The sequence below is a fragment of the Pongo pygmaeus genome, chromosome 7 (assembly GCF_028885625.2).
Source record: "Pongo pygmaeus isolate AG05252 chromosome 7, NHGRI_mPonPyg2-v2.0_pri, whole genome shotgun sequence".
In the NCBI taxonomy this organism is placed as follows: Eukaryota; Metazoa; Chordata; class Mammalia; order Primates; family Hominidae; genus Pongo; species Pongo pygmaeus.
The window spans coordinates 110,773,364-111,350,079 of record NC_072380.2 but is presented as its reverse complement, the minus strand read 5'-3'; the positions used below and the strand labels follow the sequence as shown (position 1 = coordinate 111,350,079).

Sequence of the window (576,716 nt, the reverse complement as noted above, 5' to 3'; positions counted from 1 at the left end):
AGATACAAGATATTTTCCCTATGATGTCTCATAAATTTGTTCATTTCCTGTACACTTGGACAATCTAAAGAAGAAGAAAACAAAACCCAGAATTTGGAGAGGAACTCACTGTTTAAAAGTTCACCTGGCTGGGCGTGGTGGCTTACCCCTGTAATCTCAGCACTTCGAGAGGCCAAGGCAGGCAGATCACTTGAGGTCAGGCATTTGAGACCAGCCTGGCCAACATGGTGAAACCATGTCTCTACGAAAAATACAAAAATTAGCCAGGCATGGTGGCAGGTGCCTGTAATCCCAGCTACTTGGGAGGCTGAGGCAAGAGAATCATTTAGAACCCGGGGGTGGAGGTCACAGTGAGCAAGATTATGCCACTGCACTCCAGCCTGGGCAATGAGTGAGACTTTATCTTAAAAATAAAAATAAAAGTTCACCTAGGATCATGAAGAGTATGTAGAAAAAGTCTACCCTGACAGAAGCTAGATCCTTTCTGAGCCTAGTTGAATGCTGGATTTAAGTGTCTAGATTGAGGGGAGCTGTTAAATTAGCCCTATCATAGGTTTTTAAATTATCTAAGTAGCCAAGATTCCAAAAATGTGTCACTAGATATAGAAAGGCAGAAACTGATCATGAAAATCAGTGGAACTTAGCACATGACTTGGCACAAGAGAAGCATAAAATAAGCATTTATTAAATTAATGAGTAAATAAATTAATTATAAATAACCTTAACTTTTAAAATAGTATGTGTATCAGATGGGGAACTGCTTTCTCCACTTTCTCTTCTCTTCTTCCTCTTTCCCTTCTGATTCCCATTTCTTCAACTAAAATAAATGGAGAGGAACAGTTTTGTGGTTATACCTATCTATGTATTCCTGTAATAGGGACTTCAAGGATATGCCTGTAGCTTGATAGTGAACAAGGGTCATTCTTTGATAATTGGACTGAACCCTGTGAGATGGAACTGTAACACTTGTAGTCAGTAGGGGTGGGTGGGGCTGTGAGATTGACTATATAGAAAAAGCCTGCAGGATTAGGGGTCTCTAGGGACAGTCAATGTTAACTCTGCCCTAAAGTATTCAAATCTTCTGTACCAACGCGGGCAGGATCTTGAGAGAGGAAGGGCAGGGAGGTCACTGAGTTAATTCTGTACAAACAAAAGAAAGCAAACAGCTGTTTCATTCCTCTAAATAACACAAGCACATGCACTCCATACTCCATCCCTACCCCTACTCTTCAGGAAGACTTTGGGCTCAACCCATGCTGGGGAATGCATTTGTGGGAGCATTAGGCACACGGGCTGGTGAGTGGACACTTTGTTGGAGAGAATTAATCTCTGATGAGAGATAAACATGACTTCTAGCCAGCTCCCCTGAAAAGAGAGGAAGCAATTAGTCAGGAACACTTTTTGAAACCTCTTAGTAAGTTGAATTGAACAAGGTACTGTTGAGAAATTTGAATCTAGTCCTCAAGTCTCTATCTACTTTTCTGGAAGATTCTAAGGTACAAACATAGGACATGTTGCTTGGAATCACCCTGAAAGTGAAACATGCCATCCCCACACAAATATACAAATTTTAAAAAAATCTGATAACGCCTTGTTTAACCTGTTCTTCCATATTAAACAGTTTGTGAGAGGCTACTGGGCCACAGGTTCCTCTGTCATTCCCCCTTTAAGTTAAATCACTTTCCTTCCGGTCTCTGCATAGTACTACTCTTTATCTCCTTCCAAAGCCCTCCACTCAAATCCTACACTATACTTCAGGGTTGTCACTATACTAGAGTCATGTTCCCCGGAAACCATTTAGGAAAGGTTGAAATGTCTCAGAAGGTGATTACATGTTTGCCATGAGCTCTATACATGGAGTAACCTGCACTTCTGGCATTTTCCCAGGGACAAAGACCAACCAGTGGTGGAAACCTCACTGGTAACCCAACTCAGTTTGCTTTGCAGAGAAATCCTAACCTTCTAGAAGAAAGGATCCCCTCCCTTGGAAAAAAAATATTTTGTGAACATAGCTAAGTGGTTTCTCCTTTCTCCTCTTCTCTCCCATCTTCTTGAAGGTTGTATCTTCCTGTACTCTTCTGTAGGATTTTAGACTTCTCTCCTGAAGGCAGGATAAAGTCTCTGTCTACAGTGATAAATCATAGTGTTCAAAGTCTAATGGTAAGAGAAGTTGCCCATCATAAATTGTGACAATAGGCCAAGGACTTTTCAAAAATGAAGTGGCAAGAAGCTCCCACCTCTTCTATGCTTCCTGCTTCTTCCCATCCTGTGCTTTCAAGTGGGACAGCCATGGAAGTTGCATGTTATATTAAGATATTGCATTTATCTGAAGGAATAATACACAAGTCGTTGAAATAAACAAAAGGGAATAAAACCTTAGGGACATCAATGTTTTAATATCTTTGAAAAACAAAGAAGCAGCCCAATTGTCTAATTCCAAAATGCCACCGTATAAAAAGGGAAGGGCTGAAGTTGCAGAATGAGAATTCTGAGAAATCCTATTTTTTAAACCTAGGGATAAATAATGCCCTTCAGTATTGAATTTTATAGAGGCAGCCCACTCTTCCAGAATCTAGAGGAAAAACAGCATTTAAATAGCAAGACACCTTTGCAGCAGTGTTGAAACAAACAAGAAAAAGTTTTATTTTGAAAATACAGTCTTTAAAGATAAAATTTGGCTTCCATTTTCCATATCTAGGTGCATCCAACAAGATCCAAAAACAAACAAAACAAAAAAACAAAGACCCACAACATTATGTACAGAGCTCTAAAATGAGCTGTGAATATCTACAAGAAACTAGCATATACTCTTTGTGAAGGGATGTAGTGTGTGGCTTTCTACAGTTCTCAGTCCCCCAGAAGAAGAGTTAACTCCCTGGAGCTGCAGGTGCGGCTGCAGCAAGGGAAGAGCTGGGGTCAGTGAAGGGCTAGGGATGCGACCCCCCGGGTAGGAGACGTGGAGAGGTGTCTGGGGAGGGGAGCAGTGGCGGCACGGGACAGATCCTGGGCTTCTCTAGAAGTCCTGCCGCGGGGTATGAGTCAGGCTGTGCCGCCGCAGATCACAGTTTCGCCTGAACACTTTGCCGCACTGCTCGCAGCTGTAGGGCTTGATGTCTGTATGGGTGAGAAGGTGAGTTTTCAGATTACTTCTCTGATTAAAGGTTCTTCCACATGTGGGACATTTGTGTGGAGATTCCTGTTCAGATGTGAAGCAAGCAAAGGATTAATCCTTCACACCACCACTGCACCCTTTTCAATAGTTTCTGTCTTATCGTTATCACAAGCGTTAACATAACACTCGCATGACAACAAAAGAGGAGACTTGCAGGAACAAATCTGTGCTCCTAATCCTCCAATCATGAAAATACACGTGCAGGCATACACAGAGGCCCGATTACACTGATAACTTCGGAGGCAGACCCGCGGCCACCTCGGTGGGCTTTGTGATTTCCAGCTCTTCACATTTCATCACCATGTCATAGGCAGGAAAAGGGGGAAGGAAAAACTCTAATCCTCTCTTAAGGAACAACATTCTCCTGAGTAATAAGGCTCCTCTTTGCTGGAAAACTAAACTATTCCTCAATGTCCTGAAAGCTACAAATTATGAGGCCCTTGGGAAAGAGAACGTATGGGATTTCACTATGCCTCCATTATCAAAATTACCTTTATTTCCTCCTAAACACGAAAGCTTTAAATGCAGGACAGATTGGAAGAAAAAAATTCTAAAATTAGGATTTATGATAATCAAAGTGGCCTGTTTTTTGAGAAAAATATAAAAATGCTTTATGTTAAACAAGATTAATTTTATGTATTAAAGAAATCAAGTGTTGCTTTTCCCCACCTAGAGGACTAATCTAAATAGAGCCTTTTAAGAGAAAGAGTCTGCCATTGAACACCTTTTGCAAAGCAGTAATGATAACACGAACCAGCCACTGTTTTTAAACAAGAAAACAAACTTACCTGCATGTGTAAAGTTTTGTGAACTGCTAGAGTTCTAGACTGACAAAATCCTTTCCCACACTCCTGACATTTGAAGGGTTTTTCTTTGGAATGGATGTATCTGAAAATCAATATAAGGTTTCATTGAAATAACTTTGCCCCATGGTGAAGAGTTACTTTTAGCAATTACTTAAAAGGAAGTCGTGGAAGAACAAAAGAAACAAGATTTCCATTTCCATTTTTAGATTTTTTTTTTCCTGTGTAATTCTGTTTATGGTTAATCTCAACTGATTCTCTTCAAAATATTCACCAGCCCGCAGGCTTTATCTACACTTGATCGCCCTCTCTGGCATATTCTGGAGCTCGAAACCCCGCTGAACGGGACTTTCTTGGCCTCCATGGTTTTCTCTGGGATTTAAGTTGGCCAAATCAGGATGTAAGGCAAGGCCGAGTTTAGAGGTGCTAATTTTAGTGAATCCCTTAACAGCCTCGGAGGATGGGTACAGAAGTCTCATCTCTGGGGAACAGCAGGTAGAGTCCAGAAAAAGTCTAAAAGGACCCCTAAAAAGGTCTCCCCAACTCCTGAGAAGTTTTTACCCAATGATAACACTTACATTATTGCATGTCTTCAATTGCCTTGTATTAATGCAGAGTTTAAGTTCGCGGAAGGGAGGTGGGAGCTGTTTGTAAATTCGGTGACCTCAAGACCTCCTCCCCCTCTCAACCCACAAATACAGCTTAAAAGACAGGTCCCCATGGCAGGCTCTGGGGCGCACCTGGGTGGAGGGTGGGGGGTGGGGGGAGGGACGAAACCCAACAGAAGTAGCCCGACTGCAGCCAGGACCGGCACCCCAGGGTCCCTGGGTTCTTCCTGCACCACTCCACACAGCACCGGGAGGAGACAGGATAACCATTCCAGGACTAAGGCCAACGGATTGTTCCTGTCCAAGACTGAGGAAAGGCCCTCCCTCATTCCAAACAAGAACATAGCAAGAGCAGCTGGTGGAAAGAAAGGGTAGATGTTGGGATTTAGCTGAACCGGGCTGGGGAGCGTGACTGAGGGTGTATTTTAGATCACAGGGGATTATAATGATACTTCGAATGTCTATCAGGACTCGGTGTGTCCAGGACAAATTCGCTTTCCCTCTCCCAGCCATCCTCCTTGCCCGCCTCACCTGTGATCCCGCAGGTGATCTTGCCTCCGGAAGGCCTTGTGGCAGATGTCACACGTGTACGGCCTCTCGTCCGTGTGGGTCCTCTCATGGATGAGCAAATTGTAGGATTTGGTAAAGTGTCTGCCGCAAAACTTGCAGATAAACTCTTTTTTCGTTTTGGAGGGCAACCTTCCTCGAGAGGGCTTTCTGTCCGGAGTCAATTTACTGAGGCCCGAGATGGGGCTACCCAGCCCCGGGCTCAGCTTGCTCAGGTCTCCCATCTTAGGCGGATCCTCTTGCGTGGCAGCCACCGCCAAATTGGCAAAGTCAAAACGGGGCCGGTCCTTGTGCAGGGCTGGGAGGACTTGGGCAATGGCCCCCTGCTTGGGGTGGAATAGGTGGGTGGTAAAAGGCAGGGCCGGGAAGGGGAAGCGCGCGTCCACGAGGCCCTGAGCCGCCGCCATCTCCGTGATGGTGGAGCGGGTGATCTCGTGCACACTGGGATACCCCAGCGTCCAGTGGTTCATGTGCATGGTCTGTACCGCGCTGAGACCGTACAGGCCCTGCAGGTGGTCCACCGTGGCGGGGAAGGTGTTCACGGCCTGCAGGAAGGAGTAATTGGTGAGCTGCAGCGACGGGTGGAGCGGGATGGGCGCTGGCAGAGCCTTGCTCCCCATTTTCCGGGATGCTGGGGGGGCTGAGGGGACCACCCCTTTCTTCCAGGAATCAGAGGCCGGAGGGCGTGGGGCTCCGACAAAAACCCAGTGAGACAACAGCACGTAGAGAAAGCCCTAAAAACGGCAGGGAAGAGAGAGAGAGACCGTGACTATAATCCAAGGCTGCTCCTTCTGCCTTTTGGCACCTGCGCAGGTTACCACACCTAAGTCTACCTCCCCACCCGACTCCAAGAACCCCCGAAAGAAGCCGTGAGGGTACCGCGTGGCACCTGCTCAAGTCCGCGTGCAGATCAGCCCTGGGCCAGAACAAGAAGTGCTCCGCTGGCGAGCGGGCGCCCAAAGGAAGGAAGGTCGAATTCAGACTCTAGGCAGATACAGAGCGGAAGACTCCTCGGTCCCGGGAAAACGAAAGGCGGACAGCGGGGAAGCACCCAGCCCAGCCCAGCGCAGCCCATCCTCCCCAAGCCTGTCAGGCGAAGCTCAGTCAACCGCAACACCAATGCAGGCAGGCTGGGGCGAACCTCTGTCGCCGCTGCGCCTCGGAGCTCCCGGGAGCGGTGGGTTAACGGATGGGTCGTGAGATCCCACGCGCTGCGCTGCCGCCGCGCCCTGAGGCCGCCTTTCCCGCGCTTACCCGGACAGCAAACCGGCCTGCAAGAGCGAAGCCGGCGCCCATCCTCCTGGGCCAGAGGGTCCTGGGAGGGGCTCACCTCGCCCCGCACTGACCTCGGAGGTTTTCTTTTTCCTTCCTCTGCCCTCAGCCCAATTTATCAGCGGTGACGGGCCGCAGGAAAGAAAAGTGACACCTCAGGGGCTGGATTTGGCCTAGAATCGCCCCCTCCTCCTAGCCAGGGGCTCTCCTCCCAACCCCCGACTAAGATCCCTTCCAGATGGTTCAGGCTCCCAGGGGGTGGGGTGGGGGCGGAGAACGTCCCTGAGGCCGGAGGAACCTCTTTTCCCAGAATGAGCGCCAAGCTCTTGGGAGGCCTGAGCTGCTTCCTGGCCTGGCACCGAGGAGCGACCCCTACATCCCTCCACCCGGGATGCCCCAGAAGACGAGAGAGGAGAGAGAAGAAAGGGAAGAGGAGAGAGGAGAGCTCTCCAGGGAGGGAGAGGAAAGGAGCTGCAGGGGAGCTGCAGTAGGCCAAGCACAGGGTAGCCTTGCTGGCTTGCAGGAACCTTGTCTGTTGGCCTGGAGGTGAGTGCGGCTGCGGTCCCGCCACCAGGAAGCCCGGCCTGGGCCTAAGCAGGGCGCCTACCCTCTCTCCGTGCTCCCAATGGCAACACAGGTCTGATTTCAGACCCAGGTTCCCGGGATCACCTCACCTACATTCACGGCGGGCCCACCTTCTCCCACTACCAGCCCGTTTTTAGAAAGGAGTTCTGCCAGTTCGGGGGACCAGGGCCTTCCCTCTGAGGGCAGACCCCCAGGTGTAGGAGTCAGAGCTAAGCACGTTTCCCAGTCTGTGCCACCAACCGCCAAGCCTGGCATTTGAACCCAGCAGGAAGGCAGGAGAGATTCCAGCCTTCCCTTCCCACCCAACTCCTTCCTGCGCCTGAGTTGTCCTCTCCAGCGCTGTTATGAAGTATTGCCTGTGGTTCCATCTATGAGCAGACTTAGGGGGCTACGCTAATGACAGCGCTCTGGCAAGGCAGGATCTGGCTGCCTCTGCGGGGCCCACACCTTCCTCTGTTTGGAAGGGCTCGGGACAGAGATTTATTAACGAATCGCTTCTGCTTGGTGGTATGCGGTCTAGGAGTTCAGGCTAGGAGTTAATGAGAGGTGGGTAACAGTCAGAGAGTCTCAGTCAGACCATTCAACCGCAACTGCAAACTCCCATTAGTAATCAACTTTCCCACCACAAATCACGATTCATTTTTGCTTGGTGGCAAGTCTCTTAGGGAGGCAGGAAAAAAGGATTCTACTAACATCCCTGGTAATCTATCTGATTATTTCCCTTTCAATTAAAAAATAATAAATTATACCTTTATTTCCTTCTCTTTGCGTAATGAGGATTTTCCAGAGATTCAAAATATTATTTTTCCCTTCGTGTTGAAAAGCAACCTCTTTCCCATAGAGAGGAAATCGAAATTATTATTTGGGTGTATTCCCAGACTAGATTTCTCAGAAATAAATACAGGAGGCAAAGCACAACTCCCACCAGAGGGTGTATGTGTTGGGGAAGGGGGAGCGGGTGTGGGGGGGAGTGGTGTCAGCTAAAGTACTGTTGTGACCTGTGATTTCTATGCCAAAGGCACAGCGAACTCTGCCATAAAGGTTACACTGCCACAAAGTTGAGTGCAATCTTCTTTCCCTTTTCTCTGAATGGTTTATAACACAGAAATTAACGACTAGTATAATTCAGGTTCATGTTAGCAAAAAAAAAAAAAAAAAGTGCTATTTCATAGTACCTGTTTGTTTTAATTTGTAGGGCAGATAGTTTCTTCACAGGGGAAGAGCAAACCATTGGTCCTTTTGAAACCCTTTTACAAACAGAACAACCTTAAATATCCACCAATGGCTCTTGCCACAAATAATTAGGAAGGTTAAATTTCCACACTCCCATTGAGTTGCTGGAAATGTATGTCAAAAGAAGTATTTTAAGTGAATGCAGAGATTCTAAAGTACTTTCGTTTTGTCTAGAACTGAGCCTTGTAGTTCCCACACTCCCTTTCAGGAAATAACAGCGATCATCATCTGCTGTCATTTCTCCACTGTCCAGTTTCAGACCACTGGTTACTTTTAATTTTGCAAGGAAGGAAACTTAAACCAATGAAAAGTCATAAATATGTTGGTGGAGCTGAGGCTACTTTTCTTTCATCAGTCTTCTTCACAGGAATTTCCAGGCATGTGGAGAAATTTTGTAAAATTTAGTTGACTGGCTGTCACCAAGGGAGATGTGTACACACTTATTTCAGTTCAGTGAAGCTTTCAAAACATTGGAGAAAAAAGTTAAGAAGTGACTTGATAAGGAGTTTCGCTCTTTGGTAATGGTAATATTACATTGAATTATCTAAAAATAATATACACTCAGGGTTCATCAGCTAAAACCTGTGCACTGGTATATGAGATAAATGACTGATGGTTGGATAGATAGGCTCACTGAATTTCAGCCCAAACCACAGCAGAATTTTATATAAATTAGAGAGCTATAGACTAAGTAGATCAAAGAAGATCATTAAAAAGAAAAAAAAATTGTTAATGGACAGATTGTTAGGGCCAGACTGTATCAGGTGAATAGAGAAACGGCTGCGAAGTTTCTGCCCCTTCAGAGCGCCTCCGCCTTCCCAAGGAGTTAATTAAATTAAGACGCCTTCCGCATAATCTAGGTTCTGTTTCTCTGTGCTCCCCTTGTTCCCCCTGCGTGAGTAATTTTTTTGTTCTGCCCAGGACTGCAGTTTGTTTAGCAGAGAAAGTGGCTGTCTGCGCCCTTTCGCTTCGGGAAACGCCAGCCCCCTTTTGTTCTCGGCTAACAGGTAGGAAGACAGATCCGGGGCTCCCTCCACAAACACCTTTTCCTCGCTCCTTCTTCGTACAACTGCAACTCCTTTCTCACTTGCCATTTCTCAGAAATCCGAGCGTTTAAGCCCCCGGGGAGTTTGCTTTTGCCCCCCCCCCACCCCCCCAGTCAGGACTAGAAAGTGGGAGGAAAATTTTAAAACCAGCACAAGGTTGACAAATTACCGAGGACTGAACTATTTCTCTCTTGAAATGTGCCTTCAGCGTCGCTGGCTGGGCAGGCACCGGGTGTCCGGGCCCGTCCACGCTGCGCTGCCGCGGCTGCCCCGGGACGAGTCGACCCAGGCTTGCTAGGGCAGGGGCAAAAACACCATGGGATTGTGGGGTTTGATCTCAGTGTACGTAGACCAGCTTTTATAAGAAGTCTTGCTGACCGCTTAGATTAAATATCCCAAAACAAAACTAAGAAACAGTACGTAGAAATGTGTGTGGCTGGGTGTTAGCTGGGAGTCGCGTGCCAGGGACCCAAGGAAGTGAGAAATACAGTGCCCTAGGATTGCATCCCCATGATCTATTTTCACATCTGAACTTGGGGCACACCAGACCGAGAATCTGAACGCCTCTTGCACCCCCAAACCCTTCCTTCCAAAGGGCAGCTACAGCCCCTTCCCAGAGCGAACACTCACCTCCCGCAGAAAGGTCAGCCTGGGCAGCCGCGCTCAGACCCGGTCCAGGCAGTGAGGCGCACAGCTTGGAAAGGTCATTGAGTCCACGCCTGGCAAACTTTTTTTTCCGCGCGGAGTCGCAGGAGTCGCGGACATGATCTGGAGGACCGCGAGCAGCTAAAGCGAGAGCAGATCCACGTCTTCGTCAGAGTCTGTGGACGCGGACTGTGTAAAGACCCGGGGTGCTTGGGGCCGGCGTTCAGCGCTCGCCCAGAACCTCGCTCTTCGGCGAACCTCTCGCTGCCGACTCCGGGTGAGGTCGGAGCCCACAGCCTTGCAGGGCCATCACCCTCCAGCAGCAAGCACGCCGAGCTCCCTCCCCGCCCGCGTCCCTCCCCAGGCTGCCCCAGGCCGGGAGTCGTGGGCTTTAGTAGCGGCCCCGCCTCCCCTTCGGGCGGGCGTCCCGCCGCCGCGCGGGGCCCTCAGCGCCCTGGCTCCGCCTCCGCGCCCGGCGTCTGCTAATGGTCCACTCTGTTTACTTGTGTTTGGATAGCAACTGAATCTTAAAGGCACAGGTTTGCTCGAGGTTTCCCTCGAGCCGTAGGTGACTCAGTTTAAAACTCACACACAAACACAATGCCCACCCCCTTTCTTCTCGTTGCCACTTTTCCTTATACCATTAGAAACTCAACAACTGCTTCTCTGCCTCTCAAAGACGCCACAGAGAATCCCAAAGGGCATTTAGTAGTTTTATTTGGTGCGCTCGCCGGCTTAATTTGCACATCTTAACACGTTCAGTACAACTACCTTCACCGTAGAGTAAAATAATTCAGTTCTAGACTGCATTCTCCAGCATAAATCACTCTTTCCCCAATTTTAAACAGCTTTGTACATACTTTCGGTCAATTATGACTACATGTGTAGTCTGCTTTCGCCTGCTGTTTTCTAAACGAAGTTTGTTTACAGAGGTGGCAATTGACTAATTTAGTAATTATTGCAAAGACGCGTGGAATGCCCCAGGAGAAATTTCTTCCAATATTTAAGCTTTAATCGGCAAATGTTCATTTCATACGCAGTAAACCAACTTGGTTAAAAGAGTGGGCATCTGCAACCCATTGGCAAACAATAAAGAATCCATCTGGAATTGGTGAACAACAATCATTTTTAAAATTTAGGAAAATGCGATTCTAGTTTTTCAAAACATTTACATCTTCATTCCCAGCAAAAACTGAGTTCATTGTTCAGTCTCCAGGAAAGTTAATAGAATTCAAAGTGCAGTGATACATTTTTCAGGTTCTTCTAAAGGTTTGGTCTTGTGTTAGTGTAACTGCAAAAAGCACTTCAACCTCTCTGGAATAGGGGTGACCGAGTGACAGGAAGGGAATGATACACACCCATTTTAAGCAGCTTCTTTTCAGATGTGATTTGCGTGATCAACACTAAGCAAAAACGCCCTTCGTCCCAGACGAGTTGCCAGAGGGGATCTGCGTTACTCCACGGCAAGCCCGCACTTTGAGGACGTAGATCTTCAACCAAGAGGCTGTACAATTCAAAAGTGTTCCGTCGAAAGATGGTTTTGGATGAGACTCCCCAAAGGACAATTCAAAAAAATCTCAATCGTGCGGGGAAGTAGACAAATATAAGCAGAGGCTGAAAACTGTTAAAAGGTTAAGCAGTAATTGGGGAGTCAGGCAGAAGCTCCCAGATATTATTTTATTAAGATAAAATTCTTTCTATTTTATTTATGCCGAGGTGGAGAGAATTTTTCGTTCCTTTGGTAAAACATAACAGGGGTCGCAGATCTTTTTTTCTGTCTTTCCAATTTTAAGTTCGCAAAGATTAAAAAGTAAGCTTGAAACGGAGATTCGAGTGTTTAATATCCTGCAGTACTTAACTGCTTCAAAGTAGATTTGGCACACAGAATGGAAGCAGCAGAATGCCTAAGCATTCAGATATATATATTTTTTTAACGTTTTCCCTGGTGGGTCCCATAGGGGTGCTTTCATTTTAGAGCTCAGTCCTGAGCCTCAGCTGCGGGATGCCCGCGGTCCTCTCTCTCCAACTGCCTCATTCCTCCCGCAGCTTTTCTCAATTTGGGAGATTTGGAGGGAGCTTTCTCTTCTTTCAGACTCCCCAAGTCTCCCACTCACGGGGCGGTGACCTGAAGAGCGTTCCTACGCTTCACACTTCCTTTTCATCAAAAGGGAGGCAACTCCCCAGCAGCGGGCTTCACACCTTTCCCGCCCTTAAGTATGTGTACGTTGGGTGCAGAACCGTTTGGTTTTCCCGAGGGGTAGGCAGAATTTCCAACCACCCACGAGCTGCTCCCTCTTTCCGCAAACCTCCTAACCCCGGAGTTTTTCCATAAATGTGTTTACTTCGTCCACTCCAGCCTGCGAAGTTCCAAAATGGAGTCTGGGCCACGCTGGCGTTCTGGGCACGACTACGGTCTCTTGAAAAGGTAGGGAAGAGTCGGCGAGCTCCAGCTTTCGGGGATGCCGCGTGGCCTGGCAGCGCCTAGGCCGCCTGCTGGCCCTGCCGCCTCGATGGGCAGGTGCGCGCCGAACGCGGGGAGCGGCCCGGAGGCTGAGCGCAGCGCAGCACCGTTCGCGGGCCCTCCTGGGCCACCTCTGCGCCCACCGGGGGCTGACTCTTGTGTTTCTCCAGGCTCAGACCCAGCCAGCCCCTCGTCCCGGCCGGCGTCTAGGGCGCAGGCATTGCGGGGCCCACCCAAGAGCAGGTCATCGGCCAGGCTCCCCGCCCGCCCCCAGCAGCCCTCGGCTCAGAAAGGCCACGCGGCCCACGGGCGATTTGTGGGTTTCGGGTGTGCGGAGAGGGAAGTCCTGGAGTCTGCAGTGGCCCGGCTGTGCCCCGGCGGCTGTCTCCGCGGAGCCTTTCCATTCCTGTCGCGGCCCCGGGGACCTGAGCTGCTGGCTCGCTCTGAAATTTCCGCTGACCCGGTCATCTGCTGTCCTCGCGGCTCTGGGCTTTCGACACCAAGGACGCTCTCAGGGAAATGGCTAACTGACGAGGGGCGCGCGAGCAGCGGCTGCCTGAACCCCAACCGCTGCAAGTTTACGCCCCGGGAGGCCGGGATGAAGGCCAGGGAGAGGAAACGCGGAGGAGGAGGTGGAGGAGGAGGTGGAGGAGGAGGGGGCGCGCAGCGCAGGCCCCTGCCCCCCGGCCCACCCAGGAGGCTCTGCCAGCTAAGCAGCGAGCAGGTGTCAGACACAGACTTCCCTGGAGTTGACTCTCAGCCTCTCCCACTCGGACCGCGAGCCTCTCCCACTCGGACTCGGATCCTAAAAACTTTTAATCTTTAAAGAATACAATATGGAAGCCTTATCTTTTTCCAGGGATCCCAGCCACTACCTCCGGGGACTCGCCTCCCTTCTCCTCAGTCTTCCATTGCCTCTGCGGGGCGGGGACCTTTTGCATTTGAACTTCCCGCACTGTTGGCCGTTTTTCGCCAAAGCCTGGAGGAGTAGGGAGCTTGGCTCTGCTCAGAGTGCGTGCACCCTGGCCCTGGAGTAGCAAGGACGCCTGGGGAACCCAGAGGAGGATTGTGTGTACTAGGCCGAGTCGAGGGTGCGGAGACAAGGGCAAAAGGCTAAGAATTTTATCTTTTAAAACAGCGCGTCAGCGCCCGTGCTCTCAGCAGGACTGAGGTGGGAAAGCGCAGCCGCGGGCTGTAGTCCGCAGCCGGCGGGAAGGGCCGCAGCGCCCCCTGGAGGCACCGGCCGAGCTCTGCGTGGCGCGGGCTGAGGGGGCGGCCACACCGGTGGAGGGCTCCGCGGCTTGAGGGCTTGGCCAGCAGCTGTCCCGCCGGCCCAGCGGCTCCCTGTACCTGGGCCTGAGCCCCTTTGCTGCAGAGCAAGAGTCGCGTGTGCGGTAGGGGTCCTGTGGAGAGGGCCTGGGCCTATTATCAGGGCCAATAAGCTTCTCCACACCCACCGTCGGGTCCTTTGTGGGAGCCCCACATGGTGCCCCCCACCCCAGAGCCTTTTCTCCTGGTGGGTTTCTGAGACGGATTTTTCGGACCCACGACGCCACTCCGGGCTGCCCTGACTTCCCCAGAGGAAGAGAAAGACACCGATTCTGACCCCAGCGCAGGGAGTTCGCAGGCGGTCCCGGGCGGGGCGGCGCAGATTCCAAGGCCGGGGACCTTGTCCGGGCGGGAGATGCAGAGGGGTTTCCTAGGGGACCGCGTGCAGACAGGCTTCCCCACTCCCACGGATGGCGCGGGGGCCTTCTCGCGTCCGCGGGAGCTGAGGGTCGCTCCTCACTCCAGGAACCCCGCCACCCGGAATCGGGCCGGGCCAGCCAGCCGCAGGCACCCTTCCGGACACCAGCCTGCGAGGCACTGAGTCACAGGGAAGGGGAGCTCAGTGGGAAGGCCGAGCACGGGGTCGCAGGGCAAGTTGCGTGGCTGTGGCCGTGGCCGGGGTGGTCTAGCCTGGGGACAGAAACCTTGAGCCCAGGTCCAGCCCGGGTTTGGATTTCCCAGGTGAGGCCCTCGGCTGCCGCTGCTGCGGAGCCCAGAGCCCGCGCAAGGCCACCCAGGCCACCGTCAGCCCCTAGCTAGTCGCAGGATGCCTCCGCGACCCTGGAGCGTGAGGATGGTCCCGGGGCAGGAGCGGGCGGAGGGGCGGACCAGCTCCTGCACAAGCTGGATACGGCTCCGGCTCCGCGGTCTCCAGGCCCGCGCCGCACGCCGAGGGGGTAGGAGCGGGCTCCCGGGGCGGCGCGCGGGCACAGAGCGTGCTTTCGCCTTCCGGTGACTCCAGGGAAGGGGATCTCCTGCAGTTTGCCTCGTCGGAGAGAGCCAGGCTAACGCCCATGATCCCGCGTCCAAGGCTGCTTCGAATTCATGGTGCTTTTCGAACCAAGCGCTTCAGTGTCCGTGACAAGGAAGACCAGATTTACCGACGACATCGCAGTGAAGGACAGGCCCCAGACACATCCGGGGAGAGGGGGGCTCTCTGCACCGAGCCCCCCTGGGAAGGCCCCAACCGCCCAGGGCGGGACTGGCCCGGCTGTCGTGCTCAACGTGGGTAGACGATGGATGACAGAAAAGAACATCCTCGGAAAAGACTAGGGCACGGTCTGCAAACCTATATTTTTGTTAGGCTTTCATGTTGTGTGTGTTTTTCAACGCACTTGCCAACGCTTAAACATTGGGAAAATTCAAACGGAAATCTTGATTTCCGATGACCTCCGTTCCTACGCGGCAGTGAGTTGGCTGCAGCTGAGCAGCGCTACCCTCCCGTCTCCGGACTTGTTTTTAAAAGACCGGCTAAAGATTGCCTCGGACGTTCCATTTCCCACTGCAGATTTCGTTTCCCTGGGACGCTGGGATAGGTCCGTGTTACCCTCTAGAGCAGCGGTTCTTAAAGTGTGGTCCAACAGCATTCGCATCATCTGGAACTTGTTAGAAATGCAAACTCTCTGGCCTCACCTACTAAGTCAGAAACTGGGAGTGGGGCCTGGCAATCTGTGTTTGAGCAAGCCCTCCAGGTGATTCTGATGCATGGTAAAGTTTGAGAACCACTAACCTAGATCAGATTGACATTGGGGTCCATCGCGGGCAGGCGCGATTTATCTTTTCCTCGCGTGCTCTCTCTCCTGCTCCGTCCCTACCTCTTCCTTCCTTCACTCGAGAGAATGCACGCATAAACGCATCTGCTTTAGGCAGCTTATTCATTCATTCACTCGCTCACTTATTTCTCATTCATCAGACTTTCCAAAGGCACCTTCAAGTACTTGGAAACGTGCTTAGGATACCTAAGGGAACAAGGCTGTACTCCTCCCCACAAGGAGTTGGCATAAGATGGTGGGGAGAGCAATGGAGACAAAGTGCGGGTGCCTTCTTTCACGGCCAGTTGTTGTTAATTAGTATTATCTAATACTAGATCTGACTGATTTCAGGAAATGTCGCACCTCATTTTACAGTTTCTAACTATTTGTAACACTTGCCTGCCTTCCTTGTCCGTGCCAATATCATTCTTTTATTTTCATCACATTTTAGGGATTCTGTGTGTCTATTGCACACACTTCCACACACATCTTGACACACATTGCCCACACCTTGCCAACCCTCCCTGCAATAGGCCAGAGTGCGTGACACTAGGGGTGAGGGAGTGTCACAATCCGAGGGACCACAGGTGGGCCAGGGCTCAGAGTCTCTGTGCCCCTGAATTACCCTGAGGCTGGGCAGGAGGGTCTGAGGACAGCTGGAACTGACTTACATGTTCCCCTCACCCACTTGGTGTACACTGGCTCCCACCCTGCTTCCTGCTGCCTCAATCTGCCTAGCTCTCCACCTTCAAGTGCATCCAGCATTGGCTTCTTGCTTTGTCACCTTAAGATGGAATCAAGTCCCTTTGCTTTTCTTGATGGAGTATAAAATAGTCTCCCTTCTCCCCCAATTAAAAATCTGAATGGCACTGGCACTTTCTAGTCTTCTTATGCCAAGTCAACTTCCCTTATGATTGTTCACTTTGCACTTTCTCTCTAGGACCTTCACTTGAACTTCTCTCCTTGGCCAAAGAGCTGCCTCCACTGGACCATTTGCTTCCCTCCAGGATTTTCTAGTTTTGGGCAGTGAACAATAGAAGGCACGTTGCCTCCCAAAAATCCCGACTAACTAGAAGCCTCTTGTCATCATCTATTTTCAAGTTTTTTTAGTTTTTTTTTAAGCTTTAATTTTAGTGTCAGTGCAGGGAAGCCACTGAAAACGCATATAAACAAAAATGAATTTTCATACTGACCATAGTCATAAATTGTACAAAAGTATTCATCATCTCCACTTTGACAAAGGTTTGCTATTTTCAAATGACCTTTTCTTATGGGGATTCTCAAAATATAAGATGTTACAGTGGTCAGGAATGTGGTAATCTCTTTACTACCAGTGATTCTATTTCTTAACAGAATTTTGCTTCCCAGTGCAGATGGTTTGATACAGTAACATTCAAAGCAGCCAACCCTTAGGAAATGCCAAGGCCAATATTTGAATGCAGATACAAGTTTTAACAAAGGAAAATGTAGTATATCCTTGTAGCTGTTTGCCTGTGAATATTCCCCTGGAGATTAGCTAATACACTATTCTTGAATCTAATCCAAGTCAAGTCAACTCTAAAAATCCTGTGAAGTACCAACTCATGAGGCACATACAATTCCTTTTCAACAGTTTTCTTGAGTGTCTACTATGTACCAGGTAAGAGGCAATTGTGCTATCCTTTGAAACCTTGAACTTTCATCCTGACTTGGGGGTATAAGTGAGGACAAGGAAGGTGGAATTTTAAGGTTGGATCCCTTTGGTTTTGTTAAATTGTTAAAGTATTTGTATTTAATGGCAACCTTTAAAACATTTATTGAATTCTCTCTTACATTTTTAGTCATTTTTATAAGTCAAGGAGAGAAAATCAATGTTTAAGCCAGCCCATTTATTAGAAAGTGAATGCCAGCACAGGCTTAACTTCTGGCTTTCCAACTGGAAGACAATATTTTATAATGATGTTATTTCACTTCATGCCAGGTGATAATTCCACTGTAGATTCATCGTGATTGGTGACCATAGCTCACTCAAGCTGATTCTCACTTCCTGACTGTAAGGAGCCACAGATAAAAAACAAATCATTCTTCTTCTGGCACCCTTGCTGGAGGAGGAGTAAGGGAAGTGGCAGACGGCTAGATTGGCCCCATCCTCATAGTTTTTTGGGAGAATTTGGAGCAGGACCAGCTCAGATCAAAGTTTCAAAGAATACTGGTATTACAAGAAGTGATGAGCTCTGTTATCTTTGCCTCTGAGCCCAAAACACAGAAAACTTCAATGGATCTGGAGACATACCAGTATGAGAAGCCCCCCTCCACTCTTCACAGTGTCTGCTCACACTGCATGTCTTAGCCACATACTTCACTTTTCAGTCACCAAACCCCTCTTCCCTTGTCCTTTCCTCCATACCATCCCTGGCCCATGCTTTGCAAGTGGGCTTGCCTCCAGGAATCAAACTGGGTGGATGCTATGATGTCAGAACACCAGGCAGCAGCGTTTCTAACGTGTTAGACCATGGTTGCCTTTTTCTTTTCCTGGAAAAGTACACTAAGTGCAAGTTGTCTCCCAGGCCATGAGGCACACATCCAAATGCCCTACGTGGTGGGCCCGCCCAGGCCCAGGAGAGTGTGGAGAACAAGTGTGTCATATGGGTGTGTTCACTAGTCCTGCTCCCCCTCTGTCTCATCCTTGACCACATTCTCTTGACAAGCCATATGGCCTGGGAGTGACCTGGAATATATTAAGGGCATTGGTTTGTAGAACCTTTGCAGAGCAAGGGAGCAACAGCAGAGTGGTATTTTAGAGTTGGTAATTCATTTAATATACATTTATTGAGGATGTTTGGTATGGTAGGCCTTGTGGTAGGTACTGGGAATGCAATAATGAATTTGGAGCTATGGTCTACTGGGAAGATATACAAGTAAATAGGCACTTACGATATCGTATGCATCAGAAAACCTGGATCCAAGATCCCTAGTTAATAGCTGTATTATGCTGGGCAAGTCATGTTGCTTGTTGAACCCTCTGTGTCTGAATCTGCAAATTAAGGATATTCTGAGGGTTAAATAACATGGATGCAGGCCAGGCATGGTGGCTCACGCCTGTAATCCCAGCACTTTGGGAGGCTGAGGTAGGTGGATCACGAGGTCAGGAGATCGAGACCATCCTGGCTAACACAGTGAAACCCTGTCTCTACCGAAAATACAAAAACAAAATTAGTTGGGCGTGGTGGCGGGCACCTGTAGTCCCAGCTACTCGGGAGGCTGAGGTGGGAGAATGGCGTGAACCCAGGAGGTGGAGCTTGCAGTTAGCCGATATCGGGCCACTGCACTCCAGCCTGGGCAACAGAGTGAGACTCCAGCTCAAAAATAAATAAATAAATAAAAACAAAAATAAATAAATAAATAACATGGATCCATATTAATGCTCTTAGTAGTTATGACTTTTTCTTACCCATTAACATGAACTGACCTTACAAAATTATTCCTCCTATCCATGTAAGAAGTTGAAGAGGAGACCAAGGGGGAAGATATTTGACTCAATACCTATTGTCTGGTTATCAAGAGTATACAATTTAAGCTGTTGCAACAAATGTTAGAGAAAAAGTTACTCATCTGCTTTGACAGTAAGACTTTTACCAAGAGAAAATGTCTACATTTTCATTTTTTACTGAAAAATAGGAATACAGTACCGTGCATTATATTTTATTATAATCTTGTTTTAATTGTAATTAGAGAATACATGGAGTGAATCTATAATGAATAGGTTGTTTTAAGCTTCTAAGTTATTATTTTGGATGCTATTCTCTAATGAAATAATGATGCAATTAATTTGGGGATGCTATTGATGTATGAGGCCTTGAGGAAGGAGATTGTATTAAAATACAATTGAGCTGTGTGTATCAGAAAATCCAAACTAACATGGGTTTAAACAACAGAGAAGTTGACTTCTCCCACATAAATATAGACAAGTCAGCATCAATATGGTGGATAGCTTCTTCATTATCAGGTACTTGGGCTCATTCTATCATGTGTTTTCACCAACTTCAAGCCATGACTCTTACTTTATGGTCCAAGATAGCTGCATTCTGACCCACAGCAAGAAGGAAGGCATGAAGGAGGGCAAGCCCCCCACCTCCACCACTAAGGAGACTCCACAGAAAGCAGAACCTAGTCACCAGGCATATCTAGCTGCAAGGGAGGCTAGGAAATGTAGTCTTTACTCTGGGTAGCCATGTGCCCAGCTTAAATTCAGACTTCTATTACTAAAGAAAAGGAGAATGGATATAGGGAGACAACCAACAATTTCAGCCATAGAATGTCTAGGCCTTGTGCTTTGTTCTTTATATATGTCATATCATTTTTTTTTTTTTTTTTGAGATGGCATCTCGCTCTGTTGCCCAGGCTGGAGTGCAATGGCACAATCTCAGCTTATTGCAGCCTCCACCTCCTGGGTTCAAGCTTATTCTCCTGCCTCAGACTCCCGAGTAGCTGGGATTACAGGAGCATGCCACCATACCTGGCTGATTTTTGTATTTTTAGTAGAGACGGGGTTTCACCATGTTGGCCAGGCTCTCGAACTCCTGACCTCAGGTGGTCCATCCACCTTGGCCTCCCAAAGTGCTGGGATTACAGGTATGAGTCACCGTGCCTGGCCTATATATGTCATCTTATATGTGTTGGCACCATAATCTCTGTCATTAGTTCTAGATCGTTTTCACTGACACCTTTGCTGCTTTTATGGTTTTAAGCACTATATCCATTGGCAGGATTCTACTTTGGAACCCCTGAGCATATTGTCGCTACTTGCCCCTTTTTGTTCACTCTTAGTTGTGGCTGCTGATATGCAGCTTTCTTCTTAGAGTGGGGAGGTGTGAACAAAGAAGGTGGGTCAGACTTGGAAAAAAGAGGTTTCAGAAACCTGGCTGGGGATTGTTGGGGAAGGCCACTTATACCACATGGCAGCATTCCCTTTGTCAGATATGTACTAGGTGTCAGGTGGGCCTAGTGACTGGGTCTTCTGCAGCAGCACTTCATTTTTTCCTTGGAAGATGTAATAGGAAATGAGACAAAACAGTACATACTAGTGGAAAAGTCCCTGTATTGAAGCCCTGGATTCTTCCTGGCTCTGTTGCCATATAAAGCAGACTTGGTCGGCAACTGCTAAAGGCAGGAATGGCCTTTTTATTAATATAACCTCATAGTCAGAGGCTGCAGAAAAAAATGTGCAGCTTGGGTTCCCCAGAGGGGCAGAGTCAAAACTGCAAGCAGACCCCACACACAGCAGGGAAGGCCCTGCTCAGCCAGAGCCCAAGGACAATCTCTAAAGATAAGTGTGGAGAGACTTAATTACCATTTAAAATTGTCCTGGCCTGACCTCTCTGCCTGGTGGGTTAACTTTGCTTCTGAGCCTTGTCCTGTGTTAATACTTACAGGCTCTATTCTCTCTTCCAAGCCTAGAAGTATATTTAATAACATGATCTTCCAGGTATGGAGGGAGGGTGGCAGGAAGGGCCTAGAGCTCCCCAGTCTCACCTGGAGTCACTCTTCAGGATGCTGCTTGGCTTGGGGCAAGTTTGAGTATGGAGGTTACATGTAGGGTGTTGATGCCAATATATGGGGAGAGGGATTATTTCCCTGCAAAAACATCTGGAGTGACACTGAAGACATACTTATATACAATTTACATGAGCCCCAAGGGCTTCCCATGCCTGAGAGAATTGGGTAGATAGTTCCTATTACACATTTATTTCCTTAAAGGAGATATTTTATATTCTTCCCTGTAATTCAATTCTTTTGACTCCCCACTCTGCTAAAAAGAAAAAGAACATATAGTCCAAACAATTTTTAAAATACATTTCCCCCTCCAAATAGTAAATGTGCACAATTTGTGCAAATTTACACACATCTGTAAGCTATGCCTTGTTTATGCCAGTGCTTACAATATTTTAAAAATAAAGGATAATGTTTTTCAGTCTGTATACAATAGTATTTTCTTTTATCAACTCCCTACATACAAATGTATTTCCCTTTTTTAGGGTGTTATTATATGTCTAAATAGTAATGTACACAACTGATATATAGGAAGGACACGTATGTTTTACAACAAACATACCAAAAGATGTAAAATACTCATGCTGACTCTTTAGAATACAATACCTAATAACCTGCAGAGTTAGAAAAGGCCATGTAACTTGGTCTGACCCCATTCTATGTGTTGGAGTTAGAGGATTTAGGATCATGGAATGTAGTTTAGAGACGATATAACCCAGGTCTCTCATTTTACTTATGTGGTCACAGAGGCTCAGGAGGAAAGTAATTTCCTCAAACTAGCTGGCTTTTCCACAGCACAGACCTGGGGCTCCTGATTTCAGGCAAAAGGCTCTTTCTCTTATGACCAGGTAACAGTCTAGATTGAAGCTGGAATTTGGCTCTGGGAAAAAGTGGCGACTTGATTCCAGCAGAGTAATTGGCTATATCAATAGCCTCTGAGTATCAGAATTCCATTCAACCCCAGCTGTCCTCCCAGGACCTAACTTTTCGAAGTATGGCTGGAGGACCAGGAGCATTGGCCTCACCTGGGGGCTGGTTAGTAATGCAGCAGACCTCCTGAATGAGAATCTGAATTTTAACAGGATAGTTCCCTTGGTGATTTGCCTATAGACTAAATTTGGAAAGAGCTACTCCAGGCCACTGTGCCTCTATTGCCAGATAATTTCCTTAAAGCCCTTTTAAATCACTTTCCTCTGATTCATTAAACACCTACAATGGCTTCCTATTGCTTATCTCTTCCTATCCAAATGTTCTTGAAAGTCAAGTGTTTATCTACTAAACCTGGGGAGTACTGTTTCCCTGGTTATATACTTGACTTGCTCTAGAGCTAGATCTGGGAATCCAGCTATTGATATTTAAAGACCTCCTCCAATGACTAGCCTTCGTGGGTCCTTAAATTGGCTGTTTGAGAACTATTGATCCAAAATGTTGCTTAGGAATAACTAAGAATAGATAAGTCTTAGAAAACAGTAAGCACTACTCCCAACTACCTTGTTTTTCTTAGATGCCAAATCATAAAAACTGTTTTCCTACTCATAGTATTTTCTCTTATTTTTTTCCCCCTTTCATTGGCTTCTCACTTGCTCCCAATCTGAGATGATAAACTCTGCATGATTCCCAAATTATCTCTTCCATTTTCCACTGTTAATTATTGTTACCATCAGGAGTGAACTATCCTGGAAGCCTGTTTAGATCAATTGGGGATCCAGGCATTTGGTTGATCTGGCTTCGATATCTGACTACCAGAATTTATTTGGATTATCTGGTTTGCTAACTGCAAGTCTCCACTTACCTCATCATTTCATTAAAGTACCTCCCAAAATTGTGCTTTGGTTAAAAGGAACAACATTCCTGGAGCAAGAGGGACCATTCATTAGTCAAGGCGAAATCAATTAAGGAGCTCTATCTTTTAGAGTAAAAGAAAGTATACTTAACCACAGTTGGGGCTCTTAAGTTGCACTGACATATCCAGGAAAGGAGATTGTTGTGTATTCCAGAGTCATCTAGTACAGCATGATTGTTTTTGTTCTGACAGGGCTCCTTTCTTACAAGGCAATGATTTAGGGTGGGGCCAGTCAGCAAAGTTTTTTGTACTTAACAAAAATGGCTGTCACCAAAAGCCAGTGCCTCTCCTGGCTGTTCACTGTTACCTCATTACAACCATGATGTTATCTGCTGGGTATCTGGGTTTACCACTGACCACAGCAGAGGCTTGGACATTATTTGCTCAAATGATTTTCTTCTTCTCTTCCTTTTGTTTTAAGTATGTGCATGAGGGATCAGGCTGGAGCAGGCCGGGTCGGGGTAGGAGTGGTTATTCTACGGAGCACAGTGTGTACTTTTTCAGCATTCTACTTACTTCCATAAAGTAGACTTTATGAGCTGTATGCTTGCATTTTTGTTTTCTGACTTATTGTTCTCTATCCTACAGTTGTTCTATTAATTTGATAGTATATGGTTTCAGCCAAACATTTGTTCCAAATTCTGCCAGATTAAGGGGAAGTTTCCAGACAAAACACTGCCCAGGGGCCTTCCTATACAAGCAGAACTACTTCGGCTCATCCCTTGGCCACTGCAATAGCTCCTTGGAAGTCTTCAGGAGTGGAGTGGGGTCAGTGGTTGCACTTGAGCTCAGCCGATTTCAAGGCTACCTCGTCTCTCTGTGGCAGGGCACATACACAGGCAATTCTGGAACCAGCTCAGTGGCAGAAACATGGGTCATACAGAAGCCATGGGTTAGGAACTTGATCTGATTGTTTAGAAATGAAGTACAGAAGCTTGTAGGGTCAGCTCCATCCTTCTTGGGCTAAGCATTTTCCTTCAGGCGCTGTGCAGGCCTGTTCTCAGAATGACATTCACATTCCCCTCAAGTAGTCGGCTTTTGTAATTCCCTGGGGATTTTCATGAGTATAGAGGTCACTGTCTCTGACAATTAAGCTTTGAAGTTAATTCCCAAGATAAATAGAGCAAATTGACACCAGTTTGGTTGTAATTTTTCTTGCTTCAAATTCTAGAAGACAACAGTGAACCGGCTGCCAGACTCAGTTCCTGGAAATCCAAGAAACATGGGCATTTTATTTTTTACCCTTCCTAAATGCGGCAATTTAAGGCTGTTAGAAACAACAAAATCCATGTAAACGTCTTAATTCTACAGTTTTGCTTGCATTTCTGAGAGGACAGAGAATCATTGTTTCCATTTTTTTTTTTAAGCTACATAAGTAGTGGTTTCTTTTAAAACTGGAATGATAGAGGGGTTATAATCTTTTTAATTCAGACCTTGCAGCAGAAAAGCTGGATTTACTTGTGAACTGTATTATTCAGTAACACACTCTGCATGGAACAGGGAAAGTAAATAACTAAACACATACTTTATAATTACACACAGGAGGAATTCAAAGCTACAGTGAAGGGAATGGAGTCTGGGGGCCTGGGGCAGCAGCTGCAGTTTCTGGCTTCTCCCTCCCTGCATGCTGAGGGCCTGAGAGAACAGGAACCTGGAGTTCCCAGTAGGCCTCCCATTCCCCCCACAACCGCTTTCCCCTCCTCCCCGGGGTAGTGAGGGAGTTGAGATGAAGGATTTGTCACTCTAGGCCTAAGCTTACAGGGACATAATTAGGATTTACAGAACAAAATGTGAGCCCAGGATGGGACTCTAGAGATTTATTACACCACTTCCTACATGGTGTTCAGGACACCTCAAGATCTTAATAATTTTGAGGAAAAAAGATTCCGTTGTCAAATAAGTTTGAGAAAGGTTATATATTGGAGAATCAAAGTGCATGCTAGCACAACAAAGACTCTGAGAAGGCCTACGGTAAAGACATCTGTTTAATCCAGTCTTCCTCACACCTATTTGATTTCTAAAGTTCCTTTCAGCCACAAAGTTCTGAAGGTTCTTGCTGACCAAGCACTTTCTGCTTTTCAAGTGAGTTTATGGGAAGACAGAGAAAATCATGATAATTAATTCAGATTTTAAAACTCAGATTATAACACACTAAAAAATAGGGATATAATTAATTTCATTGTCAAGGGAGACCAAGAGGCTGGCACAATTTAATTGTACTAACCTGATCTTTATTCCTTTATTTATTTATTTATTTATGACAGGGTCTGGCTCTCTCACCCAAGATGGAGTACAGTAGTGTGATCTTGGCTGACTGCAACCTCCACCTCCTGGTCTCAAGTGGTCCTCCCACCTTAGCCTCCCAAGTAGCTGGGACTACAGTGGTGCGCCACCACACTCAGCTAATTTTTTTGCAGAGATGGGGTTTCTCCATGTTCCCCAGGCTAGTCTCAAACTCCTGAGCTCAAGCAATCCTCTGCCTTGGCCTCCCAAAGTGCTGGGATTACAGGCATGGGCCAGCACATCTGGTCTCCCAACCTGATCTTTGAATCACAACACTGTTACTCATCTGCTGTGTGACTCTTGGCATTCATTTGCCTTAGTTTCTCTAGTTAGTTTTTTTGTTGTTGTTCGTTTTTTGAGATGGAGTTTTGCTCTTGTGGCCCTGGGCTGGAGTGCAATGGTGTGCTCGGTTCACTGCAACCTCTGCCTCCTGGGTTCAAGCAATTCTCCTGCCTCAACCTCCCAAGTAGCTGGGATTACAGGCATCTGCCACCATGCCTGGCTAATTTTTGTATTCTTAGTAGAGACGGGGTTTCACCATGTTGGCCAGGCTGGTCTCAAACTCCTGACCTCAGGTGATCCACCCACTTTGGCCTCCCAAAGTACTGGGATTACAGGCATGAACCACCATACCCGGCCTGTTTGTCAAGCTTTGACCTTTGAATTAAAAATCTTTTTCAGCTCAACTCTTGTCCATGTGTGGGAATATTGATTGGAGCTTCTCCCAGTAGTCCATACAGTTGTTAAAGCCCTCCTCATTCTAAACCTGTTATCAGGTTTAGAAATGGCTTCTGGTCCATAAAGCCAGTTTTGCAGGGAATTATTTCCAAGTAAAGAATTTGTGCTTCCTTTGGGGAGAATCAGCAACTTATTATAATTTTTTTTAATTGGAAAGGTAATACCAGTATTGTAGAATCTTTGGAAAACCAAGAAGAGAAGAAAAGAATGGTGCTTGGTTAATGAGCACTTACTATGTGCCAGGTACAGCTCTAAGAGTTTTGCTTGTATTAACCTCAAGGCCAAGCCACACAAAGGCCCAATGCTCTGCAGTGCAGGAACCTAGAAAGGACACTTCAAACTAGTCAAAGGTGGAATAACTATTGAATCTGTCTAGCTATTCCTGAGGGACTAACTAACCATCCAATTGCCAAATCCCCCAACCTTTTAAAGGAGATGCATAGGTATATTTTATAGCACAAGCTTTGCAATTGTCTTGTTTTTTCACAGTTTCTTGGGTGTGGCCTTTTTGTGTTCAACCAGCGTTCTACAGGTTATTTGCAGTATGCTATAAATCCAGGTATTGATAAGGCAGAGTAAACATTTTCTCCTGGTGAGGTGATAGCCCTGCATTGCTTTAGCTTTAGATTTCTCTCCAGTGGACTGTGTTTGTGCAGAGACAGTTGGTTTATAGACCGTCAACTGAAGCAGGGCACAATAATAAGGTAAGGACAACTGGAGCTGTGGAATGCCACAACAATGGCATGCGTGTTGTAGGATGCCAACCTGCTTTTAACACATTCTGACTCATTTCTCCTGTTCTCATCTTCTCTAGGCTCCCCACTGCATACTGAAGTACCCTACAGACAAGCCTATATTAGTCAGGACTCTTGTTTGCAAGTGACAAAAACCCAACTCTAGCTGGTTTAAGCAATAAAGGGAGTTTAGTGGTCCATGTAAATGAAAAGTCCATGAGTTGAATAGCTTCAGGCATGCCTAGATCCAGGCACTCAAACCATATTATGAGGATCTCTTTCCCTTCTTTTCATAATATATGGCCTCATTCTCCTCTACTGCAGACAGCTCCCACTCTGTGGCCTGGGAAGGTGGACACTTATAATTCCAGCTTATGTTATGTTATCATTATAGTTTACAATCCTAGAGCAGGGAAATGTGTCTTTCCTTTCATGTTAATAGCACAAGCTCTGGGACAAGACTGCCTAGTTACACAGTCTATCTCTACCACCTAGTTGTATGATCTTAAACAAGTTACTCTATCTTTGCTTCAGTTTATTTATCTGTAAAGGGGTGATAATAATAGCATTACCTTATCAAATTATGTGATAATTAAATGAGATAATGCATCTGAAGCATTTAAACTGTTCCCAGCACAGGGTAAGCACTCAATTAACGCTAGTAGTAGAAGACCTTCCATAGAAGAGTTGGCTCAGCTTGTGCCATATGCCTATCTCTGGATTAATCACTGTAGGTTGGGGAATAAAGGAATCTGACTGGCCAAATCTGAGACATAGTCCCACCCTTTTGCACTAGGAGGGCAAATGCCCAAACCACACTGAATCACAGAAAAGTTATTCCCAAAGGAAGGACTGTTGAGCAGACAAATAACACTATAGGGCCAACACATGGTCCAACCCTGACCAAGACAGGTAGCCTCAGCTCTGCTCTCCAGTATGATTTGAAATAAAGTTGGATTGCCAGCATGATCACATTCAGAGATTGAGCCACAGGCCTAATGTAGCCCTAAAGTGGAAGTATCATCTCATCACCTTCATTCTGTCAGAACTGCGCCCATCTAGATGTCTTGATTCTAGCTTGACCTGCTTGGTTATCCTGCCTAGAACTCCTGGCTCTGCATAGAGCTAGGACACACTATAAACTTCATTTTGCCTGGCTGTGGCCCTTACACAGCCTAGTCTGCATTTGGGCCCCATGCCCCTGCAGTTCTCACTGTCACCCACACAACCACCCACCACTGCTGCCTGGAACTTCTCAGTACCTTGCCTTGCCTACTGGTTTTGGGCCAGCTGGTACCATAGCACACCTAAGCTTGCTGTGTCCTAACATACCACGCCATAGCTATCCTGGAGTCAGTTTCCTCTACCCTGCCCTAACTTCCTCTTTTGTTGCCCCAAATCCCAATATGCTTTGGCCCCATTTTAAGAAGATCTGGCTATGCCTTATTTCTTAATGGCCTTAATTTTACAACTGCATTTGTATGTTGTCTTTTCTTTGCTGGTTATTCTTTTATGGTTTTGGCTCTTATTCAAAAACCTCTTCCCATTTCCCTGTCCATATTACTGCATTATAGATGTGTGTGTGTGTGTGTGTGTGTGTGTGTGTGTGTGTGTGTATTGTTTTACCTTCTCTTGAAGAGAGTATTATTTTCAATGTCTTAGCCCAGGGCACTAATATGGGGGCATCACAGGGTGTGATAAACTTGAGTGTCCATAAGTGGCATCTTGGGTAGAATGGAAAGTTCCATATTCCATATGTTTGCATTAATAGACAACTAGTTCTGTAGCTGACTAATAAATTACATTTCCAGGTCAATGAATAGGTTTTTATTTCACAATGAATGATTCCCCAAATACAAGAACTTCTAAAGAGCAGATAAAAGCAGCTGCAAATGTGATCTAGGAATAAATATTACGAAAGGAAACCCAAGCAGCCTGCAGAGTTCCAGCTGCTCTCCCCCAACCCTTATCAGTGTTCTAATGGTCAGGCGCAATTTGAAGTTAGAAGGCACATTTCCAACAGCTTTTGTCCTTATATGTGGTTCTTGAAATAGTGCAGACATTCTGGTTCCTATCAAAATAGTGGTCACTGTCTCCAAAATTATTCACTTCCTTCTCATCCTCTCTTCTCCCCCTGGCCCCTCTTTGAAATCTGCATCTTCCATCCTGATACTCAAGATGACAAATCCTGATTATGAGGAGGCTCTGATGCTACATATTTTAATATGAGCTGAGCAGCGCCAAGTTAGCCTGTGATTTATGTGATCATTCAACTCACTAGGGCAAACAAGGGTTTCTTAATCCCATACCTTTAATCCTTGCCTCCTCCAAACCACATTTCCATCTTATTGTTGCAGCTGCAGTGGGTTCCTTGAAACTAAACTGCAGTTTTCCAGGGATGGTAATTCCATCTTCCTGAGCCGATTCAAAGATTAAACAGAGTGCTTTAGAGATTGCATTCACAGCAAGCAGCAAGGGCAATCAAAAAGTGGTGTTTGGGCCAACAACAATACAACTTTCAGATGAAAAAAGGGGGCTGAAAAAATCTTTAAAATTAGAAGGGTTTGAATTAGTTTTTATTCTTGACATTGAAGGCTATGGAGCTGCCTTCTATACCATAAAGTGCTAAGGATTTGGCATCTCTATTACCTCAAAACCTGAGTCCCTCAGGTAAATGAGTGAGTGAGGCATGCAGTACAGAAAACAGTTTCTCTCCAGTTCTGTTGCCAATCTGCTCCATGATGTTGGGAGAGCTAAGGAACTTGTTGCAGAATAGTCACGTATCTCTCTTTAGATTTTCAGTAATTGTCTTTTCCTGCCTTGTGATGCAACAAGTCTGGATGCCTTATTTTGCAGTTTTTACTTGAAATGTGAGCAATCACTATCAATAAGCCAGGCAGAAAAATCAGAATTGTTGAGCCAACAGAAGGATCAAAAATTTCTTATGGGTTTTCAGGAGAACAATGGCAGCCCTGTGCATAGAGAGAAGTAGCATTGAGTCTGATGAGTGACTTTGGGAGCAGATGGGCCCCAAAGCACCCACTCTGTCTGGTCAATCTGACCTTCTTGTGGCTACTTTTGAGGAAGTTTTGGACTTTAACATCATTCTCATCACAGGATGACATTTCAGAGGAAACCTAGCTTTGAATCATTGGTGTAAGTAGTTTTCTCCTTTGTCCCTCATCATTTCAAAATCAGAGGATTTTGTCCTCTTCCTTCTTGTTGGTACCATACCGTGCCTTACACCAGCAACAATTCTGAGGCATTTTATGGGCACAGTGTCCAGGCTGCAGTCTCCTATGGGAAGAGAAAGAGAGGTTCATCCTCATTCCTCTGAACCCTCACAGCCTCTCATTGCACCTTCTGCTTTCCGCAGACCTAGCTTCTAATAGTGAGTTTACCTCCTTTTAATTGTTTGGTGGTGAGCCAGTAAATTAAACTGTGCCTCAGGTTTGTTCCTCAGTTCTGGCTTTTTACAAGGACTTTTACCTATGTGGGATGACTTAAGATTGTCATTCTCAAATATAAACCCACTTCCATGCCCAAAATTCAGTCTGTAGTGATCATTCCTTGGGCTAGTCCCTCTTTTGTTCGGATTTAAAGAATCCTGGGAAGAAATCCATTGGTTCCTTACAAGGTTGATGCAAGATGAGAATAGTGGTTTCAGGAGCCATCTGGGCCTTTGAAAGAGGGAAAGTATGCATAAAGAAGAGGAAGGGGCCCATAGAAATAAACTGTACTGACTCCACAACTCTACCCAGGGCTGCCTGCTTACACAACCTTGTCATTTCTTTTTCCTGTGTACATAAAGCCTTTATATAACCAGTTAGGGTAAGCAAAAACTCAATTTAGCAGAGAAACAGAAGCAGATAATGTTTATTTATTGACAAGGGAAACAATCAGCCTTTGTTCACAAACTTATTAAACAGACAAGGTTCTCCTTGCTGTCTAAACTGCAGTGTGAAGAAACAAGAAGGCAGAGGCCTGCCAAGGATGGAGAACAGCCTCCACAAAATTTTCAGGGGCAAAAACGGAATCTTTGTCTTCATGCTTCTCTGCTTTCTTCAAATGGAGTCTCTGAACCTGCAAACCTCCATGAGCTCAAGAAGGCCTGACAACCCTTTCAGGGTACAATGGCTGGTTTTAGTGCTATGGTTTTTCTTTTCTTTTCTTTTTAATATCATGAATCTAAACAAATTCCACAGGGGGAAAAAAATAAAAAGAACTAGCTGGCTCAACATAAAACCATTGATATGGTTCCAAATTCTCTCCCATCATTGTCAACACACACACACACACACACAAACACACACACACACGTTTTTGCAAAACTGTAACCTGCATACACACAGAGTTTTATGTTCTGGTTTTTCACTTCACTTTATTCCATATACACATTTCCATGACTTGGGGGGTACCCCAGACTTCAACACTTTTAATAGCTAAAGAGTATTCCATCTTATTTATGTCTCTGGTTGAGTGACTATTCACCCTTGTACTGTGGGCTTCTGGGTTGTTCTAGCCCAGGGAGACTCCATCGTTCTGTGCTTAAGGAAATGCCCGTGGGGTTTCTCAGGCCATATTCACAAGTAGTGCTAGGGTTTAGGTTTGTTTGTTTGTTTTCATGATTTCTTCTGTCACAGTTTTCATTTTATGTTTGTATGAGGATGTTATTTCTGGATTTGGTTGCTTTAAAAAAATATCATATTCATCTTTGCCAACTATCAATGCATTTGTTCTGAAATGCAATCAATGCAATCAAGGCCTACTCTAAAAAGCAAACAATACAAGTGTTGCCACCTGTTGATGGAAATTTTATTACTCGTTTCACTGGAGCTCTGATGAAGAACAGCATGAAAGGAAAAAAGAAACTTTATTATAATTCCCACAAACTCAATTCCCAGACTTATTAACATAATATTTGCATTATTACTGTTCTTTTTGTTATTTCAGACCTTCTTCTAACATGGGTCATTGACTGTAAGCGAGTATACATTTTGCTTCATTACAATTTGCATTAGAGATATTTAAAACCTTTCCATTTGATCAAGGCTCCACATTTCTTTTTAATTTAAAAGTTTCAAACATCAAACATTTTGAAACCCTGTGGATGGTATATACCCTAGTGCTCTACATGAAATGATGTCAGCAAACAGCCAGAGTTTGACAATCCTCAGCGGAACCAATTTTAACTAATTTCAAAGAAGAAAAAATAGTTTCCATATTTCATAAAAAGGGTTTGCTAATAAACATAATAGAGGAAATAGAGGAAGTTACTTTTCTTAAAGCTTCAAGAATGAATGAGTATGTGTGCATTAAGGAAATAAGCAAACAGCATGCACTTTGATAAACCATAATTTATATAAATCAAAGGACAAGAGCTAAGAATTACAATAGTTTGTAACCAATGCCTTAAAAATACTATAGTTTAAACATGCAAGCAAATAATAAATTCTAAGAACAGCCCTCACTCAGTGATCAGCAGTGCCTTGTATATAATAGAAGAGCAATAAATAAACTTCTGAATCCCTTTTTGTTTCCTGTTTTGTTTGTTCATTCATTTAATAATATTTGAGCTCTTACTATGTACTAGGTTCTGAGCTAGGTGTGCAGGAATAACAAGCTGAATAAAACACCATCGCTATCCATGTATCTAATGTGGAAGTAAGAAAAGTCCCAGTTATGCAATATTCAAATGCAGGTAATAGAAAATAAAATAAGACTAATTGTGACTCAAACATTACAGATGTTCCTGTTATCTCACTTAACAAGAAGGCTGGAGGTAGATGGTTCCAGAGATGATTCAGTGACTCTGTGAAGCCCAATAACCCAGAATACTTTTGTTTCTCCTCTACAATCCTTAGGTGTTGCATTTTCCTCTTCGTGCTTGTCACTACTGGTTGCAAGACGACTGTCACAGTATCTGGCTTTACAGTCCACATTCACAGCAAGAAGAAGGAAGAAAGGGCAATGCCAGAAAGTGATTTTATTTGAGTTTTTTTCTTTTTTTAATCAGAAAACAAAATATCTCTCCCAGAAATATGCCAGCAGTTTCCCTCTTAAGCCTTATTGGCCAGAACTGGCTACCCCTAGCTGCAAGGGTGCTTTCCAATCTCTGTAGTGAGAAGGAGAAAGGAGATAGAAATGACTGTTGATAGGCCGGGCGTGGTGGCTTATGCCTGTAATCCCAGCATTTTGGGAGGCTGAGGTGGGTGGATCACTTGAGGCTAGGAGTTCGAGACCAGCCTGGCCAACATGGCAAAACCCCGTCTCTACTAAAAAATACAAAAAATTAACCAGGCTTGGTGGTTCACACCTGTAGTCCCAGCTGCTTGGGAGGCTGAGGCAGGAGAATCCCTTGAACCCGGGAGGTGGGGCTTGCACTGAGCCGAAATCATGCCACTGCACTCCAACCTGGGTGATAGAGTGAGACTGTCTCAAAAAACAAAAAAAAAAAATAAGAAAAAGGAAAAAGAAAAGAAAGAAATGGCTGTGGATATCCAGCTAAGAAAGTTTGCCACAAGGGACCCAGTGTAGTATGAAATGCCTCCAGGCCATCATAGGCTGTAACAACTTGAACATTAAAGATTCAACATATTTGCATGCAAGGGTGATCTGGCTGTGACATCTGTCACCTTATTGACCACCAGGATTAATTCAGCTGATCTGGCTGGCTAGGCAGGTGTCTCTTCCTCCCTCTGCACTCCATGTGCATCTCTCCCGAAGCTGTGCGCTCAGTCGAAGTGGATGACCATCTCCGACAGAGGAGGACTGGCCTTCGGTCAACGGCACAGAGTAGCTGAGCTCCCCTCCTAGAACCTCCAGACAAGCTCTCAAGATTCAACATATTCGTTCATGCAGTAGAGTTTTTTTTTTTTTTCCTCTGGGCCAGACCCTGAAGATAGAGCAGTGAATAAGATAGAATAAGATAGACACAACTCCTTCCCTTGAAGAAATTAAAGTCTAAAAGGGGAAATAGATAGTAGACAAATAATTACACTAAAATATTGTGAGCATATCATCACCAGATACTAATGACCTCCACCAGGATTTCACCTCAAATCCATTTGCACCAGGCTGATCTGCAGCTTAGAAACCCAGAAAAGATCTTATCAACTAAATTGATCTAGGGATTCTTTTAACTAGATACACCCACCCAACCACTCAACCAACCAACCAACTTATTTCAAGGGTGTATTTCAAACAGAAGTATTACAATTAGGTTTTTTTGTAGTTTCACAGGTATGCCTGTAAGAAGCAGTTTTTGTGTTAATTTGCCTCCTCCCAGCTCTTTGCACTGTGTTAAGAATCTGGACCCTGACAAGGCAGGTCAAACAGTTTCTTAGGGTGAGGTTGTAACCTTCTGCTGTTCTGACTTCAGCCTCTTGCCCTGCTTCTCCAGGGGCTGGAGGATGCTGCCAGGCAGTGAGCATGGCTGTAGGCCAGCACAGGAGCGTGGGGGGCTTGCAAACTGCACATGGGTAACATTTGGACAAACTAGAGCTTCTGGAAAAATCAAAGAACAAAGCCCCAGCCCTGAGAAAAACCTACAATGGACTCCGCCAGGTCCAAACAACGGCTGCGCCACTTGTGGCAACATAAAAGGCCAACATCCCGGCCATGAGTAATGTGCTCTTGGCAGCTGTTAAAAGGGACCTAAAACCCCACTGGCTCCCAGACCCAGCCGGACGGGCCAGGTGCAGGCTGACAGGAGAGCTGTGTTGATTCTAAAGGCCAGAGATGTTATTTTGAGGTTTGACTGTTTATGTCTCATTACTGCTAATTTCCATGAGTTTGCAGGCCTCGTTCTGTCAGCTCTGTCCCCTGGTGGAGAAACCTATCTACACATGAAGACTATTCACTAACCTACCCCAACCCCCAATTTTTTTGTGTGATGAGATTCATTTCTGGGAATACAACAATCTACATGTGGAAGTTTCTTAAGCAATTTCAGTTTGGGTTTGTGGGTCCCTCTCCTCTGAAGTTCTCTCACTTGGTATGAGCAGGGCTGGCCTGGGACACATTTAAACCGCATTGTAACCTTCTAGTTCCCCTCCTCTTAGGAAGCTTGTAACTATTAATACAGTGGCCTGTGCAAGCACATGAAAATATTAGCTTTCTTTTATGCAGTTAGAAAATGAGATGGAAAAAGATTGGATTCATAAGGCAAAAGAATATATAACATGTGGGATTAAATTTGACGAGAAATGTGCAGGGGACAAAAGGCTCCTTCCTCCCTCCCCCCAACATTTTTGTGTATTCCCCATGCAGTCCTTTGACTGTGTGGGTCCTCATCCCACAGAGCCCCTTCCTGGTCCCCAGTCCTACCTTCTGCTGCTCCTAAGACTTTTCTTAGCTTTTTTATTATGGAAAATTCTAAACATATACAAAGTAAATCCAATAGTATAATGAATACTCATGTACCCATCTCATTCTGCCATCTCTATATTATCTATACCTCCACACTTCCGTAGCATTATTATTTTTCTTAAGAGTTGTTTAAGGTAAAATTTACATACATTGAAATATTCAGCTCTTGGGCTCTTAGTGGTCCAAGTTTGACAAATGGATACATCACCCATGTAACTTACTCCCTATCACAACATAGAATTTCCCCCTCCCCTGATTCCTTCATGTACCTTCCCAGTCAATCCCCCCCCAGCCCACCATTGTTCTGATTTTTTTTTTAAACCTCAGATTTATTGTTATTTTTTTGGCCTGTTTTAGAACTGACAGTGGTTTTTCTGATTTGTGTCCTATCTCTGAACTCTACTCTTAGTTTCCTAACACGAGAGCTGGCTTATCTACTAAGACAACACACTCATTTGTGGGTAGGTGCTAATGGATAGATGTATTACCTCTCTCAAGTCAGACCTTGGCATTTCACAGAGGTCTTTGCAGATAGAGACATTAGCCTCAAAGGGTCCCTCTTCTAAGGTGAGATCTTGTGGCAGGCTGTGGTAAGGGAGGCATACGAGGGGCCCCTCAACTCTTATCCCCTGGGGCCTGTTGGATATGGTACAGTATGTATGGGAGAATATAGGGTTCATAAACTGTTACACAGGCAGATCTTGCTTGCGAAATCTTGGCTTATGAACACTCTCTACTTCCTTGCCTTATTACAAGGTGTCATTCTCACTGTTTTGAGCCCATCTCCCTTAGCCAGCTCCCCTAACCGTTTCTTCTGCTTGGCCATGACACTGCTATTGCCTCTGACTCTCAGGCCAGTCCTGATGTGGCTGACAGAGGTGCCAGGACCCCTCCTCATGTTTGATTGTCAAATTCTCTGCTGAGGCATGAATTTGAACATTGGAGAGTAACACCTTAAACAAAGGTTTAGATTTTCTTTTTTATAGTTTTGTTTTTGTTTTTGTCCTTTTGAGACAGGGTCTCACTCTGTCGCCCAGGCTAGAGTGTAGTGGTGCAATCACGACTCACTGCAGCCTTGACCTCCTAGGCTCAAGCGATCCTCTTGCCTCAGCCTTCTGAGTAGCTGAGACCACAGGTTCATGCCACCACCACAGCTAATTTTTTATTTTTTGTAGAGTCGGAGTCTTGCTATGTCACTCAGGCTGGTCTCAAACTCCTAGGCTCAAGCGGTCCTCCTGCCTAGGCCTCCCAAAGTGCTGGGATTGCAGGGATAAGCCACCACACCCGACCTTCTTTTCTACAGTTAATAAATACTAAGTTGTATTCTCTGAGCTACCTTTTCAGGTAGTTCTGGATCTCAGCAGAGAGGAAAGAATATTTGTTAAGCATCTATTATGCTCCAGGCTCTTAATCAGTCTCTAGGATAAGTTAGCAGCAAGATATACCCCAAATACCTGACTTTTGCAAGTCATTCAGCAGGGCTTTGACCCTCCAGCTAAACTAGGGCTTCACAGAGGGAGACTTGATAACATCATTATTATTATGGCTACAATATGTTGGGCACCGACTATCGAGCAAGCACTTCATACACATTATCTCTTTTAGTGCTTTTGAAGGCAGACATTTTAGTCTTCACAGAAAAAGGGGGAGGGAACAAACATTGATTGATTTGCAATTCACATCTCAGCCTATGAAGTAGGCACTATTATTATCCCCTCTTAAAGACTGAATGAGACAATACATGTAAGGTCTTTAGAACAATGTCTGCCCTATAGAAAGCACTACATAAACACTTACCTTTATTGTTATTAGGTAATTCACTTGCTCAAAGTTGTGTTGTTAGAAAGGAGTAGAGAATGGGTCTTGAGCTGTTGGTTTTTTCCCTCCCACACTCCCCAGAGATGGCTTCAAAGTCTTGGGACCCAGAAGACATGACAATAAACTTGAGCTCAGTTCTGGTGTTTGGCAGGGTGTTGGTGGAATCTGCAATTTACAGTGAAATAGGAGAGGTTTCTTCCAAGATGGATGATGTCTTAGCTTGTTTGGGTTGCTATAACAGCATACCATAGACTGGATAGCTTATGAACAACAGAAATTTATTTTCTCACGGTTCTAGAGGCTGGGCTATTCGAGATGAAGGAGCTGCCAGATCCAGTGTCTGATGAGGGCCTCTTCCTGGTCCTTGCCATGTCCTCAAATGACAAATAGTGCAAATGAGCTCTCTGAGATTTCTTTTAAAAGTGTACTAATCCCATTCCTAAGGGATCCATCCTTGTGACCAAAGGCTAACCTCCAAATACCATCATCAAATTGGGGGTTAGGATTTAAAGATATGAATTTTTTGGGGTCACAAACGTTCAATCCATTACAGATGAGAAGCCCATCTCTGGATTCTGCTCCCTGTAATGCAACCTGCATTACTGTCCTCTTTAAAAAGGCTATGCTGGTACATCTGCCATTTGCTCAGAGCCCTGGTCAATTAGATGACTGTTAGATCACATATTTATCTAAGACATTATGTCTGTAGGAAATCAATGAATATAAATATTTATTAAGTGCCTATTGTGTGTCAAGGCAATTAAACAGGAACATGTGCATTTCAGCAGATTTCTGAAATAATCCTTACCATGACCTAGATGCACTGGTTTCCATCTGTTTTCTGACTTCATCCTCTGTCCCTCTCCCTTGCTCATTGTGCTCCAAGAACACGGGCTGTCTTTCTAGTCCATTGACACATCAATCTCATGCCCAACTCAGAACCTGCATGAAGAAGTGCAGATGCTCTTCTCAGAACAGATGCTCCTCCTCCACATCTGTTCATGACTGGCTCTTTCCCATTGCTCAGTACTCAGCTCCCAAATCCCCATCAAAAAGGACTGACTAACCTAGAACCACTCCCATCTCCACCCTATTTTTTGTTTTGTTTTTTAATTACTTTGCTCTGTTGATTTTCTACTCAGAACTATTCCCAAACTAAAAATATCTTACAATTACTTAGGAAGCTGCACGAGGGGCAGCATCTTAGTCTGATGATTTAATGCTATATCCCCAGAGCCTAGAACAGTGATCTCAGTATTTGTTGAATGCATGATGAATAACAATAATAATAATAACTTAGGTAATGTATTACTGCCACTCATGGTCATGTGGTCCTCTCAATAACCAGTGGAGACAGGGAGGGCAATTATATTTACACTGCAGGAAGGGAAACTAAGTCTCAGTTGTGAAGACTGTAGACACAGTGCTTGTTCCATTTTCCTTCTTAAGATTTTGGCATCCTTCACTGCATGTCCAGCACTATGCTAGAAGCTGAAGTGATTTTTTGTTTGTTTGTTTGTTTGTGTGCTTGCTTGCTTGTTTTGAGGTGGAGTCTTGCTCTGTCACCCAGGCTAGAGTGCAGTGGCGTGATCTCAGCTCACTGCAACCTCCGCGTCCTGGGTTCAAGCAATTCTCCTGTCTCAACCTCCCAAGCAGCTGGGATTACAGGCGCCTGCCACCACGCCTGGCTAATTTTTGTATTTTTAGTAGAGACGGGGTTTCACCATGTTGGGCAGGCTGGTCTTGAACTCCTGACCTCAAGTGATCCACTCGCCTCGGTCTCCCAAATTTCTGGGATTACAGGCGTGAGCCACCGCGACCGGCCAGTTTTTGTATTTTTTTAAACAGGGTGTTTTAACACTCCCTTTCTTTTGAGGACATTTGCTCTCCTTAGCTTTTGCAGGGTTATGCCACAGCAGGAAAAAAAATGCATTTGAGACAGTGAACAAAGGCTTCTTGTAGCATCTCTAGCAGAAGTTGGTGAATCTGCTACTGCTTTGTAGGTCTTTGAAACAGGAGGAATTTTCTTCTGCCTTTCATAGTTTCTGGAAAAGCTACCCTAAAATAGATAGGTAAAATGATATCAGTCACTAGTGAAGGAAATATGAGCTAACCGTGTTGGCATAAAAAGGAAGGGAGAAACTTCTTTTGGATAAGAACTTGATGTGTGTGGAGGGGCAGAGGATGGATATTTTCTCTGAGTGGTGGGTGCCCTGTGTGACAGAATGATGAACACGTCTTACCTGGGGAAAATTTGTATAAGACTCCATTTTAAAAATCACACACACACACAAACACACACACATCAATCAATCAGCATTAATTATTATTTGCATTTCAAAAAGATTTCTCAAATGATAAAATAATTATTTTAATATCCAAATAAAAACTTTTGAGTATATTAAGTACTATACGAGGCACTTTTACAGTTTCCTATTCAATCTTCAAAACCATTGTATTAGGGTTCTTTAGAGGACAGAACTATATATATATATATATATAGGAAAGTTTATTAAGTATTAACTCACATGATCACAAGGTCCCACAATAGGCCGTCTGCAGGCTGAGGAGCAAGGAGAGCCAGTCCAAGTCCCAAAAATGAAGAACTTGGAGTCCGATGTTTGAGGGCAGGAAGCATCAAGCGTGGGAGAAAGATATAGTCTGGGAGGTTAGGCCAGTCTCTCTTTTTATATTCTAGCCGTGCTGGCAGCTGATTAGATTGTGTCCACACAGATTAAGGATGGGTCTGCCTTTCCCAGCCCATTGACTCAAATGTTTATCTCCTTTGGCAACACTCTCACAGACACACCCAGGATCAATACTTTGTATCTTTCAATCCAATCAAGTTAACACTTAGTATTAACCATCACAACCACCCTTTCCTTTGAGGTGGGTGTCTAATCTACACTTTTAGGGAAGAAACCAAAGCTCAGAGACAGTGCTTAAGGATCTTGCCCAAAGTTGCACAGTAAGTAGCAGAAATGAATTTGGACCTAAATCCAGTGTTCTTTTTACATTTACATTTTTAAAATGTAGTTCTGGATACTTGTCCTACAACACATAAAATTTGATTCTGTTTAGTGAAAGATGTATTTGTCTTCAATTTTTCAGGAATTTTTCCTTCAATCAACCACTGTTTATTGTCCTAGTGTCATATCCATCTTTCAGGCACATATTCAGCACGTTTAGCTCTTACATGCCCCCAAGCATGTGGGGCTGGCTCCACTACCCTATTTTGAGGACCCATGTTTAGAAATCCATTCTGCTTAAAGAGAGATGAGGACAGTTGAGAGGACGGAAAATAATCCAGTACAATTAACATGTCAATAGCGGCAACATGAAACCCAGTGTTGAGCAATTTGGGCCTGTGTGAACAAACAACTGAAATAATTTCAAGCCCCTTATTTTAAGAGTGAAGTGTGTGTGTGTGTGTGTGTGTGTGTGTGTGTGTGTGTGTGTGTAGGCATGTGCTTGCACACAAGTGTAGCTTGCAGGTTTTTTCTTTTTTTTTTTAAGACAGGGACTTGCTTTGTTGCCCAAGCTGGAAGGCAATGGCACAATCACAACTCACAGCAGTCTCAACCTCCTAGGCTCAAGTGAGCGATCCTCCCACCTTAGCCTCTAATTTTTGTATTTTTTGTAGAGACGAGGTATTGCCATGTTGCCTAGGCTGGTCTCAAACTCCTCAAGGGATCTGCCTGCCTCACCTCCCAAAGTGTTGAGGTTACAGGTGTGAGCCACCGCACCTGGCTGGTTTTTGTTTTTTTAATATATTTTTTATCTTTATAGATTTAGGGAGTACAAGTGCAGATTTGTTACATGGACATATTGCATAGTGATAAAGTCGGTTTTTTTTTTTTTTGAATTGGCTTTAACTGAATGATCAATCACTGCAATAAATTTTACCTTAATTTATTGGATTACCATAAGAATGTTTGGATAGAAACAAACTAAAGTATCATAGAATCTTAAGGCAGTTCCCACCTGATAAATCCAGCCTCTGTGTTTTTGAGATGAGAAAATAGAGGCCAAAAGAGACTTAAGGGTTTCAAGGTCTCTCAGTAAAGAGAGACCCCAGGTATCTCAGCCTGTGGCTGCCAGAGGCAATTGCCTTGGAGAACTCTGTTCTCACTCCTGGACTTCTGGTTGCTCTTAAGCAGAAATATTCATTTGTGCCTGGTGTGGAAGATTATTTTCCTCAGGTTCAGTCACATTGCACTGTGGAAAGGGATTTAGTTTAATACCTGAGTGGGCAAATGTGGTGCAACAGGTTTGTACACTGAAACACCTATGTGAAAATCTTCTTACCTGGCATCTCCTTGGCGGCATTCAGGCGCATGTGAACACCTTGTCCCAAGGAGTCTGGATGAAGGCCAGGAGTCTTGCACAGCAAGTGTGTGTGTTGAACCAACATTTCTGGTTATGACTCTCCAGGGACTCTTCTTTGAAGATTATGCAACTCCAACTAAGACGATGGGCTTTCCTTACCAGCTTTGCACACTGAATTAACTTTTAAAAAACAAACAGCTTCTCTACCCTCTTTTAGAGAAGTTTTTATTTCTCTGTTTCTGGCTAAGTAGTGTTTAGAGAAGGGAGAGAGAATTCTGTTAGACATGACAATGTTTTTCTAATTTTTGTTTTAATTTGCAAGTCATTTTTAATTTGTGGAATTTGAAAGAAGCATAAATCAAGTGAAAATATTATTGCACATTTTAAAAAAAGAAAGTTCTTATTTGTTTTTCAAAATACAACAGATTCCTCTGCTTAATGATTTTTTTTTGCCATTTATGTGAACCCCTAATTTTTAAAATCAATTTAGTTTCAAAAATAGCCAAAACGGGCTGTGTGTGGTGGCTCCCGCCTGTAATCCCAGCTATTCGGGAGGCTGAGGCACAAGAATTGCTTGAACCCAGGAGGTGGAGGCTGCATGAGGCAAGATCATGCCACTGCACTCCAGCCTAGGGAACAGAGTAAGACTCTGTCTCAAACAAACAAACAAACCACAACCAGTGAGACTTTGTCAAAAAAAAAACCAAAAAACAAAAAAAACCAACCACAACCAGTCAAAACTATTTCTTAGGATCACATGACCCTGGTTATCTGGCTGAAGTTTTTACCATTTATTATTGCTTCAGGTGGGTTAGGATTATTCATTTCCCTTGGTCTTATAGTTCTGAATGGAAGACTTCTTTACTTAAAGTAACATCCCTGGTCTCTCTTTACCCCTGCTACCTCTGGTGTTTGGGCATAAGAACTGGGCATGCATGACTCAGCCTCTTGGACTCCACTTCCCTGTTAGCTTGGCTGCCTGCAGAGAGTATATTTTTTAGTCTGTTCTCTGCATAGTGTTGTTAGTGGGGCACGTTCCATCCCTGTGAAGAGAGCCTGTGGCTTTGCAACTCTTCCTGTGACCAAGCAGACAAGTTTAATTTGGGGCAAAATGTAAGTCACAGATTTAAAACCATGTTCTCCAATCCAGCTTTACCAGCGATCAAGATAAAGTTTTTTTGTTTTCGTTTGTTGTTGTTGTTGTTGTTGTTGTTGTTGTTGAGACGCAGTCTCACTCTGTCACCCAGGCTGGAGTGCAGTGGCACAATCTCGGCTCACTGCCACCTCCTCCTCCCAGGATCAAGGGATTCTCCTGCCTCAGCCTCCGAGTAGCTGGGATTACAGGTGTGCGCCATCACATCGGTTTAATCTTTGTATTTTTAGTAGAGACGAGGTTTCGCCATGTTGATCAGGCTCATCTTGAACTCCTGAACTCATGTGATCCTCCTGCCTCTGCCTCCCAAAGTTCTGGAATTACAAGTATGAGCCATGGTGCCTGGCCCAAGATAAAGTTTTGATCTTCAGCTGTCTGACTCTTATGTCTATCTCTCAGTTGGTCTTAAACTCAGGTGAGGAAAAAGGGCTTAGTTCTGTAAAACCTCAACGCATATAATGTTGTATAGACAAATTCTTAATGTTTTTCTATAACCTAATTATTTGGACTGGAAGTAATCTATTTTGGTCAATATTTCAAGGGTGGAAAACACTACTATAGAAACTAACAAATTTGAATCATTTAGGAATAAGCTTTGTTTATTTTTTATTTTATTAGTTTTCATTTTTAAAAAAATTGCCATTATGTACAATTAGAAAAATAGAAAAAAAGTAGGATAAATACTCATTCTAAGGCCCCCATTCAAAATGTACTAAAACCATTGTTTTGGTGTATTTCCATTAAGAATATTTTCTGGGGTGGACATGGTGGCTCATGCCTGTAATCCCAGCACTTTGGGAGGCCGAGGCAGGCAGATCACTTGAGGCCAGGAGTTGGAGACCAGCCTGGCCAACACGGTGAAACCCCGTCTCTACTAAAAATACAAAAATTAGCTGGGCATGGTGGCGTGGGCCTGTAATACCAGCTACTTGGGAGGCTGAGGCACAGGAATCACTTCAATCTGGGAGCAGAGGTTGCAGTGAGCCAATATCATGCCACTGCACTATAGCCTGGGTAACAGAGCAAGACCCTCTCTCCAAAATAAATAAATAAATTAATTAATTAAAACAATATTTATATGAGTAACACATCCTTGTGGCTGCATTAGTAATTTTGTAAGGGAGGCTGCTGATATATTATTGATCACGGCAAAAACAGAATCTTGACTTAACAATTAGTTGTGGTCTACCTAATTTATCTATACATAAAGAGCTTTTTAAATTTAGAACTTGAGGAAGACAATAATTTGTTGAGAATGACCAATCCGCTCATTGTGAAAAGAACTAGAGTTTGCTTACAAGATTACATGCAACAAACTACAAAAAAATGAACAGTGACATCTGACTCCAGACCCTAGTTCTTCCTCATAAAGAACTAGTGGCAACCTTTTTCCAGCATGTGTTTCTTCCAGCAGTCCACAAAACTGCTTGTGGCCTGTTGCCTTGCTATGTATGGCCCTCACCAGAAGCCACGTGATGTGTCAGCTCTGTTTCCCTTGCTAAGTGCAATGGCTGACCACTAAGCTCGCTGGAGTGGGCTATTCACCTATGCTGTCCTTGGGGCTATAATCTCTCTGCCCAGTCAGTTTTCTCTTGAGCACTGTAACTGTGGGAGGGACATGTTTAACACCTTTCAGTGGAAAGACTCATTTCCTCTGGAGTCTAAGTTGAAGAAGGATATTCTCACAGGCAGGTCGTAGACTGTGTTAAACACTTCCTGTGTGATGTCATTTAACACTGCAATCTCCTACAACCCAGCAGTAATGCACAGGGACTAATGTCATCCAATAATGCAGGCTACATGGGCTTTCTTTTAAAACACAGTTGTAAATTATGTAATGTACCACATATATCCAATAAAAGACAGAAGTTTCATAAAAATATTCCTCAGAAAAGAGTCACCATATGTTCAAGTCCTTACAAAGTTGATCATACTATAGAAGGTTCCTTCTCAATATTTTGTTTTGAATAACAACTTATTGTTTAGGGAAGACATGTTAGTTTGAAAAAAACTTCAGCCAGTGTTAGTTCTTCACATTTATTGAGGTCATCTGCTGGAATATTTAAAAGTTACTAAAAAACTTAATCTGCAGTCAATAATTAATCCTGAGTTTATTACTACACAACTTTAAGTGCTGGTTACATTTATAAAGTAAGTTTTAAAAAAATTACTTTAAAAAGTATAAGTGGTTATATTAATACATACCTATGTGGCAAATGAGAAAAATTATGTATCCTACAACTCAACAAAAAAGACAAATAATCCAACGAAAAATGGGCAAAGGATCTGAATAGACATTTCTCCAAGAAAGCTATACAAGAGACCAATAAACACATGAAGAGATGCTTAGCATTATAAATCACAGAAGGACAAATCAAAACTACAATAAGATACTACTTCATACCCACTAGGTTGTCTGGAAACAAAAAGTCAGATAACCACGAATGTTGGTGAGGATGTGGAGAAATCAGAATTCTCATACACTGCTAGTGGGAATGTAAAATGGTGCAGCTGCTTTGAAAAAAAGTCTGACAGTTCCTCAAATGATTAAACATAGTATTACCATATTCTACTCCAGGTATATGCCCAAGCAAAATGAAAACATATGTCCACATAGAAATATGTACATGAATGTTTATAGCAACTTTATTCATAATAGCCAAAAGCTGGAAACAACCCAAATGTTTATCAACTGATGAATGGATAAACAAGACGTTGTATATTTATACAGTGGAATATTATTTGGCTGTAGAAAGAAATGAAGTACTGATATACGCTGCAACATGGATAACCCTTGAACATATCATGCCAAGTGAAAGAAGCCAGTCACAAAGGACCACATAATATATGATTCAATTTGTATGAAAGTCCAGAACAGGGAACTCTACAGATCAGAAATTAGATCATAGGTTACTTGGGCCTGGAGGAGGGGATGAGTAGATAAGGAGGTGGTAGTTAAAGGTTACGGAGATTTATTTTTGAAGTGATGAAAATGTTTTAAAGCTGATTGTGGTGATGGTTACATATATCTGTGAATATACTAAAAAACATTGGATTGTACACTTTATATTTGTGAGTTGCGTGGTATGTGAATTCTATCTCAAAAATTCAACATCTGTCAATAAAATATGATTATCCACTGAAAAAAGATCAACTATCCTAATAGTTTATAACTGGTTGGTTGTAGCTTATAATAAAAATTCCAGGGCCAGGAGCCTATATAAAATAAAAAGTAGTATATCACAAATAAGATAAAACAAAACTAAGTTTTTGTTTTTGTTTTTGTTTGAGACAGAGTCTCACTGTGTTGCCCAGGCTAGAGTGCAGTGGTGTGATCTCAGCTCACTGCAGCATCCATTTCCTGGGTTCAAGCAATTCTCCTTCCTCAGCCACCTGACCTGAATAGCTGGGATTACAGGCACACACCACCATGCCTGGCTAATTTTTGTATTTTTAGTAGAGACAGGGTTTCACCATGTTGGCCAGGCTGGTTTTGAACTCCTGACCTCAAGTGATCTGCCCACTTCGGCCTCCCAAGTGCTGGGATTACAGACATGAGCCACCTCTCCCAGCCTTGTTTTTTTTTTTTTTTTTTTTTTTTGAGATGAAGTCTCTCTGTTGTCCCCTAGGCTGGAGTGCAATGGCGTTATCTCGGCTCACTGCAACTTCCACCTCCTGGGTTCAAGGGGTTCTCCTGCCTCAACCTCCTGAGTAGCTGGGATTACAGGTGCCTGCCACCACGCCTGGCTAATTTTTGTGTTTTTAGTAGAGACAGGGTTTCACCATGTTGGCCAGTCTGGTCTTGAACTGACCTCAGGTGATCCGCCTGCCTTGGCCTCCCAAAGTGCTGGGATTACAGGCGTGAACCACCGTGCCCAGCCATTTTTGTTTTGAGACAAGGTCTTGGTCTGTTGCCCAGGATGGAGTGCAATGGTGTAATGATAGTTCACTGGAGCCTCAAACTCCCGGGCTCAAGTGATCCTCCCACTTTGGCCTCCTGAAATGTTGGGATTACAGACATGAGCCATCACGCCCACCCAAAAAGAAAACTAAGTAATACCTAGATATCAGGTCACTCTTGATGGATGTTAGGAAACCAAGTCATTATTCTGAAAACTAATAAAAAGAAGGAATCACACATTTATCTTGCCTTTCCTGAAGACTGCACCTTAGGGTAATCAAAAGTTGATAAGAGAACATTTTTCCTTAGAGAAGTATTCCAGCTAATAAATGAAGAAGAAATGATAGAATCGGAGTATCACCATTTTGCACCCTTTCTGAAATAGTGAATCTAGGTAGTGATGATTAATGGCTATAATAACACAAAAAGAAAAACAACTAACCAATTAGCCTCTTGATGAAAGTGCTAAGAAATATTCTTGCCAATAAATAGAATGTGAATGTGATAAAGTCTCTAGAGCCACCTACTATTTCCCAGGAGATAAAGGGGAGTAGAGGAACATGTTACGAGACACCACAGGAATGCAGTCAGCAAAATTCCAGATGTGGGAAACTCTAAAGGGCCAATCAACAAATGAATTGCATGCAAGGAAAAAAGAGCCAGAGGAAGGAGGACACTCATACATTAAAAGATGATTAAAAAACATATCAACTAAATGCAAGGTATGGACCTAGTGTGGATCCTGATTTAAACAACTTTATGACACAATTGGGGAAATCTGAACACTTGCTACATGTTTAATGATGTGAAGACATTATTAATTTTTAGGTACTATAATGCTATTGCAGTTATATTTCTCAAAAAGAGCTTTCTCTTAGGGATACATATTGAAATATTTTTGGGTGAAATGATAAGATGTCTGGGATTTGCTTAAAAACAATTCAGGAAGGAGAGCATGGAGGATTATGAACGAAACATTGGCCATGAGTTGATAATTGTTGAGGTTATTTGTTTGTTTGTTTGTTTGTTTTGAGATGGAGTCTCACCCTGTCGCCCAGGCTGGAGGGCAGTGGCGCAATCTCGGCTCACTGTAACTTCTGCCTCCCAGGTTCAAGGGATTCTCCTGCCTCAGCCTCCTGAGTAGCTGGGACTACAGGTGGTGCCACCAAGCCTGGCTAATGTTTTTTGTATTTTTAGTAAAGATGGGGTTTCACTGTATTAGCTAGGATGGTCTCGATCTCCTGAACTTGTGACCCGCCAGCCTCAGCCTCCCAAAGTGCTGTGATTACAGCCATAAACCACCGAGCCCGACCTTTTTTGAGATTTCTATATACTTCTATTTGTATTTGAAATTTTCTGTAATACATTTTGGTTTTTGGTTGCTTTTGAGACAGGATCTTGCTCTGTTGCCCAGGCTGGAGTGCAGTGGCACAGTCATGGCTCACTGTAGCCTCCAAATCCTGGGCTCAAGCAATTATCTCACCTCAGCCTCTGGAGTAGCTAGGACTACAGGGGCATACCACCATGCATGGCTAATTTTTTTTTTGGTAGAGATGGGGTTATCCCTATATTGCTCTGGCTGGTCTCGAACTCCTGGTCTCAACGGATCCTCCCTCCTTAGTCTCCCAAAATGCTGGGATTACAGGCATGAGCCACCACACCCAGCCTGTAATAAATTTTTTGGTTTTAAGAAAAAAGTACTATGTGGCAAATAGTTTGGATAGAAGTGAAGATGAGGTGGTCAGGAAAATTGGTAGAGAACATCCCTTTAGAGGTGATGGAAGACACTGACATGAAACATGCCTTTAAAAAGTTTGAATAAAATGCTTTCATTAAATGTGTGAGTGGGAAAAGGCAATTTTTAAAAATGACATTTTTTAATACTTGTAATTTTGTATATGTATTTTAAACTAAATTACCAAGTTAAATATTGTAAGAAGATAGTTAAACATTTCATCTTTGCATCAGTGGCCAAAACGACTTGGCTGTCTGATGAGTGCAGCCCCAGGCTCAAGTTCCTGACTGCCCTCCTCTGTTGCGGTGGCATTCCTGGAAGGCAGTGGATCTGGAAGCACTGGCGGCCGCGCCGCAGACTATGAGAACTACTACTGAACAAGCATGTCCTATCTGACCACGGGGCAGGAGCACAACCACGCTGTGGTGCGCAGGGCTGAGGCCTTCCATGCCGTGAAGGCAGACAACACTTCCAAGCTCTGCCCTCATCGATTTGTTGTAGACCAGCTCAACCATCACAATGTCACCAAGAAACGGCCCTAACTCTGAGCCGTAATTCTAGATTTTATAGATCATGGTGCTGCCCTGTTTTTACCTATACTTGGAACTGAAAAACTGTAGCTTCTATAAAAATGTAAGCCTTTGGACAGGGATCTTATTAAGACTGTTAAATCAAGTTTAGCCTAAAGCTGCCTCCTTACATATTTTAATTTTGGCCTAGGTCTCTCCGTGCATCATGGACTATAACAAGTGGAGGTGTAAACAGACCGTAGCCCACACGTGTGCCAATCTCTGAGTTTTGACCAATCACATGTAGCCAACTCTTCGAAAGGTGTTCAAATACGGCAAATGCTGAGCTGTAACCAATCTGGCTGTTTCTGTACCTCACTTCCGTTTTCTGCACATCACTTTCCTTTTTCTGTCCATAAATCTCCTTCCACCATGTGGCTGCGCTGAAGTCTCTGAGCCTACTCTGGCTCCGGATTTGTGAATCGTTCGTTGCTCAATTAAACTCTTTCAAATTTAATTCGGCTGAAGTTTTTCTTTTATCAAGACAAACGATTTTGTAGGGTTCTCTCTGATGCAGGAGCTACCTCCGCCGCTGCCACCCGGAGGTGCTTGTCCGGATGGTGAAGCTGTTCATCAGAAACCTGCCCCAGGAGGCCACAGAGCAGGAGATCCACTCTCTTTTCAAGCAGTAGGGAAGGTGCTGGAATGTGACATCATTAAGAACTACGGCTTTGTACACATAGAAGATAAGACGGCGGCTGAGGATACCATACACAACCTGCATCATTACAAGCTTCATGGGGTGAACATCAACGTGGAAGCCAGCAAGAATAAGAGCAAAGCGTCAACCAAGTTACACGTGGGTAACATCAGTCCCACTTGTACCAACCAAGAGCTTCGAGCCAAGTTTGAGAAGTATGGTCCAGTCATTGAATGTGACACCGTGGAAGATTATGTCTTCATACACTTCATATACATGGAGCGGTCGGAGGACGCAGTGAGACCGTCAGAGGCCTTGACAACACAGAGTTTCAAGGCAAGATAATGCATGTGCATTTGTCCACAAGCCCGGCTTCAGACTGCCCCTGGAATGGGAGACCAGTGTGGCTGCTATCAGTGTAAGAAAGAAGGTCACTGGTCCAAAGAGTGCCCAGTAGATCGTACGGGTCGTGTGGCAGACTTTACTGAGCAGTATAATGAACAGTATGGAGCAGTTCACACGCCTTACACCATGGGCTATGGGGAATCCAGGTATTACAACGATGCATATGCAGCACTCGACTACTATAAGCGATATTGGGTCTGCTCTTACGAGGCAGTAGCAGAAGCGGCAGCAGCTTCTGCATGTAACTAGGCAGAGCAGACCATGTCCCATCTGCCTCAAGTCCACAGTACAACTGTGACCAGCCACCTCAACTCTACTGCTAATCCCTACGACAGATACCTATTGCCAAGTTCTCGTGCTGCTGTCACTTCAGCTGCTATGGCTGCTGCTCCGGCCACCACTTCCTCCTATTGTGGAATGGACAGGAGCCTACCGCGTCATGCTGCAGCCATGCTCCCCACAGTTGGAGAGGGCTATGGTTATGGGCCAGAGTGAGTTATCTCAGGCTTCAGCAGCTACACGGAATTCTCTATATGACATGGCCCAGTATGAATGGGAGCAGTATGTGGACCGAGCCTGGTACTCAGCCTTTTAAAAACTGGAGGTAGAATAATTGCGGACTGAACCCTCGAGTTGCGGGCATATATGAGAACTTGCTCCGTGCGGTCGCCTTTGCCAGGATGTTTCCATTGCTTCACGTTTCAGTAAACAAAAGGAATTTGTGACCAACTATGTTTTCTTTCTTAATTTAATTCTTCTAAGTTGACTTTTCTTTCCTCCTGTTACTAGTCTCTGTAGCCTTTTTTACTCTGTTCCTTATATTCTCAGCCTCTGAACAGCCCTAGGTAAGGATTATACTGGCATCCCCTTTTTCCTGTGCAGGGGAACACCTCTTATCTTGCTTTCCCTAGGAGTTGAATACTTCGGCCTGCCTACCTGCACCATCTCCTTTCTCTTTAAAATGACCATGTGGTGGCAAGCAGCCTTTTACTCTTCTCTGTTAGTTCTGGACTCTAACATTGAAGTTAATCTTCTGAAATTGCTAGGACCATTGGGGGTTTTGTTGTTGTTTGTTTTTTTATATCTGACCTGTGATCGTGGTACAGCATTAGCTGAAATTTAGCCTTGTTTTACTCCACTCCTCCCATTTTTAAATAATTTTTTGACAAACATTTCTAACACTTAAGAAAAAAAAGACATAAACATGAGCATAGTGGTCTGCATATAGAATATCTGGGGCTCTAAACTCCCTAATATTTAAAAGTATAATCACTGTCCTATTGTGTTTCTTATTTCTTTAGGCTGATAGGAAGATATCAGGGTTTTCCTGTGTGACAGATGATAAAAAATGTATTTTGAATGAAAGCTGCAGTAAATCTACAAACTATGATTTGGGGTCTTTCCTTAAGTATGAGATATTTGATGAGGACTTTATAATGCAACATTAGTTTTCATACCTTCTGTCAAAAATAATTGCCTAAGGCCAGGCACAGTGGTTCACATTTGTAATGCAGTGTTTGGAAGCCTGAGGCTAGAGGGTCACTTGAACCCAGCAGTTGGGCTGTTATTGTGCCACTGCACTCCAGCCTGAGTGACAGAGCAAGGCCCCACTTTAAAAAAAAAGAAAAAAAAAAAAAAAGAAGAAGAAGAAGAAGAAGAACTGCCTAAATTGAAGTGGAAATATAAGCTTTTTCAGTTAAACATACTAAAAAATAGCATTTTCTTCTGGGATTTGACTACTAAAAATAGCATTCTTTTCTGGGATTCATTAGAAAAAAAATATCATCCCCATTGCTAAAAGTTTATTCAAGTTTTCTATCACCTGCCCATAAAAACCCAATTGTTTTAATATTTTCATCAGGATAACTTGGGACGGAATAATAGTCAAAGTTGCTCATATTCAGGCATATATAATATAAGCAATTATGTGTTTTCATTCAGTGCATTCAATGTCATATCCTAGCCATTTCCCTGTGCTATAATGAAATTGCAGTAAACATAATTTTCATGGCCCCTTAGGGTATTAGAGTCACTGAACGAAGACTCGCATGGCTAGAACACACTGAAAGATGGAGATGCAGAAGGAGATGGTGCTAAAGAGAGGGTAGAAGCCAGAGTCTTTTAGGTTATGTTAGGGAATTTGGATTTCATCTTAAGTGAAAGGCAGGATAGTGGTGATTGAGAGGCTTGGGTTTTGGAGTCAGACTGACTGAGTTCAAATCTTAACTCTACACTGTTCTAGTTGTCAGTTTGGGCAAATTAATTTCTCCAATCCTCAGTTTCCTTATCTGCAAAATAGGATGGTAATCACAGGGTTGTGAAGACTAAGATAATGCGCCTGTGTAATGCATGATAATCTCTGCAAAGTGCCTGACACATTGGCTATTATTAGGTGCAATGGGAAGCCATTGAAGTGTTTTTGTGTATGATAGTGACATGATCCCATTTACTATGTTTTAAAATGATCCCTGGTTTCCATATGGAGGGCTCAGGGTGATTAGCTAGCTGGCTATCAGAAGAGAAGGCGTGGGCCAGGACAGTGACAGTGGGAAGATGCAAGAAATATTGTAGAGGAGGAATTGAGAGGGATTTGTGATCAACTGGATGGGGGTGGTGAGGGAAGAGGATGAATCAAAGATGACTTCCAGGTCTCAGGTATGCTTGAACTACTGAGCAGATGGGAATCGCTGAGATTTACTAGGAGAGTAGCACTGAATGAAGGGACAATTTGGGGGAATGTGTATTGGGGTGTTAAGATCAAGAGTTTCAGAAATGTTAAGTTACAAAAGATCTTAGAGACATTTAAGTGGAGATGTGTGTATCCATGGTATTGGACAAATAGGTCTAGAGCTCAGAAAAGTCTGAGCTGAAGATAAAAATTTAGGATTAGATATTTCAAATCATGGAAATGGATGAGGTCATCTAGGGAGATGGAAAGTTCATAAAGAGGACAGAACTTAGAGCCATCCCCTAAGGAGCTCTGACATTTAGAGGTCAAGTAGAGGAGAAACGGCGGACAAAGGAGGGAGAGATGGAACATCCACAAAAGCAGAAGAAAGCGCGGGAGAGGATGACATCATGGCAGCCAAGAGACTAGAGTGTTTCCAGAACCAGGGAGTGCTCAATTGTGTGGAATGTTTCTGGAGCCTTCCTGGGGCAGCAAAAAGCATCTTGTGTGTTGCAGGCAATGGAGTAAGGAAGTAAAGGGCACATGTGAAGTCCGTCCTTCTGAGGAGGGTTAGGATTGACCCTTTGTCTTCTTTACTGCCCATTCTTTCCCAGCTTGCCTATTAATGATTTATTTGACTCACAGCAGTTTCACATTTCTGTGTAGGGATCAGCTCTACTTTGAAGGCTGAGGATTTCAGACAACTGAGAAGCTCTCACAGAACACAGAAAGCTGCCCTGACCTCCCCAGCTGCCTCTATCCCAGGCCACAGAGGCCTCTGTCATCCCAAGGGAGCCAGTGTGGAATGAGGCTGCCTGAGGGAGCAGGTGGGCACAGCCCACACATCCCAGCAGTGACCAGATCTGCCCTGTGAGATACCTGAGAATGGAATTTCAGCCTGGGAATCCCTGCTGCTCCTGCAGTTGCAAGAGTTGCAAGAAAAGGGCTAAGGCAGGCGTGGTGTGCAGTCAGAGCGCCTAGCAGAGCCTTCCCACTCCCAGGCTTTCTTCGCTCTCTTTTTCTCTCCCCTTTCACCTCTCCCTCTCCTAAACCAATGTAATCTCTAAGCATATTTTTCTAAAGCCATTGATTAACAGAAAATGTGAAGTAATGCTGTTTGGATGGGGGAAGGAGAAGCCTCTAGTTAAGAATAGCTATAGTTAATAAAAGCTTATTGTGAACAGTAAAAGCATAGGGGCTTTACAAGTGTTACCTCACTTAATCTTCACAATAATCCTCTGATGTAGGAATCATTATCCCTATTTTACAAGTAAGTAAACAGAGGCTTAGAGAGTTAAGAACTTTCCTAAAGTCATGTGGTGATAAGTGGTGGAGCTGAGGATTCTATGCTAGATTTCTCTCACACAGGGCCCAAACTCATCCAAAGGAGAAAAAAATATTCCAGAATGGTTCACTGATTTTGTGATTAAAGATGCTAAGCATAAATAGAATGTAGCATAGTATTCATATTATTTATGATATTCATATTTATGATACTGCTAAGTGAAAAAATATAATATAAAACTATAGGCCAGGTGCGGTGGCTCATGCCTGTTATCCCAGCACTTTAGGAAGCCGAGGCAGGCGGATCACTTGAGGCCAGGAGTTCGCGACTAGTTTGGCCAACATGCTGAAATCCTGTCTCTACTAAAAATACAAAAATTAGCTTGGTGTCATGGCGTGCACCTGTAATCCCAGCTACTTGGGAGGCTGAGGCAGGAGAATCACTTGAACCCAGTGAGGGGAGGTTGCAGTAAGCCAAGATTGCACCACTGCACTCCAGCCTGGGTGACAGAGCAAGACCCTGTCTCAGAAAAAAAAAAAAAAGAAAAAAAGAATATAAAACTATAACAATCTTTAAAAAAAAATACGTGGGAAAACAGCAGGAGAAAATATACAAAAAACTATGTGTAATGTATACATATATCAAAATATCACATTGTATACTGTAAATATATACAATTTTTGTCACTTATACCTCACTAAAGCTATATATGTGAGGGGAAACTATATATGTGTGATTGAATGTGCGGTGATTTCATATTATTCTACATTTTGTGCTTGTGGTAATGTTCAATTAGACTTCTTAAAAAAATGTTTTTAAAAAGCAGACTGGAGGCTGAGCATGGTGGCTCATGCCTGTAATCTCAGCACTTTGGGAAGCCGAGGCAGGCAGATCACTTGAGGTCAGGAGTTGGAGACCATCCTGGCTGGCCAACATGGTGAAACCCTGTCTCTACTAAAAAAACAAAAATTAGCTGGTTGTGGTGGCGGGCACCTGTGATCTCAGCTATTCAGAAGGCTGAGTCAGGAGAATCACTTGAACCTGGGAGGTGGAGGGTGCAGTGAGCCAAGATCACACCACTGCACTCCAGCCTGGGCGACAGAGGGAGACCCTGTCTCAAAAATAAATAAATAAATAGCAGACTGGAAATCAAGGAAACCAGTTTGTGGCCAGCAGGCCCTTTCGTGACTTCAGTATTTCATGTATAAATTTGTATTACTAGCCAACAGTTATTAAGCAATCACTATGTTCCAGGCATGTTTACAATAAAACAAAATGGAAATCTCCCTACAGTTTTCTAAGGGAGGTGTTATTATAGCTATTCTATAAATGAGGAAATGAAGTCTCAGAGGAGATGAATAGGAAAGGCAGTAAGGAGCTTCAGACCTGGCTTTGAATCTTGGCTTCCCTCCTACACATTAACTGGCTATAGGAAGGTTACTATCTCAGAGACTCAATAATTTCTACCTCCCAGGGTTCTTGTAAAGAGTAAATGTGATTATGCATATCATGCCCTTGGCACAGAATAAAGTACAGTTATCCCCCAGCATCCATGGGAAATTGGTCCCAGGACTCCCCATGGATACTAAAATCCAAGGATGCTCAAGTCCCTGATATAAAATGGTGTCATATTTGCATTTAACCTATGCATATCTTCCCATACTTTAAATCATCTCTAGATTACTTGTAATACCTAATACACTATAAATGCTATATAAATCATTGTTATTAATATAATGTATTGTTTAGGGAATCACAACAAGAAAAAAAAGTCTGTACATATTCAGTATAGATAGAATTTTTTCCCAGTTATTTTTGATCTGAGGTTGGTTGAATCCAGATATGTGGAACCCATGGATAAGGAGGGCCTACTGTGCTTGATGAATGGTAACTACTATTAATATTAAGCACTTTGCAAAAAATTTTGCAAACTGGGGAAGGCAAAATAGGAATCCAATCCTAGGGCTGTATGAAAGCCAAGTCTAGGCTCCTTTCCGCATGAAGTGCTGCCTGGGTGATCCTATGGCATCTTCTGTGCTATCTTCTGGGTGTAACAGTAATGATCCTGACATTCTTAAATCTACTTTTGAAATAATAGTTGAAAACATAGTGCCATATTTTGTTTCTTTCTATTTATGAAAGTGTATCCATTGCCAAAGGCCTTGGACTCAAGGGTCAGCCCCTGATTTCTCTGCTTAAGTGAAATGTGTGGGCTAGCACACTCCTACCCATTCTGGAAAGCACACTTGTGTCTGGATCCTAGGAGAGAGGACTGGGGACTGGTCCACAGGCTGGAGATTTTGTTACTGGCTGTGGCTGAGCACGTACCAGGCAGGCTGTGTTTGAATTAGCTACATGTCAGAAGGTTATAAAACACTTTTACTCCCTGTGTCCTCTTAAAAATATTTCTTTCATTCTAAATACTGGAGGAACACTACATTATGTTTAAGATCTCTGGATCCCAGAAAGTCTTTAGGGGAGTTAGTTTTCTGCCATTTGTGTAGTTAGCCTCTTCTCTAGGTCTTCTTTCTGTATGCGCTTCTACTGTGCAGAAAGATTAAATTACTGCTAAGTGAATAATGTAATCTTTCATTCATGCTGCACATTTCTTAATGCTCTTTATGATGATTGTCAGTATTTGGTTAATTCTCATAAAACGTTTTAGAAAGAGAGAGAAAAGAGTTTATGGAGCTGTAGGTTATGCCACACCTGCAGCCCCCTTTTCTGAGAATGATGACCCAAATCAGTTATGCCCTACATAAAGTGGCTCGACTATTCCCTGAGTGAAACTGACCCTGTTGTTCTGGCCCTAGCTGATTAGACCAGGGTGTCCTAGCCAAAGACAATCATGGGAAGCCAGGTATGCAGGAGGTTAAAAGCCTCAACAGAGTTTGTTGTGAAACTCTGCCTGACCGACAGTCTGTTTGACAGGAATAAACTGACGATGCTTTCACACAGAGAAGGGTAGTCACACTCCATGGCAGGAAATGTTGTGCCAGTTCTCCATAAGGTCCGGCATCGGGCCATGGCTGGGAAGTCCGGGGACCCAGAGTACAGCTAGGGACATGGAGGATTAACTCCACTCCCACAGGCAACCTGGTAATCTGAGTGCTTCTTCTCCTAGCAAACCTGAAGAACATCCCTAATGTTGATCCTCAGAAATAATATAATCGAGTTCCTTCTTAAAGGTGAGGAAAATCCGAGGCCCAGAAGATAAAAGGACCACACGACTAGTTAGCAGTGCTCCTGGGGGAGAAGAGCTCTGATTTCTTGATTCCTAAAGTAGTTATTCAAGCTGTAGGGCTGTCTTGTGTTTTGATATGGTGTGGTGATCATATCAGCATGCTTTAGAAGACACAAATTAATAGTTGTCTTAACATTTATTCATTATGTATGCATTTATTTAATACCTGCTAAGAGGCTACAGCTTAGCCAAAAATCCAGGGGAAAGAAGAGAAAATACAGGCCTTAGCCTCCAGTCATTCATAATTGAACTGAGGAATCACACACATCAAACTCTTTTATAATTAAGTGCAATGTGAATCCATAAAATGATGGATGCACAGGATAAAAAGACATTTTTGTTTTGTTTTTTTGAGACGGAGTCTCGCTCTGTCGCCCAGGCTGGAGTCCAGTGGCGCGATCTCGGCTCACTGCAAGCTCCGCCTCCTGGGTTCACGCCATTCTCCTGCCTCAGCCTCCCGAGTAGCTGGGACTATAGGTGTCCACCACCACGCCCGGCTAATTTTTTTTGTATTTTTAGTAGAGACAGGGTTTCACCGTGTCAGCCAGGATGGTCTCGATCTCCTGACCTCGTGATCTGCCCGCCTCGGCCTCCCAAAGTGCTGGGATTACAGGCGTGAGCCACTACGCCCGGCCAAAAAGACATTTCTTTTGCATATTAAATAATAGGATTGATAGTGGTTGACCGATGTGATGCATGGAAACAAACTGTGGAGCTACCAAACTCAGAGGAGAGTGAGACTGATGGATTGGGATCGATTGGTCATGCCTGCTATGTGGATGCTGGGAGTGTGTGTTCCATGCTGTTTTCAGGTTTCTAGTGGAGGTGGATCCGTTTTGCATAGACACAGACATGGACACACAACTTTTCTTATTTCTTTCTTTCTCTTTCTCTTTCTTTTCTTTTCTTTTTTTATTATTATTTTTATTTTTTTATTTTTGAGAAAGGTCTCTGTCGCCCACGCTGAAGAGCACTGACACTATCAGAGGTCACTGCAGCCTCCACCTATTGGGCTGAAGCTATCCTCCCACCTCAGCCTCCCAAGTAGCTAGGATTACAGGCATGAGCAACCACACCCAGCTAATTTTTGTATTTTTTGTAGAGACGGAGTTTCACCATTTTGCCCAGGCTGGTCTCAAACTCCTGACCTCAAGTGATCCATCAGCCTCTGCCTCCCAAAGTGCTGGGATTACAGGCATAAGCCATTGCACCTGGCCCACACATTTCTGATGCAAGTAATAGCCTAGGCAAAGACTTGAGTGTGTAAGTTTGAAGGGTAGTGAGGAGGCTGGCCTTGGTCAAATCAAGAATGTGGGCAGATAACAGAGGCAGGTAATAGAATGACAAGTGGAAATTTTTAATTTTACCCTATGACAAGGCTACTGTTTGTGAAACTATGTAAAATGAAGGCACCAGTTGAACTCTACCACTCCTCAGGAAGGGGGTGTGTTGGGACGTGAAGTAGGAATGGGGCTGGGGAGGGGATGAGATTCTGGGTGTCCCTCACTTCTACAGCACAGCACTAGTTTGTCTATTTAATACATTGTGACTTTGTATAATAACCTTTTTTGCTTTTGAAGAAACAGTTTTTTGCTTTCATAAAGCAAGCTTGAAAATCACTGCTTTAAGCAATGGAGGGTCTCTGGAGAATTTTCTCTCATGAATTTGATGCTTTAGGAAGATTAATAGGGTACTAGTTTGTAGATTGGATCTGAGAGGGGTATTAGGGTACTGTTGCAATTTTGAAGTGTAAGGAGACAAAGCTCTGTTTTAGGATGAAGGCAGTTTTACCAGGGCAGAGATGACTAATAAAGAACTATTTCAGGGGCAGGGCTAGGGAGGGAGAAGTAGTCCCCATCCAAGGATATAAATAATTTAAAATGAAATCATGCTCATCTCAGAAATTTGAACTCTATCAAATTAATTTATCATCTAGGCTATAAATTTTATGAGGGTAGAGAATTATGCCTGTCTTATTTATCTGGTGCCTGGGACATAGTAGTATTCAATAAATATTTGTTTCCTAAACAAATAAACAAAAATCAGATGTAACCATTAGGTTAATTTCTGCTGCAAGTAGAAGCCTTGACCTCAAATTGGCTTGAACAATAAGGATATTTATCGTTTCACATACCTGAAAGATAGAGGTAGAGTAGGTTCCAGGATCAACACAATCAGCAGCTAAGTGATCATCAAGGACCCAAGTTCTCTCCCGCTCTCCACTCAGCATCCTTGGCATTTGCTTCATCTTGAGGCTGATGCTTCTCATGTTGGAGGATGGCTGCCTGTAGCCATCAAGCCATATGCTTCTTTGTTTAAGGACAGCAGCATAGAAAGGAAAACCTTTCCCCTAAACAGATCATGCATCCTTACTTCCCATTCCCATTCTCACCCAGTAATCAGTCAAAAGAATGCCTTGTCCTGATTGGCCGAGCTCAAATCCAGTCTAACCCTGCAGCTGGGACTAGAACCACTTCCTCTCCATACTGGAGGAGGGAGTGTTAGATACACGGACAAAATTTTAGTCTAGTAAAAAGAAATAAGGGGGATGGGTGCTGAGTTGTGTACATTTGTCAGTCAGTGTGTGGTTTGAGGACCAGCAGCCTCAACATCACCTTGGGCCTTGTTAGAGATGTGAAATCTTAGGGCTTACCTCAGGCCCATCAAACCAGAGTCTGTTTTAACAAGAGTCCCCAGGTAACTCATATGGAAATAACAGTTGAGAAACGTTGCGCCATACCACACACTTTAATCCCTTTGTGGCCCTTTACCTGGCACAGGGAGCAGATAAACATCTGTGTCTTCTTTCAGACTCAGGCGTGAAGAATGATCTTCAGTGCCATTGCTCCTGAGTTCCCATGCCATTTTGTTCCTATTTCTATTATTTATATTTGTCCCATTGCATCATAGTTAGTTATTTAAAATATCTAGAATCCCCAAGCACCTCGCTTAGTACTTGGTACTAAAAGGTACTCAATGAGTTCCTATCCATTCGTTCATTTATTCAACAGATTTGTATTGAACATCTTTGCTACCTGGCGCCATTCTAGATTCTGGGGACACAGCAGTGAACAAAGCAGTCAAAGACCTCTACTTCACAGAGTGTAAATTCCAATCAGAGGAGTAAGGTATTTTAAGTTACATTATTTGTTATAGGTAGAGTGAATGAATTAATTGAACAAATATTTATTGAGCCCTTACTGTATGTCGGGCACTGTTATAAGCACAGGGATGATATCTGTGAACAGAAGTCTCTGTCTTCAGTGGTGCTTACATTCTAGTAGGATTTGGGGACAGAATGAGAAATAATAAGTAGATAGGTAAATTATGTAGCATACTAGAAAACAATAAATGCTGGGAACAAACAGAGCACTTTAAGGGAGAATCAAGAATGCTGGGGCAATAGAGATGAAATTTTAAATGGAGTAGTCAAGGTGGCCCTCATTGATGAGGTGACAGTTTATGTTCTAGTGGAAGGAGTGAGTTTTCTGACATGTGACTAGGAGAATAATGATGTACTGGAAAAAGTTAGGATGTTGCAGCTGTGGCTCGGATTTTTTTTGGAGGAAGGTAAGATAACAAGGTAGTTTGGGCTTGTTGAATTGAAGTGATTGATGAGCTATCCAAAGGAAAATGTTCTATAGACAATGAAATATCTGGGGGTGGAGTCTGTTTATGAGGTCAAGGTGGATGTATTAGATTTAGGCATCATCAGTATGTAGAATCGGTTCACCAAGGAAAGAAGAGAGAGGAAAAAATTGGGGGCTCATGTCTGAGGCTTAGAAAATACCCCTTATCATGGGATAGAAGGAAGAAGATATTTTTGTATTGCCCAGAAACATCACTGGGTGATTGATTGAGGTCAGTAGTATAACAAACAAACAAACCAGCGAACACATTTTACATCTTATCCTTCCACTATACTGATTATAGATAAAAGAGTATACTTGGGGAGGAAAATACATGAAGCATGGGCTGCTGAAACTTTAATACTTTTCTGGAAGGCTGTGATAAGCAAAAAATTATTCATAACCATCTGTGACTAGATAAGTTTGGTCAAATTGGCCAGGGTGACACAGACTATCCAGTCCACTCTGCCTTGTTCTTGCAGCTTCTCCACGGCATAGGCCACAGTCATTGAGCCAGCTGCGGGTGGAGCCACAGGCCAAGTGCGGGTACTTCACTGTTCAACCCATGCAGAGGAACCAACCTTTCTTGGTGGTAACCTTGGGGATGAAATCAGGGACAGAACTCAAGCATTGGTTGCTTTTTTTTTTAAGTTATTTTTCCTTCCTCTTCCTTTCCTTTCCTTTCTTTCCTCCCTCCCTCCCTCTCTCTTTCTCTCTTTCTCTTTCTTTTCTTTCCTTCTTTCTTTCTTTCTTTCTTTTTTTTTTTTCTTTCTTCACAAGTCTTGCGCTGCCACCCAGGCCAAAGTGCAGTGATGCAATCTTGCCTCACTGCAACCTCCACCTCCTCGGTTCAGGCAATTCTCCTGCCTCAGCCTCCTGAGTAGCTGGGACTACAGGCATGCACCACCATGCCTGGTTAATTTTTGTATTTTTAGCAGGGATAGGGTTTCATCTTTTGGCCAGGCTGGTCTCGAACTCCTGACCTCAAGTGATCCACCCACCTTGGCCTCCCAAAGTGCTGAGATTACAGGCATGAGCCACCGTGCACAGCCGCTATTTTCTTTTTATCCAGAAAGGACCCCTATCTAAGCAATCCCAATAGTACCTGTTCTTACCTTCCTTCTCAGTGCCTTTCTTTCTTGGCTAACCATTGCCTTTATACTGTCCCCTGGTTTTCCAGAGCCAATTCTGCCTTTATTTCATTAACCCTCTCAAATATATTCTTAGAGAGCTGTAGTAAGAAAAATCACACTGAAGTGTGAATTGCCAACGTTGTTAATAAAAGATAAGACATTTACTGGAATTCACTTGTTCATTTAGTCAACAAATGTTTATTGAGTGACTACTATGAGATGAGTATTTGCTAGGTCCTGGAAATAAAGTAGTGAATAAGTAAGAGTTCTGGAATTTGTGAAATACATAGTCCTAATTTGGAAAGAATTACAGTCAGATGGATAAAGCTTACATAGTAAGAAAGTGCTAAAGTAGGGATAAATTTAGGGTCATGCAGTCTTTGGGAACAAAGGTAGGAAATGGGGAGAGTGTTCCAAACAAAGGGGACAATGTGTACAAAGGCCTGGAAGCAAAAATAAAGGACTAAGAAAAGTTGAGTGCACTGACAGAGAGGCAGTGGCGTAGGAGAGCCCGCAGTGGTCAGCAATGGCCAGAGCATAAGGGCTTGTAAACCCCATTAAGGAATCTGGACTTCATTCTGAGGGCCTTGAGGACCCAGCTAATGGTTTTAATCTGGGGACTGTCATAATCAGATCTGCATCTTAGAAAGATCACATTTGTTGCAGTTGCAGTGTGGAGAACAAATTGGAGGCACACAGACAGGTCAGGAGGTAACCACAGTCATCCTGGCAGGAGTCGATGGTGACCTGAACTATGTACTGTCAGAGGGAATGAAGATAAAGGGACAGAGTCAAGAGCTAGGAAGGAGGAATTCATGATTGATTGAATGGGGTCAGAGAAGGAGAGAGAGGAGTCAAGGATGATTCGTAAGTCTCTGACTGGGATGGAAATACTCCCTAATGGTAGAATTGCAGGCATCCGTGACCTGGGTCTATAGCATAGATATTTTTTTGGGTGGAGTGCGTGCTTGTCACACTTAAAATCACATTATGCAAACAGCTGCCTACCCCAAATATTTACCTTTGAGGATGGCTCTGGCACTCATTTTTACTTACTGGCATAGGGAGGTCTTTTGTCATGCTAGGACTGGGAGTGTTTGTGGCCTGAGTACTTTCAGAGTCTAGTGAAGGACCAGAGTATTTCCTAGAATTATTCAGGGTATTGGCAGTTTTCACCTAAATAGATGATGACTTGAGTCCAACCCCAGGCCCTCACATCATGAAGTTTCACTTTTATGCAATCTCTATTCCCTCTAGATCCCATTCTTCCCGCCTCCTGTTTATAGTGGAAGCACTTGACAGCTGGAAGTCTTAACAGTGTGACATACTGAATTGAATCAGCTTTCTTTTACTACTGTTTATATCTGAGCACTGTGTATCTCTCTCTCTCTCTCTCTCACACACACACACACACACACATGCACATACACACAGTTTTATTTAAAGATAAAGTCTGCACAACTTACAAAACTTTTAACAAAACCCCAGGCAACCTAAATTGCAATCCCTGCTATGTACATATCGAGAGTGCTATACCATAGATATTTAAATGTTATACATCTAAAGGAATCTACCTAGAAATCATGAATTATCATTAAATATGTTTTATAAAAGTTCTCATTATAATTTATAATGTAACAAAGGATGGTTAATGTTGCACATAAAGAGTGTGGGAGCCATAAATGAGAATACTTGACAAAGCAATGAGATTTAAAAAGAAAATAAGTGCACCTGGTCTGCCTTAAATGCTTTTTAAAAGACTCTTTCAGGAAAGTTCCTGCAAGTGAATTAAGTCTCTGTTTCTCCCGGGGCTGCCAGCACTTTCTTTGGCCAATACAACAGCTGCACCATGCGGTGCTGAGCTGCAAAAGGCGCAGCACGTGGCTGTGGTCACTGCCCCAGCCCTGGTAGACTGACCTTCAGAGGCTCTTAGCTGGCACATTTAACAACTGTTAGGAGGCCAGATTTTTCACTTGTGCAACAATGTATAAGCCATTTGCTTTCAGCAGTCCCTGTTAACTGAGTAGAACGCATTTGTAAGTCGGACAGCATGACCATCTTTCAAATTAGGCCTCTTAGTTACTGGCATTGATAACCATGCTCAAGGCTAAGACGATAAAATGATATTGTTCTTCAATTCAAGGACAAACACAATGCCAAGCTGACTGGTGTTTTAGAAGATGTATCTTTACCAAAATAACGGTTTATCTGTACATCTGTGCTTTCAGATAATGGATTGTCATGAACCCTGGCCTAAACTCCTAAAGGGTTTCATGTCTCTGGAATTAGAAAAAGATATAGTTTTATAGGTGTTTTCTTTTCTTCTTCAAGGGATTCTTGTTGCTGAATTATGTGTTCTACCAAGGCCTGTGGTGGAAGAGGGTAGGTTTGTGAATTAGAAAGGTCCAGTGAAAACTTCTATTTATGTGACCCCTGGTGGCTGATGGGAGTGATTGGTAAGCCTAGACAATTTTTCTTAAAGGCTAATTTCCTTTTAATAACAGAGTAGCAGATTGATGCCTGGGTCTGGTTGGTGTTTCCTGAGATTCTAGTGTTGCTTGCTGTCACACAGACAAGGTACATAAAAAAGTAAATAAATGGGTCTACATTCATTAATGTATCCTCCAGATATTGTAATTAAAGGCTGTTGTGGCTGTTGGCTGCCCCATTTTGACTGCCTGTCTTAGGCTACAAAGACATGAACGAAAGCGAGAGTAAAATTCCTGGGTTGGGGATTATACTTTTACCAATGCAGAGAAAAGGTAGAAGGCTGTGGAGATATTGGGATGAATCAGAAACATGTTGGCTTCCTTGTTCCTTGCCAAGCCCAGGTGTCCCATTTTACTCCAACAAGGGCCAGAGCACTGGAGTGGAAGCCAGGACAACTGGGTACTTTGTCCCAGCACAACCACGGACTCACTGGGAGACTGCACAAATTGATTCCCTCTAAGCCTACATTTCCTCCGTGGGAAGATGAAAATGCTGGACCAGGCAGTGCTAGTTTCTGGATCTTCCGGAACTAGAAGCTTTACCTTTTACTCTTCCCCACACTGCTAGAGATGGCTGGGGTCTTCTCCTTAGAGATACTGCTAGTTCAAAGCTTGCAGAAATCAGTAACCGTGTGCCTTCTTTCTTGATAGATTTGGAATTGACCATGTAGATAATCTCTGTCAGCAGTTCTTAAAGTGTAATCCAGAACCAGTGGAACTTGTTAGAAATGCATATTCTTCGGACCCCCTCCAAATCTGCTGAATCTGAGATTGTGGAGGTGCGGTTCAGCAATCCGTATTTTAACAAGCCCTGAATTCAGGTGATTCTGATGCATGCTAATATTTGAGACCACTGATCTAAATGAAGTATAATGCATTCGTTGAGGGTAAAAAAACAGTGACTCTTGTTCTATTATACCTTGACGATCTTGGTCACAGTTGGTATTTTTATCTTTTAAAACATGCCCAAGGACACTGGAGATAAGATGAAATTTGAAATGAGCCGAGTCAACTCTGTATGTCAAAAGGTTGTCACATTTAAACATTTCTGCTTTTCTGGTGGGGGACAATTACAGAGTGGTTTAAAATATAGCCCCAGGCCTGAGCAAAGAGAACTTTGGGAAATGTAGTTTATTTATTTATTATAGGAGTGCTTTGCAGGGGAGGGAGGTTTCTGGGAACTGTCTCCCTGGAGAAGTATGAAGTTTTCCAGGGCACCCTAGACTTGGCTGAAAGAGAGCCATTTCTGCTGTCGCTGGCAGCAGCTCTCTGTAAAAGCCCATGAATTTTATCTTTGCGTGTTTGTTTGTTCTGCCTGTTGAACACTGGCTCTCATACCATCTTGTTCTGTAATTCAAAACTGACTTTTTAATTAGGTCTGAAAAGGAATGGTTCCCAGGCAACTCCTTTACAAAACTGGTAAGGACAGTTGCATTTGCTTTGACTTGTTTTGATGTAATTTGTCTGAGAGGGCTGCAGGGTCGCTCTGTTTTAAGTTATATTGGGCTGGCCTCTCTCCTGTGTTTGTAGTGGGAGGGGAGGAGGGCTGAATTCTGCTCTTGGGAACTTTGTGAGGATGAGGAGAAGATCCTGGCAGACTTTTCTCTTTCATTTTTAGACAGTAAACTGTATTGGTTCATGTGTTCAAGTCTACCTGGCTCAAGTTTGGCTGTTTGGCCAGAGGAAAAGGCTTAACCAGCTAAATTGCAGGGGCCATGGGGCCTGCCGAGAGAGCAGACTGGAAATGGTGACTGGTGTGCTAGTTCAAAATTTCCCTTTTCAGATTCTATCTAACACAGACTGGAGACATTCTAGTTAATTTGCACACTTGAAAATTGGGTTTCTAACCTAACTTCTCAATAAAGAAAATTATTGCATTTTTGAATTCCTTTTTGCTTCAACATCCGGATGTGGGACCCTCAGGAGGCCTGGAAATCAAGGATGCAGTTGCTACCAGAGCAACCCCACTTTGTTTTGGTGGTTTACACTTTTATTTAAGATTTACTTTGGAGAAAATGTTCCACTGCTTTACAAAGTTTGAAAACCATTGATTTAGACTGTGGGTGTCCAGCCCAACCTTGGCCCTATAAATCAGGTTCGTTTACTCCCTTTTAGTCCACAGAGCAAGACTCAGACACTGGAGGCACTGAGACCACTCTTCCTCGGCCCCTGTGCTATTTGATTTTTCCCAATAGCTCGGACTTTATTTATTTATTTTAAAATTTTTTATTTTTGAGACAGAGTCTCACTCTGTCGCCCAGGCTGGAGGGCAGTGGTGCGATCTCGGCTCACTGTATCCTCCGCCTCCCAGGTTCAAGCGATTCTGCCTCAGCCTCCTGAGTAGCTGGGACTACAGGCATGCACCACCATGCCCAGATAATTTTTGTATTTTTAGTAGAGATAGGGTTTCACCATGTTGGCCAGGCTGGTCTCGAACTCCTGACCTCAAGTGATTCACTCACCTTGGCCTCCCAAAATGCTGGGATTACAGGTGTGAGCCACTGTGCCTGGCCCCCAATAGTTCAGACTTTAGATCCACCTCTAGCCCCACATTCAGCCATCCCTCTGCTTCCCCCCAGCATGTGAATACTTACTTGGGTCTCCAACTGTCTGGCATCTTGTCACATTGCTAAGCACCTGCTTCAGAGACACAAAGGCCAGCGAATGCCTTGAGCCATATGTTCTCCATAGCTGCTTGGCTTTGTGGTACTTTGTCCAGGCCTACATAACAGGTCTTCTTAGTGGCTTTGTCCAGAATGGAGTCATCCCTGCTGACTGCTCCTTGCTCTGGGGTCATCTCTACTACTACGGTTTCACATAAACCTACTATAAATAGTTATCTCATGTACATCTATTTTCCAGTTTCTATATTTTTACAGTCATCTCAATTTCTATGGTCTCATACTGGGGTGTGTGTGTGTGGTTGTATACTTTTATGTTTATAAACTTTTCTTTACTCTGTTTAGTGGGATTTCAGAAGTAAATGAAGGCAAACATATGCTGAATGTTGTTTTACTAGAAATAACTTATATTGCATAAAATAAGTTTTTATTTTGAAGCCATTATAGATTCACAGAAAGTTGCAAAAATACAGGTTGAGTATTAATTATCCAAAATGCTTAGGACAAGAAGTGTTTTGGATTTTGGATTTTTTTGGATTTTTTCAGATTTTTGAATATTTGCATTATACTTACCAGTTGAGCATCCCTAATCAAAAAATCTGAACTCCAAAATGATTCAATGAGTATTTTCTTTGAGCATCATTTCAGCACTCAGAAAATTTCAGATTTTGATTCGGGGGGAAAATGGATGGTTGTTTCTGTACTGAATACGGACAGACATTTTTTGGTCATTATTCCCTAAACAATACACCATAACAACTATTACATGACATTTGCGTTGTATTAGGTATTATAAGTAACCAAAAGATGATATTTTTTTTCTTTTTTTGAGGTGGAGTCTCGCTCTGTTGCCCAGGCTGGAGTGCAATGGTATGATCTTGGCTCACTGCAAACTCTGCCTCCTGGTTCAAGTGATTCTCCTGCTTCAGCCTCCCAAGTAGCTGGGATTACAGGCGCGCACCACCATACCCGGCTAATTTTTGTATTTTTAGTAGAGATGGGGTTTCACCACGTTGGCCAGGCTGGTCTCAAACTGCTGACCTCAGGTAATCCACCCACCTCGGCCTCCCAAAGTGCTGGGATTATAGACATAAGCCACCGTGCCTGGCCCAAAAGATGATTTTAAGTATTCAGGAGGATGTGTGTAGGTTATATGCAAGTACTCCACCATTATGTATAAGGACTTAAGCATTTGTGGATTTTAGGGTGTCCTGGAACCAATCTCCTATGGATAATGAGAAATGACTGTTTCTCTCTTTTTCTGGGCACAATATTTTTAAAGTTTTGACATGGTAAAAGTAGTATAATGATGTTGAAATATCTGAAGAAAAAGTTAATATGTATTTCTTTACTCCCAGGGCAACCACTTGTAACAGTTTAGCATGGGTATGTCCGCATTTCATTCCATATTATCCTAATATTGCATGTAAATAATTGGCCTAACTCATTCCTTACTGATGAGCATTTATATTGCTTAAATTGTTTTGCTCTTGTAAATACATTGCATTGAACATTTGTTTCAATAAATTTCAGATTTTGAGCATTTCAGATTTCAGGTTTTCAGATTAGGGTTGCTCAACCTGTCATGTGGAGGTTTCATGTATACTTCACCCAGATTCCACCAATGCCAAAATCTTACCCAACTCTAGTACAGGATCAGAATTAGGAAGTTGACATTGGTACAATTGACAGATCTTATTCAGATTTCACCAATTTTAGATGTAGTTGTGTGTGTGTGTGTGTATGTGTACATAGTTCTGCACGATTTTATCTAGTGTAGACATGGGTAACCACTACCATAATCAAGATACAGGACTGTTCTACCATAAAGATTCATTATACGGCTACCTTATAGTCATGCCTTTCCCCCTCTTCTCACTCCCAACCTCTGGAAATCACTAATCTGTTCTCTATGTCTATCATTTGGTCATTTTAAGAATGTTATATAAGTGGAATCATACAATATGTATTTGATATTGGCTTTTTTCCCACTTAGCATAATTCCCTTGAGATCCATTGGAGGTGTTGTGCATATCAATAACTTGTTCCTTTTTACTGCTGAGTTGTATTCCATGATATAAGTGTTCCACAGTCTAACCATTCACCCAACTGAAGAACATTTGAAATGTTTCCAATTTTTGGCTGTTACAAATAAATGCAATGCTTTTCTATTAAATAAAAACTGAAATCAGCCTGCTGCGGTGGCTCACGCCTGTAATCCCAGCACTTTGGGAGGCCGAGGCGGGCAGATCACCTGAGGTCGGGAGTTTGAGACCAGCCTGACCAACACGGAGAAACCCCGTCTCCACTAAAAATACAAAAAATTAGCCGGGCCTGGTGGCGCATGCCTGTAATCCCAGCTACTCGGGAGGCTGAGGCAGGAGAATCACTTGAACCTGGGAGGCGGAGGTTCCTGTGAACCGAGATTGCGCCATTGCACTCCAGCCTGGGCAACAAGAACGAAACTCCGTCTCAAACGAAACAAAAAACAAAACAAAACAAAAACCTAAATCATAAAACTCTAAGAAATGCCACAAATGTTGAATTTGACACCATCTTTGCACTTTTAAAAGAGAGGGTAAATTTGGCTTCCATATCACTAGTCATTGGCAAGTCCTTGGTCTGAAGCCTCCTTTACTCACCATGAAACATAAACTGTGCCCTCTTGAAATCAGTGCACATCTGTGCTGGGGCAAGGAGGCAGGCCTGGTCTTGGTTCAGTTAATTACCCATTGATTTTATACTCCTGGTAAGACCAGACTCTGGTATGTTATGAGAAGTTTGTTCAAGTCCCTAAGGCCATTCTCCATAATAATGTGGCCAGTTACAATGAGTTATAGGTGATTTGGCTAACACATTCCTCATTGTTAACAGGGTAGTTCATTTGTTTGAGATTTATTTCATCTGTTTTACAACACCATGCCCAACCACACAGGGAACCTGGAAGATGGTATTGCAGTGTTCTTTGAGTTTTTAGGCAAAAACAATTCTCTTAACAATGGTTCCCAGCATCATAAAATGTTTTAAAGGAATTTGTTCATTTGTTTAATAAATATTCATTGAGAACATAATATGTGCTAAACACTATTTTAGGTACTGGGAATATAATGGTGACCAAAGCAACCCGACATGATTACTCCCATCATGAAGCTTATATTCTAATGGACGAGGCAAATTAATCAAATCACAAGGAGAAATCTGAAGTTACAACTGGGATACATTCTATACAGGAGAGGTGCTATTAAATTGTATAATGACCTGATTATTTCCCAAAAGCCCTACCTCCTAATGCTGTCATCTTGGGGGTTCGCATTTCAACATATCGATTTTAAGGGGACGTAAGCATTCAGTCCATTGCAATCCTGAACCAGGAAAAGAAAATTAATAGGACAGTTGACAAAATTTAAATAAGGTCTGTAGGATAAGCTATTGTATTGTTAATTCCTTAGTCTTGATAAATTATGTTTATGTACCAAGTTACATTTGGGGAATCTGGGAATTCTTTATACCATATTCACAATTTTGTAAAAAGTCTGAGATTACCTCCGAATGGGGATTTTTTATTTAAAAAAATTAAAATGAAGATTATAAAGGGGACTCCCTAAGTGCCCAGAGCAATAAATAAAAATAGACTCACATCTTAGAATATCATCGTGAAGTTTTAGAGCACCACGGATAAAGAAATATCCTGAAGACTTTCAGAGAGGGGAAAAAATAGATCACATATATAGGAATGAGAATCCTATGGGCACAAAACTTATCAATGGCATTACTGAAAACTAGAAGTTACAGCAAAATAGTCTTGGTGGTAAGGGCTCAGTGACGACATTCCTTACAGTAGCTAATAAGTGCTACCTTGGAAGATTTTCTTGTCCACATTGGCTGTCCGGAGCTTACAGGATGTAGTAGTAGTACACCTTGGGGGAACTCCTGCTCTTCTCAGGATGACCCCCTTAATTGCTTCCTTTGCTCTCCCCTCCCTGTTCCCAACATGCTGAAGTCATCCCCGGCAACCCTATTTATATGTGACTGCCCCTCTGGCTTCAGTTGACTGAACTAAGGAGTGAATCTTTTATTCCAAATAGGCCATTCAATGTCCCTTCTTCAGGAATTTGGAAAAAGGATGGAGAGATCTCTCTGAGCTAGACTCTTCAGTGGAGGAAATATTACAACTCATGGACAGTGGCATTACCATCTGCCTTAGGAACAGAGCAGCCTCTGTCTTCAAGAAAAAAGAATGGAGCACACAAGGAGAAGAAAACAGAAGCAAGACAGGTAAAGAAATGCCTGGTTGCAGTCCCTCCTCAGACCAGGCAGAAGTTTTGATGTTGGGTTCCTTTAGATGTTTATTGTCCTTAAAATAAATTCTTCTTTTTATTTAACTTAAATTGATGTGTTACTTGGAAACAAAGGACTTCAGTAATACAGAAGAGTGTTTGGATTTCCTTGCAGATATTTTAGCCCAAGAGAGTGATTTAGATATTTTCGATGAAATTTTGTAATATGCTGTATTTTCCTTCTGGCAGGCCAGCCTAATCCATAAGTAATGTGATGAATGATGGAGAATGACCTCATCAAGCCCCAATGAATGTACATTGTTGGGTGGTTTCCAAACTGGATGGTTAATCATCAGACTTGCCTGGAGGCACTTTTTAAAAATGCAGATTCTGGACTCCCCTCTCACCCTCAGCTATGGAAGGAGAACAGTAGAGGGAAAACAGGAGAGAAATTAGTTTTGCATAAGGGTGCCTGGATAGTTTTGAGAGATTCCATGTCAGATATTCAACTTTGTTTTAATATTTTCACTTAAAAAAAAACAAAAAAACAAAACGAAACAAAACAAAACCCTTGCTGATAACATGCTTGTGCTTACCATAGGCCTTTTCTCACTTTACAAAGAAAGACCCATCACCATCCCAAATCAAGCTGGCCTTGGGTATGACAACTCCTAGGACACCAAAGAGAAGGTTCCTACGATGATGCAGTTCCCAGATAAGGCTTAGAAACTCTTATTTAGAAAACCTTATTTCTGAGAGTAAAACCAGCATTAGAAATGGCCATTTTGGTATTGAGATATTTGGTTGAGTGTGATGGTAGGAGTAATGATACTTGTTGTTTAACATCTTTCTTCTTTAATCTGAGTGGCCCTGTCCTAGTGGTTCCTCTAAATAAGACAGCTGTTAAAGAATGCATCACCTGATGAGTAAAGAAAGAGGATATTGGGCCAGGCATGGTGGCTCATGCCTCCGGCACTTTGGGAGGCCAAGGTGGGCAGATCACCTGAGGTCAGGAGTTCAAGACCAGCCTGGCCAACATGGTGAAACCCCATCTCTACTAAAAATACAAAAACTAGCTGGGCATTGTGGTGCATGCCTATAACCCCAGCTACCTGGGAGGCTGAGGGCAGGAGAATGGCTTGAACCTGGGAGGCAGAGGTTGTGGTAAGGCGAGACTGCACCATTGCACTCCAGGCTGTGCAACAGAGCAAGACTCTGCCTAAAAAAAAAAACAACAAAAAAAAGGATATTGGTATGAAGGAGTGAATGTCAATATATTTAAATATATGTAAATATTGATTTTTTTTACCTCTTCAATTACTTATTCCTAAAATGTATCATTGATTAGAAAGGAACCCATAAACATATACATCTACTACATACCCACAAAAATTAAAAATAAAAAAAATTTTAAAAAGGAAAGGGAAGCAACTATAAACACCCAAACAGAATAGGTGAATGATTCTGACTATTTTAAATGTTTTTCATGATTACCCAATTCTTCAGGAATAAGTCATGGATAAATTTTTTATTTATTTTGGACTTGCTATATATTATTACATAAAGAATATAGTTAGAATTGATTTTCAAATCATCATGAAATATTTATTTCAAATATGGTCAATTCTCATCTTTAAAAATATTTTTTGAATGAAGCAATTTTTTTTTAGAAACAGGGTCTTGCTCCATCACCCAGACTGGAGTGCAGTGGCATAATCCTAGCTCACTATGGCCTCAACCTCCTGGCCTCAAGCTTCTAGCCTTCTCCCTCTTTGGCCTAATTCTCATTTTTATTTATTAAATTTTGCATATTTTCTTCTTTTGATTAATAAGAAATAAAATGCTAGCTTCTGGATTTTTTTTAGCAATGCATACGCTTTTCTTTCATTAATTCATAGGGAAATTTTGATCATATATTTAAACAAAATTACAGAGTTTGATATTTTTTAAATTAACAGACTGTTTTTTAGAGCAGTTTTAGATTTACAGAACAAATGAGTGAAAAGTACGGAGTTCCCAAATCTCTTGTTTCTCTCCCTCCCAACATTTCCCTGATGATTAATATCTTGCATTAGTATGGTACATTTGTTATGACTGATGAGCCAATATTGATTCATTATTATTAACTAAAGTCCACAGTTTACATTAGGGTTAATTCTTTGTGTGGTACATTCTATGGGTTTGGACAAATGTATAATGACATATACCCACCATAACAGTATCGGATAGAAGAGTTTTACTGCTCTGAAATGCTCCTGTGCTCCACCTGTTCATCCATCTCTCCCCTACAACTCCAAGAACAACTGACCGTTTACTGTCTGCATGGTTTTGCCTTTTCCAGAATATCTTATAGTTGGAATCATATTGTATGTAGCCTTTTGGGGTTGGCTTCTTTCACTTAGTAATATGCATTTAAGGTTCCTCTGTGTCTTTTCGTGGCTTGATAACTCATTTCATGTTAGTGCTGAATAATATTCCATTGTATGGATGTACTACAGCCTGTCTATCCATTCACATATTGAAGGAAATCGTTGTCATGTTCAAGTTTTAGAAATTAGAATGAAGCTGCTATGTTTATTATTAACTAAATAATAATATGCTATATGTTATTGGCATAAATATGTTATTTATTAACTAAACATTCATATGCAGGTTTTGGGGTAGTCATAAGTTTGGGTGATACCAAGGAGCAAAACCATTGCTGCATAATTAAGAGTATGTTTAGTTTTGTAAAATACTGCCAAACCGACTTTCACACTGGCTGTATCATTTGCATTCCTACCAGCAATGAATTGAAGTTTCTGTTGCTCCACATCCTCATCAGCATTTTGTATTATCAGTGTTTTCCATTTTAGCTATTCAAATAGGTATGTAGTAGTTTCTAATTTTTGTTTTAATTTGTAATTCCCTAATGACATATGATGTTGAACTTCTTTTCATAGGCTTATTTTCCGTCTGTATATCTTTTTTGGTGAACTGAGATCTTTTCATGTCTTTTGCCCATCCTTTATCAGATATGCAAATATTTTCTCCCAGTCTGTGGCTTGTCTTTTTATTTTCTTAATGGAGTTTGATTTGTATTCTTGGTTCTTACTCTTTCTCAACAAATGAACACCAGAGTTTGAACAAAACAAATTTTTCAGAAAAATACTATGCCTTTTATGATACCTCTAACTTCACAAATAACCTAAAAGTTTAGTCACACATTCTATTACATTTTTACAAAGTATCAGGTTGGTGCAAAAAAGTTTTTGCTATGTTGAAATTTGCCATTTGATATTGGAATACATTCTTAAAAAATGTGGTTATGTTATATATCATTTTAATGCACATTTCTTACTTTTTTGGTTAATGAATTATTACTTGCATTTATTTTATATTTATTTTATTTATTTTTGAGATGGAATCTCCCTCTGTCACCCAGGGTAGAGGGCAGTGGTGCAATTTTGGCTCACTGCAACCACCACCTCCTAGGTTCAAGCGATTCTCCTGCCTCAGCCTCCCGAGTAGCTGGCATTACAGGCATGTACCACCACACCTGGCTAACTTTTGTATTTTTAGTAGAGATGGCATTTTGCCACGTTAGCCAGGCTGGTCTTGAACTCCTGACCTCAGGTGTTCCACCCACCTTGGCCTCCCAAAGTGCTGGGATTACAGGCTGACCCACTGTGCCCAGCCTATTTTATATTTGTTTTTGGCTATGGAAATGATGTTAGACAAAAAGCAAATTCAAGTGATTTTCTTATTCGAGTTCAAAATGGTTGAAACAGCAAATTGATTTATTATCTTGCTTAGCACATTTGAATAACATGTTATAAAATTGATATATTAATTATCATGTTATCAATTTAATCTTTTTTAGTAATATTATGTGGTACTTCCCTGAAGATATTTCTCAGTTGTTTTTAATAATGTTTTTGAGATATGAATTAATACATTAATTTGAATTGAAAAACAAAGTCATTGCACACTGATTAATTTTTGAGAAAAAAATAAAAAGTCAGGCTTTATATGAAAGTGAAATAAGGCTGATTGGATTGACATAGAGGATTAGCTCTTTAGGTTTTGTGGCAGGTATTTTCCAAGACTTGAATGTACTCTTTCCTCAGCTCCCAGTTTTGACAAAAGTATATGTAAAATGTGTTAAGAACAGTTTACTGAAAAAAATTGAATTGACAGAAGTGTAATGGAATTAAGATTGATATGGATATCCTAGTCCTGTCTAAATCCAAAGGATAAAACCTGATGCCTCAAAGTGAAAGAGTAACAACTGTGGTCAGCCATCTGTATCCGTGGGTTCAGCATCTGTGGATTCAACCAACCTCAGATCAAAAATATTCAGAAAAAGTTGTCTGTACTCAACATGTACAGACTTTTTGCTTTCTTGTCATTATTCCCCAAACAATATGGTATAACAACTATTTACGTAGCATTTACACTGTATTAGATGTTACAAGTAATCTACAGATGATTTAAAGTATACAGGAGGATGTGCATGGGTTATATGAAAATACTATGCCATTTTATATTAGGGACTTGAATATCCGTGGATTTTGGTATCCAAGTGTGCATACACAAATACACCAATTTATGGCCAGGCACGGTGGCTCACACCTGTAATCCCAGCTACTCGGGAGGCTGAGGCAGGAGAATTCCTTGAACCCAGGAGGCCAAGGTTGCAGTGAGCAGAAATCGTGCCACTGCACTCCAGCCTGGGCGAAAGAGCAAAGCTCCATCTCAAAAAAAAAAAAAGAAAAAAATTCTCTATCAATAGACTTTTTTGGCCGGGCGTGGTAGCTCACCCCTGTAATCCCAGCACTTTGGGAGTGTTATAAATAAAGTTTGGGTGCCACAAAAGAAATAGCACTCAAATATAAAATTTTCTTTTTAATTCTCAGCAAGGCAAGTTACTTCCAGAGAAGGGTGCACCCTTACAGATGAAGCAATGGTGAGCGCACACTTGGACAAGGAAGGGGAAGGTGTTCTTATCCCTGACACACCTTGGCCCCTGCTGCTGTGTTGTTCCCCTAATGGCTAAGGTTAGGCCGCACAGGCTAAACTACTTCCGATTGGCTAATTTAAAGAGAGTGACAGGGTGAGTGGTTTGGCAGGAGAAATGGTTATGACAGAGCAGGTAATCAGAATTTGTCAGGGTGGAGTAGGTAATCGGAATGAGTCAGGGTGGTGCAGGTGATTGAAATCAGGGTGGAGCAGTTAATCGAAAAAGGTTGCTTTATGGGGAAGTTAAGTTTAAAAGTAGAAGGCAAATAATTGAACATACTGACGTATTGATTCTTTGAAAAGAAATTTACAACTCATATCTAACAGGAGGCAGAGGTGGGTGGATCACTTGAGCCCAGGAGTTCGAGACCAGCCTGGCCAACATGGGGAAACCCAGTCTCTACCAAAAATACAAAAATTAGCTGGGCATAGTGGCTCACACCTGTAATCCCAGTTACTCAGGAGGCTGAGGCACGAGAATTGCTTGAGCCTGGGAGGCAGAGGTTGCAGTAAGCTGAGATCACACCACTGCACTCCAGCCTGGGTGACAGAGCAAGACTCAAAAAAAAAAAAAAAAAAGATTTTCTTTTGTTGTTGTTGTTGTTGTTGTTGCAACAAATTTGGTTATGATTTGCTAACACCAGTTTGAGCAGGTCAGTTCACCCAAAACTCTGGGGCCAGTTTCTTTGTTTGTAAAATTAGACCAGTGACTATTTCTTTTAGGTTTCCTCAATCTCTATAATTATTTTATTTTATTATTGTCTTAAAAGTGTCTGGAAAACATTTTTAAGGTACTACATAATAATTATTTCAATATTTTTTCCAGTTTTTTTTCCCCCACAAAACATGGAATGACTGGGCTGGGCACGGTGGCTCACGCCTGTAATCCCAACATTTTGGGAGGCCGAGGTGGGCAGATCACCTGAGGTCGGGAGTTCGAGACCAGCCTGACCAACATGGAGAAACCCCATCTCTACTAAAAATACAAAATTAGCCAGGCGTAGTGGCATATGCCTGTAATCCCAGCTACTTGAGAGGCTGAGGCAGAAGAATCGCTTGAACCCGGGAGGCGGAGGTTGTGGTGAGCCGAGATCATGCCATTGCACTCCAGCCTGGGTGACAAGAGCGAAACTCCATCTCAAAAAAAAAAAAAAAAAACACACATGGAATGACTGAATTTATTAACATAGTATTACTGCTATTTTTTTTTTAAGTGAGCCTAAGAGTAAAAAATCTGAACAATCAGTTGAAGGCATTTGTTCCAACACCTTAAGCTTTGGAGTTTGAAAAGTAGACTGTATAGTCTCCTGAGCTAGAACAGAGACAATATGGAGGATATCAGACAGCCCATTATTTTAAATTCCAGACTCACATAGAATTGTAAGTGCTGACCTAATACTGCTTTGTTATCAAAATGCCCATTTGTATTGTCATTACATAGCCTAGACAAACCTTAAAAGACCTGTTTACTTTGAATCTTTAGTTACATAGTAATGCATGTTGTTTCTAAAACCTTTTGGAATAGATGTCATAGTTCAAAATCACAGTTATCTATCTAATCAGTCTAGCTAACAAAGCTTACAAAGTGTGTAACAAATTCTTAGATAACACTGCAAGGCTATGTTTTAATGGAATAGCCAGGATCTTTTTAATCTGGGCGAAACAAAATTTTCTTTATCTTTTCTGCATGGAGTTGGCAGTTTACTCAAGGGCATTTCCAGCTTTTCAAAATGCAAATTTACAAGCACATTGCCTACATTTAAAACTACATATATTTGTCTGTTTTGATCTGCACAGCAGTTCTCAGCAATAGACAGGGTTGCTGCTGTTAGTCACATTTGGAGAAGCTGAAACAGAGAGACTGAGGCTTTCTCACTTTTGCACAGCTTCTTAGAGATGATTAAGCAACAAGTTTACTGAGCCCTACTAGGAGCAAGTCATTGTTCCAGTCCTAGAAGTCATCTATAATATCCTGGCCTCAAGAGACTTTCCTCTAGACCTGGGCAGGAGAATAAAGCTTTGTGGAGCCGCAGTGTAGTGAGAGTGTTCCTGTGGTCCTTCCCAACACAAATGCCTCTCTGCCTCTCTTGCCTATGCCTTTGGTTTATTATGGACATTCCTGGGCACTACTTGGCTTGTTAGCTTCTCAAATGGCAGACAGAGATCAGTGATTTCTGACTCTAGGGCAGACTCAAAACTCTGAAATTTAGGGACATTTCTCCTGAATATGATAATGTGGTGGCTGGATCCGTTGAGAGATTAATTTCTCTTAGGTTTCTTACAGTAAGAAAACATGAAAACAATAAGTAGAATTTTTCTCTCTTGGTCTTTGACCCACTTCAACCAGTCAAGTGAGCCTGCTTTTGTTCTCTGGTGTCATTAAAAGGCTTTTCCTTCCCCAACCTCTCAAGCCCTAGGTTCCTAAAGGTGCTGGATTATCCAAGAAGTAGAGGGACCCCAAAGGCTGAATGGGGCTAAGTGGAACAGCTGCTCCCATGTTGTACCCCAGAAGGGATTGGACATTTGATGGGAATGGGGAGCAGTGGTGCTGGGGGACCAGACTGAACACCAAGAACCACTGCCTTTGGTGCCACAATGGAAGTTTCCTATGACTCTGCTTGACACTAAGCATAATGGAGAGAATAGGATCCTTTGCCTTTGAACAGACCCTGCAGGCTTAGTCAATAAGCATCTGCTACTGTGATGGCCTGAGAAATAAAGGCTCTTCTACCATTTCCTGGGTACCACATTGTCCTACCCCATCTCTACTGTTGGACTTTCCAAAGGAGGAGGAGAAAACTCATACTAATCATTGTGATGATGATCTACCATGTATTGAGATATACCATATATTTGGCACAGTGTTTACTTAGCAGGACAATTTGTGAAAAATTTCACGTGGCAGAATAACTTGATTACAGAGTTAACTGTGTCTTGCATTCAAGATTGTAGGCTCATCAGCAAAGAATGAGAGGAATTTTTCCAGATCTCTTCCAACAAAGAAGCCTAGGCATTGTGTTCTGAAACCTGAATTTCTTAACCTCTGGGAAGAATGAAATGCTCTTTATTTATAAAGGTCTAAATCCCAAGTGGAAACTTAAAGGACTGAGCTTCTGGATTTTATTTGGCCTGAAAAATGTTTTAAGAGAATGTGAATTAGATATTAGATGCTTGTATTTAAAAAACAGAAGTTTTCATATAAAAACTGAAATTTCCAGTACCTCTTTAAAAATCAGAAGATTTGCTAACATTCAGCCTAACTTCCCTGTGACAATAAGCAGTTGGGGATGAGCTGGAGCTCCAACTCAAGACAAGAATGTTCTTTCCAGTTTGCCACAGTACCCAAGATGCCTGAATGTCTTCTATGGTACCAATGTCCTTAAAGAATATTTCTGCCTGGCTTCTATAGATATTTGAGTTTTTGATCTCTGGTCTGGGTCTATTGATGGGAAAAGAACTGAATATTTCCACATAATTGAGGAAGACCGGCTCAATCTCAGAAGTGACTTCCTCAAATCTGGACAAGAGAATAGGATCTGGGACCTATCCATTGATGCTATATAGGTTTAAAGCCTTCTAATTATTTATTCAGAAAAATATGTAGTGCAAACACTCATTGGGTAATGGATACTTGTCATGTATTGTTTCAAAATCAAAATTGGATCATATTGTTTATGACTTGTATTTTTAATTTGCTGAATATATTTAAAAATCATAAACAAGGGCCAGTTGTGGTGGCTCATGCCTGTAATCCCAGCTGTTTGGGAGGCTAGGGGTGAGGGGATTGCTTAAGGCCAGGAGTTTGAGACCAGCCTGGGCAACATAGTGAGACGCCATCTTTAAAAAAAAAAAAATTAGCAGGATGTGATGGTGTGCACCTGTAGTCCCAGCTACTGGGGAGGCTGAGGTGAGAGGATTGCTTGAGAGCAAGAGTTCAAGCCTGCAATGAACTATGATCTCACCACCACTACACTCCAGCCTGGGTGACAAAGGGAGACCTTGTCTCCAAAAAAAAAAATTAAACATTTTGATGGATAGCATATATATATATATATATATATATATATATATATATATATATACACAATGGGTTATAAAGGAAACAATGAAGCAAGACTATCCATTTGAGTTGGCCAATCTTGGTGTATTAGTTTCCTGTGGCTGCCGTAACAAATTATCACAAACTTGGTGGCTTAATACAACAGGAGTTTATTCTTTCACAGTTTTGGAGGCCAGAAGTCTGACATAAAGGAGTTGGCAGAACATTCAAATTCAGGAAATACAGAGAACGCCACAAATATACTCCTCGAGAAGAGCAACTCCAAGACACATAATTGTCAGATTCACCAAAGTTGAAACAAAGGAAAAAATGTTAAGGGCAGCCAGAGAGAAAGGTCAGGTTACCCACAAAGGGAAGCCCATCAGACTAACAGCTGATCTCTTAGCAGAAACTCTACAAGCCAGAAGAGAGTGGGGGCCAATATTCAACATTCTTAAAGAAGATAATTTTCAACCCAGAATTTCATATCCAGCCGAGCTAAACTTCATAACTGAAGGAGAAATAAAATCTTTTACAGACAAACAAATGCTGAGAGACTCTGTCACCACCAGGTCTGCCTTACAAGAGCTCCTGAAGGAAGCACTAAACATGGAAAGGAACAACCGGTACCAGCCACTTCAAAAACATGCCAGATTGTAAAGACCATTGATACTAGGAAGAAACTGCATCGACTAATGGGCAAAATAACCAGCTAACATCATAATGAAAGGATCAAATTCACACATAACAATATTAACCTTAAATGTAAATGGGCTAAATGCTCCACTTAAAAGACACACACTGGAAAATTGGATAAAGAGTCAAGACCCATCAGTGTGCTGTATTCAGGAGACCCATCTCACATGCAGAGACACACATAGGCTCAAAATAAAGGGATGGAGGAAGATCTACCAAGCAAATTGAAAACAAAAAAAAGGCAGGGGTTGCAATCCTAGTCTCTGATAAAACAGACTTTAAACCAACAAAGATCAAAAGAGACAAAGAAGGCCATTACATAGTGGTAAAGGGATCAATTCAACAAGAAGAGCTAACTATCCTAAATATATATGCACCCAATACAGGAGCACCCAGATTCATAAAGCAAGTCCTTAGAGACCTACAAAGAGACTTAGACTCCCACACAATAATAATGGGAGACTTTAACACCCCACTGTCAACATTAGACAGATCAATGAGACAGAAAGTTAACAAGGATATCCAGAAATTGGACACAACTCTGCACCAAGCGGACCTAATAGACATCTACAGAACTCTCCACCACAAATCAACAGAATATACATTCTTCTCAGCACCACATCATACTTATTCCAAAATTGACCACATAGTTGGAAGTAAAGCACTCCTTAGCAAATGTAAAAGAACAGAAATTATAACAAACTGTCTCTCAGACCACAGTGCAATCAAACTAGAACTTAGGATTAAGAAACTCACTTAAAACCGCTCAACTACATGGAAACTGAACAACCTGCTCCTGAATGACTACTGGGTACATAACGAAATGAAGGCAGAAATAAAGATGTTCTTTGAAACCAACGAGAACAAAGACACAACATACCAGAATCTCTGGGACACATTTAAAGCAGTGTGTAGAGGGAAATTTACAGCACTAAATACCCACAAGAGAAAGCAGGAAAGATCTAAAATTGACACCCTAACATCACAATTAAAAGAACTAGAGAAGCAAGAGCAAACACATTCAAAAGCTAGCAGAAGGCAAGAAATAACTAAGATCAGAGCAGAACTAAGGAGATAGAGACTTTACAAAAAACCCTTCAAAAAATCAATGAATCCGGGAGCTGGTTTTTTGGAAAGATCAACAAAATAGATAGACCACTAGCAAGACTAATAAAGAAGAAAAGAGAGAAGAATCAGATAGATGCAATAAAAAATGATAAAGGGGATATCACCACCAATCCCACAGAAATACAAACTACCATCAGAGAATACTATAAACACCTCTACACAAATAAACTAGAAAATCTAGAAGAAATGGATAAATTCCTGGACACATACACCATCCCAAGACTAAACCAGGAAGAAGTTGAATCCTTGAATAGACCAAAAACAGGTTCTGAAATTGAGGCAGTAATTAATAGCCTACCAACCAAAAAAAGTCCAGGACCAGATGGATTCACAGCCGAATTCTACCAGAGGTACAAAGAGGAGCTGGTACCATTCCTTCTGAAACTACTCCAATCAATAGAAAAAGAGGGAATCCTCCCTAATTCATTTTATGAGGCCAACATAATCCTGATACCAAAGCCTGGCAGAGACACAACAAAAAAAGAGAATTTTATACGAATATCCCTGATGAACATCGATGCAAAAATCCTCAATAAAATACTGGCAAACTGAATCGAGCAGCACATCAAAAAGCTTATCCACCACGATCAACTTGGCTTCATCCCTGGGATGCAAGGCTGGTTAAACATATGCAAATCAATAAACGTAATCCAGCATATAAACAGAACCAAAGACAAAAACCACATGATTATCTCAATAGATGCAGAAAAGGCCTTTGACAAAATTCAACAACCTTCATGCTAAAAACTCTCAATAAACTAGGTATTGATGGGACGTATCTCAAAATAATAAGAGCTATCTATGACAAACCCACAGCCAATATCATACTGAATGGGCAAAAACTGGAGGCATTCCCTTTGAAAACTGGCACAAGACAGGGATGCCCTCTCTTACCACTCCTATTCAACATAGTGTTGGAAGTTCTGGCCAGGGCAATCAGGCAAGAGAAAGAAATAAAGGGTATTCAAGCAGGAAAAGAGGAAGTCAAATTGTCCCTGTTTGCAGATGATATGATTGGATATTTAGAAAACCCCATTGTCTCAGCCCAAAATCTCCTTAAGCTGATAAGCAACTTCAGCAAAGTCTCAGGATACAAAATCAATGTGCAAAAATCACAAGCATTCCTATACACCAATAACAGACAGAGAGCCAAATCATGAGTGAACTCCCATTCACAATTGCTTCAAAGAGAATAAAATACCTAGGAATCCAACTTACAAGGGATGTGAAGGACCTCTTCAAGGAGAACTACAAACCACTGCTCAATGAAATCAAAGAGGACACAAACAAATGGAAGAACATTCCATGCTCATGGATAGGAAGAATCAATATTGTGAAAATGGCCATACTGCCCAAGGTAATTTATAGATTCAATGCCATCCCCATCAAACTACCAATGACTTTCTTTACAGAATTGGAAAAAACTACTTTAAAGTTCATATGGAACCAAAAAAGAGCCTGCATTGCCAAGACAATCCTAAGCAAAAAGAACAAAGCTGGAGGCATCACGCTACCTGACCTCAAACTATACTACAAGGCTACAGTAATCAAAACAGCATGGTACTGGTACCAAAACAGAGATACGGACCAATGGAACAGAATAGAGCCCTCGGAAATAATACCACACATCTACAACCATCTGATCTTTGACAAACCTGACAAAAACAAGCAATGGGGAAAGGATTCCCTATTTAATAAATGGTGCTGGGAAAACTGGCTAGCCATATGTAGAAAACTGAAACTGGATCCCTTCCTTACACCTTATACAAAAATTAATTCAAGATGGATTAAAGACTTAAATGTTAGACCTAAAACCATAAAAACCCTAGAGGAAAACCTAGGCAATACCACTCAGGCCATAGGCATGGGCAATGACTTCATGACTAAAACATCAAAAGCAATGGCAACAAAAGCCAAAATTGACAAATGGGATCTAATTAAACTAAAGAGCTTCTGCACAACAAAAGAAACTACCATTGGAGTGAACAGGCAACCTACATAATGGGAGAAAATTTTTTAAATCTACCCATCTGACAAAGGGCTAATATCCAGAATCTACGAAGAACTTAAATGTATAAGAAAAAATCAAACAACCCCAACAAAAAGTGGGCAAAGGATATGAACAGACACTTCTCAAAAGAAGACATTTATGCAGCCAACAGACACATAAAAAATGCTCATCATCACTGGCCATTAGAGAAATGCAAATCAAAACCACAATGAGATACCATCTCACACCAGTTAGAATGGCAATCATTGAAAAGTCAGGAAACAACAGGTGCTGGAGAGGATGTGGAGAAATAGGAACGATTTTACACTGCTGGTGGGACTGTAAACTAGTTCAACCATTGTGGAAGACAGTGTGGCAATTTCTCAAGGATCTAGAACTAGAAATACCATTTGACCCAGCCATCCCATTACTGGGCATATACCCAAAGGATTATAAATCATGCTGCTATAAAGACACATGCACACATATGTTTACAGCGGCACTATTCACAATAGCAAAGACTTGGAACCAACCCAAATGTCCATCAGTGATAGACTGGATTAAGAAAATGTGGCACATATACACCATGGAATACTATGAAGTCATAAAAAAGGATGAGTTCATGTCCTTTGTAGAGACATAGATGAAGCTAGAAATCATCATTCTGTGCAAACTTTCACAAGGACAGAAAACCAAACACCACATGTTCTCACTCATAGCTGGGAATCGAACAATGAGAACACTTGGACACAGGGTGGGGAACATCACACACCGGGCCTGTCATGGTGTTGGGGGAGAGGGGAGGGATAGCATTAGGAGATATACCTAATGTAAATGACGAGTTAATGGGTGCAGCACACCAACATGGCACATGTATACATATGTAACAAACCTGCACGTTGTGCACATGTACCCTAGAACTTAAAGTATAATAATAATAAGAAGAAAAAGAAAAAATATATTATCCCAAAGCAAAGAAAAAAAAAAGAAAATCTTCTTCAAAGACAATGATATTCATTTCTATTTTCTTATAGTATTTCTGAAATGTATAATAAATCTGTATAAATGGATTAAAATTTTAAAAAAATAAAATAAAAGATTTGGCAGGACGGTGCTCACCTTGAAGTCTCTAGGGGAAAATCCTCCCTTGCCTCTCCCAGCTTTTGGTGGCTCCAGGCATCCTTTAGCTGTGGCTGCATAACTCCAATCTCTACCTCTGTCTTCATATGGCCTTCCTTTCTGTGTTTCTCAAATCTCCTTCTGCCATTCTCTATAAGGACACCTATCATTGAATTTAAGGCCTGCCCATATTATTCAGGATGATTACATCTAGAGATTCTTTATTATTTTATTTTATTTATTTATTTTTTGAGACAGGGTCTCACTCTGTTGCCCAGGATGGAGTGCAGTGGCACAATTTCGGCTCACTGTAACCTCTGCCTCCTGGGCTCAAGTGATTCTCATGCCTCAGCCTCCTGAATAGCTGAGATTACAGGTGTGAGCCACCACACCCAGCTAACTTTTGCATTTTTGGTAGAGATTGTGTTTCACCATGTTGGCCAGGCTGGCCTCGAACTCCTGGGCTTCAGTGATCCACCAGCTTCAACCTCCTAAAGTGCTGGGACTACAGGCAAGAGCCACCAGACCCAGCGTGAGATTCTTAATGATATCAGCAAAGACTCCTTTTCTTTTCTATTTTCTCTTTCTCTCCTTCCTTCCTTCCTTCTTTCTTTTCTTTCCTTCCCTTCCTCCCTCTCTCCCTCCCTTCCTCCCTTCCCTCCCTCCCTCCCTCCTTCCCTCCTTCCTTCCTTCCTTCCTTCCTCTCTCTCTGTCTCTCTCTTTCTTTCTGTTTTTTTTTGAGTCAAGGTCTCATGCTGTCATGCAAGCTGGAGTGCAATGGCATGATCACAGCTCACTAGAGCCTTGACCTCCCAGGCTCAAGCTATCCTCCCACCTCAGCCTCTTGAGTAGCTGGGACCACAGGCATGCGCCACCACAGCTGGCTATTTCTTTTTTTTTTTTTAATTTTTAGTAGAGACGAGGTCTCACTATGTTGCCCAGGCTGGTCTCGAACTCCTGAGCTCAAGCCATCCGCCAGCGTTGGCCTCCTAAAGTGCTGGGATTTACAGGCACGAGCCACTGCACTAGGTCCCTTTTTCTAAATAAGGTCACATTCACAGGTTCCAAGTGGACACATCTTTTTGGAGGCCACAATTTAACCCACTATGCTTGGTTAAATGATTTTCTTCTTAAAAATTATTTTTTAAAGGAGTGATTGATTTAAATTTCCAAGTCCTTTTATCACATGGCTATATGGTAGGCAGAACTGAGCTGTGGCAGAACCCACTGAGTGGCTCCAGCGGGGCTGGGGGATATACAGTAACAAATGGGCCACACACCTAAGAAACATGCACTGAGGGTTTAACTCCCTGAGCTTTGCTATCCAGGGGAAGTGGTGGTGAAATTGCAGCAATAAGGTTAATGACCTTTCTCCCCAGGCTGTGGGATTTGGATTACAAAACTCAGCTGAGACTTCTTTGAGAATTGAATAGCTTCCACTCATGCACTGTCCAAGATTTCTAAAAAGTTGACTTCAATAAAAGGTATTTTGTTTGGCAGACAATAAGGAGCTGTTTTTTTACAGTTTTTTTTTTTAATTTATTCTGCCTCCAGGATTATACATTGGAGGTGTAGGTGTGGTTGGCACTTGTTCCCTTTCGTATTTCAGGAGTTACCCTGACCACCTAAAAGCTGGGTTTTTTAAATTATTCAGATCCATGGAACATCCAGAGCCTTCACTGGTGATGAGGCTGTGTGTGGTGCTCAGGGACAGGCAGCATTCTTTGAAATGGTAGGCAAGTCTCAGCAGAGCCCCTAAAGAGAGTATTTCCTGTGCTGTCAAAAGAGTTACCATAAATGGGAATGTTATAATAGTAGCTAAAGTTTACCAGGGGCTTATTATAGGCCTGGCACTGTCCTAGGCCCTGGCATGTGCTGCATTTATTCTTTCATTTAAGCTTTGTAATAACCCTGTGAGGCATGTACTGTTATTATCTCCATTTCACAAATGAGAAAACTGGGGCATGGAGAGGTTAAATTCTTGCCGAAGGTTGGTAAGCAATGAAGCTGAGATACAAACCAGTTAGGGTAGCTCCAGAGACTGTGCTCATAACCACTCTGTAATCTGCATCTTCTGATCCATTTCTGACAAAATTGTGCAGTGGGTGAAGCTGTCTCCAGCGTTTTCCCATGCCTTCCCTGCTTTATTTTTTCCTTTCTGAGGCAGGGTAGTGTAGTAGAAAGCATATGGATGTTTTAGTCAATCTAACCCAGCTATGTGAGCCTAGACAAGTTAGATAAACATCCCAAGCCTCAGTTTCCCCTTTTAAAAAATTATTTTTTTGAGATAGGGTTTCACTCCTATCACCCAGGCTGGAGTGCAGTGGCGCAACCTTGGCTCACTGGAACCTCCGCCTCCCAGGCTCAAGTGATCCTCTTGCCCCAGCCTGCCATGGCTGGGACTACAGGTATGCGCCACCATGCCCAACTAATTTTTGTATTTTTTGTAGAGGCAGGGTTTCACCATGTTGCCCAGGCTGGTCTCCAACTCCTGGGCTCAAGCAATCTACCCGCCTAGGCTCCCAAAGTGCTAGGATTATAGACATGAGCCACTGCGCCAGGCCAGTTTCCCCATTTTAAAATGGTAATTATAATGACAACTTTATAGGATTGTCCTGTGGATGAAATAATATAATGTAGTGGATGTCGTGGTGTGCTGCCCGGATCACCCTTTCAGGATCAAGGCACTCTTCCCCTCCCTCCCCTCCTGCCAAGAGAGTTACCTGTTAACAGTTCACAACTGAACCTCTTCCAGAAATTGCCTTCAGCTGAAGGTATTAAGTCCAAAATTATGCCCCTCCCCAGGGGCATCTGGCATCTGATGACATATCAATTGTGTGTGGGAAGGGCAAGAAGGCCCACTCCCTTACTTCCACTTAGGACACCTCTGAAGGACCACCCCAGTTCTAGCAGCTACTGGTAGGAGGATTGGTTGAAACCTCTATTGCAACTGTGTTATTCTTCCACTTTTTCCTCTGCCCGATCCTGTTTACTTCAGTCCTCTCAGGCATTGGTGCTGAGATCACTTCCCAATGAACCTCTACATTCAAACCTCCATTTCAGAATCTGTCTCCAGGGGAGCCTGACTTACACCAGCTAATGTATACAGAACTTCTGACACACGGTACATATTCAATAAACTCTTTCCAGCATTCCTACTCACCTTGTATTCTTCCTACTGCAATGCCTCACCACCCCAGAGTGCTTGTGCCTTGGACTACCTATGTCTCAACGAAATGTAGCAGCCCCACATCTTGCCACAGGGAAGTGTCTTATCAAAAGCGGGTTAGTCATGGGTCAATTAATGTCTCTATTCACCTGGGTTGAGGGGTTCATAACCTCCTAGACTACATTAAGCAGTCACAGGGAGAGCCTGATTCTAGAGGAGATCCAATTACACTACATAGGTAGCTGCCCACAGCCCTAGACGTAAGAGGCTTTCAGCGAATGTTTATTGTTGATGATGTAGGCTACTACTGACCCTGCAAAATGAACACTCAGTTTGCAGATTCCAAATAGGTGGAATTCAAAAACTAGACACACTCTCTCAACAGTAGGTGCTTTGAGAACTTAACAAAGTTTGGAATTTCTGCTCCATCAGCAACATGCCTGAGAGATCTGAGCATGATGGTCTAAAAACTATAGGGTATAGATAGAGAAGAAAGCAGCAGCCACAGTGTGCAGGCAGCAACATACAGCAACGGGGCACATGGTCCTGCATCCCGGGAATGTTGCTTGCAGAGCCTCTGCCCACTCCAGACTAGAGGACTGTGTGGCCAAGAGGAAGAAACAGTCTAGAGCAGCCCCATGTGTTGCCCTGTGGGCAGGCGACAGGCCTTGCAGAAAACCTAGTGGGCTATTTCACACAGTGATCACTGCAGAGCACTAACGGGACTTTGATACTCCACTGTGTTGCAAGGTAATATAGACTTAGATGGACTTCGATGTCCATAATGATACTCTACAGCCAATGGCATTGGCCTACTGCTATTTTAAAGGCACGTCGTATAACTTTATTAGACAGTACCCCTGAGAAATGACCTGTGCTTTAAAAATAGCAAACTAGGCTGGACATGGTGGCTCATGCCTATAATCCTAGTGCTTTGGGGGAATAAGGTGGGAGGACAAAGACCAGCCTGGGCAACACAGCGAGACACCATCTCTAAAATATTTTTAAAGATTAGCTGGGTGTGGTGGTGAACACCTGTAGTTCTAGCTACCTGGGAGGCTGAGGCAGGAGGATTGCTTAAGCCCAGGAGGTTGAGGCTGCAGTGAGATCATGCCATTGCACTCCAGCCTAGGCAACAGAGTGAGACCTTTCTTTAAAAAAAAAAAAGTAGTAAACTATATGGCATAAACTATATGGCCATTTTGGATTGCTTATGTTGGGAGGCTGAGAGGTATAGGGGAAGGAACACAAGCTCTGGCAAAATTAACCTGGTTTCAAAATGGCTCTGCTGCACTCACCTAATTGTTAAGAAACTTTTTGTAGAGACAGGTCTTACTATGTTGCCCTGTCTGGTCCTGAACTCCTGGTCTCAAGTGGTCCTCCCACTTTGGCTTTCTAAAGCACTGGGATTACAGGTGTGAGCCACCATGCCTGGCCTCTTCTTTTATAGTAATAAATGCTGTATGGCTTCTATTGGTTGCCCTGCAAAAGACTGTATTTCTGATCCTTCCTGTCATCTAGGTGTGACCATGTGACTGGGTTCTGTAAAGTGGGATGAGAGCTGAAGTGATATGTGCAACTTCTGGCCCATGTCCTAAAGAGAAAGGAGATTGCTTTTTCTACCTCTTCTTTCTTTCTGACTGAAATGTAGCTGTAATAGAAGGAGTGGAAGCAGCCAATATAGACCACAAAAAGCTGCTTGTTGAAGATGAAAGTAGTAATAGAATAGGCCAGAGTTTACCGTATTAGCCTTGGGCCCTTATGTTCAGAGTGTTATGTGACAGATACAAACTTCTATCTTATTTAAGCTACTGTTATTCTGACCTTTGATGTAGCAGATAAACAAGTATTTTACCTAAACTCTTAAATCTCAAAAAGTTTGCCTGTGATGTACATTTCTCATGAAGTTACCTGGGATATGCTCCACCAACACAGGGGAATCAACCAAGAAAAAGGAAACCATGAGGTTCAGGAAACAGAGGATTTAATACAAGGTAGAGACAATAGAAGTACTCAGGAATCTGGTTTAGTTATATGAAAACAGACATTTCCAATAGCTAGTGGCTTCAACAAGAAGAGATTTTCTCTCATCAAATGAAAGATCCAGAAGATAGCAGTTCCTGGTGCGTACAGCTGTTCTATAATGTCCTTAGAGACTTAGTCTTTCTAGTTTTGTATTCCACCATCCCCATGGTGTGCTTTTTATACTCAGGTTTACAAGTTGATTGCTGAAACTTCAGCCATCACTCCCATGTTTTAGACAGAAGGAAGGAGGAAGATTGATGACAAAATGGAATGAAATCCAGCTGATTGAGACTTTTTTTTTTTTTTTTTTTTTTTTTTGAGAAGGAGTCTCGCTCTGTCACCCAGGCTGGAGTGCAGTGGCGCAATCTCGGCTCACTGCAAGCTCCGCCTCCCGATTCACGCCATTCTCCTGCCTCAGCCTCCGGAGTAGCTGGGACTACAGGCGCCCGCCACCACGCCCGGCTAATTTTTTTTGTATTTTTAGTAGAGACGGGGTTTCACCGTGTTAGCCAGGATGGTCTCGATCTCCTGACCCCGTGATCTGCCCGCCTCGGCCTCCCAAAGTGCTGGGATTACAGGCGTGAGCCACCGCGCCCGGCCTGATTCAGATGTTTTTTAAGGAGCTTTCCTAGAAGCCCCACCCAACAACTTCCATTTGCCATAAATTAGTCAAATGCCTGATCTTATTTGCAAGAAAGGCTGGGAAATATAGTTTGCTACCCACAACAAAATCAAGGTGTGGTTAATAAGGAAGAAGGAAAGAATAAATATTACATAGTTAAATGGTTGTTTCTACCTTGTACTTCTTTCCCAAAATGTTGCCATTGCCTGTGGATAGTGAGAATATGGATGGTAATGGGTTGTTTCCATTTAAAATTTTTTTGTATACTGGTTGTTTTATAGCAAATATGTATTATTTTTTAATCAACCACACAGAAATATAATAACCAACTTTATTAATTACCACATGCTAGGCGTGCTCTAAACAGTTTGTGTGGTGTGTGTGTGTGTGTGAGCGTGTGTGTGTTTATGAATTCCTCAAAGTAAATCTTTGAGGTAGATGCTACTGTTATCTCTATTATATATGGGGAAACTGAGGTACCTGAAGGTTAAGTGACTTGCCTAATATCACTCATTTAGCCAGTGGGAGAGCCAGTGTTGAAATCCAGAGAATCTAGCTGATAGTCTGCCTTCAGCTCAATGTTGTACTGCCCATCCTAAAAGGAAATTAAACAAAGAAAATAAAACAAGAAGGCAAATGCTGCTCCTATCAATGATAACATCAGTCTCACTATTTTCACAAAGACAAGAGCTGCATCTCTATCATGATTCATATTATCTTGATGTTGTCTGTGTCAGGTAAGATCCTTGGCTGGGGCCCTCCTGCTCACACCATAAAAAAGGAACCATATCCTCCTGAAATCAACCATGTCTCCACCCAGAGGGCAGCAGGCTTGGGCTCCACTCACTTTTAAATACATTTGACATCCTTGGCAGCCCTGGCCATCATCAATACCACTTAACATATTTCCAAGGAGTCTGGTATGTTTGGGAGTGCCTCCTTGCCTCAGACTAAATTGGCCAATCCACCAAGTGAATGCCTGAATCTCTACTAGGCTGGTTTGAACCTGTTGTGTGTACATTAAGAATGAAAAATACTAGACATCTGTCACTTCATCCAATTAAGTCCTACCTTGGTTTATTAATAGAACTAAGAGCCTCACATAGGTCACCTGACTCCTTCTTCAGTAGATGCCATTTCAATAGATTTTGCAATCCCTCTGATACCAGCATCCTCCTTTCTGCCTTCTCAGTTCTTCAAATGATTGCATGAACTAAAATCGCATGAGCTTGAAATTGCATTGACTGTGACTGGTGACATTTGAGAGTTCCAATGTCTCTAAATAGCCCTGTTCGGTCTGGCATTGAGCCATCTCCAAATGAAAAACCCATTTTCCTGGCAAGAAACAATTGATGTGAACCTGGACTAACATGGTATTAAAAGGGCCTATGAATTTACATAGATGAAGATTGTTTGCTGGAATCCCAGGTCAGGCAGTTTTCCTGTGTTGGATATACCGTGCATTGATTTGAGCCTAACTTGGTTTAAATTCTGGCAAATGGGGTTGCTAGTTCTTATGCTGGGATTTTGTTATCAAAATCCTGGCAATAAATTATTTTAGCCCTATTATATTTTAACACCCTTGAAACCAATGTCTGTGTTAGCTTCCTGCATTAAGAAGGGAGAAAATGCATTACTCCAGAAGTTCCAGAGTTTCTCTTCTCAGAATCCTTTCTGGAATGAAGATAAATTTCATTTTTCACACATCTTTCCTCAATTCATTGCTTCGTAAGTAGTACCAGCTTCTCCAAATGACCTCACCTTCTTTCTGCCCTTTCTCCTTAGGGTCTGTGGACTCCCTATTCCCCACCCAGAATGGGCCTCCAGGATTTGGGTGAATTGGGGCCACAGGTTTGAGCGGGAAAAAAGACCCCTGAACATTTACTGAATCTGGCAGGCACTTTCATTTAAATTATCCAATTAAATCTCTGTAACAAATCTCTCAGGCTGACATTCTTTCAGATGAGGAAACTGGGACTTCAAATAATACATTTTCTCTAGGTTCCACAATGAGGCAAGTCCATGAACAGTGTACCTGGTTCACAAGGCTGTGAATGCTGCCTCCTTAAAGCAATCTGTTTACTCTGTTCTGATTCAAAAGCTGCAAGTGCCTCATTACTATCTCTTGCCTTGTTATAAAGATGGATGGAAGGACTATAATCATATATAAAGTTCATACCAAGATGCTGCCATTCTCTCGTAACAGAGACTGCTTGAAGACTAAATATCCAAATAAATGGGGCCTGGCATGGTGGCTCACGCCTGTAATCCCAGCACTTTGGGAGACCGAGGTGGGCGGATTGCCCAAGCTCAGGAGTTCGAGACCAACCTGGGCAACACTGTGAGACCCCATCTCTACTAAAATACAAAAAATTAGCCAGGCATGGTGGCGTGCGCCTGTAGTCCCAGCTACTCAGGAGCCTGAGGCAGGAGAATTGCTTGAACGCGGGAGGCAGAGATTGCAGTGAGCTGAGATAGCACCACTGCACCCCAGCCTGGGTGACAGAGCGAGACTCTGTAAAAAAAAAAAAAAAATACAAAGAAACAAAGCCCTAAGAATACATTGCAAGGCGTGACATGTTAGTAACATGTAAAGTGTTTCACCTCCCCAGAGTGAGTCCTGAGAAGTTTCTGGTGGAAAAGGAGATGGATTTGATTGACCTTTTAGGGAACATTCAAACCCTGCAGTGTAAGGAGCTTAGCCTTGCAGCCCCTGTCCCAGCCCTGGACAGTACCCTCTTTGCCCACTCCTGCAGCTGCTTCTGCTCCCACAGTACAGCTTATTCTTAGCCTAGTGTCCAGATTTTTTCTTTTTCTTTTGGGATAGAGTCTTGCTCTGTCCCCCAGGCTGGAGTACAGTGGTGTGATCTTGGCTCACTGCAACCTCCACCTTCTGGGTTCAAGCAATCCTCCCAACTCAGCCTCCCCGGTAGCCAGGACTACAGGCATGCACCACCACACCTGGTTAATTTTTAATTTTATTTTATTGTAGGGATGGGGTTTCACCATGTTGCTCAAGCTGTTCTCGAACTCCTGGACTCAAGGTATCTGCCCACCTCGGCCTCCTAAAGTGTTGGGATGACAGGCATGAGCCACCGCATCCACCCTGTGTCCAGATTTTTGTGTTTGTCGTATGCTGGTCCACAGTGTCCATAGTCCTTCTTCCTCAGCATTATGCTCCTAGTTCTTTCTGAAAATATAATTCATAACCTATGATCTTTCCCTCCTGTTTCACATTTAAAATAAAATTGATCTCCCTTGTAAATCTGTGCAATCTGCACGTTATCATGTACTTACTGACATGTTTTTTTTTTTTCTGTTGGGCTATGAGGGTTGAGGGATCCACAAAAGGAAGAACAAGGTCTTCTTCCAGCCTTGTCTGTCTGGCTTCTCCAGGCTTGCTGAGCAATAACTGGTCTTTCTTCTGATTTTCAAGCACACCAAGCTCCTTCCCGCCTTACGGCCTTCACACTTGCTGTTCCCTCTGCCTAGAAAGCTCTTCTTGGGCGTCTTCCCACAGCAGGCTCCTTCTAATCAACAGGTATCAGACGTCACCTCTCTGGGAGACTTGTTCTGATTCCATATAAAGGAACCACCAACCTCCAGCCACTCCATCACATCCATTTGTTTTGTTTTCTTCATAGCACTATCTATTTCATGTTATCACATGTATTTTGATCGCTTAAAAAATCTGTCTTAACTTCATGAGAACAGGGACCTTGTCTTGTTCACCACTACATCCCAGCACCTAGAAAAGTGGCTTGCACATAGTAGTAAATAAATATTGATTAATACATGAATGAATAGTGGTACTCAATACATGTTAGTTGAACTAACATGAATAAATGACAGAATTTTGTTTCACTTTCCTCTGAACACCCACAACCATACCTCTCAGCATAATTACCAACTCCTCCATATTGCAATAGTTTTATTTCTGTGAGTAGGCTTGGAGCTCAAGTAGGCAAGCACACTGTCTAATTTACCTACATATCCTTCCTAAACCCAGCAGAGTGCCTTTCACATTGTAACTTCTCAATAAACGTCCTTCCATTTTCTGGTGCCTATCAGAGCCCAAGAAATGCTGTCTGGGTTCTTACCAGTGATGTGGCCAACATACATTCTGTCCTTATACATAAGCATGGTCATGCTGTGTGATATGACTGCACACGGTAGAAAAGCATGCCCTGCATGGCCAGCTCCTTCTATTCATGCTTCTGGGTCTTGGAGCCAAATGTGCTGAGAGGAGTCATAACAGCTATGTTGTTCATGGATAGGAAAATCAACAATGTCAGTTGCCTTGTTTCCAATAAACTTGTGCTGATTTTTTAAATGTCAACAGCTCATTGGGGTATCTTTAAAAAGCAGCCTCAGTGACGCCTAGATTCCTGTGCCCCATTGTGACTCAGCAATCAAATCCATGTATAACTAGAGCTTGGATGATTTTCCCACTAATGTGCTTGTTAACTTATATATAGGCCAAAATTGTCTGCTGTTTTCGCTTTGCCTAGTTTATCCTTGTCATTTTGACATCTCACTCCCCATAAAAATGTAGTATCATTTTCAAATGTAGAGATTTTACTGTCTTTTCCAAAACATAATAAACCATTAAATTGGACTGACCCAGAATTGCTTCCTCAGGAAATACCACAATTTACACTTCTCCATTTAATAATGTCTCTGCCCTACTACCTTGATGTTAATTCTTTTCTCATAGTGAAACCCTAGGCTAACTCAACTAAGGAATAGCTATTGGTGTGAAAATTTTTCAAAGATTTTTCCAAAAATCAAATAAATTCATTATTTCTCCCCTTTCTCTGTAAATTTGTTTTCCTTCTGAAAGAATAGTGAAGAATGATTTATTCTTACAGACACTGAGTTGGCTTTCCTTTAACCAACAAATATTCAGTAATCCTTAGGTTAGTCCTTTTATTTATTCACATTGCTGCCAATGTGCAGAGATCTCCTTTTTTTTTTTTTTTTTTTTTTTTTAGATGGAGTCTTGCTGTCTTGCTCTGTCGCCAGGCTGGAGTGCAGTGGCATTATCTCAGCTCACGGCAACCTCTGCTTCCTGGATTCAAGCAATTCTCCTGCCTCAGCCTCCCAAGTAGCTGGGACTACAGGCATGCACCACCACGCCCAGCTAATTTTTGTATTTTTAGTAGAGACAGGATTTCACCATGTTGGCCAGGATGGTCTTGATCGCTTGACCTTTTGATCCACCCGCCTTGGCCTCCCAAAGTGCTGGGATTACAGGTGTGAGTCACCTCGTCTGGCCCAGATATCTCCCTTTTAGAGGCTTGACCCCTCCCACTACCCCTTCAGACAGGGAAAATAATGATTAAGTCTAGAAACTCAATTTTCAACCTTTTTTGGCTAAACATAAGACACAGGTACAAGAGAGAGTTTAAAAAAAAATTACCGGATGGATGCGGTGACTCACGCCTGTAATCCTAGCACTTTGGGAGGCCAAGGCAGGTGGATCATGAGGTCAGGAGTTATATATATATACTATATACTCTGTCTCTCTCTCTATACCTATCTATCTATCTATCTATATATACAGTTATATATATATATATATATATATATATATATATATATATATACTGTAGCTGGGACTATAGTTGCATGCCACCACATCCGGCTAATTTTTGTATTTTTAGTAGAGACTGGGTTTCATCATGTTGGCCAGGCTGGTCTCAAACTCCTGATCTCAAGTGATCTGCTCACCTCGGTCTCCCAAGGACTGGGATTACAGGCATGAGCCACTGTTCCTGGCCCTACCTTATATTTTTAAAATTCATTTTATTACAGGATAAAAAATTGTTGTCCATTTGCACATCCAGCCATTGGTAAACATGTGAGAAAATTAGTTTTAAAAAATGAGCCTATCAAAATTATCATATATTTCAACACCCAGTTAAATATTTCGCACAGGCTTTTCTTTTCCTTTTCTCCTTTCTCCAGTTTTGCTTCTAACTGATTCTGTTATTATCCTCCTATCAAAATATTGTTACAGCTCTTTCATCACCTTTTTTAATCCTGTAATAAAATGATTTATATTTTTATTTTCTTCTTATCCCCATCTCAATAATTCTGTATTTAGTTTAATTGCTTATAGCCAGTAGTTGGTCTAGTAAATAATTTTAACTTGAAATACTCATTCAGCTTCTATTTTATGGTCATTGATGTCACTTTTAGAAGTTTTAAATGGACTTTAATGCATTATTCCTGTTTTAAGAACTTGAAATTCTAGTAACTCTTAAAGAAGTTTAAACCTATTATTCATTAGCATACTTCTCTAAACAATGAGCAAACAAGCCATTTAATCTTTTTTTTATTCTGCTCTTTTGATGGAAACTTAGTACTCTTGATTTGTTAATAAGGCAAATACATTTTCCTTTGAAAGACATGACAGGTGCTGTTCTTGTGCTTAGATTCATAACTAGACATTCTAAGCTCCCAAGTAACAGTTTTCGAGAGGTTGGAGAATGCTCCTTTAACCTTCATTAATTGCAAAATAAACAGATCCATGAAGCTAAACCTTCAGGAATCTGCACTAGATGTTCAAAGCTTTTTAATGTTCTGAAAAGTCATCAAATACAACCCTTGGGTGGATTTGGTTATTGTTTGTTTGTTTTTAACAGCTTTATTGAGATATAATTCACATACCGTACAATTCACCCTTTAAAGTGTGTGATTCAGTGGCCTTTAGTACATTCACAAATATGTGCATTACCATAGTCAATTTTAGAACATGTTCATCATCTCAAGAAGAAACCCCCTATTCTTTAGCTATCTGCTCTCTCACTGTCTTCCCCCTGTCCTCCCCTGCCCCAAGCAACTATTAATCCAGGTTTTTTCTTTATAGATTTGTCTATTCTGGACTTTTATATACATGGAATCCTATGGTATGTAGTCTTTTGTGACTGGTTCCTTTCCCTTACTATAATGTTTTCAAGGTTCATCTATGTTATGGCAGTACTTTGTTCTGTTTTATGGCCCAGTAATATTCAATTACATAGATGTGCCACATTTCATTTATCTGTTCATTAGCTGATGGACATTGGGTTGTTTCCACCTTTTGGCTCTTATAATAATGCTGCTACAAACATTTGAATACAAGTGTCTGTGTGGACAGATGTTTTTATTTCTCTTGGGCATATACCTAAGAGTGAAATCACTGGGTCTTATGGTAATCTTATATTTAATAGTTTGAGGAGCACCCGGACTGTCTTCCAAAGTGGTTGTGCCATTTTACATTCCCACTAGTAGTGTGTGAGACTTCTAATTTTTCCACATCTTCGCTAACACTTAATTGCTATTTGACTTTTTTATTCTAGCCATCCTACTGTGTGAAATGGTATCTCACTGCGGCTTCAATTTGCATCTCCTTGATGACTAATGATGTCAACCATTTTTTCATGTGCTTATTGGCCATTTATTTGTATCTCTTTCTTGGTAAACATCTATTCAGATATTTGCTCATTTTAAAATTGTGTTATTTGGCTTTTTATTATTAAGTTGAAAGAATTCTTTTTTTTTTTTTTTTTTTTTGAGATGGAGTCTCACTCACTCTGTCACCCAGGCTGGAGTGCAAGGACGTGATCTCAGCTCACAGCAACCTCCACCTCCCAGGTTCAGGCCTCAGCCTCCTGAGGAGCTGTGGGATTACAGGCACCTGCCATTCCTGCATGGCTAATTTTTTTTTTTTTTTTTTTTTTTTGAGATGGAGTCTCTCTCTTGTTGCGCAGGTTGGAGTGCAGTGGTGTGATCTCGGCTCACCGCAACCTCCGCCTCCTGGGTTCAAGCTTCTCCTCCCTCAGCCTCTTGAGTAGCTGGGATTAGAGGCACCCGCCACAATGCTCAGCTAATTTTTGTACTTCTAGTAAAGACGGAGTTTTGCCATGTTGGCCAGGCTGGTCTCGAACTCCTGACCTCAGGTGATCCACCTGCCTCGGCCTCCCAAAGTGCTGGGATTACAGGCGTGAACCACCATGCCTGGCCTAATTTTTGTATTTTCAATAGAGATGGGGTTTCATCATTTTGGCCAAGCTTGTCTTAGACTCCTGATCTCAAATAATCCTCCCACCTCAACCTCCCAAAGTGCTGGGATTACAGATGTGAGAGATGTGAGTCACTGCGCCCAGCCTGAAAGCCTCCTTTATATAGTCTAGATACAAGCCCCTCAGCACAAAAGTTCTTAATGTTGACAATGTCTAATATATCTATTTTTTTCTTGTGTTGCTCTTGCTTTTGTTATCATATCTAAGAAACTATGGCTGAATCCAAGGTCATAAAAATATACCCCTATATTTTCCTCTAATAGCTTATAGTTTTTGCTCTTCTATTATGTCACTAAGCAATTTTGAGTTAATTTTTAAAAACAGTGTGAGGTAAGGGTCCAGCTTCATTCTTTTGCATGTGGCTATCCAAGTGTCTCAGCATCATTTATTGAAAAGACTATTCTTTCCCCATTGAATGATCTTTGTTCTTTTGTCAAAAATCAGTTGATTGACCATAGATATATAAATTTATTTCTAGACTCTCTGATCCATATGTCTGTCCTTGTGCCTGCACCACACTGTCTTGATTACTGTTGCTTTGTAGTAAGTTTTGAAATTGGGAAGTATGAGTCTTCCTACTTTATTCTTCTTTTTCAAAATTGTTTTGGCTACTCTGGATCCCTTGCAATTCCATATGAATTTAAGAATCAGCTTGTAGATTTGTTCAAAGCTGTCAGTTGAGATGATATTGGAATTGCATTGAATCTATAGATCAGTTTGGAGAGTATTAACATTTTGTTGTTGTTGTTTTGAGACAGCGTCTCATTCTGTCGCCCAGGCTGGAATGCTGTGGCGTAATCTCAGCTCACTGCAATCTCCGCCTACCAGGTCCAAGTGATTCTTGTGCCTCAGCCTCCCAAGCAGCTGGGATTACACGCGCACGCCACCACACCTGGCTACTTTTTGTATTTTTAGTAGAGATGGGGTTTTGCCATATTTGCCAGGCTAGTCTCAAACTCTTGACCTCAAAGTGATCTGCCTACCTTGGCCTCCTAAAGTGCTAGGATTACAGGTGTGAGCCACCATGCCCAGTTTTGGAGAGTATTAACATGTTAACAGTGTTAAGTCTTTTGATCCATGAACATGGGACATTTTATTCATTTATTTAGATCTTCTTTAATTTCTTTACAGAACGTTTTTAGTTTTCAGAGTATAAGTTTTGTGCTTCTTTTATTAAATTTATTGTAAATGAGTTTTTTATAATTTTATTTTTAAATGATCATTGCCAGTATATAAAAATACAATTACTTTTTGTATATTAATCTTGTATCCTGCAGCATTGCTGAATTCATTTGTTAACTGTAATTTTTTAGTGGATTTCCAAGGATTTTCTATATACAAGATTATATCATCTTTAGGCCCAGCATGGTGGCTCATGCCTGTAATCTCAGCACTTTGGGAGGCAGAGTTGGGCAGATCACTTGAGGTCAGCAGTTCGAGATCAGCCTGGCCAACATGGTGAAACCCCATCTCTATTAAAAATATAAAAATTAGCTGGACATTGTGGTGGGCACCTGTAATCCCAGCTACTTAGGAGGCTGAGGCAGGAGGATCATTGAACCCAGGAGGCAGAGGTTGCAGTGAGCCAAGATCGTGCCATTGCACTCCAGCCTGGGTGACAGAACAAGACTCCATCTCAAAAATAAATAAATAAATAAATAAATATAGTTTTACTTCTTCCTTTCCAATCTCAATGCCTTTTATTTCTTTTTCTTGCCTAGTTACATTCATATTCATAAGAGATATTGGTCTATAGTTTTCTTGTGGTATGTTGGTGTGATTTTGATATCTAGGTAATATTGACCTCACAGAATGATTTGGGAAGTGTTCCTCCCTCTTCTATTTTTGGAAGAGTTCATGAAAAATTGGTATTCCTCATGGAATGTTTGGTAGAATTCAGTGGGGGTGACATGTGGGCCTGGGTCTTTCTTTATGAGCATTACAAAAAATTACAAACTAATTATTCATTACTAATTCCTAATTCATCTTTCTGACATATAGTTCTATTCAGACCTTCTATTTCTTCTTGAGTCAGTTTCCGTAGTTTGTATCTTTCTTTTGGTTCCTGATTCTGTCTGAGCTTCCCCACTTCATTATCTCTAAGTGTTGGCAGATGTGATGAATCAGCACTAGGATTGTGGAGCACAAATGAGTGTGGCTAGATGCAAGACCTGGAAGGATTAAAAAGCAGTCAGGGGTCAGCAACCCATGGAGCAATAGAAGCCAGAATGTGCATTAGCAGAGAAGTCAGGACCAGCCATAAAATAGAGCCAGTGGGAGACTAGACCCAGAGGGAAAGTAAGAACGAGGAGGTGTGCAAAGCAGGGGAAGGAAAACAGCAATGGAAGAAAACACAGACCAAGGCTTAGGCAGACAGACCAGAGACCAGCAGTAAGAACAGAGCTCACTCCCTGGTACTGAACCAACTTCTGCCTCAACCCAAGACCTTTTCTGAACTGTGTTGAAGGCAGGAACCACTCCTGAGCTTGGTGTCATGGGACTTAAAGATACAGATACATGGGACCTATCTGACAATCTTAGGTAATGAAAGAGTGATAACTGAAATAATGTGAGAGCCCTAAAAAGATCTATACAACCTGCTCAAGTCATACCCTATACCAAATTCTTTTAAGCATGAGAGCGATATCCTAGGAAAAATTAATTTAATATTTATATATATAATTTCATATTCCTTAGAACTACACATGACTATACCAAACAATGCACAATTAGATTGACACTTTATATGTCCCAGAAAGAAGAAATCTTTTTTTCATATTTTGGAATATAAAAGCTGAGCCTTTATTCCAAATTAATTCTCTTCCAGCTCTCCCTCTCCCTCTCCCTCTCCCTCTCCCTCTCCCTCTCCCTCTCCCTCTCCCTCTCCCTCTCCCTCTCCCTCTCCCTCTCCCTCTCCCTCTCCCTCTCCCTCTCCCTCTCCCTCTCCCTCTCCCTCTCCCTCTCCCCTCTTTTTTCGGTCTCCCTCTCCTTCTTTTTTCGGTCTCCCTCTGTTGCCGAAGCTGGACTGTACTGCCGGGATCTCGGCTTGCTGCAACCTCCCTGCCTCGGGCTCCTGTGACTCTCCTGCCTTGGCCTGCCGAGTGCCTGGGATTGCAGGCGCGCGCCGCCACGCCTGAATGGTTTTTGTATTTTTGGTGGAGACGGGGTTTCGCCGTGTTGACCGGGCTGGTCTCCAGCTCCTGGCCTCGAGTGATCTGCCTGCCGCGGCCTCCCGAGGTGCTGGGATTGCAGACGGAGTCTCGCTAACTCAATGCTCAATGGTGCTCAGGCTGGAGTGCAGTGGTGTGATCTCGGCTCTCTGCAACCTCCACCTACCAGCCTCCTGCCTTGGCCTCTTAAAGTGCTAAGATTACAGCCTCTGCCCCACCGCCACCCCGTCTAGGAAGTGAGGAGCGTCTCTGCCTGGCCGCCCATCGTCTGGGATGTGAGGAGCCCCTCTGCCCGGCCGCCCTATCTGGGAGGTGAGGAGCGCCTCTGCCCGGCTGCCACCCCGTCTGGGAGGAAGTGAGGAGCGCCTCTGCCCGGCTGCCCCGTCTGGGAGATGAGGAGCACCTCTGCCCGGCCGCCCCGTCTGGGAGGAAGTGAGGAGCGCCTCTGCCCTGTTGCCCTATCTGGGAAGTGAGGAGCGCCTCTGCCTGGCCGCCACCCCGTCTGGGAAGTGAGGAGCGCCTCTGCCCGGCTGCCACCCCATATGGGAAGTGAGGAGCGCCTCTGCCCAGCCGCCCCTTCTGGGAGGTGAGGAGCGCCTCTGCCCAGCCGCCCCGTCTGGGAGGTGAGGAGTGCCTCTGCCCGGCCGCCCCGTCTGGGAGGTGAGGAGCGCCTCTGCCCGGCCGCCACCCCGTCTGGGAGGAAGTGAGGAGCACCTCTGCCCAGCTGCCCCATCTGGGAAGTGAGGAGCGCCTCTGCCCGGCTGCCACCCCCTATGGGAAGTGAGGAGCGCCTCTGCCCGGCCGCCCACTCTGGGAAGTGAGGAGCGCCTCTGCCCGGCCGCCCACTCTGGGAAGTGAGGAGCGCCTCTGCCCGGCCGCCCACTCTGGGAGGTGAGGAGTGCCTCTGACCGGCCGCCCCGTCTGGGAGGTGAGGAGCGCCTCTGCCTGGCCACTCCGTCTGGGAAGGGAGGAGCGCCTCTGCCCGGCCACCCCGTCTGGGAGGTGAGGAGCGCCTCTGCCCGGCTGCCACCCCGTCTGGGAGGAAGTGAGGAGCACCTCTGCCCGGCTGCCCCATCTGGGAAGTGAGGAGCGCCTCTGCCCGGCCGCCACCCCATATGGGAAGTGAGGAGCGCCTCTGCCTGACCACTCCGTCTGGGAGGTGAGGAGCGCCTCTGCCCGGCCGCCCCGTCTGGGAGGTGAGGAGTGCCTCTGCCCGGCCGTCACCCCGTCTGGGAGGAAGTGAGGAGCACCTCTGCCCGGCTGCCCCGTCTGGGAGATGAGGAGCACCTCTGCCCGGCCGCCCCGTCTGGGAGATGAGGAGCACCTCTGCCCGGCCGCCCCGTCTGGGAGGTGAGGAGTGCCTCTGCCCGGCTGCCACCCCGTCTGGGAGGAAGTGAGGAGCACCTCTGCCCGGCCGCCCCCTCTGGGAAGTGAGGAGCGCCTCTACCTGGCCGCCACCCCGTCTGGGAGGAAGTGAGGAGCGCCTCTGCCTGGCTGCCCCATCTGGGAAGGGAGGAGCACCTCTGCCCGGCCGCCACACCGTCTGGGAAGTGAGGAGCGCCTCTGCCTGGCTGCCCCATCTGGGAAGGGAGGAGCACCTCTGCCCGGCCGCCACACCGTCTGGGAAGTGAGGAGCGCCTCTGCCTGGTCGCCCCGTCTAGGAGGTGAGGAGCGCCTCTGCCCGGCCGCCCTGTCTGGAAGGTGAGGAGCGCCTCTGCCTGGCCGCCACCCCATCTGGGAGGAAGTGAGGAGCGTCTCTGCCCGGCCGCCCCGTCTGGGAAGTGAGGAGCGCCTCTGCCCGGCCACCCCCTCTGGGAAGTGAGGAGCGCCTCTGCTCGGCCGCCCCCTCTGGGAAGTGAGGAGCGCCTCTGCTCGGCCGCCCCGTCGGGGAAGGGAGGAGTGCCTCTGCCCGGCCGCCCCGTCTGGGAGGTGAGGAGCGCCTCTGCCCGGCTGCCACCCAGTCTGGGAGGAACTGAGGAGCGCCTCTGCCCGGGCGGCCCCGTCTGGGAAGCGAGGAGCGCCTCTGCCCGGGCGGCCCCGTCGGGGAAGTGAGGAGCGCCTCTGCCCGGCCGCCCCTTCTGGGAGGAGAGGAGCGCCTCTGCCCGGGCGGCCCCGTCTGGGAAGCGAGGGGCGCCTCTGCCCAGCCGCCCTGTCTGGGAGGTGAGGAGCGCCTCTGCCCGGCTGCCCTGTCTGGGAGGTGTACCCAACAGCTCCGAAGAGACAGCGACCATCGGGAGCCGGCCATGAGGACGATGGCGGTTTTGTTGAAGAGAAGGGGAGGAAGTGTGGGGAAAGGAAGGAGAGATCAGATTGTTGCTGTGTCTGTGTAGAAAGGGGTGGGCATAGGAGACTCCATTTTGTTCTGACTAGGAGAAATTCTTCTGCCTTGGGATGCTGTTGATCTATGTATGGCCTTTCCCCCAGCCCCCTGCTCTCTGAAACATGTGCTGTGTCAACTCAGGGTTAAATGGATTAAGGGTGGTGCAAGATGTGCTTTGTTAAACAGATGCTTGAAGGCAGCATGCTCTTTAAGAGTCATCACCACTCCCTAATCTCAAGTACTCAGGGGCACAAACACTGCAGATGGCCGCAGGGTCCTCTGCCTAGGAAAACCAGAGACCTTTGTTCATGTGTTTATCTCCTGACCTTCTCTCCACTATTATCCTATGACCCTGCCATATCCCCCTCTCCGAGAAACACCCAAGAATGATCAATAAATACTTCAGAAATTAAAAAAAAAAAAAAAAAAAAAAAAAAAAAAAATTCCCTTCCAAAAAGAATGGGTAACATAAATCCATTAAATAAATAAAAGAAGTAAAATGGAAAATATTTTTGATCACACATTTGATTAAAATATTTAGTATGATGTGTATCTGGAAAAAATGGTCCCTTGAGGAATACAAATTCCAAGTAACATGGGGTTTATTTTAAAGGGAGAAAGCCACAGCTATGCTAATAATCCCTTTTAAGATTCTGTGGATAACATGAGACCCATAGTAGTATCTTACATAAACATGTAAGGAGATTTAAGAGAAACACAAAAATAAACTGTGAGAATTGCCCCTGCAAAGTTTTTTCCACCCTCTGGCTTTTTTTTAAATCTCAAGGAAAAGATGAGAGTAGAAAAGATAAAGGAAATTAAATCAGAAGAGTGAATTGTCAACTATGTCCTTGAAGAACATATTAATAGATAGGTGTAGGGATAGATTGATTATTTGATTTATTATTAACTGGGTCAGGGTGAAAGGTGACACCGTGCTGGCAGTCCTCACAGCCCTCGCTTGCTCTCTGCACCTCCTCTGCTTGGGCTACCATTTTGGTGGCACTTGAGGAGCCCTTCAGCCCACCGCTGCACTGTGGGAGCCCCTTTCTGGGCTGGCCAAGGCCAAAGCCCACTCCCTCAGCTTGCAGGAAGGTGTGGAGGGAGAGGCGCGAGCGGGAACCCGGGTTGTCTGCGGCACTTGCGGGCCAGCTGGAGTTCCGGGTGGGCGTGAGCTTGGCGGGCCCCGCACTTGGAGCAGCCGGCCGGCCCTGCCGGCCCCAGGCAATGAGGGACTTAGCACCCAGGCCAGCAGCTGTGGAGGGTATACTGGGTCCCCGAGCAGTGCCAGCCCACTGGCGCTGCGCTCGATTTCTTGCCGGGCCTTAGCTGCCTTCCCGCGGGGCAGGCCTCGGGACTGCAGCCTGCCATGCCTGAGCCTTCCCCCGCCTCCGTGGGTTCCTGTGCAGCCCAAGTCTCCCTGACGAGCGCCGCCCCCTGCTCCATGGCGCCCAGTCCCATCGACCACCCAAGGGCTGAGGAGTGCGAGCGCACGGCGGGGGACTGGCAGGCAGCTCCACCTGCAGCCCCTGTGTGGGATCCACTAGGTGAAGCCAGCTGGGCTCCTGAGTCTGGTGAGGACGTGGAGAGTCTTTATATCTAGCTCAGGGATTGTAAACACACCAATCGGCACTCTGTATCTAGCTCAAGGTTTGTAAACACACCAATCAACACCCTGTGTTTAGCTCAGGGTTTGTGAATGCACCAATCGACACTCTGTATCTAGCTGCTCTGGTGGGGCCTTGGAGAACCTTTATGTCTAGCTCAGGAATTGTAAATACACCAATCGGCACTCTGTATCTAGCTCAAGGTTTGTAAACACACCAATCAGCACCCTGTGTTTAGCTCAAGGTTTGTGAGTGCACCAATCGACACTCTGTATCTAGCTGCTCTGTTGAGGTCTTGGAGAACCTTTATGTCTAGCTCAGGGATTGTAAACACACCAATCAGCATCCTGTGTCTGGCTCAAGGTTTGTGAGTGCACCAATCGACACTCTGTATCTAGCTGCTCTGGTGGGGCCTTGGAGAACCTTTATGTCTAGCTCAGGGATTGTAAACACACCAATCGGCACTCTGTATCTTGCTCAAGGATTGTAAACACACCAATCAGCACCCTGTGTTTAGCTCAAGGTTTGTGAATTCACCAATCAACACTTTGTATCTAGCTGCTCTGGTGGGGCCTTGGAGAACCTGTGTCGAAACTCTGTATCTAACTAATCTGATGGGGAGGAAGAGAACCTTTGTATCTAGCTCAGGGATTGTAAACGCACCAATCAGCACCCTGTCAAAACAGGCCACTTGGCTCTACCAATCAGCAGGATGTGGGTGGGGCCAGATAAGAGAATAAAAGCAGGCTGCCTGACCCAGCATTGGCAACCCGCTCCGGTCCCCTTCCACACTGTGGAAGCTTTGTTCTTTCCCTCTGTGCAATAAATCTTGCTACTGCTCACTCTTTGGGTCCACGCTGCTTTTATGAGCTGTAACACTCACTGCGAAGATCTGCAGCTTCACTCCTGAACCCAGCGAGACCACAAGCCCACCAGGAGGAACGAACAATTCCAGACGCGCTGCCTTAAGAGCTGTAACACTCACCGCAAAGGTCTGCAGCTTCACTCCTGAGCCAGCGAGACTACGAACCCACCAGAAGGAAGAAACTCCGAACACATCCGAACATCAGAAGGAACAAACTGCAGACGCGCCACCATAAGAGCTGTAACACTCACCGCGAGGGTCCGTGGCTTCATTCTTGAAGTCAGTGAGACCAAGAACCCACCAATTCCGGACACAAGGGCGTTTTTACCTGAAAGTCCCCAAAGCCAATATAAATTAGCTTAGCTCCAGGCTGGGCGCAGTGGCTCACGCCTGTAGTCCCAGCACTTTGGTAGGCCGGGGTGGGTGGATCACCTGAGGTTAGGAGTTTGAGACCAGCCTGGGCAAACAGGGTGAAACCCCACCTCTACTAAAAATGCAAAAATTAGCTGGGCATGGTGGCGGGCACCTGTAATCCCAGCTGCTCAGGAGGCTGAGACAGGAGAATTGCTTGAACCTGGGAGGCAGAGGTTGCAGTGAGCTGAGATCACACCATTGCACTCCAACCTGGGCAACAAGAGCAAAACTCTGTTACGAAAAAAAAATTAGCTCCAAAGGCAACTTGTTAGTTTATAGAATTGCAAAGTCTAAGAGATGTAGCTGAATGCTATACATCATTCTCTTGTCTTTCTATCTCTTGACTCTGCCTTCTTCTTTATTTTTCTTTTTCGTTTTCATTTATTTATTATTTAAGAGCAGATTTCACTCTGTTTCCAAGGCTGGAGTACAGTGATACAATCATAGCTCACTACAGCCTCGAACCTCTGGGCTCAAGAGATCCTCGCACCTTAGCCTGTAGCTAAGTAGCTAGAACTACAGGTTTGCATCACCTGTAGTTGCATGGTGATGCCTGACTGTTTAAAAAAAATGTTTTTGTAAAGACAAGGTGTCTTCAAAAAAAATTAAAAAGCCTGATATGTGGACTAGGCTGGTCTCAAACTCCTGGCCTCAAGCGATTCTCCTGCCTCTTCCTTCCACAGTGTTGGGATTATAGGCATGAGCCACCATGCCCTACCCCTCCTTTTTCTATTCCTCCTCACCCTCCTTTCCTCATCCTTCTCTGGCTTCTCCTTCTCTTCTTTTTTTTTAACCTCATGTTCCTTCATTCTAAAAATGGATTTTTCCGTGTAGTTGGGGAAGATAGTTTTTGACAAAATGCAGTTTCATACTCCTTAGAGCTAATTGTTGATTACATTAAGGAACACACTTCAGGCCAGTAGAGCTGTAGTAACACAGAAGACAAGATAAGAGGCTCAGAGAATGGTCATATCTGAAGGCCCCTCTGACTCTGCAACCTCTGTCTTTTCAACCATGACCTTGCCACAAGAGCCTTTCTCTATACTAGTGTGGGCTCGAGGAACTTCCGCACATTGCCTAAAGATGAGAATGGCTTCAGTTCATTCGACATTCATCCACTAAACACATGCTCTTAAGCTCCTACTCTGTTTGGGCTCTGGAGTACAGAGAACAGTAAGATAGATGAGTCCCTGTCCTCATGGAAATTATACTTAAGTCAGGGCTGATTGTTGGGGGTGTTGCTTCCCTAGAATGGTGAAGGCCTCTTTGAGATGTGACATCCCAATGTGAGCACTGAGCTCAGATGCTCAAAGGTGAGGAGGTTTTAGCTATATGAAAATCACTTTCTAGGAGAGCAGAGAAAATCTCCTAGATGCCAGGTGAGCTTCTGACTTAATCACAAGAAGGAGCTGGGCATGTGAAGGTTACACACCTGCCACACTTTCATAATTGAGGCCCTCACCGTCTCTCACCATTGTGGCTGCAGTAACCTCTTGAACAATCTTGATTCTGAAGGGCCCTGGAGTTGCCTTTCTAAAATGCGGCTGTGATCATGACATTCTCCTGTTTAAACCCTTCCACTGCCCCAGGTTAAACTCTGAACCCCCAGGCACACAGGTGCAGTGTGGTTGATGACCTGGCCCCTGTGCTCCTCACCAGCCTCATTCTTGCTGCCCACCACGCACCGCATGTCGCAGTCACACTGAAATCACTGGTGTTCCTCTTTCATGCCAGGCCCTTTTACATCTTCATGCCTTCGTACATACTGCTCCATCACCTGAAATTCCCTTCCTTCTTTGGCCCTCGTTCCCTGTGTAATCAATACTCATTCATGAAAGATGTCACCTCCTTTAGGAAACCTCTGACTACCCCCAAGCTGGGTTGGACGTCTGTGCTGTGCACTTGTAAGCCCCCTGAGCTTACCTTAATCATATCATCTTATTGTAATTTTCTGATTCTTGGCTTCCTCCTCCATTAGACAGTAATCTCTCTGAAGACAGGGTCCTTGTCCTAGCCCAATACCCAGAGCAGAGGAGACTCATAGTAAACATTTAAATACAAATGTAGTGGCGTGTTGACTGTAGTCCCAGCTACTTAGGAAGCTGAGGAGGGAGGGTTGCTTGAGTCCAGGAGTTCAAATCTGTAGTGTGCTATGATTGTCCCTGTAAATAGCCACTGCACTACAGCGTGAGCAACATAGTCAGACTCCATCTCTAAAAAAATTAAATAAATATTAAATACATAAATCATTTTTTTAAATCTACACAGAAACCAAAGTGCAGAAGGTGAATTATAGACTTTACCTTGCAGAAAACTGAATAAATGATGTATAGAGCAAATTTGAGAAACATTTCAAAAGAAACACATAAAAGTGATAAAGAGATAAAAATGGAAATTATGAGATTGAATAATAGATACAGAAAGTGTTGAACAGTTGTTTCTTTTCTGTTTTGCAGGCATATTTTCCTTTCAGTAACCTCTCATGCCATACCTAGTGTGTATAGCAATCATTTGACCCCCTGATTCCTGCCACAGGAATGGGCCTGTAACCTAGGCTGACCACCCTATTCCTTTGGACCTGGAAATTGAACAAGGAGTAAAAATAATCCCCACCCCCACCTTCAAGGAGGGCCAGTTAGCAATTTATGAAGAGATTGATATGGATCTCTTTTGGTATCTGAAATTATGAGCTTCTAAGAGCACTTTTGTTGTCAAGCAGAGCAAGCTCACCTGAGAATTAAGCCAAAGCAGAAAAAGCATTGCTGAAAAGTAGAAAGCTGGCATCTGTCTCTATTCAGTTTGAACCCTTGCATCCAGCTATATCTGAAGTCAGGTCTCCCAAACTTCCCAGTTATGTGAGACCTAACTGTTTGGTTTACTTGCAATCATAAGATAAATATTGGTAACTAGAAGTGGAATACAGCAAGTCTTAGGCCCTAACATGAAAAACTGAGTGAGTTGAGGTATGTAGGTGGGAATAAGGATTCTTCTGTCCCCATCTAAGAACTGAACGCTTGGATTATAGGGTAACCACACATGTTATGTTTGAGAAATCTGATCATGTGCCTTCTACAGCTAGTGCTTTAGTGACTTGTAGAAAATATCCAGATACTGGAATAAGTTGATGATTTTTTATGCTTTTAATAATTTCTTTTTCTTTTTCTTTTCTTTTTTTTTTTTTTTGAGATGGAATCTTGCTCTGTCACCCAGGCTGTAGTGCAGTGGTGTGATCTTGGCTCACTGCAAGCTCTGCCTCCTGGGTTCACGCCATTCTCCTGCCTCAGCATCCTGAGTACCTGGGACTACAGGTGCCCGCCACCACGCCTGGCTAATTTTTTGTATTTTTAGTAGAGACGGGGTTTCACTGTGTTAGCCAGGATGGTCTCGAACTCTTGACCTCGTGATCTGCCTGCCTCGGCCTCCCAAAGTGCTAGGATTACAGGCTTGAACCACTGCGCCTGGCCGCTTTTAATAATTTCAAGAAAATTACAGCCTTCATCAAACAGTTAAACATGCTATTGGCATATGGCTCAGCAATTCCACTCCTAGGTATTCCACAAGAAATGCAAACACATGTCCACATCAAAGCTTGTACATGAATAAACATTATTCATGAATAAACAGCAATATTATCATAATAGCCAAGAGTAAGAAACAACCAAATGTCCACCAACTAATGAATGGATGAAGAAAATGTAGTACATCCACACAAAGCAATATTACCCAGCAATAAAAGGAGAAGTTCTGATATATGCTACCACAAGGATGAACCCTGACAATGTTATGCTAAATGAAAGAAGCCAGTCAGAAAGCACCACATTTTATATGATTCCATTTATATGAAATGTCCAGAATAGGTAAATCTGTAGAGACGGAAACTAGATGTGTGGCTCACACCTGTAATCCCAGCACTTTGAGAGGCCGAGGCGGGCGGATCACCTGAGGTCGGGAGTTCGAGACCAGCCTTACCAAAATGGAGAAGCCCCATCTCTACTAAAAATACAAAATTAGCCAGGCATGGTGGTGCATACCTGTAATCCCAGCAACTTGAGAGGCTCAGGTGGGAGAATCGCTTGAACCCAGAAAGCGAGGGTTGCAGGGAGCACTGAGAAGGCGCCATTGTACTCCAGCCTGGGCAACAAGAGCAAAACCCCGTCTCAAAAAAAAAAAAAGAAAAAGAAAAGTAGATTAGTAGTTGCCAGGGACTGGGAGGGATTAGGGAATTGAGAGGTGAGTGCTAGGTTTCTTTGGAGTGATAAAAATGTTCTAAAATGGATTATGGTGAGGGATGCACAACTATGTGAAGATTTTATTAAAAAGTCATTGATTAAGATATTAAAAAGTCATTGAACTTTACACTTTAAATGAGTGAATTGTGTGGCATGGAAATTATATCTCTATAAAACTGTTTTTTTAAACAAGAAGGCTTTAACCTAAACAGCATGCTGAATAAAACAGCATGGTGAATGGGAATGACATATAGCTCTGTGGAGAGGCCCTTTCTGTCTGTAACCAGCAAGATATCTGAGATACCTGTAGGATAACTAAGAAGCAGCTGATCATGTGCATTTGGAGAAGTCTAAGGACTCTATTCCCTACTTGAACCTGGAGCTAAAGTTAGTGAGAGGTAAGGCAGGCAGGTGGGAATTGCAGAAGATAAAACTGGCTGGGGTTAAGTAAGCACATAATTAGGAAGAAATATTTTTAAAAGTAAAAACAAACAAACAAAAAACAACTTTTTTTTTAAAAGAGGGAAAAAGATCCTGGCTGTGGTAGAAGCTTGACCCCCAGGCCTCCTCCAGACACCTCCTGCTGTTACTTCTCAGCACTACAAAGGTGAGAGTAATTCTGCTACTAAAGACAACCACTGGGATGTGGTCTGAGAAAGACTACTGGATCTTGGGGTGTTGGGACACAGCCAGGAACAATACAGTTAAACCAAGAGCGAGGCATATGGGCACAGCATCAAGGTCTGTGGCAAAGAGAAAAAGCCATTGGGCTGTGGGTTCAGGTTCAAAAATCAGGGCCTGGCAGATCTTTGGCTTTGGTTACTAGCTCATGGAGTTGACAGTGCAAGATTCACCCTACCGCTAGGGCAGACTCCTTACTTTTTCTTTTAGCAGCACAGGTATATGCTATAGAGTGGTGGCCACTGGCAATTGGCTCTCAGTTTTTAAATAAGAGGTTTTGTTGTGGTCTCCTGATTCACCTCATATATTGCAAAACTGCGTATTCAGGCCAGAGCACAGTGGCTATTCACAGACGCAATCATAGCGTGCTGCAACCTCAAACTCCTGGCTTCAAGCAGTTCTCCCACCTCAGCCTCCTGAGTAGCTGGGACTACAGGTACTCGCCACTGTGCCCAGCCTATATTTTTAATTTATCCATTGGTTATTAAATGAAGAGTCATATCTAGACCTAAAATTCTGGGACTTTAGAGGACAATATGGTGACTAGATAAGTTTTGAGGTTGCTTCTTTTGGGGAGAAAGAGAGTGTGTTTTCATTTGTGGAAGAAAAATTTGCATTGTCATGGGGGGGCACTTTTTAAAGTATATGAAAATGTGTGTGTGTGTGTGTGTGTGTGTAGGATCCTGAATAGTTTAGGAATGAAATGGACATCAACTCTATCTTTGTGGTTTCAGCACCTTTTGTGTTTGGGAACAGTCTCTCCACATCCAGTGGACATATGGTACATGCCCCTCAATACCCTGATTGGTCTTGGATACATCATATAATAAAACCAATTAGAATATTTTTATTGTGTGGAATTTATAGGGCTTTGGGGGAGGAAAAACCTTTCTCCTTGTGATATTTCAAGCACTAAGTAAACTATAAGCTTGGAGCTACTGGGAACTAGTTTTGCTGCCATTTTCAAATAATCTGCCAGAAAACAAAGCTCTGCCAGAAAACAAAGGACCAAGGGGGCAAAGACTTATGTATGTTTTGTTCACTGCGGCATCCCAGCACTTCGAACAGTGTCTGGAACATAGTCATTGCTTAATAAATGTTAGTTAAATGAATAAAATCAGAACTGAAAAATAGGAAGAGAGAAAGAACGCCGGTGACATGGTTTGAACTTTTGCTTCCATTTGTTTCTAGAGTCAGCTCTATTCCTTGGCCTTCCCAGGGACATGGGTGAACAAATTTATTTTATTCTAGTGAGTGTGGCAGACACTATCAATTGGTTCACTCAATACTGCTCCAACCCCATACTAATGAGACTTTGTGTACATCAGAGCCTGGAAGATGGAAGTCTACATTACCCATATACCTTTGAAGTGAGGATTTCTTTTTTTTTTTTTTTTTTTTTTTTTTTGAGACGGAGTCTCGCTCTGTTGCCCAGGCTGGAGTGCAGTGGCGCAGTCTCGGCTCACTGCAAGCTCCGCCTCCCAGGTTCACGCCATTCTCCTGCCTCAGCCTCGTGAGTAGCTGGGACTACAGGCGCCCGCCACTACGCCTGGATAATTTTTTGTATTTTTAGTAGAGAAGGGGTTTCACCGTGTTAGCCACGATGGTCTCGATCTCCTGACCTCGTGATCTTCCCACCTCGGCCTCCCAAAGTGCTGGGATTACAGGCATGAGCCACCGCGCCTGGCCTGCAGTGAGGATTTCTGCATGGGATGTAGCATCCATCAAATAGATGCATCTGAATGAGATTTGGAAGAGGGTTATGGGTCCTATGAGGTGGCTATTCCGGCAGCACAGTGGCAGAGGCATTTTGGTGCTTTTGCAGCAGCTGTCAGAAGCTCTGATGTCTTGTCAGTTCCTAGCTCTGTGCAACCAGCAGTGACAGCAGCAACTTCCTACTCTGGCAACTTTCTTGACCATGGCTTAAAGGCAGCCTCGTCTTTAAGTCAGTAGTGGTACAGCGGCAGTGGTAGCAGCAACTTTGCTGAGGTAGATTTCAATGTAGCTCCAGGAGTTCCTGAAAGTCCGGCCTCCCGTTACAAGTCTTCCAATCATTCTGCAGCAAGTTAATACACTTTAGTAAGTATCTCTCTGCTTAAACTGGCTTCAATGAATTCTTTTGTCCACAATTGAATGCTGATCAATTTTAAGTTGATTTTCTGTCATTAGCAACTTGCAAGAGTCCAGACTAACTTTGTAGAACTTATAAAGGTAAAAATAACAAAGGAAGCAGAAATAATAAGAAAACATATGAGAAAACTTCCAAGTATATGAACGTGGAAAAATGGTTATTTTCAGTGGAAAAATATCAGATTGGCCTCAGGCTTCTGAGTAACACCAAATACCATAAAACAATACAGCAATACCCATAGAAACTGAGGGTGGGAGTGCTGTCATATGTGATGTCAAAAGAATGGCATTCTCAGTTATAAAAGGTCTCAGAATTAGACCATCTATGTGTTCTGTCTGAAAAGTTTCTTAAAGATGAGCTCTGTTACATTGAGAGACTTGTCAAAACTTAAGAATTTAAGAATGAGAAAGTTGTGGTAGAAAAGAACTGCTGACATGTAACAAAATCAAGTAAGCACATAAGACAAAATTGATAAATATATTATAAAACTGAATGCAAAACAAAAACTTAGTGAAATAAATATGTGGTTTAAAAAAATAAGTAGGTATAGCTAGTAGGGTTCTTGCAAGTGACAGAAATGAACTCTAAGTAAAAAAAGAAAGTTATTAGAGGGCTATGATGTAGCCGTAGAATCAAGGCAAAAACTATAGAATAGGGTCTCAGAGAGGATAAGAACCAGAGCAAGTCCAGGGATGCAGAAGGAACTAAGTGACAATCTCACGTCATTGCCACTGGGATGCTCTGCTCCAACCATTGTCAGTTTTTGTCACGTGAAAGCAAAGTGCTTCTGGTGTACTTTGCTTATTGGAAAGTAGAAAAAACACTTTCTAGCTCCAAAGCTGTATACCAGTGACTGAAGCTGTAGTATTTTGCCCCAGTACATATTTAGAAGAATAGCTGCAGTTGGAATAACCATTTGATCATGCTAGCAATAATCATTGACATTCTTTAAGACTGTGTTGGGGCCGGGCACAGTGGCTCACACCTGTAATCCCAGCACTCTGGGAGGTTGAGGCAGAAGGATACCTTGAGCTCAGGAGTTGGAGACCAGCCTGGCCAACATGGTGAAACCCCATCTCTACAAAAAGTACAAAAATCAGCTGAGCATGGTGGTGCTGGCCTGTAATCCCAGCTACTGGGGAGGCTGAGGTGGGAGGATGGCTTGAGCCCAAGAGGTAGAGGTTACAGTGAACCGAGATTGCACCAAGGCACTTCTGCTTGGGCAACAGAGCCAAACCCTGTCTCCAAAAAAACAAAAACACACACACACACAAAACCAAGCTGTGTTGGGATACTGTCAGCCCCCTTGCAGGCTGTGTTCTCTTCTATTTCCTTTCTTCTCATCTTATTGGCTAGAATGACATCATATTCCCATATCTGAACCAATTATTGCAAAGATAATGAAATTATTTAGATTTGGACATAGTCTAATTAAGATTTATTCTCATGTAATGGGAAGGAGTTTGGTCTCCTTGAAGCCCATGGCTGTTTTATAGTTTTAAAATAAGGTAGGACTGGGCATAGTGGCTCACGCCTGTAATCCCAGCGCTTTGGGAGGCCAAGTGGGAGGATCACTTGAGCCCAGGAGTTCAAGTCTAGCATAGCCAACAAAATGGGACTGCGTCTCTTAAAAAAACGAATTAATTAAGCCAGGTGCAGTGGCACATTCGTCCTAGCTACTCAGGAGGCTGTGGTGGGAGAATCACTTAAACCCGGGAGTTCAAGGCTATCGTTGTGCCACTGCACTCCAGCCTGGGTGACAGAACAGACCCTGTCTCTAAAATAAAATAAAATTTAAAAAGACATTTTGTTTAGCAAGTAGAAATAGCTATTGGGTAGGTCACAAACAGTGGCATTAATATCTGAAATTCTCTCAGGGGTATATTCTTGCCGTTCATTTACCATTTTAATAGGGAGAGGAAACCCCAGGGTCTTCCATTTGGTTCTTCCTATTGCAGTAATTCTTACTTCATAGGAAAAAAGTCTGGGGATTTTGCCACTTGTGGAGAATGTTTATCCAACACAGTAACCGAAAAAATCCACAGAATGAGTGAATTTAAAATTTGATCCTGTCAAAGTAACCCAGGCACATCCTCACTCTGACAGGTAATTCCTGGTGATTTATGTGTGCCAGAACTAGCTAGTAGCCCAGAGCAGGTATTTAAGAGTTTCCAAAAAGCCTTATTTCCTCTCATCCTAAAACACAGTTACCCTATTAAATTCCCATTAGGACTGTCTAGGAGTAATAGTCAAAGAAAGAGAACCTTTGCTGTTATAACACTACCTAGACTTCCATTCAAGCAAGTGCTATGAATTTGTTAATTCAGCTCTGGAAATTGTACGAGGAGTCATGACTCTCTACTGTCTTGCCTGATTTGCTTTATCCAATCCAGTTAGACACCCAACTGCTTGAGCCAGCACTTTGGATGCAGCACTTCTGGTAAGTGCATCCTTATCGACAAATTCAGCCCAATCTAAAATTGTGTTTCACTTTTCTTGGTTGAGTGCTTTTAAAATATATTCCCACAAAAATTTCACCAATAGTTTGTTTATTTAATGTAGCAAATCCCTGCAACCATTGCAGTGTAAACATCTTCTCTTAGCAAAAGGACGGTTCTGGACAAATATCCCAGGCAGATGTTGTCGTCTACTCTTGTCCTTTATGTGCTTGCTGCAGGGTCTTGCTCTGTCACCCAGGTTGGAGTTTAGTGGTGCAATCACAGCTCACTGCAGCCTTGATCTTCCAGGCTGAAGCCATCCTCCCACTTCGGCCTCCTGAGTAGCTAGGACTACAGGTATATGCCACCGTGCCTGGCTAATTTTTTGAACTTTTTTGTAGACAGGAGAGCTCACTATGTTGACCAGCCTGGGCAGCATAGTGACCTCCTCTCATATTCTCTGATAGTGAGAACTCCTGAGCTCAAGCAATCTTCCCACCTTGGCCTTCCAAAAGTGCTAGGATTATAGGCATGAGCCACCATGCCCAGCCCAAAATAAGTGTTTTAAATAGAGCAGGTAAATTCTTATAAAGCATGGTGAACAATTAAGATAATGATTACAAAAACTCATAATATGGAAATGGCTTATGATATAATGTTAATTGAAAATAGCAAGATTTAATTAAAAGTTTAATCAAAATATTCAAAACAATTGTGTTTGTATGCATACCTATTGATGTACATATACCTATTGATATTATATTATTTTACTTACCTTACTGCTTTCTATATTTCATAGGTTTTCTTGAATGAAGATGTCTCAGTCCATTCAGGCTGCTATAACAAAATGCCATAAACAAGAGAAATTTATTTCTCACAGTTCTGGAGGTTGGGAAATCCAAGATCAAGGCAGATTCAGTCTGGTGAGGGCTCACTTTCTGGTTCATCAGTTGTGCCTTCTAGCTGTGATCTCACATGGTGAAAGGGGTGAGGAGCCTCTGTTACAAAGGCACTCTCTGTCATGGGCAACATGGTGAAACCCTGTCTCTACCAAAAAACAAACAAACAAACAAAAACCCCCCAAAATTAGCCAGTTGTGGTGATGGCACACACCTGTGGTCCCACCTACTCTGGAGCTTCAGGTGGAAGGATCGCTTGAGCCCGGGAGGCAGAGGTTGCAGTGAGGCGAGATGAGGCCACTCCACTCCAGCCTCGGTGACAGAGCAAGATCATCTCAAAAAACAAACACAGATATTTTCCAAAACAAAAGTAGCAATAATTTTTTTCTACTTCACTAAGTTTTATATTAAGCTTTGCGGCATAGTACAACTTGTCTTTTTTTTTTTTTTTTTTTTTGAGACAGGGTCTTGCTCTGTTGTCCAGGCTGGAGGGCAGTGGCGCAGCACTTGGCTCACCACAATCTCCACCTCCTGGGTTCAAACAATTCTCCTGCCTCAGCCTCCCAGGTAGCCAGGATTACAGGCATGCGCCACCACACCCAGCTAATTTTTGTATTATTAGTAGAGACAGAGTTTCACCATGTTGGCCAGGCTGGTCTCCAACTCCTGACTTCAAGTGATCTGCCCGCCTTGGCCTCCCAAAGTGCTGGGATTACAGGCGTGAGACACCATGCCCAGCCTACAGCTTGTCTTTTATAGGCTTCCTAAAGTCTTGAAGCAGCTACACACTTTCTTTCTTTTCTTTTTCTTTCTTTCTTTCTTTCTTTTTTTTTTTTTTTTTTTTTTGAGACAGGGTCTCACTGTCACTCAGGCTGGGAGTGCAGTGGCATGTTCATAGCTCACTGTAGCCTTGACTTTCCGGGCTCAAGTGATCCTCTGTCCTCAGCCTCCCAAGTAGCTGAGACTACAGGCATACACCACCACATCTAGCAAATTTTTACATTTTCTGTGGACATTGGATCTCCCTGTGTTACCCCACTGGTCTCCAACTCCTGGACTCGAGCAATCCTCCCACCTCAGCATCCCAAAGTTTTGGGATTACAGGTATGAGCCACTTTCTCTGGATACAATTGTTAATCTTACACTCTTCAAAGGGATAAACAGAAGTTGCTCCCAGTGTCAATTACACACTCCTTCTAATTTTATTTTTCTTCCCCTTCCCTCCTCTCCTCCCCATGATGACTTAAAAACATTGTTACTTTCATTTGCATTTTCCTAACTATTGGTGAGGCTGACCATCTTTTCATGTTTACTAACCGTTTGTGTTTTGTCTATAAATTTATCAGTTTAGATTTTTGCCCATTTGTCTATTTAGTCTATCTTTTCCTAATTAGTTCCTTTTATCTGTTTATGTGTTCTACATATGGATTCTTTTTCATCTATTATATATATATTGCAAATATTTTTATTTCATTCTGTTGGATATCTATTTTAGTTAACTTTTAAAAAAATGCTTAGAGATGGGTCTTGCTATGTTGTTGCTCAGGCTGGTTTCAATCTCCTGAGTTCAAGTGATTCTCCCATCTTAGCCTCCCCAGTAGCTGGGACTGTGGATGTGTGCCACTGGGCCTGGCTTTAGGTAGGTATCTATTAACTGTGGTTATTGTCTTTCCTGTAATGCAATTTTTCAATTCTTTTTTTGTTTGTTTGTTTGAGACAGAGTCTTGCTCTGTCACCCAAGCTGGAGTGCAGTGGTACAATCTTGGCTCACTGCAACCTCCGCCTTCCAGGTTCAAGTGATTCTCCTGCATCAGCCTCCCAAGTAGCTGGGATTATAGGCACAAGCCACCACGCCTGGCTTTGTACTTTTAGTAGAGATGGGGTTTCACCATGTCGTCCAGGCTGGTCTCCAACCCCTGACCTCAAGTGATCTGCCTGCCTCGCCTCCCAAAATGCTGGGATTATAGGCGTGAGCCACTGCACCTGGCCTAGTCTTCAATTCTTATGTAGTCAAATCTGTTCAACTTTTCTTTTCTATTTTTTGAGTATTACATTTTGCTTATCAGGTCTTCTATCTCAAGTTTATAAAAATATTCCACTATACTCTACCAAAACTTTTATATTTGGGGATATTTATTTATTTATTTTTGAGAGAAGGTTTTGCTCTGTCACCCAGGCTGGAGTGCAGTGGAGCAATCACAGCTCGATGCAGTTTCTACCTCCTGAGCCAAAGTGATCCTCCCACCTCAGCCTCCCAAGTGGTTGAGACCACAGGCACGCACTATCATGCCTTGCTTTTTAAATTTTTTTGTAGAGACAGAGTCTCCTTATGTTGCCCAGGCTGGGCTCGCACTCCTGAGCTCAAGAAATCCTCCTGCGTTGGTCTCCCAAACTGCTAGGATTACAGTCGTGAATTGCCGTGCCTGGCCTAATTTGTTTAAAATTTTTTAAATAAGATTTTAATTTTAGAATATTTTTACGTTTACAAAAATGTCATGAAGACAGTACAGAGAGTTCTCATATACCTCAAACCCAATCTCCCTTATTTATTAACATCTTATATTAGCATGGTACGTTTGTCACAATTAATGAACCAGTATCGACATTATTAACTGAACTCCATACATTGTTCATATTTCCTTAGTTTTTACCTAATGTGCTTTTTCTGTTCCAGGAGTCCCTGATACATTTGGGATACCCCATTATATTTAGTTCTAGTATTTCCTCGCCCTCCTCTGGTCTGTAATAGTTTCTCAGACTTTTCTTGTTTTTGATAATCAACCTAGAAGAGTTTTAGTCAGATATTTTATTCAGATATTTTATAGAATACTCCTCAATTGAGATTCGTCCAATGTTTTTCTCATGACGAGACTGGAGTTTTGTGTTTGTGGGAGGAAGATCACAGAGGTAAAAAGCCCTTCCCATCGTGTCGTTTTTTTTCCTAAGACAGGGTCTAGCTCTGTTGCCCAGGCTGGAGTGCAGTAGTGCGATCTTGGCTCACTGCATCCTCTGCTTCCTGGGTTCAAGCAGTTCTCCCACCTCAGCCTCCTTAGTAGCTGGGACTACAAGCGCTTGCCACCACGCCCAGCTAATTTTTTTTTTTTTTTTTTTGGTATTTTTGGTAGAAATGGGCTTTCACCGTGTTGCCCAGGCTGACCATCGTGTCATATTAAAGGTATACATGATCAAATGACTTAACGCCTTTGAGGTTAACCTTGATCACCTGACTGAGATAATGTTTCTCTATTAAAGTTATTCTTTTTCCTCCTTTTCATACTGTGCTATGCAAAGGTATGAGGAAGTCACTACATATAGCCCACACTTAAGGAGTGAGAGTTATGCTCTACTTCCTTGAGAGTGGAATATCCCATTTCTCTGTTTTTAACAATTTGGATCTAAAACACATCTGGAATTTATTCTGATATATTGTCATAGTAGATATTAGGACTGTTTCTTCCTCCTCTGTTTTATGTAATAAGCATTTCTTTTGTTTGGGGTAGTTGGTTGAAGTTGACAACATCCTTACCGCTAAAAGAGAGCCCTGCTGTTTTAGATCAAATGGAATTTCCATTCCTCTTTTTTTTTCTTTTTTTTTTGAGACCGCGTCTTGCTGTGTCGCCCAGGCTGGAGTGCAGTGGCGCCATCTCAGCTCACTGCAACCTCCGCCTCCTAGGTTCAAGCGATTCTCCTGCCTCAGCCTCTGGAGTAGCTGGGATTACAGGCATGCACCATCACACCCAGCAAATTTTTGTCTTTTTAGTAGAGACGGGGTTTTGTCATGTTGGCCAGGCTGTTCTTGAACTTCTAACCTCAAGTGATCCACCCGCCTCGGCCTCCCAAAGTGCTGGGATTACAGGCGTGAGCCACCAGGCCCGGCCTCCATCCCTCTTTCCACACAGATTTATTCAGATAAGCCAATTATTGTTTCAGGCGTAAACCAAATCACTGCCTGCTAGGGAATGGTCAAGCCGACAGTTTGAGCCAATGACAAGAAGAGAGGCTGTAGAAGAATTCTGGAAGAGGAGGTTTCTCCTTCTTATATAAAGGAGCTACCAAAAGATGGTATTTTTCTCCTTTGGGGCAGTTTGGTGTAAGATTTGGAGCTTCGCAAATTCGGCAGCCAGTGAAGTATTAGGAAGCAGCTGACACTGCCTATGTCAGAATGAAGAGGCAGAAAAAGAAAACATAAAAGAAGTGAATAAACAAAAACTCCAATATCTCTCATGTCAGTACTGAGCCACCAACTCAAAGCAATTCCTAAAGTCTGCTCTATTTCAGGGTCTTTCAGTTAAATGGGCCCTTTGTTGAGTAAGGCAGTTTGGGCTGGATCGTCAATTGCTTGCAATATAAAGAAGCCTAACTGATGCAGAGTTACAGAAACAGAGATCTAACTTTATTTTGTTTATTCCAAAAAGTCACCTGTTTCATCTTAATTTATTGAGTGATCTGTTCTCTGTGATGTAAAATGTCATTTTATCATAAACAACATTTCCAGATAAAAATGATTATGTTCTGGGCTTATTATTTATTATTTATTATATATATTAATTTATCTATATCTAAGTTAATACCACTTTTTTTTTTTTTTTTTTGAGGGAGTCTCACTCCCTTACCCAGGCTGGAGTGCATGGTAACATGATCTTGGCTACTGCAGCCTCCGCCTCCCAGGCTCAAGCAATCTTCCCACCTTAGCCTCCTGAGTAGCTGGGACCACAGACATGCGCCACCATGCCTAGCTAATTTTTTTTGTATTTTTGACAGAGACAGGGAGGTTTCACCATGTTGCCCAGGCTGGTCTCAAACTCCTGAGCTCAAGCAATCCACCTGCCTCGGCCTACCAAGTGCTGAGATTACAGGCATGAGCCACCATGCCCAGCCAATACCACACTGTTTTAATTTCCATTGTTTTGTTTTGTTTTGTTTTTGAGACAGGATCTCACTCTGTTACCCAGACTGGAGTGCAATGGTGTGATCAAGGCTCACTGTAGCCTCAACCTCCCAGGCTCAAGTGATTCTCCCACCTCAGTTTCCTGAGTATCTGGGACTACAGGTGCATGCCACCATGCCCAGCTAATTTTTTGCATTTTTTTGTAGAGACTTGATTTCTCCATGTTGCCCAGGCTGTTTTCAGACTCCTGAGTTCAAACGGTCTGCCCGCCTCAGCCTCCCAAAGTGTTGGGATTATAGGTGTAAAGCTGGCCAATTTCCATGGTTTTACTCCATGTTTTGCCACCTGCTAGGACAAGTCTCTCTTCATTGCTCATTTTTTCAAAACCTCATTGGCTCTTTTTATGTATTTCCTTTTCCATTTGAACTTGAGAATTGTTAAATTCTGTAAAAGGTCCTTTTGAGACTTTAAAAAATTACAGTTAACTAAATTTATAGATCAATTCAAGGAGAATTTAAAAATTTTAAATATTGAATCATCTCATTTAGGAACATGGTATATTTTTATTCAGAGCTTCTTGCATGCCCTTCACTATTTTTTTAAAATTCATATAGGTTTTGTATATTTTTCTTTTGGATTATTTCTATGTATTTTATGGAGCTTGTTATATTTGTGAATGCTATCTTTTTCTTTCCCAATTTCTAGTTGATTATTGATGATGAACTAGAACAGTGATTCTGAAAGTATGGTCTCTGGACCAGCAGCATCAACATTTCCTGAAAACTTAGAAATGCAGATTCTCCAAGTGATTTTAATGCATGCTAAAGTTAGAGCCACTGGATTAGAAAGATACTTTGTCTTTCCTGATTGTTGAAGTCCTATTTTTCTTATAGTTTGCAGTAGACAACCTTGTATTTTTTATTACTATTATTATTTTTATCTTTTTCTATTTTCCATAGAACTGTCAAGTCCAAACTTTTTATTTTTATTTTTTACATTTTTAAATTTTTTATTTTTTGTTTGAGACCGGGTCTCTCTTTTTTGCCCAGACTGAGGTGCAGTGGAGGTCACTGTAATCCCTGGACTCAGGCAATCCTCTCACTTCAGCCTCCCAAAGCCATGGGGTTACAGGCATGAGCCACCGTGCTAGACCCTGTACTTTTTTTATTCTTTTTTTAGAGTTCTTAAGGTGAAATGGTAGAATTATTGAAATAGTTCCTGCTTTAAAGAACCTCAGTTTTGCACACAGATAAAATAATGCTTTATTTTTGAAACAGCTTTGTTGAGATATAATTGACATACAATAAACTGTACATAATTCAAGTGCAGTTTATTGTATGTCAATTGTTTGATAAGTTTTGGTTTATATACACATTTGTGAAGCCATCACCACAATCAAGACAATGAACATATCCATCCCTCCCAAAGTAATCTCTTGGTACTCAAGCTCTGTGTAATCCTCTCTCTTTGAGCGTGGGCTGGACGTAGTGATTTGTTTCTACCTGATAGAACACAGAAAAAAATAATAGGATGCCATTTCTCTGATTAGGTTGCAAAAGACTGTGACTTCCATTTTGCTTGCTCTCTTGTCTTCTCTCCACTTGTTCACTTGGATGAAGCCAGCCTCTATGCTGAGTGCTGCCCTCTAGAGACGGCCACATGGCTGGGACCTGAGAGGCCTCTCAGAGGCCAACTGGTAGTAAGGAACAGAAGTCCTGAGTTCAGCACCCATGAGGAACTGAATCTTGCCAACAACACCTGAATGAGCTTGGAAGTGGATCCTGTCCCAGTTAAATCTTGAGGTGACTATGGCCCTGGCCATCACCTTGACTAAAGCCTCGTGAGAGACACAGGGCTGGTGCCTCAACTGCAGCCTTTTGAGAGGCCCTGAACTGAAGGGTCCTGCTAAGTTGCACCTGGATTCCTGACTTACAGAGACTAGGAGGTAATAAATGTTTGTTAAATGGTTAAATTTGGGGGTAATTTGATATTCAGCAATAGGCAATTAATACAGATAGGAATTAATAAGTTATGTGTGTGTATATACATATATATATAACGTATGTGCGTGTATATATATATATACATTTTTTTCTTGAGACAGGTTATCACTCTGTTTGCCCCAGGCTGGAGTGCAGTGGTGTGATCACGCTCACTGCAGCCTCCACCTCCAGGGCTCAAGAGATCCTCCTGCCTTAGTCTCCTGAGTAGCTGAGACTACGGACAGGTGCCACCACACCCAGGTAATTTTTGTATTTTTTTGTAGAGAAAGGTTTTCACCATGTTGCCCAGGCTGGTCTTTTTTTTTTTTTTTTTTTTAAACAGAGTCTCACTCTGTTGCCCAGGCTGGAGTGCAGTGGAGTGGTGCGTTCATGGCTCACTGCAACCTCCACCTCTTGGGTTCAAGTGATTCTCATGCCTCAGCCTCCTGAGTAGCTGGATTACTGATATGCACCACTATGCCGAGCTAATTTTTTGTATTTTTAGTAGAGACGGGGTTTCACCATGTTGGCCAGGCTGGTCTTGAACTCCTGGCCTCAAGTGTTCCACTTGCCTCAGCCTCCCAAAGTGCTGGGGTTACAGGTGTTAGCCATGGCACCCAGCCTATATTTTTAATGCCCTTACTCTTTATTTTTTTCAAAATAATTTCCATTTACTAAGCATAAATCTGTGGTGTTCAGACCCTTCTCTATTACTCTTTCTCCCCTTATTTGTGGCTAAATGTAAAGAGATAATTCAACAGTTCTTTGTCAATGGTATTTTATAACAACTGATTATATGGCAGAAAAATCTATTTTTTTACTCTTGAGTTACTCAAAACCCTTGGATGATGATTTATTAGCCAGGTGCCCCTGAGATAACTTCCCTAATACCTTTGACTTTGTTTCAAAGGAAATTTTAGAAGCCACAGTCATCTTTCCCTCTTTCTTATAAAGACTGAGATTGAAATCATAGTTTAAATGCCTGAGGGAAATTAACCATGTAAAAGTATAATTTTTTGTAAATATAATAATTTTTTGTAAAATGATCACTTTATTAAGCAAAAAATTACCTTTTGTAAGGGAATCACTCCCTTTGGAAAGGAATTCCGAAGAAAGAGCAAAAAGAAGGTTGTAATGGAGATGGATATTCCATAGTGTCAGGTTAGGGACCACACTTCATTATCGGTGTCTGGCAACTTAATGAATAAATATTGGTAAAAAGAATGTTTGAAAGAAGAAAAATATTAAAGTTTGAATATTCAGTCTCTCTCCCTTCTACTTCTCCCACCCACTGAAGGAAGGATCCTTCACTTCTTATCTCTCCATCTATGTTGGGTTAAGGAAGAGGTTAGTCTGGGCATAGTGGTTCATGCTGTAATCCTACCACTTGGGAGGCCAAGGCAGGAGGATCACTTGAGCCCAGGAGTTCAAGACCAGCCTGGGCAACATAGTGGGAACCCCTGGTGCTACAAAAAATTTTAAAAATTAGCCAGGCCTACTGGTGCACACCTGTAGTCCCAGCTACTCCGGAGGCTGAGGCAAGAGGATTACCTGAGCCTGGGAATTTGAGGCTGCAGTGAGCCGAAATCACACCACTGGACTCCAGCCTGGGTGACAGAGTGAGACCTTGTCTCAAACCCCCCCCCAAAAAACAAACAAACAAAAAAGTCACACACACACACACATACACACACAAAACCAACAAACAAAACAAAAACAAAGAAGAAGAAGGTTAAATTATTATCTTGTGTGTTGGGGGAAAGGTCTTGAAGTAATAGCCAAGGAAGGTAAACGGCCTCGATGGTAGGGTGGGGGCGGGATTGCGGGGGAGGGAGAGAAGGGTAAGTATGAGAAAATGGAAGAACCTTGAGAGTTTGGTGAGCAAGGGAGAAGTTATTTGGGCAGCTTTTCAGGAAAACTTTAGGGAAAAAGACAGGTAAAGAGGATTTTTGGGAAGTTTTGCTGTGTCAATATGCATATAATTCCTCCCTCGGCATTTCTGTGAGATTGCTAGTAAAAATTTTCATCTTTCCAAACTTTTTGCAACTGAATTTGAGCTTGCTTTGAATGTATCACATGCTCAGACTGGCCTTAGGGCGGCTGACTTTCCTCCAGCTTCTCTCTGCCTACTAAGCATCTACCTCTCCTCTTTTTTCCCTCCTGCTCTAGGCCTCATTGCTCTGTTTTCCAACAGCATTAACTGATGCCACCACTACACATTTATCTAGGGGTATTCTTACTTCCCTAACTTTCCTCGCCTAGAAGTAAACAAGTCTTCTTTCTGCTTAGTTCAGTCAAGACACATTAGAAATTATTCATAGAGGCCACAGGCAGGAATAAAAAGAAATTGAAAGATCAACAATATATAAAGAAAAATGATTAAAGCAAGAAACATTAGTTTATAGAGTTTAGGTTTCTTATATATTTTTTAACTAATTAATTAATTTTGATGGAGTCTCATTCTGTCACCTAGGTTGGAGGGCAATGGCATGATTTTGGCCCACTGCAACCTCCGCCTCTAGGGTTCAAGCGATTCCTCTGCCTCAGCCTCTCGAGTAGCTGGTACTAAAGGTGTGCCCTACCACTCCCGACTTTTTTTTTTTTTTTTTTTTTTTTTTTGTATTTTTAGTAGAGACACGGTTTCACCATGTTGACCAGGTTGGTCTCAAACTCCTAACCTCAAGTGATCCACCCACCTTGGCCTCCCAAAGTGCTAGGATTATAGGTGTGAGCCACCACACCAAGACTTATTTATTTATTTTTAGACAGGGTCTTGCTCTGTCACCCAGGCTGGTGTGCAGTGGTGCAATCATAGCTCATTGCAGCCTCAAACTCCTGGGCTCAAGTGATCCTTCCATGTCAGCTTCTCAAGTAGCTAGGACTACACGTGTGTGCCACCATGCCCAGTTGACTTTTACATTTTTTTGGTAGAGATGGGGGTCTACACTATGTTGCCCAGGCTAGTCTTGAACTCCTGGCCTCAAGGGATCCTCCCGTCTGGGCCTCCCAAAGCTCTGGGATTACAGATGTGAGTCACCACACCTGGACAAGTTTCCTTATATCAATGTAACTAAAGACTCACTGTGAAAGGGCTTCATCTCATGGAGTCTATCAGATTCTTAGTGTTGGTTCTTTTCCTTAGCTCTGTGGCTGTGTTTAGTGTCTTAGCCAATCATTGCTGTGTTTTGAGAGCTCTTCAGCTTGTTCTGGAACTTAGGTTTGTACATAAAGGAAACGTTTTTTCTCCTTGTAACTACTGTTTAAGGAGGGTGAATTTTATAAAATGGAAGCCTTTTTTTTTTTTTTTTTTTTTTTTTTTTTGCTGAGCTCCAGCCTGTTATCAGCCTGAACTACAGCACTTTTCTGAATGATAGAACTTACTGATAGTTTATTACATACAGAATTGAATTGTTACTTTACTCTTTCATGAATATATACTCCATATCTTCAACCAAGCAATTCTGAGAGGGCAAGGGCCATATTTTCTATATTTTCCCTTCTTAGGTCTTAGTTATTGTGTTTATATAAAGTTAGTGTAGATCAATAGTTCTTAAAGTGTGATCCAGGTACCTCTGGGGGTATCTGAGACCCTTTCAAGGGGTCCATAAGGTCAAAACTATTTAAAAACAAGGTTTAAATATTATTTGCCTTTTTCAGTCTCTCTTTCATGAGTGTATGATGGAGTTTTCCAGATGCTACATGTATATGTTATGATATCATTGATCTGATGTCTAATGAAATGTGTGCTTGTGTATCTTGTGTTTTAAAATTTTCTCAGTTTTAATTTCTTAATATTGATAAATATAATCCACATAAACAAAAGCTCTTTAAGGTTCTCCATAGTTTTTAAAAGTGTAAAATGGTACCGAGACAAAAATGTTTGAGACCTGGTGGTGTAGAAAATTATGTGTTGAACTGAAAGTGAAATCAATCTGATCTTATCTAAATCATTTTTCTGAGTTTATAGTGGGGCCTGGGATTCGTTGCTATTACTCTCTGTATCAGTCAATGTCCAATCTGATACAGAAACCACAAGAGATAGAGACCACAGTTATTTGAACAGGAAAAGTTTAATGTAAAGAATTATTAAACTGTAACTGAGGGCTGCAGTAACAAGGGATTGGCTAGTAAGAAGCAAAGACACCTCTAAAGAATATAGGTGCTATTGTTTGAATGTTTGTTTTCCTCTAAAATTCATATGTTGAAATCCTAACCCTGAAGGTGGTGACTTTGGAGGTGGGGACTTTGGAGGTGATTAAGTCATGAGGGCTACCCTCATTAATGGAATTTGTACCCTTACAAAAGAGGTCTGAGGAAGCTGTTTACCTCGTCTACCATGTGAAGACACGGGGAAAGATGGCTGTCTATGAATCAGGAAGTTGGCCCTCACCAGACACTGAATCTGCCAGGCCTTTGATCTTGGACCTCCCAGCCTCCAGAACTGTGAGAAATACATTTCTCTTGTGTTTTTTTTTTTTTTTTCCTGTTGAGACAGAGTCTTACTCTGTTGCCCAGGCTGGAGTGCAGTAGTGTGATCTCGGCTCACTGCAACCTCTGCCCCCTGGGTTCAAGTGATTCTCTTGCCTCAGCCTCCCAAGTAGCTGGAATTACAGGTGCCCACCACTGTGCCCGGCTAATTTTTGTATCTTTGGTAGAGACAGGGTTTCACCATGTTGGGCAGGCTGGTCTCGAACTCCTGACTTCAGGTGATCCACCTGCCTCGGCCTCCCAAAGTGCTGGGGTTACAGGCGTGAACCACCGTGCCCAGCAAATTTCTCTTGTTTATAAGCCAACAGTTTATGATATTTTGTTATAGCGGCCTGAATTGACTAAGACAACAGGAATAACAGCTACTCCTCCCTGGAGCTGAGCTAGAGCACCCAAGGAAGAGGACCCCCAGGATTGAGATCCAGACCTTGCTGAAGAGGATACAGCTGCGTCTCACTGAATGGCAGAGAAGTTACTGTAGTGCCATGCTGACAGAACTGGCTGGAAATCTTCCCTCTGGAGCTTTGCAGAAATCTTCCTCTTAGGTTTCTGGGAAAATTGTTCATGGTGAGGTGTCTCAATGGGGGCACTCGGTAGCAAAACTGCCTGAAGGAGGAGTGGGGTGTGGTGGGAAGGAAACTGTTGGCCACTGGGTGCTGTTGCTGCTCTGCACTGCAGGAACCAAATGCTGATGAAGGTACATGTGTTGCAGGACCTGGCTGGACAATGTTGAAGTTGCCCATTTAGTAGGACCCAGAAAAGCAGCCCTGGGTGCAGGAGCCTGCAGAGGGAACATATGCCCACCAGGAAGGAAACCTTTTTCTTTTGCAATATCTCTCCAGTGCTGTCCACTGACAAAGTTTAACATCATGCCATCTGGTAAAGAAAAATTACTTAAAGGGCCTAGCTCTATTTTAACAGAGCAGGCAATGAAGGATGAATCTAGAGATGAGAAGAAACAAAATCACAAATGGCATACTCATTTTCTCTTATGAGAAAAGAAAAAGAGCTCAGAGTAGTCTGAGCTATGTGAGGTATGCAAAATGTATCAGGCCCAGAGAGTCATGAGTATGGAACTTCAGTCATGCCTCTTCCAACGCATGCCCAGGGGCAACTGTGTAAAAGCATTTTGTTCCCGACTAGCTGCCTCACTCACTATCTTTATGTTCCTGAACTTTGTGATACAAAGAAAAATGAATAGTCAATCAATAGCTTGTTATTTCAATGTAAATTCCTGGTAACAATTTAGGAATTGCTTCTTCTTTTTTCCTTACACCCCACTTGTAACTGCTGTTCATCAGAAGGTCATTCTCAAGCTTTGGGCTGGAGTAAACTCTATACTTAATCATATTTTCTGAATCTCATCATTTAAGGTTGACATAATACATAGTTTAAGAATTACTGTGTCTCTTTAAATTCCTTATATCTTACCTCTGAAGGTGATGGCATTTGGAGGTGATTAAGTCATAAGGGCTACCCTCATGAATGGAATTAGTACCCTTACAAAAGAGGTCTGAGGAAGCTGTTTACCTCTTCTACCATGTGAAGACACAGGGGGGAAAATGGCTGTCTATGAATCAGGAAGTTGGCCTTCACCAGACACTGAATCTGCCAGGCCCTTGATCTTGGACCTCCTAGCCTCCTTATGTTTTCTTTGCGTGGAAATCCATTCATTTATCCAACAAACATTTATTCATTGATTATAATGTTCTGAGTACTTATGTGTAGCAGACATTGTAGTCTGTTGTCTAATTACAATTTCCCCATTTTTTCTAAATAATAGGATTCCAATTTTGTTCTGTTGACCTAAAGGAAGAAGTGGAGACAAAATTAATATAAGTAGAGAGTTTATTTGGGTCAAGTTGGAAGATTGCAACCTGGGAGCACAGATTCAAGTTGCCATGAATATGCACTCCAGTTAGCAGCAGTTTCAAGTGGAATTTTAAAGGGAAAGAAGAGACAGTTCCATTGCCAAGAATGTATATTAAAATAACATAAGCTATTGATTTGCTATACATTGTTCAACTATAAAGTGTGGGTTATGGTGTCTGGTGCTACATAATTAGGTACACTTATAGCTACTTGTGGCAATAGCAAGCAGTTCTAACAGATGAATACATAGCTAAACAGGTGGTTGCAAGGAAGTAGAATGTGATTGTTGTCTCATTGGGCCTGATAATTTTTAAAGACTCACATCCTTCAGATAAAGGTTTTTTCTTTTCTCAGCTCTTCTCTGCATGGTTCTCTTTGCCGTAAACTTCAGGGAAGTCTAGTCCCAGCCTCAAGCTCTAAGCCCACCTCCATGGGGTGAATCACAAATGGTCTTAACAGGTTTTGGTTATCCCCTTTTCTTTGTCAGAGATGGGGCTATAAACCAAAAATAAAATCTAAACCCCCCCAACTGACTAAATGGACCCGCTCTTGGCCAAGGGATTCCAAAGAAACCTGAAAAACTAGTTCAGGTTATGAAGGAAGTAGAGTTCAGGCACAACTGACCAGTGTTAACATTAAAATAGCAATCCTCAGATTGACAGAACAGACTCTTTATAGCAATAAGATACCAACTCCAAACTGCCTCTGGTCACATCACATGACAAATAACAGGCCCTAAAGGAAATCAAAGTATTTTTACCCCTAAATATATTTCTTTGAGATATTTTGGAATGGCCCTGCAAAGCTGTCTCTTGTGGGAAAAATTTACTTTCTCTAGAGAATCCTCTTCCCTTTCCATATATTTTCCTGATCCAGGAGAGATTTAACTGGTAAATGTCTGATAAGAGACATTTACCATCTATTCCCTTTGAAGTCAGCTACCTGGAGGCTCCATCTACATAACATGAACCTTGACTCCCATAACCCCCCTTATTTTAACTACAAGACTTTCTTTCTGCTGATTTGAACTTTTTAGGCAAAACTTAACTCTTTCAACCAATTGTCAATCAGAAAATCTTTGGATCCTCCTATGACCTGGAACCCTCCCCCTGCACCCCCCAACTTTGGGAAGCCTTTCCAGGCCACACCAATATAAGCTTTACATATATTGATTTATGGTTTTGCCTGTAGTTTCTGTCTCTCTAAAGTGTGTAAAATCAAGTGTAACCCAACCACCTCGGGCACATATTCTCAGGACCTCCTGAGGTCATTGTCCTTACATTTGGCTCAGAATAAACCTCTTCAAATATTTTACACAGTTTGGCATTTTTCATCAACATGTCTGTGCCACATTTCTAGCCAATAGGACATGTAGGGAAGTCTGCAGAGGGGCTTCTGCAATAGACTTTTCCTACCATCTTATAAAAGTTGTATTCAGAAATAAATAACTCTCTTCTGGTGCTGGGCATTGTCATGTCTCCATGTAAGGCCTGGAACATTGGTGGCCATCTTTGTCCTTTGAGGGGAGGGAGATAGTTTGAGGAGACAACTAGGTCTGCTGTGCACAGCAGAGCAGCGAGAAATAGAAATTAAATCCTAGGCCCCGCAGCCAACTGAATGGACCCTTCTTGGCCAAGGGGACCCCAGAGAAACCTTAAAAACTAAGTTCCCAGCCATGACAGGATAGGCGGTCAGACATACCTCATTATACTTCTTCCCTTGCTAATTGCCTTTAGACTTTCTTTCCTGAGTTAAACAGGAACTATTCCTTTTGAAAGACTTGCTGGACTCCTTTTTTGTGGTTTTGACAATACAACTGACCAGCATTCCTTTCTGGTAAGTGACCACCATGGATTGGTTGTGGCTGATTTACAGAGGATGCACACAGGATGCCTCTGTGTTTTCGGTTTCACCTTTTGAAGTATACAGCTTAATTTTAATGCATGTCAATGTTAAGTCTCCACCCCAAAGTGAACATGGGACATATATAATATGCATGTTTGCTTATTGTGCATGTGAGTGTCTGCCTTTGTGAATATATATATATATATATTTTTTTTTTCACAAAAAGGAGGCACTATAACCTATTGAATATGTACACTTAGCCAATCCATCTCATTCTTCCTTCTTTAAAATGCCTGCTTCCAGTTTCTGACAGAGGCTATGCTTCCCAGATTGTGGGATGGCCAGCCTGCAGGCTGCAACCTTTTACGACAAATAAAGCTCTCCACTCCAAATTTATGAACCTTGTGATTCTTAAGTTGACAACAAGAGATGGAAGTAAATTGAAGAATTATTCAATTCAACACCTCCTTCTAGGCTTCTTGTTTTAAAAATCATTTTGAGTTGTTACTTGTAGCTAATAGTTACGCCAGACTCCTGACATGGCAAATAGGAAGAAGATATTGTCCTTATTCCCAAGAGGCTCACACTGTGGTCTGAGAAACAAGTTAAATAATAGTTTAAGATTGTTATGATAAAGGAGGACAGTGGTTAAATTCAAATGCAACATGATAGTTTCAAACTAACTATAAAACTGAGTTAGAAAAGAGAAACAGATCAAGAGAAAATGTTTTGTAACGTTACCTCTTGAAGGAAAACATTTCCAAATTTTCCTGCAAATAAAAACCTACACAATGTATTTGATTAGTGATTTCTCTCTTCCCCAAACTGTTCCTTATTATAGCAGAAAAGATTAATTAACATTTGTTAATTGATATTATTTTTCCAACAAATATAAAAATGAGGCTGGGCATGGTAGCTCATACCTATAATCCCAGCACTATGGGAGGCAAAGGTGGGAGGATTGCTTGAGACCAGGAGTTCGAGACCAGTCTGGGTAACATAGTGAGACCCCTGTTTCTACAAAACTCAAAAGTAAACTTAGCTGGGCATGGTGGTGGATGCCTGTAGTCCCGGCTACTTGGGAGGCTGAGGCAGGAGGATTCCTTGAGCCTAAGAGTTCAAGGTTGTAGTGGGCTTTGATTGTGCCACTGCACTCCAGCCTAAGAGAAATACAAAGTTGTAGTTTCAATGAATAGCTGCAACTAGTACGACAAGCAAAAATTTTTACCTTAATATGTTTCTATCTTAATATTTTAAACATGGTGGTGTACGTATTCAGTTACAAAGAATGAGTGCTTTTTGTTATTCAAAGGCACTGGATCTCAAATTGCAGATTTCTCTCCCATTTCTTTTAGAGCACTCAACTGAGAATTGTAATCAGCTGTTTGCTAGTATAATTAAAGTGTATATTTAATCTCGATTCCAAATGAAGCTGTTGGAAGCAGAAACAGATTACCTTACTTTTTTTTTTTTTTTTTTTTTTGAGACAGAGTCTTGCTCTGTCGCCCAGGCTGGAGTGCAGTGGCGCGATCTCGGCTCGCTGCAAGCTCCACCTCCCGGGTTCACGCCATTCTCCTGCCTCAGCATCCCGAGTAGCTGGGAGTACAGGTGCCCACCACCACGCCCGGCTAATTTTTTGTATTTTTAGTAGAAACGGGGTTTCACCGTGTTAGCCAGGATGGTCTCCATCTCCTGACCTCGTGATCTGCCTGCCTCAGCCTCCCAAAGTGCTGGGATTACAGGCGTGAGCCACTGCGCTTGGCCGATTACCTTATTTTCACAGTTAAGTGAAGCTGGGTGACCCTTATCTGTATCTCAAATGTTCCTGCAGCTTTCCTTTGTTCATGAATGCTGCTGCCTCTTATTTGCAGTTTGAATGGTGACTTCAACCTGAAGAAAGCTTCCTGGAATCTTCAGGTTGGTTTTCCACAGACAAAGTAAAACAGAAGCTTGAAGCATTTTTTTTTCTTCTTCTGAGTAATTCAGGAGAAAAACAATTCCTTTATTCAGTAACACACAACACACCAGGCACAGTCCTGCCTCTGGGCCTTAGCACTTATTGTTCCCTTGGCCTCACATTCATGCTGTCCGCATGGCTCTGGCTTCCACTTCCTTAGTCACTCTCTCATCGGGGCCTTCCTTTGCCATCCTACCTGAATTTCATCCCTTCCCCTCCACTTTATTTTTATTTACTTTTTGTTTGTTTGAGGCAGAGTTTTGCTCTGTTGCCCAGGCTGGGGTGCAGTGGCACGATCTTGGCTCACTGCAACCTCTGCCTCCGAGGTTCATGCAATTCCCCTGCCACGACCTCCCGAGTAGCTGGGACTACAGGCGCCCACCACCACACCCAGCTAATTTTTGTATTTTTTTAGTAGAGACGGGGTTTCACCATGTTGGCCAAGCTGGTCTCAAACTGCTGACCTCAAGTGATCCACCCACCTTGGCCTCCCAAAATGCTGGGATTATAGGCATGAGCCACCGCGTCCAGCCTCTTCCCCTCCACTTTATATTCCCTTTTTCCATTTCAGTTTTCTTCCTTACCACTTTTCAACCTCTAACATGGCCCATTAGGTACTTTTTTATCTTATCATGTTTCCCCAACCAGAATGTAAATCCCCTGAAGGCAGATATTTTTGTCTATTTGTCTCTTTTCTTTACTGATGAATATCCAGCACCTAGAACAGTGCCTGGCATACTTAAGTGCTCAATAAATATTTGTTGACTGATCTACAGTGAAATGAGGCCCAGCTTTGGGGTCATAAAGGCCTGGATTAGAACACAGACATTCTGTTTATCCTAGGGTAACTCTTTTCACACTTTTGAACCTCAGTTTTCTCACCTATAAAATGGAAATAACTACTTCACAAGGTTGTTTTAAGGGTTTAATGAGAAAATGGAGGCCTAGTGTCTGATCCTATTGGAGTCGTATGATAATTATTAGCCTTCTCCCTTTTCAAGTTGAGGAAAGACCTCAGAAATTTATTTTCTGATAGTATTCCTCCTCCTTCCACAATTCTTTATGGGTGTATCCGTCAAGATCATAAGCCCTTTAGAAGGTACAATCAAATTAGTGTCAATTGAAAAGAGTTTAATTTACAAAGCATCAGTTGAGGATTGAGGTTAGGGGAACATAGGACATAGAGAAGAAACCCAGGGAATAGCAGAGCAGCCATGATACTTAGGCCCAAAGGGTCAAGGGGAAGGAGGAATAATTAGGTAGAGTAGTTTGCCTTGCAAAGAGCCATGATTCTCTGGAACACAGCTAGCCCTAGGTCACCTCACAGGAAGAGAACCAGGGCATCCAATAGTCTGACCTCACCCTCCTTTCTCCCTCAGATGATCTCTTGCTGGGTCTCTCATCAGACCCAACCATAAGCCAAGGGGCTTCTGATGTCAGCCATACATATTAGCTCTCAGAGCAGAGAGCAGATGGAAAAGGATGGAGAATGAATCTGCAGGACCAAAAGGATGCTATCCAGCCCAGTGCCCTTACGATGTATCAGGCACTTGCTATGCAAGGTATAGAGAATAAAGAAATGGCTCAACTTTCAATCAACTCATAGTTGGGTTGGGATGACAGCCTAATAAACAGAACTTCAATATAGTGTGATAAGTTTCATACAAAAGCCAACACAGGGTGCTACAGACGTATATACAAGACAGGTATCTCTTTCACAACTTAAATGTGACAGATAGTGGGTGATGGTGCTGGTGGTTTGACTGGGAAAGGCTCCCTGGAGATTACAGTTGGTAAAACTATTCAGAGATCATTTATTTTCTTTCTTTCTTTCCCTCCCTCCCTCCCTCCCTCCCTCTCTCTCTCTGTCTTTCTTTCTTTCCTTTCTTTTGAAACAGGGTCTCACTCTATTGCTCAGGCTGGAGTGCAGTGGCTTGATCATGGCTCACTGAAGCCTAGTAGTTGGGACTACAGGTGCATGCCACCATGCCCAGCTATTTCTTTTGTATATATATATATTTTTTGTAGAGATGGGGTTTCACCATGTTTCCCAGGCTGGTCTTGAACTCATGGGCTCAGGCTATCTGCCTGCCTTGGATTCCCAAAGTGTTGGGGTTGAAGGTGTGAGCCACCTCGCCCAGCCTTTCTCAAGAGGTTTCTCTGATGAAACACAAAAAGATGGGAGTGAGCCTGGCACAGTGGCTCATGCCTGTAACCTCAGCACTTTGGGTGGCTGAGGTGGGTGGATTGCCTGAGGTCACGAGTTCAAGACCAGCTTGGCCAACATAGTGAAACCCTGTCTCTACTAAAAATACGAAAAATTAGCTGGGCGTGGTGGCAGGTGCCTGTAATCCCAGCTATTAGGGAGGCTGAGGCAGGATAATCTCTTGAACCAGGGAGGCGGAGGTTGCAGTGAGCTGAGATCATGGCACTGCACTCAAGCCTGGGCAACAAGAGTGAAAGAAAAAAAAAAAAGATGGGAGTATGGCATGGAAGTGAAGATGAGAGTTGGGGGGGTTAGAGCGGAGTAATTTCAAAGATTCTTCTATAGCTTTAACATTTTAAATATTTAGGTTTTAAAATTGTTGTTGTCCTGTTATTTCTGAACAGTCAGACTGTGGATCTTTAATAAATGCAAACAAGTATAAAATTTTGTAGCCGGGCATCATAGTCCTAGCTACTTGGGAGGCAGAGGTGGGAAGATTGCTTGAGCCCGGGAGGTTGAGGCTGCAGTGAGGCATGATCACACCACTGCACTCCAGCCTGGGGGACAGTGAGAACCTGTCTCAAAAAAACAAAACAAAAAAAACCCTTTTTCTTGTTCTCAAAATTAGAGTTTCAAAAATGAATGGTCTTAAAATAACTAACTTTAGGAAAGAATATAATGGTTTGAAAATAGTGTAAGTTTATTACATAGTGAAACTTAATGCAAAAAGAGGACTAAACTAAACTTGTATTAGCTGCTAATAGTCAAGTTTAATTTGGGCAAATATTCACATTATTCAACTTTCTCTTCAAATTCGTTTCCTTTATTTAACATTCTCTTCATATTTGTTGTTCTAACCTCCAAGAAAATTCTATGTAACTCTACATCTTGACAATTTCTTTCTTTCTTTTTCGAGACAAGGTCTGCTCTGTCACCCAGGCTGGAGTGCAGTGGCGCGATCTCGGATCCCTGCAACCTCTGCCTCCCGGGTTCAAGTGATTCTCTTGCCTCAGCCTCCCAAGTAGCTGGGAGTACAGGCGCATCACCACGCCCAGCTAACTTTTGTATTTTTAGTAGAGACGAAGTTTCACCATGTTGGCCAGGCTGGTCTTGAACTCCTGAGCTCAAGTGATCCGCCCGCCTTGGCCTCCCAAAGTGTTGGGATTACAGGCGTGAGCCACCGCGCCTGGCCCATCTTGACAATTTCTGACAAAAACAAGTAAACTCATGTAGCAGCTGTATATTGTCATGTGAAAGGTATCTATATATGGAATTTAAGGTTAAAAGTATACCCACAATATGGATGCATGCAGTGGTCAGATTACAATGGGATGAGGGCTGCCGGGATCAGGTTGGGGGATAGGACCAAAGAGGGTAGGAAACAAACTTTTCTTGAGTATTCTTCTTGGCAACATAATTTGTGACAGGCTTGCCAGGTTACCCAATGGGACAGCTGCAAGGGCCCAGTGCAACTGAATTTGGTGCACCGAGACTCACTGCACGAATTATTTTCTCGGTAATTAGATGTAATTATTGTGAAATGTAGCGAGGAGCTTGTTCACAATAAAAATCAAACAAGAATTTCCAGAAGTATCCCTAGTACTGTGGCCTACAGATGTCAAATGGCTGGGGGAAAACATAACCGATAATTATAAACAGAACTAGAGAGGGAAGCGTGGGCAGTGAGAAAGTAATACTTCAAACGGATTCACACGATGTTTGGATGTGTCGTTGGGAAAGCCAAATAAATGAGTCAAATTGGATCAGGGCAAACCGTAGCAAGGGCAGGCGAGGGGCGGAGCTCTGGGCCAGCTCAGAGGGACTTGCCCTTCCCCAGCCTAGAGCGGCTCCGGCCTCGCCCCCTAGCTCTAGCGGAACCTTCTCCTTTTCCCGGTCACTGGGCTCTGGGGCCAGCCAGGCATTCGTCCCCGGCCCCGCCCACCCGCCGCGGCACCGGCCCCGCCCGCCATCCCAGGCCGCGGCAGGCTCCGCCCCCCGCCGCGGCGCCCGGCTCCGCCCATCTTCTCTGGGCCGCCGCCAGAGGCGGGCGGGCGGCCCGCGGCCGGCGGCCGGGGGGCGGGGCGGGGCGGGGCGGGAGGAGCCGCGCTCCCAAGCGGGAGGGAGATCCGCCGCGGAGTTACGGGAAAGTTGGTCCGAGTTCCCAGAGTTTCCCTCTGTGGTTCCCTAGGTTCGGCCTGCCGGTGACCCGGCTCCTTTCCTCCTTTCGGCCTTCGCCGTCCACCAGGTCCCTCTCTCTGCCCCCGGCCGCCATGGAGCAGCCGCCGGCGCCTAAGAGGTAACGAATCGGGGAGCAGGAAGAAGGAGGGAAGCGGCGCCGGCGGCCGCGGGGCGGGAGTGGCTAGGCCAGGCCCTGCTGCGACCCTCTCCCCGCCCGCCGGCCCCGAGCCGGGCGCGCCGAGGTCGGGAGGCGGGTCCGAGTGTCCCGCCGCGTCTGTCCACGGGCGAGGGGGGGCCTAAGGGGAGCGGGAGCCGGAGCCTCCCCTGCGGCCGGCGGGTCTGGCGCGTGGAAAGTCGGGTGGGCAGCGCCGGGCTCCCTGCGGCCTGACCTCCCGGGGCGGGTGAGGTGATCCCTCGTGGCAAGTTCACGAAGCCTGGAAGACTTAAGGCCAGGGAATTATTGGTCTTCTTACAACCACTTAGACTTTCTTGGCAAATGTTCTTCATAATACTGCCTTTTGTTTTTTTTGAGAAGGTGGTTTGCTTACGGCTTAAGGAATTAAATATTAATAGCTACACAGTCTGTAAAACATTGTGGATGTGCTGCTCTGACAGGTGTTCTTCCCCCTACCCCCTCAAGTTCAAAAGTATTTATGGATGCAAGACAGTGGGAAGTTTAAATTAGAACCCCCTCCCCCAATATAGTTTTGCGTGTAAAAATAATGCTGCTTTGGTATGGTATTTACTGTTATTAATAGTTTATATTTAATCTTTGACACCTATGTTGGAAATGTATGCATACAAGAGTGGGATGTGTTTGAGCTAATATTTGCAATGATCTTAGGAAGCCAAATCTAGGTTGTCCATTGACAGAAGTTTATAGTATGCATTCCTCTCTCCCCAAGAATGAATTAACTAATTCTTTGATGTTGCTAAAACATTTAACTTCAGTCTTTCATTTTTAACTTATAAAATAAGGATAGTAATCTCTCAGACAGTGCTGTTGTGAAGATTAAAGAGTTCGTATGCTTTGACAGCTAGCGATCTTTAGATGAAAGGTGTGTTCAAGAACATGGGATAATTGAAAAGTTAGGAACTTCGGGAGCTATTGTGAATTGTGTGACTAGACGTGTGAGCTTTGAAGCCTGGAAGCCATCTGTTCAGGTGAAAAAAGGGGGGGTCGTGAAGGAGTTTCCAAAAGGGACCTGCTGTCAGAGCCCTTGAGCAAGTCAATTGATAGATTCTTTTCTAGCATTTTGTAAGTTATCTGCATTCTACTCATTGGGCACCGTTTTAATACAATATAAGAGAATTGGACACTTTTTTCTTTTCTGGAAGAACTGGAAGGAGCACCTCTGAGAAAACACAATAGGCCAGTTCGAGCAGCTCTGAACTGAAGTGCAGCTCTCTATTGATTAGCTGTACTGTAAGTTATCAGAGTTTCATTATAGGTGTAAGAGAATCCTTGCCCTTGTGGAGACATTAGAGAACCTGGAGGAGTCAGGGGCAGGTGTAGGCGGCAATTCTATGGTGATTTATACTTTTCAAAGTGGTGGTTGCACTTTTAACAGACTTATTTTTAGCTTATTCAGAGAGTCTTATTTTGAAGTAGTGAACAAAAATGCCACAAAAGCATTTTTGAAGGCAAAAGGTATGTGACAGCAATCCCTTATATTTGAATGTCTCTTAACATTTTTTAGAGAATTTTCATATTCATAATATTTAATCCTCACAGCAACCCTATGGAGTAGGTTGGATTATAGGCATTAATCGTAATTTATAGATGAGGATGTTGAGAGAGTTTGCCACGTGGAAGGCTATGACAGGAATTACTGGCAGTTTTGCCCCTATTGATTATTATCTCCTAATAATGAAATATAGCTACTCGTTTTGAGGTCATCCTGTTTGCCAGGAAATTTAAGTATACATTATTTAAATCCTAAGAAATAGTAATCCTGGCTCTGCTACTTATTATGCTAGTTCTAAGTTTAGTTTCTTCATCTGTGAAATGTATTGTGGGGATTAAATGAGGTGATATGTAAAGCACTTGGGACAGAGTGAGACCCTGTCTCAAAAAAACAAAACAAAAACAACAAAAGATAATGGGGACTAATTTAATAAATATTTATGTATCACAACTGAGCTTAAGAAATAAAATTTGACTGATATATTTGAAGCCGGTATGTGTTCAACAGTGTTAGTTGTTAACTTATGTTTTCCTTATTATATGAGGTTCAAAGATGTTAAATAACTTGGTCAAGTGGAGAAAGTGCCAGAATTCTGCATCTGATTGGCTACAAAGGCGGTGCACCCTGTCGTATACAGTGATGGCTCTTTTTGAAACTCTCTTTCTTATCATTCCATGATGTAGTGGTCCTCTTTTTCTGTAATCTCCTGGTCTCTGTTGCTTATTCTGCTCTTAATCCTTATAAAAGTGCCATTTTGCTTTTCTGCCTTGAATAACACTTGCTTAGCGCTGACTTTTACATGGCCTTATCAATGTCATTGATGTTCAAGTATGACTAGAAGCTGCTGCTCAGTTGGCATTTTTTATTTTTTCAGGTAGGTCTTACTCTTTCATTATCCCATCTAGTTTGTCACTAGAGCCTATGAAATTTTCTATTAAAAAGTTGGTGGATTAATTTTTTCTCTTTTCTTTCTCAAGAGTACTACCCCATAACACCCATTCCATGGTTTTATGACCCTCACTTTTGAATTGCAGCGGTACCTTCTAGCTGGACACTTTAGTCCAGTGGTTTTCAAAACTATTTTGTTTTATTTTGTTTTGTTTTGAGATGGAGTGGTACAATCTCGGCTCACTGCAACCTCCGGCATCCTGATTCAAGCGATTCTCGTCCCTCAGTCTCCTGAGAGGCTGGGATTACAGGCGGGTGCCACCACACCCAGCTCATTTTTGTGTTTTAGTAGAGACAGGGTTTCGCCATGTTGGCCGGGCTGGTCTCCAACTCCAGACCTCAGGTGATCCACCTGCCTTGGTCACCCAAAGTGCTGGGATTACAGGCGTGAACCACCGTGCCTGGCCCCTTATTTATGTTATAGGCTGTGGGTACTCCCAGCTTTACCTTTATTCACACTTTTCCTTTAGAAAAGTTTGTGTTACTTTTTGCCTGAAGAATAATCTATGTTTTATTCTTCCATCAAAGCCTACCTCATAAAGTATGTTTTCTGAGTACTTTCTAGCCTGAGATATTTCACTGAATTCCTAATGTGATATCCATTTGATTATATACCATCTTTTTATTCTATTTTATTACAAAATTTTAGATATCCAAAAGATAATGAGGGCCTACTGCGGTGGTGCACGCCTTGTAATCTCAGCACTTTGTGGGGCTGAGGTGGGAGGATTGCTTGAGCCCAGCAGTGGGAGGTTTCAGTGAGCTATCATTGTGCCACTGCACTCTAGCCTGGACAACAAAGTGAGACCCTGTCTCAAAGAAACAAAAATAAAAATAAAAACAAAACAAAAAGAAAAAAGAGAACAGAGCCTAATTTAATAGATACTTAGGTATTACCACCCAGTTTAAGAAATATTAATAAAAATATTACCAATACATTTGAAGCCACCGTGTGTATTTCTTCTCAATTACACTCCCTTCCCATCCCCCGAAAGGTAATCACTGACATGAATTGGATATTTGTCCTTCCCATACATGCCTTTATATTTTTAGTATGTTACATATATATGTGTGTGTGTATGTATGTGTGTATATATATATATGTATGTATGTACACATATCAACACATAATGTTAGGCATGGGTATTAGGCCTGGGCTTGTCACTGACTTTGAAATTTGCTTCTTTGGGCATCTTCTTCTCCTCTGGGAGTTGGAGATTCCAGTGTGTAGCCAAGTTCAAGAATCATGACTCAGAGACCTAGGTGATTTTTAAGGCACCTCTCACCCTCATATTCATTGATTTGGTCTCCTTAACAAGGTTTGTGTTAAACATAGGCAATAGATGTGGTCACCCATGTCACCGACTTGAGGTACCAGAGTAGTTTTTAGATTCCTTAGATTTCCTTAACATACCTGTCACTGAGGTCTTCAGAAGTCCTTTTTTTCCTTTTTAACTTTTTTTTTTTTTTTTTTAGATTGGGTCTCACTCTATCGCCCTGGCTGGAGTGCAGTGGCACAATCATGGCTCACTGCAGGCTTGACCTCCCTGGGCTCTGGTGATCTTCCCACCTCGGCCTCCCGATTAGCTGGGACCACAAGCATGCACCACCATACCTAATTTTTTTTTTTTTTTTATTTGTGGAGATGAGGTCTTGCCATGTTGCCCAAGCTGGCCAAAGTCGTTATTAAAAGGATTTCCCTCTGGGAAGGGAAATTCATTAAATCATAGATCCCCAACCATTTTGGCACCAGGGACCAGTCTCGTGGGAAACGATTTTTGCACAGATGGTTTGGTTGGGGGCGAAATGGTTTCAGGATGAAACTTCCACCTCAGATCATCAGGCAATAGTTAGATTCTCATAAGGAGCGTGCAACCTAGATTCCTTGCATGCACAGCACAATAGGGTTCGCACTCCTATGAGAATCTAATGCTACCGCTCATCTGACAGGAGCCGGAGCCCAGAGCAAGGGCAGTAATGCTCGCTTACAGCTCACCTCCTGCTGTGTTGCCTGGTTCCTAACAGGCCATGGACCAGTACTGATCCACTGTACTGTGCTGTAAAGGAGTTGGGGACTCCTTTATTAAATGATTATTAATTAGCATTCTGGTTAGATGGAATTTGTTGGATTTTATTTTATTTTTTTATTTTTTTTTTTGAGATGGAATCTTGCTCTGTCGCCCAGGCCAGAGTGCAGTGGCGCAGTCTCGGCTCACTGCAAGCTCTGCCTCCCAGGTTCATGCCATTATCCTGCCTCACCTTCCCGAGTAGCTGGGACTACAGGCGCCCGCCACCACGCCAGGTTAACTTTTTAGTATTTTTAGTAGAGACGGGGTTTTACCGTGTTAGCCAGGATGGTCTCGATCTCCTGACCTCGTGATCCGCCCGCCTTGGCCTCCCAAAGTGCTGGGATTACAGGCTTGAGTCACCGTGCGGCCGAATTTATTGGATTTTTTATAGGGGAACTGCTAGCTGAGAGAAAAATGACCACATAATAGTCCAGCTTTGATAGGTAGAAAGGTAAATGACCAGAAAACATGGGCTCTTCACCAGGTGGAACCTTCATAGAAGGGAGGTGGGTCTCTATGATAGACAGGTGGGTAGCATAAAAATATATTTAATACTTGTCAAAGAGAGGACAGAATATCACTGCTGGAGTGAGACACTTCACCAGATAGGCTTGTTCCTCAAATAGGTTATAGCATTAGTAGTTATTTAAAATGTGTAATTCGTTGATTGAGGTATGGTTGGAGGGCAGGTTAGCATTGAACAATGAAAACACTAAAAGGATAGTAAAAGAATAAGCTATTGAAGCATACTTACTCTCAAGACAGGTGAGTTCTTTAATTTAAGCTATAGTTGGATTCTGTGGCAATTTTTTATTATTATTTTTAATAGTGTGAAAGGGTAGTTTGGGGGAAATAAAATTGAAGGTTGAAGTCACATGTTAGGGTCCCTTCACACAAATGGAAAGCTAGAAAACACTAATTTCATAAGGGCAAATGAGTGTTTGGATGGATTACCCATCAGAAAACAGATTATTATGGAATGAAAAAGCAAAGGGGTCTGGTTGAGAATATAGAGGAGTTAAGTAGAAAGTACTCATGAATTCTTCAGCATGAAGAGCCCACATCAACTTGTAGCATCTGTATCCCGGATCTCAGGCCAGGAATTAGGAATGGAGAGAGACAGCAGATAACTCTCAGCGCTCATTAATGGAAGTGGGTGAGACAAAGCAACACACCAGTTAAGTAGATAGTAGGAATATCACGAAGATATTGCAGGGAGAAGAGGGGTGGATGTCATTTTATGTGTATATTTCTAATTTGTGTTTCCTTGGAATGTTGGAAAGTAAAATTGTGTGTATATCAGAGAGATTGACTAAATAGAGAGCTGGAGTTGTCTTTGAGAAGATGAACTCTAAGAACGCTTAAAAAAACCCCAGCAGACTCAGAGGAAGGCCCTAGGGAAAATTTCCAATTCTAGAGGTAGGCAAGTGGACAAAATGTTCAAAGTAGTTAGTCCAAGGGGAAAAGAACCAACCAAACAGGAGCGTCTCTGAATTAACTTGGTCCCTAAAGCATCTGCTGTCTTCCCTTTGGCTTTTCTTGGTTAATTTAGGATGGCATTAACTTGATTAGGATTGCTTTAGGCCCTGCTGATGGGAATAGTCAGTTGGCTCTTCCTTCTTGGAGAGAGGGAGTATGGCAATAAAATTTGCAATACTTCTGGTAAACAAACTTTTGTTGCACATCAACTAGAGAAACTCAGTCTTTGGTTGACTCTAGGAACACTTCAGGCCATCATATATTACTGGCTTTCAACATTTTAAAAAAAAATTCATTGATACTGAGACTCAGTACAGACCCACACATTTACATAAATGGGAGGTAGAGGTGGAACAATTGCTTGAGCTCAGGAGATTGAGGCTGCAGTGAGCCATGATCGTGTGGATGCATTCCATCCTGGGCAACAGAGCAAGACTCTGTCTCAAAAACGTTCATTGGGCCGGGCGCGGTGGCTCACGCCTGTAATCCCAGCACTTTGGGAGGCTGAGGCGGGCAGATCATGAGGTCAGGAGATCGAGACCATCCTGGCTAACATGGTGAAACCCGTCTCTACTAAACAAAATACAAAAAATTAGCCAGGCATGGTGGCGGGTGCCTGTAGTCCCAGCTACTTGGGAGGCTGAGGCAGGAGAATCACATGAACTCGGGAGGTGGAGCTTGCAGCTAGCCGAGACTGCGCCACCGCACTCCAGCCTGGGCGTCAGAGACTCTGTCTCAAAAAAAAAAAAACAAAACAAAAAATTCATTGTTTGCATACATACTATGAATATCGACATGAAGATTACCTTGAATTTCTGAAAGTACATCATAGGAGTATATCTTGAAAGATGACTCATAGCAAAATGAGAATTACAAAGTGTTCACATTAATGATAATTAGTTTAGGTAGTATTATTTTGAGTTCTGAATTAGTTTATAGATTTATATAATACCAGACATCTTAGTGTAGAGGTGAACTGAGTAATTTTTTCAGATGTTTCTGCTATCTTGATACACACACACACACACACACACACATTTATAATTTATAATTGGCAGCTACTTTTCTTGACTCTTTATGGAACCAAGCCACATAGTCTCCTGTTCTCTGTTGTGTTGCTGTGTTCTGTTTTTTCTGAAAACTGGCTTTCTTTACTTACTGATCACTACTCATGGCAAAATTGGCATTCGGCCTTTACTTCATTCATTTCCTCGTTTATTCATACATTCAGTAATTATTAATTGTTTTCCACATTCCAGATGCTCATTGGTGAATGAAACAGGTGGGCTCTTTGCCCTCATATAACATATACTCTTGTTGGAGCTTGAGCTATGAAAGGTATAAGTAGTGTGTAGAGAAAGATGGTGAAACCTGCTTAATAGGGCAGTTGGCAGAGGCTTCTCTGAGAAGGCGATATTTAAATTGCAACCTGACATTGAGAAGTTATCCATGTGAGTAGCAAGGGAAAAGTATTCCAGGCAGAGGGGAAAGCTATGAGAAGGCCTGGAGGTGGGAAAGAGCTTAATGTGTGGGAGGAATTGAAATGAGACCAATGTGCCTGGATTGGAGAAGAGGACAGTGGCTAGAGATGAGCTCAGAGAGATGGGCATGGATTCAATGATGCTGGCCATGGAAAGGAATTTGGATTTAAGTCAGAGCTGTGTGTGCTGTCATTAAAGGTTTTTAAGCAGGATTTTAAGCAGTTTATGTTTTTAAAAGATCCTTTTGGCTGCTTTGGGTAGAGTAGATTGTAGAGGGTTAAGAATACAAGAGAAACAAGTTAGGAAACTATTTGAATAGTTTGTGGTTTGAGATGGTAGAGTCAGTGGAGATAGAAGTTGAGAGATTTGTGATATTTTGGAGTTATAAATGAAGGACTTGCTGATAGACTAGATGTGGGGAATGAGGGAAGAAAAAATCAATCAATCCTGGCTCCTGTGTTTTGAGTTGAAACAACTTGGGGAATGAGGAAAGACTGGGAGAAGAACAGGTTTGGATATCTATAATCTCTTTCTTGGAATTTCATAATCCCAAGAAAGTGAATCTGATTGGCCTAAAATGTGATATTAAGTGGTTCCTTTAGAAGAGGAAGTGGGTAGGGAGGAAATGATGCACACTGATTTCTATATATATATATATATTTTTTTTTTTTGAGATGGAGTCTTGCTCTGTCTACCAGGCTGGAATGCAATGGCGCAATCTTGGCTCACTGCAACCTCTGCCTTATAGGTTCAAGCAATTCTCCTGCCTCGGCCTCCCAAGCTGCTGGGACTACAGGCGTGTGCCACCACACCCAGCTAATTTTTGTATTTTTAGTAGAGATGGGGTTTCACCATATTGGCCTGTCTGGTCTCGAACTACTGACCTCAGGTGATCCGCCCACCTCGGCTTCCCAAAGTGCTGGGATTACAGGCATGAGCCGCCATGCCCGGCCTGATTTCTATTTTTATCCTATTGTTTTCACTCAGTTAGAGTAGAGAATGGAAAACATATCTAGCCTTTTTTAGGTGTTGAAATGTTCAGGTGTGCTGGTAACCTGCTATTTTAAAAAAAATCTTTTTATTGCCAAATAAAACATTAGTACAAAACACATGTATGGCTTGATGAATTATTATAAGGCAGATACCTTTGTAATCACCTCTTAGGTTGAGAAATAGATCACAGTGGCCTTTCCCTGTAAGTAATCATTTTCCTGACTTGTGTAGTAATAACCCAAATGTGCATTGCTAGATACTGTAGGTTAGTCTTGATGATTAAGAAATAGTAAGTTTTGGCTCACACCTGTAATCCCAGCACTTTGGGAGGCCGAGGTGGGCAGATCACCTGAGGTCAGGAGATCAAGACCAGCCTGACCAACATGGCAAAACCCCATCTCTACTAAAAATACAAAAATTAGCTAGGCGTGGTGGCAGGCACCTGTAATCCCAGCTACTCGGGAGGCTGAGGCAGGAGAATCCCTTGAACCCAGGAGGTGGAGGTTGCAGTGAGCTGAGATTGTGCTATTGCACTCCAGCCTGGGCAACAAGAGGGAAACACTGTCTCTAGGTTGTGTGTGTGTGTGTTTTTTTTTTTTTTTGAGACAGGATCTTGCCCTGTCACTTAGGCTGGAGTACAGTAGTGCAATCTCAGCTCGCTACAGCCTGACCCTCCTGGGCTCAAAGGATCCTCCTGCCTCAGCCTCCTGAGGAGCTGGGACTATAGGCATTGGCCACCATGCCCAGGTAATTTGGGTATTTGTAGACATGGGGTCTTGCCATGTTGCTCAGGCTGGTCTTGAACTCCTGGGCTCAAGTGGTCTTGCCTTGGCCTCCCAAAGTGTTGGGATTATAGGCATGAGCCACAGCACCCAGCCCAAAAAGCAGTTTTGATATGAGTTGCCACTTTTAATCTTTAGTTTTAGTCCTCCATCCTTTTCCTTTTCCTGTTGGAGAACCCAGGTTGTTTGTACTAGTTTCCCAGAGTCTGGATTTTGCTGATTGCTTCATATAGGTCAGTTCAACATGTTCCTTTGTCTTCTGTATTTTCTGCAACCGTGCAGCTGGATCCAGAGATGGAGCAGACTCAAGTTCGATCCCTTAGGCATTGTGATATATATATATATGTGGGGTTTGGCAAGACCATGGGAATATCTTAATGTCTAATTGTCTTCCTTTTTTGTGATGTTAGCGGCTGTGGATGGTTAGTGGGTGTTGCAAAATAATGAAATTCTAAATACATCATTTTGCTTTCATTTATTAATTGGAATGTTTTTATAAAAAGTAACTTCCCCTCATCTTCTGTTTAGTTACCCAGTGGTATTGTTGATAAAGGAAAGACAGGATAAATGTTTGATTCTTTCCTTTTATTTACGAGTTTTCAAGATAATGAATTAGTTCCCTGTCTTCCTCCAAAGCTGGCCATTTTTTTTTCTTTTAAATGCCATTATGAGAAGATGGATTTAAACATACTTGATAGATTTAATCCATTGGAATCACTTTCATTGAAGCGCAAATTGTCTCATCTTTGGTTAGTGGGAGTCTCTTCAGGAGATAACATGATCCTAGTGGTTTTTGATAGTTTCCTTGTTGTCTGCTGTGATATTTGGGGCCCATCTTGTATATTTCTTGTCCTAGATCTGGAATCATCCATTTCTCCAAAAAGCCATGGTTTCTCTTAGTAAGAAATGATATTTCAAGATCCTAACCTGGAGACTAATATCCTAATAACTAATATCCTGTTATTTTTAATAGCATTTTATTCATAGATAGGATAACTGATTTTTTCTTTCAAACTATGGGATATTCTGCCAAAAAATGTGATGGCACTGGTGGTTTTGAGCTCCTTTCTCTGGATAGTTTCTCCACTACACATTTATTTTCTAAGTTTGAGACAGAAATTGGGCATATATAAATTCAAATTACGTGATACAGACTATTCAGAGTAGACTTTTATCTTTATGTTCTTCCTATTTTCTCTGGTTGCTCTTTGACCCACTATAATCCTAATACCCAGTCTCACTTTTTTCTCACCACTAAATATTTCAGATGACCTAGTGTCATTTTAAATGAAAAAGATAGAAAATAAAATAATCCAAGACAAATAACACCACTGTTGATAAGAGCAGATTTTAGGCTGGGTGCAGTAGCTTGCACTAATCCCAGCACTTGGGAGGCCGAGGCAGGCAAATTGCTCGAGCCTAGGAGTTCGAGACCAGCCTGGGCAACATGGCAAAACCTGGTCTCTACAAAAAAATACAAAAATTAGCTGGGCATGGTGGTGCACACCTGTGGTCACAGCCAGGAGACTGAGGTGGGAGCATCACCTGAGCCCGGGACGTTGATGTTCCAGTGAGCGATGATCATGCCACCGCACCCCAGCCTGGGCTACAGAGTGAGACGCTGTCTCAAACTGAAGTAAACTAAAAATAAAAAAATTAGCCAGGTGTGGTGTTTCACGCTTGTAGTCCCAGCTACATGGGAGGCTGATGTGGAAGGATTGCCTGAGCCTGGGGGGTTGTGGCTGCAGCAGGCTGTGATTGTACCACTGCACTCCAGGTTGGGTGACCTGGTGAGACCCTGTCTCTACAACAGACAAAAAATTAGCTGGGCGTGGTGGCGCATGCCTTTAGTCCCAGTGACTTGGGAGGGTGAGGTTGGAGGATTGCTTGAGCCTAGGAGGTTGTGCTGCAGTGACTTGCAATTATACCACTTCATTCCAGCTTGGACTGCGCTTGGGTGACAAAAAAAAAAAAAAAAAAAAAAAAAAAAAAAATGCTGGGCGCGGTGGCTCATGGCTGAAATCCCAGAACTTTGGGAGGCTGAGGCAGGTGGATCACCTGAGGTCGGGAGTTCGAGACCAGCCTGACCAACATGGTGAAACCCTGTCTCTACTAAAAATACAAAAAAAAAATTAGCCAGGTATGGTGGCAGATACCTGTAGTCCCAGCTACTTGGGAGGCTGAGGCAGAATTGCTTCAACCCAGGAGGTGGAGGTTGCAGTGAGCTGAGATCGCGCCACTGCACTCCTGCCTGGGCGACAGAGTGAGACTCCATCTCAAAAAGAAAAGAAAAAAATCAATTAAAGATTCAGTTGCCTTTTTTAATTCTCAAATCTAGGTATGGTTATTTCAGAATACTTACAATGAACTGGATTAAAATGTATGAGCCTTCTAGGTGTTCATATTTCTAATAAAATTATTTTTAATTTTTATTTTACTAGAACATGAATATGTTAGGGAATTTTCAAATTTATTTTAATAGGACATGAATATGTTAGAGCATTTTCAAATTTGTCTATATTTTCTGAATTTGTGATTTTTGAATAATTAGTAATTAAGAAAGCGAATGTAATAACATGTCTTAGGGATGGGGAGTATGTTGCAGTGTTTGTTAACTTTGTATAGGTTTGTTACAAGAAATGTAAAGAAATCATATCACTTTCCAGTTTATGATAAGTGGAGAAAATTCTTAGATAATAAAAATTAGAGTCCAAGGGTGAAAGAAGAAGAGAAAATTTCAGCTTCTTTTAAAACTCCTTGCCAGAAAATTATAATTTTAGAGTACTTTTGGGCAAAGAGCCCAACTTAAGAGGAAATGGTATGATAGAGTTGAAAAACAAGACTTTCATATAATTAAAAAAGCTCTTCTATTGCAGAGCATTTATTTTCTTAGATGGTTTCAGGTCTTTATGGTGCCAATAATTCATTAAACCCCCATAAATTTAATACTGTTTTATAAAAGTAAATACACTATGAGATCATCAGATTACATCTATTTTGCTATCAAAACAATAATAGAAAGTGAAGCAATTAAGAGCTGGTGCTTTAGAGTCCGATCGATGTTGGCTCTAATCTCAGCTCTGCCATTTACTGAAATGCAGTGGTGGGCAAGTTATTTAGCTTTTCTGTCTGAATATACTCGTAAAATGGAAGTTATATACTACCTTCTCCTTGAGTTTTGTGAAGATTAAATGAAATATTGATTGTAAAGCATTTGTTTCTGAAGACAGTTTCCAAACTGTTTAAAAAGTGTGTCTGACGTTGTTAGCATCTTTTGAAGAAACACATAACTTGCTTTTTTTTTTTTTTTTTTTATTATGCTTTAAGTTCTAGGGTACATGTGCACAATGTGCAGGTTTGTTACATATGTATACATGTGCCATGTTGGTATGCTGCACCCATTAACTTGTCATTTACATTAGGTATATCTCCTAATGCTATCCCTCCTCACTCCCCCACCCTACAACAGGCCCTGGTGTGTGATGTTCCCCACCCGGTGTCCAAGTGTTCTCATTGTTTGATTCCCACCTATGAGTGAGAACATTTGGTGTTTGCTTTTCTGTCCTTGTGATAGTTTACTCAGAATGATGGTTTCCAGCTTCATCCATGTCCCTACAAAGGACATAAACTCACCCTTTTTTATGGCTGCATAGTATTCCATGGTGTGTATGTGCCACATTTTCTTAATCCGGTCTGTCATTGATGGACATCTGGGTGGGTTCCAAGTGTTTGCTATTGTGAATTGTGCCACAGTAAACATATGTGTGCATGTCTTTATAGCAGCATGATTTATAAACCTTTGGGTATATACCCAGTAATGGGATGGCTGGGTCAAATGGTATTTCTAGTTCTAGATCCTTGAGGAATCACCACACCGACTTCCACAATAGTTGAACTAGTTTACAGTCCCACCAACAGTGTAAAAGTGTTCTTATTTCTCCACATCCTCTCCAGCACCTGTTGTTTCCTGACTTTTTAATGATTGCCTTTCAAACTGGTGTGAGATGGTGTCGCATTGTGATTTTGATTTGCATTTCTCTGATGGCCAGTGATGATGAGCATTTTTTCATGAGAAACACATAACTTTCTAAGAGTATAAAAAGACAATGTTTACTTCTAGTTCTAGTTGAATTTTTTAAGAAAAATCAACTTTATTACTTCAGAGCTAAACATTTGCTAAATATTTATAAAATGTTGAGCTTTTAAAAGGCAAAAGGGAGTAGGATTAAAAAAAAAAATGGCCAGGCACGGTGGCTCACCACTGTAATCCCACCACTTTGGTAGGTTGAGGTGGCTGGATCACTTGAGATCAGAAGTTCGAGAACAGCCTGGCCAACATGGTGAAACCCTGTCTCTACTACAAATACAAAAATTAGCTGGGTATGGTGTCCCACACCTATAATCCCAGCTACTCGGGAGGCTGAGGCAAGAGAATTGCCTGAACTTGGGAGGCGGAGGCTGCAGTGCCACCGCACTCCAGCCTGGGCGACAGACCAAGACTTCGTTTCAAAAACGGCAACAACAACAACAAAAACCTTTAATTTTACTAGTTTGACTTAAAAATGTACTTCCTGTAGTTAATGTAGAAAAGGTGTTTTATTTTGTGGATTCAAGATCAGACTCCTCAATATAATTTAGAAAATGCTTGTTATTTAATGCTAACTTTGAGACTTTTTGACATCGTTTAATAATGTTACATTGAAGGACTAAAGGATGAAAACCTTTCATGTGTTTTAAAGATGTATGTTTTTTTTTTTAACGGTATTCAAGATGAAACTGCTAGGGTAGAAGAGGTTTTTTTTCTTTTTTTTTTTTTAATGGAACACTTAATGAATTTGCATATCATCCTTGTGTAAGAACCATGATAATCTTCTCGGCATCATTAGTAGGATTTAATTTTAAATGAGATTTCACATATGAGATGAAGGATCATGCCTAGCACATAGCAGTAACACTTATGACTCATTAAGTAGCTGCTATTAGTAGTGATACAGCTACCAGCAGTGTGATCATTAAAACCTATGCTTTAGTGGATAGGGAAATCTGCCAGAAGAGAAAAAGATTGACAGTTACAGAACTGAAATCAGGTAGAAGGCACTTTATGAAGAAGAAATCTCTGTTCTCAGGGGTGGAAGTTTTTTCTCTTCTGCTGGGTTAGCACTCTTGCCAGTGCCTCTTCTCCATGATTAGTTTCCTAAAAGATCTAGAGGGCAGATACCAATTGTATTAGTCTGTTTTGTGTTGCTAGTATAAAGGAATGCCTGAGACTGGGTAATTTATGAAGAAAGATTTACTTGGCTCATGGTTCTGCAGGTTGTACAAGCATGGCAGCAGCATCAGCTTAGTTTCTGGTGACACTTCAGGAAGCTTTTATTCATGGCAGAAGGCATGGGGGAGCAGATGTGTCACATGGGAAGAGAGAGGGACCAAGAGAGAAGAGGAGGTGCCAGGCTCTTTAAACAGCCAGCTTTCTTGTGAATTAATAGAGTGAGAACTCACTCATCGCCAGGGACAACACCAAGCCATTCATGAAGGATCCCCCGCCATGACCCAAACACCTACTAGGCCCCACCTCCAACACTGGGAATCACATTTCAACATGAGATTTGGAGGGGACAAACATCCAAATTATGTCACCAATTAGTTTTGATTAGAGAGCTAGATCTGATTGTACAGAAAGCCTTCCTTTGTGTCTCTCTTTAAAAGCTTTTCGCCAAAACAAATAACCCAAATAAAAAGTGGGCAAGGAACTTAAATAGAGATTTCTCCAAAGAAAATATATACATTGGCCAATAAGCACATGAAAAGATGCTTGACATCACTAGTAATCAGGGAAATGCAATCGAAACTACAACGAGATGCCACTTCATAGTCTTTAGGATGGCTATTATTAAAAAAAAAAAAAACAGCAGAAAATCACAAGTGTTGTTGAGGATGTGGAGCAATTGGAGCCCTTGTGCATTGCTGGTAGGAGAGTGAAATAGTGCATCCACTGTGGGAAACAGTGTAGCAATTCCTCAAGAAATTATAAACATAGAATTACCTTGTGACTCAGTAATTCCACTTCTGGGTATATACCTGATATGCTTTGGATCTGTATCCCCGCCCAAATCTCATGTCAAATTGTAATCACCAGTGTTGGAGGTGGGACCTGGTGGGAGGTGATTGGATCATGAGGGCAGTTTCTCATGAATGGTTTAGCACCATCCCACAGTGCTGGTCTTGTGATAGGGTTCTCATGAGATCTGGTTGTTTCTAAGTGTGTAGCACCTCCCCATTTCTCTCTCTTCCTCCTGCTCCGGCCACGTGGCCATGTGAAGTGCTACTCCCCCTTTGCCTTCCACCATGATTGGAAGCTTCCTGAGGCTTCCCCAAAAGCAGAGCAGAAGCTGCTATGCTTCCTGTATAGCCTGAAGAACCATGAGCCAATTAAACCTCTTTTCTTTATGCATTACCAAGTCTCAGGTATTTCTTTATAGCAGCGCCAGAATGGATTAATGCAATACCCAAAAGAATTGAAAGCAGGGTCTCAAGATATTTGTGTGCCTATATTCATAGCAGCATTATGTACAACAGCCCAAAGGTGGAAGCAACTCACGTGTCCACCAGTGGATGAATGGATAAACAAAATGTGGTATATATATACAATGGAATATTATTCAGCCTTAAAAAGGGATAAAATTCTGATACATGTTACAACATGGATGAACCTTGAAAACGTTATGCTAACTGAAGCAAAGTACACACAAAAGGACAAATTTGTATGATTCCACTAGAATAGTCAAAGTCATAGAAACAGATAGAAAGTAGAATAGTGGTTACAAGGGACTATGGGGAAGTGGAAAATGGAAAGTTATTTAATGGGTATAGAGTTTTGGTTGGAGATGATAAAAAACTTTTTCTACACTTATAAGACTTCTGACACCAAATACATGGGGTTTTCTCCCCACAGCTCTCAGTTCTCTGTCCTAGCATTTAATTCAGTTTTGGTACTACCTCCCTGGAGTTAGTGTCAGACACCACAGGTTAAGGACTGAGTTGTATAAGACTTCCACCACTTCAGATGCCAGTTGCAAGCCCCAGGCCTCTGGTACTTCTGACTTGGCTACAAATCAAGTTCAATCATTGGCTACAATGGTTCATTGAATGCAGGGAAACACTTTACTTACTATTACCAGTTTGTTATAAAGGATATACAGATGAAAAGGCACATAGGGTGAGGTCTGGAAGGGTCCCCAGTGCAGGAGCTTATGTCTCCATGGAGTTGGGGTGCATCACCCTTTCAGCACGTGGATGTGTTCATCGATCCAGAAGAAATTCTCTGAGTCCCATCATTTAGGGTTTTTATGGAGGCTTCACCCTGTAGGCATGATTGATTAAATTATTGGTTGTTGGTGATTAGGTCAGTCTCTAGTCCTTCTCCCCTCCCTGGAGGTCGGGCTGAAAGTTCTGACTGTGTAATCACATGATTGATTTCTTGGGTGACCAGCTTCCCTACCCACTCCTCTGCAGCTTTGTAGGGGCCTACCAAGAGTCATCTCGTTAGCATAAGCTCAAATATGTTTGAAAGGGACTTATTATGAATAGCAAAAGATAATTCTTCCACCCTTATCATTCAGGAAATTCCAAAGGTTTTAGGGGCAGTGTGCCAGGAATTTCTTACTAGATCACCATATTATAGATGATGAAAAAGTTTGGGAAATGGATAACAGTAATTGTTGCACAAGAGCTGAATGTACGGATCACTGAATTGTACATGTTAAAATAGTAAACTTTATGTTGTGTATATTCTGCCACAATAATAAAAAAAAGCCTTTAGCCAATCATAAACAGCGCTCTCCTTTCTTCTGAACTTTTCCTGAGTCTCTTCAAAACTGAAGAGACATCCTTAGCAGAAGTTACAACTAGTCCACAAACTTGCAAACTGCTGTTCCAAGGTTGGAAACAGAGAAAATAAAGAAAGAGGACCAAATATAGTCCCTTCATTTTTTTCTGCCCTAAGGCCTTTTATGACTGACTGAGCTGTTTCTTGTGTTTTGTTGTTTGCAGACTTTTCAGAAACAGCTCCAGTCCTCTCACTTCACACTTTCTTTCCTGTCCTGCCCTCATGTTTTCATATAATTTAACACAGATGCTTTCTGCTACTTCGTAGAGAAGATTGAAATACAGTGGCTGTTAGGAAGAGGTGCTGCCTTATGTACTTTCATCTTAATTTCATTTGATTATTGTTCTACATAATTTTTGCTGCTGTCACACGACAATTTCTTCTCTTCTTCCTTTTATCTGACTTTTGAACATGTCCCTTTCCATAGCTCTTAGGACTTTATTCTTGTAATCACACTTTTGCCCCCCAGTTTAAAAATCTGTTTCTATGAGTGTATTCTGTTTCAGCCTTCCAACATGGTCAGGCCTTGTTTATTAATGAAACTACTCTAGGTTGCAAATTAGTTATTGTTTTGGCAAGACCAGAAACTTTTTCTCTGTTCTTAACATTCCTCATATCTGTTTCTTGAAGTTTTCTCTGGCATTTTGATTCTCCTGTTGCCTCTGTTTCTCTGCCTGCTTTATGTTCGGTTATGAACTGATCTTCACAGTGCATAATTGACAGTGACTTTGCATTTTCTATCTTTTCCTCCTTTATTTATTTATTTTGCATAGTTATTTCCTTGGTGAGTTTATCTACTGTAATGGCTTCAATTTGATTGAAATGACCCACAAATACTTTTGAGACTTGGAATTTTTGTACTCAGTCTTATTCACTATTTCCAGTCTCCTAAATAACATTTGATTACTGGTCGGGTACAGTGGCTCACGCCTGTAATCCCAGTACTTTGGGAGCCCGAGGTGGCTGGATCTCTTGAGGCCAGAAGTTTGAGACCAGCCTGGCCAACATGGTGAAACCCCATCCCTACTAAAAATACAAAAAATTAACCGAGCATGGTAGTGTGCTCCTGTAATCCCAGCTACTCGGGAGGCTGGGGCACAAGAATTGTTTGGACTCTGGAGGGAGATGTTGCAGTGAGCCAAGATCATGCCATTGCGCTTCAGCCTGGGCAACAGAGTGAGACTCTGTCTCCAAAACAAAACAAAAACCCCCAAAACCAAAAACCCAAATATTTGATTACTGTCTCCTTAAAGGCATTATGTTCAGAACTGAATCCTCACCTTCTACCTAATCTTTTTTTTTTTTTTTTTTTTTGAGATGGAGTCTCGCTGTGTTGCCCAGGCTGGAGTGCAGTGGTGCGATCTCGGCTCACTGCAAGCTCCACCTCCCGGGTTCATGGCATTCCCCTGCCTCAGCCTCCCAAGTGGCTGGGACTACAGGCACCCGCCACCACGCCTGGCTAATTTTTTGTATTTTTAGTAGAGACGGGGTTTCACTGTGTTAGCCAGGATGGTTTTGATCTCCTGACCTTGTGATCCGCCTGCCTTGGCCTCCCAAAGTGTTGGGATTACAGGCGTGAGCCACTGTGTTCGGCCCACCTAATCTTTACTAATTGGCATTGTCACTTTTTCCAGTTCACATTTGGTGTGTGATTCTTTCCTCTGCTTGGTTTCCTATATTATTTACTGTTACTTAGGTCTTTTAAGACTCAAGGTAGAGAAGTACATAGATTATCTTCAGTAATAGAAGTTTATTGTGATGATACCTGGGAAATGTGCATGGGGTAGCATACTCCCTCTGAGCTCCAGTGCTTTCTAATACTGGGTTGTGTAACAGGCTCCATTAACACAGGGACTAACAGCTTAGAGTCACTTAGAATAATGACTTGAGCTCCAGTGACCTTTGTCTTTGTTCAGTTAGCATGTATACTTTGCTGAAATCTAAGATTAATTGGGTCATTTTGCAACCATAAAATTTAGAATATCCCCATTGGCCATTTCAGCCCTGGTAGGGATGCTTTTGGCCTTTGCATCGACTTCTAGCCATATATGTGTATTTTTTATTGCTGTGGTAGCAAAACTGATTTAAGTTGAAGCAGGTCGTGGTTAGCCATAAGGGTTTATATAGGAAGATAGATTTTTTTTTCCCATAAAGGCATGTTTTAAGTCACAGACATTTTGAGGTTCCTTTAGGTCTCCAGGAGTTAGCAAATTTGTTTTCATTTGTTTATTCATTTATTTATCAGATATGTTATTTAAACAGTAGTGTGTGAGGTTCTGTGGTAGGTATTTAATGGAAATAGGCTAGATAAGACATGATCCATATCTTTGTGGAATTCATATTCTAGCTCTAGTGATATTCTCATACAGTACATAATAATGAAAGGAATAATGAATCACTGTACTAAGTACTATAATAGAGGCAGGTGCCAAGTGCTGTGGGACCATAGTAGACAGTGGGACTAGTTCTTTGTGTATGTGTGTGTGCTTGTGTGGATGGGTGGGGACAGTGGTAGAAGTGAGCAGGTGATTTCTTTAAACTTCCCAGAGAAGATTTTTGATTGTGTCTTTAAGGAAATGGTTAATTTTGACAGGCAGAGAGAAGGGGAAGATCATGTTGTAAGAGAAAATGGTGATATAGAGGCAGGGCCTGTATTATCTCATCATGAAGAGATAGCTGCTATTTCCTTCTCAAATCAGTTATGAAGGTCTCCCGCATTATCTTCATTTGTTCATTTTACAATACAAAATTTGAATGCCTTTCCCATTCCTGTGTTCTACTGTCTATTTCTTATGTAACATACAAGTGACTGCACACTATCTGCTTTTTATATTACAGTTATTATTATTATTATTTTTTGGAGACGGAGTTTTGCTCTTGTCGCCCAGGCTAGAGTGCAGTGGCATGATCTCGGCTCACTGCAACTCTGCCTCCTGGATTCAAGCAATTCTCCTGCCTTAGCCTCCTGAGTAGCTGGGATTACAGGCACCCGCCACCATGCCTGGCTAATTTTTGTATTTTTAGTGGAGACGGGGTTTCACCATGTTGGCCACGCTGGAACTCCTGACCTCAGGTGATCCGCCCACCTCGGCCTCCCAAAGTGCTGGGATTACAGGCGTGAGCCGCCGCGCCCAGCCTGTATTACAATTATTGTGGGAGTTTTAAAATGTTATGTGAGAATTCAGGACCCTTAAGGAGTAGTTCACTCTGGCTAGGCTGTAGGAAACAGAAATGAGATGACTGAGAAGGTCTTAGGTTCCGCAGTTAGTTATGATTTCTGTCTTGCATGTAGTGAGAAATGATTCTGCTTTTGAAATACCTCTTGAATTATTTCCCATCATTCTCACTATTTTTAGCTCAGATCTTTATCACCAGATTTTTTCAAGAAACAAAACTACCCCCTAGTTTTGCACATTTCCAGTTCTCTTATGAAATTTGGCTTATAGGACATTTAGAAGATTAGGAAGAAGTCCCTGGAGGAAGAGTATCTTGGTTCATCTTATACGGTCAGCAGTGTTCCACCATTAGCATAACCACCATAATTTAGCACTTCAGAATTTTATTCTCTGATTCTCTCATACCACATTTTCCTAATAACATAAATGAAATTGCTATTGACCTAGACCAACTATTATGTAATATGGCATAGTGATTTGGAATTTAGGAAGCATAAAACAAGCTAAAAGTTCATCTGTTTAATATTTCTTGAGTGCATACATTGTATAGCACTGGGAGAAGAGAAACTACTGAATCCTATGCTCTAGAGGCTCATAGGTTAATGGTTGTAATAGTGTATTTCAAAGTACAGATAACTAGTTGAGTTGAAGATAAGAAATTCCTGGGAACATTTCCAAAAGGATATCTACATTAAAAAAGGTGACTATTGTGTTATACTTGATAGTAACTGATGGAACTGATAGAGTCCACTTTGGTGTTTACTAGCATCCTAATAATGAGAGACACTATATTGTATCTGGGACAGGGTTTATTTGGTTTGATTCTGTTTTGCCATTTATTACTCAAGTGACTGAGGAAGTCATTTAAGTCTTAACGTTTTCTTATCTAAAAACTGAGAATATCGTAGTAACTACCAAAAAGATTGTTATAGGGATTAAATAAGAAAATGCTTGTTTGGCCAGGTGTGGTGGCTCACGCCTGTAATCCCAGCACTTTGGGAGGCCGAGGTGGGCGGATCACTTGAGGCCAGGAGTTCAAGACTAGCCTGACCAACATGTTGAAACCCCATCTCTACTAAAAATACAAAAATTAGCCAGGCGTGGTGGCACACACCTGTAATCCCAGCTACTTGGGAGGCTGTGGTGGGAGGATTGCGTGAACCTGGGAGGTGGAGGTTGCAGAGAGCCAAGACTGCACCACTGCACTCCAGTCTAGGCAACAGAGTGAGACTCTGTCTCAAAAAAAAAAGAAAGAAAATGCTTATTAAGTGTCAACACAATGCCAAAAAAAAAGAACCTAATAAATGTCAGCTACCTTTATTATTATGTTTCATTTAGCTTTTATTCATCTATCTTTCCCACTAGATTGGGAGCCTCTTGGTTATCAAGGACTATAACTTAATTTTCTTTGGATTACCCTAGCAGGTAACATTGTCTACAAATTCAGTAAGTGTATATTGAATGAATATAATGGACTAATTTTTTAAAACTGATTTTATAATTTTTTGTACCCATTTTAAAGATTCATTTTAGAAGTATTAGCTTTCCTAAAGATAATAAGGCTATGTTATTACTCAGCAGCAGAATTCACTCACAGGATAAGACTGATTAACAGGTTATTGTTTTTACTATTTCTTTTCTTTTTTCTTTTTTTTTTGAAACAGAGTCTTGCTCTGTTGCCCAGGCTGGAGTGCAGTGGCACGATCTTGGCTCACTGCAAGCTCCGCCTCCCAAGTTCATGTCATTCTCCTACCTTACCCTCCCGAGTAGCTGGGACTACAGGCGCCCCCCACCATGCCCGGCTAATTTTTTGTATTTTTAGTAGAGACGGGGTTTCACCATGTTAGCCAGGATGGTGGTCTTGATCTCCTGACCTTGTGATCCGCCTGCTTCGGCCTCCCAAAGCACTGGGATTACAGGCATGAGCCACCACGCCTGACCTGTTTTTACTATTTCTGATTGCCGTGGCCAGTTTATTCATTCAAAGTATAGAAGAGGCCTTTCTTTTTTTAGTGTATAAGATGATTTTATTGAATGCATTTCATGAAGTAATTATTGAATCAGGCAAATAAATTTTAATTTTGTTATGTGAGATACAATTTTAAAGGTTTTCCCCCAATAACAGAAAAAACTGAATGTTTATTTGAGAAACTTTATGAAACAAAAGCATAGAGAGAATCATACCCCAAGGGAAACCCTGTTGTCTGGAATTCTAAAACCTTTACATGCAACAAGTATGTATTGTTCTTATTATGTTCCAGGTACAGTTTTTTGTGCTGGGGATAAAGCAGTGAATGAAACAAAGTCTGTCAGTATTTGGCAGAAATACACACATATGCAAACACGCACATACACACACAGATGCTCACATTTAAAAAATGAAAATGGTTCAATTGTGTACATATTATTTTGTAACCTGCCTTTTTTTCTCTTAGAAGTATATTGTGAATTCTTTTTATATCAATGAGTTTTCTGCAACATGATTTTTAGTGGCTACTTGGTATCTCGTAGAATGAGTGTTCTATAACTAATTAATATTTTATGTTTGGACATTTAATTTCCTTCTAAATTTTGTTGTAAATAATTTACAATGAATACTCTTTTTTGTGTCTGTTTCTAAGAACAGTTTAATTAGATTTAATTCCTATTGTTTACTCTTTAAAAATCTTTTTATTAGGGAGAACTTTAAACATAGTTTAGCAAAGTAGAGAAAGTGAACCTGTATGTATTCATCACCCAGTTTCAACAATTATTAATTCCTTGACCAATCTTACGTAATATATTCCCCTATATATTCTGCATCCTTTATTATTTTGAAGTAATCTCAGATATGTTCTTAACTTGTAGCATGCATCTCTAAATGATATAATTTATCACCATATTAGCATTATCTGTGGTATAATTTGAAATGTAACTTATTCTTGAAATTATAAAAAATTAGGAAGAATTTGGAGAAAATGGAGACTATTCTATACAGAATCTCCACCTCCCCTCAAGATTTAGAAAACTTTGTATTGAGAGCTAGGAAAAATTTTGACAGAATTATTTTTTCCTTTTTTATTTTTTTAAGAGACAGGGTCTTGCTGTGTAGTCCAGGCTGGACTGCAGTGGCACAGTCATAGCTCACTATAACCTCATACTCCTGGGCTCAAGGGATTCTCCTGCCTCAGCCTCCTCAATAGCTAGGACTACAGGCACCCATTACTATGCCTGGCTAATTTTAAAATGTTTTGTAGAGACAGGATCTTGCTACATTGCCCAGGCTAGTTTTGAATTCCTGGCCTCAAGCAGTCATTTCACCTCAGCCTTCCAAAGTGCTGGAATTGCAGGTATGAGCCCCTGTTTCTGGTTGGAAATTCTTACATTAAACAGGAAACAACAAAAATGAGATACAACAAGCTTACTGTTTTGAAGTGCTAGAGAATTTGGATGTCACTGAAAAAAAAAAAGGCATTTCCTAATGTGTCCGGAATTGGTGGGTTCTTGGTCTCACTGACTTAAGAATGAAGCCGTGGACCCTTGTGGTGAGTGTTATAGTTCTTAAAGATGGTGTGTCCGGAGTTTGTTCCCTCTAATGTTTGGACACGTTCGAGTTTCTTCCTTCTGGTGGGTTCGTGGTCTGGCTGGCTTCAGGAGTGAAGCTGCAGACCTTCGCGGTGAGTGTTACAGCTCTTAAGGTGGTGTGTCTGGAGTTGTTCATTCCTCCTGGTGGGTTCATGGTCTCGCTGGCCTCAGGAGTGAAGCTGCAGACCTTAGAGGTGAGTGTTACAGCTCATAAAGGCAGTGCAGACCCAAAGAGTGAGCAGCAGCAACATTTATTGCAAAGAGCGAAAGAACAAAGCTTCCACAGTGTGGAAGGGGACTGAACGGGTTGCCACTGCTGGCTTGGGCAGCCTGCTTTTATTCCCTTATCTGACCCCACCCACATCCTGCTGATTGGCCCATTTTACAGAGAGCTGATTGGTCCATTTTATAGAGCTGATTGGTCTGTTTTGACAGGGTGCTGATTGGTGCGTTTACAATCCCTGAGCTAGACACAGAGTGCTGATTGGTGTATTTACAATCCTCTAGCTAGACGTAAAAGTTCTCCAAGTCCCCACTAGATTAACTAGATACAGAGCACTGATTGGTGCATTTATAAACCTTGAGCTAGACACAGGGTGCTGATTGGTGCGTTTACAAACCTTGAGCTAGACACAGAGTGCTGATTGGTGTGTTTACAAACCTTGAGCTAGACACAGAGTATTGATTGGTGCATATACAGTTCTCTGGCTAGACATAAAAGTTCTCCAAGTCCCCACCCAACTCAGGAACCCAGCTGGCTTCACCTAGTGGATCCCACGCCAGGGCCACGGGTGGAGCTGCCTGCCAGTCCCGCGCTGTGCGCCTGCACTTCTCAGCCCTTGGGCGGTCGATGGGACCGGGCACCATGGAGCAGGGGCCAGCGCCTGTTGGGGAGGCTCCGGCTGCACGGGAGCCCACTGCGGGGGGTGCTCTGGCATGGGGGGCCTGCAGGTCCTGAGCCCTGCCCCGTGGGGAGGTGGCTGAGGCCTGGCGAGAATTTAAGCTTAGCACGGGAGGGCTGGCAGTGCTGGGGGACCCGGTGCCCCCTCCGCAGCTGCTGGCCCGGGTGCTAAGCCCCTCACTGCCCAGGGCTGGCGGCATCAGCTGGCCACTCCGAGTGCGGGGCCCGCGGAGCCCACGCCCACCCGGAACTCGCGCTGGCCCGTGAGTGCCGTGCGCAGCCCCGGTTCCTGCCCACGCCTCTCCCTCCATACCTTCCCGCAAGCAGAGGGAGCCGGCTCCGGCCTTGGCCAGCCCAGAGAGGGGCTCCCACAGTGCAGCAGTGGGCTGAAGGGCTCCTCAAGTGTGGCCAGAGCAGACACCGAGGCCGAGGAGGTGCTGAGAGCGAGTGAGGGCTGCTAGCACGTTGTCACCTCTCAATCCCCCCTCTAAACAGGACACCCCAGCTGCTGTTGGGAATTTGGCCGATGACTGCTCTAACTACTTCCTGCTGGATAGGGGCGATGAAGGGGCCCTGCAGTTATAGTGTCCTCCAGAGGGGAGCTCTCTAGGCCAGTGAAAGTGCCAGCGGGTCGGTCCAGGGGTCCTCTGTAGAAGTTGTTAGTTGAACTCATTTGGGGTTCCATCTGTAGCTTGGTGGCCTCAATTCTAGAGGAAACAAAACAAGGAGGTCAAAAATACAGGGTCCAAAGGCGAGTAGCAGCAAGATGGCTGCCACGGGACCTAGAAAGGGGAGAAGCCATGTTGCCCAACTCCAGAGGTTGGTATAAGAATTCGAAAGGCGTCTGATTTCAGAAGCCTTTTCCTGTAAATGCTGGGTGGCATCTTGTACTATCGCTGGCTGGTTAGTGTAAAAACAACATTCTTCCCCTAAGAAGGTGCAGAGTCCTCCTTTCTCAGCAGTGAAGAGGTCTAGGCCTCGGTGGTTTTGGAGAGTCACTGCTGCTAAAGAGTCTATTTAGGATTGTAGAGTAAGGATAGATTTCATTATTTCTTGAAAACTGTCTGAAAAATCCTTTGAGAGTGTGTGGTAGTAGGATAATGAAGTACATAAACTGGCTATTCCGGTTCCTGTAGCAGTAGCCATTCCTAACCCTATAAGTAGGGGTATTAGTTGTATGGCTCTGTGCTGACGGACTTGAGCTTTGAGGGGTACTGATAGGGTCTGATTTCCTGGGGCAATGTTAATGTTGGGACTTGGAAAGACTAAGCTGCAGGTGCCGGTCCAGTTAGTGGGGAGGCAGATATAGGTGGACATTCCACATAAGAAGAATATACCTTGGCTGGGTAGACAGAACTTTACCCTGGCTTTTAAAGGAATAGGGTACACTGTTTTTTTCTTTACTATTTCTATTTCACTTTCTTTTTGACTTCTTTTTCTCTCTCTCTCTGACTCCCTCTTTTTCTCTCTGTCTCTTCCCCTGTCTCTCTCTGACTTTGTCTCTTTCTGTCTTTCCTTTCTGCTTGTCTTTCCCTGCCTCTGCCAGCAGCTTATGCTGCTGTTCTTCTCTCTCCTTCCCCTTTTGATGGCTTTGGCAATGTTAAGACTGCCATCTCTTTGGGTTTTTGCACTACTTGTAATACTAATGTTTAAAAATGATTGCTTTTATCTTTGATTCAGTATATTTCCATTGCCAGTATAATAGGAGATTATGCTCTTGCCTACTTAATGAGATAGTCAAATGATAGATGTCTTAAGTCTGTTTGTGCTGCTATAACAAAATGCCATAGACTGGGTAATTTATAAAGAAGAGAAATTTATTTACTCACAGTTCTAGAGACTGGGAAGTCCAAGATCAAGCTGCCAGCAGGTTTGGTTGTCCAATAAGGGCTGCTCTCTGCCTCCTAGATAGTGTCTTGTTGCTATATCCTCTGGTGGTGAGGAATGCTGTGTTTTCACGTTGTGAAAGGACAAGGGTGAAATCTCTTTCATTAGGGTCTTAATCCCATTCACAAGGTGAGGAGCCCTCATGACCTAATTACCTCTTAAAGGTCTTTTTTTAAAGGGTCTTGCTCTGTTGCCTAGGTTGGAGTGTGGTGGCATGATCATAGCTCACTATAACCTCAAACTTCTGAAAGTACCCCACCTTTTAATACATGACATTGACCGTTTAGATTCAGCACCTGAATTTTGGAGGGGACATATCCAAAACATAGCAATAGGAAAACCAGATTGCATTTGCTAGTTGCTTATTTTAAAAAGATAATTCTAGAGTATGTCTGCCTAAGCATATAAGAAATCCTTCCTTTTAACTTCCAGGAGAGGTACTTTGTGGGTGACTTGTTCTCCACAAAATTCCCAAGCAACTAGAAGAGTGCATGCTCTAAAGCCACTCAGTCAAGAATAACATTTTTGGGGGCCTTTGATTAAAAACATTACCTTTATGATGATATTCTGAGGTATTAAAATTCATAATAATGTCAAAGACAGATGAAACTATGTACATTATATTGTGTTTGCCAAGTCAGGAAAATAGAAAATTGTGTTGTATATGTATTTTATATTGACTTTTAAGTATGAGATTTTTTTAACTGTAAGGATTTTAAAAGTAGACAATATAAAAATTATTTAAAATTAATTCATAACTGAAAAGATTTTCATTTAAAACACTGGAAAGAGAAAGAGGAAATAAAGACAAAATGACATAAAACATGAATTGTTTTTTGTGAAAAAATAAATCATGTGTTTTCACTTGACCAATGCCTCACAGATCGTCTTTTTGCCTAAGTTAGTAACATTCCAATTGTTCCACATATTGAGAAAATGAGATGTGTGGACTAATAGAAAATTCTTGCGTTTACTGGATTCATTTGGGGGATCTTTGACTTATTTGTTTAAAGTGAGCCAGATTATGAGCTGCCTTGAAGCAAACTTTTAACTCCTGGAGAATCATGTAGCCATTAGATTACTTGTTTGGTTTAATATTAATGAGATTTGTTAATATAGTGCTGCCTCTATTGCTGTATCATGTGGATGGCTTCATCTTGAGCTTAGCCATGAAGGTGAAGTCTCTTTGATTTCTAAGGCACAATTGTCAATTTTTAAAAAAGATTGCTTCTCTTTCTGTAGGAATATGCTCTTTAATGGTTCACAAAATGTTTCTACTTTATTCCTTCTCCCTGCTCATTAGTTCCCCTCCCTCTTTTAAAATTTCTTTCTCTGCTCGGTCTATTTCATCAACCATTCTTTTGCTAACTAATATCTTTAACTCCCTTATATCATTGTTGTTCTGTGGCATCTGCCTGGAAAATGCTAACTCTGGACAAATTCTACTGTCAGAGTTCTGAGCAGCATTGAAGAAAATACACAAACTCTAAGATTGTCAGCTTGTCAATTTCTACTAGAAAAACCGGCTGAAGTTTTAAAAGATAGGATCATTAATATTTTTATATAATAAAGTTCATGTTCTCTAAGTGTGCAGTTTGATGAGTTTTGACAAAATATATATAATCCTGTAACTCACCCAAATCAAGATTTAGAACATTTCTACCACCTCAAAAAGTTGTGTTGTGTTCTTTTGCAGTCAGTTATCTTACTTTCTCTCAGTTTTGGCATGTACCTTTCAAAGTGATGTGTAATGACATACCAGAAAGGCTTCTGGGATTTTGATTCTGATTGCCTTGATCTAAGCTCAAATTGGGGAGGATTGAGTTTAAAAATATTGTCTTCCAATCCTTGCACATGATATACTTGTCCTAAGGGAGAGAGAAGGAAGGAAAAGCCATCTGCTGTTGGGGGAAGGACAGGAATATTTTTCATTCTGACTCCAGGCAAAAAATCATGTTTCTGACGGGCAAGTAGAAGCAAAAGCTGTCTGCCCTTCAGGTGGGCCAGGAAACCACCTGCTAGCAGCAATTGCTGATATAGAAGCTGCAATAAGTTATCAGAAGATCTAGTTAAGATAATCAATGAGTGTAGCTGCTGTAAACAACAGATTTTCAATGTAGATGAAACAGCTTTCTGCTGGAAGATGATGTCATCTAGGACTGTCATAGCTAGGGAAAGGATGTCAATGGCTGGCTTCAAAGCTTCAAAGTACAGGCTGACTTTCTTCTTAGGGACTAGTGAGGTTGGTGACTTTAAGTTGAAGACAATGCTCACTATCAGTCCAGAAATCCGAGGCCTGACTTTTTAATAATTGTCATTCTGACTGGTACAAATGGTATATTATTGTGGTTTTGATTTGCATTTCTCTGATGATTAGTCATGTTGAGCATTTTTTCATATGTTTGGCTACTTGTATGTCTTCTTTTGATGTAAGTTTGTTCATGTCTTTTGCCGATTTTTAAAATGGGATTATTTGCTTTTTACTTTCTGAATTAAGTTTCTTACAGATTCTAGATATTAGACCTTTGTCGGCTGCATAGTTTGCAAATATTTTCTCCTATTCTGTTGGTTGTCTGTTTACTCTGTTGAGAGTTTCTTTTGCTGCACAAAAGCAGCTCTTTAGGTTAATTAGGTCCCACTTGTCAGTTTTTTGGTTGCAATTGCTTTTAGTCATAAATTCTTTCACAAGGCTGATGTCCAGAATGGTGTTTCCTCTGTTTTCTTCTGGGATTCCTGCAGTTGAGGTCTTCTGTTTAAATCTTTAATCTATTTTGAGTTAGGGGTCCAGTTTCATTCTTTTGCATATGGCTAGTCAGCTATCCCAGCACCATTTATTGAATTAAGGAGTCCTTTCCCTATTGCTTTTGTCAATTTTGTTGAAGATCAGATGGCTGTAGGTGTGCAGCTTTATTTCTGAGTTCTCTTTTCAGTTCCATTGGTCTATGTGTCTGTTTTGGTACCAGTACCATGATTTTTTGGTTAAAGTAGCCTTATAATATAGTTTGAAGTTGGGTAATGTGATATCTCTGACTTTGTCCTTTTTACTTACAATTGCCTTGGCTATTCATGCCCTTTTTTGGTTCCATATGAATTTTAGAATAGTTTTTTAATAGTTTCGTCAAAAATGATGTTGGTAGCTTGATAGGAATAGTGTTGAATCTGTGTATTCCTTTGGCCCATGTGGCCATTTTAATGATGTTGATTTTTCCACTTCATGAACATGAAATGTTTTTTATTTTTAATGATGTTGATTTTTCCACTTCATGAACATGAAATGTTTTTCCATTTGTTTGTGTCATCTCTGATTTCTTTCAGCAGTGTTTTATAGGTCTCCTTGTAGAGATCCTTCATCTCCTTGGTTAGATGTATTCCCAGGTATTGTGTTGTATTGTATTGTATTGTATTGTACTGTATTGTATTGTATTTTGTGGCCATTGTAAATGGGATTGTGTTCTTGACTTGGCTCTCAGCTGGAACGTTACTGGCGTATAGAAATGCTACTGGTTTTTGTTCATTTTGTATCCTGAAACGTTACTCAAGTAGTTTATCAGTTCCAGGAGCCTTTGGTGGAGCCTTTCAGGTTTTCTAGGTATAGAACCATATTGTCCGTGAAGAGATATTGTTTGCCTTCTCCTTTTTCTATTTGGATGCCTTTTATTTCTTTCTTTTGCCTTATTGTTCTGGCAAGGACTTCCAGTACTGTGTTCAATAGGGGTGCTAAGAGTGGGCGTCCTAGTCTTATTCCAGTTCTCAGGGGGAATGCTTCCATTTTTTGCTCATTCAGTAGATGTTGGCTGTGGAGTTGTCATAGATGGCTCTTACTGTTTTGAGGTATGTTCCTTTGATGTCTAGTTTGTTCAAGAGGTTTTTTTTTTATCACGAAGGGATGTTGGATTATATTGAAAGGTTTTTCCATGTCTGTTGGGATGGTCATATGAGTTTTATTTTAAATTCTGTTTATGTGCTGGATCACATTTATTGATTTGCATATGTTGAACCAACCTTGCATCCCAGGAATGAAACTTGACCATAGTGAATTAAATTTTTGATGTGCTGCTGGATTTGGTGTACTAGTATGTATATATATATTTTGAGACGGAGTTTCGCTCTTGTCTCGCTCTTGTTGCCCAGGCTGGAGTGCAATGGCGTGATCTCGTCTCACAGCAGCCTCTACCTCCCGGGTTCAAGCCATTCTCCTGCCTCAGCCCCCAGAGTAGCTGGGATTACAGGCATGCACCACCACGCCTGGCTAACTTGTATTTTTTAGTAGAGATGGGGTTTCTCCATGTTGGTCAGGCTGGTCTCAAACTCCGGACCTCAGGTGATCCACCCGCCTCAGCCTCCCAAAGTGCTGGGATTACAGGCGTGAGCCACTGTGCCCGGCCTTGGTTTGCTAGTTATTTTACTGAGGATTTTTGTGTCTATGTTCATCAGGGATATTGGTTTATAGTTTTCTTTTTTCTTTGTGTCTTTGCCAGGTTTTGGTATCAGGGTGATGCATCCTTCAAATGAGTTGCAGTGAGTTCCTCCTTGATTTTTGGAATAGTTTTAGAAGGATTGATACCAGCCCTTCTTTGTACGTCTGACAGAATTTGGCTGTAAATCCATGTGGTCCAGGGATTTTTTTGATTGATAAGTTTTTAATTATTGATTCAATTTCAGAATTCAATACTGATGTCTGCTCAGGGTTTCTATTTCTTCCTGATTCAATCTTGGGAGATTGTGGGTTTCCAAGAATTTATCCATTTTCTCTAGGTTTTCTAGTTTGTGTAAATAGGAGTGTTCATAATCGTCCCTAAGGAACTTTTGTATTTCTGTGGCATTGGATGCTTGTCACCTTTGTCATTTTGATTGTGCTTATTTGGATCTTCTCTCTCTTTTTTCTTTTGTTAATCTAGCTTGCAGTCTGTAGGTCTTGTTTTTCCTCTTAGAAAACCAACTTTTTGTTTCATTGATCATTTGTATTTTTGGTCTTAATTTGATTTAGTTCTTCTTTGCTTTTATTTCTTCTGCTATCTTTATGGTTAGTTTGTTCTTTTGTTTCTAGTTCCTCTAGATGTAATAGATTGTTGATTTGAGATTTTTCTGATTTTTTGAGGTAGGTGTTTAGTGTTGTAAACTTTCCTGTTTATACTTTTTTGCTGCTTCCCAGAGATTTTGATACTCTGTTTTCATTTATTTCAAAGAGCTTTTTGATTTCTGCTTTAATTTAATTGTTTACCCAAAAGTCATTCAGGAATAAGTTGTTTAATTTCCATGTAATTGTGTGGTTCTGAGAGATCTTCATGGTATTGATTTTTATTTTTATTCCACTGTGGTCTGAGACTATGGGTGGTATGATTTTGATTTTTTTTTTAATTAATTGAGACATGTTTTATGGCCGAGCATGTGGTTGATCTCATAGTATCTTCCATGTGCAGACGAGAACAGTATATGTTCAGTGGTTGATGGATGAAGTAGTCTGCAGATGTCTGTTATAGGTCAAGTTCATCATGTGTTGAATTTAAGTCCAGAATTTGTTAGTTTTCTGCCTCAGTGGTCAGGCTAATGCATTAGTCAGTGGGCTGTTGAAGTCTTCCACTATTATGTATGGTTGTTTAAGTCTTTTCCTAGGTCTAGAAGTATTTGTTTGCTTGTTTGTTTTGAGACGGTCTCACTCCGATTGCCCAGACTGGAGTGCAGTGGTGCAATTTTGGCTCCAACCTCCCAGGTTCAGGTGATTCTCCCACCTCAGCTTCCTGAGTAGCTGGGGCTACAGGCTTGTGCCACCACATCTGGCGAATTTTTTGTATTTTTTGTAGAGATGGGGTTTCTCCATTTTTTATTAATTTTTTTTTATTTCCATAAGTTATCGGGGAACAGGTGGTGTTTGGTTACAGGAGTAAGTTCTTCAGTGGTGATTTGTGAGATTTTGTTGCACCCATCACCCGAGCAGTATACACTGTACCCAATTTGTCGTCTTTTATCCCTTATCCCCTTCCCACCCTTTCACCCTGAGTCTCCAAAGTCCATTGTGTCATTCTTATGCCTTTGCGTCCTCATAGCTTAGCTCCCACATATCAGTGAGAACATACGATGTTTGGTTTTCTATTCCAGAGTTACTTCACTTAGAATAATAGTCTCCAATCTCCTCTAGGTTGCTGTGAATGCCATTAATTCATTCCTTTTTATGGCTGAGTAGTATTCCATCATATATATACATACACACACACACATACACATATATATACACACACGTATACACATATATATACACACACACACATATATATGTATATATATACACACACACACATACACAGTTTCTTTATCCAGTCATTGATTGATGGGCATTTAGGTTGGTTCCACATTTTTGCAGTTGTGAACTGTGCTGCTATAAACGTGTGTGCAAGTATCTTTTTCTTATAATGACTTCTTTTCCTCTGGGTAGATACCCAGAAGTGGGATTGCTGGAGCAAATGGTAGTTCTACTTTTAGTTCTTTTTTTTTTTTTTTTTTTTGAGACGGAGTTTTGCTGTTGTTGCCCAGGCTGGAGTGCAGTGGTGCAATCTCAGCTCACCGCAACATCCACTTCCTGGGTTAAAGTGATTTCTCCTGCCTCAGTCTTCCAAGTAGCTGGGATTACAGGCATGCGCCACCATGCCCAGCTAATTTTGTATTTTTTTTAGTAGGGTTGGGGTTTCTCCATGTTGGTCAGGCTGGTCTCGAACTCCCGACCTCAGGTGTTCTGCCCGCCTCGGCCTCCCAAAGTGTGGGATTACAGGCGTGAGCTACTGCGCCCAGCCCTACTTTTAGTTCTTTAAGGAATCTCCACACTGTTTTCCATAGTGGTTGTACTAGTTACATTCCCACCAGCAGTGCAGAAGTGTTCCCTGTTCACTGCATCCCTGCCAAAATCAATTATTTTTTGATTCTGGCTATTCTTGCAGAAGTAAGGTAGTATCGCATTTTGGTTTTGATTTGCATTTCTTGACCTATTAGTGATGTTGAGCATTTTTTCCTATGTTTGTTGGCCATTTGTATATCTTATTTTGAGAATTGTCTATTCATGTCCTTAGCCCACTTTTTGATGGGATTGTTTGTTTTTTCCTAGTTTGTTTGTGTTTGTTTTAGATTCTGGATATTAGTCCTTTGTCAGATGTATAGATTGTGAAGATTTTCTCCCACTCTATGGATTGTCTGTTTACTCTGCTGACCGTTCCTTTTGTCGTGCAAAAGCTCTTTAGTTTAAGTCCCAGCTATTTATCTTTGTTTTTATTGCATTTGCTTTTGGGTTCTTGGTCATGAAATCATTGACTAAGCCAATGTCTAGAAGAGTTTTTCCAATGTTATCTTCCTGAATTTTTATAGTTTCAGGTCTTAGATTTAAGTCATTGATCCATCCTGAGCTGATTTTTTATAAGGTGAGAGATGAGGATCCAGTTTCATTCTCCTACATGTGGCTTGCCAATTGTCCTAGCACCATTTGTTGAATAGGGTGACCTTTCCCCACTTTGTTTTTGTTTGCTTTGTCGAATATCAGTTGGCTGTAAGTATTTGGGCTTATTTCTGGGTTCTTTCTGTTCCATTGGTCCATGTGCCTATTTTTATACCAGTACCATGCTGTTTTGGTGACGGTGGCCTTAGAGTATAGTTTGAAATCAGGTAATGCGATGCCTCCAGATTTGTTCTTTTTGCTTAGTCTTGCTTTGGCTATGTGGGCTCTTTTTTGGTTCCATATGAGTTTTAGGATTGTTTTTTCTAATTCTGTGAAGAATGATGGTGGTATTTTGATGGGAATTGCGTTGAATTTGTAGATTGCTTTTGGCAATACTGCAAATTATCACAATATTGATTCTACCCATCAATGAGCATGGGATGTGTTTCCATTTGTTTGTGTCATCTATGATTTCTTTCAGCAGTGTTTTGTAGTTTTCGTTGTAGAGGTCTTTTACTTCCTTGGTTAGGTGTATTCGTAAGTATTTTATTTTTTATTTTTTTGCAGCTATTATAAGAGGAGTTAAGTTCTTGATTTGATTCTCAGCTTGGTCACTGTTGGTGTGTAGAAGAGATACTGATTTGTGTACATTAATTTTGTATCTGGAAACTTTGCTGAATTCTTTTATCAGTTCTAGGAGCTTTCTGTGGGAGTCTTTAGGGTTTTCTAGGTAAACAATCATATCATCAGCAAACAGCAACAGCTTGACTTCCTCTTAACTGATTTGAATGCCTTTTTTTTTTTTTTTTGAGACGGAGTCTCACCCTGTCCCCCAGGCTGGAGTGCAATGGTGCAATCTCAGCTCACTGCAACCTCCACCTCCGGGGTTCAAGTGATTCTCCTGCCTCAGCCTCCCAAGTAGCTGGGATTACAGGCGCCTGCCCCCATGCCCAACTAAGTTTTTGTATTTTTAGTAGAGACAGGGTTTCACTATGTTGGCCAGGCTGGTCTCGAACTCCTGACCTCGTGATCCACCTGCCTCAGCCTCCCAAAGTGCTGGGATTACAGGCGTGAGCCACTGCGCCCGGCCTAGATGCCCTTTATTTCTTTCTCTTGTCTAAGTGGTCTGGCTAGGACTTCCAGTACTATGTTGAAGAGGAGTGGTGAGAGTGGGCATCCTTGTCTTGTTCCAGTTCTCAGAGGGAGTGCTTTCAGCTTTTCCCTGTTCAGTATTACATTGGCTGTGGGTTTGTTACAGATGTCTTTTATTACATTGAGGTGTGTCCCTTGTATGCTGATTTTGCTGAGAGTTTTAATCATAGAGGGATGTTGGAGTTTGTTGAATGCTTTTCTACATCTGTTGAGATGATCATGTGATTTTCGTTTTTGATTCTGTTTACATGGTGTATCATCAAATTGTGTATGTTAAGCCATCCCTGCATCCCTGGTATGAAACCCATTTGATCATGGTGGATAATCTTTTTGATATGTTGTCAGATTTGGTTAGCTAGTATTTTGTTAAGGATTTTAACTTATATGTTAATCAGGGATATTGGTCTGTAGTTTTCTTTTTTGGTTACATCCTTTCCTGGTTTTGGTATTAGGGTGATTCCGGCTTCATAGAATGATTTCGGGAGGCTTCCTTCTTTCTCTGTCTTGTGGTATAGTTTCTTTTTTTTTTTTTTTTTTTTTCTTTTATTATTATTATTATTATTATTATACTTTAGGTTTTATGGTACATGTGCGCAATGTGCAGGTAAGTTACATATGTATACATGTGCCATGCTGGTGCGCTGCACCCACCAACTCGTCATCTCGCATTAGGTATATCTCCCAATGCTATCCCTCCCCCCTCCCCCCACCCCGCAACAGTCCCCAGAGTGTGATGTTCCCCTTCCTGTGTCCATGTGTTCTCATTGTTCAATTCCCACCTATGAGTGAGAATATGCGGTGTTTGGTTTTTTGTTCTTGCGATAGTTTACTGAGAATGATGATTTCCAATTTCATCCATGTCCCTACAAAAGACGTGAACTCATCATTTTTTATGGCTGCATAGTATTCCATGGTGTATATGTGCCACATTTTCTTAATCCAGTCTATCATTGTTGGACATTTGGGTTGGTTCCAAGTCTTTGCTATTGTGAATAATGCCGCAATAAACATACGTGTGCATGTGTCTTTATAGCAGCATGATTTATAGTCCTTTGGGTATATACCCAGTAATGGGATGGCTGGGTCGAATGGAATTTGTAGTTCTAGATCCCTGAGGAATCACCACACTGACTTCCACAAGGGTTGAACTAGTTTACAGTCCCACCAACAGTGTAAAAGTGTTCCTATTTCTCCACATCCTCTCCAGTACCTGTTGTTTCCTGACTTTTTAATGATTGCCATTCTAACTGGTGTGAGATGGTATCTCATTGTGGTTTTGATTTGCATTTCTCTGATGGCCAGTGATGGTGAGCATTTTTTCATGTGTTTTTTGGCTGCATAAATGTCTTCTTTTGAGAAGTATCTGTTCATGTCCTTCGCCCACTTTTTGATGGGGTTGTTTGTTTTTTTCTTGTAAATTTGTTGGAGTTCATTGTAGATTCTGGATATTAGCCCTTTGTCAGATGAGTAGGTTGCAAAAATTTTCTCCCATTTTGTAGGTTGCCTGTTCACTCTGATGGTAGTTTCTTTTGCTGTGCAGAAGCTCTTGAGTTTAATTAGATCCCATTTGTCAATTTTGGCTTTTGTTGCCATTGCTTTTGGTGTTTTAGACATGAAGTCCTTGCCCATGCCTATGTGCTGAATGGTAATGCCTAGGTTTTCTTCTAGGGTTTTTATGGTTTTAGGTCTAACATTTAAGTCTTTAATCCATCTTGAATTGATTTTTGTATAAGGTGTAAGGAAGGGATCCAGTTTCAGCTTTCTACATATGGCTAGCCAGTTTTCCCAGCACCATTTATTAAATAGGGAATCCTTTCCCCATTTCTTGTTTTTGTCAGGTTTGTCAAAGATCAGATACTTGTAGATATGTGGCATTATTTCTGAGGGCTCTGTTCTGTTCCATTGATCTATATCTCTGTTTTGGTACCAGTACCATGCTGTTTTAGTTACTGTAGCCTTGTAGTATAGTTTGAAGTCAGGTAGTGTGATGCCTCCAGCTTTGTTCTTTTGGCTTAGGATTGACTTGGCGATGCGGGCTCTTTTTTGGTTCCATATGAACTTTAGAGTAGTTTTTTCCAATTCTGTGAAGAAAGTCATTGGTAGCTTGATGGGGATGGCATTGAATCTGTAAATTACCTTGGGAAGGATGGCCATTTTCATGATATTGATTCTTCCTACCCATGAGCATGGAATGTTCTTCCATTTGTTTGTATCCTCTTTTATTTCCTTGAGCAGTGGTTTGTAGTTCTCCTTGAAGAGGTCTTTCACATCCCTTGTAAGTTGGATTCCTAGGTATTTTATTCTCTTTGAAGCAATTGTGAGTGGGAGTTCACTCATGATTTGGCTCTCTGTTTGTCTGTTATTGATGTATAAGAATGCTTGTGATTTTTGCACATTGATTTTGTATCCTGAGACTTTGCTGAAGTTGCTTATCAGCTTAAGGAGATTTTGGGCTGAGACAATGGGGTTTTCTAGATATACTATCATGTCATCTGCAAACAGGGACAATTTGACTTCCTCTTTTCCTAATTGAATACCCTTGATTTCCTTCTCCTGCCTGATTGCCCTGGCCAGAACTTCCAACACTATGTTGAATAGAAGTGGTGAGAGAGGGCATCCCTGTCTTGTGCCAGTTTTCAAAGGGAATGCTTCCAGTTTTTGCCCATTCAGTATGATATTGGCTGTGGGTTTGTCATAAATAGCTCTTATTATTTTGAGATACGTCCCATCAATTCCTAATTTATTGAGAGTTTTTAGCATGAAGGGTTGTTGAATTTTGTCAAAGGCCTTTTCTGCATCTATTGAGATAATCATGTGGTTTTTGTCTTTGGTTCTGTTTATATGCTGGATTACATTTATTGATTTGCGTATATTGAACCAGCCTTGCATCCCAGGGATGAAGCCCACTTGATCATGGTGGATAAGCTTTTTGATGTGCTGCTGGATTCTGTTTGCCAGTATTTTATTGAGGATTTTTGCATCAATGTTCATCAAGGATATTGGTCTAAAATTCTCTTTTTTTGTTGTGTCTCTGCCAGGCTTTGGTATCAGGATGATGCTGGCCTCATAAAATGAGTTAGGGAGGATTCCCTCTTTTTCTATTGATTGGAATAGTTTCAGAAGGAATGGTACCAGCTCCTCCTTGTACCTCTGGTAGAATTCGGCTGTGAACCCATCTGGTCCTGGACTTTTTTTGGTTGGTAAGCTATTGATTATTGCCACAATTTCAGCTCCTGTTATTGGTCTATTCAGAGATTCGACTTCTTCCTGGTTTAGTCTTGGGAGGGTGTATGTGTTGAGGAATTTATCCATTTCTTCCAGATTTTCTAGTTTATTTGCATAGAGGTGTTTGTAATATTCTCTGATGGTAGTTTGTATTTCTGTGGGATCGGTGGTGATATCCCCTTTATCATTTTTTATTGCATCTATTTGATTCTTCTCTCTTTTTTTCTTTATTAATCTTGCTAGCGATCTATCAATTTTGTTGATCCTTTCAAAAAACCAGCTCCTGGATTCATTGATTTTTTGAAGGGTTTTTTGTGTCTCTATTTCCTTCAGTTCTGCTCTGATTTTAGTTATTTCTTGCCTTCTGCTAGCTTTTGAATGTGTTTGCTCTTGCTTTTCTAGTTCTTTTAATTGTGATGTTAGGGTGTCAATTTTGGATCTTTCCTGCTTTCTCTTGTGGGCATTTAGTGCTATAAATTTCCCTCTACACACTGCTTTGAATGCATCCCAGAGATTCTGGTATGTTGTGTCTTGGTTCTCGTTGGTTTCAAAGAACATCTTTATTTCTGCCTTCATTTCGTTATGTACCCAGTAGTCATTCAGGAGCAGGTTGTTCAGTTTCCATGTAGTTGAGCGGTTTTGAGTGAGATTCTTAATCCTGAGTTCTAGCTTGATTGCACTGTGATCTGAGAGACAGTTTGTTACAATTTCTGTTCTTTTACATTTATTGAGGAGAGCTTTACTTCCAAGTATATGGTCAATTTTGGAATAGGTGTGGTGTGGTGCTGAAAAAAATGTATATTCTGTTGATTTGGGGTGGAGAGTTCTGTAGATGTCTATTAGGTCTGCTTGGTGCAGAGCTGAGTTCAATTCCTGGGTATCCTTGTTGACTTTCTGTCTCGTTGATCTGTCTAATGTTGATAGTGGGGTGTTAAAGTCTCCCATTATTAATGTGTGGGAGTCTAAGTCTCTTTGTAGGTCACTCAGGACTTGCTTTATGAATCTGGGTGCTCCTGTATTGGGTGCATATATATTTAGGATAGTTAGCTCTTCTTGTTGAATTAATCCCTTTACCATTATGAAATGGCCTTCTTTGTCTCTTTTGATCTTTGTTGGTTTAAGGTCTGTTTTATCAGAGACTAGGATTGCAATCCCTGCCTTTTTTTGTTTTCCATTTGCTTGGTAGATCTTCCTCCATCCTTTTATTTTGAGCCTATGTGTGTCTCTGCACGTGAGATGGGTTTCCTGAATACAGCACACTGATGGGTCTTGAGTCTTTATCCAATTTGCCAGTCTGTGTCTTTTAATTGGAGCATTTAGTCCATTTACATTTAAAGTTAATATTGTTATGTGTGAATTTGATCCTGTCATTATGATGTTAGCTGGATATTTTGCTCGTTAGTTGATGCAGTCTCTTCCTAGTCTCGATGTTCTTTACATTTCGGTATGATTTTGCAGTGGCTGGTACCGGTTGTGCCTTTCCATGTTTAGCGCTTCCTTCAGGAGCTCTTTTAGGGCAGGCCTGGTGGTGACAAAATCTCTCAGCATTTGCTTGTCTGTAAAGTATTTTATTTCTCCTTCACTTATGAAGCTTAGTTTGGCAGGATATGAAATTCTGGGTTGAAAATTATTTTCTTTAAGAATGTTGAATATTGGCCCCCACTCTCTTCTGGCTTGTAGGGTTTCTGCCGAGAGATCCGCTGTTAGTCTGATGGGCTTCTCTTTGATGGTAACCCGACCTTTCTCTCTGGCTGCCCTTAACATTTTTTCCTTCATTTCAACTTTGGTGAATCTGACAATTATGTGTCTTGGAGTTGCTCTTCTCGAGGAGTATCTTTGTGGCGTTCTCTGTATTTCCTGAATCTGAATGTTGGCCTGCCTTGCTAGATTGGGGAAGTTCTCCTGGATAATATCCTGCAGAGTGTTTTCCAACTTGTTTCCATTCTCCCCATCACTTTCAGGTACACCAATCAGACGTAGATTTGGTCTTTTCACATAGTCCCACATTTCTTGGAGGCTTTGCTCGTTTCTTTTTATTCTTTTTTCTCTAAACTTCCCTTCTCGCTTCATTTCATTCATTTCATCTTCCAGGGCTGATACCCTTTCTTCCATTTGATCGCATCGGCTCCTGAGGCTTCTGCATTCTTCACGTAGTTCTCGAGCCTTGGTTTTCAGCTCCATCAGCTCCTTTAAGCACTTCTCTGTATTGGTTATTCTAGTTATACATTCTTCTAAATTTTTTTCAAAGTTTTCAACTTCTTTGCCTTTGGTTTGAATATCCTCCCGTAGCTCGGAGTAATTTGATCGTCTGAAGCCTTCTTCTCTCAGCTCGTCAAAGTCATTCTCCGTCCAGCTTTGTTCCATTGCTGGTGAGGAACTGCGTTCCTTTGGAGGAGGAGAGGTACTCTGCTTTTTAGAGTTGCCAGTTTTTCTGCTCTGTTTTTTCCCCATCTTTGTGGTTTTATCTACTTTTGGTCTTTGATGATGGTGATGTACAGATGGGTTTTTGGTGTGGATGTCCTTTCTGTTAGTTTTCCTTCTAACAGACAGAACCCTCAGCTGCAGGTCTGTTGGAGTACCTGGCCGGCCGTGTGAGGTGTCAGTCTGCCCCTGCTGGGGGGTGCCTCCCAGTTAGGCTGCTCGGGGGTCAGGGGTCAGGGACCCACTTGAGGAGGCAGTCAGCCCGTTCTCAGATCTCCAGCTGCGTGCTGGGAGAACCACTGCTCTCCTCACAGCTGTCAGACAGGGACATTTAAGTCTGCAGAGGTTACTGCTGTCTTTTTGTTTGTCTGTGTCCTGCCCCCAGAGGTGGAGCCTACAGAGGCAGGCAGGCCTCCTTGAGCTGTGGTGGGCTCCACCCAGTTCAAGCTTCCAGGCTGCTTTGTTTACCTAAGCAAGCCTGGGCAATGGCGGGCGCCCCTCCCCCAGCCTGGCTGCCGACTTGCTGTTTGATCTCAGACTGCTGTGCTAGCAATCAGCGAGACTCCGTGGGCATAGGACCCTCTGAGCCAGGTGCGGGCTATACTCTCCTGGGGCACCGTTTCCTAAGCCCGTCGGAAAAGCACAGTATTCGGGTGGGAGTGGCCCGATTTTCCAGGTGCCGTCTGTCACCCCTAGAAGGGTGACTCCCTGATCCCTTGTGCTTCCCGAGTGAGGCAATGCCTCGCCCCTGCTTCGGCTGGCGCACGGTGCGCTCACCCACTGACCTGCGCCCACTGTCTGGCACTCCCTAGTGAGATGAACACGGTACCTCAGATGGAAATGCAGAAATCACCCGTCTTCTGCGTCGCTCGCGCTGGGAGCTGTAGACCGGAGCTGTTCCTATTCGGCCATCTTGGCTCCTTCCGTGGTATAGTTTCAATAGGATTGGTACCAATTCTTCTTTGAATGTCTGGTAGATTTCTGCTGTGAATCTCTCTAGTCCTGGACTTTTTTTTTGTTTTTTTTGTTTTTTTTTTTTTTAGACGAAGTCTCTTTCTTGTCCCCCAGTCTGGAGTGCAATGGCGCAATTTCACCTCATTGCAACCTCTGCCTCCCAGGTTCAAGCGATTCTCCTGCCTCAGCCTCCCGAGTAGCTGGGATTATAGGTGCTTACCACCACGCCCAGCTAATTTTTTGTATTTTAAGTAGAGACAGGGTTTCACCATGTTGGGCAGGCTGGTCTCGAACTCCTGACCTCAGGTGATCCACCTGCCTCGGCCTCCCAGGTGCCTTGTTTGTAATTTTTAAATTATCATTTCAATCTTGCTGCTTGCTGTTGATCTGTTCAGGGTATCTAATTCTTCCTGATTTAAGCTAGGAAGGTTTTATCTTTCCAGGAATTTATCTATCTCCTCTAGGTTTTCTAGTTTATGCACATAAAGGGGTTTATAGTAGTCTTGAATGATCTTTTGTATTTCCTTGGTATCGGTTGTAATATCTCTCTTTTCGGTTCTAATTGAGCTTATTTGGGTTTTCTTTCTTCTTTTCTTGGGTAATCTTGTTAATGTTCTATTAATATTATCTTTTCAAAGAACCAGCTTTTTGTTTCATTTATCTTTTGTATTTTTTTTTTTTGTTTCAATTTAATTTATTTCTGCTCTGATCTTGGTTATTTCCTTTCTTCTACTGGGTTTGGGTTTGGTTTGTTCTTGGTTCTCTAGGTCCTTGAGGTGTGGCCTTAGATTGTCTGTGCTCTTTCAGACTTTTTGATGTAGGCATTTAGGGTTATAAACTTTCCTCTAAGGACTGCCTTTGCTGTATCCCAGAGGTTTTGATAGGTTGTGTCACTATTGTTGTTCAGTTTGAAGAATTTTTAAATTTCCATCTTGATTTCATTTCATGATCATGATCATTCAAAAGCAGGTTATTTAATTTCCATGTATTTGCATGATTTTGAAGGTTCCTTTTAGAGTTGATTTCCCATTTTATTCCACTGTGGTCTGAGAGAGTACTTGATATAATTTCAGTTTTCTTAAATTTATTGAGGCTCGTTTTGTGGCCTCTCATATGGTCTATCTTGGAGAAAGTTCCATGTGCTGTTGAATAGAATGTATATTCTGCAGTTATTGAGTAGAATGTTCTGTATATATCTGTTAAGTCCATTTGTTCCAGGGTATAGTTTAAATCCATTGTTTCTTTGTTGACTTTCTGTGTTGATGACCTGTCTAGTGCTGTCAGTGGAGTGTTGAAGTCCCCCACTATTATAGTTGCTGTCTCATTTCTTAAGTCTGTTAGTAATTGTTTTATAAATTTGGGAGCTCCAGTGTTAGGTGCATGTATATTTAGGATTGTGATATTTTCCTGTTGGACAAGGCCTTTTATACTCTCTTTGTCTTTTTTAATGGCTGTTGCTTTAAAGTTTGTTTTGTCTGGTATAAGAATAGCTATTCCTACTCACTTTTGGTGTTCATTTGCATGGAATGTCTTTTTCCACCCCTTTAGCTTAAGTTTATGTGAGTCCTTATGTGTTAGCTGTGTTTCTTGAAGGCAGCAGATGGTTGGTGAATTCTTATCCGTTCTGTAATTATATATATATATATATATATATATATATATATACATTTTTTTTTTTTTTTTTTTTTTTCTGAGGTGGAGTCTTACTCTGTCACCCAGGCTGGAGTGCAGTGGTATAATCAGGGCTCACTGCAACCTCCGCCTCCTGGGTTCAAGCAGTTCTCCTGTCTCAGCTTCCTGAGTAGCTGGGATTACAGGCATGTACCACCACGCCCAGCTAATTTTTGTATTTTTAGTAGAAACAGGGTTTCCCCATGTTGTCCAGGCTGGTCTCGAACTCCTGGCCTTGTGATCTGCCTGCCTCGGCCTCCCAGTATTGAGATTACAGGCGTGAGCCACCACGCCCTGCCAATTCTGTATCTTTTAAGTGGAATGTTTAGGCTATTTACATTCAACGTTGGTATTGAGATGCGAGGTATCATTCCACTCATTATGCGATTTGTTGCAGGTATACCTTGGTTTTCTTGTTTTGTTTTGTTTTTTAAATTGTATTTTTGTTTTGTAGGTCCTGTGAGATTTATGCTTTAAAGGGGTTCTGTTTTGATGTGTTTTCTGGCTTTGTTTCAAGATTTAGAGCTCCTTTTAGCAGTTTTTGTAATGCTGGCTTGGTAGTGGCAAATTCTCTCAGCATTTGTTTGTCTGAAAAAGACTGTATCTTTCCGTCGTTTATGTAGCTTAGTTTTGCTGGGTGCAAAATTCTTGGCTGATAATTGTTTTGTTTGAGGAGACTGAAGACAGGGCTGTAATCCCTTCTAGCTTGTAAAGTTTTTGCTGAGAAATCTGCTGCTAATCTGATAGGTTTTCCTTTGAAGGTTACCTGGTGCTTTTTCCTCATGGCTCTTAAGACTCTTTTCTTTGTCTTAACTTTAGATAATTTGATGACAGTGTGTCTAGGCAATGATCTTTTTGCAATGAATTCCCCAGGTGTTCTTTGAGCTTCTTGTATTTGGATGTCTAGGTCTCTATCAAGGCCGGGAAGTTTTCCTCAATTATTCCCCCAAATATATTTTCCAGACTTTTAGATTTATCTTCTTTCTCAGGAATGCTGATTATTCTTAGGTTTGGTCGTTTAACATAATCCCAGACTTCTTGGAGGCTTTGTCCATATTTTCTTATTCTTTTTCCTTTGTCTTCGTTGGATTGGGTTAATTCAAAAACCTTGTCTTTGAGCTCTCAAGTTCGTTCTTCTGCTTGTTTGATTCTATTGCTGAGACTGTCCAGAGCATTTTGCATTTCTGTAAATGTGTCCATTGTTTCCTGAAGTTTTTTTATTTATGCCATCTATTTTATTAAATATCTCTTCCTTCATTCCTTCAGTTCTTTTTTTTTTTTTTTTTTTTTTTTTTGAGATGGGGTCTCGCTCTGTTGCCAGATTGGAGTGCAGTGGTGCGACCTCAGCTCACTGCAACCTCCAGCTCCTGGGTTCAAGTGATTCTCCTGCCTCAACCTCCCGAGTAGCTGGGACTACAGGCACGCACCACCACGCCAAGCTAATTTTTGTATTTTTAGTAGAGACGGGGTTTCACCATGTTGGCCAGGAAGGTCTCAATCTCCTGACCTCTTGTTCTGCCTGTCTTGGCCTCTCAAAGTGCTGGGATTACAGGCGTGAGCCACCGCACCAACACTGACCTTGGACGGCCTAGTGAGTATATGCCTTGGTGATGTTCATTTTGTATGTTATCTCACAAGTGTTACCTGGATTTGTATATTATCTCACAGATGTTGTCTGGATTTGTTGTATCTGGATGTCTACTACTCTAGCAAGATTAGGGAAATTTTTTTGAGTTAGTTCCTCAAATATATTTTCCAGGTTGTTTGCTTTTTCTCTTTCTGTATCATGAATGCTAATAATTTATAGGTTTGATCACTTTACATAATCCTGTATTTCTTAAAGACTTTGTTCAATTTTAAAAGTTCATTTGCCTCTATTTTTGTTGACTGGGTTAGTTCAGAAGATCAGCTTTCATTCCTTTCTTCTTTTTTCCTTTTGTTCGTCTGTTTTGCAGTGATGTGATCATGGCTCACTGCAGCCTTGAACTCCCAGGCTCAGGTGATCCTTTCACCCCAGCCTCCCAAGTAGCTAGAACTATAGGTGCGAACCACCATGCCCAGCTAATTTTTAAATTTCTTTGTAAAGGCACGGTCTCTTTATGTTTTCCAGGATGGTCTCAAGCTCCTTGGCTCAAATGATCTTCCTACCTCAGCCTCCTCAAGTGTTGGGATTATAGGCATGAGCCACGATGCCTGGCCTGAAATTGTTTCTTTTGCTTGGTCCAGTCTATTGATAAAGCTTTCAGTTATATTTTGAAATTTCTTAAGTAAACGTTTTTCAGTTCCAGAAACTCTGGTTGATTTATTTTAAAGATCTTTTCCTCTTATTTCCTTTGAAGTTTTTTAATATTGATTTTCAATCTTGTCTTGGATCTCTGAACTTCCTTGCAACCCATGCTTTGAGTTCTTTGTCATTTCTGAGTGTCCTTTTTGGTTGGGGACCATTGCTGGAGAGCTAGTGTGATCCTTTTGTGGTGGCACTACATTCAGATTTTTTCATGGTGCCAGTATTCTTGCACTGGTTTCTTCCCATCTGGAGACACTGGCACTGCTAATTTGTGTGATTATTTTTGTACTGGTAGGATTTTTTCTTTCTTTTCTTACAATGTTGTTTTTTTCTTCTTTCCCTTTCCCCTGCTCCTTAGGGGGTGTGAGTGGAAATTATGCTGTGTAGAGTCTTTTGGCTTTGTTTTTATAGTCCTATGCACTTCAGTTGGCAGGTTTTATATTGGGCTGCGTAGTTTGGCTTATAAGCCAGTAGAAGGCACTTATGGGTAAGAGCCAGGTGTTGCCAGTGTGACTGGGTATATATTTGATCCTTGTTTACTGGGAGCAGCTCTCCGTTGCCTCAGGCGGTGGGCTGATTTGTGGGGTGTACAGTGGTCTGAGTTTCCTGCTCAGCCCTGAGGGGGCAGAGGGAAAGATATGCCGGGCTGGACTGGGCAGGTTCACCGCCAGGTCCTCCAATGGCAAGCACAAGTGTCAGCGCATAGGGGGAATCCAGTGGGTAGTCACCAAGCACCCAGAGGTGTACTTGGGTATGAAGCTGGGAGACCTCCTTGGCCCTAAGTTCTCTGCACAGGGATGGGTGGCAGCTTAAACTCCTAATCCTGAAGAGTAGGTGCTCCAGATGGCTGGACATCTGCCTGGGCATAAAGTGGAAAGGGTCCCCCTGCCACCCCACCACCACTAAGATTTCTGCGGAGGAGGGTTGGGGTGATGTAGGCTGCTGAACCAGGCAAGCATGTGCTCTGAATGCCTGGAGTTATGCCTGGGCATGAAGCAGGGAGGGCCTCCCTGTACCCAGATCTCTTCATAGGAAGAGTGGCGTGACCCAAGATGCCAATTTGGGCAAATAGGTACTTTGAATATCTGGAGATCTTCTTGGGCAATGGAGTGGAAGGGCCCTGCTGCACCATAATATATGTACAGAAGGATGGAGCAGTTCAGGCTGCTGATCCAGGAGAGTGGGTGCTCTGAATGCCTGGGAGATCTGTCTGAGTGTGAAGCAGAGAGGGCCTCCCTACACTAGGATCTCTGCACAGGAAGGGTGAGGCAGGTCAGGCTGCTGATTCAGGTGAGCAGATGCTCTGAATGCCTGGAGATTTGCCTGGGCATGGAGCAGAGAGGGCCCCCTTGCACAGAATCTCTGCACAGGAAAAGTGGGGCAATTCAATCTGCTAGTGCATGTGAGCAGGTGCATCAGATGCCTGGGTATCTGTCTCCATGTGGAGTGGAGAGGGCCCCACTGTACCACAATCTATGCACAGGAAGGGTAAGGCAACTCAGACTGCGGATGCAGGTGAGGGGGTGCTCTGAATACCTCTAGATCTGCCTGCATGTGGAGCAGAGAGGCCTCCACTGTGCCATGATCTATATCTGTGAAGGGTGAGGTGGTTCAGCCTGCTTGTCCAGGCAAACAATTGCTCCAAATGCCTGGATTTTTGCCAGGGAGTAGAGCAGAGAGGGCCTGCTGCACCACATTCTCAGGGGAACAGGCTGTGGCAACCAGCCATGGCACATGCAGACCAGTTCCAGGTTGCTAAGCTGGATCTGGCTCCAAATCTGGTTGTCCAGGAGAAACAATAGCTGTAGCAGCTCTTCTCTCATCCTTGACCTGCAGTGGAGGAGAGCACAATCCCAGCACCTACTGCTGAGGCACTAACTACAGTGTGGCTGTGAAGACCTCTGTCCTGCTCCAGAGCCAGAAGCCTATGTGGCCATGCTACTGGGTTGCCAAAGAATGGTTGACTTGCATGCACCCACATTTAAAATGGCGTCCTGCTCTCCATCCTGGGTCTGGGAAATGCCAGTAGCTTTTCCGAGTGTCTGTCCCTCACAGCATCTCCAAACCAGCTTGTCCCCAAGTTAGATCCAGGGCTTGGAAGAAACAAAGTGCTCTTTCTTGACCTGGGTTGCTCAGATCCCCAGTGCAAAAGTGAGTCACAGAGGGGGGCTTTCTGACTGTCTTGCATACTTGGGCTTCCCTCACTTTTATCAATTGGATGCCATCATAGGGGCTGTTTGTGTTTGTGTGTCTTCCTTGGATCTGGGGTGTCCGTCACGATTCCATTGGATTCCTGTTTTCCTTTGTGAATTAAAGCTCTCAGAGTTGACCTTTGTACACTATCTTGTTATTTCCAAGTGAATGAGGCCCACTAAAAGCCTCTAATCTGCCATCTTGGAAATAAAAAAGGATTTAGAATATTCCATAATCTTAATTGAGAAAGCAGTGGCAGGGTTTGAGAGGATTGATTCCAGTTTTGAAAGTTCTACTTGTGAGTAAGATGCATCAAACAGCATCACATGCTATAGAGAAATCTTCTGGGAAGGAAGAATTAATTGATGTGGCAAACTTCATTGTTGTCTTATTTTAAGAAATTTCCACAGCTAACCCAACCTTTTGCAACCACCACCCTGATCAGGCAGAAGCTATCAACATAGAGGCAAGACTCTCCACCAGCAAAAAGATTTTGACTCGTTGTAGGCTCAGATGATCATTGGCATTTTTAGCAATAAAGTGTTTAAAATCTTTTTTATTTTTAATTTTTATGGGTACATAGTAGGTGTATATATTGGGTACATGAGGTATTTTGATACAGGCATATAATGCATAACAATCATCAGGGTATAGTGGGTATCCTTCACCTCAAACATTATTTTTATATTAAGGTATGTACATTGTTTTTTCAGACATAATGCTATTGTACACGTAATAGACTACAGTATAGTGTAAACATTTATATGTCCTGGGAAAACAAACATTTTTGTGTTATTTGCTTTATTGTGGTATTTGCTTTATTGTTGTGGTCTGGAACCGAACCTGCAGTATCTCTGAGATATGCCTATATGTCTTTCCTATGATTACTTTTAGTATTCTTTCTCACTGATGTTCAGCAATTTGATCATAATATATCTTGGTTCTCTCTCTCTCTCTCCTCTCTCCCTCTCCCTCTCTCTCTCTCTCCCTCTCCCTCTCCCCCTCTCCTTCTTTCTCTCTTTGTGTGTTTTATCTTTTCGAATTTGTTGAATTTGATGCATCTGTGTGGGTTTATGGTTTACATAAAATTTGGAAAATGTTTCTCCTTATTTCCCTCCTTCCTTTCCTTACTTCCCGTCCCATTTGTTTCTTTTTCATGTGGGACTCAGGCTTTTTGTTTCTTCCTTTATTTAAATAACATTTTTTCCTTTTCAAATGATTTCATCTTTTGTGCTGCACTGTCTAATCTCCTTTTAATCTTATTCAACAAAAATTTTATTTCAGATATTTTATTTTATTTTTTTTAGCCGATAAAGGCTTGTTTTATTTTAATGATTGATCTGTATAGTCACCAAGACCGCTATGTACAGACAAGAGAAGGGGAGCTTTATTTCCTCGTCTCTTCCTCCTTGGACAAAGTCTTGATGCTCTCTTCCTTCTTGGCCTGGAGGCGCTCTTCATGGTACTTGCATGCTTCCTTGAACTTAGACCAGCAGGCCTCTGCCTGGTCAGCCAGGAGCATCTTGTGGGTCTGTGTGCCTTCAGCAGGTGGATGTGTTCCATGAGAATCCACCTGTTTTTGAACACACTCCCCTTTACCTTCAGGTAAAGGCTGTGATACATGTGGCGATCAGTCTTTTTAGATTCACAGTATCTTTGAGCAGCTGATGCAGAATTCCTATTCTCCTCACCCAGGTTACCTTCTCTGGCATTTGAGTATTGGCTATACCCTTTTTGTTTACCTATGCCCAGGTACCTACCCTTCTGGCAGGCCAAGATGCTTTTCTGGCAGTGAGCCCAGGAACGGACAGTCACAGGCTTATGGATAATCAGCCCATCTTTGATCAGCTTCTGGATCTGCTGACAGGAGTTGGCATGGCCAATTTCATTGGTCTCATTGGTGTCCAGCCGGATCTTTTTGCCGCAGCAGAGGACACTAGAGGCAAGCCTCTTCTGAAGCATTGAAAATACTCACAGCTTCTGCTGCAGCAACGAAAGCAAATATTTTATTTTTTATCTCTTAAATTTCCATTTATCTTTCCCCCACCTTCCATTTCCTTTAACATCTGTGAGTATGTGAAAGTATATTCATAAGAGGTTTTTATAAGATATTTATCAATTTCACCACCTCTGTTGTTTCTGGGTCTGTTTTATTGACTAATTTTTCTCTTTATGAGTTATAGTTCCTGATTACTCATAGGTTTAATAATTTTTTATTTATTTTTTTGACATTGTTAATTTTACATTTGTGAATGTTGAATTTTGTTTTGCTTAAGAAGTTACAGATTCGTTCTGGTAGGCAGTTAAGTAAGTTGTCTTGTGGTTTGGCTTGATGCTTTTGAGGTTAGTTTTTAAGCTCCTCTAGGGAGAATCTGGAATATCCTTTATCTTTTGGTAATATAATCTCCTTTCTAAAATAATGCTGTTCTGAGTTCTTTTCTGAATGACCTTTATATTCGTGGAGTTCTTTCAACTCTGGATAGTGGGAAAGATTCCTTGCCTTGTGATATTTTGTGATAAATTGCCTTGTCCGGGAATTTTGCTTTTTATTGCTCCCTGGTCATTTTTTTCCCCCTTAAGAAACTGGTTTTGCTGGGCTTTGAGGAGTGTTTTGTAAGCATGCACAGATTGGCATTTCATGGAAACCTCTAGATAGATTGCTGAACCTTTTCCCTGCATAGCTCCCTTCTCCCGATACTCTGTAATGGAATTTCTGTTTGCCTTGATTCCTCACCAAACTCTAAGCTCTATTTCTTCAACTCAGCAAAATTGCTTGGTTCTCTTTGAGTTCTTCTTTTCCTGTGCTACAGTTTGACATGGTCTCTAGATCTAAAGCCTGGGTGATGGCAGGGCTCATCTTATTTCTTCTCCTTCTCTTGGGGACCTCAGTATATCCAGTTCTGGAATGCCTGATAACCAGCATCTGAAAATAGTTTCTTACATTTTGTTGAGTTTTGTAGCTATTTATAGCTGACAGATAATTCTGCTTCCTGTCATAAACCTGGTGGCTAGAAGTGGAAGTTCTACAGTGGATACTTAAACTTTCAAGCTGCTTGCACTTTTGGTAGCTTTTGATGTAGCCAAATATTAGCTTCTTGTGCTTCATGACCTCATTTCTTAAATATTGGTGTTTCCTTGATATGTGTTTTGTGTTTGACTCTTATTTTTTCTTAGACACTTTCTTGATGATTTTGTCTCTTCTGAAGGCTTTAAGCAATGTGCTGATGACACCAAAAATTATATTTCTAGTTCAAATCTCTCCTGAGATTTGTAAATCCAGTTGCTTACCGGAAATCTACTTTTAGATGACTAGAATTGAGCCCATCTTGTTCCTCTCCAGACTGTTTTTTTTTTTTTCCTGTGTTTCTTACCTTAGTAAATGGCATTACCATCCACTCATTTGCAAAAACAAAATAATGACATTTTTTGTATGGCAAAAAATCAAATACACTGCAAAACTAAAAGCTTATAAGTGAAGTCAAAATCCAAATGAAAATGTTTATAATCTCAAAAAAAGGGCTAGTTTCCTTTGTATACACATAAGAAAAGGAACAAAAACCCAGTGGAAAAATGAACAAAGAACAAGTAGGTGATTTAGTTTCTTAATCATATGAAAAGATGGTCAACTTCACTCATAATAATACAAGTTAAGTCTACACTGAGCTAATAAGTTTTCATCACAGATTGGCTAAAATCCAAATAATTTCATTAAATACCCTATTGGTGGAACTGTGGGAAAGAAGGGCTCTCATATATTACTTGTTGGAGAATAAATTGGTACAAACTCTATGGAGGACAACTTGCTGAAATCAGTATATATGTATATATATTTATATAACATACAATTATAATAGGTAAAATATACCATAATGTAATCAATAATTTTAATAATTACCATATAGTTATGACAATAGTGATCTTATGTTATACTACATTATTAAAATTATATTATTACATGATTATATACTTATTTGTCAGCATATCTACTTTTATATTTATGTGTGTGTGAATGTGTCTGTCTTCTCAGTTTCATTTCTGGGAATTTATTCCACATATATACTAGCACATGACTTATTCATTCATTGACTTATATATAAGGTTATATATATTCATTCATTCATTCATTCATTCATTCATTCATTGACTTATATATAAGGTTACTCATTGCAGCATTGTTTATCGTATCAAAAGAGAACCTGGATGTCCATAAGCAAAAGACTGGGCAAGTAAGATATGCTCTATCTCTGTAATTGAATAGGATGCAGCTGTAAAAAAAGAACGTTGATGCTTTATTCAGATTGAGAATCTCTTATCTGAGATGCTTGGGACCATAAATGTTTCAGATTTCTGAATTTTGTTTTGTTTTGTTTTTTGGAGTATTTGCATATACATAATGAGATATTCTGGGGCTGGGACCCAAGGCCAAACATGAAATTTGTTTTGTATCTACCTTATACACATAGCCTGTAGGTAATGTTATACAATATTTTAAGTAATTTTCTGCATGAAACAAAGTTTGCATACATTGAACCATCAGAAAGCAAAGGTGTCACTATCTCAGCCACCCATGTGGACAGTCTGTGGAGTTGTTTGGCATCACCTTCATTTCTGACTCTGAATTTACATGCTACTGATAAGCAATCATTTTCTTATACTTGCTCATGCATAAGTACTTAACTGCAAAAAATATGGCATAACATTAATACAGTGGAAAAAAAAATATGTTCAGGGTAATGAAGCAGCACAGTAGCATTACCAGAATACCTGTATCAGCTTTTAAACAACAGAAACAACAAACAATGGCAGGCTTTTAGTTTTCACCTATGATGCTGATTTTTGATAGAAAGGTTACTACTATACACTGTGTCATTTTTTTTTTAGGTGAGAAGAAACATCAGAAGCAGCTGAGGGGCCAGGAAATAGGTCCGCTAGGGATAAGGAAACATTCTGCTGGATGGCTTTTTTTTTTTATTTTATTTATTATTATTATACTTTAAGTTTTAGGGTACATGTGCACAATGTGCAGGTTTGTTACATATGTATACATGTGCCATGTTGGTGTGCTGCACCCATTAACTCGTCATTTAGCATTAGGTATATCTCCTAAAGCTATCCCTCCCCGCTCCCCCGACCCCACAACCGTCCCCTGTGTGCGATGTTCCCCTTCCTGTGTCCATGTGCTCTCATTGTTCAATTCCCACCTATGAGTGAGAACATGCGGTGTTTGGTTTTTTGTCCTTGTGATAGTTTGCTGAGAATGATGGTTTCCAGCTTCATCCGTGTCCCTACAAAGGACACGAACTCATCATTTTTTATGGCTGCATAGTATTCCATGGTGTATATGTGCCACATTTTCTTAATCCAGTCTATCATTGTTGGACATTTGGGTTGGTTCCAAGTCTTTGCTATTGTGAATAGTGCCGCAGTAAACATACATGTGCATGTGTCTTTATAGCAGCATGATTTATAATCCTTTGGGTATATACCCAATAATGGGATGGCTGGGTCAAACGGTATTTCTAGTTCTAGATCCCTGAGGAATCGTCACACCGACTTCCACAATGGTTGAACTAGTTTATGGTCCCACCAACAGTGTAAAAGTGTTCCTATTTCTCCACATCCTCTCCAGCACCTGTTGTTTCCTGACTTTTTAATGATTGCCATTGTAACTGGTGTGAGATGGTATCTCACTGTGGTTTTGATTTGCATTTCTCTGATGGCCACTGATGATGAGCATTTTTTCATGTGTTTTTTGGCTGCATAAATGCCTTCTTTTGAGAAGTGTCTGTTCATATCCTTTGCCCACTTTTTGATGGGGTTGTTTGTTTTTTTCTTGTAAATTTGTTGGAGTTCATTGTAGATTCTGGATATTAGCCCTTTGTCAGATGAGTAGATTGCAAAAATGTTCTCCCATTCTGTAGGTTGCCTGTTCACTCTGATGGTAGTTTCTTTTGCTGTGCAGAAGCTCCTTAGTTTAATTAGATCCCATTTGTCAATTTTGGCTTTTGTTGCCATTGCTTTTGGTGTTTTAGTCATGAAGTCCTTGCCCATGCCTATGTCCTGAATGGTATTGCCTAGGTTTTCTTCTAGGGTTTTTATGGTTTTAGGTCTAACATGTAAGTCTTTAATCCATCTTGAATTTAATTTTTGTGTAAGGTGTAAGGAAGGGATCCAGTTTCAGCTTTCTACATACGGCTAGCCAGTTTTCCCAGCACCATTTATTAAATAGGGAATCCTTTCCCCATTGCTTGGATGGCTTTTTAAAATGTTTCCTCTAGAATCGTCTGCCTCATTAACAATGGCTTTTGTCTTAGAAGTCTCTTTGATGTTATAAAGTGACATGATTTCTTATTCTGTTAAAAATGCACTCTACTTTAGTCCTAAAATAAGCCCATCACACCATGTCGTCTTCTGGCACTTTTTCTGCAATGTTAACATCATCTTCATTGTGATTACTACTACCATAACCTTGATTCAGAACCATTTCTGCTATTTCTTTTTTCTTTTTTTGAGATAGCGTCTAACTCTGCCACCCAGGCTGGAGTGCAGTGGCGTGATCTCGGCTCACTGCAACCTCCACCTCCCAGGCTCGGTCTCCCAAGTAGCTGGGACCACAGGCATGTGCCATCATGCCCACCAAACGTTTTGTATTTTTTAATAGAGACAGGGTTTTGCTGTTTGCCCAGGCTGGTCTTGAACTCCTGAGCTTAAGTGATACGCCTACCTCGGCCTCGCAAAGTGCTAGAATACAGGCGTGAGCCACCGTGCCCAGCCCATTTCTGCTATTTTACCATTGGTCAATGAATGAGCAACTGGAGACTCATTATCAATGTTAAAAACTTATTTGATATCCATTTCTTCCAACTTACTGACAGACTCTGAAGGTATGTTTTTTTTGTATATGTAAGGAAGTCAAACATCTTTTTATTTTTATTTATTTATTTTTAAAATTTTTAATTAATTTATTTTTTTGAGACGGAGTCTTTCTCTGTCGCCTAGGCTGGAGTGCAGCGGCGCGATCTTGGCTCACGGCAAGCTCCGCCTCCTGGGTTCACGCCATTCGCCTGCCTCAGCCTCCCAAGTAGCTGAGACTACAGGTACCCGCCAGCATGCCTGGCTTATTTTTTGTATTTTTAGTAGAGACGGGGTTTCACCGTGTTAGCCAGGATGGTCTCGGTCTCCTGACCTCGTGATCTACCCGCCTCGGCCTTCCAAAGTGCTGGCATTACAGGAGTGAGCCACCGCGCCTGGCCTTTTTTTTTTTTTTTTTTTTTAAATCTTGACATACAGAATCCTTCAAAGTCACTGCCTTGTTCATCATCATTACTGAACATAGTTGCAAGCTAGAGATTGTGCCAGGTATGCACAGCTGTGTCTTTAGATACTGTGTTCCAGTCATCGACGATAGCATATACAGCATTCTAAATACTAAACTGCTTTTGAAAACCTTCGACGCTCATATTTCTGTTCACTGCTGCAAGTAGGTTGTTCAAGAAAGTGTTTTTATATTTATTCTTTATTGATCTGAGGATACCCTGCTCACTTGCTGAATTAATGAAGTCACATTTGGGGGAAAGTACATGGAATAAACATTATTTTTAATGAGATTTTTCAGCTGGAGGATGAGCAGAACAGTTGTCAAGGAATAACAAAATCTTGTAGCCATCATCCATTCCAGCTTCCCTGCAGCAAACCTGAACCACTGCTACAAAATGTTTGTGAAACCAATCAGAAAAGATGTCCCTAGTGACCCATGCCTTTTTGTTAGTCTAATAATGAACCCAATCTTTCCCATACAGCAGGTTTACACTTAGTGTGTCTTCTGCATTAGCACCTCCCAGGACAGTTACTCTGTCCATGGCATTCTTATCGTGTAGGGGCTGTAGTCAGAGTCTTTCTGGGGAACTAACACTAAACTGTGATGTTTCATCAGCATTATAGACTTATTCTGGTGTCAGATTTTCATCAGTGATGGCCTTGGCAAACTTGTCAATGAATTTTTCTGCTTCTTCATGATCAGCAGTTGCTTTATCACCACAAATCTTTAAAAAATTAATGTGTCTTTTCTTAAATTTCTGCAATCAGCCTGTTGAATATTCATAGTTCCCTTCAATTTTCAGTTCATCATGATATATCTTTGCTTGTTTCATGAGCACCATACCATTAAGTAGTATGTTTTCTCTGCCGTGCTGACAGATTTACTCTTTCAGTACACACTTGAGATCTTCATTTTGGTTTTCTGCAATTAAAAAAAATTTTTCATTAACTTCTGTTCATTGACACTTCAGCATAGAACTTCAACAATTTATCCTTCTGTTTCTTCAGGTTGTATATGGTGGTCAATCCAACACCATGCTCTTTTGTAAGACATTTCCCACACTGCTTTCCAGTTTATCCAGCAACTTGACTTTTTGTGCTAGAGATAAGCATAAATGCTTCCTCTTTTTCTGTCACTTACTCAGCTTTTCAACATTGTCTTTATCCCACAAAGCAGAGAATAAGCAAAAAACCCCACAGTGAGTAATGCACAGTCTTGGCTCTGTGTGGGGCATCGTGGGGAACCTATCATTGGTGCGTCTGGCCTGTACCTGTGCCATTTTATTACCCTTCTTTGGATGTGCTTGGGTGGGAGAATCTGTGCATGCATGGAAAAGATATGTCAGAGCTGAAGGGGGCTGGGGAGGATCTTTTTTCCTTAAATTGTGTTATGTGCTTACAGTTTGACTGTGACTCATTACATGAGGTCAGGTGTGGAATTTTCCATTGTGGGTATCATGTTAGTGCTCAAAAAATTTCAGATCTTGGAGCATTTTGGATTTCAGATTTTTGGATTATGGATGATTAACCTGTATGGAAAGATCTCTAACATAGTTTTGTCAAGAGAAAACAGTAGACAACATGACAATATTTATACAGAAGGGTGTGTATATGCTTCTTATATATTCAAAGGGGAGGAATTAAGAATATGTATTCATATTTGTATAAAGGTTTCACAAAAAACTAATAAAAGTGATTATTTTTGGAGGTGTTGCTGGGCACATGAGGAACAGGGCTTGAAAGGAGAATGTTTACTATGTATGTTTTTATATTGTTTGAGTCTTCTGAATATATTAAAATAAGATTAAAAACTTTGTAAAATTTTAAAAATTAAAAATTTTGTAAAAGATCTTTAAAGAAAATATTTTCTTTCTTCTTTCTTTTTTAAATCAGTAAACTAAAAAAGCTGAGTGAAGACAGTTTGACTAAGCAGCCTGAAGAAGTTTTTGATGTATTAGAGAAGCTTGGAGAAGGGTAAGTACAAAAAATATGAAAGCATGTAAATAATTTCAGAACAATTTAAAAAATATTATATGATATTAATCTTTCAACTAGAGTATATTCGTATGAATTGAATAGTATTTAATAGTAATTAAACTTGGCAGGTGACACTGAATTTTAAAGATTAGTTTGTGCTAAATCTGGTAATAGTGTTTTTTCAGAGAAAGTAGGCCATATATATAAGGGAAAAGCAAGAAATGTGCTGTGAAATGATTTTCAAGAGGTTTGTTAGTTCATCCCTTACGGCGTTCTTATTAATATGCTTGAAGGTTTTGACTTTGTTAGACAAGTGACCATAAGGCCATCCTTTTAGATCTTGAGGCTCATTTTATTTTGGAAAAGGTAAGTAGTTGATATGACAAGAATAGCTTAGTGAGGGAAACGGTTTGTATAGGCAGAAGAATAATTGACATGGTTTCAAAATAACAGTAGAGAAACATGTCCCGGTTTGAGCAGAGAGAAAGGTAGGGAGCATTTAATGGAATGGCAAAGTATAGGAGAATTTCCAAAATAATAAAGGTACAAAACAGAATTAAAAGAAGCTTATAGATCAGCAAGAACAAGGACAAGGAAATAGAGAAAATAAAAAGGTAAAATAATAAGCTAGGCCGGGCGCGGTGGCTCACGCCTGTAATCCCAGCACTTTGGGAGGCTGAGGTGGGTGGATCACTTGAGGTCAGAAGTTCAAGACCAGCCTGACCAACATGGAGAAACCCCATGTCTACTAAAAATACAAAATTAGCCGGGCGTGGTAGCGGGCGCCTGTAATCCCAGCTGTTTGGGAAGCTAAGGCAGGAGAATCGCTTGAACCCGGAAGGTGAAGGTTGCGGTGAGCTGAGATCATGCCATTGCACTCTAGCCTGGACGACACAAGCGAAGCTCCGTCTCAAAAAAAAATAATAATAAATAAATAAAAAATAAAAATAAGCTAAACATGATAGAAGGAATAAAATCAAGTGTATTTTTCAGTAAATGTTAATTCTCCCATTAAAGACAAACTGTTAGAGTAAATGAACATGCGAAACCTACCTATATTCTGTTTATAGGAGATGCAAGTAAAACAAATAATGGAAATATAAGGCTATTTATTTATTATTAATAGAGATGGGATCTTGCTATGTTACCCAGGCTGGTCTTCACTCCTGGCCTCAAGCGATCCTCCTTCCTTGGCCTCCCAAATTGTTAGGATTATAGGTGTGGGCCACTGTGCATAGCCTATAAGGATATTTCTTATAAAAATATTATAGGTAAAGGTACAAATAAACAGAAAGTAATAGTAGCAATATTTATATTAGATACATTAAAGTTTAAAAGGTTTCAACTAAATAAAGAGATATATTAGGTAGCAATATCAAAGACAATTTATAACAAAACATGTCAGACAACATGGCAGCTAAATTTATGACAGAAAAGCTATTAGTGATGTCAGAGGCATCTAATAAAAGTATAATTGCATGGGAGATTTCAATGTATCTCTTTTAGAATTGGACAGATATAATAGAAAAAAGAGAAAGGACATAGAGGGATTAAACATTATGATGAATAAACTTGATTTTATAGAAATGTAAATATATATAAAGTAAAAATGTATAAAGTACCTGTATGTCTATATAACTATACATATATATTCTTGCAGACCTGCTTTTCTGGTGTATGTTCAAAGGACCATTGTTAAAAGAAAAGTTACAAATTCTAAAAAATAAGAGATTTTTACAGGTCACATTTTCTGATTGTATTAAGCTGTTCTTGTGTTGTTATAAGAAAAATACCTTAGGCTGGGTAATTTATAAAGAAAAATTTAATTGGCTCATGGTTCTGCAGACACTACAAAAAGCACGGTGCCAGCATCTGCTTCTGGTGAGGGCTTCAGGAAGGTTATAGTCATGGAAGAAGGCAAAGGAGGAGCAGATGTCTCACATGGTGAGAGCAGGAGCAAGATAGGGCAGGGGAGGTGCCACGCAGTTTTATTTTTTTTATTTAAAAATTTTTTTGAGACAGAGTTTCACTCTCGTCATCCAGCCTGGAGTGCAATGGCGCGATCGCGGCTCACTGCAACCTCTTCCCGGGTTCAAGGGATTCTCTTGCCTCAACTTCCCGAGTAGCTGGGATTACAGGTGCCTGCCACCATGCCCAGCTAATTTTCATATTTTTAGTAGAGATGAGATTTCACAATGTTGGCCAGGCTGGTCTCGAACTCCTGACCTCAGGTGATCTGCCTACCTCGGCCTCCCAAAGTGTTGGGATGACAGGCATGAGCCACTGCACCCGGCCTGCCACACCGTTTTAAACAAGCACATCCTGTGAGAACCCACCATCTCAAGGACAGCACCAAGCCATGAGGAAACTGCCCCTGTGACTCAAACATCTCCTAACAGGTTCCATCTCCAACATTAGGGATTACATTTCAAAATGAGGTTTGGAGAGGACAAATATGCAAACCATATCACTGATTATACTCACTAAATTAGAAATAAGTAATTATAATACGACAAAATCCACACCAACTGGAAATTAGGAAACATAATCTGAAGTAACCTGTTGATTGAAGAGGATATTATAAATTTTAAAACAATGAAAAGGAGAACACATTGTGCCAGTATCTATGGAATACGGCAAAACTAATTAAGAGAAAAGTTGTAGTTCTAAATTCTTTCATTACTAACAAAGAAAGGCAAAAAATAAACTTAGTGCTTACTTAAAGAACTTAGAAAAATTATGAAACATACCAAAAGAAACTAAGATTGAATTAAAGAAAAAGCTGAAATTAATGAGATAGAAAAAAATTAGAAATGATAAATATGGGCCAGGTGCAGTGGCTTACACGCTGTAATCCCAGCATTTTGGGAGGCCGAGGTGGATGGATCACTTGAGGTCAGGAGTTCAAGACCAGCTTGACCAATATGGTGAAACGCCATCTCTACTAAAAATACAAAAATTAGCCGGGCGTGAGGGCATGTGCCTGTAATCCCAGCTACTTGGAAGGCTGAGACAGGAGAATTGCTTGAACCCAGGAGGCGGAGGTTGCAGTGAGCCGAGATCGTGCCATTGCACTCCAGCCTGGGTGACACAGCATGACTCTGTCTCAAAAAAAAAAAAAAAGATATATATATATGTTTGTATATATAAAAGCTTTTGAAGAGATCAGTAAAATAGTTAAACCTCTTACAATGTTGACTACAGAAAATAGAGCGAAAATACAGAAGATCTGGAATAAGAAGGAAGATGTAGCCAGTGAGAGAGAAATGATTAAATAAATGTTAATTATAAAGGTGCCAACTCATAACATATTATTTACAATAGCCAAAATGTGGAAACAACTCAAATGTCCATCTGCTATCCCAGGTGAATAAACAAAATGTGATATGTCTGTACAGTGACCTTCTAGCCATAAAAAGTAGTGAAGTACTGGTACATTTTACAGTGTAGTTGGACCTACAAAATATTATGCTAAGTGAAGGAAGAAGTCAGATATAAAAGGTCACATATTATATGATTTCATTTATATGAAGTATCTAGAATAGATAAATCTGTAGAGACGGAAAGCAGTTTCTATATATTTTGGAACTACATACAGATAATGGTTGCACAGCATTGTGAATGCACTAAATGCCATTGAATTGTACACTTTAGAATAGTGAATTTTATGTTGTGTGTATTTCACCTCCTCCCCTCCAGGAAGGTTCCAAGTATGTTTTATACAGGGTTTAAAGGACAGTTAATTATAGTTTTTTTTAAAAAAATGAAGCTAGTGTAACTTTAATATCAAGACCTAAATGTACAATAAAAGAAAACTGTAATTCAGCCTTGCTTTGTTACTCATTATGGTAACTGTTTCCACTTGTCTCAGGTGAATAGCTGTTGCCACTTCTCTTGTGTTGGGATCCTGTTATCTATTGAACTCAAGGAGCCAGTTTCACTGCTGGCATATTTGTCATCTTTCCCCTGCACTAATAGAGCTTTGATCGATGCTGGTATCCTCTGGACCCTTTTTGTCAACATAGTTAGGGAGTATGTGAGCATGGCACTTATAATATATATCCATTCTAGTATCCCATTTCCTTGAGCCTTTGATATGCTTCCTTTGGTGTGTACTGAGGCTCACTTAGCATCTCACTTAATATGGGCCACTGTTGAGTCCAGGTTTCAGTTAACTGGCTGAGCAACTGTTAGGGACACCCCCAACTGTTTGAGCTAACATGCTGAGTCTGGAATTTCTGGTCTTGCATCCATATCAGTACATTTCTTCCTCTCTGGAAATCTTAGAATTTGTTCTCACACATATTCTTTAGGGTTCTGATAAAAATTGGCAAAATCTTGCACCTTTTTTAGTGTGAATAGTAGCTGCTTGGGTTAAACTTTATACTTGTCTCCCTGTTGTCTATGGGAGTTGAGTATAACTTTGGGTCTGGAAGCAATGAGAAGTGGTGGTGGAGTGGTCTGGAGGACCACTCCATTCTGCTGAAAAGTGACTGCCTCAGGAGGTAGATAAGAGTCTTCAGGCATTGTAAGGTTAATTTTCTCAGACAGGAGGGCAGAGTTGCTTTTGGTAGCAAGGGAGGCTTGATAGGATTTGGGGATTTAAGGTACTCAGATTAATGAGAATCTATCTAAATGTCCTAATACCAGTTCTCTAGGTACTTCTCTTTACTGTTAGATGCCTTAACTTTAACATAACAGACCTGGTGCTGATGTGAATTCAACTTGCAATGTAATTCAACTTCCAGTAAGACTATACCTAGAGTTTGTTTTTCAGAAATCTTAACCCTGTTTCTGTAAGAATTAAGAAATTCAGAAGTTTTCTGGTTCTCTCAGTCTTGAGCTGGACATTTAAGCCTTTAGCTTGCTGTGTTTGTTCTATAACTTTTCCAGTGCAGGCAGAGGCAGCGGCCCATTCTATAGTCCTTATACTTTATTTTCACCATACATTGTATTGATACAGCTACTTGGTCTTTTAAAGCTTTGCTTAGACTCCAGGCAACTAAGGGTGATAATTTAAATGACTGTTTGCCACTGAATGCCGTAGACCATCAGTATTCTATTTGTTACTTGTATTGAAGTCATTACTGTCTACACATCTGTATTAGTTTGTTTTCACACTGTTGGTAAAGACATACCCGGGACTGGGCAATTTACGAAAGAAAGAGGTTTAATCGATTTACAGTTCCACGTGGGTAGGGAGGCCTCACAATCATGGCAGAAGGCAAGGAAGATCAGGTCACATCGTACATGGATGGCAGCGGGCAAAGAGAGAGTTTGTGCAGACAAACTCCCATTTTTAAAACCATCAGATCTCGTGAGACCCATTCACTATCATGAGAACAGCATGGGAAAGACCTGCCCCCATGATTCAGTCGTCTCCCACTGAGTCCCTACCACAACACGTGGTAATTATGGGAGCTACAAGATGAGATTTGGGTGGGGCATAGCCAAACCATATCAACATCTAAGAAAGAACTAATTCAAGACTCTCATCTTTAAGATTCTTTCCCTTGGAACCTCTTCTTCTACCAAAAACTATATTGCTATCAAGGAAAATATAAGCTACTCTATGTACTCTAGATATGAAGAATTTAGTAATGAAGTTAGGAGCTGAAATGAATTGTGGAGGGGCCAGGGATGCAAAGCTCATGAAAACTGTTGCCAAAGGTTGAAGGTCGAAGTCAGCATTGAAGATCTCAGCCTGAAGCACTGAAGTGGGTGTTTCTCAAAAGCTCTCTGGGAATCTGCTGGAATCCTGCAGTCTTGAGAAACTCCCACCAACTACCTCAGTCTGCAACAGTGGTGGCTGTTGGAAGCTCAGCAGGAAGCTGCTGTGCACTTCATATCTGTCAGTCCATCTGCTACAACTGTATCTGGAGAAAATGGTTTCTCCTTTCGTCATTCACACATACATGTTTTTCTCACTGGCAGACTTTTAATGAGGAACCATTCAGGGAAGGGGATTCTGGGAAGTGGGGATTGCAGCTTCTCTTTCGTAGTGCTGAGGAGTCCTTAGAAAGGAATGATGGTGTTGCCTAATTGACAGTAGATGATCTAGCACTGAATTCTATTTTGAGGGAGTATACACACATACACACATACGGCTTTCGAGGGGAGATACACACACATACATTCCCCCACACCCAGCCCAATGTGACTTTGGGTACCAAACCAAATTAAATGACTTCAGAGAGCCCAAAGAAACAGAGGAGAGGATAAAATGTATTTTATTGAAGTAGCCGCTTTATCACTTATTTGTCTCTTTTTCACTTGTTTTAAAAGATTATAAATTTGGAAGGGCTTCTGCATAGATTTCTAATATTAGGAAACATTCAATGTCTTCCATTGGCTTGCTCTTCTTTCCCTTCTGTGATAAATATGGTGAGAAAAACATGATTTTTGGGGTGGGAATGTGTTTGAATTCTGGCCCTACTGGTCTGTTTCTCATCTTTTAATGACGATAATAGTGTTTTTCCTTATGATTGTGAGGGTTGAATTTCATAATGCATGTAAAGTACTTAGCATAGGACCTGGTTTATAGTAAGAACTCAGTACATAGTAGTGTTTAACCTCATTTTTAAGTTCATTCTAAGATACAAATGGCTTCTTCCTTCTTTGTTTTTGCTTTTTAAAACACGTGAATATTCAATAGGCAAAGTTTCAGGAGTTGTAGCAGAGACAGGTTTTGGGCAAGTGACTATTAGACCCTGTTCCTCATTTTATTTACCTGTGAGTTTGTAATTTTTCTCTTGAGGAAAAGGTAATGAAAGGAACTTTTTAAAAGAGACCTTGGATCTGTAAATCAGGTCGAAGCAGATGGCTGCAGATTCCTTGCTTCTCTAACTTTGATGTTAATGTGGTCCCCAGCTGAGGGTTTTAACTGTTAAGGTACTCTGAATAGAAGTGTGACTTTTTGATATTCTGGGGGTCATTTTCCTTGAGATCAGCCTTTTCTCCTAATTTGAGGCTTTGGCTATTTTTAATCTACATTTCATTCTTTTAATTTCCATTTATATCTTCTTAATGCTGCATTTGTTTGAGTTGACAAAACGTAAGTCTGTTTCTTTCATTCATAAGAAAAATAGCTACTCATTATATGTTAACTTGATTATTTCAAGTCTGTAGTTGAAGCAATAAAGCTAAGATATAATTCATTACCTTTTAAAGTTGTTACTTGTTTACTTTGATTTTTTAGTCATTTAAATAGTGTTTTAAACTAGAAAAGACTATCCACAGAAAACTCATAGTAGACTTTTAATCTTATAGTTACGATGTTTGATAGGAAAAAAATAATGTCTTGGTTTCTTTTAGGTCTTATGGAAGTGTGTTTAAAGCAATACACAAGGAATCTGGTCAAGTTGTCGCAATTAAACAAGTACCTGTTGAATCAGATCTTCAGGAAATAATCAAAGAAATTTCCATAATGCAGCAATGTGACAGGTATGAAGAGATTTTATTTCTTTGCTTACCCTTGTTTTGACAAGTTTTGCTAATAACATATAACAAAATTTATTCTTTGATCATCTGTTTAGTTTTCATTTCTTTTTTTTGAGACGGGGTTTTGCTGTTGTTGCCCAGGCTGGAGTGCAATGGCACCATCTTGGCTTACCACAACCTCCGCCTTCTGGGTTCAAGCGATTCTCCTGCCCCAGCCCCCTGAGTATCTGGGATTACAGTCATGTGCCACCATGCCCGGCTAATTTTGTATTTTTAGTAGAGTTGGGGTTTCTCCATGTTGGTCAGGCTGGTCTTGAACTCCTGACCTCAGGTGATCCACCTGCCTTGGCCTCCCAAAGTGCTGGGATTACAGGCGTGAGCTACCACGCCTGGCCTAGTTTTCATTTCTGACTTCCCATTGGAAGTGAGATTAATCCTTTAAGGCAGATGAGGATGGCTTTGTCAAGTGTCTTTAGGACTTACAGCTCTTTGCAGCTTTTCTGCTTAAAAGCGGAAATGAGGCTGGATGTGGTGGATCATGCCTGTAATCTCAACCCTTAGAGAGGCCAGAGCATCGAGGGTAAAGGAGCCCAGGAGTTCAAGGCCAGTCTGAGCAACATAGTGAGACCCTTTCTCTACCAAAAAAGAAAAAATTATCCAGGTGTGGTGGCTTGGACTTGTAGTCCTAGCTACTTGGGAAGCTGAGGCGGGAGGATTGTTTGAGCCGAGGAGTTCAGGGCCACGGTTAGCTGTGATCGCAGCACTGCACTACAGCCTGGACTTTTTTAGGACAAATTTATGGATGAGAATGAGTTTTTGATGTTAAAGGGGTCATTTAACAGTCTGTATTATGTAATCACTTTTACTAATTAAGAAGTCATGTTTTATGTAAATCTAATTCATTCAGCAAACATTCACTGAGCATCCCCAGTTGACCCGGTACTGTGCCAGGGTCTAAGAATGCCAAAAGAACTAAGATACTTTTTTGTTTTTGAGGGGTCAGTAGTGTAGTTGGGAAGACAAATATATAAATAAATAACTGTAATATAGCACACTCATTGTACTGACTGGTGCATGGGGTAATGTGAAAAGAAGAAGGCAGGGCATCTTCCTCAGCCAGTGGAGCCAGGAAATCTGGAATGCTGACGAAGAGTTAATTTGGTGAAGAAATGGAGTGATAAGGGAGAGTCAAGGGAATGACAGGTAGAAAGATAAAAACAGCTCATTGGGGTGTGCTCATCTGACAAGATTTAGAATTATTGGAATGGAAAGTATGGGACAGAGAACAGAATGAAATGAGGTTGGACAGTTAAATGGAGCTGATGGTGAGAAGCATCTTATGCAATGTGAAGTAGCCTAGGCTTTATTCTATAAGGGATTCAGAGTGTATAAATTATGACTATGTTTAGCCTAAAGTTACTTAACCACAGAGAGATTTATTATTCTCCCTTAACAAAAAGTCTGCTAGTACAGCAGCAACAAAGGAACAGCCATGTCTCAGGCTTCTTTTCTTGTACTCTCTCATCGTTAGCATGTGCTTTGTCCTCATGCTTATTATCTCATGGCTACAACAGGGCTGCTACAGCTCCAGCTTTATGTCTACATTCCAGGCAGGAGGAATAAAAGAAGAAACAGGGAAGGGGCTTTCCCAGAAACCTTCAGCTTCAGTCTTATTTGTAAGAATTGTCTCATGTGTGACTTAGAGCTGGTGACACAGGGTAGTCTGGACACATTGTCTCCCCTTATCAATTCAGGGCCCTGTAATTAGAGATTTATGGAAAACTTTCTCTCCTGACAATACATAGGATCTATAGGATTGTAAGCTTTTTGGCTAATGAAGTGATTGCATAATCCTAGAGGAACTTTGCTGTTTGGATCTGTTCAATTTTGCTTTTCTTTAGAATATGCTGTATATTTAAATTATGTTACATATTTCCCATAGCATATGAAATTCAAGTGGTTATAGAAAAAAAAAAGATACATTCCTCAACTGTGGTTCCCACAATTTGATATAGAATAAGAGATGAGGTAGCATAGTGCTCGGCCATCAGGTATGCTTTATACTTGCCCGATGCTAGTATTATTTTGTTATTATGGTTAAAAATAGTTCAGGGATTAGCATTGTACTTAGAGTGTTGTCTAGGAAAGTCAGGGTCTCAAATATTACTATTACATATCTCTTCCCTCAATCTTGGTAGGTCTTGGAACCTGTCAAATCTTGTTCAGATTTCTGCAACAGCATCTTATTCGTTCACTTTGTCTTTCATTTTTGCCTCCTCCAACCCATTATCTTCCTTGAAGCTAGAGCGTTCTTTCTAAAATGCAAATGTAATCAAGCATTCCCTGTTTAAAACCCATGGTGCTCCATTGCCTCGAGAAATCCCGTCTCCTAAGAGTGGCATACAAGGTCCTTCATGTTCCATCTAGTGCTTACACCTCCGGTCTCTTACCTGAGTTTCTCTTTTAAATGCCTGTTTACTTGTATTCTCTATCATCTAAGTCTTAAGTTCCTTGGGTTCAGGGATTGTGTTTTACTCAGTGTCCTTGGATCCTGCCACATAATGGTTACTCAGATACTAATGAGTACTTCTATTTAATAATTTCTGTTTGGGCAACTCAGCTAGACTATCCAGAGGGAATTATACATTTAACATTCTAAAACCAGTTTTAAACATTCCAGACAAGCCTTTCAAATTCCTGTGCATCAAAGGCATCATCATCTACTTAGTCTTTTAGCAAGGCTGAGAATCATCTTTATTCCTTTTTATGATACTTCTGATGATACTGAGTCTTGTAGATTTTCCTTCTGAAATGTCATCACTATCTTTATTCTTCTCTTCATTCCTTAAGGAAAGGAACCATATATTTTTCTTTATTAGCACCTGTTCAGTGCCTAGCAGTATACTTTTTGATGAATGAATGAATAGATGTGGTATGTATGAGGAGTACAAGAAAGAGCATTACAGATTGAGGGAACCCCAGGGAAATCAGGTACTTATTCTTGTTATGCACTTTAAGCTTTTAAAGGGAAAGAAAAGAATACAATGAGAAGGAAATGTTAATAGAATTCTAGAACTTTTGTACCACTTTATAGCAGAATGCCTTACACATAGTAGGTACTTCTCAAATATTTGTTGAATGAAATAAATGTTGAAGCAAATATTGATGAAAAATGGTTTCTGCCTTTTAGATTTCACTGTCAAATTCATGTTGTAAGTATGAAGTTGCGAGGGATCAAAAAATTAGTTGGTTAAAAGATCCTAAAATGCTAAAAGATAGGACTAGTAAAAAATAAATTAGGGCCGGGCATGGTGGCTCACGCCTGTAATCTTAGCACTTTGGGAGGCGGAGGTGGGTGGATCATCTGAGATCAGGAGTTCAACACCAGCCTGGCCAACATGGCAAAACTCCGTTTCTACTAAAGATACAAAAATTAGTTGGACGTGGTGGCAGGTGCCTGTTAATTCTAGCTACTCAGGAGGCTGAGGCAGGAGAATCACTTTAACCTGGGAGGCGGAAGTTGCAGTGAGCTGAGATTGTACCACTGAACTCCAGCCTGGGTGACAGAGTGAGACTCTGTCTCAAAAAGAAAAAAAAAAAGAAAAACAATTAGGAAATGACAGGGAGAAACTTAGATTTTAGCTACCAATAACTAGTATTAATGTAAATGTGTTATTAAGAAATTAGCATAAAAATGATTGGAAGAAAACAGTATGAATTGAAAAAATCCCAAATAATACACTGAAATTTTGGTTAGGGAAAATGAGATATGCATTTCTGAAATTTAACTATTTTCTTAATACATTCAGCTATTTGTGAATTTGGTAAATTGTCTTGCTTTCTATACTCTATAAAAGGACCAGAGGTGGTGTTTTAATCTTTTTTTGTTCATTTTAAGTGAATATTTAATAATGGGCTGAATACTACATGTTGGTATAAATATCTCAGGGAGCCCATCTGCTTTGTTTATTGCTGAATGTGCAGTGCCTAGTTCAGTACCAGGTACAGAGCAGACATTTAATAAGTATTTATTAAATGGATAAATCATAGAATATTAGTGCTAGATTCAACTTTTGTTGGTCAGCTAGTTTAGTGTTTTTCAAATCATACCCTGCTCTAAGAAGGTACTTTTAGGGGCATTTTCTTCACTGAAGAATTGAGTAGAATGAGAACCTCATTATTGCTTTTATCTTTTTTATATATGGGACTCTTTTGAAATTTTTATTTGAGGAAAAGTCTTCTAGTGCTAAAGCATATTTAAAAACAATTTTGCAGATACAGAAAATGAGACCTAGAGCTTTTACATGAATTGCCCAAAATCACACTGCTAGTTAGTGACTGAGATGCAATAAGAACCCACATTTACCCAACTTCAGGGCCAGTGTTGAGGAAAGCAATGCCTGTAAAAAGATTCCAACAGTTCAAAGTGAAGCACTCTCAAGGCATTCCTAGGAGTAGAGGCAACAGCTGGTTAGCAATACTATGTGCCAGGTAATATGTACACAAGGGAACCACAACTGACATAGTCCCTACCCTCCTGGTGCTTATATGCCAGAGAAGGAACTTTTCATATCTAAACAGAGAGAAATATGTTGTTATGAATCAGGGCACACACCTATCCCCTTTTTACCTGTTCAACTAGTGTGTATTGGGTGCCACCTACTCCTAAGTGTAGCCCTGATGTGCTCTCACAAGAGATACAACAAAGAATGGGTCTCGGACGGGTGCCATGGCTCACGCCTGTAATCCCAGCACTTTGGGAGGCTGAGGCGGGTGGATCACAAGGTCAGAAGTTCGAGACCAGCCTGGCAAACATGGTGAAACCCCATCTCTGCTAAAAATACAAAAATTAGCTGAGCGTGGTGGCAGGCACCTGTAATCTCAGCTACTGGGGAGGCTGAGGCAGGAGAATCACTTGAACCCGAGAGGTAGAGGTTGCAGTGAGCCAAGACTGTGCCATTGCACTCCAGTCTGGGTGACAGAGTGAGACTCCATCTCAAAAAAAACAAAACAAAACAAACAAACAAAAAAGAATGGGTTTGAGGCTTTAGAGAGACTTTCACTCAGCTGGAAGAAACAGATGAATGGGTAGGCTGTTTCAGTACACAGTGTGGTAAGAGCTGTGTTGGGATAGATATGGGGAAGTATGGGGGTTGGAAGAGATATCTAACACCTCATGTTTGGAGGTTCAGGGAAAGTTTTCCCAGAGAAGTCATACCTAAGCTGAGTCCTGATTGATGAGTTAGATTTGCTGGGCGAAGAGAAGAGACAACTCTTAGGGTGAAATAGAGCATTTTTAGCTGGCCTGTTCAGGGTGTCACTGAGCACCGCTTGGCTTCTACCAGAGCATGCTACATTCTTACCTGTTCTATTTCCTCATGTTTCTAGATAAGATTCCATTTGAACACTGTTTCTGAGGCAAAAAATAAATAAATAAATAAATAATAAATAAATAAATAAATAAATATAAGAAGTTTGAAAATCACCATATTGGAGGATTAGTGATGAACTTTGGCAATTTGTATCAGCTCACGTGTATATTCAGTTTTGGGTGGGCCAAGAAATAAATTGCTGTGTGATTGAGATTTATGCTGGAAACAGCTCAGTTTTAATAGAATATCCACATTGCCTTTGTAAAAACACTATTTATATTACCCTACTAAGTTATAGAACACTATTAAGATTGTAGTAAGATGTTGATGAAAATGATGTAATTAAAAATAGCCATTTCTTTAGTATTTTAATTATCACATGCTCATATTAGGAAGACTTTTAAAAAGTATACCTTTAGCAATATATGGTTTTCTTCAATTAGAATGAAATTCAAGTTACTATTTAAAAAGTCACCTTTTGATTGTATGTGGTGGCTCATGCCTGTAATCCTTGCACTTTGGGAGGCCGAGGTGGGCAGATTGCTTGAGCTCAGGAGTTCAAGACCAGCCTGAGCAACATGGCAAAACTCTATCTCTAAAAAAAATACAAAAATTCACCAGGCATGGTGGCACGTGCCTGTAGTCCCAGCTACTTGGGAGGCTGAGGTTGGGAGGATTGCTTGAGCCCAGGAGGCAGAGGTTACAATGAGCTGAGATCATGCCACTGCACTCTAGCCTGGGTGACAGAGCCAGACCTTGTCTCAAAAAAAAAAAAAAAAAAAAAAAGAGTCACCTTTCAAGCAGTATTTTCAAATAGTATTCCATTTTCTTTAATTATATGATGTGGTTGATGGACACTTAGATTGATTCCATATTTTGGGTGTTGTGAATAGAACCTTTGGATTTGTATAAGAAGCTTAAACGTAATGATTCAGTCCATATAATTTGTATCATGTGTAGTGTTTAAGTAAGGTACAATTAGATAGGAGTATGTAGCCCTTTTTCCATTTTTCCTTTTGGTTTTTCTCATTTTTTTTAATACTCTTTCTATTTTGAGTTGTGATACTAGAGGAGGACCATTAGGATAAAGAGTGTAGGGAGCTGTGAAGTGAAGATGGAAATGGAAAGGATGTGATCATTAGGTATGAGATGAGAGGAAGCCCAGAAGCCCCCACCCCCTCAAAAAAAAAGAAAACGAGAACAAGATATGTCATTTTATTGGATTGAAGGCGTTAAATAGGGGAAGGGAAAAATTAATGAGACAGGAGGATGAAATGGAGAGAAGATGCATAAGAGAAAGGCATAGAATGTGGCTCATGATTGGCATGCTAGTTATTAAGGCATCATATTTCACCTCTGCTTCCTGGTGTAGTCTGTAATTTCCTATGTGTTTTCCTGGTTCTTCCACCCAGTGAAATTTTCAAAGACATAGCTGCTTACTCCTATTTAAAAGAGACAAAACTAGCCAGGCACAGTGGCTTACGCCTGTAATTCCAGTGCTTTGGGAGGCCAAAGCAGGAGGATCACTTGAAGCCAGGAATTTGAGAGCAGCCTGGACAACATAGTGAGATCCTGTCTGTACAAAAAATAAAAAAAATTAGTCCGGGTGTGTGCATGCTTATAGTTGCGGCTACTTGGGAAGCTGAGGTGGAAGGATCACTTGAGCCCAAGAGTTTGAAGCTACAGGGAGCTATGATTGTGCCACTGCACTCTAGCATGGGTGACAGAGTGATACCCTGTCTCTTAAAAAATGAAAATAAAAAATGTAACAAAACTACAGTTAGCCCTCTGTATCCCGCTTGTTCTGCATCCACGGATTCAGCTAACTGCATATTGGAAATACTGGGAGAAAAAAAGCAATAGAAAAAAACAATAAAAAACCAAACCAATGCAGTATAACAATTATTTTCATAGCATTTACATCGTATTAGGTGTAATAAGTAATCTAGACATGATTTAAAGTATACTGGAGGATGTATGTAGTTATATGCAAATACTGTGCCATTTAATATAAGGAACTTGTGCATTCATGGATTTTGGTATCTGTGGGGTTCCTGGAACCAGTTCGCCATGGATACTGAGGGATGACTGTGTATAGAATTGCTGGGTTCCGATACAACCTGAAAGTCCATATACTGGCTTAGTCAAAATTCTTAGGCATATGGCTGAATTAAAACTTTCTGCATTGCTTAAAATTTATATGCAGGTATACCTTACTCTGTTGTACTTCTTCACTTTGCAGATGCTGCATTTTTTTTTTTTTTAATTGAAGGTTTGTGGCAACTTGTACTGAGCAAATCAAGTCTGTCAGCACCATTTTTCCAATAGTTTGTGCTTGCTTCATGTCTCTATGTCATGTTTTGGTAATTCTTCCCATATTTCAGACGTTCTCATTATTATTATATCTGTTATGGTGATCTGTGATCAGTGATCTTTGATGTTACTGTTGTAATTGTTTTGAGGTGCCACGAACTGCACCTTTGTAAGATGGTGAACTAAATTGATAAATGTTGTGTGTGTTCTGACTGTACCACTGCTAGGCCGTGGGCCCCATCTCCCTTCCTTTCCTCAGGCTTTCCTATTCCTTGAGACACAATATTGAAATTAGGCCAATTAGTAATTCTACAATGGTCCGTAAGGGTTCAAGTGAAAGGGAGAGTCACATAACTCTCACTTTAAATAAAAAACTAGAAATGATTTAGCTTAGTGAGGAAGACAGGTTGAAAGCCGAAATAAGCTGAAAGCTAGGGTTCTTATGCCAAACAGCTAGCCAAGCTTGAATGCAAAGGACAGGTTGTTGAAGGAAATTAGAAGTGCTACTCCAGTGAGCACATGAGTGGAAAGAAAGTGGAAGAGCCTCATTGCTGATATGGAGACAGTTTGAGTGGTCTGGATAGAAGTTCAAACCAGCTACAGCATCCTCTTAAGCCACAGCCTAATCTCGAGCAGTGCCCTTACTGTCTTCAATTCTATGAAGGTTGAGAGACGTGAGAAAGCAACAGTTTGAAGCTAGCAGAGGTTGGTTCATGAGGCTTAAACAAAGAAGCTGTCTCCATAACATAAAAGTGCAAGATGAAGCAGCAAGTGCTGAATTAGAAGCTGCAGCAAGTTATCCAGAAGATGTAGCTGAGATAATTGATGAAGGTGGCTACATTAAGCAACAGATTTTCAATGTAGACGAAACAGCTTTCTACTGGAAGGAGATGCCATCTAGGACTTTCCTAGCTAGAGAGAAGTCACTGCTTAGTTTCGAAGGACAAGCTGACTCTTGTTAGGGGCTAATGCCTCTCATGACTTTAAGTTGAAGCCAGTGCTCATTGCCCATTCCAAAAATCTTAGGACCCTCAAGAATTTTGCAAAATCTCCTCTGTTTATGTGGCAAATCACATTTATTCATTTGTGTATATTGAAACAACCTTACATCCCAGCAATAAAGCCTACTTGATCGTGGTAGATTAGTTTTTTGATGTACTGCTGCATTTGGTCTGCAAGTCTTTTATTGAGAATTTTTGCATTTGTGTTCATCAGAGATATTGGTCTGAAGTTTTCTTTTTCATTTTGTCTCTGCCACATTTTGGTATCAGAATGATGCTGGCCTTGTAGAATGAGTTAGGGAGAAGTCTCTCTTCCTCAGCTTTCTTGGAACAGTTTCAGTAGGATTGATACCAGCTCTTCTTTATATGTTTAGCAAAATTCAGCTATGAACCTGCCTGATCCAAGGTTTCTTTCTGGAAAACAAAAATTTGTGTGACTCACTGTATTGTGATATTTGCTTTATCGAGGTGGTCTGGAAGCAAACCTGCAATATCTCATGGATTTGCCTGTATATAACACTAGAGTGTTACAGTGTTTTGAGTGAAACTCTCTCCCCGCTTCCCTAACCTTTAATAATCAACATGCTGGTTTAAAAACAGACGTTAGAACATCTAAATAATTTTAGTTAGTTAACTTGCTGGCTAGAATGAACAACATCATGTTTGATCCTTCACAATCCTGCTCAGGATAATATTTAAATGCTAGTTTGATTGTATTATTTCTTTATATAAATTTCTTCAGGGGTTCCCCATTGCCTGGACTGCCCTTTCTTCTTTGTCACTAGTCTAATGTTTTTCCATTTTTCTCCCTAGTGTCTGCTAGTAGGCTTGTTCAGTGAATGTTTGTTGTTTGAATTACTTAAAAAAAAAGATAAATAAATGTGAATTTGAATGCGTATCTATGTTAGTGGAAATAGACTTGAGTTTAGAAGTCTCAGGTCTTGAACTGTCTGAGCCTATTGGTAGGCTTTTTTTTTTTTTTTTTTTTTTTTTTGAGATGGAGTCTTGCCCTGTCGCCCAGGCTGGAGTGCAATGGCACGACCTCGGCTCACTGCAACCTCTGCCTCCCGGGTTCCAGAGATTCTCCTGCCTCAGCCTCCTGAGTAGCTGGGATTACAGGCGCGTGCCACCAGGCCCGGCTAATTTTTTATATCTTTAGTAGAGACGGGGTTTCACCATGTTGGTCAGGCTGGTCTCGAACTCCTGACCTGGTGAAACCCCATCTCTACTAAATACAAAAATTAGCCAGTCATGGTGGCGGGTGCCTGTAATCCCAGCTACTCAGGAGGCTGAGGCAGGAGAATCGCTTGAACCCGGGAGGCAGAGGTTGCAGTGAGCCGAGATCACGCCAATGCACTCCAGCCTGGGTGACAGAGCGAGACTCCGTCTCAAAAAAAAAAAAAAAGTATGCTTTATTATTACTCACATATCATGAGGCCAACAGATCAAGAGACTATTGCTATGGAAAAGATATATTGTTATATATACAGCTCCCAAGAGAAGGAGGTGTACTGTGTCACAGGGGGCTCCACAGGGAACTACCAGAGTCAGTTAGGAGGCAGAGAAAGTGAGGGGGAAAAAGTGGGCAAGAATGTTTATGTCGTTTCTGTGGGAAGGGACAGGTGAGATAGGGTAAAACAGGTTTAGGATTGGCTACTTTGAGTATTTTGAGTGGGTTCTGGGGCATAGGGCTTTCTCTGGTTGTCTGGTACCTGGCCCTGGGGCAATTTGGGCAGGGGAAACGTTGACCCTAGAGTGTAATCATAGAGGTGGTTGGAGGTTTGGGCTCTAGATAGGTTGTGCATATGAAAGACATCCTTCCATGGGAGTTAGTTTGCTGTCTCTAGGAATTACCTAACCCTGAGAGGGGCAGTCGCTTTAGTTTTAGCAAGGTCCCAGATATCAAAGCGTCAAGAATACAGAAAATAAAAAGATATGCTTACTATAATCTCTGCGTGGACTAACACTACTTTTTAATTGGTCTCTCTATATTCACATTTGCTTCCCTACAATCTAGCTTTCATTCAGCAACCACAGAAACTTTACATCATGTTATTCCTCTGCTTAAAATTCTTCACTGATTTTTTTTCTGTATTTCAAATAAAGCCCAGTCTCTTTACCTTGGTTTTGAGGCTCTTCATGGTCAGGCTTCTGCCTACATATGCAACTCCATTATGTTCTACTGTATGCTTTACTCACTTTTTCCTAGGCCCGCTAATCTTTCAATTCTTTGACCGTGATTTGTTCTGTCTTTCAGGGCCTTTGCAGGGCAGTTCTTAGTGCTTAGTTATCTGGCTAACTTCTCGTTAAGTTTTGCATCTTAGCTTAAATGTTATTCGCTTGGAGAGTCCTAAATTAGGTCCTGTCTTAGTTTTTTTGTGTGATTTATTTATTCATTGGTTCTTTTCTTTCTTTCTTTATTTTTTAATTTTAATTTTTCTTTTTTTTTTTTTGAGACGGAGCCTCACTCTTTCGCCAGGCTGGAGTGCAGTGGCACCATCTCGGCTCTCTGCAACCTCTGCCTCCCGGGTTCAAGCGATTCTCCTGCCCCAGCCTCCTGAGTAGCTGGGATTATAGGCCCCTGCCACCATGCCCAGCTAATTTTTTTTTGTGTTTTTAGTAGAGACAGGGTTTCACCATGTTGGCTAGGATGGTCTCGATCTCTTGACCTTGTGATTCGCCTGCCTCAGCCTCCCAAAGTGCTGGGATTACAGGCATGAGCCACCATGCCCAGCCTGCTTCTTTAGTTTGTATGTAGGAGAAGAGAGCTACTGAGGATAAAATGGAAAGCAAGACAGATTGGTACCTATCTTTATGGAGCTTTTATTCTTCTGGGGGAGGCAGATAAAAGTCAATGACAAAGTCCTTGCAGGATGTAATAAGTGCTTTACAGTATAAAAGGTGCTGACATAGAAAGTATCAGAAAGTATCACTGTATACATGTGAACTCTGGAGTTTAAGCATTTCTTTCTTTTCCAATCTGTGGATTTTGTAATTCACAACGGTTCAGTGGAGAAAGGACATTGTATTGTTAAAGCTCACTTATCTACTTTCAAAGGTTTTTCACATACTCCAGTGCCTTCCAAGTCTCAGAGGCTACCATGGAATTTGAATGCATTCCATTCCTTCATATGAACTAGGAACAATTTTATTTGCAGAAATGGTGAATACAAAATAAAGTCACAGCAAGTTTATCTTATAGCACCCTTTCTTCTTTTCTTGCCATGGTTAGTAATCATATTTATTTGTGAGTTTACTTCCTTAATTCATGTATATTCGTGCTAGTGTATTCTGCATGAGGGTCCAAATTGTGAATGTGTGTTTCACTAGTGCATACGGAACATCTGGTCAAATGCCTGGCCCAAGTAGAGGGTCAGTGAATGCATGTGGCTGTTTAGTTCTAGTTGCTTAAATACTTTGCTGGGTTAAAGTTAGTGAGGCCATGTTTTATGTTATAGAGGTGTTAGACTTGGATCCATCTACTTACATGGGTGTTAGATGGGCCATGAATTATTTTTTTGAAGAGAATTTTACCTTTTGCCAAAGTTTTCTCTTGACTTACTCTTACGGAGAGATAGGGCTGTGTTTTCAGGTAGCTGCCTAGGTTAGAATTCCTAATTTTCATGAGTTGTCACTTCTACCCTTAGCATTGCTGATTAGTGTGTATGGCAAGAAAAATGTACATTTTTTTGTATGCTTTTCAGTGAACATAATCTTCAATTCATTGTTACTTAACACTTTTCAAAATTTTGAATGAGAAAATTCATATTTAAGGAGTTTTTTTTTGGCAGGCATGGTGGTTCACGCCTATAGTCTCAGCACATTTGGAGGCCGAGGCAGGCGGAACACATGAGGCCAGGAGTTCAAGACAAGCCTGGCCAACATGGCAAAACCCCATCTCTACCAAAACTACAAAAATTAGCTGGGCGTGGTGACACAGGCCTGTAATCCCAGCTACTTGGGAGGTTGAGGCACGAGAATCACTTGAACCCAGGAGGCAGACATTACTGTGAGCCGAGATGGTGCCACTGCACTCCAGCCTAGGTGGCAGAACGAGATTCTGCCTCAGAAAAAAAAAAAAAGAGAGAAAGAGAAAGAGTTGTTTTTTTTTTTTTTTTTTTTTTCCTGAAGGATATACAGTCTATTCACTGGTGGAGTGAAGCTTAACTCTGGGTCTATGTCAGAGTCACCAGTAGAGCTTTTAAAAACCTACTGAATCAGAACCTCAAAGGAGTGTGGGCTTGGGTCACAGGTGGCTGTGATGCACAGCCAGGTGTAGGAACACTACTCCCTATAAAAGTTTCCACATAGGTGCCATACCTCAAAGGAGTAAATGTAAAGAAGTTTTTTTTTATGTTTCCCATATGTTGCAGTTCTAAGTCTGTATTTAGTTTCATTTGTTTGTAAACAAGCACTTTTCTTAAATGGTTCAGTGAACATTTATGAACTCCAAATACATACTTTCAATTCCCAAGACCTAGCAAAGCTGAGTGTGTCTGGAAATTTAAGGTATGAGATGGAGAGTAATCAGAGATACAGGTAACAAGGTAGACTCTGAAATAACTTGTATGCGATATGAAGCAGGTAAGACCTTTTCCTTTGGGTAATGGAGAGCTGTTGGAGTATTTTTGTTTAACTAGGAGAGCAGTATGATCAGCTTGTTTTACTTTCGCTTTAAAGTAAGATACCTTGTCAACTGTATGTAGCATAGATTAGAACAGGGGAGAAAACTAAGACAAGGAGACCAGTGGGGAGCAAGTCTGTGCAAGAGGTAACGGAGTAGCAGTGGGGATAAAACAGGTTTGAATTCAGGCCCTTCAGCTCCAACCACTCTGTCCTACCTTTGACTTCAAGACATAGTTAATTTTTTTGTATTTATTGCCTTTGTTTTTAATATAAAATTTAATTATAACAGGAAAATTTTAAACTTTTGTTTTTTAGATGACTGATATTTTTATTATTTATTTATTTATTTTTAACTTTTAAGTTCAGAGGTACATGTGCAGGTTTGTTACATGGGTAAACTTGCGTCATGGGGGTTTGTTGTGCAGATTATTTTATCACCCAGGTATTAAGCCTAGTACCCATTAGTTATTTTTCCTGATCCTCTCCCTTCTCCACCTTCCACCTTCTGATAGGCCCCAGTGTGTGTTGTTCACTCTGTGTGTCCATGTGTCCTCATCATTTAGCTCCCAGTTATAAGTAAGAACATGTATTTGGTTTTCTGTTCCTGTGTTAGTTTGCCAAGGACAATAGCCTCCAGCTCCATCCATGTCTCTGCAAAGGACATGACTTTGTTCTTTTTTGTGGCTGCATAGTATTCCATGGTATATATGTACCACATTTTCATTATCCAGTCTATCATTGATGGGCATTTAGGTTGATGACATGTCTTTGCTATTGTGAAGAGTGCTAGTTACAATGAACATAAGCATGCATGTATCTTTATAATAGAACAATTTATATTCCTTTGGGTATATATCCAGTAATGGGATTGCTAGATTTAATGGTATTTCTGTCTCTAGGTCTTTGAGGAATTGCCACACTATCTTCCACAATGGTTGAACTAATTTACACTCCCACCAACAGTATATAAGCATTCCTTTTTCTCCACAACCTTGCCAGCATCTGTTTTTTTTTTTTTTGACTTTTTAATAATAGTCATTCTGACTGGTGTAACATGGTATCTCATTGTGGTTTTGATTTGCATTTCTGTAATGATCAGTGATGTTGAACTTTTTTTCATATTCTTGTTGGCCACATGTAGGTCTTCTTTTGAAAAGTATCTGTTCATGTCCTTTGACCATTTTTTAATGGGGTTGTTTTTTTTTTTTCTTGTAGATCTGTTTAAGTTCCTTATAGCTGCTGGATATTAGACCTTTATTGGATGCATAGTTTGTTCAAAAATGTTCTCTCACTCTGTAAGTTATCTGTTTACTCTCTTGATAGTTTCTTTTGCTGTACAGAAGCTCTTTGATTTTACTAGATCCCATTTGCCAGTTTTTGCTTTTGTTGTGATTGCTTTTGGTGTCTTTGTCGTGAAATCTTTGCCTATGTCCTGAATGGTATTGCCTAGGTTGTCTTCCAGAGTTTTTATATTTTTGGGTTTTACATTTAGGCCTTTAATCCATCTTGAGTTAAATTTTTGAACATGATATAAGGGAGGGGTCCAGTTTCAATCTTCTGCATGTGGCTAGCCAGTTATCCCAGCACCATTTATTGAATGGGGAATCCTTTTTCCCTTCCATTGCCTGTTATTGTCAGGTTTGTCAAAGATCATGTAGTTGTAGTTGTGTGGTCTTATTTCTGAGTTCTTTATTCTGTTTCATTTGTTTGTATGTCTTTTTTTGTATCATAACCATGCTGTTTTGGTTACCGTAGCCCTGTAGTATATTTTGAAGTCGGGTAGTGTGATGCCTCCAGCTTTGTTCTTTTTGCTTAGGATTGCCTTGGCTATTTGGGCTCTTTTTTGGTTTCATATGAATTTCAAAATAGTTTTTTCTAGTTCTGTGCCGAATCTCAAATAGTAGTTTTAATAAGAATAGCATTGAATCTATAAATTACTTTGGGCAGTATGGCCATTTTAATGATGTGTGTGTGTGTGTGTGTGTATTTTTTTTTATTTTTTATTTTTTTTTGAGATGGAATCTTGCTCTTTTGCCCAGGCTGGAGTGCAGTGGCACAATCTCAGCTCACTGCAACCTCTGCCTCCTGAATTCAAGTGATTTTCCTGCCTCACCCTCCTAAGTAACTGGGATTACAGGCACGTGCCACCATGCCCAGCTAATTTTGTATTTTTAGTAGAGACGGGGGTTTCACCATGTTGGCCAGGCTGATCTCAAACTCCTGACCTCAAGTGATCCTCTCAGAGTGCTGGGTTTACAGGCGTGAGCCACCGTGCCCAGCCTCATTTTAATGATATTGATTGTTTCTGTCCCTGAGCATGGAATGTTTTCCCATTTCTTTATGTCATCTCTGATTTCTTTGAGCAGTGTTTCCTAGTTCTCCTTGTGGAGATCTTTCACCTCCCTAGTTTGCTGTCTTCCTATTAGTTTATTCTTTTTGTGATAGTTGTGAATGGGAGTTAGTTCCCGATTTGGGTCTCGGCTTGACTGTTGTTGGTGTATAGGAATGCTAGTGATTTTTGCACATTTGCTTTTGTATCCTGAGACTTTGCTGAAGTTGTTTATCAGCCTAAGAAGCTTTTGGGCTGAGGCTGTGGGGTTTTCTAGATATCGGATCATGTCATTGGCAAACAGGGATAGTTTGACTTCCTCTCTTCCTATTTGGATGACCTTTATTTCTTTCTCTTGCCTGATTGCCCTTGCCAGGACTTCCAATACTATGTTAAACAGGAATGGTGAGAGAATGCATCCTTGTCTTAATGCCGCTTTTCAAGGGGAATGCTTCCAGCTTATGCCCATTCAGTATGATTGTTGGCTGTGGGTTTTTCATATATGGCTCTTATTATTTTGAGGTATGTTCCTTCAATACCTAGTTTGTTGAGAGTTTTTAACATGAATGGACGTCTGATTTTATCGAAAGCCTTTTCTGTATCTATTGAGATAATCATGTGGTTTTTGTCTTTAGTTCTGTTTATGTGATGAATCACATTTATTGATTTGTGTATGTTGAACCAATCTTGCATCCCAAAGAGAAAGCCTACTTGACTGTGGTGGGTTACGTTTTTTATGTGCCACTGGATTTGGTTTGCTAATGTTTTGTTGATGACTTTTGCATCAATGTTCATCAAGGATATTGGCCTAAAGTTTTCTTTTTTTGTTGTATCTCTGCCAGGTTTTGTTATCAGAATGATGCTGGCTTCATAGGATGAGTTAGGGAGCATTTCCTTCTCCTCAATTTTTTGAAATAGTTTCATCAGGAATGGTACCAGCTCTTTGTACATCTGCTAGAATTCGGCCCTAAGTCCATCTGGTCCTGGGTATTTTTTTTTTTGGATGGTAGACTGTTTATTACTGCCTCAATGTTAGAGCTTAGCTACAATTTTAAAGGCTGTACTGAGAAGTCTTCCCTGATAGTCTTCTCTTAACCTCCACAATTGGTAGAGTGCCTACTTATTCTTTTATTGTACTTCCAATATTTTTTTTTTTTTTGCTTATTTGTTTTTCTGCCTTATTTATCTTATGTTGGTGCCCAGCAAAATAGCTACTGTTTTTGATTGTAGCTACTACTAGACAGAAGTATTTATTTGAACAAGTTGTCCTCTTACATGCCATACTTGGTTTTTCACTTTCTATTTGTGTACCTTTATTCATGGCCTTTCTCTTTTCTAGAATTTTCTTATCCCTCTTCTCCATCTACATTGTGGAGTTTAAACTTTTCTTTCAAAATCTCATTCAAATCCCACTCCCTTCCACAAAGTTCTCTTTGGATGATTCCAATGTTATTTCCTCATTTGAGCTCTTGTAGCATTAAAGTTGTGTTCTATTTAGTTTCTGCTGTCCTGTATTTTCTATCTCTATGCATTTTTTGAATATGGTATTCTGCCTCTTTGAGATAGGTACGATTTCTCATACATCAGTATATATAGTTTATCCATAATATACATTATTGCTGATGGTCATTTGTCCCTTTCTAAATCTTCCTAAAGACAGCTTGGCTATAAACATAGTTTATTCTGCTCTGGAAGACGTAAGACCTCAGTTTAGAAATTAAATTGCTAATTTTTAAGTCTATAAATTTAAGCAGAAAAATTTATAATTTTTTTCTCTAGAATTTTCAAAAGCCAGAATGAAAGAAAATTTAAAATAACTTTTTTGGCCTCATTGAAATATAGATTATTTTAGAGTTGATTAATATTTGACTGAATGCAAAATCCTTTAGAAGACATATTTAAAATGCTTTAGTCAAAGGGAAAAATTTTCATTTGTTCCTCATGTTAAATAGTAAGTTCTTTGCCAAAATGAAGTCTTATTTTCTTCAGAATCACTCAAAACATTTGGGCCTCTTCTGGTTTGTAATCCTGTTAAATTTCATCCATGAAGTAAAGCCTAATTATGCATAGTTGGTGAACTCCAGATACTGAGAATTTGATGTGCAATAGAAATTTACTTATTTAACTTATTGGAACATTATGAAATGTTGAAAATACTTTGTATTGGGATTAAGAAAAAAATTTCTTTGGGAATTAACTAAATTTAATTGTTTATGTATTTTCCTTTAGCCCATATGTTGTAAAGTACTATGGCAGTTATTTTAAGAATACAGACCTCTGGATTGTTATGGAGTACTGTGGCGCTGGCTCTGTCTCAGACATAATTAGATTACGAAACAAGACAGTAAGTATTTTAAAATTGTTTTGCTAATCTCATTTCTAAAGTCGTATTTTAGAATCTGACTAGTTGGTATTTTGTTACACAGAAAATAATAGCATGAAAAAAGAAAAGGTTTTTAAGTGGTGTAAAGATATCTAGTAGGAGGTGTGAGAACCAGCCACATATCTTTCTGTGACAAATTTAGGAATTATATGATTGTTTAATTTATTTATTAGGATTATTTTTGGTGTGTCACAGAGAAACTACCATGGTACTTCTCTTCTTCATTTGGAATCAGTGTGCGTGTATGTTGTTTAATAATGTGAGTTTCATAAATTATGGCTAGAATTTTATTTAAAGTTTATAATATTCATGGTATTTACTTATCTTAAATTTTCTGTATTATAATTTATGGCTGGTAATATTTAAAGAAATTATATACTTCTGAATTAAAAAAATATAAAACATTTTTGTATTTATTTTCCCAAATATTGTCAGGATGTGTGAAATTGATAGAAATATATATATTTCTATAAATTTAGCTTAGTGAAATGTATTGTTTAATAAAAGCTTTTTATGGTTATGTTTTAACTCTAAGTAGAAGTGCTATTTACAAAATTGTTTACTTTAAGCTAGTAATACATCTAGTTTATTTGGACAATTTGTATGGACCAAGGTGACCTTTTTTTCTTGAATAGGAAGAGTAATCAGTGAAATAATTTGTAATTCTGTAGCAGTAACATTATTATATGTTGTCAGCCATGTTTCAGTAAAATACATTCAGAAAAAATACTTCAGTCAATTTGTGGTTAACCAGAATCATTTTAAAGTTTGATTTGGGAAGTACACTGTAAGTTTATTTTACTAATTTTTTTTTCCCTGTTAGAGAAAAGAAAGTAAATAAGATTTCTTTTAAGGGAAGTGAAACAGAAGTTGAAATAATCCCTGTTTTGACAGAGTAGATTAAGTGATCTGTGACATTCCTAATGATATATTTTAGAATTTCTATGGTGCTTAACTAGCATTTATGTAAATCAGATGATTCTTGAGTGGCAGAACAATGTTTCAGTGGAAAGTAATTATATCCCAGTTAGAGAATTGTTTTAAAATCATTTCAGGGCTAAACTCAGTGCATTTGGTATTTAAAGTTATCAAGTAGGAATATGAAATGGAAAATGTTAAACATCTCTATTTTCTTAGTTTTAAGTGTTAATGTTACAATTTTGAGTAGATACGAAGTATTTGATCCAAGAAGTTTAATTCTTGTTGCCAATAATTACAACTGTGAAGACATACTATAGTTCTTAAAGATAGGTATGGATCAGATCATTACCTTCGGAAAACTCTTTGTCAGTTATCAAAGAAAAGATTTTATCTATTCATATTCTTTGTTATAAGACACAGTCCACTGAGCATGTTAGGGAGTCGTACACTTGGAATAACATAGTTGTTACTCTCACACAACAGGTACTCTGGGTTCTGGGATGGCACGGTAAGAGTCTAATTTCCATATATGAAAAGGAACTCAGAGCTGCACAAGAGATTGATCAGGAGCTGTGGGTATATTGTTTCTGAGTGTTGCCTTGATGACAGCTCCTATTAAGTCTCAAGAATATTTGTATCTTTCTTTTCTAGTGCAAGGACATTTTTCTTCATTTATTTATTATCCAAAAAGAGTACCATTATTGTTAAGGTTAATAATATAAAGATATGTAACATCCCATTTAAAAAATATCTGGATGTTGTAGGCCTTTGTTCACTGGAGTGATACTCTTGATTGTCTGAATTTCAGAAGCACGACTATTACTGACTGGCTTTCAAAAATTTGATGAGTCTAACAGTCGTCTTTGATTAAACAGGTGTAAAACTCACTCTAGTAATTGTTTTCATGGTGATGAAACAATCTTTTCCTAAGAATATGGCAATTTGTTTTTAAGAGCTTGTATGGTCTGTTGTTTTTTTGTGATCTGCTTTGTTTCTTTAAATTCTGTATACATTTTAAATAGCACAAGAAATTCTTGTTATTTTATATTGTTATTCTTGTTATTTTATATTGCAAATGTTTATATTTACTCATATATTTATGCTTTTTATTGTTCTTTATTTCTTTCTGTATTTCCCAGTTGCCTGAAGAATATCTGTATTTCCTTATGTGTGGTGGGTATGATGATAGTGTCTTTTTTTTTTTTTTTTTTTTTTTGGTGAAAATGTTGTTATTTTACTTCATGTTTTCTTTTTTCCTTTTTTTTGAGACAGGTTCTCGCTCTTTTGCCCAGGCTAGAATGCAGTGGTGTGATCACAGTTCACTGCAACCTTGAACTCCTGGGCTCAAGCGATCCTCCAGCCTTAGCCTCCTGAGTAACTAGGACTTCAGGAGCATGCCATCATGCCTGGCTAATTAAAAACAATTTTGTTTTGTAGAGATGGGGTCTGGCTATATTGCCCAGGCTGGTCTTCAACTCCTGGTCTCAAGCAATTCTCCTGCCTTGGCTTCACATAGTGCTGGGATTACTGATGTGAGCCACCATGCCTGACCCTCACTTCACTTCTGAACAGTGTATTTGCTGGGTAAAGAATTCTAGGTTAGTGATTCCTTTTAGCCTTTTAAAGATATTATCCAGAAATCTTGTATTTTATATCCCAGAACATAATTTATTTTTATTTTTGAGACAGGGTCTTGCTGTGTCACTCAGGCTGTAGTGCAGTTGTGTGATCATGGCTCACTATAGCCCCGGTCTCCTGGGCTCAAGTGATCTTCCCACTTCAGCCTCCTGAGTAGCTGGAACCACAGTCATGTGGCACCATGCCTGGCTAATTTTTTTGATTTTTTGAAGAGATAGGGTCTCACTTTGCTGCCTAGGCTCATATCCTAGAACATATTAATTATAGTCTAATTCTGTCTGCTAATCTTTTAAATGTTAATCTCCTGTGGGTCTCTTTCCATTTTATATTGTTTCTCTTATTTTTTATTGTTTTTGTCTATGCCTTGTGATCTTTGATAGAGTGCTAGACATTGCATAAAACGTGATAGAGGTTATTTGAGCTTCTGAATGTTGACGTATTTTACTTAAAGTTTTTGTTTCTATCTGGTGGCTAGAACTAGTAATCCTGGATCACTTTAATTCAATTGGGGTTAGAGATAATTTGAATCTGGGCTTTAGTACAGTTATGTGCTACATAATGATGTTTCTATCAATGATGGACTACATGTAGAATGGTGGTCCCATAAGGTTATAGTATTGTACATTTACTGTACTTTTTCTATGTTTAGATGTGTTTAGATACACGAATACTTACCATTGTGTTGCTGCTGCCTACAGCATTCTGTACAGTAACATGCTACACAGGTTTGTAGCCTAGGAGCAATAGGCTATACCATCTAGGTTTGTGTAAACACACTCTGAGATGTTCACACAATGATGAAATTGCCTAATGACGTCTTTTTCAGAATATATCCATTTTGTCAGGTGACACATGACTGTACTTTTGAGGGTTGATCCTCCTTTACATCTAGGATATGGTCCTTTGGCATTATAGGGCTTCTCAGTTTCTTGGTAGGTTTTGATTTCCAGTCTTTGACCTTCTCATCTTGTAAGTCAGTCAAAAGGTCTGCTCTGCTTATTAGCCTCTTGGCCTCTGTTCCATAATTGATAGATGCCTCTTAGGGAAAAGCAGCCCTTATTACTAGGCTCACCTCTTTCTTTTTCTTTTTTCTAATATTTTGTTTTCAGATAAAATACACTGCTCGTGTGTCTTCATTAGCCTTAACATAGACTTTTAAACATATTTTCTCCAGACATTTTAGTTCTTTCAGCAGGAGAGTGGTCTGAATTATCTAGTTTATGACTGCCAAAAGTGGAACTCTTTCAAATAGTACAAGTTTTGTTATTAGCAGTTCTGTTCTGCTATGAGCAAACATATGCAAAGCTACCCCCAAAGGCTAAGGGAGCTGAGAGCTGAAGAAAGATGCTGACAAATCCAGTTTCTTATAAAAAAACATTTATTACAGACTTACTAGCAGAAATAATGTTTTGGGTGGCCAAGAGATGGTATATTCCCACATCCCCCCTCCCCAAAATATCCTTTATAAAGCAAGCTTTTTTGGTAAAACATACGCAGCTGGTTACACTTCAGACTTTCTTGCTACTTGTGACCACTGGAGAGGTTAGATAAACATCTTTATGAGGGGTTATCTATGCTACAGGCATTGTTTAAAGACCTTGCTGCTGGAGCCAAACTCCTGTCATTATGGTGGTTTTGCTTAAAAATGGTATCACTCTTATCTTGCAATAGGCTGGTTTTTTACCTATATCTTTAATCTAGCTGGAGTTTATTTCTGTATATGATAGGAGATGGGGTATACAGCACTTTTTTTTTTCTGTGTGGAAATCTAATTGTCCTAACACAATTTTCTATCCCTTTTTAACTGGCTTATAAGCCTGTCCTACTAAGGTTATGTATATATTTGGCTCTATATTTGGTCTGTCTGTTCTAGCAGAGATTTATTTGCCTGCTTCTGCAATAGAAATTTGTTCTTAATTATATGGTGGCATGTTTGATGTTTGGGATGCAATTCCCTTGTCTTTGTTTTCCTTGATCTCTCATATAAGTTTTATTTATTTATTTATTTATTTATTTAATTTTTTATTTTTTTTTGAGACGGAGTTTCGTTCTTGTTGCCCAGGCTGGAGTGCAATGGCGCGATCTTGGCTCACTGCAACTTCCGCCTCCCAGGTTCAAGTGATTCTTGTGCCTCAGCCTCCCTAGTAGCTGGGATTATAAGCACCTGCCACCACACCCAGCTAATTTTTATATTTTTGGTAGAGATGGGGTTTCACCACGTTGGCCAGGCTGGTCTTGAACTCCTGACGTGAGGTGATCCACCCAGTCACCTAAAGTGTTGGGATTACAGGCATGAGCCACCATGTCCGGCCTCATATAAGTTTTAGAATAAGTTGTCAAGCTCCACAAAAAGTCTTGCTGGGTTTGTGATTGGAATTACATTTAACTCATAATTTGTGTTAACTAATATTTTCCAATCCATGATCATAGAATATCTTTGTGTTCAGTTCTTCTTTTTTGTATTTAAATGCATTTTTAAATCTCCTTGAAAATCATTCGGCTGGATGTGGTGGCTCACTCCTGTAATCCTGACACTTTTGGAGGCCAAGGCAAGTGGATCACCTGAGGTCAGGAGTTCGAGACCAGCCTGGCCAACATGGCAAAACCCCATCTCTACTAAAAATACAAAAAAATTAGCTGGGTGTGCTGGCGGGTGCCTATAATCCCAGCTACTCGGGAGGCTGAGGCAGGAGAATCGCTTGAACCTGCGGGGCAGAGGTTGCAATGAGCTGAGATTGCGCCACTGCAGTCCAGCCTAGGCGACAGAGTGAAACTCCGTCTCAAAAAAAAAAGAAAATTGTATACATTTTAAATTTGATTTGCTTCTAGGAGCTTTGTCATTTTTACTGCTAATGTGATGATCTTTTGTTGCTGTTATATTTTCTAGTTGGCTAATGGTAGTATCTAAGAATGCTATATCTTATATATTTTTGTTATTCACCATAGCAGTTTTTGCCATTGTTACTCCTCCGACCCTGTTCCTTAATTTTACTAATTAGTCGTTTGCTTATTTATTTTCTATTCACGTACCTTTTTTGTAATCCAGTTAATAATCCTGTTTGACATTTTGTATCATTCTTGCCTAGTACCCCAGTTATTTCTCTTAATCTCTTTTTAGGAGTTTTATCTTGTCCTTGAAACTCATGCTTTGTGTTTGGGGCCTGTTCCTTGGAGTGAGTATCTCAGATACTGGTTTACTCATTTGCTTGCATCTCGTTTTACTCTTGGTCATTTGGGTATGTCAGGTAGAGCCCTTGAATTGACTTTTCTTATTATTATATTCACTTAAATGAATTCATGTATGATCTGTGGATGTAAAACTTTATTGACAACTTTAACCTTTATAAATCTAAAAAAAGATATAAAAGCACGATCACTGAAATTAATTGTTTTGTGCTTATCTTTAAATTGTTAATAAAAACTATAAAATATAGGTTGAGAACAAGGTTGGATTGGTGCTCAAGTGGACCCAGATGGATGTTGTTCTGACAGCATAATCCTGTTCTGATGTGAGAGCTTAACTTTATAATTCATTTGATTGTGTATATACTACATATATCAACCATATCAATAGTAAGCTTTCTCAGAGTAATGGACAGCTTAGATTACATTATTAGAAACTTTTTGGATCTTGTCTATGTATAATTTGCATATTCTATTTGTACATATTTATATATAGTGAGCTTCATTTATTATAGAGAAGAAACAAAATTGTGTGATGATTTAGGGAGTTGACAATAGATTCTAAATTTTTAATTTGTTTTAGGAGTAGTAAGTCTTGGAGAACCACCTAAGTAACATATTTTTTTGTGTGTGTGGAATTGTGCTTGTCTTTCAAAGAAATCTTATTAGGGATAAAGCATTCTTGATTCTGACTTATTGACTATTGTCTATTTTTGAACAAATGTTTCCTTGAAAATTGAAAATAAAAGGCACAGGAAAGAGCAAGTCCAATTAAGTTACATGTCTTTTAAATAAAACATTTAAGTTCAAATTTTTTAGCCTGATGTATACACAGAGTTTATGTATTACCTCCTTTCTACCTGTACAGTTTCATACCTTGTCACTGTTTTATCAGGTACTTTCCAGTTCAGTGTTACAATGAGAACTGGCTCCTAGAATAAGAACTGGCTTCATATTTTGGTGATTATATGTATGCCCTTGCCTCATCCTCTACCCTTCTTTTAGTATTATCTCTACCCTCAGTCTTTGCCAAGTGAATTTGCATCCATGAAGGCCCAGCTGAAAATGTTACCTCTTATTTGAAAATTTGCTTATTTTCTCAGGTAGCTTGTTGTCTATTTAGTAATTCATTGATTAATTAATTGGGTGTTTATTGCATATTCACTCTTACATAAAGCACAGTAAATGCTATTTTTACTGTGATGATGATGTTTATTTTGACTATTAGGTAGGCTATCTTTTCATATTTGTATTGGCTGTTTCATGTTCTTTTTGTGCCTATTCTTTGCTGTTTGTTGTTTCTGTTGGCCTTTTTTTTAAATCTGTTTTATTGCTTGACAGTTTGCTAATAGTTATATGAGTACTTCACATATTTTAAAAGTCATAAAACAAATTATCTGATTGTCAGCATAGATATTAAAGAAGGACCTTCAAAATCTGATCTATACTTTTTCTTTGGGAAACATGTAGGAAAAGATGAAGGCATAGAATTAAGTTGTGGGTTAATTAGACATATTCCAGTGATTGTAACTGAGTCTGAGTTGTAAAGGGTAGAGATTTTGTCTATTTAAGTGCTGATTCTTACTCAACATGGGCCAGATCACAGAGTTGGCACTTGAGCTGGTAACGAATTGTGGTAATTAATGGTAGTGGTACTAGAATTAGGAAAAAGGTAAAACTCCTGTATTCTAGTGGGTGATAAAAGTTTCTCTGACTCTTCTGGTTACATTATGAGTAAAAATCACTGTTAGTATTCATTGAGTCCTTTTGGTTTTTAAGTATTTGGGGCTCTATAAAATAGTGTATGTGACTTAACTTTCTGATTTTTGTGATCAGACTCACAAACACAGCTCAAGTCCTGGTATCATACACATTCAGTAACTGATTTTTCCACAGTATTTTAAACTATCTTTTAAGTTTGATGAAACTTCTTTGTAGATAACCCAGCCATGGTATTCTATACTTGGGAGTTACATTTAATTAGTCAGCTTTTAGTGTCTGGGAGAAGAGTAGTTGCAGTTGCCTTTCTCCTTGAGGAGTAAACTCTTCAAGGGCAGGAGTTTTAATATATTAATCTTGAAATATTCCAAGTGCCTAGAATAGCTTTTGGCACCTACAAGCCTTTGATAAATGTTGAGCTGAAACAGCCAATTTTTTGGCTTCTTGTCCTGTGAATATAAAATTACTCTACCTCTTTATTCAGTGTTATATTTTTGTGGATAAGTTATAATTTGCATGGCTACTATTCGGTATTAATAATGTGGATTGCTGAACAAATATGGTCATATACCAAAGACAAGCCATAAAAAGTATGCTTACTAGTAACCTTGGCATGTGTGAAATACCAGAATATGTTTCATTAGTTCCCTGATTTTTACAAAAGTTTTATATGTGTCTATGTTTAATTTTTTGCTTAATTTTAAAAATGTGTATCTTGATAATTTTAACCATAGGCCTTCTGTGACTCATGAAAAAGCTTTTTGTTGTTTGTGTAAGATAATATAAGCATTTTTTTTGAGGAGTCAAGTGTTTTCAAGTTTTAAAAGAATAAAAACTTTAGTATATTTGTGGTAATAAGTTTTGAAGGTTTCCTGTGAAGAAATTTTTTAAAAACCAATTTATATTATATTAAATGCCGTTAAACGTCTCGAAACATTTATGCATTTCAAACATATACTGCAGAGTAGAAATGCATAACTCTGTGAAATTGAAGCTCTTAAAAGATAGGTTAGATTTTTGATTAGAGGCTTTCCAAATGATCTTTACATAATTGTAAAGCTATGTCTTGACATATGGAAGAAATAGAGTCTATGTTTTAGATGTTTATTGTATACTTAAAAACATTCTAAGAAAATGCCTAAGGTTATTCTTTCCCATTTAGGCCCATTTTTTGATTTGACTACTTGTTTTCATTCAACCTAGTATAGTAGAAATGGCATGAACCCAGGCTTTCAGCAATATGGGTTTTAGTTTTGGTTCTTCTACAGACTAGTCTTATGGTCTGTAGCAAATCATTTAACTGACAAGGACTTCAGTGTCCTCATCTGTTAAATAATAAGTAACATTTGCCTAGTGCTTTACATTTTACTTGGCAGTTGATATGGTTTAGCTCTATGTTCCCCCCCAAATCTCATGCTGAATTGTAATCCCCAGTGTTCGGGGAGGGTGCTGGTGGGAGGTGATTGGATCATGGAGGTGGATTGGAGGTGATTGGATTATGGGTGCAGATTTCCCCCTGGCTGTTCTTGTGATAGTGAGTTCTCATGAGAGTGTGTAGCACTTCCCCCTTCATCCTCTCTCCTGCTCTGCCATGAGAATTCGGTGCTTGCTTCCCCTTTGCCCTTCCGTTATGATTGTGAGTCTCCATGGCCTCCCCAGCCATGCCTCCTGTACAGCCTGTGGAACTGTGAGTGAATCAAATCTCTTTTCTTCTAAATTACCCAGTCTCAGGTAGTTCTTTATAGTGGTATGAGAGTGGGTGAATATAGCAGTTTTATTTACATTTTGCTTGAATGGAAAGGTTCAAAACACATTTATTGATTTAGGCCCAGTGCTGTTCACTAGAGGTACAAATAACTAATAAATGTTGCTGTCTTGCATTCTTCACACACTAGATGAGGTAATAGGTATGTAAAAAGTCAAATTCTGTCTTGCAAAGAGTTAGAGTTCTTTAGGAGGAAAAAAGGAGACGCACATAGCCTAAAAATTTAGAAAAAGTTTCATTGGTGAGAGAATCCGTTCGCACAGTGGTCCTCGACCTTTTTGGCACCAGGGACTGGTTTCATGGAAGACAATTTTTCTGCAGATGGGGGTGATAGTTTCAGGATGAAACTGTTCCACTTCAGATCATCAGATATTAGATTCTCATAAGGACTGCACAACCTAGATTCCTTGCATGCGCAGTTCATAATAGGGTTTGTTCTCCTATGAGAATCTAATGCTGCTGCTGATCTGACAGGAGGAGGTGGAGCTCAGGCAGTAATGCTCGCCCACTCGCCACTCACCTCCTGCTGTGTGGCCCAGTTCCCAACGGGCCATGGACCAGTACCCAGGGGTTGGGGACTCCTGCATTAGCAGATTCTTGAAAGAGTAGGAGTTATTGAATATAAGCTTCAACAGGGCAGGGATTTTTCTTTTTTTGTTCACTGTTTTATCTTTAGCTTCTAGGATGGGTGCTCAGTAAATATTGAAAGAATGAATAAATGAGTGAGTCAGAGAAGAAAGGGCAAAGAACATCTTGGAAGAGGAAACAATGATATGCTCAAATTTTATTTCTGTCTCTAAATATCCAGTGTTGTACTCCTAGGTTACCCAAAGAAGAATGTTCCCAGCATGTTGTCTAAATGGATTTACTTTTCCTACACTTAATTAATTACTCAAAATCATTGCCACGTTTTAGGTTGATGGCTCTACGTTAGGATCATGTTGTTATATAATTTTCTGTTTCTGGGAGTTTTTTCTTTTTTTATTATTTTGAAAAAAGCAATGTATGCATCTTTTATCACTTTGGTAATATCTTTGAGCTTCTTACTCAGTGTATTTATTTCCTGAAATGTATGTGATTCTTCTTTGAGATTTCTTTGGAGCTTCCTGATTTCTTGTTCTAATGTGGACTCATTGCTTTGAGGTCTGTTTTATAGCCTTATCCTTAGAATTTCTTTTCACTTGACTCTTGGGTTAGTGCCACCATTAAAAAAAGGATGTTTCCTGTTTTCTTGGTTTTTACCTTTGTTTTGTATTCTTCCTAAACTGTCTTCTTCATGATACAAGAATAAGGGGTCAATTATTATTTGAGCCTTTGCATATCTGAAAATGTCTTTATTTTGCTTTTATACTTGGTTGATAGCCTATGTAGAATTTTACAGTGAAAATAATTTTCTCTCAGAGCTTTGAGACTTTCCTCCATTTATCTTCTAACATCTAGTGTTGCTAATGGCTGTCAGAGTCTTATTTATTTGTAGGTGTTTTCCCCCTCTGGAAATTTCTGGACTTTTCTTTTTATCTTGACATTTCTGATATTTCACAAGAATGTGCCTAGATGTGAGTCCATTTTATTAGTTATGCTCGGCATTCAGTAGTTCCTTTTAATATATAAACACTTGTCTGTCTTCAGCTTTGGAAAAGTTCTATTTTCTTTATTGAAAGGTTGAATCTCCTGAATTTGTTTTTCCTCTCAGATTTTCTGTCTCTTTTTGTCTTTTTGCCTTTTGGAGGAGGCGGGGTGCTTTATTTTGCTTTATTTTCTGACTTTTCTAACTGAACTTTTTATTTTAGCAGTTATATTTTAATTACAAGAACTCTTTTGATTATTCCTTTTTCATAACATATTGATGCTGACATGGATAGAAAAGCTTTTGAAATTGCTTTAAGAATAATACATTTTTAAAATAAATGCTATTGTCTGTTTCCTGAATCATTTCTGTTTCTTCTAGGGTTATTGATTTCCTTGTTTTATTTATTCTGGTCTTGCCCTTGGGTCTGGAAGGCTGCTCAGGTCTCACTGTAAGCATTGGGACAATGCCTTTTGAGTGACAGGCATAATATTAGGGTGAATGGGTTGGGAGCCAACTTTTAAGGGAAAGGGCCTACAACAGGTTTTTATTGAATTTCTTTTTTTTTTTGAGACGGAGTCTCACTCTGTCGCCCAGGCTGGAGTGCAGTGGCGCCATCTGGGCTTACTGCAAGCTCCACCTCCCGGGTTCACGCCGTTCTCCTGCCTCAGCCTTCTGAGTAGCTGGGACTACAGGCGCCTGCCACCACGCCTGGCTAATTTTTTTGTATTTTTTTTAGTAGAGACAGAGTTTCACCATGTTAGCCAGGATGGTCTCGATTTCCTGACCTTGTGATCCGTCCACCTCAGCCTCCCAAAGTGCTAGGATTGCAGGCGTGAGCCACTGCACCCGGCCCCCTGAATTTCTTTAGAGAGGAACCCTTTCCCCTTTTTTTTGATCTGGGGATAAATGCCAGAATTCATGTAATCTGCATGTACATGGGAGCAGGGGCAGACTGGGGACAAGGAGCCAACTCTTGTTCCATTTTCTTCTTTTCAGCTTCCATGAAAAAGTGAACTCCCTTTCACTCTTGCTCTCCCTACCCTATGGTTCTAAGCTTGGAGTCCTTCTGGGGTTTACTTGGTAGATCACTTCTTGGTCTGCTCTTGGTTGTGACCCTCTCCATAGAAATGCTTCCAAATTTATTGTACTCACCTGTGCCTTATGTATACTCTATATGCTATCATACTCTTAGGAATTTAAATTAGTACAACTACTTTGAAGAGTAATTTGATAATCTCCTGTTGTTGAATATGTATGTACTCTAGGCTCTATCCAGTGGTTTTCTTCCTCCTTCTGTACTTTTGAGAAATCTTGGCACAATTGTATAGTGGGGCCTGTGCAAGAGTGTTGTCACAACAGAAAACTATTAATAGAAGCATATTTAAATGTCGATCAGCGTTAGTCCCTGCGTTAAAGGATGGTTGTAGTTCCGTCAGTCTTCATACTTTGTAGGTCTTTCGTGAAGCCAAACTCTGGGAGTAGTATTCTGGTTCAAGAGTACCCAGCATCCAGCTGTATAGATGAGAATTACATTAAAATACCACACAGGTGTTTTTTTTTTTTGAGACGGAGTCTTGCCCTGTTGCTCAGGCTGCAGTGCAGTGGCACTATCTTGGCCCACTGCAACCTCCGCTTCCCATGCTCAAGCAGTTCTCGTGCCTCAGCCTCCCAAGTAGCTGGGATTGCAGGCATGCACCACTATGCCCAGCTAATTTTTGTATTTTTAGTAGAGATGGGGTTTCACCATGTGGCCAGGCTGGTCTTGAACTCCTGACCTCAGGTGATCCGCCCACCTCGGCCTCGCAAAGTGCTGGGATTACAGATATGAGCCACCACACCTGGCCTTTATGTCTTAAAAGTTATATAAACATTCAGTTTGGTATATAAGAGACATTTTCACTATATACCTTTATCAGGATGAGATCTATTTCTGTAATATTGGGTGGGTGTGAGGGAACACAAAATAATGGAGAAGAAATTCCAGACTGAAGATAGCAACTCTTAAATGATTTGTATATTTTCTTGAAGGCTGGTGGTGGACTTGTTTTATATTGAATATAATTGAGAAAGTCCAGTTTTCTTTAGTTACCAGTGTAAAGGGCACATTAAGACTATTCTGCTTGGTAAATTCTCACTGATTGTTATAGTTTTAGGACAGTGGTTCTCAACTCCAGTGACAGACATTTGGTAGATAAAATAACAACAGACATATGTATTACTTTTACGTGCCAGGTACTTTCCTAAATACATTATGTATATTATGGCATTTAATCCTCATGAGGATTGGAGAACTCTATGAGGTAAGAACTATTATTGACCCATTTTCCAGATGAGAAGTGGAAACATATGGAGGTTAAGTAGTCATATGGAAAGAAAGGATTGGAATTATAGCTGAAGACTAGAATTGAGCTGAGAACATGAAATGTGGAGCCAGACTGCCAGGATTTGAATCCTGGCTCTGCTACATACTACCTCTCTGAACTTGGGCAAGTTTTTAAACTTCTCTGTGACTTAATTTCTTCATCTGATATATGCGACAAGATATGAGTTGTTATGAAGATTACATGTATTTAAAGAATAACACTTGGCACATAAGTGGCCCTATATATATTTGCTTTTGACACTGTCATCCTTATCCTATCATCTCACTTAGGTAGATAAAAGTGTCTTTGCATTTTGGACATGATCATCTATCAGATGTATTTGGGTAGAAGAATGCAGAGAACTATAGAACCAAGGATAGAATCTTGGTATTCACCATTGGTACTTTGGTACTTTGAATTATTGTTGTTAATGAAGAAAGTATACATTCCATAATGTAGACATCACATTTTTAGGTACAGTGTTAGTTTCTTTAATAGAATCAAACGGTGGCGGCTGGGCGAGGTGGCTCACACCTGTAATCCCAGCACTTTGGGAGGCTGAGGCAGGGAGATCACTTGGGGTCAGGAGTTTGAGACCAACCTGGCCGACATAGAGAAACCCTGTCTCTACTAAAAATACAAAAATTAGCCTGGTGTGTTGGCATGCACCTGTAATCCTAGCTGGCATGAGAATCACTTGAACCCAGGAGGCAGAGGTTGCAGTGAGCCTAGATCTCGCCACTGCACTCCAGCATGGGTGACAGAGTGAGACTCCACCTCAATAAGCAAATAAATAAATAAATAACCAAATAACCAAATAAATAAAAGAGTCAAGCAGTGGCTATTCAAAATATACTAGCATATTTTATCCAAGTGCCCTTAGAATCAATACCTTGCATGTAATAGCTTTTATGGTAAACATTTGGTTTGTTATATTTTAAAAATATGTTTATGTTCTGCCTTGATGTTAAGTGCTTCTTCAAACTTTTTTTCTTGGTAAGGGCATATCAAGTTCGCATTATTGATTATTAAGATTTATTTGGAACTTAAAAGCTTGGTATATCATTGTTAATAATAGACATCTTTTTGATATGTGTGGATTTCTGTTCAATAAAGTGCTCTTTGGGGTTTATATTTGCCTTTGTGTTATTAGATTAATTCATGTTTGACTTTCCTCATCACTTTGTTGCATGTTCCCCCTTTGTGTAATAGATACTGGTTCATACTGGATTTACAACTCCATATATATTGAGTGCTTTTCTGTTGTCTTCTGATCTCTTTTTCAGGAATCTTTTCATGTGGGAAAGGATTTTAAAATGTGTACCCACTGACCATTTTCACAGTAGAGTATCAGTTCTCTTTCTCTGCAGATCAAGGGATTATAAGCAGCTTGTATATATATATATTTACATATGGTGTAAGTAGTGAAAGCTTTCATTTTGAATCACTAGTTGTGGGGCTTTGTGATAGATTATTAATCTTTTTTTCCTTGCCAGACATGTGCAATCCAGATTTCATGAAAGACAACCTCTCTCTGCCCTCTCGAATAATGGTTAAAATATTCTAGTTATTTTTCCTAATGTATGTACTTTGTGTTGAACAGAAGATTTGTGTTTTTCTGGACAAATTCCATAACTTTTTTGTTGTTTATAACCTTGGATATTTTATATTTTCAAGTCTCTTCTTTGTGGGGGTGGAATGAAATAGATTTGTGAGGGTAGAAGGGAGTTAATTGAGCGGCTGTGCTGTTTTTCCCAGAGTATTTTCCTCATCCAGGATATCTGGGAGCCCCAATTTAATGTATGTATTCTTTATCCTAAGAGAGAAGGAGGGGGCAGGGAGAAATTTTGGTTGTTAAGAAGTTGGAATATGAAGCTTGATGAATGATCAGATAAAATCTTACATGTAAGCTTAAGTATTACTTTTGAGATTTAAGTATTTCAGAAATTGCTACATATTCACCAAGTTTCTCGAAACCATTGATTTTTCTTTAAAGGGTTTTGGTAACTATTGTGTGAGTTGATGATGCCATAAAAATGAATGGAAACTGAAACATCTGAGAGTTCCATAAAATGAGAAATCCAAATGCAAATGAATACAATGACAAACTAGCTAGGGGAGGTGATAGTAGGAAAATGAAGGCAGCAGGAGACTTTAAAAAAATGACTGTGCATGTTCCTTTTAAAAGATATGTTTATTCTACTTTTCTTTCCGCCAATTATTTTATCCCTTTTTTTGGGGGGCCAGAAAATACAAAATAGATGAGACTTCTAATGCTGTTATACATCTGGAATAACCTCTAGCATTTCTGGAGGTAGTCAGTGGTTTGTGCTTTATACAAACCTCTTTTCCAAGAACTTCTCCTGTTTGGTATTTACTTCAAGTTTACTGAATCAGTTTCAACTTTTGGTTATAAGTTACAGAAAACCCAGCCTAAGCCAGCTTAAGCCAAAGAGGGAATTTATTTGTTCACATAACCCTTGCTCATTGCAAAGTTAGTTTGTGCATGGCTTGATTCAGGGTGAAAGGAATTACTTGAATTCATGTTTTTGTTCTGATACCTCTTTCTTGGCCTCACTCACACAACCTCTTCCCTCAGTTACAAGATGTCTGCCAGCAGTTCCCTGGGTTATATCTTTCTAGTTGAAATCCAGCAGAAAAGAGTGATAATCTTGTGCCTCTGTGTGGGTCATGTGCCCTTCTCTGAGCAAATCATTGTGGCCATTACAATGTGATTTAGTAATTGACTTAGACCTAGGTCATATGTTCAATCCGGAGGCTAGGGTAGACGTGACTACTAGAAATACATGATCTGAGAATGGAGAAGTAGTGATTTCCTAAAGGGAAATCAGAATATGTTTAGCAGGAGAAGAGCAAATGAGTGCTAGACTGGCAAAAAATAATAGATGTTTCTATATATTTACTAAACTTAAAAACAAAACACACCAGGAATAAAAGACAATAATTTAAAAACTCTAAAATAGCTTACAAAATGAATCTTAAACTGTGGAAGATACATCTGGTGCCATTGAGTCAAAGCTTTTGGGTCCCCATCTCTTTTTTCCTTCTGTCACAGTAAGGGACAGTAAGGTTGATGTTTCTCAAGGAGCCTGTTCCTGCTAGGTCAGCAGTAAATGTTTGCTATAAGGATTTTCCTGGAAAGTACTCAGTGGAAAGACCCATGGTTCCCTTTAGTCCAGGATGGCTTGATCCTGGTGTTATTTCTGGTGTCCCTGGCCCCTTCTTACAAGGATTTTCTGACTCTGAGTGGGTACTAATGATCAGTGCTGTACTAGAATCTTAGGAGAATGAGTTCTTTTGTGTAGAAAGTGATACTTTTTGCTCCTTATTTCGGGTGTCCCGTGGAGTGAGTATGAGTTCTGAGTGTACTTCACACTTGCCTCTTAAAGTTCTAAGCCACAGCATTAACAGGATATGCGTTGTGGGATTAGACCATTAAAATTTTCATGGCAATCATGTGCTGCCACATTGTAATCTCTGATTAAATACAGCATACACATCACGCTCCATTACATCTTTTCTAAATCTTTTGATTGAATTATAAACATTTTATGATTTTTCCACATTATAATATATAGTCCCCTACATAGACTATCCTTTCTACCTTAACTAAGTAAATTAAGTTTACAAAGGTATTTCCTTGGCTTCCCTTATTGGTAAGTTGCCCAGTTTTCACCTTTGTTGCTATTCTTCTTGGCATTTCTCCCAGTTCTACTTCCCTTTCGTCAGTCAGGCCCACCTTCATACACTTTATTTTTATATTGTGCATTCTTCTGCAGGCAGACTGCCTGTGATTGCCAGACCTGCAGTGAGCCCTTCTTCCCTGTCAGAAGCCTGACCCCGTAGCATGCTGTAACAGTGGTTATTTGGAGTGATGTGGTTTAGTGGAAAGACCTTTGGATGTGGAGCAGGAAGACCAAGCTTCAGTGCTTGGGTTGTTACTTATTAGCTCTGTGACCTTGGGTACATTGTGTAACTCCTCTCAGCTTCAGTTTCCTAATCCTAAAATTGATCTAATATCATATTACTTGCTTTACCTACATCAGTGTTTTCTTGTGGGAAAAAAACATGGTAAGTGTCAGAGGACTCTGTAACCTGTAAAGTTCTATACAAATGTAAATTGCCACTTTTTACTGTTAAGGTAAAAACTTTAAAAAGTGGTATTTAGTTTTAAATCACAAGTGATTTAAGAATTGTATGATGTTTGTTGAAATAGTGGATATTCTTCAGCATTAGAAAAACATATTAAAAGATCATTGTGTCTTATCTTTTGTTTAACTTTAGGAAATCAAGAAATATATATAAGTTAATTTTCCAGGAAATGGAAAGTTAGTTCCTTGGATGGCAAATTTCTAATTTTAACAGTTTTATATGGAGATCTTCTAAAATTGTGTTGCATAATTATCTGTACTTTTAACTAGAGTGTACTTTTAACTAGAGTGTACTTTTAACTGCTCCATTCCTTTTAATTATATAAATTATAGAGAAAAACATAACATGAGCACATTGTAAAAATTTCAAATAATACGAAAGGGTACAAAAGAGGAAGTTAATGTCTTCACATCCACCCTTCAATTTTACTTCCTTGAGGTTGTGTCAGTTAATTTCTTGTGGATTCTTTCACCACATATGTATGTATATCTTGTTTTACACAAGGGATTAATACCATATGTGATGTTTTATACCTTACCATTTTTCATTTTCAACTTCTAATATATTTTAGATACCTTCCCATACCAGTACATATAGGTCTTATGTGTGTGTAACAGAATGTATTTTTTTCAGTCTCCTGGATGAAAGTGACTTCTAACTTTTTAGTGTTTTGTTGCTATAGTCAAAGCTGCAGGGAACTTTTGTACATATGTATTGGCATATTTGTGTTGTGGTCATTGGATGTATTACATGAAATGGAATTACTGAGTCAAAGGACATGTTCATTTTTTATAACAATTTTTTGGGAGAACTGAGAGGATGCTAACTAAGCAATATATGATTCTTTAGTGCTAAGGCACTTTCAGTTGTGGGAAAAGACTCTAGATAGTCTATAAGACCTACCTAAATTAGGAAAGATGGATTTTGCTTTTGGCACCTTTTGGCTTCTCTGCGTGCTCTGACTCTTCTTCGTCTTCTGAATAATTTTGCTTAAGGTGTTCACTATTAATTCCACCACACAAATCTCTCTTAGGATTCTAAGCAAGGTTATAGACCTGTTACTACTACTCCTCCTACTACTACTGTTATTTTTACAAATTATTTTATTATTAAATTCTCCACTTCTGTTTTCCTCCTCTTAGTCTTTGTCTGAGAGCCTGCTGTCAGAGTTTTCTTCCTAAAAGTTCAGATATGATCATGTCATCTTTCCACTTAAAAATATGTAGGTGTATAAAACAGTTTGGCCCTAATCTGACTTCCCATTTTGCACTATTTTACCATACACATTATGTACAAACACAAAGAACTATTCACTGGTAATGCACTTTATGTATTTTTATGCCCAGTGCCTTTGCACATGCCTTATGTATCTTTCACTCTTTGGTCACCTGATAAACTTTGTTCACTCTTTTAGAGTCATCTCTGTGAAGTCACTCTCAAAAGTCATCTCTGTGAAGCCCTTCCTGAGTGGTAGAATGGTGAGGTAGATGGTTGAGGCTGGCAGGAATTGTATCATTCAAGGCCTTCAATGTTGTATTAGCTGGTTTGGATTTTAAGAGTACTGGTTCTGATGTGTAATCAGCTTTAAGAACTGCTGTCCTGGAGTGCTCCTATTGCTAATCCTGTTGTTGCAGGCATCGCTTAGTATTGTAATTTATTGTTCCTTTTCCCTTCCCACAAAATTCTGAGTGTCAGGAAGACAGCGATCATGTAACAGACTTTCAGTAAATTCTTGTTAGTGCCTACCTTCTACAGTTCTGTTTGGGTGTTAAATGAAATGAAACCTGTGGAGTGGCTGAGTAGTAAGAACTCAGTAAATGCAAGCTGTCATTGTTATCACCATTGTTAACACTGGGTAGATTAATCCTGACTTGAGAAATATAGGGTGATTTCTTGAAAGAGGCAAAGTTTGATCCAGGCCTTAAAAGACTGTGTAAGGATTACATTGGTGAGTTTCTATCAATTTTTAAGACCTTATGCAAGTGCCTATGAAAGTAAAACTTAAATGAAGTATCTGTACTTATCTGTTTATGGCATTTGAAAGGGGGATGTATGTCTAATTTTTTGTATCCTTACTATCTAATAGATATTAAATGTAGAATTAATGCATCATTTTATATGCATAAGTAATTATGTCCAAAAGGTAGAGTTTAGCTAAGATTGTGAAAGACTTATTAGAAAATTAAAATTCTTAATTTTGTGTGAACTTAAAACCTCACTTGAATTCATTTTTACTGATCTAAAAACATTAAGGCAGTATATATATTTTAAAACCATTTGTGCATGTGCCCTTGAGACAAGTTGGTGGGTGTATTTTTATCAAAACCATATACACAGTGACATATTAAATGTATCATATTATTATACTAATCATGTGACTAAAGAAACAAAAGTAACCAGAGGACTAAAGCCTATCAAAACCATCTTTTTGTTTTTGTACAATGAAATTCTTCTTAAATTTGCCAGTGAATTCATACCAATTGAAACCAGATGTAGACTTCCGTCTTTTAACGTATTAGCTCAGCTATAAATGTCTTATTTTCATCCCTGATTGCTGAGTATTTCATTCATGGTTTATTATCTCTCTACCACCCTTCTTTAAAAAAATACAACAAAACAAGACTATAAAATGTGATTCAAAGGATTTAAAAATGACATCGCACCGTTTGTATAGTGACCTAAATGAAATTAAATCTGTAATGTATTGAGGATAACCTAATTAAATCCACAAATGAAGTACTCTGTTGATAAAATATTTTGTATTCCAATCAATAGTGTCCACAAATTTTTTTTTGTTTGTTTTAAGGGATTCTTAACAGATACCACTGAAGGAAGTGCTAGCTGTGATTTGAGAATGGATCTAACGCTTTTCTATCTTGGAACTGAATTCTTACATTACCTTCTTCTATATGAAGCAGATCCTCTCTCATGTGTTTTCTCCCTCTTGGTGTTTTCAGTATAAATCTGACCATTTTGAAATAGTTGGGTATGGACCTATCCAGCCTCATGAAAAGTCTTACAGATATGAGAAAGGTACTGCTTTAAATTTTATGTCTCAATAGGAAGAAGTAGTTCTTTTCGTTGCCAAATAAAAATCTAGCCACTTTTGGTGATTGGCTGGGCTTATATGTAAATGAAATTTGTTAAAACAGCTAGAGATTATTTGAAAACAAAACTCCGTCTATCTAGGAAAATGACTGTCAACTTCTTTATTTTTTAATAACAAAAAGGTTAACATATGTCCAAATGACATGAAATGAGCATGATATAAACATCTAGATCAGAACCTGCTATATGGTGTCCACTAAGTATACGTTCTTATTTCCTTCCACTCTCCTCCTTTTCCATTAGTGACACACAATACTTGTAGAGTGCCTTATACCTTGATGCAGATATTTCTCTTGTCTAAAGTTCATTTGGCACCATTGATATTTAAAAGAGACCAAGTAAACATTTATCTTCCAAATTTGCTAAGATTTGTCTCCGTTTTGGTACAAGGCTGAAATTTGGCCTATCGCTTTTTGTCATTTTTCTCATTGTAGTGGAAGGAAGAAAACTGGGCCTTACTTGGTTTCTAAGTGCCATTTTATAATTGTTACATTTCTATTCTTTAGTTCATTATTTGAGTTACTCTATTAGTAGTCTTTCCTTTCTCTGGATAGTGAGCTACTTTTTTTATTTAAAGCTTGATTTTAATGCCACTTCCTCTATCTGTTCCTAATTAATTGCACTCCTTTTTGGTTATGTTTCACTTTGAAAGAGCTTTTTATGATCATTTATGAGTTTCTAAGTCTGTATTTCCTGCTAGATTGGAGCCCCATGAGGTTAGGTTAGAGATTTAAAAAAAAATTAAATCTAGAGTGGATGCTAAATAAATGATTTTTCAGTGGATCAATGTTACCTAGTGCTTCTTGGAAAATACTTCTGAATTCTTATGTCACTTTTACACTCTGGTTTACATTCTGGTTATATATGTGCCGTTATTCTCAGCAATATTGTAACCCCTGGGGTAATTTTATATTTGATACTTTATTGTTTTAATTTGCCTTTCTTTGATAATTAGGGCAGTGTAATAGTTGCCATGTATGTTAATAAGCTCTTTTTTTTAGTTTTGTGAATTTTATATTCATTTCTTAGGCCTCCTTATTTATTGAGATTTTATTGTTTTTCTGAAGGTTTTATATGAGCTCTTTATGTTCTAAATAAATAATTATATATATTAATATCTTGCTATGACTATTTTTTTCTTTTTAAAAATTTATTTAGTTTTTTTTAGAGACGAGGCCTCACTGTGTTGCCCAGCCTGGACTTGAACGAACTCCTGGGCTCATGTGATCCTCCCACCTCAGTCTGCTGGGTAGCTGGGACTATAGGCCTGTGCCACCATAACTGGCTATTTTTCTGAGTTTTCTAAGGTTATGTAGAACCTTGTATGTATTCTAAGCTTATGTATTTTAAGTTTTTGTGTAGACAAAACTAATAAGTTCTCATAATTCTTTCTTTGCTTTTTTTGATTAGAAACTATCTTTCCTGCTTAGTGATTTGAAACTTACTTTGGTTTTCGTCTAAGTATTTTTAAAATGTTTAAATCTTTGATTTATATATTTGTTTTAGCAGAATTAAGCATCTGTTTTCAATAAAATGCTCATAAAGCCACCCATTAATATACTCAGGGTGAAAGGAATTAAAAAAAATATTGGCCAGGTGAGTGTGTTTACTTCTACAATTCATTAACAGGTATATTTGTTTTGTTTGGCTGGCATACCATTGAAAATAATTTAAATTTGAATGCTGAGCTGGGGCAGGTACTCTGTCTGATATTCAGGGGTGATTTTTTTTTACTGCCTGTTTATGGCTGGTATCTGTTCTTACTGTTGTTTACCACTGGTAGCTGTTTTGATTGGTTGGTATTGTGGTTGGCAACTGTTCTAATTAGACATTTGCTTTAATGACTGTCAGATATTTTGAATATCACCCTTAGAACAAGTCTTCAAACCCCCAATTTTTCTTTTTTTTTTTTTTTTTTTTGAGACGGAGTCTCACTCTGTCGCCCATGCTGGAGTGCAGTGGTGTGATCTATGCTCACTACAAGCTCCACCTCCCAGGTTCATGCCATTCTCCTGCCTCAGCCTCCCGAGCAGCTGGGACTACCGGTGCCCGCCACCACACCCGGCTAATTTTTTTTGTACTTTTAGTAGAGACGGGGTTTCACTGTGTTAGCCAGGATGGTCTCGATCTCCTGACCTTGTGATCCACCTGCCTCGGCCTCCCAAAGTGCCGGGATTACAGGCGTGAGCCACCATGCCTGGCCCCAATTTTTCTTATATTAGACTAATTCATATATTTATGTTTGTGACATCTGGCAGTGGTGGGATGGAAGTAATATTGATTGTTGAAGAAATGTGAGGTTTGCTACTTAGTAGTTGTATGACATTCGGTAGTCCATTTAATTTCTCTGAATTTGTTTCCTCATCTGTTAAAAGGAATAATAATAAGTGTTTCTGCTTATTTGCTTGAGTAGAGAAATCACATAAAATACTTTTTATAAACTGTAAAGAAATATAAAAATTTAAGACAACAGTATGCCTTTACGTTCTAGAAAATATTTCTCCACCTGTTTATTGTTGTTTAAAGTGATTTTATTGAGGGATAGGAACTTTTCATTTCATAATTGAATTTAAAAGTCTTAAAGTACAGATACTGCTTGTAAGCCTTAATACTAAATTGGGTTGTTAAAATAAATTTAAATTAAGCTCTATTCATGTACTTGTATGAATGACTGGATATTGCATCATTTTTTGATTAAGGAGAATATGAAGCGAATGGGAAGACATTGACTCTCTGAAGTAGTGGGAGGGATTTGTTACCAAAGGGAGGAAAGCATAATGAAAGAGAGGCTATATAAACTTCAGATCTGCACGCTCCACCTTTAACAGTTCAGAGCCAAATTCAGGTTATGCCCTCAGATATTCTTGTCTGCTCATTAGGACTGGGATTATCAGTTTCCTTGTCCGTGTGTACCCAGCACCTTGAAGAGTATCAGCGCTGTGTGGAGCCAGTCAAGAATATATTTACTGAATGAACACATAGATTGATGCCCAAATGAGTGAGAATTTTATTTAGTGAGGATTGCCTCTACATGAAGGTACTTTGATAACATAGAATCATAGAGTTAGAATGACCCTTTCAGTCATTGAGCAAAGCCAGACAGTTCATGAATTAGTATAATATCCCTGGAAAATCCTCCTTTAGACTTGCTGTGGATTTGTCCAGTGGCTTTATAGCATTGAAATCAGACAGATCCTAAGACCCCGAAGTACAGTCAGTTCATTTAATTCTGAACATTCTTTAGTAGAGCAGTGAAATATAGGGTACAGGAGCAGAGATAACAAATCAGAGTTAATAGAAAATTAGTGACTTATTGGTTGGAAATAGTAGAATGTTAAGAGATAAAAATTGAAGTCTAGGTAATTAAAAAGGTCTGTACTGAAGTAACTAAATAAGGCACAATTTTATGGGCTGATGCTGCCTTTATTAACACCCCAAGCTTTTTAGTCTTTATACAAAGAGTGGAGGATGAGGACAGATGAGAAAACCTAGGTGCATATGACAGCACCACCACCTTGCCCACCGTCTGTAGTGGTCCATTGTGGTGGCCCTAAACAACACTCCTACCTCCCACTCCCTCACATTTGGCTGCACACCACTAACTTAGAAAGATTGGGAACATCAGATGAAGGTGTCTCCTTTCTTTTTGTATCGACAAGTCTATACCCATTCATTCATTATTTATCAAGTGCTATCTGTATGCCAGGCATAGTTCCAAGCATTGTGGATACATCAGTGAACAAAGTGTTCACAAAACATTCTTGTGGACCCTTTCTAGTGCAGTACTGTCCAAAAGAAACACAAGCCACATGTAATTTTAAATTTCTGAGTAGCCACATTAAAAAAAGTGAAATTAACTTTCATAATGTATCAAACATATTAATATATAACAATATTATAATATGAAATACCATATTTAATACTTATTATATTAAACATTAACATTTTATATGTTCAACATTAATATATTAATATCATAACATGATATGTAAATAGTGGGTAATCAATATGTGAATTTTTAACAAAATAACTTGCATTCTTTTTGTACTAAGCCTTGATCTTTGGTGTATATTTTACATTTACAGCATATCTGAAATTAGAATACCCACGTTTCAAATGTTTAGGAGCCATGTGTGGTTAGTGGTTACTCTATTGGATGGTGCAGCTTTAGAGTATGGTGCTTGCTTTGTCTGCGCTGTCAAGTCAGATCATCCAGTCTGAGGTAGAGAATAAATCCCTGGAAGTACCAGAATTTTCAGATAATCCAGACTCCTTACCTATGGCCAGTAAAGCCTTTCATGATCTGGTCCTTACCTGTCTCTCAGATCTCATCTAGAGCTAGTCTTCTGGTGCATTAAACTTCGGCCTTCTTTATTCAACTCAAATATGGTGAGCTTTTTCTTGAATCAAGGCATTTTCCCCCCTCAGTTTTATTTTTATTGTGCCAAGATACACATAAACAAAATTTGCCATCTTAGCCATTTTTAAGTGTGCAGTTCAGTGGCATTAAATACATTTATAAAGTTGTGTAAGCATCCCCATTATCCATCCCCCTAACTCTTTTCATCTTGTAAGACTGAAACTCTGTACCCATTAAGCACTAACTGTCCATTCTGTGCTACCTCGGCCCCTGGCAACCACTGTTCTACTGTCTATCTCTGTGATTTTGGTAACTCTGAGTATTTCATATAAGCAGGATCATACATTAGTTGTCTTTTTTTGTGACTGGCTTACTTCATTTAGCATAATGTACTCAAGGTTCAGCCATGTTGTAGCATATTGCAGAATTGCCTTCCCTTTTAAGGCTGAATAAAATTCCATTGTATGTTTCTACCACATTTTACTTACTCATTTGCCTGTCAAATGACATTTGGGTTGCTTCCACTTTTTAGCCATTGTGAATAATGCTGCTATGAACATGGGTGTACGTTCATCGTGAGGTGAAACTTGTTCAAAAACACCTCTTTGAGACCCTGCATTTAGTTCTTTTGAGTATTTAACCAAAAGTGGAATTGCTGGGTCAAAAGGTAATTTTATGTTTAACTTTTAAAGGAATCTTCATACTATTTTCCACAGAGGCTGTACCATTTTACATTCCCATTAGCTATACACAAAGTTTCCAATTTCTCTACTTCTTTGCCAACATTTGTTCTTTTCTGTCTTTTGATAATAGCCATCATAATGGGTGTGAAGTGGTATCTCATTATGTTTTTGATTTATATTTCTCTTATGATTAGTGATGTTGAGGATCTTTCCACGTGCCTCTTGGCCATTTGTATATCTTTGGAGAAATGTCTATACAAGTCCTTTACCCATTTTTGAATTTGATTTTTTTATTGTTAAGTTTTAGGAGTTCTCTATATATTCTGTATATTAATGTCTTATCAGATACGTAATTTGTAAATGTTTTCTCCCATTCTGTGGGTTGTCTTTTTACTCTGTTGATATTGTCTTTGGATGCGCAGGTTTTTTTTTTTAATTTTCATGAAGTCCAATTGTTCTGTTTTATTCTTGTGTTCTCTGTGCCTTTTTGGTCGTATCTGAGAAATCATTACCAAATCTAGTATCATGAGGTTTTTGCCCTGTTTTATTTTTTCCCAAGAGTGGTATAGTTTTAGGTCTTATGTTTAGGTCTTTGATCCATTTTCAGTTAATTTTTGTATATGGTGCTAGGTAAGGATTCAACTTATTCTTTAGCACACGGATATCCAGTTGTGCCAGCACTGTTTGTTGAAAATACTGTTCATTTCCTATTGAATGTTCTTGACACTCTTGTTGAAAATAATTTGATTATATATATAAGGGTTATTTCTGGGTTTTCTGGTCTGTTCCATCCATCTATCTGTCTGTGTTTATGCCAATATCACATTGTTTTGATTACTATAGCTTTGTAATAAGTTTTGAAATCAGGAACTATGAGAATTATAGCTTTGTTCTTCTATTTTCAGTATTGTTTTGGGGCCCCTTGAGATTTCATACAAATTTTAGGATAACCTTTTCTATTTCTGCAATAAACATCATTGCGATTTTGATAGGGATTACATTGAATCTGTAGGTTGCTTTGGGTAGCATGGGCATCTTAAAAACATTAAATTTTCTTATCTATGAAGATATGATAGGTTTTTATTTATTAATGTCTTAAAATTTTTTTTCAGCAGTTTTCATTGTACAGCTATTTCACCTCCTTGGTGAAATTAATTCCTAAGTATTTTATTCTTTAAAGTAAAGAAATTCTATTTCTATTGTAAATAGAATTTTTTTTGTAGTTTCCTTTTCAGATTGCACATTGGTAATGTATAAAAATCTGATTTTCATGGGTTGATTTTGTGTACTGCTACTTTGTTGAATTTATTTATTAGTTCTTTTTTTTATTATACTTTAAGTTTTAGGGTACATGTGCACAACATGCAGGTTAGTTACATATGTATACATGTGCCATGTTAGTGTGCTGCACCCATTAACTCATCATTTAACATTAGGTATATCTCCTAATGCTATCCCTCCCCACTCCCCCCACCCCACAACAGGCCCAGGTGTGTGATGTTCCCCTTCCTGTGTCCATGTGTTCTCATTGTTCAATTCCCACCTATGAGTGAGAACATGTGGTGTTTGGTTTTTTGTCCTTGCAATAGTTTGCTGAGAATGATGGTTTCCAGCTTCATCCATGTCCCTACAAAGGACATGAACTCATCATTTTTTATGGCTGCATAGTATTCCATGGTGTATATGTGTCACATTTTCTTAATCCAGTCTATCATTGTTGGACATTTGGGTGGGTTCCAAGTCTTTGCTGTTGTGAATAGTGCCGCAGTAAACATACATGTGCATGTGTCTTTATAGCAGCATGATTTATAATCCTTTGGGTATATACCCAGTAATGGGATGGCTGGGTCAAATGGTATTTCTAGTTCTAGATCCCTGAGGAATCGCCACACTGACTTCCACAATGGTTGAACTAGTTTACGGTCCCACCAACAGTGTAAAAGTGTTCCTATTTCTCCACATCCTCTCCAGCGCCTGTTGTTTCCTGACTTTTTAATGATTGCCATTGTAACTGGTGTGAGATGGTATCTCATTGTGGTTTTGATTTGCATTTCTCTGATGGCCAGTGATGATGAGCATTTTTTCATGTGTTTTTTGGCTGCATAAATGTCTTCTTTTGAGAAGTGTCTGTTCATGTCCTTCGCCCACTTTTTGATGGGGTTGTTTGTTTTTTTCTTGTAAATTTGTTGGAGTTCATTGTAGATTCTGGATATTAGCCCTTTGTCAGATGAGTAGATTGCAAAAATGTTCTCCCATTCTGTAGGTTGCCTGTTCACTCTGATGGTAGTTTCTTTTGCTGTGCAGAAGCTCTGTAGTTTAATTAGATCCCATTTGTCAATTTTGGCTTTTGTTGCCATTGCTTTTGGTGTTTTAGACATGAAGTCCTTGCCCATGCCTGTGTCCTGAATGGTATTGCCTAGGTTTTCTTCTAGGGTTTTTATGGTTTTAGGTCTAACATGTAAGTCTTTATTTAATCCATCTTGAATTAATTTTTGTGTAAGGTGTAAGGAAGGGATCCAGTTTCAGCTTTCTACATATGGCTAGCCAGTTTTCCCAGCACCATTTATTAAATAGGGAATCCTTTCCCCATTGCTTGTTTTTCTCAGGTTTGTCAAAGATCAGATAGTTGTAGATATGCGGCGTTATTTCTGAGGGCTCTGTTCTTTTCCATTGATCTATATCTCTGTTTTGGTACCAGTACCATGCTGTTTTGGTTACTATAGCCTTGTAGTATAGTTTGAAGTCAGGTAGCGTGATGCCTCCAGCTTTGTTCTTTTGGCTTAGGATTGACTTGTCAATATGGGCTCTTTTTTGGTTCCATATGAACTTTAAAGTAGTTTTTTCCAATTCTGTGAAGAAAGTCATTGGTAGCTTGATGGGGATGGCATTGAATCTATAAATTACCTTGGGCAGTGTGGCCATTTTCACGATATTGATTCTTCCTACCTATGAGCATGGAATCTTCTTCCATTTGTTTGTATCCTCTTTTATTTCATTGAGCAGTGGTTTGTAGTTCTCCTTGAAGAGGTCCTTCACATCCCTTGTAAGTTGGATTCCTAGGTATTTTATTCTCTTTGAAGCAATTGTGAATGGGAGTTCACTCATGATTTGACTATCTGTCTGTTATTGGTGTATAAGAATGCTTGTGATTTTTGTACATTGATTTTGTATCCTGAGACTTTTGCTGAAATTGCCTATCGGTTTAAGGAGATTTTGGGCTGAGATGATGGGGTTTTCTAGATATACAATCATGTCATCTGCAAACAGGGACAATTTGACTTCCTCTTTTCCTAATTGAATACCCTTTATTTCCTTCTCTTTCCTGATTGCCCTGGCCAGCACTTCCAACACTATGTTGAATAGGAGTGGTGAGAGAGGGCATCCCTGTCTTGTGCCAGTTTTCAAAGGGGATGCTTCCAGTTTTTGCCCATTCGGTATGATATTGGCTGTGGGTTCGTCATAGATAGCTCTTATTATTTTGAGATACGTCCCATCAATACCTAATCTATTGAGCGTTTTTAGCATGAAGGGTTGTTGAATTTTGTCAAAGGCCTTTTCTGCATCTGTTGAGATAATCATGTGGTTTTTGTCTTTGGTTCTGTTTATATGCTGGATTACGTTTATCGATTTGCGTATGTTGAACCAGCCTTGCATCCCAGGGATGAAGCCAAGTTGATCGTGGTGGATAAGCTTTTTGATGTGCTGCTGGATTTGGTTTGTCAGTATTTTATTAAGGATTTTTGCATCGATGTTCATCAGGGATATTAGTCTAAAATTCTGGTGTTTTTGGTTGTGTCTCTGCCAGTCTTTGGTATCAGGATGATGCTGGCCTCATAAAATGAGTTAGGGAGGATTCCCTCTTTTTCTATTGATTGGAATAGTTTCAGAAGGAATGGTACCAGCTCCTCTTTGTACCTCTGGTAGAATTCGGCTGTGAATCCATCTGGTCCTGGACTTTTTTTGGTTGGTAAGCTATTAATTATTTCAGAGCCTGTTATTGTTCTATTCAGAGATTCAACTTCTTCCTGGTTTAGTCTTGGGAGGGTGTATGTGTTGAGGAATTCATCCATTTCTTCTAGATTTTCTAGTTTGTTTGCGTAGAGGTGTTTATAGTATTCTCTGATGGTAGTCTGCATTTCTGTGGGATCGGTGGTGATATCCCCTTTATCATTTTTTATTGCGTCTATTTGATTCTTCTCTCTTTCCTTCTTTATTAGTCTTGCTAGTGGTCTATTTTGTTGATCTTTTCAAAAAACCAGCTCCTGGATTCATTGATTTTTTGAAGGGTTTTTTGTGTCTCTATCTCCTTCAATTCTGCTCTGATCTTAGTTATTTCTTGCCTTCTGCTAGCTTTTGAATGTGTTTGCTCTTGCTTCTCTAGTTCTTTTAATTTTGATGTTAGGGTGTCGATTTTAGATCTTTCCTGCTTTCTCTTGTGGGTATTTAGTGCTATAAATTTTCCTCTATACACTGCTTTGAATGTGTCCCAGAGATTCTGATATGTTGTGTCTTTGTTCTCGTTGGTTTCGAAGAGCATCTTTATTTCTGCCTTCATTTCGTTATGTACCCAGTAGTCATTCAGGAGCAGGTTGTTCAGTTTCCATGTAGTTGAGCGGTTTTGAGTGAGTTTCTTAATCCTGAGTTCTAGTTTGATTGCACTGTGGTCTGAGAGACAGTTTGTTGTGATTTCTATTCTTTTACATTTGCTGAGGAGTGCTTTACTTCCAACTATGTGGTCAATTTTGGAATAGGTGTGGTGTGGTGCTGAAAAGAATGTATATTCTGTTGATTTGGGGTGTAGAGTTCTGTAGATGTCTATTAGGTCCGCTTGGTGCAGAGCTGAGTTTAATTCCTGGGTATCCTTGTTAACTTTCTGTCTTGTTGATCTGTCTAATGTTGACAGTTTGGTGTTAAAGTCTCCCATTATTATTGTGTGGGAGTCTAAGTCTCTGTATAGGTCTCTAAGGACTTGCTTTATGAATCTGGATGCTCCTGTATTGGGTGCATATATATTTAGGATAGTTAGCTCTTGTTGTTGAATTGATCCCTTTACCATTATGTAATGGCCTTCTTTGTCTCTTTTGATCTTTGTTGTTTTAAAGTCTGTTTTATCAGAGACTAGGATTGCAACCCCTGCCTTTTTTTTGTTTTCAATTTGCTTGGTAGATCTTCCTCCATCCCTTTATTTTGAGCCTATGTGTGTCTCTGCATGTGAGTTGGGTCTCCCGAATACAGCACACTGATAGGTCTTGAGTCTTTATCCAATTTTCCAGTGTGTGTCTTTTAATTGGAGCATTTAACCCATTTACATTTAAGGTTAATATTGTTATGTGTGAATTTGATCCTTTCATTATGATGTTAGCTGGTTATTTTGCTCATTAGTTGATACAGTTTCTTCCTAGCATTGATGGTCTTTACAATTTGGCATGTTTTTGCAGTGTCTGGTACCGGTTGTTCCTTTCCATGTTTAGTGCTTCCTTCAGGAGCTCTTTTAGGGCAGGCCTGGTGGTGACAAAATCTCTCAGCATTTGCTTATTTGTAAAGTATTTTATTTCTCCTTCACTTATGAAGCTTAGTTTGGCTGGATATGAAATTCTGGGTTGAAAATTCTTTTCTTTAAGAATGTTGAATATTGGCCCCCACTGTCTTCTGGCTTGTGGAGTTTCTGCCGAGAGATCAGCTGTTAGTCTGATGGGCTTCCCTTTGTGGGTAACCCGAGCTTTCTCTCTGGCTACCCGTAACATTTTTTCCTTCATTTCAACTTTGATGAATCTGACAATTATGTGTCTTGGAGTTGCTCTTCTCGAGGAGTATCTTTGTGGCGTTCTCTGTATTTCCTGAATTTGAATGTTGGCCTGCCTTGCTAGGTTGAGGAAGTTCTCCTGGGTGATATCCTGCGGAGTGTTTACCAGCTTGGTTTCATTCTCCCCATCGCTTTCAGGTACACCAATCAGACATAGATTTGGTCTTTTCACTTAGTCCCATATTTCTTGGAGGCTTTGTTCGTTTCTTTTTATTCTTTTTTCTCTGAATTTTTCTTCTGGCTTCATTTCATTCATTTCATCTTCCATCACTGATACCCTTTCTTCCAGTTGATTGAATCGGCTACTGAGGCTTTTGCATTTGTCACATAGTTCTCGTGCCATGGTTTTCAGCTCCATCAGGTCCTTTAAGGACTTCTCTGCATTGGTTATTCTAGTTAGCCATTCATCTAAATTTTTTTCAAGGTTTTTAACTTCTTTGCCATGGGTTCGTACTTCCTCCTTTAGCTCAGAGTAGTTCGATTGTCAGAAGCCTTCTTCTCTCATCTCGTCAAAGTTACTCTGTGTCTAGCTTTGTTCCATTGCTGGTGAGGAGCTGCATTCCTTTTGAGGAGGAGTGGTGCTCTTATTTTTAGAGTTTCCAGTTTTTCTGCTCTGTTTTTTCCCCATCTTTGTGGTTTTATCTACCTTTGGTCTTTGATGATGGTGATGTACAGATGGGGTTTTGGTGTGGATGTCCTTTCTGTTTGTTAGTTTTCCTTCTAACAGTCAGGACCCTCAGCTGCAGGTCTGTTGGAGTTTGCTGTAGATCCACTTCAGACCCTGTTTGCCTGGGTATGAGCAGCAGAGGCTGCAGAACAGTGGATATTGGTGAACAGCAAATGTTGCTGCCTGATTGTTCCTCTGGAAGTTTTGTCTCAGAGGAGTACCTGGCTGTGTGAGGTGTCATTTTGCCCCTACTGGGGGCTGCCTCCCAGGTAGGCTACTCGGGGATCAGTGACCCACTTGAGGAGGCAGTCTGTCCGTTCTCAGATCTCTAGCTGTGTGCTGGGAGAACCACTGTTCTCTTCAGTGCTGTCAGACAGGGACATTTAAGTCTGCAGAGGTTTCTGCTGCCTTTTGTTTGGCTATGCCCTGCCCCCAGAGGTGGAGTCTACAGAGGTAGGCCGGCCTCCTTGAGCTGCGGTGGGCTCCACCCAGTTCGAGCTTCCTGGCTGCTTTTTTTACCTACTCAAGCCTCGGCAATGGCGGGCGCCCCTCCCCCAGCCTCTCTGCCGCATTGCAGTTTGATCTCACCCTGCTGTGCTAGCAGTGAGCAAGGCTCCATGGGTGTAGGACCCTCGGAGCCAGGCGCAGGATATAATCTCCTGGCGTGCGGTTTGCTAACACCGTTGGAAAAGCACCGTATTAGGGTAGGAGTGACCCGATTTTCCAGGTGCTGTCTTTCACCCCTTTCTTTGACTAGGAAAGGGAATTCCCTGACTCCTTGCACTTCCCAGGTGAGATGATGCCCCACCCTGCTTCAGCTCATGCTCAGTGCACTGCACCCACTGTCTTGCACCCACTTTCCGATACTCCCTAGTGAGATGAATCTGGTACCTCAGTTGGAAATGGAGAAATCACCTGTTTTCTGCATTGCTCATGCTGGGAGCTGTAGACTGGAGCTGTTCCTATTCGGCCATCTTGTCTCCACCCCTATTTATTAGTTCTAATAGGTTTTTTTTGTGGAATCTTTAGAATTTTCTACATATATGATCCATATCATCTGTGAACAGAGATAATTTTACTTCTTTTTTTCCAGTTTACATGCCTTTATTTGTTTTTCTTACCTAATTGCTCTGTCTAGAACCTCCAGTACTATGTGGAACAGAAGTATTAGGCTGGTGCAAAAGTAATTTCGGTTTTTGCCATTACTTAAAAAAAAAAAAAATGGCAAAAACTGCAATTACTTTTGCACCAACCTAATAGCATCCTTGCATTGTTCCTGATCTTTGAGGAAAAGCTTTCAGTCTTACAGCTTTGAGTATGACGTTTACTTTGGGTTTTTTGTATATAGCTTTTACTATGGTGAGATAGTTTCCTTCTATTCATATTAGTTGTGTGTTTTATGAAAAGAAGTCAAATTTAATCAAATGCTTTTTCTGTTTTCATTTGAAATGATCATGTGGTTTCTTCTTCATTCTGTTAAGGTGGTGTATGGCATTGTTCGATTTTGTATGTTGAATCAACCTTGCATTCCAGGAATACATTCCAGTTGGTCATGGTGTATAACCTTTTAAGATCCTGTTGAAGTGGGTGTGCTGTATTTTGTTGAGGATTTTTGTATCAATGTTCTTAAGGGATATTGGTCTTAGTTGTTTTGTGGTGACTTTGTCTGGCTTTGGTATCGGAATAATGCCCTTAAAATGAGTTTGGAAGTGTTCTCTTTTCTTCAGTGTTTTAGAAAATTTGAGAAGTTGAATCAAGATATTTTAATCTTTTTTTTTTTTCCTTTTTGTGGCGTGTATGTTCCCAGATAGCCATTCACATGATTGGCCCCATTATATCATTTAGACTTCAGTAAAATGTCTTTTGGGCCTTCTTGAATGTCAATCTAAAGTAGCTTCTCAGTCGTTCTCTGTCAGTAGCTCTCTATTATTGTCCTCATAGCAATTTTCACAGACATTTTCCTGTGTTATCCTATTTTCTATCAAATTATCCCGTTGCTTATAGATAGAATATAAGCTTGAGAGCAGTCCCTATCATTTAGAATTTTTATGGTTGATTCTGTTATGTAGGCATGATTGATTAAGTCTTTGGAGTCTTTGGACATTTGTGCTTAATTAAATCTCTACCCCCTCTCTCCCTGCAGCCCTCCTGTAAGTCAGGGGTCGGGCTGAAATTTCCAAACTTCTAATCACTTGGTTGGTTTTTTCGGCAACCAGCTCCCATCCTAAAGCTATCTAGGCTCCCACCAAGAGTCACCTGATCAGTAAAAATTCTGGTATGGTTGAAAGGAGCTTATTATGAATGACAGAAGACAGCCCCTCTCACTCTTGTGAGAGGGTGAGAAAACAAAGATAAAATATCTTGATTCAACTTCTCACTCACTCAGTCAATTCACAGGGTCTTAGGAGATTTTGTGCCAAGAACCTACAAAGACTAAATATTTTCTGTGATTTCATAATATCACACTACCTTACAAGATTGTTTTAAGAATAAATGAGAGGATGCATGCAAAACTCTTAGCACATTGCCTGGTACAGATAGCAGTGGCTCTACTGCTACAACTGTTAAGAAGATTTTCTTTCTTTCCCATCCCTCTCTTCCTTGGCCTTCTCTGCTCTCCCCTTTTTCCCTCCTCTGATAGTCTTTGCTTGTGTTTCCATTTTCCTAATCTTTCTCTGACATTTTTTCTTCTGAGTTCTCAATATTAGGTCAGAAGTGCAGAACTTGGAAGTGTTAGGAGTGACATTGGTGTAGGAGCTTCTCGCAGAAGATTCATTGCACGCCCCCCTCCCTCATTTACTTTCCTTTATGTAAAGCTGTTGGTTTCATTTTCATCAAGAATCTGAAATATCTCAGGGGAAGTATCTGAATTTACTTTTTCAGAACAGATATTAGCTGTGATAGTGCCCCCCCAGTGTTAGAAGATGTGGGAAATCACTATTGTGATTCCTTATATCAGGCTGATTCTTGAGATACGTCGTTTGCTTTAGGAATGATACTGATAATTTTTTTTTTTTTTTTTTTTTTTTGAGATGGAGTCTCGCTGTGTCACCCAGGTTGACGTGCAGTGATGTGATCTCGGCTCACTGCAACCTCTGCCTCCCAGGTTCAAGTGACTCTCCTGCCTCAGCCTCCTGAGTAGCTGGGATTACAAGTGCACGCCATCACACCTGGCTAATTTTTGTATTGTTAGTAGAGACGAGGTTTCACCATGTGGGCCAGGCTGGTTTCGAACTCCTGACCTCAAGTGATCTGCTCGCCTCAGCCTCCCAAAGTGCTGGGATTACAGGTGTGAGCCACCACGCCCTGCTGATACTGTTAATCTTAAGGAGAGAAATTTGATCATCCTTTCATTAGTAAAATGTGTAGTAAGAGTAACAAAGCTTATTGTGGGAAGAAGAGGTTCTCGATTATTTACCCCTTTAGCATTTTCCTGGAGGTTTAGTGGTCATTAGAAAGAAGTACTTGTGGCTAGGCATGGTGGCTCACACCTATAATCCCAACACTTTGGGAAGCTGAGGAAGGAGAATTGTTTGAAGCAAAGAGTTCAAGACCAGTCCAGACAACATAGCGAGACCCCCATCTCTACAAAAATAAAAATAAGTTAGCTTATTGGGGTGGCATGTGCCTGTAGTTCTAGCTACTCGGGAAGCTGAGGTGGGAGCATGCCTTGACCCCAGGAATTTTAGGCTGCAGTGAGCTATCATCACACCACTGCACTGTAGCCTGGGCAACAGAGTAGGGTCTCTTAAAAACACACACACACACACACACACACACGGAAAGACATACTTGTTACTAGTGCTCTTTCGTAAGTGTTTATCTAACATGGCATTTTAATTATGGTTTTAAAAATATTTCTTTCCAGTTAACAGAAGATGAAATTGCAACCATTCTTAAATCTACATTGAAAGGACTAGAATATTTGCACTTTATGAGAAAAATACACAGAGATATAAAAGCTGGAAATATTCTCCTCAATACAGAAGGACATGCAAAATTGGCAGATTTTGGAGTGGCTGGTCAGTTAACAGTAAGTTAACTTTAATGGTTTTCTAAACACTTGGCTAATTTGTTCAGATTTGATTATAACTGAACTTCAATTACTTTTTGAGGGGGAATGGAAAGAAATGTGTAATTTTTTAATTTTTGTGGAGAAGGAACCATAATTGAGCCAAATTTGAGTATTATTTAATTTATAATTTAGGGTGATTGAATGTGAAAATATATCTTATAATCAAAATGCTTAAATGTTCTGAAAGGGAAGCTACATAGCTCATTTCTGTAGCTTTTATCATTATAGCACTATCTTTAATGACTGTGTTTAATGATGGTAGTGGGGATAAGTTACCTGTGGACTCTTGGTTATTTTCAGAATTCGGAATTCCTAAGTATGTCATAACTAGTTGAAATTTTAGCAAAATAGTTTCTGATATAATCTGTGGCATTGGAGGTTTTAACATTTTTTAAAAGAATGTTTGGCATACAGATTTCCTTTGTGCTTTTGTAGTAGCATTTATGGCTATGTAACGTTATTGCAGGATACAATGGCAAAACGCAATACTGTAATAGGAACTCCATTTTGGATGGCTCCTGAGGTGATTCAAGAAATAGGCTATAACTGTGTGGCCGACATCTGGTCCCTTGGCATTACTTCTATAGAAATGGCTGAAGGAAAACCTCCTTATGCTGATATACATCCAATGAGGGTAAGAAAATTATGGTTTGCTGAAAATGTTAGCCTTATATAAGTGTTGCAGTTTCGTAATGTCAGTGTAAGTAAATATAAACTAAATAAGTTCATTTAAATGTATTCTTTTTAAAAATGGTAAAATTACCTCTTAAAGATTCGTAACTGTTAACTTCTCTTCCTTCTGCATTCTTAATTGTGAGAAAAGAACTGAAGGCTTTGTATATCTCTACCATCACTGTTCTCCTCCCCCAAAAATATAACTGTAAAATTTTTGCTTGCTTTTCAATAGGAGAAAGGGTTGGTAAATCCTCTTTGCTCTTCAGTTTATTGTTTTCTTGACTGTGGTAATGAAAGAGTTGGAAGTAATCATTTCTCACTTTTTTACCCACTCTGTAATTTATACCTTACTGTGTTTTTTTTTTTTTTCCTGCCCTTTCTCTTCTTTGGTCCGAGGACAGTATTAAGCAATCCTAATTTCTAATATTACTATGCACATATAAAGGAATTCAGCTAATTTTTTTTTAATGAATGCTTACTGAGAAAATGGAATTCCTTTTTTGAACATCATTATATGCTTCTGTGACCTCTGCAGGATAATTTTTGAGTTTGAAATATGTATCTTGCATATTCAAGTCTAATTGCCTATGTTTCAGGGTTTGTGATGATATACTTTTCAGGTTTATTACTATGTGAATCATATAGATAAGTTCATCATCATAGATAGGTACACTGATCTTTGTATACTTATTGCCCTCTAGTGGCTGTAGTTATCTCAATAAGGATGTAGGAATGAGGGGAAGAGTGTATATATGTGTGTATTTGTAGAAAAGAGAAGATAATGTCATGGTGGCTGGAGGAATGTGAAGTAAATAGATAGGAAGAGGAAGAATGCATTATTTTAGAATATCTGAAGAAGAATAAATTGGAATTACATCTGATATTATAATGCTGTTGTGGGTTAAATTTCAATAATATAGGTAACAGTGTATTATACAGAAAATATTTAAAAATCTGTCTGCTGTATTGAAACATTTTAAAGAGAGATTTTTTTTTTCTTTTGAGACCAGGTCTCACTCTGTCACCCAGCCTGGAGTGTAGTAGTGTGATCATGGCTCACTCTAGCCTCGACCTCCTGGGCTCAGGTGATCCTCCCACCTCAGCCTGCAGAGTAGCTGGGACTATAGGTATGCACCACCATGCCCAACTAATTTTTTGTAGAGACAGGGTGTCGCGATGTTGCCCAGGCTGGTCTCCAACTCCTGGGCTCAAGCGATCCACCCACCTCAGCTTCCCAAAGTGCTGGGATTACAGGAGTGTGCCCAGCCTAGAGTTCTTTGAGTAATATAATTGTATACAATATGTACCATCTTCTTTGTGTATATAAATTCCTTTTGGTAAATGAAAGATAAAAATGCATCAATTGTTTGAAAATAACTTGAAAAATAACAAGGTCAGCATAAAAACAGGAACACAAAGTCTTATTTCATCTCTGATCATTAGTTATCTGTGGTTCTTTTAGTTAGGATGTTTGTAGGGTGATCCTCAAAGTAGGTGTATTTGAGTTTGAATCAGTGAGGTTTACTAAATTACCCAATGCAACCTAGATAAGTTCGAGAGCTGGGATTTAACTTAGGACTTCCATTATTACTATTCTGCTTCTTCCCTGTGTAAATCTTATTTTTCCAACCAAATAGTTCAACATGTTAAATTTGATCCTGTGCTCAGATAGCAGAGAATTGTAATATGTGGCCTCTTCCTTTAAGGATCTTATAATATTACCTGAGAGTTTGAATGAATACATTATACATTATTAAAAATACACCTGAAAATAATATTTCTCTTAGAAAAAAATATACATATATTGCAAACTTCCTAGGATGCCTTTCTCACTGTTTTTTTTTTTTAATCTAAATCCTACCAATTTTTCAAGTCCCAACTTGGATTTTATGCCTGTATAGAGCCATTCTTGACAGCTATCGCCCAAGTAGATTTCTCTTTTTCCTCATATTTTGTATATAGGCAATTTCTTCACAGTCCAGTTCTTTGGACAGTTAATCAAGTGTTGCCTCGTGCATTTCCAAACGTAATATAGTTTATTTCCTATTTAAATGATACCATTATTTAACTTTTCTTGTGTTTGTGAGCTGTCTTACAAATTAGAGTATTGAACTGCAAGTATTGGAAGCTGTTAAGATCATGTAACAGATATAGTTTTATCACTGGTAACAAGTACTGCCTTTTGTTTTCCTTGAAATGACAGGTTCACTTGGTTCATTTTTGAGAAAATGTCTGTCAAATACCCAAGTCTGTGTAACCTTAGTTTTCTGTTAGTTATTCTTCAAGTAAAAATGATGTTCTTTGAAAAGAGCCTTGTAGTTTATTTAGCTTGCAGCCCAGTCACACAACTGCTTTTTTTTCAGATTATTGTTGTTCTTTGATATGTGGGGGAAGTGCTTTATGCATATTTTCCATTTTGTCAATGTAGAATATTAAAAATACATATTCAAGTGTAGAAATTTAATAAAATTAATAAACTTTACTGTTTCATCAAGGTTTACAGTAGTTTGGTGGGGGGGGGGGGTATAGTGAGGGCAATGAAAGAAAGAGCTGTCCAAGAGAGAAAAAAAATGGTTGAGGGCCCAGCTAAAATTGGTAATTGAGAAAGTATAGTGTAATTAATCCTGGTTTGTGGGCCTTCCTGTGGTAGTGTGCTCTGCTGTGCAGTAGAATGCATTATGGCCTTGATATGGAGGGTTTGGGTTTTAATGAATGAGTGTCTTAGAAGGATGGGGCTATAGGGAATTTAAGGATGCTGCTGAGAGACAGTTCAAGGGGTTACTAACAGGGCACAGTCTAGAAAGAAGAGAGAGTGTAAGGAAATGGAGTGATCAAAGAATAGATAGTGTTCTCCACGCTTGCTGCATAGCAGTCATCTGGGGAGCCCTACCCTAAACAGATTAAATCAGAATCTCAGGAGGTTAGAGAGGAGATAAAGTGGTAGTTAAGATATGAGAAAGCTGGTAGGATATGACACTATGGTAAGTGAGTGAAATATTGAAGTTTTTTAACCAACTTTTTTTTGTACTGTAGTAATTTTGTGAAATAAATATTTTATCCTCCATTGGGTGGATTGGATGAAATGGATAAGATTATGTTATTTAAGATGACATAACTTGTCAGTGGCAGAACTGAGATATGAACTCAGTTTGTTCTGTGTTTTTGCCTAGACACCAAAGAAATATCCTCTGTGTTAATATCCCAACTCTGTGCAAGTGGAGGAGCGGCTAACAAAAATAAGACATTTTACAACCATGTAATCACAATATTATAATTACTAATTTAAAATCTGAACCCTTTAAGTTTTCCAGAGTAGCAGGAAATATGGACAGATTTCAATTTTTAATGTTTTGTTATCCAGCCATTTTTTGGTAGCCATATAGGCTAATGAGTTAATCAATAATCTACAAAGTCAAATAATCTACAATGAGACAAAGATGTGATTGACACGAAGACCCCACAGCTGATACAGGCAAAAAACCTGATAGTTATTTTAATATAAGTAAATGATACAATTTACTACATATACATGGCTATCTAGAACAAAGTTAGAGACAAAGTTAGGATGTGGTGGGTGAGTTTCCCCAGCCTCCATCTATAGTGGGGTGCCCAGACACTGGTGGTATTGCCTAATTGGAGTGAGGATTCTATCCAGTCTTTCTGAAATGCCTTGCATTCATCCTCACAGAGTTCTAGCCCTTTCCACTATGCCTGCCCACTAGCTGTATATAATTAGGAACACTTTAGAACAGTGGTGCTGCCTTCTAGACTGAGTGAACTGGGATTTGGTTTCCCAGTCATTTTCTCAGCCTTTTACCGTGTTTAGGCACCAGGGCTGTTTGTAAAGTAGTATTGCTTAGGGCGGCAAAAATTAGGGGCAAAAAGAGATGCCTTGAGCTTGGATAATTTAGAATGGAGTTGCTTCTCCTTAAGTGGCCACAAATTAATACTGTTTTTCACTGATTAAGGTTTTTGTAGGACATATATTTAGGATGTCATAGCCTGAGGGATATGAAGAACTTAAAGATAGCACTAAATTAGAAAATGAAAGTGGTTAAATTGGAAATTTGCAGTTATTTGAGAATGGGTCCTTCAAAGGTGTTAAGTCTGAGGTCATTTGTTTTATATGCTCTAGTTTATCAGTTTGTCAAAGATTGATATTTCTTTTATCATTCCTGGGCAGAATAAGGAATATTTGGAATATAGATGTTCAAGGAGAAATTTTCTAATAAAAAGAGCTATTAAAAACATTGGATTTGTTTGATGGCAAGGAGTTAACCGAATTTGTTAGTTTTGATACAACTTTTTTTTTTCCCTCAAAGAAACTTGTAGTATATGTAAACCGAATCTTCACTGTGGTAGACAGTAATGATTATCTGTTTAGTAAAGGGAAATGATGATGCACACATTGAAACGTATAAAGCTTTTTAAACAGGAGAGGGATAAAAGTGCTCATAAATTTATATTCAGCTATGAGATTAAAATTAGTGAGTAGTGACAAATGGGAGTAAGTCTAATCAAAATGTTAAGTGAAACAATTTTTTTTAAATTAAAACTCAATTTATTTTATAAAGTTAAATATGAAACCACCAAATTAATTTTGATCAGTTAGATAAATAGAATAGTTAAAAAAATTTAGTTTTAAATTCAGTTAACCACATACTTTTGAGGAGATCAGTCTTCTCTCTTTCTCAGGCCTTTAGGAAGTGAGTGTGAGAGAGAGAGAGAGAGTGTGTGTGTGTGAGTGTGTGAGTGTGTATGTATATGTGTATATATATATATATTTTTTTGAGACAAAGTCTCGCCCTGTTGCCTAGGCTGGAGTACAGTGGCAGTCTTGGCTTGCTGCAACCTCTGCCTCCCGGTTTCAAGCGATTCTCCTGTCTCAGCTCAGCCTCCCAAGTAGCTGGGATTACAGGTGCACACCACCATGCCCAGCTAATTTTTTGTATTTTTAGTAGTGACGGGGTTTCACCATGTTGGCCAGGCTGATCTTGAACTCCTGGCCTCAAGTGATCCACCTGCCTCGGTCTCCCAAAGTACTGGGATTACAAGCGTAAGCCAGTGCACCCAGCCTTAGGAAGTATGTATATATATATATATATATATATTTTTTAAATCAGGAGATGAATAACTAGTATCATTTCCTTCCTTCCTTCCTTCCTTCCTTCCTTCCTTCCTTCCCTCTTTCTTTTCTTTTCTCTTTACTTTTTTCCTTTCCTTTCTTTTCTTTTCCCTCCCTCCCTCCCTTCGTTCCTTCCTTCCTCCCTCCCTCCCTTCGTTCCTTCCTTCCTCCCTCCCTTCCTTCCTTCCTTCCATCCATTTGACAGGGTCTCACTGTGTCACCCAGGCAGGAAGGAGTGCAGTGGCACAATCACAGCTCACTGCAGCCCTCAACCTCCCAGGCTCAAGCATTCCTCCCACCTCAGCCTCTCGAATACCTGGAACTACAGGTGCACACCACCACACCCAGCAAATTTTTGTATTTTTTTCCTTGATGGAGTCTCGCTCTGTCACCCAGGCTGGAGTGCAGTGGCGCCATCTCGGCTCACTGCAATCTTCGCCTCCCTGGGTCAAGCAATTATCCTGCCTCAGCCTCCTGAGTAGCTGGGAGTACAGGCATAACCTGTAAAAAACCTTTGTGTTTGCTTACCTGTTGTTCAGCATAGGGAAAGGGGTAAGAACTGTATGGATCAGTCTGTGGACAGCAGGAGAAGTACCTGATGATTTCTTGAATCAGGTGAAGGAAAGAAAATAAAAATCAAACTAAGAATTTTTACTTCTATGCAATGCAGTACTGAATGTTTATAACTTTAAAAAAAGATGTGTAAATAAATAGTGTATTTTGGAAGAAATTTTGTCAAATGTGATTTAAGGAGATAATTGGAGGCACTTGGCAATTTTCTGGAAATTTAACTCACATGAAGTATGACAATCTCTGTTTAAGAGTAAATTAAGAATTGTTTTAGCCTAAAAAAGAGGTCTCTATCTCTGTGTCCTTACACTACCTACTTACAAAGAAAGGAGCCCTGCAGATATTTTCAGACATAAAGAGTTATTTTTGATGAATGATGTTTTCAAAATAATGCTATCCTTTCCTGAAGAATCTTTTCCTTAACCCACCATATTTTCCAACTGGCTCCCACCTCCCTTTTTGGAGAAACATAGCATTTAAATAGATGCAACAAATGCTTTAGTATAGGCAGTGTAAAAACAGACATGGGTAAGAAGATCATTCTTTATAGTGCATATCAAAAAGTAAAACACAGTAGCTGTCTCCCATTGCAAATCACATGGCACTACTTTTTTCGCAATCAAATGATTTTAAAAAAAGAGACAAAAAATGTGGTTATGTCCACATCTAAAGAGTGAACACTTAACCATTTTTTAATATTTAAAAAAAACCCAACACCAAAAAAGAGAAAAGAATCCGTGTCCTCCTTCCTGCTCAATTAATAATAAAATTTGCTTGAGAAATTCTGGAAAACTGATTCTCTGTAGTGGTGAGACTTGAGTAATACCACACCCAACACACTTAACACACCTTCCATCTCCCAGTCCCTGCTGTGTAGGTATTTGTAGATACCTTGGATGTCTTAGTGTATGTGCAGGTGTGTTTGTATGACACCACCTGTTGGAAGATTCCTTGCGAGGATTTAACATAGGAGTGAATGGCATAGAGGAGTATCTTCATTTAGCCTGGGAAACCAGAAGTCTGAAATCAAAGTGTTGGCAGGACTGTACTCCCTCAAGGGGCTCTACAGGATAATCTATTCTTCACTTTTTCCAGCTCTTGGTGGCCGCCTGCAATCCTGTTTTCCTTAGATTGTAGTTGTCTTACTCTAATCTCTGCCTACATCTCCATATTGCATTCTCCTCTGAGTGTCGGTGTCATCATCATCATCTTCTTTCTTCTTTCACAGGGTCTTGCTTTGTCATCCAGGCTGGAGTGCTGTGGCGCGAACATGGCTCACTGCAGCCTCGAATTCCTGGGTTCAAGCAATCATCCCGCCTCAGCCCCCCAAGTAGCTGGGACTACAGGCACAAGCTACCATGCCTGGCTAATCTTATTTTTTTTTTGTGGAGATGGAGTTCACCATGTTGCCCAGTCTGGTCTCGAACTCCTGAGCTTAAGCAGTCTGTCTGCCTTGGCCTCCCAAAGTGCTGGGATTACAGGTGTGAGCCACTGCACCCAGCCCTGTGTCCTCTTTTTTGTCTACCTACCTCAAATTTCTCTCTGCCTTTCTCTTATAAGGACACTTGTCATTGGATTTAGGGCCCACTCAGATGATCCAGGATGATCTTCTGCTTTCAAGATTCTTAACTTCATTATATCTGCATAAATTGTATTTTTTCCCCCCAAATTATGTAACATTTAGAGGTTTCAGAGATTAGGATGTGGACATATCTTCTGAGGATGGCCATTTTTCAACTCACTACACTCCCCATAATATGTTCTCTTCTTTCAAATAGAGAGAGAAAGAAAATTTAAGATTAATAATTATGTATAATTTAAGATTAACAATTATATAGTATAATTATAATTATATAATTTAAGATTATAATTAGGATTAATGAGTAATATATAACATAAAATTTATCATTTTAATCATTTTAAAGTACTCTATACAATTCATTGCCATAAAGTACATTTACATTATTGTGCAATCATTACTACTATTTCTAGAAATTTTTTTATTATCTCAAACTGAAACCCTGTACCCATTAAACAATAATTCTCCATATCCTCTTGCCCCAACCCCTCGCAACCAGTATTCTACTTCCTGTCTCTATGAGTTTGACTAGAATCATACAATATTTGTTCTTTTGTGTGTGTGTGTTTTATGTAGCCTAATGTTTTCAATAATTTATACAAGTCGTAGAATGTGTCAGAATTGGCTTCCTTTTAAAGCCTGAATAATATTTCTTTGTATGTATATAGCATATTTTGTTTATTCATTCATTTGTTGATGGGCAGTTGGGTTTCTTCCTCCTTTTGGCTTTTGTGAATAATGCTACCATGAACTGGATCCACAATCATCAATTCAAGACTGTTTAATTTTTTGAGGAACCTCCATACTGTTTTCCACAGCAGCTGTACCATTTTACATTCCTACCACCAATGTACAAGAGTTTCAGTTTCTTCACATTCCTGCCAGCACTTGTTATTTTCTGTTGTTTTTCTTTGCTAATGGCCATTGTAATGGGAGTGAAGTGGCATCTCATTGTGATTTTGATCTGCATTTCTCTGAAGACTAGTGATATTGAACATCTTTTCGTATGCTTATTGTCCATTGTCCATTATGTATATCTTTTGGGAACTGTCTATTCAATTCATTTGCCTATTTTTTTTTTTTTTTTGAGGCGGAGTCTTGCTCTTTCACCCAGGCTGGAGTGCAGTGGCATGATCTCGGCTCAGTGCAACCTCCACCTCCCAGGTTCAAGCGATTCTCCTGCCTCAGCCTCCCGAGTAGCTGGGATTACAGATGCACACACCACGCCCAGCTAATTTTTGTATTTTTAGTAGAGATGGGGTTTCACCATGTTGACCAGGATGGTGTCAATCTCTTGACCTTGTTGTGATCCACCCGCCTTGGCTTCCCAAAGTGTTGGGATTACAGGTTTTGAGCCACCATGCCCGGTGCTCCTTTGCCCATTTTTAAATTGGGTTTTTTGTTTAACCTCTCTCTAGTACTGACCTGCTTGTTGTTTCTATGCTGGTGAAGGTCTCCTACTCCTTTAACTTTTTACTGCCTGTTTATTGTCTTTCCAGTTGTCCCCATATCACTTTCTGCACCCCAATTATAATACGCAGTCTGAGTCCCTTTGTATGTCTTCTTTGTAATCACTATATTGAGAGATCTTTCAATCAGAATGCTTTTCACTGTTTCTATGCAAATGACTTAGTTGTCCACCAAGTAGAGGATTATTTTTATTTAATCATATATGTACTTTGCATTATGCAATAGGTGTGTTCTGAAGAAGTTGTGTAAATATTTAATAATTGTAAATCAGTATTTCATATTCTTTGGAAATTATTTTTTAAAAATATTTTTTCACAGTTTATATTATTTAAATTTCCATTTTTATTTTAGGTTTAGTGGGGGTACATGTTCAGGTTTGTAACAAGGATATATTGCATGGTACTGAGGTTTGGGCTTCTGCTGATCCTGTCACCCAGATACTGAACATAGTATCTGATAGGAAGTTTTTCAGCCCTTGTCCTCTCCACCCCTTCCTTCCTTTTAGAGTTCCTAGCGTCTGTTGTTTCCATCTTTATGTCCGTGTGAACCCAGTATTCAGCCCCCACTTATAAGTAAGAACATGCAGTGTTTGGTTTTCTGTTTCTGTGTTAGTTTGCTTAGGACTATGGCCTCCAGCTGCATCCACATTCCTGCAAAGGACATGATCTCATTATTTTTTTATGCCTCTATTCTGTTCCATTGGTCTATGTGTCTATTTTTGTACCAGTACCTTGCTGTTTTGGTTACGGTAGCCATGTAGTATAGTTTGAAGTCAGGTAAATTGATGTCTCTGGCTTTGTTCTTTTTGCTTAGAATTGTCTTGGCTATTTAGGCTCCTTTTTGGTTCCATATAAATTTTAGAATAGTTTTTTTCTAATTCTGTGAAAAATGATGGTGGTAGTTTGATAGGAATAGCATCGAATCTGTAGATTGCTTTGGGCAGTATGACCATTTTAACAATATTGATTCTTCCAACCTGGGAACATGGAATGCTCTTCTATTTGTTTGTGTCGTCTCTGCTATCTTTTAGTAGTCTTTTGTAGTTCTCCTTGTGGAGATCCTTCACCTCCTTGGTTAAGTGTATTCCTAGGTTGTTATTTATTTTTATTTTTTTTGGTAGGAATTGTAAATGGCATTGCATTCTTGACTTGGCTCTCAGTTTGAACATTATTAGTGTATAGAAGTGCTGCTGATTTTTGTACATTGACTTTATATCCTGAGACTTTGCTGAAATCATTTATCAGGCCTAGGAGTCTTGACAGAATCTAGGATTTTCTAGTATACAATTATACTGTCAGTGAAGAGAGATAATTTGACTTCCTTTTTTCCTATTTGTATGTCTTTTACTTCCTTCTCTTGCCTATTGCTCTGGCTAGGACTTCTAGTGACATAATGGATAGGAATGGTAAGAGTGGACATCTTTGTCTTGGTCCAGTTCTTAAGGGAATGCATCTGTCTTTTGCCCATTCAGTATGATGTTGGCCATGAGTTTGTAATAGATACCTCTTATTATGTTAAGGTATGTTCCTTTGATGCCAAGTTTGTTGTGGGTTTTTATAATGAAGGAGTATAGGATTTTATCAAAAGCCTTTTCTGTGTCTATTGAGATGATTATATGGTTTTTGTTTTTAATTCTCCTTATGTGGTAAATCACATTTACTGACTTGCATATGTTGAATCATCCTTGCATCCTAGGAATAAAGCCCACTTGATTGTGGTGAATTAATTTTTTGATGTGCTGCTGGATTTGGTTTGCTCATATATATATATTTTTTTTCTTGAGACAGGCTTACTTTGTCACCCAGGCTGGGGTGCGGTGGTGCAGTCATGGCTCACTGCAGCCTTGACCTCACAGGCTCAAGTGATCTTCCCATCTCAGCCTCCTGAGTAGCTAGGACTACAAGCATGTGCCACTGTACCTGGCTAATTAAAAAAATTTTTTTGGAGAAATGGGATCTCAATATATTTCCCAGACTGGTGTCAAACTCCTGAGCTCCAGTGATCCTTCTGCCTCAGCTTCCCAAAGTGCTGGGATTATAGATGTGAGCCATTCCACCTAGCTCAGTGTGCTAATATTTTGTGGAGGAATTTTGTGTCTTATGTTCATTAGGGATATTGGCTTGTAATTTTCTTTTTTTTGTTATGTCTTTGCCAGATTTTGATATCAGGATGATACTGGTTTTGTGGAATGAGTTAGGGAGGAGGCCCTCCTCTTTGATTTTTTGTAATAGTTTCATTAGGACTGGTAGAATTCGGCTGTGAATCTCTCTCTTCGGGGGCTTTTGTTCATTGGTAGGTGTGTAATTTCTGATTGAATCTTGTTACTTGTTGGTCTGTTCAGGATTTCTGTTTCTACCTAGTTCAATCTTGGAGGTTGTGTGTTTTCACGAATTAATCCATTTCCTCTAGATTTTCTACTTTGTATGTATTGAAATGTTCACAGTAGCCTCTGAGCATCTGCTGTATTTCTGTGGGCTTCGTTGTGATGTCACCTTTGTTATTTCTGATTGTGCCTATTTGGATCTTCTCTCTTTCCTTTTTTAATCTAGCTAGCAGTCTGTCAGTTTCATTCATCCTCTCAAAAAACCAACTTTTTGTTTCATTGATCTTTTGTATGATTTTTTATTCTCAATTTCATTTAGTTCTACTCTGACTTTACTTATTTACTTTCTTCTCCTAGCTTTGGGTTTAGTTTTTTCTTGTTCCTTTAGGTGTGAGGTTAGATTGTTAATTTGAGATCCATTTTCTTGATGTAGGCATTTAGCACTCTAAACTTTCCTCTTAACACTGCTTTTGCCATATCCCAGAGGTTTTGGTATGTTGTGTCTCTGTTTTCATTTTTTTCAAAGAACTTTTTGATTTATTCTTTAATTTCATTGTTTACCCAAAAGTCATTCAGGAGCACGTTGTTTAGTTTTCATGTATTTATGTGGTTTTGAGAGTTCCTCTTGGTGTTGGTTTCTATTTTTATTCCATTGTGGTCTGAGAAGATGCTTGGTATGATTTTGATTTTTTTGAATTTATTGAGACTTGCTTTATGACTGAGCATGTGGTCAGTCTTTGAGTATGTTCTGTGTACATATGAGAAGAATGTATATTCTGTGGTTGTTTGGTAGAGTATTCTGTAGATGTCTATCAGGTTCAGTTGATCAAGCATTAAATTTAAGTCCAGAATTTCTTTGTTAGTTTTCTGCCTTGATAATCAGTCTAATGCTGTCAGTAGGGTGTTGAAGTCTCCGACTGTTATTGTGTGGCTGTCAACATCTTTTCTTAGGTCTAAAAGTAATTGTTTTCATAAATCTGGGTGCTCCAGTGTTGAGTGTGTATATATTTAGGATAGTTAAGTCTTCTTGTATAATTGAACCCTTTAAAAATTATGTAATGCTCTTTTTGGTCCTTTTTTACTGTTGTTTGTTTAAAGTCTATTTTATCTAATATAAGACCTCTGCTCTTCTTTGTTTTCTGTTTACCTGATCTTTCTCCATTCATTTACTGTGAGTCTATGGGTGTTGTTACTTGTGAGATGGTTCTCTTGCAGATAAAAGAAAGATGGATTTTGTTTGTTTTTTCCAGTTTGCCACTCTATGTCTTTTAAGTGGGCCATTTAGGCCCTTTATATTCAAGGTTAATATTGATATGTGAGGTTTTGTTCCCATCACAGGGTTGTTAGCTAGTTGCTTTGTAGTCTGGATTGTATAGTTGCTTTATAGAGTCTGTGGGTTATGTGCTTTATGTGTGCTTTTGTGTTAGTAAATGTCGTTCTTTTGCTTCCATGTTTAGACCTCTCTTAAGCATCTCTTGTAGGGCTGGTCTGGCAGTGATGAATTTGCTTAGTAATTGCTTGTCTGGGAAATACGTTATTTTTCCTTAATTTATGAAGCTTAGTTTGGCAAGATATGAAATTCTTGGCTGGCATTTCTTTTAAGAATGCTCAAAATTGGCCCCTAATCTTGTCTGGTTTGTAGGATTTCTGCTGAGAAGTCTACTGTTAGTCTGATGGGTTTCCTTTTAGAACAGGGGTCCCCCAACCCCTGGGTCACAGACTGGTACAGGTCCATGGACTGTTAGGAACCGGGTCACACAGCTGGAGGTGAGCAGTGGGTGATCAAGAATTACAACCTAAGCTCCGCCTCCTGTCAGATCAGCAGTGACATTGGATTCTCTTAGGAGTGTGAACCCTTTTGTGAACTGCACGTGCAAGGGATCTAGGTTGTGCAGTCCTTATGAGACTCTAACTAATGCCTGATGAACTGAGGTGGAACAGTTTCATCCCTAAACCACCCCCTCCAACCCCATCTATGGAAAACTTGTCATCCACGAAACCGGTCCCTGGTACCAAAAAGTTTGGAGAGTGCTGCTTTACAGGTCATATGACACTTTTCTCTAGCTGCCTTTAAGGTTTTTTCTTTTGGGTGACCTTGGATGGTCTGATGACTATGTGCCCTGGGAATAGTCATTTTGTGTAGTATCTTGTAGGAGTTATCTGGATTTCTTGTGTCTGCATGTTGACCCCTCTAGCAAGATTGCGGAATTTTTTCTGAATTATATCTATCTTCAAATATGTTTTCCAAGTTGCTCACTTTCTCTTCTCTCTCAGGAATGCCAGTAAGTCACATATTTGGTCATTTTATATAATCTCATATTTCTTAAAGGCTTTTTTCATTTTAAAAAATTATTTTTATTTTTATCTGACTGGGTTGATTTGAAGAACCAATCTTCAATCTCTGAAATTCTTTCTTTTGCTTGGTTTAGTCTGTTGTTAAGGCTTCCAACTGTATTTTGAAATTCCTCTAGTAAATTTTTCAGTTCCAGAGGTTCTGTTTGGTCTTCCTTAAAATAACTGTGCCGTCTTTCAAATCTTAGATTATTTTTCTGTTTCCTTTGTGTTGGATTTCAACTTTCTCTTGGATCTTGTTGAGTTTCTTTGCCATCTGTATTCTGAATTCTGTATCTGTTATTTCATACATTTCATTCTGGTTAGGATTCATTGCTTGGGAGCTAGTGGGATCTTTTGGAGTACAAATAATTTTTAATGAATCTTTTAGTAACGAGAATGACACTCTTGAAATTTTCTGCCATGTAAATGTGTATATTCTCATGATGGGACAGTCTCATGTTTTTGTCAATACTAAATTTAATCATTAATATTAAATTATTTTTGATTTAATATTGTTAAAATGCAAGAAATACATATTCTAACGTAAAGGCAATAAATTTGGCCTTGGGACCAGTTGGACAGTATCTCTTCTCTCCCAAATTGGTTGTTTTGTGTCAGAGAAATTAAATGTCATCTAGAGTGCCTTCTGTATTCTTTTACTCCCTTTCCCTTTCCTTTATTTCCTTCCGTAGATACTTGGTGCACACTTATCAGGTACCACTTGAGCTGTTAGGAAGTAGTAGTAAGCACAGCAGACATGTTCCCTGTTCTTTTGGAATTTATAGTTCAGTGATAACTAGCATTTTAATGTTAGAATCATTTAGATTTCCGTTTTATTTAATAGGAAAGGGTAGATAAGAGTTTTGTTGGTTAGAATAGAAAGCTATACACTGTAAAACGTTTATTCAGTTATATGTATATATTATCTCAAATTACGTAAGATCAAATGGTTGTAGATAAAGATTTTATTATTTTTTCATTACATACTTTACTTGCATTTCTCCCTTGAACCTACCCTTGTCTTCCTTTTTTTCTTTTCTTCCTACTGTTGTCTTTTCATTTTTTTATTTCCTGACAGGGCATGTAGGCGAATACTCTCCCCTCACCCCCCTCTCTACCTTTGGTTTCCTTTCCTTTCTCTTCCCTATTTTTTTTTTTTGCCTATTTTAGGTGATATCTTGATTCTATTAACCATACTTTCACATCATCCAAGGATCCAGAGGAGTGGGAGAAATGGGATCATCAGGGAATTTCAGTACTGCTTCCAAGACATGGATTTTTACTCCATTTGAAAGTTAGAGTTCTCTGCTTTGTGGTCCTGATACACATTGAAGGGTGGTGGTGTTACAAGGCATTCTAGACCCTAAATTGAGGATTAAGGTTTATTACAGTGACAGTTTCAACATATTTTTGTCTTGTCAGAGTTATTATTCTTTAAGACATGAACAAGTGAAGAGAATAAACAGGTCTCAACTTCTCTTGATTAAGCCTGCTGGGGTCACCTGCTTACACAGGAAAGAGGCATTCCTACTCTTCATCTGTATTCTAACCTTGCTGTTGGTATTGCCAAGTGCTCTGTATACATGATTAGTTTCATAACTATTGAGGAAGCAATTACCATTTTCCTACTGACATACAAATTATATAAATATGAATTATAGTTTGGAGACATGTTTCCATTAAGTATTGCTTAGAGTAATACTTACTGAGAAAGAATTTTACTACATTTCATCTTTTTAGGATTTTAATGTGGGATACTGACAAATGTAATATTTATCTGTATTTGTGTGGGAGAATTTAAAGGAGACGAGTTAAATTGATTTATTAATGATTGAAAGATGACATTTACATTTCAGACTTTTAAAATTGTGGTCCATGGTAGAAATATTTTCACAGTGTGACCCATTATGCACATGTGTGCAGACACACACACATACGTAAGTGAAACAAGATATACATGAAACCATACTTATTTTCTTTATTTGTGATTCACTGTGACTTCTGTTCTATCACAGTATTCTATTCTGTTTCATCTTTTCATTAAAAATTGTGTGGTCCAAATCCATTACATTGATTTTATGACCCAGTAATGGTTTGTAACTTGAATCTATAGAGCAATAATTACTGAACCAGGTGTTGGAAATCCAAATTCTAACGAAGTCCGAATGCTTCTATTGTTGCTACGTAATAATGGTGTGACCTGATGTTTGAGACTTGTGAGGCTTGAATCAATTTTGTTATCTCTGAATTAGTTATAATGGACCCTCATCCATCTACTTCACAGAGGTCTTTTTGAAGATCAAAAGGGATAGTGTATATGAACAATACATGTAAAATACTAAGTACTGTAGGAATATGAGCTAGCTTTATGAAGTTGCTTTTGAAGTAACATATTGAGACTATAAATTAGTTCAGGTTCTTACAGAGGATGCCCGTTTAATGTTTACTATTGTTACTTAAGGAACTTTGGGCTGTGGAAGGATCGAGCAGTTGTTTTTCATCACCTGATTTTGTTGTAGGACATTCAGTAGGATGGGAGGTACTGAGACGTTACACAGTACCCAAAGGAATTACTGTTTCTATGCCTGAACCTGCTTATTGACAGTTTATTGCTAGCCAGGGGAGATTGCTGAAAACTTTTAAGTTCTTGCTTATGGCTGCTGAGATGTCTTCTGCAGCCTCTACTGGAAGCAATATGAAAATAATGAGCCTATTAGGACTGCGATGCATTTTATCGTTTCTAATGGTGAAAAACAGTTATTTTTTACTTCTTCATTTTCACCTATACTGCATACTAGCCCAGTAATGGAAACCATGATTCACAAGAGGGTGAATCAGTCAGCACATCTCATGAAATTGCACTTAAATATTGATATTTGTGCAGGTATGTATTTTTCTGGTCAGATAGTTCATAGTTTTCCATCAAATGAAAATAATGACTCCTTGAAACAAGTATTCCTTGATCCAAAATAACTGAGAACTGTGGTTCTTAATATCAGTGACCCTCAAGAGGGTATCTTGTTACACTGTGTATTTAGGATAGTGTTTTGTTTACTATTTTCTTTATCATAGCATATCTGCATTTCAGTCTGGAACCAGACATAGATTATGATGTCTTCCTCCTGTAATCTTTCTACTTCTGGAAAGCTTAGTTTTAGATAAGTCTAATTATTGTTAGAAGTTCCTCATCCCACTGATTTAAAAAATCTTTTCTTTCTTTGAATTCTCATATCACCTTATCTATAATTTTCTTATGGCACTTTTAAACTTACTGTGTATTATCATAGTTATTTTGATATAGTTGTCTTATTTCCCTACTAGATCTAAGTTTCAAATTCAAGTATGTTTCATCTTTGTGTGTCTACATGAATCTAGCAGATTCTAACATAATATCCAATAAATATTTTTGTTGAATATGTGCTTATTTCCTTTCCTTTCTCAAAGATACTTCTGTGGTGTTAATACTGAAATCTGGTAAGCTCAGATTTTTCTTTCTTAAAATAGTAAGTGTTGTACTTGCAACTTAGAATAAGAATCAGTGAAATAAATTAAAAAATGAAAGTAATTAAATGCTAATCAAATCCAACTTGAAAGAGCTGTCATCCCTCACAGCTTGCCTTTCAAACTTTTACTTAGCACAATTTATTTATTTAACATTTAAATTTTAAATTGATATAATTTATATTATTTATTTCTTTTTTGGCACTTTAGTTCCTGTTCGTTATTAGAGATCAGAAAAATCAGTAGTGGGCACCCTTAATTTTGGCCTCAGGATATAGTAGCTTTGGTTTGCTAATTGGGGATGAAAACTGTTTTAACAGACAACTGTTAAGCCTTATTGAAGATTTATATCTTAAAAGCAATTGTGTGGAGTTACTCTGTTGGTCATAGTAAGTTTTATTTTATTCTAAGCCAGTAATAGTAACTATTTGTGCCAGAGATTTAAGCTAGCATTTATTTTAGGAGACATAAATAGCTAGGCGTGCATAGGGTAGGAAGGTGGAAGGAGGTATACTGAGGGCAGGTATTTACTCTAATTTCATGTGTATAACACTTAAAAATTTACGTTTTTGGAGGAAATGGTGTCTCTATCAGGTTTAAATTTTGAAATTATGCGTGGATTGACATTTTTAAAAAGAAAGACAAGGCATACCTGACTTATAAAATAAACATGCATTTTAGTTAAATTGCTGTAGAATAGAATTCAGCTGTCCTGGAAGACTATATTAATTACAGATTAATTATTTAATTATGTTAACTTGGTTTTAAGTATAACTTTTACATGAATAGAACCATCTTTATTACATCTGGGATCATTTAATTCGCATAATTAAATGTAGTTGTGCTATGCAATGCAAGGTAAGAAATAAATGATCAGCGGTGACTTTGTAAGCATTTCAGTAAGTGACTTATAAACTGAAGGTCGCCATTTTAATTGGAATGCTCGTGAATCTCTTACATTCTGTAATCAAATGAATGATATCAAAGAAAGAAGTAATTTAACATAACAATTGTGGCTTACACTGAACATATGTTCCTGTTAATAAGTTGCATCATGATCTTTAAGGACTTGTATGTAGTTAGTACATTTTGGTTCATTTGATATCCATGGTTTTTCTTCATTTTTATTAGTGAGTTGTTACAGTGGTTAACAAGAAATACACAGATTTAAGTTGCAATAGTTTTCCCAGGGTTATATGATCTAACTTCACAAGCTTCTTGAACATATGTAGATGCTTTTCTATTTTGCTTTACTTATGACATACAATTGATATAGGCAAGCATGAAAGCTTGGGCAGATTTTCATTGCTTTTTCTGGATCTTGCTCAGGTTCTGTGGTATTTATGTAAAGCACAATTTTGTTACTTGGGAATGCATGTTGAAATTATCATGTGCACTATTTTGCTGTAGGCCCGTTGGCACTGCCACAAAGGTAATACACTGCTAGTAGGCCATTTCCTTGTCGACTGCATTTACAATTTAATAGAAATATTACATGACTTTTTAAACAAGTGTTTTGGCAGGGAGGAAATGGCAGATTCCATACAAACAAGCATAGCTTCCTTTCCTAAACCACACTCCAGCTACTCAAGAAATTGTAGTTGGTTTCAAGTTTGGGAGTTTAGGGGTAGAATGGGAAGTCAGGTTGAAACAGGAATGACATTGATATTTACTGTAAAATAGTTATATATTTTTAGCTGCTGAATTTCATTACTGTATAGTTTGAGTGACACTAGTGTATTTCTGAATAAGTGCTGAGATTATTTTCTTAAACATTCATTTTAATTATTATGGATATGCAGTAGTTGTACATATTATTTTTATACAGTTCATCTGATTGGCCTGGTTTTGATTGGTTGAAAAGGTCAGGACCACCAGATAGGCTTTAAGACTTAAACATTATAAAAAATTTATATTTTTATTTTTTTTTTTACAGTTTTGGCTTTGCTGTGTAAATTGGTCCTTCATGACACTTGCCTAAGTTAAGCTCTACTTCTTTTATGTCAACTCGTATTGTATCTTGAAGATGAATCACTTTGGGGGTTAGAGAGTATAGAAAGGTTAGAGGCCGGGTGCAGTGGCTCATGCCTGTAATCCCAGCACTTTGGGAGGTTGAGGTGGTTGGATCACAAGGTCAGGAGTTCGAGACCAGCCTGACCAACATGGTGAAACCCTGTCTCCACTAAAAATACAAAAATTAGCTGTGTGTGGTGGCACGTGCCTGTAGTCCCAGCTACTTGAGAGGCTGAAGCAGGAGAGTCGCTTGAACCCAGAAGGCGGAGGTTGCAGTGAGCCGAGATCATGCCACTGCACTCCAGCCTGGGTGACAGAGTGAGACTCCATCTCAAAACGACAACAACAACAACAACAACAACAACAACAAAAGAAAGGTGGGGTTAGAAACTATAGAAGGAAAATTTGGTAGACTTATTAAAACTGATGTAAAACGTAATGGATTCCCACCACATCTTTTGGTCAGTTTCTTTTTATACTTTATTATGTATTTCAAAACTTGAAAGGTCATATTTATAATTTTTTATTTGGAAGTTATTCCATCTTATTCCTCTGTTATTTTATTTAGTTCTCTGGATCTTCAGTCGTTTGTAGTTTTGGGTAAAATGTTGCCTTCTTTAATTCCAAAGTAGTTTATACTTTTAGAAACTGTCTACAGAGAAAAAATTGTGCTTTACTTTTCAGCCTTTATTGTTGCTACATTCTACTTTCTGGTATAGATCCCAACTTTGTCTTCTGTAGGGAAAGAGAACAGTTTGTAGTTAGTTCTTTCTCCTTTTTTTCTTATTGCTCCTGACTTCTTAGCCAACTTACCTGGCAGCTGTAGTAAGTTATGCTGCTGCGGTGTGGTAAAGACTGGCATTGGGTGTGTTCTTATAGCCATCATAGCATCAGCTTTTGTTATTTTCCATGTTTCAGTTTGTTGGTAATGGACATATGGACATCATATGTTCCACAGAGTAGTGTATGAAGCCAATTTGAACTGTTTCCATTTGCCTCAAGTTCAATCATGATATTTATTTTTCCATGGCACTTACCCAGATTATCCATACCTCCTGCTTAGCTCTGTCACTGCCACCATGGACTGTATTTCTTCTGATTGCCTCCATTTTTTCACAGTATCTAATTGCCTTTCCCCCTTAGCTCTGTCTGCACAGCATTGATTGATGTTTATAAAAGATCCAAAGATCTTTCAGATAACAGATACTCAGGTGCATAGTAGTATGATATTCGGCTAGTTTTTTGTTTGCATAAGGAAAGTTATATATCCAGTTTCACAGACTGGAATGGAATATTCTAATGGAAAAGTTAGAAGAGTAACAATATGATTTTAGACAGTTTTGCTTACTTTTTAGTACCAACAATAACAGCAATATGATCTCAGGGTACCTTACCTTTGTTGTACCAAATCAAGTCATAATTTTATTCGTAAATTTTGAAGCTAAGATCCTAGATGCTCCCTTTTAGGCTTGAGAAAATATGTCTACATTATTGTTTACTATAGCTGTTCTTCAGCTCTCTCACCCTATGCAAAGTCACTTAGAAAGTCATTGATTCTCAGAATATGAATAAATGTGTTGCTATCATTTCATGACATTCATTGAGCCAACTATTACTGTAACTGAGAAGCTGTGGGTTTAAGCTTGTGGATTCACTGGAATGCATTTATCCATTTATTCAGTAGATATATGTTGAGTACCTACCATGTGCTTGGGACTGTTCTAGGTACTAGGGATGCAGCAGCAGGAAAAACAAAGGTAAAAATTTCTCTTTATTGAGTTTACATTCTACTGAGGGAGGGAGATAATATCAAAAATAAATAAATACATCATGTGTCTTAGATAGTCATAAGTGCTAGAGTAGAAAAAATAAAACAGGGAAACGAGATAGGAAATTTCAAGGGTAGGGTGGAGTGGTTGATGTGTTGTGTTGGATTGCCAATGAAGGCCTCACTGAGAAGATGATACTGGAATAAAAAGCTGAAGAAAATGAGGGTATCTGGATGTAGAATATCTAGGCAGAGCCAACTTACTGCAAGTTCTGTGGTGCTGAAGTGGGAGTGTGCATGGTGATTCCTGGTCCAGATCATAGGGCCTAGAAGGTCACAATCAGTGCTTAAGACTTTTATTCTGAATGAGATGAGAAGTCACAGGATTTCTAAGTAGAGGAGTGACATGAGAGCCAGAAAAGTGGTAAGGGTGGAATTACGTAGACTGGTTAGGAGACTTTTGCATAAACCGAGAGATGACGGTGACTCCTCTTGAAGAAGCAGTGAAAATAGTGAGTAGTTGAATTCTGTTATATTTTGTAAGTGGATTAACAGGATTTGCTGATGAATTAGGTACATGAGAACACTGACAATGCTAAAAAGTTACTCTACACAGCTTTGGAAGATGGTCCTTTTCTAGTCTATCAAAATATAAGCAGGAAGGCAGAAATGGAATGAAATATAGAGTTTATTCTTCCACAAAACTCAACTATAAATGTGATGCATGCTTGCTATAGAAAGGAATAAAGGTGTAAAGGAAGAAAACAAAGTATAAGGAAGAAAATAAAAATACTTGTACTACCTCAAAATTTACCGTTAACATTTTGATATATGGGCTTCTGTGTACTTTGTGTATCTACTGTGCCCATTAGTACATACTGGTTTTTAACCAAAATTGGAATCATGAGATTACATTGTTTTATAACTTTCTTTTTTTCCTTTATCACTACATCTTGATCACTTTCCCATATCCTGAAGTTTTTGAGCCTTAAAATATTTTAAAAATTGCCAAAGTGAAATAATTTCATATACATTCTGTTTTTATGATAAAACTTTAAAATGTATGGTTTCTTTGTTTAAGGCAAAAGGAAGCAACTTATGCAAAGAAGCCATTACTAGTCATTAATCCTAAAGTTTAAAAAAAATCCATGATTTTAATTTTTCATACTCATAAATTATTAAATATCATAAATTATACTTTTTAAGAATTTAAGTATTCTGATGATAAGTTTTAATTTAAGGTGTAGCATATCAATTCTCTATGGATTTCATTTTTCTGTTCCTTTTCTACAAATTTTATTTCCACATAGAATGTTAAGAACTCTCTATTGGAGGAAATTATTATTTTTTTAACCTTAAGAAACTGATATTTAATTGCATTTGTACATCCTATCTTTAACTTTGTATCAGTAAGCAGTCTTAACCAGCTGAGTGATTACATCAAGCCTAAATAATTAACCATATCAGAAAACATGCAATTAATAATGACCAGATTGTTAGATACTTCCTTCTAGCAGTACAATCATTTTGAAAAGAAAACATTCTAAATGTTTTTTTCATTTAAAATGTATTGTACCTGCCAAAAAATACAAATGTGGTTTTCTTAACCTTGGACACTGATACATACATGTGCAGTAGGGAAGTATACCTCTGTTGCCAGCTTCTTAGTTACTGAGGTAGGCAGAATTGTTCTCCAACTACCTGACTCCTTCTGCAACCTCTTGTGCTGATGGTATTCATATAAAATGTAAAAAACATTTTCAAATGTTTTGCAAAGTTTCAAGAAGAAAAGTTCTGAAAAATTCCTAGGAGAGGGAAGAAAAAGGGTGAAGGCAGAATGACAAGTACCCATATTTGGAGATTTGGTGGAAGGAGATAAAAGAGACCAGAGAGTAAGAGAAGAATTAGGGAGTTTCAGCCAAGGGAGAAAATAGTTTTAAGGAGGTTGTGATTGATGACCTTTTACAAATGTTTGTCCTCTTCTCTGTCTCCATCTCCATCCCTGTCTCCTTTTCCTTCTCCTTCCTTCTTCCTTTTCTTCCTTCTTCCTTCCTCTTCTTCCTTTGTCTTTCTTCTTCTTTCTTCTTTTTTGCCTTTAGTTTGGGTAGTATGAATAATAGGTTATCAGATTGGAGGTCATGGTTAACTTTCAGGAGTGTAATTTAGTCAAGTAGCGGGCTGAAGTCAATTCCTGGGGGATCCAGAAATGAAGTTTGGTAGCCAAGAAGAGGAGTAAGTTGGGTGGCGGGGGGCTGCGGTGAAATTTGAAGGTTTGAGAGTCCAGGGAAAATTTTAGTAGCATGAGGAGACTTAGTCTGATTTTAGAATGAGATGTAGGACCCAGAGGAGAGGATTAAAGATGTAAGGAGTAGGGCCAAGGGTGACAGATAATGAAACAAGGCCCCAGTCAGGTAGCAGGGAATGTGACTGAGGATTTAAGTCTAGTCATCAACCATGGGGAAAATAGATTTAAGCATACTCTGTCTATAACCTGCTCCTGCCCTGGACATCAAGTGTTACATTTGAAGAGCTCACTGCTTATTAATGCAGAAGCAGTATCAAGCATTTTATATGGTTGCCAGACTTAGGCAGGGCCAGTGGGTTGAAAGGCAGTAATACTTTGCTAGGCAATAATTGGTTTAGGGGTGCTGGTTAGCTATAGTGGTGGTTCAGTTGCTTACAAAGTATTTAGAAGCCTCTGAGCAACTATATTCTGATCTGCCTTAAAAATAATTTAGAGTGAAGCTAATTACTGAAAGACCTTAACCAACTTTTAAAAATATTGTGGAAATAAGCATAAATTCACCATTTTAACATTTTTAAGTGTACAATTCAGAGATGTTATATACACATTTACACTGTTATACAGCCATCACTACCATCCATACACAGAACTTATTTTTTTTTACTTTTTTATTGTGGCAAAATACACTTAACAAAATTTACTGTTTAACTTTTTTTTTTTTTTTTTTTTTTAAAAAGACAGAGTTTCACTCTTGTTCCCCAGGCTGGAGTGCAATGGCATGATCTTAGCTCACTGCAACCTCTGCCTCTCAGGTTCAAGCGATTCTCCTGCCTCAGCCTCCCAGGTAGCTGGGATTACAGTCATGTGCCACCACTCCTGGCTAGTTTTTGTATATGTAGTAGAGACCGGGTTTCACCATGTTGATCAGGCCGGATGGTCTCCAACTCCTGACCTCGGATGATCTGCCTGCCTCGCCCTCCCAAAATGCTGGGACTACAGGCGTGAGCCACTGCGCCCCGCCCCATTTAACTGTTTTTAAGTGGCATTAAATACTTTCCTATTACTCTGCAACATCACCACTATTCATCTCTAGAACTTTTCATCATCCCAAACTGAAACTCCATGCCTGTTAAACAGTTACTTCCTACTACTTTCTCCTCTAGCTTCAAGTTACAACTATTGTATTTTCTATTTCTATAAATCTGACTATTCTGGGTACCTCATATAAGTGGAATCAAGAAATATTTGTCCTTTTGTGTCTGGCTGCTTTCATATAGCACAGTGTATTCAAGGTTCATCTTGTAGTAACTATCAGAATTTCATATCCTTTTTATGGCTGAATAATATTTCATTTATGCGTACACATCATTTTGTTTATCTGTGCATCTATTGATGGAAACTTCGATTGTTTCCACCTTTTGGCTCCTGTGAATCGTGCTATGAATGTGAACACACAAATATTCTGTTTGAGTCCTTGCTTTTTTTTTTCTTTTTTAAGACACAGTCTCGCTCTGTCACCCAAGCTGGAATGCAGTGGCGCAATCTCGGCTCACTGCAAGCTCTGCCTCCCGGGTTCACGCCATTCTCTTGCCTCAGCCTCCCGAGTAGCTGGGACTACAGGCTGCCTGCCACCACGCCTGGCTAATTTTTTGTTATTTTTAGTAGAGAGGGGGTTTCACCGTGTTGACCAGGATGGTGTTGATCTCCTGACCTCGTGATCCGCCCACCTCGGCCTCCCAAAGTGCTGGGATTACAGGTGTGAGCCACCATGCCCGGCCCAAGTCCCTGCTTTTAATTCTTTTAGGTATATACCCGGAAGTGGAATTGCTGGATCATATGATAATTTCATGCTTACTTTTTTGAGGAACCACCATACTGTTTTTCCATAGCTCAGCCATTTTTTTTTATAGACATACAGATAAGATGGCATATAAAGGCATAATATTTGTATTCAAAGATTTATGGAACTCATGACATGCAAGAAAATCACATCTTTAGGTTGAATCACATTTACATCATTTCAGGAAGCTAGCTGACTTACTTGTTTAAAGATCTTAACAGAAAAAGATAACATGTATATTTTTAATATAACAATTCTTGTAGTTGGAGAGTTCTTTCTCATATATAGTGTAGTGTAGTGTTATTAACAGTCTTGGCATGTTTGATATAAAATCTGTACAATGCTTTATTTTCCACAAGCCTTGTTCATTTGAACTACTTTTATTCATGAAGCACTTTATGTATATTTTTCTTTGCTTGTTAAAACATTTGGCTGTTTTAAGGAGCTTGACCTAAACTCTGTGCTTTTGAAACAGTGAAGGCTACATGCATCATGCCACAATTCTTTGACTGCTGTCAACGTATGTTTGAAAGTTTATTCTAATAATTTAATTTCATATTAAAATTAATGACAGTTTTCTCTTTTGCTGTTTATAAATGTGTATGTGAAATGTAGTTACCATTCCCGACAGGAACTTTTGGTAACACATTTAATAGAAATTTATAAGATAACATTAGGCATGACAAAGAAAACAAAAAAACAGCCTTCTTCTAATAATAAAACAAATATGTGAGGCAAAGAAATGGAAAATATGAATTATTCTCTTGCTTTTGAATATTTCATGAGTTTTCTTCTGAGATATTAGTAGAAAGTGCCTCATAGTCTCTTCTAGTAGCTTTGTATTTGAAGTGAAGGGTTTCTAGACTTGACCTTTTGGCTGCTATAATTATTTGGGAACTGTGATCTCTTCATTTGTTGACATATTCTTTAAACTATAGTATAAATGTGTTAAGTTTGATATATAGGATGCTTTCTTACTTTGACCTTTTTTTGCCTCAAAAACGAATTCATTGATTTCTCATATCCACAAATCTAGCCCTATGATTTTGTCTTTTTAAAATTTGCTTTCTCCAGGTTGATCCAGTTCTAAATTCCATTTTTGTATCCCATATGAAGATGTTTTCTCATTTTTTTCTGATTCATCACAAATTGAACATTTCATTGAGTTTATAAATATGTGTATGAGTCTTTTAGTGGTATTTTATATATTGTTTAAACAACTGAATGTAACAATATAATATTTATAATTTGTGGGGTTAAATTTACAAAATAATTCTTTGGTTGTCCTTTTGTGTGTATTTTCTTCATGCATATCATCTCTTTATTTCCCAGATAGTTTAACACATAAGCACTGTATGTTAAAATAACATAACTTGGATGACATGTAGCAGTAAATGTACAAAATAAATTTTTAGTTGCCATTTTTCATATGTATTTTCTCTCTGAGTGTCTCTTTTGGAGGAAATGAGAGTTCCTTGTAGATGAATTACATAATTTCATGCTGAATTTAGAAGAAATAAATTGTTAAAATGAATAGTTAAAAGAAAACATAAACTCCAAACCTATGTATATTTATTTTAATCTTTGGAATGTAACATAGTATTCTACATATTTACCAGTTTATGTGGCATTGATAATTATTATAGTGTAAATTTACTGAACTCATTTTGTATCACTGCTATTGTTCTAAGTATTTTTTTGGATGGTGTTAATAAATTTTTTTTTATTTCTTTTTTTAAAATTTGAAATTATTGAGATGAATTTCATATAACATATAATTAACCATTCTAAAGTGAACAGTTCAGTGGCATTCAGAACTCTTATCTAGTTCTAAAACATTTCTTTCACTCCAAAATACAGCCCAGTACTTCTTAAGCATTTTATCCCCATTCTCCACCATCCCACCCGCCCCTCCCCACCCCTCCGATCCTGGCAACCACCAGTTTGCATTCTGTCTTTATGGATTTATATATTTTATCTAAATGGAATCATGCAATATGTGACCCTTGTGTCTGGCTTCTTTCACTTAGCTTAATGTTTTCGAGGTTCATTTATGTTGTAGCATGCATTTTACTCCTTTATATGGTTGTGTTCTGAGTATTTTTTGTATACTAACTTATTTGATTCTCACATCAAACCCTATTTTGTGGCTGTTAGTACTATATCTACAGCTTACAGATGATAAAAGTAAGGTATAGAGAGAATAAAGAACTAATAATTGGTAGAACCAGGATTAGAACCCAGACACTGGACTTTATATCCTGGTCTTATGACCTAGATGTAAAATAGTGTTTTATTCATCCTTGTATAAAGTAGATCCTAAGTATGACCGAACAAAATTGAAAAGGGAATTATATAACATTGAGGCAACTGGAAAAATTTAGGTTGAATAGCTGAGTGCCTGGGCTATGAGAAAGTTTAGAAGCCATAACCAAAATATGTAATACCAAATGTTAAATATAGACATTATCTTTCTGATATTTTTGATATTTTTGGAACTAAATACCACTCAAAGTCAGTAAATGTGCATTTTTTTTTTAAGAAACACAGCAAAGTGTCATAGCTTCTTCTTGAATCCCTCGAAGTATTTCGCAATAATTATATGGCTTCTCCTGTATGTAAAATTTAAACCTGAATAAAAAGTTCTTAGTGACTGCCTCCCACCTCCACTAAATAGTAATAACTTGATGGTTAGAATGTGCCTGAATTTGGCAGTTTTCCAGAATTCTGGTCATTAACTGTATTGCCACCTAACTTTTCACTTTTTTCTTTGAGAAAAGTTAAATCATCTTAAATAACCCTTTACTCTTAAATTATATGGCTTTGCTAATAGGAAAGCATTCTTTTTATTTACTGAGGCAATTACTTTGAAACCTTTGGGAAATAATTGTTTCTTTACTTAGCTGAACTTTGAGTACAGGAAAAAAAAACAAAACAAAACCCAAACCTCTTTCTTTTCTAAATGTGCTAGTGCCTGTGGAAGAGATGGTGATGTTGTTTAAGTAATTAGCGTGAAGACATGTAGATGAGAGATTTTATGTAAAATGAATTTTTGAGTCATAATTTTATTGTAATATCAGATATATGATTCTATAGAAAAGATCTTTCCCAAAGCTGTAAAACAAAACAAAACAAAAATCCTTTCTTTCCCATACAAGGTTTCTCTCTGTCGCCCAGGCTGGGGTGCAGTGGCGGGATCATAGCTCTTTGAGACCTCAAGCCCCTTGGCACAACACCCCCGCCAACCACACCCCCTAACCCCCCCAGCATCCCCTCCACCCACCGCCCACCATGCCTCAACCTTCCAAAGTGCTGGGTCTACATATTTGGGAGGCTGAGGTTGGGGGATCACTTGAGCCCAGGAGTTCAAGACCAGTCTGGGCAAGTTTGAGAGACCCTGTCTGTGTTAGTTCGTTCTCATGGTGCTATGAAGAAATACCCGAGACTGAGTAATTTGTAAAGAAAAGAGGTTTAATTGATGCACAGTTCCACATGGCTGAGAAGGCCTGAGGAAACTTATAATCATGGTGGAAGGCACCTCTTCACAGGGCGGCAGGAGAGAGAATGAGTGGCGAGCAAAGGGGGAAGCCCTTTATGAAACCATCACATCTCATGAGAACTCACTTACTATCATGAGAACAGCAGGGGAAAACTGCCCCTGTGATTCAGTTATCTCCACCTGGTCCCACCCTTGATACCTGAGGATTATTACAATTCAAGGTAAGATTTTGGTGGGGATACAGAACCAAACCATATCACTGTTATCTACAAAAGATTTTTTAAAAAGTAGCCAAGTGTGGTGGTATGTGCCTATGGTCCCAGCTACTCTGGAAGCTGAGGTGGGAAGATCTTTTGAGCTCAGGAGGTCGAGGCTGTAGTGAGCCATGATTGCACCACTGCACTCTAGCCTGGGTGACAGAGCAAGAGACCCTGTCCCCCCCCAAAAAAAACACCCCAACTAAAAAATTTATATACAAAAACCTCAGCATATTTCTCAAAGAACTGTGTCAGTGAGTTCTTAAGCATTTTGTTTTCATATAATATAAAATATTTTATTTCTTGCTGTCTTTGTATGTATACAAATAACCAAGTTGCTAATTTCTTTGTTGTATAAGCTTTTATGTAATTTATGGCATTTGCATTTGTATGTAGCTGTAATGAACTTTGTCTCTGCTTTGTTCCTTACCATGGAAATGGGTTTTTCCCCCCTCAGATGGATTCAGACAATAGTTATGGGTGCTAAGTCTCCATGTAAGGAGTTAGTCCTTCTATTTACAAAGGCTGTCCTTAATATCATAGGTAATGTTTCTGGAAGTTCAGCCATTGACAGAATGTTATAAGAGAAGGTTCTTATCCCAGAGAGCTTTATTTTACATTCTCTAATTTCATTTTGCCCTATCATTAATATATTTTTAGTGTGTTATACATGTTATTTATATTGACTTTTCCTTTAACATCTAAATAGTGTTGATGCAGGATTTTTCTTGGCCCCTTTGCTGGGCTTGCAGGAGCAGGTGCTCCATTTACTCAGCCTGCCTGGCCGCATCTGGCTTGCACTCCAGTGTGGATCCCACAGCTGCCACAACTGCACACTCAGCGCCCACATTCAGTGGGTCCCAAGTTCTTGTCCCATGTCCAAGAAGAATGAGGTCATGCTGACAATTGAAGGGTGATGAGGACGGAGAATTTTATCGAGTGATGAAGCAGCTCTCAGTCTAGAGAGGGGACAGGAAGGTAGTCTCTCACCCAAAGTTGGGTCATCTCTCTTAGTGTGGCTGGATCTGGGGTTTTTATAGGCACAGGATCGGGGGGGCCCATGGGCCATAGGTAGTATTGGAAAAGGCAACATTTGATTGGTTAAAAAGCATTATTCAGAAAGAACCAGTTGGGAAAGAGCAGGCAAACAGAAATAGAAGTTCTCTCTCTGGGTCATGGGTTTCAGGCTGTTTTTGACTTGAAGGTGGGGTTTCACCCTGTCTGACTAGGATTTGTCTGCTTCCTGCCTCTATCAGTGTTGATTGGCTTAATATTTAGTGAGCTTCCATTTGAGCCTAAAGATGTTATATGAAATCTAATGATTTTTATTTGCATCTAGATTGTTGCTTATCATGTGTCAGTACTTCTTTCCTGAGTCCGTACTTCTTCATTTTTTTTTTTTTGAGATGAGGCCCCACTTTGTAACCCAGGCTGGAGACCAGTGGTGCGATCACGGTTTACTGCAACCCCTTGAGCCTGGGCACCTGCTCGCCTCAGCCTCTGGAGTAGCTGGTACTATAGGCATACACCACCACGCCTAGCTAATATTTGTATTTTTTGTAGAGATGGGGTTTCACCATGTTGCCCAGGCTGGTCTCGAACTCCTGGACTCAAGCAATCCACTTGCCTTGGTCTCCCAAAGTGCTGGGATTTACAGGCATGAGCTACTGTGCCTGGCCTGTATTCATTTTTATATACAGTGTTGTGAGTACTAATTTTCAAATATTTGTTAACCTGAAACCCTTCAAGAGGGTTGAAAAGTTATGTAAAAATACAGTTATCTACTACAGATATAGGTGGAGAAGCTTATGGTGGAAGAATGCTAGCAGCTACAGCCTTCTGAACATCTCTTCATTTTATCAGTGAGTTATTTCTTCTATCGTGTGAAAGGGATCTTTAATCTTTCCTGTGTTTGGGTATCTTCGAAGGGGCTAGGCGATAAATAGAACTGGGTAGGAGAAAGGAGGTAAGTAAGGTGAAAGGAGAAACAGATTTGTTTGACACAAGTGTTGTAGGGACTGATACTTTGTTACCCTCAGCTGTGTAACATGTTGCTTGATTCTGTTGAAGACTCTGTATTCCGGGTGTTCGTTGATTTTTTTGGGGATACTTCCTTGACGATCCGTATGAAGCACCCTAAGAGAACATGTTAGAACATGTAGTTTCTCTAAAAATTCCACTTTGAATTTTTGGAAGACTGCTATGTATTAGTCAAAAAATATTTTAGATAAATTTCTTTCCCCTGCCTTCTTATTCTTTGACTAATTAGTCAAATGTATACAAAGGGTGTCTTCCTGTATTTGAACCAACCAAAAACACACATCTGAACTGTCAGCTAAGGGGTAGGCTTGGTGTTATGATCAATTAGAGGAGTCTTGCTTCTAGAACAATACCCACTGGAACAATAAAAAATCCAAGTCTTTTTTTAGAATTGTTTATATGATTTAAAAGACAAGATTAACAGGTCGGGCGCAGTGGCTCACGCCTGTAATCCCAGCACTTTGGGAGGCCGAGGTGGGTGGATCATGATGTCAGGAGTTCGAGACCAGCCTGATCAATATGATGAAACCACATCTCTACTAAGAATACAAAAATTAGCCGGGTATGGTGATGCGTGCCTGTAATCCCAGCTACTCAGGAGGCTGAGGCAGGAGAATTGCTTGGAGCCAGGAGACGGAGGCTGCAGTGAGCTGAGATCACACCATTGCACTCCAACCTGGGCAACAGAGCGAGAGCAAGACTCCATCTCCAAAAAAAAAAAAAAAAGACAAGATTAATTTAGCACGTGTAATCAAGTAGCAGAGGCAGTTTGAAAGCTGAACACAATTGAAATATAATTGGAATTATATAGAAAACATTTATTTCATATTCTTAAACAAGGTTTTAATTAAAGTAAAATTGAGTCATCTTTTTTTGATGTGCCTCTGAGAAGGAAATTTGAAACACACTTCAGTTGATGGTTGGCTTTCTCTGACTTTGATTAATCACTTTCAAAGTAAGCAATAGATGAGTATAGTAATTTTATAATTATACGCAAGTGAGATTATTTTAAACTGTAACTGTAAAGGAAGTTTTATATTGTTCAACATTATATGACGCTGTGTATTTTTCTTTTACTATTAAAATACATGTACTAATCTGAAAAAAGATTTTGTATTATTTTTATAAATACAATTTAATGGGGGAAACTTTAAGCTAGAAATATTAGTTTCAAAGACATTTATCTATTAATACTGAAACTTTAAGCTTTTTTGAAAACTAGTTGATGAAACTAATAAATATTGGAAAGAATCCAACTAGTGGAGCTGACTGTAAGTTATGATTCCACACTAGTGAACCAACTTGTGCCTCCCTAAAGCACTGCTAAAAATAAAACTTTGACCTCTCTGAAAGATTTGAAATGACAGTGGAATTTGATTATTCACAGTCAAGATAAAAGGACTCTCCTCAGTGCAATATTAAATACCCCTAAATTTTAAGAAGTTTTCATGTGTCAAAACTGATACAAAGAGAAATTAATTCTGTTTAAATTAATAATACTGAAGAATGTACACCTCATCTTACCTGTATCTAGAATCCTCACTGGGTAAGTATTTAATCCATTCTGAAAGAATCTTAAACAGTTTTATTAAGAAGAACATCAACCAATCTGCAATATTACCTATTTAAAAATTTCTTATGTGTTCATTTCTTAATTAAAGCTTTTAACAAAATTAAGTGTATTTTGTCACTGAAACTGTATTAAACAACTGAGAAAGTGTCTAATACTCTAATGTATTTTTAAGCGTTGATTAACTTTTATATGGAGTCACTTGCTTCATCATCTCTTTTAAGAGTAAAAATAAGTGCTATTTAATGGTAGAAACCAAGTATTTATACTCTTTTCATTACCAAAATAAGACACAAAAATTAATGGATTTTTTTAACATTGAAGATTATAGTTCAATTAAGTTTATGAGGAAAAGTTACAATTGTCACGTTACTAATTGTATCACTTTTTCCTTATATGTTGTGAATTTACATTTGTTTTGTACTTCATTTTTTATTTTTAAAACAGCATAGGCTCAAAACAAAGTAAAGTCTTTCAGAAAAGACTATAGAGTCTATACTTGCTCTCCTTTCTTATTTTGACTTGCCTTTTATACATTCAATTTTTAAAATGATGCTGCATATTTAATGAAAAAAGTTTTTTAAAAGGAAGTGTTGCCAATCAGTCAAAATTTGTTACAGTTAAAATTTGATGGTCTACAGACAATTTATAATCCTTTTCTTGTTATAAAATATTGTCAAATTTATAGTAGTATCAGTTAGAAAGTTTATGGAAACATTGTTTAAGGTGGTTTAAAATAGAAGTAAATCTTTAATTTGAATTTGATGACACCTGTTTTCATTTTGTTCCCCCGGCAACACCGCTAGTACCAAAATTGCCCATAGACCACCCTGGTTTTTGAAAAGAATGAAATCATTCTGTTTTTTAAAAATTTTATCCTTTTACTGACTAAATATTTAAACAGAGTTATAAAACATCTGTCAGAGTTTGTGAACTCATGTTGGAGTAAAAGAGTTTAGGACACATAATTGGAAGTTTTGCATGAAAATTCCTGAGTAGTTTTAGTTTGTCTTTCTTAGTTATGCTGAAGTTTTTATTAGAATTAAAATTAGAAATTAGAAAAGTAATTGACAGCAACAATGGGAAAAATATCTGGACTCAGTTGTTTTGGAAAGCTATGCTTGCTTTCCTTCAGTTATTGACAATTGAGATTTTTAAAAAAGACAATATGATTCTTTTCTCAGGAAGGCTCTGGGCAGTCAAGATATATGAATTAAGGTTTACACTGTTGAGACTCCTGTGAGAGAGAGGTAAAGCTGACACAAATGTCATCTTTCTAGCATTTTTTCCACCTGCTGTATGATTGATTCATGTGTTTGGGACATTGTAAAATGTCATTATTCTATCTTTTTTAGTTGTGGATAATTGAAACTTAGATGTAATAAAACAAGTGGCTGAAAATTATTAGTTTTTCATGTACGGAGACCAGAATTGTTTATAATAGGCAAACTGAGCCAGACATGTTAGATCAATGTGTATTCTTTTGATAATTTCCTTCATCAAATGGGATTTATTCCTGTGTTCTCCAAAGGAAAATTTATATGGGAAAATTTTGGTTTACTTTTAAAGAATTGGGTATTTAGACCAGCAAATCTTTGTTTTATTTACATTTGCCTTGTGTGTTAAGAAATATAGGTTATATTCTGTTATAGAAATATTTATGAGGCTAAATCTCTACACTTAACTTGATTAGGTATAACTGTATATAGAACTAAAAAAGACACTAAATATTTAACATCTATTATAAGAATATTCTGCTGCTGTTTTTTACTATAAGATTACTTTTTCTTACAGTAGATAAATCGTTTTTGTTATTGAGAAGCATGTGGCTGAATATATACCTGTCTACCCCTAAGTTTTCTTTTATATTACTTTATTCTATATGTTACTAGGCTAATATAGAAAATGTCCTTGGATGAATCAGAATACCTCAGTGTGATTTTTTTTTTTTTTTTTTTTTTTACATTTACAAAAACCATTGTGTCAAGGTAAGGAGATTATTCTGGTTTAATATAATGCCATTTGAATGGGGAGTCAGTTTTGTTTCTGGATAAACCAGTTATTAGGTGAAATTTACTTCTTGACAGTGTCCATCATTTAAAAGGGACTGGAAGAACTCGTGTTGAAGTTTCCTTAAAAATCAGGGTGGGGCTAGGCGGGGTGGCTCACACCTGTAATCCCAGCACTTTGGGAGGCTGAGGCAGGTGGATCACGAGGTCAGGAGATCGAGACCATCCTGGCTAACATGGCGAAACCCTGTCTCTACTAAAAATAGAAAAAATTAGCCAGGCGTGATGGCGGGCACCTGTAGTCCCAGCTTCTCAGGAGGCTGAGGCAGGAGAATGGTGTGAACCCAGGAGGCAGAGTTTGCAGTGAGCCGAGATCACGCCACTGCACTCCAGCCTGGGCGACAGAGCAAGACTCTGTCTCAAAAAAAAAAAAAAAAGTCAGGATGGGTAGTGGGTGTGGTTGTGGCTCATGCCTGTAATCACAGCACTTTGGGAGGCTGAGGTAGGAGGATCACTTGAGTCTAGGAGTTTGAGACCAGTTTGGGCAACATAGTGAGACCTTGTCTCTACAAAAAATAAAATTAGGTGGGCGCAGTTGCACATACCTGTAGTCCCAGCTGCTCCGGAGGCTGATGTGGGAGATTGCTTGAGCCTGGGAAGGCTGAGGCTGCAGTGAGTCATGATTGTGCCACTGCACTCCAGCCTAGACAGCAGAGCAAGACCCCATCTCAAAAAACAAACAAAAAGAAACCTTGATGGTTTATGTAACCAGCTACTTCAATGGGGATACAACCCTCTGATGACATTTTAAAATTTTGACTTCTGCTTCATAGGATCAATAGTGTGGTGAAATAGAAAGAACTGCCTTTGTAGTCAGACCTTTAGTTTTAGCATTTTGTTTTCTCTAATACGATCTCTGTGAAATACGTAACGTAATCATCTGTAAAAAAGGTGTAATACCTTTCAAGTTTGTTTTGAGAGTTAAATGAGAAAGTAGGTAAAGATAGTGTTTGACACACAGTAGGAAGTTAAAGTTAGTGCACATACATTCTTACACTCTTCATTCTTTCTGGGAATTTGCCTTCTTAGTGCTGAGTACCTTGGCAAGAAAGCACGTACATATAATTATAAGAATGTTGTGTCCTAGTGGGATTTAGGGTAGGAATTGGAATCCATGTTTCTAAGACTGTTTTTAGTTAAATTACTTACTATACCTAGATACTTTTTTTTTTTTTCTGATTGAGACGGAGTTTTGCTCTTGTTGCCCAGGCTGGAGTGCAATGGTGTGATCTTGGCTCACTGCAACCTCCGCCTCCTGGGTTCAAGCAATTCTCCTGCCTCAGCCTCCCAAGTAGCTGGGATTATAGGCAGTACTTCTAAGAGAATTCTCAAAGCCAGAGATCATTCTCTCTCCTCTTAGTCATTTGTGCTTTCGGTGAACTTATTAGTTCATTTCATCTCCTTTTCAGTTAATATGGAAAGCATTTCTTATGCATAGTAATATAAAGTACCCTTGAAGGGAACACCTTATAAGATGTCGTTTTATATATCCAAACCAAATAAAGTTGGGCTAAAGAGTCAAGACCTGGTTCTGAAGGAAGCAAAGACAATCTGCTTAAAATGTAGAATATATATTATTTGGTATTGTACAGCAATGGTATTATTAGTCTGTATTTATGAAATATTTTCAAGCTTAGGAAACAATTCTACATAAATTATAATTTTTAAATTCTCACAGATGGTTAACCCTATGAGATCCGATAGGAACTGTGATTGCCATTGGACAGATGAAGAAATGAAGACCCAGACTGCGGTAGCATCTGATCATTCATATTGCAATCCAGGATTGCGATTAAGTGCTGATCCCCTTTTTTTGGGTGGTGGTTGAATTTTCATAGGACTTTATTAGTGAAGTGATTTAAGAGTCAGTCTAGAGCAGAATACTACTAAAATCTTTCTTCAATTAGATGGGAATCAGTAGAAAGAAATGGGGGCAGGTTTGGTATGTAGATATATTCATTAATGAATATAGACTTATCTGAGTGGTGTGTTTTCTTTTCCTTTGAAGAGTATACTGCTGGTAACTTTTTGGGACTTGGATATGTCATAATAATTATAGTAATAATAACACCTAAACATGTACAAAGTTTTTATTGTGCATGAGGCAAAAGTGTGGTACATGAATTCTAGTCTTCTCAACAATCCTTCGAACAAAAGGTACTATTTTTGCTTTATTTTATATATGAGGAAAAGTTTGATGTAAAGGAGAAAGTATTAAAGACTATGTAACATTTCTCCTACCTTAGAAATACAGCTTGTGTTCTCATTGTTCAGTTCCCACCTATGAGTGAGAAAATGTGGTGTTTGGTTTTTTCTTCTTGCAATAGTTTGCTGAGAATGATGGTTTCCAGCTTCATCCATGTCCCTACAAAGGACATGAACTCATCATTTTTTATGGCTGCATAGTATTCCATGGTGTATATGTGCCACATTTTCTTAATCCAATCTATTACTGTTGGACATTTGGGTTGGTTCCAAGTCTTTGCTGTTGTGAATAGTGCTGCAGTAAACATACGTGTGCATGTGTCTTTATAGCAGCATGATTTATAGTCCTTTGGGTATATACCCAGTAATGGGATGACTGGGTCAAATGGTATTTCTAGTTCTAGATCCCTGAGGAATTGCCACACCGAGTTCCACAATGGTTGAACTAGTTTACAGTCCCACCAGCAGTGTAAAAGTGTTCCTATTTCTCCACATCCTCTCCAGCACCTGTTGTTTCCTGACTTTTTAATGATTACCATTCTAACTGGTGTGAGATGGTATTTCATTGTGGTTTTGGTTTGCTTTTCTCTGATGGCCAGTGATGGTGAGCATTTTTTCATGTGTTTTTTGGCTGCATAAATGTCTTCTTTTGAGAAGTGTCTGTTCATGTCTTTCGCCCACTTTTTGATGGGGTTGTTTGTTTTTTTCTTGTAAATCTGTTGGAGTTCATTGTAGATTCTGGATATTAGCCCTTTGTCAGATGAGTAGATTGCAAAAATGTTCTCCCATTCTGTAGGTTGCCTGTTCACTCTGATGGTAGTTTCTTTTGCTGTGCAGAAGCTCTTTAGTTTAATTAGATCCCATTTGTCAATTTTGGCTTTTGTTGCCATTGCTTTTGGTGTTTTAGACATGAAGTCCTTGCCCATGCCTATGTCCTGAATGGTATTGCCTAGGTTTTCTTCTAGGGTTTTTATGGTTTTAGGTCTAACATGTAAGTCTTTAATCCATCTTGAATTAACAGGAAGGGGAACATCACACACTGGGGCCTATTGTGGGGTTGGGGGAGGGGTGAGGGATAGCATTAGGAGATATACCTAATGTTAAATGACGAGTTAATGGGTGCAGCTCACCAACGTGGCATATGTATACATATGTAAGAAACCCGAACTTTGTGCACATGTACCCTAAAACTTAAAGTATAAAAAAAAAAAAAAAGGAAATACAGCTTGACATATAGCACATTATACATTTTTAGGTCTGTTGGAAATTTTGTGGTTTCAAAGGCTTCATAACACGTTTGCAAAACAATAGATAGAGTGTTATTTAAGCTTTACTTTTAAAAAACTCATTTTCACTTTTTAATCCATGGTGTTAAAAAAATCCCTCCAATACTGTTAATAAGACAAAATAAGTTTAATAGTCAAGGCCTACATATGGATCATAGATCATATTGTTTAATTTGCTGCAAGATTACTTGGGAATTCCACATCAGAATTTGAAAGAAGCTCATTTTCTGGTTGTAAAACTTTTGGGGAGGGTCTCCATTTTTTTGCTGGATCCCACTTGCTTGAATAAAATATTTTGAAGAATGAACTACAAAAATTAAGAATTACATTAGTATATCGATTTACTTACTTTTACTGATTACAAAGTTACTAAAGATTAATTTTGGTATTTCAGTTTTATCAGATTATTAATTTTGATGTTTGTTTTTGTTATAGATAGTAAAAATTGAACAGCTTCGCCATGGGTCTCTCAACGTACAACCTGCTTCATCCTTTCATTCATTTTTTTTTAAACATTGATTAAACACTTACTCCATGACAGGCATTTTGTGCATATACTAGGGACAAAAAATAGGAGTAGGAAAACAATCTTTATGCTTAAGAAGCTTACAGTCTGTGGGATAAATACATAGCAAGCAGGTGTTTATAGTACATTTTGGTAAGTACTGTGGTAATTATGACTAGAATCTATGAGATGATATAACTCAGCATTATTGAGAGTTAGGGTGGGTGTAGGTATAGGCACTGAGTCCTGAAGACTAAAGAAGTAGAGATGGGGGTGTGCTACAAAGTAAGGTTTTTCTAATCAGAGAAGGTAAGCATGTATAAAAGTAGATGTGTGGTATTCTGGGATCCTAAATAGCTCTTACGGGCTGTAGCAGAGAATGTGGGTGTAGATTATTTATGTATGTGGTGATTCTAATACTGGAGACAGAGGTAGTGGTCATGTCCTGACCTGTATATTATTTGGGAATTTAAATTTTTCGTCCCTGAAGATTATGGGAGGCCGCGTGAAAATTTTGAGCAGAATGGTGGGATCTGATTTTTGTTGTTGTTGTTATGTCACTAATGGCATCAGTGTAGGAAACAGATTAGAGTGGAGCAGGACTAATGTTAGGAATACCCATTAGGAGGCTGCCAATAATCCAGGGGAGAAATGATGATACCCTGGATTAAGGTATTAGCTGTGGTGATAGAGAAAACGGGACAGGTTCCAGAGATATAAAAGAGGTAAAATAAGATGGGTTAGTATTTTAAAACTTCATTGAGCTAAATGATCAAGTTATAAGAGTACTATATGCCTATGACATGTGAGGGATAGTTCATCTACCACAGATTTGTTTTGAAGCATTTCCTTATTTTCAAAGAGGCTGTATTTCCTTTAGCTATCTCTATTCTAGAAGTGAAATATAAAACGTACTTCTTAAAACAGGTTCAGTATTTACCTATTGAATTGTAGCGTGACATTTTAAAAATTGTAATTTATACTTATGGTAGGAGTGCTCTAAAGAGTTACAAAGAAAAGGAAAAAATACATTTATACTGTCTTTTACATTTACCTCTGTAGTTACCTTTGCTGTACTCTTGATTTCATTGTGTGGATTTAAATTACTATCTAGTGTCCTTTCATTTCTACCTGAAGAACTTCCTTTTTGTTTTTTGCAGGGCAGGTCTGCTAGCAATGAATTCTCTCAGTTTTTATTTGTCTGGGAATGTCTTAATTTCTTCTTCATTTTTGAGGAGGGAGAGGAAGTCCCAGGTAGCAGAGGCTTCTACAGTGATGATGGGAAAGTGAAGAGAAGAGGGAAGGGAAAACCTAATGTGATATCTTGACTGACAAATACTGGATGGAAAGTTGTATGTTGGGTACTGATTGCATTGGTGAAGGGCTTCAAAGGAGAAAGTCTTGGCTTGGAATCCTACAACATTGGTGGGAGAGGGGTGAATGAATATGGCTAAGGGACAGTTTTAAGAAATAAAGTTGATAGTGTTTGTCAGAACTGATATGGAGAGAGCTGCTATATCACATTCATGGGGCATCAGATATTAAAACCTTTGGCATCCCTAAAGTTGTAACACATAACATACACGTTTTACCTGTAAGATGTACGATTTCTTTGCCTGTAAGAAAAATTGTGCTACAGATCTTCCATTTTTACTTTACATTCTTTTAAAAAGCTTTTATTTTTAATTGTGGTTAAAAAAATAAAATTTACCATCTTAACTGTTTTTCAGTGCACAGTTCAGTAGCGTTAAGTGTATTCAGATTGTTGTACAGCAGATCTGCCCAGTTTTTTCATCTAGCACAACTGCAACTCTTACCCATTGAGTAACCACTCCCCATTGCTTCCTCCCTCCAGCCCTTGGTAACTACCATTCTACTTTCTGTCTCTATGATAATTTAACTACTTTAGATACTTCCTGTAAGTGTAATCATAGAGTATTTTTCTTTTGCAATGGGTTTATTTCACTTAGCATAATGTCCTTAAGCTTCATCTGTATTTAGCATGTGATTTTCTTCCTTTTTAAGACTAAATAATATTCAATTATATGTTTATACCACATTTTGTTTATCCATTCATTGTCTTCGTTCATTTTTTGGTTTTGTTTTTAGTGTAGATTATCTTTCCTTTTTACCCACTAAATTTCTTTATCTCTAGGCTTTAGCTTATTTAGGGACATAAACCATTTGCCTGGTTTGTTCTTTGGAAGTCATTTTATTTTTTGTTTTTGTTTTTATTTTATTTGTCTTTTTAAGCTGCTTCCTACCAAAAGGATGGAAGTCATTTTAATGGTTATATTTTCCACCTGTTTTGCAGCTATATTGCTAACTTATATATTGCTATGTTAATTACACATCTAGAAAACTTTGAGTTATTTTATTAGTTTTCTTAGATATTTAATTGATTGGAAGTGTTTTTAAAAAACCTTGGAGTTTGCTATTTAAATAATTATCAACAATGTAGCTAATAAATTCTTTTCTACTAGCATGCAAACTCTACACTGCATCAGTTCAAATTATAGCACCTAATGCTGCCTCAAGGCTTGTGACATTATAACTTTTCAACTGAGCAATGCTTAACTTGTTATGAAAGTAAAAAAAAAAAGTTAAGTAATTCCATCAAAATTGTGTTGCTGACATCTGTTTCTGATAAAATTTTAGTAATATGATAAGAATTAAAAGCATTGTGTGATTACTGGTTTCTGATTCTCGTGATAGTAAACTGTAGAAGACTTGTCTTTTGTGAATCATTTGTATATGTAAGGTGTTATTAAGTCCAAATGGAAAAGAAATTTGGTGCTGAGAGACATTAAAGCAATAACTGAGTTTCTTTTTGACACCAATCTTCTGAAATATCCTGTTAACGTTTGTTAAATAAGTGATATGTTACTCCTTGAATTTTGCAAAAATAATGAAAAATTGTATGAAAGAATTTTTAATACAGTCATGCATTGCTTAATGATGGAAATACATTCTGAGAAATCTGTGAAGAATATCATAGAGTGAACTTATACAAACCTAGATAATATAGCTGTCTATACACCTAGGGTATATGGTATAGCCTATTGCTACTAGATTACAAACTTTTACAGCATGTTACTGTACTGAATACTGTAGGCAATTGTAACACAATAAGTAGCGTATCTAAAGGACTAAAATGTCTTTAATGCAGTTGTTAATGCAGCGCATGTTGTATTTAGGGCATAATTTTTTACTAAAGCCATGTAATATTTTAACATAAACAGGTCAGTGTGTTTGACCCATTTTTTAACTCTGTGACTTGTGGAATTGTCTCATGTTAACATGTGGATTTGTCTCATTAGTAATTCTTAAATTACTAATATTGGAAGAAGAGCTATGACCTTTGAGATCAAAATGTATTTGGAGGTAATGAAGTTATTTAAGAATGCTCTTGAAACCAAACTGGTGGTGAGAGGGAAGAAAGCAGTTCAATAGGGGGTGATTGAAAGGAAAAAAGAGACCTAGTAGGGAAGCGTCAGCAAGAAAGAGTCAAAGAGCAAGGAAAGAAAGAAAAATGAGGTAGTTAACAGGAGGTAAAAGTAGTAGTATTGAGAAGAGAATGAGGGCTGAAAGGGAGTAAGGTTCTTAACTTCTTACGTAGTTTGGGTTGGTTGCCTTTTGATCTCTCAGAACTAGGAACAGATACGTTTGCTTTAGTTTGCTGTTGTTGCTGAGCAACTTTGTCACTGGTGCATCCACTAGGGTTATTGCAAGCATGACCCTGCAGATACTAATCTCAGCAGCACTCCCTTTTCAGTTAACTCCATAGCCTTCTCTGCCTGACTTGAATCAAGCGTATTTTGCTCCAAAGCTCATTTTTTTTTTCTACCGCACAGTCCAGCTTCAATAGGGAATTACTTTTTTGGATTTACCGTATATCCTATAATTTTGCTGAACTTATTTACCATAGAAAATTGATTTTCTTGGATCTAATAGTCTGTGCTCATGCCATCATACAAATTCATATTTTCAGCAGCTTTATTGAGATATATTGCAATATAAAGATTGTGTATGTTTAAGGCATACAGCGATGTTTTACAAATTTGTGTTTTATTTCTTCCCCCTTTTCCTATTATGTGACTTTAGGGCAATATACTGATTCTCCTAAATTTTACTTTCTTTATATATTAAATGGACACAATAGATTTATTGGAATTACAGGCTTATTGTAAGGACTAAATGAGAAATTGTGTGTAAAGGATCCATTACAGTATTGGTACATGGGGTGGTAGACAGTTATTCTAGTTTTATTTCCATTTTTATTGAGAATGTGTCTGTGTTTCTTCACTTTATATAATTCTAGCATTTAGTTTTAGAAATAAATTTTAAGAAATCACATTAAGATACTCTTAATACCCTTTTTTTTTGCTTTTTTGCATTTTAATCCTGAGTACTTTATCTGATCAATTCTTGAGTGATAAGGTGATATAACCTAAACATTTTTCTATACATGTGAGGAATTGTTGTTTCAGCCACATATTTTAAGGTTGAGTCTAAGATTATAATACAAATATTTTAATGTATTTATATCTATTTTTCATTGCGTTTATAAGATTTGTGGTGGCTTTTCTTTTTGCTAGGAATTCTATTCTTCCATATAACCCTATGGGTCTCTCTCCTGCCCTCATTTCCTTTCATTATCTACTGAAATGGCATATTATCAGAGAAGCAAGAAAACATAATGGTTAAGAGCTGGACAGCTTGGTTCTACTACTTATTTGCTGTTTTACCTTTGGTAAATCAACTTGTTTGTGCCTCAGTTTCACCAGTTATAGCATATTTATTTTAATAGTAACTACCTCGAAGGGTTGTTTGTGATTGAATGATTTGATGTGTGTCCAGTACTTACCACAGTACCTGGCACTTAGAAAGCACTATATATGGGTAAATGGCCATCATTGTCAAAATCAGAGGTCGGTCTTGATTGTTATGTATATATTATAAAAGATTTTCCTTTCCTTGCCTTATTTTTTCTTAGCTCTTCTAACCATTTTATATTTAATTAATTGATTCATTTATGTGCTTATTGTCTGTCTTTGTCTGCTGGAATACATGTGTTCTTTAAAGGCAGGGACTTTTTTGTCGTGTTGTATCCATCTGTATTACATAGAGTAAATTCTTATTAAATAATGAATGAATGAGTGACTCAACCAGTATTTCATCCACCTTTCAGAGTAAAGATATTTTTAGATATTCGAAGATTGACAGAATATAACTCTCATTTGCTTAATTTGAGGAAAATACTTGAACTAACTCTGACGAAACAGTAAATGAATCAGAATTGAGGCCTTGAAAAATTATGAAGAAGAAACAGTTAGAACCAATAAACCTTTCAATATATATTACCAAATCCAAATGGATAATGATGGAGTGACTGGAAGCATACTAAATAAGAATTTTTGAAATAAAAAGGACACACTAATTAATAGCCTTTAACTGAAAATGATTCTGCATGAATTAAAGAATATCAAGTAGGGTTTATCAAATTGAAGAAGGAAAATTAGATGATGATAATGGATGCTGAAAAAATTGAATAAAATTCAACAGCCTTTCTTGAGTACATAAAGCATATAAAAAAGCAAACATTTTAACAGTGGAATGCTAATGTTATTTCTAATAATGTAATTTCTAATGTTATTTCTAATAATAGAATAATGTTATTCTAATAATAGTATGTCCTCTATTATCATTATTATCATTATCATTATTCAGTTTTGTTCTAGCATGTTCAGTAAGGTAAAAAATGGAATAATCTGTATGAACATTAGAAAAGAGGAAAAATACATTTTATTTTGCTGATATGATTGTATGCTTATGATATCCAAAAGGTACCCATAAAATATTATTAGACTTAATAACATAATTTGGTGAATAGTTGTATATAAAATACACAGAAATTGGTAGCCTTTCTCAGTGCTGATAATAATGTTATTAAAGAAAAATTGGAAAAAGTAATCAATTAAAAGTAGTTTCAAAAACTACAAAATCCTTAGGAATAAAGTTAACAAAAGAAGTACACTTCTGTAGGAAGAAATTTGTAAAAATCTAATTGAAAGACATTACACTGGAATTGAAGGAAAGAGCATGCTGGCTTTATAAAATATGTCCCCAATTCTTATGATATTGTGTTGCCATGCAAAAACTATATCATAATAATCTTTTACCAAAAATTGCTTAAAAGTTCATTGCAGTTCTAGTTAAAATTCCTTTATGGTTTACATTGGAATTGGGTAAAATAATGTTCATACTTATTGACTAAGAAAATTATGGAGAAAAAAGTGAGAAATGAATAGCTTTACCAGATATTAAAATAAATTCTAAAGCTACTGTAATTACAATAGTCTGGTGGGAATTTAATATGATAAATGTGAAAATTTGAGCTCAATGGGAAAATGATAATCATGCTGTCGGAATTATCTATTCATCTGAAAGAAAATTGAATCCTTGGTCTCTTACAATACCTAAATAAATTCTAAGTATACTGGAGACTTACATGAAAGAATATGAATTGTAGACTATATGCATGAATTAGAAACTGGGGAGAAGTTTCAAACCAACATAGGAAACCCAGGAGGTATGAAAGAAAAATAAATCTAATCATATAATGATTTTTTTGTAACTTATATGTGGGCTCTCATTAGCAGCAAACTCAATAGATAAGCAGTAGGTTGGGAAAAATATTTATACTTCAAATTACAGATAAATGGTTGATATCTACGATATTAAAAAAACTACAAATTAGTGCCAAAAGGCAATCCAGTATAAAAAACAGGGAGAGAGATGAATAGTTGACAGAAATGCAAATCCCAATAGACTAATGACACATAGGAAGATGATTAATAGTACTTTAGGATATGCAGATTAAAGTAACATTGAGTTTTGTTTTTTTTTTGAGAGTTTTTTTTTTTTGTTATTTAAGTTTTAGGGTACATGTGCACAATGTGCAGGTTAGTTACATATGTATACATGTGCCATGCTGGTGAGCTGCACCCATTAACTTGTCATTCAGCATTGGGTATATCTCCTAATGCTGTCCCTCCCCACTCCCCCCACCCCACAACAGTCCCCAGAGAGTGATGTTCCCCTTCTTGTGTCCATGTGTTCTCATTGTTCAATTCCCACCTATGAGTGAGAACATGCGGTGTTTGGTTTTTTGTCATTGCGATAGTTTACTGAGAATGATGATTTCCAGTTTCATCCATGTCCCTACAAAGGACATGAACTCATCATTTTTTATGGCTGCATAGGATTCCATGGTGTATATGTGCCACATTTTCTTAATCCAGTCTATCATTGTTGGACATTTGGGTTGGTTCCAAGTCTTTGCTATTGTGAATAGTGCTGCAATAAACATACGTGTGCATGTGTCTTTATAGCAGTATGATTTATAGTCCTTTGGGTATATACCCAGTAATGGGATGGCTGGGTCAAATGGTATTTCTAGTTCTAGATCCCTGAGGAATCGCCACACTGACTTCCACAATGGTTGAACTAGTTTACAGTCCCACCAACAGTGTAAAAGTGTTCCTATTTCTCCACATCCTCTCCAGCATCTGTTGTTTCCTGCCTTTTTAATGATCGCCATTCTAACTGGTGTGAGATGGTATCTCATTGTGGTTTTGGTTTGCATTTCTCTGATGGCCACTGATGGTGAGCATTTTTTCATGTGTTTTTTGGCTGCATAAATGTCTTCTTTTGAGAAGTGTCTGTTCATGTCCTTTGCCCACTTTTTGATGGGGTTGTTTGTTTTTTTCTTGTAAATTTGTTGGAGTTCATTGTAGATTCTGGATATTAGCCCTTTGTCAGATGAGTAGGTTTCTCCCATTCTGTAGGTTGCCTGTTCACTCTGAAGGTAGTTTCTTTTGCTGTGCAGAAGCTCTTTAGTTTAATTAGATCCCATTTGTCAATTTTGGCTTTTGTTGCCATTGCTTTTGGTGTTTTAGACATGAAGTCCTTGCCCATGCCTATGTCCTGAATGGTAATGCCTAGGTTTTCTTCTAGGGTTTTTATGGTTTTAGGTCTAGCGTTTAAGTCTTTAATCCATCTTGAATTAATTTTTGTATAAGGTGTAAGGAAGGGATCCAGTTTCAGCTTTCTGTATATGGCTAGCCAGTTTTCCCAGCACCATTTATTAAATAGGGAATCCTTTCCCCATTGCTTGTTTTTCTCAGGTTTGTCAAAGATCAGATAGTTGTAGATATGCGGCGTTATTTCTGAGGGCTCTGTTCTTTTCCATTGATCTATATCTCTGTTTTGGTACCAGTACCATGCTGTTTTGGTTACTGTAGCCTTGTAGTATAGTTTGAAGTCAGGTAGCATATGCCTCCAGCTTTGTTCTTTTGGCTTAGGATTGACTTGGCGATGCGGGCTCTTTTTTGGTTCCATATGAACTTTAAAGTAGTTTTTTCCAATTCTGTGAAGAAAGTCATTGGTAGCTTGATGGGGATGGCATTGAATCTGTAAATTACCTTAGGCAGTATGGCCATTTTCATGATATTGATTCTTCCTACCCGTGAGTATGGAATGTTCTTCCATTTGTTTGTGTCCTCTTTTATTTCATTGAGCAGTGGTTTGTAGTTCTCCTTGAAGAGGTCCTTCACATCCCTTGTAAGTTGGATTCCTAGGTATTTTATTCTCTTTGAAGCAATTGTGAATGGGAGTTCACTCATGATTTGGCTGTTTGTCTGTTATTGATGTATAAGAATGCTTGTGATTTTTGTACATTGATTTTGTATCCTGAGACTTTTGCTGAAATTGCCTATCGGTTTAAGGAGATTTTGGGCTGAGATGATGGGGTTTTCTATATACACAATCATGTCATCTGCAAACAGGGACAATTTGACTTCCTCTTTTCCTAATTGAATACCCTTTATTTCCTTCTCCTGCCTGATTGCCCTGGCCAGCACTTCCAACACTATGTTGAATAGGAGTGGTGAGAGAGGGCATCCCTGTCTTGTGCCAGTTTTCAAAGGGAATGCTTCCAGTTTTTGCCCATTCAGTATGATATTGGCTGTGGGTTTGTCATAGATAGCTCTTATTATTTTGAGATACGTCCCATCAATACCTAATTTATTGAGCGTTTTTAGCATGAAGGGTTGTTGAATTTTGTCAAAGGCGTTTTCTGCATCTATTGAGATAATCATATGGTTTTTGTCTTTGGTTCTGTTTATATGCTGGATTACAGTTATTGATTTGCGTATATTGAACCAGCCTTGCATCCCAGGGATGAATCCCACTTGATCATGGTGGATAAGCTTTTTGATGTGCTGCTGCATTTGGTTTGCCAGTATTTTATTGAGGATTTTTGCATCAATGTTCATCAATGATATTGATCTAAAATTCTCTTTTTTGGTTGTGTCTCTGCCAGTCTTTGGTATCAGGATGATGCTGGCCTCATAAAATGAGTTAGGGAGGATTCCCTCTTTTTCTATTGATTGGAATAGTTTCAGAAGGAATGGTACCAGTTCCTCCTTGTACCTCTGGTGGAATTCGGCTGTGAATCCATCTGGTCCTGGACTCTTTTTGGTTGGTAAGCTATTGATTATTGCCACAATTTCAGAGCCTGTTATTGGTCTATTCAGAGATTCAACTTCTTCCTGGTTTAGTCTTGGGAGGGTGTATGTGTCGAGGAATTTATCCATTTCTTCTAGATTTTCTAGTTTATTTGCCTAGAGGTGTTTGTAGTATTCTCTGATGGTAGTTTGTATTTCTGTGGGATCGGTGGTGATATCCCCTTTATCATTTTTTATTGCGTCTATTTGATTCTTCTCTCTTTTCTTCTTTATTAGTCTTGCTAGCGGTCTATCAATTTTGTTGATCCTTTCAGAAAACCAGCTCCTGGATTCATTAATTTTTTGAAGGGTTTTTTGTGTCTCTATTTCTTTCAGTTCTGCTCTGATTTTAGTTATTTCTTGCCTTCTGCTAGCTTTTGAATGTGTTTGCTCTTGCTTTTGTTGTTCTTTTAATTGTGATGTTAGGGTGTCAATTTTGGATCTTTCCTGCTTTCTCTTGTGGGCATTTAGTGCTATAAATTTCCCTCTACACACTGCTTTGAATGTGTCCCAGAGATTCTGGTATGTTGTGTCTTTGTTCTCGTTGGTTTCAAAGAACATCTTTATTTCTGCCTTCATTTCGTTATGTACCCAGTAGTCATTCAGGAGCAGGTTGTTCAGTTTCCATGTAGTTGAGTGGTTTTGAGTGAGTTTCTTAATCCTGAGTTCTAGTTTGATTGCGCTGTGGTCTGAGAGACAGTTTGTTATAATTTCTGTTCTTTTACATTTGCTGAGGAGAGCTTTACCCCAAATCAACAGAATATACATTGTTTTCAGCACCACACCACACCTATTCCAAAATTGACCACATAGTTGGAGACAGAGTCTTGCTCTTGTTGCCCCGGCTGGAGTGCATTGCAGGATCTTGGCTCATTGCAACAACTGCCTCCTGGCGTCAAGTGATTCTCCTTCCTCAGCCTCCGAAATAGCTGGGAGTACAGGTGCCAGCCACCATGCCCGGGCTAATTTTTTTTTGAAACAGAGTCTTGCTCTGTCACCCAGGCCAGAGTGCAGTGGCACGATCTCGGCTCACTGCAACTTCCGCCTCCAGGTTCAAGTGATTCTCCTTCCTCAGCCTCCCAAGTAGTTGGGACTACAGGTGGGTGCCACCATAGCCGGCTTATTTTTGTTTTTATTAGAGATGGGGTTTCACCATATTGGCCAGACTGGTCTTGAACTCCTGATCTCAAGTGATTCACCTGCCTTGGCTTCCCGAAGTGCAGGGATTACAGGCTTGAGCCACTGTGCCTGGCTGAGATATCATCATATATCCAAAGTTAAAAATGTTATGGCTCCATTCAATATTGGTGGCAAATTAGAGCAAAAGGCATTTGTGGTAGAAATGTGACATTTACTTCTTTTCTTGGAAAGCAGTTTTGACAGTTTTACCCCTAGAATTTATCTCATAAAAATAAAAGCATAAATATGTAAGGATATATGCATTTTTCAAAGCAAGGATCTTTTTGCAGTATTTTTTTTAGTGGTAAAAAACTGGAGACAAGGTGGAAAAAGTTGAATACATTTGATACATTTTGGCCTTATAACATGCAGCCATTAAAAAGAATGGAGTTCTGTGTATACCAATTAATGTAGTTATATTCCCGCTGTTTGCTTTGAGATGAGAAAAATAAGATGTGAAGAAGCATATATGGGGACAACTTCATTCACCAAGAAACAAAATAGAATTTTAAATCTCTACATATGTTTGTACATGGTTATTTAAGGATGGAGAAGAAGGTATGGAGTGATACATATCAGGTTGTCATTGTTGGTCACCTGCAGTTGTGGAGAAAGGTAGGGGAAAAATCAAGAATGGGAAAGTAGGAGGGATGGAAAAAGATTCAATAATTATAGGCTTGTATTTGAATAAAGCCCAAGTAGAATACTGACAGTGCATTAATAAAAGGCATTGAGGCAAAAGAGATACCTCCTGATACACACAGGATTTATGGGACACATTAATGGTCTAGAGTTGTATTGTAAAAGGTATGTTAGCCACAATTTATTAAGGGTTATTAACAATTTATTAAGGAGGAGACATTAGATAATGACATCAAGGCTGGGTGCAATGGCTCATGCCTACAATCCCAGCTACTCAGGAGGCCTAGGTGGGAGGATTGCATGTATCAAGGAATTCAACACCAGCCTTGGGAACATGGCATACTGTGTCTCTACAAAGAAATACAGAAATTATCTGGGCGTGTTGGCATATATCTGTGGACCCTGAGAGGCTGAGGTTGCAGTGAGCCGAGATCGTGCCACTGCACAGTCCAGCCTGAGTAACAGAATGAGACCCTGTCTCAAAAAACAAACAAAAAGAGAACATACTATATATTTACTATATTTAAAGATAGTCTAGTATATTTTCATGTATTCAAATTTTTATTCAGTGTCTACTCTGCCAGATACGTTTCTAGGCATTTGGGATATATCAGAGATTACATCCTAGAAGGAGGCAATAGATATAAAACAATATATAATAAGTAATTTATATAGATTATGAGAAAGCCATAAGTGTTTTGGAAATGATTAAAAAAAACTAGAGTGTACAGTAAGAAGGATAGAGGGAGTTTTGGTGGACAAATTTGTGATTTTAAATACAGTGATCAGAGCCTCTTTGGGAAGGTGATACTTGAGTAGAGGCTTGCAGGTATTGTGGGAGTAAACCACACATACACCTGGGGAGATCATTTCGGGCAGATGGAATGGTCAATGGAAAGCCTTTGTGTGTTTGGAGAGGCAGAAGGGAGCAGAGTGATCTAGGGACAGAGAAGTAGGAGATAATGTCAAAGAAAAACAGGAAGTAAGGGAGGTGATGGAGGTAGGTGAGATCAGGAGTAGTGCCTTGTAGACAGACCCCTGGCAGGCCTTGAGCAGCAGAGTGATAAGATCTGATTTACATTTTTAAAGGATTACTTAGGTTTTGTTGAGAATAGATTGTGGGGGCGGAGTGGGCAAAGATAGAAGCAAAGAGGCCAGTTGGGAGGCCTCTGCAGTAATCCAAGTGAGAGATGATGGTGGCATGCCTTAGGTTGGTAACAGTGGAGGTGGTAAGACCTCATCAGGTTTTGGATATATTTTGAAACAAAAACCCACAGAATTTTTTTGACAGATTGGATGTTGTATGTAGAAGAAAGAAAAGTAAAGTTAGCTGGAGAGAATTATCATAAAACAGAAAAAAGCAGGAGGTAAAGAGTGACAGAACAGTTGAGAGGGAGGGAGGGAGAATAAGAACCTCAAGAAGCAGGAGTTTAACACAAAGAAATGTGTCTCTAATTTTGGTTTATAGCAGGTGTGTGTGTTTGCATGTGTATGTGTTTGTATGTATTAGGGTTGGGATCTTTCTGTACTAAGTAAGTCACATCTGAGGCCTGCTGTCTTCTCTTTTGCATAGGCTAGCTCTGAATAGAGTTACTACAATTAAATAGAAATAAACAACAAAAGAAATAAACAATTGAATAGATAATAGATAAAATACAGTTAAACAATTGAATAGATAAGTGGGTTATTAATATTACAAATATTAAGATACTAAGTGAGAAAAGGAAAACTGGGTGTTTTCTGGAAACTAGGTCAAGTACAAGTTGAAACCAGTGTGGAAAGTGCAGTCAAGAAGGGAATGAGATAATAACAGGAATTCTTGTCTAGAAAGGGGAAGACCAAGGAAAGGAGGTAACACTAGCAATGAAATAGTTCATTACAGTGATAGCATTTGAAAAGTTATAACCTTGAAGAGTTTAGTCATAGCAGTCAGAGGAAAGACTGATGTCCAGCTGTCTGGCTGACTTTTTATTTTCCCACACATTATGTCATCTACTCTTAGTGTTGATTCTTAGCAGTTTAGGGTAGACTTAAAGTTCGTTTGGAAAGGTGCAATTTTCATTTTCTTGAAGTTGACATTCAAAAGTGGTGAAACACGACTAGGCATGATAGCTCACGCCTGTAATCCCAACACTTTGGGAGTTCGAGGTGGGTGGATTGCTTGAGCTCAGGAATTCTAGACCAGCAACATGGCAAAACCCTGTCTCTACTCGATATCTATATCTGTATCTATATCTATCTATATCTGTATCTATATCTATATATGTATATATATATAATTAGAAAAGTAGTGAAAGTGTTTTGTAAAATCAGAAATCTCATTACATAATTATTCTTCATGTTGTATTTACTCATTTATCTATTTAATCAATCAGTATTTACTGAATATCAACTTTGTATTCAAGCACTAGGAATTAAAAGATGAATGAATCAGACACTCTGTCATAAAGTACCTCACAGTTTAGAGGTATGTCATTATGTGAGTACTTGAAAATTTCATTTAGATTTTCCTCATAGATTCATTCACTTTTGCTACAGTTTAATATATAATACAGTGTTTAGCAAGAAAGGATGTCAAATATAAAATGTGCCATTTAGCCTATAGCAACTTTATATACTTTAAAACCTTATTAACTCCACAGTATTTGAGACAGCAATTATTTCTTAGGCCTTATGTGTTCCTTTAAGTCAGAGATCCAGGTTTGACATATTTTTGCTAGACATTCTGAAAATGTTTTGAAGCTAATATTGGAATCCCTGTATGTTTAAGGACTCTACTGAGTAGGAGGATGACCACGCTGCTAAGACATTACTGGTGATTTTTGATTACAAGTTGATATTTAAGTCTCTGCTTCTAGTTCTGCTGTTTAAATGAGTCTCATTCAGCAGAGCAAAAATTGAAATGTTTTAAATCATTTTGGTACCTGTAATTGTTCATAAACAATCAATTTCAACTTTATGAACTCCCAAATCTTTGGTACACTAAGGGTTGTACTAATAACTGTTGTAATTGGTCTTTGTGGCTGCATGTTTAAATGTTGGAAATGAGACTTTAATGTGAACATGCAGTAAATCTTCACCACAGAGGCACACACAGGTCCTAGTGTAATGTGGACTGGGAAAGAGACACATGTAAACAGACATATTCCTCATCTGAATATGTGGAGCCATACTTCCATAGAATTGCATTCAATGTTTATATAGAGAGAGATGGCAATGAAAAACTGCTGTTTGTACGGGTTTACTGTGTATTTTGATCTCTAGGTTATTTACTTCTTCTAAATGTGTAGGGATGATATTAACACATGCTGGTATCAGTTAATTTAATTAAAATAATAAAAAGTTATATAATTGGGGAGGAGTCATATGCCTTCATTTACCTTAGGAGAAAAAGATTGTTGAGTAAAAATATTTTAATATAATAAATAGTTTTAGATAATAGATTTTTTTGTTAAACATAAAAGACATGGATAATTTAAAGCTTAAGTTATGATGTGGCATTATAATTTCTGTTGCATTTGGGACCCTTTATTCATGTGAATGTCCTAAAAATATTTGGTCACAGACTGTAAACAACATAAGGAAATCAATTTTCTCAGAAGCTTTTCTAAAGACTTAGAAATATTAAACAAATGCATTCAATACAATGGATGCCATAAAGCATCAGATAAAATCTTAATTTTAATTTTTAATCTATGAATTGCTCTCTCAAAAGATTGTGGGTTTAATAACAGTTTATTGAAATGAGAGCTAATAGATGTGTCTATACAAGTTTGGCTTCATTCATACTTTGACTTTTAAAGTCAAACACTGATTTTCATCATGTTAAACTTCTAAAGAGCAATGAAAAGAAGATTGCTGGCCAGAGTAAGGAGGCAAATATTTTATAAGAAGAGTGCTAAATAATATAAAACTTTGCTTTAAAAGAAGTCTTTAATTGAATTATTTTTCAGTGATGAAATCGAACTTATACAGTTCCTCTTTAGGTTCCAAATAAGTTCATTTAGTAGTATTATTATTATTATTATTGTTGTTGTTATTATTGTTGAGTTGGGGTCTTTCTCTGTTGCCTATGCTGGAGTGCAGTGGCGTGATCATAGTAACTACAGCCTCAAATATCTGAGTTCAGGAGATTTTCCCGCTTCAGCCCACGTAGACCTGAGTAGCTGGGACTACAGGTGTATGCCACCACACCTAGCTAATTTTTAAGTTTTTCGTAGAGGTGAAATCTCAGTATGTTGCCCAGGCTGGTCTCAAACTTCTAGGCACAAGCGATCCTTCCTTTGGCCTCCCAGAATGCTGAGATTATACACATGAGCCACTGTGCCTGGCCACAAAGTTCATTTATTCATTCAACAAATATTTGTTGTGCATCAGCCACTTTTCTATGGGCAGTTTATATAGCCTTGAGTAAAACAAAAATTCCTGCCTTCATTGTGTTTATATTCTGGTTGGGTTAGACATAATAAATGTAACACATACATAAAATATATCATTGGATGGTGATTAGGGAGTATGAAGGTCTGATTGTACTTTTAAATGGTAGTCAAGGATGCCTTGTTAAGAAGGAGATATTTAAGCTAAAGACTGAAGCACACAAAGGAGTGAGCCATCTGGGGTAAGACTGCCTTGGTTGGAGGGAACAGACAGTACAAAGTCTGTGTGAGATGGGAACATGCTTGGCTCTTTGATTCTTAACCAGAGGCCAGTGTGGCTGGAGTAAGCCAGAAGGACATTAATAGAAGATGAGGTAATAGGGATAATAAAGGTGTTACAAAGATCTCAAGGTAAGTTTATTTTTTGTTTAATTGTGCTTTCATTTATTATTTTTTATTTTTTGAGCTCTCTGTTGCCCAGGCTGGAGGGCAGTGGAGAGCAATCATGTCTCACTGCAGCCTTGATCTCCCAGGCTCAAGTGATCCTCCCACCTCAGCCTCTGGAGTAGCTGAGACTACAGGTGTGTGTGCCACCACACCCAGCTAATTTTTAAATATTTTTGTAGAGATGAGGGTCTCCTTATGTTGCTCAAGCTGGTCCCAAACTCCTGGGCTCAAGTGATCTTTCTGCCTTGCCCTCCCAAAATGCTGAGATTACAGACATGGGCCACTGTGCCTAGCCTAATTGTTCTTTTAGAAATAGTGTCAGTCAAATGGACTTGCCATTGAAGATTTATAAGAACACTGTGCAGTAGATTTAAACAGTTTGGATGTCATTATACTTGAGATTTTGTTCATTCTTCCATCTGCCTGTCTATCCGTCTGCCTGTCTGGGTTAGCAGGCTAGGTAATCATATGTGATCCTGTTTTCAACGAGGATTTAAACTGTTTTAGATCAGTTTACATATGTATCTACATATAGGATGGTTAAAAATAATCATAGAAGAGGAATTAATATCCCTCAATATTAGATTCTTTATGGGAGTGGGCAGCTATGAGGTAGAGTGAAAAGATACTTGACTTTGTGTTCGTATGGATTTCTTTTACATTCCAGGCCAAATGGTGTACAACCATGGGCAAATTATACAATCTCTCCCACCCTCAGTCTTCACATGTGAAAAACTGGGTAATAAAAATACTAATCTTCTAAAGGTTTAAGCCTTAGAAATAATGTTATATAAAGAGTGTACACAGTGCCTCTCCTGCTGGAGGCACTTAATAAATGGTAACTAATGTCTTAATGTGAATGAGAGATAAGGATGGTAAGGATAATTATTAATATTATTATTGAAAATATTTTTTTTTTTTTAAATTTATGAAGTATTTATTGATGATTCTTGGGTGTTTCTCGGAGAGGGGGATATGGGAGGGTCATAGGATAATAGTGGAGAGAAGTTCAGGAGATAAACACATGAACAAAGGTCTCTGGTTTTCGTAGGCAGAGGACCCTGCGGCCTTCTGCAGTGTTTGTGCCCCTGGGTACTGGAGATTAGGGAGTGGTGATGACTCTTAAAGAGCATGCTGCCTTCAAGCATCTGTTTAACAAAGTACATCTTGCACCGCCCTTAATCCATTTAACCCTGAGTTGACACAGCATATGTTTCAGAGAGCATGGGGCTGGGGGAAAGGCCATAGATCAACAGCATCCCAAGGCAGAAGAATTTCTCCTAGTCAGAACAAAATGGAATCTCCTATGCCCACCCCTTTCTACACAGACACAGCAACAATCTGATCTCTCCTTCCTTTCCCCACACTTCCCTCCCCTTCCTTTCAACAAAACCGCCATCGTCCTCATGGCCTGCTCCCGATGGTCGCTGTCTCTTCGGAGCTGTTGGGTACACCTCCCAGACAGGGCGGCCAGGCAGAGGCGCTCCTCGCTTCCCAGACGGGGCCGCCCGGGCAGAGGCGCTCCTCACTTCCCAGACGGGGCCGCCCGGGCAGAGGCGCTCCTCTCCTCCCAGATGGGGCGGCCGGGCAGAGGCGCTCCTCGCTTCCCAGACGGGGCCGCCCGGGCAGAGGCGCTCCTCACTTCCTCCCAGACCGGGTGGCAGCCGGGCAGAGGCGCTCCTCACCTCCCAGACGGGGCGGCTGGGCAGAGGCGCTCCTCACTTCCCAGAGGGGGCGGCTGGGCAGAGGCGCTCCTCACTTCCCAGACCGGGCGGCCGGGCAGAGGCGCTCCTCACTTCCCAGATGGGGCGGCCGGGCAGAGACGCTCCTCACTTCCTCCCAGACGGGGTGGCGGCCGGGCAGAGGCGCTCCTCACCTCCCAGACAGGGCGGCCGGGCAGAGGCGCTCCTCACTTCCCAGACTGGGCGGCCGGGCAGAGGCGCTCCTCACTTCCCAGACTGGGCGGCCGGGCAGAGGCGCTCCTCACCTCCTAGACGGGGTGGCCAGGCAGAGGCGCTCCTCACTTCCCAGACGGTGTGGCGGCTGGGCAGAGGCGCTCCTCCCTTCCCAGATGGGGCAGCCAGGCAGAGGCGCTCCTCACTTCCTCCCAGACGGGGTGGCGGCCAGGCAGAGGCGCTCCTCACTTCCCAGACGGGGCGGCCAGGCAGAGGTGCTCCTCACTTCCTCCCAGACGGGGTGGCGGCTGGGCAGAGGCGCTCCTCACTTCCTCCCAGACGGGGTGGCGGCTGGGCAGAGGCACTCCTCACCTCCCAGACGGGGCGGCCGGGCAGAGGTGCTCCTCATCTCCCAGACGGGGCGGCCGGGCAGAGGTGCTCCTCACTTCCCCCCAGACGGGGTGACGGCCGGGCAGAGGCACTCCTCACCTCCCAGACTGGGCGGCCGGACAGAGGCGCTCCTCACTTCCCATACGGGGTGGCAGCCGGGCAGAGGCGCTCCTCACTTCCCAGATGGGGCAGCCGGGCAGAGGCGCTCCTCACTTCTCCCAGACGGGGTGGCGGCCGGGCAGAGGCGCTCCTCACTTCCCAGACGGGGCGGCCGGGCAGAGGTGCTCCTCACTTCCTCCCAGACGGGGTGGCGGCCGGGCAGAGGCGCTCCTCACCTCCCAGACGGGGTGGCCGGGCAGAGGCGCTCCTCCCTTCCCAGACGGAGTGGCCAGGCAGAGGCGCTCCTCACCTCCCAGAGTGGGCGGCCAGGCAGAGGCGCTCCTCACTTCCCAGAGTGGGCGGCCGGGCAGAGGCGCTCCTCACTTCCCATAGGGGGTGGCAGCCAGGCAGAGGCGCTCCTCACTTCCCAGATGGGGCAGCTGGGCAGAGGTGCTCCTCACTTCCTCCCAGACAGGGTGGCGGCCAGGCAGAGGCGCTCCTCACCTCCCAGACGGGGCGGCCGGGCAGAGGCGCTCCTCACCTCCCAGACGGGGCGGCTGGGCAGAGGCGCTCCTCACCTCCCAGAAGGGGCGGCTGGGCAGAGGCGCTCCTCACTTCCCATATGGGGTGGCGGCCGGGCAGAGGCGCTCCTCACTTCCCAGACGGGGTGGCGGCCAGGCAGAGGCGCTCCTCACCTCCCAGATGGGGCAACCGGGCAGAGGCGCTCCTCACTTCCTCCCAGACGGGGTGGCGGCCAGGCAGAGGCGCTCCTCACCTCCCAGACGGGGCGGCCGGGCAGAGGTGCTCCTCATCTCCCAGACGGGGCAGCCGGGCAGAGGTGCTCCTCACTTCCTCCCAGACGGGGTGGCGGCCGGGCAGAGGCACTCCTCACCTCCCAGACGGGGCGGCCGGGCAGAGGCGCTCCTCACTTCCTCCCAGACGGGGTGGCAGCCGGGCAGAGGCGCTCCTCACCTCCCAGAAGGGGTGGCCAGGCAGAGGCGCTCCTCACCTCCCAGACAGGGCGGCCGGGCAGAGGTGCTCCTCATCTCCCAGACGGGGCAGCCGGGCAGAGGCGCTCCTCCCTTCCTCCCAGACGGGGTGGCAGCCGGGCAGAGGCGCTCCTCACATCCCAGACGATGGGCGGCCGGGCAGAGGCGCTCCTCACTTCCCAGATAGGGCGGCCGGGCAGAGGGGTTCCTCACATCCCAGACGATGGGCGGCCAGGCAGAGATGCTCCTCACTTTCTAGACGGGGTGGCGGCGGGGCAGAGGCTGTAATCTTAGCACTTTAAGAGGCCAAGGCAGGAGGCTGGTAGGTGGAGGTTGCAGCGAGCCGAGATCACACCACTGCACTCCAGCCTGAGCACCATTGAGCATTGAGTTAGCGAGACTCCGTCTGCAATCCCAGCACCTCGGGAGGCCGAGGCAGGCAGATCACTCGAGGCCAGGAGCTGGAGACCAGCCCGGTCAACACGGCGAAACCCCGTCTCCACCAAAAATACAAAAACCATTCAGGCGTGGCGGCGCGCGCCTACAATCCCAGGCACTCGGCAGGCCGAGGCAGGAGAGTCACCGGAGCCCGAGGCAGGGAGGTTGCAGCGAGCCGAGATCATGGCAGTACAGTCCAGCTTCGATAACAGCGGGAGACCGAAAAAAGAAGGAGAGGGAGACCGAAGAGGGAGGGGGAGGGGGAGGGGGAGGGGGAGCTATTGAAAATATTTTTAAAATTTACCATCTTTTCTATTGTTAAGTGTACAGCTCAGTGCCAATAAACACATTTATATCCCTTTTCCCTCCATTTCACTCCTCCCTCCCCGCTCCCCTTCCTGGCCTCTGGTGATGGCAGGTGTACTCTGTATGTCATGAGATCCACTGGTTTGAGCTCTCACATATGAATGAGAACTTGTGATATTTGTCTGTTGGAATGGTAGGGATTATTGAGGCCCATGGTTAACCTAGAAAGTGTATACAAGTTAATTTTTTTAATTATCATTCTTTGAGAACTTTTCTTGGCTACTAAAAAGTGTCAATATGTAGTGATTAGAATTTTCCCTCCTTTTCCAGTAACTCTTGAAGATGCTAAGGGGACATTAATTATGAAGGTCTGTAAAGCAGCACCTTGATTTACCTCTAAGAAAGACAACATAGAGTTAGATATAAAGCTGTATTACTATCTTGGGCATATCTGTTCTCAGGTTGGAATGCCTGTGTTTGATTGTTATAGGCAGAGAGAATTATAGTCCTTGTGATGTTGTACTCAGTAACATCTCCACAGAGGCTTCTTCCGCTCTACTCTTCATGGCACTTTATATATGCTTCTGCTACCGTTTACATATGCATATTTTAGCATTATATTATAAGTTGCATTGAGGACTTTTTTCTTGCCTTGATTAGATTAAATCTTCTTTAAGTAAGGGGTAGTATCTTCAATTTTGTATTTTTAGTGTGGAGCACAGCACAGGGTTGGTAAATTGGCAACATGAGGGCAGGAATTTCTTATTTCTTTTGTTCACTAATATATTTTAAGCACTAGAACAGTGCTTGGCCCATAGTAGTTACTCAGTATATATTTGTTGGATGAATGAATCCTGTATGCCAAAGATAAAAGTCTTAATATTTAAGAAAGTTCTTTTGGTACTATATTGGTTCAGATTTGACAAAATGGTGTAGAACTGATTAATAGGTAAATTCCACCAGAACTTGCAGTCAACCAACACCTTTGCTTTAGACTACCTCCTGTTTGGGAGGGCAAGAATTTAGCTAATTTGGATCTTGAGCTTAATGAACACTAACATGGTCAAAAGTCAGTTAGCAGGAGAGAAAAATGGGAATAAAAGATGTAAATATTTTGCAGATTCATTAACCAATCTATGATTAATTAATCCTTAAACATTGTATGTTAGTAGCCACTAGTAAGGGAAATCTTCTTGTGGGGAAGATGTAGTGCTGGGAAATTTGTAAATTATAAACTACAAAGTTAAAGTAGTAAATAAAGGAAATTAGGAAATGTATTTAAAAAGCCAGTATTATATATAGTAGTATATTTTTATAGTATATAAATACATGTTACTATAGTATATAAATGCGTTAATATATAGTCTGTATTTAAACATACAAATATAGTAGTATAAATAAACATATTATACTCTTAAATATTTAAGACTGGTAAATAGTTTGATCATCCTTTTTTATGTTTTTTCAAATGAGCTAAAAATTAGATTTTATAGTTAAATTCCATTATTTGAGCATATGTTTTCTTTATTAGAATAAAAAATTGTAAAATGTGGTAATATTTATAATTATGCTTATTATTTGTTAGGTGTACTGTATTTATACCAAGACCAAGAATAATTGAATTATATTGGAATGTTCCTTTCAAGTAGGTGCTTTGGAGTTTTAAATTTAATACTTTAATAATGAATGCAAATTGTTAATTATTATATTGTTGTTTATTGGTACAATGAAAGTGTTGAAGATATTTTCGTAAGAAGAATGGTAGTATAAAATAGATTGAGAATAAAATCAAGGTTAATTGAATATTAGGAACCCTTCACTAGTATATCGTTAACTTTTTTTTTATATCACATTTTTCCACTAGATTATAGAACTACAAAAGAATATATTCTTCCTTGAAATTTTGCTACAATTTTGTGTATAAAATTATTTTGAATAAAATGAATATGGAGGTCAGGCACAGTTGCTCAGGCCTGTATTCCCAGCACTTTGGGAGGCCAAGGCAGGCAGATCACTTGAGCTCAGGAGTTCTAGACCAGCCTGGACAACATGGTGAAACCCCGTGTCTACAATACAAAAATTAGCCTGGCATAGTGGCTTGTGCCTGTAGTCCCAGCTACTTGGGAGACTGAGGTGGGAGAATCACTTGAGTCCAGGAGGTCAAGACTGCAGTGAGCCGTGATCGCACCACTGCACTCCAGCCTGGGTGATGGAGTGAGATCCTGTCTCTGAGTGAGTAGAATAGAATAGAATAGGGAATATGGAATAACATATAATAAATAACAGCCTCTCAAGCAGCTGGGATTGCAGGCATACACCACCACTCCCAGCTAATTTTTGTATTTTTAGTAAAGATGGTGTTTCACCATGTTGGCCAGGCTAGTCTTGAACTCCTGACCTCAGGTGATCCATCTGCCTCAGCCTCCCAAAGTGCTGGGATTACAGGCGTGAGCCACTGCTCCTGGCCAGGAACAAAAATATTTAAATTGAACAAAGGCGTGTCTTTGTTTCTTGCTATGTAAAGTTAAGAAATACACCTTCACATTAACATGGAAAAACACTTAAAAAGATATGAAAGATAACATTGACATCAGATGAAACCTGGTTGTAAAAGCATAATGAATTATTACTATATGCCTTTGGTTTTGAAAAGCAAATAAAGAAACAAAAAGTAAATTTTCCCCAAAGCATTAATAGTCATGAAGTTTATTGAAAGTAGTAAACATTATGAAAACTTGTTGTGTGAAGGTCTAAAAATTCCTGTGGTAGAAGAAAGCTTTCACAGTGTCATGTCATTTTCAGTGAAAGAAGAGCACATTTCAACATTGAAACTGAGTATTACATTTTAAAATCCCATCTATTTCAGGAGGATTAATATCCATATTGGACCAGGCATGGTGCCTCATGCCTATAATCCCAGCACTTTGGGAGGCTGAGGTGGGTGGATCGCTTGAGCCCAGGAATTTCATACCAGCCTGGGCAACATGGCAAAACCCTGTCTCTACAAAACATACAAAAACAATTAGCTGGGTGTGGTGGCATGCGCCTGTAGTCCCAGCTACTCAGGAACCTGAGGTGAGAGGATTGGTTGAGCCCAGGAGGTTGAGACTGCAGTGAGCCGTGATCATGCCACTGCGCTGCAGTGTGGGTGACAGAATAAGACCTTGTCTCAAAAAAAAAAAAAAGTATATCTCCTTATTGTAATTTTTAGAGTACTGCTTCTACAGACTAGTATAACTGTTGCCTTTTCACAGCTTTATGCATAGTTGTTAGAACAGTAATCCTTTCCCATAATATGTACTATTATATTTCAGACCATAAGCCCATTTTAATTATTGTTAATTTTTACTTAATATTTACTATATTTGCTCTTTTCTAAATAGTAATTACTACATTAAATAAGATTTTTATATAACCAGCATTTCATTGTAACATTATTTCCAAGCTTTTGGGAATAGTGCTTATTGATTCAATGATAGGTAAGAAGTGTCCTATAAATAGAGTAAAACTGACATTTTAAACCACCCCCTCTGTACTCCATGTTTAACTCTTAATACTGTTCTCATGCTCTGACCCCACTGCTGCCTGTCTCTGCTGGTGTTGCTGTCCTCTGTTCTCTCTTAGTGGTCTCAGTTTTCTCTTAATATGAACAAGCAATGGGAGGAATGGTGCTGCTGTTTCTTCCAGCTTGGTCACAAGCTAACCTCTACATTTTTGTCTAAAGAAGTCACTTTTATTCACTAAGTGCTTTCTACTCCCATTCTGTTTCAGTAATGCCTTGATTGGTTGTGTCACCTGTGCAGTAGTTGAAAATGGATATGAGTACACAATTTCAGGACCTCCCTGCTTCCTTGTAGATCATTTGGCCGTATGTAAGTGATTTAACAGTCATGCAGTCAGAATTGTTAGAGTAAATAATTTCCATCTTCATTACTGTATCTTTGTATTCATGAACACTTGCAGGAACATAATATTCTTCAGTTAAATTTAGGCAAGTTTAAAAAAATTAGGCTAAATAAGTAACAAATTAAAAATCAAGCTAGTTTACATATTTGGAGACTTCCCTTTTTGTAATAATGGTGAATAAATAGTTTCTTTTGAGTACTTTTTAATTTAAAATACCAACAATTGATAAAGTGTAAATTTACTTAAGGAATTAATTAATGTAGGTTTTTTGTATGAAAGCAGTCTGATATCAAATTACGATTATATGTACATTTTAATTTAGTTACATTATAACTTTCAAAAAATTTCTTAGCCAAAAAAAATTAGCAGAGAGTTTAGTATTTGTTTCTACAAACACAACTAAAGTAGCATGAGTAGAGAGTTTAAAAGGAATAGTAAAACAGATTTCTTTACATGATAGATTATAAGAAAATGTTGGGTGCCAACACCTAATAAGATATTTAAAAATAATATTGCTTTTAGTTATGACTATTTCTGTTACTTAGTTTATCATATACCTAATTGTATGGTGGTTCAGGTTGATTTGAGATTACAAACATTGATGTTGAAACTTCATAGCTTTAGACCATCTTTTTTTGTGTGGGTTTGTGTCAGCTAAATCATCAGTTTCATTTGCTCATTTAAAACTGTAATACATAAAAAAACTGGTTAAAAAGGATTATTATACTTTTTTAGACATTGTGCAGATTCCATTTTAGTAGCTCCAAAATAAGACATTGGAGTTGAATTAGGGGAAAACTGATATTATGCAGGAGTGCTGTCCTCACTTTCACCAGAAAATTATTTAAATTGGAATTTCCAAATGTGAGAAATCTGAAAGGAATAAAAAATGCTAGTCCTTAATGTTAGCCGTATGGTTGGTGTTAGCCAAAATGAAGTTCAGGCTGTGATGCTCTGTAGCCACTGTATGACCTACCCAAAGGCAATCAGAACTCACTCGTTTCTTCCTTTTTTCTTTTCTTCCTCTTTTTTTTAAACTAATTGGCCCATGTTTAGTTTACTGAATGTCATCTGGACTCAGTAAAAAGCAAGTGACCTGCATTGAATTAGTGTAATTGTAATACAAACAGAATATTGCATAGTTTTGGTCTTATACAGGAAAGGAGAAAGTTGGAAAGATTTTTCTGTTTGATAAATAGAAACTGAAGATATGGGAATCCAGGCCTGGTTCATACTTGATTTTACCTTTCATGTCTCTTTGTAAGATCAGTATTTGGACTTTTAGGCATTTTTCCTCTGTAAAAAAATATTGGTTTTCATTTTGAAATTTACTATGAAAGAAGTCTGCTTTTTGTAAAAAAAAAAAAAAAAATCTTACAAATGATGTATATTAAGTCATGGATCTAATTCAATCATAAGAAAGTTAGCATTGTCCAAAACGGAAGTACTTTATGCACTACTAGGATTGTCAGGAACTTGGCATATTATTTTACCTTTATCATGACCAATATTGCAAGGACATTTTCAAATGCTATTTTATTAGTTTTGGATAGTTTATATTTATTACATTCTATGTCAGATGGGTAATAGCTCCATTTGCTAAGGGGAAAAAAAAGAGCTGACATATTCAAATTTCATTTTAAATAGTATGTTTTAAATTTTAACTATATGACTTTGGTCTTATAATTAATTAATTTGATTTTGAAAGTGTCATTTTGAAATGGAATTATTTGGCATCCTGAAATGCATATTCTGTGTAACTTATACTCTTGTAATAGGACACTGCCAGTACAATAACTATAAACAGCTTAGATCTTCCTATTATAATCTTGGAGTGCCTTGTACTTTTTGTCTGTAACACATATTTCTTGAAATATTTCTGTGATTTTTAATTTAATGTTTGGCTTTTCCACTGGATTCCATGTCTCAAGAGAGCAGGTACTGGGTCTTCCCTTGTTTTTTAACCTGATAGTCTTTAGTGCCTAACACAATGCCTGGCATATGATAGGCAGTCAGTAAATGTCAGTTAAATAAGTGTAAAAATGAGTAAGGAAATTATTTACATTAGTACTTAGAAAAATCTAGTATCTAAGTAGTATCCAAGTACTGAACAATCTAGTAATTGCCTATATAGTATAATTGCAGTGGTAGAATCCTAGCTTTTCTACTTGCTGGTTGTATTACCATGCCCAGTTTAACCTCTCCATGTCTCACTTTTTTCCCATATGTACAGTGAGAATAATTATAATCTTTATCCTGAGGAGTTGTTATGAGGATTGAATGAGGTAATTCATGTTTCCTTGGGGAATGCCCCACAAAGTTAATTCATATTATTATCATTGTTCTGTTTTTTACTATTTTAGAGGTGCTTTGGAATCATAGAAGGAATGTATGGCTTTATTAGGAAGGGTTGTATTAGGGAAAGCATAAAAAATAGGTAATGTACTAAAAACTTATTGAAAGATGAATAGTTAGACAATACCTCATGGCCAAAGGTAAGCCATGCTGAGAAGAAGTTGTACTTTATTTCGTAAGTAATAGGGGAAAGATTGGGATTTGAAGTAGGGGTTCAGCAATCTGCATTTGAACAAGCCCACCAAGAAATTGTGATGCATAGTAAAATTTAAGAACAATTATTATATGTACATATTTATATAGATGAGAACTATTGTTATATGTACATGTTTATACAGATTAAAAATGTACAGATGTTTTAAATAATATTACTTTTAATTCTGTGTGTTTTTTTACTTAATAATGTAGTCTAGCAAGTTTCTGATCAGTAAACTCAATTTTCTCCTACATGTATTGTAAAATTAGGAATATTTCCTGCTCGAAAATAGTTGTCTTCAGATTAAGTTAGTAAACAAAAGTATTCTTTATCCACCTGAAAAGAGGTAGCATAACTTGATGATTAAGATCATGGACTTTGGAGCTAGACTGCCTGGGTTCCATTTTCAACTCTGTCCTTTATTTGCTGAGTATTTGAGGGTAAGTTATTTAACCTTTCTATCCCTCAGTTTTCTCATATATAAAATGGAGAACTACTTCCTCATAGGGTTTTGGTGAGGATTAAAAGAAAGAATTTTTGTAAAGCTACTTAGTACATTGCCCCATACATAATAAGTGCTATATAGAGAAAATGTAATAGTAACAACAATAATTACAACATATGATAACATGAATGTATCAAAAGTTACATAATTAAAGCATTTAACAATAGTGCTGAGACAGCCTAAGCACAGCATGCTTATTGCTTAAAAAGTCCTAGTTAAATGGCCATATACATATGCCTGAACTTTGGGGCCTCACTTTACCCTTTTCTGGCTGTAGTATTATAGAAGGGTATGCCTCTTTCTTTTTGTTTTTTTTTTTCTCCTACCCATCACTTATTTCCTCTCTGCTATGGAACTTTACAGGCTCACATGCTTCTTGATTTAGGAGACAAACAATTCTCCTTTGGGAGAATGAAAAAACAGTGAAAATAACCTGGGGATATTGGATTTGAATTATCTCAAAATAGTATAAAAACGCATGCCTGTAGTCCCAGCTACTTGGGAGGCTGAGGTGGGAGAATCACTTGAACCCAGGAAGCGGAGGTTCCCGTGAACTGCTTTTATATGTGGCTCTGAAAGAAAGGGGTAAGACAGCAGTAGAGAACACTGCTGTCTTACCCCTTTCTTTCAGAGCCACATATAAAAAGACTAATGGATACTTGCTGCTTCCGTTTGTCTACTTGCCTCTCATTTATCCCTGAACAGACTTTGGCTGTGTCTTCCCTACCACTCTACTGAAATTATTGACACCTTTACTCCTATTTGGCATTGGTAACCATTTTCTGTTTGTTAAATCTCTTACCTTTTTTGATTTCTAGGGTATCACCATTCCCTGGCTTTCCTCCAGCTTTTATCTCTGTCTTGAATTCTAAACTTATTTCTAATAATCTGCTTATATAATTTTATTTTCTTTACTATTTTGAGATAATTCAAATCCAATATCTCCAAGTTGTTTTCACTGTTTTTTCATCAGACTTGTTTCTCCCTTTTTATTTGAACCAACTATGTATTTGAAGCAACTGGTTAGATGGTGGTGCCATTAACCAATAGTATCCTCCCTCTGTCCAATCTTCCGCCTTTATTTTTTATTTTATTTTGAGACAGGGTCTCACTCTGTCACCCAGGCTGGAGTGCAGTGGCATGATCTCCGCTCACTGGAACCTCTGCTTCCTGGGTTCAAGTGATCCTCCCACCTCAGCCTCCCAAGTAGCTGGGACTACAGGCATGTACCACCACCCCTAGTTAATTTTTGTATATATATATATTTTTTCTTTTAGAGACAGGGTTTCACCATGTTGCCCAGGCTGGTCTCAAACTCCTGGACTCAAGTGATCCGCCTGCCTTGGCCTCCCAAAGTGCTGGCATTACAGGCCACTGTGCCTGGCCCAATCTTCTGCCTTTAATCAGTCACCGGGTCCTGTTGATGTTTCCTTCCCTCCTTCCTGTCCAGCTCCACTGCCACTGAGCTGATTCAAGTTTTCATTATTCACCAGTTCCCATCTCTGTAACTTTCTTAATATCTCTCAAGTAATATCCCCTTCTTTTCATCTACATCTTTATTTTTCCTTCCAGATTTTTTTAATACTCCACATCACCAAATAATTTATTTGGAATCGAGATTAAAAGAACATTTGACAGTTGTGAATGTATGTTTATTCTGAAACTTCTAGCTAGTTGTACAGCTAACCCTTGACAACTTACCAGGTTAATTTTACTTTATTTCTTCAGGCCTGGGGTTTTTTGATAACTTCAAGTTTGGGATCTTCAAATTTGAAGTTAGGGAATGTATTCATGTTTGCTTTACCATACACTTGCTTGAGCTTAAAACGCTTCCTCTCTGGCTCTTGCTGGTACTCTGGATCAGTATCAACAGATCCTCCAGGTGTCTGTCACTTAGATTTGTATTCTCTAACCTTGTACATAAAGAGTTTCTGTACAGGATCAAGTTCCTTATTAAATACCACTGCTCTAACACCAATGTTCCTCCGCAAATGGACTGAGACTGCTGACCGAAAGACAGAGGAGAACCTGAAGAGCCTCTGGAGAATCGGGCTGATTCTATGTTAATTGCACTCAGTCCTGAGCTGCCAAAGCCAACACCGCCGCCATCGTTCTACCTTCTTCTGGATCAGTACTAACTGATTTAATAATCTGCAGTCTCAATCTCCTTTCTAAAGTAAACTTCATGATGCTGCTAGATTGATCATCTTAAATGAAACACAACTCATATTACTCTCTTACTTAAGATCCTCCCCATTAATAGCCAAATTTTTAAGGGTGTCATGTAAGGCCTTGGGCTCTGCATACATCTTTATTCATGTTATATTTCCTTTCCTTTAGCCATACTATCATTTGTAGGTAGCGTTAGGTTTACCTCTGCCTTCTTCTAAGTGTTACTTTGTGCCTGCATTTTCTCCCATCTTTTTTCTACACATTCTGTCTTGGGAACTATTCCTCTGGGCTTCCTTTGCATCCTGTGTGCCCCAAGATCATAGAAGTTATCATTTTCTGTTATAGTTTATATGACTTCTCTACCACATTATGAATTTATTGATAGCAGCATGTGCAATTTTTACTTTGTGTCTTCAGTATCTAATACTATGCTTTATGACATATTAATTATTAAATAAATGATTAATACATTTTATATACAAATTTGGGGTACATAATTTTCATTTGCATTTTTTAATAAGAAGGTTGAGGTGGACATATCTATATTTAATAAACCTTGACGGAAAGAATATTATCTCTCTCTTATCAGTGAGCAGCTTGAGTGCTACCATGTGTTCAGCTGTGGGTGAGGCACTACATGAATGAAATAAAAATATGAGGGAAGGACTGGTGTTATAAATTGCTTTTTCTTTGACAAAATATTATTTAAAATAATTCATTTTATACTCATAATGCATATATTTTTTAGTGCAGTTTAGTTTTAGGAAAACAAAACAAATCATTTGGGTTAACATCTAAAATGTTAATTTTGAACTTTACTGACTATGGTATGGCACATGTCCAATAGAATCTGTTAAAAATTTTCCTCTGGGTCAGATCTAAGTTGAGAAGAATGAGGTAACTTTAATGTGAACCTAGATTGTAATGCAGTCTTTCTCTCCAGTGAATTGCCAAATTCACAATTCCATTTGTATCTGGAATTGGGGAAGCTGAGTTTAATATGGATGTTTGCCAAGTTAGCAAATCTTGGCAAGATAGTCTTATTCTCTGTGCTTAATTATATAGTTTTATTATAAAGTTTTTCACATGTTCATTTGTAGGTATCTATTATTCTCTTGAGGTGAGTTCACATGGTTGCCAATCTCTCATTTATACTTTATTCTTTTGGTAGTTAATCATTTACTGTTAAGCCTTCTATCTTTCTTAGAAGACTACATTTTTATTTTTACATTTTTATATATTACCACTAGTGATCCAGTTTTGTCTCTTTGCGAGGTTTATGGATTTTTGAGCAGTACAAGTGTAAATCCCTCAGAAAGGCCTTGGTATTATTAATTTATTTCATATTTATTGAGTGCCTGCTCAGACACTGTTTTAGGCACTCATACGTAACAGTGAATAAAACAAAGTTCCAGTCTCTTAGGTACCTATTTGTAGAGGGGAAAGACAGTAAATTACACACAAAAAGCTGGGCGCAGTGGCCCACACCTGTAATCCCAGCACTTTGGGAGGCTGAGGCGGGTGGATCACCCAAAGTCAGGAGTTCAAGACCAGCCTGACCAACATAGTGAAACCCATTTTTTATTAAAAATACAAAAATTAGGCGGGCATAGTGGCGCACGCCTGTAGTCCCAGCTACTTTGGAGGCTGAGGCAGGAGAATTGCTTGAACCCAGGAGGCGGAGGTTGCAGTGAGCCGAGGTCGTGCCACTGCCCTCTAGTCTGGGAGACAGAGTGAGACACTGTCTCAGGAAAAAAACACACAAAAAATGAAAACTATAACATATCAGGTACTGATAACTGCTATGAAGAAAAAGCAGGATAAGAGGGATACAGAATGACAGATATGTTTGTGATATTATATGTAGGATGGTCAAGAAAGGCCTGTCTAATAAGGTGACTTATAGTAGAGATGTGAAGGAGCTAAGTAAATGAGCAATGCAGATTTCTGGGGAAAGAATGTTCTAGTCAGAGGAAACTGATGTGTGACTGTGTTTGATGTTTTAGAAACGGTAAGGAGGTTTAAGTGGCTGGAGCTGGATAAGATGGTGAAAGAAGTGGGAGATGAGATCAGAGGGATGGCAGGGGACCAGATCACTTAGAGCCTTCATAAACCACGGCAGGACCTTTAACTTTTACCCTGAGTGAAACAGGAAACCATTGCAGGGTTCCGAGCAGAGGAATGGTATGGTCTGATATGTGATTTAAAGGGCTCATTCCTCATTGAGAAGGGATTGTAGCAGGACAAGAATGGAAGCCAGGTGAATAGTGAGGAGGTCACTTCTTCAGTCCTCCAGGTAAGAGGTAATGGTGGCTTGAACCAGGGTAGTAAAGGTAAAGCTGTTGAGGTGTGGCCAGATTCTGGATATTTGTATTTTCTGATTATCTATACGTGGAATGTAAATGAGAGTCAGGATTTTTGGCCTAGGTTTTTGGCTCAGATATCTTGAATGATGAAGATAAGAAATGATGTTAAACATATTTATAGTTAATGTGTTTTAATAAAAAAAAAATTTACTGTATGCCAGGTTTATCTCTTAAAACATTCTGCTTTAGCATCTCTCATAACTAAAAAATCTCATCTTTATACTTTCTTTCTTCTTCTTCTTCTTCCTCTTCCTCTTCTTCCTGTTCTTTCTCTTCTTTCTTCTTCCTCTTCTTCTTTCTTCCTCCTCCTCCTCCCCCTCCTCCTCCCCCTCCTCCCCCTCCTCCCCCTCCTCCCCCTCCTCCCCCTCCTCCTCCCCCCCCTCCTCCCCCTCCTCCTCCTCGTCCTCCCCCTCCTCCTCCCCCTCCTCCCTCCTCCTCCCCCTCCTCCCCCCTCCTCCCCCTCCTCCCCCCTCCTCCCCCTCCTCCCCCCCTCCTCCCCCTCCTCCCCCCCTCCTCCCCCTCCTCCCCCCTTGTCCTCCCCCCTCTTCCTCCCCCCTCCCTCCTCCCCCTCCTCCCCCCTCTTCCTCCCCCCTCCCTCCTCCCCCTCCTCCCTCCTCTCCCTCCTCCCCTTCCTCCTCCCCCTCCCCCTCTTCCTCCCCCTCCTCCCCCCTCCTCCTCCCCCTCCCCCTCTTCCTCCGCCTCCTCCCCCCTCCTCCTCCCCCTCCCCCGTCTTCCTCCCCTTCCTCCCCCCTCCTCCTCCCCTTCCTCTCCCCTCCCCCTCCCCTTCCTCCCCCCTCCCCCTCCCCTTCCTCCCCCCTCCCCCTCCTCCCCCCTCTTCCCCTCCTCCCCCTCCTCCCCCTGCTCCCCCCTCCTCCCCCCTCCTCCCCCTCCTCCCCCTCCTCCCCCCTCCTTCCCCCTCCTCCCCCTCCTCCCCCCTCCTTCCCCCTCCTCCTCCCCTACTCCTCCCCCTCCACCTCCCCCCCTCCTCCCCCTCCACCTCCCCCCCTCCTCCTCCTCCTTCTTCTTCTTCTCCTTTTTTTGAGACAGTTCCTCTGTCACCCAGGCTGGAGTACAGTGGTGCCATTAGGGTTCACTGTAGCCCTGACCTCCCAGGCTCAAGTGATTCTCCCACCTTGGCCTCCCAAGTAGCTGCAACTTCAGGCGTGTGCCACCACCCCTGCTAATTTTTAAACTTTTTTTGTGGAGATGGGGTCTCATTGTGTTGCCTAGGCTGGTCTCGAACACGTGGGCTCAAGCAGTCCTCTCGCCTTAGCCTCCCAAAGTGCTGGGATTACAGGCATGACCCACCATGCCCAGCCTTAATGCTGATTCTTAATACTTCACATTTTATTCTCTCAGTACGTGCTGTTTGTTTGGTGCTTGGTCCTGAACTCTTTTTAAAATGTGGTTTATATTATTATTCAAATATGGTGAAACTAACACATCAGGAGACAACTGCCATTGAAAAGATTGATACAGTTTCTAAGTGGAGAGGGCATGGCACATCAGACAGGGTGGCATATGTGCCATGCCACATAGTGCTCATAGGGAAGCACCAGGGTTGTTTAGGAGGCAGAAATAGGTAGGGAAATCATGGGGGAGAGCCTTTATCATGATTTTAGTGAGAAGGAACAGGCGAGGCAGAGTAAGGAGGCTTAGAATTGGCTGGGTTTAATAATGTTGGCATATTCACATATAAGAGCAGCCCCCAAGTTGTTTGATACCTGGCCCTGGCATGATTATTAGAACAGGGGACTATTCTAATAGTCCCAGAATATAAGAGTTCTGTGAGAGCTGAATACTGGGGATGGATAGGAGACAGTTTTAGACTGAGTGGCTTGCATGCGAAAAGCACTCAAGGAGGGGTAGTTTGCTGTCTAAGAAGTAGCTAGCCTTGGGAGGGGCAGTCTCTCCTGGATCAGCATGGTTCCCATCAAGAATACGGAAAACAAAGTGAAAACAGTTTCTGTATGTTATATTTGCTTGGCTTCTGTCTTTTTAATATTACTATCCTAGTTTATGCCCTCCATTGGTCTGGTCAGGAAAATTACAGTAGGACCTTCCTTTCCATCTTTAGTTTTTATCTTTGTTTCCTCCCTAGCATTTATTTTCGTATCAGTAGCCACAAAGGGGAATCTTGATTGTATGACTTTACCTAGATCCCTCTAGATTAGTAAACTTTTGACCGTGTTCTAAAGTAGTGCTTTAGGGTTCCCCATATTTGATTTGAAGTCCACTTGATTATATGAACTAATGTTTGTGAGAGGAAGGAAGGTGGGTGTGTGGGGTCTCCAGTTTTTTTCATGCCCCTTTCAATTATTGTGGATTTAAAAAAGGATTCTGTACTAGGGTTCCATGTATGAGTTTATTTGGAAAGTAGATTTCACTGCTCAAAAGTTGGTAAACTCTTATAAATTGCTGTCAAGCTTCCTTATTATAGCATGATTATTTTTTTCTTCTGTGTCTAGGGTGATGGGCCTACCAGCTGAGCCTATCATACTAAAGAAATTAGTCTAATTTTGTGTATGAAGTACTTGAGTCTTTTCTGAGTCAAATAATTTAGCCAAAGTCACAAATCTCTTATTGGGGGAAAAGAGAATTGGTATAATCTGTGTCTAAAAATCCATCAAGTTACGCTAAAAAACTATCACTGTACAGATTCCTCACTTGGCCTTTACTCTTGCTGTCCCATCCAGGTTTCCAGGCTTCTCTCAACATCCCCTATATAGACAGTTTTTCCTGCCAAACAAGATGATTTAACGTTTTCCAAACCTGTCGCCTTGGTCTACTTTATTCCTTTACCTTCATCACTGTCTTCCATTTATAGGCACATTCCTTTTTTTTTTTTTTTTTTTGGAGTGGGGAGGGGAGTGGAGACAGGATCTTCCTCTATTGCCCGGGATAGAGTGCAGTGGTGTGATCATAGCTCACTGCTGTCTTGAACCCCTGGCCTCAAGCTGTTCTTCTGCCTCAGCCTCCTGAGTAGCTGGGAGCATAGGCACATACCACCAGGACTGGCTAATTTTAAAAATTTTACTTTTGTAGAAATAGGGTTGCGCTATTTTGCCCAGGCTAGTTTCTAACTCTTGGCCTCAAGTGATGCTCCCACCTCTGCCTCACAAAGTGCTGGGATTACAAGTGTGAGCCACCATGCCTGCCTCTGTATTCCTTTAACTTAGCAAGTATTTATGAAGCACCTGCTTTGTGTTGGGCACTCTCCTGGACTCTTGAATGTAGGGATAAATAAAATTCTTTCTGCTTCAGGGAACCCCCAGGGTAAGGAAAGCCAAAAGTCTAGCATGAGTAATCTACAGAGTCTTTCAGGAGTACTTCACATCAGATGTGTCTAGTAACATTGTGTGGCCAGACCAAGTGGTTGGGAACAATGGTAAGAGATGAGCCTGGAAAATTGAAGAGAGGAAGGAGGCCATGAGCGAAGGATTGTGGATAGCTTGTATAAACTGGAAAAATCAGGGGCAAGTTCTGTCTTAGAATTTCCAGAAATTCTAATTCTGTCAGCAGTAGGTATCTTTAGTTTTATGTAGAGTTGTTGCATTACTGGACTGTGTTTTAAACAGATATAAAACAGATATTGAAGGAGAAACTAGAGAAGGAGAATTAGGTTACATGTTTGTTGTAGTATTCTACTGAGCTGTTTGCTTAGTACCTGAATTTTAACAACCACAAATATTTGTAGTATCAAATTATCTTAATATTTTCTCATTTGATGTTAAAACAACATAGTGTGTTGGCACAATTAGATATCCACATGTACAAAAATGAAATTATACTCCAACCTCATACCATATAAAAATGTTAATTCAAAATGCACCAAAGACCTAAATTTAACAGCTAAATCTATAAAATTTTTAGTAGGAAACATAGATGTAAATCTTAGGCTTTGCTGTGTGTGTGTTAGCTTGTTTTTGCATTGCTATAAATAAATACCTGAAGTTGGGTAATTTATGAAGAGAAGAGGTTTAACTGGCCTACAGTTCTACAGGTCATACAAGCATGGTGCTAGCATCTGCTTGGCTTCTGGTGAGGCCTCAGTGGGGGCATGAGTATGTCACATGGTGCTAGCAGGAGCAAGAGAAAGGGGAGGAGTCTCAGGCTCTTTTAAATAACCAGACCTTTTTTTTTTTTTTTTTTTTTCTTTTTTTAGTGCAGTGGCACGATCTCGGCTCACTGCAACCTCCGCCTCCTGGGTTCAAGCGATTTTCCTGTCTCAGCCTCCCAAGTAGCTGGGATTACAGGCACATGGCACCATGCCTGGCTAATTTTTATGTTTTTAGTAGAGACAGGGTTTCACCATGTTGGCCAGGCTGGTCTTGAACTCCTGACCTCAAGTGATACACCTGTCTCGGTCTCCCAAAGTGCTGGGATTATAGGCACGTGCTGCTGTGCCTGGCTAATTTTTGTGTTTTTAGTAGAGATGGGGTTTTACCATGTTGGCCAGGCTGGTCTTGAACCCCTGAGTTCAAGTGATCCACTGGGCTCAGCCTCTCAAAGTGTTGGGATTACAGGCATGAGCCACTGCGCCCGGCCTATGATGACTCTTAAGACTTGAGTCCAAGCCACATAGCCATTAGAGGTGGCATGGAATGTTTTTCCAGGTATGAAGTGGGGACAGAATTTTTTTCTCTCTTCTCAATCTTTTCTCTCTACATTCTGTACTCTTAAATTGTTTTACTCAACAAACATTATCTTTTGTATACTAAGCATTGCACCTGGAACTGAGGATACAGAAAGCAGTGTGGAGCTAGAATCACTTACCAAAATTCTGAAGTTTCTAATTTGGGAAGCTGTTTGGTTGGTGATTAAAGAGAGTGACTCCAAGAGGAGGAAGACTGGTGAGATCAAGAAAATTTCTTATTTCCCCATGCAGACTTGCATGTAGTCTTCCTTTGTTCCTAGAGGCTGTTTGAAAGAATACCTTATCCTCATTGTCTCTACTTTATTAAAATACATTTACTTTCTTTTAAACTTCTTTTAAATTGTTTCTTCATATTTGCCAGAGATCACTTATTATCAAATCCGATGGCCTCATCTCAGTCCCCTTCTTACCCCTGACCTCCTAAAGCAGGGCCTTTTTTCTGTAAAGGGCCAGATAGTAAATATTTTAGTCTTTACAAGTCATATGGTCTCTGTTGCAGTCGTTCAGCTCTTCCATTATAATGTGAAAGTAGCCATATAGACAGCACATAAATGAATGAGTGTGGCTGTGTTCCCATAAAACTTTATTTACCAAAACAGGAGGCTGGTTAGATTTGGCATGTGGGCCGAAGTTTTCCTGATCCCTGCTCTGAAACATTTGATTGTATTTCTACCTTTTTTGGGAAGGGAGGGAAGAGAGTGTTTCTTTTCTTCAGTGATACTTTTCCCCCTTTTCTCATTGAATGGCACCTTTTCCTGTATAGTCACTTTTTCATGTGATTCTATCTACAGCTATTTTCTTGCTTTATACTCAGGCTTCTGTTAAGGTTTCTAGGCTGCAGATTCTTTCCCCACTTCTAACAGGAAATAACCAAGGTGGAGAGTTCACTCCTGCTGCTGCCTTTATGGCTGCCTCCTTTTTCCCCACCTCTTTTTATCAGGGGAGCATCTGGGGGGCAGGGTGAGGGGCAGCCTCTGTAATAAAGGGAAGAGAAAAGAGAGTCATTACCATGACCTGGTAGATGGTTCTGAACCACTGTTTTCAGGGTTATAGTAGGGTAGATTGCTTCCTCATGTTTGCTATCATAAGCCCCCCACTTCAGCATCCTGTGCAGGCCTGTACACCTAAAAAGTACCCTTAAGTGTAGCAGTGTAGCATTCTGAGCTGCTGTGGATGTTTTTTCTGTGGTGGTTGTCTGTTGTCAGTTACGACAAACACTTCTTTTTCTTCCTCACAACTTTAAAATAGGGAAGAAAGAAAATTTCCTTGCCCCAAATTATCCCTTTTCCATTATGCCTGAAATTTTGCCAAATAGATTCATTTCACTTTTTAAGCCAAACACACTTGGGAGGTTTAAGCACAGATGAGAGAGTTACTGTTCATCCTGGCATCATTATGAAAAGGCTTAATCAGTTTGCCTTTTCCCTTGTTAAACTGAGATAGACTCAGTGGAAGTTTTAATAGGTGGGAGGGAGGGAAGAAAGGTCAAAGAGAAACATGGCACTTTGGGCTTTTTCTGGGAGTGGAGCCAACAGTGACAACTGGGGTTTTTGGGCTTGTAGAGGTGGGACTGGGAGAGGGAAAAGGGAAGTGGGAGGATGCACAAGACAAATGTCAGTTTTGAAAATGTGCCTGCTTTCCAGATCTTTGCTCTTGTTTGCTGCCTTTCTTGATCTTTACTATAATGATGAGTGTGTGTGTGTGTGTGTGTGTGTGTGTGTGTGTTATCGGAGAGAGGGTACAGTGGAAGTGGAATAAAGGAGAAACCAGAGGTAATTTGTCAGTAATCCTCAAATAGCAGTAAGGCTCACAGTTTAAGCGCCTTCTTTCAAGATACACTGCTAGCTAATGACAAGGCCATGACCATTTAGCTGGCTTTCTTTTTTTGTTATGTTTCTCTGTGGTGTTACATATAAGAAGCAACTGCTGATTCACACTCAGCAGTCTCTGGAGGTTTTTATTTTAATTACCGATCTTTTGATCTTTCTCATTTTCTTGGGTTTAAAATTCAACTGGACTTCATCCTCAGGCCATTTAACTTATTTTTCCTCCTGTTTTCCGGCTTGTCAGTATCCTCAGGCATTCACTTTACTCCTCTATCTAGCCAAGACTCTACTCTGTCCTTGAACCACTTTCTTTTTTTTTTCTTTTTTGAGACAGAGTTCCACTCTTGTTGCCCAGGCTTGAGTGCAGTGGCATGATCTCAACTCACTGCAACCTCCACCTCCCAGGTTCAAGCGATTCTCCTGCCTCAGCTTCCCGAGTAGCTGGGATTACAGGTGTCTGCCACCACGCCCGGCTAATTTTTTGTATTTTTAGTAGAGATGGGGTTTCACCATGTTGCCCAGGCTGGTCTCGAACTCCTTACCTCAAGTGATCCACCCGCCTTGGTCTCCCAAAGTGCTGGGATTACAGGCATGAGCCACCGCACCTGGCTGAACCACTTTCTTTTAATTCCTTTTTTTTCCTTCTCTTTTTTGCTGTATCTTCCTAACAATGCACCAATACTAGACTAATCCCATAGTAATAAGTATAGTAGCTATTATTTATTGTCTACTATCTGACCAACTCTGTGATAAAGTTTTACATAACTCTAAAACAACTCTAAAAGGAGTAGATATTATTATTGGCACACTCTATGTAACTATCATTATTATAACTCTAGATAACAACCCAAGACACAGCTACACTGATAGAGCTAGGTTATCACTCAGACTTACAAAAACTCAAAGGTTTTTACCTTTCCCATTTTGCTGTGTTCCTCATAACCAGGCTGCTTAACTGCAGTTATGTAACTGTGAAGACTGATGCCCCCAAAAGATTGATTTCTAATCTGAAATGGACTGTTGACAATCCTTTCACATGTTCCCCTACACCTACCACCTCATTGTCTTCTGGGTCTGCTGCAAAATTTCTTTACCCCATCTCTCCTTGGTCTTGTCAGACTTGCTTTCTGGTCCAAAGAAAAACTGGAGACTATTAGCAGTTCACTGATTCTGTTCCTCCATCTAACTTAATGTATTAGTCTGTTCCTGCTGCTATAACAAAATGCTAAAGACTGGGTGATTTAAACAGCAAAAGTTTATTTTCTTACAGTTCTGGAGTCTGGACTTCCAAGATCAAGGTGTTGGCAGGTCTGGTTTCTTCTGAGGTCTCCCTCTGGCTTGCAGATGGCTGCCGCCTTTGTGTGTTCTCACATGGCCTTTGGGTTTTTGTTTTTGTTTGAGGCAGGGTCTTGCTCTGTCTCCCAGGCTGGAATGTCGTGGCGTGATCACAGCTCACTGCAGCCGTGACCTCCTGAGCTCAGATGATCCTCCCACCTCAGCCTCCCTGAGTAGCTGGGACTACAGGTGCACACCACCATGCCTGGCTAATTGTTGTATATTTTGTAGAGATGGGCTTCGCTGTGTTGCCCAGGCTGGTCTCAAACTCCTGGGCTCCAGTGATCTGCCTGCCTTGGCCTCCCAAAGTGCTGGGATTACAGGCGTTAAGCTACCGTGCCCAGCCCTGGCCTTTGGTTTTGAATGTACACATTCCTAACGTCTCTTCTTCTTCTTATAAGGACACAAGTCATATTGGATTAGAGCCCCACCTTTACGACCTCATTTAACCTTAATACCTCTTTAAAGGCCCAATCTGCAAATACAGTAACATGGAGCATTAGGGCTTTGACATAAAATTTGGTAGTGGTGGTGGTGGGGGGACAGGACACAATTCAGTCCATAACAGACAATATCTATACTTTTCCTTCCTTCCTTTATCTCTTTTTTCCCCCTCTCTTTCTTCCTTTCTTCCTTCCCTTTATTTTTTCTTCCTTTGTTTCTTTTTCTCCTCCTTCTCATTTCATTCTTCCCTCCCTCACAATATGCTCCATGTAGAGGAAGAGGGTTCCTTCTCTGCTCAAGTCCAATCTCTTAACCTCTATTCTGTATCCCATTCTTTCTTTTTCTTGTATTTTGGAGCATTACTTCATCATTTGTTCACTCTCCCATTTATTTTCTTCAGTTTCTTCTACATGGGTTTTCTTTTATCGGTATGTAAATATACTACTGCTCAATCATTATTACTACTACCGTTGTGTTCTATTATGCATATTAGTACCACGTAATTTATTATTATAAGATGTAACAATTAAATGCTATAGAAGTAATCCTTCTGATTTTAAAATGGGAAATAGTACAGGTTTTTGCAATTTCAGAGCAATTTCTATTTCTTAGTTTGATGGAATGTTTCTACCTTAATGTTAAGCTAAAAATATACTAAAACTATTGTAATAAAAGTTTAACACATTAGGATAGGCGAACACATAATTTCCATCTTCTTCTGAGATACAGAAATGTGTTGATTACTTTAAATGTAGCAATTGTGGGGAATTCTCTGCGAAGTTACAGAAATCTATGTATTAATATAGTTCTTCTTGAACTAGGTCCTCGATAAATTGATTTTTTATAGACCCTTGAGTTTACCATGATGAATTTTCATTGCAATACTTATTTGCACTTACTATACCAAACTTCAGTTGTGCTATATCATTAAAGTTTGTTACTTTTAGATTGCTTTAGGAAGCTGTATATTATAGTGTAGCTGTAGGAAATTTACATACAATGAATGAATGGCAATATAATACACTCCTTATGTTTATTTATGAGTCATAACTAATCCTATTTAGTATTTGGTTTATTGTATTCAGTGACTAATAGAATCAGGGAAAGTAAACCAAAAAATCCAATTTTTTTTTTTTGGAGATGGAGTCTCGTACTGTCACCCAGGCTGGAGTGCAGTGGCGCAATCTCAGCTCACTGCAACATCTGCCTCCCGGGTTCAAGTGATTCTCCTGCCTCACGAATAGCTGGGAACACAGGCATGCACCACCACACTCAGCTAATTTTTTTTTTTTTTTTTTTTTTTTTTTTTAAGTAGAGACAGGGTTTTACCATGTTGCCCAAGCTGGTCTTGATCTCCTGACCTCAAGTGATCTGCCCACCTCGGCCTCCCAAAGTACTGGGATTACAGGCGTTAGCCACTGTGCCCAGTGTCTGATTTTTTTCTTTTTTGTATGTAGAATTTTTCATTTGACAGTCTTTTTTTCTCAGCCACAGATATATTTTACTTGCAACAAGAAGGTTTTTCTCATGTGTCCACAATCTGTATCATCTGGCCATATGGAACTTCTTATGTAAGCAATTACCACTGATTCTGGGACTAGCTGTATAGATATGTTGCTTTATTCAGGGTCACAGTGTTAAAAAAAAAACAACACTCTGAGCTTCCACCTTAAGAACATACAGACAGCTGGATTGTTGGGTGGGGAGAGTACCATTCAACTGAATCAATGTAATGCACCATATTAACAGACTAAAGAAGAAAAGTCACATAATGTAGAAAAAAAATTTGATGCAATTCAGTACCCATTTACGGTATTGAATGATCTCAGAATAATAGGAATAAAGATAACTTCTTCAATTTGATGAAGAATACATATAAAAACCTTTCAGCTAACATCATAATTAATGGTAAAACACTGAATGTTTTCCCCTGATATTGGGAACAGGAACAATGTTCACTCTCACCACTCTTATTCAGCACAGTACTGGGAGTTCTTGCCAGCTCAAAAAGGCAAGAAGTGAAAGGAAAAGGCATACAGATTGGAAAGGTAGAAATGAAACCATCTCCTTTTGTAGATGATATGATTTCTACATAGAAAATACCAATAAATAAACTCATAGAATTAATGAGTAAGCGCAACAAGGTTTCAAGATGCAAGATAAATATATAAAAATCAGTTGTTTTTCTATATACATTAACAATGAATTCATGGACATTAAAGTTAAAAATGCAATACCATTTACAATTGCTTAAAAAACAAAAATATATTTAGAAACTTTACTACTCTTTTTGTCTTTTTTGTCATTTTGGAAGAGGTTTGTCAATTTCTTGTGTGTGTTTTTTAAAATAGCTGTTTGTTACATTGATGTTTTTAACTTTTCATATTTTAAATTGTATTGATTTCTACTCTATTATTTTCTTTCTTCTTGTCTTGCATTTATTTTTGTTCTTCTTTGTCTAGGCTCTTCAAGTAGGAGCATGTGTCCTACAAATTTTAATAGGATTTGTTGTATTTTCATTTTTATTAGGTTTAGTGTATTTTTTTTAATTTCCCTTGAGACATCTTTGACACATAGATTATTTGAAAGTGTTCTTTAGTTTTCAAGTGCTTGATTTTCCTATTATGTCTCTGTTATTGATTTCTAGTGTGATTCCATTGTGCTTGGAGACTCCACTCTGTTCAGTTCTTTAAAATTTGTTGATGTATGTTTTATGCCTCAGTATATGTTCTCTCTTGGTATATGGTCCATGATTACTTGAAAGTAATAAGTACTCTGCTGTTGTTGAGGTGGGATATTCTCTAAGTTTTGTTGATGGTGTTGTTGATTTCTTCTGTATCCTTGCTGATTTTCTGTCTATGTGTTTTATCTCTTGTTGTTAGAGGATATTGACGTTTCTACTCATTATGGTGAATTTATCTATTTCTCCTTTCAAGTTTTAGTTTTTGCTTCATATATTTTGTAGCTTGTTGGTTGGTGCATACACATTAGTGCTTGTTATGTTTTCTTGGTGAATTATGTCTCATCACTACGTAATGTCCATTATTAATATGTTATGGCTAAAGTTTTGCACTTTTTAAATTTCTGTTTTCTTTTTTTTTGACTTCCTGTGGGTTACTTGATTTTTTTAAGGGTTTTCTTTTGATTTATCTATAGTGTTTATGAGGATATTTCTATGCAAAACTTTTTGGTGGTTTATTTTAGTATTATTCTATATGTACATATATTATCACAAGGTACTGGTAAAGCTGAGGCTTTCTATTTTTACATTTGTTTCAATTATTTTCATGATTGTTCATTGAAGCATTTTTTAAAAGACTCTTAAAATATTTGTCAGATACTCTGACATGTCTTTTTTTGGTGTTGACTTTTTTTTGTTTTTTTGGTCAGTTTGTGATTTTTTTGACTCTTGGTCTGATGAGTAATTTTTGGTTGAAAACAGGACCTATTTCCCCATTATATTCTGAGACTCTGGATCTTATTTAAACCTTCTGTTTTAGGTGAATGTTTATGACATTACTTTAGGAAGGGAAGGGAGCTCATCACTGCCAGGTAGAGTTTGTTGAAGTCCAGATTCCCCTTTCAGTCTCTGTTGCCCTACTCAAGTAGCAGGAGTGGCTCCTCATTATTGCTGAGTCAGAGTGGGGATTCTAGCTCTCCGTGTATAGTCTCTATTGTATTGGTGCTTACCTAATTTCCACTGGTTAGTGAAAGTCTTAATTTAACTTTTTTCTAGTCCTCCTCAGTGGGTAGTGGGAGGGTCACCTCATTGCTGCCAGTTTGGAGAGGAAGTACAGGTTCTACTTGATGTCTACTGACACTGCTAGGGGGAGCTGTCCTTTTACTTTCCAGAGGGGTGAAATTCTTGGCTCCCTACTTGGTCTTTTCTCACCATGTCAGGCGTATTGTGGGGCCTTTTTATAGTCTCATGAGGATAGAACTTTAGGCTGTCCACTAAGCCTTTCTGACATGGTTAGAATGGGACTACAGTTTTTTCTGTGGTGTTTGGCTGACATAGAGTGAAATTTGCCTAAAGTTTTCTTCTTTCCATGGTGTTCTTCTCTTCATTTTTTGGGCAGGGTTTTGTTGGAGCTTTTTTGTTTGTACCTGTTAGCTTTTTCTGGTTGTTGGCTTATCTGGCCCCAAGTGTGGAATATATAAGGGAAAAAGAAGATCCAGGGAAGTCATCAGTTATGTTCCTTGGGTTCCAAGATCCCTAGCTGTTCTGCCTTCTCTCCATCTTTCATATATATATATATACACATATATATATATACACATACATATATATATACACATATATATATACATACATATATATATACATATATATACACATATATATATACATATATATATACTCGTTAGAATCTATATATATATGGGCTGATATATATATAGAATTGATATATATGTATATATAGAATTCATATGTGTGTGTGTGTGTGTGTGTGTATATATATATATGTATGTTTAGAAACAGTGGTCTTGAACTGGTCTTGAATTCCTGGTTTCAGGCAGTCCTCCCCACTCAGCTTCCCAAGCGGCTGGGATTATAGGCATGAGCCACTGTGCCCAGTCCAGATCTTCATATGCTTGTTTATTCATAATGTCCATGGTGTTTGGTTGTACTTAATGAGAGAAATAGGAAAATGTACATCTACTCTATCTTCCTAGAAGCAGAAGTTACACAGTTTTTAAACAGCAATGACTTTCTAATTTATGGAATTTTAGATGAAATATAAAATATAGTGACATACATACACATAAATATATAAATGTGTATTATATGTATATTTATATATATTTTATATAGTATATATGTATTTATTTATTTAGCAAGGGGAACAGTTTGATTGTTGTTGCCTAGAGGTGGCCCCTGAATTAGTTTTCCTAGTTTCTCCCATTCTATTTATGAACTATGTCTCTAAAAATGGTAAGTTTTTATTCCCCAAACTTGTGCTAAATGTAGTGGGAGTTTGGATCCATACTGTTTGATTCATGCAGTGATTTTTGACCCTTGATACACCTTACACTCATATAGGACATTTTTTTAAAAACCAACCAACCAAGGCCTAGACAACACCAGATTCTTTGGGCTGAGTTCAGGGAATAAGCAATTTTAGAATGCTTCCCAGGTGTTTCTAATATGTAGCCAGTGTTACGAACCACTGGCATAGAGTTTGGAATTGGATGGTTGCTTGTGAATCATAAGGTTTTCTTAAAGAAATTTGGAGTTAGAAACTAATATATGAATTTTTTATCATTTTAATTAACTTATGGTAGAATCTAAGGGTTTATTTATCTGGCAATCATATTTGGCCAAGGCTGTAGATTAAGCCTTCTTTTCCCTAGGCAAGAAAATGAGGGGCCGTGTTGACAGATTTCTTTCTAAAACTTACTATTTACTCTTAAATTTCACACTAAATTTCTGAGATCTATTGTTTTTTTCTGATTGTAGACTTTGATACATATATATATGTCTGTGTGTCTTTTTTTAATTATAAACTTTTCATATTTTCAGTTATTTCTTTTTTGTTCTTCATATATTTTTTGTTGTTAATTTTGATTTTCTTAATCCTAATTTACATTGACTTCTATTATAGATTTTTGTGAAATTGATTTGTACTGTTTTGGGACGAGAGCCTCACTTATTGCATCATACTCTTGCTATCTGAGGACTAGTGTATTGTTTTATCGTGATTCAATCACAGGAGCTCTGTGCTCACCTCTGCTTGTTTAGCTTTAACCCAGTTCTTTGTATCAGTTTGAGTTCATAGGCCTTTGTATAAACATCTGCTTAAGTTTTGTAGTCTGTATTAGATATGACTGGATTTTGAATGATGTGTTCTTTATAATGAGCATTTTTATATTTTACTATGTTTTGATTACTTGATTAACTTTCACAGATTCTATAACAACTTAGTCTTTGCACTTTGGTTGTAAAGTGTGACACATAATATTTTAACTTGAATGAGGATGATTTTATGCTAAATGATAATTTTGAGGATAGTATGTCAATTATAGGCACTAGGCCCGGTAACTGGAGCCTTTGCCCAAAGATTATGCCCTGCATGGGCCGTGCTACATCCCTGTGCTAGAGCCCATAGTTTTCCCTCCTAGATCATGCTCTGCATACCCAGGATCCCAGGATTCCCCATTTAAATGGTCCTGAGCCTATGCAGGCATCTTCCCTGCTTTTCCTCATTAGGACAGACTGCACCAGGCTAGTGATAGACAAGACACAGCTATTGCAAGGGTGGCATATGGTGGTGGGGGCATTGGGATAGAGCTAAGACGTGTGTGCTGCACTGCTTTAGGAGTCAGAGGTGGGAATAGAATAGAAAGAAAATCAATGGATGCTATTGATTTACTTTGGATTGAATTGAATTATTGTTGCACTTTGGTAAAATGAAGCTAGGCAGTATTGCACATAATATTCTGATCTTTTAATAGTACTTCATGGTGTTGAACTTCTTGTCCTTGGAACTCTTTTACCAGATGATACAAAAGCTGCTAATGACTAGTATTAATTTATTTCCCTAATCTTATGGTCAAATTATACTAAGTTACATTACATGAATCTTTTGTTCATTATTTCCTTTTTTCTCATTTTGTAGTCATATTTTTTTTTTTCTGTTTTGAGGCGTTTTGGTACATTCCAGATAGTTCCTTTGGATGGGGGTATTGGTTCTTCTTTCTGGCATTTAAAGCTCTGATTCATTTTCTGTTTTATTCCTAAGATAAGTTACTATGAAAGTTTTCTTCCAGATTCTTAATTTTATCATACTTCTGAAATTGTTTTGATAATACATGCAATTAGTTTATCTGATATATGTCAATTATTTCTTTTTCTTTTTTTTTTTTTTTGAGACAGAGTCTCGCTCTGTCACCCAGGCTGGAGTGCAGTGGCGCGATCTCTGATCTCGGCTCACTGCAAGCTCCACCTCCCGGGTTCATGCCATTCTCCTGCCTCAGCCTTCCAAGTAGCTGGGACTACAGGTGCCCGCCACCTCGCCCAGTTAATTTTTTGTATTTTTAGTAGAGATGCGGTTTCACTGTATTAGCCAGGATGGTCTCGATCTCCTGACCTCGTGATCCACCCGCCTCAGCCTCCTAAAGTGCCGGGATTACAGGCGGAGCCACCGTGCCCGGCCACTGATTTCTAATATTTTATCTTCCCTTAAGTTTTCTGATACATTCAAGGCAATTAGTTCATCAGCTTTATTTTTCAATCTGTTTTATTGATGTTTTTGTACTGTCTTCTTATTTTTCCCAAACTTCTAGTAGTAGTTCTAGTATTTTTTCCGCATAGTCTTACCTTTCATTTTGTTCTTTTTATAATATGTAAATGTTTATGATCCATTATTTATTGTTATAGCTAATGCAGTGTAAAGTATACATTGTACCATATTTCAGATGAGATACTTTATTTAAATAGCTGAGATAAAAATTTCATGGCTTAAAGTGGCATCCAAACCATACACTTCTTTTTTTGAGGAGTTATTATGCTGTTAAAATGCCTAGAATTATTCTAAAATTAAACATTAAAAGGCCTTATCTCAAAACTTATTTAACATTTAAAGTATTATTTTATTCACTATTTTTAGTAAAGTTTCACTCTTATTCCATTATTCTGAAATATATAACTTAATATGCTTTGTTATTGGCAGAGCCCTCTTCTTTGTCAGGGTGGAAATTTAGGTAATCAGTGATGTAGTATGAGCATAATGCTTGCAGAAGGGTTGTGGTTGTGTATTTTCTAAGGAAGATCAGTTGGCTACCCAGACAAGATCACAGAGCAGCATTTATTATTCAAAGACCGATCTGCCAATGTAATAAATATGGAACTGTCTCATAGGATGGACTTAAATTAACCAAGTTCACTGATATACAAATCAAAATTCCAATTTATTACTTTAAAAATAGATATTTAACCCTCAAGTAATCAAATGTTCATCACCATATTCTCTTCTGAAGTCAGTTTTACATGGGAATCCAAATTTTGACCAGAAGGCTGTCAGGTGAAAATGGTTACTAGAATAAGGTGATTAGTTGGATGATCTTACTGACTACTGCATCAAGCTATGCTCATCCGTGTCTACCACTTGAATTTATCTATTTATCTACCAGGTATATTTTTTAGTGGTCCAGGGCATCCTCTTCTTGGACAGAATGGAGACACATTACCAATTTCATTTCTCTGGATGCTCTTTTGATGTCTTGTGAACCATGTCTCTTCATTATTTTTTCAGGCATATTAAAATACAGTTACTTAGAAAAAATAAACTATATACCAAATTTTATCTGTGTTAAAATTTCAAATATGTAAAAAAGTAAACAAATCAGAAGGACATAATATAAAATGAAACAAGTTTGTGGTACTGTTGCTGGTGAACATGCGTCAAACAGGAGAAAATATTCCTGTTAGTTTCCCTGGTTTGCATTCACTGTAGAATGGTGGTTTTCAGGCTTTTTGGCCTGAGCAGTCCTTTTCACTTTAAAGAATTGAGGACCCAAGAGCTTTTGTTTATATGAATCAGTTACTATTTTCATAAAAATGAGTAGATAGCTTAATAGAACATAGTTGAATTCTTTTTTTATTTGTGAGTGTTGTAACGCATTATTTCAATGGAAATGTATGAAAAAAATCTGGCCTAACACATATGTGATATGTGATTAAGATGGAGCAATATGCTAATCATTTGTTTTCTGGTAATTATGATATTCTTCCTTTGATACTACACCAAAATTCAACAGTGATAATTTTCTAAAGATTAATTCCAGTATTAGAATCTGAAACCATAGTAGTGAGTTTTTCTATTTTGTTACATTAAAATCTATTTCTGTATCTTGTACTTGGAATAGATCTTTATTCATATGTGAATGGGTAATGTCATGTGTTTGTCATTTGGAAAAATCAGAAAAGTTTCTAAATACTAGGAAACTGTTAAATTCATGGTGGCAGATAGAAGCTTTTGAAAATTTGACTTTTCAACGAAAGCTTAAATTTTATAATTGTTATCAAAAACCATCTGTGTTTCCATGATGTCATAGGTTCAGTTGATTCATTTTTGAGAAAATGTCTGCCGAGTATCCAAATCTGAATAATCAAAGTTTATCTCTCAGTTTTTCTTTCAAATGAAAAAGATGATTCGTGAAAAAAGCTGTAGTTCAGCATGCAATGTAATCACAGATAATTTTCCTTGAGACAACCATTGTACTTCATTATGTAGCAGATATAGTTTATGCATATTTCTCATTTCACTACAAAATGCTAAAAAGATGCTAAAAAGATTTGCTAAAAAGAGTATTTTTTAAATCAAGGATTTTCTTAATCAAAAGTGTCTTTTTTATGAATTCACAAATTCAAAAAAATTGTGAATGCATGACAATGAAGAGTGCAATGATTACAGTTTTGTTCCACTGTCTTCATTGGTGCTAGGGAGCCAGCAATTTTATCTGTTGTTGCTTTTGTACCTGTAGTGCAAATGTCAATTGAGAGAAAAAGGAAAAGAATGGCTTAGTGTTTTTATGAAAAAAAGATTTGACTTGGTAGATCCCTGAAAGGGCCCTGTGAAGGAGTTCATGAACACCTCCAGAACCACAACCGTAGAGAAAAGCTGTTAGAGAAACAGTATTTTTCACCTTTGTGTAAAAAGTGCTTCTTATATCACTTGCTTATCAATTTCACTATTTTGCTATATTTGAAAAACAGTGAAAATATATTTGAATACCACCTGAATTACAGTATTCTATTTCAACACAAATTGAGTGTACTGTGGTTCTGTTCTGCTGCTAACCATCCAGAGTTAGCTCAGACCCCACAAGTTCAAGGGCGTGATCGCCAACATGACCACTCTTCAGATACCAGCTACACTTAATTGGTCCCTAGGTTACCCATACTTCTGACTAAATGGCTATACATTCAGCAGTTCCTTTGATCCCCTCAGGTTTGATAATTTGCTAGAATGGCTGGCAGAATTCAGGAAAGAACTATACTTAGAATAACAGGTTTATTGTAAAGGATGCTAATCAGGAGGACCAGTCAAATGAAGAGACCCATATGATAATGTCTGAGAGGGAACACAGAGTCTGTGTGACTTCCTTTTGTAGAATCAGGACATGTGAATGTGTTTGCCAACCAGGAGGTTCTGCTAAGCCTAGATGTACAGAGTTTTTACTGGGGTTTCATTAAGTAGTAATGATTGATTAAATCTTTGGCCATTTGTTTGAGCTCAGTCTTTAGTATCCACTCACCAGAGGTCAGGCAGCTAAATATACTAACCTGCTAATTACATGCTTATTCTTTCTGCTGGCCATCCTGTATCCTGAAGCTATCTAGGGGCATGGCATGTGTCAACTCCTTAGCATAACAAAGACATTTCTATCTCTGGAAATTCCATGGGCTTTTGCAGCCCCTTGGAAAAGAGCTTCAAAAGTGTTCAGAACACTGCAAAAGAGAAATGTTGTGTTGGACTTCTAGGGAGGCTGGGTAAAGAGATCTGATTAATACTCTATATTGCCATTCCCTTCCTCTTTTTTTTGAGTTCTGGAGTCAGTGTTTGGTAATGTTCAACCACCCATCTTAAACCATGAAGTAAACTGGAAGGTGGAGACCACATACTGATGGCACTACAGCAGTATCATACTAGCCTGATACTGCCCATTTATGGAGATAACAGCTTCTTCAAGCAGTTCTCTTGCCTCAGCCTCCCAAGTAACTGGGATTACAGGCATCTACCACCACACCTGCCTAATTTTTGTATTTTTAGCAGAGACAGGGTTTTGCCATGTTGGCCAAGCTGGTCTCAAACTCCTGACCTCAGGTGATCCGACTGCCTCAGCCTCCCAAAGTGCTGGGATTACAGGCATGGGCTACCGCACCCGGCCACAAACATATCTTTCATGGCTAGAGCAGGAGGAAGAGAGAAAGGGGGAAGGTGCTACACAGTTTTAAAACCACATCTTATGATAACTCACTATCATGAGAACAGCACCAGGGGGATGATAATAAACCATTCATGACAACTCCAGCCCCATGGTCCAATCACCTCCCATCAGGCCGCACCTCTAACATTGGGGATTACAGTTTGACAGGAGATTTAAGTGGGGACACAGAGCCAAGCCATATTGTACTTCTAACCTAAAGAGCTGTAAGATAATAAACTTGTGTTGTATAAACCACTACATTTGTGATAACTTACTACAGCAGAAATAGAAAACTACTATAGACGGATAGCTGGGGTTGGGGGAAGACAGAGAAGGAGGAAGTAAGAGAGGAAGAAGTTGTTATCACCATAAATGGGCAGGCGGATGTTGCAGTGAGCCGAGATCATGCCACTGCACTCCAGCCTGGGTGCAAGAGCGAAACTCTGCCTCAAAAAAAAAAAAAAAAAGATCTGCTTGCTTCCCCTTCACCTTGCACCATGATTGTAAGTTTCCTGAGGTCTCCCTGGAACAGAAGCTGCTATGCTTCCTATACAGCCTGCAGAACCATGAGCCAATTAAACTTCTTTTCTTTATAAATTACCCAGTCTCAGATATTTCTTTATTGCAATGTAAGAATAGACCAATACAGAAAATCAGTGCCAAGGAGTAGGGCATTGCTATAAAGATACCTGAAAATGTGGAAGCAGCTTTGAAAGTGGGTAACAGGCAGAGGCTGGAAGAGTATGGAGGGCTCATAAGAAGACAGGAAAATGAGGGGAAGTTTGGAACTTCCTAGAGACTTGTTAAATTGTGACCAAAATGTTGATAGCGATATGGACAATGAAATCCATGCTGATGAGGTCTCTGATGGAGATGAGGAACTTACTGGGAACTGGAGCAAATGTCACTTTTGTTATGCATTAGCAAAGAACCCAGTGGCATTGTACCCCTGCCCTGGGGATCTGTGGATCTTTGAACTTGAGACTGATGATTTAGGGTATCTGGCAGAAGAAATTTCTAAGCAGTAAAGTGTTCAAGAGGTGACCTGGCTGCTTCTAACAACCTGTGCCCATATGCATGAGCAAAGAAATGATGTAAAACTCAAACTTGTATTTAAAGGGGAAGCAGAACATAAAAGTTGAAAAATTTGCAGCCCAGCCATGTGGTAGAAAAGAAAAGCTCATTTGAGGGTGCAAAAGCCAGCTGCAGCCATTTTCATAACTAAAAGGAAGGCAACAGTTGAGACTTGGGAACCCCAGCCTAGATTTTAGAGGAGATATGGAAAAGCCTGAATGTCCAGGCAGAAGTCTGCTGTAGGGCTGTAGCTTTCATGGAGAACCTCTACTAGGGCAATGCAGAAGGGAAATATGGGGTTAGAGTCTTCACTGGAGTACTGCCTGGTGAAGCTGTGAGAAGAGGTCCACCATCCTCCAGACCCCTCCAGATAGAGCTACCAATAGCTGGCACCATGCACTTGGAAAACCCATAGGCACCCAATGCCAGCCCATGAGAGCAGCCTCAGGGGCTGAACCCTGCAGGGCCATAGGGACGGAGTTGCTGAAGGCTTTGGGAGCCCACGCCTTTTATCAGTGTGCCGTGGATGTGGGGCATGGAGTCAAAGGAGATTATTTTGGAGCTTTCCAAAATACAGTGTCTAACACAGATCTCACTAGGCTACATCTGAAGTAGTGGCAGGGAAGCTTTTTTATCCTGGAGTATCTCAGAGAGAATTTGTCTCCTTGCTTTTTCAAGCTTCTAAAGGCTGCCCACATTCTTTGGCTCATGGCCCTCTTCCTTTATCTTCAAAGCAGCATTATTTGAAGACTGCTTCAAAGCAGACCATTCTTCCAAACTCACATCTCCCTCTGACTCTCCTGGCTCCCTCTTCCACTTTTTAGGACTCTTCTGATTACATTTGGCCTGCCCAGATAATTTAGGATAATCTCTCCACCTCAAGACTTTTAACTTAATCTTATCTTCAAAATCCTTTTTACCATGTAAAGTAACATATTCACAAGTCCGGGGATTAGAACGTAGACATCTTGGGGGGTGGGGGCATTATTCATTCTATCTCTCTATATCGTCTTTCCCTCCTTCCCTTCCCTTCTTCCTTCCCTTCTTCCTTCCCTTCCTTCTTCCCTTCCTTCCCAGGCCCCACTTCCAGCATTGAGGACCACATTTCCACATGAGATTTGGAGGGGACAGATATCCAAACTCAAGTATCCATTGGTGTTCCTTGCCTGAATTGATCATTAAATTACGTTGAGGGTGCAATATGTTGATACTGTATTTCAATTAGTGTGTATTTTTAGAAATTTTCTATAAAGAACAGCTTTTCTTAAACTCTTTGAAAAATATTGTTGTAGGCCAGGTGCGGTGGCTCACACCTGTAATTCCAGCACTTTGGGAGGCCAAGGTGGGCAAATCACTTGAGGTCAGGAGTTCGAGATTAGCCTGGCCAGTATGGTGAAACCTTGTCTCTACTAAAAATGTGAAAAATAGCCAGGCATGGTGGCGGGCACCTGTAATCCCAGCTACATGGGAGGCTGAGGCATGAGAATCGCTTGAACCCGGAAGGTAGAAGTTGCAGTGAGCCTAGATCATGTCATGCACTCCAGCCTGGATGGGTGACAGTGAGACTCCATCTCAAAAATTAAAAAAAAAATCACTGTAGACTAATTGTTTTCAATTTGTTATAATCAGTTATAGTCATTATTACTATTACTATTTTGATGCTCAAATTATCCTAAATTTGGTTATTTGTATGTCCTTTTGACATAATACCATTAATCTTTGAGTGTTACCTTACCTTCTGGCCTAGCAAGATACCCAAAGCTAACCTTGTGATTTTCCTATTTTGACCTTTGAAATTAGTCATTTCCTCAAGGAGCATAGGTTTCTTTTACTGGGGATTGGCATTTTAGAAGCCAAGATCTTGATACCAGGTATGCTCTTGTTACAGGTGTCCACTATCTTTAGATATATTTGGTACTTCCAAGTTCTTAGGCTTTTTTTTTTTTTTTTTTTTAGTTATTTGGAGGGAATTGATGTGCTTCTTACTGATTTCTCAGATCTTTTGAGTCAGTTATGACTCTTTTATCTACTTTCTATTTCCAAAATTTTATTGCTGTCTCTTATTTTCTATTGCCCTTCTGTCTTTGGAGGTTAAGGCTTTTTAAAACTCTTACTGTACTTTGGCAGGATTTTGGGGAAGGAGTTGAGGTAAATCAGTATGTTCAGTCACCATACTTAACTGGATGTCTTTATATCAACACTCTCAATATAAATTTAGATTTTACTGTGGAGAAGTACTATGCCTAATGCAGTTGACATACAAAACTTAAGTGATTGTATAGTCTGTTTGGGTTGCTATAACAAAATACCTTAGACTGGGTAATTTATGTACAAAAGATATGCATTGCTCGCAGTTCTGGTGGCTTAGAAGTTCAAGATCTAGATGCTAGCAGATTTGGTGTCTAGTTAGGGCTTGTTCCTCATAGAAGGCACCTTCTATGTGTCCTTATTTGGCAGAAGGGATTAGATGGTTCTGTGGGGACTTGTTTATGAGGGCATTAATTCCATTCACAAAGGTGGAGCCCTCATGACCTAATCGCCTCCCAAAGACCCCACCTTCTAATACCATCACGTTGGTGATTTGCTTGGAACATAAGAATTTTGCAAGAGACACAAAGATTCAGACAATAGAAGACATTGTCTTGCCTTCAAGTAGTTTCCATGTTATCCGGGGCATTTAGAATGAGTTTATAACTAATCAGAGTACAATATTAAAATATGGAAAGTTCTGAAGTTGAGATATTAAAGAGTGATAGCACTTGTCTTGTATTTTATATTTTAGAATAGTGGTTCTCCATGTTACTCACATATTAGAGTTGCTTGGGAGATGTAAGAAAATATTGTGCCTTGTCGTCACCCCAGATCAGTTAAATCAGACTCTTTTATGGCTGATACTAAGTTCTACAAGTGCTGAACTTCTGATGTGATCCAGTTAGTATTTGAGTGATTTCTTTCTTTATGGGCAACAAGATGCCTTTGGCTCACCTTGTAATTTCCCTGCCCTACATCTGAAATAAGTCAGTTTGTCTCACAGCTCCATGAGGTTTCAGACTTCACAACTGAGAAGATGCTGGTCTCCTTTCTATGCTTCACTGACTCACTCATTCTTTATGACTCAGCTGAAATCTCATCTTCCCATACCCATTTAGCTCACATACCCATTTGGGCTGTCATCCTTTGTAATACCTGTTGCTCACATGTATTTGAGTACTTACACTATTTTATTAAAATGATCTGATATACATTTTTATATTCCATTAGACTCTAAATTTCTTGAAGAAGTTAATATATTGCAGGTATGGATACATTTATGTGCTTACAAAAGTCAGTTGAACTGATCATAGGACTTCTATCTGAGAGAGTGAAATTTATGATAAAGTTCTTTAAGTGTTGGCTTTTGTTCACTTTTGCTTTTCTCTACAGCCATGTTTTATGATATTGTTGAATTGTATTAAAGGGATATTATATTTCAGTCTTGAAGATGGTTAAGATTTACAATTGATTGTATTGGGATTTAAACAGTGCATGAGTAAGAGGTGGTTGTGGGGCAGACTGGAATAGGTGACAGCTTAAGGGGTGGTATCAAATGAAGCTTTTGCAATTGCAAGTATAATTTTTAAATACTTTTAAATATATATATATATTTTTTTTTAAATAGAGTCAGGATCTTATTGTGTTGCCTAGGCTTGTCTTGAGCTCCTGGGCTCAAGCGATCCTCCTCCCTCAGCCTCTGAGCTCAGGAACTACAGGCATGAGCCACTATGCCTAGCTGCAAGTATAATTTTTAAAAGTTAAAAAAAATTTAAAAACCATCATAGTAAAAATAAATTTTAAAGACACTTATACAATCTTGTACATAATTGCTGCTATGAATTGACAGTTTAAATTTTTAAGATTCTATACCATCTTTTAGTTTTTATTGCTGCGTACTAGTCATTTTTATGTGAAAGCAGTCTTTACTGTTTTACTCCCTCATTTTTGCTTTTTAAGAACTTTTCTTTGTGGTTTTGTAAGTCACACATTTGTCAGTTTTTATGGCAATATGTTACTTTATGTTATTCATATATAGTTTACTTAGCACCCTCAATTGTTTGGCTTTTTTTTTTTCTTCAATTTCCCACTGTTAGAGACAGTAAAACTATAATCATCTTTGTTACAAATACTTTTCCATTTTTTTCTAGAGACTGAATGTATATAACAGAGCCTTTATCTTAAAATAAAATTATGTATAGCAGAAATTTGATGGAAACAGTGGTAATGTGAGGTAGCATATGCTAAGGAGTCAAACTTGAGTTCTAATTTTGACATTCACTTTACTAGCTGTGTGATCTTGAATAAGCTAGCTTACTCTTGTGAGCCTCAGTCGTAAAATTAGGTTAATAATAGCTCACGTTATTGAGCATTTACAATTGTGGCAGGCACTATTCTAAGTGTTTTACATGTATTAATCTGTTTAAAATTCAGAACAGCCCTAACATTCCCATATTAAGATGTGGGAACAGAGGCATAGAGTAGTTAAATAGGTCAGATAGTTGCTAATAATGGTGCTGTTATGTACCCAGTGCCGTCTAGAGCTGGTTCTCTTATTTGCTTTGTACTTCCAGAATACCAGCTGCACCCTCTCCCTTAATTTGGTTTCCAGGCTGGCACATTGGCCTTTCTTGGCCAGATTAATGATTGCTACTGGAGCTGGAGTGAATTGTGAGTTCATGTTCCCAATACTTTAACTCTGCTTACTGTGGAAACTTTATTATAGGAGAAAGGTTCACTTTAGATTTACTATTCTCTTCAAAATTTCTGTATATTTCATATTTGCTTTTGAGGGAGTGGTGATAAAAATTTAGATTCACATTTTTTTTCTTTTTTAGATGGAGTTTCCCTCTTGTTGCCCAGGCGGTAGTGCAATGGCGTGATCTTGGCTCGTTGTAACCTCCGTCTCCCAGGTTCAAGCAATTCTCCTGCCTCAGCCACCTGAGTAGCTGGGATTACAAGTGCCTGCCACCACGCCTGGCTAATTTTTGTTTTTTGGGAAAGACAGGGTTTCACCATATTGGCCAGGCTGGTCTCGAACTCCTGGCCTTAGGTGATCCACCTACCTCAGCCCCTCAAAGTGTTGGGATTACAGGCATGAGTCACCGCGCCCGGCCTAGATTCACATTTTTATATTAACATCTAAAAGGCCTTTTCCTGTCCTTCCCTCTTTTTCATCTTCTCCATCCCTTTTCTAACTAGCAATTTAATACTTGTTTAGTATAATTTTACCCTTCAATTGCTAGGCAGTTAGAGTGCCAGGGTTTTTTAATACCTGGTAAAGAGTGCCAGGGTCTTTTTATACCCAGTAAGGGACCTGATAAACATCCAGTTCAACCTCCTTACTTAGAAAAAAAACAAAATGATACGAAAGCCACACAGTCAGGTAGTGATTTAGAACTCAAGCCAGTTTTTCTGACTCGTGTCCAGTATTGGCCTCATCACATTGTACTGTTTGCTTTTATTTGTACTGTCTTTTATAAATTAATGTAATTACTTTATTTCCTTTCCAGAAATTATTTTTAAATTTTATTTAGCTTGTTACCTGTGTATTATGTTTGCTATCAGGAAACAGCTATATTTGTTTACTTCTTTGTAGTTTTATAGTGTTTTCTCATCCTTTATCTCATTTATTTGTTGTGAAGATAACCTTTTGCTCATATATCTGAGGTTCTTAAATAATAGCATGAATTTCTTTGTTATTCTGGCATGCCCATCACTTCTATACATTCACAGACTCAGCTGCTGTAGATTCAGACATGTGTTGACTCATTCCACTGAGATTATAAAGTTCAATTTTCATTGTAGTTTCTCATTTTCAGCCCTTTCCACATCTGCTGGGTACTCTTGCAGTCTAAGGCATGACATTTCAGGCATGAAGATAATTAGTTGTTTTGAAGCACCTAGATTTCTTGGCTTCTTAAACTGCTTGTGATCAGAGTAGTTCTTTTAGAAACATAATCAGAGGTTTGGTATGTAGTTAAGCAACACATTGTGTAGAAACAAACACAAGGATAATCATGTCATTTATTTTACTAACATTCTTCAATCAAAATGGTGTTAGAGATAAGATAAATTATATGGCTGTAATGTGTGTCCCTGTGATTTGGTTGGTGGCAAGGGAATGAATTGTTAATCTAAAGTGAGCCACTGATTGCCAGACTTTCTATAGAAGGGGCCTATTACCTAATCAACTCATATAAAACCTAGAGATTCTTAAGAGGATCCTCTGTGGTTCATTAATAGGTTAAATTAGTTAAATTAGTATAGTGAGGCTGGCAAGAAAATCTATTATTGATGATCTGACCTTAAAAAATGGAAATAAATGGCATAGTGGTTTTCCTGGAGACATTTTGGTGTAGATCATACACTAAGACTTATTTGTTTGGACTGTATGCTCGGTGTTCATGCTTGTTCAATGCATATTTGAGGGTAGAATGTGACATTTTAGGTTCACTTTATGAGAGTACTGGGTAAATAAGAGCTAGAGTTAAGCTTTTTATCCTTGGGTTTCTAATAGCTACTGCTAAGGTGAGCCTTATATGTTAAGATTATCTCAAGATAAGACTGCAACTCATTGCCTCAAAGTTCAAAGGAGAGCATTGGCTCAAGGACATAAATCATTGTGTTATCCACCAGTTTACAACAGAAGTGCAGATGAACAATATTTATCTAGACAATCTAGTATAATTTACCTGCAGTTTGAGGTCAGTCTATATAGGGGCTTATGTAAGTCCTTTGAACTGTTTTGCAGAGATGAGAGTTCAAATTTATTTTTATTCTCTAGTTGGAAGTAGCAGGTGGTTTTGTGTGCCTTTTCCAGCAGCTGCTTTTAACCCCATTTTACTCATTTTTTTAAAGCCTTATTAGGTTCTGCCTCCACTGTGGAGCTGTCTGAGATTAATTAGGTTATTTGCAGGCAGAAATTCATTGTCTGGCACTCTGTTGTTTGCTATTTGTTTCATATGTGGTTTTTTTTTTCTGCACAAGTTGACTGTGAGCTCTGGGGGTCTGAGATATGTATCCTATTTTAAAAACTGTAATAGCCGGGTTTATAAGATCTGATATTTAAAGGGACCATCACATAAAGTAGATAATTGAGCCAGGCTAGATAGAGCTCATGCAAAAGGAAGAACATATGTCCTAGTTTAAATGAGTCTAATTACAGCAGATTCATACCTTGTGGCAATGTGAGATTGATTTTGTCTGAACGAAATAGGTCCACTGGCACTATTTGGCCTGTGGCCCTTTGTTTTGGTACCCCTAAATTATAGCATTGTTCTGAACACACAAAAATGCTTTATAAATATTTGTTTGATTGAAAGATGTTTATTGTTTTGTAATACTGGCTACACTGCTTTTGAAAGACTATCATAGATGTAATATGTATAACATGACGTGAGGTATATAAAAATATTCTAATCTATTAAAGAATTTACCTTTTTTGAAAGAAGATGCATATACTGGTAAAAAGATTGACTCTTAATCTATAATCAACAGACTTGGATATTGAGTCTTTGCCGCTGTGTCCACAGAAAGTCCATTGGATCGCTTTCCAAGTTAGAAACCAATGATAATGCATTGTAGTAAATGGCTGCATATTCTGAGGGCATTCAAAAGAATGATATAGGGAATTATTAAAATACCTGAGTGCCTTGCAATTTAAGGTACCTATTTCTTATTTCTTGAATTCTGGAGTAATTTTTCATGCTTCCTTTTTTCACCTCTCCAAAACAATATTATTAGCATGTACTCTTGGTTCCTCCTTTGAAGTATCTCATGCTTCATTTCTTCCATTTCATTCCTGTAGATGCTATTCTAGTTCGAACATTTTATTACTCATCTTGGGACATCTACATTAACCCCCTGACTTGTATTTCATATTTAGAATGTCTTCAGGTTTTTGTTTTTGTTTTTTTAATCTACTTCTTGGGTCATAAACATACTCAGATTAAAAGCAAAAACACGCCAGGGTGACTATCTAGGAGGTGAGAGATGAGATGGACTCTTTTTATGGCTTTTGAATTTTGAGCTATCTGAATGTATTATCATTACCACTAAATTATAAGTACTGAATCATTAGTAATAAATTAAAGTAGTATATTACCTTTGAAATTTTTCATTTGAAATTTTGACTCATATTTAAAAAGAGAAAACTCTTGGCTCTATCAAGTATTATTTCAAATTATAGCAGTAATTTTACTTACATATTCTGGATTGCAAAAGCAAATTGGACTCCTACTACCCATTTTAAGCAGCAATGCTTATATAAAACTGAAACAAGAGGTAAATCTGGCATGTAGTAGCAAAATTTGGGACTATATCTGTTTAGAGAAAGTCCTTAGTGGGTCAGAAATGTAGTCTTCTTTAGAGACTGATAAAAAAAAGTAATAGGTAAAATAAAGAATGATGTGCTCAATGAGCTACAATTCAAATAGAGGAAATTTAATGGGAAATGATTACATTAGTAGCAGATGGACTGGCTTCCTGAATTTCAGTCTTACTGGAAATCCTAGAACAGCTTAAATTTGTTTTTCAAATTTAGAGTCTGATAAAAAGACAGATAAAGAGATTTGTTTATTTGATTGTGCTAGTGTGATTCTTACTGTCTTTTGGATATTTCATTTGTGCTAGGCTATTTTTATGATTCCCACAAATCCACCACCAACGTTCAGAAAGCCAGAACTTTGGTCCGATGATTTCACCGATTTTGTTAAAAAGTGTTTGGTGAAGAATCCTGAGCAGAGAGCTACTGCAACACAACTTTTACAGGTCAGTGCTTGTGCCTTGAAGGGAAGGATATTTTCTTCATACCTTTCAGCTTTCTGACATTGGCCAGAATTGCTGTGTGTTTCATAACTGATTTCTAAAGATGTAAACCTTCCCTCCCCTCCTGTTTGCTCTCTTCTTTTCTTTCCTCCCCTCTCATCCCCTCATTTCCCCCAGTGTCGTTTTAAAACAAAATTTCCAAGACATTCTCCTTTCAGAAGGGAATCTTTGTCTTCATAGTTACTGTTTCTCATGGTTTTTTTTCTTCTGTTCCTTGACTCAGCATTTATCCTTTGACTTTTTGCTCCACTATAAAATACGTAAGTACAAGATCCCTGGACTCCTTGAAGAGATTATCACGTTGTAAATATCAGTTACAGGATTATCTAAATGAAGAGCTTCAGAGTTTCAATTGTTTTTTGATAGAATAATTGTAAGTAGACTTTGTATCCAGAATGTCATTAGATTTTAAAATCTACCTTAAAATTTAATGCAAATAGAAATAATTTAATATTTATAATAGGTGTTTGTGAATCTTAATTTCCCCAACCGAATAGCCTTAGAACTTTCAGCTAATAAGTATGTCTCACATTAACAAAACTTGATATTTGCTAAATGGTTTCTATTGTTAAGTGACAAAAGGATGAAAAACATGGTTCTTGTGAAAAGGGACTTCCCTGTCTCTAAAAGAACCATTGGGTTAAAAGAACAAAAAAAGAAAAAAGGAAAAAAAGGTAACTTTCCAAAGTCCCATTTTCCCAAAAGGATGTGTTGAGGGGTATGGAAAACAGGCTCTTAAGTATAATGTTTATTGTTATGAAAGTGTAACTTGGTACTAGTCTCCATAGATGCCAGTACAGCAATATCTATTTAAAATAAAAATCCATATATTCTTTGATCCAACAATTGCACTTCTAGGAATTTATTCTACAGAAATATTTAACCATGTGTGAAATAACATATGTGTAAAAATATTCGTAGAACATTGAAATTGTAAAAGATTGGGAAGATCCTAAATATCTGTCAACAAGTTGGAAACAATTTAAAGTCCAAGAAGAAGAGTTATTGGAAAAATACACCTATGTACACACAACATTTATACATATCTTAATGCTTATAACGGAGTATCTCTGGAAAAATAAGCAAGAAACTGGCCTCCAGAGAAGGTAACTAACTATGGATGGGGCAGAACTGGGATGGAGACTTGCTTTTTGATGAATACTGTTTATGAGACTTTTGAGATTTGGGTTATATGCAAATACTACCTTTCAAAAATTAATGGTTAAGATGGTAAAATTTTATTTTTCCACAAAAATTCATTAAAACATTTATTTTGAAATGTCAATATTCATTTGAAATATATATGTATGTGTTATATATGTATATTATATGTGTGTGTGTATATATTTTATTTTATTTTTTATTTTTTTGAGATGGTGTCTTACTCTGTCACCCAGGCTAGAGTGCAGCGGCACCTGGCTCACTGCAACCTTTGCCTCTTGGTTTCAAGTGATTCTCGTGCCTCAGCCTCCCAAGTAGCTGGGATTACAGGTGTGTGCCACCATGCCTGGCTAATTTTTGTATTATTAGTAGAGACAGAGTTTCGCCATGTTGATCAGGCTGGTATCGAACTCCTGACCTCAAGTGATCCGCCTGCCTCAGCCTCCCAAAGTGCTGGGATTACAGACATGAGCCACTGTGCCCGGCCCATGTATTTTTTGAGATAGGGTCTCACTGTATTGCCCCAGCTGGAGTGCAGTGGCATGTTCTCGCTCACTGAAACCTCTACCTCCCGGGCTCCACCTCAGCCTTCTGAGTAGCTGGGACTACAGATACATGCCACCACATCCAACTAACTTTTGTCTGTTTCGTAGAGACAGGATTCGCCATGTTGCCCAGGCTAGTCTCGAACTCCTGGGCTCAAGTAATCTGCCCACTTTGGCCTCCCAAATTCCTGGGATTGTAGGCGTGAGCTATCTCGCCCTGCTGAAATATATATGTATTTTAAAGTAGTCCAAAGGGTACTACCTTTGGACTCCTAGTATCCAGTACTTAATACACACATATTGAAGTTAATATGTGTGTATTTAACCTAACAAACTTCTGATTTAAATTTTTTTTGGGGGGTAGGATAATTATCTTTGGCCTCCTTAGAGTCTTATTTGGCAGGAAGCCTAGAAACCATTCTGTCTCTTCAAGGAGTTTTGTATGTCTTATCTGTTATGATTTAAATTAGCTGTCCCCATCCTTTTTGGCACCAGGGACTGGTTTCATGGAAGACAGTTTTTCCATGGATGGTGAGCAGAGGTGGGATTGTTTCAGGATTAAACTGTCCTGCCTCAGATCATCAGGCATTAGTTAGATTCTCATAAGGAGCATGCAACTTGGATCCCTCACATGCGCAGGTCACAACAGGGTTTGTGCTCCTATTAGAATCTAATACCACTGCTGATCTGACAGTAGGCAGAGTTCAGGCTGTAATGCTCACTCACCTCCTGCTGTGCAGCCCAGTTTATAAAAGGCCAAGGCAGGTACCAGTCTGCAGCTGAAGGTTGGGGACCCCTGATTTAAATCATAGTTTAACTCTCAGTGGACAATCTTATTACCAAATTTTAGTTGTCATATATCTATAGCTTACATGTACAGATTATACCATATTCATTTCCAGTAAACAAAGAAACTATTTAAAAAGAAATTCCTGATGGATTTTAAAAATAGTGATTGATTTTCTATGACACAGATAGATTATTGTATAAATTTTTAAAAATCATAGAAGGGAAGGATCCTTTGAGATTATTAAATTGAAATTTTAGTAGTTTTTACAGATAAAGAAATTAAAACCCTGGAGGTGTTAAAGGACAAGATTCAATTTCAGTCTATTAGCACTGGAGTTCCTGATCTGAAGATGATCCTTATATCTGTTGGTGGGCAGCCTAGATTCTAAAGTCAGTAAGTGGCCAGGCACCGTGGCTCACGCTTGTAATCCCAGCACTTTGGGGGGCCGAGGCAGGCGGATCACTTGAGATCAGGAGTTCAAGACCAGCCTGGCCAACACAGCGAAACCCCGTCTATACGAAAAATACAAAAATTAGCCAGGCATGGTGGCACATGCCTGTAGTCCCAGCCATTTGGGAGGCTGAGGCAGGAGAATCACTTGAACCCGGGAGACAGGGATTACAGTGAGCCAAGATCGCACCACTGCACTCCAGCCTGGACAACAGAGTGAGACTCTGTCTCTAAATAAATAAATAAATAAAGTCAGTGAGCAATCTTCCGTGGTCTCTTCCCTTTGTGTCAAGTTGGAAAACAGAGGTACTTACAACGCAACTTCAAACAACTGCAAAGACAAAGACAGTGTCCTAGAGGAGTGTAGAGCAATAAGAAAGAAAGGACTCCTGTCGTACTCTAAACATTTTTGACAAACTAGTAGAAAGGTCACACACACACCCCAAAAACACACAAAAAACTGAGTTATATTCTTTGAGAAATGAAAGACAAAAATGTTAAAAAAATTACAATGCAATGTAGAAGTTACATTCATGATGTACAGCCTATATGATTAAGAAATGTAAAGTAGAAGAATGGATACGGTAATCACAGATACCTCATACAGAAGAAACAGATCATTTTAGGGAGGAGAAATGGTATGAACAATATGAACAAAGACACAAAAATGGGAGATGTATTTTAGAACACCGTAAGATCTGCTTAGCCAGAACAGAAACACCAGTTAGAGAAATGGTGTCTGAGTTTAGATACAGACAACAGTGAAGCAAGAAGGGCATTCTGATGCCTAGGATGAGATGCCTCAATTTTGTCTGAGAGCCACTTACATACGTAAACAAGAGAATGTAAGAAAAGAATGTCTTTGATAGCATAATATTGCAACAAAGTATAGAAATAGAATGAGGAGGCACTGTAATAATACAGGTGTGAACTGTTAAGGACCTGAGTTTAAAAAAATAGTTGCCAAAATAGATAGTAAATGTGATGAAAGAATGAGAAGGATTTAGTGACTGATTATGTATTAACAGAAGTGAGAGAAGACCAACACTACAGAAACTAGAAACCAGTGGAATTATATTCCTTTAACAAAGTATAGAAATTTCAAACTACATTGTACTTTATCTTCTCAGGGGAATGTATAAACTACCCTTCTAAACTGCAGTTATTTTTAAGAAAAGCCAATATACTTATCTGGTTCGTCCAATTTACCACAACCCTGCTTTTATGCAATTCATTGTGAATTCACTATAGCGTTATGCTACAGTTAGTCTATAGAGCTTAACATTCTTAATCTCAAAATCTCAGTATGTCCAATTTCATTTGTACTCATGCTTTCCCTACATAACTACAGCAGACATGGTTTTGATCAACAAAGAGGAACTGGCTAATAAAGTTAAAAGGGTACATGAAGAGCAAGACCGTATTATTTGAGTATTCTTGAGTCAGAAGAGAAGTTTTATCAGAGAAATTGCCAAGTTTTTAAGTACAAGTGCTCCTTAACTTACAGTGGAGTTAGGTCCTGATAAACCCCAATGAAGGTTTAAATTATTTTAAGTCAAAAACGTGTTAAAATACACCTATCCTAGCTTAGCCTAGCCTACCAAAAATGTGCCCAGAACACATACATTAGTGTAGTTGAGTGTTTTGTAGACACAATTGAATGTGAAAACACAAAACACAATATCCAAAAAATGCTGACAACACAGTACACTATAGAATATTGGTTAATTACCCTCATGATCGCATAGCTTACTGGGAGCTGGGACTTATTAATACCTCCATACTCAGCATCAGAAGAGAGTATTGTACCACATATTACTAGCCTGGGAAAATATCAAATATCAAAATTCCAAGTATGGTTTCTACTGAATGCATATCACTTTCGCAGCATTGTAAAGTTGAAAAATCCTAAATTGAACCTTTGTAAGTCAGGGACTATCTGTATATTTTTAAAGGCATTTTAAGATTAGCAGGTGGTAAAATTAAAACTGCAAAGCAACGTAAAAAAGAATGCAGAAAAAACAAGATGGCAAATGTAAAACATTTATGATAGAATATTATGATAAAACATTTATGTTTTACATAACGTAAAACAATTGTGATAAAATGGCATTAGCATATAATTATATACTAACATAAGTGGTTAATTTTTTTATTAAATAATATTTAGTTAAGTACTAAATGGTTCACTTAGTTCATAAGATAAATGCAACTCCATGCTTTCTACATGAGATAAACTTACAAACTTACATAAAATCCAACTCATGTTTCTATATGAGGCATACTTAAAAGAATTTGGGTTAAAAGTTAAAAACAGGCAATGAAATTTTAATAAAATATAAAAAGATACTATGAATAACATGATCAAAAAAGCAAAATTGACAGCAGAAATCAGTAAATGAGGATGGAGTCACTTAATATTGATAAAGAACATAATATAAAGGAAGATATAGTTATAAACTTGATATATTAATATAGCATTGTATGTTACGAATTAAAGACATAAGAGGTTGCTCTAAATAAATAAATTGGGATATTTTGATATTCCGTTTTCAGTCACTGAGAAACCATATAGGCAAAAAATAAACATCATCTGAATTATATAGTGATTGATTTAATAGAAAAATCAAATTTTATGTTTAATAAACAAATTACATCTTTTTGTTAAATGCTTAGAAAAGTATATGACGCCAGTATGAGACAGAATAATGAAACAGAATTAAATGCCCAGAAATGGTATATAATATACAAAGGAAACTAGCATATTATAAAGATAGCATTTCTAATCAGTGAGGGAAAAACAAAGTAAAAATGGTGCTGAGATAACTGCCTGCCTTTAGGGGGTGTTGGGAGGATTAACTTAGATCGTCACCACAGAAACACCAAAGTAATTTCCAGATAGATTAAGGTCTTAAATGTTAAAAAAAACTAAAACAAAAAATGGAAATAGGAAAGAACTAAGGGTTAATATAGGAGAATATTTATATATTCATTCCGGTGCAATAAAACAAAAGAAAAACGGATGATTTGAATACATATAACTTAAAAAATGCATGAATGGCAAAAAACGGAAACTAAAAAAATATATATAATATTTATGTCAGACAAGGGGCTGATTATATGAAGGGTTTTGTAAAGTATTTCAACAAGAAAAAGATGAATGTACCAGATTCTAAAAGGCAGTAAAGTTTTCCTATTTCTAAATGTGTCTAAAATAAAAATTAAAGAGCGTGAGGATTCTTAAACCACCTGAAGTAATGAGAAGACAGAAATTACTGCAGATCAACCCATCACATTCTTGATGATGTATTTTAAAAATTAAGACTGCTTGAAAAGTTTATTCTTTTAAAATCTGAAATATTTCCTCTTAAATTTTGTTCATGTTCTGAATTATCAATTTCTAAACTGATAGAGTTCAAAATTAATGATTTATACAAAAACACTTCAGATAAAACAAGTGCTTAAAGTGAGTTGAAGAAGAGATTTCTGCTGCTGGACAGATTGAGTAACGATATTTTTCTCTATACTTCCTCATTAAAGTACAGGTAAAACCGTGGACATAGTAAGTATATAAAACAAACATAAAAAGACTCTAAAAGGTGGAAAGAAGGCAATAGACTGCTAGAGATGGTGGGACCCAAGGAAAGACATAGCTGTGAGTTCCCTGGGGTTTCTTTTTACCTCATTTATCCCACACTAGGTAGTGGAGAAGCCAACAACCCAGAAACAACATTGGACACAAACTAAAAATAAAAACCTGCTCTTTCAAGCAGAAGGACGGAGAAATGGACAGCCTAGTAAGACAGAAAACTTTCAGACGATAACCGTTCTACTCTAGCCAAACACCACCAAGAAAACTATGGCCTACCCCGGTCACCAGCAAAGGCTAAATGGAGAACCTAGACGTCTATCCTTTTGAGGCTGTCCAGTCCTTCTGAGGTGGTGTCAGAGAAGACTGAGTGTCATGCTAAGGCATTTGTCTCCACAAGGCAGTGTAGAAAGTATCCCCTCCCTAAGTGGGGAGTGCCAGTGAAGGCCATGTGGGAGCCTAGACTTATACTCCTACCAGGCAGTAATAAGAACCCAACAACCTCCCTGTTGGAGTGGGGTCAGAGGCAGTCTGGTGAAGGGTCAGGACTTTCACCACCAATCAGCTAAAATGAGACTACTCCCCACAGTACCAGTATAGGACTCTGGGAGAACCTGACCTCTCACCCTTATCCATTAGTAACAAGGAGCCCTCCATAGCCCAGGCCAGGAAGTGGAACACAGTATTTGCCCCTGCATTCACTTAGTCTCATATAACCACCTGAATGGGTTAAGTTGAGAAATGTAGGATCCAGCTGGGCAATTGTCAGTCCAACCACAACTCTGTTTTTGGTGTATGACCAGGAGTCTCTACCACAGATATGTTAATAGGACTTAATTTATCTGGTAAGATTAATCTATAACTGTTCTAAAATAATTTATTGGTTCTTTACAATTGATTTTAGTATTTCTGTACTCTGAAAAAGTTCGTTCTTATAGTTGTCCCAAATGATATGTTTGCCATTTTAAAGCCTCTTTCAAGTATCTATTTCTTCTTCAGCACAATTTTTTTTGTCTTTAAATGTATTTTTGTGTTCTATTGATGTTTATTAAAATAACTCAGGGCTGGGTGCAGTGGCTCATGCCTGTATTCCCAGCACTTAGGAAGGCTGAGGTGGGAGGATCACTTGAGCCCAGGAGGTCGAGACTATAGTGAGCCATGATTGCACCACTGTGCTCACATCTGGGCAACAGAGCAAGCCCCTGTCTCAAACAAACAAATAAACAAATAACTCACTCACTCACTCACTCAGGTCCCTTTTACCTATGCTATCTACTGACATATAACTATGAAAATTACTGAAACTGATTGCTGCCCCAAATTTAGGTTATCTGTCCGAAATTATAACCTTTCACTCTACTTTCTCTCATGTCCCTCCTTCTCGATAAAAAGAAATTCAAAACCTAGGTCTATTCTGATAGTTTTCCTTCTCTTTGTCAGAATGGTAGAGAGCTTAGCTATTTTAGCTAGATCAGGGTGATATTTTTTAAAAAGTCACAAGTTATTTTATATATAGTAAAGAAATTAGGCAACATTCATTTTCTGAAAAAATATTTTTGTCTTCGTTAAATTACTTAAGATACAATAAAATAGAAAATATGTTAAAGAAGTAACAAAATAGTTGCTCTCCTTTTGGCCACTGATTTTGGCTGTCAACTTATTAAGATTAATTAAATTCCGTAGCTCAGTACCAAAATAAGTTTATTTTTATGTGTAATATAATCTGTAATCGTATTTTTAACTTAATCTTTTTTACTCCTAATGTACACTTCTTTTGGACAATTAGATCTTTAAGGATAATATAGTTTTATTAACAGGGTTGCATTTTTGTATGTGTGCTTTAAGTTTGTTTTTTTTTTTTTTAAACAAGCCCCAAAGCAAATTCTTTATTTCTAGGCAGTGGCCATACTCTCTTTTCTTAACCTATACATTTAATTCTAGATGAAAAAACAATCATTGAAGCCTGTGATCCTGGTTAACATTTACATGTTGTTTTAACATTTGAAAAATCTTTTGAATTTATACCATTGAATTTTACTTTTTTAGCATCCTTTTATCAAGAATGCAAAACCTGTATCAATATTAAGAGACCTGATCACAGAAGCTATGGAGATCAAAGCTAAAAGACATGAGGAACAGCAACGAGAATTGGAAGAGGAAGAAGAAAATTCGGTTTGTAATTATCTTCAAAAAGTTGATTTTTTTCTTCTTAGTTTTTCGTCTATAATTGTGTTTCTTTAAATATATTAAAAGCACTTACTGTTTTACTATACAAGTAAGATGTTTTTTCATTGAATCTCAAAATATATTTGGTTTGCATATGTTTGCTATCTTTTTCTGATATCTTAAGAATTAGTGATTAGTGGAATGTAATGTTGATAGGATGAACTTGCACAGTACCTAGTATCTAGTTGATACTAACTCTGGGTTTGTTAAATAAATATTGTCTTGAATTTGTACAGTTTTGTGTCATATCTTCTGGGATTTTCTTTTAACTGGTCACCAGCTATGCTGTAGATAAAGCGTACCATAGCAGAACAGGAGTTGCAGGTGGGACATAAAAAGGCCTAGCATATTAAACTAGCCATTGGTTCCTTTTACTTTATGTTGATGTTACTACATTTAAATAACGAAATAAAATAATTGTATTTATTTACCACATTTTGTAGTGTCTAATACTTTTTTTTTTGAAACAGAGTCTCTCTGTGTTACCTGGGCTGGAGTACAGTGGCACAATCTTGGCTCACTGCAACCTCCACCTCCTGGGTTCAAGCGATTCTCCTGCCTCAGCCTCATGACTATCTGGGACTACAGGCGCACACTACCATGCCTGGCTAATTTTTGTATTTTTAATAGAGATGGGGTTTCACCATTTTGGCCAGGCTGGTCTCAAACTCCTGACCTCAAGTAATCTCCCCACCTCAACTTCCCATAATGCTGGGATTACAGGTGTGAGCCACTGCACCTGGCTTATAGTGTCTAATGCTTCTATACCTTGCTAATTATTTTTTGCCTTTGTGTTTCAAGTTAATATTTTTTTCTGGATACAGATATAGAGGAGAATAACCTTTGGTATTCAAATAGTCATAAAATCTGAAAACACATGTATTATTTTATGTTTTACTGATTGAAAATGTATTTTGTAACAGTATGTTCTCCCATAAAAGTTCATTTAAAAAATCTTACAGTTTCTGTATACAAATGGAATTATTTTGCCAAATTAAATTCAGTTTTAATTTCAGAGGCTGGTTATCCAATTGGGAATTCTTTTGAAATTCTTTTACTCTTTTTACCAATTATTAAACCTTTTATCACATGGTAGCCCAGGACAAGGAGAAATGTGCATCTTTGTAGAGCTGATTTATAATCATGTTCTTTAGATATGCAGCTACATGAGTTATTTATTTGGCCGTTGTCATGGACTACCTAGTGAGGAGATACTTGAAGCCTGTATTCCAGACTTAAAATCTTTCACCAATGAATTTATTACTTAGAATTTTAAATAGTGTCTTCAGAAGGTATTTTTTTCAGGTTTGTCATTGTGCATTAATTCTCCAAAGATGAGTAGGTGATATGGGAGATGTAAAGACCCTTGGTTCTTGCTCTCAGGGGGTTTCATATTTCCTATCCTGGATTCCTGTGTGATGATAGATACATTTAGTTTCAGATTTCTCTCCAGTTAATGTTTTTAAATGTTAAATTTTTGTAGTTGTTTCTTGTGGTTTCAAAGGCACTTTATCATATATTACCAGTTTTTACTACTTTTTAAGACTTTGTTATAGTCATTTTGGTTTCTTTCTGCCCCTTTGGGGATCTCTTTCTTCACTATTTTTCTTTCCTTTGCTGAGCTTAAGTCACACTAGTCTTTCAGAGTTTTAATTTTTTTTTTTAAATGCTTAAGATCTTTCCTTACTCAGGGCCTTTGCATGTGCTATACCCTGTACTTGAAACACTCTTTTCCTTAGGACTCTTGGAGTGGCTAGGTTCTTTTCTTTTGAGTCTCAGCTTTAAATATCATGTACCCCCAAAACATAGCACCTTAAAACAACACACATTTATTATCATGGTATTTGTAGATTGCTATTTCAGGAGGGTCTTAGTTAGGTGATTCATTCTCAGGGTTTCTTATGAGATTGCAGTCTAAGTGTTCGTCAGAGCTGCAGTCATCTGAAGGCTTGACGAGGGCTGGAGGATTCACTTCCAGGATGGCTCATTCAGGGGCTCTCAGAGTGTGTGGTCCAAGAGAGAGAACAAAGAGGACCTCTCACTGTCTTTTATGTTGTAGTCTCAGGAGTTAAATACTGTTACTTCTGCCACATTCTATTTATTTATTTTTATTTTATTTTATTTTTGAGACCGAGTCTCGTTCTGTTGCCGAGGCTGGATTGCAGTGGCGTGATCTTGGCTTACTGCAACCTCCACCTCCTGGGTTCAAGCAATTCTCCTGCCTCAGCCTCCTGAGTAGCTGGGACTGCAGACTCATGCCACTATACCCGGCTAATTTTTGTATTTTTAGTAGAGACCGGGTTTCATCATATTGGTCAGGCTAGTCTTGAACTCCTGACTTTGGGTGATCCACCCACCTCGGCCTCCCAAAGTGCTGGGATTACAGGCATGAGCCACTGCGCCCGGTCCATTCTAGTTTTTAAAAGCAAGTGAGTGGTGGAGCAAGGAGCTCCAAGAATCAGTTACCTCCACAGAAGCAACTATGTTAAACTGGAAAAAACTGACAAATCAACTTTTGCATAACTCTGGAATCTGATAGAAAACTTACAGCATCCGGGGGAGTGCCAAATTTTGATAAGCAAGCATTATGACATTTTTGCTTATATATCTAGTATCCTTTATTTTCTAGCTCAGCAGCAGCTATAGGGCCAGCAACCCATATTCCCAGTGTAGCTCACTGGTGCCAGGAAGGGGACAATAAGGTCCTTGTTCTGAAAATAATTGTAGTTTTCCATTTTGACCTGTCTTGTGGTTCCCTGAGGGACTTGTGCAGATACCTTTGTTTCAGCCCCCCATGAGCTAGAGCAACTTCCTGGTTGGTATCTGTCAACCATCTAAATCTGCTAGAGCTAGTAAATAAATTTGGCAAAGTTTCAGGGTACAGCATCAACCACAAAACTCAATTGTATTTCTAGGCACCAGCAATGAAAAATGTAAAAAGGAAATTAAGTAAACAATGCCATTTATAATAGCATCCAAAAGAATGAAATACCTAAGGAATAAATTTAACCAAGGAGGTAAAAAACTTGTACAGTGAAAAGTACAAAACATTGCTAAAAGACCTAAATCAATAGAAAGACATCTTGTATTCAGAGATTAGAAGACATCATATTGTGAAGATGGCAGTACTCCTCAAATCAATTCACAGATTTGAAAAATCCATTTCCAAATTTCAGGTCATTTTTTGCAGAAGAGGAAAAGTCAGTTCTCAAATTCATATGGAATTACAGGGGGCCCCAAATAGCCAAAACATATCAAAAAAGAAGAACCACGTTAGAAGACTCACACTTCTGTTTTCAAAACTTAATATGAAACTGCAGTGATCAAATCAGTGTAGTACTAGCATAAGGATAGGTATGTAGACCAAGGGAATAGAATAGAAAGTGTGGAAATAAACCCATAAATCTATGGCCAACTGATTTTTAACAGAGTTGCTAAGACCATTTAATGGGAAAAGAACAATCTCTTCAACAAATGGTACTGGGGCAGCTGGATAGCCACATATAAAAGAATGAAGTTAGACCCCTATGTTTTATCAACTACAGCAGCCTTTTAGTATAAGATCTGATTGGCTGGATCAACACCCTACATGTAAGAGCTAAAACTTTAAAACTCTTATAAGAAAACATAAGGTTATTCTTCATGACTTTGGATTTGTCAGTGAATTCTTAGAGAATGATACTAAAGCAGAAATAACAAAAAAAACTGAACTTCATCAAAATTAAACATTTTTGTGCATAAGAGAATAAATTATCAAGTGAAAAGACAGCCTGTAGAATGAGAGAAAATATTTACAAATTATGCTTCTGATAAGGGTCTAGCATCCAAAATGTATAGAAGCTGGGTGCAGTGGCTCATGCCTGTAATACCAGCACTTTGGGAGGCTGAGACGGGTGGATCGCCCGAGCCCAGGAATTCAAGACCAGCCTGGGCAACATAATGAGACCCCATCTGTTTAAAAGAAAAAAAAAATGCAAACTGTATAGAGAACTCTTACAACTTACAATTGAATTATAGGCAAATTGTTGGTTACCAGAGACCAGGACAGGGCCCGGTTGTGGTGGGCAGGGGGTGGGAAAGAAGGAAGGATGGAGAGCGACTCCTTAATGGGTACAGTGTTTTCTTTTGAGGTGATGAAAATGCCATGATACTAGATAGAGGAGATGGTTGCACATTGTGAATGTACTAAGTGCCACTGATTTGTATACTTTAAAATGGTTAATTTTTTGTATATGAAGTTCACCTCAATTAAAAAAAAAAAAAAAGTCACTAGGTCTGGCCTGCACTCAAGGCAATAGGAATGAGGCTCCACCTTTTGAGGGGAGAATTGCCAAAGAATTTATGGTTATGTTTTAAAACTGGCTCACACTATCCTCTGGCCACACATTATTTACATTCCCTGCCCATGCAAAATACACGCACTATCCCATCTACCCCAAGTATTATTTCTTTACAATATCAGCTCAAAATCTAGAATGTCATCTTCTAAATTACATTCGGATAGAGATAATGTTCCTTGGGTCCAGTTCCTCTCAATCTGAAGACCTATAAACAAAAGAGATATTTCTTACCTCACCCCCACCGCCCCGAATAGCCAATGTACAGTGGTGGGTCAGGCATAAAATTATATCATTATGGGTAGTTCTGTTTAAAAGAAGGGAAGACAGGAAGTGCACATGAGTCACTATTCCATAGCAGTTTTGGAATCCAGCCAAGCAAATGTTAGAAGTTTTTTTATTAAAACTAAGTTCTATTCCTACCTCAGGATAGTTTTTCATGGCTCCTTTCTGTGTTCTCTGAGTTTTTTGCTCTGCCCACTGAGTTCTTCCTTTTTCATGGAAGGTAGCCTGTGTGTTGAGCTAGACAGTTTTCTCAGCCTGCTTCCTGTGGTTAGAAATTTTGGAGTCCAAAGCCCTCTTTTCATTTCGTGCATCTCTGTGCTATGCAGTCAATGCTGGTAGTGTTTCTGCCAAAAACACTTCGTGGGTCTCCTATAAATCTCATTGCATCTTACTGCATTAGAATAATCTATACTCATACATTTTGTTGAGATAATTGTTTCCCTAATTTTGGCCTCTTGATGAGATTGTGCAGGGACAATGCCTTTAAGCTTCTTAGAAGCCCTGTTGAGGAACTGCATGGATCTGTCAGAAATCTTAACAAAGGATTTTACAGTCACCTTTTCAGCTTGATATTTAGACCATAATTTCCTGACTATTGCCTGGATTTGGGGTTTGCTTGCAAGCTGTCTCACAACTGTAGCATGGTTTGCTGTCTGTAGAGGCTGGGGATTTACAAAATCGACAAGTCTCAGTCCCTCTTTTGTTTAATTGTCGTTTCTTAAGCTTATCTCTCTCCTTTTGTGTTTGATTATAAGCAGCAAGAAGAAACCAGGCAACATCTTAAATGCTTTGCTAGACCACCCAGTTCATTAGGTACATTTTTTACTTTTCCTGTTACTTTTCTGGTTCCTATAGCCAACAGTTGATATGGTTTGGCTGTGGCCCTACCCAAATTTCATCTTTAATTATAGTTCCCATAATCCCCATGTGTTGTGGTAGGGACCTGGTAGGAGGTAATTGAATCATGGGAGCAGTTACTCACATGCTGTTCTCATGATAATGAGGGAGTTCTCATGAGGTCTGATGGTTTTATAAGGGGCTTTTCCCTCTTTACTCGGCGCTTCTCTCTCCTGCTGCCCTTTGAAGAGGTGCCTTCTGCCGTGATTGTAATTTTCCTGAAGCCTCCTCAGGCTTCATGTGGAACTGTGAGTCAATTAAGCCTCCTTTCTTTATAAATTAACCAGTCTCAGGTATTTATAGCAGCGTGAGAATGGACTAATACAGTAAATTGGTACCGGGTAGTGGAGTGCTGCTGTAAAGGACTTGCCTTGTCTCAGATGAGACTTTGGCCTTGTACTTTTGAGTTAATGCTGGAATGAGCTAAGACTTTGGGGGACTGTTGGAAAGGCATGATTGTGTTTTGAAATGTGAGGACATGAGATTTGGGAGTGGGCAGGGACAGAATGATATGGTTTGGCTGTTGCCACCCACATCTCCTCTTGAATTGTAGTTCCCTTATTCCTCACATGTCATGGGAGGGACCTGGTGGGAGGTAACTGAATCAGGGAATAACCACCCCAATCTTGTCATAGTGAATGAGTTCTCAGGAGATCTGATGGTTTTATAAGGGACTTTCCCCGCTTTGCTCAGCAGTTCTCTCCGCTGCCGCCCTGTGAAGAGGTGCTTTCTGCCATGATTGTAAATTTCCTGAGGCCTCCCCAGCCATGTGGAACTGTGAATCAATTAAACCTCTTTTCTTTATAAATTACCCAGGTATTCCTTCATAGCAGTGTGAGAATGGACTAATACAACAGTGTTTCTAAATTTTCTGCTACCACATAAGAATCTCCTTTTCTCCAGCTTTCTAATATTTCCCTTACCTTCCTGAAACTTTCTTAAAGGCTATCAGGCTTCTGACAGTTTTTTAATGACTCTTCAGGCTCTTACTAAAACTGTCTTCAAAGTGCTTCTAGCTTCCGCCCACTGCTTAGTTTCAAATCCAATGATACCAAGTCATTTTAGGTATATCTTACTTAGTCCTGTCCATATTCAAGGTGAGTGGAAATATTATGAGCACTTAAAAATTATGTCAGGTTTTTATGATTTTTTTTCCTGAATAAACATTTATTCTCTGGGGCAAAGCTTAGTGTTTCTGGGTAAAACTCTTATGGTCTTTTTTACTGAAATTATAAGAAAAAAGTAAAAAGTTTGGAGAGTCACACATTGAGCAATATTCATATGCTTTGCTTCAGATTATTTTTTCAGGCAGTAGCTTCCATTTTGAGGTCATTTTGTCTGTTGTTGCCCTGCATAGAAAATATACAATATGTACACACATACACTCTCACAAGCACTTAAAAGAACGAGATAGGCAGAATGAATCTGAAGTCTTTCTACAGTAAATGTATATCCTACATTGCCATTTATTTTTAGCAACTTTTAAAATTAGTAGATATAATTTCTCAGGAAAGTTTATCCACATTGAAGGCTCAGAATCTTACATAGTTTATATCATTTATTCCTTTGGGATTCTTTTGTGAATTGGCTTAAATTGGATTACATATACAGTTTTAAATAAAACAGCTAATTTATCATAGACTACACGTCTCTTGATGTTCAGTAGGACAATTTATTTCATTGAAGTGATACTCTTTTTCATAAAAGTAAAATATTTTTTATAAAATTTACATTCATTTTTGACTAAATGAACACAAAGTTTAATCTAGATTGTGTATATAAAAAGCAGGCATACAGGATTTGTGCAGTTAGTGCTAGTTTAACTCTAGTATTCAAAATGTAAGCATGCAGTTTGGTAATTTGGTAGTTACACAACAAGCAGTATTCATTCTTATGTATTTCTTGAACTTAGTTGGTAATTTTTAAAACACTAATTTGTAAGTTTGCTGGTATGGCTTATTGAAATATTGTACAGGTACTTGAATGAGTTTTTAAATATTTATACAGTAAAAGAGTACTTGTTTTTAAGTAAAACAGCAAAGCAAATATTCTACATGTGGCCCATTGGATGATGATTTTCAAAGCAGAATGGTGTTAATTGAATATATAAGATAAGGCATAGAATGTAGCATTGACATGCTATTTTTAAAGCACTTTAAAAGACTAATAAGGAATTTAGAAGAATTGCTTTGTCACTGGAGCTCAGACATTTCTTAAGGATCACAATGTTAAGTAAAATACAAGGAGTTAAATGGATGTAGAGAATTTTAAGTGAAATGTTGAGCAAAAAATGGGATACTTTTTGATGTTAAGCTTGAATGAAATCTTTTCACTTTTATGCATGTATCAGGTCCTTTACTTTTATCTGAAGAAAGGTGTTATTTGACTTCATATTAACTTGTTAATGACTCAAAGAAAAGAAGTCTAATTGGTCTTAGACTATGTCTTAGAGCTTCTATCCTTGGAAAAGAAATGAGGACTTTCTGGTGACTTCTTATGGTCTGAACTCAGAGCTGTTCAGGTTGTGGTCCTTAATGTCTGAATAATGGCATGTTCTCTTTAAACATGCTTCACTAAAGCAGTTAATTCTCAGCATGGGTGAGGGGAGAAATGCCAGGGTGCTTTGAATAACCCATTCCCCTCAGGTGGTGATACAGTTTCAGGTGAGCATTTCTTAGACAGAAACTTCCCCGCCCTTCCCCTCTTTCCCCTTACCCCTGTTCAATAGGGAGCTTCAAAAGTCTACCTTCTTTTTTTCTTTGAGATGGAGTCCCACTCTGTTGCCCAGGCTGGAGTGCAGTGGCATTATCCCCTGCTTACTGCAACCTCTGCCTCCTGGGTTCAAGCGATTCTCCTGCCTCAGCCTCCCAGGTAACTAGGGTTACAGGCGTGTGCCACCATGCCCAGCTAATTTTTGTATTTTTAGTAGAGACAAGGTTTTGCCATGTTGGCCAGGCTGGTCTTGAACTGACCTCAAGTGATCCACCCGCCTTGGCCTCCCAAAGTGCTGGGATTACAGGCCTGAGCCACTGTTTCTGGCCAAAAGTCTGCCTTTTGAGAACCTTTTGAATTAGGTAAAGAAAAGAACAGCAGGAGAATTAGCCCAAGTCAGTCCAGAAGCCTGTAATGTACTTAGTTGGTAAAACGGGGGTTGCATTATCTAAAAATAGATCAGACTATCTGGATGTGAATTCTAGTTCTGTTCCCAAATAACTTTATGTCTTTGGGCAGGTTACTTAACCTCTCTACTTCAGTTTTACCTTCTGCAAATAGAGTTGTTATGAGGATATAATTATATATATACACACCTAGAACAATGTTTTGCACATAGTATGCTCAATAAAGTTTAGCTTTTGTTTTTATTAATACCACTACTTACACCATCACTACTGCTGTTGTAACATTTTGGCCAGGTTTTTTGTTTTTGTTATTGTTCTGTTTGTTTAGTTTTCGGGTTTTTTTTTTGCTGGTTGCCCCTACTGGTTTTGCCCTAACTTGTGGCCACCAAAATAACATTACTGATCTGGTGTGAACCGATACAGATTCAATTTTTTAAAAAATATTTTAAAACAAATTTTAACTGGTCAAATATGTTTGGAAGAGTTGGTAGATATTAAACCTAGTTTTAAAATTAAAAATAAATATATTTGGGCCAGGCACGGTGGCTCACACCTGTAATCCCAGCACTTTGGGAGGCCAAGACAGGCTGATTGCTTGAGCCCAGGAGTTCAAGACCAGCCTGGGCAACATGGTGAAACCTTGTCTCTACAAAAAAAAAAATTTAAAAAACACAAAATTAGCTAGGCTTGGTGATGCATGCCTGTAGTCCCAGCTATTTGGGAGCCTGAGGTGGGAGGATGGTTTGAGCCTGGGCAGTTGAGGCTGCAGTGAGCCATGATCATGCCACTGCACTCCAACCTGGGTGACAAAGTGAGACTCCCTTTATCTCTCTCTCTCTCTAAAAAGAAAAAACATACATATATTTATATATTTATTATATATTTATATTTTTACAATATATATATTTATATTCTTTAATATTTTTATTTTTATTAATATGTAATATATATTTGTTCTTTACTGGTTTTCCTAAATATAAGTATATATATGTATATTTGTATACATATATTTGAAAATATGTATAAATATACATACACACACACACATATATATATTTTTTTTTTTTTTGAGGAAAACCAGTAAAGAACATTTACTTATTCTCATTCCTTTATATGGTAAAAAGTAAATTTTATTTAATAAGAAATATTTCAGATAAAATTATTGACCACAAATTGAAAACTTGTAAAAGAATTGTTTACTTGTTATTTCTAATTTTTCCTATGTAATCACAATTAAAACAAATTCTTATATAGTTATAACTGTGTAAATACTGTTCACTTATATCATATTATGATTACATGTTATTTCTTTTTGTGATTTGCAGAACCAATAATTGTCTCGGTTTTTGTTACTGTTGTTGTTTTTATAGTTTTCTAACCACTAGTTTGTTCCCAAATGCTATCTTCCCAAACTCTCTGCTGGAGCTCTGAGCTCCTCTGTGTATGTTCAAACACAATTTATTAATGCCGTACTTTTTTTTTTTAATTGATTCATCCCTTCTGTAGTCTTCTGTCCTTTACTAATCGGAACTAATTGCGCTTTAGGAGTGTTGAGCAGCTGTCATCCTAAGACTTCCTTTCAACATCAACCTGTGGAATGTCCTCTTTTTTTCTTCTGTAATCTCTTTATCCCTGATGTTGTCTTCTGTCTTTCTTGTTTTACTTCCTTATTTTTATGTATCATATCTCCCAGTAGCTTCCTGACATCAGCAGTTTTTTTCAGTCATTGCATATCTGACCATGTCTTTATTGTACGTTTACCCTTAATTGATTGATTGATTGATTGGGTGTAAAATTTTGGATTGAAAATAACTTTCTTTTATAATTTTGAAGACCTTGCTCTTTTTCCTTGCTCAGCAATAATGCTGATGAGAAGATAGATGCCATTCAGATACCTGATTCTTTGAATGTTTGAATGTGGGAGCTTTTTGGATCTTTACATTGTCCCTGTTATTTAAAACTTTCCTAATAATATGCCTTGGTATACATCTTTTCCCCATTCATCGTATGGAGTGTCTTTTGACTTTTTAAATCTGGAAACACCCTTCAGCTCTATGTGATTTCATGTTTGCTATTTCTTGGTAATTTTCACTCTCTCTCCTCTCTTTCTCTCTCTGGATCTCCTTTTACTTGGTTGTTGAACCTTTTAGGTTAGTCTTTCAATTATCTTTTCTGTTTCCTTTTCCCTCTTTTTCTCTTTTTGTTCTTCTGAGATTGCCTCAAGTTTATCTTCCAAACTTGCTATTTTTTCATATCAGATATTTAATGTCTAAGATAGCTTTCCTTTCTACGTTATTATTTCATTATTATTATTTTGAGTTATCTTTTGCTCCCTGCCTTGTCTCTGTTTCTTTTGTGTTTGTTTTGATCTCTGACATTTCACTTTATGGGCTTTCTTCAAATGTACGGGGATTATATTTGAGAGAAGCACTAAAATTACCTCTGGCAGCTCTGTGTGTAAGAGTGGAACTAGTTGACCAGCAAGTTTTGCTGTAAAAGATGTTAGGGTTCACTACTCTGAATTCACATGCTTCTTGTGACTTTTCTCTTTGCAAGCTTAAGTCTTATTTTTGGTCTGCTGAGTTAGCTACTTACATATTTATCTGTTTTCTAACTTCCAAACATTTTTCTAGCTTCCAGATTTTTGACATCTCCCATATGCTATTATCTATTCAATCCCTGTGCTGTTTGTCTTTTTGGGTTTATCCTTTTCTGTGGCTTTATTGTAGTTTTGAGAGGGTTTTGAGAGGGATGGGTGTAAACCTGTGTGTTCTAATCTCCTTTTTGATGGGAGCTCCTGCCATTTGTAATTTCTTGGAGTGTTCTAAAATTATAATTTTTATTTTATTTTTTAAATCAATCAATCAATCTATCAATCTATCTATCTATCTATCTATCTATCTATCTATCTATCTATCTATGTCTATCCAAGACAGTCTCACTCTGCTGCTCAGGCTGGAGTGCAGTGGTGCGATCTCAGCTCACTGCAACCTCCACCTCCCGGGTTCAAGCAGTTCTCCTGCCTCAGTCTCCCGAGTAGCTGGGATTATAGGCGCCTGCCACCATGCCTGGGTAATTTTTGTACTCTTAGTAGAGACGGAGTTTCACCATGTTGGCCAGACAGGTCTTGAACTCCTGACCTCAAGTGATCTGCCCATCTCGGCCTCCCAAAGTGCTGGGATTACAGGTGTGAGCCACCGTGCCTGGCCTAAAATTATAATTTTTGATATTGAGTTTGTAATATGATCTCTTTATAAATCTATAAAACCCTCGATATATTTCAGTGATTAACAAACTCCTTGAGTGCCCATAAATTAGAACAATTCAAAGAAAAAAATCATAATTTGTTCAATTCTGATTTGTTTTAGACAAGTTGTCAAACAAAGTGACAAGCAGGGAAGGGAAAAATTCTGTAAGGTAGCATTACAAGGAATCAGGACAATTAAAGCAAATCATATCCAAATTTATAGTTGATTAGAATAGAAGTAAATGGTCCAGGCACGGTGGCTCATGCCTGTAATCCTAGCACTTTCAGAGGCCAAGGCAGGTGGATAGCTTAAGCTCAGGAGTTCAAGACCAGCCTGAGCAACATGGCAAAACCCCATCTCTACCAAAAATTCAAAAATTAGCCAGGCATGGTGGTGCTCACCTGTAGTCCCAGCTACTCAGGAGGCTGAGGTGGAAGGATTGTTTGAGCCCAGGAGGCTGAGGTTGCATTGAGTCGAGATTGCGCCACTGCAGAGCTAGACCCTGTCTCAACAACACAACAAAAAGAATAGACTTAAATGATATTTTTCTTTTTCTTAACCACTGTGTCTTTTACAATAATTTTGTCTAGGTGGTGGAATGAAAGTACAAGCTTGGACCCCTTGTTATCTAATTGATACTGTGCTTGACTTAACGTGTATCTGTTAAGTCAAGGTTGTTGCATTGCAACCTCTTGTTATTTGTGTTCACAACTTAGCTTGGTTACCTTTGGCCCGTGAAACTTTCTGGTTCTTTTCTTTTTTTCTTTTGCTTTAGTTTGAGGGATTCATTTGGCCATTACCTACTTAGTTGTGGTACTGGGGAGCTGACTTTTAGGATATGGCAGAAAGTTTTAGATGGATATTTTGGTGTCCCAGTTGTTTTCAGTGAAATTTTTCTCCATTCTTTTTTCTCCTTTTGGATTATTTCATAGATGAAAGGTCTTTTCAGCATGGTGAGAGATCTGTATTGCCAACTTTTGCTTCTGATTTATTTTCAGCCCAGAGGACCTGTATTCTCTGGCAGCTTTTACTGTAGCTGTTTCCAGTCCAGACTCTGGATTGGTCCTTAAGCAGTGGTGGAGCAAATAATGACACAGAGCAACTTTAGCATTGGACCGTTGAAAAATTTCATAAAGCTAAATTTTTAGATAATGTAGATCAAATTTTTTCTCTGATTTCAAAATTTCAGAACTGAAATTCACTGCTACATTAAGGGACAGATTTATATTTCACATCAAGTAGTGATACTTGGGTCTATTGTGTGTGGATCCTGCATTCTTAACACAATTTTCAGAAAATGTATGGGTTATAACAATATAAAGAAAAATTTCCAAATTTAATTTACTTCTATCTAGTTTGGCTTATTGCAGTTGGGGAAAAATTAGGGGCCTAAAATTAAATTGCTATTTTCATCAATTTATAATGTGGCTTTTAAAAAGGAAATGGTATATGATAACCATTACAAGATATGTTGGTTTTTAAAATTTTAGTGCATACACCTGTGCCCTGGATAACTATTATAAACAAACCTTTTAAAATATTTTTTATTCAAGAAAAGTATGGAGCATGATTGGAAATAGTGCCTTATGAATTTGATTTTTATACCTATTATAGAAAAAGCTTGTCTGATGAGAATGTATCTTGACAAATTGACATGTTTTGATAGGTGCTGAGGTAATTGTACAGATTTCTAAAATTAAACAAATTGCAAACAGAGATTTCTGTAGAAGGTTAATCCAATATCAAAGTTTTTGTGTTAGTTTAAGCATTGCTAAATATGACAAAGATCTTCTTTTGGCATTTCTGAGCATGTGATGTAAATTAGGTGCTGAGATGGGTCAACTGTATTACATAGTAAGAATTTGTTTTCTGGATATTAGTGGAAGATATTCCCAAATCTTTAGTATGAGTTGATTAAATACTATATCTGTTTGTTCATATTTACTGTAAACACTTGAATTGCTTATGGCAATTCCACCTTTAAAGAGTATGTATTAACAAAATTGCTCTTTCTATGCAATAAAGCTTCAAAATGCAACATTTTGTTGTTACCAAGGAGCATTCTACAGTAGTGTTGTGTATGATATAAAGCAAATTTATGGGAATTGTCTCTGCCATATGAAAGTTTAAAATATATTATTGAATAAAAGATGCTATTTTGAAAATAGAATGCACTGAAGTGCATTTTTTAAAAGCATATACATATTGAAATTTGTAAAATATTTTTTAAATACTCTGAAAAGAGACGGCAAAAAGTTTTTTGTTAAGTAATGGAATACAGAGTTCTTTTCAATATAAAAATTGTAGACATTAATCACTTAAAGTTTATATGCTTTATTACCTCTAATAGAAACATGATTCTTTGGGATTTGTGATACTTGATATAATATGTAAAATATTTAATAAATTGCTAGATCATTTGAGCTTTCTCTTTGTGGTAGTGGTGGCTTTTGGAAAAAACAAACAAAAAACAATGCTTGATTTTTATTCTGGGAAATTTCTCATTTAATTGTTATAGGCTAGGGCCTAGGCATCAGGATTTTTTAAAAAACCTTCCTAACAGATTCCAATGTGTGGCCTGGGTGAGAACCACTGACTTATGGGTTGTAGTATTGGGCCTTGTGATAAAACAGATAATAAATATTTGCTCAAATTAAAAAGCAAAGGATTTTCTCAATTTTTTAACTTTTTATTTTTGAATAGTTCTAGGTTTATAGAAGAAATAGAAAAATAGTTTAGAGAGTTTCCGTATACCCCCCACATTCAGTCTTCCCTGTTATTAACATCTTATATTCATATGATACATTTGTCTAAATAATGAACCAATATTAATACAGATTTGAAACTAAAGTGCCTATTCTTTTCAGATTTACTTAGTTTTTACCTAATGTTCTTTTTGTGTTTTAGGACCCATCAAGATGCCGTATTACATTTAGTCATCATGTCTTCTTAGGCTTCTCTTTTTTTAAAAAAATTGATATATAACAATTATACATATTTACAGGGTAAAGTGTGATGTCTTGATACATGTATACATTGTGTAAAAATCAAATCAGAGTATTTAGCATTTCCATCACCTCATGCATTTATCATTTCTTTGTGGTAAGAACATTCAAAAATCTTCTGCCATTTTGAAATACACAATATTGTTGACCACAGTCACTGTACTATGCAATAGAACACCAGAACTTATTCCTCCTAACTGTAATTTTGTATTTATTGACCAATCTCTCCCTACCACCCCTAGCCTCTACAAGCCTCCCCTACCTCTGGAAACCACCATTTCTACTCTCTACTTCCATGAGATCAGCTTCTTTAGTCTTTCTGTGCTTGGCTAATTTCACATGGTATGTATATACCATAAAAATGAATGAAATTTTGTCATTTGTGGCAAGCACATATTTACCTGGAGGATGTTAAATGATATAAGCCAGGCACAGAAAGGGTTCATGATGTCGCAGCTTCTCAGAATGTCCTTGTTTTTGATGACCTTGAGAGTTTTGGGTAATAATGGTTAGATATTTTGTAGAATGTCCTTCAATTGGGATTTTTTTTTTCTCATGATGAGACGAGGCTTATTGGTTTTTGAAAAGACCCAGAGATAAATACAAGTCTCATCACATCAAGAGTTAATTATTCTGTCAGCATGACTTACCACTGTTGATATTAACCAGGATCACATGACTGAGGTAGCGTGTCATGTTTCTTTACAGTAAAATTATTCTTTCTTTCTTTTCATACTGTACTCTTTGGAAGGAAGTCACAGTACACAGCTCACATTTAAGAAGTGGGGGGTTATTCTCCACTTTCTTGAGGATGGAGTATTTAGAATTTTTTCTACACAGGAGGTTTGTCTCTTCTCCCCATTTATTCAGTCATTCGCATCAATATTGACTCATGGTTATTAGTTTATATTTTGGATTATAATCCAGTACTACTATGTTTATTCATTTATTTATTTTGCTTAAATTGTTCCAGCTTTGGCCATTGGGAACCTTTTGTTTTGACTCCTTTGTCCCTATGACATATTCCCATCATTGTGGGGTTTTGTTTTGTTTTTAGCTCTTCCTTACTCTTTGACACTATAAGATATTCTAGGCTCATCTTGTATATTTCCTGTTCCAGTGCTAGAATAAGGAGCCTACTTCCTTTTACTGGAAAACTGTAGGAAATCAAGTTTGGATTCCAGGGGGACTTTTTCTACTGTGGGATGTTGTTGCTTCTGTGCCCTCTCAGCTTATGAGGCAAGGAGATATATGTGTGTATACTAGCCTGAGTATATACACATTTATAACTATACATGTAGGCACGCGTGTGTGTGTATATATATGTATGTGTATACATCTGTATCTGTATTAAACTAAACATTAATTTATACTGTTGTGTCTGACTCTAATCCATTATTATTCTAGATGGGTCCTCTTGCTTGTTTATAACCTGCAACTCCAGTGGTGAGAAACCTGGCTCCTATCATTCATTTATTAAGTTTCTCAACTCCAGTATACATGTATAGTGGTTTCAGAATTCTTAACCCATATGGAAAACATGGAAAACAACATTATCAGTTGCAGTGCTTATGTATCATTTCTTTTGTCTTTAGTCTAACAGAATTCACAGTTCACTTACTCCAAAGTTACTTAGGTTAGTACCTTTTCTTCTCACCTCCTTCAGTGAAGTTGTTTCAATATATTTTTAATACAGTTACTTTTTTTTTTTGCCACATTCTGCATTTCACCCTGGGATCCCCTGACCTCCTAAATTATTTTTTTTAATTTTGCATACATTAGGTTCACTCTTTTTGTTATTGTTGTTGTTGTTGCTTTTGAGACTGGGTCTGTCTCTTTCACCCAAGCTAGAGTTCAGTGGCACAAACATAGCTCACTGTCTTGAACTTTTGGGCTGAAGCAATCCTCCTGCCTCAACCTCCCAAGTAGCTGGGACTACAGGCATGCACCACCAGGCCTAGCTATTTTTTATTTTTTTATTTTTTGTGGAGATGGGAGTCTTACTATATTGCTCAGGCTGGTCTAGAACTCCTGGTCTCGAGGGATCCTCCTGCCTCAGTAGGTTCACTTTTTATGATGTAAAGTTTTGACAAATGCATGGTATTAGGCATCAAAATGATACATATGATACACTGTAGTGTCAAACAGACCAGTTTCATCACCCTTAAAAAAAATCCATTGTGCTTCACATAATCAACTCTCCCCCAACCCCCTTTCAACCGCTAATCTGTTTACCATTTATAGTTTTGGCTTTTCCAGAATATCATATAATTGGAATCATATATTATATAGCCTTTTCAGACTGACTTTTTTCACTTAACAGTATGTTTTTTGTAACAGTCATCCATGTTTTTTGTGTGTGTGTGTGGCTTAATAGCCCATTTTATCACTGAATAGTATTACATTGCATAGATACACCACAGTTCATTTATCCATTAACTTATTGAAGGCCATCTTCAATAGTTACTTACTAGTTTGAGGCAGTTATCAATAAATAAAGCTGCTGTATACATTCATATGCTGGCTTTTGTGTGGATATAAGTTTTCAGGTACATTGAGTAAGTATCTAGGATCATAGTTGCTGGATCTTATGGTATGTTCAGCTTAGTAAGAAACTGCCAAACTCTTTTCCAAAGTTGTATCATTTTATATTCCTACTAACCAAGGAATGAGAGTTTCTGTTGCTGCACACCAGTAGTTTGTATGGTCAGGGTTTTTGTTTGTTTGTTTTTGCATTTTAACCATTCTAAAAGGTGTTTAGTGGTATCTCGTTTTAATTTGCAATTCCTTAGTGACGAAGATGTTGGGCATCTTTTTATATGCTTATCTGCCATTATATATCTTTAGCAAAGTGTATGTTCAATATTTTTCCCCATTTTTAAATTGTGTTGTCTGTTATTGTGAATTTTTAAGAGTTTGTGTATTTTGGAAACAAGTCCTTTATGAAGTATGTATTTAACAGATATTTTCTCTGATTTTTGATTTGTCTTTTCATTCTTTAAGTGTCTTTCACAGAGCAGAAATTTTTAGTTTTTAGTTTTTGCCTTTTGTTTTTTAAGAGACAGGGTCTCACTCTTTCGCACTGAGTGCAGTGGATGATCATAGCTCACTGTAGCCTCAAACTCCTGGTCTCTAGCAATCCTCCTGCCTCAGCCTCCTGAAGTACTGGGATTACCAGGCATGAGCCACCATGCCCAGCTGAAGTTTTTAGTTTTATTATGACGATATCAGCTTTTTTTCATGGATCATGCTTTTGGTGTCTATAAATTCACTACCAAACTCAAGGTCACATAGATTTTCTCCTGAGTTTTCTTCTATAGGTTTTATGGTTTTGCATGTTATATGGGTCTTTGAAGCATTTTGAGTTAATTTTTGAGAAAGCTGTAAGGTCTATGTCTGGGTCCTTTTTTTTTTTTTTTTTTTCTGTATGGATATCCAGTTGTTCTAGCACCATTTGATTAAAAGACTGTTCTTTCTCCAATGAGTTGCCTTTGTGTCATTTTCAAAAATCTGTTGACTATATTTGTGTAGGTCTGTTTCTGAGCTCTTTATTCTGTTTGAATGATACATCATTGATATATGTGTGTATTCTTTTGCCAGTACTATGCTGTTTTGATTACTGTAGTGTTATAGAAGTTTTAAGATTGGACACTGAATCTTCCCATTTTCTTTTTCCTTTTCTTTTCTTTTTTTTGACACGGCATCTTGCTTTGTTAACCAGGTTGGAGTACAGTGGCAGCAATCACGGCTCACTGCAGCCTTGACCTCCTGGGCTCAAGTGATTTTCTCACATCAGCCTCCCAAGTAGCTGGGACTGTAGGCGCATGCTGCCACATTTGGCTAATTTTTGTATTTTTTATAGAGATGGTGTCTCGCTGTGTTGCCCAGGCCGGTCTCAAACTCCTGGGCTCAAGCAATCCACCCACTTTAGCCTCCTAAAGTGCTGGGATTACAGGTGTGAGCCACTTTTCCTGGCCAAATTTTGTTTTTCTGATTCAGTATTGCCTTGGCTGTTCTAGGCCTTTTGCATTTCCATAGAAAGGATCATTTTGTCAACATTTCTAAATTAGCTTCCTGGAATTCTTATTGGGATTGAATGAAATCTATACATCAAGTTAGGAAGAAATGGCATTTTAACAGTATTGAGTCTTCAAATTCATGAACATGGGATGTTTCCCAATTTATTTAGATCATCTTTTATTTTTGGCATCAGTGTATACAGATCCTGTACGTGTTTTAATATGTTAGACCTAAGTGGGGTTTTTTTCTATTGAAATTTTTTTAATTTCAAATTTCAGTCGTTTATTGCTGGTATGTAAGAAAGCAATTAACTTTTGTATATTGCCCTTGTATCCTGTGACCTTGCCACACACACTAATTTTTATTAGTTCTAGGAGTTTTTTGTAGATTCTGTGAAATTTTCTACACAGACAGTGATGTCATCTGCAAATATAGTTTCTTTCTTTCCAATCTTTATAACTTTTTTCTTATTGTACTAACTAGACCTCAGTTTTCTTTTAACTTTAATATGTTTCTGTATCCTCACTATGTTTCCTTGTCTCCCTGGTTCAGAGGTTATATATTTTTCCCGTTTATAAATATGGGTATGGAAGAAAAATAAGACATGGTAATTGCCTACAAGAAGATTGCAATCTAATGAGTGAGACAAATAAACTGATAACTGATCATAATGCAAAGTAGCAAGTACTGTGATAGAGGTACGCATGAAGAACAGTAATTGTTTTATTGCTCTTGGTTTTCTTTTTACTTCCCTCAAAAGGCCCCTTCTCTGCTTGTTTCTTTAGTCAGCTACATTATCCCTTTCTTCTGGGCCCTTTTTCCTCATCCAAAAATATAGTTATCCTTTGACCATTTAAAAAATAAGGGAAAAAACAACAAATTATTTACAACTAAATTTCTTGATAGCATAGTCAGAGCCTTTGTTTTTTCACTTTGCACTTACACTGTGCCTCTTACACTGTGGCTGAAGTATTCTCCAGCAGTATTCTCTCCAAGGCGTATTTCTGTGTAAGATGAGATCACTTTAGTAGTTATTTAATTTGAGATGCCCATAGATCATTTAAGTCATTTTGTGTAGCAGGCAGTTGGATATGCTGGTCTGAATCCCAAGGGAGAACTCAGGCAAATTAGGAAATCAGTGCTTTCTGCAGTTGTTAGTTAAACCATGAGCATAGATTTGATTGCTCAAAAAGTGTTTAAAGAAAAGTGTAGGTTGCTGCTTTTGTCTTGACATCCTAGCCATTGCCTCCTCTGGAAACAGGAAGCCTTTCATGGGGCTCCTCCAGGCTTCAGTTTGGCAAGTGCTCCTCTATGTTCACCACGGAATACTGCATTTAGCTCTGAGAATATTTATCTCACTGTATTTGTCTATTTTGTAACTCCCCATTATAAACTATACATTTCTCAAGGAAAAGATTATACCTTAACACACTTGCCTGGCACACAGCAAACATTTATTATGTAAATATTTAATGGTAAATACTTATCAAATCAAGAAACACATGTATAAAACTGTTTTAAACAGGTTTTGCCTGACTTTTACTCATCATTAAGGATAGTGCCAGCCACAAAATCATCAACACAGAATGTATTTATTTGCATTTAATAATTAATAAGGTGTATACTTGCACATGAAGTATTTCCTCAGCAATGCTTAAGTCAAATGTGTGAAAAATATTTGGGTTGTGGGGGAGATTGTTTTTTGTTGCCGTGACATTTTTCTGCCCCAGAATTTCATTTTTATCAGGAAGTTCAATGATGTAAACTGTATGTTAAAATCAGTATTGTTACTTTAGCATGTTTCAAGTAGTCTTCTTTTGAATTGTATGTTTTGGAAATTTTCTAAAATTATTTTACAAAATTATATCTAAGTTTATGTAGGTGATATTTCTGTTGTTAAAATTTAAACAATAAAAATACAATTTATGTATTAAAATTTCTGTTTACTACCAACAAACCAAAAAGAACAACAAAAAAATTTCTGCTTACTCTTAAAATACTATCATAATGGAAGAGAAAAGGAATGAGAGAAAGAAAGAATGAAGAAAAGAAAAAAATCTTTTTAAAGACCATTTAGCCCTTAGTTATATTTGTTCTAAGAACGTAAGATATATACAATCATAAATCTTTTCATATAAAAGCAATTTAGAATAAAGTTTTAATAAATTAATATAATATTCATTATTTACTTTTGTATACTTCTATAAATTTTGTGGAATCACCACCTGTTCATTGAGTTCCTGCTATTATATGCAAGTGGAGATTACTGAATGTGAAAGACATTTGTTGTCCTTGAGGAACATAAACATTGCTTATATAAAGGTATCAACATGGCAGTGGTTACAGTATTTTTAAATATATCACTCTTTAAAAATTTATCAAGAAACCATTAGCCTATTTCTGAAAGCTATTGATGGTATGTTAGTTAATGTAATAACCTATTTTATAAACCTATTTGTGTAAATCTCCAAATAGTGGAATTTTAGTCTTTTGTCTTTGGTTCCCTCTTGTGGATGTTTTATAAACTGCTTGTAAGAACGCAACAGTTTTTAAAGGTGTCATTCTTATTTTAAAATATTTGATTTTATAAGTTTCTTTATATTTGTCAATCCTTTGACATGCTTTTGGCTGTGAAAGAAAAAAGAAATTTCACGGTTAAGGTTGCTTTTACTTTTAATTTACTCTATTGTATATTAGTATTGTGCACAGGAGATGTAAGGTAATCTTTTGTTTGGAAACTTCTCCTATAATGTCAAAAACTTGTACAGTCTTGCATCATGGAGCCTCTGAAGTCCTGCCCACATGCCTTTTCACCATTTAGGCTTGTTATACTGATGAATAAGTCTTTTATGACGTTTGGAGATCCTGAAAGCTTTGATGTAACTTTAAAACATGCCTGTGAATGTGCAAAAAGTTAGGATCCATGAAGTTTCTGTTTGCTAAAGACAGGTATGTCAAAGACAGCAGCTGTATAAGCTATTAAGCTGATTTTGTAGTGAAAGGGAAAGACCACCTACTTACAGCAGTGAGAAGACAATTAATTCTTTTTATAGATTTTCAGATACTGTAAATCTTAGTTTTTAATGGGTGAATACCAATTTGTTACTTTTTTCAGCCCATCAGACATTGAAGTGGCACTTAAGGGCAGCTATTTGAAAGAGAATATTTTTGATGTTTTCTCAGTAATTTTTAGCTCAGTTGGATCAGAGTTACCAGTTGACCTACTGTGGGCAATTTCACTTGGAACACAGAAACAACAAACAGGTACAACCTTGTGTATTGATAACAAGGATGATGGGATAACTGCTATCCTTTACCAGAGTTGGAAGTACAATTTCAAGGTAATGCTCTGTTGGTCACATCAGTAGTTTCACCTTGCTATAGGAAAGAGTGTTTTTAGGTTAGTAGGAATCTTACATGATTCGAGACATACAAGCAAATGTACAATAGTACCCTTTGATTTTTGCCTTTCTAACTCAGTGATTAAAATATATTTATCGACCTAGGTTAACATGTTAGCATCAAGCAGTCACCAGCCCCCAAATTCAGTTATGCATGGGGAAAGAAGTGAAAGATTCTTACTCTAGTTTTCCCCAGTTTTGTGCTCATCTTGCAGTTGCATTGGACATGCCTTGTTAATTTCTTACTTGATGGGAAAATGAATAATTAGATTTCATTTCCTTGATCATGTGGTCAAGTGACAAAGTATAGTAAGTCACTTTTTGATTACAAATAACTGGTGTTATCTATTTTATTCAAATTAAAATCTCTCTCAACTTTCTCTTTAGGTTCAGTTTGATCTCTTTAGGTTCTGAATATTGGAGTTATTGTTGATCCATTATATTTGACTGTCTAGAAACTTTCTAGAAAATGTTAATTCCTCTTTGGTGATTTCTTTCAGATTCAGCTTGTCATTTCTGTTACTATATGACCCTTCTTAGTACAGGCTGTAATTAATTATCCTCAAATCTGGATTCTAGTAATAACCGTCTGATTCTAGTCTTTCTCCAGTCTTTCTCTTCTCCAAATCATCTTTTAGTTCCCAAGGTTCCTATCACTCCTTTGCCAAGCAACTTATGCTGGGCTCCCAGTGTTCAAAGCATCCATAAGCTGTAGGGCATTCCCTCATTCAATCAAACTTACTCATTGCTTTCCATTCTAGCTGGAATATTTCTACTTTTGTGCTCGGTTTTTTTTTTTGCAGTTTAGAATGCCACTGTCTATTCTTCACTAATTTTACCCCAAGATCCAGCTTTCTAAGGGGACTAAATTAATTCTAAGGAGCAAGGGCATCTTAATTCTGTTGTTTGTTCTTTCTACCCATTCTCAGTGGCTTTTTTACTCATGTGTTTATCTTTGGGATAGTGAGTTCATGTTTGGCTAGATTTTATCTCTGAGAATGGTGTGAGTTGAGGGTTCAGTATGCGTCCCTGTAATATGGATTTGTATTTGTTTCTATCAGACACCTGGAGTGCTACCTTACTGGGGCTATATTTGGTTAACTTCTCAGTTTGAGGTTCCCCTAGAGCGTGTGAGTAATGTAAAATTGAAGGCCTAAACCATGGTTATAAATTCTAAAGGGAGGCTTCCCAATCCCTGTCCCCTACTTTACCTAGCTCAGGTGAGACTTGTCATCTCCTTTGCCACTGGGTAGATTGTTTCTTGCCTACCGTTTTGCTGAGGATGTAGACTTTCAAAATTCCCAATTTTAAGGGAAGGTTTCATTTCTACTTTGGAAAGAATCCAGACTTCCCTTTTCCCTTTTATCTGTTAAAATATAAACTTTATTTAACCACTAATCCCCCCACCCTCATCATCACATGCCTCTAAAGAAGCCCTCAAGTTAGATTTGGTTTATTACCATAGCTCTGTTTTGAGCCCTTACTATCTTGAAAATTCAGCTATGTATTTGTAGTATGTTTGTTACATTTATTGTTTGCTGTTTAATTAGCACCTTTAAGAGGTTTTAAAAATATTTAGACCACTATAATGCAACTTTTTGTATAATTGTTTCAAGTATTTTTTTCTGAAGAATATTTTTTTCATGCTATAGCAGAATGCATACTCGTTAGAATTGTCCAGTTGAATGAAAGCCATTAAGATCACTGCTCTTGTACTGATACTATGCTGTTATGTGATTGCATGTGCAATAAAGAAGTGTTTAATGTCATTTTAAGAAGAAAAATAAAATTAGAATATTTTCCATTTAGGACACCTGTTTAAGGAGTAGTCTAACTGTCTCACTAAACAGGTATCCTAACTGAGAAATATTCTGTTTTTATATTCTAAACATTTTGAGAATATAGAAACAATTTTATATTCTAAAGTATTTGTCTTTTGTGACACTAATGACAGATTAGTCTTACAAGTGACAAATACTTTTTATCCTTAATTCAGTCAATTACTGAGTATTTAGAAAATGCTTTAAGGTAGTAGATATTACAAATATCTACTAGTAGATAATGCAAAATCTCTGATTATTTCTCAGGCTGTTTTAGCATAAGCATGTCTTAGCAGTGGAGTAGGATTTCCTAATAATGTTTTCAAATATTTGTATTCCATGTGGATTTTATGATTCATAAACTGGATTATCATCAGTACTGTGTTTTGCATTCCTGGCACATGATGGCCACTGATTGAAAATGCTATTGTATTCCTTACTGGAATTGGCTGCTTTCTACAGTGGGGAAGCATCTGTTCTGCAGACCTTTTTCTATGAAGTATCAACATGTTTTTCTTCTGCTTTTCTTTTGTGAGGAATAACAGAGTATATGTAAGTGAAATATAATTTTGAAAAAACATAAATGTTTCATTACAAAAATATAAAAAGTATCAAATGAAATTATAATACTAATCTAAAATATCAAGAATAAGTTAAGAATTTTAAAAAGTAAAAGCTGTGGCTTAAAAGTTTTCAACACCATCACCAAATTATAGGTGAGTTTTCTAATTTCATTTAACTAGTTATCATTCCATCTGTACTTTATTAATTTCTATTTGTGTGTCACCCTCTCATTAGTGAATTGAGTGTTCATGTTATTTTTATTGCTATTTTTTACTGTCAATTTGTAAATTAGATTAGCATTCTTTAGCAAATTGACTACGTAAGTAAAAATAATATGCAGTAAGATCAATCCCTTCCAAACTTAATTCAATGTTTTTACAATTTTATTTAAGCCAATTGTGTGAATCCAGAGGTTCAGGCTTTATTGTCCCTTTGTAGATTCAACTCTAATGTAGAATATAGGGAGGCTAAAGACTATTTTATACCAATCAGATGTTATGTTTCTTGTTAAGTTTAATCGTCACAGCATTGAATCTCACAAGGATAAGAGACAAATGACTCACACATGTTAAAATAGAGTTAGTGTTTTGGGAATAAACTGGTTGCAACCGTGACAAAATAAGATATTCAACCAGCAGATTTGAAAAAAGGAACTGATAGAAAATCATCTTCATCTCTTTACTTCGGAAAATGAAACATGTTCTTGCAAACCTGTAGTATAAGTTAAATGGGGCTTGAGAAATGCTGTAGATAGTTTAAAAGCCTTACATAATTAGAAGGTAGGTCTTAGGCTTTAGAATTAGACCTGCCTATAATTCTTGCTTCTCCACTTATTTGTTGTATGACCTTGGACAAATTATGAAACCTATTTGAGCCTCAGGTTCCTTTGCCTAAGAGGAATAATAGCACCTCTGAGGGTTAATAAGAGAATTTTTTTTTTTCCCTTTGGGACGGAGTCTCACTCTGTCTCCCAGGCTGGAGTGCAGTGGTGCCATCTTGGTTCACTGCAACCTCCGCCTCCCGGGTTCAAATGATTCTCCTGCCTCAACCTCCTAAGTAGCTGGGATTACAGGAACATGCCACCATGCCTGGCTAATTTTTTGTATTTTTAGTAGAGATGGAGTTTCACTGTGTTGGCCAGGCTGGTCTTGAAATCCTGACATCAGGTGATCCACCCACCTCGGCCTCCCAAAGTGTTGAGATTAAAGGCTTGAGCCACCATGCCCAGCCGAAAGAGAATTAAAAAGACCTTAGCATAGTGCTTCCAACTCATTGATAAGTATTTTTTCATTATTAAATAAATGATCAACTGAATAATTCTAGTTAATGGCATTATTTCCTGTCCCAAAGTATAATATCTTTAATAGCTATTCTATGTTTTATAATAATAACATTATGTTACTAGAACCTCATAAAATTGTCCTTCGTTCTGTGTTTTGGCATTACTTCATAATGAGGGATTTAACATTCATTCAATAAATTACATAATAAGAACATTGCTTTTTACCAGACATCAGGAATACAACTGTAAACAAGATCTGGTTGTTACTGCCCTTATAGATTTGAGAGTCTAATGAGGGATTTAGACAAGGTAAGTGGATAGACAATTACAGTACTGTAAAATCAGCATAAGCACAGAGTACTATGGGAATACAGAGGCATGACACCTAATTCAATCTTGGGGTGTCTGAGCTGAGAAGGAATGTGTCTGAGTGTAGTTCTAATGTAAAAAGTTGTTGTAAAACACTCCACCCAAATGTATCTATGTATGTTAAATATATAGTCTACTCAACTTTTAAGAGCTGACTCAAGTTCAGCCTCCTCTGTGAAGCCTTCTTCACTTTCTAAAGGCAGAGTTAGAGGCTCTACTCTTGGTATTCCCATTTTACTGTCAACACTTTTCTTGTAGCACTTAATAGATTGTCCTGTAACTTATTGTTCACATGATAGTAGATTTCCCTTAGATCTCAAACTCCCTAAAAACTGAAATGGAATTAAACTGTCTTATTCATCTCCAATGTCTGGTGTACTACTTGATGTACAATAAATGCTTGTTGGATGATTAATAAGTGAAAATATAAATTGATTTATTCATTAAATATTTATCAAGTACCTACTGTATGCTAGGTGTTTTAATAATGAGGATTCAGAGGTTAAAACAGTCTCTTGTCTTCATCAGACTTACATTCTAGTGGTCGTTAAGGCCAGGTATAGACTGTGAAGAATACAGAAGAATGGAAAATGATGGAGGCTTTAGTTTAGATTGGTGGTCAGAAAAAGCTTCACCAAGGAGGTCACAGCTAAATAGATACCTGAGTTAAATACATTATCAAGCTGGTTTATGGATGAGCATTCTAGTCTGAGAGATCAGCCAATTTAAAGGCTCAAAAGGAAGAACATGTTTAGAATGCTCAAGAAACAGCAAAGGAGGTCAGCTTGGTTAGAGCTTGGTGAGCAAGAAGGAATGTGATAGGAGATGGGATTGGCAGATATTACTAGATGGGATAGGCCAGATCACATTTGGACATGATAAAAGTTTCGGATCTTATTCTAAGTGTGATAGGAGGCCAAATGCAGAGTTCTTAGCAGGAGAGTAACATGTCATTTGTCTTCTGAAGGGATCAATCTGCCTATGTGAGTGAGACTAAAAGGGGCAAAAATGGAAACAAGAACAGTCAGTAGGCTATTTTCATGCTCCAAGTGGGAGAAGATGGTGGCTTGGACTAGAATGGATGGAATAATTTGTATGGGACTCTGGGAATAGAAGGTGGTGATATAAGCTTTTAAAATTGTAAGCTTGCACCTCCAACTTAAGCATTCGAGTAGATAAAAATTTAAACATAATTCAGGTACATGTATGTAGTAGAATAATGGGCTAAGAAATAAAAGAACTTGTTTCTTAGTCCCAGACCTACTTTTAAGTAGGTGTGTGACCTTAGGGAAGTCTCTTATTTTCTGTGGACCTCAGTATTTTCAGATATAAAATGATGGTTTGAATTAGTTTCTCTCTAACTGTAAAGGTCCCTGATTTTATAATTCCATGAAAAAGTCAGTATGTATTGAACATGTCAACCTAAATAACAAAGACTCTCTAAAAGAAAGTAACATTTATTTTAGAATAGGGCATTGCAGTGCGAGTAAAGGTGCTATAGAAAACAATGTGCATATTCAGGGGGTAAAGGAAGACAAAGGTTTTTAAAGGAAAAATGGAGAGAATTGCATAATTGTTTTGAAGTGCTTATCCTTGTGCGCCAGTCTGTGGTTGGATAGGCAGTTGCTGGGTAGATGTCCTCGCAGTATTTTTCATGTAAGATTGCAATGGCCTTTGTGCAAGATGGTGGTTTTGGCAGTCTTTTGTGATAGCTTTTGCTATCAGGCATTTATGCATGAAGACCATCTCTTTATGGCTTTCCCCTGCTCCATTTGTCAGGGTTGGTTTTTGTTTGTTTTTTTGTTGTTTTAAACAGAAATGACTTCATTTTGATTCTGATAACTTTCACAAACCCTTACTGTGTTTTGAATACTGAATGAAGCACTTCAGTGGCTTCAGAGGTACTCTAAGACATTCTTGTCCATAGGGTACTTACATTTATAAAAGATTTTGCAAAACAATTGCTTGCAATATGAGATCATAAATTGAATACAGAAGTGTCTAATGCAGGTTGTAAATTCTATGGAAGTTTAGAAAAGAGAATAATTAACAAAGACTGAATTAGCCATGGAAGTAGTAGATACTTGATCTGAAACTAGGTAGGATTTAGTTAAATGGATAGAGGGAAAGGACCTTCTGGATAGAGAATAAGACGTACACAAAGGAAGTCTTTAATGAGCATAGCATCATATGGAGTTATGGCAAAGAGAGATTCAGTTAAAGTCCCCCCTGCCTGTATTGGAGGTTATATGAACAATGGTTTATATGAACAATGGGAAAATAGGATTGGTCCATAGAAGACATTGAAGTTGAGGCAGAAATGTTTAGCTTTAATGAAGGCAGGAACTGGGAGCCGTTGTAGATTCTTCATTAGAATGATAGAAATAGTATTCAAGAAAGGTTAGTATAATGCCATGTACTTTGAGGAAGGTGTGAAACTACCTTGTTCCAGGTAGCATGCAAGCATTTTGCTTACTTTTTTATTTAATCATCAATCTTTGGAGACAAGGATCCTATGCCTCACAAGTGATTTGAGCCAGGAGTTGAACTAATGTCTGTCTGACTCTAGAAAGTTAGATGGGAGAGTCCTCAGTCAGGAAGCATTAGCTGCAGTAAACCACCTATGAGGTAGTGAGGATTATACCCAGTAGCAGTGGGAATGGAAAAGAAGAGATGGAGCTAAGAGAGAATTTTTTAAAGAACTAGTTGACTGATGCATATATAGGGAATGAAAGAGAAAATAAATGTAAGAAGACATTGAAGTTTTATGTAGCAAGTGAAGATTACCATGCTTTGTGGTGGTTGTTGGGGATGGAGACAGATAGGAGAGACTGGAGAGATAAATGAAATAATATCTGATTTGGGACTGTCAAATTTTAGACGTCATTAAGTATTTACGTAATAAGTAAAGACATAGGAAGATTTCAAGATTTGAGACTCCTCGACTTATTAGATAGTTGAAGGCATGAGAATGAAGAGGTCTTCTAAAAGAGAAAGGATCATGAAAGAAGTGCAAACGACTTTGAGACCTGATGCCCAAGCTTAGCATGTAGGTTTCGGAAGAGGAAAGGTGTCAAACAGCTGTCCAACTATTGTTATATTATACAACCCAAGTTGCTGAAACTCAACATTGATGTTCTCAGATTTGCATTTTGACCTCTGCCAGAACTAGATTTTGCTTATATGTTTCTACTAAAAATGGAATAAATATAAATGAATTTCAGTGCATAATCAAGTTTTTCTAAATAGCAGATTCTTTGGTCCTTTCTTTCTTTCTTTTTGAAATGGGGTCTTGCTCTGTCACCCAGGCTGGAGGGCAGTGGCACCATCATAGCTCACTGTAGCCTCAAACTCTTGAGCTCAGCCAATCCTCCAGCCTCAGCCCATCAAGTAGCTAGGACTATAGGCACACCACCATGTTCAGCTAATTTTTAAATTTTTTGTGGAGACAAGGTCTTGCTGTATTGCCTAGGCTGGTCTCAAACTCCTGGCCTTCTGCCCTGACCTCCCAAAGCACTGTGATTATCAGTTGGTCTTTCAAACAGGATTTGTTAATTTATTTTTATGACCCTATTCTAGTATATCTTTGGTGAATGTTCTAAAGAGCACTTTTAATTTGTACTTTTATTACTGACTTGATTCTTCTGTGAAACATTTAAAAGCTGAGATTTGACAACAAAAGCACAGGCAACAAAAGAAAAAAATTGATAAATCAGACTTCATCAAAATTAAAAACTTACATCAAAAGATGCTATAAATGAAGTAAAAAGCACACAGAATGGGAGAAAATATTTGCAAATTATATATCTGATAAGGAATTAATATCCAGAATTTGTAATAACTCAACAACAGAAAAACCAAACAACCCATTTTAAAATGGGTAAATGGATATTTCTCCAAAGAAGATATACAAATGGCTAATAAGCGTGCGAAAAGATTGCTCAACATCAGTAGTCATTAGGGAGATGCAAATCAAACTACAGTGTGATAACACTTCATGTTCATTAGGATGGCTATTATTTTTTAAAAATGGAAAATAACAAGTGTTGCCAAGGATGCGGAGAAGTTGGAATCCTGTACATTGCTGGTGGGAATGTAAAATGGTATAGCCACTGTGGAAAACAGTTTGGGCACTTAAAAAATTAAATATGAAGTTACCATGTGATCCAGCAATTGTACTTCTAGGTAGATACCCAACCAAACTGAAAATAGGGATTCAAACAGATACTTGTAGGTCAGTGTTCACATTAGCACTATTCACAGTAGCCAAAGGTGTCAACAATCCAATGGCCATCAACAGATAAATAGGACAACAAAATGTGATGTATTCATACAATGGAATATCATTCAGCCTTAAAAAGGAATGAAATTTTTCTACCACAATATGCATGAATCTTGAATGCATTAGGCTCAGTGAAATATATTGTATGATTCCACTTACATGAGGTATCTAGAATAGGCAAATTCATAAGTATAATAGTAATTATGAATTAGTACTATGGTATGAATAGTAGTACTCATGAATTTGCCTATTCTAGATACCTCATGTAAGTACAATAGAAGTTGCCAGGGCTGGGGAAAGGGGGGATGAAGAGTTCTGTAAATGTATAATGGTGGTGGTTGTACAACATTGTAAATGTACTTAGTGCTACAGAATTATACACTTAAAAATTGTTAAAATGGTGAATTTTATATATATGTATTTGCATATTTTGCCATAATTTAAAAGAAAAAGCTAATGGCTGTTTTACAAGGTTATAGACATCATTATGCCCATTATAATACAAAGTGTCAATGTGTTCTGTCTTAAAGGTGCTCTCTTATATATTTAGTTGTTTTGTCACCATATTCTTTGTTATGCATTTGTTGGTAGTTTACCTATCTTAATCCTTATTTTAAAAGCAACTAGCAGCCTTCTACTTCATCAGTTTCTGTTGCTTGATCTTTAATTACCTAAAGCTTTAGGTTATTTTGAATAATTTTCACTCTTAAAATAACATTTGTATGTATGTCTTTATATTAAAATCAGTACTAATAGTATTTTTTATAAGTATTAAAACTATAATATGTTCATTCTCTTGTTAAGAATTAAGAAATCCAGCTGTCATAGAAAAGTCTTCCCTCATTGCAGTATTTTGCTTGCAGGATGAAGATGAGCTGGATTCCCACACCATGGTGAAGACTAGTGTGGAGAGTGTGGGCACCATGCGGGCCACAAGCACGATGAGTGAAGGGGCCCAGACCATGATTGAACATAATAGCACCATGTTGGAATCCGACTTGGGGACCATGGTGATAAACAGTGAGGATGAGGAAGAAGAAGATGGAACTATGAAAAGTATGTGGCTTTTTTACATTGAATATTAGTTTTATAATTTGAAAGGATACTTTTATAGGAACCAAGCTAGTTCTGTGTTACTTTTTATAGCCAATTGTGGAAAATTTTGTTTCTTAGATTTATGTTACAGTAAAAAAGAGTATGGCACGAGTCACCTTTTTAAAATTGTATTTTAATATAGCAGAAAACAACACATCTTCAACTTAGAGTTATGGAACTTTTTTCTTTTGAAGGTTGCTAACCCACAGCTTAATTTGCAAAGTATTTTAGAGAGAAAAAGATAGTGTTCCTAACATTTATTTTCCCAATTAAAAAAGTGAACCTAAAATTATCTTCCAGTAAATTCAACAGACTATTATTTTATGTTGTCCAAATTATCAGTTAAACCACAAAGAGCAGTGCGAGCTATGGGAAGAAATAAGGTGGGAAAATAAGAAACACTAGAAAGAAGGATTAAGAGACAGGGATGCTCATACAGAAGATTCAGTTCCATGAATATTTACTGCTGCTTGTCATATGTGAGGCACAGTGCTGGGGGTGCTGCAGTGGCTAAAATGATGATCAAACATTCTCTCTGACCTCTGTTGCTTACAAAGTGATGACAATAGGAATGCTTTCACAGACTAGCACTTCTCTTTTTTAAAAACAGTTTTTTAAGACACTGCAGTTAACATCATAGGTCATTGTGATTTCACAGTTATAGGCAAAAACGAATTTTCTCCTAGCACCAACTGACCTTTTTCTTCCTGTCCTGCTCCTACTCTAGTCCTGTGTGGTTAGTGTCAAAGTCTAAGCAAGCACTAGGCTGCTTTCCACTGAAGAGTATTGCCTCTCAATGGCAGAACAGCAGAATTACATGACTTCCAGCATTGTAGAACCTAGAAAATTGTAAATATTCAAGTGATTTGCTGGTACTGCAAAATGGATACCAGAATTTTCTCTCAGATACTTCCATTTCCTTTTTGCCCACCCTTTTCTTTTTGCTACTCCCCCGTGAGGTCTGACCATAGCTTCAAGTCACGTGGCTCAGTACTGCTACTTTCTTCACATTTCCTAGTTCTGAGTAGCCCACTATGGCTGCATATGTACTTTGGATAGAGAGGATCATGAAGCACAAAATGTAATAGATTGCTATATTGCCATACCCCTGGGAGTGGAGTATGAATTTTCTATCTCCTGCCATTGGTGGGTCTTCTGTGCCTTTTACCTGGAAAGCAGCCTAAATCTTGGATTTCCTGAAATTCCTAGCTGGGCATCTGACTAGAGTAAGTTTTCTGCATCTGTAACGTGCCTCACTCCACTGCAGAGGATGGTCTTGTGGCCTCCAGAACCAGCTAGTGTTAGGGTACAAGTGGATCACAAAGACTCTGTGGTAAAACAGTTAACACATTTTTCATCCACATGTAATATCAATTTTCCATAAGCTGATATAATTTTTAACTCAAATTTTATGATTCTTAACAGATCAATTAGATCATTGAGTGCTTTTTTGTGTCTTTAGGGAGTTACTGAGCTCCTCATGAAGCTATATGAACAACTTTTCATGCAGTCATATAGTTGAACATCAGCATATATATAGTAGTTAAGAAAAATGAGTCTTTATAGAATCTAATTCATTTAGATTGCAGTGTATTATATTTCAAGGAAGAGAGACTAATGATGATGTTTCCAACATCATACTTTAAAATTACACCGCAGATCTCTACACATTTTGTGTAGTGACTTTTAGGTTTGACATCCACAAAAATCAATACATGTTATAATTTTGTTATAACTGATTGTATAGATATGACTTTTTGTCACAGAGATTTTATTGAAAACCAATTTTGAAGTTGAACAGATAGTGGTTTTTATAGCTGCAGTTGTTTTATGGACCTCAGCAAATTTTAAATCCCATGAGCCAACTTTCTGTGTTTTTTGTTTCTGCAAGTTAGACATCATTCTGTAATGTGAGACTTCAGTGTTTCCAAAATTCTAATCAAGTGATGTTAGTATAACCCCTAGGGATTGTCATATTGTAGTATAGCAGTAGTAAAGAATGTGAAGAAGTTATTGAGGGAAGACTTACTTTTGCTGAAACCACATAATTATTGTAGTTTTGTTTTTCTCATGATCTAAATCTTTAAAACTTCTTAAATTAGTTGGTATGAGGTCTCAGCTTATGTCACATCAGTCAAAGCCACATTTGCTAATGTGTCTTTAGCATTTTTGTTCCCTAATAAGAAGACAGCAGTATATTATTTTTGGTTTTCTAAAATCTCTACAATGTGCACTGAAGATTTAGAATTTCATCTCTTTTTCCATTGGAGTTTCAAGTGAGTTGCCTGATTTAACATCCTTGTCAGTTTAAATTATGTTTACACTTTCTCTTTTATACCTTTAACCATGAAGCTAGAAATTATGGGCCTATTTTCCTTACCTCTAGGAAGGAAAATTACCCACAGACCCTTTGAAGGGAAGTGGAGAAAAATGACAAAAAATATTTTTAAATTTGATCTGCCTTTTAAAAAATGGACATGGACCCTATGGGCATGTCCCAAGAATAACTTTCTAAACCTGTTTTTAGCAATGATGGCATTACTTTTACCCTCCCGCTCCCAGTCTTCCTATTCAGATATCCCTAAGGCCTCCTCATTCCCCATGGAATGTCCAGGCTTCAGCTGTGTTACCAAGATCCTTCACAGTCTGGCACTAGCCAGTATTTACATGTGGATCTCTACTTCTTCCTTATGGGTTATGCTTTATCCATACTAGTCTGTGCCAGTTGGAATTCTGAATGCTTGACACTGGGTGAAAGCAGGTTGGTTATCACTCAAGAAAATCAATTTAGGATTTCTTATCCTGGAGTAGATTAGGACCAGGTCAAGAATCTATGCCATCAAATTGATGGGGTAGGAGAGATTATTTCATTGTGGGTGACTCTGGGAGAGTGGTAGCTTCAGCAGAGACAAGACTGGGGCTTTTTAGTTTGTTCAGCTCAGATCTACTTAGTTAGCTCTGTTTTTATGGAGGAACTTTTGGATCTTACAGAGCTGTGGCTAGATTGGTAGCACTAGTTGCCCTGGAGGGAAACTATCTCTTATGGGTATCTGAGGAAGAGCCATATTTTCCAGCCAGGTTTTTATTTTTCGTGTGTGTATCTGTTGTTTCCCCAGATAAGTTACAAAGTTTGTCCTGGTAAGAATGCTGTATAAATCTCCTCTGCCACAGAATAGTACATGCTCTTGGAATATTGGTTTCATGAATGAATACTAATTACAGTAGAGTCAGAGTCAAGCTGTGTGTGTGTGTGTGTGTGTGTGTGTGTTATAGTAGATTTAAAGATACGTAGCTCTGGAAGCTAAGAGAACTTTCAGGTAAACCTCCTGCCTTAGTAAGATACTTTCTTTTCAAGTGTTCTACCATCCCTGCTTCTCATTTCACAGAGCAGACCCTCTGAAAATGTGTTCCTTAAGATACCCATTCAGTGAAATTCTCTGATAAATATAGATAAATAATATACAGTAATCAGAAGTATTTGGGAAATGCATATTTATCCTAGAGATAAATTATTAGAGAACTACAGTATATATTATTAACTTATTAAATGCAAATAGTACAGGAAGGAAACAGTTTAAAAATTACATTACCCAAGCTTTCCTTCACTTATTTGACCATGAAAGCTTTTAATGAGGAACATATCAGTGATTAACATCCTGTGTAATAAGTATCTGAGAAACACATTTTGGGAAATGCTATCGCGAGAGCCCTCTAGTTCCCTGACCCTAGTTCCTAGTCTTTCTTTTTATTAGCACACCCTCCCTTCACTTCCATATCCAGCTTAGAGGCTATATTTCATTATTTCATTGCTTCTGCCACTCTCTTATATTCTAAACTCCTCTGCCCTAATGTCTTATCTTTTCTGCCTCTCCTGGAAAACTTTGATATGGTCAAGTCTCAGTGTTCATCTTCTCTGCATCTTTACCCTGGCTATTGAGTGCTGCTGGAGATAATCTTCCATCTGCACAGATGAGGGCTACCAGATCAAGACCTTCTGCCCCATTTGGGCCCTCAACTTTCCTGGAGGCCTGTGTTTCTCTGTTCAGCAATTCCTCAGTCTACAGAGTGGCTAGTTTAGATCTTCACTAGATCTCTTCTTGCTACCACCTCCCATCTCAGTTTCAGTAGATGACGTTGCTCCCTACTTTATAGAAAAGAGTGAAATGTTATCATGCGAGTACCTAGAGAAGCTGTATAGGTGTTTTAAATGTGGTCTTTGGAATAAGGTTGAAAAATTGAGTCATTCTTAATTTCCGTTTCTTCCTTCACCCTTCATGGAAGTAACATCTCATCAGTTCTGCCCCCTAAATATCCCTATCCTCTTCTCATGATCTCTGCTTGCATTTCTTTAGTGCAAGTCCTCCTGGTTTCTCACTTGTGAGGCTTCTAAACTGATCCTCTGCCTCCAATCTTCATTCCCTCCCCACCATACAGATTTCAGCACATTTCTCTTCTGCTTATGCCCTCCCAGTGACTACCAATTGCTTATAGGCTAAAGCTCAACACCAGTTAAGAAGCAGTATATGCTCTGGTTCCTACTTACCTTTCTATTCCCTATTCATCCTTCTTCCAGCTTCTCAGCTCTTACAGAGCTTTTTTACCTTTGGCCACTTGAAATGCCCAAATCCTCCTGTGGGATTTATGCTTCTTTTGCTAAATCACATTCATTCACGCAGGCTCAGTTAAGAGGTTGCTTCCTCTATCAACTCCAGGTTAGGAATAAGTGCCCCTCTAATAGGCTCCCATCTCACCCCAAGCTTTCACTCTTACAGCACTGTCATGCTTTATTGTGAGCGTGTGCTTTTGTTTATTTCCCACTGTATTTTTGATACCTAATACAATACCTAGCACTTGGTAAGAGTTCATGAAATGTTTTCTAAACAAATGATGTGGTATAGTGAAGAGCATGGGATGTGAAGCTAAATCATTTAGTAATTGTGTTGCTTAATTCTATCTGAGTTTCAGTGATATATATTTGTCTCTCTGTTGTGTGTATATGTGCAGGTGTGTGTATTAGGTAAATTCAAAACATGCCTAGCAGTGTTTTAAATATAGTTTATAATCAATAAAGGATAATATTAATCTGTCCACCCTATTAATTTATCCTTCCAACAACTTGATAAGAAGGAGCATCTGGGAAGCCCTGGGCATTGTCAGCCCTGCTTCCCATGCAGTGACAAAAATCATATCTTCCTGGGACCGGAGATGCTGAGCTATCGAGCAACTCTGTTCTTCCCACGGCAAGTTCTTGCCTCCACCTTTCCCTGCCTTCTCCAAGACCTTGCTCCATCTCTCTTTTTTTAGTAAGCTAGTCAAAGGGGCTTCTATAGAGAATGATGATCTCCAAAATGAACTGAGTAGCATCAACATGAATAAGAGGGGTTTGAATGGCAAGATGAGCAAATGCTAGAGAAGTACTCAGCGCACTTGGCATCTCCTGACCAAGAGTATGTTTGATAATATCTATTGATACGACTTGAGATGAGAGAACTGTTTTCCACTGTTTGTGAAATTTGATGTCTCTTTGAGAAAATGAAGAGAGTGTCATGGAAGTATAAAAGTACATTTACATTTTATTTTATTTTATTTTTGGAAATGGAGAAAAAAGTGAATTTCTCAGGTTATAGCTGTTATTAATTGAGCTCCTACTACAGGCCAAACACTGTGCTCAGGACTTTGTATATGTTATCTTACTTACTCCTCACAAGGATCCTATAAAATAGCATTTCACTACCATTAACACTAAGGAAACTGAGACTTGGGAATGCTGTCCAAGATTTCCTAGCAAGTAAGTGATGGAACCAGTATATAGACACAGGGTTGACACTAGAATCACATCACTACTCTGGGGCCAGTGAGCTCAATGTCCCTCTTGGGCAGGATTCTAGAACATTTAAGAGTCCTTTAGGAAAGATCAGGATTGTTATAAGTCAGCATAGATTACTGAGAAGAAATCATATCAGAATAATATAATTTCCTTTTTTGACAGCATTGCTAAATTTCAAGGTCAGAGAAAATGCAGAGTTTGAATATTGTATCTTAGGATATTAGTAAAGTATTTGACAAGGTCTTTCATGATATCCTTGTAGACACTATGTAGTGTGACCTAGCTGGTGGTCCTGTTATGAGAGTGCAACAGTTATACTCAAATGTGCTTATATCAGTGAGAGTTTATTGGAGGAAACAGAAACTACTCTAGGTATTCCACACACAAAGAAATTTAAGTCAGAGATTGTATTAATGTGTTCTCATATTGCTATAAAGAACTATGTGAGACTGGGTAATATATAAAGAAAAGGGGTATAATTTGCTTATGGTTCTGCAGGCTGTACAGGAAGCATGGCTAGGGAGGCCTCAGGAAACCTGCAATTGTGGTGGAAGGGGAAGGGGAAGCTGGCACGTCCTACATGGCTGAACAAGAGAAAGAGCAAAGTGGGTGGTGCTATACACTTTTAAACAACCAGATCTTGTGGGAACTCAGCCATGAGACAGCGCTAGGGGGATGGTGCTAAACCATTAGAAACTACCCCCATGATCCAATCATCTCCCACCAGGCCCCCCTCCAGCATTGGGAATTAAAATTCAACATGAGATTTAGGTGGGGGCATAGAACCAAGCCATGTTAAAGATGTAGAAGTTAAGAAAATCAATGGAAAGCCCAGAGGAGAAGGCTGTGTAGCATAGGCTTCAGGAGTGAGTCCCACAACACCACAAAAGTGAGCATATAAGGAACAACTACTACTGCCACAACAAGGAATAGCAATCCAGAGGCTGCCGCTGGCGCCATTGAGTTCAGTAATACAGATTGAAATCAACCCTCACTGCTATTTAGGGATTAGAAAGCTACTAAATATTACTGCAACCACTCCTCAGTACCTGTGAAACTGGTGACTAGATGCTAGAATGCTGCTGTAAATAATCAAGCCTCCATGACAGGGCTTGTAAGAAGGAAATAACTAAACTAGCAGGCGTATACCTTCTGTTTGCTTCCCCCTTCCCCCGCACCCCAGTTGTGAAAGAGTGCACTTACCCAGAACTCTAGTTGCAAGGAATTCTGAGAAATGTGGTGTTCAGCTCTCTAGCCTCTATGATACAAAGGCTCACCGGGGCACACGGCAGTGGTTGCTAAATTTCAGTTGACTACGATGTTAAATAATAAATTGCTTACCGGAAGATTTCTCATTTTGTGATACAGGACCTCGGCCTCCAGCCCTGGCTAGCTCAAAATTTTTCATAGAAACTTGGATGAAGCTATAAGGTGAAGGTCCATCAGAATTGCAAATAACATGAAGTGGAACAAAATAAAAATATGTTATAGGATAGAACGAGGATCCTAAAAGATCACCACAGGCTGGAGCAGTGGGCTTGATTTACAAGATAAACCCTGCTTTTGGGTCCAAATAACCAGCCTGACAAGTATGTATTGTAACAGTCGCTCTTCAGAGATACTGGTCTGAAGACTAGAGCAGGGCTTGGGCATCTCTGCTTTTAAAGTACATTTTTTTAAATTTAAAAACTCTACAAGTGCTTCTGAGGTGCAGCTAGGACAGATAACCACTTTTTAGAACAAGGAAATAAACAGCTTCCCTCTGCTCTCAGGAGCCAGAACTCACCTGGAGTATTGTGTTTAGAACTTACCTGGAGTGTTTAAGAAGGCTGGAGATACACTGGAGCACATTGAACAGAGAGGCAGCTGGATGGTGATGTAGGTGGAGACCATGTTGTATTAAGAATGGGTGGAGAGGCCCGGCGCAGTGGCTCATGCCTGTAATCTCAGCACTTTGGGAAGCCAAGGCAGGAGGATCACCTAAGGTCAGGAGTTCGAGACCAGCCTGGCCAACATGGTGAAACCCCGTCTCTACTAAAAATACAAAAATTAGCCGGGCATGGTGGCATGCACCTGTAATCCCAGCTACCCAGGAGGCTGAGGCAGGAGAATTGCTGGAACCCAGGAGGCAGAGGCTGCAGTGAGCTGAGATCGCACAACTGCACTCCAGCCTGGGCGACAGAGCAAGACTCTGTCTCAGAAAAAAAAAAGAATGGGTGGAGAAATAACCAGTTATGTTTAGGTTGTATATTATTTACTTATATTAACCTTTCATAAATGTTTATCATTTATTAAATACTGGGTTAAATAATATTTACTAAATATACATTTTAAAAATGTCTTACCTGTATATGCATATAGTATTCGTTGATTTTGAAAATTTCAGAGTTTATTTTGGACAGCACATATATGCAGTTTTACTTAATTAGTAAGAGAAAGCAAATGAAGTTCTGCTTTAGCTTTTTAGGAGTTACTCTGGAAACGATACTAGATATTAAGTGGCGGTTTAGGAGAGATACCAAGAAGAGAAGACTGACTCTACTCCCTGGTTAATCCATTGTTCCTAGACAAAATTGTTAAGTACAAGGCAATTTGTTTTGTTCTGAGCATCTACTTCCATGCTGTATTCTTTGCTTAGTAATATCTTTCTCTCAGTTCTCATATCCTTTCCTTCCTTCCTTTTTTCCCCCAAAGTCTGTTTTGGAAAAAGACCAGATACACAGGAATAAAATGTCTAATAATGTTTAATGTTCATGAAATACATTTTCCCCCAGAATCATACAGCCTTGAGCCAAAGGAGTAAATCACTAAGGATGGAATTTTAGATGCCAAGAAATAATTGGCAAGGGTAGGAGAATGTGTAGGGGAACTACTTCCTCACTTACCATTCTTTTATGAAAAACTGTTCCATTCCTCTTTAACTTAGGAGGTTAATGTTGCCCGGGATATGACAATAAAGGTGACAACAGTAAACTACAGGTCCTTCTTGCAGCTGGGTGCAAATACCCGTCGTATTTCTGGGCAATTAGAAATCGCTCATTTTCCTTTACAAAAGTACGAGGAATCCAGGTAAGGTGTGGCTGCAGTGGTTTGGAGTTCCCTGTGGGCACTGAATATAGTCTACTATTCTGTGTGCTGTTGGTCCGTGGGATGTTTAACGAAGTATAACCCAGCTCAGACCTGCTGGTGTATGCATTTTGGTTTTAGGATACCTCTTTTATTAGCACAAAACACACACAAGGATGTAAATATTAGTCTTCCCTGTAAAAATGAAAATGTCTTTCCTGTACAGACCTTTGAAGAAAGCATTTTCATAGATACACACAGTGACCATTACAATATTCATTACTCTCACAGGAAATCCTTCCTTTTATTTAACTAAAATCTTTGGGCTTCAATTTTTGTTTCCTTCTATTCTGCCTTCATTGGAGATTGAAAACAGCTGGTCACTATTTTCTGTGCAAAGAACCCTTCATAAATACTTGGATACTTATTAAGTTCTTTCTCAGACTTGACTTTTCTTGGCTGAATAATTTCAGTCTCTTTAACCTTTGTGCAGGTGTTATTTTCTAAGCTTTTTAATCTCTTATGAATAGTCCGTGGACCTTCTCCATGTTATGTTTATCCTTCTTTGTTTTAAAATACAGTATGGTGAAGTTCAGGAAAAAACAGATGTCAGTAGCTTCTGTGTTAACATCCTGGTTTTTATATGTATTCACTATACTCTTGGCAACAAATTAAAGGACACATTTCCAAGGCCATTAATGAAGTGGAACCACCCACATCTTAAAATATTTTTAGAAGAACAAATTAGGTAATCTTCATAAATCTCTTTGATGTTGACACATACTTTGCTAAAGTTATGATTATTATTTTATTCTCTAAACTTGAATATCTTTGTCATAATCATGCTAAGAAGTTAAAAATTAAATAAATTATTTTGTTAAAAGTATTTTTAAAAACTATTTTATATATTTAAATTTTTATGAGGACTTTTTACTTGTTTAGAAGATGTGCAAATTAGGAAACTTAATGAATAATTGTGGGTGGACTGACATATTTTCTACGGTATTATATTCCTCACAATTTAGTTTACTTGTAAATGTTTTGGGGATGCATGAAGGAGATGAAAAGCAACCTTTTTCTTTAAAATTTCTTATCCACAAAGAGAATGAATGATAGTTACTTTATTCTTTATTGCTAATAGGTTTTTAGTTCCATGAGCAACTAGTTGAAGGAATTAGGGCCAAAATTGAGGAACTAGGTAATTCTGAACGTTAAAATTATTGTTAAAATAAAATGTTTTTGTAAGCTGGGGGTCAGAATTCGGCTGCAGCTGGAGAAATTGATGTCAATTTTATGTGATTATTCTTTCTGTGCTTAAAAAAAGTATTTGCCGTAGCAACCACATCACATATGACAGTAGTTACTATCTTGAGATTTCCTGCTTTATTTTCTCATTGAAGAGCCTAGTATTTTTTTTTTAAAATAAATTGTAAGTCAGAAACATCATCCTTTCTGTCCCACTTCTGTGAACATGTATCTCCCTGGAGACTCAGCTGCACATTGTGGCATGTGTTTCATATTGTGTAGTTAAACATTACCGGGCAATTGCAGCTGCCCCCCTCCCATTAACTTTTAAAACAAACCTAACCTGTTTTCTTCTTTAAAATTTTTTAAAAATTGTTTTTAATCTTTTTTTTGTGTATGACAAAGAGATACTCTAAATGTTAATACTAGGTTTTAAATTAAGCAATGGAAAATATTTAGAAGTATAAGCACATACATTTGAATAAAAAATTAAGTGTGAACATGTCTTGGTTAATAGTATCTTGTTATTAAATCATCCAAAAAGAAAAATCTAACAGAATAGACTCCTTCTTTTATTTAAGTTGCTTTTAAAACTTTTGTTAACTCTGTAAGAATGTTTATTTTTATCTTAGGAGTGGGTTATTTTTAAAAATTTTGAGTATGGAAGCCAAAAGGCATTTTGCCATAGGTTTTTTAGGTCAGCCTGTAAAAAAAGCTTTAAAACTATAATGTATCTGAAACGTAGTGGTATTTAAACTTCTCTGTATAACAGTGGACTTCAAGTTTGAAATTGGGATGTTTCTTCAGTAAAACTGAAGGTTGCTGCTCCTTCTGCTTCTCCCTACATCCTCCATTTGGGAATAGAAATGTATCAGTTAAGGACTGAATTTGACTGTATGTACCAATAAACCCAAATAACAGTGGTTTAAACAAAGTAAGATTAATTTCTTTTCTCATTTAATGAGAAATCCAAAAGCAGAGTATCCGGCACTGGCAGAGTGAGTTCATGATGTCATTAGAAATCCTTTCTGTGACACCATCTTTAGGGTATTATGCTTGTTCTCCTGCCTGCAGAATAAATGTAGGATCTCTAGCCATGAGGTCTGTATTCCAGGCAGTAGAAAAGAGCAAAAAACAGAAAGGATTGTGCCTATATCAAGAAAACAGAACTTTCCTAGAAAACCTTACTTGATTTTTTTTTAAGAGAAGGGTCTAACTCTGTCATCTAGACTGGAATATGGTGTTTGTGATCATAGCCCATAGCTTATTGCAGCTTCAAACTCCTGGCCTCAAGCAATCCTCCTGCCTCAGCCTCCCAAAATGCTGGGATTAGAGGTATGAGCCACCATACCTGGCCTAAACCCTTATTTTTATGTGTCATTAGCCAGAATTGTATTACGTGGCCACTTTTTCCAATGAGATAGGTAATTTCTCGCCCCTAGTCAGGAAGCTAGGGATTATAGATATTAGGGAGGCAAATTTTTCACTTTGAGACACTTCGACATTAGTGGTGGCTCATGTGACTTCAGTTAGAAGCTCCTGATTGGGATGTTGTCAGGAGCACGCACAAGACTGTTGGGGTTGGAAGAGTAGATTCCTGGAATGAAATTTCCTAGTAATTTCCTTTCTTTATTTAATCAACACCAAGGAGTAGTCTGCTTCTCCCCTTTCTGTTGCTACCACTTCTCTCTAATCAAACTGTTTCTTCTCTGACTCATTGCAGAAAAGAACATTGTCTTTCCTTCAGCCTTTTTCTTACTCTCCTCATTTCTAAAGGAAATGCCTGCTCAGCCCATCTTTCTGTTTTGAAGGTTTTTATAGAAGATTAAAATTTCCTCCACTTTATTCTTTGTAGTGAAAAAAGCAACTTCTGAGATTTTATTTTTCTCCTCTCCTTCCCAGTGTATGCTGCTACTCTTAATATGTAGGTCATATTAGAATAGGTGCTCTATAAATGTTAGTTTCTGGTAGGAAAAGATTAGTTTTTAATTTACTCCAGTAATGGTTTGGGTGAATTTTCTCAGATACAGAGGTCCGAAGTAAGAGTCAGTGGTATATCAAGAGAACCCTGACTGTTTATTACAGCACTGGGGAGTTTGTAAAGATTCTGGGATGAAGAATTTCTTATCTCCTAGTTGAGGAGAAAACAAGACCATAACGAGAGCCTCAGCAGTGAAGCCAGTGCTGGATGAAAAAAAAAAAATTAATGAAAGCAATGTGGTCCTGGCTTGGTGTGGAGAGAGGAAGATGATCTGGGGAGGAACATAGGTCACAGAGTGCTGTTGTCTTCACTGGATTAGTAGTGCCACAATGCATGCTTTTTGTAGTTTCTATTGTTTTTGTTTTGTTCTTACCAAAGCACCTACAAATACTAAGTTTACTTTTTAAAGAATGCTATCTAGAAATACTCTTCAGTGAAACCTTTCTATTCATTATCAAATGCAGTTGATAATGGTGGTTTAGGAGTTTCTTACTTTTCCAGCAGTTAGTTTCTAAAGACACCATTTTTCCTCTCCTCCCTGATTCTGACTTTCCTTGACAAACTTGATAACCCTTATTATATAATACTGAATGTTAAAGTTTTCAGATGTATTTATGTGTGTGACACATTTTAAGACTTCTTGATGAAAACAGAACTTACAACTAAATATATAATTCTATTACAGAATTAATCTTCCCTTTAAAAAGAAAAAGAAACAAAAAGAATATTGAGCAAAGAATTTCTTTAAGGGATTATCCCCCTTCTCCCAGCTTTATGGTTTGATTTACTCAATTGGTTTATAAAAAATATGTGTAAGTTGAGCTACACTTGTAATTTTTTTAAACTTACAAAATGGGGCAGAAATGGAGAATAACAGGTTAAATTCCTAGACTCTATTTTGGTATAAGAGGTTACCATGGGAACCAAGTTTCAATTCTGAATATAGAGAAATACATCTTGTAATGATGAAGCCTAGAGACAAATCAAAGGTACTAAAAATCTGCTGAAAATGTTAATGGAATGTATGTGTCCTGTCTAAATGTCAGTAATGTAACCCATCAAATTAACCAATTTCTATTTTTGTTGTTGATTTCAGGGAACAAAGTTGACGATAAACACCATAAACACTATATCTTTATTTTTAGCATATTTATTGATCGTTGAAATATTACACCTTCTCTTCTGTATATTTTGTTCATTTTTAACATACTTGTAAAGTCTGTCATGACAGGAAATCTAAAGGCATCCTTGGCTGTTATCATGCTGAACTGTCCCTAAGGAGTTTCTTTTTCATGAGCTTTGAATGTGAGATATGAGAGTGTTCTAAGTTCTAAAGGTTTACCACAAATATTGGTGTTTTATACTATCTTAAATTTGATAGAATGTCTCAAAATCTTTACAGTGGGTACCTTTTGGGTCCCAGATGTCTTGTCACATTTTCTAGCCATCTAAAGCTGGAACAACTACAGCTTAGATAAACAGTTGTGTTGAGAGTCTTTTTCTATTTTTCCACTAATACATGCATATTCTGAAAATCAGGTTCTTTCTGACTCTACTGGGATGGATCATTCTGTTATTACTTGCACCAACCTGATAATAATTGTAGTAGTCACAATACTTTCTCAAATATATTATCAGCAGTGCACCAATGCTAGTAAGGAAATACATATAGCATCTACTAATTCAAAAGTAATGATGAAAAACCATGTAACATGGCTCCCGCTGTTGTTCATAGATATTGAACATCTGGGTAGACAGTCAAAAACACAAATTGGTAGAGTTATCTGTGAAATTATTTAGGTAAAGGATTTGGAATTCTACATTAGGGAACTTATGGTTTAATGAAAAGTAAAGATGGAAACACATTTAAAAGACATAACTCAGCGAGGTATGGTGGCCCACACCTTTCCCAGCACTTTGGGAGGCCAAAATGGGAGGATTGCTTGAGTCCAGGAGTTTGAAACCAGCCTGGGCAACATAGTAAGACCTCATCTCCACAAAAAGTAAACAAAAATTAACCGAGTGTGGTGGTGCGTGCCTGTAGTCCTAGCTACTCAGGAGGCTGAGATGGGAAAATCGCTTGAGCCCAGAAGGTCAAGCCTTCAGTGGGCAGAGATCATGCCACTGCACTCCAGCCTGGGAGACAGAAGGAGAGACCCTGTCAGTCAATCAAATCAGTCAGTCCACCCACCCATCCATACATACATACATACATACAACATACTCATAGGGTAAAAATAAAAATTACTTTTACCAATAATTATATTATTCACATGTTTACATTGTATCATAATCATTCATTTAATCAGAGATTAGGCTCAACCATAAAAACACCCATTAGAAAGTGAAAAAGGCCTCTGGATAGATATTAAAAAATAAAATTACTTGCAAATAAAGATCTGCACATAGAGAAAAACTTAGTTATTTAAAAAAGAGTAAATAACACAAAGCCACATAATTAGCAGGATCTCTAAGATGTATTTCTATACTCATGTTCACAGGAGCATTATTCAACAATGTTCATAGGAGCATTATTCAACAAAAGTGGAAAAACCCAAGTGTTCGTTGACAGACAAATGGATAAGCAAAATGTAGTATATACATAGAATTGAATGTTATTTATCCTTGAAAAGGAAGGAAATGCTGACACATGCCACAACATGAATGAACCTTGAGGTCATTATGTTAAGTGAAATAAGCCAGTCATAAAAAAAAAAAAAAACACTTTAATGGATTACACTTATATGACGTATCCAGAGTAGTAAGATTCATAAAAACAGGAAGTAAAATGGTGGTTGCTAGAGGTAGGGGAAAATGGCAAGTGGTTCATTGGGTACAAGAGTCTCCATTTTGCAAGGTGAAGATTGGTCACACAATACTTCATGCTACTGAATGGCACATTTTTGATGGTAATTAAAAAATTTTTTTTTATTGTGGTAAAATACATATAACCTAAAATTCACCATCTTAACCATTTTTAAACATAAGCATACCTCATTATTGCAATTTGCTTTTTTGTGCTTCACAGACATTGTGTTTTTTACAGATTGAAGGTTTGTGGCAGCCTTGTGTCAAGCAAGTCTATTGGCACTGTTTTTCCAACGTCATGTGCTCACTTTGTGTTTCTGTGTCATAGTTTGGTACTTTTCACAATATTTCAAACCTTTTCATCATTATTATGTCTGTTACAGTGATCTGTGATCAGTGGTCTTTGGTGTTACTATTGTAATTGTTTTGGGGCACAACAAACTGTGCCTATATAAGATGGCGAATTTAATTGATAAATGTAGTATGTGTCCTGACTGCCCCACCAGCAGGCCATTACCCTGTCTCTCTCTCTCTCCTCAGGCCTCCCTGTTCTCTGAGACACCACAATATTGAAATTAGGCCCATTGATAACCCTACAATGGCCTCTATGTGCTAAAGTGAAAGAAAGAGTCACACATCTCTCACTTTAAATCAAAAGCTAGAAATGATTAAACTTAGTGAGGAAGGCGTATTGAAAGCTGAGACTGGGTGAAAGCTAGGCCTCTTGCACCAAACAGCCAAGTTGTGAATGCAAAGAAAAAGTTCTTAAAGGAAATTAAAAGTTCTACTCCAGTGAACACATGAATGATAAGAAAGTGAAACAGCCTTTCCCTTTCTGATATGGAGAAAGTTTGAGTGGTGTGGATAGAAGATTAAACCAGTCACAACATTTCCTTAAGCCAAAGTCTAATCCAGAGCAAGGCTCTAACTCTGTTTAATTCTGGAAGGCTGAAAGAGGTAAGGAAGCTGCAGAAGAAAAGTTTGAAGCTAGCATAGGTTGGTTCATGATGTTTAAGGAAAGAAGCTATCTCCAGACCATACAAGTACAAAGTGAAGCAGCAAGTACTGATGGAGAAGCTGCAGCAAGTTATCCAGAAGATGTAGCTAAGATAATTGATGAAGGTGGCTACCCTAAACAACAGAATTTCAATATAGAAGAAACAGTCTTCTATTGGAAGATGTCATCTAAGACTTTCCTAGCTACAGAGGAGAAGTCGATGCCTGGCTTCAGAGCTTCAAAGGACAGGCTGGTGGTGGTGACTAAGTTGAAGCCATGTTCATTTACTGTTTTGAAAATCCTAGGGCCCTTAAAAATTATGCTAATTCTACTCTGCCTGTGCTCTATAAATGGAATAATGAAGCCTGGATGGCAGCACATTTGTTTACACTATGGTTTGCTGAATATTTTAAGCCCACTATTGAGACCTACTGCTGAGAAAAAAAGATTATCTTTGGACTGTTACTGCTCAGTGAGAATGCACCTGGTCACCCAAGGGCTCTGATGGAAATATGCAAGGAAATTAATGTTGTTTTCCTGCCTGCTAACACAACATCCATTTTGTAGCCCATAGATCCAGGAGTATTTTAGACTTTCAAGTCTTATTATTAAGAAATACATTTTATAAGGCAATATCTGCCGTAAATAGTGATTGCTTTGATGGATCTGGGTCAAGTAAGTTGAAAACCTTCTGGAAAGGATTCACCATTCTTCATGTTATTAAGAATATTTGTGATTCATAGGAGGAAGTAAAAAGATCAGCATTAACAGGAGGTTGGAAGAAGTCCATTCCAACCCTCATGGATGACTTTAAGGGGTTAAAGACTTCAGTGGAGGAAGTAACTGCAAGTGTGATGGAAATAGTGAAAGAACTAGACTTGGAAGTACAGCCTGAAGATGTGACTGAATTGCTGCAATCTCATGATTAAACTTGAACAGATGAAGAGTTGCTTCTTATGGATGAGCAAAGAAAGTGGTTTCTTGCGATGGAATCTACTCCTTGTGAAGATGCTGTGAACATTGTTGAAATGACAACAAAGGACTTAGAATTTTCCATAAACTCAGTTGATAAAGCAGTGGTAGAGTTTGAGAGGATTGACTACAATTTTGAAAGACACTGTGCTGTGGGTAAAATGTTACGAAACAGCATCTCATGCTACAGAGAAATATTTTGTGAAAGGAAGAGTTAACTGATACAGCAAACTTCACTGTGATATTATTTAAGAAACACTACAGCCACCCCAAACTGGACTTCTAAGCAGCACAGGTGCCTCTGCACTCTCTCGTTATTCTCCAGGGTTCTCCCACTGACATTCAAGTCAAATCTTAGCTATTTATCTGTTGCCTTGGTCTTTTTTTGTTGAGAGCGGACTAGCACCAGGCCTCTCTTGTCAGCCATCTTTCTGATGACACTCCTAAACATAACTTTTAGAAAACCAAATACCGCATGTTCTCACTTAACAAGTGGAAGCTAAATGATGAGAACACATGGACACATCTGGGGAACAACACACACTGGGGCTTTTCAGACAGTGGAGGCTGGGAGGAGGGAGAGGATCAGAAAAAACAACAAATGGCTACTAGGCTTAATACGTGGGTGATGAAATAATCTGTAAAACAAACCCCCATGACACAAGTTTACGTATGTAACAAATCTGCACATGTACCCCTGACCTTAAAAGTTAAAAAAAAAAATTTAAGAAAATTGACGTTGTAAAGGCAAACAAACAAACATAACTTTTATGTGCACTGGGAAACCAAAAAATTTATGTGACTTACATTATTGCGATATTCTCATTATTGCAGTGGTCTGGAACCAAACCTGCAATAACTGCGAAATATGCCTGTATCTAGTTCAATAGTATTAATCTTAAGCACTTCCATAAAGTTGTGCAGCCATCACCACCATCAATTTCCATAACTCTTTTCATCTTGTAAAACTCAACTGCTGTACCTATTAAACACTGACTCTCCGTTTCCCACTCCTCTTAGTCCCTAGCAACCACCATTCTGTTTTCTGTCTCTATGATGTTGACTACTCTAAATACCTGACATAAGTGGAATCATACGGTATTTTGTTCTTTTGTTACTAGCTTATTTCACATAGCATAATGTCCTCAAGGTTCATCCATGTTTTAGCATGTGTCAGAATTTCCTTCCTAACATTTTGCTAATGGGCACTTGGCTTGCTTCCATGTTTTAGCTGTTATGAATAATGCTGCAATAGACATGGGGTTACAGATATCTCTTCAAGACCTGGCTTTCAATTCCGGATATATACCCAGAAGTAAGATGGTAAATTTTATCTTATAAAAAATTTTTTAAAACACATAAGGTGAAGTCAATAAAACCTCTGTTTTGATATGGCAAACTATTTTATTTTAAGGCAATGAGACAGATTTTTTTTAATGAATAAATATCACCATTACCACTCTCTCTTATAACCTCACCCAAGCCGTCTCACCTAGGCTTCCAATCTGTCAGATAACACACATAGAGATCCAAAAGTAGGGAGAAAGGAAAGAGGAGATAGGATGTTTACCTGTCAGTTCAATCTCCCTTACCCCACCCTTTTGTTTTTTGAAGTTTGTTTAAGAATTCCGGACTCTCTGATTTGCCACATAAAGTAGGCATTGATTTAGGCTTCCCTCATATTTTTAAAGACTAAAACTAAGTCTTAACATGCATTCTTTTGACCAAAATGACCTTAAAGCTCATCCCAACTAACATTGTTACTTAATTGTCATAGTAGTAACTGTAGTTTTCTACTGTGCTAGGACTATTACAAATGCAATCTAGGTTGGTCAGATGACTGTTATGAAAATTATGTCTCTTTTTAGAGGAACAGTGAGACTAGAATGTCTCCATAGGCAAGTAAACAAGTTGATGATGAATCTGAAACATATATCCTATGAAAGGAACTGGGGATGTTTTATATTAAAAATAGACAGCCAAGACAGGAGCCATTACCTCTGTCTTCAGATATTTGAGGGACAATTATATGAAAGAGGAATTTATTTGGAACATGAGTGTAAATTACAGAAGGAAAGATTTCAATTTTACATTTTAAAAATACTTTTTGTAACTTACAGTTGCCCATCAGGGTCCCTTGTGGGGAGGTGTACTCCCCATAAAAAATTCTTAAGAAAGTAGTTTACTCCCTGACCAACATGGAGAAACCCCATCTCTACTAAAAATACAAAATTAGCCGGGCATGGTGGCGCATGCCCGTAATCCCAGCTACTCGGGAGGCTGAGGCAGGAGAATTGCTTGAACTCAGGAGGCGGAGGTTGCAGTGAGCTGAGATCGTGCCATTGCACTCCAGCCTGCGCAACAAGAGCGAAACTCCATCTCAAAAAAAAAAGAAAAGAAAAAAGAAAGTAGCTTACTTTCTATTTGGAGAATTATATGGGAAATGCCTTCTTGGTGGTCTCTGGGACATTTATTTGGAGCCCTGGGGCTTTAAGGATCCAATTTGAAAACCACTGATCAAGACCAATATAGCCAGATTAAAAATCTAGTTATTCCAAATATGTATTTCCTATTTAGTCATTCAGTATAAAAAATGAAGAGCCATTGAAAGATTTTGAGCAGAATGACGTGTTTTGGTTTGTATTTAGAAGGGTCACCACTTTGACAATATGGAAATTAAAATCAAAACTGATACTGGAAGCAAGGAGACTAGTTTGGAGGCTGCTACAATGGCCTAAGCAAGAAGTGATTAGAAGCTAAACTAAGACAGTTGCAATGATAAGTAGAGAAAAGGGGTTATAGTTAACTGTACTGAGAAGTAGAATTAAAAGACCTAATAATCAGTTTGCTATGGTGGGAAGGGAGGAGTCTGAATTAATTCTCAACTTTATTATTTTGGGGATTGAGTAAATAAGGTTGACTTTAGTGGAGATAGAATATGTCGGGGGAGCTGTAGGTTTTAAGGGAAAGATCTTGAATTTAGTTTTAGAACTGGTAAATTAATTGGCAACTCACCTCAGATTAAGTTGTCTAATAGCTAGCAAAGTTAGTTATGGAACTTAGGCGCAAAGTCTGGGCTAGAGAAGTAGTGTTGGGAGACATGGATGTAAGTGTGGCAGGCGAAGCCATGGAAGTCCGGGGCAGAGGGAATCAGAAAGACTGAGGAAGCAGTTTGATAAATATAAGAGGAAATTGAGTAAGTTCTTATGACTTTTTAAAATTTTTTTAAAGTTTATGTATTTCATATATATGTATTTTTTAATTTGAACAGGGTCTTGCTCTGTTGCCCAGGCTGGAGTGCAGTGGCACAATCATGGCTCACTGCAGCCTTGACCTCCCAGGCTCAAGTGATCCTCCCACCTCTGTCCCCAAAGTAGCTGGGACTACAGATAGGTGCCACCACACCTGGCTAATTTTTTGTATTTTTTATAGAGTCAGAGTCTCACTATGTTGCTTAGGCTGGTCTTGAATTCCTGGGCTCAAGCATCCCTTCCACCTTAGCCTCCCAAAGTTCTGAGGTTACAGGCCACCATGCCTAGCCAAGTCCTCATAATTTCTTACAGCTGAAAATCTACAATAACAATAGCAATGCATGCTTAAATGCAAAGAAAAAAAGCCCACCAAAAACCCTTGAGTTTTTAAAATTTACTTTCTTTGAGAAATTTGAAATACAGCTGAAATGATTTTTAATAAAATTATGATAATGATTTTACTAAACTTCTGAAATGTTTCTACAATCTAAACATTCCAGACCTTTGCCTAATCATCAGCTTAATTTTTATTTGGTCTGGGTATTTTTTAATTCTTATTTTATTTCACTTTGTTCTTTATGAAATTAATTATGTTGGCCTTGAATCTGACCAGTGCAAATTTATTATATGGCTTCATAAAAAAATCATACTTCAATGAAAATACTTCTTTAAATGTAAGAACTTATACCTTCCTTATGTTCTTTACCTAAGGAAATGCAACCTCACCACAAGTACAAAGACCATCTTTCATGGACTACTTTGATAAGCAAGACTTCAAGAATAAGAGTCACGAAAACTGTAATCAGAACATGCATGAACCCTTCCCTATGTCCAAAAACGTTTTTCCTGATAACTGGAAAGTTCCTCAAGATGGAGACTTTGACTTTGTAAGTACATTTTAATTCTTCAATTTATGTTTTCTCCTTCTATATTTTATCATCAAATTGAGAAGCATAGTTCATATGTATATGAACTGTGTGTATGTATATACAATTATAGACCATATGTTAATATTCATTATACAGCCATATGCATGGATAGAGAAATTGTGAAACTGTAGCTTGCTTATAGAAATGTACTTGCAGAGAAATACTTTTTTATAGTTAAATAAATAATAGCTCAAATTTAGATAAATATTCAGGACTCCTTAAAACTAAAATGACAACTATTTTAAAAGATGTTTTCAATAATGCAAATATGAGATACTTCTGACATTCAGTAAACTCAGTTGCCAAAATTAATGAAGCAAAGGTATTTATGACATAGAGTTTGAGAATTTGCTTCAATTTTTTAAGTATATGAGTTGGTTTCTATTTGAGTAAGTGTTAATTCCACTTGGTTTCTCAGAAATAATAGTCCTATTCTGTACCTAGGAGCATATAAACTTCAGTATAAAACTGCCTTATCACCTATTTTGTTACATTTTCTCATTATTTCTTCTACCCTGGTTCTTCTTACTTCTTTTAAAGAATGCATAAAATACAGATGAACTATTTTAAAGTAACTGTTTCCAGAACTTGAGAGAGTAAATTCTCAAAATGAGTTATTTAATGGAGTGAAAATTTTATGGAGTAAATTTTTACTTAAGTACATTTTAAATAATAATGTTACTTTTGCATATTGTTCTGGAAGATTTTTTTTCCCAAACAAAATAACTTTATAATCCTTTATAGTTTTATTTATTAATAAACATATGGATAAGTAAATACAATTTTGGATATATGTAAATATGTACATTTTTTAAATTTAAGAATTTTTAAGTAATATTAAACCATTTTGCTTAGGCAACATGACTCTAAATGCTTTGCGATTATAAATATTTTAAGTACTTTTTTCCTCAGTATTGTGATTGAGTTTTTAAATAATCAGATAATAAAGTTTCAAAATCTATCCCCAATAAATTTAGTACTAATTGCTAGCAAATATTAGCAGTATAATTCACAGGTTAGCTTGCAAACATCGTTGTAATGTCTACTTAATATTTTTTCAATATTGTAGTAAGCAATTAGAAAAATAAAATCAATACGTCTTTAGTCCTAATAAGATTTCATTTTAACCTATCTACTTTTTTAAAATTATAAATTATTTAGAATGCTGACATTTAAGCTTTAAATTATTCATGAATATAATGAATAATGTAGAGTATTTAGCCTCAAAGAGTTGTCTTATGTCAGTTGGAATAAATCTTTTTTTTTTTTGGCATAAATTTAGGGGTACAAGTGCTGTTTTTTAAATTTACATGGATATATTGCGTCATGGTGAAGTCTGGGCTTTTAGTGTAACCATTACCCAAACAATGTGCATTGTACCCTTTAGGTAATTTCTCATCCCTGACTCCCTTCTTCCCCTCTCACCCTTCCAAGTTTCCATTGTCTATTATTCCACACTCTGTGTCCGTGTGTATACGTTATTTAGCTCCTACTTATACATGAGAACATGCAGTATTTGACTTTGCTGTTTCTGAGTTGTTTCACTTAAGATAATAGCCTCCAGTTCCATCCATGTTGCTTCAAAAGATAAGATTTTATTCTTTTTTATGGCTGAATAGTATGGAATACATCTTAATGGGCTCTGAGAAACAGTTTGAAATGAGCTACAAAGTAATGAATAAATTATCATGGTTAAGAAATGGCAAATAAAATGATTTAATTTTGTTTCAGTTAATCTTTCTACCACCCCAAAATTTAATGGCTTAAAATAACAACTATTTTACTTTCATCAAAACCACAATTTTGTAGGTTAATAGTTTGTCTAGGTTTATCTAAGTGTTTCTTCTGCTGGGCTTACCTGGGGTTTCTTAAGTGACTGCAGTCATCTGCTGGCTTGAATGGGGCTGAACACTCGCTCTAAAATTACTTCACAAATGTGTTGGCAATTGTGCTAACTATTGGCTAGGTCATATGATCTCATCAGGCAAGCCTGGGGTTTGTACGTGGCAGTAGTAGCCTTCCAAGAAGGTGAAAACAAGGTTGTAAGGCCTCTTGACATCAGCGTAGGATCTGCACAGTGTCCATTGATAATAGCATCAAAAAGAATGAGATACTTAGGAATAATCTTAACCAAGTAGGTAAAAACTTGTACACTGAAAACTGCAAAAATATGGGTGAAAGAAATTAGACATCAGTACATGAAAAGACATATTCATAGATTATAAGCTTTAATATTGTTAGGATGTTAATATTGCCTAAAGCAATCTACAGAGTCATTGTTATCTCTGTCAAAATCCTAATGATATTTTTTGCAAAAGTAGAAAAAACTCATCCTAAAATTCATATGGATTCTCAAGGGACCCTAATTAGTCAAAACAATCTTGAAAAAGAAAAACAAAATTGAAGATCTCATGTTTCCTGATTTCAAAACTTACTACCAAGCTACTGAAATCAAAACAGTGTGGTACTGTCAGAAAGACAGACATGTAGACCAATGGAATAGAGAGCTGAGAAGTAAACTTTTCACATCTATGGTCAAATGATTTTCGGCAAGGGTGCCAAGACCATTCAGTGGGGGCAAAGAAGAGGCATTTCAACAAATCGTGCTGGGAAAACTGGATATCCACATGCAAAAGAATGAAGTTGGAGTCTTACTTTACACCATATACAAAAATTAATTCAAAATGGGCCAAAGATCTTACAGTAAGAAATAAAACTAAAAAATTATTAGGAAATACATATGAGAAAAACTTTGTGACATTGGATTTGGCAGTGATTTCTAGGCTATGACACTAAAAACAAGTAACAAAAAATAGATAAATTGGACTACATCAAAATGGAAAACTTGTGTGCATCATAAGACACTATCAACAGAGTGGAGGGCAACCAATGGAATGAGAAAAAACATTTGTAAATCATATATCTGATAAGAGGTTAATATTCATAATGTATAATGAACTCCTACAACTCAACAGCAACAAAAAAAACCCCAAACAATCCATTTCAGAAATGGGCAAAGGGGCTGGGCATGGTGGCTCATGCCTGTAATCCCAGCACTTTGGGAGGCTGAGGCGGGTGGATCACCTGAGGTCAGGAGTTTGAGACCAGCCTGACCAACAAGGTGAAACCCCACCTGTACTAAAAATACAAAATTAGCTGGGGTGTGGTGGCGCATGCCTGTAATTCCAGCTACTTGGGAGGCTGAGGCAGGAGAATCACTTGAACCCAGGAGACGGAGGTTGCAGTGAGCCGAGATCGTGCCATTGCACTCCAGCCTGGGTGACAGAGCGAGACTCTGTCTCAAAAAAAAAAAGGGCAAAGGACTTAAATAGATATTCCTCCAAAGAAGATAAGCATGGCTAATAAGCACATGAAAAGATTCAATAATTACCATTAATCATTAGAGAAATGCATATCAAAACTACAATAAGATACTACACACCCATTCAAATGACTATTATCAAAACACAAACACATAAAATAACAAGTGTTGCTGAAGACGTAGCGAAATTGGAACCTTTCCTTGTGCACCTGCTGGTGGAAGTATGTTGTAGTCACTATGGGAAGCAGTATGGTGGTTCCTCAAAAAAACTAACATGGCGTTATCATATAATCCAGCAATTCTACCTCTGGGTATGTACCAAAGAAGTGAAAGCAGGGTCTCAAAGAGATAGTTGTACACCCTTTTTCATGGCAGCATTATTCACAATGACAAAAAGGTAGAAGCAACCCAAGTGTCCATTGATGGATGAATGGATAAAAAAAATGTTGTAATACATAAAATGGAATATTGTTCAGCCTCAGGAAAGAAACTGTGCAATATGCTACAACATGGATGAGCACTGAAGACATTATGCTAAGTGAAATAAGCCAGGTCACAAAAGGACAAATGCTATATGATTCTACTTATATGAGTTACCTATAATAGTCAAATTCATCGAGATGGAAAATAAAATGTTGGTTCTCACGGGTGGGAAATAGGGAGTTATTGTTTGATGGGTACAGAGTTTCCGTTTTGCAAGATGAAAAACGTTCCAGAAGTGGATGGTAGTGATGCTTGTATGAGAGTGTGAATGTAAATAATGCCACTTAACTGAACACTTGAAAATGGTTAATTTTGTGTTATGCTTTTTTTTGCATAAAAAATGCATAAGAGAAGAGGGGAAAGAATTTGCAGTGTCACTGTTGTCATAGTCTGTTGTCAAAATATGTCAGAAGTCTAGTCCTAATTCATAGGATATGGAAATAAATTTCACCTCATGATGGAAGGAACAGCAAAGTCACATGGCAAAGGGTGCTATGAGATGGAAGGAATTATTACAGTACACTTTGCAGACAATCTAATAGAAAGGGTGTTAATTAAAATTCAACAGAAATTAGAATGTTGAATTTAGGAAATTAGAGTTCATTAATGATTTTGATAATGACCATTGCAGTACTCTACTTTCAGATTTTTCACATACACACAATTTTTGACGTGTAGCCTTCTACTGTCTGTCTTAGACTCATTTTAGTTTTGTGAATCTATTTTTCCAACGGCTAACTCCTGAAAGTAACTTTTGGAAACATTTTTAGCCCCTCATAGATTTTGTAGTCATTCTATCTGGAAATTCCAAAATGTGTTAGAAAACATTAAGCTAATTTAACAAATATTTTACTTTGGATTGTGCTAGGCACTGTGGGTAAAAATAAATTATACTGATTTATTAAGAAGACAAGGTATGAGTTAATAAAGTGGTAAATTGTAATCCAGAACAATAACTCAGACATTGCCATGTCGTTTTGAATAAGAGGGAGATTGGGTGAAGGCTGGAGTTGTATATGAAATTATAATGTGGAAGAGGACTTTGTCTAACCATTGATAAATGGATAGCAGAAAGAGAGAAGGCAGGCATTACAAGGAATGATGTGTAATAAAAAGCTTAGTGGTAGGAAAGCATAATCTATATTGGGTGGCAATGAAATAGAGACCTTCAAGTCTGTGGTAGTTAATTTGGAAAAATATGAGAGATAAAACGGAAAAGCAGATCCAGATCAGAGGGTGAAAGCTTGCAAGGTTACAGAGTCTGAATGTTTATTTAATAGACAGTGGAAAGCCACTGAAGGTTTTAAGTTGGAGGATGACATGATGAAAAGTATCTTAAGAATGTTAATATTGAAGATAGCATGAAGGATTGATAGGAAGAGACTCAGGGTAGGGGAAATCGGTTATGCGGCACAAGTTTAAAATAATATAGGAATAAAATTGAAAAGAAAAACAAGAATGAGGAGGAAAGATTAACAGAAATAGCTGACATACTAGATTGAAGAGTACTATTTTGATTAGTTAAGGTGAGGAACCAAATGATAAATGGTGACAGTAACAAAAAAAAATAAATGAATATGTTCTCACAGGAGGAAAGGGATATCAAGAGATCATATGACTGGATCCAATTTTTGCAGAGTTATTAATTTTTGACTTATATAGGGCAGATGGCCTTAAAAAGGGAATTGCGGGAGGGATGGAGTGACTAGAACAGTTCTTCCTTTCTCAACATTTATTACACCTATCAACTGGAACTGCTCAACCCTCTCTTCACTTTGAGGAAAGTGGAAAATGTTTGTAATTGCCACTGAGCAGAATGGAAATGGAAATAAATAAGAGATGAATAAAGGAAGCATTGCCTGAAGATGAACAAATAATTGCCAAGAGTAGTAGAGAGTATGGCAAAAGACAAGGAAAAGTGTGTAAGAGGGGCAAAGAGAGAGTGGTTAAAAGAAGAAGCATAGGTGGAGCACAGTGTAAGTGATTTGGTGGACTGCTTTGCTCACAAAATGGGGAAGTGGACTAAAAGCAAAGATACCAGCTGTTAATGAGGGAAATCTGGTCTTATTCGTTCCCTCATCTATTAGTTACAGAATGTTAAAAAATGTGACTCATTAAAGTATAAAGCATACTACGGTTTATGCGTTTATCTTCCCTCTTCATGATGCATCTCGAGGCCACCTTCTAGAAGAGAACTGTATTTTATATAATTCCTAAGTCTATTTGATAGAAGTTGCTTAAAATAAGCCAAAGTTGTTTTGACCATATTTTCAGGACAGAGAAGGCTTCATCCTTCTGGCTTGAGGAAAATGGGTTCTAAGAAAAAAAAAAAAAGAAAGGGAACACTTTATTGTCTTTTGAGGTACTCAGAGCAGATTCCTAAAGGACAAAACTTATTCAGAAAGGCACCTGCTAGACAGATGTGCAGGGTAGGAAGCATTCCTTGTCTTAAAGCCTGTATGCAATAGAATTTGTGTACTTCCTTTTAAATCGTTGGCATTTGTCTTTGGGATTTTCTATGGATTGTCTCATGTTATGTTCCTGAATGTAAGGAGATGATAAAAGAATTTATGATGTTACCAAATTGGGGAGTATTGTAAAAAGATAGGAGATAAAATATATTTGGGCTAATTGAATTATTTTTAACCCTACCGGAAAAAAGTTATGTTTAGGATGTGCTTATGAAGATTTCTAAAACAAATGTAAAAGGCAAGTCTGTTTATTATAGCACTAGTCTAATGTTTCAGTTTTTGTTAGAATTATTTCCAAACAGCCTTAACATCCAGATTGTTTAGTGTTAAATAGAGAGCATGTAGATAATGTTTTGCAGAAATTACAGTATCGTATTTAAATAGATATATTTTGGGTAATGTAAAGATTTTGGAATAAGAACAAAAACTTCAAAAGCCATCTGTTAACCCACTACATTGGTTCCAAATTTTAAAAAAGAAAGAAATTGGATTGACAGTAATTACTAGTATAAGAGAAATTAGGTAAATCAACCATTTTTGGTTTTCACTCATACTGAATTGTAAGTTAACATTTCTTAATTACTCTGATTCTTAAATATTTATTCAGTTGGTGGTGTTCTTTTGAGCTAAGGGACACACAAGAATCCTCCAGGGCCACACTGAAGAAAAAGTCTCAAAAATTGTGGCAGAGAAGGGAAAAAAACTAACTTTGCTCTCCAAGTATAAAGTTGCCTGGGGCTTTCCTAGTTTTTCCACAGTCCTACCTTTGATGCCTGCGTTAGCAAGTGAGTATGATTACAGGGAAACAAAACAAAAGTCACTGTTGCAAAATGCAGAAAACAGTAAAGGGTTGGCAGAGAAAGTATCAACCCTGCTGCTGGAGCTGCCCATGGACATTTTAGGAATCTTCACTTGTTCTGGAGAAATGTTTCTTTCTCAGGGTCTTTTCACCCTCCTCTATAGCCAGCAGCTGTGAAGGAGTGATAAAGAAACTGGAGTAGCCCCTGAAAAAGAGGAGCAGGGCCACCCCTTTAGTAAGCCCTCAGCAACACAGACCCTGTAGACAGCTTAAGGTAAAAACTTAAGCCAGCAGCATCTACCAGTTTTTTGTTTGTTTGTTTGTTTTACCAGTATAGCAGCATGTTATCTGCTTTGTTTAAATGCAGGTAATGTTTCTGGTTTTAAAAGAGATATTGGCTATAGTTTTCCTTGTAGTGTACTCCTTAGTCAAAGAACTGCTTGTTCTCTACAGTCCTTAGTTCTGTGGACTGAGGAAACCACTTCAGTTGAGTGAAGTATTTAAGCATATTGTCATCGATTACCTTTGCATTAATTAAATGATTATTGTCAAGTATTTCCAGATGTTTGCAAGAGTATTAACAAAGTATGAAAAGACAACTATAGATATTTCAGATTTATTTCTTCTAGGGTAAAGAAGAAATAAACATACAAAATCCCAAATGTTCCAGTGGATAGCTTTGGATAAGAGTTTATGATTACAGGTGTACATGTGGCATGAACTCAAGTGTATGTGGCACATTGTGCTTTCACTACTCAGTCATTCCTTGTAGAGCCAACAGGAAATTAAAATTAATGAGAAGCCTGCACTTTGAAATAGTTGCAGAATTCTTGACTATTTCAGTCCTTTGCCAGCTCACGAAATCTGTGCTGGCAGTCATATCCAACAGATGGTGTGGCGTGTGCACAGTTGTGTCATGTGATTGTCTAGGTCCATGTAGAATTTTTATGAGGTTTTGACCATCCGTCTGCTGAGGCATTTAAGATAGTCATAACCTTTGTTTTGAAAGGAAAGTGACCTGCCTCAGAGATAAGTGTTTATGTACAATTAGAAAATAATAATTTAGTCACTGGGCAACTAAACTAGATTTAATTGATTCTGCGGTAAAAGCAACGAAGATTTTAGTGTCTCTGAACTGCTGCACTGGGTTTAAAAATTTTTTTCTTTGGTAGAATTTAATCCACTTGGCTATCTGAGGCAGAATGAGCGTTTCACTTTCTTATTCCTAATGGTGCTGTTTAAGGCTTCCATAATTTCTGAAATTTTTATTTGGTGGTTGTGTCTAGGCAAAGTCTACTGAAACATTAAGCTAATTCTGCTTATTTAGATAATTAATACCTTAAGTTAAAACTCATTATATCATCGTTTCCCTTACAAATTTAAGTGAGCAGGCCTGTACTTATTGGATTAATTAAGATAGAAAGCACAGGTGCAGTATGTGGTTTCTTGTCAACATGTTATAATTTATTAAGATGTTTAAAGCACAGGGCAAAAGAAAAATGACTTACAAAAAGAGCTCCAAGAAGCACAAACTCTCCTCATGGTAGTTTGCTCTTTTTAAAATGTCATTTATTTAGAAGATTACATTGAAAAATTGACTACTCTACATTTTAAAACAAGATATTGTACTCCAAGCATATGTTGTGGCTAATGTTGATGTCTAAGGAAGTTATTTGACTATGTGGGCTTTCTATTCATAACCCAATTTTGGATGTTTAGTCAGTAAGCACTGGGGACTATTGGGGTGATTACATCAAAAGAGATGTTAACCAATAGTGGAATTTAGGATCAAAGAGTGGACGATGTAATTTATGATCTTCTAATTTAAGACTGATAGCCCAACAGTGTTTACCTTTTGAAATAAATAAAGCATTCGATTTCAAAAAAGTTTTAAAAATTGATTGAGGAAACTAGTAATTCGTATATCAGGTTGTGTTTTGATGATGGAATAGTTTTGTACTTGAACTGTCATGAAATTTCTTTAAATCTAAAATTATTTTTGTAATTTTATACTTAATTCAGGTTTTCTGAGTATGCATAGTAGTTCACTATCAGAAATCTTTCCATAACTGACTTCCATCATACTTCTCGTGTCTATCTTCCACAGTTAGAAGTATGCACATCATTGTTTGGGGGCCTATCATATTTGTTGGCCTACTTGAATTAATGCTGACACGTTTTCCTCCTTCCTGCCATTAGGTTGGTAGCCTTTTCTGTAGTACCTCTCATTCATAAAAATAGAAAGCCCTCATTAGGTTGGTTTCTTCATGTTGGAAGACTTTTCAGTAAATAATAGACTTTTTTTTTAAATCCAGAATCTAGTTGTCTTGATTCAAAACCAAAGTAGTCTTGTTTTGTAATTGTGTTCATCAGTTGTTGAAACACCTTTCCAGAATGATAGACAGATCTTAAGGAGATAAGTGAGTGATAGGGGCATTCAAACTAATGTTGTTTCTCATAGCAGATGAAAGTATTTTGGAAAAAAGATAGCTTACTGATTTATTTTGAAGACACATTTTCATGGTTCTTAACAGACCTTTTTTTCTTCATAAATTCAGTAATGGTGCATGTTGAAATTTGATATGCAGTATAGTATTATTAATTATTAAGGCATCTTATAAAAGGCTCAGTAACCTGGATTAGAGTATCAAGTTTCATTCTCACAGACCTTCAGTTTAGTTTTTAACTCTCTATCTTAATTTGAGAATGCAAATGAAACTACCTAATAGCCAAGGCTACAAATATATAAATATATAAAAAGTTAATTATCGGCCATATTCTTGTACTAACTAGTCCAGTGGAACGACTAGTGAGTTCTGGATTATCTTTGCTAATGAAAGATCTAAAATTGTCATTTTAATGCCTATATTCTTTGATGAAAAGAAATATACCAATTCATTAGAACTTCAGTGATGGTACAGAATTCCTGAAATTGCCTTGCTTTTGGTTTTGACCATTTAATCATTTTTGTTCTGAGTATGAACATTAAAATACTTTCCCCTTAGCATATCTATATAAGACACAATAGAAATAAAGTGCAGATAATTTCCCCTTGCTTTGTGGAACAGTGAATTATAGCTCAAGTCTGCAAATAAATTCTATCTTCCATCTTTTATTATAAAATTAGAGGTATATTCTTCTAGAAAAAATATTCTTCAAATAACTGAAGAAGATTATTAAGTTATATGTAACCCTTGAGTGTCTAGTAGTCATCATTTAGTAGCAGCTCTTTTGATATGTGGAAATTCATCTTTTTTGTTGTCATTTTTTAAAGAATTTTCCAGAATTAGTCAACCTGTGGTGTCTTTCCATATTGTATATGAGTTACTCTCACCTATAAGAATTTCTTCCTTGTCTATGGTCATTTATACTTTTTTTTCCTCTTGACTCCATATTTAAACTATTAGGCTTCTATTAATTTGGGCAACTATGCCACATTTTGCTATGACTCATGATAGGAGGCTGTTTTAAGTTGGAAACTTCAGCATCTGAAATTGTTTTTCTAAGTAGCCAGTCTTTATATTGAAAATGGTGTGTGAAGTTTATCTACATATATAATTTTATGGCTCAGAGGGTGTCCTGTCCTTTTGTTTTGGCTAATAAACTAATAAGTATTGGTAAAAACAACAGCTGACACATATTGAGATCTTAGTATGTGGTGAGTACTTTTTAAAGCACTTTCCTGACAATGCAGGAGATACTTTACAGAAGGTACTATTATTGTCCTTTAAACGTGGCTCATGTATACATATGTAACAAACCTGCACATTGTGCACATGTACCCTAAAACTTAAAGTATAATAATAATAAAATTTAAAAAAAAGAAAACTTTCATAAAAGCTGCAAGAATAAAGAAAAAAAAACTGAAGAAACTAATGCATGGAGAGATTAAGTTCAGTGGTCAAAATCTCATAGCTTGTAGGTGGTAGAGCAAAAATTTGAACCCAGGAAATCTGACTTAGGAGTTTACTTTGTGCTATTTAACAATGATACTATCACTAAGCCTTTAGTGAAGAGGTTAGCCTGAGCCAGAAGTAAAGCCATCAGTCAAGAGAAAGAGGAGATGTATAAATCATAGCACTGAATCCAAACTCTGGGTAGTAGCAAAACTGAAGCCCATTCGAATAAAGTAGGAATACAGACATGGGGCAGGCAGAGGTGCAGGGTGCAGACTGAGTTGACTTAGCCAGCAACACAGAATGCTTTTTTGCACATTTCAGCTGGGTCAGAGAACAGGTCCTAAAGGCAACAATGTCTGCTAAACAAACTAGTGTTGGATATGATGCAGTAGTAACCTAGGTGGTAAAGGCTTTAACTGCCAAGCTGAGGCTTCTAGGTTTAGCCGTAATCCTATGAGTAATGGATAGCTAATAAAAAATTTTTATGAGGGGTAAACTCTTATCAAAGTTGTTTTTTGGTGTCAAAGTGAAGCATAGAGAGGAACTGGAGACCCTGGAGACCTAGGATAACTGGATTAAAGACTGTTGAAATTGTTAAAAGTGGATTAAGGCAAAGATAGTGGAATTAGAGAAGAGAGTCTACATTCAAGAAATCATCTAGATTAGATCATTTAGAATGATCTGGATCTGATCATCAGTTTTATATAGAGGATTAGGATGAAGAAGAAGGTTTCTGATTTAGATAATTAGATTGATGGTTTTGCTATTGTTTGAGATAAAGAATAGAAAAAGGGAAGAACAGATTTTAGAGATTGGGTGTGTGTGGAGGATAAGCTAACAAGATATGTTGTGTATGTATAGAGTTTTCAGTGTCTGGAGGACATATAAATCTATTAGATAGTTGAAACTACAGAATGGAACCATGAATTTGGGAATATTTGGCGTGGAAAAAAGTATATGAGATCAACCATAGAGACGCTTGAAGAGAGATGCTTACCAAAAATGGATTTCTAGGGTATCCCAAATGTAAGGTGAGTGGGGCAGGAACAGTGAGCAGAGGCTGGCTCTATCTACCCATGGATATATTGAACCAAGCTTAAATGTTGGCAGATTACAGCTGTCACCTGAGAATTTACCATGAGTAGGATTTCACTGTTTTTTTTTTGTGTGGGGGGTGGGTAGGGGGAGTGTGGGGCAGGTATCAGTCTATGCTTGAACTTAAAGAATAGTTTTAGCTATCAAGTTTTTTGTTAGCAGTTTTTTGAGCATTCATCCTACCACAGGGTGTAAATAACTTTTAAACAGTTACAACTCATTGGCAATATATCTGAAATTACTTTTTTTAAAAAACATACCTTGAAGCATGCTCTTTCTAATCTCCCTTTTCTGTCTCTTAACTATGCCTTTGGACAAATGCTACAACTTTTTGGTCACTTTCGGTTAGTAAAAGTCTGGGTAGTTTAAAATTTTAATCTCAAATTTGATTTAAGTCTCACTTGATCCTTCTCCACCCTACATCTTAGAGAAGACCACCTAAGTGGCCCAAGACTGTTGGCATGCTTTCTCCCCTCGTAGGTCTAATTCTTGGAGAGAGACGGGGAGGAGGCAGCATGGAGGAAGGACAAGAGAGGCAGAGGTCATCATCTGAACGAACGTGGTTATCTGAAGATAGTGGGTCTCACTCTGGCATAATCTGGTTCTAACTGCTGCAAAATGTCTCTGACAATGTGTTGTTCATGTGGTTGGAATATGTGATTTTCTTGGGATGATAGCTTTATCTTGGCTTTCTTTATCACTGAGCTCTTCCTCAGAAATGGGTAGCTATATCTCCTTTCTGTTCCATAAGTTCAAACTCCTCCCCCTCTCTAGATGGGGCATTGATGTGTTTGACCAGCAGCCCTTGCTTCTTCCCCAGTCCTGGTTCTCTCACGTGAGCCGTGGGAGTCAGTGGTGTTGTTTTTCTAGGGTCTCAGAGAATTAGTGGGTAGATAGGGGAAATGTGAGAGGTACTCTCCACTTCTCCCCTGCCCCACCCAGGTATACTATTTCTGTGGCCCTGTTAGGTCTGCTGCTGCAGGCTGCTCTACCCAAGCCTCCCATCTTCAGAAATCTCTAGATAAGAAGTAGACAAGTTTCTAGGCCAATATATTTTCCCCTACTTCTAGGGACATATGCCAGGTCATCTATGAACACTTCAGCAGGCTAAATTCTACTCCACTGGCAGCACCAGGACAAGTTTGCAGGTTCTTTATTCAGTATTCAGTCCAGCTGGAAAGTGAGATGCCAGTCTCCTCTTCTTGCAGGAAACCACAACGTCTTTGATGTAATATCTTGGTGCTGTGCAACTTGGCTTGAGTGAGGAAGCTCCTATGACAAAAACTGCACCCCAGTGCTCCTGATGTACCCTTGCCCTCTTATGTAGGCTGGGTGATGATTTGGGAGTGGTGGGGCTCATTCAACCTCTGAGTAAACTCAAGGTCGGCGATTTGGCCCATTTGGTTGGTGGCTGTCTTCAAAATAGGTGTTGCTTGTACATTATTTTTGTCTTTGTTGTGAGCCTTAGTCTCACAATTCAGGGGACAGTTAAACACTTTCAGTCAGCATTCTTCTATAAAAATAAACATTACTGACATGACTGACATTTTAGAGCATTTCATGTTTCTTTCTCTACAGAAATATTTTAGTTTATTTTTTCCTTCATTCATCATTTATTCAGTAAACATTTTTTTGTGACAGCCTTGTTGCATGCCAAGCAGTAGGCACTGCCAACTTAAGCAAATTGCTGCTCTGGAGGAGCATTTGGGTATAGACATATGAACACTTAATTATTTTACCTATAGATAAATTGACCAGACACCACTGATCTGGAAAATCAGGTTGTAGTGAAAATAACCAGACTTAGAAATAAAACCATGAAAGTGAAAATGTGAAATTTTAATAGAAGTTATTTTTTATTGAACAGCAATGTCTAACATTCAGAATTCATGCTATCTAAGCTTATAGAATTTCCAGTGGCCCTGGGTACATAGGACCATGTAATCACATGGACCAGACTAAGAATTCTTATAGATCATTTACTTAAAGATTTAGTTTTAGGTTTTTTCAAAGAAGGAATTTAAGACAATAATGTCTATTTTTACTAACTTTTTGGTAAGAAATTTTTAGCTTCATACTAATATTTTATTAAGTGGATACTGCTCACTTGTGGCATATATTGTTTATGTATTTAGCTCTTTGTGTCATCTAAAATTCTAAACTGAGACTTCTTCAAAAATTATACTTATCTTGTATCTCCAAAGTAATATTTTATACTTTGTCTATTTGCCTTAAACAAGTTGAGTCTAAGGCTTAACTGTGAAACAGAATTCATGCTAAGGAACTTAGAACAATTCAGACCAATCAATTACTATAGTCTCTATTTATTGTTTTATTGTTCTGAAAGTTAAAAACAAATTACATCTAGATTACAAGCTAAAGGTTGTTTTAAAACATTATGCAATGTTCTCACTCACAGGTGGGAATTGAACAGTGAGAACACATGGACACAGGAAGGGGAACATCACAATCCGGGGCCTGTTGTGGGGTGGAGGGAGGGGGGAGGGATAGCATTAGGAGATATACCTAATGTTAAATGACGAGTTAATGGGTGCAGCACACCAACATGACACATGTATACATATGTAACAAACCTGCACATTGTGCACATGTACCCTAAAACTTAAAGTGTAATAATAATTTAAAAATTTTTAAAAAAAAACATTATGCAAGTGGGATTTTTTTCACTTCAGTTTCTGTTTCGTAACTAAAACATTAAAACAGTATCACTGGCAACAATTTAATACATAACCTCTAACTTAAATGAATATTTCTTTAAAGTTACCTTTATTTTGTAATTTAAGGAAAACCTGTTTTATATTAATATTTAAAACAAGCATCGAAAAATAAAACCAGCTCCTGAGAAGAGGGGAAGTATTTTTAAAACACTTGAGCTTCTGTCTTCAGGTTCTGTGTTCTGTGTTCAGATTGATAATACATTTCCAGGAGAAAGTGGATGGTATTTATACACCCATATATTCCCATGAGTCATTTTTAGGAAACTATTATTTTAATTCATGGTAAATTATAAAATGAATTAGTAACAATGTAAGAGAAGGCATTCAGGAAACATACCAGTTCATACTCAATTTCATATTGATGTACTTAATATATTTAGCTTCTTGTATTTAGGGTAGCATCAATTAGCTCTCCTTTAAGCGAAAATGTTCTAAAATACTTAGGTATGACTGTATTTAAAATATAGTCTTTTTTTGAATTTTAGAATAAAAAGAAATTTAATATTTTTAATCCTTAATAGATGCAAATTATAGGTGTACAAAACATGTAGTAGCTACTCCTATGTTTAAGATTCAGTATCTTACATTGTTATATTTTTAAAGTTATGGGATATGTAAATACTGAATTATTAGATACTCCATTTGAAGTGATTCAAATTCAAAAAATATGAATAAGCATTTGTCTCAATAGATTTCATTCATTTATTTAATAAGAACCACTTTTGTTTTAATTAATTTTCCAGAACATGAGAAAATATTAATAAGGTATACACATTGAGATTAGAATATGTTATTATTCATATTTTTTGAGACCGATTTAGGATTACTTGGTGTAAGTATAAATTAATATTTAATGTTCTAATTTTATCTTTTTTTCTAGAATAACACACTAACAAAACTCCTTTTTAGTTTTTAATGTTCGTTTGTTCAACAAAAGTATTTTCAGTGCCTTCTATGTGCCTTTCACCTCCCTTTAGAAAGTAATGCAGTCAAGGGAGCCACTTACAAAATATCTCTGTATTATCAATTGCTTCACCCACTTTACTCACAGGGTATCCTATTTTACCTATTTTATGTCACTAAGTTAGGCTAACATAGTCAAGCTGATTTTGCCATCCAATCAAATCAAATGCTTGCAACATTGAAGCAAACAGCATTTTTCCTGTTCCCAGCTGCGCTAGCTACTTTATTAAACTTTAAACATACTTATTTATAAGAGAAATTTTTAAATTGATATATTTACCTTCAGTCTGACATTTTCTTGTTTGTTCAAATGAGAATTCTAGTTGTAAAAAAAACTGCATTTAAATATTTTATAGAAATTATTAATAGTGCAAAAGGATACTAGTTGGTAGTATCATTGAGAGCAGCTGTGAATAAATCATAATTAGTTAGGATTTATTTACAGTTTTAAAAAAAACCCTCTGATGTTACAGGGGCTGAAAATGAAGGCAAATATATGGGTGAGGGTAGGGAGCAGGGGGCTGTTTGGCCTGGTAAAAATTTTGTAACTATTTGCAAAACTGATCAGGAAATTGGAAGGAGAAAAACAACACACATAACTGTCTTCAGACATAGACAAAAATAGGACTTGCATATTTGTGGCATGCCTCTGGATGAGGCATTAAATTAAATGTGACTGTTAAATCATACTTAATAGCAGCATAACAAAAGGGGCATCTATTGTCTCTAGTAATTCTTTATAGAAATCCATTACATATTAGAATAATGTATGTCAACATCATTCTTTTATTTTGCCAGTTTCTGCTTTGATTTATGTTTGTGTGTAACCCGGACACCAATATTGATAGGATCATTTAAAAGCTTAGAGCTTTTCTTTTTTAAACCTTTCTTTTCAATTTATTCTAAGTTACCATTTAACAAAATACCTGATATTGAGTCCTACAAAATTTCAAAATAGAGAACTTGTTTTTATTTAAAAAGAAGTGATTTGAGTAAATGTCAATAAGCATTAGATATGATATTTTAAATAAAATGTTAGTAAGTTTTAGAAAAGTATTAGATTTTCATATACATCTTTGTTATTGAGGTAACGTATGAGTAGAAAAATAGAATTTTTAATAGAATATGGTAGGTGAATCCTTTAATATTGGTAAAATAAGGTTTATTTACAGTCTTGTTAAAAAGCTATTGGCCATAGTACTTCTCTTTCTGTATATGTCTTATTCCTCAGTGTATACTTTAATTTATGATTAGTTTAAAGTTTAAAAGTTTTAATCTGTGATGAACTCTAGGCTTAAGTTTATGGTATAGTTTATTTTATACACTGTTCTTAAAAAGCTATTTGCTTACTAGGTAGGATTCTTTCAAGTAAAAATTTAAATGTCAAAGTAATTCTCCTTAATAAAATAATTCCATTAGGATGTTTTCATTAAACTTACCAATCTCTTAATAATCTGCACAATAGTCATCTAAGTAAAACTTGTATTTTTGTTTCTAGTTTATATAAAACAGCCTAAGTATTTTAATGCTATGAATCTAGATTTTTAAATGAGTACACTGTACATTTTACATAGACACATCTATTTATAATTATGAGCATAAATTATAAGTGTAATTTCTGAGATGCTTAAAGATATAATAAAATTTATATTGTTATACCAATCTTAAGAGTGCCTAGGAAGACTTTAAAGAACCACCCAAGAAACTGCCATTTAATTCTGTCTAAATATATTTTGTCCAAGTTAAGAAAAGGAAAGATATTTTGTTCCTATAATTATTTTACCTTCTGCAAGCTCCTTTTCATCATATGCTGAATCTCTAGCAGGTTAGGTCATTAAACTTTTCAGATAAAAAAAAAGATGATTGGGGAAAGACTAGTTAGTACCTGATTGGGCAAATGTGGATCGAGTTTTGAAAACCTTTTTATTTTTTTAGATCAGTTTCCCTGAGTTTTTGTTTACTCAATTTATAAAGTATGTAAGAATATATCATTAGTTCTTACCTTGACCTTTCCTAAATCTTTTGCATCATTAAATAGAACAAGGCTATACGGTTAAAATATTTATTTGAAAGCTTTTTAGAATCCTAATAATTTTGCTTACTTTAATTAATTTCTGTCAAATTGTGATAGTAATTGTTAGTCCTAAATTGTTAAGAACTTTATTTTAAATTTGTTTTCCCATAATTTTCCCCAAAATTGTTTTATTTTTTAAGCAATCTAAAACATAACCAGCCACAGCCACATAAAAATTTTTAATAAAAACTTTATTGAGATATAATTCACACACCATATAACTCACCCATTTAAAGTGTATAATTCAATGGTTGTTTAGTACATATACAGTTTTGTAGCTGGCACTATAATCCATTTCAGAATATTTTCATCATTACCCCAAAAAGAAACCCTGTACCCACTAGTAGTCACTTCCTATTTCCTCCCAACACCCTTTTCTTTTTCTAGTCCTAGGCAGCCACTGGTCTACTTCTTGTCTCTGTGGATTTGCCTCTCTTGACATTTTATGTAAGTAGAATCATACAATATGAGCCACAACTGTTCCTTCTACCTTTCTAGTAAAATAAAATATTTGTAATGGATTCATCAGGACCTTAAATACTATGGTAGTGCAGTCTACTTCCTATATACTAGAAATCAGTTATACGTAATACATGCCTGGCACTGTTCTAGATATTCATGATATAGCAACAAATAAACCAGACAAAAGTCTCTACCTTCACAAAGCATATAGTGTAATGGAGAAAACAGTCAATAACCATAATAAATTAGTAAATTATACAGTTTGCTAAAAGACGATAAATACTTTGGAGAGAAAAAAGAACCACGTAAGGTAATGAGGCCGGTGTTGGGGGAAAGGGCTTGCAATATTGAGTAGAGTGGTTGGAGAAGGCTTCATTGAGAAAGTGACAATTGAATAAAGACTTGAAGGAGGTAAAGGACCAAGCAGGTAGTGAGCCATCCGGATATCTGAAGGAAGAACATTCCAAGTAGAGGGACCAGCAAAGACTCTGAAGTGGAAGCTTCCTTTGGTGTGTTGGGGGAACACTTAAGTGATACACTGATTTTGGGGAGCTGAATGAGTGAGGGCCAGAACATAAGAAGATGAAGTTGGAGAGCAGGATAGAGAAGTGGTAGGGTGCACCAGATGGTAGGCTCCTGAAGGTATTGTAAAGATTTGGGCATTTGTTCTAAAAGAAATATGTAGCCATAGAGAAATAACTTGATCTCTAACTGACTGACTTTAAAAAGTTTACTCTGACCACATTTCAGAATTGATTGAGTGGGGCAAGGGTAGAAGCAGTCATCCGGGCAAAGAGCACCAGAGACAGTAAGAACTGGTCAGGTTCCTGATAACTTTTTAATATATAGGCAACAAAATTTTATAACTGATTGAATATGAGAATGAAAGATCCAGGATAATTCCAAGGTTTTTTGTTTGAACAACCAGGATGGTGTTGCCTATAACTGAACTGGGGAAGACTGGGTGGAACTTGTTGGCCGGGAAGTTCTTCTGCATCCATGTGGGCATACCGAATATACAGTTGTGTGTCCAAATTGGGAGTTCAAGGGAGAGTTCTAGGCTGGAATTTGTGGTAATCAGTATATAGATGGTATTTAAAACCATGAGACTGAATGGGATCTTCAAAGGACTCTCCAAAGAAATGAGTATATGTAGAGAAGAAAAGGGGTCTGTATTCATTTCCCATGGCTGCTGTAACAAATTACCACAAATTGAGTGGCTTAAAACAGTAGAAATGTATTGTTTTACAGTTCTGGAGCCAGGAATCCAAACTAAATCTTACGGGGCTAAACCTGGGTTTCACCAGGGCCACACCTCCTCTGGGGAAATTTGAACTAAGTGTTATGAGGCTAAATCATGCTATCAGCAGGGCTGCAATCCCTCCAAATACTCTAGCAGAGAATCTCTTTTACTTTTCAGTATCTGGAGCTGCATTCGTTGAGTCTTTGGTTCTTTCTCCATTTTCTTTCTTTTTTTTTTTTTTTTTTTTTCTTGAGATGGAGTCTTGCTCTGTCGCCTAGGCTGGAGCGCAGTGTGGTGCAATCTCAGCTCACTGCAACCTCTGCCTCCTGGATTCAAGCAATTCTCTTGCCTCAGCCTCCCAAGTAGCTGGGATTACAGGCGTCTGCCACTTCACCTGGCTAATTTTATTATTAGTAGAGACATGGATTCCATTCCAAGATGGCCAAATAGGAACAGCTCTGGTCTGCAGCTCCCAGTGTGATTGATGCAGAAGACGGTGATTTCTGCATTTCCAATTGAGGTACCTGGTTCATCTCATTGGGACTGGTTGGGCAGTGGGTGCAGCCCACAGAGGGCGAGCCGAAGCAGGGCAGGGCATCACCTCACCCAGGAAGGGCAAGGGGTCAGGGGATTTCCCTTTCCTAGCCAAAGGCAGCCGTGACAGACTGTACCTGGAAAAACGGGATGCCTCCACCTAAATACTGTGATTTTCCAGTGGTCTTAGCAGAAGGCACACCAGGAGATTATATCCCGTGCCTGGCTTGTCAGGTCTCATGCCCACGGAGCCTTGCTCACTGCTAGCGCAGCAGTCAGAGATCAACCTGCAAGGCAGCAGCCTGGCAGGGGGAGGGGCATCCGCCATTTCTGAGGCTTGAGTAGGTAAACAAAGCAGCCAGGGAAGCTCGAACTGGGTGGAGCCCACTGCAGTTCTGCAAGGCCTGCTGCCTCTGTAGACCCCACCTCTGGGGGCAGGGCATAGCTGAACAAAAGGCAGCAGAAACTTCTGCAGACTTAAATGTCCTTGTCTGACAGCTCTGAAGAGAGCAGTGGTTCTCCCAGCATGGTGTTTGAGCTCTGAGAACAGACAGACTGCCTCCTCAAGTGGGTCCCTGACCCCCGTGTAGCCTAACTGGGAGACACCTCCCAGTAGGGGCCAACTGACACCTCATGCAGCCAGGTGCCCCTCTGGGACGAAGCTTCCAGAGGAAGGATCAGGCAGCAATATTTGCTGTTCTGCAGCCTCCACTGGTGATATCCAGGCAAACAGAGTCTGGAGTGGTCCTCCAGCAAACTCCAACAGAACTGCAGCTGAGGGACCTGACTCTTAGAAGGAAAACTAACAAACAGAAAGGAATGGCATCAACATCAACAAAAAGGTCATCTACACCAAAACCCCATCAGTAGGTCATCAGCATTAAAGACAAAAGGTAGATAAAAACCACAAAGATGGGGAGAAACCAGAGCAGAAAGCTGAAAATCCTAAAAACCAGAGCACCTCTTCTCCCAGAAAGGATGGCAGCTCCTCACCAGCAATGGAACAAAACTGGACAGAGAATGACTTTGATGAGCTGACAGAAGTAGGCTTCAGAAGGTTGGTAATAACAAACTTCTCTGAGCTAAAAGAGGATGTACGAACCCATTGCAAGGAAGCTAAAAATGTTGAAAAAAAGATTAGATGAATGGCTAACTAGAATAAGCAGTGTAGAGAAGACCTTAAATGACCTGATGGAACTGAAAACCATGGCAGGAGAACTACGTGACACATGCACAAGCTTCAATAGCCTATTCGATCAAGTGGAAGAAAGGGTATCAGTGATTGAAGATCAAATTAATGAAATAAAGTGAGAGGACAATGTTAGAGAAAAAAGAGTAAAAATAAATGAACAAAACCTCCAAGAAACATGGGACTATGTGAAAAAACCAAATCTACATTTGATTGGTGTGCCTGAAAGTGACGGGGAGAATGGAACCAAATTGGAAAACACTCTTCAGGATATTATCCAGGAGAACTTCCCCAACCTAGCAAGGTGGGCCAACATTCAAATTCAGGAAATATAGAGAACACCACAAAGATATTCCTCAAGAAGAGCAACCCCAAGACACATAATTGTCAGATTCACCAAGGTTGAAATGAAGGAAAAAATATTCAGGGCAGCCAGAGAGAAAGATCGAGTTACCCACAAAGGGAAGCCCATCAGACTAACAGTGGAACTCTGGGCAGAAACTCTACAAGCCAGTAGACAGTGGGGGCCAGTATTCAACATTCTTAAAGAAATGAATTTTCAACCCAGAATTTCCTATGTAGCCAAACTAAGCTTCATAAGTGAAGGAGAAATAAAATCCGTTACAAACAAGCAAATGCTGAGAGATTTTGTCACCACCAGGCCTGCCTTACAAGAGCGCCTAAAGAAAGCACTAAACATGGAAAGGAACAACTGGTACCAGCCACTGCAAAAACATGCCAAATTGTAAAGACTGTCAATGCTAGGAAGAAACTGCATCAACTAACGGGCAAAATAACCAGCTAACATCATAATGACAGGATCAAATTCACACATAACAATAGTAACCTTAAATGTAAATGGGCTAAATGCCCCAATTAAAAGACACAGACTAGCAAATTGGATAAAGAGTGAAGACCCATCAATGTGCTGTCTTCAGGAGACCCATCTCACATGCAGAGACACACATAGGCTCAAAATAAAGGGATGGAAGAAGATCTACCAAGCAAATGGAAAGCGAAAAAAAAGCAGGGGTTGCAATCCTAGTCTCTGATAAAACAGACTTTAAACCAACAAAGATCAAAAGAGACAAAGAAGGCCATTACATAATGGTAAAGGGATCAATTCAACAAGAAGAGCTAACTCTCCTAAATATGTATGCACCACCCAATGCAGGAGCACCTAGATTCATAAAGCAAGTCTTTAGAGACCTACAAAGAGACTTAGACTCCCACACAGTAATAATGGGAGACTTTAACACCCCACTGTCAATATTAGATCAACAAGACAGAAGGTAAACAAGGATATCCAGGACTTGAACTCAGCTCTGCACCAAGCGGACCTAATAGACATCTACAGAACTCTCCATCCCAAATCAACAGAATATACATTCTTCTCAGCACCACATCACACTTATTCCAAAATTGACCACATAGTTGGAAGTAAAGCACTCCTCAGCAAATGTAAAAGAACAGAAATCACAACAAACTGTCTCTCAGACCACAGTGCAATCAAACTAGAACTCAGGATTAAGAAACTCACTCAAAACTGCACAACTACACAGAAACAGAACAACCTGCTCCTGAATGAGTACTGGGTACATAACAAAATGAAGGCAGAAATAAAGATGTTCTTTGAAACCAATGAGAACAAAGACACAACGTACCAGATTCTCTGGGGCACATTTAAAGCAGTGCATAGAGGGAAATTTATAGCACTAAATGCCCACAAGAGAAAGCAGGAAAGATCTAAAATCGACACCCTAACATCACAGTTAAAAGAACTAGAGAAGCAAGAGCAAACAAATTCAAAAGCTAGCAGAAGGCAAGAAATAACTAAGATCAGAGCAGAACTGAAGGAGATAGAGACACAAAAAACCCTTCAAAAAATCAGTGAATCCCCAAGCTGGTTTTTTTGAAAAGATCAACAAAATAGACCACTAGCAAGACTAGTAAAGAAGAAAAAGAAGAAACAAATAGACACAATAAAAAAATGATAAAGGAGATATCACCACCGATCCCACAGAAATACAAACTACCATCAGAGAATACTATAAACACCTCTACGCAAACAAACTAGAAAATCTAGAAGAAATGGATAAATTCCTGGACGCATACATGCTCCCAAGACCAAAATACCAGGAAGAAGTTGAATCTCTGAATAGACCAATAACAGGCTCTGAAATTGAGGCAATAATTAATAGCCTACTAACCAAAAAAAGTCCAGGACCAGACAGATTCACAGCCTAATTCTACCAGAGGTACAAAGAGGAGCTGGGACCATTCCTTCTGAAACTATTGTAATCAATAGAAAAAGAGGGAATCCTCTGTAACTAATTTTATGAGGCCAGCATCATCCTGATACCAAAGCCTGGCAGAGACACAACCAAAAAAGAGAATTTTAGACTAATATCCCTTATGAACATCAATGCGAAAATTCTCAATAAAATACTGGGAAACCGAATCCAGCAGCACATCAAAAAGCTTATCCACCATGAACAAGTCGGCTTCATCCCTGGGATGCAAGGCTGGTTCAATATACACAAATCAATAAACATAATCCAGTATATAAACAGAATCAATGACAAAAACCACATGATTATCTCAATAGATGCAGAAAAGGCCTTCGACAAAATTCAACAGCTCTTCATGCTAAAAACTCTGAATAAATTAGGTATTCATGGGATGTATCTCAAAATAATAAGAGCCATTTATGACAAACCCACAGCCAATATCATACTGAATGGGCAAAAACTGGAAGCATTCCCTTTGAAAAGTTGCACAAGACAGGGATGCCCTCTCTCACCACTCCTATTCAACATAGTGTTGGAAGTTCTGGCCAGGGCAATCAGGCAAGAGAAAGAAATAAAGGGTATTCAAGTAGGAAAAGAGGAAGTCAAATTGTCCCTGTTTGCAGATGACATGATTGTATATTTAGAAAACCCCATCGTCTCAGCCCAGAATCTCCTTAAGCTGATAAGCAACTTCAGCAACGTCTCAGCATACAAAATCAATTTGCAAAAATCACAAGCATTCCTATACACCAATAACAGACAAACAGAGAGCCAAATCATGAGTCAACTCCCATTCACAATTGCTACTAAGAGAATAAAATACCTAGGAATCCAACTTACAAGGGATATGAAGGACCTCTTCAAGGAGAATTACAAACCACTGCTCAATGAAATAAAAGAGGACACAAACAAATGGAAGAACATTGCATGCTCATGGATAGGAGGCATCAATATTGTGAAAATGGCCATACTGCTCAAAGTAATTTATAGATTCAATGCCATCGCCATCAAGCTACCAATGACTTTCTTCACAGAATTGGAAAAAACTACCTTAAGGTTCATATGGAACCAAAAAAGAGCCTGCATAGGCAATACAATCCTAAGCAAAAAGAACAAAGCTGGAGGCATCACACTACCTGACTTCAAACTACACTACAAGGCTACAGTAACTGAAACAGCATGGTACCGGTACCAAAACAGAGAAATAGACCAATGGAACAGAACAGAGGCCTCAGAAATAACACCACACATCTACAACCATCTGATCTTTGACAAACCTGACGAAAACAAGAAATGGGGAAAGGATTCCCTATTTAATAAAGGTGCTGGGAAAACTGGCTAGCCATATGTAGAAGCTGAGACTGGATCCCTTCGTTACACCTTATACAAAAATTAATTCAAGATGGATTAAAGACTTAAATGTTAGACTTAAAACCATAAAAACCCTAGAAGAAAACGTAGGCAATACCATTCAGGACATAGGCATGGGCAAGAACTTTATGACTAAAACACCAAAAGCAATGGCAACAAAAACCAAAATAGACAAATGGGATCTAATTAAATTAAAGAGCTTCTGCACAGCAAAAGAAAATACGATCAGAGTCAACAGGCAATCTACAGAATGGGAGAAAATTTTTACAATCTACCCATCTGACAAAGGGCTGATACCCAGAATCTGCAAAGAACTTAAACAAATTGACAAGAAAAAAAAAAACATCAAAAAATGGGCAAAGGATATGAACAGACACTTCTCAAAAGAAGACATTTATGCAGCCAACAGACACATGAAAAAATACTCATCATCGCTGGTCATTAGAGAAACGCAAATCAAAACCACAATGAGATACCATCTCACGCCAGTTAGAATGGCAATCATTAAAAAGTCAGGAAACAACAGATGCTGGAGAGGATGTAGAGAAATAGGAACACTTTTACACTGTTGCTGGGAGTGTAAACTAGTTCAACCATTGTGGAAGACAGTGTGGCAATTCCTCAAGGATCTAGAACTAGAAATACCATTTGACCCAGAGATCCCATTACTGGGTATATACCCAAAGGATTATAAATCATGCTGCTATAAAGACACATGTACACGTATGTTTACTGTGGCACTATTCACAATAGCAAAAACTTGGAACCAACCCAAACGTCCATCAGTGATAGACTGGATTATGAAGATGTGGCACGTATGCACCATGGAATACTGTGCAGCCATAAAAAAGGGATGAGTTCATGTCCTTTGTAGGGACATGGATGAAGCTGGAAACCATCATTCTGAGCAAACTGTCACAAGGACAGAAAATCAAACACCACATGTTCTCACTCATAGGTTATGACTAAAGCACCAAAAGCAGTGGCAACAAAAACCACCATAGGTTGGAACTGAACAGTGAGAACACTTGGACACAGGGCAGGGAACATCACACACGGGGGCCTGTCATGGGGTGGGGGGGCAGGGGGAGAGATAGCATTAGGAGAAATACCTAATGTAAATGACAAGTTAATGGGAGCAACAAACCAACATGGCACATGTATACCTATGTAACAAACCTGCATGTTGTGCACATGTACCCTAGAACTTAAAGTATAAAAAAAATAAATTAGTAGAGATGGGGTTTCACCAAGTTGGCCAGGCTGGTCTCAAACCCCTGACCTCAGATGATCCGCCTGCCTCGGCCTCCCAAAGTGCTGGGATTACAGGTATAAGCCACCACACCAGCCTTCTTTTTCCATTTTCAAAGCCAGCGATATAGCATCTTTTCTCTCTTATCTGTTTCTTTTTGTTTTCTTTTTTTGTCACATGACCTTTTTCTTTTTTGTAAAACCTCTCTGCCTCGCCTCTTCTAAGGACACCTGTGACTGTATTGAGGGCCCACTCAGATAATCCAGGATAATCTCCATATCTCAAGATGCTTAAGTTAATCACATTTGCAAAGTCTTTGCCATATGAGGTAACATTTTCAGGTTCCAGGCATCAGGGCATGAATATCTTGAGGAGCTTACCACAGTCTGCCCTCTTGTCTCCAAGGATTTATATCTATCTCACATGCAAAATATTCACCCCGTCCCAGTATCTCCAGAAGCCTCAGCCCATTTCAGTTTCAACCCAAAATCTCACCTAAATATCATCAGCTCAAAAGTCCAAGATCTCATCCAAATCATCTAAATCTAAGTTCATCATTGTATATAATTGTAGGACACACATCAACTAAGCTTTCTGCCACTATATGACAAATCTCCTTTCCTACAGTTTCTAATAAAATGTTGCTGATCTCCTTCTGAGCCCTCACCAGTACCATCTTTACTGTGTTTATATTTCTACCAACATTCTGCTTATGATGATATATGTGTTCTCCAAGATGAACTAGGATTTCTCTACCATGCTCCTCACTTTCTTCTGAGCTGTTACCAGCAGTGCCTTTAATGTTCAGATTTCTACCAAAAATCTGTTTTAGGCAATCTGAGTATTTTCTGTCATGCACCTTCCACTCCTTCTAGTCTCTGCCTACTGTCAAGTCCAAAGCCACTTTCATATTTTTAGGTTTTTGTTTTTGTACCACCCCACTTCCAAGGCACCAAAATCTGTATTAGTTTCCTATGGCTGCTATAACAAATTATGACAGACTACTTGGTGGCTTAAAACAACAGAAATTTATTCTTTTATAGTTATGTGGACCAGAAATCCAAACTAACTCTTATGGGGCTAAATCAGGGTTTCAGCAGGGCCACGCTTGCTCTGGAGACTGTAAGGGAGAATCTAGAGTTTCTTGCCTTTTTTGGTATCTAGATCTGTATTCCTTGCATTCCTTGGTTCGTAGCCCTTTTCTCCATTTTCAAAGCCAGCAGTGTAGCATCTTTTCCCTCTGACTCTGCTTCCAAGGTTGTCTTCTGTTTGAATTCCTATCCTGCCATCTTAAAAGAACATTTATGATTGCATTTAGGGCCCATCCAAGTTATTCAGAATTGTCTCCCCATTCTTAGGATCATAAGAGACTTAATTTAATCACATTTGCAAAGTCTTTGCCATATGAGGTAACATTCAGAGATTCTAGGGATTAGGACATGGTATCTCAAGGGACCATTATTCAGCTCACTGCATGGTTTAAGGACTGATCCCCAGGGCACTCTAACATTGAGAGATTGGGGAGAAGATGAGGAATCAGCAAAGGGAACAGATAAGGAACAAATCAGCGAAGTAGGAAAATAACTAGGAGAGTGTGATATTCTGGAAGCCAAGAGAAGAAAGTGTTCTAAAAAGAGGTAGTGATCAGCTGGTTCAGATTTTGTTAATGCCCAAGAAAGATGAGGACTTCTAATTTACTATTGGATATTTAGCAACAAGGAGGTCATTGGTGATCTTGACAAGAGCAATTTAGGTTCATAAACTCTTTTGGTGCAAAAGATCCTCCTTTTTGCTCCAGATAATGACAAAAATTATTACAGTAACATGAAATAGTGACTTATTTTATGAACAAAATTTCTTGGAGGGCAGGGCCATGTCACGCTTTTTGCTTAGAATCTACCACAGTGGGAGTATTCACCCATTCTCCTATTGTATCACTCATGGTAGAGAGGACATGTTACTGCAGAATGGAACACAGGAACTAGCTTCTGGAATCTCTTCTCATTAGCAACTTACTGAGAGTTCTCCTGTCCTCTTCCTGCCTCAGCACCATCCGACACCCACCCCATCTAGGCCATAGACATAGGGAAAAACTTGATGACAGGCATTTTCTCTACCCCTCTACCCCTGCCTCAGTCCAGATCTTCATGTCAGGGTTTAAAGACAGAAAAGTTTGCAGCATTATTCATAATAGCTTTTTAAAAAAATGTAGAAACAACCCAGATATCCATCAATTGATGAACGGATAAACAAAATGTGGTATGTTCATAATATGGAATACTATGAGGCCATGTAAGGATGAAGTGCAGATAACACTTTATTCCTTTCACTATTATGAATAATGCTGTTGTGAACAATTTTGTACAAGTTTTTGTGTGGACAGCGTTTTCCTTTTTCTTGGGTATACCTGGGAGAAGAATTGCTGAATAATATGGAAGTGCTATGTTGAGGAACTGTCAGGTTGTTTTTTAAAGTGACTGCACCATTTTACATTCCCATCAGCAGTGTATGAGGGTTCCAATTTCTCTACATCCTCGCAACACTTGCTATTGTCTGTCTTCTTGATTATAGTCATCCTAGTGAGTATGAAGTGGTATCTCGTTCTGGTTTTGATTTGCATTTACCTAATAGCTGATGATGTTGAGCATCTTTTTGTGTGCTTATTGTCCATTTGCACTTTGTCTTTGGAGAAATGTCTATTCAGACCCTTTGCTCATTTTTAAATTGGTTATTAGTCTTTTTATTATTGAGTTGTAAGTGCTCTGTATATATTCTACATACAAGTTCCTTATCAGATGTTTTATTTGTAACTATTTTCTCCCATTCTGTGGGCTGTATATTCACTGTCTTGATGGTGTCCTTTGAAGCACATTTTTAAATTTTGATAAAGTCCAGTTTCCTTTTTTCTTTTTTTTACTAGTGCTTTTGGTATCATAGCTAAGAAAATTATTGTGTAGCTCAAGGTCACAAAGCTTTACACTTACATGTTCGTCCAAGAGTCTTATAGTTTTAGCTGTTACATATAGGTCTTTGATCCATTTTGAATTAATATTTGTATATGGTGTGAGATAGGAGTAACTTTGTTCTGTTGCATGTCGATATTCAGTTGTTTCAGCACCATTTGTTGAAGATTATTCTTTCCCTCATTGAATTATCTTGGCACCCTGCTAGAAAATCAATTGACTGTAAATGTGAAGATTTATTTTTGGACCCTCAATTGTGTTCCACTGATCTATATGTCTATCTTCATGCCACTACCACACTGTCTTGATTACTGTAGCTCCGTAGTAAGTTTTGAAGTTGAAAAGTGTGTGTCCACCATCTTTGTTCTTTTTCAAGACTGTTTTGGCTTAAAAATTTTTTTTTATTTTGGTTAAAAATAAAATTTACCATTTTAATCATTTTTAAGTGTACAGTTAAATAGTAAGTATATTCACATTGTTATGAGACAGATCTCCAGAACTTTTTCATCTTACAAATCTGAAACTTTAAACCCACTAAATAACAACTCCCCTTTCCCATCAGCCCCTGGCAACCACCATTATACTTTCTGTTTCTATGAATTTAACCGTTTTAGATACCGCATATAAATGGAGTAATGCAGTATTATCTTTTGTGACTGGTTTATTCTACTTAGCATAATATCCTCAAGGTTCATCAATATTGTAGTGTGACAAATTTTGTTCCTTTTTTAAGGCTGAAGAGGATTCCATTATATGCTTTTACTATTTTGAATTCCTTTAATTTCCATATGAATTTTAGGTTTAGCTTGTCAATTTCTGCAAAGAAGTCAGCTGGAATTCCATAGGGATTGCATTGGATCTTTAGATTCTGTAGATCAATTTGAGGAATATTGCCATCTTAATAATATTGTCTTCTAATCCAGGAACATGGGATTATGGTTTTCAGAGTATAGGTTGTATGCTTCTTTTGTTAAATTTATTACAAAATATTTTAACAGTTTTGATTACAAATGGAATTGGTTTTCTTAATTTCATTTTTTTTTGCTCATTGCTGCTGCATAGAAATACAATTGATATTTATATATCGATCTTGTATCCTGCAGCCTTTTGGAACTTGTTTATTAGTTCTAATAATTTTTTGGTGAATTCCTTATGATTTTCTACATATAAGATCATATTCACAAATTGAGATAGTTTTACAACATTGTATTTTAATACATTAATTCAGCAAATATATATTGAGGACCTGCTCTGTGCTAGGCACTGTGCTCCATGTTGGCAAAATAGAGATAAAAGGCATAAACTCTGCTTTCATGAAGTTTGCAATCTAGTTGGGGGTCAGATCTTTAAACCAATAATAACTATTCCGCATTATAAATACTGTGATTGAAAATATGTAAGCTGCTATGATAACACAGAGAAGGGCTACTAATTTACACTGTGAAGAATTAGGGAAAATTCTGAACATGAATTTTTACAAAGTTCTGGACCATTTTGTAAATAAGTAGCCATGGTTATGATAACTTGTCATTTCAAGGCCAAAATGACTATGGATATTTTAAAATTATTGTGTAGTATGAACTTGAGCTTTAAGATTTTTAAGTCTATCAAAACTTAAGCATATTTGCATTAATAGTGAGACAAAAGTATATACAGATGTTTGATTATGTAGTAAATCTGTTGCTATAAATTTTGGAAAATTGCTATTGCATGTCTTGGCAGTTTGTTAAGAACTAAAAACTTTAAAAACTAACTGGTGTTTTGATAGATTAAGTTCAAGGCCACCTTTTGTTTAAATGATGTTTTGTTTTCTGTAATTAGACCATGCTAGGTGAATTAAGTATGTAATTAAAAACAGAAGGTTTGGCTAATTCAGAGTAAATGAGTACAAAATACAAGGTCATTATCCATCTCTAGTGAGACTCCAGGTGAACAGTGCACATGGAACTATTTATAAAACATTTTTCATGGTCAGAGCTCCTCTTGGTTGCTGTCCATGGCCTTTGAATTAAGTATTCACAGACTCTCAGAAAAAAAAAAGTACCTGTAATATAGAAATATGATCCCACTTAAGGTGCTCATCTGAGTGGAAAACCAAAAAAGATTAGAATCTAATCTTCTATCCCAGATAGAAAAGGTAAAATGTATTCCTGCTGTTTGAAACATGAACATTTACTATGTTGCTTGGCACATTGAGTTGATGGTTAGAACTGTGAAACTTTTGAGAGTCCTCACTCTCATTTGTTTTCATTTCATGCAGCCTGGAGATGTGCAGGCAAAATATCCCTAATTTAATCTGTTTCCTCCATGCTTAGTCACAGTGGGTGACATGGGATGGATTTTTTCTTCTGGAAAGCCTGGAAAGTATTTTATTTGAAATATATTTTCTTTTATAGTATGAGAATGTGCAGCTTTTAGAAAGCAGGTGTTTAATTTAGTGGTTGGATTCATGAAGAAAGTTTGAATCAGTGACTGGAAGCACAAAGCTGAACCTTCTCTTAGCAGTCCCTTCACAGTTGGGCTCCTGGTGTCTCTCCAGTTTTTTTCAGCTATTCTCTCTTCCACAGTAGCTGTGCTTCAGTCTGCCTGGGCTTTTCCAGCATCACCACCACTGTCTTCACCCACTGTCTTTGGCTTGCCTTTCTTGGCACTGTTTAAGATTGGTTTCCTCAAGCAAAAAATGGGTTAGGTCTCCCAGTAAATGTTTTCATAACCTCTCTCTCTTTTTTTTTTTTTGAGACAGGGTCTCACTCTGTCACCTAGACTAGTGTGCAGTGGCACCATTATAGCTCACTGCAGCCTTGAACTCCTGTTCTCAAGTGATCCACCCACCTTAGCCTCCCAAAGTGCTGGGATTACAGGTGTGAGCCACTGTGCCCAGCCAATGTCTATTTTAATTCCCTAATCTAAGCCAGTTAAGAAGTTAAGATGTCCATGCAAACAATTATAATGCAATAAGATCATTGTTTAATGGAAGCGTCTTCAAAACTACAATTAGGAATATATAAGGAACACCAAAGTTCACCTGAGAGAAAAGGGATGCTGTTAGAGAAGTTAGCATTTAAACAGATACCTAAGAATGAGTAAGAATGTACCAGATAGACAAGTGGAAAAAATGGTGCTGCAGTATTTACAGAAGGACTAGCCATAAGAAAGCATGTTCAGTGTTGCTAGAGCATGAAATTGAGTTGGAAAGTGGTAGAAATGAGGCTGGAGAGTAGGCAGCAGCATTTATACCTTACAAGGAGGTTGGGAGTTGGGCTTATGGATAACTGAAAGCCATTGAAAAATTACAGCGAGCTGACCTCTTGAAACAGAATTGCAAGAAATTGAGATTGGAAGTAGAGAAATCATTAAGGGGATTGTTGCAATATGACATAATCCAAATGAGAAATGAACAAAAGCAATGAAATTGATATTAGGGGACAGTTTTGAGAGAATCTCTAGTCCTTAGTGATTAGATCTGGGAAGTAAGAGAAAAGGAAGATCTCAGATAAGTCCCAGATTACCTGAATCACTAGGTGAAGAAGAGAAGAGGGGTTGGTGGATCCATTCAATTTAAGGAATAGTGACTTTTTAAAGTGGAATATGATGAATTCATTTTGGATATATAAGTACCGTCAGACATTCAGAAAGAGCTGCTTCTTAGACATAACCAGAATTGGAGTTCCACAGAGATCTGGGCTAGAGATTTCTGGATTGTGAGTCATTTTTTAATTGGTATAGTTCAAGTCATCAGTATAGAGGGAGAATAATATTAGACTGAGATGGGTCCCTGTGGAGCAACAACAGAGAAAGGAATGTGACATCTTAGATACTGAGGGAGGAGAACATTTCAAGAAAGAGGAGATGAATGTGTAAAAAGCTTCAGCAAGATCGAATCATATGAGAGCTAAAACCTGAAGATTGGATAAGGTGTTAAGGAGATCAGTGTTGCTTTTAAGTGAAGCAGCCTCCATGAGATGGTGACGCCTAAAGCCAGGCTGCTTCAGAGCGGGAAGTGAATCAAGGAGGGAAGAAGTAGACTTCTTCCTAGAAGTTGCTTGTGAAAAGAAGAGATATAATAGTTAAAGGAGAACATAAGATTAAAGAAACTTTTTATTTTATTTTATATTGCTTTTAGATATGAAACACTTGATGATTTTTTTTTTTTTTTTTTTTTTTTGAGACAGGGTCTTGCTCTATTGCCCAGGGTGGAAATGCAGTGGCACAGACACAGTTCACTGCAGCTTCGACCCCCTGGGCTCAAGCGATTCTCCTGCCTCATCCTCCCAAGGAGCTGGGACTACAGGTGCACACTTACCATGCCTGGCAAATTAAAAAAAAAAAAAAAAATGTAGAGTTGGGTCTTACTGTGTTACCCAGGCCGGTCTCAAACTCCTGGGCTCAGGCAATCCTCCCGCCTTGGCCTCCCAAAGTGCTGGGATTACAGGTGTGAGCCACCATGCCTGGCATACTTGATGATTTTTATATGCTGAAAGAGCTAATGGCAGGAATTGGAGGATTGATTGAAGATAGTCAATGGAATGAAGTTCCTAAGGAAAGAGGAGGGGATGGGACCTAGAGCACTAGTAGAGAAACCACATCTGGACAGGAGGAGGGAGAAGTGTTGCTCTGGGTCAAAGGAATTGGAGGATAAGAGTGGGTGCAGCCTTCAGGGTGTGGGTGACACCTGATAATTACTCCCCTCTCTTTTTATCAGTTCTCTTGCCAAATATCTAGCAATTTCAAATCTTAACTGCCATTGTAGGTCTCCTTGATTTCTCTAACCATAAAATCCATTCCATTCCTGCCAAAAAAAAAATACAAAACACTATTTTTAATATCACTTCTTTACCACACTGGATGTTGTTCCCTTTCTTTAAACTATTTCCTTTTTAAAATTATTACTATCTTCAACATATTTGCATTTGATTTTTAGGCCTTTCTCCAATTTCACACCTCTTCAACTTAGTTCTCCCCCATGTTCTCTTTCCCATTCCAACTTCACAGAATTAAATATACTTCTAACACACTCCTGACAGGCAGAAAGACATCATTTCTTAAAACTCTTTAAACCCTGCCTGCCCAGAAAGATCCTTTTGGAGTAAATTAGAAATTGCAGCTTAATTTAAGATACCATATTACTGCTTGCTTTGTTTTTACTTCTCTCTCTCATTGTTCTCTGCAACTCCCACACTGTCTGCTAATCTACAGTACTGGAGAATTTAGAAGTATTCATTTGCATTATTTAACAATTATTAGTGTGTGTCATTGAGCTTTTTGGAGATGCTTTATGAAAATTTAATAATAACAAACGAATGATGTACTGATTTCACCAAAATCATGGCTTAGTTTTCTAAAATATGACGTTTCTATCTTAGCCAGTAATTTACATTCCTTTTATTAGTAGTTCTATTTTAGAATTTTTATTTCTGACGTACATTTGAGTGCTGCCTTTTATGTTTTGTTAAAGTATGTAAGTGGAGATCAGTTGTGCCTTACTTTTGCTTTTGTATTAAAAATGTCTTTTATCTAAAAAATGAGTAATAGCTAAGCATAAGTAACATAAAAGGATTTCTTTTTGTAGCTTTTAATTACTTTATTATAAGTATAGAAAATAAGACATTATATGCCATTTTTAGCCTTCCTGTATTAATACTGTCCTCCTGGTTTTTAAGACGCTGTTTGACCTATGAACCCATATCCTTTAGTATATTAACTGATAATTTTAGAATTTCCTAGGTGATGAGGTTGGGCATTCAAGACCAGCCTCGCCAACATGGTGAAACCCCATCTCTACTAAAAAAATTAGCCGGGTGCAGTGGCACACGCCTGTAATTCCAGCTACTCGGGAGGCTGAGGCAGGAGAATTGCTTGAACCCGGGAGGTGGAGGTTGCAGTGAGCTGAGATCGTGCCACTGCACTCTAACTTGGGCTACAGAGTGAGACTTCGTCCCCGCCCCACCCCCGCAAAAAAAAAAAAAGAAATTTCCTAGGTGAATCTTCCCAAATTGTTCATATACCTGCTAAAGAATTAAAAATGAAATGAAAATGTTTGTATACTCATTGCTAAATTTAAATCTGTATAGACAAGAGAACAGATATTGGTTTCATCATCATTTATTTGAAATAACTTTTTTTAAAATACTAGCAAATTACAAAATAAGTGTCTGATTATTTTCATAAAAACAGAAAGAGTCCTTCTCTCTCTCTCTCTCTCTCTCTCTCTCTCTCATGTTTATTTTGTGTAAGCAAGAAAAGAGGGATGGAAGGATGCCACTAGGCAGTAATAAATGGCTACTTTTAGAAGATAGAGGCAGGAGAGATTGGCCTTTTCTTTATGTATCTTGCTATCTTTTCCACTTTTGTATGTGAAAAATATACAGACAACATAAAGGAAAAAAATAAAACTCTGATCCCTTCTTTGAATTACTGTCTAACCCAGTAGTTTCCAAACCTGCCTCTATCTGAATCATCTCAGGAAGATTTACTAAAAATCAGGCCCCTGACTCTGAAACAGAATCTCTGGGAGTGATAAAAATACTAGACTAGTGGTTCTCAAACCTGTGGGCCGTCAGAAATCACCTAAGAGGCTTTTAACACGTCTAGACTCGCACCCCCACGAACAGGGAATTTCTGACTTGTAAATGGTTTGTGAAACTTGCAGTTGGTTTTTTCAGAAGCTCCCATGTAATTCCAGTGACTCACCAGTTTTGAGAACCAGCCATTTAATGATTTATTTTCTCTGTGCCAGACACTGTGCTGGATGCTACAGTGATTTAAAAAATTAGTAAAACACAGTTTTTGCCTTCAAGGAACTTACAGTATAGTTAGGGATTGGGGGTTGGGACCAGTGTAAAAACAGATGAAAGACTGATACAATGCAGCTGTTTTATGGGTTAAAATAGGAAAATGTCCTAAGAAGTAAAGTCAGGGGTGGAAAAAAGAGTGTCAGCTATTACCTCTATTATTTAATATTGTTTTGAAAGTTTTGTCTAATGCAATAAGACAAGAAAATGAAGTTTAAATATTGCCAAGGGAGTGAGAAGTGTCATCATTATTTGAAATTGAAAATACAGTTATCTAGCTAGAAAACCCAAGATAATCAACTAACACTTATGAGCATTATTAAAAGCATACCAGTAAGATGACGGTCAATTACAAAATAAATTCAGAAATTAGTGTTTCCTCTATATCAGCACAGACAAGTATGTGTTTAAAGATCCTACTTATAATAGCACAAATATAAATAAAAGATCTGTAACTAAGGAAACTTGCCTCAAGTTTAAGCAAGTAAACTCTACGACTAACTATAAGAAATAAACTATAGAACATAAGGGACATAAAAACAATTTAAGAAATGGAGAAACATCTCATATTTGTGGGAATAATGGGGAGAGTTAATGTTTTAAAGTTGTGCATTCCCTACCCCAGTTGCTCTCTATTGATCATTAATACAATTCCAGTTAAAATTTCAGGTTTTTTTTTCTTTTTGCCAAACCTGACAATGTGTTTCTAAAGTTCACTTAGAGGTGTAAACCAAACACACTTTTGGAAAAAAAAGAAATAATGTGAATTAATTGCATAAGTGAGTATAAATTTTTTTTTCTGAAGCCACAATAATTACAACAGTCTAATAATACTAATTCAAGATATCAGAATAAATAAAAGTGGAATTTTCAGTTATTAGGAATAGTTATATTCAGTAGCATCTATTGAATGTGTGGAATCTTGGTGTTGGTACAATCAGCTAAATGTGTGGAAAAATAAATTTCATGTGGATTAAAGGTTAAGTGAAAGCAAAAAGGTAATAAAAAATGTAGATGGATATGTACATAATCTTGATATGTGGGAAGACTTTTTACTATATAATAGTAAGGGCAGAAACCACTTTTTAAAAAGGTTTATTACATAAAGATTTCAAGTTACTGCACAACAACAAAAATAGTAACTAAATTGAAAGGTAAATTAATTGGGAAGAGGTATTTATAACATGGTATTCACACCCTTAATATAAGAGAGCTCTTACCAATTAATGATAAAATTAACTCCTGATATTGGGCTGGGAAGGCATAGAGAACATGTAGATTTAAACTTTCAGAAGAACAATTTCACCATATGTATTGGGAGCTTTAGAATGTTTTCGTATTCTTTTTTTTTTTTAACTCTAGTTCCATGACAGATTATGTTTTCATATCCTCTCACTCTCTTCTAGGAATGTAATCTAAGGAAACAGATATGTGCAAAAGATAGTTTTTAGGGCCTTTTTGACAGCATTGTTTAATAAAAATGGAAAAATCAATTTCTGCATCGAGAGCCCCACTCCTTCCAGCTCACCACTCACCATGCTCTCAGTTTCATGGTCAAAGGTGGAGGCATCTCCACTCCAGGCAGCAGGTTGGAGAAAGGGGTGAAATGGACATGCCCCAGCCATCTTTTGAGAAAGGTGCCCAGAAACGGCCATATAATGCGGGTCAGTACTTGGTCATAGGGCTACACGTAGTTGCAATAGAGACCGAAAGTGTTGCTTTTATTCCGAATGACTGTATGCCTGGCTAAAACGATATTTCTATGGAAGAAAGGTAGAATAGATATTAGGGGATAGCTACCAATGTACCATACCACTTCTCTGCATTTTCACCTTAGTTTTGCTGTTATTTTTAGGACAGTGTCTCCTCTTTCTCATACCCTGAAGCTACATATCTACCTTTAGTATCAGTCACTAAATTTCTGTCAGTAGGTCATTCTTTGAGACATGATGCATTTTTTTCTACCCAAATACGGGAAATTAGTTGCAGTGCCTAGCAGACGAGGTTATGACTACTAAACATTAGCATTGGCTTATAACATTAGAAGTAGGAAAAGAATAAACTCTAGATTTTCTCTTCTTCCTTTCATTTCCTCCCTACCCTACCCTAGTAACTAGGAAACAGTTTTGTTACCACTAGGGAGAATAGTCCTTGTACCATTGTCTATCTTTTAATGCATTTAAGGCACTGTACAAGTTATAAAACTGCATCTGAATCCCACCCTCAAGGACATTTTTTTCTAATTAAAGCATCTGTGCCTTATTTTAGGAAAATTATTTTCAATGTTATATCTCAATAAAATGACTGCACTTTTGCCAGCAGCTCTATCTTCACCATTCTGCATAGGTTATCTGGAGAAGCCATGTCTCCTGTCTTTAGTATTTCACAGCTGTCACTCACGGACTAGTTATGCCAGAGAGGAAGAGAAGTGGGAAAGAAAGACAGGTGCTGCCATCTTTTTCAGTTTTGCAACTTTTCCCCTTATGATTCAGTGCCAGCTTAATGTGTATAGAGAAACTCTAGTGTTCTGACAGTTACACCAAAAGTTGTGCCAATTCTTGATCATAGTTATTAGCCATTACATTGAATGGGAGGCATGAAGGACATAAACATTCCCATTGTCTAAATAAACACACAGATTATCTAAATTAAGTAACTTGGCTCATGATCACACACCAAGTGAATGTTGAAGCTGAGATTCACATCCAGGCCCGTCTAATTCCAGAGCTTATTCCCCAACTATAGTGATTACTGAGTCCCTACTAGAGTAGGGGACATGAGGATTGTCTTCATATATGTGAAGGATGGTCACATGGCCACAGGATTCTATTTGTTCTGTGTAACTTACAGGGGGAGCCGCTAGAGCCACTTCATTTTTAGTTAAAAATGAAGGCAACTTTTAACTAAATGTTAGAAAACACATTTTATAACAAATTAATTTATAAGTGGAATGGAATGCCTTTTGAAATAATGATTGTACCTGACAAAAAATTCAGACTGAGTTTTGGAGGAGACAGGGTAAGTAGTAGAAATTATTGGACTTGCAGACTGGAGATATCAATTCAAATTGCATCTTGGCCTTGAATTAGTTATTTAAGTTTCCGAGTTTTCATTCTCTAGTGAATTAAGTGAAGGAATTGGACTAAATCATCTCAAAGTCTCATTGCATTTAGGTAAGTGCATGCACATTGTATATGCTCAGTAAATGTTTGTCGCATGAGTAACACAACATAGTCCCCTCTGTCCTAATGCCAGTGCCAAATCCTTATCCTCCCAGCTCAAAGTAATCTCCTTCCTTTATACTGTGTGGCACTTTATCTGTATACTTCTCATTGAATTTATTACCTTCTACTTTATAGTGAACTTATGAGACTCAGACCTTCTTGGTGATAAAATCTATATCATATTATATTCTCTCATATTCCCCACTGGGCCTTATGCACAGTAACTATTCAATAAATATTTGTTGAATAAATTAGATAAAATTACTTGATCCATGAAAAGATTAAAAAATAAACATTTTTGCAATCATAGTTTTATCTCACTTTCTCGAGAAAGAGGTTATTTTGCCTCTTAGCAGCAGTAGACAAATACATGCAAACAGTCTAAACAAAAGCCTATGTATTGCTTGAAGTTAAATTAAAACTTGTTCAGACAGGGCATTGACACTGACAGTAGCCACCTCAACTCAGCTTCACCTACTGAAAAAAATCTACTAAACAACACCTGGAACTCATTACATTCTTTCATTTGAGTTTTGCTGCCTTAACATTATCTCACACTGAGAATCTAAGTATTATCTGGCTTTCTTTCAAGTATTGTTTCCTGAGAAGGTATTTGCCTAAAATTCATTCATACTCCTCTAATCTTTCTTCCTCTCCCCTCACCTCCCCTTTTTTCCTCCACCATTTCCTTTGGACTTTCACACTCCAGAATTTAAATGATACCACCGTGTCCTAGGGGGTTGTGTACTATAATTTATGTGGTGAAGGACCTGGTGATTTGATGTGAAAATAAGAAAGATTAAAAGTTGTGAGTAGCCTGGTTCACACATCACCTCTGTGGAACTTCATCGAACCCTTTCAGCACTTTTACATGGTCTTTAGTGGCTTTACACACACCTTATCTTCTGTGTTTCTGTTGGATCTTACTCCTAATATAGGTCCAGTTACATCAGATCATTGTCACTTTAGTTGTTTGTATGTCTGTTTCCCCAACCAGATTGGGGCTACATTTTATTCTTTTTATCATTATGTGATGTTGAATAAATAAGTGTGTGGACATGAATTATGTAGACAACTTTCTATATTTTTCTCACAGTTTTTTCCCCCCCCACACAGGCAAGTGCATTATTCCTATTTTATAGATAAGGAAACTATATGTTAAAGGAGCTAAGAAATATACCCAATGCCAAAAGGCAAATAGTTGGAGGAGCCAGAATTCAAATCTTTAGCCTGGGGCCTAAGATCTTTTCCTTATGTCAGCTTGCCTTCAGAATGTGTCTTTCAGTCTGTTTCCTTTATCCAGTTTTCATTGCTACTGTCCTTAATCTACGCAACATTACCTCTTCTTTGGAGCTTTGTCATGGGTCGTATTCTGCCTAACTGTTCTTTTCCATTTTAACTCATGCATCATTATTCTGATCATGTCATTCACTTTGAGAAACCTTTGATGGCCCCCTACTTCTGTAATATAAATGCTAAATTTTTTGGTTTATAGCTAATAGGCTCTCAAAGCTGCCCCCATCTACTTCTCCAGCCTCATCTTCTATTCCTGCCCTGTCTGTGCCCCCCAAACTCTAGTCTTGCCCTGCCACTCCATTATCCTTCACATGTACCTGGCAGCCTCCTTCTTCTTTGTCTACTTGTACAATTGTCTGTACTATTTCCTTGTGCCTTTCTGTGTTATTTTCGAGCACCCTTCATTCCTGTGTTGCTAGTTGAAATCTTACCCAGCTTAAACCTATCTCTTCTGTTAAACGGTCTCCAGCCCCACCAGTGGTAATTAATTTCTTTATCTGTGTGCTACTTTCAAATTGTAATTACTTGTGACTGTGTATGTTCTTGATAATGTGTTGGAAGGCCTTTGAGAAGAAAGACTGTCTTCTGCTATTTTCTAGAGCTTCATACAATGCTTTGTTCATAAAACACACTCCATAAAATTTAGCTACTAAAGTGAATCTGGCTTTCAGGGCAACAGTAATGGTTCTAGATAAAATTCAAATTGACCACTTGTATATGGGTTGTCTCCTGGTCTGCCTCTAGAGCATTAGATTTTTAAATAAAATTCTTTTTTTTTTTTTTTTTTTGAGACACAGTTTCCCTCATTTTGCCCAGGCTGGAGTGCAATGGCACAATCTCGGCTCACTGCAACCTCCACCTCCTGGAGTCAAGTGATTCTCCTGCCTCAGCCTCCCAAGTGGCTGGGATTATAGGTGCGTGCCACCATGCCTGGCTAATTTTTTGTGTTTTTAGTAGAGATGGTGTTTCACCATGTTGGCTAGGCTGATCTTGAACTCCTGATCACAGGTGATCGGCCCACCTCAGCCTCCCAAAGTGCTGAGATTACAGGCGTGAGCCACCATACCTGGCCAATAAAATTCTTCTAGATAAATCAAATGATGAAATTTACTTTTTTCAAGAATATCCAAAAAGATCAGATTCATTGCGTTACTCAGTATTTTGTATGCTGTAATATGTAGTTTGTGTATATGTGTGTATACCCATGTACATATGTGTATTATGCATATAAATATTATTTAAGTCATAACAAGAAGATCTTAAAATTTTAAATCTTATATTTTCTATTATATATAGTGTTTTCTAATCCTTATTAACTGCACCATTGAAAATCTAGTTCCAGTGTTTTCTTTATATTTACTTTTTTTCTTTTCTTTTTTCTTCCCCAAAGGTACCCGTCTTTATAGTTACTTTGAAAAAGAAAAAGCATAGTAAATGGTGAAATCGTTTAGTCACATTGAAAGTACATGTATTGATGTAAAAATTCCATAAACTTGTACTATTATATTCTAATTTAATGTGGACTCTTCACTCCCTTCACTTCAACAAATCACAGTAGTTTTCCCTGGTGAGCTTGGTAGCTGGGGGTTCAGAGTCAAAAGTGAACTTACACTATTTAGTACATTTTTATATTGGTATTGTTTGAATTTTTTCATTTAATGTAGACTACTTTTATAACTTCTAAGTGAACAATAAAATAAAATATGTTGGTGTCCCTGCTCAAAGTGTTAATAAGGATACTTTGGTATCAAACAAACTATTTTGAATGACAGAGGTTAGTATTTCCCCCGATTTTTGTAGGAAAGAAATTATTTTCTTTGTTTAAATGGCTTCCTGTTCTTTCTGAAAAATTGTGGGACTTAGACTAAAGTGGACTGTATTAAGTCTTTAAGTCATGGTGGCACATATGTTGGAAAACTAAGTCTTCTCCTTCAGTCTATGTTCAAGGCCAAATCAGTGGAGGCAGCTCTTAAAGGGTAGTAAAAAACTGACTTAATTTTCACTGAACAGAGGTGGCACTCTTAGCTTTTTGGAGACTGTCCTACCCGTCTGTGTTCAAACACACTCCTGTGTTCGGTTGTATAATTTAAATCTATGACACCTAGCAGCTGGTCTTAATCACCATGGTAAACCATTTCGTCTGAGCCCAGACCAAATTAAGTACCAATTTAAGATACCCAAGATAATTCACCACACCCTAAGTTAAATTGGTTATCCCACCTTTTACTTCCTTATCTTTTTTATGGACCAGGAAAATTGTCTTACTAAAACAAAGTTTGTTGAGCCTTCAGAATCTTGGTTATTTTAAGGTCTTTTTAAAATTTTTTCACATGGTCCAGCTGCCAGACAGATTGTACATCAATTTCCTGCAGCATTTGGCAGGCCTATGTATTTACTGCCTTAAAAACAATTTGAATTTATTGATTTTGAAATTTGTGATTGCTTTCTAAAGTTTTCCCTCCCCACCCCCATCTAAATTTACTTTGGGGAAAAAGGCAAAACAGAACACATTGGCCCATTTTTATGCCAAGACTTTCAGGGAAACATTTTATATGATTAATATTGTGTGGCTAATCTGGTGTAAAAAATCAATTTTCTCCATTTTAACTTATGAGCGCATGACCATCCTGTATGAACTATTTAAAGATCCTGTGACATCACTAATCCAAAATTAAGTGTTTGTTACTGCCTTTATTTATGTGTGTTATATTAATCATGTAAGTTAATATTGGGCCCCATTTCTTTATAAGAATTGAATTACATTTCTTCAGCAGATCCATATATTTTCTACCACGGCAGCATCCTAGCCTTGACTTGAGCAAGCTGAAATTAGTGGACTCTGGACTTGGCCCCAGCTCAATGAAATACATAGTTCATGGTACCTGGTGGCCATTTTAATAGGTCTGGATTCAGTTAGAGAGCTTCTCCCTTATCTGTCTATTCCTTTAAACCCATTTGTCCTAAAAGATTGTTCTCTCTCACTAATAATCAGAAAAGAAACATTATAAAATCTGTATGCTTTCATTCCATCAAATTCAAACTGTTTTATAAAATATTAGACTATTTGTTACTAGGTGAGTATATTATTGTGAAAGATTTAATTTCAACACTTTGGGGAATCGAGAAGTACCTATTTGTAATGCTTGTACAATACTCTGTTATCCTTAGAATTACAGCACCTCACAAATAACATAACTTCTACCCAGGGAATAATTGACTCACCATGGAGGTCTGGCTCCCTGCCTCATTAAATCTTCTAGAATTGCTGGAAGGTAGCTAGCAATTATTCTTCCCTCTGTTTGACATATGTGGAGAGTTAGGCATCAAGCAGTCAGAGGTCATGCATAGAGTCTCTAAGGGAGTGCTGTTTGAATATTGGTCATTGAATCAAATCACTGCTGAGCAAACATTGAGACAACTTCTGAGGGTCATCTCATAGGGGACAAAGTTACCTAAATTCGAGAAAACATGTCTTTATCCATCCTGGCATTGCTAATCCCTGCCCTCATTTACAAATTGTATTTTATACTTATATGTATTTTTTATCTTTACGTAGTTTATTCACAAGATCCATAAAAACATTTGACTGTCTCTTATTTGTCATTCTTATTAAAAAGTTGGTAAAGAACATTTAGAATGAGCTATGTAAAATTGTTTTGAGAACATTTAGCTTTAACTTCAATTGTTCTTAGGAATCACAGCCTTCGGATTCATTTTTATTCAGGGAGAAATAATGCTTTTAAAGCATATAACTTATCTGGAAGAATGCTATATTGTTTTATCTTCAAGACTTGCATGTCAAAAATTCACCTGCAGGTTATTTTCTTTTCAGAGCTCCTTGGGAAGGGAATGCTGTAATGAAGTGACATTAGGATATGTTTATATTTATTCCAAAGTGTCAAGATGGACATGCTGGAAATTTGAATTCCTTGAATTTGAATTCCTTCATGACCTTTTAAGTTAATCTTTGATGCCAGCTCAAGGGGAGTGTGAGAAACGTGAGAATTCAACTAACTTCAGTTGAATACATGTTACACTTCAATGACTAAATTTTTTTAGTATGGAAGGTTACTAAGTGACAAGTAAAGGAGAAGTCTGATTATCAAAACATCATTCTATCCTTGAAAAAATACCAAACAAACGTATTCCGACCAACAGTTTTTCCAGATAATGTTCAGAATTTATGTTAAAAAGTCGTATCTTGAGATTATAAAGTCTAGGAGGCTTACCAAGTTTTTTTTTTGTTTTTTTTTTAATTTCAATAGCTTTAGGGATACTGGTGGTTTTTGGTTACATAGGTAAGTTGTATAATAGTGAAGCTGGGCTGCTAGTGTACCTGTCACCCGAATAGTGTACAGTGTACCCAGTAGGTGATTTTTTAATCCCACATCCCCATTCTGAGTCTCCAACGTCCATTATACCACTCTGCATGCCTTTGCATATCCATAGCTTAGCTCTCACTTATAAGTAAGAACATGCAGTATTTGGTTTTCCTTTCCTGAGTTACTTCACTTAGGATAATGGCCTCCAGTTCCATCCAAGTTGCTACAAAAGATGTTACTTTTTATGGCTGAGTGTAGTATTCCATGACATAGGTATACCACATTTTCTTTATCCACTCATCTGTAGATGAGCATTTAGGTTAATTCCATATCTTTGCAACTGTGAATTGTGCCACAGTAAACATACAAGTGCAGATGTCTTTTTTATTAAACATCTAGGGTAGCTGTTTTTCATTTATTCATTGAACATTTATTCCTTGAAAATATACTAGATGCAGTAATGGACAAACTAGAAAAAGTCCTAGCCCTCATTCTAGCATTTATCCATGTGGATTTTCTAGCAGTGGTTGAAATATACCAGAATCATGTGACGTTCTTTTCGTATCAAAAGATACAGTTAGTATCCTGATACACCTCCCCAACAAGAATATATCAAAATGTGGAGGAAAGAGAGGGGAAGGTATTTTGAATAAAGCTCTTCTGGCTAATTTTTCTCTTTTTTCAGTATAAAGAATTTTAATATATTCAAAAAGCTGAAAAATAGTACAATAAACACTTAACATTTACTACTTAGATTCCACAATTTTGAACATTTTGCTATATTTGCTTTGTGTGTATGTATATGTCTATGTGTTTTCCCCGCCAATTTTGAGGCAACAGCATAGCCTGAAACTTGCCCCCAAATAGAGTCCCTCTGATGTAGTAGGCTATTATTAATTTTGTTTGATTTCACTGGGAGGGTGGGAGGACAGTCGTGTACAGCATACCAAGGTTGGATTTCTTGTCAGTAGCCTCTGTAGTAATTGTGATATATGCTGGTCAAGATTGTTAGCGAGAGATATTGTCATCGCTGTTATCAGATACAAGTTTGAATTCAGTTCCATGGTCTATTTGAAGAGGTTTTTTTGTTTGTTTGTTCTTGGTGAATGTTCTTGTTTTTTTGAAATCATACTGTGGCAGCTAGGCAGGTGATATGCTTCCCCCTCCAATATTAGTACGATAATCATTCACTGTTTGCATGCTCTTTTTGCATCCATTTACTTTAACTTGTCTGTGCCTTTATATTTAAAGTGAAGTGTGCTTCTCCTATCTCAGAAAGTTTAAAATATTGTTCCAGGTGTCTTCTGGACTTCATATTTTCTGAAGAGAAGTCTGATGATTCCAATTGTTGCCCTGTATATGTTTTTTTCTCTCTGTCTCCTCTCACAACTCTTTTATTTTTGGTTTCTATCAGCCTAGGCATTTATTTTTGTGATTGATGTTGTTTTTAATCTTTACAGTTCATGAGCTTCTTGAATTTATAAATTTATCTCTTGCCAAATTTAGGACTGTTTTTAGCTATAATTTATGCTGATGTTTTTTCCCACCACTTTCTCTCGTTCTCCACCTTCTGGGACTTCAGAGGGTCCTGAAACACTTTCTTTTTAAATTTTTTTCTCTCTCCTCTTCAGATTGGGTAATTTTCACTGACCTTTTTCCAATCAATTTTTTGTCATCTTCATTCTGCTGTTAAGCCTATCCAGTAAGCTTTTTATCTCAGATATTGAATTTTTCAAGTTTTAAAGCTCCTGTTTGTTTTTGTTGTTGTTATATTTCTAGTTTCTCTGCTGAGATTTCCCATTCTTTTCATCCATAATGAGCATATCTTCTCTTACCTCAGCAGTATTATAGCTGCTTTAAAGTCTTGTTATTTCTGATATCTGGGTCGTATCAAGGTTGGCTCCTGTTGGTTGTCTTTTCCATTGGGGGTGGATTGCATTTTCCAGATTCTTCATATGTCAAGTAATTTTGGATTACATCCCAGACATTGTAAATGTTTTCTTGTGGAGGGGGAAGAATGTGTTTTTGTTCATTCTCCAGAGACTTCAGTAGTTGTTTCTTGTGTTTTGTCCACAGTTTATTATCTGCAAAAGAGTTAGTCTGTTAAGAACTTTCTCTGACCTAGCAAAAGCTGAACTCCTGTTATGCTTCTTCATCTTCCCCCCCCGCCCCGAGACAGAGTGTTGCTCTGTCACCCAGGCTGGAGTGCAGTGGCACAATCTTGGCTCACTGCAACCTCCACCTCCCGGATTCAAGCAATTCTGCTGCCTCAGCGTCCCGAGTCACTGGGATTACAGGCACCCACCGCCACGCCCAGCTAATTTTTGTATTTTTAGCAGAGACAGGGTTTCACCATGTTGGCCACGCTGGTCTCTTAACTCCTGACCTCATGATCCGCCCCACCTTGGCCTCCCAAAGTGCTGGGATTGCAGGTGTGAGCCACCGCGCCCGGCCGCTGCTTCGTCTTTTAACTGCCTGTCAAGTTTCCTGCTAAACTACACACCTGCACTGTCACGTAGAAAGAGATTTTTTCATGTCTTCACACAGGTGGAGTGAGAGCTGCCAAGGGTAAAACAGTGATGAAGTATGTCATCCTCACTATGGCATTCTTTTTCCTGCATCTTCTCCACTGCTACCTCTCACATGCACTCTTGTCACCAGTGATGAAAGGACTTAGATGTATTTAGCAGCAAGTACCACTGCCACCTCATCAGGAACATAGGGAGAGAAGAAAATCGCAGAACAAGATAACGACAGAAGCTGGTAAATATAGTGTATAAGAGCAGATAGAGAAAGCTCTGGTGGCACAGATGTGGGCATGTGGTGCATGAGCCCAAAGGAAACTAAAAATGAAGGAGAGACAGAGGGTAGGAAGCCACCTGTGCCACCTTTGTGCTAGGCCTTTTAACGTCTGTGGTCTCATGTAATCTCCAGAACATCTCTGTGACATGAGTTTATAGTATTTCCACTTTATTTGAGAGGCTCTGAAACTGAAAGAACTTCAATGATTTTCTGCAAGTTAAAAAACTTTATAAATGGCTAGGCAGAAAAGAAAATGTCTTTTTTCTTTCCTGCAGCTAGTTTTAGTCATCTGAAGTCCCTCTGCAAACTTGAGGGAGTAGTAAGGATTTTTCTAGGTTCTGCCAGCTTCCTCAGTGAGAACTCCAGGCATCTGGCTTGGAAAAGTTGGCTAAAATGCTTCACTGCAACCCTCTCGCATGTTTCAGTTCTTTGCTCTGCTCGGGAGGCGAACTCGATCGATCTTAAGCCCAAGCTTCGTTTAGGTAGGGGAAACCCTTCTCTACCTCCCAACTCCCCTTCTTCCACCCCACCCCCAAATCTCAGTCTGCTTCCTGGTGGCCTTTATAAACCAGCGCCTTAAGAAAAAGAGTTTGAGTACTCTTCAGTAGATACATAGGGATCACCTTGTCAGTGAGAGGCAGAGTATTTGGGTTGGAATTCTTCCTTACAGATTCCTCTCACTTCCTGACTTCCATTCCTCTTGTCCTTGTGCTCACTCTCAAATTTCCGCTACATTGAGTCATGTTCACAGAGAGCAGCATGTGACCAAGAGCCACTTGCTTCTTCCACACATAGCCCAGGGGTCTGTCTGAATTCAGGTTCTTTCCTCTGTTTAATTTTCTTCCTATACCTCTCTATGCTCAAGACCCTAGAGTAGACTGCTGGTTCTCAACCAGGGGTGATTTATTTGGGTTGTCCAAACTTGGGGAAAGCTACTGGCATCTTGCGAGTAGATGCTGGGGGTGCTGCTAAACATCCTACAAAGCACAGGACAGCCCCTCACAACCAAGAATTACCCCTGATCCCACCAAACGTTCATTAGTGCCAAGACTGAGATGCCCTGAAACAGACTCCTGAAGCCTTTTCTCTGTGTCCTTTCCCTTCCCTCTCCCTTGCCTTCATTAGGGCCCCCCCCCCAAGTGTGATGATTATGCGAGGCTAGCCATTGAAACCTTATACCACAGAATTTCAGCTTCCCAAGCTCCTCAAGCATTTCAGAGCTGCAGGGGTGGCCCTTTCTGGTGGAGACTGAGATAGGAAATGGCTGAATGAATTGCTAATGGACATTTGGTGAAGGACCCATGAGTGGGATTTGCAGAGGAGAAAAGCTCAGGAACCCTTAATTCTCAACCACGGACATTGAGGGTGCACCATGGCTGCTAGGGAGTTGGGGTTGAGAAAGATGTTTTTAAAGGATATGTATGTGTTGTAGGTGAGGTGAAATTGTACCTTTACCAGTTTTTAGGGTATTTCAGCTAGGCCTAAGAATTAGATTGACATAGACAGATCAACAGGAGAAAAACATAGAAATTTATTTAGTATGAATTTTACATGGCAAGGAGCCTTCGTAAGGAAATGAAGACCCACAGATGCAGTTAGAATTGAAAACTTATATACTGAATTTACTACTCTTTTGGCGAAAGAGTAGTAAATTGTGAAACTGTGACAAGGCAGAGGAGCTTGGGCAGAGTAGGTAATTGGGCAGAGAAGTAACGAGGAAGATAAGGGTTAGCTTAACAAGGTTTGTTTGTACAGATTTTCCTCGGTCTCAGCTTCCCGTCCTTGATGATAAGAATGATGCTTTCCTTCTGGTAGAGGGAGGCTGTCTTTCACACGGGAATTTCATTTCCTGCTTTTATGAAGAAGAAAGGTCAGAGAGTTCTTGCAGTTGCTGTTTTTCAAGTACCTTTTACTCAAAATAGTCAGTATGCCAGAGTAATGTATTTTGGGGTGACATATTCTAAACTCCTTTGTTGTAAAAGTATTAAGCCTTGCATGGTTGTAGTGGAGATCATCAAGAGTGATTTAATTTATAGATGTTAGAGAATTTGGAAACATTTTGGGTTGACTGTGTAAAAATAATTTTGGCTATGGCTGTTTTTGAAATGAAATTAATTATGAATAATTACCATTTGCTCAGAATCTATTATTTATATCATTAACAAAGCCGCATTAGTTTTGTGGTAAGTTTTGTTTTATTGCAACACTAAAATCTGTTCATGCATTTGCCTTTTTCATTTTATAACATGATTTTCAGCTCTCAACTGAAAAAAGGGTGGGGAAGCAACATTGGTTCTACCTGGAATCAGTTTTTTTCCTTTTTCTATTGGAATGAAAATCCTGCTTATCAGGGGGCCACACAGCCAGAACATTTACCCATTGCCGTCTAAGACTGCTAATAAATATAAAGTATAACTTTATTACAGTGACCCCGTGTCAATGTCCTTTGTAATTCTGATTAGTCCTGATAATTACCTTGGACTTTTCATCACCTAACCAGTAAAAACCCAAGTCTGCCCAGTATTAGAGTTTGTGGGGCAATAAAAGTCTCTGCACTGGACTGAGTTGCTCCCAAGATTTCATATCTATAAGCAAATCACTGCCTAATTCTCACCTTCCCTGCATACCTCTGGTTTTGATGAATTATCTGGATAAAACAGATGATATTATATGTTGAATACACAGGTAACATTAAACTTTTCTCCCCTAATGTTTTGAATACAAACTTCCAGTCTACACTTAAGTACATGTTGGAGTAAAAGTCAAATCTTGATGTTTTCTCTGCCCAATATACCTACCTTTGCCTTGAAGTGTATCTAAGGCCTAGATAGAATTTATAGTCCTAAATAGTTTGCTTTAAAGTGAACTAGAACATCGTGATACTCTGTTTACCGTATTTGATTATGACAAACTGTCAAATAACAGTTCAGTCAATGAATGGTGCTGCTTGTGGGTGAGCTGAGAAGATCATAGGCAGAAAAAGCAAGAAATTCTAGAGGAGGAACTAGCATAATTTGTTTCGCGTATGGCAAAAGAATGGAAAGGTTATCATTGTTAAATCCACCATTTATAATTCTCAAAGTTTTAGCTCATAGGGGCATGGTGACAGTGTTTTGTTTCACTTCTTTAAACTTGATGCTGACTTTCATCATAGCGTGGATATCAGATGATGCTTTAAAAAACCTCCTTAAGAGAGTTGTCTATTTTTATTTTTAAATATTTCAAATGGATGGTGTTTCAGGTCAGACATCATTTTCGTAATGGTACATGGAGTCTATTCTTTAACAAATTGCATTCAATCTTATTGTGGATTAATATTCTGATAATATGGTTTTGCTTTCTAAAAAAACTAGTCTTCAGAACAGTCTAGCAAAAGATCTATTGTAGTCAGCTCTAAAATTGTTTTCCTAGTGCTTGAGAATTAAAGGCTTTTGAAGTAAGTTAAATAGGCCATCTCTGTTGTCACTGCCTCTTGTATAACAATGGATGTTCTACATTCTCTCTTCTCACCCCTGTTCTTGGTGCTTCTGAGCAAGATCATGCACACGCTTAAGCACAGGACTTTCAGGTGCATGAACCTGGGAGTCCACAAAGCTTCTGGCTCCTGCTCAGCATTAAGATGTCAACCATAGAAATTATGGTACCTAGTAAGGCTTGAGAATTGTGCTAGCCAATGAATTGATTGAGACATTCAAGTCATTGGATATGGGTATACAGATGAACTCAGATTTCAGGAAACTTCATCACAGTAACGTCTTTAATTATTAATATTGACTCATTTTTCTGAATATGTGTATGTCACAGTGATGACAAACACTAACAAGTTAATAAATACAATCTTCACTAGTGGTTGTTGCCATGTAAGATGGCTCTTATTCTTAAAGCAATATTAATGGGTGACAGATTGGATGATGTTAAGCACCTGCTAAATTTGGGGATCTAAAGAAGGCCCAGTCCTATATTCAGGTACATTGTACAGTTCTAATGTGGCAGAAATTTAAAAAATAATTGCAGTACGGTGATAAATGTTAGAGACATATGCAAAATTATCTTTAGGTGTATGGAGAAAAAAGTAACTCAGTCTGCTTACAGGGAAAATTTGACCCGGAAGACTTTATGAAGATGACATTTAAGATCAGTCCTAAAGATGAATAGAACTTCATCAGGCAGCGATGACGGAAAGGACATTCTCAGTAGACAGAACTGTGTTAACAAAGTCTTGAAGCCAAAGTGGGGAGTGTGGAACAACATTCTAAGCAAAGGAAAGGCATGTAATTTAATCCTAACCTCTTAATTTTTGGACCATTTTACTCCCAATTCAATGTGCAAAGAGCTTGGTGAATCTGAGAAACTGAAAGAGAATCAGTCATGATGGAAACTATAGGAGTAATGGCTAGAGTAGCACAAGCTGAAGCTGCAGACCTAGGCAGGATTAGATTCAGGCAAGGCCGCATTCGGATTTCATATGCAAGAAAGAGCCATTTCAGTATCTTAGGGGCAGGACATGACCCAGTATACATTTTTAAACAATAATTCTGGCTGCTGTATGGAGAGTGAATTGGAGGGGAGCAAAGATAGAAGGAAACTAGTTAGGAAGCTATTGAAACAGTGTGCTCAAGATAAGAGGGCTTTGACTGGGGAGATGACAGCAGATGAAGAGGAGGACATCGATTTGACATATCTTGGTAAGTAGTATGAACACCACAAGGCATGGCAACATTTGAATATGGTAGGTTCTTAGCATTTGCAACTAGTTGGATGGCGGAAGAGCCATTTAGTGAAATAGAAAAGGTTAAAAGATAAACAATTTAGAAGGTCTCTATCAGATATGAACGTATTGAGTATTGCAATACCCAGGAGACATCTAATAGAATTGCTAAGTTCTGGAACTCAGAAGACAGGTCTATATTAGAGATACTATCAGATAGATGGTACTTAAAGCCCAGGGCATGTATGAGACTGCCTAGGAAATGGAGTATATAGTAAAAGCCCAGAGTCGTGAGTAGTTCTAACATTTAGTAGTTGAGAAGAAGCCAATAAAGGAGATTGAGAAATGGCCATAAAGTTAGGAGAAAAGAGAGCATGGTGTTGTAAGAGCCAAGAGAGGGAGGTTTCAAGAAGGAAAGGTGTGGACAAAGTATCAAGTACAGCTGGAGGGGCCAAATAAGATAGAAACTAAAAAGAATTCATTCAACTTTGGCGACCTAACAAGAGGAATTTGGAGAGCATTAGGGGATCAGAAGCCAGTATGGAGCAAGTTGAAGTTTGATTGCCAATTTAAAATATGGTTATTGTTTTCTCCATACTTTTGAGAAGTTTGACTTTCTAAAGGAGAAGAGGGATGGAATTGTGACAACTGGAGGAATGGCTGTGAGTCAAGGCAGGGTTTTCTTGAGATAAGAAAAAACAATAAAAGTTTAAGATGGGAAATATCAGAAAGTATATCATGTTGATGCTAAAGACAGAGTTTGAAGATGCACAAGAGAAAGAAGCTAACTGTGTAGACAGGTTTCTGAGAAGACTACTTTGGGGCAATCCAGCCTGTAATCGGTGGCAGGTATGCGAATTCATTACAACAGGGGGTATAGAAGATGGGTGCAGCAAGAATGTTTGTAAATGGCATTGCTTATATTCAGAAAGAATTTCGGGCTCTTGTGATTAGAAGCACAAGATGTTTTCTTTTAAACAAAAATAATAACTGAATTTCATAGTACTTTCAAAATGTTCTTCATCTGCTGTGTAAAGGCTATTATTGTCTCTCAGTGATCTCTTAGGGATTATAAAAGAGTAACAAATTTTTGAAGACACTTTACAAACTTAAGTAATTACAAAAATGCTGAGTGCTTTATGTAATCATTGATCTTACTCTTATAATTTTTGGACCATTTCGCTCCTAATTCTGGATTTTATGATCCATACTTGTTCTCGTTCTCCTTACTATAGCTTTTCATGTTCTGATTTTTATTTTGTTATGTGGGTTTTGCTAGTTCAACAATAGTGATTACTGTTGAATTATAATATTTATTGTAGATAAAGCAGAAGTAAAATAAAGTAAAATTTTATTTTGGTTTATTGTGAGAAATCTTTTTTTTAAATGTTATGTGACAGATGATAAAGCCTATGATAGGCTAATTCATAATGCATTCAGTCATTTGGAACATCTTAGATTTTGAGAGAATTGTGTTATTTAAGGAAATGACTTACCATTCTAAGCCTCATTAATCATCTATAAAGTTAAGAATAATGCCTATTTACAGAATTATCTGCCCCATTTCACAGCATTATTTTGAGGTTCATGTGATACAATGTATGTAAATATGCTTTGTAAATTGTGAAGTACTGTAAAATATATTACGACTTGAAAAATATTAGGTCTCAGGCTCTGTGGCCAATTATAAACTCCCCTCTCCACCATAAGGTGTATGTCAGTAAACATTCTAGGAAATGAACACTCAACTGGCATAGGATTTTAGTTTAGTTTTTAAGCATCATTGACTTGCAAGTGTCTATACTAATCTGAATCTAATTTAAAATTTTTAAGAAGCCATCTCTTTTTTGGAAAAATTTATTATGGCCAGTAAACTACATATATTTAACTGCATTGTATAGTGTTTAAGAGTGCCAGCTCCAAAATTCAGTTCCCTTGGATTCAAATCCTGGCCACATTTTTTTATTAGCTAAATGTCTTAAAGTTCAAACTCTTGATGCCTCTGAAAACTTAAACTCTGAAAAATGGTGATACTAATAATACTAATTAATAGGATTATTGCCTATTAAATAACAGCATAGTGTCTGCCAGTGGTAAGCACTGAGTGCATGTTAGCTATTATGTACATATTTATAGTAATATGAATCGCTGTATATAAGAATACTTCTTGTAAAGTAAGTGCCTGCAAAGAATTAAATTTTAAATAGCTAAGTACTCACCAGATTTCTTCATTTAAATAGCTACACCCATGGGATTTTAAACACATTCAGAGGAACATTTTCTCCCTTAAAGTCACTATAATAACTTACTTTTTTGGATGACAGATTTACACCTAGCAGGTAGTTGCCCACCTACCTATAGCCCAGCAGTGCTACTGGTGATTCCTTCCTTGTCTAGAAAGATTTTGAATTACAGACAGTCCCAGGTATATGATGGTTCCACTTAAAGTTTTTTGGTGATATAAAAGTGATACACATTCAGTAGAAACGGTACTTGGAGTAATCGTATAGCCACTCTTTTTCACGTTCAGTACAGTATTCAATAAATTACATGAAATATTCAGCACTATTATAAAATAGGCTTTGCGTTAGATGATTTTGCCCAACTGAAGGCTAATGTTAATTGTTCTGAGCATGTTTAAGGTAGGCTAGGTTAAGCTATGATGTTTGGTAGGTTAGCTGTACTAAATGCATTTTAGACTTAACGATATTTTTAGTTTATGATGGCTTTATCAAGACATAACCCGATGGTAAGTCTATGCATTAAAAAAAAAAAAAAAGAAAAAAGAAAAGGAAAAAAACCAGGCCTCTTTTCTTAAAAGGCAGAAAAATCTGCAGTGCCAAATCTGGCCACCAGAGGGTACTGTATAGCCAGCGACCTAGCCCTCCCTTAGAGGTTGAAATCTTGCCCTTATGAGAGGGTTCAGTGGATGCCACTATTCATATCTGTAGAGCTCAATGGCTTCATGTTTCTCAGTTTCCGATACCATTGATCTGATAGTGGCCCAACTTCCTGACTTTTCAGGAGCCAGTGATCGAGCTGTAAGCCACTCATCCTCTACAAACCTGTAAACTCTCTGAGCCAGTCAAGCTGTAACTTCATTCACCCCTACCCTTTTCAGAAGCCACCTGCCTATTCAGAAGGCTTCGGTACATTGCAGTTGATTTAGGATCATTTAATTTTATTTTGTTGTACTGCTTCCACTTTTACTGCTCTCCCTCAGGTATTCTATCAGTTAATTTCTAAGTGGGATATAAAAGATTTTACGAAATTGTTACCAAATATTCAACACTTGGTCACCCTGCAAGGTTAAAAACCCACACCTCTTAAGAGTCAGTAAACAGTGTCTTGTTTTTTATACTTACAGCAGAGATTTACCAAGGGTTGGGGAAGCTTATGCTGTCACCCTAGCAAAATTGTCTAGGAAAAATGTCATCTTTAAAATTAGTTGGATAATTAAGGATGACACTCACTAAAGACCAATGAAAGACAGTTTCTGGTCATTGAAAAATTAGAAGATAGCTAACAGAATCTGCAATTTCCTCAGTATTTAAGAGTCATCTCTCCCTTCTTTTGACAGCATGGTCCAGCACAGCTGACTATTCTGACTATAGAAACAACTGTGAGAGTGAGGGTGGCCTACTTAAAAGGCCTTGTACTGAGTACGGGTGAGATGAGGCAGTGAACACCCCTGTGAGAAGAAAATGATTAAGACTATGACTGTCTCTCACAACTGGGGTAATTAGAAGGGATCTGTGGGTTGGCAGTGGCAGGGCTAGGGTGGACCTGACAGAGTCACAAGATCATGCACTGTGGTTAAGAGAACTGTAGCAGGAAGAGGTTCATTCAAGTGGACATTCCTAACTGAAAATAGGCTGGAAGAACTTAGGTAAATCATGGGTATCCAGAAATGGGCAGTGTTGTGTGGACCAGCTTGCAGTGTTTTTGGCAGTTTGAAGGTAATTTCTTTGCATGTGGTATTTTTCAAAATTAGTTGATCATTTCTGGTATTGCACTGCTACTCTGACTCTACTAATGGAAAGTTCACTCACAGTGTTCTTGTCTAAGAATGTTTTGGAGAATTCTAGGATCTGTTAGTACCAGGTACTAGCAGCTCAGCACTAGGTCTGCTGGGTCATTTATTTCAGATTGAGAGTTACATGTATTGTATGTGAATATAAACCAGTTTCAGAATAATTATCTAGTGGATAAGCTCTTCCTTGAATAACAGTGTATGTCAGTCAGTTACTAATATTTTTTGGAAAGTTCAAAAGCACATTGAATTCAGCAGCCACATAGCTATGTTATTACTTTTTCCACAGGAGGTAAACCAACAATATGTCTTTCATTTGGTCAATAATTAAAGATGCATTTTTCCTTTTATCCTTATTAAAATGGACTTTTTAAGACTGAACTGAAATTTCATCTTGTAAAATAAAAATGTGAAGATTTTCTAGCAAAACTACTCCATATTAATGTATATTATTCAAACCAGAGCTGAAATTCTGATCCCCAAATTGCCACTCATGACCACAGTCTCCTGGCTTCCCAGTAGATGTAAAGTAAGATCAGCCATTCTTTGTGCTGTCCCCCAACCTCAGTTCTCTGCCTCTGCTTCCATGTCCACATTAGTAGTGAGGCCACTCAGAAGGCAGGTGTCTGGCTCAAGGGAGGATAAAACCAAAGCCTTGCTGCCTTTGCGAGAGGTGCAGCTTGGTCCAGCCCCAGTGCTGAAGACTTGCAGGAACATTTGCGAACACACTCATTTTGCAAGGTATTATTAGAGATAAAATTTTGATGCCATGTTCTCTATTAAATTAGTTGATACCGAAAAACAGTTACTAAAAATCTAATTTGGTGCCATTCTCAGACCGCCCCCCCCCCCCCGCCCCCGGCAAAGAAAAGCCGTTTTGGACCATTCGTGTATTATAATCATCTCAGTGTGAAAATTTTAGTTTGTAATCAATGTTTACTCAGCCGCTTGGAAGTAATAGTGGCATATTACTTTCTCATCTTTCCTTTCTTTTTTTTTTTTCTTTTAAGATGGAATCTCGCTCTGTCACCAGGCTGGAGTGCAGTGGCGCGATCCTAGCTCACTGCAACCCCCGCCTCCTGGGTTCAAGCTATTCTGCTGCCTCAGCCTCCCGAATAGCTGGGACTACAGGCACCTGCCACCTCGCCCAGCTAATTTTTGTATTTTTAGTAGAGACAGGGTTTCACCTTGTTGTCCAGGATGGTCTCGATCTCTTGACCTCGTGATCCGCCTGCCCGGCCCTCATCTTTATTTTCTGTGATTTCTGCATATTAGTTGCCCAGTCTAAAATGATGACATAACCCACAAACACTGTTGTCCTCTCCCCAATTCAGAAAGTTGAAGATTTGAAACGTTTACATTTGAAAGTTAATTCTCCCCCCATAAGACACATCTAAGTTAATAATTAACGGGACTTATGTTCATTTATTCTCATTCTCTACCTTCTTTTACCTTAAATTCATAGCATTTGTGAGCATATTTTAAAACAAATATTAATGAAAAGACAATAGAATCTCAGTTTCATTCAGGTGACGGTTTTGCTTTTAAGTTTGCACAAGACAGCTTATTTATTATTAAGGTAGACATCAATTTTGCTTTTTAAACATATTCATAAGAGCCTCCTATCCTTTTTTCTTGTGTCCTTACAAATATCTGAATCTCTTCATGGGTGTTTTGGTTTAATTTGTACATTTGTCTGTCAGTAGCTGGGAAAATTAAATATTGTTTCAGCCGCAAACCATGCCGTTCTAAAATTGAGAATGCTAAAATGTTTCCTTTTTGGTACATTTTATCTTCTAAGGCCCGTGTGGCAAGTGAGAGTGCAGAACTATGATCGAATTTATTTTTGCTTTTTAAGTATTTTAGAAACATTTTGCCATACTTTTAGTTTTATTGTTTTAAAAATAGTTAACAGACCACGATTCTTATTCTCAACTGTTTTAAGTGAACTGTGGATTTAGATGCTTCGAAACTAAAATATGAGACTCTTGTTTATTTGTAGATGTTGCTTCACTATTAAAAATTATCTATTACAATCTAAATTGCATGATTTGTGGGTTTTAGCTAACCTCTTTCATTTTAAAACTACTTTATAGATTTTCAAGAAACAAATATTTACATTTTTATGATATGAAGATAGTATAATTTAAATTGTCAGACTAAGTATTGTGGTGTCAGTGAAGCAGAAAATTGTGACATTAGTGAGAATGATGCTCTTCCAGCACACTTCATTCCTTGCATGTTTCCTCAAAGAGTCAACTATGGTATTTATTATTGTTTTGGAGAATTTTTTGAGAGAAGCCATTATTCTAAGAAAAGGATGAGCCCTTTATTATTGAAATAAATGTATCATCAGACATGCAGAATAAACATGTAGTGGAGCATGAAACTCCTGTAGTAATATTAATTAAACATGCTGAAAAAATACACTTATCTTCGCAGATACTCTTTTTGCTTTACTTCAGCTGCAAATTTACCAACTTGATGCCACACACACACACACACACACACACACACACATTTTTTAAATAAAGAGTTAATAGATGTGTACTATGACATCGAAAGGGACTTTCTGTTACCACAAAATTGTTAGTAGAGTCCACAGCTGAAAACAGCAGGTGTTAAGTACCCGATATTCTAAAGCATGCCACCAACAACTGAAGCCAGCCACCTCCCTCCAGCGATTACTAAGAGACTCACCATTTTTCATTCATTCAATAAATATTGATTAAGCACCTACTATGTTCCAAGCAGTATTCTAGGCACTAGAGATGTAGCTGTTTACTAGACAAAGGCCCTATCCAAATGGAATTTATAACCTAGTGGGAGGGGAAGAAAATAGTTCTCTCCCTACCTAAAGTCAAATAAGGAGCCTTCCAGAGATCCATTCACAGAGAATGGTGGTGCCTGCAGGAAAGGGATACGGTTACCTGGTACCCCAGCAAGGTGCTTACTGAGCTAGCTGAATCTGTAGACCCACTGGTGTGCCACTAAAGGCAGAGCCTTTAGTTCCTGGAAGTTTGGAAGGTATATTAGCATAGACACTGATATCTGCTTCTCTCCCAAAGATTTTTGTAGGTAGGAGACTTCTGTAGGTAGAGCTGAGGCCTGCGGGATAACTAAGGGCCATTGGAGTAGTGACCCTTACCTTCCTTGGGTCCCACTAGTCCTTGGAGAGTGTAGAGAACTTCCATGATCTCTTTACTCCAAAAGAGATCAGAAGTCATAATGCTGCCCAGGTGGCTTTCAGGTCAGAGGAGACAACATCTAACTCAGAAAAGATGTTGGGCAGCCCCTCTATAAAAGGGGTGGGCACTAGGATAATACTAACCACAACATCAGGAAATACATACACACGCTTTCTGTGCACCAACCACTAGTAATCAAACAAACCAGAGCAAGACCAGGGAAACATACCCCACTGACAAGTCACCATTTACATAATAACATCCTGTCTCCTTCCTGCTCCCAGCACTAGAGGAACTAGACCTTAGAAAGAGACGGCGAGAAGGTTCTAGATATAGACATCATCCTTCCCCACTGTAAACTGGTGCAAGCTCATGCTAAGGGAAGGGACAAAATTTGCACTTAATAAGAGATTGAAGTTTATATTTGGTCTGGACTTTTAATAAATAAAAGTGACCAGAAATCAGTGAAATGATCCCAAGATTTACTGTGGGATATGTCAAGGAAATTTGGCTTTGCATAGCCGAAAGAGTGTAATTGGAGAAAAATTAAATTACTTTAAGTTTATATTATTGCTCCACAGAGATTTGACTACCCAGTAAGCTAGTTACAGATATACTTTAACCACTATTGTTTTTGTAATGTTTGTGATCTTCCATAACAAATATTTGTCATATAATGTTTTTCTTAAATTGAAGTATAAAAAGAAAAGTAATCACTTTATTTGTTAACCTCTTATTTATGGCTTCATTGGTGTTTTAAACTATTCAAAGTGCTAATCAGAATCGCTGAGATAAGAAATCAGTCAAACGTAATACAATTTTTCATCTGCCCTTAATAGATCCAGAAAGATTTAATTACTGGTTGGTTTTGAGTTACTTAGATTTTGTTGTCCTGGGCCTAGAATGTTAGAGCTGCTTACAATATAGCAGAAGTGTGCCCAAATTAAGTTTTTCCTGATATTTTTAATAAGCAAAGCTACTTACCAGAAACGGAAAATGCATATAAGAAATGGGTGCTCAGCTGCCATTGAGGAATGCAACGAAAATTTCATCATTCCTTTTTTAAATGGGTGGCCAAGGTTTCTCCAAGACAAGATAATTATAGTAATGCTCATCAGTTTGTAACTCCTTCACTAGATTCAAGGTAAACACAGCACCAAACCAACTGTGGAACAGTCTGAACAGACATAGGCAAAGTCTCACTGGAATGTGAAGGAGACATGTTTTATTGGTTTTGTCAGGGTGTCTCTGTTTTTATTGATAACATTAGGAAATCTATCCCAAAGGGCTATGTAGAAATGTGTTTCTTTGGCTAAAGAGCTGGTCAAATAGAAAAATGCTTAATTAACACATACGCACTTATTTCATATGGCCAGTGATGGCTAAAATACATGAATAGCTTATAAGTAAAATGCTTCACCAGGTACAATCTGACAGGAAAGGTGGGATTTTTAAGTAATTTTTTCTATTTTTAACCTATAAACAATTTGTGAAAAAACTGTTTCACATGATCATTGGATTTTGTAGTGCTTTTTTAGTTCTTGGGAAACCCATGAAACAGCTATCAGTAGACTGCAGTTCAAATTTATGTGGGTTAGATGTTGCCTTTGAGTGCCTACATAAGCACCTCTAGCTGAGAGACCTAGGGTGGATCATTTGATCTCTCTAGGCATCCTCACCTGTCAAACGGGGTTGGTAATATCTGCCCCCTAAGGTGATTGCTAGGCTTCAATGACTTAGTGTACAGGACCTTAGGATAGTATTCAGCACATTGTAAATAATCAGTAATTGGCACTTTCTGCTACTCCTTCATTGATATTCACAAGAAATCGTATTCTTCCTTTTCTTTGGGAATGAAAATCTAGAATCCTAAGTTTCTTCTAGGTGCTCTGAAGTTAAACAGCCAAAACAGAATGATTCATGGTAGTTTCCAGTTGTAATCCCAGAATATTTTTAGTTATTCAGTCAGCTGAAGACCCGGGCCTCTCAGCTCAGAACAAGATAAATAATGTCTGTTTGGGGAAGGGGAGTCTGCCAATAGATTTGATGTTAATGCAACTTTTAAGAGCACATTTTTACAGTGAGGAATTCAGCTTTTCTTCTATAGTGTTATCAAGTGCCTGAAATTATCACTATCTTATTTTTGTAAATGCATATTTTAAATGTATATGTAGGGTTTTCTTTAAACAGGCTTCATAGTAGTTTGGATTGACTAGAATGCTCCTTTTTTGTATGCTTCTCAGTGCCAGGAATTAAATCAGGAAAATGCCTTAATATATTAATGTTTTCTTTTCTTTTTTTTTCTTTCTTTCTTTTTTTTTTTTTTAACTTTAAGTACTACCTGTTATCCCTGTGGCTCAGCCTTATGGGCAAAAGGCCCCTTGCCTGTTTATGTATATCTAAACCAATCAGTGGACCTGACTGGATTTTTACTAGTACTTTGTTATGTTTCCTGTTTTCATTGTTAGTAAAATGTGTGGCAGCCTCCATCAACAGTGTTTTCTAAAACCAAACAAGATTCTATTCAACACAGTAAAAATTTCAGCTAAAATGGAATATTAAGGGAAAAAAGAGTATGTTGCTCCAGGCCACAAAAAACTCAAAACAGTCTGAGACATGCACTGGTAAATCTTAAAAATGCTATAGGCAATTCAGCATCAAAATTGCCATAGAAAATTCTTGTTGTTAGCCATTCTGTTGATAGTTCATATTGTTAGAATTGCTAGCAGATGGGAAAATAGATGAGTCAGGATACAGTATTAGCAACCCATATTTTTTTAATCACAGGCCACTAATAAGGTCTGTAGCATCTGCAAGATTTATTTAAACAGTTGCTAGGAAGAGTTTGTTTTCCCAGTAAACACAGCAAACCTTAGGATTCTCTTGATTGACTGTTTGACTAAATGTGTTAACATTAACATGTAAGACCATTTGCTTCATTGTAGTAGTGTTTCATTTATTTTGACAGACTGATTGTTCCAGCAACCCATAGAATCATTAGGTCTTGAAATGTTATTACATTGATGTATTCAAAACCTTCATACTCCTGTTTCTGCTATTTGAGATTATGACTTCTTAAAAATTGCTCATGTAATTACGACTATTTTTGACAAAACAAAATTATATAGAAATCTTAGTGTCTTTCCCCAGAGATTTTAAGAAGAATTATTTTATGAAGTAAGTTTTATCACTTGACTGTGATATTTTAGGTTTTTATAGTAGACTAGCTATGTAAACTTAAAGGAAGTTCTAATTTTACTGACAACTCTTTCTGATCGGTAATAAGCAGCCTTTCAATACTTCTTATAGAGTTCAGAAATAATTCTAATTATTAAAGGTTTGAAATGTCAGAATTATCAGTGAATTGATTTAATCTTATTTTCCACCCTAACTTCTCATATCACTGAGTTTTTTATGCTCCTGTTTTATACAAGAGCTAGTAACTGAGTTATTAATTTGCGTATCTTTCACTTGGTTTTTTTTTAGAGATACTGAGAAATGTCATAGTTTTGGATATTGATCTTTCATCTCCTGAATGAAATGTAATTATTAAGGGCTATCACTAACAAAATGAGCTTCTTATTTAAGCTGTCACTCATGTACCAAACTATATCAATTTACAAACTGTTGACTCCTATTAAAAAGTAGTTTTGACTTTTTAATTTAACTAAAAACAGTATTCATCCATCCATCTAATTATTAGTGTTAAGAGGTTTAGAGTTTTTCTTTAAAGTCTTCCATTTGGTGTAAACAATTATCTTGTAAGAGCTGGGAGATCCTAGTCTACTAACTGATCTAAAGCTTAAAGAAGATGGCATAGACGTTTTACTGAGCTTCTGCTCCTTATTTCATTTGAAAAGACTGCTCTATACAAATGTCATATGCAGGGTTTTCTATTCACTGTAGCCTTCATAGCTGAATATTTAAAAAAAAAACAATTTTCCTTTTGGCTCAGGTTGACGACCAGCAGCACACCCCATTTTTGGTGACTTAACATTTTTGAACTCTCTGACAGTGCTAGATTAAGAATATCAAACTTGATCACTTTGGACTTCTATCTAAATAACTTTTGCTACTTGAAACATGACCAAGCTTCCAGTGAGACTTCATATTAGACAATTACTTATTTTGAACTTGCAGAATTTAAAAGTATGTATGTCCTCTGATAGAAAGCAGTTAGCATGTTTCCACACTCTTCTGCCTTATTTCCTCTTCTCTGTCCTACTTTAAAATCACCTAGGAAACTCTGTTAGGTTTTAATGAAGGAAGCCCAAAACATTGTCATTTTTAATTAATGAGGTCTAGTGAGTCAGAAATGGATACTTTGAAACTATTGTAAATCGCCCTCCCCAAGATTATGAGTCAGAATGGGTGATGGCTCTTGTTTCCTTCTGAACAAGGCAAGAGAAGGGTCTTGTACCTGAGCTAACTGCATCCCTTTATAACACTTATTGCTGTCTCACAGAATTGGTTACATTGATGGTCCAGTCAACACACACACACAGACACAGAGAGAAAGAGAGAGAGAGAAGCAGAAAAGAAGAAGAGGAGGAGGAGAGGAGTGGAAAGGAAAGGAGAGGAGAGGAAAAGAGAAAGGAAGGGAGAAGGGAGAGGGAGGAAGGAAGGAAAAGAAGGAGAAGAAGAAGAGGAGGAGGAAGAAGAAGAAGAGAAGAGAAGAAAAGAAGGAGAAGGAGAAGGAGAGGAGGAGGAGGAGGGCAGGGCGGGGAGGAGGAGGAGGAGAAAGGAAGAAGAAGAGGAAGAGGAAGAAGAGGAAAAAGGAGAAGGAGAAGAAGACGAGGAAGAGGAAGAAGAAGAGGAAGAAGAAGAAGAAATTGGAATTGAAAAGATAAATTTGGGATTTTCTCCCAAAAACTTTGATACAAAAGAGCAATTGAGTGCCAGTGTACCCAAAGGTCAAGTCATGTCTCTGTCATAAACCAAGAGTGTACTTGAGCAAGCTAGCTCTCATTTCCTCACCCAAAATAAGGAAGTTAGAGTAGTTATCGCTGAGGCTCTGTTCTGCAGTGAGACTCTGTGAATGTTTATCTCATAACTCAACTTCATGCTTCTGTTAAACAAATGACTTAGTCACAATGACTTTTAATAATCCCAGATCTCAAAATATGTTTCTCTCAGGCCCATACAAGTTAATTTAGCTGATCTCATTTTAAACCCTTTTATGGAAATGGATTTTTTTCTCTGCCCTTACTAGTATGTCTTGCCCCCTGATGTTTGTCCTTTCAATTGTCCAGGAAAAGCAAAATTTTCTGGGAGTAGGACAAAAGCTTCGGGTAATGAAACAATATCATTCTGAAATTCATCTTCTTCATTATGTGTTTTTTCAGAGATTGTGGGTCCTGCTTCCACTGTCTTTACGTTCTAGTTCTTCCTCTTACTGCATGTCAGTTAATGTATTTATTTAACCAACTATGTGTTCTTAATGCAAGTAAAGATTGTCAAACTACAATATCCTCCCACAGTGCTGAGGCTTAAATATTTGAGAACTACTCTTAGTTGTGCAGGTTCTGTTTTATTATTAACTTAAAAACTGAATTTTATTAAAGAGAACTAGCCTAAAACACACTAAAGCCATTTCCAGATCAGTTATTCCTTTTTATACATTTGTTCACATACAGTTAAACTTACAATGTATGCATATTTTAAAATTATTCTATTTACTGAGTTGACTTACCCCATTATAAACTCTGAGAAGCATAAATCAGATTTGTTACTCCAACATTGCATTGATTTTAGAATTAGTAAACCAGCCTATAGCTATGGTAACACAGCTACTTTGTGTTTTAAGTATTGTAGAAAGATGGCAAGTGACATTTCTTTCCTATATATAAAAAAAAAAAAATTTAAAAGATTTACCACAAACTCTGTTGATCCCATAAACATAATCCTGAAGTGATTTTCCTTCCTTTTCGTAAAGATTTTCAGGAAACCTGATTTTAACGAAGGAAACTTTTGTCAAAATAATACTGATATTAGGAAGTTCAACTTTTTCTTCTAATATCCTTGTTAGCTCAAAAAACTTTTAGTTTGGATTAGTGTTTTAAAAGGATAAAAGCTATGATATTACAGGGTCATTTAAATCACTATGAGTCTTTATCTGGTTTGTGAATCTTTTTACTACTAAGGCATTGAGCAGTTGCAGTACTGTTTTTCGAGAGATTGAAAAGGCCACTTCTGTCACATTTTCCTTCCAAAAGCATTTTCATGCCTGTGGGAGGCTTGATAGCTAGAGAAACACCAGGTGTTAAATACATGTTATTAGGGCATAATCAAAGCCAGAAGCTTATGTCTATAAATCATACCCACTGTCTAAAAAGTGAAAATTTTTGCCAGCCAACCTCACTTTTTTTTGTCTATATGACACCATAATTTAGAGGTACTTAGAAACCTACTGATATTACTGTTCTATTAATAAAATGAGAAGAGTCTCTGACCACAAATGCTTAGTGTGAGTATTATTTTCTGTTGGACATTCTATGAAAGATTGTAAGATCAGGGAGAAAACCTTCTTTCCCTGGATAACCTACTCCTCATCAAGGGTTTCAGTTACAGCCTAAATGCTGATACTTCCCTAATTCTGTGTCTTTTGCTTGGATCTCTCTCCTGACCTCCAAACCCTGAATTACAATCCATATCTGATGTCTCCACCTTGGTGCCTTGCTCATATCTCAAACTCACCAGTACTAAAATTAATTTCATTAACTACCCTACCTTATTAGTAGTTTCAATCTCTACCCCATTACCCAAGCTTGAAGTCAGAATCATCCTTAACCCTTCCTATTTTCTGACCCTTTATAATCAGTCATTCAACAAAAACAGCCCTACCAATTCTACTATCAAATATCTCAAATCCCTCTCTTCTTAATCTCCACTTCCATTGTCTTGGTCCAAGCCTGACCTTCTCACTAGACTGTTGTGGTAACCTACTAATGGATCTTCTTGCCTCTATTTTTTTCTCCCATGGCAATCCACTTCCTATACCTGCTACTGGAGATATTTTTCTAAAGTTCATATGTGATCACATCACCATTTATGCTCAAAATGACTTAGCATTTCTTTCTTGTCACAGAAGTTCGCAGCAACACACAGAAGGCCCACAGCAACCTGGCCTTGCCCTCTTTTTCCTGACTCATCTTCTCTTCATCTCCCTGCATAGATCCTTCTCTAATCCCAGCAGTCTGCTCGATATTTCTAAAGATGCCAGACATTCGTGTGCCATATCTGTTTCTACTCATGCTGTTTTCCTTCTCTATCCTATTTCCCATTTTATCATCTTACTCATCCTTCAGTGAGTTAGCTGTGCATGGGCCTATCTTGCCAGCTAGATTGCAATCTCGTTGTGGGAGATAGAGTGTTTTACTCATCTCCGAACCTACTATGCTTGGTCCATAGAAAAATCTCAATAAATATGCCACTGAGTACTTTGAAGTTCTCTGACAGCCCACCTGAAGACCTAGCTATATACGTAGCTTATGCAGAAGTCAGATTTCCTGTAAACTCAACCTCATACAACCACAAAACTGAAATCAGATATTTTTAAAATAAATACAAACACTAGAAACAGGTATAATGAGCTTCAGCACTAAGGCCATGCTCTGTCTTTCCTCAGACAGCTTCAGGATTTCACTCACAACCTATTCTTATTTGGGGTAATGCCCTATGAGGTTGTTTAATTGCTTTTCTGGTTCCTGATAGATGAACATACTTGCTGTAGAGATAGGAAGGGTATATGTTCAATGATGGCCATGAAGAGGAGCTGACAGAAAAGCTAAAAAAGGAGTGAGAAATTTAATATGTAACACAGATTATTAATAAAAATAATGATAACTCATATCAAGGAAACTGTTTTAGGTTCTATGTCCTCTGCTTAGAAGGCAGTATATTCTGTGGAACACTTTATAAAGATTTTCTTTTCAAAACAATTGAGACAGTGCTCACTTCAGCAGCATATATACTAAAATTGGAATGATACAGTGAAGATTAGCATGGCCCCTGTGCAAGGCTCACATGCAAATTTGTGAAGCATTCCATATATTTCTACCTAAATGAGAAGGAACCAGAAAAACAATTCTGGCAATATGACAAAACAGGATTCTATAACACCCCTGAAAAGATCACCTTAGCTCTCCAGAAATTGATCTAAACCAAGATGAAATCTTTGAAATATCTTCTTATAAAGAATTCAAAAGGTTGATTATTAAGCTACCAAAGGAGATACAAGAGAAAGGTGAAAAACAACATAAAGAAGTTTGAAAAACTATTCAGGATGTGAATGAAAATTTTTCTAAAGAGATAGATATTTTAAAGAAAAGCCAATCAGAACTTCCAGAGTCGAAAGACACATTTAAAGAATTACAAAATGCAGTGGAAAGTTTTAAAAGTAGGCTTCGTTCTACAAAGTAGAAGAAAGAATTTCAGAGCTCAAAGACAAGGCTTTCAAATTAATCCAATCAAACAAAAATAAAGAAAAAAGAATTAAAAGAAATGAACAAAGTCTCCAAGAAATATGGGATTATGCAAAATGGCCAAACCTAAGAATCATTGGTGTTCCTGAGGGAGAAGAGAAAGCAAAAAGTTTGGAAAGCTTATTTGAGGAAATAATTGAGGAAAATTTCCCTGGCCTTGCTAGAGATGTAGATATTCAAATATAACAAGCTCAAAGAACTCCTAGAAACTATATGATCCAGCAATTCCACTGCTGGGTGTGTATCCAAAAGAAAAGAAATCAGTGTATCAAAGAGATAATTGCATCCTGTGTTTGTTGCAGCACTATTTATAATAGCTAAAATTTGGAAGCAACCTAAGTGTCCATCAAAATATGAATGGATAAAGAAAATATGGTACATATACACAATGGAGTACTATTCAGTCATAATCATGAGATCCAGTCATTTACAACAACTTAGGTGGAACTGGAGATCACTATGGTAAGTGAAATAAACCAGGCACAGAAAGAAAACATCATGTATTCTCATTTTTTGGGGATCTAAAAATCAAAACAATTGAACTCATGGACATAGAGAGTAGAAGAATGGTTACCAGAGGCAAAGAAGGGTAGTTGGGCAGTGGGGCAGGGAAGGCAGTGACGGGGAGGTAGGGATGGTTAATGAGTATAAAAAAAAATAGAAGACCAAGGCAGGCAGATCACTTGAGGTCAGGAGTTTGAGACCAGCCTGGGCAACATGGTGAAACCCCATCTCTACTAAAAATGTAAAAATTAGCCAGATGTGATGGCACATGCCCATAATCCCAGCTACTTGGGAGGCTGAGGCACAAGAATTGCTTGAACCCAGAAGGCAGAGGTTGCAGTGAGCCGAGATCACACCACTGCACTCCAGCTTGCATGACAGAGTAGACTCTATCAAAAAAAATTAAAAATGAAAAGAATGAATAAGACCTGCTATTTGATAGCACAACAGCACAATAACTTAATTGTACATTTTAAAATAACTTGAAGAGTGTTATTGGATCGTATTCAAAGGATAAATGCTTGAGGGGATGGATACCCCATTCTCAATGAGGTGCTTATTTCACATTGCATGCCAGTATCAAAACATTTCAGGTACCCGATATGCACCCACAAAAAAAAAAGTTTTTTAATTAAAAAAGAACTTCTAGGAGATTTGTTGCAAAAAGGATGTCACCAAGAGCAGTGAGACAAAAGCGTTATGTAACCTGTAAAGGAAAACCTATCAGACTAACAGCAGATTTCTCAGCACAAACCTTACAAGCCAGAAGGGACTGGGGTCCTATCTTTAATCTCCTTAAACGGAAAACTGTTAACTAAGAATTTTGTATCCAGAAAAACTGTTTCATAAATGAAGGAGAAATAAATTCTTTTTCAGACAAGCAAATGCTGAGAGAATTTGTGACTACCAGAGCATCCCTACAAGAAATGCTAAAAGGAGTTCTGAATCATGAAACAAAAGGTAGATATGCACCAGAATAGAACCTCTTGAAAGCATAAAACTCACAAGGCCTGTAATACAATAACACAATGAAGAAAACAGAGTATCTAGAAAACAACCAACGTGATGACTGGAACAGTACCTCACATTTCAGTATTAATGTTGAATGTGAATGGTCTAAATGCTCCACTTAAAAGATACAGGTTGGCAGAATTGATAAAAAATTACAAACCACATATCTGCTGTCTTTAAGAGACTTACCTAACACAAGGATTTGTATAGACTCAAAGGGGTAGAAGAAGATATTCTATGCAAATGGAAAGTAAAAGTGAGCAGGAGTAGCTATTCTTATTTCAGATAAAACAGAATTTAAAGCAACATCAGTAAAAAAAAAAAAAGACAAAGAAGGACATTATGTAATGATAAAAGGATCAATCCAACAAGAAGATATAGTCCTAAATAAATATGCACCTAACTCTTGAGCTCTGAGATTCATAAAACAATTGCTCTTAAATCTAAGAAAAGAGATAGGTGCAACCCAGTAATAGTGGGGGACTTCACCACTCCACTGGCAGCACTAGACAGATCATTGAGGCAGAAAGTCAGTGAAGACAGGACTTAAACTTCACTCTAGAACAAATGGACATAACAAATATTTACAGAACATTCTGCCCAAGAATTGCAGAATATCCATTCTTCTCATCCAAAATGAAACATTCTCCAAGATAAACCATATGATAGGCCTAAAACAAGTCTCAATATGTTTTTAAAAATCGAGTTGATTCATAGCTCTGCGTGCCTGAGGAGGCCTCAGGAAACTTATAATCATGGCAGATGGTGAAGGTGAAGCAAGCTTGGACCTTCTCACATGGTGGCAGGAGAGAGTAGAGAGTGAAGGGGAAAGAGCCCCTCATAAACCCATCAGATCTTGTGAGAATTCACTCACTATCATGAGAACAGCATGGAGGAAACTGTCCCCATGATCCAATCACCTCCCACCAGGTCTCTCTCTAGACACATGGGGATTACAAACCAAGATTATGGAGATTACACTTCAAGATGAGATTTGAGTGGGGACACAGCCAAACCATATCATTCTGCCCCTGGCTCCTCCCAAATCTCATGTCCTCACATTTCAAAATACAATCATGCCTTTTCAACAGTCCCCCAACGTGTTAACTCATTCCAGCATTAACCCAAAAGTCCAAGTCCAACGTCTAATATGAGACAAGGCAAGTCCCTTCCACCTAGGAGCCTGTAAAATCAAAAGCAAGTTAGTGACTTCCAAGATACAGTGGGGGTACAGGCATTGGATAAATGCTCTTATTCCAAATGGGAGAAATTGGCCAAAACAAAGGGGCTACAGGCCCCATGCAAATCTGAAACCCAGCAGGGTAGCCATTAAATTTTAAAGTTCCGAAATGATCTCCTTTGACTCCATGTCTCACATCTGGGTCACACTTATGCAAGAGGTGGGCTCCCATGGTCTTGGGCAGCACTACTCCTGTGGCTTTGCAGGTTACAGCCCTCCTCTCAGCTGTTTTCACAGGCTGGTGTTGAGTGTCTGCAGCTTTTCCAGGCATATGGTGCAAGCTGTCAATGGATCTACCATTCTGTGTTCTGGAGGAGAGTGGCTGTCTTCTCACAGCTCCACTAGGGAGCACCCCAGTGGGGACTCTTTTTGGGGGCTCCAACCCCACATTTCCCTTCCGCACTGCCCTACCAGAGGTTCTCTGTGAGGGCTCTGCTCCTGCAGCAAACTTCTGACTGGACATCCAGGCATTTCCATTACATCCTCTGAAGTCTAGGTAGAGGTTCCCAACCTCAATTCTTGACTTCTGTGCACTTGCAGGCCCAACACCATGTGGAAGCCACCAAGGCTTGAGCTGAAGCCATGGCCCGAGCTGTACCTTGGCCCCTTTTAGCCATGACTGGAACTGAAATGGCTGGGATGCAGGGTACCATGTCTCAAGGCTACACAGAGTAGCAGGGCCCCTGGGCCTGGCCTATGAAACTAATTTTCCTCCTAGGCCTCCAGGCCTGTGATGAAATGGGGCTGCTGGCAAGATCTCTGACATGCCCTGGAGACATTTTCCCCATTGTCTCAGCTCGTCATTACTTATGCAGATTTCTGCTGCAGGCTTGAATTTCTCCCCCAGAAAACGGGTTTTTCTTTTCTATCACATCATCAGGCTGCAAATTTTCCAAACTTTTATGCTCTGCTTCCCTTTTAAACATAAGTTCCAATTTCAAACCATCTATTTGTGAATCCATAAAACTGAATGCTTTTAAGAGCACCCATGTTACATCTTGAACACTTTGCTGCTTAGAAATTTATTCCACCAGATACCCTATTATCTCTTTGAAGTTCAAAGTTTCACAGATCTCTAGGGCAGGGGCAAAATGCCACCAGTCCCTTTGCTAAAGCATAGCAAGAGTGACCTTTGCTCCAGTTCCCAGTGAGTTTCTCATGTTCGTCTGAGACCACTTCAGCCAGGGCTTCATTGTCCATATCACTAACAGCATTTTGGCCAAAACCATTCAACAAGTCTCTAGGAAGTTCCAAACTTTCCCACATCTTCTTAGCTTCTTCTGAGCCCTCCAAACTATTCCAACCTCTGCCCATTACCCAGTTCCAAAGTCGCTTCCACATTTCCAAGTATCTTTATAGCAGTGCCTCACTACCTCAGTGCCAGTTAACTGTGTTAATCCATTTTCACACTACTATAAAGAAATACCCAAGACTGGGTAATTTACAAAGGAAAGAGGTGTATTGGTTCACAGTTCCATGTGACTGGGGAGGCCTCAGGAAATTTACAATCATGGTGGAAGGTGAAGGTGAAGCAAGCCTGGACCTTCTCACGTGGTGACAAGGGAGAGCAGAGTGAGATTGAAGAAGGAAGGGCCCCTTATAAAACCATCAGATATTGTGAGAACTCACTCACTATCACTAGAACAGCATGGAGGGAAACTGCCCCCATGATCCAATCACCTCCCACCAGGTCTGTCCCTAGACACATGGGGATTATGAGGATTACAATTCATGATGAGATTTGGATGGGGACACAGCCAAACCATATCAGTAAAGTCTTAGGTTACAAAATTAGTGTGTACAAATCAGTAGCACTATTATATACCAACAGTGACCAAGCTGAGAATCAAATCAAGAACTCAACCCCTTTTACAATAGCTGTAAAATAATTAATAATAATAATAGTAATAGCAATAAATTACCTAGGAATATACTTAGCCAAGAAGGTAAAAGATCCCTACAGGGAGAACTACAAAACACTGTTGAAAGAAATCATACATGACACAAATGGAAATACATCCCATGCTCATGGATTGTAAGAATCAATATTATGAAAAAGACCTTACTGCCCAAAGCAGTCTACAGATTCAGTGCATTTCCTATCAAAATACCAACATCATTTTTCACAAAATTAGAAAAAAATCCTAAAAGTCACATAGAACCAAAAAAGAGCATATGTAAATACATGTGTGTGTGCATGTCTGTGTGTGTATATGTGTGTGTGTATATGTGTGTGTATGTGATATTGAGACAAAGTTTTATCACTTAAAGGACTAAGATTTAGGTACTTCATTAATTTACTTACATGAACACCTAATTCCTTAATAATGTTAGATAATGGTTCTCTAATATCACAGACCTGTTTTTCACAAATTTTACGTATTGAAAATATAAAAATCTGTTAAAGGAAGAAAATTTTTCTTCTAAGTAGCTTCTTTTTCTGAGTTCAGTCTATTACTGCAATACAATATTTATAAACTTATTGGCAGTTTGCCCCAGTAAAAGTAGTACAAGATATTTACAGGAATATCTTAATTCAGAATTAAAGTAATGATAATTGCTTTATATAATATGTTATTTCTTCTAATCTTAGAGTAACCCACTCCTTTGGGTCATGTATTCTTATTCATATTTATCTATCTACCTTTACGTCATGTTATTTGCAGTATAGTAGGATAGTTTCTTGTTGTATGTACAGTCTCTAAAGTCTAAGTATTTTTTGGAATATCTAGGGACATGAAACTCATGCATAAAAATCAATTATAAAATAGCACATGATTTAGAATCAAATACTAAATTGTGTTGTTTAAATTATGAGTGTTACATAGAAATTTAGACATGGGAAAGATTAACATGGGCTGAAATAGAGATGATGTTGAAGAACACAGAAATGGAATTGGATCCTACATAGACATAGTTGGGCATGTCTTTCTTGGGAAATGTGGTTGTGTTACGGTATACATTGGCCTTTCAATGTGGCCAGTACCGATGTGTACAGTTCAAAGTTTGGAGTTTCCCTGTTTGTCTTATTCTGTATCCCCACAGTGATTTGAACAGTACTGAGCATGTAACAGATGCAAGATCACTACTTGGATTAAAAATCCATGAAGAAAGTGTATAATACTATATATGATATATAAATGCATCTTTTATGGCATAATATTAAAAGCTAGGTTCTTTCATGACATATGACTACAAAATAACAGGGCTGATTATTAATATACATACCAGAACTTCTTATGCACCGAAGTGAGTGGCATTCACCTTCAAAGTCATCATCATGGAAGCCTGCATACTCTTCTCCATAACACTGTCATTTCTCAAAATATTTTCCGAACTCCTTTTTTGAATTTCCTTCAGAGAGTCTATGACTCATTCTTTTCAGTATCCTCAGAGTCTTTTTCAGCTAAGAGTGAATTTGGTTTTTGGAAGCAGAAGTCACGATAGGGCCAGGGATGGCGAGTAAAAGGATCTGCTGAGAAATGCTACTTTGGATGACTACAAGTAATGAGTATTTTTCCTAGCTTGACTCATAAAACAACCAGAGGCAGTTATCTTAAAACAAAAAGTAAGTTGCAAGTTTTATCATTTTAAAACCAAGCCTGAGCTGGGTGCAGTGGCACATCCCAGCTACTGAGGGGAGGTCAAGGCAGGAGGATCTCTTAAGCCCAGAAGTTTGAGACCCTATGTCAAAAAAAATAAAATAAGAAGAAGAAGAAAAGAAAACCAAATCTGGATTACTCTTACATAACTGTCCTACTCCAGAATTGATCATGGCTTCCTGCTTTTGGGGCCCCACCAGGCCTATTCAGCCTTACTTCCGGCCCCCTACCACAGTCATCTTCTGTATTAAGCATTTAGTAAAATGGAGGATAGAATGGTTAATTTAACCTTTATTCAGTCTTGTCACATTCTCGGGTGATCTCTGCAAGTATTCATGATTATTGTAGCACTCGGTAGCTGGCAAAGATGTAAAAAGTTAGAGTGAATATACCTGGAACATATTCTGAAAATCTGTTTGTTGGCAGTGGTGGATTTGTCTTTGTACCTTTTTACAAATTTCATCAGCGTATTTTTCTCATTTGCCCTTTATTAAAGGCAGAGGATCGGATTGTTTCATTGCAGATTACTTGAGGTTCTTGCAAGATATGACCTCTGAGTTCTTCAAGGAAGAAATTCCTGTTTTAATTGTTGAACCATACTTCAAAGATGATGTAAAGAATTTGCTGAAATATTTATGTTAAAACTCATTAGACATTAAAGTGTTGTGGATAATTTCATTGTATTGATATCTTTGTTTCTATATCTAGTTGAAAAATCTAAGTTTAGAAGAACTACAGATGCGGTTAAAAGCACTGGACCCTATGATGGAACGGGAGATAGAAGAACTTCGTCAGAGATACACTGCGAAAAGACAGCCCATTCTGGATGCGATGGATGCAAAGAAAAGAAGGCAGCAAAACTTTTGAGTCTAATTTCCTCTCTGTTTTTAACTATTCTGGAGACCAAGAAACCACTAGGAATTGAAGGAATATTTGGATATTTTTAATCCTAAGATTTTGCCCTACAATTAGGCAGAGGTCAAAAACTGACAATGGTACATGCCCAGGTAAATTCCCAAAAGGCAGAATTGACAGTTGTGTCTGCTGTGCATTCACTCTCAGATGAGGAGAACAAAAGAAGTGTATTCTCTTGTTCTGTCAGCTGCATACCAGCAATAAAACTGTGTTATGAAATGGATTTTCAAGGTTTAGAGACCTTGAAAATCCAAAGCTATTGTTTAATTGTACAGCACTGAAGGGCTTTATGTTACAATATTCTTTATTCCTATCTAGTATACTAGGCTATTTATTGTATCCCCTTAGGTAAACTTATTTATTTATGCTATTTTGCTTTGTTTCGTTTTTTAAGGACAAGATCAGGATAGCTTTGGTGAAGGTAGGGTCATATTAATATGATGATAATGTGCAACCAAATTATACTTTCTGCAGGGAGCTATGGGGTACATTCCTTGATTTCCAGGATAGTTTTCCAAATAGGAAAGCAATAATGGCAGTAGTTCTCAAATGGGCTAGGCCTTTTTTATATTGAAGCAATAATTCCATTTTTACCCTTTGAAATTTTGTTTTTTTGATTTTTGATGTTTGGTACAAATAGAACTATATATATTTAGGTAAAATAGATCTATCGTGTTTAAAACCAAAGAAAACAATGGAACCCTTGCACAAAAAAGTGTGATAAATATTTTTAAATAAAAACTTAATACAAATGTAATTTGTTAATATTATGTTTTATGTGTAGATCTAATAGCTGAACTGATCCAAACTGTAATAAGCTCATCAATTTCATTTCTATGAAAGTGTGCTCTGTTGTCACAGGATGTTTCTGTTGATTTTATTCATTTCCTGGGAATTGGTAAACATCATGTGCCTGATGATAACCCAGTAGCAAAAACATTTGTACTGAGTGGTACAAGCCTTGGGGACTGAAAAAAAAAAGATTAAAACCATTAAAAAGAAACTCATTTTTACGCTGAATGAACATTTGTATGATTGCATTGGGACCAGTCATTTCCTAAGCTACATATGGCCATCTTGACAGTGTTTTTTCTGTTGTGTGTTTAATTATTATGTGTAAATCATAAAGACAAATAAATTTCACTGTGCCACCCAGCATATTTTGTTTCTGTATCTTTGTTAAAACTCATGACCTGGACTCTGCATTTTCCAAGCAAGGGACGTATATTAGTTAGGACAGGCTAGATTATGCAGTGCTGACAACCCTCACCCTTCAGCGGTTTCACATAATACAGGTTATTCCTCACTCTTGCTCCAGGCCCACCCCAGTTTGGCAGGGCGCCCTGCTCCTATCATCCACACCCAGAGACCCGCTGACAGGGCCTCAACCATCTGAGATATCTGTGGTCACCACAATAGGAAGGGGAGCTGGAGAGTTTCATACTAGCTCCAGCCAGCAGCGATACATGTCTGGTTGGCCACAACCCAGTATTCAGAATTAGTCACATGGCCACTCCTAACTTTGAGGGAGTCAGGAAGAGTAGCATCACCACGTAGCTGGAGGAGAGAGAACAGGAAAAGCTGATGAGTTCACTAATGTCTGTCACAGAAGGTATATTGTCTCTGGAAAGCTTCCATTCCTTTTTAAAAATGGTATTTGTACCCTAGGTAATGCCTCAAAGTGTCATTTGTCTCTACCCTGTTGAGCCCTTACAAATAATAAATTGTATAATTGGATACAAATTATAAGATTATAAAAAGAATGATAAGTATGAAACATACAAAGATTATTAAAAAATGAAGAACTGAATTTACAATGTATGCTTCAACAACCTATACTGGAGTCTGTTGGGGACAGCTGTGTGAATTGATCAGCTGAAACACCCTGCCCTTTTTTCTTTTCCTAATTATTTTTCTTTTTACTAACCTGTTCGATACTTTGCCTGATTTGATGGAATCAAATGACTGATTTACTGTCATCCAAGCAAAACCAGCTACATGACATGGACAAGAAACCTATGAAGATGATTTCTCTTCAGTTTGCTAAATTAGAAAATGTATGCAAATTAATTCAGCGAGGCCTGTTAACCACTCTTAATTCAATCTCGAGAGTCCTCCTTTTAATATGTCAAGTGTTCCAATCACATTGCAATTTTCTGCAGTTAGACTTTATATCCTATCTATGTCTATTTAAGTGTATGTACATAAATACACACATATATTTAAGAGAATTAAGAGGAATGGGCATTGTTTTATTTTAGAGCCCTAGGAAACTCCAAAACATTTTAGGATGACCTACTTTTAAATTTTTCCTATCTTCTTACTCTTTGCCCCTACCAGTCAAAGGAATTTAAGATATGTTTTGAAGAATCACAAGCCATGAAAGAAATCTGCCTGGGTGCAGTGGCTCACACCTGTAATCCCAGCACTTTGGGAGGCCGAGGCAGGCAGATCACGAGGTCAGGAGTTCGAGACCAGCCTGACTAATATGGTGAAACCCCCTCTCTACTAAAAATACAAAAATTAGCTGCGTGTGGTGGCACACGCCTGTAATCCCAGCTACTCAGGAGGCTGAGGCAGGAGAATCGCTTGAACCCAGGAGGCAGAAGGTTGCAGTGAGCCAAGATCGCACCACTGCACTCCAGCCTGGGCGACAGAGCGAGACTCTGTCTCAAAAAAAAAAAAAAGAAAGAAATCAAGTCTAGGCCAGGCTTGGTGGCTCACGCCTGTAATCCCAGCACTTTGGGAGGCTGAGGCCAGCACATCACTTGAGGTCAAGAGTTCAAGACTAGCCTGACCAACATGGTGAAACCCTGTCTCTACTAAAAATACAAAAATTAGCTGATCGTGGTAGCAGGCGCCTGTAATCCCAGCTACTTGGAAGGCTAAGGGAGGAGAATCACTTGAACCCGGAAGGCGGAGGTTGCAGTGAGCTGAGATCACACCACTCCACTCCAGCCTAGGCAACAGAGTAAGGCTTTGTCTCAAAAAAAAAAAAAAAACTTCAAGTCTAGTTAAGCCTTGATTAATCATGACGCTTAGGAAAGAGAGTTTTCTAGTTATTTTAATGAGTTTAAGAAGAACTATTTTAACCTGGTTGCTGGGAACTTTCCAAAAATAGGTAAGTGTACTTTTCTGCACACCCCATCCTTTAATAAATACAGTATTGTGAATGTAACTGAAGCTAGTGAGTCAGGGTTTCATCTTGCTGAAAAGCTAGCATCATTGTATATATTGTCCTGTAGATGATAAAGTTTTTTCTTTGGTGTAATGAACTTAGATGACTCATTTCTACAGACTTACAATACACTTAGCTTATTTTAGCCGAAATAGTTTTATGTTCAAAGTATGAGCTAATTTAGCAAATACAAATTGGAGAAGAAAGTGTATTCAGATGGATTTCAAAATAATAACACCTGTTATTCGGGGCACTTACTATTATGTCAGACACTTTGATGAACAACCTTAAATACATTACTTACCGCTGTTATATTTTTCCTCTGCTTATTTACTGAATCACCTCCCCAGTGTTCAAAATCATGCTGTACTCACTGAAGGATGTGCAGTTCTGTAACAAATTGTATAATACATTAATAAGATATTTTTTAACTTAGTCACAGGAAATCTTTTCAAATTACTGATTAGCATTCAATAGAATTGCTATTTTCATTTCCTATCCTGTATGTTAAAGATTAATGATTAAAATAAATCCTGAAAATACTAATAACATTCTAAGTAGAATATCATTAAAGAAAAAGAATTGGAGTTATATCACATTACTAAACCATTATTAGGCGTAGGCATTTAATTAGATATTTCATCAAGATGCAATTCTGGAGTACCAGGTTTTTGTTTTTTTTTTTTGTTGTTGTTGGCATGAAAGACTAGGAATCTGGAATCTAATGAGAACTATTTTTCTTTGCCGTTTGGGCAACATGATGGGACCTGGACCCAAGGAAGTTTTACAGACCCTGATTGGGCAGTCTGATGCCACTGAGTGGTTAACTTCCAGGGAGTCAGTCAGTTTTGCCCTATTCCATACAAACCACCTTCAACCTCAGCCAACTATCTTCTACTTCCTTTTGGGGTCCCAGAAAGACTCCAAGAGGGAAAGCAGAGAACCAGCTCAATTCTTCCACCAATCTTGGAAAAACAATTCCTACTTCATGCTCTTCTCACACTGGACCACATCATTAGCCAGACTCCTTGCCACCACTTTCTTCACTTGATAAAGCTACCTAAATAAAAATTAGGATTTTTTAATCGCTTTTCTGCTCACAGAATTTTGCCAAGTTGAGAATGAACTCTGCCTCCTGGCATTCAAGACCTGCAACAGGCCTCAGCTGACGTTTATGACCTTATCTCCATTACTGTTTTATTTGAGCCGTTTCTGCCAACAAACTGAACTGCTTCCAAACTCTCCATATAATTATTTTATTTATGGATTGTAAAGTTCCCGACGGCAGGGACTTGGTGTTTATCCATCTTGTTTCCCCACAATGCATGCCAGTGCATTAGATATAATTTGGTATTAAAGTTTCATTGAACGCCATGAGCTCAAACAAAAAAAAAAATTGTCATTAATCATACAGGCTGTCTTTCTCCTTGGCATCCACATAATCACCATAACAACAATAATAATCGTTTTGTGAGCATCTACTAACCCATGCACTTTTGATACACCATCTCAAACCTCCACAACAAGATGCATATTCCCTTTAGTGAAAAAGAAAGGGAGGACTGAAAAGAAAGAATTGGAAAGATTAAATGAGGTCACACAGCTAGTTAATGCCAGTAGTGGCCTTACACTCCTATCTGTCTCTAAAATCTTTGCATTTCCACTAGACCACATAGCCTAATAAACAGGAGGTCTGGCTTTAGAATGTTAGGGTTGCTGAGCCTGCTTGCTGATGGCTCTTCAGTTACAACTTAGGACCGTTGTTGGCTGACTTTACCTCTTTCACATTTCAGTGGAATCTATATTTTCTGAAATGGCATCCTTCCCACATGTAGAAAAAAGATGCAGGGTGCATGTAGTCAAGCTTCCAAGATGAGTTGTACAAGAAGATTTTTTTCTTTTATTATTTTAGGATATACGTGGCGTTCTTGTGCCTTGAAATCTATGTTTTGTTGTAAATGATAATGTATTATATTCTCTCTCTTATCAGCCTTTCTTTGATAATGATTGCTTTAGAGAAACATTAATCAGCATGGTGGAAGGAGCCTAGCATCAGAAATTAAATGATCTGGGTTCAAATCCCAGTTGTTCTTTTGCACTTTCGTTGTCCTGGGCAAAAATAACCATTTAATCATTCTGTGTTTCAATATCTTCATCTGTAATACAGCAATTGGGAAGATCAAATGTTCTAGGACATGTACAATATTTAGCAAAGTTCTTGACATATGACACATAAATACTAAATTAAAAAACAAACTTTTAACTCTTTTTAGTTTAGTGCCATGTTTTTGCAAGAATGAAGAAGGGACCTCTGTTCCTTGATAAGCAAGCTGATTGTTACTTCTAAAGTGAATTAGAGTCACCTAGAACCCAGTTAGGCCTTCTTGTAAGGGCCTGACCTACTCTCTGGTGGTGATTTGCACTGAGGAAAATCTATCATGCTCAATTTTTTAAAGTATTCTCTTTATACACAGAGGAAAGAAAGTTGTATATCTTAGTCCATTTTGTGTTGCTATAATGGTTGAGACTGGGTAATTTATTGAATACCTGAGACTGGGTAATTTAAAGAAAAGAGTTTTATTGGGTTTATGACTCTAGAGGCTGGGAACGTCAAGAACCACGATGCTGGCATCTGGTTGGCTTCTGGTGAGAGCCTCATACTGCGTCACAGTGTGGCGGAGAAACAAAAGGGAAAGCGAGTGTGTTTGAAAAGGGGTAAATATAAGAGGACATCTTTCTTTAGAATAGCCCATTCACTCAGAGACCAATCCATTTCCAGGAAAACTAACGCAGTATCAAGAGAAAGGCATTAATCTATTTTAACATCCTAATCACCTCCTAAAGGCACCTCCTCCCACCACTGGTACATTGTCAATTAAATTTTAACATGAGTTTTGGCAGGAACAAACACATCCAAATCATAACATTATGTTATGCTAAACTTTCCCCCTCCTCTTTAAGATGATTATTGTAAGGATATTGTTAAGGCCAGCATAAGTTGCCCCGTTTGTGATGACCCATCAGGAAATATCAAATTTATGTCCTTAAAGTTTTGTTTCACTGAAGTTTCTTCATTCTTGGTCCTTACAAATATGAACCATGTCATTGACTTGGCCTCAATTTGGTTTGGTCCCAGGAAGTTCAAAATTAAATTTATATTTTAATAGTTTGTAGGATTCTATGCTCTATGTATCTACATTTCTCTGATCCTATATTTATAACAACTGAAAATGTCTTTTTAAAGGAAATAGCTGGAGGCATGGGTTCTTCCACTAAAAAACATCTGATCAACCATGTGTAATCTGTGTATCTTCTCACAGTGTTCTTGTGAGTGTCAAATATGGCAATATGTATCAAGGTGAGTTGTAGTTCAATTGCAGGAATCTTCTGTATGGGAATATTACCACCCAGGAGGAAAGGGAACTCTAGAATATAAGGTTCCCAGAGAGTGAGATAACTTCTCTTCTTCTTCTTCTTCTTCTGGAAGGAGCCAAGATAGAGAACATCACAGTACCTTTGGCCCTCACACCTCCTGTCCTCACAACCTGTTTTCAAATCACATTAACACAAAAACTGATTCAAGCTTACCAGGCAACCACCTTTCAATCCCAGCTCAGCCAACACATCAGAAAGAATTTCTTATAAAAAAACTATCTCTCTGTATTTTTCCATTTTTACTATTCTATTCGTAAGTTACTTAATGTTTTCTGTAGAAAGAGAAGGATATGAAGGAAAAAAAAGATGAGAGCAAAGAAAAATAGTTTTAGCATGATACAAATGACATTTTAACTAAAAATTACAAAGCTATGTCATACCCCACGTTTCCTCAACAGAAAAGTGAGTCTACATCATTTTATGAGACAGCACTAAGAATTAATAAGTTCAAAATTTTTCTGGTAGAAAATCCAGTGCCTGCCTATGTTTAAACCAAGCAACTAGTTGTCTTTTAAATTTTTATAGAATGTCCAAGGTGAACTGTAATTAGTTGAGTGGAAGCTAAATAAAACCTGATACTAAAGCACTGAGCTTTTAAATATTCCCTGATGTTCGGTGTATACCGACCATGTTAGATAGGGCACTCCTGCACCTGCGCATTTTTCAGCCTTTCCACTTATTCTATGACAGCTTTCTTTCCCATTTGGAAAGAAAATATTCTTGGCAAAACATTTGAATGAAAAGACATAGTAGCACTTGGAACCGAAGTCTTTGATGTCAAGGAAAAACAAGGTACATGGAGGAATCTGAAATGTGGAATTGTTTCATTAGTAATCAATCAGTGTGCAAATTCATGAATTCCTTCTCTGTTGTCCTTCCATAAAGTATATAGGAGTTTATTTTAAAAGCACATCAGCTGATGACCATAAATCAGTTTGCATGCTTAGCATGTCATCTTTGAAAATTATATGTGATATTACAGCCTGATAGTAATGAACGAATGAACTGGACCTTTAAAAGTTTCGGCAAAGCTTTTCGATTCTGAGAGTAAATTAATTGCTTTAACAGGTAAGTAGTGATTTGGAGTTTGATTTGAATTTGAATGTGTCAGGCAGTCAAAAAAGTCCAAGCAGAATGTTTTTAAAGTTCTTAAGGTAAAATTATTTCAATTTCACAGTAATCTAATGGGTTGCTAGTTTTTTAATCTTGTTCAATGAATCCTGGTGCCTTGCTCAGTTCCCCGACATTCATCCACAGCAATGATAGCAAACATATATATAATATTGTATATATTTTACAAATATATACAAATACATGCAACATAATGTATTGCAATATATAGATACAATATATATAGTATTGCAATATATAGATACTATATATATAGTATATATGCAATACGATATATACAAATACATGCAACATTTGTCTGTGGTATTCATTTCTAACTTGCCTGAGAGAAAACAATTTCTTCTGGCAGAAAAGGCCTATCCTTACTCTGTCCAATTAGAAGTCAATTCATTTCCTTAGTTCTTGAGGTTGTTATAAAAATATAAGAAAGTTTATATCTTTTACAGACTAGAAGTCCTCAAAGGTAGGTATCTTTGAAGCTCTGCTGCCTAACTTACTGCATGGCCATGAGTGAGTTCCTTAATCCTTTTTATAAGTCTCACCTTCTTTTTTTAACCTTCTATTTTAGGTTTGGGGGCACATGTGAAGGTTTGTTACATAGGTAAATCTATATGTCATAGGGATTTGTTGTACTGATTATTTTATCATTCAGGTACTAAGCCTAGTACCCAATAGTTATTTTTCATGTTCCTCTCCCTCTTGCCACCCTCTACTCTGAAGTAGGCGCCAGTGTGTGTTGTTCCCCTCTATGTGTCCATGTGTTCTCATCATTCAGCTCCCCCTTATAAGCAAGAACATGTGGTATTTGGTTTTCTGTTCCTGTGTTTGTTTGCTAACAATAATGGCTTCCAACTCCATCCATGTCCTCACAAAAGACATTATCTCATTCTTTTTTATGGCTGCATGTTATTCTGTGGTGTATATATACCATATTTTCTTTATCCAGTCTGTCATTGGTGGGCATTTAGGTTGAATCCATGTCTTTGCTATTGTGAGTGATGCAGCAATGAACATTTGCGTGCATATGTCTTTATGGTAGAATGATTTATATTCCTCTGCATATATACCCAGTAATGGAATTGCCGGGTCAAATGGTAGTTCTATTTTTAGCTCTTTCCACAATTGTTGAACTAATTTACACTCCCACCAACAGTATATAAGCATTCCCTTTTCTCCGCAACCTCGCCAGCATCTGTTATTTTTTGACTTTTTAGTAATAGCCATTCTGCCTGGTGTGAAATGGTATCTCAGTGGTTTTGATTTGCATTTCTCTAATGATCAGAAGTCTTACCTTCTTTATCAAGCAGAGGAGACAACCTCAGAAGGTTATGAAAAGTAAATGAGAGATGCACAGAATACCCTTCAAACACTACCTGGCACCCAAGAGTACCCATGACTTGCACTTTCTTTACTCATCAACAAGAATCTATTAAGCACCAACTATGTGCCAGTGTCTAAGCTAAGTGTGAAATACAGAAATAAAGGCAGCTTGGTTCCTACCCAAGAGCTGGTGCTTATAGCCTAGTACAGGGCATGGACACCCACGTGTGGTCATGGCAATAAGAAAGATGTAAACAAAGCCCTACAGGAGTAGGAATAGAGGAAGTCTTCACTAATGAGATATTTGAACTGAGTCTTGAGACATGTAAGGCAGGAAAGGGAGAAAGGCACTTTGAGGAAGGCAAAGCATATATAAAGACAGAGAGATGAGAAAGAATGTCTAGCATACCTTGTGGTGTCTGAGGAAGTTCATTACACAATTAAAGCAGTGAGGGTAGTTTGTCTTGCTTACGTTTAGGAGAGGTCGTGGAATCATGTGTTCTATTTTTGTTTTTGTTTTCCCAAATCACTGAATGTTTTCCAGATAAATTAACACCAGTTGGAGCTAGCCTATTTTCTGGTGCCTTTAGATACTGGTCACACTCAGCTGTACTCATTTCTACTATTTAATAAATATCTAGAAATAGTGATGTCTGCAGAGGCTTGCTGAGGTTAGGTGTTGGGGAAAAAGGGGCAGAGAGAGGTAGGTAGAGAGTTGGCAACAGCTTCTGAGGAGACAGGTTTATATTCAGTTCCTCAAATCAGTTAGTTCACTAGCTGCGTGCTCTGAGTGAAAAGCTTATCTTCTTTTTGTCAGCAGTTTTCTTCTTGAGGCCATCAGCATTTTCCATTTTTAATTAAGGCAATTTACAAAGAAGGATGCATAAAACATAATAAAATAGACTAAATTAAGAACAAATGAGAAAAGATAAGACATATGATATTTTACTGTGAAAATACAAAAACAAAAAAAGTAAAATATCTCAATAATCTTTTATATTTATTATGTGTTGAAATAATAATATTTTGGATATATTTGGTGGAAATATATTATTAAAATTAATTTCATCTGTTTTACTTTTAAAAAATGTGGCTACTAGAAAATATAAAATTATATATGTAGCTCACATTTGTAGTTTGCATGACATTTCTATTTGACAGTGACAGTCTGTTAGCTAAATGCATCCATCAGCTGATGAATGGATAAATGAAATGTATATCCATTCTGGGGAATATGATTTAGCAATAAAAAGGAATAAAATGATGGAGACAGGATTTTTGGGGGAGGTGATAAAATTGTTCTAAAATTGATTATGTGATGGTTGCAGAACTCTGAATATATTAAAAACCGTGGAACTGTACGCTTTAAAAAATGAATACATTATATTAAGCTATATTATAATCATAAAAATAAAAGTTTTTGGACTTCAGAAAACAAAAGATAAAAGTATACTCTGTTGCTCAGAAGAAAGCCAACTATTCTTAGTACCAAGATAAGAAGTCTCTCTAATGGCACCCATAGGGAAGCATGCCATCAAAATTGAATTCAACAGCAATATTCAATTATCACTATTCTCAGAGTAAACACAGGGGTAACTCCTGCAGACCCATCTTTTGTGATGTTTTTAATATTTACTGGTGGTTCAAACCCAGTTTAGTAACTCATGTGCAAATGGTTACCAAATTACTGCCTTTTACCCAAACTTCTCCTTAAAACTTCACATCTGCATTTTTAATGTCCCACACGTACCTCAAGTTCAACATGACCAAACGCCATTCCCCTTGTATTTTCTGTCCAGTTGGTGCCACCATCTTCCATCCAATCACTAATGCTAGAAACCCGGGAGTCCCCCTTGAATCTTCATTGTCTTTCACCGCATGCCATTCTACCTCTGCCGTTCAGTCTTCCAAGATGTTCCCAAATCTGTGTCCTCTATTCTCCCTCCACTATCCTTCAGGCTTCATTGTCTCCTGCCAGAATATCACAGCAGCCCCTTAACTGGCCTCTGTGCCAGGCTTGTTCCTCCTCAGTCGATCTCACCCTGCTCCATCTGCCAGCACGTGAATGCAGGATGCAATGAATTTCCATCCCATGCAGGATAAGGGTCATTAAAGCCTCTCTGACCAGGGCCCCACCTCCCTCTCCTCATCTCTTGACATTCCTTTAAGTGACCTACATCTGCCTAGCTCCTGCCCACCCTCCTGAAATTGAGGCAACCAAGTCTTACTCATCCTTTCAGCTTAGCTCAGGGACACCTCCTCTGTATACCCAGATATAGATCATTGTCACTGCACTTTCCGTATTGCATTATGGTATCTACTTACTCTTCTGTCTTCTCTGCTGACTGTAAGCTGCCTGAGGGTCAGGACTGTGCCCACGTTTTCCTCATCTCTGTAGCACCAGCACAGGCCCTGACAAAGTAATGCTGAATAAATGTTTGCCAAATGATGGATGGAGGAATCATAGGTAAAATAAACGTGATTTAAATTTTGGATCTAAGCAAATGGTTAAGAAATCTTATTTATTTATTTATTTACTTACTTATTTATTTATTTAGAGACATAGTCTTGCTCTGTCACCCTGGTTTGATTTCTTATGATGCATGTCTTCAACTATTGTGGAATTACAAATTAACACACTTTAAAACTACATTTAAAATATGCAGTGGTGTGATCTCGGCTCACTGCAATCTCCGCCTCCTAGGTTCAAGCGATTTTCCTGCCTCAGCCACCCGAGTAGCTGGGATTACAGGCACGCGCCACCATGCCCGACTAATTTTTGCATTTTTAGTAGAGACAGTGTTTCGCCATGTTGCCTAGGCTGGTCTCAAACTCCTGACCTCAACTGATCCTCCCATCTTGGCCTCCCAAAGTGCTGGGAATACAGGCGTGAGCCACTGTGCCCAGCCTATGGTTAAGAAGCCTTAGAAACCCAATTTTTAACTGCTAAATGCCTTTGCTGGCCTCCATAAGGACACAGATTGTGTCTATTTTGCTCATCACTATGTTGCCACTGTCATTCAGTGTTTGCTGGAAGGGTGGTTGGGAAGACAAGCAAACTCATGAATATAGATACAGGCAGAGAAATGCATTGGAAACAAACTGCCATTCACAAAATCATACCTGTTATCTCCCAAACCTGAGTTAGATTACTCAATAGCCAATACCCTGAAAGCTTGGGAAGCATTTATTTTGGCCTTGAACAAATAATTATCCAATTGAAAGTGAAAATTTAGGTGACAAATACTGCTGTATTTCCTGAATCCAACTACATTGTCAGGCCTGAAAGAATATACCCCAGTTTCTAAAGGGAGAGACATGAGTTTCTTGATTGTCTTGTGGAATGAAAATAGTCACATCTCTGGAGTTCTTTAGAAAGCATGTCTATGGTTTTAGGTCTAACATTTAAGTCTTTAATCCATCTTGAATTGATTTTTGTATAAGGTGTAAGGAAGGGATCCAGTTTCAGCTTTCTACATATGGCTAGCCAGTTTTCCCAGCACCATTTATTAAATAGGGAATCCTTTCCCCATTTCTTGTTTTTCTCAGGTTTGTCAAAGATCAGATGGTTGTAGATATGTGGCATTATTTCTGACGGCTCTGTTCTGTTCCATTGATCTATATCTCTGTTTTGGTACCAGTACCATGCTGTTTTGGTTACTGTAGCCTTGTAGTATAGTTTGAAGTCAGGTAGTGTGATGCCTCCAGCTTTGTTCTTTTGGCTTAGGATTGACTTGGCGATGCGGGCTCTTTTTTGGTTCCATATGAACTTTAAAGTAGTTTTTTCCAATTCTGTGAAGAAAGTCATTGGTAGCTTGATGGGGATGGCATTGAATCTGTAAATTACCTTGGGAAGGATGGCCATTTTCATGATATTGATTCTTCCTACCCATGAGCATGGAATGTTCTTCCATTTGTTTGTATCCTCTTTTATTTCCTTGAGCAGTGGTTTGTAGTTCTCCTTGAAGAGGTCTTTCACATCCCTTGTAAGTTGGATTCCTAGGTATTTTATTCTCTTTGAAGCAATTGTGAATGGGAGTTCACTCATGATTTGGCTCTCTGTTTGTCTGTTATTGATGTATAAGAATGCTTGTGATTTTTGCACATTGATTTTGTATCCTGAGACTTTGCTGAAGTTGCTTATCAGCTTAAGGAGATTTTGGGCTGAGACAATGGGGTTTTCTAGATATACTATCATGTCATCTGCAAACAGGGACAATTTGACTTCCTAGTTCAACCATTGTGGAAGTCAGTGTGGCGATTCCTCAGGGATCTAGAACTAGAAATTCCATTCGACCCAGCCATCCCATTACTGGGTATATACCCAAAGGACTATAAATCATGCTGCTATAAAGACACATGCACACGTATGTTTATTGCGGCATTATTCACAATAGCAAAGACTTGGAACCAACCCAAATGTCCAACAATGATAGACTGGATTAAGAAAATGTGGCACATCTACACCATGGAATACTATGCAGCCATAAGAAATGATGAGTTCATGTCCTTTGTAGGGACATGGATGAAATTGGAAATCATCATTCTCAGTAAACTATCGCAAGAACAAAAAACCAAACACCGCATATTCTCACTCATAGGTGGGAATTGAACAATGAGAACACATGGACACAGGAAGGGGAACATCACACTTCAGGGACTGTTGTGGGGTGGGGGGAGGGGGGAGGGATAGCATTGGGAGATATACCTAATGCTAGATGACGAGTTGGTGGGTGCAGTGCACCAGCATGGCACATGTATACATATGTAACTTACTGCACATTGGGCACATGTACCATAAAACCTAAAGTATAAGAATAATAATAATAATAATAATAATAATTACAATAAAAGAAAAAAAAAAAAAAAAAAAAAGAAAGCATGTCTAGACCGTTTAATTCACACAAAACAGACAGATGCATCACATCTGCTTTACAAAAATGAGAAAAACAGAGTCTGGGGTTTTTTTGTTTGTTTGTTTTTTTGTTTTTTTGCTTTAGCTAAGAGCCAGTTTAATTTTTATTCCTATAATTTTGTGGTCATTGGTACAAAAATCTGTGTGAATATTAAGGGATATCTTAATAGTCTCAGAGCTTCCTGCACTGTGAGGACCCAACCACAGTACTGGTACTTTATAAAATACATACAATCCTCAGTTGAGGTGTTGAGAAGATAAAAACATACTTGCAAGCAGCACAGTTAATGCAATAATATATCTTTTTGCTACCAGTTCTAGTTCTCTATTTTATACATTTGTTATATGTGCAATTACTATGCAAAAATCAAGGATGAATGACAGACCAACAGCTACCACACAGAGATAGTGGAAATGATATTATTTGTAATGCTGCTAAGCCGCAACACTGAGGAATGAGTTTAACAGTAAGAAGTGCTCAGTCAGCTTCAGCACACATGCAGATGTAGGAACAGACATTCTGCTCTGTCCTTATTCCTACACTTTCCCTAAAACCATAATGTAAAAGGTGAGGGCCTGAAATAACACACCTTGGTGGTTTTATCTAGCATTTCTGGAAGTGCCATTGGTGCTAACATTTCTTCAGCAAACATTCAGGGAAACTGTGTCTAAATACTTATGTACCAGAGATATTAAGATGATTGGAATGTGGCCCATGCCTCGACAGGACATAGACCTGTAAGTTCCGAGTGCTGAGATGAGGGATAACCGGAATGGATGAGGTGCTTTGGGAGCTTGGAGAATTGGAGAGGGGAAGGCTTTTGTTCCAGTTCAGGGAGAGGGGCTGGGGGCTTGAATTATGATAGGGCAGTGGTGTTAGAGAAGAGAGGGCAGATCCCAGAACTATTTAGGAAATTGAGCCAATGGAGCTGGTTCACTAATGAATTTGTGGGACAAAGAAGAATAAGAAGACGAAGTTAGCCCTGCAGACTCAACTTGGGCCACCCCAAAGCAGTGATGCAGTTTATTGGAATAGGAGTGGGTTTCAGGGATGCGAGAATGAGTCCAGAATTGGACGTGTTGAATTTTAGATGGCTATGGGATACGCAGGAGCAGGTATCCTGGGGGCAGCTGGAAACATGAGTCTGGAGCTGGATCAGAGAGGGAGACCTGGAAATGAAGACTTAGTAATCAGAGGCATGGATGGAAAGGCCCACAGGAGCTGTGCCAAGTAAGGAAACAAAAAGGGAACAAAGGTAAAATTTTAGGGGGCAGTGGAGCAAGAGGGATGACCAGCAAATTTGACAACAAGCCAGGAGGCATGAGATGGAGTTGGAAGCCAAGAGGGGAGACACTTCAAGGTGGAGATTCTCCACCACTGGTTATAGTACATAGTGGATGCTCAATAAATGAGCATTGAACAAATAAATGTAGTCAGTAACTACTGAGTTTCCATCTGACTTGAAAACAGACTTTATGTTTGTGCTGATTTATACTATAATGGTGATGGCTGTTGGCTTTGGAGCCAGAAACGAGGGGGCTAGAACCCAGCTCTGACACTTGCCAGTCAGATGTCCTTGGACAAGGTACCCAGGCCCAAATGAAGATATTGCCCACCTCCGTAACTGATCATCAGAAGGAGGTGGCTAAATAAACTTTGATACGACCACACTGTGCAGTTAAAAAGAATGAGGTTGATTTTTATGAACTGATATGGAAAAATATCTCTGAGTGATATTGAGAAGTTTCCAGAACAGAGCAAGCTGCAAAAGCATTTTTCAATTCTCTGGGTATAAAGATGTGTCTATTAATTCATAGAAAGGTCTGGGAAGACATACAGTACACCAATGCAATAAGAGTAGTTACTCTGGAGTGGGGACTGAGCTTAGAGGGCGGTGGTCATGTGAGTTTTGAGTTCTCCCTGTAAGGTTTGATTTCTTTGATTTCAACTATTGTGGAATTACAAATTAACACACTTTGAAACTACATTTAAAATATCTACCTTCTAGTGTTGTGGTGAAGACTAAAATGCAATGACTCTAGACTCATTGCTGCACAAAGGATGCTCCATACATAGACTATATAAACCGCACCTGGTAAGGACTCCTGAAAAAGGCAACGGGAACCCTCATTTTTGAGCATGGGCTCTGTGCCTGGCACTTTCTACACAGTGAACTTCTCTCTAAGGTAGATGTTAAATGTGGCCTTGGGATACATCTCTGTGCTTCCGATTCCTCATCTACCAGTGAAAATTATACTAGAATCTATTTTATAGGGTTTTTGAGAAAGGGAAATGCATGGACATGTGCCTAGTGAATGTTAGCTATTAACGTCATCATCCTCCTCCTTAGATTTTAGCTGAGAAGACAAATGTTCAGAAAGATGGTGTTACTTAACCGAATTCTCACAGTAGTAAATGTCTGACCTAGAATTTTAATGAAGATTTATGTAAGTTTTTTGCACTGTACCACTGGGTAATGGTACACACACACACGTGCTTATGTAATAAAATTGAATAGAAAACTGAACCAGGGACAGGGGATTGGGGAATGAGGAACTATTGTTTAATGGGCACAGAGTTTTTATTTGCAAGATGAAAAGGGTTCTGGAATTGGATGGTGGTGATGGTTGCACAATAATGCAAATGTACTTAATGCCAACAAACTAGACACTTAAAATAGTAAATTTTCTGCTATTTTATCACAATTAAAATTTAGAAAAATAAATTTTAAAAAAATGGAAATGGGAGAAATTTGCCTTAAGACTGCCAGCCTAGGAGCTGGAGCTGGAGCTGAAAGGCCCTGCCTGTGTCCGGGGATCTCAGGGCGTCTGGCCATACTCTCAGTCTGGATTCCTGCCATCTCCCAGTCCCCAACTTTTGTCCATCTGTGCCTCTCAGGAGGGCCCCAGGAGCAGCCTACCCTCAACTCCTTTATCCCTTTGGGGCTACGCTGGCCCCCTGGAGCAGGTTTGATGCTGGCAGCAGCTATCCCTGGTCCTGCCCCCAGGAATCAGGAAGCACATCCTCCCTCTGATATCCCTCCTCTCCCCGCAAGTCCTAGCTCAGGCGTCACCTCTTCCCTGAAGGCTAGAGAGGTGTCGTGTTGTCCCCAATATCTCACTGCTAGTGCATGGCAGATGACAAGTGCACACTGCAAGCTCTTCTTCCCACACCAGCACATGCGCTGCCAGCTTCATTTGAGATCCAGCCAGTGAACTGCAGGGCTGAATCGGTATGCAGACTTCATTGTGCTGAGCTGGCCACAGAGGATACATTTAAATGAAGGGCTCAGGTTTGGGTTTGGGGTTTAGGTTTTGCTAGAGGATCAGCAATGAGACATTAATTAATGTTAAGCCTATCCCTCTAACTAGTATAAAGTAATACCTGCCGACCAACTGTGTGCGCATGTAGTGGCCGCTGCTCTGATGCCTAATAGTGTGTGTGCTTTCCACTGAACCCTGCCTCAGAGGGGTTGGGGGCCTATATAGTGATTCCTTTTGACATTATTCACCTGGGAACTGGTTCATGCATTAGTCATTACCCAAGGGGAATATCTGGCAAGCTTTCCTCAGTTCTGGATGTCATTCAGAAATGTGCCTCTCAGGGAAGCTGCCCCTTCCAATCTCATTGTTGGTGGCATTGCCTGGCTAGCATGTCACAGGTCTCCAGCCTGGGAGGCTTTGCTAAGGATGTCGGTGCCCTGAAACTCCTGACTCTTGATGCAGCTATGTACCAGGTCACATCGACTCCGCAGGGACCTGCAATTTATCCAGAAGGGCAATGACAAGGCCCTTCTGACCTCGTTTCATTTATTATTTGTCAGCATTTATTCTGTGGCAGGCATTGTGTTGGGCACTGGAGATAAAATATCCCTGTATCCATGGAGCTTCCAGACTAGCAGGGGTGACAGACATCACCCAATAAATAAAAATGACAAATTACAATAACAGCTAAGAAGGAAAAGCATTGGATGCAGTGAGACAACACGAGAGAGAGACATTGGCTGGCAGAAAGCAGAATTTAAATTGGAAGGAGTGCAGAGAAAGCCTCTCTGTGGAAGTGATGTCTATCAGGAGCCCTGGAGAGCAGCTGTTTCCATCCCCTTCTCCCCACGGGTGAGGCTGTCCCCTTCCATTCCACCCCCATGTTCACAGACACACACAGAGGCACAGACACACCCACATGCATACACTCAGACACATGGACACAGAGATTCACACACAGACACATACACACATGCACACACAGATATACACAAGACTCATAGACATCCATATGGCCACACAGAAACACACAGACAGACATCCAGGCACACAGACATAATGGACACACACACACACACACACAGACTCACAGACACAGAGACCCACATACACACACATAGATACACACATGCACGCAGGCACACACACACATATGCATCTCTCAGTGACATGTCAAACCTGCTCCTGAGGGGCTGTCTGAGGGGCCGTTTCACCTGAGGGCACCCACAGGAAAGTTGGGGGGAGGCACTGAGGGCTAGGGCAGCCAGCACAGGGCCTGGCAAATGGCTTTGCCCTCAGCGAAACATGGCTCCTGGTTGACGTGGTTCCACCTCTTGGTTCTTCTCCTGGCATTGTTTGCTGAGGCCAGCACTCCAGTCTCTGAATATGTAAGATCTGCACATTCCAGTTTCTAGGCATCAAGCTCTTCCCTGAAATATCAGCACGAGTGAGTCCTCAGACTCAGGAGCTCCTTGCAGGCTCTAAAGCTCTGACACACATCTACACATTCTCATGGGGGCTCAGGAACAATGGAAGTTCGGTAGGATATCTCAGTTTGACTGAAAAGGCTTTAAACACACACACGCACACATAAACATACACACAGGAGGGCTTTGTAAAAAAATGGGGAAGCTACTGAATAATCAGTGATCTCATGTTTTAAAATTGGAAAATTACATAGCAATATATTTAAACTGTGCATAAAACCTCACCATCCTCCTTCTGAGCCTCCAATCTCTGGCTCCCCAGTTCCCAGTGTAGAGGAAAGGCCAGGGTGGAACTGGTTTGCCTCTGGGCCTCTGTCAGCTCCCACCAGCCCCTCTTTCCAAAAGCAGCCCTCAGTCCCCAGCCCAGGAGAGGCATGAAGAGAGCTGCCTGGCTTCCCTTCAGCAGGCAGTGGGGAAGCCCAGGGACACCCTTGGTTTTATGGATTGTGGTTTCCCTCCTCTCCTCCCACATTCCCACAAAAAGAAATGCAGAATCCGATCCTGTGATGGAGGCCTTTGTAATGACCGACTCTGGACGCAGTGGGTTATAATGTGGCCGCTCCTGGTGGAGTCAACCCTGGGCAGACCTACAAAGTTTGCCAGAAAAATCAATACAAAGCTGACAGATCAAAAGTGAGTCATGCCAGTTCTCCTCTTAGGAAACAGTTCGATGGGTGTCTGACTGCTAGCACCTCAGTTCTTTTCATAGTAGGTCTGAAAATAGCTCAGAAGTCTTTAAATGTCTGGAGACGTAGGCGACAAAAAGAGTTTTAAGTGGAAAAAACCTCCCCAAGAACCCCAATTCTGTTCCTGCCACACATACCCCCAGCCCGCCCACTCATGCCGTGTAGGCTGCATTCCTGGGTGCCCAGGGACTACTGGGCAGATGGACTGGCTGCTGTGGGAGGCCGATAGTCTAGGGCGCAGGCTCGGTCATCCCTGGATGGATGATGAGCTTGGTCATCCAACCTTCAGAGGCCCAGGCCCTTTGTGCTGCCAACTCTGTGTGTCCCTTGTTACCAAGCTCTAATGTCTCTTCTGCCTGTGCCTGGTTGCCTGTTGAAAGGCAACTCCTTCCTAAATGGGCCCTTTTCTGTCTTTTAGATAGAGCCTTACTGGGCCCGTGCAGATTTTCCACTTCCTCGGCTGTGGCCCTTGGCATCTGCGGTTATATTCAACAGGAGCACCAACGGTGGCCAAGAAGTCACTAGTAGGTCTAAGACACTGGAAAGAGAAAGATTAGCCTGGTGTGTGTGTGAGGGTAGTGGAGGGGTTGCAGAAAAGGATGGGTTGTTGGGGGAGAGCCTGGGGATGAGTCTGTTGGGAATGAACATGAGTTAACACGGACAGAAGTGGGGTGAGAGTCTTAGAATGGATACAAGGGGACTGATGTGCAAGATACCGAGGAAAGTGTGGGTGACACCTGGTCCAGTCGGTGCAGGTGAGGAGATAGAGGCACTACTGCAAGGGGCACCCCTGAAGTAGTGTTTCCCCATGAGTGGTCTGAAAGCCACCTGAACCCAAGTCACCTGGGAGCCTTTAACTGCAGATTCCTGGTTTCACCTCAAGAGTCTGAATTTGTAGATGGGTGATGCCCAGAAATCTACATTGTGAAGAGCTCCCCAGAGGATTCTGCTGCACAGTAAAGTGTCTCTCAAGTCTACCCTGCTTATGACTGTGCGCAATGCCCTTTGGATTTATTTCCCTTGCATCTAACATGGTACTTGGCAATTACTCAGCTGCCAATAAATAATCAATATTGTGAGTAAAGGGATACACACATTGGGAGGATTCAAAGATGACCGAAATTTCAACCCGAAGGGCCAAGAACACTGTGGTTCCATTGATAGAAATGAGGAAGAAGTCAGGAGGAAGAGCAAGTTTGGAGTGAAGGTGGGAAATTCAGTTTTAGAGAGGGTGAATGCCAATGCACATGGGTGACGTGGTTGTGGGGCTCGGGAGAGAGGGCGTCGGGCAGGAGACATGGGGGTCCTTTGCAGGTGGGTTGAGACTGCAGTTGGATAAAGGGTGTGGCAGGCTCCTATGGACAGTGTGGCTGTGGACAGATCTGTGAGGGAAATGGAAGAGGGAGGGGTCAGAGGAGAAGGAAGAACCATGGGGTGATGGGAGGGAAAAGCAGAGCCTGCAGCACACAGCGCCCCAAAATCACAAAGGAGGGAGTTCCCAGGACTTAGAGGTTGATCTGTGTGGCCAAAGAATTCGGGGGAGCTTGAGGACAGGCCACTGAATTTGGCTATTAGGAAAGCACTGGTGACCATCAGGACAGCAATTCCAAAAAGGTGGTGGGAACAGAGGCCAGTCACAGAGAAAACACAAGGAAGTGACAGGAGAGGAAAGCCAAGGTCGCCAGTAGAGATCACCCCCCTAGGATTCCTCAGGGAAAAGGAGAGAAATAGGTTGGCAGATAAGGAGTCAGCTGAGAAAAGCAAGGCTACGGCCTCACTCATCCCCAAGGGCCCCTTCCCATGCCAGGCTCCCTCGGGGTGCTGCCTGGCCTCCAGGCCTCCCTCTGCCCACTGCACACCCCCTCTGTGTATCCCAGGCACTCGGGCAACATGGCTCTGAGTATTCTCTGTCTCTCCAGGTGGCACCACCATCCACCCAGCCACCAACCCAGCCAGAAACCCAGAAACCATCCTCCCCTCCCTCTCCCTCATCCCACCTCCAGTCACTGATGGAGTCCTGCAGAGCCGCCTCCCCGTCCACCTGCACTGCCCCTCCTCCCCACCCCACTCCCTTTGTATCTGATCTATACTGTGACCGTGACCTCAAATCAGCCACCTGTCCCCTCTCACACTTCCAAGCTGATGCTAGAGTCACATTCTGACAACATTCATCTGGTCAGGATATCTGTACCCCGGTGACAAAAGAATGAAGCTCAGGCTCTTCAGATGGCTTAGTTCTGCCCCCCATCTGCACCTTGCTTCTCTCTAGACTTACTGACTTTGATGTTCTGCACACATGCTGGTGCTTCAGCCTCCTTCTCTCTGCCTATGCAGGTCCCCGTTACTGGAGGAAAAGTTTTTTTCCTTTTCCCTTCCCTCCACCTGCCCAGCCCTGACTCCCAGCACCATTCCCTTTCTGGCTGGCTCCTGGAGTCCTCTTTCTGTTTGTAGCCCAGAAGTCCTGTCTTCACAAAGGAAACAGTTATTCCTCTTTCCTCGTGTCCTCATTGCCCCCTTCATCCAAAAATGCTTCCAGGGGGCTCCTGTGCTCTCTATTCTACCAGATTGTGGAGCCCTCTGGCAAGCAGGGATCGGGGCCAGTCCAGGTGAAGAGCAGTGGGAGCAGCCCCAGCGATCGTTGCCCCCAGGAGGCCTTGCTGGGCTAGGAGCATGCTAGGTTAACTGGAAATAAAATAGACTCAATGGAAGGCCTAGAATAATGTCACTAGACATTGCCTCTCTTTTTACTCTCTGCTCTTTTCCCTTCTTTCTTCTCTGCCTTTTCCTTTATTCACTCTTTCCTGTTCCCTCTTTTTTTTTCCTCTCTCTTTCCCTCCGATTTCTGGTTTCTTCTTATCTCCTGTTCCTTCTGTAGGGCCTTACACAACTCCAAGGCATGCCAGCCTTCTTCTCCCCCTCTCTTGTATCTCTTTCCCCTCCACGGGTCTCTGAGGCCTCGCTTGCATCTCTGTTCTGAATGCATCAGCTGCCAGCTGCAGTTGCAGTCGTTTGCTTGGGAGAATTTACCCAGGAGGATGGTGCTATTGACAAGTGAGGTCCCAGAAGGAGGAAAATGTTGCAGAGTTTCAGACCTGCAGCATTGACCGGATGTAACACCCATGTAAGGGCCTTGGGTGGAAATGCTAGTTTAAAATTCTCCTAAAAATAGGAGGAGATAATAACTGTGTACATGCAACATTTAAGTTCTTCCCTCAAGGGGAGGTGTTTGTTTTTCCTTTTAAGATGTAAGGCATCCTGGCCCTAAAATACCCCCTGAACATCCATTTATACCCTTGCTGCAGGGATGGTGGCTAAAGGGGAGGAGCTGAGCTATACCCCACTTGACGGAACACAAAGACTGTGGTGAGGTTGGAGAGCAGTGCTGTGCATCCTTCCTCAGCCTTAACGAGTGCAGGGCAAGGTTAATACAGATTTCTATACCCTTTTGCTGCATACACAGACAAGGCCACCTGCAGATGCCACCACTGCTCAGTGTGAGTTGAGTGTTGGATGGGAGAGCCATCTGCTCCATACACCTCAGGGCCCCTTTTGGGGCCCAATAACCTCATGGGAACAGGTAGGGGATCTCCTAGCCTTCACAAAGGCAACAAACCAAAATGAGCAAAGAGTTAGCCCTGAAGTCGAATGGGATCTTGGTGATTTTCCTCTGCCTAATGATTGTTAATAGCAGGAATCTGGATTCTGTGTACATAGGTGGAAACAGTGGAAATCTCAAAGGAGACACAAGCTGATGATTTTAAAACTTGATTCACTTGGATCAGAACCTAGCTCAAGCATTTTCCTGATTGCATTGTCCCTGCAACTGTCGTCTATTGTGGCTGACTGCTGAAGAGGAAATGAAACCAAATAGAAGGTTGTTTGTAAGCAATCTCTCTGCTCTTCTTAAAAATAAATTAGGGATATCAGGATCGGCTCATGGCTAGAATGAGGACATAGAGAGACATGCAGAAATTCTGTTTTTATATTGAGGTGAAGAAGTGGGTAGGGCTTTAAGAATTCTCTAATCCAACCTTCTCATTTTGCAGCAGTGGAAGGTGAGGCTTGGAGAGGCCACAGGATGTGCCTACAATCACAGAGCTGAAGGCAAAACCCAGCAGAACCAAGTCAGCCCAGTGGCCTTGCTACTGATTCACCATGGCCTTTGGACTGGCTCATACTCAGTCTATTTTAAGTAGTGCCAAGAAGTGTCTCTATGTATCCCCCAGCAGTATTCATGCCCAACCAGCCAGGACACTCAGGGTTCCCCAATTTACTATTAGGGAGCTACTTCAGCAGCAGGGAGCGCGGTACTTTGGGACAGGGTGGGGCTGGCAGGGCAGGCTGACAGAGGTGCTAAGCAGGAAAGCATGCAGGAGGAAAATCCTGCAGGGGTGTCTGTTTCACAGGAGTTACAAGAATACAGGACCATTCCTTCTACAAAGGAGGCTAGTGGTTCAAGATCCTAGAAAACCAGGACTCCGCCTTTACAAAGAATAAACAACAGCTTCTCCTTCCCCCAAATTGCATAAACAAACAAACAAACAAACAAACAAAACCACCCAGGCTTTCTCAGGAAATCTGGTCTCCAACTTTGAATGCCCTCCTTGTTTGCTACTGCATATGTAATTGAAGTGCCTCCAAGAGATGCAAATAATTTTTGTCTATTTAATCTGCACACTTTTTGAGGCTGGAGTCCTGAGTGTGTCAGTATTACTGCCCATTCCCGAATCGAGGCACAGAGATGAAAGTGCAGCAATCAGACATAATGGTTCAGTGCAGCCTGCGTCAACGCTTGCACAGTAGTGTGTTAATGAGTGTTAAAACCGACATCTCAAATACGGCGTCCTCAATTTTAAAAATTACAGCTCTGTAAGAAGTCATGCTGTTAAAACACACAAGAAATACCAGTTAAGGCTTCAAGTAGCTAACACACAGCCTGTACAGATCACCACTATCCCAAAGTGCATAACAACTTATTTTCTTTGAAATGAGGCAAGAATTAGCAGGTAGTTCAATTATTTGAGTGCTAAGATAAGTAGAAATAACAAATCCAAATGTTAAATACCAATTACTACCTTACGAGCTACAAATCAGCTCGGCATTACAACATGCCCTTCCTCACTCACAAACCCAGGGTTTGGCAAAAAACACAAACCTATAACCAATATGCATTTGTGCAACAGATGTGTCACTTCCCAACCCAGCACTTCCAAAATGCGCATCACAGATATCAAAGCCTGGCCCATATATTTGTCCCATTGGCATTGAAAACAATAACCTCCAAATGCTGGGAGTGACACTTCTCTCAAGCTCACAGCTGGAAACAAGTCATCTCCAGTTTCTACTCTGTCCCCCTAAAGGAGGTTTACAGGTCAGTCTGACAGCCTGGTTGCCAAAGATGTCACCTCATATTTTTACAGAAAATTAACCTGACCCTCCCTGGTTAGCTTCAGGGACTAAAAGAAACTGCTGGTTAGATGTTATCTAGCAAGGTCAATCAAAGACCCAATGGAGAGCACCTGTAAACTTCACACCTTAGTGAGACTTTAGGGGAGAGGAAGATTATTTCTCCCTGGGTCACCATTCAGTCTACATCCCTTGTGGGAATTAGCTCCAGGGTTCAAGCCAGCCGGGTTGTTCTCTCTCCCACTTATCTGAAACCACCACTTGAAAAACTCAATGCTATTGGAACATTCTCATGCTCAGAAGTGACTAAAGGTCCAGTTGGGCACGATAATATTTTATATAAGTATATACGTATGTACAAGAGATGTTAAAAAGATAGTCTCTAAAGCACGTTGGGATTCCTCCAATGAAAGGCACCAGATAAATGCAAGTCATTACCAAAAAGAAAAGTCAAGTTTTCCAGCTTTCACATCTGCAAAGGGTTACCACTAGGGTACCTCTTTTTTGGTGGTAAGCTTTCTTGTTTAGAAAAATCTTCATAAGAGTGACTGAGTTATTCTGCCTCCTTCCTTGCTTCCACTTTGCATAAGCTTCCTGGTCAGCGGCCATGGATACCAGTCTCAGTGACCCAATACCATCAGCCTTGGCAAACTGATCGGTCCTCATAAGTCTGTACCACCACCTGCCTTCAGTGCAGCTGGGGATGATTCTGTAAATGTTATGCCTTCCGGGGCTGGAAGTACCAGCCAAATCTAAGTGTTCCATGTGCAAATTCTGAAAAATAACCCTGCTCCTCTGATTCAGTGGCCAGTTGCCTCTAAGTCATCTCACTTTTCCTGATGCTTCAGAGACACGGATGTAGACACTAGGAGACAGCCACCTCCCAGCCTCCCACGAGCCTCCAGTCCAATGGAAAGATTTGAACTGGGGGCTCCAGGACACAAGTGGCTAGTGAATTCATTCAGTAAATCACCCACACTGTAGTAGCCATGACAACTACAAGAACACAAATCCTTCTGATAAGATCCTTGCCACACCTCCATGAGGTAAGTATCATCTTCAATCAACTGAAACACAAAAGGACCTCTTAAGAAGAGGCCCAACCTTTGGATGAAAAGCCTGGATAGCTCCATGCTCAGACCCCTGGGTTCTATTGCCTTTTCAAAGATGGAACAATAATGAAAGCCACCTGGAAAACCATCAGATTACCTTAAAGATGATGGAGAAGAATTATCTTATAGAGGAACCCAGGTTCCCCATCACAATGTTATGTGCTGGTTAACCGAACAAGAGGAGCAGGAGCATTTTGGAGGAGGAAACAGTCGTCTCCCTTCAATACAAGTTTGGAAGCTTGAAGGTCTTTTGAATAGCATTAAGCTTTTCAAGTTTACAATTTTTTATGACATTTTATGAACTAGCAGTTTTTTATTTTACAACTCTTTCCTTTCTCCTGGCCTCTACCCACTCACCCTCAATGAAAGGCAGTTGGAATGCAAGTAAGAACTGCAGCATTTCCATCCCGGGTAAGCCACACCACCTTCATGCACGTCTATATTTTGAGTACATGCTTCCATACCACCAGATTTCCATGTCACGGCAGGAACTCCAGGGCAATCACAGCATCATATACAACACACTATATCCTAGAAGCAAAATTATCTGAGTAAATTCTGCTTGGAAATAAAAGGGCTCTCATTTGATGAGCTTTCAGAGCAGGCAACAAAAGTATTTAAGCTACTGCCCTTGCTAGCAACCCAACAACGTTCACCTCAGGGAAACGATACAACAGTAAACTTTTTAGTTGAGGAAGACAACACGACCTTACTCCTAAACATCTTAAAAAATAAATATTTCAAAAACATGCTAATATCTTAGACACAGCAAAGTTTGGTCAAATGGCCTAGATCAGAAACCTCATCCAGAAATACATTTCTCTACAGTCACCCTAGGAAACAAGGAGGCTTGACCATGAACCAAGGGGCTCAGCCTGCACTAACTTGGCTTTAAGCACCCTAGGGTTTGGACTATTTAGCTGAAGCCCCTCTCCCTAACACATCTGTTCTTGGGAAAAAAAATTCGATCTTCACTGCGTGTTTAACTAAGTAACATTCTCTAAAGAGTGACATTTATGAGATGAACATCAGTGTACATCGTTCTAAAGATGATTGGTGCACCCATGCAAGCCACGGAACTACAGATCATTTATAAAAACAACTTCCAGACTTGCATTGGTCAAGTCTACTTAACTTTGCATTCTCTTTGTTTTGGTATTAAAACTAAGTGAAAGCAATGGATAAAGAGCTGAGATTTTGTTTTCACATGACTGTGAGCAAAATCTCATGATATCCTTGCTGACCTCATAGATGCATTTCCACTGGACAGACTTGTGGGGGCTTTTTTTACAGAACTCACACGACAACCTCAGAAACAGGAGCACGACAACTCATAGACAGTACTGGGCCACAAGCACTAGAATAGCGTACACGATGGACAGAAAAATTAGCATTCTGGGTGTACTCATCTGGCAAAAAGGTGAACATTTTATGCCCACGATGCAAAGACCAGTGAGTGTCATTTCATGGAAAGGTGCAAAGGCATGGTGTCAGACACACCACCCTCTAAAAACGATTCTAAATACTGTAAAAGAAACCTGGGTGCATATCCCATGCATCTCTCCCCTCATGGGCTGGGCATACTCCTTACACCATAACCATAAGGTGCCTGGGCTGTGCCAGAGGCACAAGAGGCAGCTCAGCAATGTGGGGTGGAGGGTGACAAGTCCTCCCGGCTAATGTAGGGAATCATTTAAACTGAGTTCACTTGGTGAGCTCCTGCTCATGTTCGTCAGGCTTGCCATGAGGGATTTAACTTTATGGGCATAATAGTCCCTTAAATTGACCGAAGGGACCTCCTTCATTCCATCTCCAAAGTCACAGCTGCGCATGGCACTCTCAAGTTGCTTTTGGCGCCGGTAAAAGTGGGAGAACTTATTGAAGATCAAGGTGATGGGCAGGACCACCACGAGGATGCCTGCCAAGATGCAGGCAGAGGCAGTCAGCTTCCCTGCCGTGGTCCCTGGGACCACATCCCCATACCCTACTGTGGTCATACTGACAGTAGCCCACCACCAGCAGGCAGGGATGGTGGCCAGGCCCTCGTTCTCCTCCTTTTCAATGGTGTAGGCCACCACGGAGAAGATGGAAATCCCCACGGAGAGGTAGAGCAAGAGCAGCCCTACTTCTTTGTAGCTGTATTTCAAAGTGGCCCCCAGGGAGCGGAGGCCAGTGGAGTGCCTGGCCAGCTTTAAGATGCGGAAGATCCGCATCAGCCTCAGGACCTGGGCCACCCTGCCCAAGTTGGCTAAAGTAGGTGTGCTCTCCACCACGAGGTTCACCACCAGAGTGATGTAAAAGGGGACGATGGACATGAGGTCAATAAGGTTTAGGGCATTCTTGAAGAACTTGAGGAAGTCAGGGGCCACAGCAAACCTGGCCACCAGCTCAAATGTGAACCAGGCGATGCCAAAGTGCTCCACGATTTCGAACCTAGGGTCCTCGCCAGGGTTGCCCTGGCTGTCAGGGATTTGGAAGTCGGGCAGGCTATTGAGGCACATGGTGATGATGGACCCCATCACCACCAGGATGGACAGGATGCTGAAGACCCTGCTCAGCACTGAGTAGCCGGGGTTGTCCAGCGCCAGCCACAGCTGCCTGCGGAAGTTGCCGAGGGGCTGCCCATCAAACTTGGAGGCGTCGTTGTAGAAGGCAAGGATCTCATCGAAGGAAGACGTGGTGCTCTCCTGGTCACTCTGCTCGTCCCACTTCTCTTGCTCGGGCTCTACTTTGCGGCCATGGTAGCTGTAGCTGCAGCAGGAGTCAATGAAGAACTCGTTGATGCCCCAGTACTCGATCTCCTGGCTGAAGGAGAAGACACACAGCTCGGCCATGACGTGAAGCTTGCCGGTGTGATAGAAATGCAGCACGTAGGGGAAGAGCTCAGGGTTTCGGTCGAAGTAGAACTCCCGCTGGACGTCGTCGTAGTCATCGCAGAGCTCCAGAATGGCCTCGCGCGAGTGACAGAGTAGCAAGCGGCCCAGGCGCGTCTCGGGGAAGCGCAGCAGCGTGTGCGAGCGCAGCCTCCTCTTGAAGCCGCCCACGTTGATGCGGATCTCCCCGTCCTCGACATTGGCCTCCGACACGTCCCACAGGCTCTGGCCGGTCATGCTGGAGGCGCCGGCCGCCCTCGCCGCGCGGGGGCGCTACACCTGGAAGCGGAGGGAACAGCGTCGGCGAGAGCGCCGTGCGCCCCGGCTGGGCCCCCTCTCCCTACCCATTTCTGGCGGGCCCAGGCCTCCTGGTGGGTCTTGGGTGCTGAAGGGCTGGGCTGGGGCAAGAGTCTGAGGGATCTGGCCCCCTCCCAGGAAAGGCTGGGGGTGGGTATGTTTCTATTAGCACGGCTCCACCCCAGGGGTCTCGGTGAGCGCTTTGCGCGTGCGGGGTCGCGTCCCCGCGGCTCTGAGCGCCCAGGGGGCTGCGTGCTGACCTTGTCCATGGGCAGGCCCGGGAGACGCCCCCGCCCGCTCGCCGCAGACAGGCGGGACCGGAGCTGAGATACGCACCGGCAGGGCCGGGCCGACACGGGGGGCGCGTAGCTTTGGGGGGGTTGGGGGGGATACGCTGGAGTCTGGAAACCCGGGCCGCGGGAATGAGTGGGGCGGCCCGGCCTCCCCTGGGTCCAGATCCCACGCCTGCAGCCCCCGCGTCCCCGGCCCAGGTCTCCCCGCCGACCTGGCGCTATGCACCGGGGCCGCGTGCGCTGCGCCTCACCCAGCGGGGCTGCCCGGGCTCGCCCTGCGCGTTCTGGAAGCGCTTACCTGGGAGCACGGGCGCCCGCGGCCGAGGCCGGCGGGAAACTTCCCCAACCCGCGGCCGAGCATCGCGGCGGTGGCCGCTGCCTGCTGGCGGTGCGTGCGCGGGTGCGAGTGTGTGCGCCTGAGTGTGCGCCCGGCGGGCCGGCGGGCGGGGGCCGCCGAGCGTCTCCTCCCGTCTCGGGCCGGGCACGCCGCCGCTGTCCGCAGCTGCGGAAGGCTCACAGGTGGCTGCGTGGTCCCGCCACTCGCGGAGCCCCCTCTCCGGATCCGCTCACCCCTCACCCGCCGAGAGAGGCAGGAGCCCGCGCCGCAGTCGCCCCGTGAGCCGGGGCGGGAGCAGAGCGGGTGTGACGGGGCGCCGGCCCTGCGCGGGGCGCGGCGCGGTGGTGCTGAACGGACAGCTCCGCGAGCCTCGGCCGCGGCCCGGGTTCGGAAGGCGCAGCCGCCGCCGCCGCCGCTGCTTCTGTGCGCTTCCCCGGCGCGTCACCGCGACCACCTTGCGCCCCCGGCTCGGCGCGGGGCCGACACCTCTCCCTCCCCCCCGACCATCCCCCGGTGACAGCTGTTATTATCACCACCCCCAGGGCGCAGGCAGGGGGCTGCCTACGGTGACCTTTCCCCGCTGGGTCTGGCGGGAGCTGGGCTGGGAAATAAAGGGCGGCTTGCGGGTGTCCGGGGACAGGGCGGGACCGGAGGAACTCCAGGTCTCCTCTTTTAGGGACCTGAAGAAAAGTTTCCCGAAGCCCGGGGGTGGGGTTGTTGGGGAACAGGAGCTGGAGGGGAAAAGAGGGGGCCGGGAAGTCCAAGGTGGAGATCGGCTTAGTATGAGGTGGGGCGGGAGCGCTGGCCGCACGGCGGGGGCGGGAGTCGCTGAGTTCTGGTCTGGGCACCGTTTGTGTCCAGGCCGGTGTGGTGTGCGGGCTGTGCGGGACTGCAGGGCGCTGTGTGTGCATGTAGGCTGAGGACAGCAGGACTTTTCAGTGTCTGTGTGTACCGCGTTCATTAAAATGGGTCCTCTGTCGGATGGGAAGATGCGTTGGCACAGGGGGGCCCTGGGACGTGTGTCAGCGCAGTGTGTGGCATGGGGAACCGTGTGCTGTGTGTACAGTGTGCTGTGTACACAGTGTGCTGTGTACAGTGTAGTACTCTTGGGACTGTGACGGGCTCATGTGTGTGGAGTATGTTGAGAGCGGTGTGCTTGCCGACAGTGGGGACTGGGGGGTTCGAGCTGGAGTGGGGACTGGTAGATGTGCTCAGGATCTGTGTCCCCATTCCTAAGAAGACTCGTGGCCCAGATCTGAGCTCTTGGTCTCCTAGGATTGTCCTTAAGGCCCTGCCTGCTGGGCTGAGCTAAGAAATGGACCCAGTCCGTGGGGAGCCCCCGCCCTTTGGTCTTTCTCTGTGGTGTCCACTTGCAAAGACTGGAGCACCGTGGGTGTGTGAGCTTAGCAGGGAGCTAGCGTCTACATGTCTCGGTCAGAAGTCCTGGGAATGCCCTTGCAGGGTGGCTCTGGACTCATGGTGCAACCGCCACTGCCACAGTGGGAAGCACATTCTTTACGCAATCCTGGCAATGCCGTCCCAGCTGAGAGGTGCTCAGTGTAGCTCTGGAGGGCTTGGGGCCTCCTTGGAGGACCTGGAGAGGACCCTTAATCTGGCTTCATATGGGGGCTCGTGCATCCAAGTCTAACCCATCCCTGTGACCTACTGGCTTCTGGACATGTGTGTGGGTGTGAATGCAGGTGTGTTTCCTGCTGAGAGGGCTTCACACCCATGCCCCTGCAGGCCTCTGCAAATGTGGGGGATTCCACAGAGGCAGCCACATGGGAGAGGGATAGTAGGGTAGTGAGGGCCACACATACTTCCTCTTTCTTGTGTTTGACCTTTCCCCAGGCTTTGGGAAACTTTTGTTCAGTTCCCTAAAAGAGGAATCCAGTCCTCCGTTCTGCCCTACCCTCAAACACACACAAGGCACCCTTTATTTCCCAGAGTGTTTGCCTGTGTGAGAGTGTGTGTGTGTGTGTGTGTGTGTGTGTGTGTGTCTGAGAGGGAGAGGGAGAAAAATCTAATCTTGGTTATCCTTGTCTTCATCTCCCTTTCTTTCAGGGTCTGTGTGTGGAGAGCAGCCTCTATCTAGATTTGCTGGGTCCATCATTGGAGGTCTGTGGCTCCCGCACACCTGGCTGCAGTCTGGGAGCCCCTGGATCTCCTTCATCCCCATGGGGGTGCTGTGGAGAGAGTGCCACCCTTGCTGAGGGGGTGTGTGCTTCAGTGCATGTATAATCCCTGTGTCGCTGCCTCTTCCACCATTTTCCAATCCCCCCTTCCACACCTTGGGGGTGATGGTGGCTGCAAGGTGTCTCTGCTGCAGGGGCCTGAGCAGCAGCACCTGGGGGACAGCCTTCATGGGCCCTATGGCTCTCCCTAGCTCTCACCCCTATCCTTTCACTATGAGCTGCCTGCCTTCCGGCCCCTCCAGAGCTCACAGCCCCCTTCTGCTTCACCACCACATGTCTCTGTGTGGCTTCTGCCACATGTCACCATTCCCAGCCACTCCTATTCCCTTGGCCTTGGCTCTTGGCTATTCTGGTTTAGCTCAGTGCATAAATCACCTTTTTCTGCTGCATTTGGAGGGTCCTTCCTTCTACACATACTTGAGTTTGATTCCTCCAGGGCTTTCCTCCCTCCCCTGCTTCATGTATCTGCCCACCTCCTTCTGTTCCTATCTGTTGTTCTTGCTCCTTCATCCTCTGTGGTCATGGGAGATTTCACCCATGGAGAGAGAGCCCTCTGCCTTCTGTTTTTCTTTGTTTCTCCCACACACCCACGGCCACCCCACCTGCAGACCAGGCTCTGCCTGGGCCCCTGGGGCTCTCACCCTCCCATCTCTCTAACAGAGGCCACTCCTTGTCCCTCTCAGCTCTGCCCCTGCTCCTGCCAACAACCCGACCTCCTACCTTCCTCCCTCTCTCCCTCCCCCTTGTCCCCTTCCCCAGCTGAGAGACCTGTGCCAACATACTTCCAGCTACACTGGGGCCCTGTGTCTAAGCCTGCCCTTTGATAGCTCTTCCTGTGAGTCTGGGGTCAGGGACAAGCCCCCCTGCTCACCTTTCCTTGAATGGCAAAGTGAACTTGGAGCCTGCAGGGAGAAGCCCAATGTGGGGCACATCAGTTATTTCTTGGAAAGGCTGAGGCAGAAGCTCTGTGGGTCTGACAGATGCCTTTGCAGAGGGTAAGTGTATGTGACAGGCAGAGCCACTTGTTTATTTCCCAGTCACCGTGCTGAAAAGAAATGGAGCCGTCTCCCTCCTTCTATACCGGGGAAGCTGGCTTTGTTTATGGTTTATTTAGAGGTCTGAGCCCTGATCTTAAAATACAGCCACCTGCTCCAGGCGCAGGTTGAGGCCTGCCTCTGGGCTGGCCTGGCCTGTTGGGAAGATGGTGAGGGGGTACAGGGGTGCAGGGAGAGGCACCCTGGGAAGGGGTATGAAGAGAACTTAGTCAGTGGCCCAGATCCTTGCACCTGGTCGACTATTATCTCTGCCTTCACTGCCAATGCTGATCTCTCAGCTGAACCCACACATCTCAGACTCAGCTTTTCTCCCCCTGACACGCGAGGGGGCTGCACTGGCAGCTTGGCTGAGGGAGCTGCCTGACCTACATTCCCCACTGCGAGGAAGAGTTGGGTCCTTGACCTTCCCCCTGGGGTCTCAGCACAGAGGTGCCTTCCGCCCTGATGGACTGGACAGTTCACCTGTGTCCATCCTGCTCCCCACCAGCCATCCTCCCCACAGCAGCCAGAGTGTCTTTTAAAAACACAAACCAGGTCATGTCATTCCCACCTGAAAACCTTCCACGGACTTCCCATTGCACTGAGAATGAAAACCATCTCCTAACCACAGCTCCAAGACCCGCTATGATACACTCTGCCCACCTCCCAAACTTCGGCTCACTGCTCTCTTCTTCACGAGCTGTGCTCCAGCCGCACACCTGCTTTGCTCCCTATGCAGGGCCTCTGCACTACCACACTCCCTGCTTGGCATGGCGGTTCACAGGGCAGGCCCCTTCTTGCCACTCAGGTGATTTAAATATCACCTCCTCAGAGAGGCCTGACTCCCCAGTCTAAACTGGAGCCTTTGGTCAGTTTCTCTTGTTGCCTTCACAACACGTATATTAAATAGTTATCGAATACACGACTGGATGATGAATGAATGAGGCCACAGCTGCTATCTTAAGTTATTCTGTGCCTGCCAGAGTCTTGGCCCCAACTCCTTCCTCCTGATGCATCAAGAAGGGAACTGGATGGGGAGGGAGTCACTGTGCCTGGAACTGTGGTCTGGAGCCCCCAGGGTGCTCTCCTGAGCAACTGATCAGCTTAGTAGATCTCGGCCCTAGCTGCACATTCGAATCACCTAAGGAGGTTTTAATTTAGCCAATCCTCCTAGATGCCTTGGGCCTCACACCAGGCCAATTAGATCAGAGTCTCTGGTGAGGGAAAATCAGCATTTCTTAAGCTCCTAAAGGATTCCAGGGTGGAGCCAAGGTTGAGCCCCTGAGCAGCCTGACTTTGGGGATGCGGATCGAGAGCTGTGTGTCCATGAGTCTGCACCTGGCGGTCAGTCTCAGGGATGGATTCTGTGTCTCACTCGGTTTGGCAGACACCCACCCACTGCCCCAGCTCTTAGGGCAGGGCTGCCTGCGGTGGGAGCACTGTGAGGGCTGAGTGCCTTTGTAGTCGCCTCCTTCCATGCCAGACTCCTAGACGTTTTCCTGTGCCTGCTCGTCCCAGAATTCTTTACCTTGGAAACAATTTGAGATTAGGATCTGTCACAGTTTCTCCTTCTCCTTGGAAGAGGATTCCCTCCTGAGCCGTTTTGATGTTGATGGTGGAAATGGGGATGGAGGACAAGGGAGCTAGCCAGCCTGTCTGGGTGGCTTTACAGTAGCAAGGGCGCAGGGGTGCTGCTGGGGATGGAGGCAGGCCTGGAGATGAGGGAGGCAGGAGAGGGAGACCCTGGAATGAGGGAAGCCAGGTCTAGGCCCCAGTGAAGTTGGAGTAGGGGGAGGGGAGGGATTGAGAGGAAAATTGGAGAACAAAGGATTTTAGAAGTTTTGCTGCACGTTACAAATGCAATTCCTCATGAAGTGTTTTCTCAGGAGGCAACAGTAAATGTTTATATGGCTTTTGCATTGTTCCTGGATGCGGGACTGAATTTGTTTTATAGGTGAGTCCTTGCCTGGGCCATTTGGCTTTATCTGCAGAGGCCACTCCCCCGTTTGACTACAGCCCTTCCATCCCTGTGTGCTCCCTGGAGGCCAACGATGAGGGAGAGAAGGGTGTGGTTGTATCTGAAGGGCTTCTCTAAGAGTCCTTTAATGAAAAGGGGCCCAGATCCTCCGCGTCTGGCCTGCACAGGGCCTACACCTGTGGGGTTGGAGCCCTCAAGTTCCCTCCTCTGATGTCTCCTGTTCCAAGTTCCTTATCCTTGGAGGGTTCTTCACCAGCCCCACTAGGCACTGCTCCCTTGGGTGGCCCTTCACTGAATTCCTCAGGACATCCTGAGACAAGACTGGAATTATTTATTTATTTATTTTTGAGACAGAGTATTGCTCTGTCACCCAGGCTGTAGTGCAGTGGCATGATCTTGGCTCACTGCAACCTCTACCTCCTGGGTTCAAGCAATTCTCCTACCTCAGCCTCCTGAGTAGCTGGGACTATAGGCACCCGCCACCACACCTGGCTAATTTTTGTATTTTTAGTAGAGACAAGGTTTCACCATGTTAGCCAGACTGGTCTCAAACTCCTGACCTTAAAAGTGATCCACCTACCTAAGCCTCCCAAAGTGCTGGGATTACAAGCATGAGCCACTGCGCCTGGCCCAAGGTTGGAATAATTAAGAGAAGTTTGATTAAATTTAAACTTAGAGTCACCACAAGGGAAATGAACAAGAGGACAACATGGCTGCAAGGGTAGGGGCAACCACCTCCCTCCAGGGCCCCTCTCAGCCTCAGGGGTCTGGCCATCTTTCCCGTCTACCCTAGGTCCTCCTGAAGCCCATTGTGCAGAGGTTGAGGCCCAGGGACCCAGAAGCTCCCTTTCCCTTGGCCTCAGGCATATCCTCTGCAGTCAGCTGTCTCTCCTCTCCTGAACTTTCTGTTGGAGGCTGACAGCTGAATTGAAGCCCCCAGCCCCTCTCACTGGCCCTACCTTCTGGGACCAGTGGGATGACCGGATGAGAACAATTCACCCTGAGGCCGTCCAGTGCATTCAGGAAGTGGAGGAGCCTCAACCACCACCCACCACAACAGGTGACCGAGGAAGATGAAGATGGCAGAGAAAATGAAGAGCCAGCCCCGCACCCTGAAGCTAGCTGTCCCAGTCCTGCCCTTAGCCATGAATCCTTGGGTGAAACATTTACTCTCTCTATGCCTCATTTTCCTCATCTTGAAACCTATGAGAGTCCCACACTCATAAGATTACTGGGAGAATTAAAAGATGCATTAGAGAGCTATATACCAAGGCCTGACACATAGCAAGTGCTTAAAATGTTAGCCATGACGAGTGCCAATTACTGAGTGCTTGTGATGTGTCGGCCCTGTGCCAAGCTCTCTGCTTGCCTCTTGCCGTCACTTGGGTAGTATTATCACCTCATTTAATGATGCCCATTAAGTGGGGTGTTTAGACTCAAACATGTCTCTCTGCTATCCAAATCTGCCCTCTTAACTGTCTCAAGTAGGTGCAGGACCAATTAGGGTAGGCTAATTGCTGTAACAAACAACCCCCAAATCCCAGGGACTTAACATAATACAGCAGTCCCCCCTTATCTGCAGGGGATACATTCCAAGTCCCCCAGTGCGTGCCTGAAACTACAGATAGTACCAATCCTGGAAATTTTTTCTATACATACATACCTATGATAAAGTTTAATTCATAAATTAGACACAGTAAGAGATGAACGATAACTAATAATAGAATAGAACAATTATAACAATATGTCAATGTCACCACTCTTGTGCTTTAGGGCCATTATTACAAAAAGGGTGACTTGGACATCACTGTGGCCTTGAGACAGTCGATCTGATAACCAGTGTGGCTGCTAAGTGACTAAGGGGTGGGGAGCACCTGCAGCGTGGATTCGCCAGACAAAGGGAGGATTGCTGTCCTGGATGGGACAGCAAGAGATTTCACCATGCTACTCAGAAAAGCACACAATTTAACATTTATTAATTATTTCCACAATTTTTCATCAAATACTTTCAGACTTCAGGTAAATGAGACCAAAGAAAGTAGAACCTTGGACAAGGCGGGGGTGGGGGGCAACTAGAAAACAGTGATTTCTTGCTTGTGTTATGGTCCAGTTGGGTGTTTGGAAAGCGTCTTCCCCACATGGTGATTCCGAGATCAGGATCCTTCCATCTAGAGCTCTGCCAGCTCCCAGGGCCCCAGAATCCTTTCCCGGCATCCTCTGTATTAAGTTGAGTGATAAGGGAAGAGACAGAACATGGACAATGACACAAAGATGCTTTCGAGGCCAGGTCTGAAAGTGGCAGATTTCACCTCTGCACATCCCCTGGCCAGAACTCAATCATATAAAACCACAGGGTGTCGAGATTATAGGAAGAAGCAGATCACAGAAATTGGGGTCCTTGGCATTCTCTGCTGCTGATGGATGATTAGAAGCTGGTAGACATCCTGCATCCATTTCTCCCAACGTGGAGACAGGGGGCACAGGAAAGTCCTCATTGCTATCCTTGGCTGGAAGGACCTCACTCCAGGTCCAGGATGCAGCGCAGGATGCCCGGGCTCTCTAGGAGTCCTGGCTGGCACTGAGAAATGTTCTCTTAGCCTTCAATAGGATTTTGTTTTCCTTTTCTCAGAACAAAGTCTTCCACTGTGAACTTATCCGCACTGCATTTTAGAAGAAGGGTGTCATTCCACGTTCCCACTGAAGCTGGAGGGGTTGGGGCAGAAGAATGTAGTGACAGAGTTTAGGTAGATCACAGACTCTTTTTTTTTTTTTTTTTTTGAGATGGAGTCTCACTCTGTTGCCCACGCTAGAGTGCAGTGGCGTGCTCTCAGCTCATTGCAACCTCCACCTCCTGGGTTCAAGCGATTCTCCTGCCTCAGCTTCCCGAGTAGGTGGGATTACATGTGCCCACCACCACGCCTGGCTAATTTTTTTATTTTTAGTAGAGACGGGGTTTCACCATGTTGGTCAGGCTGGTCTCGAACTCCTGGCCTCAAGTGATCCTCCTGCCTCGGCCCCCCAAAGTGCTGAGATTTCAGGTGTGAGCCACCGTACCTGGCCAGATCACAGACTCTTGGGGCCAGAAGCCAGACTTGGAAGCTACGGAGCCAGGACATACATGCAGTTGGCAGCAGGATGCTGCAGTCCCAGCACAGTGCTGCACACAACACCATGCAGGCACCAAGGGTGGTGGGAGGTGCTTGGAAGCTACTGCTCTAAATGCACTGACTGCATGTCTTTGTCTGCAGGTTGTGGCAGAGTGGAGCACAGAGGGCTTGGAAAAGCCTGGCTGGTAAGGATGGGAGGGAGAGGGCAGGGGGAGCTATAACATGTAAGAGTCTAGATGGGGCAGAATTCACCTAGACATGGAGTGGAAGCTCAAAGACCTTGCTCCAAAAACCCACCCCGCTCCTCCTCCCTTGACCTCTACTCCTTCCCTAGGCTGGGAAGTTGTGAGAAATCTCTCAGGGTAAGATCCCTTTCTGTCCTGGTCTGTTTGTCTTTACCATGCCCAGCTGTCCACCCTAGGACACATTCCAAGCTCCCAAACCTCCCTCAGTTCAGAGGTGCTCACAGCTGCTGCCCCAGCTCTCACCCTTCTGCTGTGAAAGTGACACCTGCCCACCCACTTACCCATCCGCCGCCCATCGATCCATCCATCCATCCACCTACGTACCTATCCCACACCCTGGATGCCTCTGTGGGCTCCTGTTTCCATGGTTACTTCCAGGGCCTGAGTTGGCTCTGGGTTTTCTGAAAGATTCTCCAGCTCTAGGCTATTCCCCATGACAGCTTTGTTGCTGGACCCAAACCCTGGATAGCTTCTGAGATACCACGCTGCTTGTAGCTCTCCCTACCCACAGATCAGGCATTGCCTGCAGATTGGTCAATCAAAGTGATCAGCTTTCTGGACCAAAATAAAATCAAGACTGGACACGGTTGCTCATGCCTGTAATCTCAGCACTTTGGGAGGCCAAGGTCGGAAAATCACTTGAGACCAGGAATTTCAGACCAGCCTGGGCAACATAATGAGACCCCATTTCTACAAAAAAATTATTTTAATTAGCTGGGGATGGTGGTACACACCTGTAGTCCCAGCTACTGGAGAACCTGAGGCAGGAGGATTGCTTAAGCCCAGGAGTTCAAGGCTGCAGTGAGCTACAATTACACCACTGCACTACAGCCTGGGCAACAGAGTGAGACCCTGTCTCTAAAAAAAATTAATTAATTAAATTAAATTAAAAGCTCTCCACTACTTGAACAGCGGGGCATTCTGGAAGGAGAATGCCTCGGGGGCTGCCACAGGAAAGCAAGTGGAAGTTCCCAGAGATAGGCAGGTGCTTGGCTGGGACGGCCTCTTTGTAATTATAACAAAAGCTAGCATTTATTGGACACTTACTGTAAGCCAGGCACTGTTATAAGGATTAATGTCTAGTAACTAGGTTAATCATCACAACAACATGGTGGGGCATGTGCTAGGATGATCTGAGGGGGAGACAGGCACAGAAAGGTTGAGTACCATGTTCACGGTTACAGAACTCACCAATGATAGAGCCAGGATTCAAGGCAAAACAGGGTGGCTCCAGAAACTGTATTTATTTATTTATTATTTTTTATTTTTATTTTTATTTTTATTTTTTTTTTTTTGAGACAGAGTCTCACTCTGTCACCCAGGCTGGAGTGCAGTGGCACGATCTCAGCTCACTGCAACCTCTGCCTCCCAGGTTCAAGCAATTCTCCTGCCTCAGCCTCCTGAGTACCTGGGATTACAGGTGCGTGCCACCACGCCTAGCTAACTTTTTTGTATTTTTAGTAGAGATGGAGTTTCACCATGCTGTCCAGGCTGGTCTCAAACTCCTAACCTCGTGATCCGCCCACCTCGGCCTCCCAAAGTTCTGGGATTAGAGGCGTGAGCCACCGCACCCGGCCAAAACTATGTTCTTAAACATTGCATTCACTGCTTCTTCTCTACAGCCTTCCACTCCCCCACCCCTGGGATTCTGGAAGTTTCCCTGAGTCATTTTTTCAAGACAGGAGGTTCCTGAACACCTCTCCAGCACTCAGCTCTGCTCTAAGCCCACATGTGAGAAGCCCCCCTTTCCATTCTAGGCCCACTTGGGAGCAGCTGTCAGTTACTCAGAAGCCTGGGAGGGTCACAGCTGTTCTCAGGAGGAGTCCCCTGGATTCTGCCATCTGGCTGGTCTGTCTGTGGGCTCTGGAGGATTCCCCCAGGACAAAGCCAAGCTGCAGCTTGTCCTTAGAGACCTTCGGGAGGGTGTGAAGAAGCAATCCCATCAGAGAAACCCAGCTGAGGGAAGACACAAGATGTTCCCCACGAGTGACAAAAAGCCAATTCACACCCTTCCCTGCAGCCAAAAAATTAAGCTAATTTTTCATTTCTCTGCTTCCGTGTGACTCAACTAAACATAGGCATCTAGGAATGCAAACAATGACTAGATTTTCTAATTCAGGGCAGTTTAATTAAATCTTGCTAAAATGACGGAGGCTCTAGGTATTTTTATCGTGGTAGAAAGCTCTGTGACTTGGAAAGAGGAGGGGTGGGGAACACAATGCAGGAAGCACCTCCTCTCCTGACCCTCTCCCACCTGCACTGGCCTCCAGGCCTGCCCAGTGGAGTGTGTCTCCTGAGAGAAGGAGCGGTCCTCTCTTAGGGTTCTAATTTCCCTTACTCTTGTTTATATTAAAGAAACATGTTTCCTTACATTACATTCATTCTAATTAGCTGGGGCTAGAAAGAAAAAGTCCAAATCACTTAGCAAAAAAAAAAAAAATTTCAAACACAAGATTATTTTTGAGAAAAATTTAGACTTCCCAGAAGTTTAAGGTATAAATATTAAGAAACCAAAATAAAAGATGTCAAAGGTAGAGTCTTCTAGTGCATCTTGATCGCCCATATCCAGCTCTCAGTCCCTTCTGGGCATAGGGAAGGGTGACATTTCCCTGGCCCCTCTTAAGTTTGGAGGAACCGTGTGGCTTGCTCTGGGCAATGAGCTGTGACCTGAGGTGACAAGCTGCATGTGGGCCAGAGCATTGAATGGCCCAGCTTGTGTGAAAGCCTGCAGTGTTTTCTCCCTCTGTTGTGGAAGTACATGTTGACATGGTGGTGCTCCAAGGTCAAAGCAGCCTGGATCTCTGAGCTACCCCGTGGAGTACAAGTGCCCTAGAGTCTCTGGGACCTGAAACAGACTATGTGCACACAGCTGGGTCACATCACTGAGATTTGAGGGGGACTGGCTGTCTCCTATGGCAGAGTCTCTCTTACCCTGATGAACAAATAATGCTTTTGTAATACTCATTGTACAACAATACCACATTATTTTAATTATATTAGATTACTTTGGAATTTCAAAAAATCATCTGTTCAGTTAGCCTGGAATAGGATGAAGTTTACTTTTATTGAGTCTAGAGAAAATTGTTGGAGAACATGTTTAACCTATTAAAGCAAACTTTCTGTGTTCAGATGAAGGCTGTAAAATTTACCCACATTTCAGGGTAAAGATAATGGCAGCCTCTCAGAAGAAAAGGGGTCAGAATAAGAGTGGGATTATATTTCTCAAAGAATTGCGGTTACAGGCATGTCCATGAGTGGGAAGCAGACTCTTAGGAGGGAATAGAGATGGAGTGGTTGGGAAGGAGATGAGAAGATGTTTGAAGAATTTTAAGAAGGTTTTCTGTGTGATGTGCTGCCACATCAGGAAAGCACTCATTATAATGTTTTAGATGAAGTAATGCTGACTACTATCATAAACAAAAGTATCGTGGCTCAGTCATGATAGAATTTCACTTCTTATTCACATAGAGTCTGTCTTAGTTGATTTATGCTGCTATAACAAAATACCCGAGACTGGATAATTTATAAAGAACGGAAATTCCTCATGACTCTGGAAGCTGAGAGGTCCCAGATCAAGGTTCTGGCAGGACTGGTGTCTGTTGAGGGCTGCTGTCTGTTTCCAAGATGGTTCCTTATTGCAGCATCCTCCAGAAGTGGAGACGTTGTGTCCTTACATGGTGAGAGGGTGGAAGACAGTGAACTCACTCTATCAAGCCCTTTTGTAAGAGCCTAATCTCATTCATGCAGGTACAACCCTCATGATTTAATCACCTCCTAAAGGCCCCACCTCTTTATTGCATTGATCATTAAGTTTCAACATGTGAATTTTGGGGGACACATTCAGATCATAGTAGAGTCCAAAATATTTGTTCTAAATTAGTGGGCATCTCTCCTACAAGTGATGATTCAGGGACTGGGCACCTCCCCATCTTCAACACATCCTTCCGATAGTGCAGAGCTCACTTACATCAAGCCAGGAGAAGGAGAAAGGGAGTGGAGATGGATACAGGATGTTTTTATAGCCTAGGCTCAGAAGTGGCCCATATCATACCCACTGGCATGTCATTGGTCAGAACACAGTCACATGACCAATCCTAGTTGCAAGGGAGGCTGGGAAATTTATCTACCTGTGTGGCCAGGAGAAAGAGGAATCAGGTTGGGTGAAGAGCTAGCCAGTTTATGTCACAAAAGGTCCCCACTGTTTTGAAGTTGGATTTGAGTATGCTTTAGCAAGCAACCCAATATGGAAAGAGCTACAAACGGACCCAGCTTTGTGTAGGTTCTATTTGTGGGGTGGAGGGATGAGTGGGCCTTTGCCTAAGGCACAGTCTTCTGTTTCTTAGGTTAAAATAACAATCATGACCTGACTCACAGAGACACCTTCTGGGATTGCCAAGTTGTTGGAATTGTAATACAAACAAGTGTAAGTGAGTCAGTTATAAGCACCAAATAGCATGGGAAAGCCTGAGAGGAAATGGTAGGCCGTATTCTGGTGTCAAAATTACTACTTTATTTTGTTTTATTATTATTATTTTTTTGAGACAGAGTCTTGCTCTGTCGCCCAGGCTGGAGTGCAGTGGCGCAATCTTGGCTCACTGCAACCTCCGCCTCCCAGGTTCAAGCAATTCTCCCACCTCAGCCTCCTGAGTAGCTGAGAATACAGGCATAGGCATGCACCACTATGCCTGGCTAATTTTTGTATTTTTAGTAGAGATGGGGTTTCACCGTGTTGGCCAGGCCGGTCTGGAACTCCTGGCCTCAAGTGATCCACCCACTGTGGCCTCCCAAAGTATGGGGATTACAGGCATGAGCCACCGGGCCTGGCCAAAATTACTCTTTTAGAGAAGAATATGGTTTTCAGGTCTCAGCACCACACACAGAATCAAATAAATATAGGGCCCTGTGAACCAGTTAAATGGAGGATGCCTATGAAAACTCCCTCTTGACACACCATTACTGGCTTGGGTGGCCCCATCTGGGAGGGGTTTGTGGGTGAACCCTGGGGTCCCCACCCTCGGAGAAGATGGATGTTGCTGGGCTTCCTCTCATGGGGTCAGGCATGACCTGACCAAGGTGCCAACTCTTCAACAGAAAAGAACAGTGGCTTTTCTAAACCAATTTGTGGTGCACACTGTACAGTTCCTCAACTGCTTTTCTATGGTTTGTGAGGAGAAACTGGCAGACCTTTGTCTTTGTATCCAACAAATTGAAACAACTCTCAACATTTTAGACACAAAGTTGTCATCTATCTCTGACCTAGATGATGTCACAGTTGAAGTATCTCCTTTAAGTGTCACTAGTGTCACAAATGGACTTCGGCACATTCTGAAGCCACTTCAGAGCAGTTACAGAACAGTACACAAGACTCTGGACCCCAGGAAAGTGACGGATCAGCAGGAAATAGCTTAAATGTAGCCAAGGATCCAAGATATGGCAGAGATCTCAAAATAGCTCAAGTAGGTGTACCAGCGATGGCAATCAGAAACAAAATTAGGCCAGGAGTGGTGGCTTGCGCCTGTAATCCCAATACTTTGGGAAGCCAAGGCAGGTGGATCACTTGAGTTCAGGAGTCCGAGACCAGCCTGGCCAACATGGTGAAACCCCGTCTCGACCAAAAAATACAAAAAATAACCGGGTGTGGTGGCACATGCCTATAATCCCAGCTACTTGGGAAGGTGAGGCAGGAGAATCACTTGAACCTGGGAAGTGGAGGTTGCAGTGAGCCAAGATCGCGCCACTGCACTCCAACCTGGGTGACAGAGTGAGATCCTGTCTCAAAACAAAAACAAAGCAAAACAAAAAGCAAAATGATATCAGAAGGACTAGTCCCAGATCTTTCTGAGAGGCCAGATGCTCCAGTGCCTGATGGTGAAAGTGAAAAATTATAGAAGAAAGTTCAGATAGTGAATCTTCTTTTAGTAACTAAGCTTAATTTTGATAAGAATTACATATGCATTTGTAGGGATACATTTATATTCTATAAGAGAGAGAGCCTGAACTGTAACTTTTAGTCATAAAAACATCAAATGGCCACATACACGTCCACCATCGAGCTTCTTCTGTGTTAAAAAAGTAAAGCATTTATAACCTGAAACACAAAAACCCTCTCTCTTGAGATTGCAAATTGGACATTAGCACATCCAATCCTGATAGATATGCAACTGCTTTAAGAAACAGGAGCTCTGTGCAAGGAATGAGGAGGTCAGTGATAAGGATAGTTGGACTCATTCACATTGTTGCCCTGCTCTAGCTGGGACCAGCTCCTCGGGAGCACAACAGCTACTGTAAGGTTGGCAATCAAGTTGGCTTTGAAACTGTTTATACAAGCTGATTGCTACTAGAAACCTAAGAAATTCACAGGAAGTTCCATGCAAGCAACCAGAGAAAAAGGCTTTGAGCTGTGTTAGCGGCTCCATTTGAAGGTTTCAGGGGTGGTATGCAGCAAAGGCAGAGGAAAGATGTTGTTAGATGAGGACCTGAACAAAGGGAACTGTTTGCAACTCTAACGCAGCCAGATGTCTGTTCTAGTGGCCAACCACCTCACTGCCCTAGAGACAGTAGAGGGTAGAGAGGAGTTTAGCTAGGATTTATGTATTTAATTCATAAGTAGGAATCTGTTACTGGCACAAATATTTTCCTGTGTTTTGGTAGGAGGAGCTACTGTCGCAGGCAGCACTGCGGGAGCAATCGAAGCTAGCTTGGATAATGAGAAGCACTTGGATCAATCCTTGCGGGAGACAGATCAGCAACTTTTGGCAAAGAGTGGCTGTGCAATCTGAGAGCTGATTTTAAACTGGAGGGGCCTTTTGAATTCCCTCTGTTGATGTGGTTAATCAAGCCCAAGGAACAAAAAGAGGCAAAATGGCAGCTTCTGCAAGCGAGATGGAATAATTGAGTTTAAACTAGGGCAGTGGGGTGGTTTGGGGGCTGCTGTATCTTAAGCTGAGAAGCAAGATGAATGGGAGAGCAGCTCCCTTGGTCCCACTCAGGGGACACCTCAGATCCAGCTCGGGACTTAGTACCCCCTGATTTGTCCCTCGAGGAGTGATGTTGGTCACACATAAGGCATTTCTCAGGCCTCAGCATAAATGAGACAGTGTCGCCCCGCTGGGTACATTAAATTTTGGAGTAAGTAACTTGTGTTTTATTTGTGGCAAGAAACAACATTTTAGCTTGTAACTTGGAGTAAATGTGGTCTGTGGATATCGCCAAGGGGCAGAGTCTTTTGTTGGAAAGGCTGGATGCTGTGCTCAGATATTAGTGATGTAGCAGGGGCAGGGCAGGCTGCAGAGGCACCAGACCCCACCGCCTTTAATCCCCAAGGCTCCACACTGTATAGGGGAGGAAGAAAGGAGAAGCTGGGTTGAACGAGGAGACATACTGAGTGTTGTGAGGGGGCCCATTGGCCTTAAGTGAAGATGTTTTCCTGTGAATATGTTTCCTGCATACTTCTAAAAGGGAGTTATGCAGCCTAGTTGTTGGCTCTGGAAGAGTTGTAAGGTGACAGATTTTGTTGCATTAAATTCAAAGCACAGGCCAGTGGCTTCCCATGAGAAGAGCAATTAGAGCAATGCGAAATCCTTGTGCCACATCATCAGAAAACCCATCTCCAAATCTTCATTTTTCCTCAAGGATTTAGGAGTTGAATGTTATTTCTTTTGACTATGCAAGAGCTGAAAAGGCCATGAGGACACTCAAATTTATGTGGGTTACACTTAGTAGGCGTGTACAAATGGGCATGGCTGGTTGAAAATAAGCCTCATCTAAGTGTTGAAACCAATTGTTCAGACTTTCTGGGAGGTGGTGATGGATGCTTTGCTAGTACATAATTCATTGCAATAAGGACATGTTGTTGTCAAGAATACACTGCTAGAAATTATATTCCCAGTCTTAGGACTTTGAGCTGTACCAAAACTCCTAAAGATCTGAGGGTAAATTATTAAGTGAAAAGAAACACTTAGAATCCACTCTTCCCCTTTCTTCTCTCTGTTAGCACCTGTACCATCTGTGAAAGATTTTGTTTTTGTAGACACGCAAATGTCTGTGTGTTTGTGGAGGGGATACTTTCTGGAGGTGAGGAAAGATGTAAGGAGGATGATAGAAAAGAGCAGGGAGGGTCATATCATAGACACACTTAATACTGTTAATTCAATCACACACTGTCAACAAGAGAGATGGTGTCAGTGTTCTATCAACTGTATCAATTATTGCCAATTTGGTTATTCATCTATTTCTTTATATATCCACCCATTTGTAAATGTATATCTAACTCTCCAAAAAAGCATCTGAGTCAGCTGAAATGTATTTTATCCCATTCCTCCTTCCTTCATTTATTCAACAAATATTCGTTAAGGTCTTACCGTGTGCTCATGAAAATACAGCTTTGAGCAAGGCAGATAGATAAAGGGTCACAGATAGGGCCACATGTTAGGGATGCCTGGGGGTCCCCAATCCGAACAGCAGTTCCTAGCTCTCTATTTCATTATTTCCAGAGGTAGATGAAGGCGAGAGGACAGTGTTCCCATGAGTCCACATGTGTTTTCACTAGGGAGGGAGGGAGGGAGTGCATTTAGTGTTTCCGCTGCTCCTTGGCCTATGGACTCTCCCAGTTTTGATTTGCACAGTGTTTGAGTCAGATTGCCTTCTAAGATCTTCCAAACTGATTTTAGCCAGCTGGTTTTTAATGCAGTAACCACCAAGATATTCCATTATCTCTAGATCCTTTGTTTTTAATTTTTCCCCTTTCTAACAGCCCAAATTAGAAATAATGTGGAAAAACTTAGGAAACACAAGTGCAGAGAAAAAATAAAGAAGACCAGTTCAATGGTCTTATATCCTAAACAAAACTTAATTGTTGGACCTTGGACTGGGGTCAACTTTTTCCTCCTGGGCACATTGCGCTCTCTGGCTGAGGAAGGGACCAACGAGGGTATTTGAGAGACACAGGTCTTCCCTCCAGCACCCAGCCTGGCCAAAAGGCATCTGGCAGGGGAGGTGTAGGAGCCTGCTCTGTGCTCTAAGACAGCTGGGCATGAGTCAGAAGGGACTTAAGGGCAGTGCAAGCCCCCAGAACCAGGATGATCATATTTTTCAAGACTTAAAATGGAAACACATGGCTTGACACATAAGTTACAACAGGACAGAGAATCTGGAATTAGAAAATTCACATTGCAAAATTCACATTGCAAGGTGTGGTAGCTGGGTCCAAAGTGGGATTTAGAGAGATGCGAGGTTTGCTTTTGGTTGAACTGATAGCTCATCTATGGAACTCTGAGCACCTGTCTATGGTCAGTGACATGCACAGGGCCTTTGCTGGCCAGAGAGCATGGAAGACGTCAATGGCAGAGTTGCCTTGGGAAGGAAGAGAAGTAGAGACTGAAGGATGCAGGGAATGGCAGAGGGTCAGTCCCTCAGGGGCTCCTCGTGCAGACAGAAGGCTTAGAAGGAAAGCCAGAGGGACTGCTGTTATAAGGAGGTTGAGGACACTGGTATAAACAGAGGTGCTTTGAGGCTTATGGACTAAATGTGGGAGACACTCTTCTTGTATCTCTGCATGGAACTCAGCATTGCTCTCACGTCTCGTGGGTTGGTGATTTTAGATGCTCCAAGACATGGCACCTCTCTTCACCCAAAATAATCAGCATTCTCCAAGGGGCATCATCAGCAGTGAATTCCGAGAAAGCTTCAACTGAGTGGACCGGGGCATGGGGCTGAGGAGACCATTTCGGGTTGAGAGATCCTGTGTGAGAAGAGAGAGGCAAGTAGAGGAGTGCGAGGTCAGGGTGTTCATGAGGTTTCAACAAGGCGAGCAGAATCACAGATACAGTACAAGACCGCATAGCAACAGGGGACGTTTTCTTTCAAACTCAAAATTGGGTCACATGGTAGGAGACACAGCTGGATAATAGGATAGAGTATCTGAATTCAGGACTGGTCCAGAAAAATGGCCAAAGCTGTGTCAGATTAATTTAATGGAAGGTTTCATTTGATTAGATTCCCAAGCCCTGGCTATGCATGCTCATTTATCCAGCCGATTGTCTAAGCAGAACGGGAACCCACAGTCAACTTGATAGAACAGCAGGAGCGCTGCCAGCCAGCCTCTGGCTTTGAATTCTTTTTCTGATCTAACGTTTTAAGGAGGATGTGTCAGGAAGGCCTATTTAGAATACAAATGATTGCTTAAACTCTCTTAAAGGATTTAAGAGTATATTTTAATCATTGAGTCTTCCCTTAAGCCCAGCAGAGTATTTGAGAATAAATTGTTGTGTGTTTGAGTCAACCAAAATTGGGTAGACTTGCTGAATTTATGAGCCTTTCTCTTCTCCTGGTCTTTCTCATGGCCGTGGCAATGTGCACTTCCACTAGCTTGTGAAATGCATATGAAGTATAATTTTCCCCAAATTGATCTGTTCTACATCACTGAATCTTAGCCATTGCATTTTTATGCCAGAATCAAATTTAGCTTATTATTATTGTTGTTGTGGAAAATAATTATAATCCTTTAATTGTCATGGCACTTCACAATTTTATAAGAATTCACAAATGTTATTTAATGCCATCCTCACTATAACACTGAGGACCAAGGAGAAGGGGAATCATCATCTGGGCCTGCAATTCCTAACTACCCCCTTTTTCCAAATGGCCAATTGAGGTTCTTAAAGGCTGGTTGACTTGCACATAGCCACACAGATCTAAGCTGTGCAAGCAGGAAATGTGGAAGCTCAGGGGAGCTGCCCTGCCAGTGGTGAGTTCTGGTCTCATCAAGTGCTCTCTTCAAAGCTGATGAGGTGGGTTTGATCATCTCTACCTTGCAGGCTCACTGCGAGTGCAATGGACATGCAGGTGCCAGCACAATGCTAGACCCATGCCAAGGGCTTAGTTGCTCCCTTTCTTCCCCCATATCCAAGTGATTGCAGGTTCCATTTAGGGATTCTGAAGCCCACTAGTGCTGAGATGTGACAGCATAAAGCTTTTCCCTCAATCAGCCTGGAGGCTAAGGGGCCAGTAGTCATACCATGCATGCGCGCGCACACACACACACACACACACACACACACATGCACACATCTGAGTGGGCTAGAAGGTGAGCTCCTCTCGGGATTTCAAATCTGCAGCAGGTTAAGAGGAAGACAGCTCTTCCCCATCAGCTACTGTTCTGGTCTCTAGAATCAGCTCCATAAATATCCCCACCCTCTCTCCACTACACTCACATTCATGGCAGTCCCCTCTTCAGCTCTAAACTTTACAGCTCTCTAAGTCTTTGCCTTTCAAGTCTAGCTGGTTCTCACACCTGCCTGCTGACTTACGCATGGCGTTTGGCCTCCTCCAGTCCCAGTGACTCTGCTGGGTGTATCCTCACTCCCTCCCTGTCCGGTGCTCCCTTTGCTCGCAGGTTGGTGAAGGACGTAGGAATATCCTGGAACACTCTATTTGAGCCTTGCACTCTTTTAGCAAGTTCAACTTGAGTCAGGAAGGGCGGTGATCACAGGATGTCACCACTGTGGCCGCCTCTTCCAGGCTGGACTCCAGGACAAGAACCTTTGCCATCACCTGGTCCAACTTCCTTTTTTTACAGAAGGGAAATTCCATGCTTAATTCTGGACTTAAACTACCTGAGCAAGATGTTTTCATTCATTTGTGGCAGGATAACTGAATAAACATCTCTTTTTTACCCCTCCTCAGGCTCCTCTGGAAAGAGAGGTGCCCCATCTGGTTTCAGTGAGGAATTAAATTCAGAAGACTTAACTGGAGCCCTTTTAGCCAATAGCCTGCAGGCAGATGTCTGGAGGCACTGGTTCATGACTCAGGGACACTAAGGCTGGCTCGCGGGTGACTGTCTCAGTCTTTTCCTCATACTGTCACCTCATGTTTTCAAGGGGGCTGCTGTACCCCCAGGCGTGTGTCTGTATATTGCACAGGAAGAAGGAAAGTAAGGACATTGCCAGAAAATGTCTTACATCTCATCAGCCTATACTGTGTCTCCTGACCACTCCTAACTGCAAAGGATGCTGGGAAAAAAAGAGCATTGTAGCTTCTCCAGCCTCTGTGGTAGGCACACATAAGGGATTAGAATTGGGTGTTACTGAATCAATGTATCAGACACTTCTCAGTCAGGCAAGAGCCAGATTTAACTAGATTTAGAAGGAAAAAGTATGTTTCTTTCACCTGCATGTAATGAAGGAAATCTATGCCCTTCATACACTTAATAAACCTGTAAGTCTCTACTATGGGCAGGTACTGTGCTAGCTAGACATTACAATGTGTGGGGGCAGACACAAAGATGGGAAGAGTAGACACTGGGGACCCCTAGAGGGGGGAGGTTGGGAGTAGGGGAAGGGTTGAAAAATGATTGGGTACTATGCTCACTAGCTGGGTGATGGGATCATTTGTACACCAAATGCCAGCAACACACAATTTACCCATGTAACACACTGGCACCTGTACCCCCTGAACCTAAGATGAAAGCCGAAATAAATAAAATAAAATAAAATAAAATAAAATGCTTGGGGGGAAGATAAGTAAGCCAATATTCAGTTAGCAAATACTTACTGGATGTTTATTGTGTGTCAGGCCCTGGAGGATTGGAGAATGAAGATGCATCCTTGGTTGCCCATAGCACCCTGTCTACTTTGGAACAAGAGTAGTGTACAATGGGAACCTAGAGGAGGGTGCCAAATTCAGATGATTAAAAAGAGTCCTCCTGGTGGAGGTGACACTGACCTGGGTCACCTTGTGATATGGTTTGGCTGTGTCCCCACCGAAATCTCATGTTGAATTCCCATGTGTTGTGGGACGGACCCAGTAAGAGGTAATTGAATCATGGGGGCAAGTCTTTCCCATGCTGTTCCTGTGATAGTGAATAAGTCTCACGAGATCTGATCGTTTTAAAAAGAGGAGTTCCCCTGAACAAGCTGTATCTCTTTGCCTGCTGCCATCCATGTAAGACGTGACATGCTCTTCTTTGCCTTCTGCCATGATTGTGAGGCTTCCCCAGCTATGTGGAACTGTAAGTCCATTAAACCCCTTTCTTTTGTAAATTGCCCAATCTCAGGTATGTCTTTATCAGCAGCATGAAAATGGGCTAATACACCTTAGTATCACCATTTCAGGGGAGGCATCTGTATTTCCTGACCCACTGCTAATTAGGCTCTGAGGCGTCTAGGTTCTAGGCCATGATGGAGGGCATCTTTCCAATTAAGTTACATTCCACGCACAGTGATTGAGTTCCTACTCTATGCTTATGATATTTACAACTAAGAAGAGAAGAGAGAATAATAATAAGATAAAAATAATAACAATATTACCACCACCACCATTTATCAAGGGCTTACTCTGTGCCTATGTGCAAGACAAGTCCTAAGCACTTTATGTGTATTAACTTGTTTAATCTTCAGAACAATCCGGAAACGTGGCATCTCCCCTCTCATCCAAACTTGTCACCCCTCTCCTAGGGGCACCATCAGAAGTGGATTCTCAGAAAATTTTAGCTGAGGGAGAGAGGGAGGGATAAGGTTATGGGGATTAGTAGACTTTCTGGGGACAAGAAATCCTATATGAGAACATTGGGGCAAGAACAGGAACTGTTGGAATATTGATATCTCTGGGGTCAAATAGGCAGGATTCATTACGGAAATAATAAAAGGCTACATAGCTACAAGGGCCTTTTTTTCACCCAAACTGAAAGTTCAGTCATGTGGTTGGAGGCATGATTGGACAATGAGACAGGTTATCTGTATTCAGGACTGGTCCTTAACTTGATTGTGGGTTTTATTTGATTGACTCTCTCAACCCTAGTTATTGTGTGCTTATTCATTCAGCTTATTGTTAAGCAGAATGGTAACCTATAGTCAACTTTTATTTTATTGATTTATTTTTGAGACAAGGTCTCACTCTGTTGCCCAGGCTAGAGTACAGTGGTGCGATCATGGCTCATTGCAGCCTTGACCTCCCAGACTCAAGGAATCCTCCCACCTCAGCCTTCCAAGTAGCTGGGACTACAGGCATGCACCACCATACCTGGCTAAATTTTTTTTTTTTTTTTTTTTTTTTTTTTTTTTGAGACAGGGTCTTGCTCTTTCACCCAGGCTGGAGTGCAGTGGCATGATCTCGGCTCACTGCAAGCTCCGCCTCCTGGGTTCACCCCATTCTCCTGCCTCAGCCTCTCGAGTAGCTGGGACTACAGGCACCCGCCACCACGCCTGGCTAATTTTTGTATTTTTTAGTAGAGACGGGGTTTCACCGTGTTAGCCAGGATGGTCTCAATCCCCTGACCTCGTGATCCACCCGCCTCGGCCTCCCAAAGTGCTGGGATTACAGGCGTGAGCCACCGCGCCTGGCCATACCAGGCTAATTTTTTATTGTTTGTAGAGATGGAGTCTCGCTATGTTGTCCAAGCTAGTCTTGAACTTCTAGCCTCAAGTGATCTTCCTGCCTCAGTCTCCCAAAGTGCTGAGATTACAGGCATGAACCACTGCACCTGCCCCACAGTCAACTTTTAAAAAGCCATCAGGAGCATGTCCCATAGAGAGAGACTAGAATAGAACTCTGAGAGACAGCATATAGTTTTTCTGGCAAAAGGACAGGGTTTGAGGAAACTATATTCACTGTAAATGGAGGCAATATCATTGAAAAGGCTGATCAAAAAAGGATAAGCACTAAATTCAGTGCATAAACTCTGCCTCAGTCTTGGGCTGACCTCTGAATTATGCATTTGTGGGGATTTGAGCTGCCACCCAGGAGAGAGAATATGCAGTGTGAGTTCAACCAAGTCAACTGCCTACTGAAACAAATCAAATAAAACAAAATCTGCATATATCCCCACAGCCATCCTAAGCAGCCAGTGTCATTTCTCTTGTTTTAGAGGTGGTGGTAGCAGAGGCTGAGGGTGCCCCACCATATCCCCTTGGCACTTAGCAGAGCACTGGAGGGCACTGGAGGTTTGGAGGATGAGGACGCGTCCTTGGTTGCCTATAGCACGCAGTCTACTTTGTAACAAGGGTAGTGTGCAAGAGTAGTGTGTGACTCTGCCTGAGGCTATCTCTGGTGGCTGGAGCCTGTTCTACCTGTGCATAGGGCAGGCCAGAGGGACACAGATATGATCCCTGTCCCCCTCCCCAGTGGCAGCCCTCAAACAATGACTGGTGGGAATTGGTGGATCAATATGCCAGCTCCTTTGCCCTGGGGTTAGGGAGATGGGGGATAATTCCAGGACATGTATTTTCCACTGCCTCTAAGAGTTCCCCAGCAGGATTAAGCTTCTGTTTTGTCACTGGCTTGACAATGATCTTTCATTGGCTTACTTCCCTTCCTTACCTGCTCCCCTGCTGGGGCTTCCTGGGATCACCTCCCAATTAAAACACCAGCACCACAACCCCCATCTGAGGGGGGTACTTCTATGGGGGAAACAAAACTAAGATGATGGGGAAGCCCAGGCTCAGAAGAGTTAAGCAAATTATCCTGGGTTCAAGTAATTAAATGGCAGCCAGAACTCAAGTCTGGGGCTTTTGGATTCACAGCCTAACTTCTAAACGCCTACCCTGAGCTGGGAGTGTCTGAGTCTCTGGAGTCAAAGGGGACCTCCTGCAAGGCAGGCCCACCTTCAAGTGGACGGCTGAGAGTGTGGTGTGGTGGGGAGGAGTCTGCTGCCCTTGGCCTCTCTCAAATGTCAGCAGCTGTGGGAACAGCTGGAGACTGATAACTCAGTTTTTACTTCTTCACAATTAGTGCAAGGCCCAAGAAAGTCATCAAAGGAAAGGTCAGGCCCTCCCCAGAGGCTGCTCCTCCTCTTCTGGGGCTGCGGTGCCCCCCAGTGTGGGGTCTCCTCTCTCAGCCTCTCACCCAGGGTTTCTCTGGAAGGGGTCAGAGCAGATGCTAGTCCCCTGGGGCTCTGCTTGGAACATGTGCTCATCAGTAAAGGTTGACAGAGAACATACTGCAGGCTCCTCCCCAGGAAAGGGCAAGTACCACCTGGCAGAGTGTCTTCTAGGGCCGAGGGAACAAGCACAGACTGTTCCCAAGGCATGTCCTCCTTGCCTGGCTGGCCCTGCACAGATGAGGCCTCAGGAGTTGGGACAAACACTCCCTGGGAGGAGGAGGCAGATGGTTCATGCTGAACTTGTGGGAGACCACCCCAGACTCCCAGGACAGCAGGGCCCCCTCCGTCCCGCAGACACAGAGGCAGAGGAGAGCATCTATCTGGCTTTGCTCTGCTATAATGGGGACACAGAACCCTCCCTGTTTCTCCTGTGGGGCCCAGACTTTCGCTTCCTTTCAGAAACTCAACCTCACAAGGAATGAGCCAAACACAGACTCCAGGGAGCTCTGATCCCTTGGACTCTCTGAAAGAGGACACAGGAATGTGTTAGGGTGCTAGATCTGGCTCAAGATATGCAGGCCAGGATAGTCTCTCCACAGTGGTATGCAGGTCTGGGGGAAAGATTCTGCTACGACTGAATGGTTTAGTGGCAAGTGCACCAGCCTTATGGTTGGGTGGTTCTGGGTTCAGGTCCCTGCTCCGACTCTCCCCAAGATCCCTTAGGAAAAAGAAGATAATGATGCGATGAGGATGCTACCTTTATATAATTGCTAAGTACTTAGTAGGTGCTAAATAAATGGCAAAGCTATTATTAATACCAATTATACCTGGAGAAGTATAGAAAAGCAAGGATAGTATAATCTTATGTATATAAAATTGTATATAGATAGGATGTTTACCAAACATTAATAGTGGTTATCACTGGGTAGTGGGATTTGGGGGTAATTTTTACTTTCTTCTTTTATTTTTCTGGGTGTTCCTTGAATTTTTTTTACAATGCATGCACACAAGAATAATTGCTCGTCTGTAACCTCAATTGGCTCCAGTAAAGGCTGGATTCTTGATGTGCTTAAGTTTGGAAGTTTGGGATTAGATGCTTTAGGGAAACTGAATTACTCTTCATAACAGAGAGAGAAGAATGTGGGTTCCCAGAGCAACCTGAGAGGAGATGAGACTGGGAAGAGGTAGAGGAGAAGAGGGAGCAAGTTGACAAAATCCCATGTGGTCAGCAACATAATCTTAAATCTCCCACGTGGTCTACTACCCACTCAGATGCTTGGTGTGAGTGATTGTTGTTGTGGGACATGAAATTGGAGCCACATTTCACATGTGTGGGGTCAGACAGAGGCAGCATCTGAACACATATAACCCACAAATGAACAATCCATTCTGTTTTTCCAGGAATCAGCAGAAGCCTTGGAAAGCCTTGTGAATTCCACAGGACACAGAATTGCTTGAGCTTGAGCCAAATTGTCCCTGTTATCCATTGCTACACTAAAAAAACACTTCAAACTTATTGGCATCAAACAACAATAATCATTTATTATATCTTTCCAGGTTCTGGGGGTTGGCTGGGCTCCGCTGGGTGGCTCTTGCGTGGGGTCTCTCCTGTGGTTGCAGCTGGAGTCCCAGCAAAGCCTTCCCCATCCACATGTCTGGTGTCTGGGCTGGAAAGGCTCAGGCAGCTGGAGCTGGAGCAGCTGGGGCTTCTTGCGATTTCTCTCCATCTCTGTGTGGTCTCTGCATGGTGCTGGCAGCTGGGCATCTTCAGGGGGCTGGACTTCTTACATGGCTGTCCATGGCTCCTAAGGTGTGTGTCCTGAGAGAGAGAGCCAGGTGGAAGCTGTGTGGCCTTCCTGACTTGCTTTTTGGAAGTCACACAGTCAATTATATGCACTCTATCAGTTGGAGCAGTCAAAAGGCCCACCCAGATTCAAGGGGAGATTACACAGCCGCCATATCTCAATGGAGGAATTGCAAAGTTCTGGAATGAACATATGGGATTGAAAATAATGTTGTAGTCTTATTTGGAAAATACAGTCTGCCACAGGACATTTCACAGATGTTGAGGGGCAGGGCAGTCCCCAGCTGATATCTGAGTTACAATCAGGAAAAAACAACAAAACTATTTTTTTAAAAACAGACAAAATATTAACTGAAGTAGACTTCAAATCAAATCTAAGATTATTTAGAAGAACATGGATGAAGAATAGGGACTTTTATTGTAGCAGATTTACTGGAATTGGCTGTGAAAATCATAATGAAAATGAACAAGCCAGAAAGAAAAATGTTACTCTTTTGTTCAAAACTTTCTGGATGGAGCCAGCCGTGCTGGAAATGGAACAGGAAAAGCCTGGAAAAGGGCCCGAGGGTCAGAAGGGTCAGACCTTGGCTGTTGGCAGGGAAGGCAGGGATCTGCGTGAGAGAGATTGTTGAGCTGAGACATTCAGGGCAGAGCCTGGGATGGGTGCAGGGAGGGACAAACCTCAGCACGGCAGGCACCTGCTGTGTCTACATGTCACCTGCCTCTGCTACACGTGTGTTCCCTCGTGGTGACACCTGGGGGCACAGCCTTGGGGCCTGGGAATCTGTTGCCTTGCTCTGGGCTTCAATAAATGAGTCCAGGGCTCACGGGCTTGGTCTTCGTTTCATTATGGAATCCCTGGAGTTGGACTTCAGTAACCATCTCCTGCAAACGATGGCCCTTCACTTCAAGGAAATAGCTCCCTCTCTGGGGGCTCTGGCTTGTCACTGACTCTGCATTCTCGAGTCTCTACAGTCAGACCTGGAATCCCTGAGCATGGGTCTGGAGGGAGCCTGAGCATTATTTGGGTTGGAAAGCAGCTCTTGCTCACCACCAGGATCTGATGCGTGGGTAGCAGCTTCTATCGAGAAGGATCATGAGGTTGCATTTGGGCTCAGAGGGGAAAAGGGCCTCGATCAATGGGCAGTGGAAGGTGGAGTGGCGATACAAGTTTGCAAACACTTCTGAACTCTGTTTTATCTCTGGGCAGCAATTGAAGGTGACCCTCCCGAAGCACGTGGTCATCTCTCCTTTCCTCCCAGATCTCAGGGCTGGCATTCCATGGCCTCCTGTAAGCCACACCCCATTCTCTACTGCTCTCAGTTGGTGACATAGTGGCCAGTTCTTGCTCTGGATTCCTTTTGGAGATGGAGGGCAGTAGATCGGCAATTCATTCTCTTTAGATGAATTATCTTTAGATGAATCACCCCCTTGATCTTCTTGAAAAGACCTCAGAGATTGTCTAATTTTACCCCTTATTTTGCAAATAAGGAAACTGAGGCTAAGAGAGGTAGAAAAGATTTGTTTGCCAGTCTTCCCTTCAGCATCTCAACAAGACTTTGCCAAGGGGCCCACTTGGGGCATGGCACAATACCCCCTTCTCACTGCCAATATCCCCCCTCCAGTCTCCTTCCCTGCTGTGGCCAGGCCACGTGGAAACTCATGCCAAAGAGTGTCAACCGGGAATGTGTCTTCTTTCTTGAAATACGTTATGGATCAGCAGGCAGCCCCCTCAAGACCCCAGCAATGAAGCTCGCTTGAAGCTCGGCACACAGTAACCCAGAAACATATGTGGTGAGCAATAACAGTCATAAATTTTATGAGATTATGTGTTCCTAATGTGAGATTTCAGGCTGATCTGTTTGTTGAGTTATGCCAAACTTCAGCATGATTCAATCAAGTTGTGCTTAATCTTCCCTTATTTACTCTGGGTGGGGGTGAGTCACGGAGTATGTCTCTAGTCCAGTCTGCTGAACTAATTTACCCCAAGGATTTTGATAGACTGGTGATTTGTTCTCTCTGAATATTCAGTTTATTTGCTTATAGCATTAGACGAGGTCTGGATTACATGCAGTGAACGTCTGCAGCCATGCTGGGGACCAGGACCTCTTTGGAGAGTCCACACTAGGGACAGAGAGCACCTTGAAGGTTTCACAGTTTCCTTTCAGTCAAGGCCAAATCATGCAAAATATTTTGTTACCTGTTGATGAACTCACGGGATTTAACACTGTGGCCTCTTTATCACAGAGAAAGGCGTTTTGGCCAGCTCCCTGCATCTCTGACCCTAGGCGGTGTGGATCTGGAAGAAACAGGGAATGTTGCCATCTCCTCTAAAGATGTAAAAGCCTGGAAAATTTGCCTGAGGCTGGGAGTGACTCCAGCTGCCAAGCATCTCCATCTCCCAGTGTCCAATTTTTGGCAGTCTCGGGGGAGATGGGAGCATGCAGATGGAATGTGAGGTCTGTGTCCTCAATGCCTCATCTCAGTGCTCTGAGGAGATGTCAAGTCCCCTAGGACTAAGAGCGGCGAGGCGCAGCCTGTAGTCTGATGGTGAGGGTTTGAGATCTCCTGGCTTCCATGGGATGGGAGAATTGGGGGTTTTGGCCTTCCATATTTGAGGCTAGAGTGGAAAGGGTTTTCCTTGATTTCATCTTTGATCATGATGCCCACTGTTCCAATTTGCTCGGGACTGAGGGGTTCCCAGGATGTGGGGCTTTCACAGCTAAAAAGGGGAAAGTCGTGGGAAACTAGGAGAAGTTGGTCACCATAACTTTGATGTTCCTTGACTTTGGCAAGTCATGCCCTAAGATGCATCCAAAGCTTTGGGTAGGAATGGGAGGGTCACTCTTTCCTTCCCAAGTAGCTGCTGCATGGCCTCGGGTCTGGAAACAAAGATTCCCCATCCACCCCAACCACTGTAAAAGTTTTCCTGCTCAGTTTCCCAGACACGTGATGCCCTTCTCTCTCTTCTGAGGGGTGGCAGCAGGTTTTCCTGCCAATGTGGGGCATTGACATGCTCTTAGCCCACACTAAGAAATAGGGAAGCCCACAGCTTGCTTGGTAGGCTGTATTAGTCCATTCTCACACAGCTATAAAGAACTACCTGAGACTGGGTTATTTATGAAGAAAAGAGGTTTAATTGACTCACAGTTCCACAGGCTGTGCAGGAAGAATGGTTAGGAGGCCTCAGGAAACTTTCAATCGTGGTAGAAGGTGGAGGGGAAGGTGGCACGTCTTACCATGGTGGAGCAGGAGAGACAGAGAACAAGGGGGCAACTGCCACACACTTTTAAACCATCAGATCTTGTGAGAGCTCAGTCACTATCATGAGAACAGCATGGGAGAAACAACTCCCATGATCCAATCATCTTCCTCCAGGTCCCTCCTTCAACACGTGGGGATTACAATTCACCATGAGATTTGGGTGGGGACACAGAGCCAACCCATATCAGAGACAAACAAGCAGAAGCAGTTTCTGAGGCTGGACATCAGCATTCCTGAAACCTTGATAATCTGAAGCAGTTCTTTTCTTTTCTTTTTATTTCCTTTTCTTTCTTTTCTTTTTTGAGACAAGGTCTCACTCTGTTGCCCAGGCTGGAGTGCAGGGTCGTGATCTCGGCTCACTGCAGCCTTGACCTCCTGGGCTCAAGTGATCCTCCCACCTCAGCCTTTCAAGTAGCTGGGACCACAAGCACATGCCATCCACCACCTCACCCAGCTAATTTTTGTATTTTTTGTAGAGACAGGATTTCACCGTGTTGCCCAGGCTGGTTTTGAACTCCTGGATTCAAACAATCCTCCCACCTCGGCCTCCCAAAGTGCTGGGATTACAAGCATGAGCCACCACGCTTGGTCCAGAAGCAGTTTCAAGCTAATTGTAAGCTGGCAGCAGGTTTTGGATTTATCTGGGGGACAGAGGGATGGGGGACTGTGTGTGTGTGTGTTTTCTTTCTAGGAGTAAAACTCAGAACACTATTGTGAACCATTTGGTTATAAGGGTAACGTTCAGATTCTGTTGCACTCTGGTTAAAAGTGTGGACTCTGGAGCCAGACTCTGTCATTAATTTGACCTTCGGTAATTAGTGTAACCTCCTTGGGCCTTAGTTTCCTTATCTATAAAATGGGCACAATAATGAGGTGGCTTCAAGGATTAAATTAATTAATATTCACAAAGAACTTAGAATAGGGCCTGGTACATAGTAATTACTCAAAAAATCTTATCTATGGTACTAGGATGAAATGGCAGAGTCAAATATGTTAAATTAACTTTGTGCAGTCATGTATGAAGTTGCCTTGGTTGTCATCAGAACTGCACGCCAGCAGGCAGCGTGGCTGCTTGTCACTTCAGCCAGATGTTCTCACTGCATCTCTCATTCTGTCTTGCCACCTGGTCACTGCCTCCCAAGGAGTGGGAGTTTGAGTCCGGACCTAAGTAGAGGCTGTGGAGTTTGACAAAGTTTTATTGAAGGCCTGGATTGGCAGAACATCCATGCAGAAAAGATCACTGGCCACTGGCCATCAGACATGAAAATTTCAGGATCTCAATGGCAGAGGCCCTTCACCAGGGACCACTCCTGGCTGGTCTCCTGCTTACGATTCTGCAGGGCAGACTGCCTCCTCCCAAGCCATGGCGTCAACCACCCCTCTTACCATGAGTCCAGATGCCAACAACCTTCTTTCTTCTTTCAACAGGAAGAAAAGCCTCCACTCTCACCCCATCTCCCAGTCGACACAATAAGCATCTGCAGATACACAATTGTTTTGGATGCTTCTTAGGGCAATATGTTGAATTTCAGCTCCTGTATTATTTTGGATATACATAGCATTAATTTTACGTAAAACATCTTCCCAAATGAGTCCTGAGCAAATAAACTTAACAGCGGATGTTATTGAAAGCTTACCTTTCGCTTGAATTTTATAATCCTTGTCTTTATTAATATATCAAAATTTTCTAAAGAAGAATTGGATAGAGTCTTTAATTGAGTTTTTAGTGCCATAATGGCATAAACTCAACTCTCCCATCATGCATTTGACAGTGTTTCAAATTTATGTTTGGTAAATGTGTTTTTAATACACAACATTTCACTGAAGCTGAAAGGCAGTTGTATAGATCTAGATGGTACAAAAAAATTCAGCGGTGTCAGAAGAAATTTTTCCTGCACCATTCACTACTAAGATTAAAATATCTAGTCAAGAAAGAGAAAATGCCCTAGAATCATTTCTTAGAATCATCTGTTTCATTCTGTCCTGTTTTCCATGCATATTTGCAACATTGCGATATTCAAGGCACTTCAAATTATTTTATTCTTGATTGGTTTTGTAAGTGGTTTACTAACATTGTTTATAATCCTTCCCCAGTTGTGACATTTGCTGGAGAAAAAAATCCCCAATATGTTTGCATATAGAAATATTTGCATTTTGAGAATCCACAAATCCAACAACAACAACAAAAAAGTTATCTGTTCTATATCTGTCAGGGGTTGTGTCTCAAACACATCAAGGTTGTAGCCAAAATAATGAATAATAGTTAGCTCTTTTTACCTTATTCAGACTATTTCACTCACTGCATCTGCTACAATTTTAATTAGTTTTGTATTTCATTCTCTAAATAGGTGCAATATTATTTAGTGTCAACATTTATATTATGCAGAAACATTCTGCCATAATATTATCAAATTTGGCTGTGGCTTCTGCCAAATGGATAAAATTTCCATTATCATGTGCATGCTCACAAAGTTTTTTGGATGCTCCTCTGAACACTAGATCTTGCTTGCCAAAAATTAAACCATGTAAAATCTGCAGTGAACAATAGCACAATAATTTTTCCTCATTTTTGTAATGTATTTGCAACATTGATAGTTTTTTTTTTTAATCAGATGTCAGCTTTTCAATACTGTTTTAGTCAGACTAGGTCAGGCAATGCTTCAGTAACAAGCAATACCAAGACCCCAGCAGTCTGACACAATTGAAGTAGATTTCATATTTGTGCAATACCTGCTGCAGGCCTGGGTAACTTCTAAGGCAGCTTCACTTTGTGGCCTGGCTCAGTGATCCACACAGACAGAGACACCACCACCCTGTGGCTTTGCCATCTGGAACACACAGCCTCCTCAGTCCACGTGGCAGGTGAGAATGGTGGAGGGTTCTATACAAACATTGAAATGCTCCAGCTCAGAAATGACAGGATCCCTGCTGCTCACTGCCGCATTGGCTCTACTAGTCATGTTTCTTCTCTCTATGGCAAGGGGAGTGAGCAGAGATGTGTAATCTTCACACTTGCCTGGAAGGAGAAGAGAACCCAATATAAGTAAGCATCAGACTTCTTTCTTTGCCACAGTAACTTAGTATTTGTTGGTGTGCTCTTCACTTTCTTCATGCGTACAAAGAATATGTGATAAATGCTGCTAGTCTTTGCAGTCATTTCTCAATTTTTATTCTTCTTATCCCCAAAGAATTGGAAATAAAGAATCCTTTGAGGATGAATAAAGTAAACACAATCTACCAATATTTTTTTCACTATTTGGAAGAATTCATGTGTAACAAATTTGCTAAAACTTTCTATTTCTGTTTTATTTTGTTTTTTTCTAGAGATGGGGTCTTGCTGTGTTGCCCAAGCTGGTCTCAAATTCCTGACCTTACGGGATCCTCCTGCCTTGGCCTCCAAAAGTGCTGGGATGACAGGTGTGAGCCACTGTGCCTGGCTGAAAACTTCCTATTTCTAATGTCTTTTGGAAAGTTACAATCTCTTGTTTGAGTTTAAAAAAAAAGTTCAATCAGAGTAGCCTTGGATGTAATATTAAAATTACATAGCCTTTCTGGCTCCAACCACATTGTCTCCATGAGACCTCTAGCCTTTCATCTTTCTTCTAAATATTTCTGGAAGTCCCTGAGATGGTTTTAAGAGTGCTTCTTTAGCCACTTCTCTGGGCTCCTGTTTGCTACATTCTCTTCCTGCTTTGGCTTCTCCTGCTACTTGAGAGTTCTGAGACGGCAGCAACATCTCCCAAGACACAACCTTATCCTGCTGCTCACTCCACCCCCATCCCTTCCTGTCTCCATCCATCCACTGACTGGTACCACTAAAGCCTTGTACTCCAATATCCCAAGAAATGGTAGACAAATAGCTCTCTTAGTGCTCAGCCTCTGCAGTGGCTAGTTAGTGCTACATAACAAATGACTCCAAAATTCAGTGGCTTAAAACAATAAGCATTTATTTTGCTTATGATTCTGTAGGTTGACAATTCAGGCTGGAAATAGATGGGCTTCCTCTTGTATCTGTGGCCAGCCATGGGTCAACTTTGCTGACCTTGACTGGATTCTTTCACCTGCCTGGGGTCTCTGTTGGGAGGTAACTGAGCTAACCAGCTCTGGCTCACCAGCCTACTGGAGGATAAGAGGATATAAAGGTCTCTTATCCTCCAGTAGACTAGGGAGCCAGAGCTGGTAATAAAAGTCCTCTTATCCTCTAGTAGACTAGCTCAGGCTTGTTCAGGTGGATGGGGCAGGAATCCCAAGCAAAGGGCAGAAGTGTGTGAGGCCTCTTAAGGCCTGGGCTCAGAACTGGCAAACATCACTTGTATTCGATTCTATTGGCCTTATTACACTGAAAGTTATAGGATCAGCCCAAAATCAAGGAGATGAGGAGTCCACCTCTTGATGAGAGGAGCTATAAAGTCACATTGCAAAGGGTATGGACACAAGAAGGAGTGAAGGACTGTTGCCATATCTGTACCCTTCCAGAGCCTCTCCTTGGAATTGAGGTGGCAATACATACGAATTGGGCTAAGGACATTGGAGTGACAGGCCCAGGGTCACTCAGAGTCATCCCTGACTCTGGTACTGGTCTGTAGACCTTGACCATGTTCAGACATGCCAGTACCGTGGCAGTGAGCTTAGTCCAAGTTCAACTAAGCCCCAGGAATGTGTGGCTGCTAAAGCTGACCTGGGAAGGGGGCAAGGGACCTTTCAAGAAGCCTCCTGAGTGCTCTCTCCTTCCTAGCCTCCTGCATATTAGTGTCACTTCCTAGAACTGTCAGAGGCAAGTAAGTTGCCCTTGGGTGGACTCCCCCTCAGAGGGAAATGGCTGCAATCTTTGTCTCCTGAGTGTCACTAAGCGAGGGAGGGAGGGAAGAAGAGAGGCCCATCTGAGTGCTAGGTTCTGCCTCCCTTTCTGAACTGAAGGGGGGATCCAGGATACAGCTGAATAACAGGCAAGGGTCATAGTGATGTTTTTCTGTGTGCCAGCTGAAGTGGTTTCTGTGCCTACCCTTCAGTGCCAACCCACGAAGAGGTACTTGGCTTCATGGACAGGAGTAGGAGTGGAAAGCCCCCCTCAAGTGGACAAGATGACCGTACTCAGGAGATGAGTCCTAATTCCAAGTCAGATTGGAAGGAGTAGAAACCAGTATCATGTTTCCTCAAGTAACATCAGGCCTCCAGTTTCTCTAGGGGTCCCTGGACCCCAAGGGCAGGCATTAGCCACTGATGGGGCAGTCTGAGAAGAGAGGGCCTGCTGGGAATGTCCTAGACTGGGAGTTCCCAGGGCATGGGGTCCCAGAGGACACTGAAATTCTCAAAACTTCTTTTCATCTTGGTATAACATTCAACAGAAGATAAAAATGGGAACAATTCATCCCGGTTTCGGTGGGAGGGGAGCCCAGAGGATCCCCAAGTCGGTGCTGCCTGGGCTGGGCTTTTCTGATGAGGAGCCTCATGCTACCTTTCTTCCTCACTTATATGGGGTATTGTTTAGGATGAAATATGGAAACAGGTGTAGAAGCAGTTTCAGAAATAGGAAGCATTCCATGAATACAGTATTTTTGTCATCTATTTGTTCATTTATGCCTTGACTACTTCCAAACAGAATTTGAGGCAGTGTAAAAGATTAATAGGATGAAAATAAGTCCCCAAACGACTATCACAGAACTGCAAGAGAAAGTCAAGTAATAAAAGGCATGGGAAGAGTCAAATTATATTTTTTTAAAAAAACAGACTCAGAAAGGTTTCTTTTATTGAGTATAACATTTAGTTCTTGGGGGATAAGAGGAGAGATAGACAGGTATGGAGATGACTAATGTTTACTAAGCACTTCCTGTGTGTCAGACACTGCAGTTAGATTGTGTGAATTAAATCATGTTTTCTGAGTTTTTCAGTAACCAGGGTAAAAAGGGGGAACTATCAGCTTCATAAAATAAATCTGTAGAAATTCATCAGGAAACTACCTTTACCTGACTTTGAGTTCTAACATGAGTCTTTAGGCACATCTTCAGAGGCACATATTGAAGAATGTCCTCTAAAACCATTCTATTGTGTCCCGGTTCTAGTTAAGATGGAGTAAGCACACTCTACCCTGTCTCTCCCAGTGAAATGCTGCTAAAAACCTGGAAACACTGCACAAGATGCTATGCAAGGATGCTGAAGAGCAAATAGTAACAGGCAGATTGGAGAAAAAGACGCAAATTTGGTGTACCATTAAACTGGTGGTGAGTTTACTTTTTCCCTCCAGCTTGGACTTAAAGGTGGGTACAGTTGTGGGAGGTACACAGCAGAGTAGGGTGACCAAAGCCCAGCTTTCTGACCAGAGAACCGCAAAGGGGAGCCCCAAGGAGTGGACAAGTAACAGAGAGATCGTGGAGAAGGAGACTCATGGGAAGTGACCACATAAAGGTGTTTATGAGCTGCAAGTCTCATCCCTGAGCTGCACATGTGTGGATCTGATCCCCAACAGCCGAGAAACACTAACAGATAGACCATTGCCCGGGTCCCAGACTAGCCACTAGGGGAAGCACATGGGGCAGAACTGAATAGCACTGCAAAGACTTTGAATTTGAAAACAGAATTGACACTGGAACTACAGCCCACAGAAGGCAGGTTGGAAAGTGAGGCCTGAGTTTAACCAGGTTCATTGCCTGCTAAGACAAAAATAGCAACATCCTTCATAGAATTTAAGCAAGACACAAAGTCTCATAGTCTGATAATCAAAATGTCCAGGATACAATTCAAAATTACTTGGCACATAAAAAAACAGACAAACCTCAACTTGCATGGGAAAAAGCAGCCAACGGATGCCAGTGCTTAGATGACACTGAGTTAGAATTATCTGACAAAGAGTTCAGAGCAGCTATAATAAAAGTAATCCAAAAGTAAGGGCGAATTTGCTTCACATGAACAGAAAGAATAGAAGGCCTTAACAAGGAAACAGAAAATATAAAGAGAACAAAATGGAAATTTTAGAATGTAGAAATGTAATCATAACCAAAATAAAACACATGGGATGGACTCACTAGCAAAACTGAGTGACAGAGGAAAGAGTCAATGAACTTAAGGATAAATAAATAACCATGACCTTATCTAAAAAACAGAGAAAAAAACCGTAATGAATACAGATTTAGAGACCTATCACACAGCACCAAAAAGTCTGACATTTAAGTCATTGGAGACCCAGAAAGAAAGGAGACAAAGTGCATTGCTGGAAAAAAACAAAAAAAAAACAAAAAAAAACCTTGAAGAAATAACGCCTGAAAAATTATGAAATTTGGTGAAAGTCATAAACCTACAGATTCAAGAAACTGAATGAATCCCAAACAGAATCAACCCAAAGAAATCCATACCCAGCCACTTCATAATCAAACGGCTAAAAACTAAAGACAGAGAAAATCTTGAAAATAATTAGAGAAAAACAACATATTACGTATAGTGGTACAATTCCAATGCTTGAGGACTTCTCATCAGAAACCCTGGAGGCAAAAAGAAAGTGGCACAACATTTTTCAAGTGCTGAAAGAAAAGAACTGTCATTCCAGAATTCTATATCCAATGAAGATATGCTTCAGGAATGAAGGTTAAAATAAAAACATTCTGTGAATCAGAATAAAGAAAACTAAGAGAATTTGTTGCCAGTGGACATGCTCAAAAAGAATTGCTAAGGAAGTTCTTCAGACAGATGAAAAATGATACCAGATGAAAACTTGGAACATTGAGAATGGAGGAAAAGCAACAGAAATGGTAAATGACTGGAAACAGTTTATTGAAAATGCAAAGGTATTCCAATTTTGGCTAATTTTACATCAGCCCTGAGGGTACTCCAAGGGCATATGTTAACTGCAGTTCTAAAACTCAGTGCTGTGGGGAAAGGGGGGCTCATGCAGAAAGTGAGATCATGTCAAATCACATCCCTCCTCTGCTCAGTGGCATCCCATCTCATGGACACTTCATAGTTTAGCTGTCCAGCTCCTCTCCCTCCTTCTGGTGGCTTTGGCTCATTTGGAGAGGCAACCATTCCTCTTCCCATCTCTAACATATAATACAAATAGAAGCTTCATCTCACTTCCTGGCTTTGGTGGTTGGTCTGGGGGTGGGCACTAGATCAAGCCAGACCAATCAGAGTTCTCTAGGACTCTTGAATTGGAACTAAGCAGGGAGATATATGGCAGGAAGCTGCCCACAGGTATGCTTGCTGTCACATGGAAAGGGTTGTCTGCATGCAGCCATAGGGAATAAGATGACAGCCAGTCCTGCACCCCAATCCCTGGTAGCAGTCATCCTTCAGGGCTAGCATCACCCATGCCCTTCCTGTAATTTGATTATGTGAACCTGTTAATTTATCTTCAATTAAGCTACACTGAGTTGTGTTTTTGTGACTGTTAAGAGTTCTGAATAATTTTTTTTTTTGAAGCTTTAGCTATCTTGTAATTAAGCATTGTGCTAGACTCTGGTGGAGGGGAGAATAGATAAAGAACAGAGAGTCTCTGTTGTCAAGAGTCCTTCAGTTTAGTTGGGAAGAGAATTTACCCAGAAATGTCATTTCAGAGTGCCAAGTGAGCATTACAGACAATATGGGCTATGAAAAGAAAAGGGAAAAAATTGCTGTGGGCTGAAGTGATTCAAAATGTTTTCACGGAGAAGGTGAAACAGGCTGGAGGTAAAAGGAAAGGTGAGACATCCATAGAATGACAAGAGAGAGGAGAATATTCTGAGTAAAGGGAAATCACTTGAACAAAGGCAGACAATCAGCCATGCTTGAGAGAATCATGGAGCTCAGTCATGGGAGATGGTTTATATGGTTTATAAAGTGCTCACATATTCATCATCTCATTTTCACAATGACTTAACAAGGTGGTATATTATGATGTTCCCACTTCACAGATGGTTCTGAGCCATTCAATGACTTTCTCAGGAACATTAGTAAGTGGCAGATCTAGAACTTAAATCAAATGTTTTTGTTCAAGTGAAAGACATTGAATGTCAGGTCAGAAAGTAAATTTTTCATTTAATGGCAAAGGACATCAGCTAATATTTGACAACAATTTCTTAATATTGTCAACTAATCAATCAGCAAATTATCTAGTCTTTTAAAATTTTTTGACATGTTTGAATCAAGATCCAAACAAGGTTCACAAATTGAATTTAGTTGGTAAGTCCTCCAAGTTTCTTTTAAAATCTCTAGATTCCTTTCCTTTTTTTCTTGCAAGTTATTTGAAATATTCTGGATTTTACAGACTTCATCCCAATAGTGTCAATTACATATTCTTTTATCTCTTGTATTTCCTGGAAACCATGGTTAGATCTTGGGGCTTGATTAGATTCAGGTTCATTTTTAGAAGAATACTCCATAAGTGGTGGTGTGTGCTGCCAAATACATCACATTAGAAGACATGCAATGTTTGCTCATCTCTCTTTTTGTCATCTTAACATTGATCATTGGATTCAAGTATTGTCAGCTTGATCCATTCATTATGAAGTCTCCCATCAGTTATTCACCTAAGGTTTTTAGCAGCCATTGATATCATTGCCTAGTTCCATTATAACAGTGGGGGCTACAATATGATGACAGTCTAATTCTATCATTCTTTCTTCATTTATAGGCTAGAATTCTCCCATAAAGACCATTTGCACATCAACTATTTGGCTACCTGAAAAGGTAAAATAGATGCTTAATTCTTTCTCTTTATTTGTAAGTTTTCAGAATACTGAAGTAGTTATCTAGCATATTCCAAAGGTAACTGATTAGTTTGTTTTATTATTATTATGGACTCATGTATTTTCATATTTTTGATATGTTTCAATGCATTGCAATTACTGTTCATTTCAGTGCTCAAATTGTCCCATTTTGGTCAATGGGAACCCCTTCAAGTTGGTTTCTGGGTCATTTTGTTATGATTGCCATAGTCTTTGCTATCTTTCTTGGTTTCCAGACTTACCTTGAATATTCCTGCTCCATATCTGACAGTAAAAAAAAAAAGGCCATTTTACAAAGAGCTCTGGTTTCTTTTTCTGGGAAGTAGTATTTACAGACAACAATCTGGGCCCTGGGGTGCTCATTGTTACTAGGTAGGTTGTTGTCTCTAGGTCTTTTATTTATTTATTTTTATTTGAGATGGAGTTTTGCTCTTGTTGCCCAGGCTGGAGTGCAATGGTGCAATCTCCACAACCTCTGCCTCCCAGGTTCAAGCGATTCTCCTGCCTCAGCCTCCTGAGTAGCTGGGATTACACGCATGCACCATCACACCCGGCTAATTTTGTATTTTTAGTAGAGACGGGGTTTCTCCATGTTGATCAGGCTGTTCTCCAACTCCCGACCTCAGGTGATCTGCCTGCCTTGGTCTCCCAAAGTGCTGGGGTTACAGGCGTAAGCCACCATGCCCAGTGTCTCTAGGTCTTTTAATCAGAGAAGGGAAATACTTTTTCTTTTAAAGAGAAAATACATCATGGACTCATGCTTAGGTTTCCAATTCAAGTTTAAAATGACATGACTTTTACTTCTGTGACTTTATATTTGTATCTATTTTCTCTTATTCTGAAAATCCTTGGTCCTAAAGTGAATAACTTATTTGCTTTATTCTACCACATATATATTTTAGAATAACAATAGAAACATTATTATTAACAATATAACTGAAAAAAACGTTTTATATTTCTATGCAAGATTTTTTTTAATCCTTATGTCATATCTTACTAGGGTTATATAATCAAATTACTGTGTTTTAAAGTCATTTGAAATAATTATTCCCTATGTAAGTAAGTCACCAAATTGATACACAGTTAGGCTTAATTGTTTTATTTATTTTCCATTTTTAAGAATTGCATTTTCCTAATTAATTTTTGTTTTATAATTATGTAAAGCATATACATATTTTTTGTTTGTTTGTTTGTTTTTGAGACAGGGTCTCGCCCTGTTCCCCAGGCTGGAGTGCAGTGGTACAATCTCGGCTCACAGTAACCTCCACCTCCTGGGTTTGTGTAATTCTTCTGCCTCAGCCTTGCACACCACCACACCCGGTTAATTTTTGTATTTTTAGTAGAGACGGGGTTTCACCATGTTTGCCAGGCCGATCTTCAACTCCTGACCTCAGGTGATCCACCCACTGTGGCCTCCCAAAGTGCTGGGATTACAGACGTGAGCCACCATGCCCGCCCGCATTTATATAGTTTTAAGGTAAAAGTCTATAAAACAAGGTACATTGAGGGAAGTCTTGCTTGCATCCCTGGCTTTTCTGTTTTATTTCCTCCTTCCTTTATATGTAACCACTATTAGTTTTTGTTATCCTGCATTTAAAAAATATATAACCAATATGTATATATAATCTAATAGTCTCACCTTTCTCAGGTAAAATACTTCCCTATAAACAGTATTCTCTGCCTTTCCCCACCTTTAATAGTATGTTCTTAAAATCACTTCATAGTAGTATATAGAAATATTTCTCATTCCTTTTTATAGCTGCATAGTAATCTATTATGTCTTTTAATAATAATAAACCCCATCATTTACTCAACCAGTTTCCTACTGATAGGCATTTGGGTTGCTTTCAATTCTTTGCTATTATAACTAGTGCTGCAGTTAATTGTCTTGTGCACATATCCCTTCATACTTTTGTCAATATTTCTTTGGTATAGATTCTTGCAAGCAGATGGACTTGTTCAAATGGCAAATATATATATCGTTTTAGTAGATATCGATAAATTTCTTTCTATAGGGGTTGTAATATTTTCCATTTCCAATTGCAATATATTGAGCACCTCTTCCCCACTGCCTACCTAACGGAGTATATTGTCAAACATTCAGAACTTTGCTTGAAAAATGGCACTTCGGTGTAATGCTATTTTTCGTCTTTCTTATTACTCTCAATTTAAAGTTTTAATCCCCTAACACAGCTCTTGGCTCATTGCAACTGTTCGATAATTATTCTTTGAACCCATGAAAGCGTGAAGTGGCACTGGAGGAAGATTAATCCAGCCACAGAATACACAATCATTTGGAATATGGGGAGAAGAGGCAAGGAGCACTGGTGAATTTCAGGACCCAAACTCAGGCCATAAAAATAGTGATTTGATTTTTCTACAATTCCTAAATATTTTCTCTTTTTCAGGGTGGGTGGGGCACAAATTTAATCTCTGTCTGTTCAGATTTTGCCGCATCTCCCCCCGCCCACTGAAGTTGTGTCTGAATTCCAGGCTCTTGGAGCAGGGCTACGGTGATGGACAGGGGCACTGCGAAGGGGAGTCAGGTTCCTGGTCATCATTTGCCCATCCAGGCACCAGCTGAGACGCCCTCCTTCCCGGAGGTCCTCAGTCATTGAGGCAAGGAGGTTGCAGCTGTGTGTGGCCTCCACTTTCATCCGGGGTCTTTCTTCAGTTGGCCCTTAGTTCTTTCAGGCCTTTCTCGTGAACTTAAGGACATCTGGCTGTTCTCTGTCACCACTTAGGGACCAGAGGAGACTCTGGGAGGACATTTAAAGTCTTATTTCCTGGACACCCCATGTAGCCATTTCACTCTCAGCTCTTGGGCTGTGCTGAGTTCCTTCACAGAAAATGGGACTTGTTTCCTTTGCTTTGAATTGCATGACCTCCCCACAACCCCCACTCAAACCCCTTTGCCACCCACCCTCCAAATCTATCTAGGGCTCAGCCCAGGTGTGGGAGGAAGGCACAACAGGGTTTCTTCTCGGGGACCCATCAAACCTTTTACACCTTCCCCAGTGCCCAGCTTGGGAAATATTTCTCCCCTGGGGAAAAGGGGTATGATGAAAACTGATGACTGGCTTTTGAAATTCGAAAACCAAGAACTTGACTGCCTTTAACAACCCTCCCTTGAAGCAATGGATGGATGCCTGCTGTGTGGGAGGGCCATAAGGTGAAAGAAAGGAATGTGGAGGAGGGACTCAATTAATTTCCAAATGTTATCCCAGTTACACCAGTTAAGAGCATATAGCAATGCCCCAGGTATGACGTGATGAGAGGTGGAATGAGATATTGGCTAGGGTTTGGGGCTGATTATTGAAGGAGGAAAGCAGAAAGGATTCAAGAATGATGCTGGGATCTGGAGCTGCCCAAGCAGAAGAATGATAGTGCAAGTGACAGAGATGGGGCCAGCAGGAGGGTGGGCACCCTGATTCTGGGAGGAAGATTGAGAACTTGGCTTTAGGCTTGGGTGAGGTGTAGAGGTGATCATCAAATCCATGAAAGGGCCTGAGATCCCTTCTTTCTGGAAGATGAGACAGAGAGAGTTGCTGAAGTTTCAGGACTGAGTCTTGGAAACTTCCCCATGTAGGAGGTAGGAAGACAAAGAGGATGGTTCACAGAGGCCAAGTCTTTGTATTACTGGATGGAAGGTCTTGACAGTGAGTTGTCCAGGTTTTTGGAGTCTTAAACAAAGAGTTGAATAAGTAATTGAACAAAACGCAGAAACAAATCAACAAAAGAATGAAGCAATGAAAGACAAAGCAACAAAAGAATGGAGTAAGAAAGCATACTCCACAAAGTGGGAGCAGGCTGGGGCAAGCAGCTCAAGAGCCCCTATTGCAATGGTCTTTAGGGTTTTTATTAGGCTAGAAGGATTTGGTAACACCCCTAGGTGTCCTTTAGAAGCCTCCAGTTGGTTACACCTTATGAAGGATTGGCCTGTGACCAGAGGTAGTGGAGACTTGGCCCACAGCCAATCAGAGGCCAAAGTGGAAACATCTTGTTATCACACGAGTGAGGATGTGGCCTGTATGGTGCCTAATCTTGCCTAGAACTGGCTGCACCTGCTGTTCTTTTGCTTATGCCTTAACCCTTGGTTACCCTAATTCTCCATTCTCCTGCCTCATTTGCTGGGCCAAGCAATGTGTGAATGTGTCTTTCTTCTAAGGATGTGGTCTCACCTGGATATGTGGGAGGAGAATCCATCTTAGAGCGTCTCATTAATACACTAGCCTGGTCTATATGTGCATTTGATGACCATCTATTGCCCTGGAAGGCAACATCTGCACTGATCATTCAAAATTGTGCATCCTTGGGAATATCTGAGATTGTACGTCTTTCCTCCTGTAGATACAGATGTTCCTAGAAGTAAGGTTGGTTTTACTTTAAAGTAAAAAACATTCGCTACACACCTAATATGCACAGAGCACAACATGGTACAATTATGTGGTACAGAATTTTTAAACTGCTGGCTTATGGGCTATATCTGACCCAGTGACTTCTGTTGTTTAGCCCGCATAGTGTTTGTTTTGTTTTGCTTTGCTTTGCTTTGCTTTTATTTTTAACTAGTTACCCAAATTTTAAAATCAGGACGTTTCACCTAAAAATGTGGATCTCAGGCTATTCTTGAAAAATCCATTTGGCCACGGTGAGCCAGTACTCCCAAGAGGCAAAATCAGCTCGAAGTTTGGAGCAGCTGCTCCCTCAGACAGACATGCACCTGCTATTCTACAATAGATCCTGCCTGTTCCACATCTCTCATTTATACTTCTAGTCTGACACCTGTGAGCCCTGATGTCTGAAATGCCTGGCTTGAGGATTGAATGCATGGGCTTTCATAAAACACAGGCTCACATCTTGACTTGGCCACCTACTGGTGACTTTGGGCAAGTTATTTGACCTCTTGAAGCTTGCCTCCCTATCTGTAGAATGACAATGAAAAGAATTGCCTACCTCCCAGGACAAGGAGCACAGAAGACAGGTAGAAATTGCTCAGCAAATGGCAGTTATTGCTGTTAAGGATGAATGAGACAAACTCCCTGCTGACAAGATTCTAACCCTTCGAAGCAAGTAAGAGCACAGGCACCTGTGAGCCAAGGCAGAATGGGCTCTGTTAGGGGGAGGCTAGGAGCAGGCAGAGCCCTCACGCTGTGGCACAGAGAAGGTTCCCAGAGTAAGGAGGGGACCTTGGGGCCTGGATTTCTTTCCTCTTCTGTGGGAGGCAGGCGGCCCAGCTGCGGCCTGCCTGGACTTTGAAACTCTGCCATGCAGGACGGAGCCCAAGCCCTGGGAAGGCTGGTCCCCACCCTGCCGGCCGCCTCTCTGCTGGGATTCCAGGAACCGGCCCTATCAGTTGGGCCCAGTTTCAGGAATCGGGTTTCTTGCCTTTTCCCCTCAGTCATGTGGCCGCTGGAGTGGACGGTGCAGGCAGGAATGTGATGAGCTGTCAGGCCGCTTTCCAGGCAGGGGACTGGGAGTATCTCAGATGGGGAATCTGGTTAGAATGTGGGGAGACCAGGCAGACCCCACCTCATGGAGCAGCCTGGGCAGGTCTCTCAAGTCTGAGAGCTAAAAAGGCAGGCTCCCCCGGCCTCCAATCTTAGAACACAGACCACCCCTGGCAAGACTTGTTTCTGGGCCGGAGAAGACAGCCTGAGAGAACAAGGAAGCCTTTTTCTCTCACCACCCTGGGGCTGGGAATGTCTCCTCTGACCTCCTCTGCCTTCTGGGACCCTGGGCTGGGAAGGAAGTGTGCCTTTTAAACAAAATGTTATGTACACTGCGATAATTTAGAATGCTGCTCATCAGCAAACGTCAAAATCATGTGCATTTGTGTGGAAGACCTTTCTTCTAAAGAACTCCAAAAATAGGCAAATGGAGCACCAGGTTCACTTTCCAGGCCTGCTTCTCAGGCAGGGAGAAGCATATCTGCTACTGATAAAACAAGAGGCGCAGAAGGCCAGCCTGCTGCACAGAGCCAGGCAGGGTCACCGTGGCAGTGCGTCTCCACCCAGGGCTCCTGCCCCAGTCTGCACTCAGCTCCCCAGCCCACCACCTCCTAGGTCCCCAACTATTTTTCTTTGAAAAAGATGGAGGTCCTTCCCCTTTAGAGTGAGGTAAATGAAACAATCTCTTGGGCACAAAATTTAAGTGGGGGGAGGTGACAAAAAACTCAACACTCAAGATAAATAGTATTTTAATGCAACTTAATTTAAAAAATCAAAATGAATGAAAACATCTATGATGTACAAAATATCAAACTTTGAAATAAAGGCAGGATCCAGCCATGCATCTACATGAGCCACCTCATTCACCTTCATTGGCCTCAAGTTTGCTGCAAGCACCATCCCCAGAGCCTGTGTAGAGGGCAGGGAGCACTGGGCTGGGTCCTATTCTGCTGCTTAGCAACTGGTTGACTTTAGGTTAAGTGAGTGAAACTTTTTTAGCCTCCAAGTACTCATCTGTAAAATGGGGACAGTAACACTTACCTCAAAAAGTGTGAGAGTTAAGTGACGGACAATAGGCAAAATACCCAGCACAGAGCTGTAGCCATTTCCTAAGAACTGACTCCCAACCCTGCGGTTTCCCACCAGACTTTTTCTCCCGAACCTCACAGGAGACATTGTGGACTAGAATTAATCTGCTCTATCCCCTAACCCAAGTGCCTGCACCTGGCAAATGAGTCACATATGTTTGTTTAATGCCCGGATTAAATACGGAAAAGGAAATTGATCCAGAGCTATCAATTAAATGATCAATGAAGTGAATCTACAGTTAAGATTGAAAGAAGTGGTAGGAGCCCCATCACAGGGTGGAAATGCAGATCTCGGGGCCCCTGGAGTAAAAATGTGGGTCAACAAAATGGTAAAATTAAAATACACACAACAGACCACACATGGTAGCTCATGCCTGTAATCCCAGCACTTTGGGAGGCTGAGGCAGGCGAATCACCTGAGGTCAGGAGTTTGAGACCAGCCTGGCCAACATGGTAAAACCCCGTCTCTACTAAAAATACAAAAATTAGCCGGACATGGTGGTGGGCATCTGTAGTCCCAGCTACTCAGGAGGCTGAGGCAAGAGAATCACTTGAACCTGGGAGGTGGACGTTGCAGTGAGCCGAGATTGTGCCATTACACTCCAGCCTGGGAAAAAGGAGCGAAACTATCTCAAAAAAAAGAAAAAAAAAAAAAGGAGAGAGAGAAATTAATTAATTAAAATAAAATAAAATAAAATAAACACAACAACCTGAGGGAAGTATTTGGAACTTATATGATAGAAAGAAGATTTTCTTGTTATAAGATAACCTACAAGAAAATGATAAAGAATACCCAATGAGAACATGAACAACAGACATAAACAGGTAATTTACAAATGAAGAAATGCAAAGGACCCAAAATCCCATGAAAGCATGCTCAACTTTTCTAATAATCAAAGAAATGCAAATTTTTCATGGATTAAACTATCACCTTTTTAAAAAGTTACAATTTCTGGTACTAGTGAGGGTCTGAGGAAAACAGGTAATCCATACATTGCTGAAAGAAGAGTAAATAGGATTTTTCTGGAGGCCAACTTGAATAAAAAGTTTTCAAAATGTGCAGACTCTGACTCAGAAATGGCATTCCTCGAAATAACATCTATTCTAAAGTAATAATAGATGTGAGAAAAAATGTTAGTTTCAGCAAAGAATTGCTTAACAGGACAGTGAACATCACTTGAGTGTCCTACAATAGAGGATTTTTTAAAAGTTTATAGAAAGATAAGTAGATGACATCAAAGTATTATCGGTGGTTATCTCTGGGTAATAAGATTGTGAGTTGTATTTTCTATTTTTTGCTTTTCCTTTTTTAAATTTATTTTATTGTGGTAAGAACACTTAACATGATTTCTATCCCTGTAATAAATTTTTAAGTGTACAATACATTATTGTTGACTGTGGGTACAGAGGAATGTAGAGCTTATTCACCTTGCTTAACTGAAAATTTACACCTGTTGATTAGTAACTCCACATCTGCACCACCCCCTAATCCTACCCAGCTTCAGGTAACCACGATTTTTTGACTGTATGAATTTGACTATTTTAGATACCTCATATAAGTGGAATCACACAGTATTTGTCATTCTTTGACTCGTTTGTTTCTCTTAGCATAGTGTCCTCAAGATTCATCCGTGTTGTCCCATATTGTGAAATTTCCTCCTTTATTAAGGCTAAACAATATTACATTGTATGTAATTACCACGTTTTCTTCATCTATTCCTCTGTTTACGGACATCTGTGTTGTTTCCATATCTTGGCTATTGTGGATAGTGCTGCAATGAACATGGGAGTTCTAGCATCTCTTCAAGATCCTGATTTCAATTCTTTTGGATAAATACCCAAAAGTGGGATAGCTGGATCATATGGTAGTTCTATTTTGCTTTTCTGTGTATTTCCAATTTTCTACAATGAACACATGTTGCCTTTTATAATAATTTTGTTTTAAGAATGAAAGATCTCAAGGGTCTGATTATCCTGGGGAGGAGAGTGTGCTGTGGGTGACCCTGCACCTGTGACTTCTGGAGCTGCTGTGTCCGGTCTTCTAGTCCCTGAGCACTTGAAGAAGGAGTGGGGTTGGGGAGGATTCCAAGCTGCACCACAGGTCATTGCAAACCAAGATGCAGCGCAGTGTGGGAGCAATTTGTGAGCCTGGTGTAGGTTTCTGCAACATTTAGCTGATTTGAAGTAACAATAAAGAACAAAGTTTTTGAGTGGAGTGATTGCATTATCTAATACTACAGGGCCTGAAAAGAAACCTGCTAATAATTGTTTTAAGCTAATTATTCTGTAAAGGTCAAATAGTGCTTGTGAACTTTAGCCGCTATACTTAGGGCACTTAAGCAAACAGATCAGTCCGTTGTTGGGAGTATAATAAATCAACTTTTGAGTTTAACGTATTTTCACGAAGGTTATTTTTCCTTGCAGGAGCTTTTCAGCCACTGAGAATTCAGAGCCTTTAGTGATTCTGGAGACCTCTTAGATATTAACCCTTGAATTGCTTGGCTTACCCAAACCATGCTTCCCCCAACCCCCTATCTGAGCTAGGTGAGAAGCAGATTATCTGAGACCGACATCAAGTGAACCCACAGACCTGGGATCCTTGATGCCTCCAGAAGCCAAGGCTTGGAACTTCCTGGGACCCTGGGTCTGCCCTAGCTTCCTCCCCACCCCAAATACCACAGGGTTCTCAGTGGGGTTTTCATACTATTAATAATTTCTGAGCTTTGAAAGGATTGCAAAAGGCCCATGGGGATCAAGGAGGCCAAAGCCCATCTGGTGAAGAGATGCTTCATGATGAGGGAGGGGCCATGTGGAGAGCTGTGTTTTGAAGGCAGGACAGATATTTGCAGGTGATGCTGAATCAGTGGTGTTTGCATCCTGGGCCCTTCCAATATGAAAGAAGCCAGAGAAGGGACTGGAGCCTGAAATTAATAATAATCATGATGATGATAAGGAAGCAGGGAGGAAGAGAAGGAGGAGAGGAGGTTGATAAAAACAGCTATCATTTATTCACACGTATTCACACTGTGTATCAGGCAGTACGTTAAGTGCTTTGCACACATTCCTCATATACTCACAATCCAAATACTATTCTTTTATCCATCCTAGAGATGAGGAAATCAAAGCTTAGGAAATGTAAATAACTTACCCAAGTCACACAGCTAGTAAGCAGCACAGTTACAGTATGAGCCCAGATCTGTGTGACTCTGAGACCTAAGTCTTAACCACCGAATGACATTGATCCTGAAACGTATAGGATAAAGCTAGTAGAAAGAGAGGCAAGTAGTGTTCTGAGGCATTTAAAAAGGTGACAAAGTAACTCTTCAAGAAGCCAAGTGCTGGAGGTCTTTGTTCAGCTCTTGACTATAGAGAAAGGTGGATGCTTGCAAAGGAACAGACCTCAGGGTGATATCTTAGCTGGATGTGAGTGGGGCTGTGGGGTCAGTTCCTCGGTTCCCCTGTATCCTCTTGCCCTCTAAATCCATTGTTTCCTAAACTAGTTCAGTGAAGCACAACTCATTCTTAAACCTGTGTTCTCTCTGAGCTGTTTTGCTTCTTCTCCTCCCCTCTCCTCTGGATCTGAAGGAGATATGATTGTATGTGGCACGGCTGGAGACACCTCTTGAAGTCAACTGGGCACCTGGCAGGTAGGGGCACGGCCTCTTCTCTTATGTCTCTGCATTCACGGCTTCCCCACAAGAGGCAGGAGAGAGCAGTGGAGCTTCAACCTTACTAGCTGCTAAAGAAACACATTTCCCTCCGAGGCCCGCAGTATCCACATTCTGCAAAGCCTTGACTGCAGAGCAGTGGCTGAGGCTGGAAGTCCCTGAGACTCACACCTTGTCCATGTTCCTGCTGATTACCACCAAGAGGCTGGAACTGCCCCAGCCTGAGAAAGCAAGAAGCAGCTCTCAGGATGGGAGAGTTGGGTGTGGGCCTTTAAACCTATTGGCCCATAAGAGGGAAGTGCCCCAAATTACTTTTTCCAGTGCTCACAGTGCTGGATGGTTTAACAGTACACAGAAATTGTGCGTGAGGTTTTTTTTTCTTATATTTTCAATTAATGTTTTTAGTATAATTATTATGAAAATTTATAATATGTTTGTCTTTAATTAGACACTTACTATTAATATTATAATAATAATTCAATAATTCAATTCAGAAGAAAATGTTTAACATTTGGAACCTTATGGTTCCTAAAAATAATGTATTGAAATTTCTATTTGGCTGCAAATAAATATTACAGAGTTAATATAAAAACTTCCATGCATAAAATAAATTATGTAAAACTTAAATTCTGCTGAAGTGAAATTCAAATATAAAATCACGGGGAAAAAGAATTAATATAAGATTCTGACTCCTAACAAATAGCAATGTTGATGCATTTTTTAAATGGGTGCTGGTGAGTATCATATCACCTTATTGGATGAGAGGTGCTGGGGGGAAGGTAAATAAGGTTAAGAGGAATTGATTGCTATGTTCATTAACATGGCCAGGCTAGGTCTCACTGAGAAGTTGATGTCTAAAATGAGAGCATTAGCAGATATCTGGAAGAAGAGTCTTCCAGGTAATGCAAGGCCCTGAAAGAGGGAAGGAACGTGCCCAGCATGTTCAAGGAACACCAAAGAGCCCAGTGTGGTGAGACTGGCAAAAGAAAGAAGGAAAAGATGTCAATGGTAAAAGTTTATTTTTCAAAATTAAGGAATCGACAAGCAAAATAGGTTGAAGATCATTGCGTCATATGTTATAAAACATGGTGTTATGAGACATTTAACCCAGGTTCCTGGCTACTGGTTACATCCATTCCTCACAAATCATACACTCTCACCCAAGTTAATTGCAAGCAATTGGATGTTGGATATTTTTTAAGAGATATTTCGCTCTTAAGTTATAGACATGTGTTTTCCATTGAACTCTAAATATCTTTGTACTGGGAAGGAAGTTAAGTAAGCTACATTCTCTTCCCTTAAGAGTAGATGGAACAATTGGATATCTATATGCAAAAGCTGAATCTCCAACTAAATATCAGCCCTTAAGCAAAAATTAACTCAGAATGTAATCTAAATGCAATGCATAAACTAAAAAATTTTGAGAAGGAAACATAGGAAAAAATCTATGTGACCTTGGGTTTGGCAATGAGCCCTTAGACATGGTATTAAAATATAATCTTTTTTATAAATGATGAGTTGGACTTCATTAAAATTGAAAACTTGTGCTCTGAGACAGACACAGCTAAGAGAACGAAAAGCCAAACTACAGACTAGGAGAAAATATTTGCAAATCACGTATCTGACAAAGGACTTGCATCCAGAATATAGAAGGAATTCTCAAAACTCAACAGTAAGACAGCAAACAACTCAGTTTTAAATTGGGCAAAAGACGTTAACAGACATTTCGCCAAAGTGGAAATAAAAATGACAAATACACACATGTAAAGATGCTTGATAAAATTAGCCATTAGGGAAATACAAATTAAAACCACTACAAGATACCACTACAACCCCTGTCAGAATGTCTCTAGAAATATATACTGATAGCACCAAGTGCTGACAAGGATATGGAACAACTAAAATGCTCATACATTGCTGATGGGAATGCAAAATGGGATAGCCCCAGTGAAAAGTTGTTTCACAGTTTTTCATTAAGTTAAACATATACTTACATCCCAATAACCCCACCCCTGTGTATCTACTCCAGAGAAATAAAAATGTATGCATACACAAAAACCTATACATGAATATTTATAATATCATATAATAAGTACCTTTATTTATAATTGTCCCAATCTGGAAACAAACCAAATGTCCTCCAGTAGATGAAAGAAGGACATCTGTGTTGCATCTATAATCCATACAATGGAAGAGTTTTCAGTAATGAAAAGGAATGGGCTTTTGATACATGCAACAACTCGGATGAATGCAAAGATATTATGTTGAGTAAAAAAAAGTTGCAAAAGGGTACATAGTACATGATTCCATTGACATGACATTCTTGAAAAGACAAAATTATTAGAATAAAAAATAAATCAGTGGTTTCCAGAGATTAAGGCCTGGGGAAGCAGCGACTATAAAGAAAGGACACAGCAGGGCTTTTACAGGTGATGAAACAGTTCAGTATCCTGATTATAGTAGTATTAAATGAATCTGTATGTTAAAATTCTACTCTACAAAAGGATCTCCAAGAAAGGATCAGTTTTTAAATAATTTGGAATTTTCTAGGTAGATATTCATGCCATCTCTGAAGACAGAGAGTTTTATCTATTCCTTTCCAACCTGTATGCCTTCCATTTCTTTTTCTCGTCTTATTGCACTAGCTAAGTATAATCAGGTTTTTTTTTTTTTTTTTTGAAACAGCTTCTTGCTCTCTCACTCAGGCTGGAGTACAGTGGCATGATAATGGCTCACTGCAGCCTCAACCCCCTGGGCTCAGGCAATCCTCCCATCTCAGCCTCCCAAGTAGCAGGGACTACAGGCATGAGCCACCATGCCTGGCTAATAGTTTTTTTTTTTTTTCTTTTTTGTAGACACAGGGTCTCACTATGTTGCCCAGGCTAGTTTTGAACTCCTCGGCTCCAGTGATCCTCCCACCTTGGCCTCCCAAAGTGCTGGGATTACAGGTGTGAGCCATCATGCCCAGCCTAATAATTTTGAAAATAAAAGAATTTAAGGTATGAAATAAGGTCTTCCTGCCACCCCGACCTCCATTTATCCCATTCCTACCAACCTTCTCTAGCCCCTCTAGCTTCTCATGTATCTTTCCAGAGCACCTTTATGTATATACAAGGAAATCTGGATATTATTTT

The 576,716-nt window shown here is 39.9% G+C and overlaps 3 protein-coding genes, 1 long non-coding RNA gene, 1 other non-coding gene and 4 pseudogenes across 5 annotated transcripts; 5 read left to right on the top strand and 4 right to left on the bottom strand.

The window, feature by feature from the left end:
- Positions 1 to 2,619: 2,619 nt before the first annotated feature.
- Positions 2,620 to 6,515, bottom strand: OSR2 (odd-skipped related transciption factor 2). Its single transcript, XM_054499926.2, has 4 exons — positions 6,292 to 6,515; positions 5,115 to 5,884; positions 3,961 to 4,060; positions 2,620 to 3,114 (listed from the first exon to the last, which is right to left on the bottom strand). The coding sequence occupies exons 2-4, from the start codon at positions 5,768 to 5,770 to the stop codon at positions 3,040 to 3,042; spliced, it is 831 nt and encodes a 276-aa protein (XP_054355901.1). The 5' UTR covers positions 5,771 to 5,884; positions 6,292 to 6,515; the 3' UTR covers positions 2,620 to 3,039.
- Positions 6,516 to 49,019: 42,504 nt separating this feature from the next.
- On the top strand, positions 49,020 to 50,114 carry LOC129043190 (RNA-binding protein 4B-like; annotated as a pseudogene).
- Positions 50,115 to 138,781: 88,667 nt separating this feature from the next.
- STK3 (serine/threonine kinase 3) lies at positions 138,782 to 495,670 on the top strand. The gene is made up of 11 exons (XM_054499924.2): positions 138,782 to 139,011; positions 196,277 to 196,357; positions 203,675 to 203,803; positions 221,671 to 221,785; positions 257,646 to 257,810; positions 258,319 to 258,486; positions 357,489 to 357,626; positions 366,265 to 366,390; positions 397,937 to 398,129; positions 419,027 to 419,202; positions 494,306 to 495,670. The coding sequence occupies exons 1-11, from the start codon at positions 138,986 to 138,988 to the stop codon at positions 494,462 to 494,464; spliced, it is 1,476 nt and encodes a 491-aa protein (XP_054355899.1). The 5' UTR covers positions 138,782 to 138,985; the 3' UTR covers positions 494,465 to 495,670.
- Positions 188,454 to 189,028, bottom strand: LOC129043189 (large ribosomal subunit protein eL19-like; annotated as a pseudogene).
- LOC129042876 (ATP synthase-coupling factor 6, mitochondrial-like) lies at positions 325,743 to 326,327 on the bottom strand (annotated as a pseudogene).
- Positions 486,706 to 486,812, top strand: LOC129043240 (U6 spliceosomal RNA). The gene has a single exon (XR_008504346.1). It is a non-coding gene; the product is annotated as a U6 spliceosomal RNA (small nuclear RNA).
- Positions 495,671 to 518,694: 23,024 nt separating the features above from the next.
- Positions 518,695 to 524,591, bottom strand: KCNS2 (potassium voltage-gated channel modifier subfamily S member 2). The gene is made up of 2 exons (XM_054499923.2): positions 524,208 to 524,591; positions 518,695 to 523,598 (listed from the first exon to the last, which is right to left on the bottom strand). Exon 2 carries the CDS (start codon positions 523,554 to 523,556, stop codon positions 522,123 to 522,125), a length of 1,434 nt encoding a protein of 477 aa, XP_054355898.1. The 5' UTR covers positions 523,557 to 523,598; positions 524,208 to 524,591; the 3' UTR covers positions 518,695 to 522,122.
- A 13,237-nt stretch (positions 524,592 to 537,828) lies between these two features.
- On the top strand, positions 537,829 to 538,731 carry LOC129043187 (WASH complex subunit 3-like; annotated as a pseudogene).
- Positions 538,732 to 551,994: 13,263 nt separating this feature from the next.
- On the top strand, positions 551,995 to 557,250 carry LOC134740062 (uncharacterized). Its single transcript, XR_010127328.1, has 3 exons — positions 551,995 to 552,217; positions 554,164 to 554,300; positions 557,012 to 557,250. It is a non-coding gene; the product is annotated as an uncharacterized LOC134740062 (long non-coding RNA).
- Positions 557,251 to 576,716: the final 19,466 nt, after the last annotated feature.

Excerpts from the sequence above, each read along its gene's own strand:
- OSR2 (XM_054499926.2), bottom strand. The coding sequence starts at position 5,770 with ATGGGGAGCAAGGCTCTGCCAGCGCCCATCCCGCTCCACCCGTCGCTG. Across the intron at positions 4,061-5,114 it reads GATCACCTGCGGGATCACAG|ATACATCCATTCCAAAGAAA; the intron begins GTGAGGCGGGCA and ends ATTGATTTTCAG. Across the intron at positions 3,115-3,960 it reads ACAAAACTTTACACATGCAG|ACATCAAGCCCTACAGCTGC; the intron begins GTAAGTTTGTTT and ends TCACCCATACAG.
- STK3 (XM_054499924.2), top strand. The coding sequence starts at position 138,986 with ATGGAGCAGCCGCCGGCGCCTAAGAG. Across the intron at positions 203,804-221,670 it reads ATAATGCAGCAATGTGACAG|CCCATATGTTGTAAAGTACT; the intron begins GTATGAAGAGAT and ends ATTTTCCTTTAG. Across the intron at positions 357,627-366,264 it reads CTGCAACACAACTTTTACAG|CATCCTTTTATCAAGAATGC; the intron begins GTCAGTGCTTGT and ends TTACTTTTTTAG.
- KCNS2 (XM_054499923.2), bottom strand. The coding sequence starts at position 523,556 with ATGACCGGCCAGAGCCTGTGGGACGTGTCGGAGGCCAATGTCGAGGAC.